Below are 545,222 nucleotides of genomic sequence, written 5' to 3'. Positions count from 1 at the left end.
AAGAATTCAAGTCATGAAATAGCAATTGTAAGATAGGTGCTAATACAAAGACACTAGTTTCAACAAAAGCTAGACCACTATCTCTTGAGAGAAGAGAGTGGGTTAGTTTACAAATTTCTTTTTCATTTGTCTGTCAAGTATTCACGAAGAGATGGGTTTTAAGCATTATGCCTTAAGCATACGGCTAGTGGCTAATAATATAATTATTTATATTTGATGTAATTTATATTAATAATACTATTTCATTTTACAATCATTGTTTAAATTCAACTATTTGTTGTTGTAATTTTATTAAAAAATAGTACTTGCTAGACATACTTTTAGCTTGCTACCTAATGTCATTTTTACTTTCTTTTGCTTGTTTTCAGAAATAGTCTACAAGTCTACAAAAGAGTGCATGGGCAGTAATGTTTGTTTATGTTGTTGCTTTGAACCCGTCTATACAGACTGACTCTTCACTGTGAGCTATAAAATAAAACAAAAACGAAATACAAATGAATGAAATAAAATTTCTGTGACACAAATCTTCAATGTTTAATTTACACTGCAGGTAACTGCCACATGGAAAGTTCACCCTAAAATTAGTCAAATTTGGAAGAAAGTCCATGCTGTGTGAGGAAATTGATCAGATACAGCATTGTTTTCTTCTTGTTAGCCATAACAATTGAATTATACAGTTAATACAAATGTTTCAACATTCCTTTGTCTCCCAGCATATACCTGGCATGAGAGCAGAAAATAATTCAGCTTTCACTGGGAGTTCTGACCTTGAAATAAACCAGCCATGCTTGTGATAGGAAATATGTCTGTGGATGTTGTCTCAGCCAAAAAGTAAACAGCCACAAGCTGTCTGTATTAATTTCAGAGACTGTTCATGGTGTGATATCTCATATCCAAGCTAGACCATAGTTCTGGAGATAACCATCAACCCCTGCATGCAGATGCTGAAACAAAAGGACCCCTGCTGAGATGTATTTAGTATATGGGACTACCGTCACATACAGGATTTACACAACTGAAACTCATTTACCAGCTGATTTTTTTTTAAACATTCATCTTTTTCAGATGTGAGATTTGCAAGTAGTACGCGCATTGTTATGTACATTTTGATGGTCAGTGCTGATGAAGATAATACAATGCATCAGATGAAGAGAGAATTTATATTGCAAGCAAATGACCCAGAGGTAATGAGGCAATGAGAGCATATGCACACTAGCAGACACCAGGGCAGACAATGGACACAACACATTTTGCTTCTATAAAAAAATCAAATATGTAAAATTATCTTGTCTTTTCTTGTAATCATTTTTTTTACCGTATTTTCAAAAGACAAACTGTTTAAAACTTAAATATTCCGGCAGCTGGGGTGCCAGAATTAAATTGCAAAATAACAGTTTCCTTGTAAAATTATAGGTTTTTAACATGTTTCCTGTTTTTCTTGTAGATTTGTTAGATTTTTTCTGTAGTTTTGCGCTTTTGACATTTTGAAAAATCTGTAAACAGCTCAATTCCGTAAAATTACAGTAATTTTACAACATAAACAAATGTTACTGCACGTATTTGTAACCCTAATTTAACTTCCAATACTCATCTGAAAGAACCTGTAGATTATTTCTTATAACTGGCAAAATAAATAACAAGTAAATGACATAAGATAGCAAGTTAAAAGTATGTCTGGTGAGTATTATTTTGGGTTACCAGTAGAAAGACCATTACAATTGCTTTATGTATGTTAGAACATAGTCATATGATTATGTTACCCAAAAACAATATTATAAATGTATGGCCATGGAGAGAGGTAACTATCCACATACGATGGTCTGACTGAATCATGTCTAATATGGATTCCAGTAACTCTGAGAAATCCCAAAGAGTTCAAGGTCAAGAGGAAACTAGGTAGACATAACCGCCTTACTATATATGTGTCATCTATTGAGTGCTGCTTTAGTAAATCTTCTGTGGTAGTGATTCCACATGGAATGCATGAGGTCACGCAGAAAAAAATAAATGTCCTTGTCTGGGTAATAAAAATATGGGCGTATAGCCCCAGGTTTTAGATATTTGTTTTGGCTGTCCACAGGGTCAGTTTGCATAAGCAGTGTGGGACGCTGGGCGAATTTCACATGACAGGAAATAAAGCGTGATATAGTCTCTGCAGCTTACTCATTCGTCCCGAGAGATATCTCCAAAAATCTTTTACTCCTCAGGAGAGTCACACAAAGAATATGAATCGTCGATGCAAAGTGTTTTTGTATGCTGTCTACTGATAACAGCTATTTAATCCCACGACGATGTCAAAAGCATTATTGTGTCCGATACAGTTCTTCTTGGAGTGGAGTGCTTTAAAGAGATGTTATCTTGGAGATGTTCAGAGGTCTTATTTGAAAACATATTTGTTATGCTGTGGGCGCCTGCACATAAAAACGTGACTGAAAATGTACTTTAAAAAATTTGGTTCTGCCAAAGCCAGGTTACATTAAGACCTTCAACGGTGAAGATTTATAAGATGTACCTTCAGAATATTCTTATGACCTTGGTGGTCAAATAACAAATTGAACTCATACAGATCGGGTTTAGTATTCTTAATACCATTCCATTCAGCAATATGTGTGGGGAAAGAGGCTTCGCATAAAACTACCCATTTCCACAATCCATTAAAACCATCGTCTGAACATTTCAGGAACAAAAACTCAAACTGCACTCCATCTGTCATTTATAGAAATTGCATAAAATGTGGCCGCTCTAAAAAAAAACCTGAATGACGTCAGACAAACAAAGAGCCAGTATCAGGTCCTCTCCACGGGTTCCATTATTAACGTCTCCCAATGCCATCAAAGCAAAACCTATTTGACACTTACGCTACAAACTATAATAGGAATGGTTGTGATCACCTCCTCTGTCTTTTATTTGCTGACAAGTGACTCACAGCGTTTGGTCTGGTGAATGTATTTCATCCACGTTGAAGGCCTCATTTGCTGTCTTCCCGCCCAGAAAAGACGGTCAAATGAATCCCTCTCCTCACATTCAGACCTATTCAATTTTTCCTTGAGGAAGCAACCAATCAGCACATCTCATGAGATCCTTTCTGACGAGACCATCAATACTCTTGATCCATCGAGATTTGCGATGCTCTTCATATCACCTCGGAACGCATTGGCAAGGCTTGAAACGCAGAAGCAATCACTTGTTATAGTCACAAACAATTTGTGGTGGCAAAGTACCTGGTTGAAGACTGACTGTGTCGGTCTTCTTACCAATTGCGCTGCTGTGTCTCTTCTATAAAGGTTGATGGCAAGCCTGCTTAAAATCTTTACTCATGACCACTCAAAGGGGAATCTGACTCAACACCGGCTCTATCTCATTCTCAGTGGGTACAATAAAGACGTCATCAGGCACCAGGCTGTCTGTTTGTGATAGTGGCTTTATTGAAAGACTGTTGTGTGGGCAGAAGCTCCTTCCATCTGTGAAAATCGCCTTTTGTTCATATAAATTTTTTTTCGTCAAACTTCACAAGACTGGCGTGTGCCGGTGACAAACATTATTTGGGGTTATTTTTTGGAGAGAAAATGAATAGATGAGGAATGACTGGTATAGTTGCGCTCTTTATACATGGCACACACAACCAGGAATTCATAAATTGATTTTAAAAATGTATAAGATGAATGACCTTCACTGAGTCCATTCCAAAAGTCGTTTACAAATGCACTGGGAATGAAATGAATAAATAGTAAAGGAGTATGATCATGAAAAGAATGAGGTAAAGTTTCTCCATCATATAAAATAAATTTAAATCCTAACGCACAGCTGCCTTAACAAATTGCAATATCGCTCTTACCCATTACTAATTCTATGCTCTTAAAAGTCCCCATTAAATCAAGCTGAGGTTGTATGGCTTTAATATGAGTATAGTGGGCATTAAACAATGACACAATTTACATTTAGAAGATAGTGAGCATTCAAAACTTACAGTGTTCCTTTGGTGACATCATTCACAATTTTCATCAAACCTGTTCAATGAAATGCTATCTAGAATCTAAAGTGTCCCCTACATAATAACAGATGCTAAAGTTGCATCTTTTTCATAAATATACTACTTCCGATATGAAGAAGGAATCAAATATGAATTTAAATATGCTTTCCATTAGCTTAAATTAAGTCTGGACTGCACACAGGGTACTGCGGACCAAAGTGATGCACCAAATGAATTTAATGCACAAATCAGTGTAAAAAACAAGATGTATCCAACCCACTTAGAGTAATGTCCACACAGAATGTTGACTTTTTAAGCGCTACAGAGGAGACCAAACATTGCAAATGGTTAAGACACCCTCGACATTATAAACATCACTAACAGGTAGAAGAGGAGACAAACACTGTGTCATGCATTAGTCATCAGTCACGCATAAATTACATTATTCTTCTTGAGAGAATAATGCAGGCTGAGTTATAATACCACGTATCCTTTTATATCCAAGCGGTAGAATGGGACTTTATTTTCGAAGCTCCAAAAAGTGCATCCATCGATCAAAGAATGGCTCGACACGGCTACGTTGTCTTAAGAAAGGTCTTCTTCAAAGGAGCTTTAAAAGATTGCCCCTCATTCGCTCCCGTTCTACCGCTTGGAAGTCAAAGGATATGTGGTAACTCTGTCTGGATTTTGTCTTCAAGAAGAAAGACATATTCAGTTAGGATGGCTTGAAGGTGAGTAAAACATGGGGAAATGTTCTAATTTGGCTGAAATACCCCTTTAAGTTTGTACTTCACATAAAATAAATAAGTATAGCTGTCTGTACGATTTTGCAGATTCTAGTCTGTTTAAACTTTAATGTCATTTGACTTTAAGCCACGTAACACAACCAACAAAAATATGTAAAGTAACCTGCTTTTTTACGTTTCAGACTGGGATGGTGATATATAAACGTTTAGGCTACGAGCATGTATGCATTGAAGCTTTAAAGGTGTCCTGAACTGGCAATTTTTATTATTGTATACTGTTGTCTGAGGTCTACTTATGACGTTCGCGTGGTTTTTACATTCGAAAACATCAAAATCTGTCTTATGGGCGTGCCGCATTGAAGACTTGGAAATAAACGCCCACTGCTATGATTGAATAGCAGTTTGCATATAGTCAACTTAGTTGGAGCCTCTGTGAATTTGGTTAAACACCTAACGTTAGGTCACACAATATCAGGACATTTCCAGCGAACTCTAACCAAGCAATTGTGACGCGTAGTCTTCCAACAGTCCAAAAGGGCTCAGGGGACACCCCTTTTCATTTTGTTGAAACTAGTTGTATTAGCACCTATCGTACTATTGCTCTTTTATGATATATCGCTTATTACTCCCTGAACTCTTTGTAAGTCGCTTTGGATAAAAGCGTCTGCTAAACGACTAAATGTAAATGTAAATGTCATCGCCCCTTTAACATTAAATGCATTAAACCTTGATTTAAAAACGGCTGCATTCCCTCGAGTAAACATGTTCTGTTTCCTCTCACTTTTAAAAAACGTGGCAAACCTGTTTGTAAAAAGTGTCAGACTGTGACTCGTTGGTTGATGGTGCGCGCGCCCGTCGCCTCCTCTTACCTTGACTCCCGGTGCGCGCAGCGCCCGATTGGTGAACTTGTAGCGTCGGACGCGGCTTCATTAACACACGCCGTTCGTGTGGATCACTTCTTTCGAGGTGTGCGATGCGTTATGGCGCCGTTCAAAAGTTAAAGCGAACGTAAACGCTCCATGCACGTATCGACAGACGTTTTCATTGACTTCGTTTCTATTCATTCGGACGCGTATTGATAACCACTCGCGAACAGGTGTTGAGTCACGCGCATACGGCTTCTGACAAACTGACAGCATCGATGTGTGGAGGGTCCGTACTCACGCCGGTTTCCGTGGACCACTAGACACGCGGACCTCACGATGCTGATGATGGTCGTCGATGATGCTTTTCGGACAGGACGCGTGCATTCTCCCAACTTATGTTTACGTCCTGCTTAATGCAACTTTGCCACAGACATGTAAGGACCAGTTTGGGACGGACACGTCGTCTTTTGAAGGATCAAACAAGAGTCTTCTCGTTTAAGAAACCCGGAGAATATTTGATCCGGCAGACGCATAGTAACCCGCGCAAGGATGCCCGATGTACTGTCTCTGTACATTGGGATGGAGGCGCTCATTGCCCTTTCATCTGTCACTGGGAATGTGATGGTGGTCTGGGCTGTGAGGATTAACCGATCACTGCGGGACACGACCATCTATTTCATCGTCAGCCTGGCTCTGGCGGACATCGCGGTCGGGGCTCTTGTCATTCCTCTGGCTATAACCATAAGCATCGGACTGAAGACTCATTTCTACAGCTGTCTGCTCGTGGCGTGTACGGTGCTGGTACTCACGCAAAGTTCAATTCTCGCACTCCTGGCTATTGCTATTGACCGCTATCTGAGGGTCAAGATACCGATGAGGTAAAGTCAATATGTTGGGTCTTTCTTCGGCTTGGTCTTTTATTTTGAATGGATGACCCCCGTATTTTCCTGTCTTCACTGTGGATGCGTTTTTAAAGTTGAAACGCCTAAAGGATAGTTTACACAAAATAAAATTCTCTCAACATTTCCTCGCCTTCATGTCATTCCAAAACACACAAAACCTAAACTACATTGCCCCTTTGACTTCCATTGTCAACGAGCGTTTCTCGAATATAAAGGTTGTGAACATGACATGAGGGTGAATCAATGATGATGGAATTTGTAGGTATTTATTTATGTTTTATGACTCAGAAACCCTTTAAGAAAAACCTACTGAATATAGCATGATGGTTCTGTTGTCACTGGCTTTTTAGATTGATAACACAAAAAATATGTCCCGCTACAAATTTCCCCACCCCATAGTGATAACATGTTTAATGAGTTCGTGAGAAATGATGTGCAAGTCTGTGCTTGTGTTAATCCGTTTGTCTTATTGTATTGTCTGTTTTATGGAAGCACTTTCATAGTCACCTTCAAACAATGAAACTCTGTCCCTTACTCTTGTCCTGCCTATGGCTTCCTTTATCTCATTTGAATAGATCTACCATGACAGTTTCAAAACATTTAAACAATAAACATGTTTTTACTTATATGAACGTTATCCTTACAAGCAGATATTTTATAGACGCCCCCTTATAGTCAATGCATCATTAAGCCCAGCACAACATTTTCAATACATTCCGCTTCTGTCATGTTAATGATTCCTAAAGAACCGAATCAAAACATTCCGTGCTTAGTCTGTGTTTGTGTGAGGTGATTACATCGAACAAATATGTAGTTAGTTACTTGTTTGACTAGTGCCAATTTACCAGCTGACTGGATGGCATGCTTCACTAGCCTCATTTGTGTTGTCTGAAAAAACCTGCTGCTCTCTACAGAGAAGGGATTGTGACTGAATCTCAACGTCATTCTTCCCAGCAGAGTTTGTGGACCACTGCCCTTTCATTTTGATGTCCATACTATTCTCCACAGGCACTCCTTTATTTGAGATTAGCGGAGGTCAAACATGCATGTGAAGTTATGAAACAGATTCTCGAGTTAAGACAGGCTTACAAAAGAAGATGTTTTGAAGAATGTGACCAAACAACATTGACCCCCAATGACTTCCATTGTATGGACACAAAACCATCGAGACATTTCTCAAAATATCATTCCCATTCATGCATTTGGCAGATGCTTTTATCCAAAGCGACTTACATTGCATGATACTATACAGTTGAATTTGATTATGTGCAGTGCCTGGGATATACCCCATGTTGGCATTGCTAGCGCCATGCTCTAACCACCGAAGCTACAGGAAAGCTAGTATCTTCTTTTGTGGTCCACTGAAGCAAGAGTCATATACAGTCTTTAAATGACGCGAGGGTGTATAAATAATGACAAAAGTTATATTTTGGGGTGAACTATTCCTATAAATATACTTTACTTTAGTCGTGCGTCAAGATTTTCCAGTTGTTTCCTTTTTCACCATTTATTAATTGTCGGTTGTGAAACTGCATTTCTTTCCAACAGCTATAAAAGAGTGGTGACCCCGAGGCGTGCCGGCACGGCGGTGGTGTTGTGCTGGTTGGTAGCCATCATAGTCGGCCTCACGCCCATGCTGGGTTGGAACAACCTCGAGAAGCTACGGCAAGCTACGGCAAACCAGACCCTGGGCACCGACCCTCTCATAACCTGCAAGTTTGAGAACGTCATCAGTATGGAGTACATGGTCTATTTCAACTTCTTCGGCTGGGTGCTGCCACCCCTGGTCTTAATTTTGCTCATCTACGCCGAGATCTTCTACATGATTCACAGGCAGCTCAATAAGAAGGTCACAGCCAACCAGAGCGACCCCACGAGATATTACGGAAAGGAACTGAAGCTGGCCAAATCTCTGGCGCTGGTGCTTTTCTTGTTCGCCGTTAGCTGGCTGCCGCTACATGTGCTGAACTGCATCACTCTCTTCTGCCCGACCTGCAAAAATTCAATATATTTGCTCTATATTGCTATCTTGCTCAGTCATGGCAACTCCGCCGTCAATCCCATCGTTTACGCGTTCCGAATTACGAAATTCAGGAATGCTTTCGTTAAGATCTGGAAACAGTACGTGTGCTGTGCCAAAAGGCCGCATCTGAGGGATCGGCCAAGCCTTCGTAGAGACAGCAAAGAGAAAAGACTGAGGCACAATGACATCTGACGTTGCTTTGTAAGAACTCGTTTTCAAAAATATCTTAGACAAACTTTTAAAGGAAAGCAGTTGATCGTCTGTTAGGCATCAAAAGATGTATGCCACAGAAATGGATTAGATCGGAGCTAACGTGGAAGTGTTTCTGTGAACTTGATCAATGGTGCATCGGATGAATAAATGAAAAGAGTTTCTCTTGTAGAGGAATAGCCACACAGTTCATCTGGCATTAACATCTGTGGGAATATTTGTATCAGTATTATCTATTGTGCCATGGTTCACACATTTTAAAGTGGTCACCACGAAAGTGCAGACAAAGTGTTAAATAAGGCTTTCAGATAAACTAACAAACTTAACCACACTTGCTGCTTACAGACTTTGAATTTTAAGAAGGCAGTAAGATTCTTGATAAATTCCTCTTTTAAGAAGGATGAGATATGGCAGTTTTGTTTGTCCTTCGCATGCCATTTGTTTATACTCACAACAAGCGCCATGTCAAATGTTCAGAAAGGCAGCTAGGCCCACTTTGTTAGCACGAGAAACGCTTGATTTCTTTCGTTTTGCTATAAATAGTTGCCGTGATATATACTACACATCTCCTCAATGTTTTTTTGTAGTTGTAACACAGTGACAGCTGGAAGTCAACTTTGCGAAAACATGTTTTTGTTTGTTTTGAACAGAATGCATGTAGCCGTGCATCCACATACTGTAGCTGCAGACATATGCATGTAAAGTCAAACATCAGCCCGAAAAGCTGTGAAACGATCAGCAGGAAGGAACCGTGAATAAATCTAGATTGAATTATACTGCCGGAGGCCTCCTTAATATTGAAGTCCATCGTGACAAATGATGCATAACCAGTTGAATAGCTCAAATGTTCAGGGCTCTTTCAATTTTAATATGGAAAATAACATTGTGAGATTTTTCTGAAACCGTCACACAAGCGGCGCTGATTGTGAATCAGTCCAGATTGTCATTTTGACCCAATGTCCTTGAAATAAGGTGACTGTACACTTAACGTGCATACTGAAAAGGTTGTTTTAATCTATTAAAGGTTTGAGAAGCAAAGACAGAGAAGCAAGGACTAGTCGATCTTTCAGGGTACACAAGACCAAATCAATTCACAATTCTTCTTGCAATGAAAGGAGATGTCTTGTGTGGCACTTCCTGGTAAATGACCATTCACAAACTTCCTGGATAGGTCTTGAGGTAGCCATCAAAGAGTACAAGAACTCTGTTTCCGCACTTTGAATAGTATTCAAACCTGACAGCTGACCCCTGTTTCCCCTTTACTTGTGCCAACCTGTCTGGAGCATTTCACTTCGTAACAAAACTCATCAGAACATCAGCGTAAGGGCATTAAAACGTTAGAGAAACCTTTCACCCCAAAGTGAAAATTACTGATTAAGTTCTTAAGGGGAGGTGGTTTGGTTTCATGAGGCCAGAAATTAGTGACCTCATAACAGTATTGATGTGGGAATTTACAGAGGGTAAAGACAAAATATCTTTCTTCTTCCTCTTTCTAATGCAAATTAATTTCACATTTTAATGAACCACAATCTGGTGTATCACAGGGTGTGCACATTTTTATCTTTCTGATATGTATAGTATTTAAAAGAACTCCAAGTAACTGTTTACTATCACACATAATGTAAAGTTGTTTAAAAATGCTTAATTTAAAGGGTTTGACATACTGTAGCAGTCTAGCATATGGTTATTTAATATAGGCCATCGAGCATTCTTTTCCGTGTTCACAGCGCTGAGCATCACAACCAATCATAGACAGCTCATTAACGTAATGACCATTCAGAAGTTTAGATGAGTCACCAGCGTTTAAGAGTTTTGTTGGGGCAGCAAATACGATCAGTCCGACAAAAGAGTATAGATATCAAGAGGCGAAACTCAATAGAACGTTCCATTGCAACACCAGCGCTAGATGCATTTCTGCCATTTTTGGTAGTTTCAACATCCACTGCTTTGTCAAAAAATAAAAAACATTTAAAATATGGTATCATGTTGATCATACATTCTGACTTCTCTACACTGTTAAACGTGCTGGCTTCACCTGCTTAACTTGGCCAACTTGTTAAAAAATGAGTAAGACGTATGCCATAGTATTTCTGTACTCTTATTCCTTTTATTGGTCATTCTCCCGGAAATGCACAACACGGAAAGAGCCCACCCAAGAGCGAGACCCGCTTACCATCAAGATTATCTGCGCTGTGCCAAGATGGGCTGCGCTGCAGCTCATAACTCTTGCGATAGCGAAGTTAAGGTGTGTTTGTTTGTTCAAGGCATTTCAGTGAGGGATGTTATATAAACAGTGGACATAACGCTGGATTGGGAGATCCTTTTAAACTGATAGATGGTGCAGTCCCAGTGCTAAAAGATGCCGGACATGAATCCCACGCTGTAAGTCAAAGTCTGTGTTTTGTTAGCAATCGGCGTGTATGTGAATAATGTACAAAACACAAAGGGATTAATGTGATGATGTGTTGCTTGCTCGTGCTGTAGTTCAATCCTTCTAGTCCCACCTCTAGCAACTCGCGTTTTTCCGGAAACAATCCTACAGCTGTACCTCTCTTTTATATATTTGATCAAACTAAATTCTCTTCACAGATATGACGTATGCAATACTGCTGTACAGGTACTCAAGATTAATAAGTGATTGGCAGAAACTGCCTGTGATATGCGATCTTTCACGTTGAAATTCAACCTGAATGATGACGATACATGATGACAAAATTTTATCAAGCATTTTCACCCCAAAATGGTGGCCGCGCTGTTTTCCCAAAAAAGACCAAAGTTTCGTCTCTTGGTACTTATATACTCTTTGGTCCGACCCATCTGTATTATAACGGGAGCTTCATGCTGTCTTTTTCATCCTTCATTATGCAAGATTATAACTTAAAGCGGCCATAACTCACACAGTTTCTGTATATCTCATGTTAATCTTGAGTTCTTACAGAATAGTATCGCACCCTTCAAATATCTGCAGAGTCTAAGGTTTAATCATTTATAAAAGACAGATACAGCAGTACGATTATTTCCAAAAACATGCGAGGCGTGTGGGGGGAGGGCGGAACTAAAGCATGAGCGCCATGAAAACACAGACATCAGTTTTACTTACCGTGTGCAGTTCATAAAACGAAAAAAAATTCTGAAACCTGTACGGACACTTGGGGAGTGCATTGAGCACAGAAATACTACGTCTAAGTCCAACTCGTTTTTTGACAAGTTTACCGTGTTAAGCATGAGAATACAGCACGTTTAACACTGTAAAGAAGTCAGAATGCATGACACACCACCCCTTTAAAAGTCCAGTGTGTAATTTTTGGGATGATCTATTGATAGAAATGCAATATAACATACATAACTATATCTTCAGAGGTGTAGAAGACCTTACATAATGAAATGTCCTGTTTTTATTATCCTTAGAATATGCTATTTCTATCTACATACACCGCAGGGCCCCTTTGCTCGTTATTGGCCATGTTCGCAACCTTGTGGCTAGATATTACTGACTGGACCTTTAAGATAATGCCTGTCGCTCGCTCTCTGTTTAATCCCAGATTAAATAAACGTTTCTTTTTCATGCTGCTCATATACAGGTTTTAAATGATGTGAGGGTGTATAAATTGCAATGTAATCACTCATAAAGAGTTTGTCTGCCTATAAGAATAAGACCTATAAGAATATGACATGCAATACTATTTTAATGTATAATTACAATACCAAAATGTACTGCCATAGTAGGGGAAATAAATATGGGAATCAATAGGAAGGAGATTTTGTTTTTGTCTTTTTTATCATTTATGTTTAATGTATAACTTACACTTTAAATTACAATTAAATGAATCTTACATTATGTAACATTGGTGTTAATATGGCACATTTGAGTAGCATTATGAAAGGGATAATGTACAGGCAGCCGGTTGTTATCACAGAAATGACCACTGACAGTGTGATCAGGAACCGACGTGAAGCAGAGGGTCTTGTATCACACTGAAGGGGCTTATTTCGCAATAACAGCCGGCTGCTTGTACATTATCCCACTTATTACACGGCTACTTGCTACGTGAAGAAAAAAACTGGACAGGAAATGTGAATTTAAAATATTTTATTAGCTAATTTTCACAGAATCTAGACCTTCCGCAAGGGAAAGCCATTTACTTCCGGTTTTAAGGTAAGAAACAATTTTTCAGATGTCAAAAGCAGGCATTTTGGTTTAATCATTTGAAAATATAATGTCATATATGTTATTAAGACATGTTTAATTTGTCAAAAAAAAACATGTCAAAATGATTTGAGCGGTTGTTATCTGGGAATAATGAACCTGCAAATGTTGTGACTGGCCAATCAGAATCAAGCATTCCAACGAGCCGCGTAATAAAAGCAATAAACCATGCATGCTTCTGCAATTTAAAGATGGCTTTTGTTGATCACATTTCCTGTCTACACTTGGTTGAAATAACTTATTAAATGTATTTGAAGACAATGGATATAAAAGACAATGCTTTTGTCTTGCATAACCTTATATGTTTCGCTTATAGTCAATATGCTTTCGTGTACAGCTGCTGTGTAACAATGGAAATTGTAAAAAGCGCTATATAAATAAAGTTGACTTGACAATGCACATTTAATGCTTTACCTTAGCTTTGGCTACCTAAAACTAAGAAATGTAGGCCTAGACATGTATTTTATAAATGTAAATGAACCTGTTTTAATGTTCTTAGATTATATCTCTCAAAGCAGAGCACTCTTGTTAACATTTCAGTAAAGCCTTCAAAACACAGCTTGTCATAAATGCTCAGGACAACTGCTACATTCCTGCAGCTGTGTGACACAGCTTGACACAGTACTTTGATCTTTGGGGCCAAATTCCTTTTTATTTTTTAAACATAATAAAAAAATATAGAAAACAATTTATTTTATTTAGATTCATTTGTTTATCTTTTATCAAATTTACCAATTTGTAAAATTTGTATTTGCGTTGGTCAATTATAACAATAGAATCTTTGAATGGCTCCTAACAGATTTGATCTCAATCCGAACATTTGATACATTTTAAGAGCCCTAGTTTATGTGAGTTTACTCTCTAGACGTGAAAAGTACCAATCACAAACAGTCACCAGACAGTGGTAACCCCTTGTGATAATAGAAGAAACAGAAGTGTATTCGACATATATTGACCCTTAGGGTTACAATAATACATTTTAATTTACATTTACTAAAATAACTTTTTAAAGTTTTTAAGGGGACGTGGTTTGAATTCATTAAAACAATACATATTTCTTCTTCCTCTTTTTAATGCAAATGAATTTCACATTTTAATGAACCAAAATCTGGTGTATCACAGGGTGTGCACATTTTTATCTTTCTGATATGTATAGTATTTAAAAGAACTCCAAGTAACTGTTCACTATCATAATGTAAAGTTGTTCAAAAAGGCTTAATTTAAAGTTGACACAGCATTTCATCTTATGGTTATACCATATATACCATAATTCAGAATTACACAATTACAAAAATGACTTACTAGACCAAATAAGAAGAAAAAGAAATCATTCTATTGTTAAGACTTTTAAAATGTTCAACTGGCTGTGAATCCCTGAAACAATTGAATATTCTAATACTAAATATCTAAATAACAGTTATAGAGTAAACGTGTCAGCTGATAAAAGGCTGAACAAATGGGTCCTCAGTTTGCTGGTCATGTGATTGTCTGTAAAAAAGCATCTTGGCACCTTAGAAGTTCATCCTGCATTTTAAATCAAAAGTCCAGAGAAATAGTGTCACGTAATGATCTCCAGTCATTTTAAAATGTGCTGCTTTTAGAAACAGACACCTGGAAAAGAACAAAAAATATTGATTAGTTAATACTCACAGTCATGTTGCTTTTATACAACAAACACAATATCAACATTGCATACTATAAATCTCTCATAATGGATACTCTGATGGAAAGATATGAAACAGTTACAGTTTATAATAACCTTTGATCAGGAGTGAAGGTCGGAGTTAAATGCGTCACAATGAGAAGACATTTTGTGCAACGTACTTGAGATTTAAATAAGATGGTGACTTTTACACATGTTTAAATTCAACAAGACACATTCATTCTTTTCACTATTTCTTTAAGTTCCCAAGCCCACATGGTTAACTTTACACCCCAGTTTACATTTAAGACCATTACCATACAACCAGGTGGCACAACTCATTAAACAACATTTGTCCAAGTAGAGGCAAAACTTTTATATAATTCGCTCCTGTCCTTCTAAAACCTTGTATCTCCATATTTTGTGATTTTTGTTTTCGACCATAAATCATTATTCTAGTCACCTTTTATGTTTGTCACTCGGTTTTTCAAATATCTAACAAACAAAGTATTAAAAAGTGCTTGCTTGCTTTGACAACACAGTATGCAATATTTTTAAAAGTACAGTGTTTTTTCCACTTCCTGAACAATTTGGACATACAATGTTACAGAGGGTCAGCGACGTTATCAAATATTACGAGAAATCTTCCATTTAAAGATGCATTTTTACAACTTTCAATACATAGAAATATAAAACTGTAGTTATAATCTTTAAGGAAATAAGTGAATGTCACTATGATTCTACTCCGGGGTGCAAATACCTCACTACTTTTACTAGGTGTAAAAAGAATTTCTTGAATGCAGTAGGTATGTATTGTACCTAACAACATCACATGCCTCCTTCATTCATGAATTTCCTTGTACACATTATGTTGATGTGGTAAAAGAACAGAATGAAAAAAATCAAGTTCATTTGATCGAAGTAAACTTAATCACTCAATAACATTTTGCTGTACTGTCCTTACCCAACCACCCTGCTGAGAAATCCAGCTGGTAAGACGGTTGTTGACAAATCCCGCCATGGCTGACTCAATGACGCCGTTCATATCAGGGCATTTCTTCTTCAAAACAAGTCCCACTGTGACAGCAGCCTTGAGGAGCTGCTTCTCTGAAGCCACTTCTGCTCGCTCAACAACCCACATCTTACACAGACTGTCCACGCTATCAGAGAACGCGCTCACCACCTAGAGGATACACAGTGGTTGCGTTTTCAGTAGTTTGCACTCCAACTTCGACTTGGAAATATTCCACGTTGGCTAAGTCTAGTCATGCCTTTATTGAAAGAGCCGTCTATTTCCTAACAGGACATTCTGCACGCATGTGCATGTTTCACTTTTTGCTAGGAAATGATGCGAATAACAACAGCAACACTGACACGAGTCGCAGTTCTTCGTCATTATGATTCATTCGGGAACAAGATAACATAGATATTGTATGAGTCACAGATCAGTTGACTTGTAACGTTTAGGACATATTTCATTTTATAGGAGCCATACCTGATCAGCTGCGGCGTTCTGCACATTCTTGATCAGGGGCTGAATGATTTTCTCATCATAATCGTCACCCAGCTCCCTCAGTTTAGAGGCAATCTTCACTGCGTCAAAGGCATTGTCTGGAGCGCAAGTGTTTGTGAGTTTGAGCAACAATAACAGAAAGTATGAGTCATGATACGAGAGGGCAGAATGTAAGGGAAATATACAAGTTTCGTTTTCATTTCTTCTAGGAAACGTTTTGTGAGATTTTATATACGCAAAGGCACAATACGTAATGTCCAAAAGTGAGAATTTAGAACAGGAAACAACAACAATAAGTAAAAATGTTGATATAGAAAATTGACCTTTACGAAAATTAACCCTGTTGTTTTCATATTTTAAGGAAAACCCAACAACCACAAATTTAACATGGTTTTATTTGAATAACCGTAATTTAACCATGATACGCATAGAAAAACTATCCAACAAATACAAATTTATTTATAATTGTATGTAATAAACCCTGGTTGATTTTTCTTTAGGGTAGAAAACAGCTTTATTGCAACAGTGAGCTCACAGAGGGCAGGCACTTACCATCTCCAATACCATCTGTCTCGATGTGGTCTTCACAGTGATCGGCTTGTAGGAGGTAGTGGATAATAGTGTACGTTTGAGACTGGATGTCGGCGGGCGCCATCGCATTCACCGGCTCGAACTCACGGTAAACAGGAAACACTCGCGCTGCCGTGATACAATGACGCGTCTCAGACCGACGGTAACCGAGTAGATATAATCGTTAAATGTCTTGTGTCTAGCTTCCTGAATGTATAGAATGATGCTTCTTTGCGCTTTCTCTTCCTTCAGTCTGTGATAACAGCTACACCTACTCTTCTTTCGGTTTCATAAATGACGTCTATCCGCCCATAGTCAGCGTTAATATATAACTGTACCGACGTCACGAGATGCAAATTAGATCAAAGTCCCGCGAGAGCAATTTGAACGCTGTGGTTTGGGGTCGTTCTCGCGGTGGTCTGACATCATGTTCCAATCGCCGGTCTGCGCAGCGCTGCAGGAAATCGAACGAGCCTATTTTTAAGACGGTTTGTCACACTTCCAGCAGAGGACGCTGTTGTATTAAACTGGACATACGTCTGTAGGCCTACATGTCGTGCGTTATCAGGGCTACCACGCCCATCTGAAATAAAGAAAATAACGTAGTTAAACAGTAAAAGAAAATTATAATATTAAAAACAACAAGATGTGCATTTCTCTTCGTAAGAAAATGCACAAAGAACGAGGACACAAATAGTTAAAGGAGTAGTATAAAAATATTTCCCCTTTTTAAACTTTCTTTAAGGAAGTCATTAAAGTAGGAAGCCGTATTTGCAACAGCATTTTATAAAGTACGGCAAGGGATGACGTATTTTTGTATCCAAAACCCGGAAGCGAGTTGGTATTTTATTTATTTTTTATTTATTTGTCTTAAATTTTACCAGGATAAGAAACTCATTGAGTCTCTTTTACAGGAGTGTCCTGGCCAAGATCATTAGCTGAGTACAACATAACACAAAACACACAACAGAACACAACAGAACACAACACAACTAAACACAACTAAACACAACACAACACAACACAACTAAACACAACTGAACACAACTAAACACAACACAACACAACTGAACACAACTAAACACAACACAACACAACACAACACAACACAACTAAACACAACACAACACAACTAAACACAACACAACACAACACAACACAACACAACACAACTAAACACAACACAACACAACACAAAACATTCTTCCAAATATCTTCCTTTGTGTTTAGCAGAATTTATACAGGTTTGGAACAACTTAAGCTTGAGTGAATGTGATTTTTAAGCTTGAGTGAATGTGATTTTTAAGCGTGAGTGAATGTCGAATGTAAACAATGACAGAATGTTAATTTTTGGGTGAACTAACACTTTGAGGTAAACAAGAGTCAGTTACATCAGACGACAAACTAATAGTGGTATTTTTTACATTGTACTTACAACAAAAAACACAGAATAAGAAGGTTTCTATAAAACTTGATTGATTACAGTTTTTCTCAATTGTTTACACACATTTTCTGAAAGAATGCCTCATACTCTCAGAACTCTACACACAAATAAAAAAACACACACACAATGGGAAAAACCCCTCAATTCTCCTGCAAAATGAAACTTTACATTCAAAACAATGTTCTTTCTTCTCAAAATGGTATTTTGTTTTCAAATGACACACACAAACCATCATATGAATAGACATTTATAAGAACCAGTTGAACACTGATGTGCTGTGAAAAACTGTAACTTGATTATTATATTCCTACTCAAACTGACATGTTCACAATGATCCGAACGATAATTCAATTCACATTCAGGACAAAACATAACAGCTACACATATTACAATAACATTCGCAAACATTTTTATTGTAGATTTTAAATGTGTGATATTTACAAGTCCATTATGTATGTCAAATTACAGCTAGTAACATACGCTATCACAAGAGATTTTGCGCCTTCACTGTCTTTGTTTTACCCTATCATTCCTTTTACTGTGTTAAAATCTGTGAATTTTCTAGAAATGTTTTTTCTAAAAATATATTTTCTATATGTGATTTGTAGGAAGTCAAATGGACTGAGTGTATCTGCTTTCAAATCTGTATTATATTTTTGACTCATGCAAAGAAAAAAGACAATACAGACACACATCCTGATTCAAGCTGATTTGCAATATTTGTAGTCGATTAAAACTTCTTGATAACTGCGCAGATGTTGGAAATGGGAATTTAATTGTTTTAACCATTTCCTAAAGCTCATTGTGTAGCTCAACAATATTTTGCTGCACATCAGAACTATATTCTTTTGTTTTACCCATTGTGATGTATAAAGGGATTTGGGTTTTTTGTGACTTAATATTTATTCTCTTGTGCCACAAGAAGTCATGACAGGACAACATTATGGTTCTAGTCACCTTGGTGTCATAAAAGCAAGCCTGACGTAATATTCACAGAAAACACGAGTTATAAACTTTCTAATATGTATAATAATATTGACAAACATTATTCTAGTAGTGTATATATCAGATATTTAGTTAAAAACATTTAAAAATGAAATTCCAAGATGTTTCGCACATTCCAATGAACGTTTGTTCAAGACTGAATTAATCTGCACTTACTATTGTGAGTCTGTAGTGACGTAACATCGTCTGGATGACTATAATCACACGTGCTGTCATGGCCTTGACCAGCTGATATGAGCCTATAGTGTTGTTCTACAGAGACAGAGTAGTAAACACAACAAACCCTCAGAAACTAGAAGTCAGCAGGAGGATTTTGGAGGATCTGAGACTCTAAGGAGAAAATATATCCATCATGTTTGTCATGAAAAGAGACGCTCGGTCGCTCGCTCGCTCCGCAGTGGTGACACGCAACGTCACATCACTTCTCCTGCTCGCCATTTGCTGGAAGAAAAAAGCATGTCAGGTGCCCGAATTGAACTTTTATTCATGACTGGAGAAATTTACAAGAACTGAAAGAACAAAGTACGAGTTTATTTGCAAAAAAATTACTTTTCCAATACAGAACAACACATTTAATAAGAAAACAGCAGGAAGGTTTATATAAACTAAAAGTAATTATAGACATGAAAACATGCAGTTTATAAAAACCTATAATGCTCTGTAAACTTGCAGGGTATTGCATATATAGGTATTGCTTTTATGTATAGAAAGAGAGATAAATGAATAATGTACTGAGTCTGAGAGCTTTTTATTTTAATTATTTATTGAAAACCGGACAACCACGAATACGAGCGTGATAATATTTGGTCACATTGTAAACCCTCTGCAACACATCAGACCCATGTTACATTAGCTAATAACTTATTTCATCTCCACTAAATGATGCTGTAAACGACGTGACGTCAACATAACATTTGTGAATCGATTTATCATATAAACACATTAAATAGTCAATCTCAAGCTATTTCTGCTCACTGCACGTCTTCAATGTATTTTAACAATCTGTGAATGATGAACAAACCGAGAAAATCTGTTATTTTATTAACCCTAAAGAGATTGTGGTCACTTACATACAAACGACATTATAGGCTGAATTTACACATTTAGCAGAGAAAATCTCCAGCATTTCTTCTTCATTCAAGACTTCCAGTGGATTTCATAGGTCTTTAAAAACCTCTTTTATTGTCCATTTATATCAAATAATAAGTCAAAGCTCTTTTTGAATCTAGCAGTGACAATTTACTGGTTTCCATGACAACAAAGATCGTAACGAAAAGTTAGCCAGAGGTCCGAGTCTCAAGGATTTTGTCTGAAATTAAACGGACGCAGAATTCGACGTTAGACACTGTAGAGGGTAATAGACGCGTTTTTAAATAGTAAGATCATTTAACATGTTCCTATCAAACAACATCAATGTTATTCTCATCCGAGAGATTCACGCGCACAGAATGCCAAGACGCGCTCTCATTGGCTGTTTATCGACAAGACTCTAAAACACCATTATGACATCACAGTGGATCACTTACTGAAAGACATGCAGAAGGTTGTGAGAGGAGCTACGAGATGGCGGCGTTTTGCTTTTCTCTGGTTCTTTGCACTTTGTTTTTCTTGCTCAAACTGAAAATGGGTTTGAGGAAGAGAGCGAACAGCGCGTCTTTGTGCCGCTCAAAGCTTCACGATGAGCCTGAGACCGAAAAGATGCGCTCGGAGGCGAAGGACAAGCGACAGCAGACGTGCGGGAAGTCATCGTTTCCAGCTCCTGTGCCCAACCTCGTCTGTGATGTTGAAGTGCCCATGGATTGGACAGACAGCAGTGGAGCAACACGGATGAGCACCTTGACGTCCACCACCAGGAACTCAAATGCTAGATCATCCAGAGCGATTTTGAGACCCCGTACCTATGCATACAGGAGCACCGGGATGTCCACCAAGATCAGGTCAACCGGTTCAACGTCCAGAGGGGTTTTAACCTGTACATTAGTTTGCAAGAGCCCGAGAACATGGCTCTTGGATTGAACAGACAGCAGTGGAGGAACACAGCTGAGTGCCTGATGTCCACCATCCAGTCAAATGCCTCATAGATCAGAGCGACATTGAGACCACGTGACTTAATTTTCAAGAGCACCTTGATGTTCACTTAGATCAGCTCAAACGTTTTATCGTCCTCAGGAATTTTTCCCAAAAGGTAAAACCTTGCCCATGGATTGGACAAACAGCAGTGGAGGAACATGACCAAACACGGCTCCACCGACATCAAGTCAGATGTTTCATCGTCCAGAGCGATTTTAGGACAATCTTCATTGAGCTCAAGCCGCTATGTGCAAGTTCCGAATGTGTGGTGCAAATAAGGTGCCTCAGATCCCTTACTGAGAAACTCAAGCTACGTCCTGACCTGAAGAAACCAGACCTATGGAAAACAGCCTCCGCCTCTGAACTGGATATTGTGAAGCAGCATGTGAAAAGTTCCATAAAAAGATTCACCAAATTGGCATCCTCCAATAAAAAACGTATAATGTGCATAAAGCATGTCAGAGTTTCCTATCTACTACTTTCCTTATCAAGATGTGAAAACATAAGTGAAAAAAGCACAAACATCAGTTACTGTATATTGTCAAAAGTAAAGGCCTGGCATAAATCAGTTGCAGTAATACTCATAGTACTAATAGTGTTACTTTATATTCTACATATATTATATACCCATATATCAAATGTCAGTTTAAGTATGTGCATTTTATATACAATTATTTCCATTCAACTTCTGACCCAGATTTGAGTCCCTTGAATTGTTCTATATCACGATAACAAGCAGGGCCACCAATCTATTATATGAAAGAGTATCTTACTTTATATTCAGAAAAACACAACTTGTCTTTAAAACCCGACTTACAGAAACAGATCTAAAAGTCCAAGGTAACACTGAACACCCCTGACATCCAATTGGCCACCCCCAAATGTTATCCGCTACATACGGTGTTGAAATCTGATTTCACCTCTCATTGAAGAACGTTTTTTTTTTACATTCGTTGGCAGTTCACGTGACGTCACCGCAGACGAAAGTCAAAAGAGAGTCACTGTAACAGCATTGTTTACCGCTTCTTTACCATACCATTATAGTGTTATACCTACTAACATCTAACATTACACCCTTATGTTGCGTACATGTAAAGTTTCCCAGCATTTTCTAACCATAGATAGTATCGGTTCCAAAACATTGATCACATTAGGGTCAGAAATGAACAGAGGCCGAGGTGAACCAGACTGCCCTCCAAATTCAAGAGAAAGGGGGACAAACGGTCCTTGCATAATAAAAAACTAACTACGACAGGATTCGCAATCTAAATACGATTAGGTGAAAATGAATGAATGTCGATGACAGCGTTTTTGCTCTGCTTCAGCTTGAGCATTACAGCCAAATCAAATTCATCATATGAATATGGCGTTTAATGATTCACCGGTGAAGAAGAGCCGTGCTGAAGTGCGCCGCGCTCAAGTTGATCATCAACAACCGCGTAGTGATACGATGTAAGAAAGAGATTCATTAGACTCTTTACTGTATAACCTGAAGCCACTGAGTGTTTAGTGATTGAATGTTGAATGTGTTTGTTTTCTGTATAGTTCCCGCTTGAATAACTGATTTTGTGTTCCTTTGAGAATTAAAACAGCAACAAAACATTAATAAAATAATTCATAAACGCTTCTCTGCTTGTTTTGTAGCGTGTAAAACCTTTCATGTATTCTATCTGAAAGTGGTCATCAAGATGACAACATCAAGGGCAATAATCAGCATCAAGGGTTTTGTTTAAATCTTGCGGTCCTATGGAATGAGTATATGTTTTATATTTATAACATCTGATATGCTTCTCTATCCACATCAGTTTAAAGACACCTCTGGTGCTGCTTTGTTAATGTGTAAATTAAACAAGTTATCTGGGTTAAACTGTTTCAGCATTATCATCATTTATATTTTATAGTTTATTTCATCTACATACATTTAGACATACATTAATCTCATTACTTTGTGCAATTGTTTTGTATACATTTGTCACATTTGTGACAAACTCTGGGAAGTAAATTATCACTCGCTGGAACCGATTATTTATCTATTAAAATTCAAAACCAGGTCAGGGTACACAGATTTTCTTTCATGGTCTGCGGACCCCCTGAAGCAGCATTGGCCACCCCATACTGTAAATAAAACTGGTACGGAACCTGTTTGAAGTCCCAGAAGTCACTGCGGTGCGTCCATCCAAGTTCGTTCTTCCGAGGCTGCCTCGCAAGACCGGTGTCCACAAGTTTCATTGGCAGAGACAATAAATGTGCTCACATGTGAAAATCTCACAAATAATGCAACAGGAAATAAGTCTCTAATGACATGAAGTTGTTTGCAACGGCAGATGGTTTTGAGCAAACTGTTTCTTTTATGACACGATCGGGGGGCTGATCATTTTTCGTCTTATTTTTAATTGTCTGTTTTATTTCTGTTTCACAGCATAAGATGCTTTTTAAGGAAACGAGACGCTGCCAGGTTTTCACAACCTGTGCTTTCAGGTTCAATGGCCTTGCTTTGATGTACTGCATATAAGGCAAAGATCAAAATAACAGCAAATGAGGTAAACTCTTCAAAAGCGATGTCTAGACACATTTGGTTTGGCTTCTTTAGAAACTTCGAAAGTAGTCGCACACAGACAAACCTCTTTCAACTGACTGTGGTGCTATGATGTCTTCACAGCTATCATCATTTACCACGCACCATCATATACCAGAGAGAGAAATTTCTCAGCTTTAATTTAGCCTACCCTTCATTTTCATCACAGGATGAGTCCCAGGGGTCCCCATGCAACTCTGCAAGAAAGAGAACTCTATGTAAAATCATAACCTGGATTAATTAGAGGATGACAAAAATAGATCAACTACACTAGAGTATATCTGCAGTGAGGTAAGAGAAATACACTCATACAGGCCCCATAAGGAAACATGCGCTTATTGCAGCGGTGGTCTGGATACACGTGTCAGCTCTGACACAACCCCATGCCACCAAACTCACGTTCAGTGTGATGTCTTATACGAATGTGTTTCTAATTGTGTGGGTGCAGAGGACCCAGGTGCCTGGTCTCAGATCAGATTTGAGGCTCTGTCAGCTGCTCGACTCCCCCAGATGGCACGAAGGCAAAGCCTCTCATTATGGACAGTATACGTGCGTGCGCACGAGACCGAGAAAAGATATGACAATACGTTCATTGAGAGGCCGCGGCCTCATTGATTCAGACGTCAATTAGAAATGAGCTGGGTATTCACGTTGTGATGCTGACCTTTAACTTGAATCCTTGGCAATAACGTTGAAGTCTATGATCCTTACACGGCCTTGAATCTAATAGCTGACAGTTACATTTTAAATTGAAATATTGGGAAGTAATGAAAGGCTAAGACTGGTGTTAGGACAATGCATTTCAAATTTCCGACCGACTGAATACAAACTCATCTTGGGCCTTATTTATAAAGCGTGAGTACACACGGATTTGATCGTAGAGTGTGCGTACACCAAAATCCACTGCAACGTTCATATTTATAAAAAGGATCTTTCACGTGGAAAAGTGCTTAGCGCCACATCAGGGTCCGAGCAGACGTACACACTTTTTGATTGTCCGAGTGGTGCAGGCTTTTTAAAAATATAAGCCATTTCTGTCGCTTGTATAGGATTTGGACATTGACTGGCGCTCTTTCACACGTCATTTACATTCATTAGACAGATATATGAAACTGTGCAGCTGCGCGTAATTTCACGATCATTTGCGATTTAAAGACTTCACATCTGATAGAGAGGCGTACACACGTTTTCTGTGTTTATGTTCGGTCTATGAATCGCATGTGACGTATGAACTTTGAGGAATGATGTTAAAATCAAATTTAGGACGGTTTGGACCCTTTATTTCATGGGGCCAATTCATTTATAATGTAACTTTTCAGATTTGTAGATCAAAGACATTATATGAAGAGTTAAAATCTCATGTAAATCTCAGTTATTATGGCTTGAATCAAAACGAATTGGAATGCACATTAAAAGTAATTTCATTTTGGAACCAAACTCTTCACACGTTCTTCAACCGGTAACACACGGTCGCAGGAAACACATGGTTTGATGAAACATGTGTAGGCTATAGCTTGGCTGTAGCTTGAATGGACTTTGCTTTATAAAACAACCTACTTGTATTGTTTAATTGAATAATTATGAGTTTCGTGAGCCTTGTTGTGTTATATACGTTTTGTATAAAATTCTGTCTATATTTATATTCTTGGTACGAATGCGAGAAACATTTTCCCTATTTCTGAATTTAGAATGAACTGCATTTCTCGATTCAAAACAACACATTTTGTTGATGCCTAATTATTCAATTATTTTTTGTTTCTTCACATTTTCGCCGCAGCCTCAATATCTCTTTTGAATTAAAGTCATTCATCAAAATGAAAAGAAACATGGAAATGTTATTCACTCATTATATTCTCAAAACAGATCTGATGGTTATCAGGTGGTGAATATGTCACAGGTTTCCGATACGAGTCAAAGGCGGTGCAGTGCAGCGGGTCTTCACATTTCAGTCGTTTGGGACCGTAGTCTTCCAGAGAGCATATGATAATGGTGTGAGTCTGTTGTTGACCTATTCAATACACAATACAAGCCATATCAGTGCTATATATACACTCTCCAGAGAAAACAAGAGGTTGTAAAAGACTTGAGTTTATTAATATTTAGTTAAGGCAGTTCAATACAAAGCATTTCACAACCCACTGTGTGACAAAGGTCATGTACAATAGAATTTGTTGGGAGGAAACATGCAAAATAAATAATAATAACAACCATAAAAGTAAAACAATAAATGATAAGAAATAAAACATAATTCTAAGAAATCATTCGTAATTTCTATTTTATAATTGTGTTTATTTTAAAATAATAATTGTATAATAACAATAATTATTATTCATAGTATCAATATAACTGACAATTATAGCAAGAGAAAAACAAACTCGATCAATCCACTAAACCTCAGGCCATACATGCACAAGTATTCCAATGAAATCATTCTGCACAGTATATGTTACATGTGGACAGCGCTCATTATATGCAGTACAGAGCATGTGTCATACACTTCATTCTCATGAAGGGATTCAGTCCTCCTGGATGCTGGTCGTCGTGTTTTCAATGCCGAGGACTGTAATAATGGCTTATCGTACATTCCAGACAGAAATAAAAATAAATACATATTCTCCTTACATCATCTCAAGGAAGGAATACACAGATGTATATCATTTAAAGTAGGCTATGACTTCCTTCGTAAAGTGCTCCCTTAAAACGTCTCGCAGGAACGGTAATTGCTCATAGAATTAGACTGTAAACTCTTGCAGGACGCTATATGGATCAAAGAGGAAAGACATCATATTGTATAGTTTCCAGAAGTCCTTTTATACTCTGAGTAAACACTTTTTCAATTCACCCTTTTATATTTAGCACTACAGCGATCAGTATCTAAAGGTAAATGGTGAAACGTTTGTTGTGGTTGTTATTGTTTATGGTCCCTTACACAAACACAGTGATGATGCTCATATGCTTGTTTCTCCCTAATGTGCTTTGTTGGATAAACACAGAGAGCAAATCTCCTCTGTGCTAATACAGAAAGCTTTTATCAGATATAACACACAATGGCTTCCCTGCTAGTTAAAACCATCGATGTCTGTGACTTTGCAAATAACAAAGAGCCGATGAACAGCGTTTGAATAGCGTGGGGTTGTTACCGAATCAAGGTCATTCATTTGAAGGTATTGAAATGGACAAACACAATAACTGTCTGAACTGGTGACTGGATCGGAGGAACATTCCATTCAGCACATACCAAGACCCTCCTCATCTGTGTAAACATTGAAGCTTTTGTTGGTGGTCAACAGGCAGTTAGACACTCTGTATTACATTTGTTTAACAGTTTTGTTATTACGAAGTTTGTGTTTGCTTGAAAATATTCTAAAAGAATAGATAGAAAATGTTCAGCACACATTGGATCGATCTCACCTGCTTGGTTTCTGTGTTATGAAAGCTTATCAAGCTTTTGTGTATTTCAATTATTAGATGATATGCATAGTTAAGTAGGTTTTAATTATCTCACTGGCATTTACATTGAATAATTTGGGATTAAGGTTTTGCAGCTGGTTTTTGTATTTCATTAAAAGTTTAAATTCCATGATTATCGTAACGGCAGGATACACTCATAAAAGTGGCAGTTAATGATTTTGTGTTTGCTATAAAGAAATAAAAAACAACAAGTAAACTGTGCCCCACATGAACGTCGTGTGTATGTATAAAGAAACATTTTTGATTAACTTGTAACCTCTCTGCATTAAAATTCTTATAAATTCAATGAAAAAACGAATATTAACATGACGAGTTTGCATTAAATTCATCAGTAAACTCATATTTTTTAAGTTGAATGAACTCAACATTTTAAGGCATCCAGGTTACTTATTTTTAAAAGTGAACCCCCAAAATATTTTTTTACAAACTTGCCAAACGTGTCAAATTCTATAATATGCAATCGGAAGAAATAATCAGGAGATAAAGAGGATATTGAAAAACATTGGACTTAAATGATCCGAAGAAACAACAAAACTACACAAACATCAATTAATAAAATTCAAATAAAAAAACAGATAACTCGAATCAAAAATCATATTTTTTAATGTGCATTCCAATCGATCAAACTGCAGTTGAATTGTTTTGATGAAGGTATAATAGCAAGAAAATACAGCTAACTAACACAATAAACCACAATAAAACTTGATGATGAATTTTGGATTTTTGAAAAGAAATTAAACCGAGTTATCTTTTTCTGCAAATAAACTCTTCAAGAACAGAAACAGTAGAATTTAAAACATTGTGTGTAAAAAACACCTTTTTATAAAATATGCAATCTGAAGAAACAATCAGAAGAAAAAGAGGAAATCTAAAAACAAAATAACATTTGGATTTTGTTTGATAAACGCAACAATTTCAATACAATTTTATGTTAAGAGCTAAAGGACCATAATGCTTTTTCATTCTTCGTGTGAGCGAACGCTTTATATAACACAAAGCCTCATGGGTTGGCAGCAGCACATCTCACCTTTTAGCGGCCTGGGTAGGTAATTAATGCCCCATAAACAATCACAGGGATAAATGCTGATGATTATTATACTCGGACAGGACAGTAATGTGCTCCATTACAAGAGCTCCTCCATTCAGCCCTGTACTGGCAGTGTGCAGATACATCAGACACTCTAATTTGATTAAAAGCTTCTTGACAAAATTGAAAGGGTGAATGAAGCACACTCCATTCCTGCCCCCGGAGAGAGAGAGAGAGAGAGACATATTTAGGTTTGACAGATGCAGAAGGACCTTTCTGCATTTCCACAGATATAAAGGCATGTGAAGATCATGAGTAATGAAATCAGAAATCAGGCAGGCAGGTTGGTTTGGCGATTTTCGGCATGCTGATTTTTGATGTATTGAAGACCAAATATTGAATTTTTCACAAGCAACGCTTCACATAATTAAAGCAATTCACACTTAATAAAAGTGTTACAGATCTGAAAACATCACTGTAACTCTCTCTCTCACACACACACACACACACACACACTTGTATACTGATGTAAAATAAGGTCAAATGTCAGAATAGGGCACATGTGTCCGGTACACTGAGACAGACAGGCACAAGTTGAAACCACAAACATCTCCTCTTTACTATCACCTCCAGGCTCTTGTCCCCTGTCAATCCATCCACGAAATAAGAAACAGTCACAGGCCAAGATATTTATATTTTAGATTTTCTGAACAAAACAAAACAGAAAGCCGCCCTTGGGTCACATTCTTGGATCACACTGTCCTACCCAAGGAAAACGGGCAGAAATATAAAAAAACACAAAAAGAAATGCCACTGTACCTCAGAGTGTCTTGGAGAGTTCAAACACACGGTAACATCAGGAGCTAAAGCTCCAAAGCTCCTGTATAGCTAGCCCATAATTCCAGGGAGAAGAGGGCTGCTGTCTCAGACTAGCTTTCAAAGCCCAGGGTGTGCTCAGATCTGTGTGTGGTGCGTGTGTCCTGGGGGTGTGTAAGGGGGCGGTGCTGGATTGGGTTTGATTCCCCGGCTCTTCATGTAGGAAATGAACTGGTCAGGAATCTCAGCCAAAACGTCTTTGGCCAGACGGGCCATACTCAACACGTGGTTACCCGTCCGGTCCATGTAATCCCGAAACGGCACAAACTGTGAGGAGGGGAAAACATTGGTTCAGCTACTGATATCTGGAATCCATCCATCTAATATCCACATTCATTTTTATATTTCAATTCTCTTTTTACAAACATATCATCACATTTATCGATCTAGACACGTCTACTTATTCACTCTTCCATTTTCACATCATTTGTTCATTCATTTAGTCAGTCCATTCTCACCACATTTATCCACCTTGTCATATTGTTTCATTCTTCCACTTTTACATATACATTTACATTTATGCATTTGGCAGACGCTTTTATCCAAAGCGACTTACACTATCCTATACATTTGCAATCCCCTGGGATCGAACCCATGACCTTGGCGTTGTTAGTGCCATGTCTTACCATTGAGCTACAGGAATGCTTTTAAGCTTTTACATCATTGATTAATTCGTTCATTCTTTTATTAATCCTTCTAGTCGCTCATATCGATTCTTTCTATCATTTTACATCATTGATTCATTCACTCCGTTCTCACATTTATCCTTCCAGTCACTGATTAATTTTGATGATTTGAAATCATTGATTAATTGACTCCTTCATTCCCTCCTTCCTTCCGTCATTATCCTTCCTTCTTTCCTTCCTTCATTATCCTTCCTTCCTTCATTATCCTTCCTTCTTTCCCTCCTTCCTTCCTTCCTTCCTTCCTTCCTTCCTTCCTTCCTTCCTTCCTTCCTTCCTTCCTTCCTTCCTTCCTTCCTTCCTTCCTTCCTTCCTTCCTTCCTTCCTTCCTTCCTTCCTTCCTTCCTTCCTTCCTTCCTTCCTTCCTTCCTTCCTTCCTTCCTTCCTTCCTTCATTATCCTTCCAGTCTCTTCCATTTTGACATAATTAATTCCTTCATAAATGCATCCATTATTTATTCATTCATTTCTCCCTTGTTTGTTCATTCTTTCATTCCATCCTTACCCCATTTATCCATCTAGTCCTTTATATATTAATTGATTCATTCGTCCATTTTACATCATTCCCTCATTCATTCATAAACGCATCAATTATTTGTTCATTCATTTTTCCATCGTTCATTCACTCATCCATCCATAAAATGCATCCATTATTTATTCATTAATTTCTCCCTTCTCCTTTGCAAACATCGTTCTCACAATCTAGGAACCCCTACCCTCAATTCTGACTCACTGATTCATTCTTCCAGTTTTTACATCATCTGTTTTTACGTTCCTTCATTCATTCCATTCTCACCACATTTATCCACCCAGTCGCCAATATCTATTACTTCATCCAAACTAAATCGATTCTTTCATTCATTCTTCACACATCATTCATTCATTAATTTCTACCACAACCATGATTTATTCATATAATAATTCATATCCATCCCCCCTCAGCAGTTAATGACGAAATAAGGGTGACAAACACACTATTCTTTTCCAGCAGAAAAAGAGAATTACCTTTACTCACAGGTTTACTCAAGGCTGTGTCTCAGTAGCCTGAGAAATTCTTATTATTACTAATGACAGGTTGCAGTCACAGGGGACCTGCATAATGAATTGCTTAAAATAATGTGGATTACGGCGTGAAGCTGCTACATGAGAGCTCAGCTCAGTGACTGTATTAGTAATTAAAATGTTCATGCTTTATGGATTTGATTGCTAAAGAAGGAGACGCGGGGCTACAAGTCACAGCTGCTTAAAACCAAAAGGTTAACATAACATGCATGCAGTTCATGCAAGATGGGTAGTGTTTAAAAATAGGAGAAGACTCCTGGTGTCACCTGGACAATGTCTCGCTCTGCAAGTTTCCCTCGGGAAGAGATTCTTATGTCATCACCATCCAACTCAACCATAGCTGTGAGAAAAGACAGGGAGGTAAATAGAGGAACATTTAACTGCTTCTATTGTTGCTAAAAATTGTCCAATGATACGTAACATCATGTTTTTGCATGTTTTCTGTTAGGGCTCATATGTGATTTCTCTTTCCTGTGGGAACTGACCTGTGACCTTACACATTTCAACATGACAGTACATCCAAAAATGAAAATGCTGTCATAATTTTCTCACGCTCGTGTAATTTCATACCTGTATAAATTACTTTGTTCCGTTGAACACAAAGAAATATATTTGGAAGAGTGTTAGCCATTTTCACCTTTGACTACCATAGAATAAATAATCAAATGGTGGTAACCGAAAACGTTCACTTTGTTTTCCTGAATTCTTCAAAATATCTCATTACGTGTTCAACAGAACAAAACATGCAATATTTATTTCCTACTATGCATAGTAGTATGCCATGGCAGTGGACGATGTCCAAGAGCTGAAAATTGCTAACATTCTTCCAAATATCTTTCTCTGTGTTCATTGGAACAAAGAAATGTATACAGGTTTGGAACAACCTTAGGGTGAGTAAATGATGGCAGATTTGTCATTTTCGGATGAACTATCCCTTTAAATACCCTCGCACACTTCTTTAATTGTATTCCTAGTGATGAAGTCATTTACAAAAGTCTACCCAAGGCCGTCATTTCCCTAATCATCTCTCCCAGCTTTGGCACCAGTTATAAGTAACCTGTAATTGGTGTCTGGATCAGGAGTGCTCACAGTAAATTCCATTACAGAGTCTTCAAACAACAGGCCCTCTCCACATGACCTGCTAACCTCATCCAATAGGAGCTCATCATCCACCTCCATGTGTGGAGGATGTGTTGTTATTCTTGGACTCTTTATTTCAATATTGATTTGAAGTCTCTCTCGACCTGAATCGACCTCCCGGTTGGACCTACTGCTTACAACGTTGCACGCCGTGACATGGCGGTATGTACATGTTACTCAACACAGTATGGTTGATAATTACATCTCGCTCTGTGATTAGCCCAGACCAAGCCTTTTCAAATGATCCATGGAACTGTAACCATGAAAAACAACCATTTTTATTTCTATGGAAGTCTGTTTGACTAACTGTTATAAATAGCTTAATTAAAAATGATGCATGGTTTACAGTGTCAGATCTTTTACTGCTCAGTACTGAGATGTGCCGGGTTGGGAGTTATTACTAACAAAACACTAGAATGTGTTACATGTCAGCTTTTTGAATTTAGATTGCGGTTATTGATAAGGGTTGAAACACTTACCATCAAATTCAGCCTGGCCGACTCCGACAATAATGATGGACATGGGCAGCTTGGCAGCCTGATGGCAAAGCAAGAGCATTTATATGATCAATTTAAAACCATCGACAAGGTAAAAAATGAATCTTAAGGTTCTGATGAACAACAACTCAAGGAGTGTTTCAGCAATAAAAAAAGTCTCATATCAGCTGGTAGGTTGTCATACTGAACATATTTCAAGTGGTTGAGAATATAAATCTTTAAGGGAACTCCTACACGATGTTGAGGAGCGAATGTGCATGTGAATGATCCAATCTTTTCAGACAAGTATTGACGACTTATGAATGATTGCCTTAGTGAAAAGATATGAGTCATGCGCGAGATAAGACCATATTCACCTCAACATACTTTTACAGAGATCTGTTCATCACTTATTCACTCTCATGTAATGCTAACCCTGTATGACTCTTTTCTGCAGAACACCAAAGAAGATGTTTTGAAGAATATTGGCAACAAAACAACATTGATTCCCTTTGACTTCCATTGTACGGACTTAACATCTTCTTATGGTTCCAGAAGAAAGAGTCATATGCATGTTTTGAATGACGTGAGGACAGTGATATTTGTTGTTTTTTCCTAAAGTTTAAGGTCTTGATCAAATAATGGATTGGCATAGGGTTTGCCAATGTGGTTATTTGATTGAAACCAAATGTTCTTCTGTAAAGGCATCCGCTCTTGTAAGTTCCTCTTCTGGTTGTATTACACAAAATGCTATTAACAATGAAAACTACCAAACTACAATCTAATTAGCAATGTCATTGAATGCTCATCCACAGACAAGTGTGTGAACACATATTACATGTCTAGAAAAGAGGTGTTTAACATTTTTACAATGGCATAACGGCTTGATTTTGAAAGGTCTAGAGGGTGTGTAGGGGGAGAGAGAGACAGGATCAGTATAATCATCCCCCAAGCAACCCAGGTAACAAACAGACGTTGGGCCAACGTCAATATTGGTTGGTTACGTTGGCCCAACCTATCTGACAGAAATACAACGTTGGGCCAACGTTTGTTTGCTACCTGGGAACTCACCCTCCAGACACTTAACCCCAGATCGGCCAATTTAAGAAAATTAAAACAACTCGACATTCCTCACAAAGCACTCACATTCTCACTCATTTACCACAAATGGGTATTTTGCATCATTTAGGGTATCCATTCAACTATGGTTAATAGGCCTACCCTTGTGCTGTATAAATAGCACTGGCCACAAAGCCCACCTATTTGCATTAGTTGGCCGTAATATCTTGGCACAAACACAAACAACATTTTAATGCAGTTAAGTATAGCGTAGTATAGCAGCCAATTTTTCAAGGCACTTATTGTGGTGACATTATGACTAATGAGTAGTTAAGCATGCGTTAGATAACATTAGCAAGCACAGATATTAGCTAGGTAATATGCACTGAATGGGGAACTCTAATGTGCAGTAAAGCTAGCGTGCTAATCCTGATGTGGTTTGGGTGCAAACTGGTATTAATGCTTACACCAGTGTGAATACATTTCTTTTTACTACAACCTTACATAATTATGTTTATGTTTTTATTATTATTGTAACAGATTTTATTTGAGTGTTCTTATTTTGGAATACTGAGTCCAATCGCATTGTAGTAAGTGTGTGTGTGCAATACTGTTTTCCCCTCTGGGGGTCGCCGTAGTTGGGGAGTGGGCATGCGCACTTGGAACTAAAGTGCGGTGTTATTACATGTGCGATCTCTTAATAAAGGCGAAGAGTTATGTACCAGAAGAAAGCATCCGTTTTTTATTTTATGCACCACAAGTTTCAGGCAAACCTACATAAACGCTCGGTTACATTATCTTAGAATGACCTATTTCTATCTGCATACACCGCAGGTCCCCTTGCATGGAATTCACCATGTTGTTTCTACAGTAGACCTAAACTGACAAACAGCATTATCTCCTTCGGTAAAGATGTGAAAACCTGACGACGTCTTAGTCTTCTTTCAGCTACCGTAGTGCTTCGAAAGGTGGGGGTGGAATGAGCTGGTTGCAGTTTGCTGCGCTAGATGTTGCAAAATTTCATACACTGGACCTTTAAAGTCGACAAACAACATGTGATCATTGGAAGCAATTGTTTTAGTGTTAGTACAAATAAATGAAGCACACACAAACTCATGTTCAACACCACACTTTCTCTAGCTTTTCACAAGCATTGGTCTTCCTGTGACGGGTAGCCCACAATATTACCACCACCTCCCACTTTTGTGATCTCCTACAATAAAAGCAACATTCCTATATGACCCTCCTGTCAGTTTAAGAAAGCAAAGCATTTTTCGGATCAAAGAATATAACAGCACATAGATTTCTACAGATGGGGAATGTAAGTCATCGCCACCTTCCTCAATCCTAAACTATCAGTACACAGCCGCATTCATGACAGTCCTGTCATGGCTGCCTGTCACAAGAGAGAAGCAGGGCCCCATGAATAATTGATATCGGTTGCCCTATTTGCGCCTCCATAACCTGTCATGATTGACATCAGATATTTTAAGCAACGAGGAAACAAAAGTCAAATAGTTCACCGTTGTTTCCTTGGCAACAATTGAAAAACAGCTCTTTAACCATTATACGCATATGAACGCAGAGGCATTCACGCAAATGACAATTGAAAATTAAACCACCTCAATTCTGGGAACCCAAAGTACCCAAAGTAAAGTATCACAAAACCCACAGGCTCACATGCTGGCTGCACATTAAAAGAGTAGTTCACTTCAAAATGGGTCCCTATTGACTTTCCATAGTAATTTTTATTCCTACTATAAAAAGTCAACAGGGACCCATTTCGAAGTGAGCTACTCCTTTAATCCAATGTCTTCCGTGCCCAGCTGCCGATTCCGAAGAATGAAATTGGCTTTTGAACAACAAGCAGAGCTTTTGAGTTTTATGTATGAACCTACAAGCACAAGTGAAGAAAACGCACAGCACACTGCAAGTTTTAATACGGTTTGAAGGCTATTCTTTAAATGAGGGTAAAAAAAGCATGATGGAGGCAAAAACAACAAGCAACGCTGTCAGGGTGTGACTGAGGACAGGAATTTCTATTAAAGCTATCATCAGTCACGCAGCGAGCGGTTGCAGCGAGACAAGTTTAGATGACAAAGAGCTGTCTTATTGATTACGCCTGTCACATGTCATCTCTGATTGGCTGATGACGGACCTCGGCAAGCATTCCAGCACCCTGACTGGTTTATCTTTTGAGGTCAGCCCACGTCCAACATGACAAATGAATGCGCTCCCAATGTTGTTGTTTCTCATTATCATTCTCAGATTAGCCCTTACCCGTGACTATTGTTATTCGCAATTACCATGTCAAATAAAAAGGCTGTGTGTCTTTTTCTGACGGATGGGAGGATTCTAGCCTTCACTGCTATTTATCGAAGACAGAAAATGAATATGCATTCTTCATTGCAGTCTGTCAGACACCAACAACTGCATTTTATTAGATTTAAAGCAATAGTTCACCCAAAAATTTGCATTCTGTCATAGTTTCACTCGTTCTCATGTCCTTCCAAACCCACATGCTGTTATTTGGAACAACGTGAAAGGATGTTCGGGTTGGACTGTTCCTTTGTGAACACTGTGTAGTTCCACACAGCCAATACATATACAATTTGACATATAACTGACAAATAACCTCACCAACTACTTCATAAATATATTTCTATATACACATATGCCACGCCACATGTCTACATTCAAATATCTGTTGAAATGTAATGAGACAGGTAAGCGGGAGGATGTTGTCAGCGGTTGTGGGAAGCGAAGGGATGTTGTTGAAACACCCTCAGATCGTGATGGCCCACTGTGGGCGAATGTCCGGTCCTCTATGACCTGTTTTTAAATGACAGCATCAAGAGTGAGGATGAGATGCAAACAGCTGTTTGGTGGAACAGCTTTTCTCGTGAATGATACATGCTTCTGTACCACTGAATCAGAGGAGAGAAGTAGGTCAGTATTCCTCTACGGTTTTCTGTGAACGGTCCATGCTGTTGTGAAACAGTATTTGAACATAATGCATGTGGCTCCCTCAGGACTTTCCAACATGGAGGAGATTTGGTTAGAAAAACCACTTAGCTAGTGGTCCATCTGAATGTGCTCATGGACTTTCTACACTTAATGTCTGAATTATAGAAAAAGTTGATCTGCATTTGTTATTTTTACATCAGCAGATGTTTTCATTCTATACGAACGAATCGGTTGTTTGTCAGTTCTCTCAAATGCAACCCACAGGAGGGTTGAATAAATCAGTGTCACTACCGGCAGCGGTTTTGTGGGGTTTAATCGAAAATTCCCACAGCTTAGTTGGTAAAGCCTCATGTTAGCAGCACAAGAAGTTTCAGGGAGCACACATAATAATAAAATCTCTGTCTTGAATGCATAATAGGTCACTCATCCCAAATGACTGCCAAATGTGAACGCAAACTTTGGGAATTTATTATTGTAAAAACGGTAAGGGACCGTGTAAAAAGTTAACATATTTGCCCGGTTTCACAGACAAGACTTAAGGCTAGTCCCAGACTAAAATGAAAGTTTGAGCTGTAGTAACTGTAAATAACATGCCTTGAAATATCTTAAAATATGCCATTACAATTGTTTTGTCTCAAGATGCACACCAGTAATGTTTTTTACAGTAAAACATAAATAGCTACTTAAATGTCATAATTTAACTAACCTGTCTGTAAAACCGGGCCATTAAGTATAAAATAACCCGCATTTGACTGCGATTTTGTTAATGCACTGTTAATACATGAGCACAGTGTTAGCTTTCGCTGTAGATTTAGCATCAAAGTACTGTAAAAATCACATTTCAGCTTTACAGTAAAATATCTTAGTTTGTGTTGCACTCTGGGTCATTTTGATTGAGCCTGAGTAAACACATATCAACAAAATATTTAATAGAAATTCATTGATGGACCTATTCCTGTATGCCCTTAACAATTTTTTGTGACCAGTGACCTGTCCACACAAACACAGGTATTTTCAAAAACTGCGGTTTGGCCTTTCTTCCACACGCAAACGCAGTACTCGGTCACTGATACCGCACTTTTTTGAAAACTTTTTTAGGAACTATTAGAAAAAAGATTTGGTGTATGACGTTGGAATGCTATCTTTGTTTGACATCAGGTTCCAGGCTTCTGATTGGCAAACACGGCTTTAGGGTTATATCGCCACCTTTTGGTTTGGTATACATTTGACAGCGCTTTATAGCGTGTGTTTTATTCGTTTGGACGTGTTTTTTTTAAACAAAGAGGGAAAAATTCTGTTTGTAAAAATACCCGTGTATGTGTGGACTATAGTTGGAAATCACATAACAGCTTTGAGTGAAGAATAGATGTTTATGGTTTCTATAAAAATAATTTGGACACATCTTATTGGAATGTTACAGATCACATGGGTAATCACATACCAAGATCAAGATATGACCTTTTCACTCGATTCAGAGATGCACAACCCTTCTAGATAACAGTGATCTTTCCTGTTTCAGATTCAACACCCTCGGAAATTATTAATCAGATCGTGCAATGCTCTACGTGTAACATAGCGGTATAACATTCATCATCTTCAATTTTTCAATCACATTTTGATGTTTCAAATTCAAACATGTATTTGTAATCATTTAGATAAGATAGTATGTGCAGACACCTATAAAAAGACAAACACAAATATTGTGCAGCATGGCTCTGTTTTTACCTTCTGTTCAATGTCATACTGTGGAAATGTGGCAGAAATGTGGATCTTCTTGGCAGGTGCAGGCCATGGGGAAAGAGCAGCAGGCAAGATCTTAAAAGGAAGGTGTGGCTGTTCTACATATCAGTCGCAAACAGTCGCAAATTCCCTTTAAATCCAGTCTGCTGGGATATCAGGCCTGTTCGTTGGCTAGGTGAAAGACATGCTCCACTGGAGATTGAGTTTTTGAGCCGAAATAGTAACCTCAATACAATGCGAGTTACCCATGTTACATATTTCAATAATGTAGAAAGATCATTAAACTCAGATCAACAAAGTCGAGTTGATGAACAGCTAATTCTGGAATTGACGTTTATAAGAAGAGAGTAGTCAGTATTTTAAGGCATCGTGGGCGGACGTCTAACACAAAGGCTAATTATAACTATGCAACCTCTTAAGAAACCTCATTTTGGATGGATTCTTAGGCAACATTACATGTATCCTTTTTAATGAAAGCTATTCCAGAATGCAATGCAACCAGCTCTATCTTTTATATACTGTTGATGACTTTCCTGTCCAGATTTGTATGCCTGACTCACACACATTTAATTCATGCATATGAAACATATAGTTGCCACTGTTGTAGGGCACTCCAAATCAGTCCCTTATGAGGTTCTATTTGAGATAGTATGCTTCCTTAGTATGCATTTGACAATGCATTAGAAAAGAGCAGCAGGCTGCATCCTCTTCATCTTGCCTTAATGAGACACATGTCCTTTTATAGTGGTCCCTTCTGCTCACTCAACAATCTGGTTGTTTTTACCCTTAAATCAGTCATTCACAATAGCAAAGCGAGCTGGTGAACTTGAAAGAACCGGCTTTAAATATGAAGATGCCCATTGTGTGCATTTGTTTCTGTGAAATTAACTCGTACTCACATTCACAATGGCCTCTTTGGTCTGTGACATGTCTGATATGACACCATCTGTGATGATGAGGAGGATGAAGTACTGGGAGCCATCCTGGACGGCAGCCGCGTACCTTCAGAGAGAAGACAAACATAACACAACAGTTAAATATGTCGTTTTGTTGTAGTTTTAAACTTTTATATTTTTAGTTAAAAGATAAACTCTTAGTTAAATTTTTAGCAATTCTGTTATGAACTTTTGTCATTTTAGTATTTATTTTTATAATTATTTCTTATTTCTGTTAATAATTTTAGTGTCTCAATTTATTTTAATTTGTCGCTGAGGCAACATTTTCTGATTTAATTTATTTTAAGTTTTAAAAACAATATTTAGGTATTTTATTTGAAATGTTCAATAGTTCGGGTTTTACTATAATAATCCTTTGGAAAGAAGGAATTTACTGGATTCAAATCACACAATTTAAAAAATGTATTTATATGTAAATAAATAACTTTCTCATGTAATCCAGATTAAAGGAATAGTACATCTTTAAAATGAAAATTGTATTATTATATACAACCTCTTGCCCTCTTGTCATTTCAGGCCTGTATGACTTTCTTTCTTCTTCAGAACACAAATGAAAGTAGATAGAAGTCAATGGGGAACAGCGTTTTTGCTTACCAATATATTTTCTTGTGTTTTACAGAAATCACACAGGCTTAAAATGACAACAGGGTGAGTAAATGATGACAGAATTTTCTTTTTGAAGGTGAACTATTCCTTTAAATGTAGTCAGTTACTACACAATACCGTGTATTTACTCTTTCTATTTTCCTGTATTATCAAATGTCTCAAATCTATTCTACCCACGTTCTTTCGTGCATGTTTAATATTTCTTTGTCCGCGTCCACTGTGAGCCCGGGGAGGTGTATTGTGCTTTCATTTAGAAAGTCTAATTCAGATCTGTGGAGATGACATTTTTAATCACAACAGTAGATGCTGTGTAATCAGATGGAAAATGACTTGGTTTTGTGATGCTGATATATGAGGAAGGGGGTGGAGATCTCTTCACACGTCTTCTTTGTCTTTTTCCTTTTCTGGAAAAACACCCACTATCCTTGATCAAATGACAATTAAAACTAGCTGCAGTCAGTACTGTGTCAGTCTGGCATGACACCTACTGTACTGTATGTTGTGAGCTTTATAAGGATAACAAGCTTGCTCTGTGTAGGCAGCGCACGTCAGATGCTTGTGTTCCAAACTTTGCGTTCAAACTTGAAATTTTCACTTTCATGGACAGATAAAGATAGGACATCAGAGAGTCAGAGCAATCTGAAGCCAAGGCAATTATTTCAAGTGTCTTAAGGCACTGTTTTGAGTACATGGGAGGCAAAAACCTAGAACTCAGCCAGTTATTAAGAATCCGACCTAATTCTGATTCATAAAGTGTTGCAAGTATATGCTATGCACAAATACTCCGAAAAATCGGCGCTATTCATGCAGAAAATGGCATTTATGTTGCACTCCGTGACAAATCTCGGCAATCTATCATTTGTATGCAAAGTTCAAATCTGCTGACATTTTACACGACAACAAAAACAAGTGAAGTCTCTTTAAATGGCAAATTAAATGGAGTCAATTTGTAAGTGATGTGCAAATGGTCAAAATCAAGGTTAGCTACAGAAACAGCTTCAAATTTAAATTTGAACATTTACAGAAAATGTCCAATTGGTGACATCAAATAAATCTAATAATATTTTATTATTGGCCAATATTTCAACAAACAATAACTTCAGGCTAATTTGAAAGCATGAAAAATATTTATAAGAATGTCATTAAAATCTTCCAAAAATTCCAAATGTTTTTTCCCAAGACCGACCTGGCCACATGATTTACAACAGGGGCAAAGTTGGTGGGTCCATACAGCTGGACGGTCTTTAAACTCTTATGGTATGCCTCCACTATCCCCTCGATACCGTTACAGTAAGGATTTTCAATATTGCCGTTCTGAAAGACAGAAATCGAAGGTTACATATGCGTCATCATTTAAGCCAACAGCAGTCGAGTGTAAAGACAATGCCGAAGCATGAACATGGATTATGTGAATCAATACAACAGCGGGCATCGCCTCTCACATGGAGTCTCTACTCAGCAGCACTGAACTGCTTTCACAGCACCAATAAAACAAAAGCAAAGCAATCTAGCCAGGTTTTGGAAACTGTTGTATTTCTCCCAGATCTATCAAGGCATGTGGAGGCCATAATGTTGTCCCAAACTATCATACAGAGAGCAAAAACACATTTCCTCTGTTTAGAGAGAGAATAACAGAAGGATAGAGGCTCATGCATCAACAAACATTCCCCCTCACTCACTAGAGGAAATTCATGAGACACCCGTCCATCAGGGGGCAGTTTGGCTCCGAAGCCCAGTGCTGGAAACATCTTGTCACTGTCATAGTCCTGGATGATTTCGCCCACAGCCTTCAGCGCCAGAGCGTAGGCGTTCATCTGGTAGGGGTTCATGTAATGGAGAGATGTGGACTGGGATGGGTTACCTGGAAAAGAAACAGCAAACCTGGATAATTCAGTTATATAGTTCAACTCTTCATTTAGGCAAACTTGAAAAATATTTTTTATAGATTGTCAGCACTCTTAAGTTCACCAAAGAGAGAAATTCTGTCATCATTTACTCTTGAGTAAACAAATTGATGAAAAACAATGCTTGTAACCAAACAGTTCTTGGCCACCATTGACTCCCATGGAAGGAAAAATGACAATAATGGTCAAAAGTGCCCCAGAACTGTTTGCTTTCCTACATTCTTCAAAACATCTTCTTTTGTGTTCAACAGAACAGAGATATTTATAAAGCAATCTTTCTTACTTCCATTCCAATGCCATGAGAGTGGAGTGTAAAACTAAGTTTTAGAGATATATATAAAGAGAGAGAAAATAAAGGGATGGTTTGCCAAAACAGAAATCTCTCATCATTTATTCAGCCGGATGTTGTTCCAAAACTGTTTCTTTCTTCCATAGAAAGCATTCTGTTAGGCAGAATGACTGACAGCCTCAGTTCACATTTACTTTTATACAGAAAAAAGAGCATTAAACATCGCTTATAATGTCTCTTCTTTTGTTCCAGTGGACTGATCAAAATAGTCTAACAACATAGCTTTAGATAAAAGCTTTAAATGACAAGCTTATTGGTGAACTGTCCCTTTAACTCGAGGCTAACATCAGATGCTGCAATGGATCCAAATGAAATTTTGGTCGTCATTTACTCACCCCCAGGTTGTTCCAAACCTGTATACATGTCTTGTTCTGATGAACACAAAGGAAGATATTTTGAAGAATGTTTGTAACCGAACAGTTCGCATCCCCATTTACTGCCATAGTAGGGATTGGATAGTAGAGTGTATGGGGGATGAGATCAGTTTGGTTACTGACATTCTTCCAAATATCTTCTTTTGTGTTCACCGTAACAAAGAAATGTATACAATCTTTAAAAACGAGGGCGAGTTAATGATAAAATAATTTTCATCTTTGGGTGAACTGTCCCTTTAATGCAAAAAGCTTGTTTTATATGTGTGCTAAAGTCTTTTTCTGGAACTCATTTGTCCGCAATGCATGCCAGGAAGTATATCTAAGAAACACAATCCAGAGCGCTGTTGTCAAGCTATTGATGTTTTTGGGGGGTTTGGAGCATTCGGGATCTAAACAGTCTGTGCTGAATTTTTACAGTTAACGCTGCAATTCAGTTATTTTCCTCCAAAGATAGCCACAATAAATCTATCAGAATCCAGACACATGTAGCCTTTTCTAACCTCTCGCTACACTGTTCTGAACAAATCTTAGTAATGTACTGAATGATTCAAAGATGTTTGCAAGCATTTATTCGTAAAAGAACAGTAATTATTTGAACTATGGCAGCAAGTGTTGAAAACAACGGGGCGTCCTATTCAAGTGGTTGAAGTGGCCAGGCCATTTTAGACCATTATATGCGACCAGCTCACCTCTCAGCATGGACTGAACCCCTATGTAGTTCTCCAGTCAGCCTCGAAGCACAGGGGGCCGACCATTGGCCGCTAATAGAGATGTATCGAGCGACAAAGCCATTGGCCCTAAACATTCAAGCTTCACTCTCAGAGAAAGATGGATGATTTTTTAGAGGTCACACCGCGTTTTCTCTACTTAATTACTTACCATTAGAAGCGGTGAAATCAATGGCCACAGTGAAATTTATCTGCGTCCTGGGAAAAGAAGCAGACATGAGAACACAAAGAGTAAGCAAAAAGGATCTCTGAGGCGGTTTCAAAGCAATCAAGTAGACAGGTAGATACAGTAAACTTAGGTGTTAAAACATCTGCAAGTACACACAGGTACAGTAAATGATGACGGCTGTGTGTAATACACCCCAGACGCACAGTTTAATTGGCAAAATCAATTTGTGACATATCTCTGCATTGCCATTATCAGTTTCACAGCGCCGAAACAGCAGGCCAACGTGGTGGTCTGATCTCTGGCCTCCACAGGTCTGATCTCTCCAAGTCTCTAACATCAGAAAATCATTTTAAACAGCCACTGAAACAATGTAGCTCTCCTGCTAAACAAGTCCCACGCGGCCCATAAAAGACCGGACATTTTACATAGATTTGTAAATCTTAAAAGGGTTTCATGAACACAGTTTTCTCTCTGTGTCGACAAGTTAGCAATGACAGCAGTATGTTTATATGAAGCCAATATAATTTATTTACGCCACAGTCATGAACTATAGACTACTAAGGAAAATGTAAGCAATGCTGGATTTAGTTTTTGAAATATTACAAGTTTGTACGTAACTAAATACACCCAACAGAACATTTATAATCAATTCACAAAATGTAACAAATATCTTTAAGATTAATTATGTATGTAAGATTTAAAAAGAAAATGTAACCAGAATTGCTTCTGGATCAGTGTCTAATTTTTTGGCTTCAATCTGCTATTTGGTTGAATGTGTGCAGTGCAATAGGAGTCATTCATATTTTTTATATTCCACAAAAGAGACTGTAAATTTGAAATGTGTTTACCTGCTAAAATTTTCAGAATTTAGAAGTACAAAATATAAACTCTCATTAGGATTTAATGGCGTCATGTAGCTAATGAACAAATATTAGGACCATATAAAGCCAATTGACCTGACATAAGCTTTTATTGTCAGATTTGTCTCCAGATTTAATGCTTAATGACATTAGCATAAAAACTCAAACTCAGACATGCACAGAAGCCCAATAATTATTCTAATGGAGCACTTCAAAATGACATAATTAATTAATTTTCTTCAATTACATGAAAACGTGTGCAACAGTCAACAGTATCAGACCGCATCCAGCCTCTGAGAAAAAAAGAGTGCCACTGAGGATTTAGTTTAGAAAGAGGGGAAATGATAAAACTATAATGAAAAAGAGAGAAAATCACATTAACCTATAGAGTCCCAGGCTAATATGTCACGCCTCTGTGTAGCCCAGAGAGCAATTATACTCTTTATTAATTCATTAACAGCCATTTAATTTCGGTTCCCATTATGCAACATTTTTAGTAATCCAGGTGACTGTTTGACTATAGGTCACATGACCAGAATGAACCTTCTGTAAGGCTGCAAGATGTAACCTGAATTAAATAGTATTTCCCATGAACACGCTATCACATTTTTATTAAATTGTCACGGTTTAATTTTAAATTCATGAGGAGCTAAATGATACCTAAGAATTATCATTTTGATTTTTTTATGAGCATGCAACTGTGTCGAATCATAAGCTACTCACAGCAGTGCATTTGTGCCAAATCAGCCTGTGGCACTACTGGGCATTTCCACATCCCAGAAACTTAATGGGCTGTAGAAAGGATCCCCTACATTAGGGGTTAGTGCAGAGCGCTACACCAGAGGTCTCTTGGGAGGAGGTGAACACGGGGACAAAAATCGATCTTGGGCGATGTCCGTGTCACTTTGTGTCACCCTTTCATTTGTCAGGTGTAGTGCTGACAGCTTTGTAGCCCTAGGCGAGGCAGGAAAACCCTGCATAGTGACAGAAAAAGCTTAGGCAGTGCTGGAGAAGCTAATAGATCCCTCTATTTTATGCAAAAATGAATGCCCCAGGATGGATCCAGGGGGGGAACAGATTTTGTTGCAGTATATGAAATTTACCATACATTTTATGCAATCGAACATTCGAAAAATAAGACATGGAATCGCCAGGCTCTCACCTCACTCCATCATTCTTCTCACAGTCACCAGAGTAATAATCACACACACCTGCATAGAGCATGTGAACGAAGCAGAGCGAGAGTGTAGAGGAGAGCAGAATGCGCCTTTGGGAAAATTCCGCTCCACTCGCTCAACCCTCTTGGTGATTAACTTTTTTGCTGCTGGATTATTGTCCCATGTACACCGAATGAGCCTGAATAATAGCACAGCGGCAACAACATGCGCGTCAACTACAAAGCCCTCATCCATTTGCAGAGGTGCTTGGGCGACAAGAGGTTTGATACACCCTCCTTCTACTCCCATAAGCTCACCCCGGCAGAAAATAACTATGACGTCGGAGATCGGGAGTTATTGGCTGTAAAACTGGCATTGGAAGAGTGGAGGCATTGGCTAGAGTGGTGCAGACAAACGTTTCTGATTCTTACAGATCACAAGAACCTCCAGTACCTCGCTGAGTCATTGTTCGTTGGTCCGATGCTGTGGTCTCACAAGGACGCCATTACCTCAGCCAATACTCCTCACACTCGTTCGCCGGGGTGTCCATCAACTCACCTGTATGTCCCATTGCCTCAACGCAACCAAATCATGCTCACCGTCCACCGTCCACTGTTTTCACCGTCCACCGTCCACATCAACAAAACACTCTCGCTCATCAGACAACGCTACTGGTGGTCAAGAATGGCAGAGGATGCGAGACGGTTCGTCCAGAGCTGCAAAGAGTGCGCCATTTCTGCCCATCATCTGACCGAAGGAAAGTTGCTGCCTCTTCCAATACCCAATCGACCCTGGTCACACTTTGGAGTGGATTTTGCCACGGATTTGCCTCAGTCCTCTGGTAATACTTGGATTCTGGTCATTGATAGATTCTCAAAGTCTTGTCGTCTCATTTCCCTCAAGGGATTACCCATAGCCATTGAAAAGCATAGCTCCTTTTCCAGCACGTCTTCAGATACTTCGGCATACCAGATGTCTTATCGGGCCGAATCCCCCAGTTCATTTCAAGGATATGGCGAGCCTTCTTCCAACTCCTTGTTGTGACCATCAGCCTTTCCTCGGGCTATCATCCACAGTCAAACGGGCAAATGGAATGGAAGATTCACAAGCATCCTGCCAGTTACCGTATTCATCCTACATTTCACGTGTTATTACTCAAGCCTTATCATTCACCCAAGTCGGATTTCTCCACAGAGCCTGGCCCGTCAGAAGAGTTCCCTGTTCCATCCCTAGAGATTGATCTACTCAGTCCATATGATCCTCGACTCCCGGCGCCGTAGAAGATTGTGAGGGGTATGGCCCAGAGATATGGCCCCTGATGACATATTGGACCCCAAGCTCCTCACCAGATTTCACCAGGAGCATCCCAGTCAGCAGGCTCTGTTAGGCAGAGGCAGACCACAATGGCGACAAAGTTTTCAGTCCCCGGGAGCGGACTGTGGAGGGGGGTACTGTCATGGAATCGCTAGACTCTCACCTCCCTCATTTTACTCACCTGTGTGTCAATAAACACGTTGTTCATTTATATGCCATCCGCGAGTGGTTCTGTGACTAAGACCAACAACCAAAGATATTGATGTTCCAGCATTGAATAACAGAATTTGAAGAGTTTGGTTTCAAAATTAGATAACTCTGTTCCTAAAGTTGATAAAAAATTATGTTTATATTATGTTATATATACATTTTTATTGTGTTAGTTAGCTGTATTTTTTTTTGTTATTATGGCTTAAATAAAAAACAACCAACTGCAGTTTGATTTATATTAATTGGAATTCACGATAAAAAAAATATTCTACAAAAAGGGGTCCTTACAACGAAAAAAGTTTGAAAACCACTGCTTTAAATAACTTGAATCTCACTGGTCAATCCCAGAATCCATAAATCATTGAGCTCAAACATATACAGTATTCACCACTGTAATCTCCTACACTAGGCTGGTTGTAGCACTGGGTGGTCTTTTTCACATAATAACTCAATTCAATATTTCACAGGCATTTATTTATTTATTTTGAAGCCATGTTATAAGCAGAATGTACAGCCATCTAGCCATTACTGTAAAATATAACCCTTCAGGATTCAGAATCACTTCAGGGGTTCATTTAGTTATAATCACTGCTGACTGTACATGATTATTTTCTGATGATCTACTATAATCTGGAAAAATGCTTCTGAATGCGACTGCATACACATTGCTCCACTTTACTGACACTGTGTTCCTTGCACAAACCTGATGTATTCCCTTTTAACTGTTCCATCACCGTAATTACTTGGACTTGTCAGAGGCTATGTTCATCGCACATTGTGGTTTATGCTAATGTTGCGGTACATTCATTCAGGGCACTTTCCCATAATAGATTTGACAACAATGTGATGCCTGGTCAGTTGTATATACTGTATGTGCTCTGCTATGATCTATTTCTTAGTTGATAAACCTTTAAGACCTGATGAAAGCTTGCCATAATTACAAGCATAATGGGCTTCACAACTGAACAGCAATGATGCTATAGGGACCATGTCTTATGTTGTATAACCCACTTTGATCCATTATATATTTAAACTTTTAACCATTTATTGTTTGCGGTTTAATGGTTCGCCAACGAACCATTGCAATCTCGTGTGAAACAAAATTTCATTCAAAAATGTTTTCATTTTGTGACAGAGATGAACTCATATCATGTAATGAGAAATCAAGGTGTGACCATTGGAGAAAACACTGATAATAACAGTTTTGCATTTTGTTTCGTATAATACAGCTTTAAAATAACAAAAACAACAATCAGAATCAATAATGTGTGGAAAAAAAACCCTCAACGCATTACAATGTGAAATGTAGAAATGTTCCATTCCGAAAAGTATTTTATCATTATTTGATAAAGTACAGCAAGATAATTTAACTTGCTAAAATTAAAACTTTGAAAATGTTTCTGTTCATTGAAATCAAATAAAGTACTTACCTAAAAATTATTGAGAAAAACTGTTAAAAATTTATAATAAGAAATATTTTCGAAAATAAAGCGAAAATAAAAATTAATTTGTCTTATACTGCAAGATGACCAAATAAACAAATAAGTTCCAAAATACGTGACTAAAATATCACAAAGCATGTACAAAAATTGCGAGAACTAAAATTAACATAAAAATAAAAGTTATTTAAATAAAGATAAAATTATATAAAAGTAATATTAAACTATAATACCTCTGCAATACAGTCATAACAATGTAAAATATAAAAAAGTGCTATTGATTTTCTGTAAAACAAAATTACAAAAAGAAAAACATTTATTTGGGGAAAACATGTTTAACTCAAATAACAATAAAAGTGCAAGGATGAAAAACAAATAATCAATATTTTTCATAAACAGGTCCCACAGACCCAAACACCACACAAAGGTTTAAAATGCTCCTGACTCTATACTGCATACATATTGCCCCAAAATAGCATTTTGTGAAAACATCAAAATTCAGCTTTCTCACACATATACAATAGTCTCTCACCCTGGTCGAGCGCAATCTCATCTGCTTTAATAGAACTATCAAAATGTGCTCTGCGTGGGATGCACAGGCGGACCGGAGACTCGAAGCACATTATAACAGGTTATCTGCCACTCAGCCATGAGAGCGTCCACACATGTAAAGGTCAGCGCTTAATAAGTATGCACACTCACTGCGATGAAGACCAAGCGAATACACCCTTCATCGAATGGGGCCAAAGAGGTATGCCCAACGCTCTTATTATTAATAGGCTTCCATTTTCTGATCTTTCATCCTTTTCTGCTTGACTTCTGCATGGGCTTTGATGGAATGCTATCATTGGTCAGTTTAAGAAGCTTGGCCAGGGCCTGTAATTTAATTGGTTCTCTTCACAGCAGCCCTGGGCTGCTTGGTTGGGTTTGATGTTCTACACATCACTTCATCATCTACACTTAATTTCTATTGCAGCTTCATACTAGCTCACTTAGGCAGTAATATTTGTCAATAATGCGGTGGGCTGCTTCTTCTAAGTGGCAATTTCCTGTTTTAATGAAAGTGAGGGCTTAATCAATTTATATTCTGCCAGACCACCGAAGAATCCAACATGCTGCGTGCCATGTGCGCTCTGAAACGTTGCAGTTCTCTGAATATGCATGCGCACACAAATATGCCTGCACACATGCCTGTTTATTTCATATTTCAATGTGTTATCTTTGCTGAGCCTGCGGGAGGTCTGAAGATGTTAACGCAACACAACGGCTCTAAACCCCATCAGGTTTGAGCTTGTTTGGGCACTCCGTTGAACATGAGAGGGATTCACCTGAATGTCACTTTGAGTAAGGCTCTAAACAATCTAAAGGCCCTGTTTCACAGACACGGTTTAGCTTAAGCCAGGACTGTGTTGAATTAAGATATTTATGTCGCTTTTATAAAAATGCCTTAGAAGAAAACATTACTGGTGTGCATCTCGAGACGAAACAATGGCACTGATATATTTTAAGATATTTCTGTTATATTCAGTTAAGACAGGTCACACATTCATTTTATTCTGGGACAAGCCTTGAGCCTTGTCTGTGAAACCGGGCCATAATGTTTTACTTAATCACTACTGTCCTTATGAAACCTCACATATTTCATGAGTTTTGAAATCTTTGCTGTTTTCTGAGGTGAATAAAATAAATCATTGCCTAGACCATCTGCGGAAATCGAATGATTTAAAGAACAGCACGCTGTCACTCAAACTAATTGAATGGCAAAATCCCAAGAAAAAATACGTCTCTGTTCATAGGAACATACTATTAAAGGAACAGTTGTGGCAAAAATGAACTTTCTGCCATCATTTACCCACCCTTAAGTTGTTCCAAATTAGCTGAACACTAAGATTGATATATGGAAGAATGATTGTTAACAGTTGTTGGCCACCATTGACTACCATAGTAGGAACAATTGTTTTCCTACTTCTGTCGAACAAAAAAGACGACATTTTAAAGAATGTAGGAAAGCAAACAGATCTGGGGCACTTTTGACTACTATTGTCATTTTTCCTACTATGGACCAATGGTGGCCAAGCGCTGTTTGGTTATAAGCATTCTTCCAAATATATTTCACTGTGTTCATCAGAACAAAGACATTTCTACAGATTTGGATGACTGAATTTTTCATTTTGAGCGAACTATCCTTTTAAGGCCAAGTAACAACAAAGTTCCCATCCATTTAAAATAGCTGTACATGATTCAAACGTATAAACTCCAATAATACAGTAGCAAGCATATTGTTATTTAAGTATTAGAATTATGAGTACCATTCCTTTTTAACCATTTGTCATAAAATCAATGTCATAGCTTTCCTGTAGAGCATGGCGTTAACAATGCCAAGGTCATGGGTTCAATCCCAGGGGATGGCACATACTTAGAAACAAATGTATAAGATAATGCAATGTAAGTCGCTTTGGGTAAAAGCGTCTGGCAAATGCATAAATGTAAAATCCCTGATAAACGTAACAAAGGTCATGGTTGCTGAAAAATGACTGACTCACAACATTTCCACTCCAACATGAAAGGTATTTTATTCTTTGTAATGTGCATTATTAAGCAGTGCTGCCTCCTTTGGCGCCTCTTTATGAAAAGCTGTTTGTTACACCTTTACATGTACAGTAGTAAATTACAGTATTACTCATATGACACAAAGTTTATTACAGTGTGTGTACAGAAGTAAAGCAACAAATCCATTTACCGTTACGCGTCTACAAAGGAAAACATTAATAATGCCTAATGGCCTGCATTATGTACTGCTTTAAATATATATTTATATAGTGAAACTGAAAAATGCTCCCATTAGTTTAGACCGATATTACAGAAAAAAATTTCCAAGGGCAAAAGTCGAGCATGAGCGAAAATTCTCGCTGTGGTGACTGACAGCATATCTACAGTAGAACTACACGGTAAAACCCACCACAATTTCAAGCATACAACCACCAAGGTCGAAAGGGTTTTTCACATATACAAGTATAGATCTGATTTTGATTGGAAGTGTGACATTCAGTCATACTACTTTGGAGAGCTTCAAGCAAATTGATGCAAAGAGATGACCCCGTTCTTTTAGTGAAATGTCAGATAGTTTAACCGAACAGCCAATCCCTGCACACCGTCGTGTGATTAGAGCAATGCTCTGATTGTCATATATCCGAGCAATAATGAGAAAGTATATGCACATTGTAATACGGCTAAAATAAATGTGGAAATTCCAGCGTTATGCAAAGGACATTTTCAGTCAAAACCAGAAACATTTATTCTCATAGAATGTATTTATGACTATTCTCTTGTTTATTATATCTTTTTTATTTTACTAAACTTTTGATGATAGACTCCACTGATGAGGAATATGGACCGTTGTGGATCTGACAATTCCGTTGTGGATGTGAAAAAACTATGGGTATGAGTATTTAAACCATTGAAAAAATCGCCATCTGACCTATCCGTATTTAAAAAAATGTCAGTCAAAACTTTTTTCATCTTAAGGTTGACATTTGCACGAAGTCCATTCCCATTCAATTTCCACACTCCCGCAAACATCAGTCTACGGTCCACCATTCAGACCTTCATTCGGATCATATTAAATTACTCGGATAAAAGAGATGCACGGTTCCTGCCACATGCACGTCAACTGTGAGAGGGCTTTTCTCTCTACTCACCCTCCTTTGATGAAATCGAGGAACGTCGACTCAGATTCCACCGAAAACGAGAGCAGTGTCACCTGCGTGAAAAACAGATCAAAAGAGACAACTGATTTACCACAACAAAAGTATGAGCACATTCTTTATTGCATGTGTCACATGATGCTGGCAGTCGACAATTCTGTAATGTCAGAAATTGTCTTAATATACGTTTTCGTTGCTGGTGGCACTGATGAGGCAGTGAATGATGTGGGCGCTGGGCCCTCGGGAGGCGATGTTTTCAGCCTGATCTCGTAATACAGTGCAATAAAGCAAGGTTTGGCACAGCCATCAATCAAAGCGGGATGCTGATATCACATTAACGCTGTTGCACTACAAATTCCTACTTTCATATTCTCTTCCCACCCACTTACACGTGCCTACAGTATACAAACCCAGAGGACATTTTTATTGCTCAGATGTTACTCTTTCATTGCTTAGGAGAATTAATGGAGTTTATGGTTGTGTTCAATTTTAAATCAACAACGTTGTCTCACGCGCTTCTTATAAAATAGGCTGATTGTTCACGCGCTGCAGGATTAGAAAAATACTTTTGATAGCAGACATCGGTACAGATAGCAAATCTGACTAAATAGTTGGGTCAAGAATTCGTACTTTCTAGAAAGTACAGTATTAATGTAGAAGTATGTTTGGTAGTGTACTACCTCAATACTACATCAGACTTAATTGGCCCCTATTTCATAAGTTTACTGCTAGTGAACTTATAGATAAACTCATAGTCTAATAGCATATCTTTTAGTTTATGAAAGTACACTTTGAAGTATACTCTCAGTATACTACTAGTTCTACTAGAACTACTAATTTATTGAATATGTCACCCAAAAAACGATCCCTGTTGACTTTCCATAGAAGAGATTAAACTTGTATGATGAATAAGGTATTTGAAGTAAAAGATCGGCTTTAGGTTACGTCAAGAATACTGTAAAAGTACATAAAACATTGACTCAAAGCGTACTTTCTTATTTTTAGTTTAAAGGTGTGTTCACATATGGCACCTTTGGTAAGATTGAAACGAACTCACTCTGATGCGATTGCTCTATTCATGTGCTTTATTTGAGGAAATGTGAGGGCTGCCATCCCTGGTGCGCACCAAACGAGCGGATAGAGACCTCTAAAAATATGTTCTCGGTCCACCTCCAAAAGAACTTTGCTACAGTATGGTTCGATTGAATTGTGAATACAACACGGACCAAAGGCATCTAAAGGAACGAAAAACAGGAAGCAGTAACAAGATGTGACCCTTAAAATCAAGTGATTTAGTCATGTAGAAAAGAGTGTTTAGTAGATCTGCGCATTTGTGTGTAACAAGGAATTCCTGTCGCTGTTTTGACTGCTTTAACAAGGTCTTTGTGAGTTATCGGATTGGAAAACCTACCTATAATGCACACGCATACAATGAGGATGTATAACCCAGCACACAGCATTCTTTCGGATGTCCAATAAGTCCAGTAACAAAATAGACAACACAAAAGCTGTCCGGTCACGTTGGGACATTAAACTCATGTCTCGGGTTCGGTATCTTTAGGTTCGCTGTTAAATTGCCAGTGTAAACGCTAAGCAAACCAGGACTACATTTATTTTTTCCTTCTTTTGTCTGAACCCAAATCACAAAGAGAATCAAACTACAAATTTGGACACTAATAGCACTTTATTTGATAGGGATTGTTGAGATCTCCTCCTGAAACGGTACAGCAGACAAACATTATCCAGTCAAGTTTCCCTGTAGGAATATCTGTGATGCAAAAGACTATTGGAATGTTCACAGCTGCGTTACTTCTGGTTAATGTTTGCGCCTTGGGTGGGTTATTTTCCCAATTTAGACGTCAAGCTCTGCTATTTCTTGATTACAGTGAGCCACACGCACGAGGGCTTAAACACAAGGTTTATAAGAACCTGCCAAAGGAAACCAGTGTGTCCGAGCAGCTACAAAGAATAGCTCTCTCTTGTTTTAATTAGAAAGCGTATAAGAGGAGATACTCATCACTGTAGGAAGACAGCTGAAAGCCACTGTGCATGTCTTCCCTTTTCCCATCACACAATTAAACACAGGAAACAAGTGTAATTAAAGCTTCAGCATGCATGCGAGCGCATTCTCAGACGTACGCATGCTTGCATGCACGCTCACATCTGTAAAGCATGTTTAATAAGCTTATCTTCCACTCACCGTGCCTGAATTTACATATTTCTTCTTCTTCATCTTCTTTTTCGAATTCACCACCTATAAACAGGAGAGGGAAGCCCCAGAAAAATGTATCACAATGTAAAAATGAACATGATTGTTATATTTCAGTCGCTTGCCCATGCTTTTATCTGCCCCGACACATGTCGGGTGATGCATTCCTTTAAGTCTTTATGACATTTTTCACACTGCACATGAATTTGATTTTTATTTATTCATATAATGACATGAGCATCTTCACAGTGCTAAAAGCCTACTCATATAGCGGCTGTCAGAGTGAAATGGGCGGACAGGAAACTGGGAATTTTGCCTCCGCTCACGTCTATCATGACATCTCGCCGGGTTGCTGAACTCGATGGATGAGAGAAGACAAGCTACGGAGACATGTCATGCATTCATGCATATTGCGTCCAAAACCACTGACTCTCATTCACTACTCACTATAAAGTGAATATATCACACAGTTCACTATGAGGCATTCTGACGGGCTACATTCCGACAGTTAAGATTGAATCAGATTTTAATCCACTATATCAGATTTTAATACTGTATGGATGTGGTTTGGTTTGGTTTGGGTTGTTTGGTGTTTTGGCATGCTTTTGAAATGGACATGCCAAAGAAAGTCATTTTTGCTCATAGTCTATTAGATCCTAATAAATATAGCTTGGGTCCCTCCTTGAATCCATTTCATCATCTGCCAGGCAAATAATACACTTATGCATATGGAAGATGCTTTTATCCAAAGCGCCTAACATTGCATTATACCATAGATTTTTTGTTTCTAATCTTGTAAGAGAACATCTGTCTTAAACGATTGAAAGTATGACTATATCGTACCAGATATGCATTGAATATTCAGGATCAGAGGCTACTGTTTAAATGTATAACCCAGTGTACGAGCAAGTAAAATTGATGCTTGCCTTAGCAAACACCACCAATCATTTTCCTCCCTGACCAATGTGAAGTACAATGATACCATAGTAATGAAGCTTGGCAAGAACTGTTGGATAAACCATTCGTATTGTTGTCTGAAAGGAGCTGGGTAGAGAGATGCGGTCAAGATCATTGTCTCTACGATACAGAATGACAGTGGGAAAGTATCCGCACGAGGAAGACAGATAATGATGCTTAAATCAACACAAATGAAAGTGGAGCCCTTCAGATGACCCCTTAGTTCTAAAGGGTGAAGTACAGAAGAAAGAGCCAGCAGACCCCCGGTCGCCCCATTCATCTCAAAACACAAAGCAATCAAGGACTCAAATAGACTCTTGGTGCTGAGAAGGATGTAGGGATCTGGAGATGAAAGAGTTTGAGAAAACGTTCAGTGTGGTCTCATGACCTACCACCCCAGGTTGTAAAAGAGTAGGAATGTATAAGATGTAAATGTCAAAGCTGTTTAAAGTATAAAAAGGTCATGTACTGTAATAAAACGCTTATTACACTGTAATTACACTAAGCACCTAACAGCCTGTTTTCTCCGGAAGCATCGTCAAACCAAATCTCATCCGAGGTCACTTAACAGGCTTGGTGTTTTTGAAGCATATGTGTACACAACTACTGTGTATTTACTTCAAACGAGATCAAATTAATGTATCATCTGCCCAGAACGCACAGCTCCCAACAAACATCATTTTGCTACGCTACTGCGTCTTTTTCCACAAAAGGTTTTTAATAATGTGTTGGTGAACATCAACACATTCATAATAGGAGCTGAGGGAAAATCAGTGTAAATATTCACATTTCTACAAATGTTCTTAAAGTAATCCCTATTTGCATGCGTCCAACTGTACTGTCAAGACATTTTATGTTTGAGAAAACAAAGAGATGTTTGTATACCCAGAACACTGCATGGGGATGGGGATTGGAGGGAATGTTGGCAGCAAGATTACAGACTTAAGCAATAAAAATAACCAAAATTAAGAGTTAGAAACATAAAATGGAATGCATTTAACTTTAATGCATAGAATATTTTTAAGGCATCTGAATGATCAATAACTTTCATATTGAATTAAAACACTGAAGGTTGAAAAGATTGTTGATCATGATTTATGATTTGGCTGAAAAAGATTACGGCACCTGTCACAAGGTTTTGTTCAATTTGAACCTTGACATTTTTTGCTCTTCTTTACTTTCCTTATATTTAAAAGCAGCCAGGATATTCTGTAAAATAACTTTAATAACTTTTCTTAGAAAGAAAACGTTTACCGCAGTGAGCGTAGAGGGTAGAGGAAACCATGTAGCATTATCTCACCTCGTATACATTGAACTGGCTCTGACCTCGGGCTAGTTCTCTGTAGCTGGTGGTGAATTCACCGATGAAATCGTGGCTAAAAGGTGAGAAGATTCACAGGTGAGACAACACCTTTTTCATTTTTTGTTATAATAAAGGGATAGTTCATCCAAAAATGAAAATTCTGTCATCATTTACTCACCCTCAAGTTGTTCCAAAAGGAGAAATGTCTTTGTTGTGATGAACACAGAGAAAGATATTTGGAAGAATGCATGTAACCAAACAGGTGTTGGACACCATTGACTACTAATTGTACAGATTTGGAACAACTTGAGGTTGAGTAAATGATGACAGAATTTTGTATTTTGGTTGAACTGTCTCTTCCACATTTAGACAAACCATACAAAGAACCGGTTGTCTTACCTGCCATCACGGTCCCAATCGTACACTTCCACTTTGATTGTTCTACAAGACAACAACAAAAAAATGGGGTGTGTTTGACAAATCATTTTATTATTTAGCACTTTGAAACAGCAAAGTTGACTAAATAAATCAAATGGGTTAAATTTGTTGATTCAGAGGAATTTCTTCAGCTATTTGTTTAAAACATTGAAGCTTGTTCGACTCGCGTTGATTGGTCTCTTGCTGCTAGCGGCTAAATTGAGTCATCAGTCACAATTAAAACAGAAACAGTGCCGGTCGGTGAGCGCGTCCTGTAGCAGGTGTTTACTCAACGGCTTAAAACAACAAAATTGACTGAAAAATGCTAGCTACTGCCCATATTAATGAGGATGAAGCATACGCTCCTGAAGCTAGCTCATTAGCACGATTTGTGTTTGTGCACTGAGACGCATTTCAGAAAGCATTGCAGCTCTGCTAGCACAAATGCGTTCCTGTTTACATCCATCCAGAACTCCCACACAAATCATTACAACCATTTATGAGAAAAAGTCAAAATTTTTATGACAACTAGAGTGTTTGCAGAATAAAAGTACAAATTTATGTTCTTGAGTGCCCGCATTGGTTTTGCTGTCTTCATGTTGACTTACAAAGAAGCTAAACACTGAGCTTTAATCACTGAAATGATCCAATGATACCATTAATTTGTGCAGCGAGAAGTTGAGGTGGTAACCGCTTCACTGAATCAGCAAAACAAAGCCTGTTATAAAATGTTTGAGAGGTGAACAATAAATTCTGATAAAAATGTCACAGTTTCGCATTGTTGCAAAGCAGCTTTAAATGTATTTTAGTAGAGAAAGCAATGACAGACAGTTATGTGTCATGATTCTCTTGGTCTAGAGGCAGGATCATGACAGAGCCTCATGTTTTGTGTGGAGAGATATTTTTTGGCCCTTATGGCTTGCCATGTACTCTCACCGGTCTCTTCTCTGTTCCTGTCCTCTCGTTCCCTCGTTATTGCTGTTAATTATTTCATGCCCCACACCTGTTCCCCTGTTGATTTGTTCCCTAATTTATTGCCCCTTTGTCTTCTGTCCTGTGCTTGTTCATTGTGTCTTTCTAGTCTAGTCTAGTCCATGTTAAAAGTTAATTTCCGTCTTGTTAAAGTGTAGTTTGTATTAGTCCATTCCAGTCTTGCCTTTTTATCATATTCCCCTGTTTTGTTATCTTACCCCCTTGTGGGTTTTGTTTTATTATTAATGTCTTGTGTTAACCCCTTACCCGCTGTCTGCGCCTGGGTCCTCTGTCCTTGTCTCACCACCCCGATCATGACAGTTATGTATAATACACAACAAAGAAGTGCAATTTCTTTCAATAAGATCTACATTGTTTTACAACACTATGTTTTTATTATATTATATTAGATTTTTTTATTCAACCACCTAGTTTATTTAAAATATATATATATATAGAATGACTCGTGTAAGGAAATGATTTATGGTACATTATGATTTGCATTTTCAACACAAAAGTTAACCTCTGGTCCAAATCACCTTTACTGCACGAAAAAGCATCTCCTTTTGTGTTTAGAAGTAAGAACTTTAATTTCCCACAAAATCGCACCCCACAGATTAATTTACAAATCATTTTCCTAAGCGTACATTTGTGAATTGGGGTATGGTAGGAAAACCCCTTTGGTGAACTTTCTGAATAACCTTTTTTAGTCTGTTTATTTGGGCCTTTTTTTAAATGTGGCCTTGTAAATAAATGCTTTGAAAATATCATCACTATGTGAGTGCCCGGACGTTGAATCTTTTTTCGTTTACTAGCAAGAATCCACTATTCCTAGATTCTTACTCCTTCTGGGGAACACACAGTTATTCAAAAAAGAAATGCGAGTACCCAACATGCTCTCTAATTGGTCTCCTTTCTCAATAATACTAAAGAATACAGTACAATGAGCATAAGCGATACATTGTTAAAGCAAAACCTGACCCATTTGTAAAGGTTTTGAGGCCAACACAAAAAGTGCTGGTTGTTTCTACAACTTTCTTTCACCAACACGCACTCGTAGGCAAAAAGTTTAGCCAACCTCACCAGTTAAAATGCACACCCCTCTGAAGCGAATGCAAAAACACAATCTCCTGTAGTCGAGGAAGTAAGGCATCAAAAACGCGCTCCCTTCGCGGGATTGTGGGCGGCTGCATCTTTTGACGTTCGTTATCTTCAAAGTATTGAGTCAGCACCTCTCTGTGCGTCTATCACCTGTGTGTCATGTTCTTTGACAGTAGGAGAGTGCAGCTGCCGCAACGGATCCCTAGGCATCTGTCTATCAAACCTCACAACAGAAGAGAAGAAAATAGATTGCGCTCTGAGCCCCAACTGCGACGAGATGCAGGCTGGAGGTACAATCCATGGCTGTTTTTTTATTCCCATGCACTGACCTCAAACCTGACTGTTGATTTAGAGTTTCTGCTTGCTGCGGGCGCGAACATTTGAGGGCGTGAAAACCCATTGTGTGGGATTGAAAATCCACGGCAGATGTAAACAACGCAAAACTGTTGCAGTGTCTTGGTGAAATATTTATATATTTATATTTATATATTTATAAAGTCTGTATGACAGCCATTGTATGCCGGAGAAAGATTTAAAGCGAAAATCTAAATCCTCTGACAATTTCTAAACTTTTGTAGTATGTTTTACTAAGATAAAACGAAGCATGTTGCTTCCCTGCAGTTTATTCTTAGTCTAAAAGAAGAACATCTGTGATTCGTTTCCTTAGTCACACTTATTAATAGAGATGAAAATAAAACAGCAGCAATGCTTGGAGGAGTGTTCCTCTTTAGTCTTGGAATGGATGCACGCTGACATCTATTTTAATGGCCTCGGTAGCTGTAATTTGTCACCCTCTTAATAAATGACACAGGCGATGAATTGAGGGTGTTCTCTTTGGAAACTTTAACATGAGGGACTGCCCTGATCTCTGTGTATAAAGTCAATAACCACCTGCAGTGCTATCACAGCTTGTAACATTCAGTCAGAATATGTTTTGTGTATACCCAAACTATCCTGCTTTTTATTCCCTGCTGATCCCTCATGATCCATTTGGTCTGTCAAAAATATTGCAGAGTTGGAGTAGGATGAGCCAGAAAAGAGAATAAGAGGAGCTTAAAGCTCTCGAATGTTTATAAGCACAATGGCCAGTCAAAAGATTTGGAGTTTCAGAATGCTCTTCTAGTTTAAAAGTAAAATGTGAGTTGCTTAAACAAACAGAGTGATGTTTGACTGAGCTACAGTATGTACAGAGCCGTATGCATACCGTATTCATATCTATACATTAAACAGCACACACCGCCTCTTTAAGAAACCGCCCCAGAAAAAAAGCATAAATTGTAGATGTAGTCCACGTCTCTTGAATGCAGGCACCATGAAATGTTGTCAAAGGCTTCATGCTTCTTGATTTTGCATGGCATGCACCGCATTTCTGTAGCGTATTGCAGCGTGGTGCCTGTCATGAAAGATTAACCCTGGAGAGCAGCCGGAGCGCACAAAGGTAGGAGCCTCCCAAGAACTAAATTAATTTGACACACGGTTCTGGTTCCCCGAGCTGACTGGTAACAACAGGGAGGCGAATTATGCTCTATCAGATGTGTGAGGGGATGAGCAGATCAAACATATGCAGTAAGTGCCTGTACCAAGTATATGCATGTGCACAATTGACTACATTTACATGCACCTTCATAATGCGGTTAGAATGAGAAATTGGCAATATTGCCATTAAACATGATTTAAACCTGACCCATATTTTGGTCTAAATAATGTCATTAACCTCATTATCATAGTAAGAAAAATCGTAGTACCATATGTTACGCATGCCGATTTTAATCGCAATAAGATGGCATGTAAACATGTTAATCGCATCTCTTTCATTCTGATCAAAGTTCGCATGTGTTTGTATCCGCACCTTGATCGCAAATTCATAGTGAACACGACATGAAGCTTTACTACATTATTTCATACACTTGCATTAATTTGTAGAAAATGAAAACTGGAGAAACAGGTGAAAATAATAGAAGGTCTTTTATCAGAGTTTGCATGTGTCTTGTCAGGCTGTTGGATGGCTTTGTCACACCTGAGGTTTGATTTTGTTGAAATTCAACAGACACTTGAATACTGAGTAAATCATTTTTGGAACGATCTTCCAAGGGTCTATACATAGAAGACATTCGAGTATCTAAATGAACAGAGGAAGGGATGAAAAACAGTTTTAATAAAAAAACTAAGTTTTTTGGATAACATCCCTGATACATACAGTAGAAGTGCCTATGTACAGACACACCCATATAGAAATGATGTCTTTAGAGCCCTACAGCCGTTTAATTTCAGAATGACAGGTGTTGCAGTATGTGCGTGTTATGTGTTACCTGTCATAGTCGCCGTTGCAGAGAGCTCTGACTGGGATGGTAAATGGCTGCCAAACAGGGTTTAATGTGTTCTTCACCACTTCTGTCTTATGGCAGATTGTAAACCTTCACGTTGAGAGAAGGAAGACACACAGGGAAGACGTGAAGATGAGACACAACTCTGATCAGACGCAACTGACATCAGCCACCTGCTCTGCTCATCTCATGACTGTCAAACTGACTGACAACCCATATGGACAGTACATTCACAACGCTGCTTTATTATCTGCCTGGTTAGTGAAGTATAAGATTAGTTTATCACTAAACTGTCTGTGATTTTTGAACATCACCTTGGCTTTCTATTCATATGCCTCACGCTGTAAAGGACAGATCTCTCTCTCTCTATATATTATATATAAATATTTATAGTGAGCATTTCGCCCAAGGAGGACCAAAAGTCTACACATCTTTCAAAGTTTAAAATTGCATTTAAGATTAATTATCTCACTACAAACAGTAACATCCTTCCCTTTTACAAACACAAATTATTTAACGTTTGCTAATGAGCGCCTTCATCGGAGCCTGAGAGCATCATTAAAGCACTCCAAACCTGTTTTTAAGCAACATCTGACTCATCCAAAGCCTCTGCAGAGACTTTTCAGCCGCTGAGCATTTTTACTCTCGAAAACAAAATGGAAAAGTACATCACAGCACTTGAAAGCATGAATCCATGGTCACTTAAGTAAAGAAGCTTTCATGGGGCAATCTGGGTAATACCAGTATAGAAGGTCTTTTCCTGTTCCTCTGCACACAGACAGAGAGCCATTTTCGGCCCATATGTGTCTCTGGAGAGATGTTTTGTCAGACTCACAGTATGAGGGTAGGTGCTTTGAAACATAGGAAATATAATTTTACAGATCATAAGATGGCTGCACGAAGCCGTAGTATTGTTTAGATTTATTCTGTAATCCAAAATCTGCATTCTCTAATCACTTGTGAACATATTGTGAAGAAATTTGACCTCCCCTCGACAAAATTCAGACCATGTTGAAATTTTGGGTCGCAGTGTCTGCCCTTATTATGGCCTTCTCATGAAGAACCAATAGGAGCACAGCAATTGATAACGTTTACGGATAACAGATTATGAGTTAAAGAAAAACATTTATTTAAAGTCAAATGTAGTGAGTTTACTCTTAAAACAAACTAAAAAGACTTAAATAAATTAGAATCAAGTAGTTACGTTTTCTTACCCTATCATAATATATTTTTACTTGTTTTAAGCATCCACTTAAGCATCCACTGCTTTTAGAAATATATTTTGCTTTCCGAGTAAATATATCTTAATTTAAAATGTTTTGATATTTGTACTGGAAACAAAGACAAAAATAGAAAAATGTTTTGGAGTCTACTTAATGCAATACTATAGTTCACATTATTTACATAAGACATGAGACACTTACGTGCCGTCTTCGTTACTCCTGTAGAAGACCATGAATGGATCGGATTTCCCGAAAAAGTCCTTTTTATCCAGTTTGTTGGCACAAAGCTGCATTGTAGCGCTGTCCTACAAAGAAACAACAAAAAGTCCTCAATTTTATTTTCTTGTGTTGTCAGAAAAAACAAAAACCGCAATGCATGAAGCATTTTAATAACAATGCAGAGAGAATACTTTTCTCCACACTTTCATCTAACTCCTCGGGGAGAACAGGAGGCTCATTAAAACTACATCTTGTAGATACAAACCCGCAAAAAATGAAAGAAAACAAGTAATGAAGTCTGAACAAAGACTCAAAGATTTGAGTTCTGTTCAGTGCCGCAGCTGAACGATGTAGGAAAATGTCAAGAATCCGTCTGAAAAGCAAAGGTTATATCTCTCAGCGTTCCGGTCTGAGGTCAGCTTCTGCAAAACTGTCATGATGATCGTTTTGAAAATATCTATATAAAGCAGTGGTAGATTAGACATTTCATGCAACGGGTTGATCATTATGGACATGAATCAGATTGCACATTCAGTGTGGAAAATATGCTAAATTCAAGCATGTAGGATTTGAGGATTTTTCTTTTTTTAGATTTGAAATCTATATAAGTTATACAGTGCATTGCAGAGATATTTATAATGGTGAGTAATGTAGACGCTGGCTGGAAATCTAAGGGCTTTTATTTGGACTCAGCAGTACAAGCCGCTGGTGAAACAGTTCAGTATCTAAATGCTCCTGTGAGTACAACACGATCCTGTTATAAATTGCGGCCTGTTCTCCTCACCGCAGTGCTGTTGCCACTTGTGCCCCAGAGGTGTGGCAATGCAGTTAGATGTGTTGCTCACTGACAGTCACGTGACTGCACGTTTTAAACGCTCATTCCTTTCTAGAAGAGACTACTGAGAGTCATTGCAACCATGAAATGCAGCTGAAAGGTTAACAAACAGCCTATAATGTGAAACATTCTTCTAAATACCGTATAGGTAAATCATGGCTGATCTACACTCTTTAAAATAAAGGCGCAAAACAGGCTTTGTCGGACTGTGTTTTTTGTATATGACAACACATATGTTACCTCAAGACAGCTTCTCTTCTCTTTCATGACAACAATTGCCGCACCATTATCCTAAGCAACCAATGGCCCCTTTAATTGATTCTGTCTGTATTTCAGCCAATCACATGCAGTTAAAGAAACAGTTTACCCAAAATTGAAAATTCAGTCACCATTTACTCACCCTCTTGTCATTTCAAACATGCAGAACACAAAAGAAGATATTGAGAAGAATGTTGGTAACCAAACAACGGCGGTCTCTTGCATTGGTTTTGTGTCCATTCAAAATAATTTTAGTTTTTGGGTGAACTATCCCTTTAAGTTTCCCTTCCATTTAAATAACACACTAAAGCCTCTTGGTTTGACAGCATCTGTGAGATTCTCTGTTCTACCTGTGATGATTGACACTGCCAAAATGAAAGCGTTCCAGTTCTCTTATACTCTCAGGCTCTCTGTTCGAAGTGCTCCCTGGAAATCACATTTTCCTTCCCATGCTAAAGATATTCCCTGTACTCTTGCTCTGCCAAAATATTAATATTTTTTCCTTGTCTTCTTAGTTGTCATTGTTTCTTACATATGCCGCCTTTATGACACATTGTGACTAGAGGGCGGATTAGCATCAAATGTTTGCAAAGCCGAAGAAGAGACCTACACCACATTATGTGAGCTTCGTGCACACTCACAAATGAGACAAACAACTCCTGGACGCCCACAGCGAGTGGACTCAAGAGAGACAGCGGTCAATAAGGTAATGCAGAGAAGATCAAGCATGCGCAACAAACAAACATGTTTTATACTGCTTTCAACCAGTTCGAAAGGTTAAAACAAGGTTTATGATGTTTTAACTACAGTGAAATACAAGTGTAACTATATAATCAGTGGGAATACGTGTGAGGTTTTTATACCCAGATTTGATTGGATGTATGAAATAATAACATGGGTTAATATAATTGTTCTTGTTCTGTGGTTTTATCTATTGGAAAGTAATTTCAGAGGAGGAGGAAGTTATTACATTGTGATTAAGGATTAAAAACAAACATCCTTTATTCTTCAGGAAAATGTGTGCTGATAAATAACCTGCAATAAGACTATAAAATGCAGGGCCGTGTAAACAATTTTTCAGGGGCATGTGCTGAAATTGAAAAAGGGCACCCCCCCTTTATTGGTCAGATCTTAATGACAAATTAAATCAAACAAAATAATAGTCTCAAACGCTTAAGATTTATTCACTATTAATAATCATTTTCCCTTTCCTTCTTAAAAAGGATAAATAAATACTTACCTCACTATTCTTCGCTTTGTATACTGTGCTAGGGTTTAATGGACTCGTTTTGATGCACTTGTGTATTTTGTTGCCTATGTTGTTATAATTGCTTCCAATGTTTCCTCATCTGTAAGTCGCTTTGGATAAAAGCGTCTGCCAAATGACTAAATGTAAATAACAGGTTGGAAATATACAGGAATTGAATGAAGCTCTCAAACACCCCAAACAGTCTTTATGGCTAAATTCTAAATTAAATACAGAAGAAAACTCATTAAAGCTACAAAAAACAATCATTCTTTTCTTTTGTTCTTAGATTAACATTAGTGACAGCAGCAAGTTTAAGAATGCGGCCTCTTTAAGAGCTGACAGTCTGCGCAGATCTGACACGTTCCCCATTTTGCTTTGTGCTTAAGAAAAACAAAGCAAAATGTGCTTTAAGGTGTAATCTTGTGTGTTTTTGTTCATTCAAGCACGAAAGAGAATGTAGTACTGGTGCGCTGCCTGACACATTCTGAGATAGATTGACGCAGCCCTTTAGCCGCGCACCAGATGGGACCGCTGTAGCGTTGCGCTGTGTCGCGTCACGCAGCTAGAAGCTATTGACGCGTTGTACTGGACACGTCAAAGAAACTGTTTGCGCATAAATGGTTCAAAGTGCGTTATTGAATCAATTAAATCTGGATATATGAAAAAACACCCTCACAAAAGGGCACTTCAGAGTGAAAGGGCAAAATGGGCATGTGCTCTGCACATTAATAATCAATTCAATTCAGGAATTGAATAATCAAATTTGGAGATTTATATAGAAAAAAGATAAAGGTAAATCTTTACCTTTACTGATAAAGCATATAACGGGATATAACTCAGACAAAATAACCATTCAATGTGTTGTTATGTCTGTCTGTCTGTCTATCATGAGCTCAGTTTTCCAGTTAAAACCATTTATGCACTTCCAACACAGTTCAATCATGTGTACTAGGCCCCACAATGCATGAATTAATAAATAAGAGCCCCAAATACTGCATGCAAAAAATGCAAAACATTTGTAACCTGATGACTGAAATACACCATAAGACTTATAAACTTATAAACGATGGTCTCGTCTTTGGCCCCGCCCCTCTCGTTTGACTTCCCTGGAAAGTGTTATTTTCACTGTTTGGTCATTTAGTCCTGTCCTTGTTCCCCCATCGTGGATTTAGTTTTGTCCCTATTAAAGTCTTGTTTCCGTACCACCGCTGCCTGAATCTGGGTTCTCTTTCCGGTTCACCCCACTTAACGAACAAGCCATAACTGATCCCAGCAGGCAGCCATGGACGGTGAGCAGTGCCCATTGAGATCTCAGCACAGTGTCATAAAGTGTAAACTCTGTATAGCATGGCATGGGAGACCAGGGTTCTGGAACTGCACTGTGATAGAAAACACTTTTATACCTTTTTCTATCACAGTGCATATCATAAAGGCATTTGTTTTCAGTAAAATTGATTTTAAGGCTTAAAATTCATTTTAATTCATAACGTTTAGGGTAAGGTTAGGGCTTTATTATATCTCAATAAGTTGCCATCATTTATATAAATAAAACAATTTGCACTCTGCTATTATTGCACAATGTTATCTAACACTATTTATAAGTAGCCTACCAATAGCATCTAATTACTATTTCTACTTAATACACTAACAATACAGCAATTTTCAGTTAGTGTAAATAGCATATCGCTATATTCATGTTAAAAGATAAGAGATGACAAGTTAAAATCAAACACACTGCAAACTCCATTTAGTTGCTGTGCAATAACATTTAGGCAACAACATTTCCCTCTGCTTCTGTTGACAGTCCACATACTTTACAAAGTGTTAGACAAAAATCCAAATCAAGTTCTTAAAAGTGCAGTGTGTTGTAGATTACATCCTCTTAAATGGGGGATAGCGTGGCCGGACTCACGCAACTCTAATCTAACCCCACATGTTCAGCAGTCCTGTTATCTGCAGAGCGCTGGTGTCTCTCTCTTAGTAATCACACTTTGCTGTTGAAGTCCTGCGGCCCTCTGAATTCTGATGACATGCAAATACACCTCAACTGCTGATGAATGCGCTTTTACATTTAAAAGTGCTATGCACTGCTGTTAAAGCTCATTTTTCGTCATATCAACAAATTCCGAGCTTTGGAATACTGACATTTCTTTGTGTGCTTTTAACTATCCTCTAAAGTCAACCATTTTGGTTACAGTTCCCTCTCCCCATCCATCCAGAGGTTAAGATGTGGTGTGGCATGGCAGATGAGAGCTATCTAGTCCTCTTTTACACCCTCCTGGTGGCGAATGATGCCCCGGTGACTTCACGTGACAGCTTTGCTGCGGCAGGGTTCTCTGCCATGCAGCTTTCTAGAAATCATCCCTGACACCAGTTGAAATGAGGTGGTTGAATCTCCGCCGGAGGTGCGCATTCCCTAAATAGGACACCCTTTAGGAAAACTGCATATGAGTGGAACATTGAAGATGTGCAAGGATGCAATCTTTACCCACACGCAACCCAAGGCTGCAAAATAATGCAGCTCAATCTCTGGAGTTCCTTAAAGCCTCATAAACACACATGTCCCTAGCTGTAAAGGAAACAGGAGCTTTACATTTTCTCTCTGCCTCACACATAGAATGTGGGCAAATACAAACAGTATGTCAGTACAGTCTCCTCTTTCACTATGGGTTCTTTTGGGGTGAAAATCAGCAGGGACCTGATGCAAGATTATGGAAGTTTATTAAAACTTTTAAACATTTCTGTTCGTTCGCTTTTTTATTGGAAAACGTATACGCGAATGAGAAAGGTTTCCTTAGCATCTCAGATCATTTTTATTTGAGGCACTAAAATTATGATGATATGATAAAAGGAAGTACATTAATAAAACAACTGCAACCAAAACTTATTCTGGAAATAAAGAATTATAAAGGTATTTCTATGTTCTATGCATTATTTGTTTACACTGCAATAAAGTAATAATAAATGGGATGGACAAAAATGATAAACAACAAATATAACAATAAAAATAAAATAAAAAATAACATGTTGGCACAAATGAGTTATATCATAACCCAACAGTTGGGTTAAACTTGTAATCCAATATATTGGGTTAAAGTAACCCACACAATAGGTCGGAGCTATAGTCCAGCATTGGGTTATTTATTGACTATATTCTAACCCAACTGTTTTTAGTGAGTAAACTGAGTGAAAATTATTGATACAAATGTACTTAGTTGAAACCCAAACCACAGCTGAGGGAAGATGTCCTACAGTGAGGACAAAAAGATCATGTGAGGCACTGCGGCATCTGTAGAGCATCAGCTTTCATGTAAAACACCCTGTGGTTTCAGTGTCCAAAATTCAATGGACCAGCATTGGGAAGTAATATCTCCAAAGCAGATATTATATTGGCTAAAACCAAAAAGGATATAATCAGCACTAAAACACATTTACTACTAAAAGTAGAATCATTCATAAGCCAATGACATGATTTAAGTCAGCTATCATTTGATAGCTTTGAAGGGTCAGTCAGATAATAAGGTTATCTATTAATATTGTCAAACTATCTATTTGCATTTTTTCAATAGAGACAATCACTTTATGCTTACGCTTGAAAGACGAAGATCAATAATATCAGTGTCAAATCAATTTCTCTATTTAACACATAATTTAACATAGCATAATAATCTGTGATACATATTGATAAATATTGACAGATAAATGCCAAATGTGCCGTTTAATTTTCCATCTCCTGCTCTTTGGCAACTCACATTAACAGATGGTACAGATGTGTAGGGGGGCGGATGCTAGCCTGTTATTCTGTTGGCACAGCCTCAACGTTGCAGTGGAACACATCTCATTTAGCTTGCTTCAATTCAGCTTTTTTAAACGTATTTGTTCTTGATAACAATTCTACAAAGCCTATAGGGGAATAAGCAAGAGTCGTTAGCAGGCTACAGAATTTAAGATCGATTTTCCCAAGCTTACTCATACTATGCTGATGAATCATTACAAGAACCTTTTCTCACTGTTGCTACGGTGCATTACGCAAGACACAATGCTGAGTGTGTCCTTGCTTCTCAAGAGAAGAGTCTCTACATGCATAATAAAAAAATGTCAGATAGTGTTGGGGTGACATGAGTAGTGCAGACTTATGATAGTTGTCATTTTATCAGAATTAAAATCTTATTTATGTTTTAAATTAGCTTTCATTTTTAGATAAGAGTTTTATTTACATTTTTGTGAAATATTTAGTTGATAAAATAATAGATTTTATTGTTTATTTGTTTATGTTGCTATATAAGATTAATCAATTTTAGTTTTAGTTTAGTTTATAATTATTATTATAATTTAAGTGCTTTAAACTTATTTCAGTTTATTTCTGAGGCTACATTTCTTTACATTTTTGTTCAATCATTTTAGGCCAATATTTCATTTGATTTCAATAAACAAAAAAGCCTTCAAGGTTTTAATTTGAGTACACTAAACGAACCTTGAAGATCATTCAATATTTCTGTGATTGATTTTAATATTGTATTAGTAAATGCTGAAATTAACATGAATTCATATTAATAAATGCTGTAGAAGTATTGTTGATTGTTTGTTCATGTTAGCTAAAGCAAAATAATTGTTTACAAATAGCACCTTATTTTAAAGTGTTACTGAACATCCGTAAATAAGATCAACTTAAAATGAGATTTATTTTATTTCTTTGAGTAGCAAAATGAAACAAAATGATTTTTTCTTGGTTTTAAAGAATTCTAAAAAAATTGTGATGTGTTTACTCAAGACATGTTTGCTTAATGCAGTTTGCCAATGGGGTAAGAAAAGTAATCCAATTCAAAAGGGAAAACAAGATTATTTTTCTTACCCCAATGGCAAACAGCTTTTTCTTGTTTTACGCGAAAACATCACAAAATGTTGTTAGAAGATGAAGGTCTAAATGCTTGTGCCATTTTGTTTCTCAAGTGAATATATCTTGTTTTCCAACACAATTATCTAAACCTCATCAAACCAAGACCAAAAACGTAAAACTTAAAATACCTTCTGTACATAGTTCATTACGACAGGAGCAGAAAAACAATTCTGACATTGAAAAAATAAGACACCTCCACGTAACCATTGCACTTTGAGGTCTAAACCCAGGGGGCAAAGATGGGTTTTAGTTACAAGACCTTGCTGAAATTTTGCCCTCTAATCAATTGTATGTTCTCAGAGGGCTTGTAAACATTAAAAGCTTCATTTAAATACCGCTTCACACTTTTTCTTTAATGAGGAAGGAAGGACCTGAACTGCATTAGGTTTTGAAAGGCTCTTGACTTGTGAGCCCACAGGAGAGATCTAGGCTGGAAGCATGACAACAAGAGTCCACCATGTCGTGATCATGCAACCTTGTGCGCAAATGAAAGCTTTGGTGTGTAAAATACGGGCAGCGGTGCAAGAAGAACTACAAATGAACCCTTCCATTGATCCAGAGAGGTACAGCGGTTGAAAATCCTTTTGAAATTGTAATGAAGGTGTTTCACAGAACACAGTCAGGTCACAGTCCTAGCAAGAGAGCAGTGTGCATGATGCAGAACGCACTGAAACGCTTCACAAAGAAGTCTCATATTGCTCATATCACAAGACACTTACTCCTCCAGTGGTTCTTTGTACTGAAGGTGAAATGTGCTCTTTCTTATCGACAATATGCCATGCTCTGTAAAATCACACTGTGATTGATCTCTGTAACAGAAGACCTTCCCCGCTGGCCTATGTAGGATAATGATTTGGTTGTTTGGTTTAAAGGTTAAAGGTTAATTTCTAACGCTAAAAGAAATCTGACCAGTAATGCACAGGACAGTGAGATATGCATCGTCAATATATGGAAGAATGTAATAAATCAAGGGTGTCGATTTAGTTAGGGATGTGTCCCTATATTCAGGGAACACCAAATAGTCCCTACCTATAATTTCGACCAAATGAATCACTGATGTCTGTCTGTGTCTTGCATTTTGTACTTATTACTTATTTTATTCAACATTTATTTATCCAGTAATCATGTAATTGAAAAATGTTACAAACGCGTTCTGGAAAATTAGCGCTGTTTTGTTTTCTGCAACGAGTCCCGCCTCCGTAGCTCATGTTGCTAATAGGATTTGCTCTCCCTTTCTTGAGTCCCGCCTCTCTAACACATGTCGCTTTATGCTTGGTTTTGCCTTCACTCGCTAACGTCTGACGTAGGCTTCAGCTGATTCGGTTCGGTTGTACACAACCAAAGCTCTGTCAACACGTCACGAGGACCCTGATTATACAGGTTACCTTAGAAAACATTCTCACCAAGAGTTTATTGACAAAAATAGGAAAAAGTTAGGAACTCATATTGATTCAGGAACAGTGTGTTTCCCATTGCATGACAATTATATGTCTGTCTAACTGTTAGTGATTTGTTTTGCCATGCGAGGGTTATGTCTTAGGCAATATAAAATGCATATCATGCATTTAAATATATAACAAACCAAAGTAAGCCACTTGTACTTTTTCTCAATTGCTTTTGTCTATGGCATTTGTAATGATTATAGTAAGCATTAGATATCTAAGGCATAAATGTGTCAATGTGGAATGCATTAATACATTATTTTGTCTGGCCAGGTGACAGAAGCAGTCCTGTCATGTTGTGGAGAGGCAGGGTCACAGGTGAGGTCAAACAATGACATGGTAGTAAGTTAGTTGTGAAATTCAGTACTGTGACACATGTTAGGTTGACAATTAATCTACAGTATAGTTTTTGTTTTGTGTTTAAAATGAGAGCTTTGAATTGTTTAGATGCCACGCACCAATTGTGTCATTTAATTTAAATTAATTAGTGTCTATTGAACAGTCAGTCTACAGTAGTTTTAACAGTGTGAATGTATATAAAAAGTAGCTAGTTGTATATTCTGATGTATTTCTAATTAAACTGATCATGCCGTAGCCAGAAATAGACAGTGTAAAAATGAGGGTGCCAACAATAAAAAACAATTTTAAGTTTTGTTAAATGATTATATTGTTTAAAATCAAGTAAACGGCGACTTAACTTTTGTGGCAATGCGGCTCTTCAGACCAATTTTATGTCCCCAACAATGTCAAAATAAATCTATGCCTTTGGTAATAATAAATAAATAAATATAATAAGGAACCAATTTGTCAATTAAAACTGTCAATAAAAACAAAACTGCAAGAACACATTTTCATCAGTGACTATTTAAATAAGTCAGCGCTTATTTTAATGACCTTCACAGGAAGACAAGAGACAAGCGCTTTAATGAGACAAATTTGGTCAGAGAAAAAATGCAGGCCTCTGCTTTAAACACGTTTTGCCTTTTTTAACCTTTTCAGAATGAGATAAAACACAATAGAAGTATGTCTCAAGACAAACTTACCCTGCAGTTCCCAAGTTCCTCAGCAGTTAAGATGATAGTACCGCAGGTCTTCCCTGTTATCCCCCTAAAAACAGAGATGAGATAATATCACACAATTGTCCCTTATGTTTAAAGTATATTAATTCATTCGGCAGATCCAATCAGTTTCCATTAGTTTTATTTTGGTCTTCCTAAAAAAACATAAAACACACCAAAACCAAAATATGTGTAGGCTGAAGCCTTGCCATAAAGGTCTAGGATGGGATTGATAGCGGCCACTAATGGTGACTCTGACAATTGCAACCAATCTCTCAGTTCTCCGCTAACCCCTAACTTTCGAAACACCACCACAGTACAAAAAAGACGTCATCGGCAGAGTATTCTCATGTTGAAGTAGGGAAGAGGTCATGCAGGCATTAAAAAGACTGCAGAAAGAGCGATGATTCATTTATTACACAATTTTAAGGATAAAAAGATGGATAAAAGTCAGGCCTTACGTTAATATTATAAGACTTTCCAGCAGAGAAGCTTTAGGATCCGCGGTAATAAGGCTTCTAGTGGAGATACTCATAGAGATCTATGGAGATAACGTTACTTTCCAGCAGAGAGAGCCGTTAGAGAGAAAGATCGTCTAAAATCACCCCAGATGAGGTTGCTTTGATTCGGATCATAATGTGAGCAACATTGGTTTGTCAGTTTGTTAGAAACAAGATAAGTTGTTGTTGTAATATAGCTGTTTAACGGAACAGTTTTGAGCGTCATCGTTTATCTGGAGGCAGTGTGCTGCTTGTATATACCCTTGTCGTCTTAGCTTATTTTATTCATTTGCATTATTATTTGCGTGTTTTAAGCTATGATAAAGCTAAGCATTTCATACTTGCGTTGCACAGCACGTTTGAGGGCGGAGCTAGCTAACGGTAATTAGCAACGCGGTTAAAGGCATTTAATCTTATAGCAAGTTAGCAGTTAGGAGTAAATTAGTGGACATTTTGTAAAGTCCCGCTTTGTAAAGTCAGGGACAACTGGACTACGTACCGCAGGGCAGAGGGAGAGGAAGAGGCAACTTGTTTTGTGGAGCTGTTCGTCCGTTTAGGGCTACTGTACAAAACATGGCAGCGAATTCAATGTTTGTAGCCCTACTCTGTATGTAGATATAAATAGCTTATTATATGGAAATACAAACATAACTGTTCATTACGTAAGGTATTTATATTATAAAAATATTTGTGTACATTATGTTGCCATTCTGTCAATAGATCCTCCTAAAAATCCCACATTGCTCCATTAAAATAATTTTCAATTCTTTTGCAAGCCCATGTAAAGGGATGAAGATAAATCATGTTTTTCAAGACATGACTTTCTTATTTTTGTGTAACACAAACTATATTTTGAGAAAAGTGCCAGTGGTTTTGTGTCCATTGATTGGAACTCAAGTGTTCCAATGTGGTTTGGTTATCAACATTCTTTAAAATATCTTCTTTTGTATTCTGCAGATGAAAGAAAGTCAAACATGTTTGAAATGACATGAGGGTGAGGAAATGATGCAAGAATTTTCCTTGTAGATTGATCCTTTTTGCTTACACAGTACTTCTGGTGTACGTGTATGTACAGGCAGACATAATATTTATAGCATAAGAATCAACCGTGAAAAAGAAGGTTGTTTAATCGAATCGATGAAGATCTTTCACACAATATACACAACCACTTGAGGCCACTTTAAACAAGAAATCAGAAACACTTCCTGAAGGGCCTAAACTGATTCTCATTAGCATTGCTGTTGTCCACATGGTTAAGTTCTCCTGTAGGATTCTTCATTTGCAATAGAGACAGATGTCGGCAGTGTGTGTTCGCTCATTGGACATGTGTTCACAACTGAAAAGCACTTTGTTGACATGTTTTTCTCGCTGAAAACCATGATGGCTCCACATGACTACTGTCGACAAACATCCCTCACACTGGGACGGGATTATTGTACAACAAAGTTCTGTTCTCACCAGATGGACAGTCTGCTTTTGTCTTGAGGGCTTGGGTTTAGGCCATGAGAGGAAGACAAAACAATTCACCACAACATCCGTCTCTACTCATATTGGACATTATCACAGTGCTGTAGGCGAGCACGTATTTTACAACTTTTTGTTTCAACTGAAATTAGCACTTCTTATTGGCACAATGTCTTCAATTTTTCATATTATTCTTGATGAATCTATGATATATTTATTATTCATTAATATTGTTTAATGCATTTTAAAACAATCGAAAAGCGCTGAAAATCTAAAAAAGTGTAGAAAATCTACCCTCTAGTACTGCAATGTGCATTTCTGAGAACAGTGTCCTGACTGTACAAACTGAATTTCATTTTATTATCCTTTTAAACTCCAGGCTGCATGAGGTGAGAAAATGCCATTCCATCTCTTCTGTTTGGACAGGGGTCCCACAGGTGCTTGCTCACACTCAAATGTTTGTTAATTGGTTTATAAGTCAGTCTTCATCGTCCCGCTGGAACAGTCTCAGTTTATACTGTTGTACGATTACAAAAGGACCTTGTACTAACCAGCCACAAAGGCTGAAGAAACAAACAGGAAAATGTCTTGTTGACAACATCCAGTAAAGTAACCTTAAGAAAGTTATTATTGTATCTTTCTCATATTGTAGTGTTTAAGAGACAAAGAAGTCAACTGATAAAATCAGGGGCGCAGATAGGGGTAATGGTAAGGACACACTTCTGGAGGCCCCTGCGGCAGTCATACCCCGAGACATGATTGTACTTTTCACGACACTGGAACCAGATTGTGGACAGACCCAGGGGGAACACCCCCAGAACGCGATTTTATTAAATTTTAATAAAAATTTAATTAAATGTGTGGAACAGTAAAATGAATGTAGAGTTGTATAGGTAAATTGTTCACAAATCTTCATTTATATAGACTTGTAGACTTGGCACATTCCAGATTAGCTTCTGACATTGTAGAGATCCTTTTACCAGGAGACGCTTGAGACTTAAGCAAAAGTTTCCATTTGTTCTCTCACTTCTTGTTAAACTCACTAATGTCGAGGAGAATGAATTGAGAATAAAAAGTACACGTATTTTGTGTAAAAAGGAAAAGCTGTTTAATAAAAAAAAGTCAGATAAAGTCAGGAAACCCTATTATACATGGCAAGCAGGAAGCCATTTAGCAGATGTTTTTATCCAAAAACATCTGACTTAGTCTGATCATTAACTCGTGTTGCATCAAAAATGTCACATTTAAAAAGCATTTTAAAAGGCATTTAAAAGGTTTTCCACAGGAAAAACAACAGCATACAACTTTGACATGACATGAGGGTGATTAAATAATGACTTTTAGTTGCAACGTTCCATTGATCCCGCACATAAATTCCCCGGCTCCCAGAGGATAAGAGGTGCTCTGTGTACACCATCCATTTTCAAACTTGACTTCTATATTTGTGAAGCTGTGCTCTGAGACTGGAAGCGGGTTCTAATCAAATACAGTAAATGTGGACTTCTGTTCTCGCCCGAAAACCCCAAAGCATTCACTCGCCGACTGGATCATGACTCCCTGCTTTACTGCCTTTGTTCTCTGCGGCAACCAGAGTAATTACAAACCCAACAGAGAGAAAACTAACAAAAGGAGAAATGTAATAATGGAGGCGGCACTTTACATATTCATCTCATATTTGCCTTGGGAACCGCAGAGATTTGTGTGGGGGTGAAAGCGCTGAAACTTTCTCCAGGCAGTGCGAGAGAGAGGTAATTTGAATTTCCTGTAGTTATCCGAGCATTTCATCAGATTTTTTCCGGGACGTGCATATGGTGCAATGAAGAAGATGGCAGTTGATGATGTAGTGGAGACTGTTAGCTGTGTCACAATCCAGGTTTCATAGATAGAAATGAACAGCAGGTAAAACCAGGGAGGGGGTTCCTAGAGCTGCTTCATGAAAATACTGAAAAGCTTGCATTTCCTTTGGTGATAAAAGTAGTTTTAAAGGGATACTTTGGCAAAAAATTTTTGATATTTTTTCACTCTCATGTCATTCAAAACAGTATACGACTTTTAAGATATTTTGAGAAATGTCTCTGTGTTTTTGTGTCCATACATGGAAGTCAATGGGGTTCAGTGTTATTTGGTTACCAACATTCTTCAAAACAACTTCCTTCGTGTTCTGCTATACAGTTATACATGTTTGGAAGGACATGAGGGTGAATAAAAGATGACAGAATTGCAACATATTCAAGCCTAGCTAAGCTGAAACTCACCAGGTTTAGCTTGTTCCAATCTGAAGCTAGTTTAAGTTTACAAAAGGACAGCTATTGCATCTTCATTTCCTAACCCGTTAGGTATATCAAGCTCAATCGTACAAACAGCTGACTTCTGTTTATCAGTTCGCACTTCTCAGCAGTGGCTTCAGCCTCTAAAGGCATCCAAATGAACAATAAGTCACAGTAATGGGTTTCTAATGTTGTGCTGTGCCCGCTCTGTCGGCTAGCTCGCTACGAATGAAGCGAATAATGCCAAAGGCTACTTCTGTTGGCAGTAATACGACAGAGTTAACAGCTGTAATCTGGGTTTTATGGAAAACTTCTGCGGTCCTTTGTCTGAGAAATAAGGTCCCGGCATCTCACGGCACCCCAGCGGTCGTACATCTACACAGCCGGCCCGTGTCCAACCCGAAAGGCTCGTAAAAAACGGCAATGACTTTTATAAACTCACAGGAGTAGATCATGTATCATTCCACACAACGGCAAAAAGAAACAGCGGTTTGGAGGTCTGGAAGCGGCTGTTATAAATTTACGGATGTAGAGGATGGATGATGCTCGAAACAGCAGGTGCTGTAGCCCTCAAATCGGACACTAATGTCTATGAAAAACGATGAGGGATAGCTGTAACATACTCACGGCGGTATCGGATCGGGATGCTGTGATTCATTTTTGGACCTCGCTCTCGGCGAGCGCACCTGTGCAAAACAAGCATATGCGTGTGGGTTCTAACAGCTGAGGGGAAGAAACACAAAAGACGGGAAAACAGTACTTCCCACACAAATAGATTATCAACCGGTGATTTTGGCGATAAATGCGGCCTGGCGCAATGAAGTCGGCACGATGGAGATGTCCTCTTATTTGTTCAAAGTACTACATGAAGGTGCGAGGAAGGTACTGAGATCCATCCACTGAGGAAGGCGATGGGAGAGAGTGATTAACATCCCTGTGTTCCCGACAGCCAAGCGGAAACCTGCTTGTGAGTGTAATTTCACGGGTGTTTGCGGATTAATTCACACAGATGCACACTCGCGCTGACATGATTCGATTAGCCAGTACATATAACATATAATGAGATGTCTTGGCAGTGGTCGTTGAGTCACCAGTCATTTCTATCTACACCAGTCATTGAAAAAAATATCTTTCTTTATCATATCGAATTAAAGGGATAGTTGACCCAAAAATTGTATCATTTACTCAGCCTCTTGTCATTTTAAACCTTTATGACATTTACATTTATGCATTTGGAAGACACTTTTAACTAAAGCAACTTACATTGCATTATTCAATACTTTGTATTTGAGTACGTGCTATCCCTGGGATCGAGCCCATGATATTGGCGAAGCTAGCGCCATGCTCAAACCACTGAGCCACAGGAAAGCTCTGTGTTTCTTCTCCAGAACAAAAAAGAAGATATTTTGAAGAATGTTGGTAATCGAACAGCACTGGACCCCATTCACTTCTACTTGTATGGACATGAAACCAAGGCAAGTGAATGGGGGCCAGTGAACAACCTTCAAAATATCTTCTTTTGTGTTTACATACAGGTTTGAAAGGACAAGAGCGTGAGTCAATGATGACAGAAATGTCACTTTTTGGTGAACTATCCCTTTAATTTAGATATACACACACTCACACAAATATTGTGGCATTATCTATTGCGTAAGTGCTGATGTTTCAACGCTTGCGTGACAAATCGCCTAATGGTGCTATGAAGAAAAAGTTTACTTTTCCAATTAGCAGGGTGTAGAGAGTGAGTTTCTGTGCAGTCATCTATAATGAAGACAGGAGGTCTCAGAACCACCGTGCCATCATTCAAACGGCAGGATTAATGAGTTGCTGCTGATTTAGGCTGCCGAGAGAATCTGCCTAAAACCTGCGCTCATAAGTGCCAGTTTCCAAGAGAAACACCTTCACATCTGACCAGGAAGTCCAACCTTCTGTTTACACTCACTCAAGTGCTTTTTATGGCACACAATAGACAAAGTCAGAACTCCATAACAGAATGTTATATATTCTCCTGGGTGTGTGTACCAGTTATCATGTTTATCTTAATGTACCAACCCACCGTTGAGTGCTGGGTTGGTACAAAAAAATGTGCTGCAGTGAGTAGTGGGGAAAAACCATTATGCATGAATAATTAACGGCAATATTCAAATGTATTCAATTTATTACGTTTTTTATTCTGATTAATCAAATTGTAAAAAATAGCCTCTTAAAAAAAGCAACCGTGGTGAGTAGCACTGTCAAATCACAAGCCGATTTGGCAAGTTACTTGTTTAAAAAATGATGTTCGTTCACCCCCAATTTAACTCAAATACTCAACTCAGTACTCAAAACTCATCGTGATGTATTACATACAGTCTAATTACGCAGCATCTTCACATATCTGACTACACAACAAATAACTGCAAAAACATTGTGTGCGTGAGGTGAGCTCCAGTTTATTTGACGATGGTTTCTCTCTTTAGACCAACACTTTTCTGGGTTGCTTAGGAAGAATATCTATAATTTGTTTATTAAATTAAAAACATACCAGAAAAGTATTATTAGTGTAAATCAGGCTTGGAGCATGATTTTCAGTGGAAAAAAGTGAACTATGGTAACTTTGTTTTATGCAGTCGAAGCAGTTGTCCACTTTTTTCCTTTCCAGCCTGGCAAGTAATTCAAATTTTTCTGGCCCTGCCAAGATTTTCACTGGCCCCCCACAATAAAGTATTAAATAATATCTAGGTATTTGTTTGTGGGTTTTTTACCCATGTAATCTTCTTAAAATAAGGCATGATACCGTAATAACTAGCCTATAATTAAAATTTTGTTGAAGAAAACTAATCAGTAACTAATAACATAAGATCAAGCAATTAAAGTATGTGCAATAGCTCATATAAATGTAATAAAGCAAACATTTGTTTTTCAGTCTTAGGGAAATTAATATTAATATTTAGATACTGTATTGGCCAATATATCGGTTATCGGCTTGCAATGTTAAAGAATTATCGGTTATCGATATAGGCCAAAATTGACATATCGGTCCCTAAGTCTTAGAATGACCAAAAAGAACTTCAACTTTTATTGGTTTGTTTGTTTATTTATTTGCCAAAGTTAATTTCAAACCGTTGTTGATGTCCAATGTAAAATCTGGGTCATCAACTCAAACCTTTTCAAACTGCTCCACTGTACATGCATAAGGCTAGAAGGATAAGTTGGCTCACCCTATATTGTCTAAGCTTCCAATTCTATGTGTATTTTGAAATCACACATCAGCTTCATTTCAGTCAACGGTGAAAGAAACAGATAAGGTGCCTTTCATGCGCAAAACAAACGTTTTGATGAAACTATTCTTGCTGCGACACTCCCATGGCAAGCTGACTCATTGGCACAGCTGTGGGAAAAACTCTTTCATCTTCCACGTTTCATCTTCCTTGATTATCAATTTTTTCCCCCAAAAGTCTTACGAAATCTCACAGCTGAAAGTTTCACATTTTCCTGTCCACAGAATTTACGACAACGTAGAGACTGTATTAATAGAATCAGAGTTTCATTCTGACAAGTGATTCTTCAACTAACTTTGTGTTCATTCATGTCACACACCTAACACTGACGCAATACTACACTATAACTTATTAGCTACTTATGGGAACATATAAATCACAGACACCACTCTTCTTTATTGTGTTCATTGCAACGTGACAGTGTGTTGTTTTTACAATGTTAAATTGATGCTTGCACCCTATAGTGCTCTCACAACATCGTATATATTATTTATACTATATACATTTGTTTATAACATATTCTACTGTCTAGTGTAAGTGCTCAGTTTTCAACTACCTCCATTAATGTATACTTTAATCAAATTAAAGTGTTATGGAATTCAAACTATGTTTGTATGTGCATCTCTACAGTTCTGGCAAACTGATCTTGGAGGAACTCTTAACTATTGTGGCTAATTTGTATGATTTTGTGTGAAATGTACAAAAAATGTACAACTACTAGAAGAAATGCAAAACTGAAGCTCCATGCACCCCGCCCCTAAATCTAACGTCACTGGCGCGAAAGCAAATCATCCTAAACTTTACGAATCAGATCGTACGAATTGGCCAACTTGTAAAATAGTTACAATTTTGACGATTTGGTTCTGGACATGTACTTCAAATGTGACTTGTCTCTAAATTGCTGTTTCTCAACAGTTTTTCCAAACACTGCAATGTATTTGAAGAGATGTTTGCGTCAATCAACCCTCAGAAACACCAAAAACATTAGCAGTGTCTCGCAGAAAAAAATTAAGCAAATAAAGCGTGAACGTTTACCGTTTCAACACACAAGATCTGTTATACATTACCAACCAACCCACTGGCCCATGTGTGACCATTTATCACACAGCTTCTTAGTTGTCTTAGTGTAGCAAGAGAGAGAGAAAATAAAGATGTGTGTGCTAAAGAAATATAGGCGCCCTAAAAAACGAATTACTGCATATGTGTGGTCATTATTCTTCAGAGGCACTGCAGAGCGACAGAACAACCATTCCACTTGGCCTTTATGTCCCTGGATCTTTCTTCCTTACATGTGGAGTCTGTCATCAGAACCTTTACAGCAGAACAATCAAAGAGCCACAGGTGATAAGAATCATATTTTTCATCAGACGACTGAGAATAGCTCGCCCCCTTGCTCCCAGGGGGCCGATGGATAAATGGGAACTGAAGTTAACTCGACTCTAACAGTGTGGATTTCTAGAAGAGTCTGGAAAACGAAGATAGAAAGTGCAGGGGAATGTGCAATGTCTTAATCAAGACACCGTTAAAGCAGGTCACATGACCAGTGTCTCAGCTGTTAACAGCCAAAGACCAGCAGGTGGGATGACTGTTATCTATGGGGGACATCGTCGATTCTGCAGGTGTGCGGGACACCTGTCACTTTTGCTGTTGCTTCTGTCTATCCTCTTAAGCTTTGTAGCTTATTTTGTATATGGGAAAATAACAGCATAGGGAGGAAAAGTAAAGGCCCAAATGATGTCATATTTATCTAGCCGTTTTTCCAGATGCTTGTTAAATCGCCAGACTCCCAGAAATAGAATGTACAAAAGCTGTCACTGGTGCGGTACACCTTCCAAAAATACATCTTTGTATCTAAAGAGTGCATAGTAGTGCCTCAAATATATTGGTACACTGTAAACAATTATTGTACAAAATGTAACTTAAAATTTAAATAAAAATGTGCGTATTTTTTAAACACAAACTACAAGCTGGGTGTAAAATAACATGGAAAATATGCAAATACAAACATTTATATTAAGTTCAGCTGCCGGAATATTAGTATATTAGTATAATATAGCATATTTATAGTTAAATTATACATATTGGGACTTTTAAAAACTTTGTCCCATTGTCAGTTTTTGGACACAATTTTCAACATGCAGCAGTATCAAGCAATAAAATGATGGGATTGGTCTTGAAAAATTGATGAGAGAGTTAGATCTCTTCTAAAATGGTGTAATTAAAATTTTAAGCATGTGTCTCCATTTGTTCTCACTGCTGTCTAGAAGAAACAACTAAGATATTGAGAATTTTTCACATGAGCAAAACACTGTTAGTTGACAGGCTACCAAATCATGTTTGGTATCTGTAACAAGTTCAATAAAAGGAAGGAGGCAGGAATTGGCGAACATAAAACAACTTTTAATAAATAAATTAAACCGTAAATAGACAACCAAACTCCAGGCCTGGTCCTCTCTCACTGGTGGTATGGTCGCTCGTCAATCTCCCAATCTCCTCCGTGATTCGAGACCTCGAATCCAGGCTTTCGTCCCACCTACCTCACTAAAGTCTCTTTAAATACATCTCTGTGCATTTCATTTCATGTTCAAACTGTCAGATTCAGAATCAGATTCGTATTTGTACATAGATACAGCAAAACACATCATGGGCCCTATCGTACACCTGGCGCAAGGCGCAGTGCAAGTGTTTTAGCTGGTTTCAGCCAACGCAGATAACATTTTCCAGTCCTGTGCCGCTTTGTTTAAAAAGAAAATGCATTTGCGCTCATTTGTGCGCCCATGGGCGTGTTGGTCTAAAAAAAGAGGTGTGCTAAGGAGCATTGTTGGCGCGTTGCTATTTTGAGGAACTGAAAAAAAACCTCAAACCTTGTCTAAAGTCAATATTTTTTTAGTTATTTAAAGAGTGTGTTAGGAATATGCTCCTATAGACGGGTGCAAAGCGCTCGTACATTCTGCTTATTACACACCAAGGGACGCGCATAAGCACACAATAATACCAAATATTTATAAAAATGAATTAGAATGTAAAAGATTATTATTGTGGACATAAAGACTAAAATCCAGTTTGTCCTGTAGATGGTCTGCTTGACTGCTTTATCTCTCATACGAGCAGACGCGTTTCCTTTCTGCAGAAGTGTCTGCTCTTCCAAATTTCGCGGTGTAAGTTGCAAATGGCGCGAGCGCAACTGGCTCTTAAAGGGAATGGATTCCTGAAAAACACTCATTACTCATTAAGAGAATCGGGATAACCCGTGTAGACCATGCGCCCAAGTGCGCCGACTGTTTTCCCAACGTTTAACTGCAAGGCACCTCACCCCTGATGCAAGGCACCTCACCCCTGATTGCTCTGCAGTAATGTGCCACTGTAAAAAAAAAAAAAACTACTTGTAAGTTGCTTTGGATAAAAGCGTCTGCCAAATGAATAAATGTAAATGTAACTAGCAAAAGTGGATTAGGACACGCCCCGAGTGCACCTGCGCCGTGCGCTGTAAACCATGTGCTTATATCGTAAAAAATAGGGCCCCATATATTTTCCACAGCAGAACTAAAAAAACATGCTACAAACAAAATGCCATATCTAAAAATATTCTGCTTATCAAACACAAACGGCAGACTGGTAACCTAACACGCATTTGCCTTTGAGCACATCTGCATTTTTCAGATTCACAGTTACAAACTCAAACGGCTCAGGGTGTAGGTGGGCTTCTAAAATAGGTGGTCACCATACCAACAACCGTAACATGTAGTCTGGTGGATGTGAAGTGTGCATTGCACATTTTGTTGGTCTCCCTTATGTGACACACCCAGTTCAGTTTTGCTAACAAGCTGATGGTTTGAATCAGATGTAATAAATAAGAGAGACACTCACAATGTGCAATGCTGTGGGTCTGCAAGACCTGTGAATCACTGTTGTAAATGCCTGAAAGAACTGCTTCATCCAGCGAAAGAGGCAAAGCTGCAAATGGCATACCTATTAGCACTTGACAAAAGATCATTACAAATCTTCTGTTTTTATGCTTTCATTCAAACATCTGAAAATGCAAAGCAAAAATGAAAAAGGCGTCTACCGATATTACCTTGCACTGGCGAAACCCATGTCAGACGGCTAATTTCAGATAAAGGTCTTTCTTTATTTCCGTTTCGCTGAATTCTCTCATAGCATGCATGGACTATTTGCTCAGCGTATTATGTAAGGGATAATGTACAGGCAGAATTTGAAATATATTTCTATCGAATGTACCTTCCACGAGGAAAAGCTGTTTACTTTCGGTTTTAAGGTAAGTAAGGTATTCGAACGTCACGAACAGGCAATTTGGTTCAATCATTTGTAGATATAATGTCATTTTATGTTATTAAATGACATTATATATAAAAATAGTCCGAAAACTGTAAATATCACAACTGGCCAATCAGAATCAAGCATTCCAAGGAGCCGGTAATAATAACCAAAATATATGAAAAAAATGCCTGCCAATGCAGTTTCATAACATTCATGAGACATTCATGTCTGATATCATTAGAAAACATAAACTGTTTTTCAATGGCAGAGTAAACATGATTTCAGCAAATATCTAAACACAAAGCTGAATAGAGAGAGATATTATAGCAGAAAACTTGCAGTTACATATCAAAAATGGCCTCCAGCCATAGCGAAGAGCACAAGTGTAAAGGGATGTGATTGTAAAGCCAACCAATAGCACTTGAAGCCTCATATTCAACTCGAAAGAAGAACATTCACACCCACAATCGCTGCAGTGATATTCCCAAAAGAATATCAGGCCTAAACCTATCAAATGAACAAAGTTCAAATGAGCTCACCGCAGTAGAGCCAGAAGTGTTCACAGCTCTTAACATTATTAGCTCTTAGTTTCTTTTTGGAATATCAAATTAGTATTCAATGTGTTGAATACTTGAGCCATTGGATGCAATTCATAACCTCACTTTTCGAAAATCTCCAAATTAACATTTACATTGCTCTTTTAAGACTGCCGAACCATCTACTTATAGCCCCCATTTAAAGAATAAAAGAAATAAGACACACATCTAGGGTCCGACTCTCAAATAAGAACCTTGGTAATAATAACATTTAAATATGTGAGTTCTCGATGGATCTTAATCTAACTGTCTACACATGTCAATTTCTCTTTATCTAAAGAGACCTTGATCTTTCTTATATAGTGCAGATAAAAGTGCATCTACACACTTTGGCTAATCTATAGTGATTTAAAGATATTTCGAAGAATGTTGACAACATTGACTTCCATTGTACATACAGTAACTGTATATAAAAACTGACTGAGACATTTCACCAAATATCTTCGAATGTGTTCCACAGGTTTTGAACATGAGCGTGAATAAATAATGACAGATTTTTACATCCCTAATGTTAAAAGAGATCTATTTACATAGTTTCATATGTACAAGAAAGACGCGTTCAGCAGGCTGTAATGCAGATATTATAGCAAAGAAAAGCTCACGTTGTTGTCTGTTCATCTAATATTTAATCGATAGCTGACAAAACAGATGAAATTCTGTAAACAATCAAACAAATCCAATGACTTGAGGGGCTTACAGCTATGCAAGCCCGGAATTGGCACCTTCTTATTGCGCGTTACTTCTACACTAGCTCATTATTCATCTTCCAGTCAAGCGCTCAACCACGCACATACATACACTTGATCCGTTGTGCTTTTTCCTTTAAATATGCTCAGTGTTTTCCTCGCCTTTCCTCTCACAGATGCCTCTTTCATCATCAAAACCAGACCTGTTCCTCATAATTTATGTGAGGTCCAATTTCCTGAAGATTAAAGGCAAAACAATTAAACGCAGAAGACACAGGGGGTGGAAATGAAGGACAAAACGCAGATAGATGCTTTTGTTTGCCTGTTTGGAGAAGTGCATTGAGGACATGTCCTCAAAAACAAGAGAGATTGGAAGAGAGGAAGTGCAAATGAAGTGGTTTATTTTTTGGAAGGATATGTGACAGGTGCTCATCCGTGCTGGTTCCAAAATTCTAAAGGGTGGTTGCAAAGGTGTTTGAAATGATAGTTCGCCCAAAAATAATATAGAAAAACATCTGTTATCATTTACTCGTCCTCAAGTTGTTCCAATCCTGTATTCATTTCTTTGTTCGGTCAAACACAGAATAAGATATTTGTAAGAATGTTTGTAACCAAATAGTTCTGGGGCACTATTGGCTTTCATAGGAAAAGAAAACTACAATGGTGCCCAAGAGCTTTTTGTGTACCCACATTCATCCAAATATTTTGGAGTCATTGGTGAGTGAATTCATTTTCATTTTTGGGTGAACTGCGCCTTTAGAAGCCTTCTTTCCAAAGAGTCTCTATAGGCGTTTTAATATGGTTTGGCTCCCGTCTCATGTCCAAAAGCCTAAATCAGATCATCTATCACAAAAATAAGTTAAAAACTGAATTGAATACTTTAAAAGCTACAGTATATATAAGCATCGTGGCTATGGTTAGAGTCTTGTGGAGACTGTCTTTAAGACTCTTATTTTGGCTCTTCCTAAACTCACTGCAGAAACGTGCTTAAGGAGAGCTTATTAAACCATTGAAAACAGATTGTCGGCTGGGCTTGAGCTCTCACCCCCTGAGACTTGGCATATGTGCGACGAGATCGCCGGGAATGGCAGAGTTCGAGAAGGTGGGAAACGTCTCGTTCCACTCTAGCTTCTTCTCTATTTATTTTACACTGACATTTACATCTGATGCCACACGTCATAGACCTCAACATGAGAAAGGGGTTTAAACTTTAGCTTCTTGCCATTTGGGAAAAGTGCTCATTCAAAAAGAGTTAAATTACGCTAATTGCAATAGTTGCGGGATACACAAAAGCCTGCTGTTGGACAGACCATATGTAGAAATTTGGGCAAGGTTACAAGGAAATATGTTAGGTTAAAAAATTATCAAATATTGATGAAAAAGCTGAAATCAGTTTCCATGAAAATGTTCAGTCTTCGCCAATTTTAGACAGTTTCAGTGGCAACAATATAAACAAATGTTATGTGGCCCAAACTTAACTTCCTGTAGACATCGGCAAAGAATCAATGTTGAGTAGTTTTCATTTAATTTAATACAATTAATATATAATAAAATATTCAGATAAATTAATAATAATTAGGGATGTAACAATATCTAAATTTCACTGTATGATAATACCTCGGTATAAAGTCCACTATATGGCATTTACTGTGATATTTAAAATGACAAAGGAAGACTTAGAAACGTGCCCATAGGCATCCTCTTTTCTTTATCCTCTAATCATAACTGTTGGAGATACGAGTTATAGTATGAGATGGGTCAAATTACCTTAAAATCCCTTTTATAAAATAAAATTATTGCACCAGATAGACATTGACAAAGGAAACATATATTTTTTTAACATTCTCTATGTTATGCCCGGAAGACCTATCGTTTCATACTGTCAGGGGCGTATCTACCACTGGGGACATGGGAAACATGTCCCCTCCACTTTTCAAAATACTGTTCATGTCCCCCCACTCTCAAATTTGTTTGTTATGATTTTTAACCGCAGGCCGTCATCGCCACAGAGAAGTCAATGCGGGCGTCCCGTGCACTTTAAAAATAGCTCACTGAAAGGTTGTTTTCAATCACGTGGGCGGCAGCAAGTGACTTTCTCCATAGGAATTCACTATGACAAACTCAAAGTAATTATGTTTAACGACCTGAACATCGACCAGATAAGCCCCATTTTCTGTCAAACCTTACTTGTAATAAAAACATGCTTATTTTAAAAGAACGAGCCCTCATTAACCAGATTAAGTAAAAAATATCGCGTTGAGCCTTTTTAAGAATCCATTCTTAATCCATTACAAGGAAACAGTTTATTGTACCAAAACAACAACCAAGGAAAACCAAATTGAATACATTTTGATTATCACTGATATCAAACATAAGCATGATAACAGAAAAGTTTTATGTTCTCAGTTTGTGGTTGCCTTGAGCCATGTTATGTGGTTTCTTTAGTAGACTTTGTAGTTTACGTGATACACAGGTATACGCCGTATACCCAATTGAACAGATCAAGGATTTCCGTATACCCACTTAAAAAAGCATCCCAGGGTCGCAATCGCATTTCTCTGTTCACTCGTGTATTAAACTTTGTCGTCTTCTGCTGATCACTCACTCCCACTTTTAAAACCACTACGTATTATATAATAAAATAAGCATAATAAGGTTAGTTTGTGTGGTGAATCAATAAAAGAGGGAGAAATGTATGTAATTGTTTTAGATGATAAGCAATGAGAACTCCTGGCAAGCCTTGTGAAAGTCAGACTAGAGACACTGACAGCAATTTTTAAGTACAACGGGTGCTTGATAAAACTGCACAAATTTTCATTGTTAATTATTATAGTTAACTAACAATGTCAATAATATATGCAACTTACACTCAAAAGTGTGACCCAGTGTGTAAAAACTAGGCAAAAAATCTATTTATTAGTGACGAGCTTTAGAGTTTATTTCAGAGAACCATTTATTTCAATATGATTTCTTTGACATGGCCTTAGTCAGTCAAAATTAAACTAAAGGACCCAAGCCTTAAAGGTCGGGACACCCAGACTATAGAATCTGGTAAATGTGGAAGGTGAAGCCCAGCAGGTTGCCTCACAAATTTCCGCCTTGGTTTCACAACTACCCTAGAGTCAGCAGGCCCGAATTCAAGACAGGAGGGCCTTACCGAGAGCGCCTGTAGATCGGCCATACGTTTTACTGATGCAAGAGCTAGAAGCTAGAAGTAGAGTGTTTTTTAGCGTTAAGGGATGGAGATCCACAGACTGCAGAGGCTCAAAGGGAGAGCTCTTCAGAGCTCTCAATAGTGTGGACAGATCCCATGTGGGAACAGTGAAGGGCGAGGAGGGCAGAGAAGCCTGGATCCCTTCAGAAAACTAACAACCAAGTTGTTCTTACTCACCGTTTGGCCTGCTATGGGGTAGTGGGAAGCGGAAATGGCTGCTACATAGACCTTGAGAGTGGAAGGGGAAAGACCCTTATCCAACAGCTTTTGGTGATGATATGCCACAGGATGCTGTGTCTGTGCCGCGGGTTGCACACCAGGCGGAGAAGACAAACCACTTGAAGGAATAGAGCTGTCTTGTATAGAGCCACCTTTATTCTGCATATCGTGCACAGGGGCACACCCCACTCCAGCCAAAGAGAATCCTTCCAGGGAGTCAGGCTAGTAAAGCAGATTCGATCCACCCATACACGTAGGTGTGATGTCCCCAATTTGAAAGAGGCCTCAAGCTGCCGAACAGCCAGTTCACGTTCTGTTTGCAATTCTGACCGTCATTTGGATCGAATCGAAAACCGCTCCCAGGAACAAAACTTGTTGGCTGGGAGACATGAGCCCTAGGCATTCTAAATGGCTGAGGAGAAGGGACCTGTGGGACCGTAGCTGGTCCTCTGACTGTGCCAGAACGAGCCAGTTGTCTGTGATGGGGGATCTCCAGGGAGAACCAGTCCCCTTCAGGGTAATCATTCTGAAATGCCGTTTCATAAGGGCGAGGTTCCGCTTCAATGGTTTCTTTTTACAGTACATTTACATTTATTCATTTGGCAGACGCTTTTATCCAAAGCGACTTGCAAGTAGTTTTTACAGTGACACATTACTGCAGAGCAACCAGGGGTAAGGTGCCTTGCTCAAGGGCTGATCACAAGCCCAACGCTCTAACCTCCAGGCCACAACTGACCCCACAGTAAATGTCTCACCTCGTTGTGCAGAACGTGCGCATCTAAGCTCTGTGCCCGTGTGGGGATCACCCCCGAAACCACGGGGGCCTGCCAGCGAACTGAAGTGTATAACCTTGTGATATTATCCCCAGAACCCAACCTGATACCTCGGGGTTTGTCCAGGCCTTTGCCCATGTGGCAAGGGGTTGAATACATTGGGGAGGTACACCGCCTAGTGGGTGCTTGACTACCGTTGTAAGTGGAAGAGAAAGTCTGCTCTTTGTGTTTGTGTTTTAAGTGTTCCGCTATAACAGCAGTTTGTTGCATGGCAGCTAGTAGAACGGACTCAACATTCACAACAGGGTAGAAACACACATTTTCCCCAGCGAGACCTGGTCCCTTCCTCTTCCTCCCCTGAGTCTCAGGAAGGCTCCTGAGGTGCCGGGTCCAGTGTTATCTTAGGCCCTTCATAAACATCCACTTTTGCCACACAATAAAAACAGAGTGGTTTCATGGTTTAGTCAATTTAAACAAACAAAAACTATGTAAAACACAGGTATTTTGAGTTTGTGATACAGAATTCACTACGGAGAAAATAACTTGCTGCCCTCCATCCGCACTCCGCTCACTTCATGCAGAAAATCCATTATTTCTTGGATTTTGTATCACCATAGTGCCTTAACGTATGTAAATGCAGGAAATTATATTTAAATAAATAAAAATGTCCCCATTTTGCGCCCACCCCCCCACTTCTCAAACCAAAGTTACACCCTTGCCTACAGTTATGTGACTACGATAATATTGATGAAATTCGGCTTGTGGATAACATTGTTAGGTCTATAATATTGTTGCATCCCTACTAATAATTGAATTACATATAAAAGGAATTGTTATATTATAGTCGCATCTATACATTTTCTATTGACGTATTGAATAATGTACAAATAAGACTTAAAACTGATTTTTTATATTAATCATAAACAGAGATATTTGTATAATAAGAACTGTGTCATTTTCTGTTCATGGGGTTTAGTGTTTTTGGCTTTTGCTCTATTTGTGGGAAGTTCAGATTTGTGCATCTCTTGTGGCTGTAAACTGGGTCCTGCAGGGCAACTACATTAAACTTTAAGCTTCACTTTTCTCTGATCTTTCTCCTCAATGTCATAACAGCTTCCCTCAGTCAGCATGTCATCAGATGCCTACAGGAGAAATGTATGCTCAATGCACATTACACTAGAGGGCAAACTGAATTTTTCATAAAAACATACATGTCACAGATGCTCTCTTCGTCTGTATAGCACGCTGCGCTATCCCATTCAATTTCTTATATGGTCTACAAGCCTGGAGGAAGCAATTCAGCCTTTGCTTCATGGGCTTTATAAGCTTTTCCCTAAAGAAACTTGCAACTTTGTGTGGTAAGAGCATTGTGTTAACAATGCAAGGTTGTGGGTTCGATCCAGGGGATTGCACATACCTATGTATAGGATGATGCAATGTAAGTCCCTTTGGCGTCTGCCAAATGTTAAATGTAAATGTAAAACCAGGGGAAAACATCCAGCATACGTAAGGGCTCTGAATCAAGACAAGGCCTTTTTTCCGATTAGATTCCGATACTAAACACGTGGAAGTTACAGCTTTTACGGTAATTTGACACCCCTAATTTAAAGTTCTACCTCCCTCGGGACTTCCTTGAATATCTGATATTGCTAATATAAGACGTACCGCCGAACAAGCGATTACAAAAACTAAGCATTTAAAAATGCATGTGTCAACATTTCTACATCAAGGAACATGACTTCTCAAACAGGTTTACCCACAATGCACTTCTGTAGCTAATGAGGAAGAGCAGCTAAGCCCTGAAATCTGTTGATGTCACACATGACGGTGGTGCTCTAATTAAAGAGGTTCTCGGCCAGAAATATTATGCTCCACAATCAGACTCCATCTGGAAGGACCTAAAACACCGGGGCCAATGACGGGGAACCGAAAAGACTAACAATGCTTTCGAAAAAATGGGCCACAAATAACTGCCAGCGTGTCTTCTGCCAACAATGAAACAGCCAAGAGAAACAAGCAGATTCCAAGTAGCGCGTTCGCCAAGCAGCAAATGCAAGAAAAATAGATGAAACCCAATTAACTACTTGCCAGTAACTTTATTAAGGACAAAAACATAATACATGTCGTTGAACGAATGGTGGGAATGATCATCTGACCCTCGCTGATGTGAAGCACCTACGCAGTTTGTCAAGTGTGCAAGTTTTGCCCAGTTTCTGAGTTTTCTCAGAGACTTGCGAATGAAATAAACCAATGAAAATACAGTTTTATGTCACTATTTTGGCAGGTGTGAGACAAAGTTAATTTTGGACTTTATTAACAAACCGGCAGATAAACAACCATCTATAATTTCCTACAGTCATTTTTACTCACCCAAGAGGTTTCTCTAGTCGACTGGCTGGTGAGCCCACAATCTCGCCCAGTGTGCAGAACATCTGACCGAGAAAGTCCTACAGTAGATGGGGAGGGTCAAGTACAAGATGCTGTAAGAGCTTGTAATGTTCTCCAAAATCCACTCTTTTTATAGTAATGAATTGGAAGGCAAAGACGTACGTTTAGTTCAAAGGACTTCTGGGTAGGAGGACGACCATATTTACAACAGAGCACAGCGTGTAACAGAAAGCACAAGACAAAAATACAATACCAGCCCCACACGGATGACGTCACACACACCAAGAGGGGTTGAATAGTGATGTCTACAGCAGTGGTTCCCAAACTTTTCAACCCGCAACCCCAGAAATAACAGTGCCAGTGACTCGAGACCCCCACTATCCTCGGAGGTGGTTAAAGTGCGCATATGCACCAATTCTACCCAAACATGGGCATAATGATGACGCAAAAGAGCACAGTCTATCATAACATTATTTTATAGTTATTTACTTATAACTTGTTATTAAACATAAACTATAAACTATTAAAGTTGGTCGAATTTCATCAAACTGATTTGAGAGCTGATGGATGTGCCTCTTTTCGGACCCGAGTATGATGGCCCCTCTGACTGCAGCACTTCTACACCCTCCTCTGCTGGCCTCCCTGCGTTGTCTTAGGTCGATATTAATCAATGTTTAAATAAAAATATCCTAAACTTGAAGCCTGAAAAAGAATCTGCGTGCACATGGGAACGTGGTGCTGTAAATTAACTTAAAGCGGTTGCTAATGTCGTTTATGTGATGTAATCACCTTAGGGGTCGTGATGGAAGAAGGGGAAATTCCTATGAATGATGGCTTTTTATTTGCATTGTTTAATTTTGAACTTAACTAATATTTTTTATATGTTGTTACACTTATTGATTACATATGCTAATAAAAAGAAAACAATTTCTGGAAATCATCTTGCAGGCCTTACTTTGGGAACCCCTGGTCTACAATATCCGAGTGCTTTGCATGCACTGAGGTGTGATGAAAGTCATGGGAACGTGAATAACATGACAATAAAAAATATCCAAATATATTGTATAATCACATGATCGTATTGGTTTTCTTCTATGGATGGTTTCACTTTTTGCGTCCACATGTCAAAAAGGCTGCAAAGACATTGCGTGAAGTGTGAATTTAATGGTAAACTTATTAGCAAAACATTTGCTGTATTGAGCAAAAACTTTGTTTTAGCTATTATTAAATGTGGATTCAAAAAGCTTTATGACAATAAAAAATATCCAAATATATTGTATAATCACATGATCATATTGGTTTTCTTCTATGGATGGTTTCACTTTTTGCATCCACATGAGAAAATGCGGCAAAGACATCGTGTAAAGTGTGATTTTAATGATAAAGTTTTTTGCTAAAAATTTGCTATATTGAGTAAAAGCTTTGTTGTAGATATTATGAAATGTGGATTCAAAAAGCTGTAACAAAAATAGGTATAAAAAACATTTTACATGAGATCCGTTTCATGACTAATGCATCTACCTCAAAAGCGGCTCCAACTGTAAGAAGGCAATTTAACATTTGTCAATGCAACATACTGAAATGTTGGTTGAATAGTGTCACATGACTTTCAAAGTCTTTATCTGTAAAGAGGTAAGCACATTCTAAAATATATTTGGATACTTTTAAAAAAAACTGACTTGCATACAAATGTTTTCTTACAGGTTACATCAGTAGCGAACCCTCAGGGCCCTCTTGGCCCTCTGGGATGACACAAACTATCGTAAAAAATACAACCGAACTAAATGTGAAACCGACTTTGTGTAGTCATCGATTTTCTTTGCTGAAAGCGCTCTCACGAGGTGTCAATTTTTAAACTGGTATTGTGTACGTTAGTCTGTGTTGGTTTTATGACCAGACTGGGGGCAGTCAAATACCTTACTGTACTGTGGTAAATTGTTGGGGGGAGGGGGGTATTGCGCGTGCACAGAGGGCCAAGGCTTAAACGTCACGGTTCGCTACTGGGTTACATAAAGTTCATACTACTTACATGTTTGGAAAGGTCAGGACTTTTAGAATCAACATCATACCTGAAAAAAGTTGAAAATAAAACAAATTACACATTCAACAAAAATGACAGAATGTCTGCATGCACATTGAGCAACTTATTAAGTTACTGTCTTCATTAACCTCACCCTTGAGGTGTTCCAAATCTATATAAAGGTATTTGTTCTGTTGAACACAAAAGAAGATATTTTAAAGAATGTAGGAAAGCAAACCGTTCTGGGGAACTTTGGACCACCATTGTAATTTTTCCTACTATGGAAGTCAATGGATGCCTGAACTGTTTGGGTACAATCATTCTTCTAAATATCTCTAGTTTGTTGATCAAAACAAGTAAATGTATACAGATTTGGAACAACTGGAAGGTGAGTAACTGAGGAAACAATAGGTGCAATTAATGGTCACCACTCAAAAATATAGCTTCTCATTAAATTTAACTAATCACAAAAATCCAATTCAGTAGAATTCTTAAACATTTTGTCACATCATTCAATCGTGTGAAATTCATGAAACAATATTTTTGAAATGGGACTACATGAGTCATGTCCATTTTCAATAACCGAATGTAGACACGCAAACACGTAAAAAAAGGATTTGAGCATTAATTGGGTTTTCAAATGAACAGGAATATAAATATCACGCGTTACGTGAGTCTGAAGAAACAACTCACAAATCAAAACGCAGGTTCTGCTTTTCCTCAAAGAAGTAGTCCAAGATGTACTTCCTGACAAAGTCTGGATTTAGCGTGTTGTCAATCACCTCCGTTCTCCCGAACTAGAAAGTGCATTAGGGAGTGGGAGTAAAGGGTCAGGAAGAAGGAAAATGAGGTAAGATACAAGGAACATCATGACTTCAAGAGTTACAGAAGACAAAATATGGGAAATAGAAAAGTTATTTCAGAAAAAGTATAATTCCCCTCAGATTTTATCTTTGATGCTGTATTTTGCCTCTACTATCAGAACTATTTTACAGAGACTCATCTGAAGTTGGGGGAAATTTGGCATTCTGAGGTGCGAGCTCTTGCGGAGATAGAATTGATTAGGATGAACTGCGAGTCATTCCTACAGCACTAATTACAGCAGTGTGGCCACACATCAAGCTGGAGAGCTCTGAAGACCGGTGACAATTACGTCGCCTTAATTAGGGGGGGATTGAGCCAAACGCTGCACTAGATCCCTCCAGAACCCAGCTAACAGCGCACTACTCCATCATTAACCCCCTTACCCCTGTTATAACAGGACAAAATAATTGGAGAGGTCCCCTCCTCTCCATCTTCAGCTAAACATGTTATAAATGAACTGAAGCCACCTTTAACACTAACGAACAACACAACATTTACATAAATTAATACATAAGTTGAAAACAAAGTCTGTTTTTTATGAAGTAGAATTAACTTTACGTTTTCAATGATGATTTAGGAAAGAAAAGAAAAGTTGGTTTCTTGCTTGGTCGCTTGCTTGAAGGATGTGGTACGTGTCTGTGTGATTTAAAATAAATGATGGCTCACTCCGCAATTGCACTTTGGTGCAGGGTGTTCTTTATTTACAGTGCCAAAGTGACAGTTTACAGGTGAAGTATTTACAGATGCATCAGAAAGAAAATATCAAATAAACCAATGAAACGACAAAGAGGGAAAATAAAAAGGCAAAATCCAACCATACAAATATATTAAGGTATCCACAGTATACACGCTTAGAGGTTTGAGATGGCACCACAACTGCACTCTCATGACTTTGTTAATTCTTGCATTAGACTTTGACAGGGTTTTGCAATATGAAGTCTTGAATTTGTGAATTAAAAGAAAAAGCATGTTTGTTTTATCACATTTGAGAAATATGAGTGTATAAACTACATGCAACTATGTGCAAACCACTCTGCCAAATATCTACTCTAAACAATAACTACAACTCGGGCTGACGTTAATCAGGTCAGCCGGCCCCAGTTCCTGATCCTGGAAGGCCGACAAACAACACAAAGTAAAAAGTGTGCATGTATGAAATGTCCAGGGTTATGGATACCTGAGGAAAATGGAAAATGACTGACACGTCCATGTGCCATCGGACAACATGTGCATACGATGGCAGGAATAGCGGCTGAATGATGAAAGAGTAACGTTTGTGAAAATGTGTGTTTGCAAGTGTGCTTGCCAAGCGAGGATGTTTAGGCCAGCTTTGTCATAACGTACACACGACACTGTGGTCAAGATGATCTGCATTACATGGATCTGTAAAAATAAGTAAAATGCTTTAATATGCATGCCAGGCCAGTAGGTAATGTCACAAAAATCCACTCGAGTGGCAAAAAACAATTTAAAGTGGTTTAAGTAATCAATATGAATATGCACGAAAAAAAATCTTAGCCGTTTGACATGTCCAAATGATGTTATTAATCGAGTGATGTGAAAACAAATAATCCCATGAGAAATATAAAGCTAGAAACACCAATACACTTAGCGATTGAGATGTAAGAGGTGTGTTTGGGTTCAATTTAAAGCATTTCAGAATGTAAATGTTTAACAATGTGTAAATAGAATGTAAAGTGCTTTAAGAATGATATTTCTCAAAATATTTCATCTCACTTTTGAAATGCTGTTTTTTTATACTGATAATTTGGCTAAATACACTCCAAACTAATTTAAATCCTCCAAAGCTTATCAGCAGGTTTGTACTCTGGTTAGGTTGCATGTAGTGAATACACTCATATTTCTAAACTGTAATAAAACAAACCTGCTTTTTCTTTTAATTCACAAATGCAAGACTTCATATTGCAATACCCTGTCAAGGTCTTATGCAAGAATTAGGTAACAACCTTAATTGCAGTATCCACAAAAAGCTTTCAATTATCTAATGAATAAAAGCTCATTAGAATCAAGCTGTGTGCTGGTGAGCTGGTAAAAATGAACCCTTCAAACAGCTATAAAAATTTCAAATCAACAAGCTAAAAGCTTTATAAAAAGAGCCTAAATTATTACCAATTATTAGTAAATGTGTCCGACTGCTATAATCAATCCTGGTCTACAATAGATTGCTGGCACGACTCACTTTAGGCTGGATATTAATATATATGTTTTATTTTACTTTTCTTTGGTGCAGGAAGAGCAAAAAAGTCTATTCAGACTATAAACTAGATGATACATTATTTTGCCAGGATTGACAGCAGTGTAAAACAATGATTAAAACGCTTTGACATGACCATCTGTTATTAGTTTGCTGGGCCCTTAAGACTTTACAGGTTTAAATGACAAATGGTTAAATAAAAAAAGGTTGCAATCAAATTTAGTTTAGAAACAATGCACTGTGGTAATTATTAGTATTGTACAGTAGATAGTAGCTATTTGAGTTGTACTGACATATCGCCCAATAATCGGCATCGGCCGATAGTTTCAAAACAGCCAATGATCAGGGCTGATAAATCTTGTCAATCAACAGAGAACAAGAAATCGATGGTTACTTAACGTAAACCTGAATTCTTTGATAACAGGGTGAGGTGTTTCACTATGGGAATCGCTTTGGGAGTGACCAACTGTGAAAGCTCCTATGACACCATGTCTGTCTCTAACAGACAGGTCGACCTTCACCTGTGTCATTGTAGAGAGATTTCTTCCCGTCCCCGTGCAAGGAGGGAAGTGCTGGTGAAATACCTCACTCTGTTATCAAAGAACTCGGGTTTACTTTAAGTAACCCATCGTTCTTTTTCTAACTTCGCTCGGAGTTTCACTATGTGAGATATAGCCCACTCCCGGAATGCACCCATATGCCTACAAATGGTTACAAACCCACCGGCTCCGAGCACTGCGTGTGCCAAGGACGGCCTGGACACATCCAGTCTATAGAACCGCATTCAGCCGGTTACCAGACCTGAAACCCGCTGTCCTCTTTACATAATTATTAAGTGCTTGAGCCGGACACAATAAGTTCAGCTTCTGCTCCTCCGGGGAAGAGAACGGAGGAGGGTGAAAAGCTGGCATTTCAGTGGATGGGCAGCTATAAGCCGAGTCCACCACCTTAGGCACGAAAGCAGGTTTAGGACAGAACGTGACCTTAGTAAGTCCTGGAGCACATTCTGAATGAATACTTTCTCAGGTGCTTGTTTAACACACAAAGGTCCAGAATAGGATGGAGGGCTGTGCCCCCTTTCTTTGGGATGGCAAAATAGCAGCAGTAAAAACCCTAACGGCTCTCCTCCTCGGACACTACTCCAATCGCTCGTTGTTTAACAGAGTTTCGATTTCGGCCATCAGAACATCAGAACATCAGCGAAGCCCTGCCGCAGGGGCTGAGAGGCTGGTCCCGGCACTTGCTTTCTTGGCAAACTGAGGTTAAGCGACTCATCCTCCTGTTTCCTGAGGGTGCTGGTTACCCTCATTTTCTCAAGGGATGGACCAAACAACCCCTTCAAACAGCGGCAGCATGTCGCAGATTGCGTGGCAGTTCCTTCGACTCTTTCCCTTTGGCAGGGGTAACAGCCCTCAAATGATGCATTTACAGACTCGTCACAAAACGGTAGCCTGCTGAACGATAAAAGGTAATTAAACCCTTAGAAGGTTCGCCTTGACGCGTGAACCTAATTAGACTTGATGTCTCCTACCGCTGTAAATTAATACGCAATATGCTCATCGGAATAGCTCGCCTCGACGCGGACGCTATTCCCACAAGAATGTCAGCTCAATACAATCCCGTTCACTAACCTCGCGTTCGGTGGTGGGTTCCTATGACGGTCCACCTGTTGAACAGTTTAGTGAAAATCAGCCAGTACATGCATGCTGAGAGAGCTTGTGCAGTCTTCCATGGGAGTCGACCTGACTGATTCTGGTGTCATAGGAGCTTCTGCAGTTGGTCACGCCCAAAGGGATTCCCATAGTAAAACACAGAGCGAAGTTAGAGAAAGAACTAATGAATTTGTGGTCTGTATATAGTAAATGTTTAATAGTCATGATATAAATTGATAACATTCTATCTATCCTCACCTAAAGGATTATTAAGAACATCATACTAATACTGTGTTTGACCCCATTTCGCCTTCAGAACTGCCTTAATTCTACATGCCATTGATTCAACAAGGTGCTGAAAGCATTCTTTAGAAATGTTGGCCCATATTGATAGGATAGCATCTTGCAGTTGATGGAGATTTGTGGGATGCACATCCAGGGCTTTGTGACATTATCCTGCTGGAAGTAGCCATCAGAGGATGGGTACATGGTGGTCATAAAGGGATGGACATGGTCAGAAACAATGCTCAGGTAGGCCGTGGCATTTAAACGATGCCCAATTGGCACTAAGGGGCCTAAAGTGTGCCAAGACAACATCCCCCACACCATTACACCACCACCAGCCTGCACAGTGGTAACAAGGCATGATGGATCCATGTTCTCATTCTGTTTACGCCAAATTCTGACTCTACCATCTGAATGTCTCAACAGAAATCGAGACTCATCAGACTAGGCAACATTTTTCCAGTCTTCAACTGTCCAATTTTGGTGAGCTTGTGCAAATTGTAGCCTGTTTTTCCTATTTGTAGTGGAGATGAGTGGTACCCGGTGGGGTCTTCTGCCATTGTAGCCCATCCGCCTCAAGGTTGTGCGTGTTTTGTAGCTTCACAAATGCTTTGCTGCATTGCTCAGTTGTAACGAGTGGATATTTCAGTCAAAGTTGCTCTTCTATCAGCTTGAATCAGTCGGCCCATTGTCCTCTGACCTCTAGCATAAACAATGCATTTTTGCCCACAGGACTGCCGCTTACTGGATGTTTTTCCCTTTTTTTGTAAACCCTAGAAATGGTTGTGCGTGAAAATCCCAGTAACTGAGCAGATTGTGAAATACTCAGACCGTGCCACCAACAACCATGCCACGCTCAAAATTGCTTAAATCACCTTTCTTTCCCATTCTGACATTCAGTTTGGAGTTCAGGAGATTGTCTTGACCAGGACCACACCCCTAAATGCATTGAAGCAACTGCCATGTGATTGGTTGATTAGATAATTGCATTAATGAGAAATTGAACAGGTGTTCCTAATAATCCTTTAGGTGAGTGTATGTATATATATATATATATATATATATATATATATATATATATATAGTTATTCAACAGTCTTTAAGTTCTTCCTATCTAAACATTTTAGTATTCATAAATTGGTTATACGCTTCTTTGTGAATTACATGTCACATAGGCCCTTCAGGCCATGACACTAGGTTCTTTGTTGGTGGCTTTCTTGAAATCTATTAAAACACTTTTTTTAAACCCCAACGTAAAAAAAAATATATAACAGGTTCAACTCGAAAAAATGAAACCTCTGGCCCACAATCTGGGAAATAACACAACGATTATTAAATTGACCTGCCCATGACAGCACAAGCATACACATCTGCGAATGAAAGTCAGTGACCCATATTGATCAGCGCTGTCAAATCTTCAGACTGCACGTGGCCAATGTAAACTCAACCCTGCGTTTCACAACTGGTTCCTAGACTAAGATTTTGTTGTTTAAGGGTTCTTAAGCATTGAAGGGGTTGTGGGGATCCCCAAACAAAAAACTATAGAGCATGTGTCAATAAGACACCCCATATATTTGTCATTATTTTTAAAATATCTTATTAGATATAATTTGTTGTTCTTGTTACTTCAGTACAAAATACTTGTAGTGGCAAACATAGCTGTTAAAGCTGTGAAACATCACACTACTGTTGGGCAATCCAAACATATCATGCAATTTGCTTCAAGGATTTGACATCCTGAGGTGAGGGTTCTGTCAGAGAGCTGCATAGAAAATGGAGGACAATCCGAGCACAACAGCACATCTGTGTACTTCTAAACAAAACAATAATTCACAAACAATAACTGTTCATTCAGAGCTTGACTTTAATAGCATGTGTCTTCTGTTCACATTAAATCAGAGCAGACTGCACACAAAAATAGACAGCTGTGAAGTGAAGCATGCCAGAATTTATTGCGGTGGCGAGCTGTCATCGCCTACACACAGATCTACAAACATTGTGCAGGTGTATGAATCTGCCTCCAGCTTTAGGTCTCATACTATATGTAACAGCAAGATAAGACTGCTTTAGTTCACCCAGATATAATAGATTCTGTCAATCGCTCACCATGTCAATGTAAATTATTTTTATGTTCACATTCACACGTGCAGCCTTTTTGAAGAACGTCCATGCTTTGGTTTGCTACCTGTACATATTGAAAGCATTAAACATCCATAAGCATGCTCAAAAATGTATAAAATGACAATGAAAGAAGTCTGTACAACGTAATGCATTATATTTATTCTATATTTTTATAGATATTTTAAACCTGTATGATTACTTTTGTGTAGCTATATGTAAACTTGTGCAGATGCTCCTTTGGTTTCCGGTGCGAATTGGCATTGCCAAGTAAGAGATGCTCTTGGGGCAACATACTTTGTTGGACATTTTTCTGGAAAAAGCCTAAATCCAAACCCTGTCCATAATTTATCCCTAACATCATAGGGAAAATATAGATTAATAGTGCAGAAGAACCTATCTCTCTGGTATGCTAAAACCTCACATGAACCGTAAAAACCATCTCTCAGATTTGATTGGTTGAATTAATGTTGCCCAAGGGTCAACAAAGATGTCGACCCAAGAGCATCACTCACTTTCAAAATTAGAAAAGCCTGGTTTCATGTGTGTTTTTAACAATTGTATCTTAAAAAACTAATGAGATTTGAGAGGTTACATTTTTGCATAATTTTGTGCAAAATTGTAGTAATGTAAATTGGGTATGGAACAACAAGAAATGAGTAAAGAGTCGCAGAATTTTAACCTCTGGATGTAGTATTCATTCATTTTATTGTTTAGGTTGTGACTCCTTGGTTGGATGCTAATTATAAAATAGTTATACAAAAATTTCATTTAAAGGTCCTCCATATATATCCGGCCTTTTATTAGTTTTACTTCCAAACATTTAAAAGGTAAATAAAAATGAAACCCAAAGCTTACAGTATTGTTAAGAAAAATGCTTATATAGTAAAAGAATGTGTTAGCAATGACACCCAACAGAAGAATTCTCTGCTGATTTATTTGCTTAAATGGGAAAGTCCCAGAAACTGACTTTATAGAGTTGGAGAAATAACACTGGCTCAGTACGATGGCTTGAGTCAGAACACAGAGCTGCTGCACAGATGCTGAGTTTGGTGTTGCTTGTCAGTGATAAGACAGTGGAAGTGTTTTAATGGTGTACAACAAACAGCGGTTTGACCGCATGTGGCTACAGGGACGGTTGACACGCATGATTGGACAATAGCATAGTGTGTGCGTGCGTACGTAAGCTCACCTCTCTCCACTGCTTGGTCTCCACTCCTTGAGTGTACATGACACACACTGTGAAACGGGGAGAGAAATAAAAATAGGGCTTTATGGTTTGAAAAAAAGAAAAATCATGAGCTACTTGCTTACTATTTTTATCCACTCATCATTCATTTTATGCAATAAATTGTGCACATATGATGGCCCATTATGTCTTAATATACTGTATTGGACCAAATCTTCCTTTTCATTTATTACAATAGCATAATCAAGGAACGTGGGGTGAATTTTTTCATCATCATTACAGATAAGCTGTAAAAGCGAGAATATTTCTTCATATCCATATGGCTGTTCTCAATTCTTCTCGTTTTCAGCTCAATCTGTCTCAGAACCTTTGAAACCTGCGTCTCTCCGAATCTTGCAGGTATTGCATATTTGAGTTCAGGCTTTCTGACAACAGCCATCGAGCCACATATAAGAAGAACTCATCAGATTCATGCTGCTTTTTGATGAGAGATTACAGAAAGAAAGAGTGGGGGGGCCTCATTAATGCAGAGAGACTGTAAAATAAAGGGATGAAAGCTCAGTTTCATCCTCCGTTGCCTATACTCACTTGGATCAGATTTGGAAAACGTGTCTCTGTCTAACAGACTCCTGGGGAGGAAGAAAAAAGATTAGATCAGTATAATTTTGACATCATGATTAAAGCTATCAGTGACACGTTGACGTTTGAAGCTTTATGGAGAAATCCTTCTGGCAAATGCATTCAAGTGTCTCATTAGAATTCCACAAAAGAATCAGAATATCAGGATTAACATCTATTAGTGTTTAGCGTAGATTTCTTCAAAAACATTACACAATGTTTGATCTAAGTTTATTGTCTTTTTAATGATTTAAAGGGATATTTCTCAAAAAAAATGCACATTCCTAAAATAATTTCCTCACCCTTGTGTCATTCTAAACTTGTATGAGTTTCATTCTTTTGCAGAACAACAAATACGATATTTTGAAGAATGCTGGTAAACGAACAACATTGAACGCCATTGACTTCCATTGTATTGGCACAGAACCACTAACACATTTCTCTAAATATCTTCGTTTTTGTTCCACATAAAAACTTTTCATTTACGGGTTTGAAACAAATTACAGAATTATTATCTGTGCTTGAAATTTCCCTTTAAGGACACTTTTACTTTAAGTCAAATAAACATGTGAAACATAGAAAAGTCCATACAAAATTAAGATTGACAGTATACGAGATTACATTACATTAAAATCATGATTTTCTATAAGTACCATGTAAATGACAACTTACATAAATATTATCATTATTCAGTACCATTCCTTGAAGATACCATCATGGTATGTTTAGCACCACGGTGTGTTTAAATCCAATGGACAATGGACAGCCTCAAGCGTTCTCTTTTACATGTGTTAATACACTTGACATAGTGACTGATGTATGTCATTATAAAATCAAGCACCCTCTGCTGTAATCCAAACACAAGCTATCACAAGAGACGCACTTTACTGTCAGGTCTAAACTATGTGTCTCACCTGACCACTTGTGAGCGAATCACCTCAACTGCATCTCAACACCACATGTAAACAGGGCTATCATGTATAATGTTACAGCATTGTCATATCACAAATATTCTGTGTCTCTGAAATGACAACCCAAAAAGCCAAGTATTCTGTTAAACTGAGCTTCAGTTTTACAGCTCTCTCCGCATATGAGGGCACTCGATCTGCCAAAGTAAACTCGGATATTGATTCCACAGCCGGAGTTTCACTTCTGTTTATATGAGCCTGATGGCTCTTCCTCCCCTCCAACGGCTGTCATCACACCACTACGTCTAAATCAGAGATGGCATTTCTATTATGAGGGTTTGCACGCACACACACCATCTGAAGGACGGATGCAGAATAGCTGATCAGAGTGAAATGAGTGGGTTGTGGTATCATCGACAGAGCAGATGTGATTGCAGGTTTACAGCAGCGTGATTTTGTTTCACCTCGTCCTTTGGGTCTTGAGGAGCCTGTGTGCTCCTGATTCTGACACGAGCCTTCATCATCCATGATTATATCCACTGCACATGATAATTACAGGCTTGGACGTGGATATAACGCTTGTGACAAGAAGTTACGTGGTCTTGCGCTCGTTTCTTAGTTTCGTCTTTATACAAGAAACTAGTTTTCCTTTGTAGTTGTTGCAATATTTTTTAATAAATGTTTTTTATTCCCGTCTCAAGCTGTGTTGCATCCATAAAAATGATGCAAACTACGCTTTGGAGTAAAAATGTTTTGAAAGAAAAAAGTATTATCATAGCTAACATTTTGTGTATCATTATTACACACAATAAATAAAAAAATTCATACACTTTAAAAACAAAACACAGTTTTAAATACATCTCTGTGTCTACCCTGCTAAAAAAATTAGGAACTCAGCCAAAAACAACAGAAATGTATGGATTTTATGGTTATAATGGGAATTGTAGTGGTTTTAATAGAAACTATAATGGTGTCTACTGGTACATATATGTGATATATTGTTAATTTTTTCAACTATTTAAGCATTTCTGTCTACATGCTAGATCCGCACTAATACGAAATTTCCACAGATACCGATTGACGATTATTCAGAAATCTGCAGATGCTTATACCGATATATCATATGTAACCGCCCCGATCATCAGCGGTTTCAAAAGTATCGGACGATATATCGGTGCATCTCTATGATAAACTGATCAGTACGCATTTAAGAAACATTACCATTCCTGACATCCGTCATTCATGTGAAGTGAATCTCGGTGGGGTGCATACTGATCCATGCATATTTGTACATAATAATTTGACAAACTGCTTCTGGCATACTATAAAAGTAAACACATTTGGTCATACTGAAGGGTAAGAGCTGATTCCCATGTGCACCTGAGAGAAAAAGCAGAACCCGGAAACATTGCGCCTCATCACGATTTTATCACCGCCTTGCAAACACCTATATTTCCTTCAGGAAATGCAAATCAACTTTCATTTTCTTCTTTTATCAGTCCCTCTGTATTCTATATTTAAAAAATGGAAATGAATCTTTGAGCTTCTCATAAATGTTTGCTCAGAGGCCAAATGGCACTGAGGTTATTACTTTCCTTGCATGCTGAATAAATGCAGATAGCAGATAAGGTTTAGGGAAACATCTAGAAATATGTGTGATGAACTGTATTCTTTAATCACAACAATCCGTTACGCTCATTCCTGTTGATGTTGAATATTTAACAGGTTTTAACATCAGAGTAAGAAATGCTTATGGTGTTTACAACGGTTTGCATAATCAATGCAACCAAAAGTTATTTCAATTCGATACGTTTGTGATTTGAGATGACATTAGCAACAAAGTTTAAAAAAAATACTTTTTAATACAATGCAAAGCAAGATGATGTGGATGGTAAAGTAACGCCATGCAAGTGATATATTGAAATGACGGTAACACTTTAGTGTTCAGACCAATACTCAAGATTAACAATTTGCTTATTAGCATGCATTTGATTACAATATTTGGGGTTTATTAGCACTTATAAAGCACATATTCTGCATGACAATAATCTGTATCCCTAATCGTACTCAATACCTAAACCTAACAACTATCATACTAACTATTAACATGCACCTAAATAGGAGTTTATTGAGTAAATGATTTGTTAATAGCGATAATTGGATCTTAAAATGAAGTGTGACCGAAATCACTCTATTTTATTGATCAATTTGAGTCGTTTATTAAACTAAATGCACAACATTTCAATTTGAAAAACTTGCAACGCCTCTCCCAACACCTGACTGCAGCGGCTTGCCGCTAAAACCGCTTTCAGTGTTTCATAAACTTTGATTGTTTACACAAAAAATACTTCAAAAATGAATCGAAGTATTAACATGAGCATTCACAAAGCCTGAGGATCGCCTCCATGGCAGCGTGATTTAAATGAATTTGGATGCTAATGTGTGAAATGTTGTGCCGGGGTCCAGAGAGCCTTTCAAAAGCAGCGGGAAGCAGGTGTGGATGTTTTCGTTCATAAATTACACCCTTTGCTTGGCAAGTTTAATTTAGGTTACTCACCCACTTTCAACGACCCGAAATTTAATTAACTTTACACACTGTCCTCTGCATATCAAAGAGCAAATAATCAGCCAGATCTTCTATGTCACGCTTGTTGAAAAACGAGTAACAAGAAGTAACAAAACCAACCGCTGCGATTTCACTGCCGAAGCAAAAAATCTAATTTTAATATCTGGTATAGAAATCACAACTATAGCACAGAAAAGCACTCAAGATACACTTTTGACCAGTGCCCTACCCATGACAATCAGCAATACCGTTTCATTGTGATGGCTTGACCGGGGGAACCTGTTGTTCTGAATTAATTCTTGACACTATGACAGCAAGTGGCCTCATTAAATTCTTTTCATGTCCTTATCATCACACCTTTTGAAAATCAGAATATCTTGTCCAAAGCCGAGCTCCCGTGTTCCCCTCTCTCTCCCGGCTCTGAGGAATCCTACAGGGGGTTTAATTATAGCCCTCAAGAGCTATGAGCTGAAGCTGAAACCCATCTGACTGTAACTGTGAGCCCCTGTGTCTCCAAAGCAAGAAACAAGTCCGTCCTCTACCCTTTTACCTCAACGTATCTTTGTCTGTTGCTTGTTCCTCATGAAATTTATATATCCCTCACAAGGGCCAGTTCAATACTCCGTGACACTGAGAAATTTGCCATTGAGGTCAACAGAGAATTCATTAAAGATTAATCAAAAATGTTGTTTCTTTTCTGAAAGGTTATCTGAGAGATGTGTGGGTGGTCGTGTGCGACTTGGCCACTGTTGGGGTGCGAGTAATATGAGTTCTTGAGGCAAAGGGAAGAATTTTATTTTTGGTGAGTGCGACACAGACTGATCATGTCACAACTCGATAAAGGTTAAGCAGCTTTGGGTTATTGTGACTTGAAAGATCAATGAACGGTTTCATTTCTGCAGTCTAGGGCTGAAGAAATATTTCCAAGGTCTATTTGTGGTTGCATCTTGTCGATTAATATGGACTGCAATTTGGCATATTTAAAAAAATAAGAACACTATCAGGATTACAACTTTTTCACTCAAATAAAATAATTAATCTATTGACATTGATGCTCAACATTAACTAAATGTAATGGTCAACTTGGATCACCTGAGTTACTTCAGCTAATTATGGTGAAATCTAAAGGCAAGAAAACATCAATATAAAAAAAATTCTTTAGACAGTATATAGAATATCACGCAGTATTACAGTGTATTACACAGTATCAACCAGAGCCGATCCTTCCTATACACCGACTACCAAGGTTGGGTAGGGCCCCTGCACCACCAGGGGGGCCCTTTGAGTACCGAATGAAAAAAACACTATTGTAAACAAGACACTATTTTTATAACTTGATGATTTAACAAAAGGAATCATTTGAAATTTCCTTTTTAATAATTAGTTTATTTAATTACTGTAACATACACGGATATCATGCAGTGGGCGGCAGTCTTTACAAATGGCCATGGCTTCGTCCACATAATTTAATTTGCCCATGATAGGCTAATAAAATGTATTTTGTGACATCACATTTAGAGAAGTATTGATGTGTTTTCGTATGCTTAAACTGTATTCATCATGCTTTACTTTGCTATTAAAACGCTCATTTGACAGTAAAAACACAGCGTTTGAGTGTTATAGTTTTTTAAGCAGCTAGAGGGTTCCAGAGCCATGCGTTAGGTCAATACAATTTTAATTCAATTTTAAACTTAATTGTTTAAGTTTAAAATTAACCCCTAATTGTTTGTACAAGGGCCCCCAGACATTTAGGATCGGCACTGGTTCCAAACTAGGGTACGGTTTTCAGTTTAAACAGACAGGATAATTGTATTTGCAGTAGCCTACAGTGTTCAGTCATTTTATTTGTTCATTATATAATATAAAATACAGGATACAAAACAGTCACTTTTTTCAAAAGCTACAAATATTTCACACGTACTGATGTCAAAGATCCATTTTAACAGACGCAAAAGCGGTCACAAGCAAGAAAGACTACGTCAGCTAGCATTGCATTGGCTCCCATGACCGCTTTGAATGTGAAGTGTCATTGGAAATGACACATTGAAAAGTCTCATTTTTAAATAAAAAGTATTTTAAAAAACATTTGTATCTATACAAATGCAAAGCAATAAATGCGCCTGAACTTGAACTTTAGGCCTTGGCCAAACCACCTAAAAGCAATGTCGAAAACTAACTGAATGCAAAAACTGACACTTAAGGAACGCTGACCAAGCCTAAAATTTGACAAGTTGGGAGTGAGAATGGGTTGTATATTTTGATGGTCCACTCTAGACATTTTACTAACTATAAGTAACTATGCAGCAACATGTCTGATTGGTTATGTCTAGGGCATTGGGTTAGGAAAATAAGTTGACGTGAAGGATACTTGCAAATATACTTATAGTGAGTATGTTTATGGGGAAGCATACAGTCTACTACTGTTTACTTGAAGTTGACAAGATGTTGAAATGAGGCCTCGCCTCTTCCAGGTCCAAATTATTCAATAAATGTGACAGCAGCTAAAAATGTTAATATAAACTCATGACATGCTGTAAAACTACTGAAAACTCCCAATCCTATTTTTAATCTCCATAACGAAATCCCAGATTGCTATTCACGGATTAATTTTCGTCTGAATCATGTGATGTTTGATATGAATAAACAGTGCTCATAAATGTCATAGTCGCCTCACTTGAAAGGAATGAAGGACCCGGAATCCGCATTCTGTAAATCACGATTTGACAAATGGATTATGTTACCACTTACATTTTTCATGGAGTAATTTGTAACGGTTGCAGTACACACTTAAAATGTAACCCAACCCTGTTTATAATGTTGTTTACATCTCTGCTGTAAGGTTGATAAAAATGTCATTCCAGATGTTTCCCGCTATGGAAAACTTTGAAGTAAGAAAAGAACATATAATGGACACCTACAGTAGCAGGAGAGAGTGCTTGATGGTTTCATCTGAGGACTTATATTTCATAGGAAGCTGAGCTTCTGGATGTGTGTTACCGACCTAGTTCCTGTGAGCACACTTTTCAGAACATCAACAAAAGTGGGCGGTCACTCGTACGTGGTTATAAATAACCCAGAATGCTTCTTTTCAACACATACTCATAGTTTTATCATCGCTCCAAGACATTTCTGTCTCCGGGGATCATTTAAAGATTCCTGGGTTCAGCACAAGAACGTCAAAGTGGCAACGTTATGCAGCATGCCACAAACCTGCGACGGGCAGCAGATGTGCGCTAATCCCGAGAGAAACTGCTACGCCAGAACAGCGGACGAGCAGCTGAACCGTCAACCACGGCAGAAAGAAAATAAAAGAGATGTTCTACAAGCATCTCCTCACAAGAGAAGATACTGACTGCTTCATGGAAGATGCCAGTTCTATTTTCTTCAACCTTCTGCTTAATTTCACTTATCTGTTCTCCCCTTCAATTTCTCTCTCTCCCTTGCTCGCTCTGTCTCCCTCGCTCTCTCTCTCTGGCATCAAACTCATGTCACTACAAGCGCCAAGGCTTTCATCTTTATAAGACAGCGCTCGCCCCTCAGTAAATCAATGCCCTGGAGGCACAGTCCTCTCTGTGTGTGTGTGTGTGTGTGTATATAAGCGGGCATTGACACTTGCATGAGAAGTAGACAGGGGCTCAAGCCACGTTTTTTCGAAAGCCCCGAATATATCTCCAATTTCTAAAATGAATTCATTTAGTACCCAAGAAGACGTTCAGATTAAAATAAAGGTAAATTACATGTGTGCAAAATAAAATGCTGAATCTTTTGACATTTAACACGCTTTTCAAATGGGTCATTATTACAGTGGCATCATTATTACTGTGAAAGTGTATATTTATATTTATGGGATGTAAAAAACGTTATCTGATGCAGAGATTCCCGTTTACTGGCAAATGTTAACACTAGGCGAATAGTCTGTGTTGCTCAATGTGTGCAGCCCACTGTTGGCATATAAAGGGAAATAATATAAGTAATCATTTTTACCGCCTTGTTACTAGCTTTTCTTGTGATATCTGTGCCGATAGTAACTTGGTGCAGCTGCTGCAGCGGTACCAGCGGTTAGCGCTCGTCAATGTCAAAAAGTTGACCAATCAAATGAGAAAAACTCTGGCCAATCAAATTACAGGGCCCAAGCAGACTGTCTGAAGAATACCGAACTTCAGCCAATCGGCACGCGGGCGTGTAACAGAAACCATGCGTGAATTCCAGCGCAGAGATGAGTGTAGTGAGACGTGAGAAGGCAGACACAACAAAGCCAACTGTTTACAATTAATTGTTAAATGGTAAGATTCAGAAATGAAAACTACTTAACAGGCTTCAAGATTTATATTAGTGATGCTGTTTATTCCAAATTCCTAATCAATCTTTCTTATGTAACTTCATAGTTACTGGCTTACAGCAGACATATTTAGCCTGTTAAGAGAAGAGAAAATGTCATTGTGAACATTTGTTTCGCAATGGTTTCAAAATGATAATACAATTACATCAAAAAAATTTATATAGCTGCCATAAATGGGGAAAAACATTCTCCTTGGGGGACCACGCCCATTCATTTGGGCTATGCCCCCTATGTCTACAACGTCTGGCTCCGCCCCTTGAAGTAGACCTCAACTGTCGCTTCCGAAAGAAAAATCGTATTCATTTTCTCTTTGGGGGAATTGATTTTTACGCAAACTTTAAGACCTTTAAAGCCAGCTCCGAGGTTGTTAATCGATGATATGCCATCAGTCAATCTTATATCCAATTAGGTTTAGGTATGAACCGTCTGATGTTACAGTTTACGTACCTTCCAAATGCCACGTTGAGGAAGTTATGTTCACAAAAGAAAGTTACGTTGACAAAGGAAACTATGGAGCGTAATGAGGCATCCTTACCTCAGACCTGATCAAAGATCTGTATCACAAACCTTTACAAAAAAAACGTAGTGTGGCCGTCCCAAATCTTTTCTAATCTCCTATCAGCAAAGCTTTGATGTTGTGTAGAATTAGCTGCAGGCAAGCCCATTCCCAGAAGCGCAGAGGCGGTGATGTAATACGCTTCAGAATATCATGAATGATGTATCAGTTTGACAACAGGATCTCCATATAGAGAAAGCCTTCAGGGGAAGCTCGCACATGATGTGTTACCATCCAGGGACCAGCCAACACACAAAAAAGGCATCTGGTATCACCGGACAACAGTTTTAAGGTGGTGCTGTTCATTTGGCTTTGAATCAAATTAAGGTGACAAATCATTTACGCTACCAAGTATAAATAGTACAAAAATTAAGAAATGTGCGGTCTTATTGCTTAAGCAACATCTGCAGTATGCATGTGTTACAATAACGCTACAATTATTATTTACCATTGATGAGGATTGTGCTAACCAAGAAGAATATACTGATATCACCATCCTGATATCAATGTCAATATTTGGTGTTTTTAATACCAATGTCAGGTATCTCCTAAAGTTTTAAAGCATGGTTTTCAATATTCACGTAAGTGAATTGTCATATCCATAAGAAAATTGTCACATCAATAACTGTCCATATTCCTCATAAATGGCACATTGAAAATCGAAGTAAAACAACAATTTTGGTCATCCCTTCTCTTTTTGTTAACATTGGTTTTGTACATTATAATTCACAGAAATCCTACAAACCGACAATGTTTTTTGTCACATCCATAACCCATGTGTATTTCCCTAATTTTAAATGGACTGATATTTTTCTGATGTCTGGACTCTAAGCTCCTAAGGGATTTAGTAAAATATACATAGGTTATTCAATATATTGGTAATAAACACATTCTCTGAGCGTTTCAAGTTTTGACTGAAAATGGAACATCCATAACTGCCCTCACTTAGATTCCAAAACAAGTACAAGGCTGATACAGCTATTTTACTGCTGCAATGTATTATTTTTCTTTTCCCTGTAAGCCAAAGATCTAAACACAAACAGGGTTTCACAGAATCTGCCAAAAGAAGATCCAAGGATAAGTAAGGCTCTAGAAAATCCTCAGAAACAGGTTTAAAGCGTTCCCAGGATCTTTTGGTGCTGGACAGATAAACGCATGTAAAATCTCAAGTTTCCCTCAGAGTCTTTCGCGAGAGCTCACAAAACAATGTCACTTTCGCGTACAGATATTGTTGAAGGAAATGTGTTATGAAAATCCAAGAGTAATGTTTCTCCATGTTGACCTCATTGTAAATGTTATAAATTACTGAGTTTCTGAGATTTCAGCTTTAAACCCACAACAAACTCTGAACATAACGACTTTCTGTTTTTGTGTAGAAACCCAGTGTAAGTGTGAATGTGGAGGGGTGGGTGTGATCGTTTTTATGTACACCGTTGAAATGAACTGTGGGAGGCCACAGTTGTTTTGTTCCCTCTGTTATCTTCCTGTTTAAATTGTATTTTATGCCTCTTTTTCTCTGTAATGTTCCCTTTAGGGAGTGAAGCATGTAATTAGCAATGATTAACTAGATGTCTAATGTGCATGTAATGACTTAAAGTTACCCAAAAATGACACTGAAATATTACATGCTTAATGGATTCCTGAAGACGGTTCAGAACCATGAGGAATGTGGGCTCGTAATGTTATTTCGCAAGCTCTTTGGATTTGCTAATCAAGTTTTGCACTTCAGGATTCCTCCATTATAAACTGACTCAATTGAAAAAATAATCACACATGACAATATTTTTACCTTAAAGTCATCTTTTTTCAGCTCTTTTAGAAGTCCAGTTATACTCTAGGGCTACTGAGTCTGTGATGTGATGTCACTTTACATTTGCTGAAAGGTCAGTGGTTTTGAGGTACAGCATCACCGGTTAATTCACAATTTTATCAATCCCTGAAACACCAGAAAGATCTCAATTTCTTTAAGAAGTGTTAGACCGGGTCATAAAATAGGCTGCAATGTTCAGCGCAAAGAACTTGCCTGCACCAAAGTCCATTTGGGAAAGACTTGGGGGCTATATTAGCAATGCTTTCAGGCAGCTATTTTGATCATACGAGACCAAGACCTATCCATCTTCTCTTTTTTTGCCAATGAACCACAAAAAATACAATTGTAGAGAGGCAGAAAAAATTTGTTAATCATTGTGGCTGTTAAAGGTACTGTGGAAATTTTTGTAGCATCTATCAGTAAGGTGGCAAATTGCAAACAACGGCTCACTCCACCCCTTCTTTTCATAGCACTACGGTGGCTGACACAGGACAAAGACATTTTTGCTTCTTTGCTGAAGGAGATAACGTATTTACAAAATGCGCTCTGTAGAGCAGTTTGTCCGTTTAGGGCTACTGTAGAAACAACATGGTGAATTCCAAGTAAGGGAATCCAAGGCGTATGAAGATAGCAAATTCTAAGGTAATAAAAACGTTTCATTAGGTGAGGGTTTTATATACCTTTGAAGACATGGTTATGTATATTATATTGCAATTCTGATCGTCCTAAATATTACACATTGCAAGTTTAAGGCAAAATAGTGACTCATGTGTCAACCAGATACGATCACAGAACTGTATGATCTCATTCAAGTGCTTTTTCTTTGGAAATCATAATATGAAATTTCAAAAACATCAGTCTCTGATGTGTTATTTCCATAGGCCTTTCCTGGCACAGTAAGAGTCCCTGTCTGCTCCCTTTGAGTTGAACACCCCCCACAGAGAACACACTGGTGACACATCACCTACTCCGATTGTGTCACTGGTACAAGGAAGAGTCCTGGCCCTAAAGTGTCTTGGATCAGCTCTGTCACTCCTCTTTCAATGGCACCTGTACTGCGAAGTTAGCAAGTACTCAGAAAGAGAGGACTGAGCTCCATTTACTCCATTAGCAGGCTATTTTAGTCCCAGGGCTGGAGATAATGCCCACGGTTCAGGCTGTTGAGGGGAAAGACTGGTGATATCTCTATGATAAAGGGACGGATGTTTGAGATTTGACCCCCAAGTATTGTACTATAAGGCTGATTATAAAGCTCTCTGAATAACAATCACATTCGGTCACATGGTTGTTGACTCACTGGCCCCAATTCAGCCTGTTCCCTTGTCTCCTCCTGTATCTATCCACCATCTCTCCTAGAACCACATGTCATTTCCTTTCATGCAAGTGCTTTCTTTTTCACGCACCGGTAGATCACATACACCTTCACATGCACCACGCAGTTTGTGCTCCACTCCGGTGTGTTGAAGAAGATTACCAGCACAGCACGATTTCTTCAACTTGTAGCCCCATTGTCAGCCATTGCACAAGGTCATTGTAAAAACGTCAGACAGATGAAGCGCTCCAAAATGTGTTCAGTGTTTGTTATTAGCTTGCTACAGGAACATGTTGAACTAGGGCTCGGCAGAGAAATGAGGGATAATTTGACCCAGGTCTTGTCACATATTATAAAAGAGTTCTGAAAAAGCTAGAGAATCAGTTGAGGGAACATACAGAATTGTTTAAAAGCATGAAATGGGAAGAAAAAGTGTGATCTCAAATTATGTGAACAAAACCGAGAGCAATAAACGTGAAGCAACAACAGTCAGAACCTAACACGGTGTACTAAGCAGTCGCAACAATTCAGCGGCAAGTTATTTTCCTGTCCACACTGAAGTGATGCACAGCACGATGCAATGAAATGAATCAGAATATGTCTAATGTTTAAAGTCAACATGAAATGGCATGGACAACCAACACAATCTTATAGAAAACACTTTTTTATGGTTACAAATAGCAGCCGGCAATGTTCAAAGATAGCATTGGTGCACAAAGGAGAGACAGGCTTCATAGGCAGCGTAACAAAATTCTATTTGAATTATAAATAGAGAACGTATTTGCAATAACCAATCCCATATTTTAAAACTACAATACGAATTTCGTGCTAGAAATGCAATCAAGAGTTGTTGAAAGTGAAAATGAAACTAACATTTATACAGAACTATGCTCCAACAGGTGTTTCGGCCACCATTTAATTTTTTCGAGCTTGCGTCTTCTTGACCCATCACGTTCCTCGCATGTTGTTATGGAAACGACAGGTCTTTGTCATTGGTTAGCTGTGAAAATGGTACTTGATGTAGTGTAGGGGTCGGCAAGTCAGTTTGGTATCGGGCCAAAAAAACTAATTCGCCACTAGATGTTGGGCCACAACATAGTAAAAGGATAATCTAAGAAATTAATTGATACAAAAAAATGCAACTAGAATAGCCTACTTAAAAATATATAGTTATTATATATAATTCCATTATAGTTATGTCATTATTTAACGTAGCCTAATTTTTACACTCACATACTAAACTTTGTAGTTTAACATTTTGGTTTTGCCTGCTGGGGGCACGCTATTACGTCGTGTGCAGTGTGATTAACACTTAACATTTAAGATAGCTAGATGGTGAGAGAAGATGGCACTGTCAAAGAGTCTAAGGAGGAAAGTTGACAGCGAAAATAGGGCATACAAAGAGGAATGGAAAGACTATGCATTCATCCAACCTAGTTTTGTGAATGCAAAGTGTCTTATCTGCAATGAAGTTGTCGCTGTTTGCAAAGAATATAATATTTGAAAGGCACCACGAGACGAAGCATGACACCTTCAAAAAGCTGAATTGGCTTTGTTATTATTATCGTGTTGGTGCTGAGAACCCACGTTATAAGCAAACGGTTACATTTTCATACCCCATATTTCATGACGGCTATTTTAGAAATGCGTCTAGCGTTCGACAGACTCCTTTGAATATATTTCAGAACTTTTCAAATTAAAAGCTCTCAATTCATTTCAAAATAATTATATATTATATTTGCCAATTCCCAGAGATCAGGTTGTCACAAGATATTTCGCAACTTCCATAATGTGATGTATTTCTGAAATTAATTATCTAAATTAACTGCCATCAACTGTTCAATTACTACATTACCAGATGGCAAGTGTTTATAAAGGCATTACCCTCAACAACAGCCCAAAACAGTGACTAAACAACCATATCTGATGGCACCACACAACCTCACTCAGATCAACTGAAGAGAAAAGTAATTTTAGAGCCATTTTACCATTTGGATAAAGACTTTTTCACATAATGCTTCACAATAAACCAGGAATCTGTTTTCGAGAAAGTAAATATGTTCCATTGTGTGGGCGAAAGAGATATAACTGTTGTCCAGGTAAGCAGAAAATAACCATTATGCCTTACTGCTTGTCTGCAAAACTGATTTAGTGTTCAGTCTAGAAGCTCTCACGGGAAACACTTCATGATGCTTCTTATTCTGGGTGTTTCTGTCTCCATGAATGTCAATAAAAGTATTCTTTCGCGTGTAAACTGTACTGATAAATTTTCCTTGCACTGACAAGAACTGCGAAACATATCCAGCAGAAGCGCCGACTTCCTCACATCAAACGACACACAAAGTGTGCGGCAACGGGTTGCCATGACAACCTCAAAACTGATGTTATTACCGGACTGTTGGACCTGTCGGAACCACGTCAGATATAAAATTGAGAGGCAAAGTATAATGGATGAAAATGCAGACTATGCGAATTGCTTGCTTTACAAACAGATGGATTGATCGAGTCTCGTACTCATAAGACAAATAAAACACAAAAGAGCGGAGAACAATAAAAGTCAACATCACAACAAACCGGCTGTAGGAAGAGATGCCATCAGCACGGTTAGTGACACCAACACCCTGTTTGATGGGAACATAAATAACGCCTGAACAACTTTCATCGCAACTCATTTGGATGAGCTTGTTCACCCACACACCTCAATGTAGTTCTTGAGTTTCAGCCTCAGATCTGACCCATCTAAGTTGGTCCCCTGATATCAGCCTTTGCGTTTTCAATGCTAATGATATGCAAATACAGAGGCGTGTTATATCCTGACAAGCGGCATATGGCGCTGTTAGTTTATGGCTTTCGCTCAAAATGATCTCTTTATTAGCATTGAGAATTAGAATGAATATCCGAGGCCATAGTGCATGACTGATTATGTGTCTCAAGAACAGGTTTACAAGAACAGCCTTTTATAATAGATATTGCGTGGTTACAATTTGCTCCACCGACAACAAAACCCCTTCAATCCCTGAAGCAATTATGCCACTGGTCTCAGGAGAGACCGGTGCTGTTATATCATGTAGTTCAGAACATTTCAGTTCGAATGATTTTGCAAGAATCGAGCTACTTCAAGTCAGGCAATCTTCTCCTCAAGTTCAGTCATGTCTCCTCTGTTTTGGAAATCCTCTGGAGTCTGAAAGCTTTCGGTTGCTCTATGCTTGGGAATTCTCGCTCTCTGTCGTTCCGCATGCTAATGCAGAGTTTTCCCCCACTGCACAACCCAGATCAGAACGATCAATCCCATGGTGCGATCTGTTGTGGCCGGGTTGCCCTATGGCCTAATTGGCTTTCATCCTTTTGATAAAAAACTTGATGTGCAATGCAAACCAACCCGGGATCGATCTGGATGCCCACACAGTATGCTGTTCCCACCGTCTATTTAATTATTCACACCGGCCAGCTGCCCCTGCAGGGCTTTTCCATGCGGTTTGTGAAATGGTAGAGATTGGGATGTAGAGGAATGCTTGGTTATTGCGGGCTGTATAACTCGAAACTGTGACAGTATCTCTATCCAGGGGTAGAAAGTGACACTGCAGTGCAAATACGGGACTCTAACAGAAAGCAACATCAAATCTGTGTCAATTTGATGTTGAAATACTTTCTCTTACTTTTATATGCAGAGGCAATACTTATTTGTATATTTGTCAAAGCAACGTTAATAAAACGTTTATATAACGTTTATTCAACGTTAATTTACATTTGTATCGATCTTGAAGGGATGATTCCTCCAACAATAAAAATTCTGTATCATTTATTCGCCCTCATTTCATTCAAAACATGTTTATGACTCTTCTGTGGAACACAAAAGATGATATTTTGAGAAAAGGCTTTTTTTGCTTTCGTGTCATCCCTTATGGTTTTGTTCAGGTAACTGAACCTTGCAGTTCTGTGTGTCTAAAAAGTGATGTACGAATCCCAGAACAACAAAAGTGCCCGATGCGTGTGGAGGACGTGCCTCTAAAACACCTGCCAAATGCTCCCCGTTCCTGTATGGTCTCTTCAAATAAGCCCTCACTCAACGTTCAGGTTCAGCTCTCTGTAGAATGGTTGTATTGTCTTCCAAGGTTTTCCTTTCGATGAATCTGCTTTGATGATATTGCTATCCTTCTCCGTATATAACCCCTGCCCCTGGCTACTGTCACAACTCTTATCTTGTCTCTACAACCCATTTCTTTTGCCTCTATTTCTCTCTACCCCCAGTATCTCACTTTTGCACACACAACTCCATGTCACATATCTCTGGTCTACAAGATTAATTGATAAAACATTCCTGGAAATGTTCTACTTAATTAAAATGTTTTAAACTTTGCTTTGGAGAATGGTATTGGTATTGGCTTTTCCTTGTGACCATGACAGTTCTGACACCTTCAGAACTAATTGGCAGTGTAATTCTCCACAAAGAGATCAGATCTATCAACGTATTTAAAGCCAAGACATGCACCAAACCCACTCACTTGCTATCTTAAGAAAAACCGAAGATGGTGTTTTGATGATCATTTTGTTCCCATAAGAAATAATCTAAAAGGTGCAATCTGTAACTTTTGCCTCTGTATCGCCATCTCCGTTAGAAACATAAAATTGGCTCATTTAATTTACTTATCTTTAAAGGCAGAGTAGGCAATCCTGTCAAATCCTCTGGCTTTGGATGGTGATTCGAGAGAGGAAGGGATCGTATGATTGCACTGATAGCAGGCAAACGTTAGCATTTTCCAAATGATCTACTCTTCCTTTAAGTGGGTTGAAGTCAAATGACATCAAATTTATTTTAAACTTAAAAATCATATTATAAGCTTACTGTTGCAAATCGGGCTAAGGAGAAGAAACAGTTTTCAACTTTTTCATCACCCGATTTGTAAATTTTAGCACTTATGGTTTCATCTCCCCAAAGTCAATGTTTTTGTTAAATGTCTAAATTAAGATTGTCGTTAACAAAACCTTTTATTACGTTTTATTCTATGACATACAGCACACCTGTTATAACGGCTCATGATTGTTTAAATCTTTAATGTGTCTTGAAACAAGCGGATGCTAACAAGTTGCTAAAAGCGAGTACATCCTTAAAATTTGCAATTTTCCAGAAGTCTATGGGACAAATCCATAGTCATCTTTGCGAGTATCATTATTTGAATAGCATAGAAACAGTCATTTACTGCTTACATGTACAAGATTATAGCTTCTAATGGAAGGGTGGTGTGTAATGATTATCCTATATATACTTTATTTTTTTATTTATGTTAACGATTATAAAAGCACTAAGGTACTTAAGAACACGCTATATTGTGAGAAACCATGGCTGAATGGCCCGAGTCATGAGGACAAACAATGCCTTCCAAGTGTGAATTTATTCACAATATCTTTTCTTCTTGCAATACAGCTTAAATAACCTAAGTGGACCCTAAGTTCATCAAGCTCCTTCCAAGCACACCATTCACTGGTGTAAGTTGAGACTGGAATTGGACCTTTGATATAGAGAGGGATTGGATTTACTCCTACTCGCTCTGCACGCTATTTCTCTAGTTTGGGTAAGAAGGTGGCGCATGAAGAAATGAAACACTCCGAATGAATCACTTGAAGAGCTGATCTTGAAGCTTCAGGGGGACAGAATATCAGCTCAAGCCTTTAATAAACAGCTCGTTTATGATCTTTCACCCCACACACCAGTGTTGCTGAAACAAACCTGTGGCCTCAGGCAAACAGCGACAGCTGAATCCTCACCGCAGAATTTCATATACGTTATCTGTCCTGACTCCTACTCTCAAGCTTAGACAAAAGATATCTCTGAAAACCCTCTTTAAACATCTCAGCATCCTAAAGAAGGTGACCACACGATGGTCCACAAAAAGAAGATTAAACCGACCACAGTTGAAGCAAATTGTGGTTTATAAAATCCAAGCAACTCGATCAAAGGAACAACATGTGCCAAACCTTGCTGGTGTTCAACAGCTGTACCCAGCATGCTCTGTCTTGGCAAGTGAATTCTCTCTAATAAAAAAAACTCTAATGTTACTTATTCATCATCAAGCTGTGGGAAACAATGCAGCGTTTCATGCGATGAGCCCTGTCAGAGAACATATGTTGGCAAAATATGCACCACCACCGGTGATCATCATTAAGCCAGCCAAACTGACACATCTCTATAAGCGGACGAATAATCATTCTCAACCTCAAAAAAATATCAATCAATCATATGAAAACAAAGCTAATGAACCATGCCACATTAATAAATTGTGGGGTTCATTGACAACTCAGTCCCAGATTCAATTAGTATATAACATCTGGATTATTATCAGCGTTACTGTGATATGTGCCATATATTAATCCTATACGCAATACAGAGGAACAGTTGGGTTATAGACTGCTTTTGAAGATGTAACCAACGGTGGTTCAGAAGAACTTCCTGTTCCAGTTTTTAACCTTAAACATTTGAACAGAATAAAACCCTTACCATTTATAACCAAATTACTCATATATCATAAACTAACACAAAAACTTTCATAACTTTATTTAATTATACAAGTTTAATCACATCGCTGCTTCATGGTATCAAAGTTCTTTCATCCACTAGTAACTTAATAATAGCATCTCATTACCGGACTCTCTCTCTTGTATTAAAAACTGGACCGGTCTCTCTGATGGTCTTGACAGCAAGCATATATAACCGGGGTCTCTCTCAGTCCTCCCGTGCCTTTTAACCAGGTCTGTGCGTGCAGGCGTGATAAGACTGACCGAGTGCACTGGGGCGTCCTGCTGCCCCGCACACATCAATTCTGCCACCATAATCGGCATTCTTTGGAGTTTCATGCTCCTCTCTCTAAGCTAAGGGTGATTATCTGCTCAAGAAAGGATCCTGTCGCTTCTGGTCAATGTAGTCATGGAGAACAGGAGGCAGCTCCTTTCTCTGATAGAGGAAGGAAGAGATTTTGCACATGGGGCAATGCCAGATGGAAAGGAGGCAATTGGATATTGGATAGTGACAGACTTTGGGCAGTTAGCATATATGCTAGTTCACTTTAAAGTTTTTATTGGCACAGAACTGATAACTCAGACAGGAAGCGTTGTTAGATCCACAAATAGATACTCACAGTTCTTTTTAGATGAACACAAGACCTCATATAAACACACACAGGAGAGCACCGATGGATACCATAAGTTGGCTTTATGTAAAATCTTACATGTTAAAGGTCCAGTGTGTCATTTTTTTGGAGGATCTATTGACAGAAATGCAATATAATACACATAACTATGTGTTCAAATGTGTATAAAGACCTTACATGATGAAGCTTTATGTTTTTCATTACCTTAGAATGGTTTCTATGTACATACATGCGGGTCCCCTTACATGGAATTCACCATGTAGCCCTGAACGGAAAACTGCTCTACAGAGCGTGTTTCATATATACGTTATGTCGTTCAGCAAAGAAGCGAAAATGTGACGACGTCTTACAGGTAGTTTTGTGTCAGCCGCCGAAAGCGTTTTGAAAAGGAGGGGTGGAGTGAGCCATTGGTTGCAATTCACAATCTCACCGCTAGATGACGGTACATTTCATACACTGGACCATTTCGGACGCTTTTTTGCCAAAATGAAAGCACTTGGAAAACCATCAGCTAAATTTACTTCATCAAGTGGCTAATGAGCGAATTTACAAAATTGTTTTACTCAAATTATATAGACATCCGGATATATCTTCTGCTGAAAATAATTGAAAGTTGGTTTCCCTACCCCCATGTTGACCATTACAGAGAAGATGAAAAATATAGTGAAGTTATTTGCAGCATCTCAGCCGCGTCCGTCAGAAAAACTAATAAAAAGCTCCGGTCAGCCATACCGAAGAGCTATTTGTGAGAGGTTGAGTCCAGATTGACAATTGGCATGTGTCTGCACTAGAATACTGGGCACAAGGGTCAAACCTCAGCGGATTAGAAAAATCAATGTTCGTGGTGATCAAAACAGCACAGGTTCTTCTAGTTGTCCATTGGGGATTTCAGGGCTGTCGCCATGTCTGTCTTAAACAGCAATCTCTACGTGATCCTTATATAAGAGGTCAAAACACTGGCAACTGACCGAAATTCCTGTTGGTTTAAATCATCTCAGGTAATTGGACTTTTGTTTATCTAAATTGATATAAATGTTTAATCATGATTTATCTACAACCTTCTTTACAAAATGCTTTAAGGTAATTTTGAAGGACAGAAAAATAAATAACAGACAAGGTTATGGGTTAATATTATAGGTTTGGTGATTTGGACTCATTTTCATGTATATTATGCATTGGTGCTACACAGGATTTAATTGCAAAACTACAAAGATTCAATATAAGAAATACATTTTACACTTATAATAATGGACTTTTGGCTCTCCTGGGATGCAAATTGGTTAAAACTTTTTATTACGATTAATCTGCATTTTTTTCTAGTTGACATGTAAATGTTTTATGCTTATTTTGAAGTACTGAAAAATAAATAACAGACAAGGATTTGAGTAATTACTTTTGGATGAGACTCATTCATCTTAAAAATATTATGCATTGCTGCTATTTATCAAAAGAAAATCACTAATTGTAATTGTAAATCTGCACAGATTTAACAATATAAAAAAATGTGCCACACTTTAGCCTGCCGTGGTCTTGTATGTGTAGTGATGCTTGCCGCTGGTCTGCTCATTAATAGCACACTGGAGTTATCATTTATACATAAGGCGACATTTTGTGTTAAGCTTAGATGATGACAACATTTAACCACACAAAAAAAAGCTAATTACTTTTTTGTTAAATGCCCAATCTCTATTTTATTCACACATTATCCATTTACGGATAAATGGCTGCTTCTGTGGGGACATTAATTTGTGTGTGTGTGTGTGTGACGTTTCAATTAACTGTTGCTGCAAATAATGAAATTGCACAAACCGGTTCTAACGTCAAAGTGAATAAATGAATTAACAGCTTTTGAAAATCTTAATCTCCAAATAAGACATAATGAATTAATTGCATGCATTAACTTCCAGACCTACGGTATGTGTCGAAATGTGTTTTCGTTTAAATCAACATCGCTTCAGCGGACTGATGGCGTATTGCCTCCTGAATGTGTTGTTTTTCATTACAGCGACTGCTCAATGTGGGCAGGGGTCGACACTGCTCACCTCCAAGACGCAATCTTTGTATTATTGCTTCAAATTCAATCCCTACATATCAGACAAACCGCATAAAGACTTGAAAGCCGCCCACTCTGCGAAGTATTTAGCAGAGAGCCGTACAAATCGAAGACGATTTTAAGGGTTACAAATGGGAGAAGTGGAGCACAAGCGATGCCACCTGCCCCACAGAGCGGCATTGTCCAGCTTTCAGCAGCCTGCAGAGAGAGCGTTTAATGTAGCAGAAAATAAAGCCACAGTTCATGAAGCTCTCGGGGGACCGTGAAGTGCAGCAGCTTTCAAGGATAACTTCATAATAGGAAATCCTGGGAGATGCAAGAATATAGTGTCAGAATTTGATCACTTGCAGTTCTGCTGAACGGCAGCGGGGGATAGACAGTGAGTTAGTGGAGCTCTGGAATGAAACCAGAAGCTTGAAGAAAATCAAACAAATGGGAGCAATGGGACATCCTATGGTTTACTGTAAGGAAAGTCTATGAGAGAAGTGTGGTCGACTGTGGTTTCTCGCACCGCCTGGGGCAGATCTTCTTGATCTGACAGCAACGTGCCCGATTAAGGAAAAAGATCTTCGACATCGCCATTGTCAACAGCTCTTGAGAACTCTCGATCTGCGTGTGGTGTAATGCGTCTTCCTTTTTTTTATCCAGCTACAGTAATCCCATTTTTATCTCACACGCCCTGAACAGCAGAAAATGCGTCACGAGGGCTTTTCTTTGACAGATTTTTGACGGCTTATCATTTTGACAGCGATTTTAATGAGAGAACAAGTAATTGCTCTAAAATCACAGTAATTACATATTAATAGACCATAAATTACATATAAGGGGCAGACATTTTTATTTTCCCTTGAAGCCAGCGAAGAACAGTGAATCACCATATCGGATAGTTTGAGAAGACAGGAGGGGGATTGGGGTCTGTGAGATCTGTCCCCAGGTACACGCTGACATTTGACAGTAAGGATTCTCTATATTAGGATTGGCTGTTTGAAGCGATCAATCATCTTTTCAGCCCGTCCCACACAACACACACAGAATAATAAAACGGGGAGGAATCTGTGCATATTGAACCGTACCCAGGCCTACTTTGTGTTTGCGTTAATCTTCAAATAAGGGCAAAATAATAAACCTCATTGTAAAAACACAGTATTTTACAGAATGATTGTGTTATTTTTTACAGATTTTCCGCGTGTAATGTAAAATAAAACGTTCATTGTCTGGAGTTTTTTTAAAGAATATTAATGTATTTTAAAATACGGTCAAAAAATGTTACTGAAAGATTACAAATTTGGACGAAAGACAGGGGAAAGGTATACATTTACAGGGGAAAAACTGTAATTTTTATAGATTTCTTTACAGTGCTGCTTTAGGGTCTCTGATGATGACTCGTGACAGTCTTTCTCATAAGAGCAATATTAAAGGTCAAATCAGTATACAGATAAAGTACAAAATCCAGTATACTCTTAAAAATAAAGGTGCATGAAAGGGTCTTCAAAGCAATGCCATAGCAGAACCATTTTTGGTTTCACAAAGAACCATTAAGTAAAACATCTCTTTCTTTCCTTTTTATAACCTGAATAACCTTTTTCGCCAAACAGAATGTTTTTTCAGATGTTAAAGGTTCTTTATGGGACCATATCGACAAAAATGTTCTTCTATGGCATTGTGAAGCTGAGTGTAAGAACAGAGAAGGCACACCTGAAAACATCAAAAGCACAATTCTATTAATACAAACCACCTCAAGTTTAATTGATCTTCGCCAACATCCCTTTCAAGTTTATCGCTTAGCTGTTGAATAATTGAATCTCTGCAATTAGATTAAAACCAGGACAATTGTAGTTACAGTAGAAAATAAAATGAGGCAATGCAAACCTTCCTGGTGTGACGTTAAAGTTGCTTACGGTGATAAAAACACCTTAATTAAAGATTCGGTAATATTGTCTAAACAATGATGGGGTGGGTTGAGTGGTTTACATTATGATGAACATTAATATTTACAGTTATAGAAGTGACTATGAATTCTTTATGCGTTATAAATATTGCATGAACAGATTGGAACACGATCCTGTTTGCATAGAAATAGGTTTATGGCAGAAGTACACATTGGAAAAAGTTGGGACCCCCGTGTGATCCAAAACCACATAACCGTTAGAAGACGACTTTAAGTCAGATGTAACAAAGTCTATTGGCTGGACGGCTGAATACAAACTTGGTGAAATCCATTAAAGATTTAATCAGCCGATCTCTCTGTTTGTCACTCTGACAACCCTTCTCAGTCAAGCCCTGTGTGACAAGAATGTCAATTCAAGTCGCCAGGGTAAATGAATGTCCTGCCAATTGAATCACATGTGTGTATCTCACCTCTTCTGCTGATCTTTGGCCTGAGGTCACATCCAAACACACAGCTGCAGTCGACAATCAATAATCACAAAGGAAGATATTTGGAAGAATGTCAGTAACCAAACGGATCTCATCCCCAATTCACTACCATAGTATTATTTTCCCTATTGGAGTCATTGGTGGATGATAACTGTTTGGTTACAGACATTGTTCCAAATAATATATGTTTGGAACCCGAGGGTGAGTAAATGACGACAGGATGTTCATTTTGGGGCGAACTGTCCCTTTAATTCAGTGGGAATTATTTTCATGTGAACTGAACAAAACTAATAATGCTGCTCCTGTTGATGTGTATGAGGACTTTCAAAATAAGCGCACTCGAGTTTCGTCAATGGATTTCACACTTATTATTCATTGGTGTTTTGACTCGCGGTGTATCCTCAAAGGGAGCTACAAAAATCAATACTGTCCACTATGTATCAATGATGTGTTAGCAATAAATGCAAGGGCAGAGAGAAAAGGAACAAACGGTCCACAGGTGCAGACTCCCATAAATCACCATGTACAAACGTGTTCTTTCTCTTCCTTTAGTTGAAAGTAACTTCAAATCAGGACAAATCACTGCAGCATGAAATAACTGCACTTATCCACAGAGATTCTTTTGCATTTAGATGCAATTAATCACCTCTCCGGAAACTAACTCAAATGCATCTTCTGTACCGTAGACGTGAATTCATTTTTAAATGAACGTCTTCCCAGAAGCATTTAACCAAGGACTACCAATTCCATCATGCCACTTTATTTCATGAATATGCATATCAATCAATACTGGGAAATTCCTGAATTGAGACAAATTTATAGGCTGATGGGCTCTGTGTTTCAAAGTGTCTCTTATAAAGAGGCTGCGGTTTTAGGTTGGGAGGAAATTTTACAGCTCTTTTAATGATGGCCAAAAATGTCAAATCGTAAAGGTAGAGTTAAATGGAAAACCCATTTTGCACAGCAAAGATATAAACATCCTATAGCGCATCTACTTACTAAGTTAGGATGCAGTGTGTTTATATAGACAAAATAACCCAATTGAGACAATATAGATGCTTCCAGCTTCTCTTAAATACATAGTAGCCTGGAGTGTCTTTCTGCTCGTATAAATAATGAATGCACGAGCAACGCAAACAACAGCTTAACGCATGCTCCACATATGTTAGTGACACAAAAGCACACTCGCACATTCTATTTAATTCAATGAATCTTTTCACTTTTACATAAATAAATCCATAATATAGGATTAAATAAATCTTACCCACGCGTAAGGAGTGCGAGAGCTCCACTGGGAAAATCAACGCGAGTGGGTCGAAACACTAGTTTATGTATATAATCTCCATACTTGTACATCAGTCTTATATTAGGCTGAATAACAATGAGAAACTATTTAATAGTTGTAATACTTTGAACAAGAAGCATCATCTATTATTCATGCATATCTTTGTTGCGTCGCCACTGTCCCCACCCATAACCAAAACTTGCAGCTCTCGATAGAAAATGTACGTAAATAATCATTTTCATCACAAAACAAAAGTAAGCAAATACATAGACGCGGTTGCCTCTATAACGTTATATTTCAGTGTTACACTATACCTCTTTAATGATAGATTGTTACATGCAACGTTAAATGTGATATTTTATTACAGACATTCTCACAAAAATATAAACAAGCTAAAGTTGTGTGAGAACTTTCGTGCGTAAATCATCAGAGATTAGACTGCACCTCAGAAAATGCGCGTATTGTGATGTGCGCGCTGTCAGATAAGACGTGAATCGTCTTACCTGCACGAAACTGTGATCTCCACTTTGGTGGCGGGGATGTTTCCCGTTAACGGGTCGAACTCGTAGACCGAAGCCATGTCGTCCAGTTTGTCCATGATGTCTCCCTCCATGAGCGCGCGGGGCTCGGGGCTGTTCCACGGCTCGCGCAGCCTGGCCCCGCGGACGCTTTCACGGTCCCTCTCGGACCAACCCGGAGTTAACAAGGCCAGGGTATTAATGAAGAGTCCACACTACAACTCAAGAAACTTGACCGGGGTGCAAAGTCGGGGGAAAGTCGCTTGCAACTGCGGTAGGAAATCACGCTGGTTATTTGGGTTGTCAGGTGCCGTTCATCACGAGAGAGAACGAGAGGAATCTAGTGGGCACATCAAGTGCTCTAAGTGTGCGCACGGTAAAGAGCATCATGCGCTCTCCAGCCCTACCCTATCTATAACACGCCCATGCGTACTACAGCTCTCTCCAGTTGCGCTAAATATAGGCGAGTTGATAACACTGTGTTGAACAACAAATAAGAGGTGAATCGAAATTGTGTCACAAAACGGCATTTTAATGGGATATATAAAAATCATAAGCCTAAAATACAGCGAGTGACATGATATATGGGATGGGAAGATATGCAAAGTGACATCAGCATCGATGGACAAAATAATTTAAATAATAGACGGGTTGGTAAAATAGCTTAAACTGAAAAACAGTCATTCTGAATAAATAAAAACATAAGTATTATATCATCATTATAAGTCCAGTCAAGTCATATAAATCATTAGCCATATTATTGACTTTTAACGTACCAAACAACAAACCTTAAATGCCATAGGTAACGGTAAGTTCCATTAAGACAGAAAACAGTTTTCTGTCTGTTATCTCTTTCTCTTGCGATAATTCATATTTTGCCTTTACGCGTCATTACCAATGCCGATGTAATAAGTATAGCTCTACATTACCTCGATAAAATACCATGGCGTCCTTGATAAAAACAATTTACAACATGACTGATTTTCATTGTTTCAAAATACACGTTTTTAGGGACCGAACTTGAATTGTAGTAACTTGTGTACGCATTTCAGCACCACGTCGCGTGGACAGCTCCACAGAGCCAAGCGTCAATAAGTTCAGTGTGAATCACGCACTTGTTGAATGTTTCTGTTCCTTAACAAGCCTACATCTTTCCACACCAATGTCCTCAGTAAACAATCTTGTAAAAATACCTGTGCCAGTATTAATGATGATTTCTGCATGGTTAACTTTGTATGGTGACGCAACTCGTTTTCTGAATTTGTTTATTGAACTTAAAATGAGCCCACTTATATGACGAATTCAGTGAACTTTAAAAGCTATATAGAGACAACAAAACTGTGAAATATTTCTTTACATTTTAGTATCCCTTTTCTATCGGGAAAACATCATGTCTTTTTTTATTAAAAAAGGCTGTGGACAGTATTTTCTACTGCACTGCTTTTCAAAGCCAAATAACCATTTCCAAGACACCATCACTACTGCACACAAAACTGAATGCATGGCCAATGCGATGCATTCACACAAAGTTGTGTTATTCTACATTTGTCTCCACGGGTAGTTCCTGGTCCTCCGTTTCTTGCAGCCACATTTAATTCTCCCTCAGGATGTGAGTCTATTAAAAGCGAAGCGATTTTTTTCATCCCTTTTCCTTGGATGACTTAAGTAGAATGGTCTCAGCTCCTGGGGGAAAGGCAGGCGCCACTTTGGAGATCAATGGGAAAGGAAGCATTGGCACGAAGACATTTTCCAACACCCCGATCCCCCTCCATAGTGAGTCATTATTTTAAAGGCCATGGAGAGCATGTGGGCATCTGGATGGGCATGTGGGTGGATACAAGGGCGTGCAGATGTGTTCCTGATGAGGGGTTGGTTCACCGAATGAGAAAACAAGGGTCAATGGGGGGCTGGTTTTCGGGTTTAATTGAACCTCATGCGGCGCCTTCGACACTAAAGCAATGGAGGATCAGAGCCTATACTCTACTTTGACCCCTGACAATGAATAATTACTGCCCACTGCTGATGAAAGAGCATCCGATTGTATCGGGCACCGATGGTAGGTGATCTGACGGAGATAGAAATGCTGGATCTCTGGCCCGATAACCAAGAGCAGTAAATGCACCAGATGGGAAGACCAAGCTGCCACAAAGAACAAAGAGAAGGGAAAAAAGAATGTTTTCCATAATGTCAGCCAAACAGCACCATTCACCATGATTTCGGGCTTTAATTACTGTGTTTCTCCCGCATTGCGTCAAAGGGGCCAGAAATAGGACTGCTTCGAGTGCAATTAAACGCAGTGAATGGAAGGGGGTTAGGTCCAAATGAGGACCCTCACGTGTCTTGATAGGATGATTATTACGGGTGTGAAAAGGTCTAGGGGTCAAACACAGACAGGCACGTACATCCCCATCCTGCGGGGCGCATCATATCTATTGTATCACCATCTTTTAAATAGAGCCCGAGACAACAATCTAACAGTGATAACAGCTTACAGGTGTTCCAAAGCCTGTCAGCTGCTGTCAAAGTCTGCCAAACGCTCATGAATAAATTACATATCTACAACAATGCAATTTTTGCATCCCACTCGTTTCCAAAAAAATGGAGGTAGTAGTAGTGGACTTTTTCAAAGTCTGTGAATGTCTGTTCCTAGGCCCTAATCTCTGGCAAGCACAGCGCACCAGACTAATCCAAGCGTGTGTTGGAAGGCTCGGGTCTCCAGGCTGTGTCCTTTCATGTTTTAGATGATAATACTAGCAGCCCCGCAGGCGGCAGTTCGCTCACTCTTAAACTCCATTAGGGAGTAAAGGTCACTCTTTGGAAGCCTCTCGACGCTGACCGAGGAACTCGTAGTTCACTCTTTGACACGCCCGTGCACGCTATCTCAACAAGAAGGTAATGTTTTACCAGACAGCAGATGAAAGGTCATGGGAAGTGGGATCAACATTGCATTCTCCAGCTCTTGACACGTTTATCCGTGAGACTTGGTGGTGATCATGGTGGAGCTAGCATTTTACCCTGCCGTGGCGCTCATTTATTTTTTCGGCGTGTTTCAGGCCAGCAAGGAGGCCCGCGTGGAGCTTCCCGACAGCGCTTCGGTCAATGTGTTCTGCTTGTTTGTACTGATCCAGCCGCTGTGTTTGATTATAGGAGGATACACCGGGATGGCCACGTATTTGATGTCTGCGCTGGTTTCCTACAACTTCCTGCCTTGGAAAGAGTCGTCAGATGCACAGCAACAGGATAAAGATAAAAAGAAGAAGAGGAAGACTAATTAAGACACTGTTAATTAAGAATGGAAAAACACTTCAAACAACAGCTTTGCGTGGGAGGGAACAAAGTGCAAATGTGAGTCTTTTATGAGAACACTGTACGTCTTTGTAGAGAGGAAGGATAGTTAATTTTCTCCAAAGAAAAGGCGTTTCATTCTTCACAGTGATGTGTGTCCGAAATTCCTGTTCAGTAGGATGTTCCAGGTTCTTGTCAGGTCAACCTTTACAACCTCTACAAATCTCATCATAAGGACATACAGAAAGAAGATATTCGTGTGTACGGCCTTGTTGATCGACACCAATGGATCTTTAGACATTGCAATTTTTCCACCCCTATTCTGAGCAAAATAAATGTATCACACTATATACTATATCACTTTTGTACATATATGAAAGTGACAGATTGTTGGAGCATAAATACGATATATGTGCTTTGAGGATCTGTATAAAATCTGTTTGTTTTCTGTTTTTATTGTCTATGAATCTTGGAATGTGCCTGAAATAACAAGTTTAGCCGGATCTGTTTGGGATTGTAAACTGAATTAAAAGGATGAATTGGATTATCTATATATTGCTGTTGGAATTATTCCCTCAAAGGGGTCCGTCCATATGGAAAGTGAGTGTTGGTTTGGATGGGAGTTTAGAAATCCGCCCATCCCTCATGCTGCGGCATCCTGGCACAATAAACTTCAATTTCGGTTTCATGGGAAGGGAAGATTTTATTCTCTAGCCATCGCACATAATTTATCCTTTACTTTCTCAAAGCGATTCTGCAAAAGCTGAGACAAAGCTGCAAATGTATTAACATGGCATAGCAGGAACGAGACCATTTAGAATTTTGGCAACACATTAATAAGAGCAGATGTTAATTTATTACACAAAACAGATTTGGTCAGCCTAAGCATTTAAATTACTACAAAGTAATTTGTTTAATAGTCTTTTTTAGGGCGGCACAACGATTATGGTTTACATAATATATTTGTGTGTACCGTACGGTGTATAATAATTATGTTTATATAAATACACACATAATAATTTTATTTTAACAGTTTCATCAGACACGAGTGCGCCTGATCCCTGTTAACTTCCGGTTTGTGTTTGGCTAGTATGTAATAAAATAACGTTTTATATTTTATTTAATTTACGTTAATATTTATTACAATTATTTTATTGTATAATAATTGTTTAATTGTTTAATAATTTTCATTTTATTATTTCATAACTATTTGAAGAATGGATCCTGTAGTTTGGACGCATTTAAACAAACTGTATGGTATGTTGACATCTAGCGGTTGAGCTTGGTATTGCAATCTAATTCCAAATATTGGAGAGATAAATTTAGCCAAACAATTTTTCTTCTCGGTTTCATTTGATTGTTATCAAAAATAATCTACAAGCACTCTATTGTTTGTGAATGTGTACCAGAAGTTAAAAGGGTGCATGCTTAGTAATGTTTATTTATGCTGTTAAGATGAAACCGTCTATATAATATACATTATAAATTATATATAAAAATATATATCAATATTTCTTAAATATATGCATGCCTGTGTGTGTATTTATATATATATATATATATATATATATATATATATATATATATATATATATATATATATATATATATATTATTCAAACATATATTGTGTAAACAAAACTTTTATTCTGCATACTATTAGTAACAGCCAGAAGGTGCGTTTAAATAAGGTTAAATAAAATAAGAAGTTCTGAGAAACAGAGCACATACAAAATATACTAAATTAAGAGCAAAACAAACAAAAGTAAAGAGCGAAATACATGGAGAAAACAAATAAAACAAACAAAGATTAGAAAACAATAATTGAATATTAAACATCAGGGTCTTCTAATAGCTCACATTATTCAACCAATCTAAATAATTTTCTTCAAATTTTTGATTGAATTTTTCGCGAAGATTTACAGTAAATCCAAAATTATTAAAAAAAAATCCCAAACAATGGTTTTGTTTTAAAGTCAAGTCAAGTCACTTTATATGATTTCAAAATCATATTTTTTCACAAAATATCAGAAAGTGACCATTTTCATCTAGAATATAAACAACAGACCAGATACCTCTTTCCCACCAGCCATTTATGAAGATCGACTTCTTTCTGAATAGAATATAGCGATTATTCCAATTTGGCGAATTATGAAGGGTAAAATTGTGTTTATAAATCAGTTTCCAATATCAAAGAACTTGTCTATGAAATCTGATAATTTAAGGTGGAGATTTTGTATTGAGAAAGTAAATGAAACACCAAAAACTGGCGAAGACGAACTGTTTGTTGATACATTAAATAATCGAGGGAACGTAGAACGGCGTCACTCGCTTAGGGACAAAATGACGTATGCCATTAATCGAACTATGTAGTGTAACATGTAAAACGGGAACATGAAAGGTGTATTCTTAAAGCAACTCATGTAAACACCTTAATCATAATATTAGCTTACTCAGAATAAGGCAAATCATTTGATTACTGATGTCCATATTTGCTGAGATAATCCATTCACCTCACAGGTGTGGCATATCAAGAGGCTGATAAGACATCATGATTATTTCACAGGTGTGCCTTAGGCGGGCCACAATAAAAGGCCACTCTAAAAAGTGCAGTTTTATCACACAGCACAATGCCAGTCGCAAGTTTTGAGGGAGCATGCAATTGGCATGCTGACTACAGGAATGTCCACCAGAGCTGTTGCCGTGAATAGAATGTTCATTTCTCTTCCATAAACCGTCTCCAAAGGCGTTTCAGTGAATTTGGCAGTACATCAAACCGGCCTCCCTACAGCAGACCATGTGTAACCACACCAGCCCAGGACCTCCACATCCAGCATCTTCACCTCAAAGATCGTCTGAGACCAGCCACACACAAAGCTGATGCAACAATCGTTTTTTATAACCAAAGAATTTCTGCACAAATTGTCAGAGACCGTCTCAGGAAAGCTCTTAAGCATGCTCGTCATCCTCATAGGAGTCTCGACCCGACAGCATTTTGTCGTCATAACATGTTTGGGACATTGAGCATGTTTGGGATGCTCTGGATTGGTGTATACGAGCGTGTTCCAGTTCCTGCCAATATCCAGCAACTTGAAAAGGAGTGGACCAACATTTCACAGGCCACGATCAACAACCTGATCAACTCTATGCAAAGGAAATGTGTTGCACTACGTGAGGAAATGGTGGTCACACTAGATACTGACTGGTTTTTGGAGCCCCGGACCCCCTAATACAGTAAAACTGCACATTTTAAAGTGGCCTTTTATTAGTGCCAGCCAAAGGCACACCTGTGCAATAATCATACAGTCTAATCAGCATCTTGATATGCCACACCTGTGAGGTTGATGGATTATTTCTGCAAATTATGTTTTATTAACAAAGTTCGGGAGGAGCACGTGCAGATAATTAACCCGGCTGGCTTTCAATCACACAACCGGCTGGCTTCAATCACAGTAATCACCTCTCCAGCACTATACATACCAAAGCAGTCTTACCTTCAGTCTCTCTATTATCTTTCGGCATCCCTCCTTCAACCCGACTCCTTTTCACCTCAGCACTGGCGATAATCCCCGGGTTCGGCCCTAGTCAAGGGGAGTGATACCGAGATCGGTGCTCCCTACCCGGGACAGCACGCCGAACATTGTGTACATAGAAAACGTCTTTGATCTTTGAGTTCAGCTCATGAAAATTGGGGGCAAAAACAAGTGTTGTGTTTATAATTCTGTTCAGTGTAGTTCAAATTCAACTGACTCGTGCTCACTACTGAGCAGTGTTCTTGTGGAGACCTGTCTTGCAAGGCAGCCTCGGAAGAACGAACTTGGATGGTCACGCCGCAGTGACTTCTGGGACTTCAAGCGGATTCCTAGGCGCGCAAGGCTGCACACAATGCATTCTTGATATCGAGAACACATCCGGGTACTTTCATGCGTTCTTGAGTATTGGAACTGGACTTTGAGGGTTATTGATGGCGTAGAGCGTGAACATGAGGACACAAGACCGCTGAAGAATGCATATTGAGGGTGCGTCCAATAACCCCATGTGCAGTCTTGGCCACTTGAGAGTGCGTGCACGCAACAGGAAGTAAGAGCGCAAGTCTGTCCATTGTCTTAAAAATGCCAAAGTGCAGTTTTGCATTTTGTTAAACTGCTTTTCTTTTTATCATATAATTAGAAACACCACATTAATTCACATTACATGTTTGCACTTGCCAAGTGTGTCCCAACGGGCTAGCAATACTAGGCCTACATGCCCACTTGGGATCGTCACGCCCACTATGCCAAAAACAGGACATACAGAACGTCATGAAAGTAGTCAGGTGGTCAAGTGCAAAGAACGCAATTCATTACAATGGAAGGAAGCGGCATGACGCTGTCCATCTTTTATACAGTCTATGTTCTCTATATAAACAAAATGCTGCTAACCCTTTTAACGGTCTCAAGCCGCTGCTCTTTGGTAAAGATAATCATATACGGATCCCAACCTCTTATAATATCTCCCTCTCTGATTCGTTCACTTGTTGAACCAAAATTGGTCTCTAAGCCTCCAGCTTGTTTTCGGTAGCGAAGTCTCTTGCAAACGGAGTAAAAGCAGGTCATCAGCGTGCACACAGCCGAGTGGAGACAACGGACCCCCACGGTGCGCTCAATGAGCCTCTCCACACCCACTGATCACAGAGCAGCCACGGCTCTGTCCTCCATCTCCCACACACAATCTCTCACTTATCACCCCTCAGCAGACTCCTCAGTAAGCAGCAGTGGCCCCCGAGAGCACGAGGAGCGAAGACAGCCGTGGCACCTCGGCTCGAGGGGTTCAGAAGCGTGGCCAAAGGGACAACGCCACCGCCAAAAAGCAGCAGATGTGCCCCGGCAAGATACACGAAGATGAATGAGAGGTTAGTGCTAATGCTTGTGTAACGTGTCCTTCGAAGCATATGAAGCATTCCCTGCGAAGTCTTACACTATGCAGTTTAAGACAGCAATGTCCATTAGAAGAACTCCCCAAACTTAACTTCCGGTAGACCGCCACAAATAACCAATAACTGAGTTTTAATGGATATTAAAGTAACATTATACCAAGTAAAATATCAATATTTTAATATAAAATGAATTGTTATATTATTACCAAACACAGAGTGGAAGTTAACTTCGAGCTCAGCATGTCCGTCCAGTAAAACAATCTAACAAAATGATCAAGAATGTACTTACCCATATAAAAAGTAAGGCACTTGGGTTGTCAAGCTCCTGAATGACAAAAAAGTTGTTTGTATCAGTCGGTGGAGTCCATATTTGTTTAATAAACAAATGCTCAGAATATTGAAAGTGTTTTAGACTTCTATTATGATGCTTTAACTAGCCTATATGGAATAGAGCGACCATACACTTTTTAACACCTTATAAAGACAGTCATAAGGGTTTGGACTGACATGAGGGTGAACTATTCCTTTAAATTGAAGATTAAATCATATGAGAGGGAGAGAGGATCAGACAGAGGATAGCAAACAGTCTAGAAGAGCGTGTGCTGTATTGTCACAATCACATGTTGATGCCAGCGTCCATCATCTCCCCACAGTCCTCCCGAATAACAGATGACAAGCACACCCACGCTAGTTAATGACGACGATTTACACACGGAAGGAAGATGTGTGACTGCCGTTTAAATCGCACTGGTCTTTCCGGAACGCTCCATCTCCCTCTGTAAAAACATCACAGGCTGTAGTCTGTTCTCACAGTCAATAACAGCTTTTTGTTGGGGTTGCTTGTTACGAATAGTTTCTGCATTTTCAGAGTCAAACGACAGGAAAAGAACGCGTGATCAATACCAGCTAGAAATGTCACATTCAAGATCTTTTGTCACCATTAGTCAGGAAAATGGCAATTTGCTGTAAGGAATAACGCCTCAAGGGTTTTCCATGTTGCATCATTTGTATTATCTGTGAAACACATCTAAGTCATATTTCACCCCAAAAACATACGAAATGGGATTTATTTTCTATTTCCTATATTAGGACCACTGATATTTTTTACATTGTGACATTTTTATGGCAAATCCACTGTACCATTTTCTAGAAGGGTGAAAATATATTTCATTAAAGCATTTCAATTCATTCATGCAATTGAATATTGTATTAATGGTTCCAACCACACTGTTTTAATACACCCCTGCAGGAAAAAAACAATAGAAACCCACTAGAACAGAAATTCTAACGGTCATGTGAAACATAATTTTGTAACGGTTTGAATGGAAAAAGATACATTTGTTGTAGTGTGTTTTGAGCATTGTTCCAATGGGGCCCAATAACACCCCACCAAAAGAGTTCATCACATACCAGTAAACACCATTATACTTTCAATTATGAACACTAAATCCATTACATTTTCTGTTGTTTTGGATGGGGTTCTATTGGACCTTCACACCTAAAAATAAACGTCTTTGATTTTGAATTGCTTTTGAGGATAAAAGTGACATGAACATGTTTTCATGAGATTACTTGTAATAGAGCAAAGCGTGTGTGGTCCTGGTAAATTCCATGCGGTGCGCCAAACATGTCCCAACAAAGATACCAGCCGTAGATCAAACCAAATGACGTCAAAATGCAGAACGTGTTTTGTCTAGAATATACAGTCTGTAAACTACAAAAACCATTATGGATAGAGTTGGAGTCCTCGTAAAACATGAAAACCCACAGTGTGTGTGTGTTTATGTGATGCCTCACAGTTGCTCATGAATTGTTGATGGCAGCGAGTCTGATTCTGTGTGGACAGATCATATCTAGAGGATCATCACAGATGGGAAATAGGAGGAGATTAACTGTTATTCTGCAATAGGAAGAAAACGGGAACAATATATAGAATTAACTCCTGATATAGATACAAACAATGACACATACCGAGTACAAGAAAATACACTTTCTTTTTGAAGTGCGTTTATTTCTCTGGAGGAATGCTTGAACATTATTAAATAAAACCTGTACAATATTTACAGTCAGATATTTTACATCCGGTTTGGTCACATGCAGAAGTAAATCTGTACAAACATTTACAACGCTTGGGAGGAGCCTACGCAATAAAAGGCATCTGAAACCAGTTTGTACTCCCACTGCGTTTTACAACCTCTCTGCACCTGCCTTCACCTCCTCCAGGAGATCGATAAAACATCTGTTAAGCTCAAGTCAGCAGTTTTACATTGACTCGAGCACCCGAACGGCTCCGGAGCGCTGCTGACCCAGTTGACAGGTTGTTTTGTCAAAGCCTTTAACTTCAGCCTTTTTTCTCCATTACTTAAATGTCTTTTCTAATCTGTGCATTAATTGCATACCTGGGTTGCCAGGTAACTAGGCAGCACCTCTTTAAAATAGATTTTATGCATTAGGCATTTGAAAAGCAGCATTTTTCAGTGGCATGATGTTGTGCACGCACTGAATGGAGTACATCTCTATGAGAGGTAAGGCTTAAAGCGTATTGCTGTGTGGCTCTGTGGTTCGGGCTGTGAGAGAGGGCATAAGGCAGCCGGGAAACATAAATTGGCAATGAAAACCTGCTAGGGCTCAATCATCCAGGTAAGCGCTACACTTACAAAAAAACTATATTTTTGTAAGTACCGTGTTCGTGGTATAATTATTTCTGAACCATGCTATATTACACAGTACCACAGGGGTCTGGGAATCAGTGTTCACATGTGTCAACTATCGGCCCTTTACAGAAAACCTTCTATTGTGACTATATACAGACGAAAAGCTTAGACAGCATGTAAATAGCATGCAGCACTGACCAAGAATATGAAATATAAATGATACCCAAAGCCACAACAAATGTAAGCTCCGTCTAATCGTACCAGTAAACTACAGCGATAAAGCTGAACGGCATCAGGAAGATAAACCCCAAAAGCTTTTGATACATTTAAAGTTAAGACCGACGAGCACCAGGAACTGCAGGCCATTGACTGGCATGGCTTTAAAAGCGTTAAGTGTTTAAGGTTGTACCTGTCAATCTCAGAAGCCGCTCTGGGAACCAATGAGCTTTCAGATACGAGAGAGCGAGAGAGAGAGAGAGCGAGAGAGAGAGAGAGCGAGAGAGCGAGAGAGAGAGAGAGAGAGCGAGAGAGAGAGCAAGAGAGAGAGAGAGCGAGAGAGAGAGAGCTGAAAGGCTGAAATTATCAGTGCGGATGACGTTGTCAAACTGCATTTGTAAGAACATTTCACAGCGTTCAACTACACAGAGCAAGCTCGTTCCCAACAACACTATAAATAAACCAAAAAAGCATTATTATTATTTCTATTTTCATTTCTAAAATGAAATGAGTTAAAGACAAACAGTCTTGTAATCTCTCTTATGAGGGGCACTTATTGAAGGGTAATAGAACATATGCAAAATTTTCAATGATTGCATGATTATTAAAGGGCTCATTCACCCCAAAATGAATATTCTGTCATCATTTCCTCATCTTCGAGTTGTTCTAAACATGTATACGTTTCTTTGTTCTGATGATATATTTGTAAGATATTTGTAAGAATACTTGGAACCAAACAGTTCTTGTCCACAATTGACTACCATAGTAGAAAAAGTGAAGTGCCCCAGAAATGTTTGATTTCCTACATTCTTCAAGATACGTCATGTTGTGTTCAACAGAACAAAGACGTTAATAAAGAAAATTTCCTACTGTGACAGTCAACGGTGCCCCAGAAATCTCAGTTGCTAATATTTTTTCAACTACTGTGTTCAACCGAACAAAGATATTTATAGAGGTTTGGAACAACTGGAACAACTTTCATGACAGAATTTTCATTTTGGGTGAACTGTCCCTTTACTCCAGTGAGAATGTTGTATGTATAGAAATGTGCAAGTGATTCTTTAAACCAAACTTTGGCAACGTATATTTCGTCTGATCTCTTTTGAAAGCCCAAAACACTGGAGCGTTACTAAGCGATGCACAAAAAGTTCACAAAAACAAAGGTTCTTTGAAGTAGAAAGCTCTGATTATTATTTAATAAATTTGGCCTTTAAAGCCTGGAACTTTGTAGAAAGCGTCCAAATTGCATTTGTTTTTATGAGTGCATTATTCATACGTACTTGACAGACCCAACAAAATTGGGTCATATAGTCGTAAAGGGCCTATACTGCAATGCTAACTCCTGTAAACCCACATACAGCGTAATGAGGATAAAATACAGTTTTAATAAGAGTGCAGGACATACTGCCAAATTAAAATAAGAGACAAATGCATATGCTGCAATCCACTAGAATCTATTAACCTTAAGTATTAACCTAAACCCCCTTACAGCATTCTTTCTCATAAATATGTATGTATGTATATGAGCTTTACAGTATGCAAATGGCTCCAGCAATTGGGTATCAAAATGGTTACTACTGCTCCTGGAGAACCCCAAAACAGTCTATCGAAATGTTCAAGATCACTAAAATATGACAAAGTTCTGCTGTGCGCCTCCAGGATTGGGATACCGACAGATCCCGACCAAACCAAATTACATTTTCGCGCACAAAGCTGTTGTAGCTTTAAATAACAAAGCAACTTTGTGACATCTCAATGCATTTGACAAAAAAGAAAAAGAAATATGAAAGTCCTCGCTGAACATGAAAAAAGGGTATTTTGCACATTTTGATGAAATAACTTTGGCTTCGTCATATTGGACAAAGGGAAAGCTCTGCGCTCTGGAATCCCTGTATGCTTCTAACTTAATGTGTAGATATGTACCGTGGGTCGTTCATCAGATAAACCGCATCGCTGTCAGTGGGAGACAAGCGCTTCTCTTTTACAGCTGCTCGTGCGCAAAGCTTCAGCGTTAGGAATGGGATTGCCAGGGGCCACCAGAAAAGGATGTCAGATAAGAGTGATAAATACGCTTCATTACAACAGACTGTAAATCTCGGGAAAGGAGCGACACTCGGCGCGAGAAGATCGATGCCTTAAAAATAAACAAAGTGGCGTGTGTTCTACCAAGACAAGCTTGCCAACGCCCACGTTCCCCCATCAGGCATGCGCTATTCTTCAACACAGAGGCGGCTTCCCGTTTCATTTAGGAGTCTCGAAGGAAAACGGTCCCTAATTTGACCTACTTTAACACCGCTGCCGTGGTTATCAGCAGATGTTTTTAGTGAAGTGAAAGCTTCTGGTTATTCTATATGAAGGGATTTAAAGAGACGCTTCACTCAAAGATGACAATTCTGGCATCGTTTATTCACCCTCAAGTTGTTCCGAACCTGTATACATTTTGTCTTTAGGCTGAACGCGAAAGATTCTTGATTTAATGTTTGTTTTCCAGGTTCTTCAAAATATCTTCTTTTGTGTTCACCGGAACAAGGAAATGTATACAGGTTCGGAACAACTTAAGGGAGAGTAAACGATGGTAGAATTGTAATTTTTGGGGGGAAAACCATCCCTTTAAATAAATGGTTAACCAAAAAAAAGTATCCTTTTTATCCATTATTTCATTCAAAATGTTCTAATAATACACAAAAGTAAAAATACTTTTTTCTTATACATATTTAACTTGCTCCTCTTTTCTATACAAAGACCCTCTTCTGTATGGCAGACCCCATTAACCTTAAGTGTATAGGAAAAGCAAGTGGGAAATTCTGTTTTAATAATGTTGTTTTCAACCGGGTTTGGCAACAAGGGAAAGTAAATGACATATATTCAAGAAAAAACATGTGCCAGACATAAGCACCATAAAAAAAATCAAAACTGCTCCTGAATCAAAAGCGTTTGTGCAAATTCTTCATACCTTACCTTATATTCAAAAGACTGGATCGTTGCTATAAAACTAGATTCCCATCTAGCAATCCAGTGTTAGATTCTTAACAAAGCATACTAAGAATCGCCTTAAGTTATACGCAACAAAGACATCTTGGGCATTGCTGCCTTAAGATCAGCCGCTTAAACCTGAGGCGGCATCTCATTCTGCAGGCTTCAGTAGAACATCTGGCCAGTGTCACAAAATTCAACAGTCGCCAGATGAGATGGGCTTATTACACACGCCCTCGAAATGCCCGCTCAGCAGATTCGCAATACTGCTTACACTTCTGAGAGCTCGATTCACACATCTGAAAGATAATAAAGCTGGGGATCCTGGAATCAGTGAAAGTTTTACACCCTTAATTTAAACCTGAGCTAAAGAACTAAATATTCACAGCAACGGGAAACAGAAGAGGACGAGCTTAGAAGCAAACGAAGCCTGTCGGAGGAGGGCTGCACAAGGTTGTTTGTCGCTGTGGAAAGTTTAAGGAAACTTGAAATGAAACCTCGTATGGGCGCTGAAATGAGTGGAAGTTATTGCACAACATGTTTCAGAAATAGGATCGGGAATGCACAAGACACAAAGTGTCAACCTTCAAGAGTCTTTATGGAATGTTCTGGATACAGAAAAGATCTGGAGATCATCTGACTCTGTATAACAACAAAAAAGTTTTTGTGCCACTTGGTTTTAAAGTGGTCATCCTTCATCTTGGATTCTTCAGTGTCACAATAAATATATAGATAAAGTCGTCACAAGGACAATTTTCATTAGACAAGAAAGTGTATGTCCACACTTTCCTCTACAGACACTACAGTGCTCAAATGTGTTGTGACCGGAGTAGCACCTTAAAAAAAGGAGCTCCTCAAACCGGTTATTATTCCTCATACGCCAGGTTTCCTTTACAGGTGCGTCTCGTCTTCATAACACAGGCCTACATAAACCGTAAACCTCTTCCTTCATGGACGAGACCACGGACCGCCGGAGGTCAGACTCGGATCTGATGAGCTCATGGACGTCCAGTTAGCAACAGGCACTAATAACAATCTCTTCACACACAGGATCGTCACCTTCTCTTTCCCATCTTCGGATGCCAGATCTTCACCGTCATGTCACTGTGGGAGAGACAAAAAGAGCAAAACATGAGAGGTGGAGGAGAAGCACAAGGCCGATAATCAGTAAGACAGAGACGCTTCGTTGCGTGAGTCTTCAGATGGCGTCCGTGTATCATCTCACGGCGAAGAAATGGCACAGACATCAAAACCGAGAGTTCACAAAGAGAAGCTCACGCACGAGCCCCTGCTTCTCTCACCAATTACGCTCGTGCACCTTTTATCCCAAATAAAAATCAAAACCCCGCTGTGTGAAGAAGCTTTGAGACCCTCGTGCTTGCATCTCACTGTATCTCTGATGAAAAAGATGAGATTTATATCGCTCTACAACGCCAATGAATGAGTCATTAACAGGACCGGATGAAACGAGGAGGCATTTTTGCCATTTTCAGGACCAATTATGAGAGGGAAACTGTATTTTTGAAGAAAGACGGTTTAATTTAGTTGGAAGTTCTACATTCGTTTTGATAACACAAAATAACCAAAAAAGCAAAAATATTCAAAGTGAGATTTGAAGGAAATTCGTATTTTATGGCTTTAACAGTAAAATGTCATAACATCCTTACACAATATATTTATGTCATGTGCCACTCGTCCGCCATGTTTGCAATGCCACAGACAGCTTTTTACTTCATAGCAAGACAACAGGCAGATATTTCTAACATCGCTGGCAAAAATCGGAACTGAATAGAATATTTCCGATAGATAAATAAACCTGACATGAACTGTACCAGGCTTCAGGCTAGTCCCAGACTAAAAAAAAGGAATGTGTGACCTGTCTTAACTGAATATAACTTGCCCAGAAGTATCTTAAAATATATCAGTGCCGTTGTTTTGTCTAAAGATGCACACCAGTAATGTTTTCTTCTGAGGCATTTTTATAAAAGCGACATAAATATCTTAATTCAACAGTCCTGGTTTAAAGTTCCCGAGTAAAGTGACCTTAAAATATGTGTTCTGTCACACAACAGAAAAGTGTGTTATTAACCACCCAGCCAAATCTGAATGGAGCAAAAGCATCAAAATATTGGAAAAATAGGCAGGAGTCTTCTCTGAAACGCTGGGGGCGTGTCGGCTGTCGCCCCTGAAACCACACCCACTCGCAGGAAAGCGGCCGTTGTCATGACACCGTTTTTAAACTGTCAAATACCGCTAGGGGCGGGGCCATGAATGCACGGACGCCCATTTCGTCATCGAGTAACCGTTTTAGGCCCGCCCAGAAAATCTTGAACACAGAATTGGTGAAATTCTGAGCCTTCTGAGCCTTTGTAACGTGTTTCAGCAGAAAATCTTGCTCTCAATATTTTTCTAACATTTATGGTGTTTAGAAGAAATTATTTGATTATATTATATGAAATAATAAAATGTCAATTTGTATTCATGTTGACTTTAAAGCAGCAATCTATAACTTTCCCTATACGCCATATAGCCATCAAACATACAATTTCAGTTTACTTTACATATTCATCTTCAGACAAGTTAACATTAGATGGATTCAAACAGACTTTTTTATGAAAAATATCGTTTTTTTAATAAGCTGACTTTTGTAAATAATGTATTTGTGCAATAATAGACAAATAATAAGGCTAATGTTAAGAGTTATGGGAGACTTTGTCTTGCATGTGGTTTATTTCTAACAGCACTAGCACAATGAGGTTTTCAAATTCAGCCAAAAAACACTATGCAGCAATGAGGTAAGAATAATGTTTCACTGCACTGTGGAGAAGTGGTCTTTATAAAACTTGCAAGGTTGTGCTAAAATGCACTTGGCGGAATAGTGCTTAATGGTTATATATGACCAGTTAAAACAACATTATTGAGGTAGATATGGGGAAAGGCACTGGGTCTCAAAGGCTAGTGGTGCAGAATGTATCTTGTGGTACCTGGACCTTAACTACAACCAATTAAAAGGATTTATGTCACCCGCCTTAGAACACATTTAAAGCTGAAATAGGGTTTTCTTGGTCTCTTTAAGATGCTTCCGCTCGGGTGGGAAAAAATAAAGTTCAGGGTTTAGTGTCTAATTAGCACCATTTCTCTTTTTGGCCCGAAGAAAGTTCTGTGAGCTCAAGTGAAAAATCAAACAAGAGAGAAAGAAACTGGTGCCAAGTAAAAGACAGCGAGATGTAATAAACAGAGCATGAAACGGCAAGAAAGACGGACAATAGCAACAACAACAGAATGACACAGTTGAGCGGTGTAGTTTGTTCTGAGGCGTTCTGTGGCTCACGTCCCATTGAGTGCTTTTGAAATGATGCCACTCGACTTGTCTTTAACCGTGAGAATCGGTCACGCCTTTACTCAAGTTTCTACACTCAATCAATCTAATTCAGTTTCTGACCAGTAATGCCATAAAGGGCCTGGCCATTAACAGTGCTCAATCCAACAGCAAAGCACAGTGTGACATTTGTGCACAAATTTCCTTTTTGAATAAAGTTGAATAAAAAAAAAATCTTATAGGGCAAAACCTATAGGATAGTGGCAACTTGAAATAAACATGTAACTTTACAACTAATAAGCATTTGGGGTGAAAGTAGTTAGTCCTTTAATGTCATAAATGGATTTTTGTTGTAAATATGCCTGACAAGATTGTTACACCGAATGACATTTTAGTGGGCGTGTTCTGTAAATCAGGGGGAAATGTATGATATGCATTTTTTGTTTAGAAAAACTAAAACGCAATAAGATTAAACAGAAAACGGTTTCATTTTTTTGGGCACAACAACAATTTAAAGCGGTATTACACTTATTGCTTTTATGTTTAAACCCTTTTTCGTCTTTGACCCAAATAACATTCACAGTGTCATAAATTCTTGTATATTTTGTGTTTTATATGATTTAAAACAATGGTTTGATTACAATCCTATAGACCTTATTGACCTGCTGTATAAATACTTATTGAATATTTCATTATATTGACATTTAATATGAATGTACATTATGGTTTGATAGAAAATGTATAGCATTTTTATTTATCATTTTACGGTTTCTATTTTGTTATATTTCTAGTAGGGCTGCACAATTAATCGAATTTTAATCACGATCACGATTTTGGCTTCCCACGATCAAATTCGCGTGATCGAGCGATATTTAAAATGCGTCATTCATTTACGCTTTGTATTAAAGTTTTTTTTTTTTTTTAAAGCCAGTCTAGCGCGCTGTAAAGCCGCTGTCTGATCACGTGCGTCCATGCACCAATAAGAGTTGTTCCCTGCAGCGCGCAGCAGCTCAGTCAGTTTCCAGATGTAGACAGTCACAGACAGAAGACAGAGTAGCGTGAGGAAAATACCACAACAGATAGCAGGCTATAATCTATTTTAACAAAGAAAAAATGTCTAACGTAGCAGAGGGAGCGGCCGAGGGGCTTGTCCCGAGAATCGGATCGTCATCCATTGTGTGGAAACATTTTGGGTTTAAGGCAAGTGACACAAAACAAGAACAGGTCATATGCAAAGAGTGCCATAAAGTTGTTTTGGCACCACAAAGCAACACAACGAACCTCTTTAACCACTTAAAAAAACACCATAAAGTTCAATACGATGAATGTATGAGGGCGAAGAAATGCGTTGCAAAGACTAATCATCCCACAACATCAACTCAGACATCCATCGAAGCGAGCCTCTTTAGCGCATCACCATACCCATCCACCTCCCAAAGACACAGTGAAATAACGAATGCAGTCGCATTTCATTTGGCTAAAGACATGTGCTCAATAAACACGGTGACAAACGAAGGCTTCAAATTCTTGGTCAACACTCTGGATAAACGATACTTGTAAGTAAGAAATACTTGTGCATCCCGGCTACAAGTTCTCCCTCTGAGAGGGTGTTCAGCACAGGGGGGAATGTGGTGACCTGCCTTCGCTCATCCCTCAAGCCAGAAAATGTTGACAGGCTAGTGTTTCTTTCCAAAAACCTGTAAACTACAGTCTTTTCGGCATTGTTCTTCTGCCTTGAAATGTTCTTATTTGGTTACATTCTGTTATGGAATATTTGTTTCTTATTGATTGTATATTTTATTTTTAGTTTTATTCACATCCATTATGCAGGTACAACTTAAGTTTATATTTTGCTTCCTAAAATATATTTACACATTGTAAAATGTAAAATAGTGCCCTGTTAAAGTTTTGCTACATTTTCTTTATTGTTTTAATTTATTTTAATTTATTCTTTAAGGAGATTCACTGAATTTTGGTGAATAAGAGGACCTATTTTATTTTGATGCACATATCTGTACATTAGCAGGAATGTTGCACAATATGGATGTGAAGGCAGTAAATGTAATTAGCTTGTGTGACAATAAAAAATTGTTTTGGTTAAAATCAACAAATAATCGTGCTAATTAATCGTGATCTCAATATTGATCAAAATAATCGTGATTGTCATTTTGGCCCTTATCGTGCAGCCCTAATTTCTAGACTCCTTTCCTACTGCATTTGTGGTCAAATGTGTGTTTTTTGTAAAGCTTTTTAACCCTTGTATGCCGTTGCAGGTCAATATGACCCGTTTAGATTTATTAATTGTCACAAATATCAGTTGAACTTGTTTTTTTGTCTTGACATTTTTCTTATTTGAGTCATAAACATGTGCTTTGACTTATACGAACCAAAATGTGTTACGTTGTCAAATTGAGCCGCATAGGCAGCCATACAGAAGTACAAATGTTTGTCAGTACTCTTCAACTTCAGTAAAAAAACTGAAACGTGGCAAAAACAAATAAATAACTTAAGGCGGTGACTATTTGCACTAGCTCCGCCCACCAATAAGTGATTGGAATAGAGAAAGTGTAAGAACGACGCCATTTTAAACCGGGACTCCGGTGGTGTAAGGTGTAAAGTCTGAATAGCTTGGCATGGTAGACAAGAGTCATAAAATAATCCAGATAAGAAGACCGTTAAACAAGTTCAACATTGAAATAAACTGATTTATTCATACTATATTCGCCTGGTAGTTGTTGCATTCATTTAAAATTATTATTTAAACTTATGTGTGTGTTATTTCTGTGACAAAACATATATATTCTACATGTGGGCACCGGACAAATTAGTGTTTATGTAGGTACATTGGCTCGTGTCAAAATGCCGCCAGGGTGCAGCTCTGTGCCCTCCTACTTCTGCTGATAGCGTATCAATATTGAGTTTGACCTCATGTGATTGGACAAATCTCAACCGTTTCACAGAGAATCCTATAATCACCCAGAACCCCGGTACAGAACATTATGAGGTTTCAGTTATCATTGTTTCTGTTTACTCTCACTTTGGTTTTTTCACTAGTAACATGTTCTGTAGTACTAACAGTAGTTGTTTTACTAGTTTACTATAATAAATAATAAAGTATACTGCAATATTTTCTTATTTGGACTGGCACCTACTGTTAATAAACACCATGACATACTTTGATAGCTAAACCTTTTTTAGCATCAGCCGCCACGGCGATATACACTGCAAAGCATTTAACATATTGTATGTGTTATTTTTTATGCTGTATCCTATAATCACACTTTCACACTGGCACTGGAAGTCATAACTTCTGCCCGGGCAGAATTTTAGATGTTTTTTAGATGTTTCTCAATTCAATTCAAAACTGTAAGCGGAAATATTCTGTAAAACTACCAGAAATGTGTATGTGGCAGATAAGGATGTGTACATATTTGTTTTCTTCACTGAATGATAAAAACCTGTGCTTGCACATCAGCAGCCAATCAGACCAGGCGAGCTGTCATTTTTGTCTTCGACGTGCGTCAGATAATCTTTGATCAAGTTGTGCGTGAACACAAAAAACACGTTGTCTCCGATTCAGATGCATTCATTGTGGTATAAAAAGTGTTTGGTTTGGAAAAAAGGGAATGGTCAAAACTCACTGGAACACATTAAAAGATAACACAGACACAGAGAGAGGGCGGGAGAGAGAAAGGACAGTACCAGAGGGAACCAGAGGCAGGAGGTATTAGAGCAGGCTCAGGGGAGGCTGGTGGCACGGCCCTTGATGGCCAAGACCCGCCGGGGCAGACAGGGCGTGAGCCCGGGGACATAACTCCACAACTTCACCCGACAGTCGCTGTAGTTATAAAGACCCAGAGCAGAAAGGAGTAAGAGGAAGAGAAACGGAGAGAGTTGAGGGAACAGGAGAGCTTTGTTAGCGGCACATTAATGAAGCACAGTCAAACAATCCCAGAATCCCCTTCCCACGCCATCTGCTCTACAAAAAAAGCGGCTCAGAATGACACAAAACTAGGTCTTAAAAACATTTTAGTCCGATTGAACTGAACATTTTCAAGTAGTCTGCTGTCTGGAAAAAGGCATCACAGGAGAACAGAGACTGAAGATGGGAGGCAGAAATAGATATGCGAGTCATAACAGAGCTGATGACCTACTTCAGACCTTTCTCTGTGTCGTAAATAACCGCTATCATTTTCCATTTCGAAAATGACCATATTTAAAATCCCTGCATCTTGTTTACCCAAAGCACCTACGTGTCTGTTATTTGTCCTGATGCACGCACCTGGAGGCAGTGAAGATCTGTTTGGAGTTGGTGCAGATTGCATTAATGGGACTGTCGTGGCCTTTGATCTCTCCGATGGGGGTGAAGTTATCCACGTTCCACACCTTGAGCATGCCTGCCCTGCAGGCGCTGAGGAGCATGGGTCGCCCGGGAACGAACGCCAGAGCGCACACCCAATCCTTGTGAGCGTTGGGGATTTGCTGTGGGGATGGACAGATTTAGCATGAGTAACAGAATGATTATAAAATCCTGCTGGAAGATGCAAGTGCGGTTTGGCCATGAAAGCCGTTGCCGAAACATTGCTACGGTGTTTTGCAGGGCTTTTATTGGTTTAGCTCATAGAAGTCCATCGATAACTCGCTGAATATTCTGCTTTGCAATGCAACTGCGCGCATCTGCTTATCCAGCCTTGGGATTTGAAGTCTCGTAACAGTGCAAGACATTGATGCATTTAAACAAACCTTGCGTATAAGTAAATACAATAGCAACCACCGCTTATATTACAAATGTCTTTGATAAACACATCTTCAAATTAAAATACAACTCACCCAAACAAGTAATACAAATCTGAAACACAGATGTTATAATAAAAAGAATTGAAGGGAATTATGAGGCTCTGCATGTCACTGCGCTCGATGCATTTCTCGGCTCTAACCACCAGATTCCCGACCCGTGGGGAATCCGGGGAAATTCTCATAAAGGACAGCAACCAGAGCACTTTATCTTGGCAAATTTACACAGTCGTGCAATCTGAGAGCGAGGCCGGGTTATTGGAGGGTGTGGTTAGATAAACACACTGCTTAAACAATTTTTTCTACTTTGGGATACCAATGCTACTGCATTAAAAATATATATGAATGTGTTATTACAGCTGTGCATTGATTTAACACGCGCTTAATAGCAGGAAGCAAACAAATGCTGAATAATTGTGTGTAATGGAACCATATCTCATTAATGTGACGGTATCTTTTTTTATGTCTATTTTGATGTTATGTTGACAGTAGGTCTATGAAAGTTGTACAAGCGCCTTGGCAGATGCAAGTTGTGCTTCATAAATCAATTGAAATGAAATATCTCTAAACACATGTCCCATTTTACTGCAAACTGTCAGGAACCAGGAAAATTAAAGACTCTTAAAGTGATTCACCCAAAAATGAAACTTCTGTCATCATTTACTCGCCCTCTTGTCATTTCAAACCTGTATGACTTTCTTCCGCAGAACAAAACCGAACCGAACGGTAACCGAACAGCGCCGCCAGATTTTTCTTTTTGGTCGAACTATCACTTTAAGGACACTTGGAAACTATATCGGGAATTTCCTGTATGTGATTGTTTTGATCGCTTCTACATAAAATGCTAAATGGTTTTGTACAAATCTCTTGACCGGTGGAAGTCTCGTTTTTGTAAAACCCATTTTCATGTCGGCTTAATATAATCTTCTATTATGTCTGACCTTTTCGCACCGGTTAACCGGAACTTTGGTGCGTGTTCTTATCTAATATAATCAATGGATGAAGGGCTTGGAACTGCACAAACCTTGGAAATCGCACTTATAACTAATAGCTTTTTCAGCTGTCAGACGGCAATGATGTCAGCAGACGCTGACAAATGAAGCCAACCTACATTTATAGACACAGCAGCAATAAATGCTGGATTATTGTATCTTAATAAATACGTGTATATTTTCTCTTGGATAATGGATTTTATTTTGTCAGTCATGTAAGCTGTTTTAATCTTTAATACACTTTACACATCTTATGCACGTACAGTACAAGTTTACAGCTTTTTTCTCAATATGAGAATTTTTTATTTGAAAAATTAAGCACTTAAATAATTTTTTGAGAAAAAATTTAAATGGAGGATGGTGTAATGGAGGTGTTTGAGTCTATAGGTAAATGCTTTGAAATTGTAAAAATACAGTGGAATTTGCTTTGCTCTTTGCACAGGCAAACTAAACAGATGATTGACACTTTTTGACATTCATCTCAACGTCAAAACGTGTCCCAATTAACCTGAAATGCCCCCATTAAGTCAAAACAAAAAATGTTCTTTGGAAATGACTAAATCGTTTGGAGGTGTCAAAATTTTTTTTCCTTTAAACTGTTTCAAGAACCACCGTTAAAGGTGATCAGTGCCCATTTTCCAATAAACAAAAGTTGTGTTTAATAGAGATGATAGAAACATCCGCAACAAAACTCAAGCAGTATTGTATTGTATGGTAATGTTACTGTACTACTTGCAGATTTACATTTCAGAAATGTGTATTTGAAATGCATTATATGTTGTATACGCATAAATATTTCTACCTGAATCAGTTCCTGCTGACCCAGATCCCATTTCTTAATGCCGTTGTCACGGGAACCGCTGAACAAGATGTCGCCGTGTACGGCAAGGCACTCAATCCCATCATAATGAGGGGGCTCAAAGTTATGAGCCGGTCCAACGTTACCCTGGGCGCCCTCCGCCACGTCAAATATCTGCCATGAATCAAAAACAACACTTTTCTCTTTCACATCATGAATCTTTCTGTGTAAAACATACAGACCTGCCAAAATTCGGACAATCTTACAGATTTCGATTTTCAATTAATGGTATGAGAAATCTATGGTGGATTTAAATCGCACCTTCACATAATGGTCTTTCGATCCGGTGATCACTTGGTCCTTGCCCCCACCAGAATAACCAACCGTAAGACACATGACTGAGCCGATATGTCCCGTCAGCTTCCCTGTGGCCTGCATTCTGCGCACAAAGGCCACAAAACATTTGATTTCATGGGGTCTTTAGTATTTCATGCTGTAGTATTTTCAGAGGAGAAATGTGTAAACAGTGACATGGTAACAGAAGAAAACAAGCCTTTGCATGCAATCCACCTGCCTTAAAGGTTTTTCAATTCATCAATAAATGTAAATACATGTAATGCTTCTGTTCTGAGGGCAGTGAACTTGAGTTAAGAAATGAACTTTGCACCTGTTGAGGTCCCAAGTACGGACAGTGTTGCCGGCAGCAGCGTACAGCACGGATCCGGAGGGGTTGAGGGTGATCTGGTTGATCTGGTACTCGCCCTGGGCTGTAGTAATGGTGCGGGTTGTTGTACCAGCACAGGCATCCCCTGAGACCACCTGACCCGATGACCTGAACACAGATCAGCAAATATTACACTTCTGCTCAATTTGCACACACATTTTTCATTGCTTTAACTGAAGCTAACTGTAAATTTCAGATACTGAAAAAGACCCACGTGAATGTCCGGACACATTTAGCGGAGTCCCGAATGTCCCACACTTTGATATACGAGGTGGAAACAGTGAAGACCAGGCAGGAGTTGCGACAGTATTTGACAGACACTACATTGTTTGGGTGTCCCTTCAGAGTCACGATTTCCTGCCCCGTCACAAGGTTCCACATCTTACAGGTACGATCTGAAATCCACATCAATTGAATTCATACGATTTGTAGAACAATCACAATATATACGAGCTAAGCCATCATGTCAACTGATTTTGCTTCAGGACCTAGATCTGTCAAGTGATCAAATGACACCACAACACAACACTTTAAAAGTATTTAAAAAAAACGCTACCCCACCACTGATGGAAATTTCTGAGAATCTATGATTTCAGTGTTATACAATAGGGGGCGATGTTTTACATCTTATAAAAGACTACAGCATCTATGGATCTAAATGCAACGACCATTGTTCTAAATCAAATCTGGAGAAGTCACAAAAACCCTTTTATAAAAAAATTACTTTTGAAGAAACCTACCAACATCCGAGAGGTGATAAAAGAGCACATGAACACATTGAACAACATGAACAAGGTTTCATCAGACATGCCTGACTCCCAGGCTAGTCTCTAATGATATAACTATTTATATTTTATTTAAATTATGGTACTAATAATTTGGATTATTTTACTGTATAATCACTTTATTAAATAAACGTTGAATGTGTTCTGTAGTTCAGTCGCATTTAAAAAAACTGTATGGTACATTGACATGTAGCGGTCGAGCTTGATATCGCAGTCTAAATAAAAAAATATTTGAGAGACAAGTTTAGCAAAGTAACAGTTCTTCTCGGTTTCTTTTGATTGTTATCAGTAATAATCTACAGGCACTCTCGTGTTTGTGAATGTGTACTGGAAGTTAAGTTAGTGTGCATGCTCAGTAACGTTTATTTATGTTGTTAGGATGAATCCGTCCATACAAAAAGGCTACTTTATTGCGTTTTACGATGGTATTTCCCTTACATAAAACAGCAGCAGATTACAAATTAAACATTGCAGTTTAGCGAGTAATGACTAAAGAAGTTCATTTCTTAGTCGAGTCTGCCCACCCTGCCCTTGTTGACATCAGTAGGCGGCTGTGCAGCTCAATAAAACACTCAACCCGTGACCTCGGCAACAAGAGAAACATATTCGACCCGACTTGTGTGCTAACAGTTGTGTGAGTGTTAACAGGTTTCAGACACACAGCAAGCTGGTGAACAGGGTGTAATGATGCGTGGTGTACCTTTGGAGCCAGTGAAAAGCAGTTCATCTGTGGCATCCAGACACAGCACGGGTTTGGTGTGACCCTCAGCCATCGCCACGCACTGCAGAGGGGCCGTCCTGCCCCCCTTCAGCCCCCCTGTGGGATTTATCACACCCCTGCACAACAACAAGCTGCATTTTAAAACACGATCGTGAATGGAGGAAATTTGTGAGGTGCTAGGTTTAAGAAAAGTAGGTGGAAAGGATGTCGCAACAGTACGTGTTTGTTCTTATGAGTCTAAATAGGACAAGGCCATCTGTTGAAAAACGAACACACAAAAGAACATGTTGTGATATCATCATCTGATGTGATAAAGAATAATATAATTAGCAAGAAAAGAGAGAAAAGTCTTCATCAGCCCATTTGTGAGGTTTGGAAGTCACTATAACGGCCCGTCTCTGAGATTCCTGCTGTCAAACTCTGCACACATCAGACCCCCAACCTCCCCCCACTCCCTCTCACGTTCATTATCAACGTGCTGATACTTAATTAGCTTTATCAGACTCCGGCTGTGATTTACATCACCCGCGAGCAGGCTGCAGTGTCGTCTCCCAAGCGTCTTCCTCTCGGAGCTTTGCGGGTCGTCCGGGACATGACAGACAGCAGCGCGGATAAAAGTCAGTGAAACAATTGAACAGTCTTCATATATGGAGCAAGTGCTAATTATGTCCTGTCACAGCATCCAGCAGGAGGGAAAGAAAACGTGATTTTCACGTAAAGCTAACTGTAAAGGGGTGGTCACACCAGACTCTGCGTTTCATTCGCATCCATTCATAGACATGGAAGTTTACATTTCCTGTTTTGCGGGACATCAAGTGTAAAGACTAATGGGGGACATAAACATCTTGACGAGATCTGGTCCATATAGCTAAATTATCGTCGCTGTGCTTCCAAAACCTTGTAGGTCCAATTTTTTGGGAGTTTTTTTCAGGAAATGGAATAAAAACTGTAAAGGTTGACAAGCATTGTAATAATAATAATAATAATGATGATTGTAATTAAAAAAATGTATCACAAAATATGTAGATTCAAGGTTTCAAAAGGACAGCAGCGATATGATATGATCCAAATAACTAAATGTTGATTTCCAGATCTTGCTTTAGCACTAGAGTGAAGGGCTGATTTTTCCTTTGCTCCAATTTGAGAAATAAATTTGGATAATTTGGAGAAAATATCAATAAAGCGTTTCACCACTTGCAAATACGTTATTTTGTTTAGTATCTTTAAAAATGAAACCATCCCTATATTACAGATTTATATTACAACTTATTCACAATCCATGTATCTTGGTGCTTACTGTCGCCATTTTTGTCTACTGGAGACTGTCCATTGGTGCTGTTTTTGGCCAAAAAATCATACATTTTATAGTCAATATTCATGATAGTATTGGTATCGGCAAGTACCAGAAAAAATATCTGTATTTGTACTTGGTCTTTAACTATCTTTCCTGTAACTCCATGATAAGAGCATTGTGTTAACAACGCAAGGTTGTGGGTTTGATCCCAGGGGATTGCAGATACCTATGTAAAATGTATAGGATAATGCTATGTAAGTCGCTTTGGATAAAAGCGTCTGCCAAATGCCTAAATGTAATGTAAATGTCTTTGAAAATGTTACCATTACAGGGATGCTCCGAAACAATTTTTCAATGTAATATTGATTTATTAGTATTTATTTAAAAAAAGTATCATTAGCCATCATTACTATTTGGTTTGGACTAATCTCACATGCATAAAGAGATCTAGTGTGCCTGTCGCCTTAACCTAAATACCTAAATGGGAAACCATCTGATGTGAACTGAAGCCAAGCTCTATGCGAGGTGTGTCTCGGAAGCTTAAATTGGCATTTCAAAGACGTTTGCTTGGTCTTTGCTGGCAGTGTACCACACGAAGAGGGTCGCTTTTTTCCTCTTCAATGTCCATATGCCCCTCTCTTAGAAAAGTGATCAGCATTTTTGGCTGTCCAGTAAAGATAAAGTATTTATCTCTAAAATCCCCAAAGACTGCGACTGATGGATATGTTAGAACTCTAGACAGGGTTATCCATTCTCCTTGCCATAATGTTGGAAAGAGTTGTGGATGTCGTATACTCACATACATAAAAATCCATGTGCACATATCTGTGTTCGTATGATGCATAAGAACAGGTAGTTGCGTATGTGTGTAATGAAGGAGGAACTCTGAACGTCTGAGAACGCAGAGCGGCATGAGCCCTTTCAACTTATTTATAACCACATTACAGTTGAAAAGACCCTCGCTGGAGACAAGCGGCTCTTTCCAGTCTTTGACAGCTTGTGTGCGAGTTAGATGCTCCCAATTAGGAAGCACAGACTTTCCCAGCAGCTCCTTTAGGACACTTCAAACCTCAACTGGTAAAACACAGTCAAACTGTGAGTCAGGTCATCCAACCCATCAGTCATTGAGACCGCGGCCTGACAAAAGCGAGCATGGAACGGTTACTCTCAACACTTTTGGGTCTCTCGTGTTATGAGGTTAGCATTTCATAGTTGTGTTTAAAGGACGAGAGACTTGCTATAACCATCACACGACACCTGTCACAATCATTCACATCGCAATTCAGTGGTGAGCAACACCCAGTCTTGGACGCCATCCATAAGCCTCTTCTAAATCCCACAACAATAGCACAGGCAAGGCGGCATACGATTGAAAAACGAAATCTCCACATCCGTCGTGAAAAGCACCAAGGAGCCAAGTGAAGGTAACGTGCACTGACAGCTGGCAAGCCGAATTTCTGCTTAGATTTATGATGGACCACCACCACGGGCTAAACGCAAGTTTCTATTGCAGGAGAGACTTTGAACACACATGTTGTTTTGATGGAGAAGAGAATTCTTCAATACGCCGCTCCTGAACTTCTGCAACTGCGAAATAAAACTTCTCTCAAGGATTCACACACTTAAGGGACTGTGACAAGTGAAGAGTCTGCCGGGATGCTATCTCATTTCTTGACTCATTTTGGCTCTTTTTTTTCCATGTTTCCCCGTCGCGCGGATGCCAAATCGCAGGGGGGTTCAGCTCAGTAGTGACCCCTCCTGGAAGTAGAAAAAGTCCTTTCTTTGAGTAAACAATCCGACAAGCAAACAAAGGCGGCGTCACTTTCCGAAAACCACCTTCCGTTTGGTGTCAATTTCATCCGTCCGAAAGCTTCGCGACTACGGTTGGGCCTGCCAATTAGCCCACATACATTGGCAACCTGGCAGGGCTAAACAAGCCTTCCCCTCCCCTAAAAAAATAATGAGGCTCTTCCTCTCTCAGGCTGACAGCGTTCTCGACCGGCCCAGTCTCGGAACGCTCTTTGCTGCCGGCCGAGCGAGACGGAAATGAAGCTGGAGTTTGGGATGAAGGGAAATTGGTCTCTCGTGGGCCGAGAGCTGCCGCTGTCCGGTTTGGCATCTGTGAAGTTCTAATGATGGTGGAGCCGTCAAAGCCTCTGTGCGGGCAGTCTCGCTGAGGTGACAAGAGGATGGCTGATTAAAGAGGAAACTGGGACATCTCGGCTCTCTGAGGACAGATGTAACACGAGAGGCAGCTGTTGGCACATTTGTGCTCCCTAAAGGGGGGGACTCCAGGGGGGCCCAGTGAACCGATGGAGAACGGGCTCAGGACTAACACAGTGTGAAGAGTTTAAATGTTAGCATTTGTAAAAGAGCTTATGTCTGCGTGATCTGAGGAAGGAATATTGACTTACAAGCTACATAGAAAAAGGATTTGACGAAAGCTGAATTCAAATAGCATTTTACTTTTGATGTTGTGCTCTCCAATGCAAAACATATCACTATGATGTAATCGTATTCTGGGTGGCTTCCAGGATGTATTTTTATATAGTTGGTAAGCCATGCAGGGTGGCTTGTTAACTGGCATTATCTGATAAATCTGGTCCCTGAATAGAGCTCAGGGTTCCCCTTCCCACAAAACAAAAATATATTCTGTCATTATTTATTCACCTTGTGTCATTCAAAACCTGTATATATATGACTCTTTCTTCTGTGAAACACAAAAGAAGATATTTTGAGAAATGACACCGTGGTTTTGTGTCCATATAATAGAAATCAATGGGGGCTAATGTTTTATGGTTACAAACATTGTTCAAAATATCTTCTTTTTTGTTCTGCAGAAGATAGAAAGTCAAACAGGTTTCGAATGACATGAGGATAAGTATATAATGTTTTATTTTCACCTGCTTAACTTATCAAACCCCTGAATATGAACAACAGTGATGCTTCGGCAGGCATCTTTAATAAACACCACATCATTTATCCACAGCAGAATATTTCGCTCATTCGAGCAGTGAAGTGAAGTATTACAATAGAACACGGAGGAAATAAATGAAAAACGCTTGCAGTGTTATTTCTTGTTGTGAATGTCAATCAAAGAAACACAGGGTGCTGTGCAATGCGGCATGTGAAGATTACCGTGACACACCAAAAACAACACTCTATACAATCACAGTCAGAAACACAACATGCAAGCCCAGAAACATCAACGAAAATCTTGAAAACACATTAATTTTCACAAGTGTGTAAACCATACACATTACAACAAACGGCAACAGCAAGTTTAAAAAACATCTACAAACCAAACCGTCATGCAGCACATAAGCAAATGAGGAGTGAGCTCAAAGTTCTGCACCGTTCAAATGGGCTGAAAGCAAAGACAACAGATGCACAAGACAAATATAAAACATGTGAAGGGAGAGGTGGGGGGTATATACTGCTTTCAGGATATGGAGCCTTCTGTGTTTTTCATGGATAAACCAAGAGGGGTGTTGTAATGAATGAACCTTATCGGATCGCGTTCCCATAGGGGGATTTAGAGCGGACCACTGTGCTTCAAAGCATAAAAGCCTTCCCTGTTGACTCATTCAGCCTTATGGAGATCAAAGAGTGTTAATCTGAGAAAAAAAACTGTGTATTCTTAAACCGCTACATAGATACAGAACTAAAACATCATACCATGAAGTCTATGATCATGCTGTTTTGTTGCATTTGGGAAATAGTCGATTATCTTCTGACAAGTTAAGCCAGCTGTCTGCGATTTCTGCCCTTAAACAGATTAGAATCTCGCTGGAAATTTGGGGCCGAGTTGTTCAGAGCACTCCATGTTCCATCACAGAGCCATTAGTTTCTAATGGGATCAGGCCCGTCGCGACAAGGCAAGCAAACCAAGCAATTGCTTGGGGCCCCGAGCTGGCCGGGGGCCCCGAGCTGGCCTGGGGCCCAAAGACAACAACTGGTTAAGAATAAAATGCAACGACAAACTGAGCGCCCCTTTGACAGTCAATGCAGTAAAGTGCAATGACACTTTTATTGGGATCCCCCTCAAGGGGCCCCTTTCGTGATCTCTGCTGCCGGCAAAAACAAAACCTCCGTCGGCAGTCATGAAGCGGAATTATGCTTCAGGATCCCAAAAAAGAAAGAAGAGAAAGGAAGAGGAGGATAAGAATAAACAAGATAGTGGTAAGTGATAAATTACACTGGATAAAATAGCTCTTCTTGTCTTGGTGTCATTTTGCAGCAGATAGGCTTGCAAAAATATGTTAGCTAACGTTACCTGTAACCTGCCTGACGGCAAATGCTGCTTGTAACGAACAGTTAGTGCAACTTCGGACGGAATATGGTTACATACTACTGTAATATGTTTTTTAACGGGATAAGGAAGATGCAGATCTGTTCCAGAATCACTGTTTATCGTATTTAATGACATGACATTGCTATAGCTTTGTAATAGGTTTTGATGAAAGTGGCATAACGTTAGCATGCTATACTAACTATTCCACCGTGATGATCTATTTACCAAATGGGGGGGTTAGGAAAACCACACAATAAATTCCGTGAATCAAACATTAGCTTGGGATGTTTTTAAGCATTAGTAACCCTTAACAAAGTGTTATAAATATCTGGTCGTCTATCTATGTAATGTTTATTGATATTTTAAAATGGTTTCTTAAAGGTTTTCAAATAATGTTTAATCATTACCCGATACCTAATATATTATATGATAGATATAATGTGTGTTACAATAAACTGTTAATTTACAGCACTACTAATAATTAGTAAACATATAATTATAATTTCATTGTTTGTTAACAGTAAAAAGACTGTTTGCTAACAGTTAAATGACAGTAAACTAAAGATTAATTAACTATCAATTTACCATCTATTAATGATTGTTATTATTAAGTGTTACCATCTTTTCTTTCTCCCTCAAGGTGCTTTGCTTAAATTTCTCAGCCCTCAGGCTCTTCCTAAGGAGACCTCCACTGATGATGGTAGAGTGAATTTCTCTCACTGAGCTGAGCTGTTAATAGTGACCTCTTTCAATATGCTAACAGTGAAATGGTAAAACGTACTTCACAGGTAATTTCAGATTTTTTTTTCAATTATTTTCCCAGCTACACCATCAACTTCATCCTCAACATCAGATGCATCACTTCTCAGTGCTGATGTTTCCTCCATAGCACAAGGTACCACCACAAGCTCTAGAATTACAGCTGATATCCTGCACAGCCCAGAGTTTAAACTGATAAGTGTGTGCTGTCATATTGTTAGAAAAACAACAGTGCAAATCACTATTGAATTCCCACCAAACTGTGTAAATACCAGTCACTTTAGCCCATGGATATTTCAGAATGTTTAATATACAGTAGTGCCTGTCAAATTTCTAGGTGTCAGACACTCAGTGATGAATTCTGTACCTCGACAGATGGATTATATTGATAAAAACATATTTTTTCCCCAGCTACACCATCAATAGCATCTCTCACAGTGGAAGACACTGCATCCAGAACAGAAATTGAGTCTGCACCACTTCCCAACACTGAGGTTAGCTCTACAGCTCAAGCTACCTCAAGCACTGTAATAATAGCTGATGACCATGAAAATGTTAAAATGTTCACATTATATGCAACAGCAGTATTTGCACTGTAATTTTATTTTATTTATGCACAGTATATGCAACATGAGTATTTGAACTTTAAACATGTTTTGTTTATGCACTGTTTATGCAACAGCAGTTTATGCACTGTAAACCTTTTTTATTTATATAAAGTGTGGTTGAACTTAAACTTTATGGCTATGCTGTGGTTCCTGTAGGCTTTGCGTGTGTGCGGGCGGGTGGGGCGGGGATTTGGGGGGGCCTCCATGTCCATTTTGCTTGGGGCCCCCAAATTCCTTCAAACGGCCCTGAATGGGATAACAAGAACATTCGAAAGAAACGAGAAAAATGTAATCATGCTGTCAGGATAATAGGACAAGCAGAGGTGGAGAGAAATCGCAGTGTCGCTGTATTGGATAAGAAAATGATATTGAGTAACACAGAAAATTGAAACTGTGGAGTTTGTCAGTATATTTTTGGCTCCTTTTTAACGAAAACCAGGAGAAATCGTGAGTCAAAATGATTGAGATCACCGATTAAAAACGTATTAAGCATGTTAACAAGTTAGGCTGGCATATCACTAGTCGATTTTCTAGTCGTAAGCTTGGATTTACAGAGTACTTCATCTTTAAATCAATCTGCTACTATCTGACAAATTAGAAAATAGCTATGATCCCAAAAAATGACATACACTTTTAGTAGGCGAGTTCACTTTGATATCAGGGACAAAATCTTGGGGCTGTAAAACGATTAATCGCATCCAGAATAAAAGTTTGTGTTGTTTGTGTTTTACATTTTATAGGTCTGCGTACTGTGCATTTACATTTTGGAAATATTTACATGTATATCTTTATATTTAGCAATCATTTAAATTATACATAAATAAATGTATACGTATAAATATAATATACATAAATTATACATATAAATACAAGCAACACGCACGCACGCATTTTAATATACATAAAATGAATATGCACATTACACAGAATTATATCATATGAACACAAACTTTTATTCTGGTAGCGATTAATCACGACTAATCGTTTGACAGCCCTACAAAATATCGGAGGTAGTTTTTTGGTTTAAAAAATGAGTCCAAGATTTCTGCAAAAACAGCTGGTAGAAGTGAAAACAACCAAAAACGTGTTGTTTGGAGTCGACGAGTGGGCTGCCACCTTTAGACGAGTTTTTAATAGGGCTTGCCAACAGCTCCACAGGAACCAAATCAATCCAATGATTTTGTGTCATGAGCTGACATTTAAAAGTACATTCAGATCAAAAGTTCAATTTCCAAGACTGCCTTCCTTCCTCTGATTCTCAAAATCCTTCAAGCTATTAAGTCCGTCCATAAGTCGGTCCGTAAGGTTCATTCAGTTCTCACAGTTCACAGCACGGCACGCAAATGGAAAGGGGACATGCACGCTCCCGCCGTAACCGCACCCCGTGGGGCGTGGCCGGGCGGGACGACAGGAAACAGAATGACAGACAGAGATCTCTACCTGAGCACCTCCGAGAGAGAGGAGTCGCTGTCATCCGACCTAAAGGGCAGAACGGCAGTTGGGTTAGGGGAGGGTGGGAAGAGTGAGTAGAACACAGAGAGGAAGAGGAGCCCTCCAGGAAGCAGGCATCAGAGAGGGGGGGTCAGGAGCAAAAGGGGAGGAGTTAGCAGGAGGGGTTATGCAAAGTTCATTGGATGGGGGTTACTGGTAAAAGACTCTGGAAGAGCCCACTCAAAACTTACAAACGTCCAACATTGATGTATTTCCACATCTCTGTTGTGGTTGTCTCAATTGACTCGATGTTTTTATTGAGAAAGAAAACATGACTCATAAAACAGGCTGGTGTTTTAGTGAGACACATTATCAATACACATTTCATCCAGGCAGCATCTCCTATTGAAATGATGACAACACTATAACACTCTAGGCTAAATGGCTCTGACTATTTACAGCGGCAATATACAAACTAGTGGAGTATTCAAAGCCTTTAGTGGACACAGCAGACATAAAGCACACATTATACGAAGTGCTACAGTATTATATTAAATTGGATGATTTCCACGAAACGTGCAAGATGCGATGGGAACAAAAAGCAAACAAATAACGTATGCAAAATAACAACATACTGTATTACAATGATGTGCATGAAAAAACATACATACATGTTTCAAAAACGCATTGAAATTGTGGTTTAAGGGAAAGCAGTTTAGGTGCTTAAAAATGAAGTTTCCGACATCTAGTGGTGAGGTTGTGAATTGCAACCAACGGCTCACTATACCCTCCTTTTCGAAGCACTACGGTGGCTGACACAGAACTAAGATGTCGTCACGTTTTCGCTTCTTCGCCAAAGGAAATATATTTTTACGAAACGCACTCTGTAGAGCAGTTTGTCCGTTTGGGGCTACTTTAGGGAAACAACGTGGTGTATTCCCAGTAAGGGGACCCGTGGTGTATGGAAATAGAAATAGCTCATTCCAAGATAATAAAAACATGTAAGGGGTTTAAATACGGCTGAAGATACAGTATATATGACAAAAATGTCTAGTGTTGAGCTCTATCGACAGCGTCTGTGATGACAGGAGGTCATTTAGACTTGTGTTTACAGTAGTGTAGTTGCAATTGAGGTCTATGGGGCACGGCATTGCATCAGGATGAATATTGGCATTCAATCATTTAACTATGTCAGTAACATGTAAGGGTGGTAAACCCTGTCACTTTTACACAATAAATGCAGAAAATACATAACTATTTACAAAGATATTCTGCATGCAGCAAACTCCACAGGAGTCATGTTGGTAAAGCAAAACAAGAAGATAATCTGCTTTAACAGTTCTTGCACTACTAAAAATGCTGATTTGGACAACTTCATAGCTCAAAAAACACTGTTTTGTACAGAGGAAAATAAACAATAATATAGCATTATGAAATTAGTTTGAATCTCTTTGTAATGTCTTTCCTCATAGACGTCCTGAGGGATGGGTTAAAGCCAGGGATTTTCCATAAAGTGCTATTTTCACGCCACTGATACTGTCGATGGAGCTTAACATATACAATCCGATAAAATGAAAACTTAAGGAATTTCAAATCACATGAGCCAATATTTTAATCACAATAGAACATAAATAACATAGCAAATGTTTAAACCGAGAAATTTTACTTATCTAAATTAGCTCATGCCTGCTACAGGTCTCAAAAAAGTTGGGACGGGTGCATGTTTGCCATGGTGTAGTATCTCCTTTTCTTTTCAACAATTAGCTCAATTCAGGTTATACTTAACCCTAAACATTTCCTTTAATTTCATATCAGTCTTTCGATTACCAAATGTAACCAGGCATTCTCCCGTAAAATCCATTTGGCTTTATCAGACCAAGATCAGGTACAACTGCAGAAAAGGATTATGGGTCGCATGGGCTTCTTTCTCATTCCGAACAGGAACCGATTCGCATAGGCGAATAAGGGTCAGGCCCACCGATCTTCTTCAGTATGAATTATCTACATGCTGTGGCGTTTAATGAAGGCAGGGCAACGTTTTAAGAGTCAAAAGAGAAACAATATGAACTGCTGGCAGTCCCTCTGAAATGTTAATGAATTGTCAAACGTCATTACTTCTTTATAATACAGATTCTGAAGGTTTCAAGAGACACAGATGGTTGTTTGAGAAAAGGTTTCATTGCCGAGTGACCAAATGACAGGACAGTTTGGTTGGGTGTCACGGAGACATTAACACCAATTTAACCGTTGATGAAGGTCTATTAATACTGGCGTGTGTGAATATCTCGGGTCTGCTGTCCGGTTGTGTTATTTTGTGCTAACTCAAGAGAAGACTGAAAGGTTGTCAAGATTCTAACCTCATCAAATCTGCCCAATAGTCATGTGAACGAATGCAATTCATATTTTAAAGTCTCTGTGTACTGGAGGTTTTGATAAGTTTTACTCATATTCTTTCAAAGTGAAACAGAATATCGAATGAGAAAAATAGAGGGAGTGGCTTGTGTTTTCTATTGGGATTTGATTGGATATATAAAAAAGCCCTTGCATTTTAAAATGGAACTGGCAGCAATTGGGGACGAATTAACAGGTGCTCGACCCAAGCTGTCTAAGATGGCGTTTATACTAGCGCTTTTTCTTTTAAAAATGCATAACTCAGTTACGCCTGACGTTTACACTACTCCGGAGTTTTTAACCCTTAGAAAGAGAGACTTTTGGAAACGCTGCAGACCCCGTTTTAAAAGATCTCCAAATCCAGCATTATATGCACCGTTTCTATAACATCCATTACTTAAAAATGTAGTGAAAAAACTAACTACTGACTTCTCTCACTATAGTAAGAGTAACGAGCTGCAGGCCCACAGCGCAGCCAATCTTTACGCAGCGCAGCCAATCTTGATAAGCGGGTTTTACCGTTATTGCTCGTCGACTGGCATGTGGGCGGGTTGTGCTTTTCTGGGAGCGTTGCCCAATAAAAAGAATAGACTTATAAAAAGCTTTCCGAAACAAGTAGAAGTGCTGGGGAGTGTATCGAGCACAGAAACACTACGTCATACGTCCAACTCGTTTTTCGACAAGTTGACTATGGTAAGCATGAGAAGCCAGCACGTTTAACAGTCTAAAGAAGTCAGAATGCATGAAATAGCATGTTACCCCATCTTTAATTGAAGATTTTGAGGGCACACGAATTATAAAAACAGAATAACACGCACTGATTATAAACATTGCAAGAAAATAAGAAAACAAATTTTTCCTTTCACAGGGACTTTAACAAAGAAATAATGTTGAGAGGGGACAATAATGGACCCTACTTAAAATAAAGTTAATTCCTCAAATTTAATATTGAAAATGTTCCACGAACACACTTAACAGAAACAAAAATACACAGGCAAAAGCCACTGTAATAATAATGTCAGTAATCGGAATGACATTTTGATGCAGTTTCTAAGGTGTTCCAGGCTTTTTTGACCAATTAATCGTTTCTGCACATGGTAGTTTATTGCGACAAAAAATCTTTAAAACAAATGTGCAAAACATGTTCGATAGACAGAACACAAATACACACAGAACTGAAGAATGGGATGGCTTGGCTGAAATTACGTTAAGAAAACTGTACAGTGCGCTACGCTACTGTATGTGCTCGAGCCCACACTCAACACACAAACACGATCTCTCCAAGTGCAATATTCAAGGAGCTGGAGAAATAATGAGATAAATCCCTGACAGGCGCATCAAATGACCAATTTAGATCTCTATGGCAATATCAGAGACTGCTGATTCAATTATGAAAAGAAAGTGCAAACAAAACCCATCTTCAGAGGGTGGAATAATTGGTTATCCTACCCTAATGTGCCCACTTGTGGTGTTATAATGAGAATTCACAGGAGCTGAACAACTGGCCGTAGCTTCTGCTGTCTGCTTTGAGTTATACTAACCATTCCACTGCAATTAGAGATCAATAATGCCGGCGGCACGCGCAGGGTTAACGCGCCGCGCTACTGACTTGCTGGGTTAATAATGCTTACAATAATCAAAGCCACCTGATAGAAAGCAAAGGAGTTTTTAAATAGCCAAAGGAGGAAGAAAACGATTTGGGTGGAAGTGGGGAAACAGCTAAATAAAACTCAGCAAGATGTGGGAGAATGCAAACTAGCATACGGTCAGTATGGTGACATCAAATATTGGCCATTCAGGAGCAGGATTGGTAAATCTTTCTCGGATTAAGTTTTTCTATCACAAGACAGATGTGCATGTGTGATCAACTTACTTGTCGAGCGCCGAGCCCTGACTCTGGTTGCTGGTCAGGCGGGAAAACACGTTGCGGTCGTTCCGTATTCGGAGAGGAGGTGATGACGGCGGGGTGTATCCTACATCAGGGCTTCTGAGATTACAAAAGACGCAACGGCTCTTTAGATGCGGCCAAAGAGTGCACTCCATCGTGAACGTGGCAGATTCTAGATGACACAGTTACCTGTATGGCTGTCCTCGGTCATATGACTGCCTCCTTGTTAATGGAGATGTGTCTGACCCTCTGGACTGCCTTGGGCTGAATCAAACACACAAAACATTACGTTTCAAACAACAGATTATTTATAAAAATCCAGATTCCTATACAAAGACTAAACATCAGTCCTTTTAAACGGAGCACTGTTGGCACTCACAAGGTGTGTCCTCTAACTGGGAGGCAGATAGTCCGTGACACCAGCTCCCTAGAATAAAACTCTTTAAGGTGCAGGCCGTTCTCGTGGATCTCTGACAGGGAGGCCAATGACTTGGTGATGTTCTTGGTGGTGGGGTCCAGAATGGGTCCGAGGTACTCCGCAGATACCGCCTTCATTTGTGCAGAGAGTCGAGGCTCAACCTGTGGGCATGTGATAAATATATAAACACAGTGCAACACCGCCACCTGGTGGTTATTCACACAGACGTGAGGAAGGGTTCCTTCCAAAACCAAAGTCAAGAGAATGAGCTTTACCTTTATTTTGAAGTCATCTTGACTGGCAGACAACTTCATTTGGGGGAAACTATGGAAGAACAAATGTAATGTTTATGTTGATACTGATAGATTTGCTCAGGTTATGAAACTGTGTGTGCGTGTGTGGATTCAATTATACCATCTCTCTGATGCCTGACTTAACTCAGACGCCTCTTCGTCTGTGCTTGCATAGCCGTTCTCTGCACACACAAAAAAGGAAAATTACAGAAATGACTTTTAAACACCAAGATAAAAGTTACAGTATAACATGTATTGCCAAAACAAACAGACTGTCTGAATGAATGTAACGACAGTATGTACAGTAATACGGATGACAAATATACATCATATGGATCAGGGGTCAGCAAACAGTGGCTCACCGTCCGCATGTGGCTTTTCTGCCCCTCTGCTGCCTTTATAAGGCCCTGTTTATGCCTGTTATAAGATGCATTTTGTTCGATCGGCACATACCCGTTTACACCTGCTGCTGTAATCCGTCTATTTTGTCAACTTCTGTCCTGATTTCTTCAAGAAATATCTGAAAAAGCATACACCTTTACTCCGTACAGCCGTACACCCTGGCTAGGTAAATGTATTTGCTTTTTCAGATATTTCATTCGAATAGACGAAATGCAATATACATGCAATGTACATTTGAGCGCGACTGGAGATGACAAAAAAACCACACAAAGAGCAGCCGTTTTATTTCTGCTTTGACCGATGTGAGACGGCACCGAACACTGTATGCGTGTGTTAGAAATGGAAAGCGGAGTAAACATTCAGCTTGGTACGTTTTCCGTCTTTAAACCAAACTTTTAGGTCCTTAGTGGCCTAAAGCAACGCGTGCAACAACCCAACGCTACTCTCCTATTGCAACATTCCCACTTCTTGCCAAGGCCAAACTTTATAAATTGCTTATCTAAATACAATAAAAAAGAATAAAAATCGCACTATATATATATATAGACAACTGGGTAACTTCTACCTTAAATGCATAGCAACCTGTGTTATAGTAAGTTTAAGGTTAGATATATTCTGCAGCTCCAAAAATCTTTTTGTGAATAAATAATTACCCTGTTGGACATTGTGAATGAGGGCCTGTAATTCAGGGATACATTCTGCCTTTTCTCTCAGAGCATCCAGGATCATGTGATTTTGGGAGGAGCCAATCACATCCGTCTGCCGTAACTGTCCCTCCAAGAGTCGAATCTGAGTCTCTTTCTGTGCAACCTGCAAGCCCTGGACACACATAAATTACATGTGTTCTTTAAGTACATCCTTTTTCTTATTTATAGAAAGACAAAGACTTTGGTCTGGACTCACCTTGTCAATGGAGGCTTTGAGGAAGTAATCCAGTAGAGATCGAGCTTCAGCCAGTGAGCACGAGCTGATGACCACTGATGTGTCCACAGAATCCAGCTCATCCTACAGGAAACATGCATGCGATCCCATCAAAATTAAAACGTTTAGCTAAGAGCCTCTCCCTTAAAAACAACCAATTAGACTAAAGCTTTTGTGAGAAAGAGATTTCCAGTTTTATGAGCAATGTTGATCTCAGATTGAAGATGAATATTAAACTGTGAACAGGTTGTTAGAAGGCCATTTAAATCCGAGACTACTTATGTGCAAATTGAGCCGTTTCCATTTCTCTCACACATGACACAAGTCAACTTTTCCTATAATAAATATTGTAAAATAGACACACTGCATGCGGGGTGGTCTTTACCTTGGTCTCCTCGATCTGTACGATGGTGGCCTGGCAGTCTGACAGACTGTCACTGATGTAGTCAATGTTGGCATTGAGAACCTCAATCTCCTCATTCATCTCCTGAAGGAGTCTGTCCTCCTCTTCCTCTCTGAAGCTCTCGTTCAGCAACTTCTCTCTCTTACGCAACAGCGCCTCCTGCTGCACAGACAGCTCCTCGCGTTTCTGAAGGACACACATACTGTTACTCAAGTCAAGAACAACGCCAGTTCAAAGATCTGTTGAGTATCTAGGAATTATTGACAAAATATACACACACAATGAAAAACCAAGCTTCCAGAAAATAAAACCGGTAATATGAAAACAAAAATTACTCGATAAAACAAATATTTTTCCATTAAATTTACTTTAATTTTGTATATTCTTTGTATTTTATCTATGCATTTATATATAATTTTATATATTTATTTAGTTTATTAGTTTGGTCCCCACAACAAAAACATCTGTAATCTTATGAAGAAAAAACCTTTATCAATCGATCCATATCAGATTCCACATTTGTGATGGTCATACGTTGCATCACAATGTCCATGATTCTTCTCTCCAGAGCTTGCCACTTCTGTCGGGCTGATTTTGAGAAACCAGGGCTTGTACCTTTCCTCTGGAATTTCTTCCTGCTGCTAAAAAATGTAAAAGTAGAAAGTACAATCTACACTGTAAACAGAACCCGATAGACCAAGACTAAGAAAAATACTAAAGGATGTTTGTTTTAGCCTGTAAATGAGAATATTCATTGAGAAATAATATGCAGTGGGACCGGATTTATTTGGAATAGACAGCAGTAAATTGGTCAGTAATATTCTCTATGGCCTTGGTTATATCAATTTTAAAAAACAAAGTAATTTTGTTTTTAACAAACAACCATAAAACATTCTGTGAAAATATCATCTTGATATGTTTAATATCAACGGAGTAAAGCCATCAGAAATGTAAATGATAGTAAAATGAATAGCTGAAATCCAACTAATCTCAAAATGATGGTAACTTGCTGACCTGGCCATTTTTGCGACACTCCCATGGTTGTCAATCTCTCCCATGTAACCATTGAGTTTGGTGTTCCACTGTCGTATGATGCTGGACACGGAGCGTGTAGATTCGGGTTCAGACGAAGTCACGGTCGTACTTGGAGAAAGCTCTACCCCAGAGTCCACGCTGGTGAGTCTGCGAGTCACCCGTCCCGCCACACGCTCTGACATGGGCTTGGCCAGCCGCCTTAGCGCCGTCACTTCCTGCGTTTTTCTTTTCAACACGATCTCCTGTTGACGCTTCTGAGACTCCAAAGTACGAATCTGATACTGATAGAGAAACAACAGAGTTTAGCATTCTGTCAAAACTAATGAGGATGCAACTAGTAGCCTTGACTGTCAATTCAAGTCAAACCTCTTGTCGTCGCTGTTCTTTCTTTAGCTGTGCGATTTCTCGGTTCCTCTTAGCCTCGATCATCCTCCTCCTCTGCTGTTCTTCTTTCATCTGCTTCATCAGTGTCACCTACAGATGAAATGACCGACACAGTGAGTTAAACGTGCTGCTATTCCACCATGCTGCCTCTAGGGGGCGACATGACTCCAAACATACAACTCTCCTGTCCCTCACCTTGGCTTTTTTCATCTCCGCCACTTCAGACTGCAGTTTCTTCAGCTCTCTCTCATAGCGTCCCTGGTTCTTCAGCAGACGAGCGTGTTCTTTATGAGCGGCCTGCAGCTTCATCAGGTCTCTGTTCATCTCCTTCAGACGCTTCTCATAGTCATATTTGATCTTACTGGCCTTCTCTTCAGTGTAGTTCTCCATGGACACTGTTTTCACACCCAAGACCACGGGTTAACATTCTGCATGCCAAACAAAGAGCCCTCACGACAAACAGATATAAAACTCACTGAGGTTCTGCAGCACACGGTCTCTCTCCACCTGCGTGTCTCTGATCTTGTTTTGAAGCAGAATGAGTTTTTCCTCGTACTGGTTCTTCAGCGTGAGCAGCCGTCGCTGGCTGTTCTCCAGCTCGTCGATGAGTTTCTGCTTGATCTCGATCTCGCACGTCAGATCTGCCAGATCTGCCTGGAGGTTCACTGGGGGGTCAAAAGGTCACGGGTTAAAGGTCGGGTGATACAAAAGGCTCATTGGACATTTGTATCAAATGCATCCCAGAATGCACCTTTCTCATCTGAATCGGAGTCCGAGTCCACCAGGCTCTCGTCGCTGTCGAACTCTTCTTCCTCACGATTCTCCTCTTCCTCCTCTTCGTCTTCGTCACAGGCGCTCTCCACCTGATCGTCCTCCTGAATGGGATACATCCCATCCTGGACAAGTGAAAGAGACGAGGATTAGATCTGCTAAACCATGCGTAGGACAGATAAAGCTCATAAAGAGTATTTAACAGATTTAAACGGCAATGTTGTGTTGTGTTAGAACTGTAATGACATAACGCAACAACGCATGAAATTGAGTTTGTCGTCCAAGCTCCGTTATACCCACCAGACTAGCCCGAACACTATAAACCCATTGAAAGAAACGTTATTTCTCACCTCCTCAGGTTCATTATCAGAATCCCCGTCTCCATTTTCTCGTCTCTCCACAGTTTCTCTGCTCAACTCGTTCTCGCTCTTTTCACCATTTTCCTGAGGAAGAAGTTTGGCTCTCTTCTTTAAACCTTTTTCTTTATCAGGACTTCAAAGACAAAAAACAAAGGTGCAATATTATTCATTCGAAAGGCACGGAAACGGTTCGATCACATTGCAAAAGCCGATTTTTATTTAGTATTTTTGTCTTGTTTTTCAGTACAAATGTCTAAATGCACAAAATGACCTCAGATATTGTCTTGTTTCAACAAAATTTAAATAAAAGAAATAGTCAAATATAATTGTAAAGCAAAGGAAAAATTATCTGCCAATGGGGTAAAAAATGTACTTGAACTAAAAACTAAATGCATGTTTATTTTTCTTCACCCATTGGCAGATGATTTGGGGGGTTTGTTTTTATAATTTTACATTTCAAATAAATGTATCTTCATTTTAGAAGTTTGAGACATTTGTTGTATCAAAAAATACAAAGAAATTCATTTTTTGCAGCGTGTATCCGAAATCATTAAACGCAAGATTTAAATGCATTTTAAGTCACTTTGAATAACAGCATTTGCCAAATGTACAACCATAATAACATCCCTCTAATGTTATCAATACAGCATTCATCATAAAATTCTGACATTTCTGCCAATGGCACAAGCAATCTTCATTTAATCATCACATAATCGTACCGCAGGTACACGTGCAGCCCAGAGATTTATCTTAAGCCTTCCGCTTTTTGACCTCTACTGGCCAGTCAAGTCCTCCAACAGTAATAACTTTTGATGTTTAGAAATTACCCATGCCCTCTAACCCATTACGAGCACATTAAGAGGCATTCAGATGAGCAGCATGTTACATCAGTCTCAAGCATTATACAGAGAGGAGCTTGTATCTGTGCCAGCACAATGTCCTCATATTGATGAGCACACACACACAAACATATAAATCTAACTGTGGCACATTTTACAACCTTTTATTAGCTCAGTAACAAAAAAAAGCACAGAGGACAAAGCTATTATAGTGATACAGATAGATAATGAACAATACATCACAAGAGCTGAGAGAGAGAGAGAGAGATCAGTCATTACTTTTAGAAAACCAATGAGAAATGTGTTTCATGTGTCGATGATATTTATTAATTCTTAATTTCCTGAAGATCTGTCGCACTGACATTTTTCTATTATAAAATCTAAGTATTATTCTTAGGAATTTGTATATATTTGATATAAGAAACAAGACTAAGTCAAGATACATTTACTTGAGAAACAAATGGACTTAAGGTATTAAGAGGAAGTTAAACTATCTGTCGCTGGGGAGAAAAATAAACATATTAAATTAATGATTTAATAAATAAGTAAATGCTAATTCAAGTTTATTTTTCTTATGTATATTCGTAATGTTATATCATTTAATTATTGTGCTTAAAATGATATTTTCTGACTGATGAAAAAACATCTTTTATTAAGTTGTGACAAGTATTTGCATGGAGATCTTCATGGACCACCCTCAGACTGACCTCTTCCTCCTCTGGTTTCTCTCCTTCTTCTTCAGCCTCTCCACGTCTAATTTGGCTTGACGAATGACATCTGTCATCTCCGCATCCATGGAAACGGAGGGGGAGGAGCAAAGAGAGAGTCCTTGAGCAGCGGGGTGAGAAGGGGTGTATGGAGAACGGGAAGAGAGACGAGACAAACTCCGCCTCAGAGACTCGTTCATGGACTCACTCTCCAACAGTTTAGACCTGAGAGAGAGAGAGACAGAGAGAGAGAGAGAGAGAGAGAGAGAGAGAGACAGAGAGAGAGAGAGAGAGAGAGAGACAGAGAGAGAGAGAGAGAGACAGAGACAGAGACAGAGACAGAGAGAGCGAGAGAGAGAGAGAGAGAGCGAGAGCGAGAGAGAGCGAGAGAGAGCGAGAGAGAGAGAGAGAGAGAGAGAGAGAGCGAGAGAGAGCGAGAGAGAGCGAGCGACAGAGAGAGACAGAGAGAGACAGAGAGAGACAGAGAGAGCGAGAGCGAGAGAGAGCGAGAGAGAGCGAGAGAGAGCGAGAGAGAGCGAGAGCGAGAGAGAGCGAGAGAGAGAGAGAGAGAGCGAGAGAGAGCGAGAGAGAGCGAGAGAGAGCGAGAGAGAGCGAGAGAGAGCGAGAGAGAGCGACAGAGAGAGACAGAGAGAGACAGAGAGAGACAGAGAGAGACAGAGAGAGACAGAGAGAGACAGAGAGAGACAGAGCGAGAGAGAGAGAGAGAGAGCGAGAGCGAGAGAGAGCGAGAGAGAGCGAGAGAGAGAGAGAGAGAGAGAGCGAGAGAGAGCGAGAGAGAGCGAGAGAGAGCGAGAGAGAGCGAGAGAGAGCGAGAGAGAGCGACAGAGAGAGACAGAGAGAGACAGAGAGAGACAGAGAGAGACAGAGAGAGACAGAGAGAGACAGAGAGAGACAGAGAGAGACAGAGAGAGACAGAGAGAGAGAGAGAGAGAGAGAGAGAGAGAGAGAGAGAGATGAGTCTTCTATTGCTAACATACAAAAACAAGATGTGAGAGTGTACTAGGTAAAGTCAAGTGTTACCTCAGTTCTTCAATCTCTCGAATGTAGTTCTGGATTAGATTGCCAATCTCCTCATTTGTTTCACCTGAGTAAAATGAAAAAGAAATGTCCATAAAGAAATTAAAAGTCAGAAAATTGCTGACGCAACCAGTGACATGGATGGTAATACCTCCAGTAACCACCAGGAGTCTCTCACCTGTCTTTGTCAGCAGCAGGTTAACTCCGTTTGTAAGGAGCTGAGTGACCCGTGTGTTGAGGTGGTCGATCGTCTCTTGCATGGCTTTGACTCTCATGCGCATCGTATCGTTCTCCTTCTGAAGCATCGAGTTCTCCAGAAACAAATCGTTGAATCCCTCGGATCCATCTTCACAGGCCACTCGCTTTCCCTGAGAAACACAAAGCGTGTAAGAAGCATTGACCTCACCCGACCCGTCCCCCCATCCAACTTCTCTGATCCGTCAGGACGGTTCATCTCAGTCAACACCATCACGGCTAATTGTGACCATTATCGACAAGTGTTTATCTTCGAGGGCCGAGGCCCTGAGCTCACGAATCGCTCCATTAACTTCATCTTGGTGCGAGATGAGCCGAGCCTGTTCCAAGCGTGTCATCATGCCCCACATATTCAGTGTACATCAAAGCCTGTTATACAAACAGCTATTGCTCGTACTGGGTGGCATTGGAGGAAAACCGACATGTGAGGAGATGAAACAAGGTCACCAGACTGTCCGTTGTAAATCTGTTAAGTTCTGCGTTTGATCATGTAGAAGAGGAAGTGATTGTTTAGCTCCTCCATGTTGCTTTAACATCGGCTGAAAATGTGTCCTCTCGTACAGTAAACATGCAAGAAGATCCCACGCAGTTTTTAGTTAATTCTTCCCCTATGAAACTGCTTCCTACAGTGTTTAACATATTGTCTTGGTTTTTGTCTCATCTATTCAGCTCACTAGAGGTCTTCACGGAGGACCCGAGGCCCGACCCGGGATTATTTAATATTTCTTATAATACTGGAGTCAATAACAATTCAGCACTGTTTGTGTTCTGTATCTTAGTTTCAACTGGTAAAATTGGGTGAAAAACAAAACTACGAGAGAGCTCAGTCAGGACTCCGAAACCATCACAGCTATGGCAACCGGAGCTTAAGCAGTGACATGTGACTTTAACAATTGACTCTTTAATTTAGAAGCCGGGACTTATACCACCATTGCCCGCATTGCAATTTATACAATTCCATGTTTATATTGATATAAATTAAGCATCTTGTTATATCTTAAATTGTTGTTCAGACTCTGCTCAGAGCACATGGATAGAAGCAAAGTAATGCTGCTCGTTCAATCGGCAAGAAAGGAATAACATGGATAGCACATTAGCAATTCATTGCCGTGAAGACTTCTACAGCTCACATGGAAAAATACTCGGGCTGTCACAATTAAATAATTAGGCTGACTTTCAGTTGTCTATTATAATAATAGAATTATAGAGAATTAAACAATTTTGTGTGAACTACTCTTGTGTGAAACACAAAATCTGAATGACGTGAATTTTCATTTTGGGTCATTTTCAACCATGACATTCCTCCTCATTCTCACCGCTTTATACTCCATGAGCTCCATCTGCAGACGTGCGATCTCGGCTCGCAAGGCGCTGATCTGCTGGCTGGTTTTGTCCTGATTCACGATCACTTTGTTCTTGATGTTGCGAGCGCGGTTAGCGTACTTCAGAGTGTTGAGGGTCTCCATGAAGTCTCGGTCAGAGGGGCTCACGCAGGCGATCATCACAGTCTGACTGGAAAAGTGTAGAGAAATCAAATTATGAAATACAAGAATGTGAATGCATGAGGGTCTTTGTCAAAACAACCTTCATAAACAACATCTAGCAGAACCCAGAAACACACACACACACACACACACTAGGGAAGATAATCACAAACAGATGACAGATAAACACAAACATGCTCCGGCGGTCCACACTCGCCCGCATGTTTTTATGGACGCCGCTGGTACTGAATGTCTTTAAGGAGCTCCTCTGTCTGCAGTGTCTCATGTTTAATTCAATCACCTCCCCCTCCGAACCCACATCATGTATGACCAAACGCTGCTGTCTGCTGCGGGCTGAGAGACCCAACACCACGCATCCACACATGCGCTCTGTAAGCATGCATTAACCTTCAACACACAATGACTGCACTGTGCACAGCCGCAATTGTGTCTTGCGTGGATTGTCCGAGACTCGTAAACAAACACAAATCCGAATGTGTAAGCGAGACAAAACATCTCCACAATGACACAAAGAAATACAGCGGCATTATAATTTTTAGTCACGTGTTAAATATAAAGGCCAAAGTTTGTCTGTTAGGGATAGAAGTTATTGGGAGGTTCTCACGGTGATAAACCTGACATGTTTGTGAATGTTAGGTGTGTGTGATGCTCTTTGCTTGATGTTTGTTGTTAACAAAAGCTTTATAAACAAAAAACTTATCCTTTTGCATTCAAAATCTATGAAAGGCTTTGCAAAGGGTGTGGTATTATATATGATATTAGCATGTTAAACAGAGCTCAATGGGAGGATTATATTATAGTAAAACATGACTTGGTTTTGGAAAACCTGTAAAACCTGCATTGTGGGAACCTGCCACACAGAAAACAGCTCACACAGAATCATTAAAAAATGTCAGGAATTATAGGTATGGTTAGGGTTAAACTATAATAATTAAAGTAATAATGAAAGTTAATGGGATGTCCACACCTTGACAGAAAAACATCAATGTTTATGTTTACACACATGTCTGTGTATAGACCCAACAGCCACTAACAGCAGTAATAGAATCAAATGTCTGATGTGGACATTCCGCACATGCAGTGACTCAACACGCAACACAAACAGCGCTTCTCAAATATATCGCGTAAGTCTGTAAAAGCAAGAAGTTAAGGTTCAACAGTTTATTATTAGCATGTTGCTACGCTAAGAGCACAATGCAAGAATACATTTTGATACGATTTCCCACAAAGTCCGTTTACAGAAGTCGTGCCACTCGGCGGCCATGTTTGTAATGCTTCTGGGCAGTTATTTACGTCATTGCAAGTCCACAGTCCTATCTCCTTAAATGGTGAAAGGCAGATATTTAGCATATCGGTGTCAAAAATCACAATTAAATAGTGAATTTTCGATCAATGATATCATACCGGGGTTGTTCCGATTGACTATACTATCGTTTATCACCAATATTGACTTATCGGTGATAGCTGTTTCCTTAAACGATAGTTGGCCGTTTACCAATATATGTTGCATTTGACAATGCATTGTGCATTTCTTCATGCACGAGAGCTTGGAATGCAGGCAGCTCAGGCTTTTCCTTGCGCCAGAGATAGTTCGTAATGTGCAGGCTTTGAGTTTTCAGCATACGAGAGAGCTTGGGATGTGCGCTGTCCGGGCTTTGATCTACTTTTATTTAAAGGTGCGATGTGGAGATTTTGGTGGCATCTAGTTGCGAATTGCAACCAACAACTCACTCCACCCTCCCTTTCAAAGCACGGTGATATAGAAGGTGGATGATACAGAACTAAGATGTTTTTACGTTTTCGCATCTTTGCTGAAGGAGATAACGTATTTTACGAAACGCGCTCTGTAGAGCAGTTTGTCAGTTTAGGGCTACTGTAGAAACAACATGGTGAATTCCATGTAAAGGGACCCCTGGGTGTATGTAGATAGAAATAGCTCATTATAAGATAATAAAAACATAACGCTTCATTATATAAGGTCTTTATACACCTCTGAACACATAGCTATGTATATTATATTGATATAGATCCTCCTTTATCTCACAAATTTAACTTTTAATATTTGTTTAGAATTTATAGCATCAATTAGTATTTTTGCTAACTGTTTGTCAGTCGTCTTTGAAGTATACTATATATTTATTGGTATTTGTATGTTGTGACTCTGTTTGATGCATGTTGGGACCCTCTCAAAACTGAGACAGTTCATCTCAAGGGGTTAATCCGAATAAATAAAGTATAAAAGTCATTTTGCTGCCTGTTGTTTGAAACAGCTTTGTTGTCTTGAAATGCTGTCTACAACTTGTATTTTTGCACAAGAGTTCATAAGCATGCTTTGCCTATTAACAGAGAGGTCACAGAGTGAGACAGAGAAGAACAATGTGCAATGAGCATGTATATGGTACATAGATGTTAGAAGTTACCTGTTTCCTCCCAGTGAGTCTTGAAGCAGGCGTGTGAGTTTGGAGTCCCTGTAGGGCACATGGCCGGCCTTCTTGCTCTGATCTCCCAATGCACTGATCACATTACCCAGGGCCAGCTGCCAAACACACACATACACACAGTCACACATCATCTCAGGCTGACATCTAAGATTAAATGCTTTTGAATGGGCCCTCTTACAACAAAATAACCTAGGCTCAAAAACAAAAGAGCTCTATTTGGATCTTGGTGCTCAAAACAATAGGCACTCTTGGCTCGGTTTCCAACTCCAGCTCTTCTTCAGTCCTATAATTACTCGGACAACTTAACACAGCGCCGAGACCGCAGTAATGAACCAACAAGATACCAAGTAACACTACATCACGGCTGCATTTAAAAAACATGAATCAGCGAAAAGGACATTCACGATATTGCAGTCCACGGCAAGTTCAGCACAGAAACATGATGACAAAGCATGTTTGGTGGCGTTGAACTGAGGTTTATTTGTGAACTTCTTTGTAATTATTTTGTTGTGGTAGTTAATAGGAATGATCTATAAAAAAAACGAATTAATTTAGTAGTAGTGGTAGTAGTAGCATGGTAATTTTTCATGAGGCTATTTATACAGTACGAAGTGGATGGAGACTGCCAAACCCCAAAAATAAAAATGTAATCCAATCCCCCCAAAACCAGAAAACTTGTTTAAACAAGACTGTTTTCAACTAAAAACGTTTTATGCGTTTTGGCTGTTCGTTTAGTACAAGAAAACTGCATTCTGGGGGACTGAAAATGGATCTCAAAGTGCAAGTTTTTGAAAACGACGGCATTATCGTTTCCGTGTAAACTGAAGGCGGCGTTTTCCAAAATATGTAAATGCAGATCGTTTTGATAGAGCTGTTGTGTGTACGTGAAACTTTTCAATAACGCAAAGGAAAAACGTTTCCATTTTTTATCGTGTAAATGTACTCTTAAAGTCAACCTGATCGTACAATGGCTTTGTGTCAGAAACCAATTGACATTGTTATTGACAGAAAATCTAGCTTTAGTCAAAGTCACCATCCACTTTCATTGTTTGCAAACGAGCAGCCTAAACATACTGCTATCAGAACCTCTATTTATATTCCATAAAAAACAACATCCTCTGTGTTTCAAGCAACATGAAAGTTTGGGCATGATGTATATAATCTCTTCAAAGCTAAATTTTGAAAAGCGGATCGTATCTGAATGAAATGTACCAGGCCGCAGTTGATGGAGATGCCTTCTCTCGCTCTGTCTCCAGTGGCTCCTGTGCGTTTGAGGCGCTCTGAACCCGCCAGGTCCACGAAGTGAAACTTAGCAGTGAGCGTCTCATACTCGGGCTGAGAGATGGAACCGTCGGATTCGCCGTTCATCTCGCCGTTCTCCTGCAGCGAGAAACAACAACAGCTTTAAACTACAAGAAAACATTTCCATTACAAATGTGCGATTATGACTACAAACTCTAAAATGACTTAAAGCAGTGTGGGCGCTTTGATTTTTAATACTCCGGAATGTAACTTACTAACTGTCAGAACTCATGGTTTTGTAACTCAGCAACAAAGATTAACACTGCAACTTTTAATATCATGTAAGCAGGTTTATATGATAGTCAGATCTGGTGTCAGATCTTTTTGGCAAGGGTTTGTGCTGATGTGTCTGGAGGGCTGTACCAGGTGCGGTTGTGAGCACACTCTCATCTGGCAGAGGTAGATGGTGAAGATGGCATGAGAGCGAGAGCTCTGGGCGTTCATCTGTGTGCTGGCTGTGGTACGGGACAGAGCGCCCAACTTCAGACACTGCAGAAGCTGAGAGAGAGAGAGAATACAGACAGTCTTTGTAATCCAGATTAAAAGTTTGTGTTTAGAATAATATATGTCTGTCTACTGTGCTTATTAATTTTGGAAGTGCATGTATATATTTAAGAAAAATATAAAAGATATATTTTTTTAAACATGCACGTGCACTTGCATTTGCAAAAAATACAAAAAGACCCCCAAAATGTACAAAAGTGATTGTATGTCCATTGAAAGCACATTGAATGTAGTAAAATGTCTACTGTATGGTCTCAACTAGGTTTTTGGAGAACAAAATGTCAAAATGTGGTTGAAATAACGTTACATTGTCATTCAGTGTAACACAATATGTATGTACAAACATGCTTATTCTGACTTGTATCAAAATATATAAAATAATAAGGGCGCCAATTACATCTTATTGTGTTTTAAACACTTTATATAAATACACACATGAATTTTTGTGTTCATAAATACAACATAAATATGCACAGTACACAGACATATATTATGTAAACACAAGCTTTTATTCTGTATTCGAATTATCACTAATAATCGCAATTAATCGTTGAACAGGCCTATTTTCGAAGTTGTTTTTAGATGAAATAACAGTGTTTTCTAGTTTGTCTGCAGCTTGAATGTATTAAGCAGCTTGTACTTTAAAGTCCCCGTGAACCGGGAGTTGCAATTGTTGTTACTTCTGCATTTTGACGCATTTCCGACTGAAATGGAATTTTGAATTAGAAAAATAGTGGGCATGGCTTAGTCTTTCTCCGCGATTTGATTAGATGTTTAAAACAGCCGTAGCATTTTAATATGTAACTGGCAGCAGACTGACAGTTGAAGGGGAGGGGTTAACGGATGCTCCACCCAAGCCGTCGAACATACGTTAAGATGGATAGTCATTACAGGACAGAAGTGCATTTTCAGATTTAAATCAAAGATTATGAGGGTACACAAATAAAAAAAAGAATGACCCACATTGATGAACTATTTACAATTAATGCTACAATATTGCATGAACAAAATAGGCAGTGTCATTTTTTATTTCACTGTAACTTTAACTAAATTTTATTCAATTTTTATTTTTTCAAGAGTAGCTTGACTATAGTTGAACTGTTAAATTTTGGGGACAGGTACAGACCATTTTGAAGATGTAAACAACACTGGTCCAAAAGCACTTCCTGTTTCAGGTGTTTTTCTTTTAAGTATTAAAGGTGTTTGTTTATCATTTTGATCCAGTTCTAAAAAGTTTTGTCGGTTGTACTTTGTTCAAACGTTTGTGTAGTGTTAAGAAACTAAAACAGGAAGTGCTTCAGCATTGTTTGCATCATGCAAAATGGTCTATACGTCAAGTAAATATCATCAGCTATGATTTCATGTTGCGTTTAAATGATTCCAACCACAGGCTGGATAACACTCATGTATAACTGCTAGTTAACTGACCTCATCCTCAGAGTTGACCAGCTGCGAGGTCACACCTGAAGTGTAGATGCCTCCGCTGCCATCCTCGTGGATCTTAATGTTGGACTTCCTGCCTCGAGTCTCTGGGTCGCGTGTGCCATCAAACAGGTCCAAGATCTCCTCATTATAGAGCTGCAAGACAAATATACAAGATCCGTGACCTACTGAAGGCCAAAGGTCAAGAGGTCCAACGACCATAAAAAGGCCTTGCGCATTTGACCTCAAGGATGCCAGGGACCACACAAGCTGACGGATGGTCACGGCGAAGAGATAAATAGTCATAACCTCACAACATTAAACAGAACCGGTCTTTATGAGACATTCAACAGAAATGGCGCTGATCCAGTATATTTTTCAGTATATTCCCATATCATTTTGTTTTGTAAAGGTCGAGAAAGAGCAAAAAAAATTAGATTCTCAGATTGGGAAATGAGCAGCACAGAGGGACGCGATAAATTCAATTTGGGGTTCAAAACAATACATCTAACTGCTGATGTATGAAAAAATGTACAAAGGAGAGAAACGACAAGACTAATGAAACAAATGCCCTATTAAAGTCGTCCCCAGGGAAGGGCTTCCACTCACAGCCGTGGAGCTCAAGACAAATCTATCCGGTTATTCCCAACGGCGAGGCGAGATTCTGCTGAACCAACAGCAGCGCGTGCCAGACAGCGAGGGAGGATCTTTAAAACAGACTGTTACGAGTTTAAACTCATTACTTACGATGGGGCAGTTTACGGTTACACTACTGTCCGCACGGCTGGGCGGGTAAACGCCATCTCCTCATCTAATGTCAGCTGTAATGACTTCTATCACAGAAATATGGGCTTCCGAGGGGGTTTCCTCCATGTCATTACATACATCTGATCTCTCTCTCTCTCTCTCTCTCTCTCTCTCTCTCTCTCTCTCTCTCTCTCTCGCTTGCTTGATCACCTTCTCTCTCTTCATTCAACACTTGATGTGATTTGAGTCGAGTCTGTCTAACAGCACCATTACGAGGACGAGTGATCTAGATAAATGAAGTCAGGGACTCCGGCCATCTGCCCGGGTCGCTCTCTGCACCCGTTTCTACTTCATTATATTCACAACTTAATATAATTACATCATAATCATAATGAAGACCAGATAGACACCAAAATCAATTAAATACAAAACAAAGCTTTGCTTAAAAAACGTAAGATGATGTTTCAAAAAATGTATCCGTGACTTTTTTGTGTTCATATAATGGAAGATAATGGGGGTCAGTGTTGTTCGGTTATCAACAATTTTCTAAATATCTTCTTTTGTGTTCTGCTGAATAAAGAAAGTCTAGTTTTAAATGAAATGAGAATGAGTAAATAATGAAACCATTGCATTATTGGGTGAACTATCCCTTAAAAGAAACCTGTTTTATTATGAAGGTAATTTTTGTGTACTAACATCTTTAAAAAAATCGTAAGCATACATGCATTCATGTAGAAATACTTTTGAAGACAAGTTTCAATTGAATCTAATAGTCTCACCTCCAGGAACTGGGCGCTGACTTTGAATTCTGGTTCGGGATTGTCAGCTCTCTGTGCCTCTAGTCTGCGTTTGTGAATGCCCTGAAAGAGGTGTCGCACTGCCCGAGGAACGATGCCCAGCTCCTCCTCTGACATACTCAGATCAAAGCCGGTGCCCATGGTGTACGTCTTTCCTGAACCCGTCTGCACAGAGACAGCAAGACTTTGAACAACAGCACATGCACAATGAAACAAAATAAAGTGTAAACATCCCAAAATCAGCTTTTGCAAAGCACAAACCTAAAAGTAGTAACAGATCAAAACAACAACGGCGGTACCCATTAACTTCTGATTGTTTTGTGTCTTTACAATAGGAGTGAATGGGTAGTGCCGTCATTCGGTTACCAACCAATTTCTATCTTCTTTTGTGTTCCTTGGAAGAAAGTCATACAGGTTTGAAATGACATGAAAGTGATTCAATGATGACAGCATTTTCTTTTTGGGTGAACTGTGCTTTTAACTGTTCTTGACACTATTTGGTACTTTTGACAAAGATCTGCCCAACGCATAACTGTAAATGTGTCCACTATAAATCTTCTGTGCTTGTCTCCAATTGTTCAATCTGTTTCGTATCCACTTCTGTACACGCTGACAGAAATGAAGTTCAGGTGTTTAACCTTGATCTCTGTACAATTGCCACTTAGGGCGTGAAGAGGGCGTGTGATAAGTGGATTTGAGAGGCTTGAACTTTGCACATAGACACCCAACACAGCTGTCACATCACTTAAAGCACAGAGGGAAAGGTAATAGGGTCACTTTGGTCTAGAAAATTTACATTCAGAGAAACTAGAAAGCTGAGGATATGGGCGTATCAGTCTGTTTTATGGGTAGATTTAGGAAGAAAATGTTGTTAATTGTTTAATAGAAGTTCTCATTATCAGTCCGTCTGTCTATCTGTGGAAAACTTTACCTGTCCGTAAGCAAAAACAGTTGCATTGTATCCTTCAAAGCAACCATCGATGAGCTTCTGAACACAGGCGCTGTAGATCTGGGGTTGGTGGGCATCTATGTCAAACACAAAGTCATACGTGAAGGCCTTGTCTTTTCCCAGGAGCACCTGGGGCTCTCCGGGAGTCACGGAGGTGCAGATGTGACATCCCTCGATCTTTTCCTTGGCCATCTGTGGCCTGATCCTGACAAAACAAACAAAAACACAACTTCAATTAAAACTAGTTACAAAGTATAAATGACATATGATACTGTATATACTATCAAAATATGGGGTAACATGCCATATCATGTAACATGCTATCTGACTTGCATGAAATAGCAACATGCTGGCTTCTCATTAACATGGTCAACTTGCAACTTTAAAAACGAGTTGGACGTATGACGTATTATTTCTGTGCTCGATACACTCCCACAGCACTCCGATTTTTTTCGGAAAGCTTTTTTATAAGTCTGGATCCCTGTTTTCGTAACAGGGATCCTAATCATTTTATTATCCACTCTCCCGGATAAGCACGCCCACGTCATCCTGCGTCATCCATCCAGTGAAAGACAGAAAAGCACGCTCTCCTATCTCCCAAGCACATCAACGCCGCTTCACTCGGCTGACGGAAGTTAGCTGTGCCTGTTTGCCCATTGCATTTCACATATGGATGTTATATAAACGGTGGCTATAATGCTGGATTTGGAGAACGTTTGAAACTGATAGAGCGGTCCAAGTGCTAAAAGAGGACGGACATGAAACGCACGTGCAAAATGTAAAAAAATGAAGGGATAATGCGATGATGTGTTGTGTGCTGTAGTTCCATCCCACTGCCAGCCTCCAGCCGCTTGTGTTCTTCCGGAAATAATCGTACATCTGTATCTATCTTTTATAAAGGTGATCAAACTAAACACACAGATACGATGTTTGCAAAACAACTGTATAGGTATTCAAGATTAATATGAGATTTGCAGAAACTGCGTGAGTTACTCCAAAAGACGCTAAATATGAATCACCCCTTAAGTGCGTAAATGTGGACGATTTTGAATAGATGTGAACGTGTGTGACTGCAGTATGGAGGATATATTAACAATGACAGAGTACCAAGGACATTTTCATTTCAAGGTTACGACTCCAGGCTACAAATCTTTTTATTCATTAACCAATTAACAGACTCAAGTCATTTAGCTCTTGCTCAGGGCTGATATGCATTCATCCCTGCTACATACAGTGCTTTCTAATGCATTAGCCAATATTGACTCATAGTGAATTGTTCAAATGATGAACTCTTCAACAACACAATTAAAGAGAGTAACCTCAAAGAGGTTCAATGTGAGCTTCATTATATTATTTATACTTTTGCCTCTCTTTCTATACCTCATCTATAGCATCTGCCATATGCATGAATGATAATGTATTTGTCTGCTGTGGGACCAGGAAATCTTTCTGACACACATCTGTTCTTACAAAGACAAGCAGCTCTCATTTTGGCTAGAGAAAATGTACAAATTGAGTATTCAGCATATATTGCGACGACCACCAAAGCTGAATAAGAGCTCATGAGTGTTTACGGACTCCCGGCTCAAATACAGAGAACAGCACTTGTTTTGTCCTCTCTCTGATACACACTGACTCTTAACACAGTACACACATGTCTGTTTACCACAACACAGTTATATAAAAGAGGCTCAGACAAGCAAATGAACAACACATTATATGTGCTCTCTCCACCATACAAAAATAATAACCAAACCAAAATGAATTGAAAAACATTTTTGTGATACATTTTCCATTTTTAATGTCCCTAAAAGGGTCATGTTTAGTCAACGTCTGCGGCCAATGAAAGTTATATTACCCCACAGACACATATACGCACACACAAACTTCATCTCCATAAAAATCTGCTCATCTGCAAACCAAAAGTCCACCACAAACACATTATCAGTAGCACTCAACACATACTTCCCTGCACGTGTTGGTTACTTCTTTAGTCTGAACTTTCATGGATCATTACCATCAACAGCTGTGAGGGACGCTCAGACCGATCCTCTGTGGCAGGAAGTGAGACCGGACCATGAATAATCAATTAACACCCGCACACATGCACATTCACACACAACACAGACCGTATCCTATCTGCTTCACACACATCCATCTACATCCACCAATCCTCTCCTTTATCTCATCCCGTTCCGTGGATGTGGGGAGGGTCGTAATCTATAGTGCATTGACCGGGAGGACAAACGCAACACATGAGGCGCTCCCCCAAGAGGATGACTGGCTAAAAATAACCCCCACACCATTACACATCCTTTCTGCCTGATGCATACTAACCTGCCATTAAACACTGACACCAGATCAGCTTACTGCGCTTAAGTCCTGTAACAGAGTGCTCTAGACTGTCTTCACTGGATCGTTTGTTTATCTTAAAGAGAGATGCGGTTTGCAAGCCGTGCGTCTCGGGAAGGTTATTAATGCTTTGCTAAATAACTTTTTTAATCTGCATTATAATGAGAGCGAATTCCCACAGGAAGTGGGATTTTATTGGGGTTGGTTGGTTGGTTTAGAAGCAGACTTCTGGAGACATCGATTATGATTATGAACCCTAATGCACAGCTCTCTCTGCACGTCTGTCTTTCACACACAATGTCTGGGTCCCTAATTTAGATCCGCAAACAAGAAATCGCATGTCGTGCCTCCCACTGAGGCCGTTTTAATATCTGCAGTGATCCATCATTCACATCCAACAGTTATGACACCCACACGACCAAACAATCCTCACACATGACAACGGAAGGCCTCTGTCCGCCTGCTGTGTGCCTCTATGTGTTTGTTTGTGTGTACGTATTTGTGCGAGAAACAAAAGGAAGCGTGTCATCGGTCTGCACCGACAGCACTTCCTGTCGTAAAGAAGGAAGTTCAGTTTGCCACGTCTTTCAGTTAGTTACAGACAATTGTGAGGTCACCTTAACAGCAAGGCTTTGTGTTTCCACGTCAAATAATGACTTGTGCAAAAAGGACTAATGCTGTAAGTTGAATTCAATGACAATGTCAAATATTCATCTTGTCTGCATGTTAAAGGGGTGATTCGCCGGAAATACGTGTTTTTCTTTGTCTTTGCCGTGTTATAAGTTGCCCATGCATGTATTATGCACGTAAAATTGCAAAAATATAAGTGTCGGAGACAAAATATGTATTTTATCTTGAAGCGAATTCTCACCCAGACCTGCCTGAAACGACACCCCGGCAAATCTACGTCAGTTAGTAACATTATTTGACCAAGAACTCCTAAATCTAAACGCAAGTAAGGTGGCCGTTCTTGTAAATCTCATTGTACCGTCGCCGGCGCAGTCGGAGAGGCAACAAGTATCGTGTTTATAATGCGGTTTATTGTCTTTGTTGAGTCGCGATGAGACATGGCGTAACACTGGTTGATCAAGAAGGGCCGAAGCACTCGTGGTATTTATTATGTTACCATTCCCTGCTGTAATGCGAGCTTGTTTCTATCTCACACAAACTCTGTATGATGTATATGGTTGTTTGTTTATGGTCAATTACTCTTAACCAATCCTTTACATCCTGCTCGAGTCCCGCTGGCAAAGTTATATCGGCTTGATCTTCATTTTCCCGATCAGATTTGGGCTTAAAATGGCATCGATGCTTCCTTATCAATTCATCACCTGTCAGTAGTTTCAAACCTGATATTCCGGATAGGGTAAGAGGCGTTACATTTCCGTGCAGTATTCGACCAATCACTACACACTAGTGAACTGGCCAATCATAGCACACCTCGCTTTCCAGAACATTGTAAAATATCAGCGCGTTTCAGAGAGGCGGAGCAAAGAGGAGATACAAACATACACGTTATGTAGAAAATACAGAGTGTTAACATCTAAAGCAAACAATAATATTTGTTTTAGGCGTGTCAAATGACACCTTTAAATTGATTTACACTCCCTCTTGTCATTTCAAACCTTTAAGACTTTCTTTTCTGCAGAACACAAAATATACTTTAAAGAAAGTTGGTAACCAAACAGCGCCGGTACACATTTACTTCTGTAAGTGAATGGAGGCCAGTTACCAAACATTCTTCAAAATATTGTCTTTGTTCTGTCGGATAAATAAAGTCATACCAGTTGGAAATGACAAGAGGGTGAGTAAATCATGACAATGTTTCTTTTTGGGTGAACGATCACAACAACGGGACTTATTTTTAAGCCTTCTCTGTGAAATCGGGTGTAAAAGTGATATTATCATAGTGTGGTACTGACCATTTTCTGTGCAAAGTTAAATCGTTTTCATTTAAAGTGCAGTCTTAACTTCCGGCATGTCACAAATCCAGTCAATAGAGCTTAACTTTAACATTCTTTTCAATAATAATTGAAGAAACAAGAATATTAATCAGTTTTAGATTTTAGCATCGCTGAATAGTAGATATAATCCAACCATCATGCCAACAAAAACACATTTGTATGCATTGCGTGCATTTCCTATTCCCATTTCACATCCCTGAGCTTGTTTTCAGGAAATCGAAGAGAGCAATGGTCCATCGAACAGCGGCCTGCAAAAACATGATCTGAAAACCAGTCAAACACAGCGATGGGCATACATTCATATGACAATTCACAGGGTCACATGAGAAGCCCGTTACTCTTCTTCCGTCGCAGCCCCGTCCCAGTCAAAGATCAACCAAGCGAGGTCTCCAATGACACAAACCATCATATAAACATGCATGACCTGTACTTTAACTCCTGCTAAGTTTACAGAAATATTGCCTTTGATTTAATCTAGTCAACTCTTTTACACAAGGGCAGCCGAGTGTCACTGTTAAAGCCGGCAGATTCTCATCTGGGCCCTTATCCAAAAGTCCCCACGCTATTCCAAGCCAAGACCCATTCCACAGGCAATAAACTCTTTGTTACAACAAAGTCTTTCAAGTTTACGTGCTAATAAAACGTTTCACATTCATAAGAGTTATTAAGCAAGTAAAACAAAAGTATAAGCACACTGGAAAACACGAGGAGCTCTGTTTATTTTGACATCATCACCTCCCCCAAATCTTATGTAAACTCCCTCGTTCGCATCTTTCCCTTTCTGTGACCTGCGCCTGGAAAAACAGATCAGTGGGTCATAAGGGAGGGGCGGCGGTACAGGAAACGGACCTTAATTTCCTTTCATGAAAGACCCTTTAAGAACCACATCACATACATGATTGCCTGCACCTGTTTACATGAACACAACTCGCGGTCAGTTTTACGGTTTACATTAAAATTCATCCCCACACTTATGTGCTTAAATAAAATTCATGCAAATTCATGAAATTGTGAATTGATTTGTAAATTGAACTGTAGCTTTTTGGTTCCTCTCCGGTCTCTCTCCCAAAGATATTTTGTATTCCTCTCACTCTCTGGTTGGACAAACACAGCAGTACTTCTTTAAAAGCAGTCTCTCAAGAAGCCATGAACGTGTGTCTGTGTGTGCCAGGACAAAAGCTTCATCTTGGGTATTAGGAGAGCATCTTGTAACAATGCCCAAAACTCAGCATTTATTTTAATGCAAACATCCGTTAGGGCTTGACAGTGAAAGTGTAGACAGAAGCGTTGCTTGAACGAATTTTAAATGGATACAAAAAAAAGCAAACAGCTTTGGTCCACAGTAGCAGCAATGCTTCCAATTGACAGTTCACCACAGAGGAAAACAGTCATTTTTACTGACCCTCATGTTGTTCCTTCTGTGAAAATGTATGGAACAAAGAGGCAATGACAACCAATGGCAGTCTGTCCTCACATCCTCATTTCCGTTTCACAGAAGAGAGCAAGTGATACAGGATGAGTGAATGATGTTTCTTGTGTTCACGTGACGGACCACAACGGAATAAAAAAGAATAACAAAAAGAGTAAAAAAGACTCAGTCTCAAAATAATATATAGATTCATAATATATTTAATTTAAATAAGAATATAATCAAATAAGAATTACTTGTAGTTTATTTTATAGAAGGCTTTCAAGGCTATCATCATTAAATGTGTTGTTATTATTTTATTAGATTTTATTTAGGTTGTACTGTAAAACATATATAAAATGCATGTACTATGGAGGTTATGTAATTCATAAAACGTATTAACTGATCCTCAGAAAGGACCAGAAATTAAACATATATTCTAATATGTACCAATACTGTGACAGTGTACCACGTATAGACTGTATTGTATGGTGTAAGTCACTTCGGATAAAAGCATCTGCTAAATTATGTAAATGTAAATAGTATTCTGGCAATACCACCCACCCAATACACCAATTGCACATGTGCATCTCTTGTGCACACAGTGAAGTCACAGTAGCCGAAGCATGGCACAATAAGTGATGACATCAGCACAAACCCTGTAGTGTGCACAACTTTTACTCATCATTCAGCACTTCCACTTCTGCTGTAAACAAACGCTCAAGTCTTTTGACTTTGTGTTGTTGACCATCTACATTCACTCCACTGAGGCATCTGTTGAAAAACATTTGATTGATCTCGCAAGAACACAATATCCTCACGCAATTGGCATGATGAAGTGCTGGGCTCGAAATTGCCACCATTTTGGTCGCATATGCTCCATATATTTAATATGTGCGACCTCAAAATGTATGTGGGAACATTTGTGGAAGTGCACATTTTGTTGTTGCGCGGCCCAGACAATATGATTTTCCATCCCGCGGTGTTACTTTCCCACCATTTCTCTAATGTGTAAACACAACCTAGAAGGAAGGTTTCAACATGCGGGTGCATCATTCGCGTCTGAAGCTCCTTCATAAAGCAATTGCAAGTTCACAATATGTTATTTTAAATACATTCAAAGGCAAACCTCTTCAAAAACGGATCATCTGTCTCTTACATACGTGCAATGTAAACATTAAACATGATGTGTTTATGTAGTTTTTACAGTTTCTTTGAAGGCTATGAGGGTTCAGTCAGTGGAGGAAGGAGGATTGACAGTGTGAAATGATCGCCACCTCTGCTAACACGAGCACTATGCAAAAGCATATAGAGAAAACAACCCCAGCTCTTTACTAAAAGCGGTAGCGTTACATTATTTTTGAGCAATTACAGTCGAGTTTGTGAGAAAACATTTTGCAGTGTTTGGGTCCAATATACTTTTCACAACATGTAGGTGTAGAAAGGATATGATTTCCCTTGACTTCTGACAGGACAATCTGATTCCCGGCTAAACATTTCTGAATAAACACAGTTTCCATGGTCAAAACAACAGCTTGGATCAAGGTCATATTCATGCATGCCGCATGCGGTCTTGTTTCCCACATGTGCATGTTATGATTACAGCAAGAACAGGAAAAGATCTACTCAGGAAGGGCTTTCTAGAGTTGCGATGAACTCCCATCCGGGACAGAACTATCTATATATACTATCAGTCCATTTGCTTGAGGTCGGGGGTGATTAGCATTCAACCATCCAAAGCTTTTGCTGTCAGCGGCAGGCGGTCCATGAGACACAAAGAGCTCATTTCCTATTCTGATCTCTTTCAACGTAACTTATTCAAATATGCTTAAGATATTGTCTTTATTCAAATGTTATACATCACTCAAGACATTTCAACAACTATAATCATCAATAGTTTTCATTCCACATTTTTAGTTTAGGTTTTAATGTTCGTCTCTGAGGTGCACTCCATTTTTTAATGAAACATAATCAGTCATAGTTTATTTTGTAATGATCGTTTTCCGTCCTGTCTCTGAACCCTTGAAAATAAACATTAAAGGGATGGTTTACCCAGATATTTGGAAGAATGCTGCGTTGACTCCCACAGTAGGGAAAAATAATGGTAGTCAAAAGTGCCCCAAAACTGTTGCTTTCCTACATTCTTCAAAATATCTTCTTTTGTGTTCATTTTTCCTACTATGGAAGTCAATGGGGGGCGAGATCTGTCTGGCTATTAGCATTCTTCCAAATGTATTTCTCTGTGTTCATCATAAGACATTTATACAGCTTTGGAACAACATGAATGATGAGAGAATTTTCATTTCTGGGTCAAGTATTTCTTTAAAGAGATGGTTCAGCCAAAAATGAAAATTCTGTCATTACTCGACCTCTCAATCTCGTGTCATTTCAAACCTGTATGGCTTTCTTTCTTCAGCATATGACGAAATAAGATATTTTGAAGAATGTTGGTACTCCATTGACTTAAGAAATAAAGGGGTACCTCAGTTGTTCAGCTACCAACATTCTTCAAAATATCTCCTTATGTGTTAAGCTGAGGAAAGTAAGTCATACAGCTTTAAAATGACAAGAGGGCGACAAAAGCCTTGTATGACACAATGTTAATTATTGGCAAACTTTCTCATTAAACAGTATGTTTTTGTTGCTGTACCTTTAAGACTTCCATGCAAATGCCCTCTTTGTTCTCAACGTTAACATCCTCAACACGTGAAATGGGTTCAGTGATTATTCATAAGCTGTTGTTGGGTTTAATATAGTTTAAAACGCTAAGTCGGCATTACACCGTGACAGGTTCATAAAACAGTCCCTGATGAAATGTGCCGCTTAGACTATGAAGGTCAGACTAAAATGATCTTGTTAAAAATAAACTTGAATTTACTTGGATGATGGAAAAAAAAACTCCAGTCGAAAGGTACTGCACACTGACAGGCAGTCTACATTACAGAAAGTGCAAGAATAATCTAGGTGTGTCTATTTTAATTTATCTAATCTTAAAAATTGCACTTGCTTGTTAACACAGGCTTCATTGAGACCTCAATACACACACAACACTGCTGTGTCAGGAATAACGCAACGACCCACAATGTAAAAGGCTCACAAACTTGTCCAGCAAGCTGCTTACAATGTGTGAAGTGTGTAAATGAGTGTGTCTGCCATCTAACTTAACCTCTCTACCCACAGACACAGACAACTCGTGAGACATCTGAAACATGTCAGCACAATTCAGGAGCGGATCAATCCCGGCAGACTATTTGGGCTCGATGCCCGAACGCAACAGTAAAAGGACATTAATTCCTGGCTCTGTCACTGAAATGAGAACGCGGACTGAGATCAGAGCAGTATTTCAGTCTGAAGGCATTATCACCGCTCAAATAGGGCCATGAATTCTCCATATAGGTAAACAAAACAACATCTGCAGGGGAGAATAAACATGAAGCATTGACTACAATTACTCAATTCTGTCAACTTTCAACAGAAAAAGAGATTATAAATACAATTATTTTACATTTAGTAGTATTACTAACATACATCCTATGAATAGAATAGTGAGATTACAAACTTTCAACCAAAAAACGTTTTAAGAAAAACTGCATTTAGAGGGAACTCCACCAAAAAAGGAGAATTGTGTCATGAATTACTCGCCCTTGAGTCGTTTCGTCAACCCTATAACCTTATATACTCCAAACCTATTTAACTATATTCCTGACGTCCACGTTAGTTTCCTACGCATGTTCACATTGCATCAGTGCATTGACGTTTGGTTACGTTGCAGTCTATGGAGGAGTCAGAAAGCTGGGTTGACAAACGACTTCAGGGTAAGAAATTCATGACAGAATTGGCCTTTAAAAGCTTGAGTGCTTTGCAACAATTCAAAACTGTAGAAAGCACTATAGAAATATATTTGAATTGAACCGAAACTTCCCTATCGACTATATTTGGACCTACTGTTGCTTGGTATCCTTGATATGACATCTGACTTCTGTTGATGGTTAAATATCCCGAGAACATTAGTATGAGTATGACCCCTGTCAACTCCCAGGACCTGAAAGAGGCAGGTTTCATGTGCCGTGGACCCTCATCATTAGTAAGGGAACAGGCATGCGTGTTACCGGTGTGGGTGTTTGTGTAGGTGTGCGTGACCTCCCATTGGACCTGTGGGCCTCTTTTTGAAGGTTCAGACCTCCAGATGTCACATTTCCTTCATGCAGCCCAGCCAACTCAAAATCTCATCATGCACAAATCTGCTTCCACCAAACACCTCCTCACAATCTGAACAACAAACTTTAACTCCTCAATCTATAATCCAACCAATGACCTTTACATCCTCTGCTACGTTACTCCATCACATTCAAGCACAGTATTCCCCCCTCAGAGTTGTAAAGTTATCCTGGAGATGCAGAAAGATGAAGCAAATGTGTTTCAGCGATTAGGATTAGCTCAAAAGAATGACTAAGATATGTCTGGATGTTCACCTTTAAAAAAACACCAGCGCTTTCATGGCCTAAGGTTATCACACTTCTGAATTTAACCAAACTGAATTTCACACTGCTCCCACTCGCTACTAAAGACGCTTCCCAGGTAGCAAACAGACGTTGGGCCAACGTCAATATTGGTTGGTTACGTTGGCCCAACCTATCTGACAGAAATACAACGTTGGGCCAACGTTGGTATGGTCAGCTGCAATTGCCCACCACTTCCCTCAAATTATATATATACCCAGGTAGCAAACAGACGTTGGCCCAACGTTGGCCCAACGTTTGTTGTTGTGTTGGGCCAACGTTGGGTGCTGACGTTGGCCCAACGTAATTTTGTCCGTTGGGCCAACCATGTTATAGGCCAACCTAAAAAATACCTTGCCAACCTTCTGCCAACTTAAAAACCACTAAAACAACATTGGGCCAACGTTGGGCCAACGTCAGCACCCAACGTTGGCCCAACACACCATTTTAAGATTGTGATATGGCCTATTCATTGTTGAATTGCATTAAAACAGAACAACAGACAAACTGAATTGGTTATAAAAATGAAATTTATTGGTAACAAAAAAACAGCAGAAAAAATGCAAAGCAAAGTAAAACAAAGTCAAATAAATCAACAAGGAACCAAATATATATATATATATATATATATATAATTATTAAAATAAGTATAATTATTAAATTATTAAAATAACCATTGGTTGTTATTATCTTAGCAGATAATTTTCTTTTGATGTTTATTGTTGTTGTTAAATAAAAAAACATATTAACTACACTTTTACTATAATAAAACCATTTTTATAATTTTATAAAGGTCTGTCCATTTAGAACAAAATGTGCATTTATGTAGAAATAATTGAACACACCCCCGGATGAAGATCTAAAAAGCTATGCTTTAAAAGCACAATATTTCTGTTTATTTTAATACAATTTAATGTTAAACAAGTTCTACCATCTTTATTGTTTTTAACATGTTGTCTTTTGTTATGTGTTATTAGTCATGTTCGACTTCATGATGACGTCAACGTATCGCGAGAGCGAGTCGAGAACTGACACGTAGAGATCTAATTTCGAATCGCTCTCGCGATACATTGACGACATCATCCTGTCAGCGCCGCATGAAGCCACACACACGTATTTGTGGGCGCGTGCGCGCCTCCGTCCTCGTGAGTTCAGAGTCAGATGTTTACCTCAGACGAGTTTCCGTTTCTGTTGTAAATTCTGAGGTAAGTTTTCATTAATTCCTGGTTACCTCATTAAAATAAGTTCACAGTCATGTTCATTTTGTTGTTAGTAATTCGATATGACTAAAATATTATAAACTTTAATGTTGACCGTTAGTGTAATCTGGTGGTTTGACTGAGTTTGTGACGCAACTGAGCTAATGTAGAGCATATCTTTTATTTGTCTTTATTTTCTTGACAGATGTTGACATTAGGCATTCTTGACAGATGTAATGTACATTTTGTTGTTAGTAATTCGATATGACTAAAATATTATAAACAGAGGTGCACTTCATCTTTACACTGCATTAAGATGTATAAAACATTTGCTACCCCAATATGGTGAATTTCTTGCAAAAACCTTTGGGTTGTGTAATTAAAATAGATCGAAACATCTTAAATGTTTTAAAAAGTTGTTTGTATGTTTGTTGTTTTTTACAGGAGTATATGCTGCTGCTTCTCCTCCTCCGCTCCGTCTTCATCATCAAATAGCTTCAAATCTGCAAAGTTTTTTTGGCCTTCTTCCGCATTTTCTTTGCCGCCTTTTTTGTCACTTTGGTTCCTTGTTGATTTCTCTGACTTTGTTTTACTTTGCTTTGCATTTTTTCTGCTGTTTTTTTGTTACCAAAAAATTTCATTTTTATAACCAATTCAGTTTGTCTGTTGTTCTTTTTTAATGCAATTCAACAATGAATAGGCCATATCACAATCTTAAAATGGTGTGTTGGGCCAACGTTGGGTGCTGATTTTGTTTTAGTGGTTTTTAAGTTGGCAGAAGGTTGGCAAGGTATTTTTTAGGTTGGCAGAAGGTCTGCTGGCCGTCCAATAACATGGTTGGCCCAACGGACAAAATTACGTTGGGCCAACGTCAGCACCCAACGTTGGCCCAACACAACAACAAACGTTGGGCCAACGTTTGTTTGCTACCTGGGTTTGGTGTCTGTATGTGTCGTCTTATGTAGCGGTACAACAGAGACATACAATTTAACTGCAGGAAACGTTCCAAGTGCTTAAGGGTCAAATCAGGATATTACAATGTTTTTTGAGGGCACGTTAATGTGTCAAACAAACCAAAATGTCAAATCTGTAGTCATGCTATCCTTTTACACAATTTAAAGGGCAGATTCAACTAAAAAAATAAATTGTTTTCATTATTGACTCGCTGACCAACAGAACGAGACGAAGCTGCCGATGTAAGAAATATTTATCAACCGTACGAATTGACGTTAATGTACAGTGTATATAGGAGGATAACGTTAGCATATGATAGCGAAGGGAGCTAGGTCAGTCACGGGCTAAATAGAACATTCAAAGCCAGTGTTAAACTTACTATATATTTATGTGTTATTTGGTAAAATGACAACTTGCTTCCAAGTCCAGGTAATTTCCTTGAGACTTTCCAGGTGCACAATCCGTGGATTTCCGGTTCCCTTTACACGTAGTAAACACGGCACGCACAACGTGACAGATTTCTTTTTCTCAGGACAAATGATTTGAGACGTTTAAAACTAAACTAACTGTGGAGAAGTTCAGGAAATATAATTTAGCGAAGCAATTTCCATGGCAGTACTACACCTGTGTTTACCCGCCTGACGGAAGGGGGTGTGCAGTAACTCATTATCATTTTAAGGGACATACACCAAAACGAGTTGTTGTAAACATAGCTGTTTTTGACAAAGCAAAAAGGGTTTAGTTTACACAGCCATTGAACGCTTCTCTGATGTGTGGTTAAATGATGACAGAATTACTGACTAACTGAGAAATGTCTCTGTAAAGTCTTAGTGAAGTCAATTCTGAGAAATAAAAAGTTACAAGCTATTCACATCAAAGGGCATCAGATAAAGTTTTGTTTCACAGCCGTATCGCTGAGCTACTGCTTGTAAACGCTGTTGTAATCTTTTCCAAGTGGGCCAGAAAAAGACCCCAGACAGGTAAAAAAAAGAATACAGAGGGCTGGTCCGTCACCACACATCCTGTCTTCTGTGTTTTGACTGCCACTTGGGCGCCTGTCCAAAAAACAATGACAACATGCGATTGTAAAACGTGGCTCCAGGAAGCCAAAGGTCATGTGCAAACCTGCTACACCAGAATTGACACCACATTGATAATGGTTTCTGAAGTGACAGAATGACAGAACACTTGTTGACTTCATTAAGGCAAGTTTCATGGGACAGTAAACACGATACTGTCCTGATGGAAAACGGGTCTATTCATCGCCACGGTAACCGGATACTTGGAGCTTTAAATGCTGGGAAAATGTACCACAAGAGAGTGACAATGACTCGAAAAGGTTTCGGCTTGAGACTTTGGTCCACGATCACCATGAGTTTCCACAATAATGATGTCCCAATAAGAGAGGTTTTTAATGTTCGGCTGAAAGAACCATAGCTTTCTATTCAGATTGTATTTATGTAGATGATGCTGTTGAGCACCCAAAACACTGAGATTTATGACATTAACTTTTCGTTATGTTTTAAGGGCTGATCAGGATTTTATTTAGTGGCTAATCGAAATGTTCAATTACAGTAAAAGCAGTAAGATTATTGGCCATCAGAGTCTTAAGAACAGTACAATACTTAAAAAATGATTCTCTAAGTGGTCATTGAGCCCATTGAGCGTTAATGTTTCCCTCTGCATGCAGACCATTTCCCAATGTGTGTAACCCTTTATTGATCTCTTTGACTTCTACAGAATAATCCATTACTCTTAATACTGTCATCATGAACAAAGAGAGACAGAGACACACTAAAAGAAAGCAAAATAGAGAGACAAGGCTGGTTTTCATTCAAATTCTACAGCGGTGGAATTGACCCGGTAACACACTTTTGACATTTTGCACAATCTGTCTGAATCTACATTGTGTCCACCTTTGTATGAAGAAACCAGGCGAACAGTGTTCATAGCCAAGCGTGCTAGCATCTGCCATCACAGACGCCATATGAACCTCCTGTAGGAGCAGAGGAGCGGACGTCAACAGACCATCATATGGTGAGATGGGGAGCTTCTGGCTGGCTTGGCAGAATGTTAAGGGAGAGGCCACAGCAGGTATATTGGCCCACTTTATTCATTAAATGGCATGCTGTGAAACACAGGTGTGAAAATGAACAAGCCTGGCTCTTTTCATCTGTCCCACGAATAGGCTTGCCAGGCCTATAGTTGCCAGAATACTCTTGCCGAGTACCAAGACTCAAGGGTAATCATATCTATAGAAGCTTTATGGTGATGCAATGCAGTTTAGCTTCGAGCACACATCACGTCTCAGAATAACAGCGGTCAGCCCGCAGACCAGTTTGAGATTGTAATTGAAAAGCTTGGGGTATGGGCTGCTACCTGAAATCGCTCTCCCTCGCTCTCTCAAGTCACTTTGTTAGATTGCAATGATCTCCATAACTCAACATCTGACCAGCCCCTGTGGACTGCAGTCACTCCCTTTTGCTGAAGCAAATGCACACGTATGCAAATCTGACAAGTTTGAAAATACATCCATGCAAACAAAGAACATGTCTCCAAAAACAGTCCATGTTAACTCTTATATAACGCTGAAGAGAGAGCGAGGTAGATCCGCGGTACAAAGGGCGGGGTTTATTACTTATACACGGTTTCATTTTGCACGTGCCGGACCCCATGTTAACTTCCGGTCCGTGATAGGTTAGAACTTATTTTATGAATTTAATTTATATACATTTTTTATTGTATATTATTTCATTAAATTAAATCAACAGTTATTGATTCTTTAGAAAGGTCTCCCGGAAGTTAAGTTTGGCCCACATAACATTTATGAAACCGTCTACACATGTGACTAGGAAAAATGACATGGCATGTGCAAATGTTATATAGTAAATCTGCCCAAAACAATGTTGCTACTGACCATTCCTAGTCTACGATACTTTATTATACCGTTGATTCAGGCGTCTTACTAAATTTTAAAACCAAGCAACTGGAATTGACCAGCACTATGCAAAGTAAACATCTGATAAACCCTCTCTAAACCCTCTACAACTTGCCCAATTAACGCTTAACTGAGGATAAGAGTTCTCATCTGGCCTACACCTCCCAGAGGGCCATTCAGTGATCTGCGAGACCTCCAGGACGGGATAATCCCCATTACAGAGATCTGAGGAGAACTTTGTAGCTCAGCCTTGACAGCCTGTTTTTTTGCACAGAGGCGAAGATAAGTTAAAAACGCTGAATTAAGGCCTACTAAATGCCTCGCCATAGTCTAATTTGTCCCATCATAGGATCACAACGAACCGAAAATATTATACACTTCTTATCCATCTTGTGTTTAGGAAGTCAGTCAGACCCTCTCTTACTCTCACGTAACACACAATGGGGCGCGCACAAATCCAATTTAGCAACTTTGTAGACTAGATTAAGTGTCTTTAATGACCCTGAGTCCCAGCTGTGAGGACCAGCCAGAGTCAGACCAGTCTTGAGCTGTCCTATGAGATGATCCAGATTTAAACTCTTCAATCAACCATGGACGTAACTTTATGCAAATGAGGAATTACTTTTGGGAGCGACAGCCAATAGGAGTTAAGATAGGAGCTAACGTGTTTCTTCTCATCTCAGCTCTTGCAGTGAGTGTCACCAGTAGTGGGAACGTCCATTAGAGAAATAACCGCCAACCCCAGGCGACTTGCAGTGACAAAGTCGCTTGTAATGTGAACGAGACAAATTTGACAATCGTTTAAACAAAGGTTTTGTAACCATGTAGTCGACTAGCCTAAAGCTAAGAATGGCCCAAAGGCGGACCTTTGTGTAGGGCATATTAATCTAACTGCCAAATCCAATATTTACATGGCTAAAACAGGCATGTTCTACTTTCCTTACATTATGATCAATAATATTTCTGCATTCGCTGATGCGTAACCCTGACTGGATCATTTTAGCGGCTACAAGAAGAGACGCGATGAACATTTGTTTGCTTTGGCTGATCTGTGCCTGGGCTTATAATATATAGCCTATACGACCTTGTGAAATCCTTTTTATTTTCTCCTAAACTCTTACTTTTTCTTTAATTCAGTTTTTTCAGACTCTAAAAGTTCATTAAGATTTTTGTAATCAAATTTAAATGACATTTTAGTAAAAGTGTGTTAATTACACTGAAATCATGAAACAAAATGTTTAACAACAAAGCCTAAAAACAAATGTTTCGTTATTTGTTTATTTATATTGTGATGAATGAAAAAATAATTGCGTTTATTAATTATGTCGCAATATAAGAACAAGTTACAATTAGGGCAGGCCTATAACCTATCAACAAACAATATAAGTATATCTGCTCAAGTTGCATTCACAGCTCATTCTGCCATCAAATAACGTCAATCCGTATTTGTTCATGTACTGAATTTTAAATAATCATAAAACATAAATAGTTTACTAAGTAATTGTAGTATCTTTATTGTAGCTTTAGATCATATCTACTTTTGCGTTTTATGCCTGCATTCCACGCTTCCCACATCGCATGAGAACATTTCGTTACTCATACACTTAAAAAACGTAAGAATTATATTTATGTTATTTAAAATGTTTTTAAACAAATGACTTTCATTTTTATGTTTCATTTTGTGTAATCAACTGTTGTTTTCAGTGTCAACTATACGGTTTAAAGGACTAGACGACTAGCCATGCACATTCCTAACAAGCACAACTCTTAAACAGCAAGGCAGATTTTCTACTTTTGCCAAGACCCCAGACCCCCTTTAATCTTCTTACAGCCTAAAGCACCTAAACGCCAGCTGGTACCTAAAATCTCTTGAAACAACTTATTAATAAACAACTTAATTGTTACACACATGCCTCACAAAGCATACCAGAACCTGGACTGACTGGGTCTGTTTGATTCTCCTGAACCTGGTTCTGTGAAAAACATCAAATGAGGGATTATAGTAGGACCAGCATACAGGGTCCAAAACTGGAGATCTATTCACTTCTTTGTTCTGCAATCCCCCCTTCTTAATTCACAGGAGAACACGGGGACTGTGGAGGGGGCTGGTGGCGGGAGAGGGCAGCAGGGGGTCAGTTTGATTTCAAAGGACCTGGTACAAGCCTGCCCTTAAGGAGGTCCAGTATCTGGCCTGTCCGGCGGGGAGCCAAAAGAGTCAGACGGAGCGTGAAGGAGGAAAAAATAGCACATGTATGCGTATTTAACTTCCAAAAGGGAAGCTCTATTGAACCTGAATCTTTGCTTGAATGTAAATGCTAAGAGTAGAAAGGGCTCATGATAGTTAAAGGTTCAACACTACAATATTCTAAAGTTAATTATTCTGCAATTGTGAAGAGATTAAACACACCAAGATAAGATGTGCTGGGAATTGCTTGTGCTGTGCTCCCCTGATCCCGATTAAATATTTAAAGTTAAATTGCTTAAAGCACTAAAACTACTCGCAGACAAGACTTTTTCGGGTCCAAGCATCTACTCATTTCAAGCTGGACTAAAGCTTAAACTGGTGTTAAGCATGGTTACATATAGCATATTGAGAAAGACAACATGGCTCAGAATGATAAAATAGATCTATTTTATCTAAAATAGATCAAATGTTCTCCAAACACACAGAGAAGCAGAAAAAAAGAAGAAAAAATGGAATTTACTTTAATAAAACAAAAACTTTTATTAAATTATATCGCCACTTATTTCTTTCATATCCAGAGACAACATCTACCGCCAATAGAATAGCCTTTGTGCCATTAACCAGGGTCGTCATCTTATTGAAGCCTTAAAAAAGGTTCAGGATAAGGGATGCAAATCCCTTAAAATAATCAATCAATCTATATTAACAGAAAAATGTGTATGTGCAACATTAACATGCATAATATTACTGTGACAATAAGGGCTGTTTCTATTTAAATAGCTGTTTGCCCATTTAGTATAGTATGCATCTCTCATCTAAGGGGTTGTGGCGAGAAGGGCGGGACGAGAGCCGTGAGGGATAGGTGCGAGGCCGGTCACGTGAGTGATAACGAGTGTCAGCTGTGCGTGCACTGGTCTCGCATCTCTCACGAAGTTTTGTTGAATGTTCGCCGGTTCCCGCCTCCTTCCTTCCCTACATCTACGAACTGTGTTACAGGGGTCCTTGCCCCGAAAAACGTTGAAGACCCCTGACTCAAATAATGCGTTTTTATTGGCTTAGAATGAGCTATTTCTATTCCCTAATATGGAATTCACCATGTTGTTTCTACAGTTGCCCTAAACGGACAAACTTCTCCACAAAACACATTTCCTCAATACGTTCTCTCCTCCAAAAGTCCAAAGTCACACTTCAGTGCTCTATATAATAGCTTTCATCTTCACTTAAACCAAATGGCATTGACTTGTGTGCAAAACTGTGACATATAGCTCTATCCGTGCCCTCGAATCTCACACACACACACACACAAAGAAACCTATCAAGCACTAATAATAATAAGAAGAAGAAATTTCTCTCTTTGTACACTTTCAATGGGAGCTAATGTTGATTTTCCAACTCAACCCTTTGACACTGAACTACACTTCCTGCTTTTACTCTTGTCCTCCCTGTTGCTCTTTCTCGCGCTCTCTTCAAGTCTCTTCCTCTTTTCATCAGAAACACAACTGACCTTTTCATCTAGCCAGAGGACGATGTTTAAAGAAAAAGCAACCAATTCATTCACACAGAAAGACATTATCAATTGACTCTCTCTGTACTCTATCTCATTGCACTGAATAAGGATTGGTAGCTCTGCCAATGGAGTTAAAGGGAAGGCCTGAGGCAAACATAAAAGCCAGTTTCACTAGTCACTGTTGTGTGTTGAACTGGTTAGTGTTACATTCAATCACATGTCTTCCTGCCTGCAAGCAACTGAACCTAATGTCACAACTAGGTCAGTGGAACACACGTCTGACTCCAACGGTTAACACTTCCTGTGAAGAGCGTTCAACATGGTGCATTGAAGTATGCAAAATCTAATGCATTTGATAACTACAAACTTTAAATGAATCATTTCTAGTAGAAATAAGAAAGTAATACTGAAATTGCAACTATTCTCTGACTATACATATTACAAAACTGAATTATGTGTAATAAATGTGGTAGATCTTTTGAAATTCAGTAAGAATCATGTGACAAGGTAAGACAAGTAAGCGACAACTAACCACATAGCGGTTTTGAGCAAACTGTGAGTTTTATTCTCACTGGACCCCACCCACTCTTTGTGCCCCCCAGGGTGGGGAATACAAGTCTAAATATTTCACTAACAGGAAGTATATATATATATATATATATATATATATATATATATATAGACAGACAGACAGAAAAATCTTGAAAGATGAGCGCCCCAATCCTAGAGCAAATTGGTTTAGCCCGTCGTAAACTTCAGCGTGCACTGAATTAATCTGAAGCTTATTGACTTAACCGTCTGATCTGCAAAAGCTATTAATTGAAGTGCTGCTCAACTAAATAAGCATTATCCTAAAATAAAAACAAACACAGGCCACACGTTATATCGCTACGACCTCGTGAATCGCACTTGAGCAGGTTCTTTAGCAGCGTTTAATGGATAGGTTATCTGAACCTGATCAATCGAATAAGAATAACACTATTCCATCAGACCACCAGATCAACCCGAGGATCTTAAAAGATGCAAAATATGTCACCCTGCTGTTTTAAAAGGGTGGAAGCTATTCTCATAAACCAAGGCTCCAGACTTACTTTTTTTATTAGAAGCACTGTAGCCCCTGACTGAAATATTTAGGAGCGCAAGCAAAAAGTTTAGTGGCACACCTGCAATGCAATTACTCAATCATTTCCCCAAAAGAACTGTATTACTGACACTGACAAGGTACTTGATGACCGCAGATTTGGTTCTGCTTATTTAAAGAGACCAATAAAACTTAACAAGAGCATTCGCCTGTTGTTCGTTCTTGCTGTGAACGGATTTGAAATGATCCGGCGCTGTCTCGAGTAATCCACAGATAAATCATGTTTCCTGCACTCCGCCGCGGTTAGTTTTGTTTTTAACATCTCCTATATCAAATCCTTCGTCCTGTGCTCGAGAAATCTGTCACAACAAACAGCGACTCGTGGTAATGCGCTCACGTTTTGTGTGTGTAAAGTTGTCAATGACGACCTGGATTGTGCGCATCCACAGCAGCGGGAAACATAAGTGGAGCCTTGTAAATGAGGCAATTATCAGTCTGTTTCCCAGAAACCTCATCAGTTCACATTAGTCCCCAACAAACCCCCGCATTCTTAGCCAGACCCATGAGGAAAGATAAAGTTGTGTCAATAGGAAGCAGACTAGACACATAAACATGTCATTCTCAAACTGACAGCAAACATGGATAAATATACATATCTGGCATGCATTATTCTCAAGCTTTCTTCATACCAAAAGGAAAATATACCTAAAAGACAGAGACCGTATTAAATTATGGATAACAGTCTTGTATAAGTCAAGAAAATCATCAGAAAAACTATTTTGGGTCTATTTCAACACTTCTGGAGAACATCTCGCATCTCTACAACATCAGGGTGTAGTGGAGAAAAGCTGTCCGGCAGATGACACACACATATACAAGCAAACTCCCCCCATAGAGAGATAAACACTCAATCTCTCAACCACAGACATTAAAGGTGGTTAAGAGCAAATGAAGTAGAAGGGTCAACTCATGAAGTTAAGCTGAGCTACTTCATACTTCCTACTTGACCTGAGACCAAATGTTCTCTCAAACATGTTTCATTGCACGGCAATGACGGCACAAATGCTTTGTCTTTCAATAATGAGGAAGTAGTCATTTCAAAAAGGAAATGAACGTGTGAGATACTGTAGCAACAGCACAACACAAAGTTGCAAAATTGTAAACTTCAAACTCCTGATTTCCTGAAGTAAAAAACACAAATGTTTAGAGGCAAGATTGAGTTTTGGATCTAGAAAGAAATTTCCTGCCTTGTTTCATTAAAGTAGACATCAATGATGTGACTCGGTGGGTATTATGAAAAATATGATTTCCTTTATTTCTCGAAAGGATGGATGTCATTTTGTGAGGATGACCCTGCTTCCTAATTTTGATTTTATGTCACAAACAATCTGTTCACCGCATGAGGTCTGCATATGTTTCATATGTCAAAAGCCTGTTGCATCTTCTTAATGATCTGACTAGAACTGCCATACAACAGACGCAACTAGATTTGCATTTCATGGAGGAAATGAGTGCTGGCAAGGTAGAAAGAAGAGTGTTTTAGTGTGTTGTACGTGTATTTTTCAGGTTTTCATCCAAAGTCAAAAGAACTGTTAAATCGAATTTCATCATCTAAAATGTTCACTGTTTGCCGACATGGAATGACACCACTACTAGCAAAATCATAACTAGAAACACATACCAGCGACCATCCGTACACTGTAAACCCAGATTTTGATTCAACTCAAACAGCTTGAGTTCATATTACTTAAATGTGTCTAATTTGTTGACATTACTAGTTAATTCTGATTAAGCTTAACTTTTTCATGTCCTTTCTTATTGTAAGTGTGTTTTTAAGTTAAGTTAAGTTAAGTTTTTGAGTTTGTACTACTGTTTCTTTACATTAATTAAGAATTCTGAGTAAACTGTACTTTTTAATGGCCTATCTTATTGTAATTATGTGTTTGAGCTCAAACAACTCAATATCATCAAGTTTTGCCTTTTACAAATAGCAACGCATTGACGTCACAACCGCCAAAATTTGAGACGGAATACACCTGTATCTAAATTGCCGTTACAGCAAGCACGTTGTTCATTCACCGAAGCTAGAAGCCTTCGGTGAATAAACCGAGTTCAGCCACAAAACGGTAAGTGGGAACCTGGCACTGGCATGCCGTTGCAGTCCCGACTGCTTGCTGATGTAACTTAGCTAGCAGTATATCACGAAAGTGAGTTCACCCCTCACATTTGTACAAATATTTTATTATATATTTTCATGGGGACAACACTATAGAAATTATACTTTGATATAACTCAAAGTATCTATCAGATATATATATATGTATATCAAAGTTTCATTTCAATAGTACTGTAGTTATTTAAAAAAAACTGAAAAATGAACTTCGCTAGTTATTAGCAGGGTAGCTATCCAGCTAACTCTGCCCCACACTCTCCTAGCTAACGAATATCTTCACTGGTAACGTTAGCTAGCGCCCGTAACGGAAATTGTATTTCGCTTCCAGACAGCTAGTGCAAGTTGAGCTGAGCCAGACACCTGAAGCAGCGATCGTTAGCTCCGCACGGAACATCTAACGTCCCGGTAAGTTGGCGCTAATACCCGCTGCCTTGTTAGCGGATTCTATTGTGTGACTACGACTGACTGAAATAAATTTAGCTTTGCTCCGACGTGTCCGGCGACCGTCTTATTTGGGTACACTTCGAGTCCGCCCGGTGTCCGGGTAACGTACTCGTTCACACAATAGACTGCTGGCCAGGCAATCTCTACATGCTTTTAAATTGATACCGAGCTAATATGTCCGCTCTGAACCATTTTACTCTGTTGCTTCCAGACAGCTAAAGTTGAGACGGTGCAGCAGCTAGCCAGAGAACTGCAAACATCCTTGTAAGTTGTTGCACACTAGCTAACATAGTTAGCTTTAATTTCTTGATTTTTTTATTTATTTATTCGTTGTTAGTTAACTACTGTCATGCCTCTTTAAGTTTTTGTTATTTAGCTAATGTTAGCTTATTTAGTTAATGTTATTCTCACACACTTTTTTGTTTTTCCATGTACAGATTTGTTATTTGTATATGTTAAATGTAAGATGCCAGTGTTCAGCAGGGCTGAGTTTTTTCTTGCTGTCTGTCAACCAAATTTGAAGAGTAAATGTTGAGTTTTGAAGTATAACTTTTAAGATGCCAGTCTTCAGCAGGGCTGAGTTTTATCCTGCCAGTTTGTCAACCTAATTTAGAGAGGTGTAATTCAATATGATTGGAGGTAAAGAGGAAGATATTTTTTTCTTTTCATGCCATCAGTGAGGAAATAGAATTAGGTCATGGCTTTGTTTCTTTTGTTGCTAATAAAAAAGACATGTTCAATAAAAAAATTGGATCAGTTTAATGTGTCAGTTGTATCTATGTATTTTACATGGTTTTATTGATTGAAAGACATATTTTGAGTTAGAAATAAGTTGGGGCAGTTAGAATATACAATTTAGTTGAATTGGTAATGGAGTAATGCTTACTTAACAAGCCGAGTTAAATAAATGGGTGGGGAATGATTGTTTAAACTAAGTATCTTCAGTCACTGTAACTCGGTTATTAGTACATTCAACTTAAATATTCTATTCCATTCCATTATGGGCTCAAGTACATTGAACGTAGTCCAGTTCACTTATTCAACTAATGCTTCATTACTTAAAAATTTTAAGGCAACGAGTTACCTGGATTTTTTTAAGTAAATTCTACTTATCCGGGTTTACAGTGTACTTGTCAACCTATGCAAGTCGCTGACAGGGTAAATAAGATCAAAAAAAAATTTGCTTAACCGAGGGTCTCTAAACAAAGATAGTTTAAGTCACCCGAGTACAAGCGCTTCATTGCAAACACTGTAACAAGTTCTAAAAAACTCTGCTGCAGGTGATGTATGGCTTGAAATAACAGCCCACCTTTGTGATGCTTAGCCGAACTCGTCGGTCCACCTCATTCATCAATGTAATGGCCCCCCTCCCATCTGCAGGTGTGACCCAGAGTCAGCAGACGCCATAGTAAAAGCACACTCACTATACAATCTGTGCATTAAAAACCATCAGCGCACACCTGGGCAATATTTCAGAAATCCCAAGAGAGGCATTTTGGAAACGGACCCTTAAAGGGTTCAAAACTATTTTGCATGATCCTATATTGGTGAAATCATACACCAAAACACTTCATTTCTTTCGCCAAAGTGCTGTAGTTTCCCCAGCAGCTGAACGTAACGAGGACGCCAGACAAAGCTGAGACCACCGCCTTGAGTCTGATGCACACTGCCCCCGACTGCTGACGCGCTCTTCATTTCCACGAGCTCAAGGCAAGATGATGCCATTAACGTGATTGGCAATCCTAACCGTTATTTGCGGTTGATCTGCGTTATTCCGCCTGCACCAAATATCGATCCATACCGATATGAATCCCCGATCAACGAGGCATTAACAAAGCACATTAAAGGGAGAGCGGGTGCGCGCGTCTTTGTCATCGACATTCCCGCGTGTCCTTCAGCAGTTATGCAAAACTCCTAATGCAAATAAATGCACTCCGATGATCGCGAGACACCCTAAAACGCACGTGCATCGGACCTGATGCGCACTTGCGCGTTTTAAATCATGCATTAGACGCACGCGCCGGATGTATAGTTTTTGAACACTTGACCAGGATGCGAGCACGCTCTGGGTTGCAACGATATTTACGCGTCTACCTTGCGCAGCACACACCCATCGCAAAGGCACCGTGTGTCCCGCAAACTCTCTGTCGTGCGATTACCAAAGAAATGCGTGACATTTACGCAAACCGCTTTGCACGTATACCTCACATTACACGAAGTGTGTGGCACACAATAGGAAACGACGGCTGCGTGTCGGCAGATCATATTGGATGCTGTCAGTCAGGCTTACCTTACGGAGACCTTGACGGAGCAGTCGTTTTGCGTCGCCATTCTGTTTCACCTCGCTCGTCTGGAAGAAAAGCTTAGGCTGCGAAGTTCTCGCAAAGTTCACGCACGAGCTGAACAGATCGTTGCGCGTTAAAACAAGCACAGGCGCTCCGGTCCGTCAATCCGCGCTGCGCAGCCGGACATCCCCGCTCACCTCCGTAATACTACTGGAAGCATGACAACGAAACGCTAACGGCATTAAACACGACAAACATTGACATATTGTCTTCTTGCGCCTCGCTCGTGTCATATGTGTGCGTCGCGTACGAGCGTACATCCGAAACAACGCACGCCGAATGTGCTGCGCTTACACAGAGGGGAGTGGGCGTGGCTTTACGTGGATGATTGACGCGCGTTCTGACCACACGTACCTGCCGTTCCCGCCCATAGATGGGATTAATTGACCAATTAGAATCGAGCGACGGCTAAACCTTTAAAACCACAGTGAACGGTCATAGATTAAATGCGATTCCAGTCGAAGACTTTGGGAGTCGGTTTGAATGAATCAGATTCGTTTCGCTGAAAAACGAGTTATTCAGGTGTTGCGAGCGGAGTTTTGTTTGATGGATATTGTTTGCACTATTTTAATTTAGGTGTAACGTAGACGTGACAGGTTACACGACACATTATTAAAGGATACAATAATATAAGGATGAAAACAACACATTTTGTGTTCAGTTCACCTCGACGTGTTGAACGCATCTCTGTGTTATTTCTTCGGACAACACGTTTTTTACTTTCAACACAACTGAAAGTTGAAAGTAACACACACGGTGTTAAATAAATAACACAAAACAATGTGTTAAAACTCTTTTTTAAGAGTGTAGATTTCATTCAAATGCGTGTCATTTTTAGTTTGATAATGAAAATGTTACATTAAAGAGCTAGAAAGAATGATAAAGACATCTATTTGACGATGCGTGTTGTGTTTTGTGAGTCGTCACGGGGAATCGGTTCGAATGAATCATTTCAAAGAGCCGACTCGCAACTCGATCGGTCTTCACATCTGAAACGCATTTACGGCTGCTACCAGAGAATGTCTTTCTGTTGGAAAAAGGTTCAAAGGGCAGGATTTACAACACGGCTTTAGTCAAGGGGCATGCAAGAGCAAAAACAAACCCGAATGCAGTAGCCTACTATATTCCTTACATATTCCTGTAACGACACGAGAAAATGTTCACAGCTTTATTTTGCTGTTCTAAAAGTGGAGACACGATCACAAAACATAGATGACTGTATAAAGCAAAAGCGTGAATTTTATAGACTAGCGATATGAACACATTGTGTGCCTTCTTTCCCAGAGAGAAACCAAATGAAAGTAGGCTACCTTTGAACTAAAAGGAGTTCAGCGAAGGTGCCGTCATGGGAGTACATTGAGCGGTCTGATGGGGGGAACTGCACTTTGTTCAAAACGCCACTAAATCATTTCACATGAACCCCAGATTCCCATGAGGATCGGCTCGCCTTAAGGATCGGTTACAGTACAGACAACACTCGGAATATGAAGAAGCTGTGTCATTTAAATAAAAGCATATTGCATAATGCAAGGCAAGCACTCACAATACAACATACTTAAGAAATATCACTAGAAACATTATTGTAGCATTATTTTCACAAATAAACGTTGGATCAGGTCATTCACGACAAGCACGAATGCTTCAGGGATTATTTTATTATGTAAGCATCAATAGGCCGTGCACATGAACCTACCGTGCTTTGAGGTTGAAAACATTTCATGCTTTTAAGGGACACAGGATTGTTTTTGTGCAAATCTTGATCTCATAAGATGATATGTTTGAAAACACTCTCCTGTAACCCACAGTTCAGTCTCTTAGGGATTGCAAACCTTTAATTGTGACATAATGAATCAGTTTGTGACTGCATTTATATTCAAACTAAAAATGTGCACGAAATGATTACCATTACGTAACAGATCGGAAGTTAAATTTAAAGCATTTGAATGGAGTTGAACCGAGCCAACGGACCTCCAGCGATGTGACGCAGAACGTCATTTTTCTTATTTCTTTGATGTTTCCATAATCCCCTTTGCACAGTTTTCTATATTTAGCTTTGAGGTCGTAAACTGATTCAATTTCTCACCATCTGAAATTGAACCACGCAGGCTGTTTTAGCCAAGTCACATTTCACATATATCACTAACTCATTTTCATGTTTTAATAGATGTTTTAGCCATGTCTTGCTGGTTTGTTGTTGCTTGTAATGATGATGTTCCTCGTGTGATGTGTTTACATTAAAGCCCGGCACACTTCACTGTAATGGTCGACTCACACCACAGTCTGAATCACCAGACAAAAGCTTCCATACAAAAGCCGAAACGGTAGACTATGTGTGGGGGGGGGCAGATTAGCCACAGTTCATGTCTGTTTCTATTCTGTGAATACAGCAACCACACATTTGGATAGGGAGAGAGGGAACGGCCAGGCACTCATCCGACAGATCTGACTTCATCTAGGTCAGTCTACTGTGTGTGTGCCAGCCCTTGGGCAACACGCATATCCACATGCACGCTGACATACAGCCTCATCCGTCCCCAAATTACATTCACACCCCCAGCAACATCACCATCTGTGTGGAAAAGGGTGTGCCAACGCACCCAGGTTAGGACTAAAGGCTGCTTTGCTTGCTTGATGGGGTGTAGCGTGAAAATGTCATAACCCGCTGACTGTGTAGATTTCTGGAGTAATTGGAGCGTAAATTGTTTGTGTTTAATAAAGTCAAACAATCTGTCAATCTGAAATGGTTTCATGTGCCAAAGGTCATGGCAACGTGTGCGTTTTATATTTGGCGAATATTTCTAATTAGCTCTGTTTTTATAAGCTCGCTCTCCTAATCCGTTGCTTGTTTTGTGAAACAAATGGCGTCTGGTTTTCATAAAGGAGGTAAATAATTAGCCCACCCGGTCCGATGTTGACAAAGGCAAAGATGGTGCAATTTGATGGAGGAAGTCAATGGCCTGGGCGGTCTGGTGGTCAAAAGAGTGGCCTCGTCGGGGGGGCATTCTGTGTCTCGTGCTGCGACACCCCACCTCCATCCGGCCAAGGCTCGCAAATTTCACGCTGGGCCGGGGCGGCGGTAGCCTCTGGGACTGACACAGTTATTGATAATGTAGTGCCAAATGACAGACAGAAAGACCTGATGTGTAGAAGTTGACATTGAGGTCACGCTGGAGCAGAAGAGGAGGGATTTCTTTGTCCCGAATGGTGAAAAGAGCAGACGAGTCTAAATGGAAGCACTTGGACACATGGGTGCACAACAAAATAGACCTGCTATATGAGCAATAGAAATAAATGGAAAATTGTGTAAGTTGTATAATTGTGTATAGGATTATATAGTAGGCTATATATAAATCATCTGAAAATAATTGAGCACATGATATACCATATACATATTTAAAATATATAAGTGTGTATTTAGTATATAGTAAACAAATAAGTGTGTTATACAGTATATCTTTTTTTTGATAAATGTGTATTTGATACACTGTAAGAACTGTAATTTTCCAGCAGCTGAAGTGCCAGTATAATACCATAAAATGAACATTATGATATTTCACATTAATCTTGTAAATTTAAATTTTTAATCATATTCAAAAATAATAAAACAGTAACATTTTGTAAAATTATAGTTTTTTACGGTATAAATCATTTTAAATAACTGTGTAGCCTATTTGATATATAGGAAATAAATATTTGATATATTTATATTTTTATATATTTATAAATAATTGTTTATACAACATACAGTATATAACAGTATGTACATACAGTATATATATATATATATATATATATATATATATATATATATATATATATATATATATGAGAGAGAGAAAGAGAATTGTGTAAATGACAGCTTACACAATATTAAATTGTATACAGCATATGAATGTTAAAAAATTAATTTGTATATGATATATCGTTCATAAATGCTTTTTAAGTATAAAGTTTTTACAGTATAAACATCATTTTAAATAATTGTGTATATGGTATACAGTGTATCAATATTTAAAAAAATAATCAGGTATATTACATAAATAAAAAAACAATGATGTATATGATATACAGTATATAAATAATTTTCAATATTTGTGAATATGGTATACAGTATTTATGCATAGGAATTGGAATTACCCGCATGTTTTGTATATGGATGTGCTATTTTTTCTCGGATCATTCGGCTATCTTTCCACCCAACATAAAGATTCTATTAAAAAAAATATATTCAGAAGTGAATAAGTTGAAACATGAATGTGAAACCTTGTCTGGGTTTGTTATTTCATTGACTGTCTGACTACACTGTGTGTAATGACTATACATTATTTCTCACCTATTATAATACCCGTGCTTGATCAACACTAAATTCCATGCACCTAATACACCATTTACGTCCTAAAAGTGTCGTAAATGATATAGAGTTGTGCATCCTAGAATACATTATCAAGGAAAGGCCTATTGATCAACCAGCGTGTGCATCAGATACACAGCAGTTTATTTTTAAGCTTATCTTGTGTCTTGTTTCCATGGATACACTATAATAAAGGATTGAGAGAAGAGCCTGTGTCCTAACAACAAAAAGAGCTTTTCTTGTGCCTGACTTTCACCTGAGGCCCAAGACATCATGGGACAAGCATCATCTGCCTCTAGCCACATGTGAGACTGTTTCAATGACTGCCTATTATGTCTGCTCATACACACCTGACTCTAACAAATACGGATTTTAAAACAGACATCAGGAGCCTTGGATCTCCATTAAGGACACATTGAAAAGGTTTTAAGGACCCTAAAGCAAGCAGGGTCTAATCATTACAGAAAAGTCATTGTTTTAAGTGCATCGCTCATGGACACCAGCTGTTGGGTCACACTGTGAATAGACAGCATTTTAGAATAAGGCTTACTACCTTCAGATTAATCGTTTTCCATTAGACATTACATTTTTTGTTTTGTTGTCTAATTTAAAAAAGAATACATCATTGAACAGTCATCTTAAGGACTAAAATAAAGACTGAAATATTTAATAGGAGGTGACTGGCCGGACATTTAAAGCTGTCTGCTGTGTTACTAGATAGATGTACGGCAAAAGAGGTCAAAAAGACAATAAGCTATGTGACTTATACATTACCACATTCATATATCATTTGGTTTAGCATCGTGAAGAGTAGATATAATGTGCTTCCAAATGTCCCAAAGGAAACTCGCATTACCATGCAGAAAAATCTATAATAAAGCCGTCACTTCTCATTACTGAGATGAAAAAGGTAATGATGTTGTGTTTTCAGTGTGATTCATCACTGCCTTCACTACTCGGACACTCAACACAACATCAAATAAAAGAAGTGATGTGTCTGTGTGCTATCGGAAGCGGCAGATGGCGCCTTGTGTCCATCACTTGATGCGCGTCTGGCTGCTATTCATGACAAATCCAGAGGGATGAGTGAATCGGGCCACATTGATTTCCTCTGACCCCAGGGGCACTGTATTGTGCTTTTGTCCCAGCACCTTTGATTTATATATTTTAATCATGAATTATTGCGCAATTATGCAGCAGAGGGACATGTGATTGTCAGGATGACATTTGTACCTCCTAAACGTCAACGTTATTTGTTCTTGTTTTATAAATGCTTTGCCAAGAATTGTTCACGGTGACAGGGGGGATTATTTAATACCTTGCACTGACAGCAGGTCTAATTTGATTTTGTCACACAAAAGCATTGTGTTTTAAACGGGACGTTAATAAATATCTGTCTGAATTATTAACAGATGAGTTGGATGTCATATAATACGAAAACCAGCATTTCTGAAATGTTTTAATAAAGCTGAAAGCACGATTGCGAGATATTTGTATAATGTAACAGCGGACCCTACTGGTTAATACTTGCAATCGTAACGTATTTTATGGACAGTGCATTATTTGTATTTCACAGGACAAACCAATGAACTGATATTTTGTATTTGAGACCATTTTTGTTAATACATTTTTAATTTTATTTACCGTTTAAAATTAGCAAAAAAGCCATTAAACAGCCTATAACTATTTTATTAAAAAGCATCCTTGAATTGTGTCTTATTACAACAGATCATTTAACCTATGAAATCTAAAAAAGCGATGAAATGCTTTTAGTCACTCAAACTTAATGTTAGTACAGTTTGCAAAAAAATTTAACATATTTAATAAAACAAAATTGGTAACATTGTTTTGACGTCAGTTAGACATAGCACTTTATTTTTCATTGTTTACCGTCTATGTTTATAAATAGAAAATCAATACAAACACAACCTATTTTCCTATTGAAACTAAATAATTGTCCTAGTTTTCTATTTAAAGAACTTTGATTATATAGTGTGACAACATATCTTAGAGGTCTATGTAAACCAACTATTAACCAGCAGTATTTGTTTATTTGTGCAATAACAGAAGAAACATTCAAGAATAATTTCTTTTCAATATATTAACGTTTTAATATATTCAAAATATATTTGTATCTTAGTCACCTGAAAATCTGTATCTGAAAAGTGTTTCTGAAGTCACAAGCCACTTTGTCCTTTCCCTATTTTGCAGGAGGAAACAAAAACTTTCTTTTTTTCTTGAGATCCAGTCTAAAAGTAACTAAACCCCTTCATTAATGAATAATCCCATGATCTCACAGCGCCACGGTGCGTTTCAGCAGATTCCAAACCTTCTCATGGCTGTGATCTAATGGATACATTCAGAGGATACATCTGACTACCGTTGGCTTAATCTGAGAAGTGAAGGTGTACTCAGGTTACTGTTGGGTTAGGTTATCTCACACACCTCTCAGGACACAGAGCTCTCCACAGCACTTTCGTAAAGAGTAACTTTCATCGCTTGTTTAGCACGCACCCTCGGGTGGACCATCTTCTCCGGCAAACATGAGTAAAATGTTATCTGCCCAAGAGGCTGCCAAGATCTATCACACCAACTACGTGAGGAACGCAAGGGCAGTCGGCGTGCTCTGGACGGTCTTCACCCTCTGCTTTTCCATCATCGGTATGGTGGTGTTTATACAGCCTTATTGGATTGGAGACAGCGTAGATACGCCCCAGTCGGGTTACTTCGGGCTTTTTCACTACTGCATCGGGAACCCCATCACAGGAGAACTGGTGTGTAAAGGCAGTGCTTTGGACTTTGGATCCATCCCTTCTGGTGCTTTTAAAACCGCCATGTTCTTCGTAGGCATTTCTTTACTGCTGATTGTGGGAACTATCGTTTGTTTCAGTTTGTTCTTCTTCTGCAACTCAGGCAGTGTGTATAAGATATGTGCATGGATGCAGCTCGCAGCTGGTGAGTAACATCACATCAATACCTTTGAATCATAACTTTACTTGAGTCATTTGAGTGGAAGCAGGACGTGGAATTATGTTTATCAGAATTTCTCAAATATATGAACGCACAGGATTTTTTGTTTCATGATTTAAACCTAACAATTCTATTTTTGTAAAATATATTATGCAGTCCTCTGTAAAAACAAATGCCATTTGGTCCATATAGTCCACTCATATTCCTCTGTACATTACCTGATCTGTTAAGCATTAAACAATGTGTCGTTGGCTTCTGAAAGTTATTATAAAGTGCAAACCAATGCACTATAAAATGCTGAATGAACACAGATGTTCTTTATTTACACTTTGCCAAAAGAAAATGCCAAATGAGATGATAAAGTCAACTGCAAAAGAGAAATTCTGTCATCCTTTACTCACGCTGTTGTTATTTTAACAATGTGTGACTCTCTTTCTTCTGCAAAACACAAAAGAAGATATTTTGAAAAATGTCGATAACCAAAAACCGTGGGTCACCATTGACTTCTATTGTATGGACACAAAACCAATGCCAGTCATTGGGGACCAACGCTTTTTTGTGTTCTGGAGAAGAATGAAAGTCATACATGTTTGAAATACTAAGAGGGTGTGTAAATAAAGACAGAAGTTTCATTTTAAAGGTGAACTATCCCTTTATCGCTGACATGGAGTATGTCTGGACTTCAGCGCCCTGGATAGATCCAGCAGTTTTATTGAATACACGCTGCTTTGCAATATACAAGATGACAATATTGGGGAGAAAAGCCTGGTTTAGAAAATAATCTTTAATATTTGAACTAAAATAAGGAAGCAATGTTTTTAGTTTCGATATCCAATGACTTAAGTCTTGTAAGTAATGCAGTCAGCGGGACACAGATAACCCTCAGAGAACATCGTCTTACATAACAATGCACTTAAATAATTACACATGGTCATTAAAAGAAAGTGAGGGTGAGAGTGAGAGAGAGTGTGTGTAAAGCTATACCATGCCAGTACCAGCTGCCCTGCAGAGTACCCTATTGACATATGAATAATAAATGAAGGGATAAGTGCCTGGAGTTGCCAGGCAACAGTCATTGCAAAGTATATCTCTGAGTTTTTCTGACAATGATATATGGAAAACAGTGTCTAGTTCTCACACTGTTTACTCAAGTGGACGTCTCGGTGTATATTTAGTGTTGTAAGTCAAAATGGAAACTACCAGATTCAGCCTTCTTATACAATGTGGGTGTTTACACTGTAAAAACCTTATGCATCAAAAGGAAAAACAAATGTAGAAACATTTTTTTTCTGTCTTCAGCCACTTGTATGGTCATAGGTTGCATGATCTACCCAGACGGCTGGGACTCCGAGGAGGTGAAGCGCATGTGCGGTCAACGGACTGATAAATACACGCTGGGTAACTGCACAGTGCGCTGGGCGTACATCTTGGCAATCATCAGCATCATGGACTCCCTCACATTATCTTTTCTGGCGTTTGTGCTGGGCAACCGCCAAGACAAACTCCTGCCGGAGGACTATGTCGAGGAGAAGAAAGGTGAGAGGATGTGAAGCAGCGAGACTGCAACGTAGACTCAAAAAGAAATGGTTCCTTTTGTGTCTACTTTTGTACAGCTCGACTGTAAGGATCAAGAGTCAAGGAAAAGTATCACTTTTGTGAAAGATGTTTTCAAGGATTTAAAGGGAAACGTATGACTGGGAGTGCGCAGATGAACTACAAAAACGCAAAACTCAAACTAGAAAGTCATCGTTTATTCACCCTCATATCGGTGGTTAAAAACCTGTGTATTACACTTTCATCTGTGGAACTCAAAAGATATTTGGAGACATGTTTCAGTGGTTTTGTGTCCATACAATGGAAGGGGGTCAGTGTTGTTCGGTTACCAACATTCTTCAAAATATCTTCTTTTGTGTTCTGCAATAGAAAGGAAGTCATACATGTTTGGAATGACATAAGGGTGAATAGATTATGCTTTTTTTGTTTACTATACCTTTCAGGTTTCAGACTATTGTCAGCCCCAAAGAAATTTGAGAAAATAAGGCTAGCAATACAGCGATGTGTTCTCACCTCGCGTTCTAACTAATAATTATTATAAAGCACTTAAGCAGGTAACTGGGATTTCCTTATTTTTTTGTCTTTTAAAAAAACTCTCTCCGATAGCAATGTGCAGAGAGACCAGCAATGGATTAAACGCTCTCTATAACTGTGCTCTGTAATGACTCTATTAACCGTGACAAATTTGTTTGTGTTTTTTGCACCATTTCATTAGCGAGCTTATTCTCTCACATCATCACATTACTGCTCTCAAAATGTTGAAAATAATTAAAAACTAACAAGTGCCTTTTCTTGTCTTAAGAGGAAGCATGAAGGCCCCTGCACAAGTAAAATGGACATCACATCACTGCTGACGCGTCACGAGAAAACTGCACAGTAATTGCCACCTTTGAGATTACTTCACCAAAACATTCTTTCTGATATAAACCATGTGGCTCTGTTGTTTCTTTATTTTATACTTGTAAGACTGAGGCCAAAATGAGATCATTTGCTAACGTAAATAATCACTTTTGTATGTGCATTATTGTAAACTGAATTCAGTAAAGGTGAAAGCTTGCAAATTTCTTACCCTGCTCGATTCTGATTGGTCAATATGCAGCTGCCTGATATGAACAGTGCATAGCAATGGTACAGATTTTTCACAGCAGTGTTTGAGGTTAAGAGATGATGTATTTTTCTAGGCTAATGCTGGATTCACACGGTGCGAGGTGGAATTGCCGCGCGGCCGCCATTAACACTGGGTTCACACCAAGCGTGAATTAATCCTTTTGCGAGAGAAAATTACATGTCAATGCAGAGACGCGTATAAACGATTGTTCGCGTTTGGTGTGAACCCAGCATTAGTCGATGAGGCTCCCGCTGCCGTTCAAGAAAAAAATGACATATTTGTATCTTCAGCTGTGCAGGCATTTTGGATGCCCGAGCACCCGTTGCGCACCGCCTCCACTCCGCCATGAAGCGGCCCGTGCTTTGCTGCTTACCACATGTTGTTTCTCTTTGAAAATGAACTGGACAGACGCGACTGCCGCATACTGTGTGGATCCACCATGGAAGCAAGCGCTGCGCTGGTTCCCTCGACTATTAGCCTGTGCATTTTCCCATAGACTTTCAGAAGATCGCATAAATCAAGCTCCCTGCGAGGTTTATGATGTTTACACGTTTTGTCTATCAGATAATCTTTATATCTAGTGGACTACTTAGGATTCGCTTTAAAGGGAATAGTGCACGAGTGAACAAGTGAGCGAATTCAGACCCAGCTAATGGCTCTGCACCAGTGGATATCACTCATTGTTAACGTATAGTTCCGGTAACGATGGTCAATAGTTGCAGTTGATTCACGATAAATCACAATTCCACCTCTTGTGTAACCCAACCATCATCATCATGTCATTGCATACAGTTACCATGTCAGGCATGTTATCTTCCAATGGAAGGGACTTAATGATTTTGATTAAGTGACCCGTTCTTAATGCTATAAATTGACTGATATGGATGTTGTAGTTTGCCATTTAACTTTCAATACAGGCACTTGCCTATATTACCATCTGCAGTTAAACCCAACAGCCATGTGTGCCATTTCAAAATCTTTATTTGAAGTTACTACAGAAACCATTTGAGTTCAGATCTGAACAATCAAAAGCGAAGAGAGATTCTTGGAAAAAGAGCGGAGAAAGTGAATGTGTGATACTAAAACTGTCCCCAACTAGACTGCCTTATCACAAAAGAGCAGAGGTCCTTCAAAGCTATACATCCGTTTTCATTAGACACGCTCTGAAATAATAAAACAAGTGAAAAGAGCCGAAAAAGAAGCACAGGGCATCTCAGATTCATTCAAGGCATATTTTGAACCAGGGATTCTCAAACCTTCCTCGTAAGCCATTCTGAAGCCTTAGCAAAACTGTACACAGTTAATGGGACTGTACAATACTGATATACTGTGAAGAACCAAGTCTTTGGTATGAGTATGTACAACATCTGAAACACTAACTGATTTGAGATCTTGTTAAGCAAAAACAAACTGGATACCAAAACTCCCTGGCATTCCTGGTTTTTATTAACAGTTTATGTTATAAAACTAGTGATACGGCCATGATAGTCATTTATAGATCTGGAGCTGGAATAAGCATTTTAGTGCTTTTGATTTTCTTTGTCTTTTCTGATAAAAGCACATGTGTGTTTCTCTTACACTGTACAGTAGCGCACATTCAAATAAGCAGAGTTTAAAAATATGTAGGAATTCCTCACGGTTCCCTCTTCGTTCTTATGGCGATATGACAAATCATAATATCTTCTGGCTTCTGAATACACAGAGAAAACACTACAATCAACAAATGAGTGCTTACAACTCAACACCCTTGCGTTTCATCTGCAGAGTAAAATAAACTTTAACCTCTAGCAAATCCCAGACTTTTCAAACTATATCGTGATATGATGGAAACTGTTAGAAAAGTGATGCGTTTGCAAGAGAAATAATCACTGAGACAACAGTACGCTTAAATTATACCCAGTACGTAAAAAAGAACAACAATACAAGATTAGATCTGCTTGACCGGATCTCCTCGCGTTTGCAGCTGACGTCTGCTGTGACACAGCTCGAGCCTCTCCAGACAACGCCTGTGACCGGTGATCATTCGTGAGTTCGGAAGATCGGCGTGTGTGTGTGACTGCGTGTTTTGGGAGCGTCCGGCCACTAGGAGTTGATCCACGGATGTCGGAGGCACTCTGCAGCCGTGGCTCTTTTCTCCGAGATGAGGTCCAACATGGGCAGGAGGAAGTCGGCGAAGGTCTGGGCCTCCTCTCGGGACCATTCGTATTTTTCCACCAGCACGTCCATCAAACCCCACGGTTTTAGCTTAGTGATGTGCCTCAGGTCACCTAACACAGACGTGAAAGACAAAGTCACTAAATTGTGCGTATCACTCCAGAATAAAATCTCTAGTCGCCAAGCAACACCGAGGAACTTGTTGAACACATAATTGAACTAAACACAGGTGTTTTTGAAAAAGGCTTTAAACATGATTCAACTAATCTGACTTTAGGCAAGACTATTTTAAAACAGAGAGGCTATATAGGCTACTGACACACAGGCAGGAAAATGTATGGCCATACCAACACTGGGAGCGGCCAACACACCTCATTCATCAAAGTGTAATGTTCACGCGAGGCTATTAAACACTACGACCACGTTTCTCAAGTAAGTGAAACGAACATTAGCAGAGCGTTAAATCATGTAGCAAGTGTACCTTTCTTGGTGAAAAACTCCTTGGCGTATTTGCCGTTCATGATGAGTTTCCGTGGAATCTTTCCCAGAAGTTCGATGATCAAAGCAATGTGATCTGTGCACAAAATAAAGTGAATTATAAATGACATGTCGTCAACCTTGCATCTCCAAAACAGCCACTTAACAGGAAAAGAACAAAACACTGGAATTTCTTCTAATCATTGAATACAGTGTTGTCAAAGTTGACAAGCTGAATTTTTTTATACTTTTGATAGGTTATATATTTGCAGACAAACATGAAGGGTGACCAATAGCGATAATTTCTGAAATTCGTCATTAAAACGGGAGATATGTCTCTTCCTTACAGCAATGAGATTAATGTACAACCTTCTCCAAATTATTTCCAGTTTTTCTGAATTTACTATTTATAGTTATTTGTTTAGGTAAAATGATCATTTTTTTTCATTCTGTGAACTACTAACAATATTTCTTCCAAATTTCGAATAAAATATTGTTTTATTTGCAACCAGAGAAACAGGTCAAATAACAGAAAAGTTCAGATTCACTTTTAATCAATACATAGTAATATTTGTAGTGTATTTAGGAAAAGTTCAAGACATTTTTTTGATGTGATGTGTCACAGTTGTCACGTGTGTTCTTGTGCTGTTAGTCTTTATTTCACTCCTGAGCTTTGCTTTGGTTGAAATTCGACAGAAACTCCCCTGAAATGGCCACAATACATCTAGAAATGATGATTTAATAAGGATGATGGAATACTCTCTTCATTTTTTCCCACATCTGTATATTAATATAAACAGTCAGCTAAAGTAGTCAGGATAGTCATCTAGACTGTGGCTTTCACTCCCCAGTGTCATCTCTGACTTCGCAAATATCTCCCTGTGGGTGTGAAGTAGACGCCCTGACATCATTAATAAACTTGGATGGCTCTCGTTCGTGTGATAAATAACACCCAGAATGTGGCTTGTGTTTGCGTTTTGAATTTCTGCTGCTCTATGGAATGTGTGGGTTGAATCACGAGATGTGAAAGAATAATTACCTTCATCTCTGGAATAATCCTCGCCTGAGTGAGGCTCGAACAGGTAATCCCCTGTCGCCAGCTCAAACGCCTGTGGAGAAACACACAGAGTAAGCAAGCGTTTGTGTGTGGACACATCAAACCTCATCATCAAATTCACTAAGTGGCAGGCAGCTGTCTGAAAGGCCAAACCAAACTCCTCACACCTGACTAAACTCGAGCCTTCTAGATGTGACAGAGAGTGACTTGCCGGTCTCTTTTGTCCACGCTGACACCGAGTTTCACCTCTCTCTGTGGATCTGCTCTTACGGTTTACAAAAGTACAAAGTTTGTGCACTGCAGAGAGATCAGTGTCAGCAGAGCTCAAATTTAACACTTTAAAAGCCAATAGAGTCGTAAGAACCTCTGTAAAAATCTATGACCTGTCATAAGTGAAACGCCGATCTACAGTAGACAGAATCTAAAGTATTTATCTGAAGGCATCGTAGCCCGGACCAGAAAACTGTTTCAAAAAGATAAGTAGACAAATGCTAAAGCATCACTGGATGCACAGTATTCTTCAATCCCAGAATGCACTGCACTGAGACAAGAGAAAAAATTGAAAAAAAAAATCGATGGAATGGCAGATGGGTAAACCGTTACATAAATGTCTTATAGTATCAAAAACGAAGCAAAACTTACCACTTGCCTCGATATTCATTTGTGTATCATTGTGGTTCTTACAGAAACATTATCATCAAACTACGGGAATCAGTTGACTCTCCCTTTGCATTTTGTGCCATTATTTAAAACAAAAATCGAAAAAACTCAACGCACCATGCATGCTGTGCTCCAGATGTCTGCTGGGGTGCCATATCCCGCTCCGATCAACACCTCCAGCGAGCGATACTGCCGCGTCTGAATATCATCCGTGAAGTGTTTGTGCTGAACAACACAAACAAATGTTAGGTAAAGCAGAGCCGAAAGCTGATGCAGAGGTGAGACATGCTAAAAATATCCTCGTAGGCTCCATTAACCAATCAAACATCCTTGCACGTCACTCAGAATATAGACATGATGTGATGCATTGATTTTCTAATAACAAGAGCATATCTGAAGTTATATATAGTATAGACTGAATGCAATGCAATATACTGTATACAACAAACGTGTTCTTCTACTGCAGTGAATGGTTCAAGCGCCAGCAAAATGTCAGACTTACCACCCAGCATGCATTGCCCAGGTCAGCAATCTTCACCTGGATCTTATCGGCGTTTAGAGGCTCCAGGGGGTTAACCAGCAGGTTCCCCGCCGCAATCTTAGCTGCAGTGCAATGTTGGGAAAGAGAGAAATTGCTTTAGAATCAATAACACAAACACGTTAGATTGACTCCTGTGAGGTTCAGCTAGTAGGCTGTTGTGGAGTTTTCAGATTTGAGGACAGTAGGACAGTGTGTACTACAACAGCTCTCTGGAAATCTATATCAGCCGAGACCATCATAACACCTGTGATTAAGTGCTTGAAATAAAAGCCTCATCGATCTAACGGATGGAAATGTTAAATAGGCATTACTAATACAATTTTACCTCTCCAGCAACTAAAATCTCACAGAAATATCATTTAATCAACTAAAGAAAATACACATCAGGACAGAGACAGCGAGAGAGCAGAAGAGATGGGTGGAGGTTAGTAGGGAGCACACAAAGCATCAGAGAGAGGGGCTTTTCTCCAGAAAGGACTCCACACTGACCATCCTTCAGGCTCTCCTCCTCTGGGTTCACCTGCGCGCTGGCGTCCACCTCCATGCTGAGGCCCATCTCCGCTCTGGGCCCCTTGACAGAGCCGGGGCCCTCCGGATCCTGCACTGTAGGGCACTGTGACTCAACCATGCCACAAATCAAAGGTCCATTACCATCTGTGGCGGCAGAGCATGGAGGTCTGGGCTCTTTCTCCTCTGTGCTGTTGCATGCTGGGTAAGGGTTAGTGGGCTCGGGCCCCTCTGTGCCGCTGTCGTACGGATTCACGGGGGTGTCGTCTTTAATCTGCTCCTGGGCGTCTAGGGTTTGCTCTTCCTCTGGGCCTTTGCTGTGACCGTTGATGGCTCCTCGGAGCTGAGTCCAACCGTCTGAGACGCCATCTGGGGTGGAAACAGGGTCAGCAGAAAAGTTATCGTCCTCCGAGTTTAAACAATCACAAGCGCTTACACAAACTCTGCTTATAATTGATGAGGACAGTAGCTTAAAGCATGTTTTTTTAAACCACAGATATGTCGGTAAAGGCATGCTTAAACAAGAGCAGTGAGGATTCTGAAATACGCCAGAGATAACAGAGTCACCGAAAGTAGACAGATAAGTATTTAAATTAAGAGCTCAATAAGTAAAATATACATGGTGTTGCTAAGGTGTTCCGAGTGGCTTTTATGTCAAAATCGCTCATCATCTCACCCAGTGTGTCCTCAGCTGTGATGTCATTAAGAGTCTGACTGCTAGGTACAGATGGAGTGCTGTCGGGTGTCTCCGTCTCATCCTCATCCTCATCCTCAGCTCCATCAGGTCCTTTCTCCAATCCTTCGATCTCCAGAATCCTCTTTTCCAGGAGTTCGGCTTGGCGTTTCTGTTTTTTCTTCATCTTTTTCTTCTTGTTCTTCGACATCTTTGCCATCTGATAGAGAGAAGAGCATCAAAGAGCTGCTTTTTCAGATTCATTAGAGACACACAGTATAACTACATTTTAGCAAAAAGTGGCACTCTCCAAAAAGTGGCCCTTTTCAAACGGAGATCTTGGAAAATACACGGAAAATGTGTCCAGGAATTCCTACACGGCTTTTACGGCATTATTTCTGCCTTTTGTTCACACAGGGCGCTTTCCGGGACTGATCCTGTTAATGTTACTAGGTCCCCTTTCCGGATCAATCTGGGATGTGTTTGCGTTCACACAGAAGGCACTCTGGAATTTTATGGGATCAGCGGTCTGTGTGAATGGGGTTTATGATATTTAGGGGTTCTAGTCCCACGATGCAAGTCCTTGCGATTTTTACATTTTATAAAATGTAATAAAAATAAAACTGTACACTTACTTGTTTCTGGGCTGGTGCTGTACTCACTACGTTGAAAACAGACAAAGAAAACAAGAGAATTAGCTATCCAAAGTCAGCATCCTATTGTCAATAAAGCTGGAAACTGCCTTTCGGTGCCCAGAGGGAGTTCAAAGGCAGTGCACATGAGATTCTCTAGACACATAAATGAGAATTTGTCATCCTTCACTTGTTTGGAAGAGCGCATGCGTCACTAGTCTACATTTAGATCCATCCAGCAGACTTCACGTCACCCTTCATAATGTATCAATGGAAATGTTCTGTGCTGAGCTGTCGGTGGATGTGAATGGCTCTACCCACAATGCACCATTGGATAAAAGCGTTTGCTGAATGTAAATAACATCAGTATGAGATTATCGACTCATATTGATGTTATAAACTAAGCACAAGGTGTACATTCATTAGAGATTTATTAATATGTTGTATCTGTTAGGCTTTGTAAATATTGTTGTATATATAAAAGTAGAGCTTCCGCCTGCTATGCGTCACCTGCGGAGCCTGAAGGGGGCGGAGCTCCAGACTTCTGCCATTCAGTGGCCTCTGCAGCCAGTCTCCTGACATACGCCTCATTCACGTCCATCAGGATGTTCTCTGGCTTTATATCAGTGTGAATGATCTTACACTTGGTGTGGAGATAATCCAGGCCTTGCAAAACCTACAAAGACGTTTGAATGCTTTCAAACCTAGTGTGAAGCAGAATGTATCCAAATATACATCGTATGAAATGTCACAAACAAAGTAGCTATATGTGCTGGAGATTATGTACGATTTTAATCCAGCCTATTTCCCAGGTTACAAAGGATTTAACGGATACTTTTAGTTACTAACATTTGTATCATCAAACTGAACAAAACACAGTTCTGAACACAAAGGAACACACCTGTCGGATGATGCTCTTGACACAGGGCAGCGGCAGGCCTTGATAGTTGGATTTAATAATCCACTTCAGCAGATGGTGGCCGAGAACTTCAAACACCATACACACATCTGACAGCACACGGTAAAGGGAAACAGTGCTAAATGAGCCCCTTGACAACAAAGGCCAAGTGCTCTGGCTCACGATCTGTTCTCCTCAAATAAACAAGTGAGTTTGGCTGAATCTCGGCAAAGCGCCTGCTCTCACAGCTGTGAATCCACAGATTGAGAGTACAGAAGCAGAGTTCTCTAGCACCTGTGGATGTTTAGATAAATAATCTATATGGACACGTACAGATGTACTGTGTTTGTGGAGAGAACGTGTATTGAAAGGATACGGGTTCCATTCACGCCTGATATCTTGAAGTCGTCCAATAACTGCACCACTTTCTCCCTGCTGGGATCGTTCTGGTCCGTGTTTCTGACCTGAATTGACCAGATGTGGATGGTAAAAAAGTATTTGTAAGCGTGACGTTTAACATTTCAAATCCATTTACTGCGAACTAAAGCCTGACAGGGTGCACAGGCCATGCAGATAAACCTGACTTTCATTACGTTCAGCACCACGGTACGCCACATTCTCAAATTCGTCTGACACTAAATGGTTGTGCAAATAATTCATCATAATGGTTTCTATGGCAGCGCTGGTGTCAGTGGAAGCTCACCGCTCTCAGCAGCTTTATCTCATCGAGTGCTGTTTCCGTGTAGTGTTCTGCGCTTTTAACCACCTTCATGGCCACAAAACGCTTCCCTCTGCAAAAATAACCATATATTAGCATTAACTTAAAACTCCACAGCCGAAATGCGGGGAGATACCTGCAGCACAAAAGCCAACTGTTTGAGAGTGAACTTACTGAATGTCCCAAGCAAGCCAAACGGTGGAAAAATGACCCCATCCCAGCTTGCGGATGACATGGTATCGTCCATTAAACAGGTCACCTATCTTGACATGATGATAACCACCTACCAAACATTAGAAAATGAAGTTGGCGACAAAACTTCACTTTATACAGAATATATACAGAAAGACTGGGCAAAATATTAAATATGATCGATTATATATTAGATAGTAGAGATAAACATGTAAACAGAGTGGACTTATACCCTTGCAGTAATCATTAGGGTCCTCTTGCTCCTCATCATCAGAACCCAAGATCTCCTCATCTTGCTCCTGCAGAGAGGAGTCGGGCTGATGTGCGGCTCCCCTCGGGTGGGGCTCAGGCCTGGAGAAAGAAAGAAAGGTTATCATTAAAAAACAGATGTAACAACAGCAGAACAACAACCATCACCACCCCAACGAAAGTCTTATTCTAGACAAATGAGCCGAACATTACTGTTATTGGTCATAATAACTGAAAATACCTTTACTACATTTCAATTCAACATCATTGAAATTGTTATATTTATTACGGAATACAATCTATAACTATCCACTGGATGTGTGTCGGACATTTATGAAAGCCATAAACCAGAGAAGATACAATAGTGAACCATAAAAGACTGCAGAGATATTGCAGTGTTACAGGTCTTCTGCGGTTTACTATAGCTCCAGACACAAGCTCAGCGTGAGACGCGGCAGAATCTTAAGAGACGTCAAGCTTAGCGAGATCTTACAGTCTTCGGAGTTGACTGTGAAAACAGCTGCACCAAAGCTGAGCGTATAAAATATGAGTATTCTCTATAACACAAACCCAATGGCATTACAGATACTGTCCTATTAGTTATTTTGACTATTACTTTGTAAATATGAGTATGCAAGAGGTAAGCAAGCAGTTTGTAGTTTCCGCAGCATCATGATCCATCAGCTAACAACTCAGAGGTCATATCTCGTAATATAAACTAAACATTACCCTTAAAGGGATACTTGCCCCAAAAATGAAAATTCTGTCATCATTTACTCACCTTTGAGTTCTCACAAATCTGTATCAATTTCTTTGTTCTGATGAACACAGAGAAAGATATTTGGAAGAATGCTTATTAACAGACAGATTTTGCCCCCCCTTGACTCCCATCGTAGGAGTAACAGTTCTGGGGCACTTTTGACAACCATTACATGTTTGAGAGATTTATACAGATTTGGAACAACTCGGAGGTTGGTAAATGATAACAGAAGTATCCCTTTGAAGATAATTTTTTTACCACAAAATAAAAACTGTCATTATTTGTTTAACCTCATGTTGTTCAAAACTTGTTTATGACCTTCTTCTATTAAAAACTAAAAAAGATATTTTGAGAAATGTCTCTGTGGTTTTGCGTCCATACAATGGAGGTCAAAGTTGTTTTTTTCCAACATTCTTCAAAATATCTTCTTTTGTCTTCTGCGGAAGAAAAGTCATAAAGGTTTGGAATGACACGAGGGTGAGTAACTGGTAAAATAATTGTTATTTTTGGGTGCAATATCCCGTTTAATGGACTATTTATATCTATTCATATATCTAAACATAGATTCCCTGCCAAGATTTCATGTTATGTGGGTCAATACAGGATTTCAGTCGTAATTGGGGCAAAATTTCAATACCATTTTGCTACAATCCAATTGTTTTAGTCATAAATTCACGATCCACACCAGCACTGTACCTAAATATATAACGGACCTTTTCCACATCATATTTCTCGCTGTGTTTCCGTCGGCAGACTACATCAGCAGAATGCATTACTAACATTAGATATGCAGCTTTACGCAGTTTGCGATGATGTGTTGGCCTCCTTCTAAAGCATAATCTCTCCGAAGAAATTGCTAATTTTCCCCAATTTAAACCAGGCTCTGAACTACGATTTGGAAGCTTGAGTCGGCAACAACCTAAGCCTCTACGAGGACACTCAAAAACATGTTTGAAGCAATAACAGATACAGTGAGCTATTAAACACGTATGTTTAACTCCAGGCAGATTCAGCTTCATCTCTGTATGTCTGACCCAATTTACCATTCAATAAAGATACACAACACATCTGGCCAAACTAAACAGGATGAGGGGGAAATAAAATCGTGCATATGCAAAAATGTATAAATAATAAATGTATTTAAACAGAACAGCTTGAGTAACCCAACACTTGATCAGAAAATACAGAACATACTAAGATCTCCAACTATACAGCAGCATAATCGCACAGATTGTTCTCATTAACGTGAAATCATTTAATTGAGCAACGCTGATCTCTGTCTGTTTCTCAAGCAGACTCAATTTTGTGCTTCATGCATCTCTGAGTATTTCAATAACGCAGGCACCGTTGGTGGCAAATATAGCCACATGGCAAACATTACTTCAAATGTCAGGGATTTACAAAATCTGCTCTCATGAGTCGATTAGTTTATCAAGCAAACCAATGTTGCCACTTAAAAAACAGGATATGTACTATAACAGACCATCCAGTTGTGTTGTGTTGGTTAATGTTGGTGGTTGTGTTGCAGCAGAAATTCATTTCATTTCGCCTCATCCCAGATTTACACCAGCTGTGCAACTGGGACTTCATTAGTTGAGGTATTTCTCAATGCTACACTGGGTTGGAGGGTATCTGGGGGGAAAGATAAATATATATATAAAAGAAAAAATACACAAACACAAGCATTCAGATGTTAAAACAACAGTAGCCCAGCCAAGCCCACTGTACCTTTCTATACAGAGCTCTCCTGCAGAGATTAAAGACAGTATCAAAAAGAAACCGCTCATATCTCCAAATACTCAAACTGGATGTCAATGGCATTTGTGAGACAAGAGAGAAACAATGACGTTGACCTTGTAACATATTTTATTTAAAGGTCGGAGGATCTATTGACATAAATGCAATATTAGTGCGGCTCGATGATGACACAAATCTTAACCGACATTATTTTGGCCAATATTTGAGATCAAGATTATTTAACACGATTACTCATTAACCTTCAAAACCACATAGAAAATTTTAAAACTTGGCTTTTAAACTCTGAAATTAACTGGGAAATAAATGTAAAGAAATAGCAGTGCTGAACCACTGTAAAGCAAAGGGTGCGCTGTGGATTTATACAACAAGAAAAGAGAGGATCCTTGCAAAATGGAATGCGGCACAAGAATCGTTTACATCGATTGTTTTGTTTTTGTAATTGATGAAGCCAAAATTGAGGATTACGATTAACTGCACAGCCCTACACAATATAATGCACACAACTGTGTTCAGAGGTGTATAAAAACCTTATATAATGAACCGTTATGTTATTGGAACCTCAGAATGAGCATTTTCTATCTACATACAACACGGGTCCCTTAGACTGGAATTCGCCATGTTGTTTCTACAGTAGCCCTAAATGGACAAACTTCTCTACAGAGTGCGATTCGTAAAAATATGTTTTTTTACGTAGAAGCAAAAATGTGACGTCATCTTAGTCCTCGGTCAGCCACCGTAGTGCTTTGAAAAGGAGATGTGGATTGAGCTGTTGGTTGCAATTCATTTTTCGTGTATTGACCTTGACAGCTGTAGTCGAGTAAAATCAATTTTCCTCAAAAGTATGAAACGACACCATGGAACAAAACTATTCTCAAAATTTCACTTGACATCTTATATAATTATTTATTATCATTCAATGAATTAAGGTACATTTGAAGCACAGCTGCTCCATGTATAGACCATAATGAGAAATGCAGTCCAAAGCATTGAGTCATTAATGTTCAGCGATTTCAACAAACACATCATCTCACCACACAACAATTCACAAGATGAGCATATGAATTAGCAAAAATGAAAAATCGTTTCAAATGTACAATGGCAACACTGAAGCCACACCCCTATAAAAGATAACCATTAGGGTTTGGTGTATGTTGACAGAATGAAGATTTAGCTAACATCTCTAGACATATTTGCGTGCCAATTACAGGGCAGGACCGCTTTAGGAACTTTACACGGGACGTGCACGGAACGCGTCCTCTACAAGTCAAGGCGAAATCATCAAAACCTGGCCATCAATGTTGAATTCAGCTGAATTACTCACATCCTCCCAAAGTATGACTTTGCTCTCGCCCCAAAGCAACAACTTTGGGCAAATGGGCCTTGCGGTATAGAAGACGACTACAGTTCTTCCTTCAGATTACAGCTGTTTTGCTGTGGGAAGTTTGGAGGTGTCTAATAAATTGTGAAACCCAAATGTCTGGAGAGATTGTGGGCGGTCGGATTTTTTTCTGTTGTCGGCTCAGACAGCACAATCTAGACGACATACCAGGATGCCTTGCATTTCTGTTGTTTCAGTTACTTGGCCTTTACATTGTGTTTGAATAGGATGATGATTATTTCAATGACTTATGCAAAAACAAACATCTGTCACAAACAAAACCTTGGACATTTTTACAGAGAACACAAAAAGTGTTGCACTTTTAAAGAGTACATTCATATTTTTAAATAGCTTTCATATATCTTATGGAACTTAAAGGTCCAGTGTGCACTTTTTTGGAGGACCTTTTGACAGAAATGCAAAATAAACACATAACTATGTCTTCAGAGGTGTATAAAGACCTACCATAATGAAGCGTTATGTTTTTATTACCTTAAAATGAGCTATTTCTATATATATACACACACCAAAGGTCCCCTTACATGGAATTTACCATGTTGTAGCCCTAAACGGAGCCTGGGTTAGACTGCTTCGCTCAAGGTCACGGCAGCGATACAAGAACTCTTCAACACTTCAGTACATACACTGACCCCATTGAGACTGGAGCAACCGCCAACCCGCATGATGAATCCAAGCAGTCCGGACATGATCTCTAATGCACCAAGAACAAACACCCTTGTGATGGTAAATCAATCCAGTCCAAAGATTCAATAGAAAAGTGCAAATCATTAGGACCTGGCAGTGTTTCCTGGGGAGCTTTGCAACCAAACCTAGTCACGCTTTGTGGTTCGTAGTAGTGTTATTAAAACATTAGACTACACGTTCTAATGAACTCAATACATTTCTCACAGAAGAACTAAATAATAATCGAGAAATAATTTATCTGGATGTTTACACGAGCTGCTAGAAGACAATCGAGGTTCTGTAAGAGGGGGTGTAATCTACTTAAGGCCTAAACATGCCACTAATATCTCATGTGTACAGTTTATTGTTTTTAGCCTCAGACAGCAGACACCCACGAACCATCTGATGCATTTTTTACAAAAAAGATTTTAAAATGATATATCACTATCCAGGCAGTCGGGATGAATTTCATTATTGCATTACAGTTTTTGCATGACATTATTATGCATAGTAATGAAAAACAGGCTTTGTATTCTTTTTGCAAAATACAATTCTACATTTTTCTCAATGGTAAAGTCGTTCCGGCTATCCAAATTAGAAACCAATTTGTTGGCTTATTGCAATTTCGGGCAGTCCGGGTGCACATGTATCAGCGACCGCATGTTTACAACTTGCCATTTGTTTACATTGAGAACTTCCCCGAAGCAACAACCTGCTCGATTTTACTCTGAAATCTAATATAAATGGATTCTTTATATCGAACAAATTCACACGTGACGGCTATGAATCAATTCTAAATAATTCCCTCTATTACTCCCAACTTGTTTATCAGCTAGAAGGAGGATTCTATTAAAAGCGTCAATCCTTAGCAACCAGCCTGGACTGTTCAACTTCACCTCCCCGTCCTCTTGACGCAAAGCATCGTCTCTAACACATTCAGCGAGAGAAAAACAAGAGAACTGTGTCCGTGTGTGCGTCTGTGTACGTTCCTGAGTGGGAGGGAAAAAGGTCTGAAGCACAGAGGGTTAAATTCAATCTTAATACAGCGCTCAGCCTTCAGAATCTTAATACAGCGCTCAGCCTTCAGAACTTCTGCAACCCACACACGGCAACCACAACACGTCTGACATTCTGTTGTCTTCTGTCATGCATGCATCAAAACAATCTCCTCTTCCAGGAACGCCAAACAACGTCCAGCTGCAAAATCATCTCAGTGCAACTATTGTTTTCATTGACGTGCGAACTGCATTGCAGTATTGCAGCCCGTAGACAAAAAACATGATTTTTACAATACATGAACTGCTCTAAAGGACCCTTCTCCCACCTGTGGTGTGGCACAGATGATCTGATAGCATGGATGTTTTCACAGTAAAAGAACTTGGCAACTTCAAACACCACATCATCTGAATCTGTTCTTTCATGTACGGTGGAACTACGCACAAAACATTCGTGCAACGATTAAAAGGCGCATGACGGTCTGGCTTGACCACTTGCAAATTCAGATGAAGGGGAGGATGCACAAACGTCAAGTGGGCTTGCTTATGCTTGCAGCGCGGCACGCACTCAACACGTCTCCTTGCATCTCCCCTTGCCAAAATTTAAGTCAGACCACCCTGCATGTTCTACCGGTATTTTCAAGGATGTGCTTGAAAGTCAAAGATGAACAACTCGCATGCATAGCTACACCACCATAAAACTAAGACTGCGAGCTAACGTTTACGGGGCGAATTTGGAAAATACTACTTGTTACTTTGCAATACAAACACAGTTTGTAGTTCTATTCAACACTAATCTCTCACCTGCCCCCAACTGTTTTCCAATCTTTTCCCCTTAAAGCTTCAGCACATGCAGCAACATCCAAACCAAAGCTTGTGCACACATGGCACGGCACATGCAAAGACACAGAAGACGCACACAAGTTTGCTTCTTACCTACAGGATGCGCGGATGCCCATGAGAGAGAGTGCCAATGAAGGTGACCGAGGTTGGCAGGCCAGAGACAGAGCCATGTACCAGAGGCACCGGAGGGCCACCTCAGTGTACACAGATGCACACTGAGGCTGAATGCTTAAGAGCTGGAGCCATCCACACGCTCTCTCTCTCTCTCTCACCGCTACCGTCAGCACAGAGAGCCCGCCCCTCACACGCATCCACACTCTCTAAATGGCTGAGGGAAGCCAGCACTGCATTGCAGGTAAAAACATAGGCGCCGCCTCCTCATTTCTTGGGTACATTCTGCTTTCACGTGGTATCTTAACCCAACCGTTTTCGCTCACTCTCTCTAATTACAGAATGAAACGGCACCCGGTTCACAGGAAGGCGAGTCCAGACTCTCTTGTTTATCAGATCTGTATCTCAGTGGGCAGAAGCTCCCTGACATCTAAACAAGCCTCATTTCAACCTTATTAGTAATAGCAGATAAGTAGGACTGAGTCACCGTTCAGCAAAAGCATGAACGGGAGAAAGAGAGACCGTGTAAGAGCACTCGACACAATCCATTACTCTTATGTATTAGCGTCCCTCTGAGACATACACCACCACATGAGAGATACTTGACTGAGCCACATCTATAATAATAGTCAAACCATGATTAAATGGGTTTACGCACGCTACTAAGACAAAGCAAAACAACAACAACAACAACAAAACTCATGGCTACACACAACTTTGCTATCATCAGATGAGATGCTAAAACTCAATGAGTGTTTACATGTCTTGCATATATCAGCTTATTAAGCATAATCTGCGTAAAGTCATGTTAACGCATAAAAGGCTTTTTTTATCGGGGAAAGGGCTTAAGCAAATGCGCTGCATGTAACTGCCTTCACCTGTTTTTTCTCAGTTTTGTTTATGTGCGCATGTCAGAAAGCGCAGTAGTAAAAGATCCAAACGGAAGTAATAGTAGATTATGTATAAATGTCTGCTCTCGAATCATGCAGTTGATGTAGAAACGTCAAAATGAAGAACTATTGCTGCATATGCAGTTACTGCGGACATAAGAGATATAAAAATACGGCTTCTGACCGTTTTTCCTGCTGCATTTCAAATTGCATTTAACTAAACAGACTATCGACAATGACGTCACTGCACACGACAAACCCGGTAAGTCTCGAATGTTCGCGTAAACGCGGTTTTCTGCGTGGCCGGTTTATCACTATGCATGTAAACACGAAAAAACAGGTTTCTGTCTATGCTTATTCTTCATAGATATCCGTTGATTTTGAGCATTTAAACCATGTCAAGATTACGGTTTACAATTTGTCTTTCACCTTAAAAAGTTCACAGATTATTTTTTATGAACATAGTTGGAAACAGAGATGGCTGGATGAAGATATATTAGAAGAGTTTTGTTCCAAAATTAGATTTTAACTTTAAACTTTAAAGCTTCATAATTTGTTTTTCCAAAATCATGTTTTTTTTATTGTGCATTCCATTTAATATCAATCAAACTGCAGTTGGTTTGTTTGGATTTGAGCCATAATAACAACAAATACAGCTAACTAACACAATTTAAATCTTTTTTTAAACCCGAGTTCTCATTTTGGAACCAAACTCTTCATTTGATAAACATCGTAACCTCATTCGGCACTGAAGAAAAGCAGGTTCTTAGCCTGAAATGCTGGCTCAGCACCAGCTCTTTAAACTACATCAAGTCATTCAAAAATCAATAACTCAAATCTGCTTCGATTGAAGAAAACTAAACCAATTTTCTGCTAATTTATTATTATTACTTCTTGATCCATCTTCGGGACACACTGTTCCTGTTCTGGTCAAATCTACTACATTTCATTTGACCCGTCCAAATGGAAATAAAACATGATTATGATAAAAATATAATGTATGCATTGATTTTGTAAGTGTTATATATATATTAAGCCAGCTCATGACGGCACGTTAAGATGCTATACTGAATTATATTGAATGTTTAAATGTGTTCTTAAAGTGATAGTTCACCCAAAATGAAAATCATTTACTCACCCTCTTGTAATTTCAACGTGTATGACTTTCGTTCTTCACAAAACGACACAAAAGGAGATGTTTTGAAAAATATAGTTAAACGGAACCCATTGACTTGCATTGGTCTTGTGTACATAAAAAATAGGTGAATGGGTGCCGCCAATGTTTGGTTACAATCATTCGTCAGGAACAAAGAAAGTCATAGAGGTTTGAAATGACAAGAGGGTGAGTAAATGAAAGAATTGTCTATTTTGGGTGAACTATCCCTTTAAAAAGCATAAATTAAAACTACTTCATGTTTGTGGGCAGGTCAAGTCACATATTCAAAACTGTCATTCCAGACAAGAAAAACCATCAAAGCAGGGGTAAAATGTGAAAAGATGTCAAAATAGCTAACAAGAGCATGATGCACACCCTCTCTTCATTCCATCATTAGAAGCCTTAAGTCATCCAACACATGAAGAAATGTAGGTGGAAAATAACTGATATGAACTATTATAAAATAAATGAAAGAAGGATACACACTAGGCTCTCGATGAGTTTGAAACCACTGAGGACGACCACAGACTGATCTGACGCTGTTAGTTAAAACACCAGATGAAAGTCTCATGCAATTACGCAAACAAAAACAGCAGAACATTTATGGCATGCATAACTCTTTAAAAGACACGTGCTGCTGCTCCCGCATCACATATCATTCACTTAATGGTCTGCTTGTTACCAAGCTACTACAAAACCTTTGGCAACAGAAGAAAGTTATGGTTTCTATGATTGACAGGCCTTAAAACACTTTGCCGTGTGTATTGCATAATTTATCATTATGAAATTAACAAGTCCTTCATAGTGATGATATACGTTTTTATGAACTTATGTAAGCATTGACTACACTCCATCCCTGATGAATCCTAAGAATAAATTACATAATATATTGATCTTTCGGTTGATTTTACCTATGTTATTACATTTTAATGATCCATACTTTCATAAATTCACAAACATTATTTTAATACTATCATTATGAATTAATATCAAGTATTGGCACGGTGGAGCTGGGGTCTAGCTAGTCTCGCATAGCCAGAGTTTCCAAAAGCGTGACACTGTTACTGGACGTTTGATATATAAATATGACAACAGACAATCCCTGTGTCTGGATCAGCTCCCTTGCTCCCGAGATCGTTTCATTTTAATACAACTGAATGCCCAATAAAGCCGTTGTTGTTTTTATTCATATGTTTATTCGATGTTTCTGTTGTCAGACATAAAATAATAATTACAGACGAATGTTTATGTTCATACCAATTACATATGTTACATATCAAGTAAACCAAATAATGGGAAACAGACGTCCCTTCGCGATCGTCTTCAGGACAGGGGTAGTAGTCTACGATCACACTCTATAACGAAGGGAAATGACAAAACGTGGAGTTACAAATTGCCCTTATATCGTAATTCATCAAAACTCAGATTTTTTTTACCAGTGATGGAAAAATCTATGACGAAAAATTTTCGGTTAAAGGGGTCATATGGCGCGAATACGTGTTTTTCTGCCTCTTTGGTGTGTTATTAGTTGCCCATGCATGTATTAGACTAAAAATTTAAGTGTCAGGGAAAAAAGATGCATTCCATCTAAAAGCGAATGCTCACCCAGACCTGTCCGAAATGCCTCGTGTTACCACACCCCCTCAAACCTACATCAGTTCGTGGTTAGATTTGACTAAGAAAGATTTTGACAAAAAAATCTGTGCATATAAGAGAGGCAGGGGAAAGAGGAGATACAAACATGCAAGCTTTAACACGACCTCTGCACGGGTCCGGGCTCTAAGGACCTTGGCTCACTTCCCATTGGGACTTTAACGTGACTGCTTAAGCGCATTGTGATACTTCACAGCTGGTATTGATCAACAACCAGCAAAACCGACATCTCTCTGAATTTATTTTTTAAATACTGGCTTTCCCCTGTAAAGCTGCTTTGGAACAATGCAAATTGTGAAAAGCGCTATATAAATAAAGTTGAATTGAATTGGTTGAAGTACATATGAGAAACACTTTCATGATTCTGTTACATATCGGAGCACAAATTTGTTGTGTTGCCTGCCTGTCTAGCAACGTTTGTTTGTACATGACATAAAATAAGCGTTAAAAGTTATATCGTGTTTCATGAAGTTCATTGAGTTTGCTCAATTGAGTCGGGTCTGAAGTTGCAACACATAAAACTACGGGATAACGTCATGATTATGTCAACTAGCCTATGACGTCATTTAGCCCCACAGTTCCATAAAATGTAGTTTATTGTTATAAATATCTCAGTTGATATTCAAGTTTCTGTTGCTTCTGTGAGTTATTTCAAATGTAACTGCTTGTATAAACCTGGGAAGTTGTATAAAAAACGAAGCGAAAACGTTTCAGAGGTATCGGCAAACAACACATCGTTGCTGGAGAAAATCGATATTGGATTGTATCGTGATGAACTGTCAGAATTATACCCCTATTAAGCATAGTGTTTATATACAAATCTGAACAAATTAAAAGGGAAAACTATTTGTTGTTACCATTCTTGACAACTGTATTTGTTTGTGTTATACATATAATTTAGCTCTCAGTACAAAGAGCTGAAATGTGTTCTAGTATACCTGTGTAAGACCCAATAAAAAAGATATACCTAATAATATTAAGGAACTAGATTGTATACAAGTAACTGTATCAGAACAAACATTTATTTCTAAAAGATTGGCGGTTATGGCACATGCTGACAAATACAAGTGCAACTGACAGCGATTAAATGGCTGAAGGTCATCCCATCCAGCTGCTTCACTGCAAGGAGCATCTGACTGCATGATGATGAACTCAACTTTGCTGCACCGCTGTCTCATGTCAACACTCATTGAAAATTAATTTCTTCTTGTCGCCTGTAAAACCCCTATCTATGAACCGACTCCTAGTCATTCTCCTGAAGGGTCCACATCAGTGAGCTGTTGAAGAGATTTGTGAGGACTGTATAGTTTCTCTATTTGCAGGCACAGAGCGCTCTGGCAGAGTTGTAGCCGGCTTCTGCTTCTGACAAATCTGTCTTGTCAGCTTGCTCACTTTGACACTACTAAGATCAGCTCATTCTACCAGAGTTGTAGACCATTTGTTTTTTATTCAATAAATGACATTCCTAGAAGGCAAAACATCCAGTACAGTTTAAAGTGCCAGTGTTTTGTGATACCTTTCAAGACACCCGCATTTTCTTTCTTTCATTAACCAATTGTTCTTTTTTTGACACATTATCTGAGCTTTGGTTGGTAGCAAGCATGTTTTGTTCGATTTAATACAATTTGAATAACTTTAACTACAAATAACATGTTTAAACTGTTGTTACTGTAATGTAAAACTACTTTATATTTGTGGTTACTGTGCTTTACAATAAGAAGTCAGTTCTTGTCAACACAGTATTTAAAGGGTCAAAAATTCTGTCATTTACTTCCCTTTGAGTTGTTTCAAATCTGTATAAATGTCTTTGCTCTGATGAACACAGAAAGATATAATTGGAAGAATGCTTATTACCAGACAGATATTGGACCCCATTGACCACCTTTTTTTTGTTCTGAACACAAAAGAAAATATTTTTAACAATGAAAGACAGCAAACAGTTCTGGGGCACTTTTAACTACCGTTGTCATTTTTCCTTCTATGGTAGTTAAGACCTGTTTGGTTACAAGCATTCGTACAAAAATCTTTCTCTGTGTTCAACCAAACAATGTAAACAGGTTTGGAACAGGTGAACAAAATTGAACAAATTCAATCAAAGCTGAAAATGTTATCTCCAAATCTCAATCAAAATAAAAGCTGGGTTGTGTAAGGTGGATGAGAAACAAATATAGTGTTGCAGGTAAAAATAATATTACGCCTGGATTCATGTATATTTCCATTTACATGTGTGAACTGTGAAATACGCCTTTTCATGTTTTCAATTATGTTTTAATGCTAAACTCACACGCTGCAAACTAAACGCAACGTATACCTAAATGATCATTTAGTTTCACCCAATTTCTGTATGAATCTGCTTGTACATTTTTGTCATCAAGCTTTCCTATGGTTCAGTGGTAAGAGCATGGCGCTAACAACGCCAAGGTCATGGCTTCGATCCTAGGGGAATGAACGTAGTCAGAAACAAATGTATAGTAGAATGATGCACTGCAAGTCGCTTTGGATAAAAGCATCTGCCATATGCATAAATGTAAAGGTTTTAACCTTATTTCCTCATTTTGCGCCCTGTTAAACACAAGATCCACAATCACAACTAATTACCCAACTAACATAGATCTGCCACTGGCCGCATAGTTAAATCCTGAACTGTGTGTGTTCCCTTGACACTTTTAACATCATCACGGGTACATAATGAGATGAGAGTTAGCTATTATGATACAGCATAACTTCATACCGCAATGCAAATCCAGAGACAGTAGAGTGTACTATCTGCGCCTTTCCGCAGTGCACTGAACAACTGAAGCTTCTGTGTGAGAATGTGAAGGCGTCACATTAGGACTGAAGCTTTGGAATTAACTCAAATACAGTGAGCTGCAGTTTTCTCTTCACATCAAGAGACCAGCTAGATTTAACCTGCTCAGTTATGCAATATGTACCAACAAGAAATCTAGAGAGCGAGCGAGCGATTATAACAGGTCATGATGACAGGACATCAGTCGCTGCTAATGTTGTGAATGTGGGTTTGATAGGAACAAAATGCATTTTACAACCAAGGGGTGTCTTATAAGACAGCATACATGTACAGTATTCTGTGGACTTTCTTCTGCAAAACAGAAAATATGAAATTTTGCTAAACGTCTCAGTGGTTTTGTGTTCATACAATGGAAGTCAATGGGGGCCAATGTCGTTCTTCAAAATGTTGTGTTCTGCAGAAGAAAGAAAGTCATACAGGTTTGGAATGACATGACGGTGACTAAACGATAACAAAAAATCTTTTTTGGATGAACTGTCCCATTTAAAACCGGAACTGCCCTGCTGCTGCTTACAGACCAGCAGTGCATCCGTATGCTGCTCAGCTCCCCAAAACTCTGTGACCTGATTTGTTTTCACACAGCCGGTGCAGAGAACCGCTCACTCTGCAATCCGCAGTCCCCCGGACCCCCATGCTGCAGTTGTGGAGGATACAGCTTACATAATGCACAACCTCACAAAAACTCCACTGCAGCTAAAATTGTGACGGTAGCCTCTTCATTTTCCAGCACTGCACATACTGTAGTGATAGACAGAGTGAATACACCTGGGGCTCTAACTTCACAACTCAGCAGACACATTCAGGGAACCTTTGCATGACAAAGAGGCGGTCAACAAAGTTGCATGCGCCAACGTACATGAAAGTCAAATGCATCTGCAGCCTCAACTCGCACGTCTCACATACCTTACAACTCCAAAATGCATTCAAAATGCATTACTGCGAGCGATAGGCTCACCTGCCTGATTAAAAATGAATCAGACATCAATAAGTCAGCGACGCCACCTCATTTTCCACTCCACACACACACAGTGAGACTCACTTGCACCTCAGACCGCTGGCCAGTTTCACCACGGCTGTGTTGAGCGAAACGATCCAGTCAAAAAGCCACATGGCAGAGGAAGACAGTGAGAAGCAGAATGCTGCAGTGCCAGCCAGTGTTGAACCGCAGATGAGACTTTGCCTTCTTTCTTCTCTCCCATAGAAAGCGTCCCCCTGCTCTGAGCTCAGCGGCCGCCTCAGCTCTACTGTTCCAGCACTAGCGAGCCAGAAAACTAGGCAGCACGGGAGGGAGGGGAAGGGCATCGGAAAAGGAGGGGTTGATAAGTGAGTACAAATTCGCTCCTGCCAAGTGTGGTGTGGCATAAAGGCAGATAGCGGGAGGACGGGACACTTTATGGCGGGACGCCGTAAAGCTCACAGAGAACGTGTGATGATCATGAAACCCTCAAAATGGTGCTGGCCATCTATCGTGTTGTGTTTCAAGGACAAAGGCAGACCCTAGAGGGCATGTTGCTTTCTGCCTTCACCTGAGCAGTCTCCATATAAAAGTGTGAGTAAGAGACAGGGTGATGCACATTGGGCTTGATGGCTGTCACAAAGCGCTCTTACGTAACAGATCTCTTCGGGGCAGATGTGCGGTCGTGCAGCATTTAAAAGAGAACTTGTGAAACGCCCTGTTTTTTAACAAGCGCCATTGATCAGCATGCATCCAGCATTTTAGGCTGAATATTTGACACAGACTCTTATGACTTTCTTTTTTACTGATCTAATAAATGAAAAATGATGATGTGATATGATATACCGAACAGAGATGAGGGAATGTGATTGAGATATGTGGCAGGTTGTTGGATGTGTTTGGAGCATATGAAGGCCGCAGCTCTTAAACAACAACAGATATAAAAACACACACATTTGTTTAAAAGGAAGTTCTGAGTGTCAGTAGACCTCTTTGGATGACGTTGGTCGAGAAGAACTTCCCATTTCACTCAAACATTTGAATAAAATACAACCAACAGAACCAAAACGAATACATTTAATATTTATACATAAAAAATAAACCAAAAGTGCCTCTGGACCAGTCTTTAGATCTTGCGAAGTGGTCTATAATGAATCACATGATTGACAAGCCGAACCATTATGCATGAGTCTTGAAATGGACAAAATTATTTTCCATGTTTTACGCACAAAATTGTTTTGCCAACATGTACGAATACTGCAGAGTGAAAACAAACAGAAAGATACAATTACAATTAAAGGCGGGGTGTGAGATATAACTTGTAGCCAATCAACAGTGAGGTGTACAGTGCCCAGGATGAAAGCGAAAGATGGGGCAGGAGTGTCCTCGGCTAAGATAAAACAACGGCTAAGAAAAATCAGACACCCCGCCTTTAGCTTTAGTTTACAGTGTTAAATTGATGCTCGGCATCAAGACACAATTTGCAAATGTGTTGGCCACTCTAAACTCTCCAATGCTCCAATGCTCACCAATGATCACAGCCACTTACGGTGCAAAAAACGTATGTCCTTTGGTGGGCCCTAGAGCTACAACTGGTGGACCATATAGGCAGTGGCAGACTACCGCCAAATACATTTTTACAAATACATTGTAAGGGTTAACACCCCATTGACTGAAGTTGTCACTGCAACAACTTTTTAATTTAAAATTTAACTTTAAATAAACATCAGTAAATAATGAAAACTTAAACGATTAAAGTTTTATATTCTGTAGTGTGCCATTTCATTGATGGATTTAATGAATTTGCATTATATGGACGGATGTTTCATCCTCATCATATTTCAATTTCAAGTGTTTAACCATTTCAAATATTTAAATAGGGTCCATATTTCTCTCCCACTCGTCCTGTGGTTGCTTCAAGCAAATATAATAATCGAAATATTATTTATATAAATAATATATATTTCCCAAACCACCGCACCACCGCTGTTGATTTGTCCATTAACGCCGCGGTACATTAAATTAGGTTTCATAAGGGCAGGTACTGAGACTAAGGGGAAGGCACAGTGTGTTATAAGTGGAGACATTTTGTCGAACGATGCGCTAAAACCATTAAAGCTACAGAGACATTCGAACACAAAACACCCGGTCTGACCTGCCCTGTTATTGTTACAGGAATAAATGGTTACGGAGTAGACCTGTCAAGTCTTTTCTATGATTATACAACAGTTTGCTGCTGTGGTATAAAAGATTAACAGCAGAGAATATGTACTATTTGAATATTGTGTGTTCAATCTTTCATATTTGGTTAGATTGACTAGATGCTTCACAAGAATAAATTTGATGTTTATATAATTTGCATTAGTGAATTAGTAGGAAATATCCAAAAAGATTTCCCACATTGTTTGTAATTTCATGTAATCAAGTAAATATTTGTTGATATGCACTATGGGCAATCTAAAGCAAGAAAACTAAAATAGCTAAATATCTAACTCAATCAAAAAAAACTCCCGTAACGCAATCGCAAACCGGACAGACGAAGATCCCTGAACGCAGGTCTCAAATGCTGACAGGTACGGTCATATATCATTATATACCATACAACGATATATTAGGGGTGTAACGGTTCAAGTCACGGTTTTAGGGCCACAGTTTCGGTTCGGTTTGTGCTATGTTCAGAGAAAAGAGACTACTGACAAGATCAAATAATCAAGCTACAAGTAACAGCACCAATAAAACAACAGAGCCAAGCAGAAAATAAAATAAGATACTTTATACATACCTTAAAAGGTATAGAAACGGATTAATATAATCAAATAAAACATAACATTGCATGCGCAAATTAAATAAAGATGAATCATAATTGAAGACACAGAAGCTATTGAATCACAAGCAGTGAGTGACCTTCTTGACATTTAACACACAGCAGGAATATGCTGCCGTCACTTTATGAGGAATGCAACGTTTCAAGTACACAGATACTGCACACATGCATTGTTTTTAGTCCGTTTCAACAGTTTACTTAAGACATAACCTTCCATGTTTTTTAAGATACTCGACAATAGGGGCATGTTGACCTACTTCGTGTGTGAATTTGTCAGTTAAGCGCAAGATTTCAAAGACAACTGCGCCATTGCGCCTTGTGTATAATCTTGCACTTAAATGTTTAAATTATCAAGACTTGAATGAGTTTAGTTTAAACAGCAAAATGTGCTGTTGAGGTCTCGCCTGCACTCGCGCGCTCACAACACCCGGGTAGTGAAAGCATAAATGACTGGTCATATTACAGCACACGTCAATCGTATTGAAATTTGTCTACGTTATTTGATTTGTTGTAGGTATTAAATGTGTATCCATCGACAAACATACATTAGCTGAACTTTTAGGGAACAATATTATAAATGCGTCGTCAGATTTAAGATGAACCGCGGTCCAAGCGTGTGCCGAACCGTTGGTGAAGAACCGTTCGGTTCAATTTTTTTCAGAGATCCGTTACACCCCTACTATATATATATATATATATAACCATTTTGACTTGGTGCAAATAAAAGTGACAACAGGTACACTGGAGAGGCAACAGCAAGGATGGTCTGTGGAGGACCATCCTCAGAGGGTCCTTACAGACCTCCATGTGCTATGAAGTATTGGGATGAAATCCTCAGATGTACTGTCAGATCTTATGCTGGTGCAGTGCAGAGCCCTCCTGGTGCATGAAAATGCCAGACCTCATGTAGCCAGAGTATGTCGGCTGTTTCTGGATGATGAAGGCATTGATGCCATTGACTGGCCCTCACGTTCCCCAGACCTCAATTCAGTTGAGAACCTCTGGGATCTCATGTATCCTAAGCCATCAAGTAGCACCATAGACTCTCCAGGAGCTCACTTATGCTCTGACCCAAGTCTGGGAGGAGATCCCCCAGGACACCATGTGACATCTCGTCAGGAATATGCACAGACATTGCTCATCGTTTCATACGGGCACGTAGGGCCATGCACATTACTGACTAACATTATGAGTTACTGTGAAGAAATTCAAACAAGTTGAATCAGCCAGAATTCTCTTTTTTTACAGTGATTTTACTGTAGTTCCTACCCTGAATGAGATTATGATTTGGCTTTCGTTGACCACATCATCACATTGTTTTGTTCTCACAACATTATGCAAAGTATATAAGTGAAGAGTTTTAACCTGGGTACACCGTTCATTGAGATCTAACACAGTGATTTAAGTGTTCCCTTCATTATTTTGAGCAGTGTATATACAAACTCAAAGCCTTGCCATCATATCCAGGAAAGAAGTCTGCAAATTTGAGTAAAATCACAGGCTTCACTTATCCCGTGCAAATGTGCCACATGAAATACAGATGTGGGGAGGTCATTTCTAAATCACTCCAGGTTCCCAGATAATACCAATCCTGTGCAAATAGGGCTTTAGTCAATGTAGAAAAGGATGTGTACATTTTCAAATACTGTGCAAGGACCTATGTTCAGAAAGACACAAGGATACAGCAACGGTACATTTTCCCATCTACATTTAGAATTCCTAACACAGGAAAGAAGGGGTTGCCCTTTTGCAACCCTACAGCACTGCTAAGGAACCATCCATCAGTAAGACACTGTGCCTTCAACCCAAATGTCCAATTACACATATCTTTACTCTTCGGAAAAATATGAAAGATTTCCAAATGACAATTTAAAGTAATCGTTCACCCAAAAAGGACAATTCTGTCGCCGTTTTCTCTCCCTCTTATCATTTATGACTTTCCTCTACTGAACACAAAAGAAGATATTTTGAAGAAAGTTGGTAATGGAACAGCACCGGCCCCACACACTACTATTGTAAGGACACAGAACCAATGTAAGTGAATTGGGGCCAGTTACCAACGTTATTCAAAATGTCTTCTTTTGGGTTCTTTTTAAGTCTTTGAGTGAACTGACAAAAAGAAATGAATGACAAAAACTGTCCAAATCGACTTACACATTCGGCCATAAAATACATGGGGGGAAAAAACTTACTTTTTGCCAGGTTTCTTGGGCCTGGTCCTTTTCTTCCTCGCCTGAAGTGCAAGTACTGTCAGACAACAGATATAAGCGTGTTAAATTGTGCACCTTTGACAAGAGAAAGCATTTTTGTTATCCTTTATGTCCTCAACTATATCAGACTCGACATTAGTTTGTGGTGAAAAAAAGGACTGGCGTTTTTATTTTAGCTGTAAAGTCCTTACCATGGTGACTATACAATGATCGCTTCTACAAAACTCCTTAAAAATGTAAACGTGATTTTAAGCACAAACTGACCCGTATTATGTCATTATTTACAGTAAAAACAGTCACTGGACCGATGAGGAAATTATGGCGGAAACTGGTTAACGTTACCATAGCAATTTCCAGCACTTCTTTGAAAGCTTAACGTGTTTGTGCTGCTGTCACCCGTTAACGTTACAGCAATACGAACAGGTTTACAACTACAAAACAATTCAAGTCTTTCCTGTATTTGTTTATTCGCAGCTGAACCTAAACAAGTGAAAGTTCAGCTAGCAGAAGCCCACGCGAGACCGCAGGAAATGACGACTTAAAACTACAACACGAAATGCGATAAAACGGCACAATTGTTCGATGTAGACGGCGAATGCCTCGTGTTTGTTAAATGATGCTAAATAAACAGGTGTACGAGTAAAGCTACCGTTACCTCACCACCGTTACATTAGCACGAGCTAAACACACATGGGCTTTTGTCTTCATTTTCACACACCAGCAGATCTCGTATCGCGTATATCAGGTTAAGTATATGATTTACGAGTCCGTGTGATGCTTATCCGTGTTGATGTGTGCGATGTTTGTACAAATGTGTGGCGGAGGACAGTAGTTAATGTAGTTTTGTTGCTCACCTTTCCTTTCCATGCTGCACCGGCTGCTAAGCGCTCAAATTCACGCACAGCACGCAACGCGCATGCGCACAAAACTTCCCCAAACGACACGACAGTACTGCATCACACCCACATACAGTGCTCGAGGCTGGGAGGATCCGGGACCCCAATTAGGGTTAATAAGGCATTGGGGACCCCCATAAGACGTAAAAAATAGACTTAGGGGAGGCCATCAGATATTTTAATTTGAGTAAAAATGATAATGGCAATTCAGTTCATGCAACGGATATTGTAAATTTCCTGAATTAATTCATTACAATAATTTATATTAAGTTTGTTTATGGGCTAGTTGTCGTGTAAATTGACATTTTAAACGCCCCGCCCCAGGGCTTTTGTATTCCTTGTGTAAATTATTATCAGGCCTGGTTCTGGGGTGCTAGAGATCTCAATGAATATGAGTGACAGCTCTTGAGTAATCATGAAGGGAGTGCTGGTTGTGCGGTTTCTGTGCTATAAATAATCCATTCAGAATTGGATAAAACTTGTTTTTCATGCTGCTAAGACCAACGGACACATACAGGCTGCAAAGATTTGGGAATTATTATAAATGCGGGATTCACTCTTGATTGACATATTGATAGCCAAAGTTAGATCCTGAGTAAAGCAGACCTTTGGACTGAAATGGTTGAATAGTCTGCTGACTGACACACTCTATAACAGTCCCTCGCCGTCACCTACAGGACGCAACCATGTAAACTGCACTGAAATCATGGAAAAATCCCCACAACACTAACACACAGACTGACAGCCGGTCTTGTCACAATTTATATTTGTAATATCTAATAAACTAGTTTCTTGCAAGTCTTTTGGAACAAACATTATAATCACAAGGAGTCAATCTTCAAGTTGTTTTGGGGGAAATTGTAAATACCACATTGATAAATAATACCAGAATGATTCTGTTGGAACTGTTCAAAAGTCATTTCTGTTCACCAAGCCTGCATTGATTTGATCCCAAATACAGTAAAAGAAGCCTGTTTATGTTATTCATGTTATGATTAAATGTATTGTGTATTTTGTATAAATTGTATATTGCGGGATTAACCCCCGCCCCCCCCAAAAAATGTCTGACTTGATTCAATTCAAGCACTGGTTCAGATGTTATAATCTGCATTAAAGCGTTTTGATATTCAGGTGTTTACTCTTGTCTTTGTCTTGAAAGGTTACCCCAGAAGTTCCCTGAGGAACCCATGTGTCTGCAATCCTTTAGACAGGAAGCAGAACAACTCGCTGCATGACCACACCCGTACCAAAGGCAATCTGAGCGTGGTGAGTGTTATATGTATAACAGTAGTCAAGTTATAGTCTTCATGCAAGAAATACAATTTCCCCATGTTTACCCTCAAGGCATCCTAGGTGAATATGACTTTCTTCTTGAAGAATAATGCAGTTGGAGTGATAGCAACACGTATCCTTTTACTTCCAAGAGGTAGAATGGGAGTGAATGGGTAACAACTCTATTAACGATAATGTCCATTATCCCTCAGCTCCAGGGCGAACGAGAGGCTTGTTTTTCCTGCAAATGACGCAGGCGTGTCGCAACTTTCTGTGATGAACACATACATTTTTAGTTTCCAGTCAAAAGGACACCGCCTCCTCTGGGCAGGAGCTTTCGTCACCATCATTTGCAGTAAAACAAGCCTCTAGTTGGCGTGCAGCAGAGGGATTTCCGATGTAAGACATAATTGTTAAAAGCGTTGTCAATATGGATATTTCTCTTAAACAAATGCATTGATTTGCTTCAGAAGACCTTTGATAAGACCATAGAACCGTTTCGAGCCGTTCTTTGATCGATAGATGCACTTTTTGGAACAAAAAATTGCCCCCACATTCACTCCCCTTCTACCTCTTGGAAGGAAAAGGATACATGATATTATAACTCAGACTTTTTTTTCTTCAAGAAGAAAGTCATATTCACTTAGGATGCCTTAAGGGTGAGTAAAACACGGGGACATTTTTATTCATGGCTGATGTATTTGTTTAAGGCTTATGATTTTTGATATCCAGTTCTGGCCTTAACTCTTGACAATATACAGTAACTGATGTTTGTGCTTTTTTAACGTATGTTTTCACATCTTGATAAGGAAAGCAGTAGATAGGAAACTCTGACATGCTTTATGCACATTATACGTTTTTTAATTGAATGACTGAATGCAGTTTGAGGGTGGAGGATGCAAATTTGGTGAATCTTTTCATGGAACTTTTCACATGCTGCTTCACAATATCCAGTTCAGAGGCGGAGGCTGTTTTCCATAGGTCTGGTATCTTCAGGTCAGGACGTAGCTTGAGTTTCTCAGTAAGGGATCTGAGGCACCTTATTTGCACCACACATTCGGAACTTGCACATAGCGGCTTGAGCTCAATGAAGATTGTCCTAAAATCGCTCTGGACGATGAAACATCTGACTTGATGTTGGTGGAGCCGTGTTCGGTCATGTTCCTCCACTGCTGTTTGTCCAATCCATGGGCAAGGTTTTACCTTTTGCGAAAAATTCCTGAGGACGATAAAACGTTTGAGCTGATCTAAGTGAACATCAAGGTGCTCTTGAAAATTAAGTCACGGGGTCTCAAAGTCGCTCTGATCTATGAGGCATTTGACTGGATGGTGGACATCAGGCACTCAGCTGTGTTCCTCCACTGCTGTCTGTTCAATCCAAGAGCCATGTTCTCGGGCTCTTGCAAACTAATGTACAGGTTAAAACCCCTCTGGAGGTTGAACCGGTTGACCTGATCTTGGTGGACATCCCGGTGCTCCTGTATGTATAGGTACAGGGTCTCAAAATCGCTCTGGATGATCTAGCATTTGAGTTCCTGGTGGTTGACGTCAAGGTGCTCATCCGTGTTGCTCCACTGCTGTCTGTCCAATCCATGGGCACTTCAACATCACAGCCGAGGTTGGGCACAGGAGCTGGAAACGATGACTTCCCGCACGTCTGCTGTCGCTTGTCCTTCGCCTCCGAGCGCATCTTTTCGGTCTCAGGCTCATCGTGAAGCTTTGAGCGGCACAAAGACGCGCTGTTCGCTCTTTTCCTCAAACCCATTTTCAGTTTGAGCAAGAAAAACAAAGTGCAAAGAACCAGAGAAAAGGAAAACGCCGCCATCTCGTAGCTCCTCTCACAACCTTCTGCGTGTCTTTCAGTAAGTGATCCACTGTGATGTCATAATGGTGTTTTAGAGTCTTATCGATAAACAGCCAATGAGAGCGCGTCTTGGCATTCTGTGCGCGTGAATCTCTCGGATGAGAATAACATTGATGTTGTTTGATAGGAACATGTTAAATGATCTTACTATTTAAAAACGCGTCTTTTACCCTCTACAGTGTCTAACGTCGAATTCTGCGTCCGGTTGCAGAAATCTGTTTTCAGTCAGTTTGCTCAAATCTCAGATCGGTTTAATTTCAGACAAAATCCTTGAGACTCGGACCTCTGGCTAACTTTTCGCTACGATCTTTGTTGTCATGGAAACCAGTAAATTGTCACTGCTAGATTCAAAAAGAGCTTTGACTTATTATTTGATATAAATGGACAATAAAAGAGGTTTTTAAAGACCTATGAAATCCACTGGAAGTCTTGAATGAAGAAGAAATGCTGGAGATTTTCTCTGCTAAATGTGTCAATTCAGCCTATAATGTCGTTTGTATGTAAGTGACCACAATCTCTTTAGGGTTAATAAAATAACAGGTTTTCTCGTTTTGTTCATCATTCACAGTTGTTAAAATACATTGAAGACGTGCAGTGTGCAGAAATAGCTTGAGATTGACTATTTAATGTGTTTATATGATAAATCTATTCACAAATGTTATGTTGACGTCACGTCGTTTACAGCATCATTTAGTGGAGATGAAATAAGTTATTAGCTAATGTAACATGGGTCTGATGTGTTGCAGAGGGTTTACAATGTAATATCACGCTCGTATTGTCCGATTATTTATGAATAATTAAAATAAAAAGCTCTCAGATTCCGTACATTATTCATTTAGCTTTACAGAGCATTATCAGTATTTATAAAACGCATGTTTTCATTTCAATAATTACATTAAGTTTTATAAACCTTCCTGCTTTTTTCTTATTTAAGGTGTTGTTCTATGAAAAGTTCATTATCAAAAACAATCATATGTATTTCCAAATGGACATCTAGTTATTTAAAGAATATTGTGAGCAAATTATTACAAATAATTAGTTTTAGTTAAGTTGTCATTTTCTCAGTCAGAATTAAGAACGCTGGATTGCTTTGTTCAATTTAATTAGTTTGAATCATTTACATGAATATATATGAGTCAAGGCAGAATCTGTATTTTAATATGATTTGTATTTTGAGCTTATTGTCTGTGCAGAAATCAGACCTGCTTGAGTCCGATGGTCCGGGACACTGACTGGCAGCCCGCAGAAAGAGTTCACACAAAAAACTTGTATCCTTACCAAGAACTATATAATACACAAATAAAAGAAATTGTCAAACTTTTGAATGCAACAGAAATATACCCAAAGCACAGAACCAACAGAATGGGTGGAACCTACCAAAACGGGTCACATTTACTGATTCAAAACCATTATTTACAGTAATTAAAATCTAGTGGAAATCTGTGTTATTGTAATATATTAACATCAAAGTGCTAAAGATGCTTCATTTCCAATATGCAAAATATACTTTCTTGTTTATTTCTAATTGAATTTTAAGGTGTAATAATGAGGTATTGCAGCTATAAATCCATCCATCCAATATTTGTTATATAATTGAATAATAAGGGTCATTTTGTGGCCCCAGACACTAGACACCTGGATCACTGCTGAGTTCAGACCGTGCTCGAATTGAGGCATTAGGGACTTGCACTGCCCGCATAAACACACAAGTCATGCATGTCGTTGTTTCTCTGTGGCTATAAAATACAGAAATAACATACTTATACACTGTAATACAGGATTAAAAAAATGCTTTTCAACGAGATTTTTCTGAAGGGACGATAACATTCTCCTTCGTGTGAATTTCTCCGTTCTCCTTACGACATCATGTATTTCCTTATGATCAGAAATAGTGAAAAAAACTACTTCTAGAAATCATCATCTGGTAATAAACAAATAAAAAGTGAAACTATATCAGAATACATTTAGAGAACAGTAGGGCTATTTTTCATATATGTCAGACTGTCATATGAGTTTTATATGTTATAAATTTAGCCAGTGTTTTTTTATATAATTTTAGTTGTTTTTAGTTTAATTTAAATGATGTAAATACCAGTCTTCGTAAAGATCGTTTATTTATATATATTTAAAGGCATAGTTCACCCAAAAATAAACAATCTGTCATAAATGACTCAACCTCAAGTTGTTCCAAAACTTGTATATATTTTGTAGGTTAATTCATAACAGAATTTTCATTTTTGTGTGAACTTTCCCTTTAAGTAACATAGACATTGTGAATTAACAGTACATGCAGTCGTAATATTTTAGGATCATTGTGTTTTCTAGGCACAATACAGACAGTCCAATGTTGCTTTGCCTTTTTGATAGAGATCCGTCCACGACATTTTAAGTGTGCATTAGGCTTAAATGAGACAAATGACCACTTGGGGGCAGTATAATGTTAACGTTAGCTCGAATTGAAACACCCTTTATAATAATCTCTCTTTAAAGTACTATTCATAAATGGACCAGTTAAAAACAGTGATTCACTTTATACACACCACACGAGTAAAATCAAAGAGTGAATGTTGTGAAAAATAATTGCCTTTATTTCTGTATAGCAGTGGTTGACCGCATACCACATAATTTATAAGTGAAGGATGAAAAACCGGTTATTTCTCCTCTTCAATGAAAAAACTCATGCAACAAGACACAATATAAACCACACCGAATGGTTTTCGCTTTTGATGATTGACACGTTTGGTGTACTGAAACTGTAAATGTGTATACAAACAGAAACACACCCCTCACATATAATACATGCTTAACACAAAAAACATAGCTGAATAAAATTTAGTGATAATATACAGTGTAAAAGAAGACACTTTAAAATAATCTTAAACAATCAAACTGATACAATAAGTTAGATGCCGGCTCTGATTGACAAACACATTTCCTAGTGTGGGATGTTAACATAAGATCATCATACTCGTATAACAGAAGTATTGGCTCAGGTTCTGTCACTGTTTACAAACATGTTTTAAACCTTAAAAAGCAGGGGAGCTGTTGTGCTGTGAACCATAATGCAACTGTTCAGATAATATAGACTTCCTGTTAAAACCATTACCTCTTTTTTACGTAATTTCCATAAATAATAAATTAATGAAAAAGAATGAAGAGAGAGAAGCGAAACTCTAGTCTTGCTAGAGGATCAGCTGCTATAGAACAGCGTGCATTTCGATAAAACATCAGGCAGATATGGAGTGAATCTCAAAAACGCGTGAAGAACAGGTCACATTTCAAACAAAAAGGAAAGAAACCAATCTCATTTTGCATTGAGAAGACAAAGTCTATTTACATTTGCTTTTATCAAAATGTGTGACATACATGCTCCGGGCACATTTTGTGAGATTCAACCCAAAGAAACAAATATTGTGAGGAATTGCAAATACATCCCAACACAATCATATTAAGCCTGTCTGACCTCCATTTAAGTGATTTTCTCTTAATATGCGATATTTATCACCATTCCTGCCATGTATTAATGTCGATGACAGAGAACACCGCATGTGTTTACATTCTACAAAGAGCTAAATAGTAATAACAATTTCTGGATCTAATTGGATTTAGTTCATTTCCAATGAAGGTCACGTTCTATGTGGCTGTGCTTCTCTGCAAAACTGTTGCACGTCATTTTTTATTTACACCTGTGCCCTTTATTTACATACTTAGTATTGTGAGAGTACTCAAGTTTATCTGGCCTTTACTATTAGACTACAAGCAAAGATTAAGGGAACGTGTTTAGCTTTACTAGAGATAGAATGCTAAACCAAAGCATAATAATCTGGTCGGATCATTTTAATTGAATTCGGGCCACGGAAACCAATTTTGTGTTCATTTTTAGGGCAAAAGAAAAGCTGAGCATGGAAACGTAGCACAAAGCATTACGTTCTGTGTCCTTTTTTGCAATTCAAGCGCAGAGAATTTGGCGTGTGTTTTTTCCTTTCCCTCATTTGATAGTGTGTTTACAAAGGCATGGATAAGTAGCCTCAGAGAACGCAGGAAGCCAGCAGTTGATGATGGCAGGCACTTAAAAGTAATTTCCCGTACGGATGAACGTCTAGAGAGCCCACCAGCTGCTCACGACTCCATCTCGTCCCCGTCGAACACAGGAGCCTCGAAACTGACCACCTCCTCATACGTCAGACCTGCGGATCGAGACGGTCACAGTTAAAATCACTATGCAACACTACTCAAGAAACAAAATTTCAATCCACAAGCTTACGTTTCCACTCATCGATCTCCAGCTCGCGACTCTCGAAGCTCTGGTCGTAGGGTTCTGCCTCCGGCTCGTCGTCTGGGTCGTGGTACTGGGCGAAGTAGGAGTGGGCCAGAGCTTCTGATGCAGTGATCCGTTTATCTGTATCCAGAACCAGCATCTTCTCCAGCAGGTCGACAGCTGAAACAAAGCAAAAACAGCAAGCTTTTAATAAAACATTTGTTAAATAAAACAAAAACTTTTTAATTTATAAAACAAAAGATGACTTGATAATGCTTTCAATAACAACTCTCTAGATGAGCGATTTCCCAAAAGGGGGGCCCACAAGGGGGTCCCAGCTGACTTCCAAGGAGGCCTTAAAATGACTAATTGTAAAATTAGACAAAATAAGCTTTGAAATACATTTAAATATATATATTTATTATTTGGCCGTTTCTATAATAAACAAACCGTTTTGCAGTTAATGTCAAGCTGTAAAATATTTTATCTGTTAGAAATTTAGAGTTTTGTCAATGCAATGCTTGATCAATTGCTTAAGATCAAGCAAAACCATATATAATAGAGATGCACCGATATATCGGCCAGTATTAAGTATCGGTTGATAAAAGTAATTTTTCAAACAGCCGATGATCAGGGCCGTTATATCATAGATAGATACAGTATATCATACATAGTAAATGTTAAGAAACATCACCAGTTTGTTCAATATTAAGTCATTAGATGAATTCATGCTTTACGATCTGTATTGGCAGATATCCCTCTGAATAATCGGTATCGGAGGAGATGCATCTCTACCATATATAGCTCCTTTAATTAATAAGCAATAGTGTCTGACATCATTTTTATTTTATTTGAACCAAAACCCATAGACACCCTTTTAAAGCCACACAGGCCTTGAGGATGATTTAATCTTTTTTTTGTGTATTAACTTGATGACCATTATGGACATTTATAATATGCACACATTTATTCTTAACCTTATCCCAAAATAAAACGCTGAACTGACAGATAATTGTAAATGACACGAATCGCATAAATGTCATATTTTTATCTAAATCAGCATTTTGTCGTTTGTATCAGTGAATACTGTCGGATGTTCAACAATACAATCTTTAAACAGTTTTGACAGTTGTCAAATATTGAATGTTTTAAGTCACAGTATGTGGTGTGTTGCACAGCACTCTTTCAACTTTTAAACTGAAGCGTTTTGCTGAACAGCTAAAGACGTGACAGTAGATTCGTCTTCTTTGATTTGATTGGTCAATGCTCGGCTCTGTAACCAGTAACTCCCGCCTCCTTTCTTTTGATTGGCCACCTCACTTATTTTGATATTGTAATGTTGCTTTTAGTCAGTAATACATTTTGACACACACAACATAAAAAATAGTGGGTACGGCCCCATGTGAGTAAATGGATGTGTGTCCTGAATATATCACAAAAAAGCTGCAATTGAATGTGCTCTTGGGGGCCCCCTAGTGGTGGTGAGGCCCTAAGCAGCCGCTAAGTTGTCACGTGAATTTTATTTGTTTTTATGTTAATATAATTCTGGTCAATCTATAAAACCAATTGTTTTTCAGCATCCTCATACCAAGTTTTTTTTAGAGTTCAAATATGTTCTCTGGAAGTAAGTTGTCATGTTTGTTTGTGGGTTGATTATGTCATCATTGGCTTCAAAGTGGAAATGTTGTCCAGATCTAAGTGCAGTTCATAGACAACAGCACCACCGCAGGTGAAAAGTGGTATCAGTACACAGAGGTGGTGCAGGAAAGATTTGTTACCTAATGGATTTGCACCAATAAACACATCTGCGAAGTTCCGCTTGGGCATGTGTGGTAAGGAGTTGATGTAGTTTCTTGCCTGTTGATCAAAAAAGGATTTGATGTAGAATCATGTATTAACAAACACACAAATGAGATGAATAGTTTAGAATATATTACAGTTTAGAATCAAGATTTGTGCCAGATAATATCCTGATATACATTGTCCCTCAAAGATTATTTGGGCATTTAAAAGGCACTTAAATGGACAATTCACCCAAAAATAATAATGATCCGGCCATTTACTCACTGTCATGACATTCTTACCCTGTATGACTTACTCTTCTGCAGAACACGAAAGAAGACATTTTGAAGAACGTTGGTAACCAAACAACATTGGCCTCCCAATGACTACCATTGTATGGACACAAAACCACCGGGACATTTCTCAAAATATCTTTGCTTGTGTTCCCCAGAAGAAAGACTCGCATACAGGTTTGAACTACATGAGGGTGAATAAATCACAGCAATTTTTTGGGGGGGTGAAATTTCAACAATGAAACTTTTTGGATGTCATTAAATCGCTTATTTGCTTTTTTAGTTTTATGTTAGAGCTTAAGCAGTCCACACTGTTTCCATGCCCTTGTTTAAGATAAGTGCTGGCATTCATCTCAAAGCTCAGCTTTGCAGTGTACTGTGGCACTGTGGTGAAATTAGGTCAGAGATGTGTAGCACACAAGCGGACAGAGGTTTAGAAAGAGCTGGAGGAACAGCGGGTTGGGAGTGACCGAAAACATTTTGCTAAAAAACCCCAGATGAATAGAAGAGATCCGACAGTTCTGGGTCAGTGGTCTCAGAGCATCCAGACGTGGCTCCTCTCTCACCTCATGACTGGGCATCCTGCTTATTAGAGAGGCCGGTGGGGTTCCTGTCAGACGCATTATCTGCTGCAGCTGGTTTATATCTTGAGGAACCCAGGTCAAGGGCCTTACCAGTAAAACAATGCGCTCACTCAGAGCGTTTCAACAATCAGTAAAGCTGCCACGGCATCTTTAGAAATCTTTTGGTTTAATGTTGTGGCAGGGAAGTGATGTTAGAGAAGGAAAAACAGAGAACGACGGGGGACAAGACAGTAAGAAGAAACGGTATCGCAGGATATAAGGTTTGGGCTTATTTATTGTGAACGTGCACAATTTTGCAAAACGCTGAACAAGTTGCACAATAGGTACAAATCACTGCGGATTGTAAGCAAAATGCTCACTGTTGCTAAAGGTTTCGTTTTAGCAATAAAGATTTTAATATTAATGGAAAATACGATTTGAATTTAAAATGAATCCATAAAATAATGTCAAGATGGGAAACATTTTTACGGATCTACAATATAGTTATTATAGTTTTGTTTCCGTTTAATAGACATTGTTATTTACATAAACAATGCACACAATTGTCATTATTTTTAATGTCGCTATATAATTTAATTACATTTGTTTTATTTAAATATAAAGCTATATTTATTCAAATGTATCTGATTTCTTATATATACGGTATATATCTTTTTTAAATAAACTATACATTTATTTTAAAAATGTTAATTTTAGTTGATGTTTTAGCCATTTTTGTCATTTTTAATGTTGCTATATAATTTCATTTAATTTCAATATTTATTCAAATGTTTTTGATTACATTTACATATTTTGTATAGTTTTTATAAACCATACAAGAGAGTTATTATAGTTTTTTGTATAAATGGAGTTAATAAGGAAAAATATTTTAATTATAATAATGTTTATTTTATATTCATTTAAGTTTATTGTTTAGCAATTTTTCGTCATTATTTTAATGTTGTTATATAATTGTAATATTATTTAAATTGATTTGATTTAAATTTACACACTTTTGTAAATAACTTTTCTAAACTATAATAACCAAAATAGTACAATACTTCATGCGGCACTTTGTACCTGTGGCAACGTATTCCACATTTTACAAAACACAAGTTACATTATCCCCATGAGATCAGAACGGTTATAGATTAGACAGAAACCCATGCATTCCATTCCATTAATCCAGGGTTAAGAACAAAATAAGCAAACAGGAAGTGTAACGGGAAGTGCGTGACCCAGGAGACCCGCACACAGAAACAGGATCGCACGGAGGATTCGTACACGCTGGTATGAGTGGGGAGATCTCTTGCAAATTCATCTGCCAGCTATCTGACTAATTCTGACTATTTTAAGGTGCTCATTGCATAACAAGCATACACGAGCAAGTCCATGCCAGCCAAAAAGGAAGGAAACAAGCTGTGAAATTAAAACTACGTGGAGTGACTGAGGCAAGCGGAACCGATGGCCATTGCAAAACTCAGGCAGAACAGAAAACTCACAGACTCGGAAGAGATTTTCATCAAGAGCTCTGTCTCTGGAGTCCCGACGAGCATCATGATCAGCTTCAACTGATCAATATCTTTCAGAGCAAAATAAAGGAAAACGCAGGGAATGGGGTGACTATGAAAGCAGGTACTGGAGGGAGGGGAAAAACAGAAACAATAATAAAACCAAGGATAACAGAATGGCAAAATGTAACAAAAGACGACATGATGGTCCAAAGCTAGCATTTTATTTCTATCCTGTCTATATGTAAACGGTTTAAGGTGCTGCGCTGTTATCCATCAATCCTGTTTCCATCCAACATTCACGCTCAGCAGATAAAACTACAGGTTAGAACTGCACAACAAACACACTTACCTGACAGAAAAATTGATCAGATAGAAAAACTAACAAACAATATATACAGCAAGTTAATGCAAGAGCATGATATGGTTTGGGACACAGTCACCCGAAACACAAGCGTGACATTATTAGGTGAAGAGCGCCATCCAAAAGCATTATGGATTATGTCACACCCTTAGGAGTGATACTAGTCAAATTTGACCCCATTCATTTTTAATACACTGTACTGGTTAATCTGGAAATGATTCATTCTGTACATGATTCATCTGAGCACGATATTCAAACAATAGTAAGTATTAAATTGCTCTGCCTCTGCAGAACTTATCGTGACCTGACAAAAGCTGCTCCGCTACTGGGTAATGTTAACCCATTAACATCAGAAAACTCTTCTTGGTTTTGCACTTTTAATAAAGAAATGGGTTTAAAATGGATTGAAATGAACAAGAGTATGATTCACGTGTAATCCATAATAAAGCCATAGTAGATAGTAGTTTAAAGGCAAGTGCCTAGTGGCTTGTTTTTAAATCTGGCCGCTGTGAGTGTTTTTAGAAAGCAGAAACAATCGTGAAGGTTAGTGACGGGTAAAGGAGACAGAGATTAGTTCATGCAAATCTGTTAGAAACATTCAAAGCATTGGCAACCCGACGCAGACCATACACATGCAAACTTCAATAGAACAAAGCACACAATGACATGCACATAGCGATCAAAAATATTTTGAATAAACATCTTGGAACATCACCAACTTCTGCATTTTAAACTAATGTTGTTGTTTTTTTTGTCCAAAACTAATTTTTCCGTGTAACCTGACGATGCTTTGCACAAAGGCTAAGCTTTTTTGCCCATGCTGAGACTGTCAATCATTAACGGACTAAAAAAGAGCCATAAAAAAGTACATGAGAATTATGACGTAAGACTGCATGTTGTAGTTATGCCGACCGAATAGTGGCACATAACACACACACACACAAACAGGGAAGGTTTTTAAAACTCTGACTCATGTTCTTTTAAAGTTCTTGCAGTAACACCAAAAAGTGCTTTTAAAACATTGTCATTACTAAACATTGTAAAAATTTTATAAATACGCTATTCTAACATGATTAGTACAACGTTTAAAACATTCAGAATCTATGTTTTCCTAACTGAATGGGAATGTTAGTAAAACGTTCTTCGCACATTGTTAGATGGAAAAACCCAGAATTAAATAAGAGAAGATGTCATACAACATGCAGAAACTTCCAATAAAAGGCAATTGCGCTCAGAAACACAATAATCTGCACGTTTTAGAAGCAGAATAAGCGAATCTATTCAACCACAGATCAAATTTACTCTCTCAAAATCCCAAGACTCTACTGGATGTGTCCTGCATGCTGTATTTTTCAATAGACCTTTATTCAAGAACTCCCTGCAACACAACAGAAGCGAGAATGTGTTCATATTCTCCGAGCGGTTTGCGACAAGGCCAGAGTCTTTGTGCTTTAGACAGAGTAAAGATCATGTTTTTGTCAACGGGACCATCAGGCAGCGTGACTCATGAGGAGGCATTGGACCTGACACTGGCTGACTCATTTCCCTCGGGATCCCTGTCAATTGGATCTGGCTGACACGCGTGGGTGTCTTCATTCACACTTGGAGATTCAGGGGGGGCTGGTTGCTGTGGGGGCTGCTCGGGCAGCATATGCCAAAAAAACACCAAACAGCAGAGGGTCTTTCCAGAAAGAGACAGATTGTGGGCACCGTTTGAATTGAGGGGTAAAGGATACGGTCAGTGCCAGGAAACAGGGTCCGTCCTGTAAGGAGCTCGGCCATTATGCAGCCCACCGACCAGATGTCCACTGCAACATAAAAAAAAAACATGTTTAATATACTATCTGGTCTTGTTGCAGGCTATTTCTTCTTTTCATTATCAAATGTCAAAAATTGTGTCAAATGATATTTGCAGTTATAGCTTTTGTTAAACCAGCATGGGCGGTAAAAATCTAAACCTCCCTAAACATTCTGTTTCAATCCCAACCTGTCATGTTGTAGTGCATCCAGTTGAGCATGATTTCAGGGGCGCGGTACCACCGGGTGGCCACGTATCCAGTCATCTCGTCGTCGGTAAGCCGGGCAAGCCCAAAGTCCAAAATCTGAGCGCAGATATCAAATCAAGCATTAGCCATAAACTAGATGAAACTTATCAGTGCACATATTACCTGTTTGTTTGCATGACTATAAAGCAAGTGTTGGTCAACAGAGGATAATAATAACAGATGTGACGGTGGAAAAAGCATCAGATGATGGCAGTTATCAGAGCAAACGGAGCGGTCTCAGATAAACATGTACTCACTTTAAGCTCACAGTCTTCATTGACAGCCAAGTTACTGGGTTTAAGATCCTGGACATTAAGAAAACATGGACAAATCAGGGGATGGCGGCTTATTTTAACACCGATTGTAAAATATAGACGTGACAAGAATTTAGTCATATTAAACTTAAATCTAAATTGTTTTGTTGAAACATGAAAAATGCACATTACATCAAAATGCATGCCACTATAATAGATCAACCTTATTTAAATACAAATTGATCATTTTTAATACGATTGTACATACACAGGCGGTAATAAAAGACATTCTGGAAGTCAAATTCAGAGGGCTGCCAAGTAACCTTTATTAGAAAGGCCGTAAAGGTTTGTTTACACAAGCAGTGATGCAGACGAAACCCAAATCCGTTTACTTGTGCAAAGCCAACAATAAAGCTCACATTCCACACTAATGAGAAAAACGCATTTCCGCATAGACAGATAGCGCTGTAAGCCTCAAACAAGCTTTCCTTCATCATTTCTACAATCGTTGTTGCATCCCCACGATGACTGTTTGCATGCAAATTAACCTTTCGTTTTATAATGTTGCATTTTTTAAACCCCAGACACACCAATTATCCAGAAGCAATAATTGATGCGTAAACAACGTGTCATATTGCACATTTAAAATATTGAAAAACACATTTCTTTGCTCTGTAATTGCACAAGAGACTATTTATAATGAATAACCTCACATGACTAATAACCACACAAAGCAAACTAATGGAAAGAATGGTTTACTTACTCTGTGGATGATGTCTGCTGAGTGAATGTACTGTAGAGAGACATACAGCCTGATCAATTCACTTCCATCAAATAATACAATCAATAAGAGCAATTACCTATTATACATGCAAAGCGTCCGAAGGAAAGAACCACGCTTATGATATTCTTTAGATCCATCAAGAACATTAGACATTTATCTTATCAAACAAAACAAAGAACAACTTTGATGCGTCTGTATTTACATAGTAAAATAATGAATATTCTGGGTTATTTACAACTTTGTTCCCGGTTTATTAGAAACGAATCTCTGGGATTTGGTATGATGTTGCGCAAAGAAAAATATTTTTCAAGATAGAAAACAAACAGTTGCATGTGTACAATATGGCCTCAATGAATGCAAAGTTCTGTATCTGGTGATTTCAAAATTCTCCCAAAAGCATATTTTGCAACAATCAGTACAAATAATTGTAACTTTTGTATAAAGAGTTGATATATTTGCAGTCAAAACTTTCTTCAACTACATCCTTTGCAAGTGTGTTTTTGTGTTAACAAGGTTCGGTTAAAAAAAGAACCCAATGTATTCCCAAAGCAACGGTTAAAAATCTGACCTTTAATCCTCGTAGGATCTGGTAAATAAGGAACTGCACATGGTCGTCCGTCAACTTCTGACACTTGACGATATTGTTGAGGTCTGCGCCCATCAGGTGAGTCACCAGATACCTGTTAATAAAAACAATTCAATCTGACACATCAACTCCGCTGAAAACCTTCGTGGCAAGTGAATTTCAAATGAACATTTTGGGTTTTCATTTAAAAGCATTTGGTGTAACCAGAGCATTAGAAAATGTATAGAGTCACGGTCAGCACAAAACAACAAATAATCTTCTAAAAGAAAAGGCGCAGAGATTAGTCCTGTTTGCAGGGCTCCAGACTGCGACTAAATGGCCGCATTTTGTGTTGCGACCTGTTTTTCTTTACAAGTACTTGCACGCGTGTGCGACTTGAAAGTGTGGTATTTCTTCTAGTTGTCATTTCATGTGGAAAGACGACCAGTGCAGGCTGTGTGAGATAGTCTGCGCGGATCACTCCCGTCCCAGATGTTTACACGCACACAGAATGTGAACACATTACTACGAGTCGCTGTGATGGATTGCTTTAGCCCGAGGGCGAAGGATTTGATATACGAGACGTGAAACATGATTTATCTGTGGATTACTCGAGACAGCGCCGGATAATTTCAAATCCGTTCACAGCAAGAACGAACAACAGGCGAATGCACTTGTTAAGTTTTATTTGAAGTTATATACAGTGTACCCGTTTTGTGTGAACATGAGGAAAAGTCTCCCTAATACACAATAAAGTCATCGTAAGAACGTAACAACACAAGACCTTTCATTCTGCTTTAATGGGTTACCCGGTTAACAAATAAATATATACTTTTTGACAAACAGAATGTCTGTTGGTTCAAATGAATTCAGATTACAGTCTCTCTATTTAGCACCAATATATAACAAAGCTTCTCTGTATATTCGGCTTCTTTAAATAAGCAGAACCAAATCTGCGGTCATCAAGTACCTTGTCAGTGTCAGTAATACAGTTCTTTTGGGGAAATGATTGAATAATTGCTTGCGCTCCTAAATATTTCAGTCAGGGGCTACAGTGCTTCTAGTAAAAAAAGTAAGTCTGGAGTCTTGGATTGGTACCACGCACAGCCAATCAGAGTAAATGTATGTGGTGCCGAGCCAGCTGGGTGCAAGGTTACCTACTGGAAACTCTGCTGAACTCTGAAAAGAATCCAAGAGGCTTTTGCTTGACCCGGTCATGAGCTCGATCATTAACCTTAACAACCATGAATGCATTGCTCCTCTGTGCTCTCATAACACTTGAGGCAAACAACGGGTGAAACAACTTAACCGTCATCCAAATACCTTCCATTAGACTAAAGCACTAATGCAGAATGCAGAATGACGCTGCATCTGGGCAGGATAAGCATACACACACAGAAATATCCATTGCCAAATGCACCCCTCATTCTTTTTGGGGTGCATTTTGGGGGCAGGGGTACTTATAAGAGTATTCTTAGCTCCAGTTTCCATGCATCTTATAAGTGCTTGTGCAAGAAGCTGAGGCTGTATGCAAAACCACTGCCATTCCTTGTGTGTGTCTGTGTGTGTGTGTTCAGCTCCTGTTTCCACTTTCCACACAGTCAAGCTCTTGTTCCAGGGAAACTCACTCATTCTGTCTTTCTCTGCAGTTGTGACCTCAGATGGCTCTTATACCCCACTGAACGAGTGGAAGACTGGCTAAACACGAAGATGGCCTCAACATAGATAGTTTAGGCCATTAAGACAGTATAATACTAGAACATTCCTCAAAGGAACAAGGAAAATTAAAAAGCGGTCATCCTCTACTCACCCTTGAGTTTCTCCAAACCTGTATAGATTTTTTTTCCTCATAGCAGGAAAAATCTGAAGAACTGTTTGCTCTCCTACATTCTTCACAATATCTTCTTTTGTGTTCAACAGAACAAATACATTTATATAGATTTGAAACAACTCTAGGTGACTAAATAATGACAGAATTTTCATTTTTGGGTGAACTTTTCCTTTAAATGTAAGTTTGCATGTCTGCCATTGTTTGGGCATTAAATCCCATTTTAAAAACATGCATGCAGAACAGAATGCATAGACCACAAGACAACGGTTTACTGATTTTAACCCGAAAAAATTAACGTGAGTAAACATTGACAAATTTAAAGTATGTTCACACACAGAGTTTGATTTAGAGAAATTACAGAAACCATCTTTTATATTTAACGTTTAGCTATTTGAGCATGTTTTTTATTTATATGCAGAGATTTATATTTGATGGTTTTAATAGTTTTAGTAAACTCTAATAGCCTTGTTCATACAGGGAACGACAACTTTGATATGGAGTTAGGGTTACAAATTTTTAAACGTACAAAGATTAGAAACAGAAGCATTCTATCACAGATTGTGAATACTTTCCCACCAGACAAACAACCAAAAGTTAATTTACAATACATTTAAAATGTGCAACTACATCACATATCCTTAAAATAATCAAGACGTCATTGACCATCGGTGTGGAGGTTAATAGATTTATTAATAGTCATCAGTCTTTGTGTAAACAGACCTCTAGTCTGTCAGATCTACTTCATTGTAAGCGAATTCCCTCAAAACTGCAGAAATCTCCAGGGACATTTATTCAAATCGCATGTTCTAGGCTTACAGGCTCGCCTAAAACATACAAAACTACACTTACAGTACGAGTCTTATTCAGAATTGCATAAACGTGTTGTCAATTGCCGCTCTCGTGTGGGCCGTTGAGCAGGCGGTTAAATGAGGCAATAAGAGCAGATTATTGCCTATGTATTTCAAGCAATTTATGCCCAATGGCTACAGGACTGTTGCCATGGTAACCAGGGATATTCCCAACACGTGCCGGGCCGCGATGCTTTTCACCCTTCCCGGACCAGAGCAGGAAATAACCATGCAGTGCTGCTTTTTTATTATTCCTATAACTTGACACAATGTACTTGTTAGTAGATGGGTTGTGCAATGGAGACACGTACACCTCAAATAATTACAAGAGAACACGCGAAGGAGTGGCAGCTTCGCCCGAGTCATTACTATGGTGTGCAAAAAAGCTTTCTGTTGGGCTGTGAAGCTGTATCCTTGTCAATTTATCGGGAATATTTGGAGATCACATTCATTTGTCACCTGCAAGCATCTATCAAACAACACAAAACATTGCTGGTTTACCAATATGTACCTTTAACATTTCCTGGAAAGATTTCATCCTGACTTCTCTGGAGCCCGTGGCTATGATTTGCATGCTGCCGGAAAGCCGCATCTCCGACAACGCGCAAAATAGGCTACTGAATTGAGTTCTCGTTCACATCTTCTTGAACAACATTATGCCATGATGCCCATTTTAGCAAGTATATTAGAAAAGATCCTAAGCATTGAGCCCTGCAATACTTGAGTGGCGGTTTGTTTTATTATGTTGCAGAAGTGGCACAGTGGTGGATACTCACACGTCATCGAATTCTTCTAGGCTGGTGGAGGGTGTGAAAACATCCAGAAGGCCGATTACCTAAAACAAAGACAAGAGTCAAGGACAATTAGTCTGAATTACAGCAAGATTATAACATCAAGGTCAAATGATTTCGAAACTGACTGTGAGCCCGTGCAGACATGTTGGACTCTAGTGTAATGACTTCTTGGTTTAAGTCCAACAATGTATTCGACTGATCTAATCAGTAAAACAGATGTTATCGGCACACAGACAAATGCAGCATAACTAAAAAACGAAGTACGTTCATAGCGCCAGCAACTGCAGTAACTTCATTGCTTTACTCCAATTGGAAGTCGCTCCCAAATTTAGCTCATCGTTTGCATATAGTTGAGCAAATCTCAACCTTGTCACGTCGCTACACACCCCAACTTCCTTTTGCCAACGGTGACTGTCGCTTGTGTCGCCAGCTCTCCATTGAAATGAATGACATCGCCTCGCTTTGTCGCTGGCGGGCTTCACTTTTTATTTTACACGTTTCCAAACTCTAGGACATTAATACTTATGTTACAGTTCTGAGAAACCAGTAAAAGGCGGCAAGATACATAGAAATGTATCAAAATATTGTAAATGTTTGCAATACGCACAGTTGCACATTTGCAATATTTTGATACATTTCTATGTATCTTGTGATGAATGAATACATCAAAAACTAATGTCTTGTTAAACGTTGTTTGGATCCAATAGCCAAGATAGAGATGTGTTCTATTGCCAGAAAGAATATATATATATATGAAGAACTCAGAAATGAGAAACATTTTTATAAATCATGTTTTTATTATGTTTTATTGTGTTTGTTAGCTGTAGTTTGTTAGTTATTATGGTGTAAATCAAAACAAACCAACTACAGTTTGATTGATATTAATTGGAAAGCACATCAAATAACTTTTTTTTCTAAAGTTCTCGTTTTGGAAATAAACTCTTTTGTTATATAACAACAATAACTGTTGTTCATGTAAGCTGTGGCAGACTGTGGTTCCCGTCTGAGGAAATGGAAAATGTAGTGCATGTTGTCGTGGTTCAGTTTGTAAACATCCTCTGTGAACTTCTTTATTAATGTGTGTGGGTACCACCATTATCTCTCGTTCTGCAAGAACAGCTTCTGCATGTCATACCAACTACACCGTCAATGCACTTGTACCCACAATAACATCAAAGTGACTTGGTCAGCACTGGTGCTCGCGAAATGACATGCAATACACAACGTTCAGATACACAAACTACAGTTGATAGTCGAGGGTGGGAACATCCAACCTTCTTCAAGGGACAGTTCTCCCAAAAATGAAAACTATTCCGTTTTCCTTCATCTGCAGAACACAAAGGAAGATATTTTGAAGAATGTTGGTAACCGAAAACTGGCCCCCACGGACTTCCATTGTACGGACACAAAAAAACTGAGACATTTCTCAAAATATACCCTGTGGTTCAAAGCAGAAAGAAAGAAAGAAAATGAGGGTGAATAATTGACAGATTTGTCATTTTTGAGTGAACTCTCTTTTTAACTGGCCACATTTGGTTGTATGGCTTGTAATACCACTGTTGCCACAAATTGTAAAATAAAAAGGGACAAGATGTTTGAAAAGCCAATAAATTAACTCTTTTACTCTTTATTGACTGTTAACATCTGTAAGAAAGGCGAACAGTGCCAGCAATTGTAAAAGTGCAAGCAAGCAAGAAAAATTTGAGTGAGAGAGAGAGTGAGAGAGAGAGTGAGAGAGAGAGTGAGAGAGAGAGTGAGAGAGAGAGTGAGAGAGTGAGTGAGTGAGAGTGTGAGAGAGAGAGATAGAGAGAGAGAGAGAGAGGGTGGCTCATATCCAGCATAGAGTTTCACCCACGCCTGGCGGAGGCTGCACATATTTCTGAGGGTTCTGTCCAAAATATTCTCCTATGCAAAAACACTACACAACTGACAACAGCAGGCAAATAAGATCATCTGCACTGCAGAGACACTCTGCATCTGTGTGCCAGCCTCAAAAACAACAACCAGGCCTTTAACTCTAACCTGACATCGCACAAAAGGTCATGTCGACTCTTGCAATATACTTCAGACAAAAGCATAGATAATTATCTTCAGTCATTCGCCATAAAGCCGCTAAAAAGAGAAATGCATAAAACGAAATGAGGAAGGCAGAGTATGATAATGTGTGCATCATGCGTTTACGATTTCCTAAGAGGGCACATGGCATGTTATGCATTAACAGCAGACAATCTTTCCACACTCAGCAATCGATTGAGTTTCATAATGCACATGAATCTCCCACCGGGATGTGTGCTTTCTTTAATAGTAAGGAAAGAGGAAACAGAGGAAGTATCATAGAACAGCTAAAAGAGTAACATGCCAGTTCTGGATACTGTTTTTGCATTATTATACTTGTAGAAAAACAAGAAAATATTAATAAGTCAAAAAGGGTGATCTTCTCATATGTTGCAGGCTGGAATCGAACCGGCACCACCAACATAAGCACCATTGTCGCCAGCCGAAGCAACGTTTAATGCATTTTAAAGTGGTTATTACGCAGATTATCCTAAATGAAAATAGAAAGGCAGGAAAGAAAAGCTAAGATGCATTCACATTAGGAAAGACAGAGGAAGTGGCAGACATGCAGGTAGAAATATCCTTCTTACATTCTCGTGTTTCATGTGCTTCAGCAGCCGCAGTTCTCTGTACGTGCGCTTGGCGTGGATGATAGACTGGAACGGCCGGGACAGCTTCTTGACCGCGATCTTATGGTCCGTTTTTTTGTCATATGCCGAGCTGTGGATAAAGAACACGCTATTAACAACGGACCACAAGATAAAAACAGACATTTTTGGTCACGTCCAGGCTTAAATTAAAAAAGACCACCCCAGAGTTTCAATGAAATTCTGTTGCTAAAATAAATCTTGAGGTTCTCCTTAAATAGTAAGCCTACAGGATTTATGTCGGTTTTATCATCGCCTGGTATAACACTCCCATAATGCAAATCTTCTCCATTTAACAAATATAGGGGGGAAAATAAACCTCATTCCAAAATCTCTCTAAGCTATTGTTAAGTTTTCCAAATGATCTTTGGAACAATGTGGTTTCAATGCGAGTCTGGTCTGATCAAAAGAGTGAATAGGATTTCCAGGAAATCTAAGTAGGCCAGTCTCGTCAATATAAGGATACAGAGTTTGGTGCACTAATAGTGTTCTCTCACCACAGCGTCTGCCGACCCAGACAAATAATAATCCCTGACACCAGAATAAGTGATGTCCTATGACTAATTTTAATGTTATTTTTTTTTAAAGCAGTTCATCCGAAAATAAAAATGTATACACACATGCAACATACACCTATATATACACACAACACTAAATGCATTAGACATGCACAATCTTCTCAAACTATGTCACAGGCCATTTCCAGCACTATTGTACCATCACACCCTTGAAAGAAATGTGTGGCCACACAAGAGCTCATTCAAACTTGAGTACAGATAAGACTTGCCAAGACAAATCACATGAAATATACACAACAGAAGGGTCAACACTTGTGCTGTTTACTCAAAGTCTTTATTGTCGAGTCTTGTAGAAATGCTGTTCTTGTACTTGCATAACAAGCCGTGCGTGACTCGAACCAGCTCGACAGCGAAATGCATAGTTGAACCCTCTCCACTTCAGTCACTCATGGGTGTGGTGTTTATGGGACATATCTACTTACAAGAATAGTTAGCAGATGGCAAAAGCAAGCTTTACGTGCAGGTAGTAGAGTGATATATGATGGCCGTGCAGCTCTGTTTGAATAAAAGTAGACAGAGCATGTTTTCTACATGCACGCTGGGTTTGATCCAACAGAAAAAAGTTTGGTACGCAGAGTGGAGCGAGTGACTCAGTGAAGATTGTGAAAGATGGGAAAACACCACAGCAGCGTGTAAGAAAACTCCCATTTCTCTATATAACCATGAAACCCTGATGCGTCTAGACCTGGACTCACTCCTTCAGCTCAGAAGTGAATATATTCTCAACCAATTCGCTAAAATATATCAGAGAATTACAGGGAGAAAAATGATAGAACTTGAATATTAGAAATCAATCTCATTTAAAATGTTGCCAAAAACATAAATGTATACTATTTGTTAGTCTTAGTGAAATAAAAAATTACAATGCCCATTTGCTTTTTAAAAATCGTGTGGCTTCAGAATCTAGTTAAAATCTGTAAATGCACTTCCTGCCTGTAATGACTATCCATCTTAGATGACATATGTTAGACGGCTCGGGCGGAGCATCCGTTAACTCCTCCCCTTCAACTGTCAGTCTACTGCCAGTTCCATTATAAAATGCAACAGCTGGTGTTATACATCCAATCAAATCGCAGAGAAAGACTAAAGCCACGCCCACTATTATCCCCATTCAAAATTCCATTTCACTCGGAAATACACGTGTAAAAAGGATGGTAATTTATTTTTTAGGAGCACTTGTTTTAAAAATGTAGTTGCAAAGTAAAAAATTTAGGAGCACAGACAATTAAGTTAAAAAAAGAAACATTAATTTAGCATTATATAGCATTCACAATGGGAAAGCATGATAAACTAAGCTTATTGGTTATTATTGATTGTACCAAGAGGGCTGTTGAAGGCTTCGTTTTGATTGTTACTGAAATGGTCACAGTTTAGAGCCCTGTGTGTCTTGAGGTTATCAATCTTTTTTGACTCTAAGGCACCCCATTGTATTCAACAATATTCAAAGCCCCACACACCCATCACAAGAACTCAAAACGTTCTACCCAATACAATATTTTAAAACATATTTTATAATGTTTTGAAACATTATAAAAATAAGAAAAATATTTTATTTGTTTTTTATATTGCATTTGAATGCTCATTTTCTTTCATTTTGAAATAGAAGTAATCTTGAGAGGCCACCCTGAAGTAAGCCGAGACCCCCTTGTGAAATATAATGGACATTCATATTAGGCCTACGCGTTTCTTTACAAAGTGATGTCGCCAACCAACTTGCATGCATAATGCATAATGCCTGGCATAATCCAGCATTTTGTGCCGGTTTTGCTGCAATTTTAGTCATTTAGCATGTGTGCATTTTTACACAAAAAAATGGGGTGCATATTTAAATCCTACATATACTGCAGTTATGAATATGATCTTGGGAATATGTTGGCGTTTGCACTATCCTGCACAGTTCACACAGAGAAAATGCATTCTCAGAAACTAAATAAATCACAAAACCAAAAGTTTATCCGCAAAGAAAAGCAGCCTTACAGCAAAATATTTGGACAGGATAATTTTTTAAACTGAAATAACACAGTTTTCCAAGGAAACAATAACATAAGCGCTTTCATAAAATGATTTCTGCTTCTAAACCCTATACAAGTATTTGCACCATAGACTTCCGTTGTACATCACATAATGTGTATGTTTTTACAAACAAAATGGGTTGCTTACTAAAAGTATTTAAATAACTATTTAAAAGTGCAAATTATTTCCGTCCTACGGTACTCAGCAGATCTTCCAAGACATAGTCATTAGTGAATAATAACCCAGCAGAACATTCCTTTAACTTTAGACAATGGGCGGAGAGTTATGGTAGTTATGGTTTCAATTCAACCTTGGCTAGATCATGAAGAACCTGTACCGAATGAAGAGAAACAAACTCCAGCAAAACAGGACCAAAGTAGGCCAAAGGCGTTTTCAGTTTGAGCGTAGCATTAGTCAAAGGCTGCACTCAATGTGCCCAAAGCACCTCGGATTAAACCAGGTAAATGTGCTTTTGCTGTTTTGACTGTACATTATGTTCTTGACAGATGTGAAGGATGTTCAGCATGCTTTAGTCAAATAAACAAAACCAGACTAGTTTCTTTCTGCGCGGTCTAGTTTTGTGTTCCGCAGATGTCCCAGTCAAAGCCAATTGAACCCCTGACCCGTGCGAATCTCTGCATCTCTGACAGGTGAAACATGTCAACCAGCAGCGTTACAGTGCAACATATGGCTAGTTTACAAAACAAACTACAATCCAATCAGATCGTAAAGCACCGCAATAATAAAAATGGCTTTCTGGAAGACCATAGCTTCGTTTTATATTAAACATGACTGGGGACTTCTTGAATGCCAGGCAACACACACTGTAAAACTTTGCTGTAATTTCGCAGGAGGTTGGCCAGTAACTTACTGTAGATTTAAGGTACAATTTAGTTTTAAGCATAAACTTACCAAGTTCATATATTGTTCTTTCGTAAAACAGGACCAAATATTTGCGGTCATTTTTACTGTCATGTAAATGTATCACAACGCAAGAAGTTTTCAATGTTTCTACAGAAAACAAGGGACAAATGTTTCAGAAGAATGTCATTTTTTTGCAGTGTTGCTACACTAATGCCAGTCTCTTCTGGCACCTTTTGAATCTCAATAGTCAGTGTTTTCATTTTGATTCAAGTAATTGAAAAAGTATATTAAGTAGCGAATAAATCTACAGTAAATGACTGGCAAACCTGCTGCAAAAACTACAGGAAAGTTTTACAGGGGACTCTGAATGAGAGTGGGAATGATTGTGTATGGCATGCATGCACTTCTTGACTTTCCAGGCTGAGACGTCCTGGGAACAAACGTGAAAACATTTACATTCAGGCATTTGCTCCAAAGCGACTTACATAGCATTATCCAATACATCTTGCATAGGTGTGTGCAATCCCCTGTGATGGCGTTGTTGACGAAATGCTCTTACCACTGAGCTACAGGAAAGCTTCAAGAAAAGGCACTATTTATATCTCACCGACAGAGGACACGGCTAGAACAGGACGCATTCACGTTATCAGTGACCGTCCAGGAATATAAAACAGAATGGCTTGACCCTGATGTCAGCTGTAGGGAGCAACACGTGCTTTCCCCTTCCTGAAAACCCCCAAGTTTCAGTTCTGTGCAATATGATCACAACATCTTAAACGACTCTTACAGCAGTTTTGAATCCTTGTAAGAGTGGTGTTGAGGAGACCACCTAATCCTGGAATTATGAGTCAGAGCAAAGAATGACATCATCTCGTCCTCGCGGCCAGACTCGTGCAGCGTGCACAACGTGAACGGCCTTCAGTTTGACGTTAACGTGCCACTTCCACGTCCAAGAGTCTAATGAACTTGCATTAACCATTAAACGCAATCATTTTGCTATTTTTACCCCCGATTAAATGTCTTATAATCGTTTCCACCCCAAGTGTGTTTTCTTTCTACGCTAAAGCGAGTTTGCGTTAATCCTTCAGGTTTGCATGCGCGTTTACGTGGAACATTTACGTTATACGTAATACATTCCACAAAAGCAACTGTAAATATCACGTTCACGTTTTTTCTTTTTGTTTTATAAGGAAGCAAATAGCTGGCTGTCACTGACGTGGACTGAACGCGTCCTTTTGGGGGAAATCTACTTGACTTCCATCGTTAAACGCCCTCCAGCTGTACTCGTGAACGTGCAGCCACAACACTCGCGCACTTTTAGCGCTCTTAATCTACACTTTCTGACAGACTCTGCAACACCAAAACATGCCATCGAGCGTTCACGCGGGTGCAAAATCAATAACGTTCTTTCTACCTCAACTTCAGCTCACATTTTATTGCAAGCGCGGCTGCAACACGAGTCTCCAAAAACAGCCGCTGAAAAAAACAAATGCAAGAGGCCCGAATACTCGAGCAGACAGATCGTGTTATGCACAAGCGCGGATATTTACCATACGGATCCATAAGCTCCGGAACCCACGGGTGACAAACTCTTGTACCTCTCCGGTACCTCCCATATGGTCTTGTTGAGCTCCTGCCGGTAGAAAACGGGTCTCTCCTTCTGGGACATTCCTGAAGTGGAGCGGAAACTTCTGTGCTGCTCTCGGTCGGTCGGTCGCGGTGCTTTAATACGAACGAAACAAAAGCGCAACCTCCGGGTTCACAATCCTGTCCTCGCGCATCGAAAAACTCGAGTTAGACGCATATGCGCAGTGGCTGGAGATCGTGCACGCGCGTAAAGTCTGTTGCTTCAGGAGTCCCCGAGCAAAGCGCGAGACCTTCTTTCTCCTGTTACAGGTTCTCCTCTGACGAAGAAGAGGCTACTCGCTGCACAGCTTTCTTGTAGCTCCTCCTCTCTAGACGTCCAGCGAGGAGGAGCTTCAGCCTCGAACTACACCGCTGTGCAGCACGTGATGCGCCCCACATGGGAAGATGGCGGAGAGTCAGAGACAGTTGGAGGTAGTCGGAGTATGCAAAAAATGATCTTTAAAGAAAATAAATACTTTTAGTTGTGTGCAAATGTTTTCTTAGCTATTTTTGAGTGCCTGAATATGCAATCGTGCATAGTTTAACGTTAGCGTCAAAAACCCAAGAACCTAACTAACGTTACATGTCACGTTAATCTGTGGGGAATTATTTAAATGCATGACGTGGAGATGAAAAAGCACCCGAAATGAAGCACACATATGTGAAAACAGGCATGGATTATCATGGTCATGCCACCATTAATAGAGAAAACTGTCATTGATTTTGGAAATGTTATGTGTCTATGCCAACTAGACTGGAATTACTTGTGCAGTAAACTGTTTAAATGCACAACACCTTCCAGCTAATAAGAATCCAGTGTTGAGACTGACCATGGTATAATATAGCATGTTAAACTTGTCTTCTTACATGTGACTGCTCCAGATTTATTGTTGTAATAATTGCGTGTATTGATTTGTTTTAGAAATTTAGCAAATCATATTTCACCTTGCATTTGGACTATGTCCTTCCTGAGTGACTTTGAGCTACAGCTTTTAACTTGGCATCTAAACCATTATCATTAGCAGTGAAATGTCATCCTATAATATATTCAGAATGCACTATATAGCCCACTGTACGTCCACTCTTAATTAACAGGGTGCACCACTTCAGCTTCGAGGGACTGACTGTGGAATATTTATCCATTTCTAGTTATTTGATCACCAAAATGAACTACAAAAGTGATTCCAAATTTAATGACTAAGATTTTCACTTGGCATCTATTAGTCTGATATGCCTCCAATCGTGAGGTGGTGGTGCCATCAGTTATTACAAGCTGTTCCTCTGGCAAGGTAAGATATTGATAACTATACTTTGAATGAAGATATGCATTATGAGCATTCCTCTGTATGCAGGTAATTTGTCATAAATAATACACATTGGAAAAAAGTGTATTGTTTTTGCACTCTTTCTATAAAGTCACGTTTCTGTCAACAAACAAGTGATCCAACCGGATCACTCCAATTCATGGAGGTCATCCCAACTATGCCAGATGTCATGGAGGTCACCCCAACAACGAGAATCCATGTATGTACATAGATATGTTTATCTATTGTTTGACTTATTTATGCAATTACCTTCCTGTTTCATAAAAGTGTTTGAGCAGCAATTGAATATTGACATTATTATTGAAATGTCTTATCTTTTTGCACAAAGGACTCTGCTGTGATGAAACGGATTGAGCTTGCCAGTGACCGAGTGGAGGAGAACCGAACACAATTTACTGGGAAAGTTCACCTACCACAGATCACAAGCATGAGTGAGGATGATGCCTTGTTGGCCATAACAAGGATCTGTTTTTTGACACCATTTTTTATAATGGTGAAATGGATGAAGACATGATCCGGGCTCCCTTCCTTTTCACATTTGTAAGAATGGAGGACATGATGTTTTTCATGAAGGAAATGTATGATAGAAGAAATCTGCGTGTGTCTTGCCTGCATAACCCTGACCTTTGAAACAAAAAGGCTAGCTGATAGATCTGTGTAAATATTATTTTATAAATGTTTTTCAACAATTAAAGTTATGTAGGGAAAGAATTCTGGCATCTTTGTTTACTAATATTCAGTTTTGTTTTTTACAATTTGTTGCTAGTGATAGATCCAACTGCGGAATATGGCTTGCCGATCTTATAAATTTGAGCACAGTTTCACTAGATCTCTCTCCTTCAGGAATTTATTAAATCCAGGAATATCAACTCCGTTGTGAGTCGATACCTAAACATAGCTACCAGGGAGATAAAGAGCTGAAGGGAAGAACAGCAGGCAGGAGACGAAGTGATGTTAAATAAACTGAAAAATGATTAATTGAATCATCTCAGTTGTGCTGTAATGTTCAGTCTAGGATTGTCAAACTTAGTCTGACTAGAAACAGATTCAATAGGTGTTGTTAACCATGCCAGATAACAGTATCAAAATATTGTCTCCTGATGTTATTATGAACCTTGAGATGGAGACTATTGGAGACTCATATCAAGACAATACAACTCCCAACGAGGTCAAACAATATTGAAAATAAGGATGAAATGTAACAAATAATATGAATCAAAGTGTATGATAAAAGAAATGAATGAATACATATGATTAATGAATAATGTAATGAATGAGATAAATTAAATAGAATAATTCTATGAAAGTTTCTATCCAGATCTATCACTCGACTGAAGTTTGCTATTAACGATAATAAATACAGTAACATATAAGGGCAGTGATGTATGTGACTAATACATTTTAAATGAAGTAACAATCCCTGTCTACTAATAAATATTCCTGCAATGGTAGTCTTAGAGCACACTTCTTGTTTTTATTGTTATTTAGTGTGATGTGGCTGGTTTCAGACTACTGGACTTGATCCATGTCTTCTTAATCAATTAGTTATGAATCCATCCAAAATGATATTCCTTATACATTAGATTCCCATCTATCCTGTGTACATTTAAAAGGATGAAACGGGAAGAGAAGCTAATAGGTTCATTTTGTTTATTTACTTATCACACACGCAAGGACAACGCAGTTTCCACGTTTAAACGATTGAGATAAATTCACAGGTCAGGCAATCTAATGTGCATCAAGGATTGCTTAAGTACGATCTGACGTAGAGCTTTCACGAACGAAAACGTGCGGCGCTTCGATATCCACAGAGGTGAAGCTTTCATCTAGCTCCTCCTCTCTGGATGTGAACTGTAGCTCCTCCTCTCTGGATGTGAACTGTAGCTCCTCCTCGCTGGACGTCTAACGTCCGCCCATATGCTCTGCAGCGAGCACCACTTGCTGACGAACGCCCCGACGTCCCCGCACTCGTGGGACTTTCATCAAATCTCGCGAGAACGAGTTATATCGGGAACGATTGCTTAACAACGAATTTTGTTTTACAAAATATAAAAGGAAAGCAGTGTACGTTTAAGTTATGCTAGTTTATTTGCGTACGTTTTAAATGAATATAACTACGCTTTTTAGTTTTTTCAAAAATGACGTTTTTAATATGTTTTCATAACATATCACAATAACGTGCTATTTTTTAGTTAATCAAAACAACCCAACTGCAGTTTGTTTGATATTAAATGGAACGCACAATAAAACATGATATGCTTTTGCAACTCTTCAAATATAAACTTCATTCGTAAGGCATAAAACATATAGGCCTAGCTTTTAAAAGTGATCGTTAACCAGAGAACAGAAATTATGTCATCGTTTACTCGCCCTCAAGTTGTTTACCTTAGTTGGTTGTGTGTGTGTGTGTGTGTGTGTGTGCGTGTGCGTGTGCGTGTGCGTGTGCGTGTGCGTGTGCGTGTGCGTGTGCGTGTGCGTGTGCGTGTGTAATTGCTCCTCTGAACACAAAATACGATTTTATTAATATTGTAGAAAACCAAAGACTTCTGGGGCACCATAGACTACCATAGTAGTTTTGTTTCTTGCTATGGAAGTCTATGAGGCTCCAGAACTGTTTGCAATGATATTTCCAAATATCTTATTTTGTATTCAGGTGTGTACAGTTTTGAAAGAACTGAGGCTGAGTAAACGATGACAACATTTACATTTTTGGGTGAACTATCCCAATACCGTAGACATCTTAATATTTATTTACAAATCAAGGTCACGTGATATGTTGCGCACAAGAATGTCTTTCTCAATACAAAGGACTTACGAAACCTTCCGCCCTTTCTAGAAACACTTGTCACTGTATTCGTATCTGTTTCTACGCTACACAAAAGTGATAGTTGAACTCGATTTCTTAAGACAACATACATTCACCAAACACATTTACCGTGTTGCATCGCTGAATGAGAGGGCCAGAATACCTCTCGCATGCCATCTTGTGGCTAAAGTTCTCACAGTGTCTGAAAACGCAAACTGTCGCAGTGTAAAATAGAAGTCAGAGAGAATGTATTTCATTATCATTCATTAAACCTTTCATCACCCATCAAACCCTATTGTAGAGATTTGCGCATCATTTTACTTTTCATGTTGCAAAGTAAACGTGGAAACAAAAGTTAAATTGTAATAAGGGATATTTTAATTAAAACAACTATATATGAGTAACAGTTCTGTTTTAAGTAAGAACAAGTGCATGTGATTGTGATATCTAAAAGGAAGCCATGCAGCTTTAGACATGTTATAAATAAATAAAAACTATAATTCAAATTCACAAAGAAAATATTTTGATTTGGGATGAAAAGGAATTAATGGAAAACTGTCCCAAAGAGTAGAATTGAGTTGCATAGGGTTTACTATAAAATATTTACTGTTTACATATGACAAATCTAAACATTCAACATATATCACCATATATATATATACAGACAAATTAGGTTTAGGGCAGAGGTGGAACAGAAACGTTTTAGTGAAAAAAAAGAGTTAAAAACTGTTTTACTTGATACAGGCATGAGGGATTTCAGACAAAGTGTTTTTTTTACAGTTTTTATATTACATAAAAGACATCCAGATATAAGAAAATTGAAGCTGATACCTTTAGATAATGAATGATAATTTAATGTGTAGTGTTTACATTCTCATCTTTAACACAACGTATTCCATAAACAATATATATGCATCTGCATTAATGAGAATATCTGAGAGATGAGATGTATGTCTATTGTTATGTTTTTTAAAGCCCAGTCAATATTCGGTATTCTCAATATTCTTTTTCAATTTCATTTTGTCCCTTTAAAATGTTTACATTTTCCATAAAACTCCAAGAACTGTTCTCCTGTGTTGCAAACAGCAGCAATTCCACATCATGTGCATCTTTGGAGTCACTTGGAAAATGGCATAAGCTGTGCGTGACATTATACCAAACCGTAAAAGGACATCTATATTTTTGATAAAAGAAAGTCATGAACATTTTTCCTGACGTTTTTAAGCTTTTTCAAAATCACCCCATGAGCCCAAATGAAACTTTCATTTTTGAGAAAACATAACAGACAATACTTTGTACACAAGTGAAGTCTGATTCCCTAAGCAGAAGCTTCTTAACCTTGAAAAGGTGCTTTTCACATCATGTCCAAAAACATTTATATTGATCTAAGACCAAATTCCCAAGACGCTAATCTTAATTTAAACATTTACAAAATGCAAAGTTCTTAAATCAAGCTTCTACCATCATTGTGGGGCAGGCGGAGTACATCTTCACCAGTAGCCGGCAAAATCTGCCACCACTACATCTCTTTTGGCATTCAACAGTCCAGTGTCAATAAGACTGATCCATCCACGTCATTTCAGGAAAATCAGGTAAAATGCCATACACAAACACAACGCTGCCACAGCAATATGGAGCCGTGTTCCTATCACTGCAGCTGTGGAGAAAAAAGTAAACAAGTCACAACAGAACATTAAAACAAATCTATCCAAATAACTAGTATTGACTAGAATAACACATTACAGTTTCAGAACTATCATATGGGAAGTGCACATGCAAATATGTCATCATTAATGTTCTCTAGAATCTGCATGACTTACTTTTTCCCATGAAACACAAAATAAAATGTTAGACATCATCAGTCCCTACTGTATAAATATAACAACCACCAGATTTACTAATTTAAGTTATGTCAAATTCATAATTGAAATATGAAAGTTGCAGGTTCCAAACGACATGGATTAAATGGCATTTTTTGGGTAAACATACTCTTCTGATGCAGAAAAGACGAATGACTTATATACTTACATTTATAAAACACACCCCAGACTCCTTTCTTCTCCGACAAGAGCCAACTGTTCAGACGAGGGACTTTCTTCAGGTACGCACATGTGCAAATGAACAGAAGTCCAAATACAAGAATTCCGTCGAAAGAGTACACTGTGAACAAGCAGAACATAAAGCTCACACTTTTTATATCTGACGCACATCTTTGTACGAGCAAATATTTCAAACGGATCTATTTTGTTGACAGATGAGTTCATGTTATGATTAGACTTCACTCAGTTAAGCTGTTAGACACCATCTTTTACCATGACACTGTTTCCTTGGATAGTTAAACGATGACTTTTACGAACACAACATGAAAGACATATTAAAGCATCCTAACATAGTAAAGAAAAGCATCGGCCCATGAGCCACGTCCACACACAGTCAAAGCAGCCCAAGCTTACTGTCGATAGGTCTTATTTCACGACAAACACGTCATGCTTTACAGTTTCCAACAGTTCGTCTTTTTACATTCTCGTTTGAACTCACCGTTTGTCATTGTCGCAGCTTATATATAAATGCAGATGAAGCGCAGTCTGACAGTTATTTTTTATTTACTCTCTTCATCAGTTCCGCATCGACAGCACTGACTTCCGGAATGTGTTGCGTGGAATCATGGGTAATCCCCCCGCAAATTAAAAGTCTCACAGGACCATAGGAGTTACGTTTGTTTTTACCGTACGGTCTATCCGCAGTCTTCATCAATTGGCGGGCCGGAACCGGAACCGGACTTTCGTTTCGTTTCATCCGCGCCGTGAGACACAGCCTAAAAAAACATTTTAAACTCACTTAAAATGCACATTATTGACTATCTTGGGTGTTTAAATCGAGCCACGCCTCTACACAACGGAGAATCACATCACACGCGCTCCCGTGAACATTTATGTTTTGCTAATATGTTTATTAAACGCCAAACGCTTTAACCCTTTAAGCGCTGCTCTCTCCCGCCACCATGCGGTGCGCATGAAGAACAGCAGACACGTGCTTATTTGAGCGCAAACACGCAGAGCAGTTCATGGACACACAACAGTAAAGAAAATGCAGAAATATTAAAGCATTTGTATCCGTCAGTCTGTTTACCGTTTAATATATGTCTCCAACCTTTCAGTAAAATTTGTGATATTTCATGAACCATTACGTTTTTATCTACATTTAGCATTATGGATCAGCATGTAAACAGTTGTTACCCTGTGAAAACCCAGGCTAAAAATTATCATAATATAAAATAATAACTGTATAATCAAAGATTAATTACAAGCATTCATTTCACAGATTTCAATTTTTAAAATGGCATTATTCAGTCAACATTGAATATATTGTTATACACAGAAAATTCTGTAGGATGATTTTATGAGGGACTTTTGCTGGGTTTTCACAAGCAGGTTCACATTTTGTAATGAACAACGTTCTTATTGGGAAATGATTTAAAGATAGACGTAGTTCTGGTGTGAATGGCAAAGAAAGGCTAATTTAGTAAGTAACTTTGTTTTCTATTTTTGACGAGATCATTTTAATTGTTACATTACATTTGCTGTTTGCATGTTGTCAGTAGTTTTTCTAAAAGACAAATATTAAGTATCAGACTTCTATTAAGAGGCCACAGCTCTTCCTAGAGCAAACTGAGCGATCAGGGGAGAAGGGCCTTAGTTAGGGAGGTGACCAAGAACACGATGGTCACTCTGACAGAGCTCCAGCATGTCTCTGTGGAGAGAGGAGAGCCTTCCAGAAGAACAACCATCACTGCAGCGCTCCACCAATCAGGCCTGTATGGCAGAATGGCCAGACGGAAGCCACTCCAAAAGGCACCCGAAGGACTCTCAGACCATGCGAAACAAAATTCTCTGGTCTGATGAAACAAAGATTGAACTCTTTGGCCTAAAAGGCAAGTGTCATGTCTGGAGGAAAACAGGCACCACTCATCGCCTGGCCAATACCATCCCTACAGTGAAACATGGTGGTGGCAGCATCATGCTGTGGGGATGTTTTTCAGCGGCAGGAACTGGGAGACTTCAAGTCAGGATCGAGGGAAACATGAATGCAGCAATGTACAGAGAGATCCTCGATGAAAACCTGCTCCAGAGCGCTCTGGACCTGAGCGAAGGTTCATCTTCCAAGAGGACAATGACCCTAAGCACACAGCCAAGATAACAAAGGAGTGGCGACAGGAGAACTCAGTGAATGTCCTTGAGTGGTGCAGCTATAGCCCAGACTCTGGAGAGATCTGAAAATGGCTGTGCACCAACGCTCCCCATCCAACCTGATGGAGCTGGAGAGATCTTGGAAAGACGAATGGGAGAAACTGCCCAAAAATAGGTGTGACAAGCTTGTAGCATCATACTCAAAAGGACTTGAGACCATAATTGATGTCAAAGGTGCTTCAACAAATATTGACTGAAGGCTGTGAATACTTATGTACATGTGCTTTTTTCGTTTTTTATTTTTAATAAATTAGCAAAGATTTCAAACAAACTTCTTTCACCTTGTCATTATGGGCTATTGTTTGTAGAATTTTGAGGAAAATAATGAATCGAATCTATTTGGGAATAAGGCTGTAACATGAAAAATTTGTAAAAAGTGAAGCACTTTCCGGATGCAGTGTATGTCAGGCTAATTAATAAAACATAATTAAATGTTGACGTCTTTCATTGACTAGTTTTTTTATCACTTAAAAAATTCTAAATGATTTTAACAGACTTCATTTTGATAATTTAAGAAATTAACCATGATTTGCAGCATATTGTCGTATTTAATTCCTTCACCAACGTCGTTGACTTGATTTGCAGCTTGGTGTTTCCTCTGTAATATATCCATGAAATAAATCAAATAATACTACAAAGTTCTTCACTTAAAAACTTACGTAAAAATGTGAAGATTTTGTGACCCCCTGCCAAAAAATATTACGTGCATCAGTTGTGGATTCATTATTTTGATCCAGCACAGATTTAGTGTTATATACGTCTGATGTATTTATTTAATTCACAGCTGAATGATGTCCACAACGTGACATGCATAAGTGTTTTGCCCACCCATCTCTAATAGCATTCGGGGAGATCTTGGCAGAGTCGTGTAATTGATAATGTGCTTGGTGAGAGACAGCTGTCGTCTCAATTCTTGGTAGCCATTGTGCTGGCATGTTTTTATGTGTGTGTGTCTTATCACATGTTTTCGGGACGTTTAAGAAGGCAAATATAAATAATTATTTGTAACATAACACAATTTTATTTTGAAATAAATAAGTGTTCTTTTACGAAAGTATTCTAGACATTAAACAAATTTGATCCATTAGTGTAAAAAACAAGCAGCATCGTGTTTATAAGGAACAAAGCAGGCTGCCTAATCTAAGTGGGATTGGACATGGTGACAATCCACAATCTGCTCTGTGTTGAATACGTTCAGTGCTATTCCTCCTATCTGAGGTGTGATTTGAAGGCAATCTAATGTCAATAGTTGCATCTGCACAGAGCATCAACCAGCTTTACCTTCGACACTTCTGCTGTCTGTATTTAAGAGAAGCACAGCCTGTGGTCTACTGAACCTCCTGCTGTTGAAATACCATTATGCTGTTATACTACAGAACACATGTAAGATAAAACATGCTACAGTCTTCTTTACGATCTCCTCTATATATGGAAATGAAGGTTAAATCAGTCACATTTGTAAATTATAAGAGAAATATCTGTAAATTATGTCAACCTTGAAACGGACATATCCATGTTTCATGTATTCAATTTCTTAGTTTAAAGCAATAATAATCGAAAGAACTGTAAATAAAATGTACAAGTAAATACGTAAAAACGTTTTGAGAGTAGAGTAAAACAATCCCACAAAAAAAACTGAAATTTCCTTGCAGCTGGGGCACAAGATATAACCGTAAAATAACTGTAATTTTATGTTTTACGACCGTATTTGAAAAAAGACATGAAAATCTTTAAAAAAATTGATCAATTTTGTAAAATATATTTTTTACAGTGTATGTGCAATGTAGGGCCAAGTCATACAATGCCAAGAAATTATTTCGAGAATTTATTAACACCTCTATGGTTTTGTTCCAAAGGTAATTTCAAACTGAATGTTACACAAGGACCAAAAAACAGGTAGATTCAGTTTATTTCTGAAAACATTATGGCCTGCCACACAAACTTTATAAAAAACCCTTACCGTTATATATTACATTATACATTACAAACGACTTTCTGTCCATCAGACAGTTCCAGCTGTGCGGCTGATACATGTCAACCAACTGAAGACCAGAATTAATGGTCACAATCCCTACAGATCAACGAGTTGAACTACAGTAAAACAAAAAGCGGGTTAAACTGCAGTTCAGTTAACAAGTGTACTACAACAAAACTACAGTTAACTGGATTTTGGCAGCACAGTGCTATAGGAGGCTTAACTGTTTATAATGTATGGACTGGAGCACAGAAGACTAGATCAACAGAGAGAAGAGTCCGCCATCTGACCTGGAGCAGGAGCTGCGCAAGAGACGCCACAAACTCATGCAGGTACATGTCTGCAGCTGCATTCCACAGCACCAAACCGCATCCATGCAGTTAAAAACAAGCATTTCACTCTATCTGTGCAGATCTTTTAGGTGTGTTGAAATAAACCCAAAAACTCAAATTATTTTCATGATTTCCAACGTTTTTCATGGAAAACCAAAGAAGAAATTGAAAGAGCTGTTTGTAATTCATTGAGACTACCACTACTGCTAGGATCACTGGCACTGGCTGGATGTGGTGTATGAACTCAACAATTAACAAAGCATTGAAATATCACACAAATGTGTCTGTTCCTCACAACTATCCTCTATAAATATTATTGCATATATTAAATATTAAAGAACAATCAGAAGAGATTTATACGTCATCCTCGGCTCACAGTACCTTTATTTTGAAATCTACTTATTTCACTTCTTTTGCAATACCAGCCATGAAAAAAATAGTGAAGCTGTGCAAATTATTATTTGACCGCATCATTTTGTATCATATTCTAAAACCATGTAATATTAGGCATACATTTTTTGTATTCAGCCACAACCAAACCCAGAATTAATACACAATTGCACATGAGAAACTTTGGAAAATTCTGTCATCATTTGCTCACTCTTGAGTTGTTCCAAATCTGTATAAATGTATTTGTTCTGATGAACACAGAGAAAGATATTTGGAAGAATGATTGTAACCAAAATGACAATGGTAGTCACAAGTGCCCCAGAACAGTTTGCTTTTCAACATTCTTCAAAATATCATCTTTTGTTTTAAAACAGAACAAAGAAATTTTTCCTACACTGGTAGTCAATGGTATCCGTATGTTGTATGTTATGGTGTGTTATCTACAGTATTTTGACCATGATGTCGTTTCAAATTAAGCAACAAATCTTATCTCAGAGGTCTAAACATTTTTCGTCAATAAAGAGTCACATGGATGGACATAGCGTAGAAACAACATAAAAGGAACATTTAATAACACCTTGAGGTACATCATTTCAATTCAGTCACAAAGCTGAACATGTACAATACATGAAACACTGCAATAAGACTCTTCAGAGTTTACCATCTCAGGTTTGTAAACATAAAAGTACAATGAAATAGATGATTGACACAAAAAATAAAACAAGAAGAAGTCGAGAACACAGCAAAAAACGTGATCACAAAGACCACTTTACCCAGAATCATACTTTCTATACAACAAGTAAACTGACTCTTTAGGCAACCATAAAAAGCAGCTTTTCTGTATCATTCTGCAACATTGTCTTGAAGTTAAAAACCTTTTTAAAAGGTTCAAAATATTGCAGGTCAACAAACACAACATTAATAATAAATAAATAAATAGCGACTGAAAATACACACGATGGAGGGGGTCATGGGATGCCATCTTTGCGCTGGCAACACTGAGAAGGTGGGACGCTCCAGTCGTAAATATAAGAGAGCCTCAGTTTGACTTCCTCCTTGCACAGACGCCCGTCCCTCTGTAGCGTCTGATGCTTCTCCAACATGTCCTCTAAACTCTGCTTGTGAGTGACCAGATACTTATTGCTGCATCCGCGCGACTTGTACTCCGTGTCGAAGCGCGGATCGTGAAGCCGTTTCACGTCCACGGGGGCAAGCCACGCCCCCAATGAGACGTCCTCGCTCTGCCACGTCTTCAGAAACCCCACGTTTAGTCGTATGTAGTGCACAAGATCAGAAGAAAGCACGTAACCCCCACCCAAAGCGTAGGGTAAGTAGTAATCGCACAGTTCCCAAGCGCTTTCCTTCCACTTCCCGACCGCTTTCACTCTCCCACGTCCAGAAAAGAAACCCCAGTAAAGACGGGTGGGCTCTTTAGTCTTCAACTCCTCTTTGAGAAGATCCAAGCGTGCAAAAGTGTCATCGTCGGCCTTCAGGAGAAATTGAAAGTCCACGTTTCGGTCCAACCACGAGTACATGTGAAGCAGCTTCTGCGTGAGGTTCTCGTACGAGTCCCGGAGGTCAGGGAGCAGGAGGAGGTCATGGTGACGGACCTGTTCGGTTCCGAGGTTCTGTAGGTCCTCAGCCGGTAGACCCTCGGTGCCGATGACAAACCAGTAGCGAACATCAGGATCCTGTTTAGTCAGCCAGGTGCTCCGGATAATACTGCGACGCTCCGTGTACTTCGGGCCCGTGGTGATGAGAACAACTAGAAAAGCGGATAGCTCTTTGGCACGAGGTGAAACTTCTGTGTGCTTCTGTCGTGACTCAGCCCTTGGTGCCATCCCGGGGGATTCGGCCGGCTTGAGTGTCTCAGATGTACATTTGGCGAGGAAAAGAAGGACGACGGCAAACAGGAAGAGGACAGTGAGTGCCAGGGCTGTCTTGTGACGACACACAAGACGGACCAAATTCATGATGGCACTAAAGACATGAGAAGGAAAACAATTATGCCATAAAAATGCAATACTTTGTTTACTTTTAAAGGATGATATTGAGGCATCAGTCTTGCTATTCTGCGTGTATGATAATAATTTCAATGATTACCAATTTTTTCAAACTCAAGCAGTTATCAAATTTGTCTGACGATTAACTGCCTTATAATTTATTGTGAGTCATTTTCTGTTTCAGGCATATGACAATTTGTCGCCTTAAAATTATACAATTCTATCTGCATTTCAGGCAGTTTTGAGATATTGAGCAACACGGTTTTTGCATTCCGTATGACTTTGTAGATAAAATCTTATCGATTTCTAATAAGTCCCAAAATGTAGCCTACACCACGTAAAGAAAAAACATCAGGTAATGTCAATAAGTTATAGTCACAGAATAATACTATGCGAATAACTCAACGTTGACAAAAATGTCAGATAGAACCTTATAATAACAAGGTTACGAACTACTACAATGAACTGTAATACAAATCGTATATTGTTTTTGTGTGCTTCGTTCATTTAATACTTGTCCGATATTGTGATTATTTAGATATTACGTTGTAATCTGTCATTACATTAATACACTTAACTCTTTGTAAATGTCTTTAAATAGAAACAAATGAAGTAAAAGAATCAGAAAACAACAGAAACAATTTAAAGTCTAAACCTAAAGCCTAACTATAAAGTGATGATCGGCCCTGAACCCAAAACGAAAGCTGAGATACGAGGATGGTATCTGCCTCCTGATACCAACTACAACAAAGCCCCGGTTGTCCTGTATATAACTGCAAAGATTCTTTGCAACAATACGCTATTGTGAGTCTTAAAAGGTGGGAAACCATAACATTTAATCCATTATCAGAATCCACCATCACGTTTTATTAGAATAAGTGTGTCCTTGGAAATGAACCCATGATCATGTGCTGCTATATACTGAGATACAGGAGCATCCTCACATAACACAAGTCATCATATTATAACACGTAACAGTTATTGCACTTACAATACATTAAAAGAGTATATTCTGCATTCTTATAATGATCATTTTAATCACATTTTGCTCGTTTCAAACGTAACTGCCATGTGACGAGTATGTGAGACCTAAAATCCTACACAACACGCAGCATGCATGATGCACATTACCTGGTCGATTCCCGTCACACTGTTTATTTACTGTGCTTGTGGCTCATCTTTATTTCAGTCTGTGATGTTGTGCAGTAACAGCTGATCTTCTTCTTCTTCTTCTGCTGCTGAGGATGATGATGATGATGATAATGTGTGAACGCTCCGCCTCTCTTAACAAACACACACAACACGCGCGCGCGAGCCTCAAGCGTGTATAAAAGCAGAAAGGTCTGATATAAAGACACAGAGCTCTAAACGCGTCATTACTCCTTCCACACACACACACACACACACACACTTCCGGTACTATTCACAACCACAGACTGAGCCAGCGTGCCATGTGGAAGAAGTGATCCCTGTGCCCTACTCCCTTCGAGGAGAAAAGCTCTTGATGTATATACTCTAAAGGGATCTGTCCGTTTTATATTTACTTGGCAGACGGAGCAATAAATACGACGTAATCTTCTCTTTATTTGGAGTGACGTTTTAATATATGGACCCTTTCCCGTAGGGCCCTTCTTAGGGCAGTATATACCGTTTGGCACGCACCATCATGCGGCATTGACGGCAACACTCTCCAACTGCGCCATCTACAGGACGGGATGAAAACGTCGCTTTGCTCGTTTTCCTGACTGACGAGAAGTAACAAACACTAATACATTCGGTTTAGATTGATGCCATAAACGTGTTATTTTTTATCTTATCACACATTTATTGCCGCAGTTTCGAGGTGCAAGCTATACATTTGTAGTCATTTGAAGGCTAAAATACAATACATTTGCTCAGATTTGTAGTCTGGACTGGTTTGATCAGTATGTCTGCAAGTGCATGATGGGTCTAGTTTAAAACAAATCTGTTCAGATTTTAAAAGTGTATTCCGGTCATAAGACATTTTATATATAGCTAGAGTTCACACACACTTTATACAATGTATACTTGTTAAAAAATGATTAAAATGAGGTAAAAGAAAACCAAGGCGACACAACATGAAATTGCTGTTTGTTTATTGGGTGATATTACAACAGAGGTGTTTTAATCTATTGTTGACATTACAAAATGTATGCAGTACTTAGTTGATGCCAAACGTCCGAACTCAAAAACACTGCCAAACACGTTTAGAAGAATGTCAAGGCACGTCATGTTATCGGGACAAGAACAAGGAGGACCGTGCAGGTCAGTCACAGTGTCATTTTGAGCATTAAGATCTATTCAGATATCACAATGTTAACTGTCACCTAACAGCACAACAAATATCAAACGTCACCATATTACAGACTGTTTATTTTTGGTGTACTCTAGTGTGAAAAGCAGACAACTGGTAAATGTTGCAAACAAACCACACAACGTCAGCAAACTGAATGTTTCATGATGGTTATATAGGTGACGTATTAACTAGAACTCTAAACGCCACATTTTCATGAGCCTTGACATCCATCTCTTCAGCCGAGTATCTGACGCCTCCGTTTCCAGAAGTAACGGATGATTTCAGACATAATTCATTCTAGCACAAAATAAAACCAGGAAGAATTGATGTACTTACACGTCTCTGAACATACACTCTACGATACTACCAGCCTTTTCTTTAACTAACATATACTGCTAACTTAAATAACAATACGACGAGGGTACAGAACACGCATTTTTTTTCCTTTTCACATCTTTCGTGACTTGACCTTCCAGTGGTCGAAAAACCAGTCAGCTTCATACACATAATTTAAGAAAACATAACAGTGACTCTAAAACCAAGGTGTAGAGAAGTTACAGGATTAGTGTAAGGACTTTAGTTGAGCGATAAACTATCACAATACCTGCTTCTCATGTCAGCATCATTATTTTGCTCCTGCTTAGGAATTAAAAACATGTCAGAAATCCTGCGATTATGCAACGGACCTTTAGTGAACAGATGTTTGAAATAAAAACAAAACGTTGAAATATTAAAATCAGTTCTAAAACAGTCGACATAAATAGAATGAAGTTAAAAGCAACTGCAGTGACTTTGATGGCAGGTCTGTCTGTTGTCAAATTGAAAGACGTGGTCCTACACGACATCCGTGTGCATTTCATATGTAGGGATACTGAGAGACTCTTCTGGGGCTTAGCTGATAGCCGCTGTACGTCCCGCTTCCTCTAGTGGTGCTCGTGGTGACGTAAGGATGGGCGGGGTAATGTTGCTGGTAGTGGGCGGAGAGTCCGTGGACCACACCCCCTAAAGAGTCCTTTGGGATAAGACTGGCTGCATAGTGACTAGAGGGTGGGATGTGTATGGAGGGGGGTGAACCCTGGATGAGCAGATGCTCCATGTGGGAGGTGGAGCCGAGTGCTCCAGGGGCGGGGTAAGTGTACAAGCTGGGGTTGCTGGTGAATGAGGGCGCCTCCTGGAGACAATAATGAGAGGAGGCTGGTGGGTACGTTTGCTGTCGACGCAAGGAAGACGAGCCGCTGGCTGGTTCTTGGGACGAGGAGACAGTGGTCTGAAAAATAAAGGAAAGTCGTAAACATGCTCTTTGTGAAACAACTCTGGGTATTGAGGATAGGTGCCCACCTGACTGAGGTTAAGTGGTTGAGATCTGCTAAGGTCCTGTTGGTGGTCAGTAACTTTCTCCCCTGAGCTGCAGGGCTGCCTTGTGGCGGCTCTCTTAGGTTTCATGTAGTAATTCTGAGGAAGGCCTAAAACAGAAGAACCAATCAAACAAATGTTCAGCCTTTAACCTAGGACAGATGAGGTAGAGAGAAGAAAAGCCATGACCCAAACCAGATTTGAACCCAGGTTCTTGTTGGCCAACAAAAAGTAGACACTCACCTAGAGCTGATGGGACTTTGGCTGATATAGAGATTTCACCAGGCTGTGTTTTCACAGATGGTGCTACCACAGCCAGGGACTTGGACAGGCGGGAGGATTGGACCCCTATGTGACCGTTCTGGGGTTTTGGAGTTAAAGGACTGGCAGTGGAAGAATCCGAGTCATGGACCGTCACACAGCTGATCACATTCGCTCTCTGGCTGGGCCCACAGCTGAAATAAAGTCATGTTAGCAGTGATGGGCAAGTTACCTCCAAAATGTAATCAAATATACATAACTAGTTACTGTCATTTAAAAGTAATTAGTTATATGATAATATTACTTTCTTTCAGTTGTAATGCGTTACACTACTTTTGAGTTACTAAACAAAACAACCACAAAAGTATGACTACCCTGCTGAAAAAAAATACCACAGAAATTCTAATGGTTTCCATTTAAACTGCACTTAAAACTTTTAGGTTTTGTTAAATAGCTTTTTTGTAGTGTGTTTTGGGCATTATTTGAGGATGATTTAATGGTCTCATCAATAGACATACCAGTAGAGACTTATACAATTTAAAGACTAACATAATTCCCATCATAACCATTAAATCGATGTGATGGTTTCTACAGCTTTTTCTAAAATATAGCTCAAATATAGCTTATTGCGGCTCATTACGCATCCATCGGGCGGGCCATGTGTACTCGGCCGTCCAATCACAGCGCAGCAGTGGCGGAATAAATACCGCATCAAACAATTGGCACATATCCGTAAGCTACAACGCAGGTCTGTCTACAATGCAGGAATTCATATTTTAGGATTCGAGTGTCAATGTCTGTATCAGATCTTATCCCTGGACTATCACAATCTGTTGTTATAATTGCTTCCAATGTTTCCTCAACTGTAAGTCGCTTTGGATAAAAGCGTCTGCCAAATGACTAAATGTAATATATATATTTTTTTAATCAAACAAACTAATACTAATTTGACAATATTTAGGCAGACATTCTGTATCAAAGAAAACAAAGCACCTCATTGCGTTGTCGAGTTCCCACAATCGCGTTTTCAGATGCATTTACTCGAGTAAACAAAATAGAGGCACAGAGAAGGCCCATACTTCGCAATATAAGTAACAATCGCTGTCGGAATTCACCATGATCGTTTGTTTGCTCGTCTACTTTTGTGATTATGGTAGAGCTCACTATAATGTCACTATAATGTATAATGTATAGCCTAAAACACCTCTTTAAAGCTTGCAGTTACACGGAGACTGTAACGGGTATAATATCATCCACATTTTATCAGTAATGCGTTATATTACTGTGTTAGAGCAAAAACTAATATATTACTGTAATATAGTTACTTTTGTAATGCGTTACACCCTACACTGCCTGTTAGTGACCCTTTGGAATGAGTTTTACGCTGAGAAAATTCACACAGAGAAAATATAAACTGTAATATTGGCAGGCAGATACCTAGCAGGGTGGAACTTCCTTTCGTCCTCTTCCTCAGAATCGCTGTGTATGGTGATAACACTGACTGCAGGACTGGGGGTGTCAGAGATAATGATGGGCTGTGTGAGGGTGGCGTTGTACGACTGGGAGCCCACATGAGAACTGCATAAATAAAGAGTTTGGATTAATGAAGACCGGGGTATTAAAGCATTACACTTTTTAAATAATTCAAATATGATGATCAAAAATATAATTCTTTTGACCCTTTTACTGCTTTAAGGTCTCTATATTAAGGCTTTGTTTAATTTCTTCACTTTTGTGTTGAAATTCTGTTGTAACAGGTCTATTTAATTTGTATTAGTTGAAGAAAACTTAACTGTAATTTGTAAAAATTCTTATTGAAAATCCTTGACTAACTTTCCATTTCCATAACGTTATGGTCAAATATTGTGATATCATATATTAAATCAACAACTTTGTTACACCCCTAGTGTACAGTCCCTTTGACATGAGGCACTTTAAAATCCAAGTAAACAGTAAGTACCTGCTACCACTGTCACAGCACACCCTGCTCCTCTTATTCTGTGACCGTGTGACCGCAGATGTTCCTCGACCGAGGGTCTGGGCTTGATTGATACCGCCCAGCATGTGCGGGTTTTGTTGGAGAACGCTGCTGTGCTGACCGCTCTGAGACGCCCTGTGGGAGAAAAACAACCAGCATCAGCATTAAAGACTTGAAACATCTTAAGCGATAGCACGCTGTGAAAGATGATTGGCTAAAAACTGTTTACCTCCAGCTTGATGTTTGTTGGGTAGAGCTCTGAGACAGAAGTGCCTCCAGAGGAGATTCGGTCACTACGGACTGGTGGTTGGGGTTATGGATGGTCATGCCCGGCACCTGCTGCCATGCTGATGGAATGAGGATCTGCTGGGTGCCCGTTGGCCAGGCCTGCTGGAGAATCATAGAATATCTGCTTTACTGGCACTTAAAGAACAAAAATCGCACTGCGTGCCACTGTGGCTGTCAATATAAAGCTGAATGAGATTTACTGCTAAATGAATTGTGGGTAAAACAGCTATGACCAAACCTGCACCACACCACGAGTGATGTAAATGCATAGATGGCCATTAAAATCTGAATTTAAACATCTATAACATGCCAGGATAATCACATAACTCGACTGACATGCTGATAAAACACAAACAGTGTGACGGAACACAAATTTACTGAACAAATGATGAAAAAAACAGCAAATCTCTTCCAAGGCGGCGTAAGGCAGTGTCTAGCTTCAGATGTAGCACAGCCATCTCAAATGATCTTAAAAGCCAAGACAAGCACAGCATGCAAAACAATTTCATGAGCATGAAAAAAAACATGAATTAAAAATAAAGGGGAGGGAGGAAAAAGAAGTCTGGCAACCTGTTGGAAAGAATCATTGCTGTTAAATTGTCTTTTCACAAAAAAAAACTGCCCGAAAGATCTGCCACGCCGGTAGCACTAGCGTCCCTGCAGACAGACACGGCTATGAGAGAGAGAGGAACGTGATCGTGAGTGATTTTGAGCTGCGGACAAGGTCAGTCTTCTCCCCTGAGAGGAGGAGGAGGGCCAAACAGAAGGCGAGGCTGGGAGGAGGAGGGGTCAGGGAATATAAAAAACACACAACAACAAGAAGCTGCAAGCAAAAGCACAGAAGAGTCAGCACATGCCTCCCATGCCTGTAGCAGACCTGCACTGAGAGAGAATGATGGGGTGGGGATGGAAAGAAGGAGAACGAGGAAAGGAACAGAGAACAATGATGAGAAAGCGCAAGGAGCAGAGATCAGACAACAAGATCAAATAATTAGGAAAAGACTAGCGAAAGAATGAACACAACCAACAAAAAAAGAGCTATTCAGAAGGATAAAACTAGAACTAAGAAAACAAATAGAGAATTTGGAAAATAATTTGATCAAGAGAAATGACAAAATTTTAAACAGATTTTTTTTTAAAAGGAGAATCGGACAGAAAGATAAAAATAGTGAAAGAAAATGTAAAAAATCTGATCAAAACTATAGAGAGATTAAACAGAACATGAAAATGATGTTAAAAGGGAGATCTGACAAAAAGACATCCTTTTCAACATCATTTTTATTCATTTTTTTTTTTTATCTCAGTAGTTGATCTCCTTTTTTATTTTCTTTCATTATTTTAAGATGGAAAATACATAGAGATAAAAATGTATAAAATAAATTATATTACTACAAAAAAATCAGAAAAGATGAATCTGACAAAGATCCAAATAAACAGAAAAATCACAAAAACAAAGGAATTAAAAAAAAATTTGATCAAAATTTTAATGTAATAAATACAAATTATTTTTGTTTATTTCATTAAAGTCAGAAAGGGTAATTTACCAAAATCTATAAATAAGAGAAATCGGCACAAAAATAATTAAAGCAATTAAGAACAGATCAAAACAAACATCGGACAGAAAGAACAACGTCAATATATAAAAGGAATTAGAAGAAATAAAAACAAAACAGAAAAAAAAACACAGCACAGAAATGAAAAGGAATGAGAAAAGAGAGAGTAAAGAGACAAAAGAAGGAAATGTGAGCAGGATTTGGGAAAGAGGAAGAAGGCCAATGAGAGCTGATGATGTTAGTGGTAAAACACTGGGTAGGTCTCTCTTTACCAGCACTGTGGCTGTCTGATCCAGCAGGGCAGACCTTCCTGCCCCACAGCCCAGTGCCAGGGGCAGCGGGTACTGGGATGCCACTCCCGCAGTGTGGGGCTGCAGCGTGGCCACCATCAGAGGCGTACAGGAGCCCTACGGAGGAGGGGCACCGTGGAGGGAAAGGAGCAAAAATCATGGAAAGATTAGACAAAAAGTCAGAATCAGGCATAAGGCTGTGATCTCACGTGCCGGTTAAAGGCACTCGCAGGTGCGCCGTCTCCGCTCTCTCAAACTCATTATCAAGTGATCTGATTGCAGCAGTGAAACGTCAAGAGTTAGATATTACCACACAGAGATCTGCAAGTCTTACCTGTGCAAGCAGGCTCGGCTGAATCTGAAGAGACTGTGCGGACTGATTCTGCTGGACAACCGGAACACCGTTTTCCATTCTGACTGGATAGCTGGAGGTTTTACTAGAAGACGGAAGCCCTTGGATAGTGGTTGGTGGGCAGACGATGAGGGTCTGTTGGAAAGGCTCAGTCTGAGCGCACAGTTGAGAGGGCCGGGTCTGCAGGGGGATGCTGGGTTGGGCCAGGCCCGGGATGTTTATGGTGGCCTGTTGGTAAAGCGCCGGTTGGTAGTTGAGGAGAGGTACAGCGCCACCAGCAGACGGAACCTGAAAGCATTTCACAACGATTAAAGGAAAAGTTCTACAATGTGTGAAACTCTGTGCGTGTATGTTTTCAGATGATTCACCTGGCTGTGTTGGTTGAGCTGGCTGCTGAAGGTCACAGTCAGGTTTCCTGCTGTTCCAGGAACAGCGTTAGCAGCAAACAGGGTTTTCCCATTCTCATAGCTACCGTTTCGTCTCTTACAGATGTCCATGTTCTGGAAGCACGACTTCATGCTGCAAGATTAAGATGGGAATCAACAAGTGCTCGAAATATCCTTTGTCGTCTTTTGAAAGGAAGTGGAGTGAAAACCTACTGTGAGCTTTGTGGGAAGTTGACCAGGTGGGTCATGGTGACAAACGGCTGCCCCAGGGTCTTTGTTGGCGTTATTCTCTTATCAGCATCCAATCTCAGCATCCGCTTCAACAGATCAATCAACTCCCGTCGGTCCGCCTTCTCCGCCAACATGTCCGTCCCTTCTAAGTGACTGGGCAGATTGACCTAGTAAAACAATTTACAGGATGAGATGATGGATGTTTATCCAAAATGATGCTTATCCAATCATTAAACATTGTGTTTCTATATACCTGCATCATGTCATCTAAACAATTAAAGATGTATTTTCTTGCTTCTTTGGACTTGACGCCCATTTCGCTCTCATGCTCAGATGGGGTCTGTTGAAACAGAAAGATCAGTTCATTAGCAGTGAATATTAAGCAACATTTTTCTAATACGAACTATTCTAGTCATACGCTGACCTTCAACCTCCACAGTGGGTAGCTAGAATCTGGTCCTCTGTTGAAGAAACGGCTGGTCTTTGTGCCGGCGCTCAACAGATACTCTGGAGGCAAACCCTGTGTTTGAGAAATGTACCGAATCTAGAAAAAAAAAAACAAGGTTAGAAACTGCAGGGTCCTTTTTCAGGAGTGTACATCTATCGAGTCTGTTGTTTATTTGCATGCAAGGCTTTGTTACCGAAGCAATTATGCAAATAAAGTGAAACCGCAAAAACGACCACAAAGTTGTTTGCACGTTTGCGCAGAAAATTCTGCAGACTGCCGATATCAACAGTGGATATTAACGCAAGTTTTACTTAAAAATGAAAATTCTGTCATCATTTATTCATCCTCATGTTGTTCATAACCGGTATGTGGCTTTGTTCAGAGGGACACAAAAGATATTTTGAGAAATGCTGTTATGTGTCCATACAGTGAAAGTCAATGGGGTCAATATTCTTTAAAACAATAATAATAATAATATGTGACCTGGTCATATTCTGAAGCTCCTGGATATAAAGGCCAGCCCAGAAAGAGCTCTGCAATGACGCAGCCCAGCGACCACATGTCAATGGCTTCACAGAAAGGCAGACCCAGAATAATCTCAGGTGCTCTGTTGATACAAAGAAAAACATTTCAATATTATAAACTGCATTTCTCTGGTACAAAAAAGATTATGCCATAAAATAAGTAAAATGTTTCTAAAAACAAATCTGTGAGATTTAATATTAATGCATCTCTTGTATATTAACAGATTATAGATAATCGCATCCACCTGTAGTAGCGAGACTGCAGGTAAGTTGAGCAAACGGCTTTGGAGACGTGACTGGCCGATCCAAAATCGATGACCTTCACCCTGTAGGGCTGTCTGATGGGGTCCACCAGCATGATGTTTTCCGGCTTAAGGTCAGCGTGAATGAGTCCCAGACTCTTGAGCTTCATCAGAGCCGTGGCCACCTGCTGCAGGATGGGTCGGATGTGCCTCAGGGGCAGCGGGCTGAATTTACTGTGCTTCAGGAAGTCATAGAGGTTTTGCTCCAGCATCTCAAACACAAGACATGTGTGGCCCTTGTGCTGGAAACACTCGTAGGAGCGAACGAAGTTGAACTCGTCTGCGTTTTCTGCACTGAGCCGGTTTAATATGCTCACCTGGAAGAGATTTACAGTGTGTTAATGCGCATGGTTTACATCCGATTTAGGAGTTTGAATTTCCAACTTCCTCGATGTGTAATTTCTTTGGAGGAACTACTGACAAATGCAATATAATACACATAACTATGTCTTCAGAGGTGTATAAAGACCTTATATAATGAAGCGTTATGTTTTTATTATATTATAATGAGCTATTTCTATCTACATACACCGCAGGTGCCCTTACATGGAATTCACCATGTTGTTTCTACAGTAGCCCTAAACGGACAAACTGCTCTACAGAGGGCGCTTCCTAAATGTTATCTCCTTCGGCAAAGAAGCGAAATTGTGACGACATCTTAGTTCTGTGTCAGCCACCGTAGTGCTTTGAAAGGGAGGAGTGGAGTGAACCATTGGTTGCAATTCGCAACCTCACCACTAGATGCCGCTAAATTGTACACACGAGTAGTTCACCTAAATATTAAAATTCAGCTTCATGTTGTTCAAAGCCTGTATTACCTTTTATTCTGTGGAAGACAAAATATTATATTTTGAGAAATGCCTCAGTGGTTTTGTGTTCATCCAATGGAAGCCAATGTTGTTTGGTGGCCAACATTCTTCAAAATATCTTCTTTTGTGTTCAGAAAAAGACAGAAAGTCGCACACTTGCACACTATATTTAGGTGAACGATCCTCTTAAGAAGCAACAAAATTCTGCATGAAATCAGATTTCCACCTGAAATCACGCATGGAAATCCACATTGGTGGTTGTGTTCTCTCAAGCAAATCAGTGTTACAGGAAGAAAAACTGTTTGCAGACACAAGTATGCAAAACACGCTATATGCCCTTTTGTTGATAAATGCACACCTGCAAGACCTGAACAGCATAGTATTATCTTTCACAGTCCGGTTGTTAGGCAACGTCTCTGTTGACAAATGAAACACCTGCATAGCATTGCAGTTTGTTTGTTTATACGTTATCACCAGAATGCCTTTATGGGTAAAACTAGAGCCTTTGAAAAACAGCGTTATGACACTAGCACAGACATTCTTTGGAAGAATGGAATAAGGAAGTAATTTGTGTCATGGAGTGACCAATCGTTCTAAACACTAAACTGAAACTCATTCTATCAATTTCTCCCAAACGGATTTGCTGCACAGTTGGTGAAATATGGCATTTTGATACATTTGATAAGTTGACAGACATTTCTTATATTCATATTCCTCTCCAGACAAAATGCTGCTATAAAAGTAGGCAATGTAGTATTCAGTGTACACAATGTGGTAATAGCAATTTATGCAAATATAGTTGCTGTTGTCCGTCCCGCTAAAATCCATTCAAATAGGTTGGCAGTACGGATTTGTTTGGAGCTATTGAGCACTCCATGAAACACAAAGTGTGTCTCAACCCCAGTTTTCAACAGCTCTGGGTAAAACTACAGGGCATGAAGGCTTTAAATCAGGGGTGTCAAACATACGGCCCGCGTGCCGTATCCGGCCCGATAAGGCGTCCAATACGGCCCGAGGGAAGATTTGAAAAATAATACAAATATGAAATAAAAGTTTATTATTATTTTAATTAATTTAAAGTTTATTAATACAATCAGGTTTTCGCTGCCATATTATGTTTTGTTTTATTAAATTTTTTATTTTATCATTGATCATTTAATTGGGCTTCTGCCGGAACCCCTAACAAGCATGCGCATTCTGAAGCGCCGCCTACATTTCGAAAACAAAGTCGGCTAAGTTGTGCGGCAAGGACCAGTGATTTTAAAATGTCCAAATAAAGAAAACTGACGGAAGAAGACGTATTTCTTCTGTGAGTTCAACGGTAGGCCGGTATGTTTAATCTGCTCACAAGCCGTGGCTGTGCAAAACGAGTACAATATTAAACGGCACTATGATATATACGCAGAGAAATATGATAAATACACTGGACAACTTCGAAAAGCCAATAATTTAACTTTAGCCTCGGAAAAAAGCAGTCAATGTTCACAAAAAGAACAGAGACTGATGAAGCTGTAACGCTATTTGATTGCCAACGAAATCGCAGCGGGATCAAAGCCGTTTTCAGAGGGAGAATTCATCAAGAATCGGTAATGAACATTAACAAGTCCAACCTGCGCTCTCGACTCACAAACAGACAGCTAAATGACATCATGAGATTGATGTGGTTGAAGAAAAGAGATGTCAGGAATTAAAATCATAATGCAGATGCGATCTAGATCTTTTGTTGTTAAAGGAAATTTCTAGTATATATTTAATGTTCATATCCAAAGTGAAGTTGTACTGCTGTACTAATTGTTAAATATGTTAAGGCAGTTTTTCCTATTAGTGAATTATATTGTATAGCTTGTATGGTTCATATTTAATGTGACCGTCTGTACACAAATAGAGTCTGTTGCATTTTTGTCATTACTAGTTTAAAAAGTATCTGACAAAAAATATTTTTATTCAAAGGAAAGGGTTTTGATTGCCTTTACCTAAACAAAATAGTTTTTTCAAAGAGGAATAAGAGTGTTATTGAACCGTTCTGAGGATTTATTAAATGCACCTTTTACAGAACAGTATGTCTTTCTAGTTTTTTTGCTAATTCATTTGTAATTTGGTGCAATTTGGTTTAAAAAAGGTGATTCGGCCCGCACATTGTCACTTTTCTCTCCATCCGGCCCTTACCCTAAAATGAGTTTGACACCCCTGCTTTAAATGGAAGATACATCGTGGAATAAGAAGAAAAGAGAAGACTGCAACCATGAATACATTGCAAAATGCATCTTTCATACAAGTAAAGGCATTCATAACATACCTCTATCTGCCCCTGACGCGCATAAGATGGATGATTCTTCAAGATCTTGATAGCCACGATCTCATTAGTTCCTCTTTTCCAGCACTTGGCCACCTGCCCGAACGTGCCCCGACCGAGAAACTCAAGAACTTCATAGCTGTTGGAGACAGAGCACAGGATCTCGTGTTGGACCAGCTGGTAGTCCCCCTCCCCGTTGGAGCTGCTGCTCTTGGTGGTATTGGCCGAGTGGGGGATGGACTGGGCGGTGGTCCCGGTTCCTCCCGTGCGGGCGGAGAAAGCGGGCGCCGAAAGCTCCTCCAGGATCTGAACGCTTCCGCTCCCGCTGCCCCCGCCTCCCGAAGCCTCCGCTTCTTCGATCTTCCGTTTCACGCCGTACCTCTGTCCACGGGAGGAGTGCGATTCTGTGTGATGGGTGGTTCTGCGACTGGATCCGCGCTGGTGGCTCCCGGTGCTGTCAGCGGCACGGACCACCACCTGCCCCCGAGACGCCGGGGGGAATACCAGGCCGGACGCCCCGAAGGAGAGGCCCGCTGCAGGGTTGAAGCTGTACACTTGGCCCACAGAACTGTACGCTTCATTAGAAGCGTCCCAAGCACAGCTCTCCACTTTCATTTTTTTCACCCTGCAGAAGGCACTGGAGGACACAGACGGAGGAGAGAACACCTGCAGCTGCGAAGCCATGCCTGCGAATGTCGAATAAACAAGATTTGGTCGATTTGGATGTGGAATGTGAACAGAAAACACAACGCTGGTAAAGAAACACAGTGAGAAGACTTAAAGGGACAGGACAGTTCACCCAAAAATACAAATTCTGTCATTTACTCTCGAGTTGTTCCAAATGTGAATAAATGTCTTGGTTCTGATCAGCACAGAGAAAGATATTTGGAAGAATGCTTATAACCAAACAGTTCTTGGACGTCATCGATACCATAGTACGATACGTGACAATGGTAGTCAAAGTGCCCCAGAACTGTTTGCTTTCACCCATTCTTCAAAATATCTTTTATGTCAAAACACAAAATAAATATATAAAGCCACTTGCTAAGGTAGTATTTTCATTTCTGGTGTTAACTGTTCCTTTAAGATCTCATGCATCTCCATCCACTATTAGAGGCAAAACCTTTGCGATTATATAAAATGAAAACCCCTATATATAAACAGATAAATACAAAATTAAAAATGCAATCACGATTGTTTGTCATTTTTGTATTTGTTTGACCATTAAAGAAATGTGCATGCACAGAGACCCCTGCAGGGCAAATTGATATGACATTTAAATAAATAAATAAATAAAAAGAGCAAAACAAATACAGTGAAGATTCATGTGGGGAAAATATCGACACGTTATATAATTCCTACTCATAAAATGTGGTATAACAGACTTTTATTACGATAATACATTATGTTTACAGCAAGCAAATGACTCCACCCTTTTCCAAAACTGCGCTAATGTTGTCAACAAAATAAAAAAGACAAAATAAACATAAGCATTTCCATAGTTTTATATATATATATATATATGCATTTATGTTTGTGTTACATTGTTGACGACATGTTACAAACTACAGACGTCATTTTGTTACTTTGTATAATCCGTCGACCGCAGCTGCTTAGCAACCAATCGCTGTTACAATCTAACATATAAAACATTCTGAAATGTCAACTCATCATGAAAACAGTAGTGCGAAATGAAACTAGACCCCAACCCCCCACTCCATCACGACCTGCGAAAAACACATTTATTCACATTACATCCTGCGCACTGCTCATAAAACACGCAGCGCGAATACACACACAATGGATGTATATGTCGTTAATGTATTTTAGCGTGATATCGATACCTGCGTGTGTTGTTGATCCTGGAGTCCGGGAGCACTGGAGAGCTTTAAACCCCTCAGATCTGGACTCTAGGCCTTCATTGTTACGCCGGCCCTACAGTTCGCTCGAAAATAAACGACGATTGGTACAAAAATACAGCTCCATCAGTCACCGAGAACCGCGACTGGGCACGCTGCTTGTATAATCGTCGATTTTTCAGCTCGTAATAAAACGTCCGGATTAAAATCCCAGCAGAGGAAGGCTGGAGTGCTCCCGGAACATCCAAAGCCTGCTTATCAGCGGCGTTCAGTCGCGCTTCCTGTCCATGGCCTCGACGCTGCGCATGCGCACTGAGCACACGTTCTGTAACGCGCACTGAGATCAGCAATTGTGCAACTGTAGAATGGAAAATACCGCACCGCTTTACGAGAACACGCTTTCCCGTTTCTATTGGAAACGCGTCATTGACGTAAGCTTTCATTCCGTGTCAGCTGTAATGGAGAACAACGTCATCTCTTTATATAACTGACATAGAATAATATAACACGTGCTGAACTATTTATTAACATTATGCAGCATACACATGGCATAAGACGTGTGTTCATTAATGTATCCATACTGTTCTTTTTTCTTTTACGCACTAAAATGATATATGCCTGAACTTTAATAATAATAATTAATAACAAGAATAAACGTAATATAAAATATAATAGGCTAATGAAATAGTATTATAAAATATTAATAACAATAATTAAGATTGAATAATAATAAAGAAGAAGTTGTATATCTTTTATATATTTTCATATTCTTTTCAAAAACAATTTTCAAATTGTAAAAAAACAACAACTAACTACTTTGTTCGAAGTGATTTCCTATCTTTCTTGTAGATGGATGTATTACTGATAAACAATATTTAAAATACACGTTTTATTGCAGAGTTAAAAACTTATGAGACAATTCTGAATCCTGGAAAAAATACCGAAAACATTCATGAATATTACTATTAATATTTGAAGAAAATCATGTTAAAAATACCATAAAACTATTAAACACAGAAATACACCCAGAGTCGGACTAAATACGATACAAAACAACTTATTGCACTAAAATAGATCTCTATTCCACACATATTATTCTTTATTTATCTGAAGACGTTCTTCAGCACCGCTCTTCATGTCCTGTTAAGGCAGCAGTCAGTCTCATGCATGTGTGGTTCATGAGGGGCCAAACACTTATTGTTTTGGAGGTGTGTGAAGCCATGTGCGAAAACTCCCAAAAGAGGCCAGTGCACGTGGTGACGTCTAAAAAAGGAAACAAGTTTATTCAAAATTCAAGACTCCCCAAAAATGATTATCCAGTTACTGGAGGACATCCTCAGCCTCTGCCATGAATTCATGTCCTTGCTGCTGGCTGTTTTTGCACACATTTTAGGAATAAAGTAAAATTAATATTCTACGTGCCAGTGGACAGCAGCAAGGAAAAAAATAGGTGTCAAAAATCGCTTCCACTAAAATGACAAAACATTTATAAATTTGCAAGACAAACAGTATTTGGACACTTTCTGTTTTTGTTTTGTTTCATTTTGTGGGTTACATTCCCAGGAAACAAATGTCTTGAATACATTGTAAGTGACTTTGGATAAAGTCTTTACTAAATGCATTAATCTAAAATAAAGTGTCAAAACACTTTTTGGGGTCACAAATGTTTGTGCTATAATAAATGTTTCTCTTTTAAAGGCAAAACCTGAGAAAGAAGTTGCTGTTCAAAGACCAACAATTGAAGATAACCCACCTTCTCAAGACACTATATCAGTCCACGAATCCCTGATTTATTATAAGCACAACACCCTTAAAAATGAGGTAAGAGACCCATAAAATACCACCAAGTGACGGAACCACAGCCCACAAATAAACAGTGTTCATATAACTCACACGTAAATTCTTGTGCTTTACCCTCGATGGAGATGCAGCTATACTGGATTCTAAAAGATGAATGATACCAAGTTAGATAATAATAATCATCACGATGGAAATCATGATAATGACAGCACTGAAACCATATCCTCCCTAGAGACGTGAATTTAAACAGGGATATTTTTTAAAGGAAAATTGCATTATGGGTGTCTCTCAAAAGACAAATCAAAGATCAACCCCCGTAGCTCTCTGTCTGCAAAAGCCTTCATCATTTCTTAACCTAACACAGCTGTTCAGATGAATTTACGGACTGATGCAGAAAGAGAGAGAGAGATGTGAGATAGAAAAGCAGAAGTAAGAGCTCAAGACTTTGCTTGTTTTATTGTTTGCCAGTGTTTCAAAAGACAAGTTTCTTTATATAGATTTCTGCCCTACAAACAGTAACAAACAAATGTACAAACAATACAGGAATGTCTCTGAACACAGAACATCATGTGCCAGTGCGAAAACAGATTGTATACCGAATGACGCAAGAGAAGGCGTTGAACAAGTAAAAAGTTCAAATGAATAAACACCGGCTGAACAAAAGAGAAAGAGAGAGAGAGAGAAGCAGTTCAAAGCATATTCACAGCTCAGCGGTTAAAGGTGAAGTGTTTCATTTATTTTCAAGGCTAATATTTCATCTACATGTAAAGTATTAGTACGTACTGATTCCTCTGAAGTGTAAACACTGTTGAGTAAGACTCTGTTGAGTCGACCAATGTCCTAAAAAGCGAATATTTTCATAATCAATCAATACTTTTTTTTTGTTTTGGTTGCCACATGATGCAAAGAAACGATACACTTCAACTTTAGTTTATAACACAAAGCACAATGACTGAACTGGTGCCTCAAGAGTATTTCATAATATTGTCAACACCCATGTTAGCATGATCAATCGTCTATACCTTTCTATTTTCAATAATAAAAACTAAATCTCACTGAATTAAATGTGTATTTAAAAGTTGCAATCTGTAAGTTTTTCCTCTCTATCGCCATCTTAGTTTGAAACATAAAATTACAGCTTACTTTATAAACTTATCGTTATGTATGATGTCAAACTGGCATTTTCTGATAAATCATACCTGCCAGCTTAACCAATGAACCATTATTATTATTAATAAAAAAATTACAGATTGCAGCTATAAAACAAACTTGAACGATTCAGTACAATTTTCAGACTCCAGCTTTTTTCCTTTAAGGTTATTTTTACTTGCACGATTTCTATCTTTAAATGCCTGTAAGATGACTTTTGTAACTGTATCAACACATACATTTGTTTTTATGTTGACACCGTGCTGACCATCAAGCATCAGTCATATGAAACCCACTTCTGACCCAAGAATGTCTTCATTTAAAACTGGCATTTAAAATAGATGTGGGCAAAAAATACAAAGCAGATGCCATCTGCTGTCATGCATTTTCACATAATGAATGACTAAAGTAAGTAACCATGCTTGCTAATGCAGACAGGCACTTAGCCCTGATATGCGAGCTAGTAAACGCATGCACGTACCGACGGACATTAGAGACCCATCTAGACAAGCAGTTTTCAATAGAAATCACATTACAGTCATTGGGGAGCTTTGCAATACGAGTCCAAATATATAAAACAGACAATTGCTATAGTTTCTATAAATACTTAGAATAGATGACATCTCTCTTAAACTTTAAAGGGGCAGCACAAACACCAGTTTCATGAGCGCATGAGGGCTCTGATGAGTGGAGCTAGTCGAGGTCAGTGGTTTTTAAATGTGAAATATAAGCAAAGGTTTAGTTAACTCAAATGCCTTCTGTACGTTAGAAAAAGAGCATAATGGAGCTGAATACAGATCAGCCGCATTCCAGTTTTCATTGCACTTCTCCGCAGGACGGAACATAAATAAAAAGTACAACAACAATAACAATACGCCGAGTAACAAACAAAACGAAAAACTCAAAAAAACAAATACTGTCGGTAGGAAAAGTGCACAGTCATATTTTGCGCATGTTGACTCAATAACACTAGGAAATCTTATTCTGAATTATTCAAAATTCATAAACGAACTTTAACTCAGTCCTATGAGATGAGGCCGTTTCGTTAAACGCATTTTTACATTGCAATTAATGTCACGGTTGCACATACATTAAAAACGTCTCTTTTCACTGTCGCATACCGTAAATATGCGTTATTTTGTTATCCACGTACATATACGAACACAACGTGTAAACTAACTGCTCATGAAGGGGGGACGGTGAAGATATCAGTTCCTTGCTAAAGCTATTTTTGTTAATCAGTTTCCCACAGTCTGTGACCGCTCGAGAGCGCCCCCTAACATTCCTCAATGGTGAGGCAGATAAACTCCTGAATACACTTTTTGTACTGCTGCTCTGTCGGACTGCTGATGGGGTATTGACCTGGCTGTCCGAAGGGTCCGTCTGATTCCCTCATCTCCTCGTTCATCCTCGCTAATCGTAATCTGAACGAGACGGAGAGAGAGAGAGTGAGTTCCATGTGCATTTACAGCTGAAGGAACCTTGAGGCAAATGAAGTACAGTATTTAACATACAATGTGACTATATCTGCGTTGGCTGCCTGCACGGCGATACTGAGAGGGTCCTGCCCGTCTTCATCCACCTCCATCTGAGAGGCTCCTCGCTTCAGGAACAAACAAACCTGTCTGTGGACGGGTACAAGGTTTAACTGTGGACATTTTATTTGTCATTCAACTCGATTTGAGTTTGCCTGCATTATAAAATGTCATATAACAATAGTGTGTATACGGTGTGCCACACCATTTAATCAATTCTTACCCTGTGTGACCCAGGCATGTGGCGTGGTGCAGAGGTCCACGTCCTCGTATGTCCCTTTGATTAACATCCGCTCCGTTCTGCAACAGGAACTCGCAGGCTATTAAAGAACCCTATGAAAGACAGAGAAAGAATTAAAGAGACAGCACCCGATAATTTTAGGCATACTGAGAATCATTTTTTCCATACAGGTGAATGGGGATTAAGGCTGTCGGTAACAATATGTCTAATATCTCTTTTTGTGATCCATAGAGTAGAGAAAGTCATTCAGGTTTTAGCGCAAACTATCCCTTTAAAGTTACACACTGCATTTAACACAAATCTCACCCCTGTGACCGCCTGTATTAATGCGCTCTTGCTTTCTTCCTCTTCATTGACGGAGTTAACGTCTGCGCTGTGTGCGAGCGCCTCAGCCATGACCGGCAGATTTCTGGCCCGTGAGGCCTTATGCAGCAACGTGTTGGGCTCGAGCTCCCGCCCGTTCTCTGTATCAGACGCTTCCTGCTCGATGTCCACCTCCCCGCTGGACTCATCAGAGTCCTCACATTCTACACAAACACAATATATAAATGCAAATGCAAAGGAGGCTGATGTGCGACCGGACACTAAGCGGGTCACTAGGTTGACTCACCCTCCTCCGTGACGCTGTCCACCACTGAGCCGAACACCAGGATGTCTGTGCTACCGTCGGTACTGCCGCCCAACCCGCTGTCACTGCTGAGACCTGCGGGGCCAATGCGTGCCAAGCAGGGACACGTTACTCACACCACGGCAATCAATCAAACGCTCTGCCAATGCTTTTAAGTTTGCAAATGCTGTTAACACCTGTCGGCACTAAATACAGATGCATACAGAGTCTTGAGAATTTTGCGATCCGATCACTTAAAACCCATTTGGTTTCGTTTAAAGATATGGGCAACCGAATAGCATTTGATGTGTTCAAGATCAGATCGCCTGACAGGTGTTAACATCAGGGCAAGGGTATGCCTGTACAATCCAATATAACATTGAGATAGGAAGACTTACTGCGAGGTCCAGAGCCTGTGTCAAAATAAGAAAAGAGTGAATCCAGCTCATCAGGACAAAACAACGATTCCCTCCGAAACTTTGCAGCTGCGGCAGCTGAGGACAACAAAAGGAAAGAGATTGTGTTCAATACATGTAGTGTCCAGCAGTGAGGAGTGAATCTGTCAGAGATCAAACATGTTCGGAAATGATCAGTCATGTACCAGCAGAGAGATTTCCGGGAGACAGAACGGTGGCATCGTGTCGGTATTTCCGGCGGGTTTTAGGGGCTCTGATGGAGCTGTTGTGTCTCCTGCACTTTTTCACGTTCCAGTGATGTGATTTTCGGCTTCCCCCCACCAGTGCCTCTGAGCCAGACATCTTCTTCAGATACTTCCTCTCTACGTACTTTGCTTTGATCCACGTTTCTTTCTCTTGCCTTCATGCAACAGAAGCAGAAAAGGGAGCGTCTTATTAATGCAATATTCACCTTTATGAAAACATAATGTCGATGTAATGCATGTGAAAGTTGACCTTGCGCTGTTTGGACTGGGTTTCTTTAGTCCTTGTTCTTCGCATGATCCTTCATAAATCTGGTTGATAACAGCGTTGCCAAGTTCACACATAAGCTAAAGGAAACAATCATAAAGCATTTTCTATCAGTGACAATAAAAACATGACGGTCATAACCATAATGAAAATAGTCACTGAAATTACAATGGGCTCTCATGTCCAGATCACATTTCTAAAAACAATTTAAATATATATATATATATATACTTTATTTTATATACACACTGCTCGACAATTTAAGGGAATACCTAAATCACACTGTTTTAGATCTAAATGGACAAAATATCCAGGTTAAAACTCTTCACTTATATACTGTGAAGAGTTGCTAAAACTTGAACTAAAATAAACATCAAACAAATGCTAAATACAAATATTAATAAAAATAAATAAAATAATATAATGTAACAATTAAGGTAATTTAAAACATTAATGTAAATTCTCTACAACAAATATCCCTGCAATTACACAATTGTTTTTAATCACCTTCATTTTTACATTATGTTATGTTATTTTAGTGTTGTTTTTATTTATTGTTATTCATATTTTTATTTAGCTTTCATTTTTAGATATGTTTTTTTATGTTTATTTTCGTTCAAGTTTTAGCAATTTTGGTATATTATTTTGTTACTTTGTCATTTTTTGTTTCGTTTTTTTGTTGCTATACAAGATTGATATAGTTTTTGTGTTTTACTGTCATTTTAGTGTTGTACGCAACATTTCAATTTTTCATTTAGTTTAGGTTTTCCAATAATCTTTAGATTAGTATTTGATTTCATTTCAATGAACAGAAACATTTTCACATTTTTAATGAATAATGCTCTTGAATATTTAAGGACATCATGTGTTTCACTGTCAGAAAAAAATGGCACAATGTGCACCACTTTATGTACATCTTTCTATTGCTTTGGGAGTGAGAATGACCAGGCCATATTCATGGTTTAGTGTGATGAACCCACATGGAAAGTCTCACCTTCATAATCTCTGGCTCCCAGGTGTCGAGTGTTAAAGATCGAACTTTAGAACAGTGCACTCCTAAACTCCTGCAGACATACAATACACATCATAACATTAACACAGGACTTCATTGACTCTGCTCTCTTGAAGAAACCGGTTACAGTGACATCTGCACGTCCATCTGCAGATTGTTGTGTCTGAGCGAATCAAATCTAATGCGTCTCTCCGTCTCCAGTAACGGTGTACGTTTATGTGAAGGTGGGAGAGGTTTAATCTGATTAAGAGGCCGGCGCCTGTAATCTAGATGTGCTTCATCATGATGAGGGATTGACACAGTATCTGTTTAAATGAAGCATCATATGTTGAAGGATGAGGGCTTTCTGGCCTGTAAATGTAAATCCGTTCTGCTGTTTGGGCTCAATCTGTCATCGCTAATGCATTCAGGATAAACATCTTGACGCAGGTGGCTTTACGGCTTGTCTATCTATAGTCAAATCCATATGGAAGCAGATGGTTCCCGCTATATTTGAAGGGTCTTTAAGACTACTGTATGATGCTTGAAGTGTGAACATGGGAAATAATTGAATAGCATGCTTTGTAAAGATGGCTTGGACTAGACTTTAGACTTATGAAATACACACTACCGTCAAACGTTCTGAAGGTGCATGCTTAAATGTCTTTTTGACCTAATTGTAGCTGTGCAAACTTATTCATTTATTTTATAACAAAACTAAAACTGTTAAGTTTTAAATGACTTTAAATGAATAATGAAATAGAAAATTAAAGTCCGGAATAGATGGAATTTCCTTTGTCTTCAGGCAAGATCAAGATCAAGAAACTCTAAAATGGCAAGAGAACATTACTGCTAAACACATAAAACAGTGTTGATGTATTTGAACTTATATTATTGAGCTGTATTTGAACATAAATGGCACAGTTCCATTGTTATTCTATGGTTATGATGAGAATAATATTTTAAAATGTGGAAAATAGCCGATGCATTTTGAAATGGAACTGGCGGCAGACTGACGGTTGAAGGGGAGGAGTTAACGGATGCTCCGCCCAAGCCGTCAAATTTACGTCATCATATATTATGAGGGCACACAAATTTTAAAAACTATTTACAATAAACGCTGCAATATTTCATGAAAAAATAGGCATTGTCAATTTTTATTTCACTAGGACTCTAAGGACAGTTATAAGTAAAGTGAATAGGGTAACCAGGTATTTCATGTTTTAGAATGAATATAAAGCCAACAAAAAAAACAACATCTCACCTGTGAATGCCAGAGCACTCAATACAGAGCAGAATGCCCAGGTTGATGCTGGCCCAGCGTGGGTCGGCCTGGCCGCAGTCACAACAGACTTCATTTCCAGGCAAAGACTGTACCCGCTGTAGAATATTGTCTCCTCTGACAACACGCTCCCGCGGCTCGCTGGCAGAGTCTATACTGCTCGTGGAGGGAGACGCTGTCCTGTCCAAACGCTGTATGAATGATTACATAATGTTATATTGTATCATTTTAAAAGATGTTACATAACACATTACATTATATGTAGTTCCTAGGAGTAGTTGGCTGGACTAACCTCTATGTAATAATTTTCAGAAATCTCTCTGTAGGCAGAAGCGATGCTGGCCTGAACCGCCTGGATCCACACTTGCCGGAGTTTCTCCGATTCGGCCTGCAGCATACAACTCCTGATGGGGTGTACATAGATACAGCTGTAAGACACTATATGTATACACATGCTGTGCATATGACACAATACTCACTTTGTAGGAGACACGACTTCGAAACAGAACCTTCTCTCAATGTCCTCGCATGGTTTGACAGAGCAAAGCCTGAGGTCTTCTACAACAACAGTCAAGGCATCCTACGATACATAACGGCGGATTGTCAGGTCACAAAAAGAACAATGAATGTCGTCATTAAAAGATGATTTGTGCTTCCAGGGTGGTTTTGCTTTAAATGGTATAAAATGTAAGGTTTACTCAAAGTGTAAACATTGCTTTCATAACTCGACCGATAGGATTTGCCTATGATTTATTAGACATTCAGAGATAATCGAGATATAAATGACACATGAAAAAGATAAAGCAATGTTTAAAACAAGTTGGATGTAAAGCACCTACTTTTAGTCTCTTCTGGTAGACAAGTTGACTGTTCTGTATTGAAAACCATCGCCTGGAAGACGAGAATCATACTCGATATCAGATCAACATACATGAACACTATCTAACACCATTACATATTTAAATCTCACCTGTTCCATGTTTTGAAAGCATTGCTCGCCCTCTTAAACAGGTATCCCTCCATCACCACACCGTTAGGAGCATCCACATTGAATTCCACTTTTGAGTCATCGTAAGCAAAATCCTGTAAAACAAAGCATCAATGAGTGACTTTCTGTCGATTCTGTAACAGACATACTCTTCTTAACTTTTACAGACACAACTACGGAACCCCATTGTTCAGTTAAGTCTTTACAGAGACAGACAAAAGACTAAACGTAATCCTGATCGGTCAAAACATAATCCCCACATCCACAGCAGCCATATCTAATCCCTGCCATGTCCATCAATACTGACCCGCAGGCCGCAGCCTCAGAAAGTTTCAGCAAAACTGAGTGCTGATCCCTGACATGCACGGATCGATCACTGATCTATTCCTACACACGTCTAACAGCTGACAAACACACAGGCTCGCACAAAACGATTCATATATCACAAGATGAAAAACCACAAACCATTACTCTCAAGGGTTGTGTACCAATGAGAATTCAATTCAGAATTCGATGAGAAATTGTACAGTTCTCTGGCATCCGTGTGCTTCAAGGTTTTGATATGATGCATTTGAAATACTTATGAACCATACACATTAAATCATGCGTCGCATGTACTGCATTTTCATACATATTAAAGTTATACACATAAGTATGACAATAACTAAATGTGTTGCTCTGTCTATTTGCATGTGGAGAATTGCAGTTTAGTTCACTTAAAAACAAGGGTTTAAAGTTCTCCAAGTAAACAAAACATAAAAATAAAATAAACATCATACCCGCATAAGCCTACAAAACAATCAAGCAAACAAACAACAAAAGTAAACAAATGCACGTGACAAATGATAACATATCTTATAATTGAAGACTTTAATTCATCTAACTCACCAGAGCATACTTCAACCTCCCGAATATCTTCATCTTCACAAAGTGCTTATCCACGCGCATTAATAAAAACTTTAAACACTCTTCCTCAACACCGTAAAGTCATCTCACATCAAAGTCCCGAGCTTCATTGATCTCGAGCTCGGTCCTCGAATGACAACATACACTCGCTCACCACACTTCTAAGGTTCAGTATTCCCATCATTAGCATACAGCTGTCGATGTATGTGGGCAGCTCTTCGCTTTAACCCCTGACCTCCGCCAGGGACACGACCGCAAACATTATTTCACTTCCACGTTCAAAAAGGCACCACGTCATCCGCGGATTTACGAGCGCGCTCCCGTCCATCTGTCCACAGTGCGCGAGAGCATCGCTGTCTAATCAGGCGCGTGTTATTGCCCCTCTCAAACAAACATCCCTTTCTTCTCAGGTACTCTTACAAGAGCATCTCAAGCCACATCAAAGCAGAGCAGATATAACAGAAAATCTTTAATCATAGATATAACGTCACATTGCCTGAGAGAATGAAAGATGAGAAAGAGAAACAAATACACAAAAAGAAAAATGTCACTAAATAAAGTTAAACTATTACCTTTTTTTCATCCCACAAAATACACAGATATATGAAATGTCAAGTTTAAGCCGTTTTAGTTTATTGGTCAATTGAATTGGACGCTTTCATCTGACGCACGCGTCTGGCCCGATGTGAACTTCCAGTCTGTGTTCAGTTCTCTGCCTGGCTAGTATAACAAGTTATTTTATATTTAATTTAAATTACATTTGGGCCACATACGTTAAAACACAATGACCCTCTTCACCTTCTTCAAAATAGGTTATATACCATATTATAATATTGGTTATGTATATTAACTGTTGATAGAAACCCCTCTTGCATTTATAAACTATCATCTCACACACGCAGCGCAAGATTTCTCACGTTAACACACATCTTATAAAATCAATACAATCCGTTACACAGTCTTTTATTCAATCCCCGTTTTCGGCACAGCGCACGTTCACACATCTACTGCAGCTGAACTCACAACATGCCATAACTCTGTTCTACACTGAGAAAAGAGAAATCCCCAGGGTGCCACAACGGAGTTAGAAATGCATAAAGGACCTGTGTGAGAGCAGTGAGTTAGCATGTGTTAGAGGAGTGACAGATGCAACATGAGGTAGTAAAACAGCGAGGTGGTGGGACGGCCGGAGAGATCGTAACTCTGTCACTGAAGCTATGGAAAGCTGAGGAGGCGAGAGGGCAAGACACTGTTCAGAAATCTGCAAATCATTTGAATAAATCAACAGGATGCTTCCTCCCACTGCAGGACTGCAGCTGGCTGCATGAATACATGCGCTAACTGCATACAAAACACAAGGTTTGCCATAGTGTCACGGTCATAGATAAAAAGTATGTATATATATACATTGATGCCTCACTGGCAGCTGTTTCGAAGTCATTCTGAACCGAAATGTCGATTGGTCCAAGATGGTTAAACTGATACATGAACCTTATCCAAAGTATAGAAACATTGATGGACACTTGTTCTTGATATGGTTCAGTCAGCCAATCAAAAAGAGTCAACAACCTCAGCCCAATGAACACGAGGCACACATACACACAGAGGAGAGACTGGACCAGACTGCGAGGTCATAGAGTCATGTCCACTCCACACTTTCATGTTGGGAGGGGTTTCAGACTTTGGAGACCCTCTGTGGTGAACTGTGCTCCTCTCAGATGATGTGTTTGGACATGGTAAAGGTGTTGAACCCCATTCAGGGTAGAAAGTCACTGGGACAACCTGCTGCCTTGTGGAAGCATGCTGGACGTAACATATCATTCGCTTGACTTTTTCTGTTGAGTTCGCAGTCCAATGACGGCCCAGTCATTTGTATCAACAATTCTAAAAGTCAGTCAGCATCCACAAACCATAAGGGTCAATCCAGTTGTAAGTCATGATATAAATAACAGTGTTATCTGTGCACACATGCGTAAACGTGTGTGTGATGCATTTGAGCCTTGGGCCACTCTTGAATCGAGCTATGTCTGCCAGGGACAGTTGGTGGCACTAATTTGTCAATGTTTTTTGGCGCGCCACCTCTTGCCCTCCCCTAACATCGGGTTCTTGCCATCTGCTATGTTTAGAGGTGTCGGCCAAGGAAGAGGTGGGCAAAATGCCCACACAGAGACTTCCAGACCCAGAGACTTCCAGCTACATCTTCAACATCGTGTGCATCTGACAGTCTGTACTGTCTCCTATTTCGCAGTCTGACAACTCTGGAAATGATTGTGTTTGTCAGAAGAAATGTCCTTGAGATGAGATGTTTCCCTTTTATTATTGCACAAAGTCAATGCGGATTTAGAAACTGTAACAACAGACAGATTAAAACTGGACCTGGATAAACACGATTAAAGTCCTGTGAAATTTCAAAGCTCAAACACAACTGTGCACGTGATGTTGTGATGCGCCTCTACACACACGCAAACACTGACTAAACGTGTACGGCAATGTGACAGTCATTGAGCAATTCTTTATAGATCACAAATCAATCCATACCTAAGGCTACATGAACCTCAGAACACACGAGTGATTGACATCCGAACCGTACAGAGAAAAACACAACCTGCATATATGAGTTCACAACAGTTCATAACACCAAACTAACAGTAAAATAACCACTGGTAACTCATTTCACAATCATTGACAAACCCGGAGGAAATGTGACATAGAAGAGACCGTAAACTCACCTGCATCAAAGTCTGGACGTGATCGGCAAACATGGAGAGAAAAAGAGAAAATGAAAAAGAAAATGAGAAAAGAGAAAAGCAGACTCTGGCTGCTTGTACAGGTATTGTTATGTTGTTAGTTTTTACATCAAGCATTTCAATTCATGACTAGATTCAAAAATATATAAATGCATTGGAATACACAACTATACAACAAACCAGCAGGCAATTATTTTGAAGAAATCTTTAAATAATATATATATATAAAACAATCGCAATATCTGATGCCCGTTTCTTTAGACTAAGTGGATCGTGTCTATTATTGTGTTTAATGTGATAAACTATACTGTGTTCATTCTGATGTGTACCTTTCGGGCATAAATCTTTATACAGTCAATAAAAATAAAAACATTGGTGTTGAGAACAGGTCCAGCCTTATCTGTATACAGCCTTAATACAATACAATTTTTAAAGGGGGCTTAAAGGGACAGTTCACCCAAAAATGAAAACTCATCAGTAATGGCTTTCTTTATCATTTTCTCATATTCGAGTTTTTCCAAATCTGTATACATTTCTTTGTTCTGATTTGTTCACATATTTGGAAGAATGCTAATAACAGACAGATTTTGCCCCCCATTGACTCCCATAGTAGGAAAAAATACCATCTTTGTGTTCTTTAGAAGAAAGTGATACAGGTTTGAAATGATATGAGGGTGAGTAAATAATGACGAGTTTTTCACTTATCCGTATATATTCATAAATGCCTGGACTTCTGAAATAAACATTTATTACATAATGATGCGCATTAGTTATGATCATTAGCTGTATGACAGCACAGATGAGAACTTGGCCCTGTCATGACAAGTAAAGTTACGATCGATGATCTCTTCATCTCTGTGTAGATCTAGTCCAGTGATGATGGCAGTTTTCAAACAAGGTCGTTTTTTTTGTCCAGAAATGTGTTGACCTCCTCTTATCAGCACCTCTGGAATGTCTGAACAAAGGCAAACTGAAACAATGATTCAGGGTCATATGGCAAAGTCAGAGTGTTTCTGGCTCTGATCTATTGGCAACAATGCCCCGCTGGCTAGCAATGTGCTAGCAGATGGATGTCAGTGTGTGTGTTGAGGGCCAAGATCCCGAGAGATGTGTGCTTAGGCAGAACACCATCATTTATTGATATGGCCATGAAGCACTTTGCACAAAGCCACTACAAACAAACAACATTAACTGTAGCAACCATATGTAGCACAAACACACATGCATATTTTTTTCGTTCTACATTCGGTTGTGGTAAGCGGGCATGTGACGTTTATGTGAATTGTCAGATAAAAGTTCAGCTAGCTGAATAAAAGGACAATGTTATGCATCTACTTCAGTGGATAAAACTTTACCAGCGAGTCGCTTTATTACCCAACATAATTTTTCAATTTAAATTCACCTAGATTGGATCTGTCTTACTATTAAATTGATAATCTAAGGTGGGCAGATTGTATAATATGTGGGTTTCATATATCATAAATGTGTCATGGCTGGATATAAATTTAACATGACCCTTAAAGGGATATTTCACTACCAAATAAAAATTTCCCCATGTTTGACTCACCCTCAAAGCATCTTAACTGAATGTGGTTTTCTTCTTGAAGAATCATGCGGTCGCTGTTATAATACCACGTATTATTTTGCTTTCAGGCAGCAGTGGAGAATGGTTGTTGATTTTTTGAAGCTCCAAAAAGTGTATCCATCGATCAAAGAACTGCTCGACATGGCTCCGTGGTCTTAACAAAGGTCTTCTGAAGCGAATCGATGCATTTGTTTAAGAGAAATATCCATATTGACAGCGCTATTAACGTTGATGTCTAGCTTCCGTCATCTCTCGAATGTGCGTGAGGCTTGTTTTTCCGGCAGATGACGCAGTAAGTTCCGGTGACGAACGCTGCATTTTTCATTTTCAGCCAATAGGATAGCGTCTACTCTGACGGGAGCTTTTGTCTCCGTTATTTGCCGGAAAAACAAGCCTCTGCTTCACGGCCATTCGAGAGATTACGGAAGATAGACATCAACGTGATAGCGCTGTCAATATGGATATTTATCTTAAACAAATGCATCAATTCACTTCAGAGGAACTTGGATGCACTTTCTGGAGCTTCAAAAAATCAACACCCATTCACTCCCATTTTACACCTGAAAGCAAAATGATACCTGGTATTATAACTGTGATTAGATTATTCTTCCAGAAGAAAAACATATTCAGTTAATATGCCTTGAAGGTGAATGTATACATATTTGGAACAGCTCAAATCTGAGTAAATGATGACAGACTATTCATTTTTGGGTGTAGTATCCCTTTAAGATGAAGATATCCTGTAGGCAAAAATGGAAAGTCACTAATCAAAAACGAGAAGAGAGGAAGGACTTTGTTAGAACAGAAGAAAAGGAAGCGATGAGGAGATGATGAGATAAAGATGGATCTGCTCACCCTCTGTTGAATAGTGGCATGTTTGTGCTCCATCTCTCTCTTCTCCATGGCCGAGTCTATGACCAGCTGATCCAACTGTATTATAAAAACATCAACACACAACTTCTGTTGTTTACATGTTCACAGACCTTGCTGTTCTGGTTTTAAGTTTATTATTGGATTAATCCAGCCAGACCGTTACTGCTATTTATATATAGATTTATGACATTTATATTTAACATGCATACATGAGACTTCTCATTACACATAGAAATTAGAAAACTATTAAATTTAAACTAAAACTGAAATGCTGTGCCATCCAAACATGTAAAATACAGTTTTCCCATGATGAATCATTTCATTTAGCATGAATTTCATAGGAATCAATAAAACATTGTGGTGTTTATATCATCGTCTGACTCAGAAAGACACAATATGCCTGTCACCCTCGAGAAGAGACATTATCCCTCATTTTTCCTCATTAGGTCTGTGTTCATTTGGACGCCATGTGTCAGGGGAGAGCAGGTGAGCACTTGGCTCTGATGACACGATGGTGATGCTGCAGGAACAGATGTATCTCACCTCAGCTGCCAGCTTCTTCATGTACGGATCAATCTCCTCCAGGAGGTTAAATCCCTGCTGAAACAAATTGTACTGGGCCTGCATGAAGGATAACATCTGTGGAGAACAAAATATACATGGAAATACAAACTACAGTGAAGGACGATGCTGTGTAATATCAAATACATGTAGTTTAAAGGGATACTTCACCCAAAAATGAAAATAAAATTATAAAGTAATTTTTCCTACTATGGGAGTCAATGGGGGATTTTTGGGTCAATTATCCCTTTAAGGCTGTTACTTACTGAATCGAGGATTTCAAATTTCTTTTTGGCTTGAAGAACGTTGATCTGAGGAAGATATCAAAGCAGAGTCATTCAGTAGCTACTTTCATCCGAAGTCTGTACATTTATTAATGTGATGTGAATTCAATTTTTTTGTCACATTACACCTATGTTGAATATATTTGCACAGTGCAACAGACTACAGTGTTCATATTTGACCTAACTTTCATGAAAACATATGTATTTGCTCATGTTTTTAGTGTTTAAAGGGATACTTCACCCAAAAAATTTAAATTCTGTCCTCATTTACTCACCCTCAGAATTTTCCTAATCTGCACAAATGTCTTTGTTCTGCTTAACACAAATTAAGATATTTGTAAGAATATCAGAAAACAAACAGATCTCGTCCCTCATTCACTGCCATAGTAGGAAATATAAATACTATGGGAGTCAATGGGGGATGAAAGCGTTTTGGTTACCGACATTCTTATAAATATCTTCATTTGTGTTTAGCAGAACAAAGACATTTATGCAGATTATGACAATTCTGAGGGTAAGTAAATAATGACAGAATTTTCATTTTTGGGCAAATTGTCGTTTTAATGATTACAAATATGCTTGCGCCACACAATGGCCATAAGAGAAATTACAGCTTTTTTTGCTTCTTACATTTGAATAGAAAACAATTATGTGTAATGCAGTTCATAAAGCAGTCATTCACTCTTTCAGAACAGAACAAAACTAATAGCTAATTTTACAAAAACAGAGCCGCGTCATTAAACTAAAATGATCACTGGCATTGCCAGAATTTGTCAAACTACAGAATTCCACAAACACAACACATGAACCGAAAAAAAAGCAAGGTCATTTAAGCATGCAAGGACGATAAAATTACATTACAGCTCGTATTTGGCCACATGGCCAGGAGAGAGGCAGAGTTTAGTACAAAAGAGGTCATGCTATGAAATGACAGCTGATGATGGGCAAAAAAAGAAGAGAAGGAACAGTCAGATCTGATCCATCAGACCATTGCTGCAAGGTCTGGATGCACAACGGGCATTTTAGATCCAAAACGGCATCAGGGACCGACAAGATACAGCCACTGATATTTACTATGTTATTGACTTATAAAAATTAAATGTTATTGGCTTACTTTCATAATATGGTGTGGTTACTGTTATGTGATCTGTTCATATACCTGTAAAACATAATCGAGGGCAAGGTGTCTGAAGCACTTCCGGGTCATGATGAGGGTGCTTGTGGCCTCCTCCACCTCATGCGGTTTGTTTCGAGGCGCCTGCGCGTTCTTCACCTGGGCGATCTCCATATCCTCACGCACCTTATCAAACTGCTTCTTGGTGTCCTTGAACCTCCGAACATCCCTTCGCAGAGAGAGGTTTCAGGGTAAGATGAGTAAATTATAAAGGAGAGGGGAGAGAAGGAAATGGAAATTAACTTACTCCTTCACAAAATTGTGCAGCTGTTGCTTTACGGACCTCTGGGTCTGGTCAAACAGGATCTGTAAGACACAAAAACAGGAAAAATGCATTGGTAGGGAACAAAAACAAAAGGGGCAGGGTTCTGGGATCTGAGAAGCAGTTTCTAATTGGTCAGGAAGGATAGGTTTACAAAGGAGAAGTTGTGATGCAAAGGGTTGTAACGTAACATAATTTAAAAAATATTTTATATTTAAATATAATACAAAATACTTTTTGATAATAGTTTTTTTTTATTTACAGCAAATTAAAAAAAGCCAAATTTCATAATAATTGGTAGAAAGAAAATTACTTTTGATTTGATTGCACTTAAAATTTAAGCCAGCAGAATTTATTTAATTTAATTTATTAATATTTTAAATTGGGATATTTATAAATATTTATTTATATTTTATTTTATTTTATTTTAAGTGTTAATTATTATTATTATTATTTTGAAATAAAACCTAAATGTTTTCTGAGCATCAACAAAAATCGCACAATACTGAAATATAGATTATGCACATCTCTCATATAACCAGGAGATGGCAGGACCGCCGCAGGTCTGCGCAAACCCCAAAAACATCAGAACCCCACACTGATGCCACACTGAAGGGATGCTCACAGATGCTTGCAGTTGGTCAAAGGTTAAATAGGTCACCGGTGCTTCGGACAGCAAGGTGCTGGGAGACAAACCGCAAGCGTCATATTCAGTGCCACACGTGGATTACAATCTGCACATGCTCAGTGAATCCGCCCTGGGGGGTTTACAAGGAAACCTCATGGAAGGTTATAAATATAAGACATATCAGGGTCATCCACAGCGGATCATAAGGGATGTCACCAGAAGGTCTGTAGGAGGAGCTTAATGTCATAGTTTTGATTCAAGTGCAGCGGCTTTACGCGGCAGAGAGCTGCAATGAGGGAACATGTGACAGTGTATGTCACATGGAACAGCACAGCAATATGACTTCAGGGTAAAGCTGGCATGTGAGAGAGAAAAAGAGGGCGAAAGGGGAAAAGAGAGAGAACATGAAGGGAGGAAGCAGACAAACGTAGACATCAGCATTAAGTCTCAGACTTTACATGTCACATCCATTAGTCTAGACAAAAATCAGCATTTTCTGTCCATCCACCCGAGATATGCCAATCCTTCAAGTATTATTATTACTTATACTTACGGTCAGGGATTTGATAACTTGTTCCACGTACTGGAGAAATATCTAGAGACTGCAATATAAAAAGCTCTTTTTGGTTTAGGCCGGTAATACTGCTTTTCCACCAAATAAGAAGAAATATCTTGGTTTTAATTCATTTCAATGTTCATTTTGTCTAAGGGGCCGTTTACATGAGACCATTTTCAACTAAAAACGGAAATTGTATTCATTCAAATAAATAATAAATAACTACATAAATTACTCTTATTAACTAAGTATACAAATGTTAGAAGGATACATTAAATCATCCATTTTAAAGTTAGACATATAATTCTTATGTCATTTCCACTATTGAATATATTACACAGTATTTAGTTCAATTACATCAGAAGTAACTGTATTTAAATGACAGAAAAATAAGAGTAATCCCTTACGTTACCGTTTCAAGGGAAAAGTAATTCAATTACAGTAACTAATAATAACTTGGTACCTAAATACACCCAACACTCGTGCTGGCAAACCTTGACAACACAGCTTCGGATTTACGTTCCTCAGCGGTTAAAATCCTTCACATTTCTTATGAAAATGTGTAGTTAAAAGATGTAATGTTGCATTCGATGCACTGAGAGATCAGTGTTTAACACTGTTCAGGGAAATAATTACCCAGCATGCTTCGCTCACAGCAGGTAATGACTCAACACTGCGGTCACATCTTCACACACTTGCAAATGACACTGGGCCAACTCGTGCCTCTGAGACTCATTACCGGCGGTCCTTTCACACCTTCACTAACGCACTTCCTCAACACCGACATTTATTTTTAACCGCTTTCTGCTTGCTTCTTTATCCTTAGTTTCCCTCAGATCATCTCTGCCAGTCAGAGGAATGCGGAGGAATGAGGAACCGCACTGATTGTGTCACCACGGGTGAATTTAGAAGAAAGACATAAAGAGAACGTCAAGCTCCAGTAAGAGAAGTCAGAACATGAGGAAGAGAGTAACAATAAACTTGTTGCGTGCGTGCTAGCTCCCTTCGGAAAGCACTGGGCTTTCATGTAGCGCCAGACACTACAAACAGCTCATGAGCCAGCGCAACAAACCTTCAGTCGTGGGACAAAGGGTGACTAGTTGGTCAACAAATGTAGTTTTGCACATCTCTCACACTGAGGAACTTGATAAGGTCTCAGACCTGCAGACAGGCGACATATGCAAGCTTCATTGGGCCTTGCCTGGAAAAGCCTCAACTTCCTGAATTAAAAGGACGACATACGAGACCACTTTACAGAAGGTGGCTGCCAAACGGCTGGGCCGTTCCTGGATTGTATACTCAAATTAGTTTAATTCGAAAAACGTGTTGCAGAAAGCATGCGAGGATAACGCTTTCAAATAAAGTCACTTGCATGTCGGAGGCGAACCTTGTTGTGCCGAAGCAAAAATTTAAACCTTGAAGCGATAAAGAATATTAAAGATTTGTAATGCAGTTCATAAAGATAGGTCAAGGATAAATCTTTAAAGCATCTTTTCAGATCACTAGCGACACCTGTGAAACCATGGCTTCTTAAGGGTTACCCTTCTTGCATATTACTAAGATAATACTATATAGGCAACTAGCCTGCGCTGTAATGTAAAAGCCCAGGTAAGTCCCAATGAACAAATAACAATTGGGATTTCTTACGATCTCGACACAGTCTTTTTGAAATTCCTGCAGTACAACCAAGCCACACTCCACAGGTTTGACAACAAACCATAGCTCTTCTATCACCTCTAAAATCTCCCAATGAGAACTGAATGGCCTTTGCCTTCCTCTATTCATTGCCTATGTGCCAAACAGATAATTGCACTCAGAATGGAGTTGGATTGGTGTCACTTTAGGTGGTTTGTTCAATTTACGACTCCTGGAGCCCAACAACTCAATAAGCTGTAAAAGAGCAATTTTGGTTTAATTAGTGTAATTACTATAGATTTACATTTTCCCCGTACATCCGTATTTTGACGCATTTCAGAGTGAAATGAAATTTGAAATGAGAAAAATAGTGGCCGTGGCGTTCGCCTTTCTCTGCGGCTAGAGATTGATAGTCATTACAGGACAGAAGTGCATCTTCAGATTTTAAATAAAGATTATGAGGGCCCACGATGTAAAAAAATTATTGTCCCACATTGATAAACTATTTAAAATAAAGCTGCAATATTTCATGAAAAAATAGGCTTTGTCATTTTTAATCTCACTGGGACTTTAACAATGTTGGGTACATTACAATCAAGTTCACTAACACATCTTCACTCTATAGGGATCTACACTGTTTACACTAAAGTAAAAATTAGTAGTTAATATTACTGTTGAATGTGCCAATATTGAATCTTTTTATTTTCCGTTTAGCAAGTACATTCATCAAATAAAAATCTAGTTCACCAATCACGTTGACAACTCTCAATAAATTAGAATCCCATCAAGTCTAACACCTGGCCTACACGACACTATTTCTCCATGGCATACAGACAGTGTGATTCACAGCAGGAAGAGACTTGGCAGCGATCGGGCTCCTGGATTTATGAGGCAGAGGGATTACATTCACCGTAAAACGCCAAGGCCTTAGATTTATAGAATGGCAGGTTAATTGGTTTGACCCAGAAAAAATCAGGGGAGAGCAGTGAATTCAAGTAATGTTCTTTCAGCACAGAGGTATTATCTGTCCATCCTACAACAGACACCTGTTCCTACTCAGAAATAAAATGCTGTATTAACCTTAATATGCAGAGACCGCCAAAAGCCCACAAGAGTCTGAGAATGAGTTTCTTTTACAGAATATTCTATTTACAGGTATGTGTTAAGGTAAAATTATCATTTTTGTTTTATTCTGTGAACTACAGACAATATTTCTCCCCCGAATTATAAAAATATTGTTTCTATTTGCATTTATTTGCAGAAAAAGGAAAACTGGAGAAACAGGTCAGATAACAGAGAAGATGCTCAGTATTTTTTCAGACCTCAAACATTATAAAGAAAACAGTTCAGATTCACTTCTAAGCAATACAACAGTTGTATTTCTACATGAATTTAGGAAAAGATTTTTTATTTTAGTTTTCATGTGTCTTGTCGTGCTGTCAGTCTTTCACATTGCTATTAGATGACCTTTGTCACCCCTGAGGTTTGATGTTGAAATTCAAAAGACACAATACATCTAGAAATTCTGATATCTTTGTCTGTATATCTTGCGTTAATGTGAAACCACAAGCCAGGAAAGGAGTCATAACAGTACCAACCTGTCATAAGTATGTTGTGACTCACTACAATTTTCTTTTGCCAATGTTTTCTTTCTTAATTTTTCCCCTAATAACAGAAATATATTCTGTTGTGACAACTCTGAACAACTCACAATGTTTTGGTTACAAGGTCTCTTGAGGGTTTGACCTACATAAGTTCCAATCCAGGAATGCAGTGGTTCCTCGCAAAAATGGTTTATCACAAGTGTAAATGTTCTCTAATTTACCATAAAAACAGAGAAGCATCGCACTGGTTCTGTTAAACGTCTGCTGACTCTACAAACAGGAAGTGATCAGTCGTTCATGAGCAGACAATTAAAAAGCCGCAGGTCCTTTATACCGCAGCGCTGGTATTTCCTCTTTCTTTAAAAATGAAGGTGGCTCTGAAAACAACACACATATCGAGTTTTACTTTGTTTTGCCTCTCTCATTCTCACTCTCCCTGTTTTGAATTACACATGTCCTCTACAAAGAGTCCATATGCGTTCAGAAGGTGACTATTATCCAGCGTTATGACGTACTCTGTTGCAGATGAAAAAAAATGGGTGTTTCTTTTACAACGGGCGTTTTTGTAAATCCCAGGCCTTGATTTGCAATAAAGCAAACAGATTTAGTTTTTCCAACAAATAGAACAGTATAGAATAGGCTTGGGGCGATTCACATTTTGCATCTAAAACCGCACGGAAAACGCTAGTGCGTGCGCGGCACTCTGAAATTTACGGCGCGTCTAGAAAACTGTGTGTGCCTGCTTCCCTATTTGCGCGCACCTGCCACGAGTCTACATTAAAAAAGACGAACTCGCGCGCCCAAAACACGCACGTGATTCCCCCTTAGTGCTCAAGTGAGAAATGCAACATGTGTGACAGATGACCTCGGCCTGGATCTTTCCATCAACCCGCTTATTTTTCTTGTTGATATTCTTTCAGAAACTATGCTGAATGTATAACTAATGCTAACATGTGCAGCAGGACCTGATGGAGACCAGGCCTTTTATGACTCTGTAGAATGGCTTTTGGATGGCATGTGGAAAAAATCAGGCACATGTGTAAAGACATTCACGCTCTCAGGGTGGAGTTGCGCCCTAGAGCACACGTAATACGCATTCATAATAAAAACACAAGCCACGCCAGGTTACAGCAACATATGATGAATTACTATGAGCTTTGACCGGAAAACGTGTATGTGTGCGTGTTTTATTATCGCACATATGTGAGCATGCAGGGACATCGCTCTTACCATGTGATAGTTGACGATTTCCTGAAGGCTCTCGCCACACTTCTCAAGACATTCCTGGAGTGAAAGCAAACAACCAGACAAATAAAGACGAATAAAGAAGTAAATTGACGGGAAAACAAACTTTTCGGGCATATCAGCATAGCTTTGTAGGCCGGCATTGTGTTAACCCGACAAAAATTATTTGAGAACAGCTAAACTGTTTAAAAAGCCAAACTTATTTATGTGCGAACTGAAATCAGATAATTGTTTTTTAGAAATTTTGCAGTTGAAATTGTATTTTTGATAGTATGGACACAACGTGACCAGAGTAAGAGTTAAATAATATTTAAAGCAACACAATGTGAGATGCAGGTCAAAAGAGATTAACTGTGTTGAAAATATTTCCAGGATTTAAGGGTCTGGGAAACTTACAGAGATCATCTCCTCTTTCTTGCAGTGGTGAGACAGGTCTCGTATGCCGTTGACGAAGAGCTTGTTGGCGCTGACGTAAGCGCGACCCGCTTCGATCATACCGCTGCATAGCTTCACCAACTAACAAAAGAAAAGGACATGTTCATGATCGGAGGTTTTTATACACGTAACACAAATGGTGTGGGACAAATAGTTAAAAAATATATATATTTATACATTTACTCATTTAAAGGACCAGTGTATTAAATTTAGCGGCATCTAGAGGTGAGGTTGCGAACTGCAACCAACGGCTCACTCCACCATCCCTGTCAAAGCACTATGGTAACTGAAAGAACACTAAGCTGTTGTCACGTTTAAACTTCTTTGCCGAAGGAGATACAATTTTTGCGAAACGTGCTCCGTAGAGAAGTTTGTCCATTTAGGGCTACTGTAGAAACAACATGGTGAATGTAGATAGAAATGGCTCATTCTAAGATAATAAAAACATAGGAATTCATTATTTAAGGTCTTTATACACCCCTGAAGACAAAGTTATGTATATTATCTTGCATTTCTGTCAAAAGATCCTTCAAAAAATGACACACCGGACCTTTAAGGTTTGGGTATAGCAAGCACTGTTTTTTTTTCTTCTTCGCTGTTTTTAATTCACTTACAGTGTGACATGCTGTTACACATTTAATCAATGTATGTCCTTTGCATTCAGGATTCAGTATAGAGCACAGAAAATTATGTACGACAATGCTTAATAACATTTTGAGTCACTTTCAGGAAAGACAATTATGTCAATTAGCCATCATCATCATCACCATCATCATCTGCATCATTAAAATGTCACTGTGCTGTTGGTTAATCCTATATTGAGATGACGATGTTGAATACAAGCGATTAAATAAATGAACAGTGGATCACATGGGAGGAAATTATGCTTGTCGCGATGAATTCTGGGTCCCTGACTTTATATTGCTCTGAGCCCTATACATCAATACTATTTAAACCGCTTTGGTGCCCTGAGGGCCTAATAATAATTTCTGCCTTTCACCCTTCCAGTGAACCAGGCATGATTATTTAATGTCGCTTCTGTGTTTTTCGTCTATGGTCATTAAATACGATCTATGCTGAGGAACGCCAGGCTGATTTCTTCCTCTTTGTCATTAAATTAGTGGAAAATTAAGAATGCAAAGCTGCTAGCATGTAGCACGTGTATTGGTGCACACATGCGTGAAGCATGTATGAGACTAATACTGAGAGAAAGAGAGACTCCTGCCGCTTCTGCTCTGTGATGCAAATGTTCTCCACATCCTTCCGCAAAATGGGTTCTCCTAGCTCACTTTAATCCTGTACGGCGTACAAGCTGGGATTTAGCACATTTTCCGTGCCGTTTCATCCACTAATGCACTAGACCTTAGTTAGCTCAGTGTTTCTAAGCCTTCCAACCTACGACTCTATTAAACAAGGTAGAGAAGACACACACAGAACGTACCTTATCAAGCTTGGCTTCTATTTCCACAACATCGGTCTCAACTTCATCAATGTTTGCCCTGCAAAGTAAAAAGCAATATTTTTAAGATAAATATATACAGTATTTCACAGCCAGATCTGACTGATGATGTATTTTTGTGACGGACAAAATCATTTACATTCTAGTACATTTATTATCAGTAAACAGTGTAACCCAGTAGTACGAAATAAGAAAAAGCAACACCATCTTTGAAGTGTGAAAATGTTCTATAAATAAGTTCGAATTTCAATAACTATGTACACCAATACTGCATCCATCCTCATAAATGCATGACGACGTAGCCTATATCTAATCTTACACCATCTAAAAGCCTTCCTAATCAAGTTTACATTCCAGCTAAAAGCTACTGCAATTGTCGGCTCGCCCCAGTTGTTACGAGACGTCTGAGGTTTTCATGCGAGTCCCTCGCTAGCCCTCCATACTTGATGTGCTTTATGCTCTGTTAGATTTATCACATTAGCTTACTCTTACTCAGGCAAGGCTCAGAGGAGACCAAGAAAAAAAGCATACGACTAGCCCTGCATGCGAGCTTGCACGTTTATCTGCTATGTCACATATATATTGCTTGCTTTTTATTTGTGATAAAGCAATAATCAGCACGCATCCTTGTTGGCGAGCCAACTGACACGTGTGGTGCCAATATGCATTTAATGTAACACAACCGGGGTGTATGATCGCATAATGATGTCTTCATTAACTCACCTTCGATACATACATTTATTTGTTCTGTTCAACACGGAGAAATTTATTTGGACGAATGCCTGTAGCCAAACAGTTTGCGGCCACCATTGACTACCGTTGTAGGAAAGATGACAATGGTAGTCAAACGTGCCCCAGAACTGTTTGCTTTCCTTAAAATATTCAAAATATCTTCTTTTGTGTTCAACAGAACAAAGAAATGTATAAAGCATTTTTTCCTACTATAGTAGTCAATGGGGTCCACGGGCTGTTTGGTTACAAGCATTTTTACAAATCTTTATCGGTGTTCGTCAAAACAAATGAATTCATACAAATTTGGACCAACTTGGGGAATTACAAAAGATTACGACACAAATACACTTTGTATCTGAAATGACGTGCTTCCAATAATCACACACAATAAAACCATGCATGTATAAGTGCTCTCTTATTCAAAACCTGCTTATTTGTTTTTCTGTACATAAGATAAGCTGATTAAAAACCTTTTGCTTTGGGATATATTGTCACAAGACTTGAATTAAAAGGTCAGTAGGCCTTTAATCCTTTATGCTATCTTTTGCCACACAGTTTCTCTCCTTAATGCACCCCTGCCCTCCTGAGGCCACTCAACCATTAGCCCAAAACGCACACAACACACTTTAAATAAATGAAAGAACACACACACAAAGGTCAGTTGTCATAGCAACTACTATGTGGGTCACACAGGTCGCAGTTGGGGGTCTTCCACTCTGCCTACCAACGAGACATATTTTTATGAAGTAGTGAGAGATCAATACTCAACAGATCAACACACACACATTTACTGACACCTGTCATCGTTGGTTCAACAAGATGGAGACAGTGTTGAATACAAATCCTCACTGCAGTTTTGATGCAAAGGTCAACTGTGACTGTCTGAGACAACTGTGACATTAGATATATGAATGTTGTGTTTCTTTTCTGGGAAGAAAAAACATCAGAGATTAGGCTGAACACTGGCCTGCGTCTCACAGCTGACGGGTTCTCTCAAGAGAGAGGGAAGGTTTGGGGCTACAAGTCTTGTTGTCCAAAACAGCACTTACAGAAGGTGTGGATCATCACTGAGAACATTTCTTGGGCTGATCTTGGAGACAGGGCACAGGGTTGAGCAATAAACTGAAAAACAATCACATTGTGCAATGCGAGAACATCTCTTTTGTTTTCATTTTTAGGCTAAAGGATGTCTTCATAATCCACTCAACCTTTGAACTCCATGTCATTTGTGATGAGCAGGAGGGATGTCACATTCCCAAATGAGCTATTGTTAGTAGGGAACCAAGCATGTAGAAAACAGCTGAGGATGAACACTCCATGTGAAGACAGAAAAGGTTCAGCTGGGTTCACTGACAAGCTGGTGGTCCTTTAAGTTGCCCAGTAGGTGGGCTTATTAAGTGAGCTCAGGTAATGGATCCTAAAACACTGTTGACAGCTGAGGCAATAGGCTTCTTTGTCCATTCTGATAAACAACTACAGTATAGAGAGTAGACAATCATTACATTCTTTAAGGCAAGAATAGCCTGTTTACTTGGAATTCGGTCCCCCTGTAGATGATCATTTATCTGTTATGATCATCAAAACAAGATACGGCCCCTTTATCTATTCTACACACTTCTAGAAAATCATAAAAGCTGACATGTATCACTAAAATAGAGATTTAGAAAAACCACACCAGACTCAGTGAGACTTCTACATTAGCTGGGTTTTACATCCAAATGTGAAGCGAATCTTTTAGAAGGTGGAAAAAAAGGAAAATAAACAATTGACAAAAAGATGCGTTTCCATCCAGTTGTTGAAGTGGATGAAGGTGCTATTGCTAACCTAGTAACCAGCGGTAAACAAAACAAGACCCATAAACCGGAAAGAAATTATTCGCGGAAACAGCCAATTAGTCACATGGTTTTAACCTTTACTACGTCACACTTTATTCAGCGAATGCGGTTCCATTCCCCATAATTGGCATTAACTCTTATTCACACAAGTCAAAACCAGTTGAGCGTAGAAACTTTTTTGTGAATTAAATTCAGTTTCCATTACTTTTCACTTTTGACGCTTTTTGCCTCTATTTCGATGGTTCAGTGGGAGAAGAACCAAAGTAGGGCGGAATTGGAAAAGGACTACGAGTCGGGATTCAAACTTGGTTTGCACAAAGCACAACCGCCCCACATGTTGGAGCACTTGCCCAAGAGGGCTTAGGCAAGGACTTCATCACTTGTTTCTGAAGAGATATTTCAAAATGTGCATGAAAGCATGGTGATCTACACAGCTACTGTAAACTGCATAAAACTCTCCTGGGAGTCTGCGACCGGCTTCCATGAAACCATAGACTCAATGACATGTGATAACATCACAGCTTATGAGACAATGCTTCTCATGAACAGGAACAGCACACATTCAGACCATCTGTTCGACTGGTCCAGTACATCACCAATCTGATATATTCTTGTGTTGATTTAAATGGCATCAACATAATCCTTGCCCATTTCTAACACGTGCTTTCAGAGCGGCTTTAAATGAGAAAAGACAATGTTAAATTAATTGTGTCATGTGCGTGCTTAAAATGCTTGCTAGCGAAGAACAAATGTCGCTCCGATCTACAAATGTTTTGCATTTCTAAGCTGCCAGAACATCAAGGCACTAAACAACAGCACAAAACACATACTGAAATTAAGACTCTTTCACAATTTCATCCGTTTCATGTTGTTCCAAACCCAAATGAATTTCATTCAGGTTGGTATTATGAACAAAATCAAACAATTTATGACTTCATCACAAACATTCCTCACTTAGATAAGTGTCTAATGTAAAAAATCCAACTGAAGGGATTCTCAATGGACATCTAGACCACAACCAGCTGAGTGTCTTTGTATACGAGTGCATTCATTCAGACAAGGCCAATCGTTTAACCCCTGGGTTGGGAATAGCGTTTGGTATGATACATGTAGTAATGTCCACATGAGCGAGCGGATGGACAATGTGGAGATGGCTCACGTGTGTCTTTCATCTTTGGCTCCAGCGTGCTGCCTCCCAGCCATCCATAAGCTATTCTTGGCTCCATTCAAGTGCATATATGTATACGCATGTGTGCCCGTGAATCATGAATCTATCCTCATAACTCATTTACTGACATTTTAGATGTGGAATAATACAGAGGCCTGGAGTATAACGCATAAGGGATGTACAGCGATGTGCAACTAGAAAGAGTCACATTGCTTTAGTTGAGTTGCTGTCCTGTAGTTTTGTTGATGGAATTTCCTTGCTTGGCTGTAGACATCCTCTATTTCACAGTCTGTTAAAATGGTGTGATGTTACTCTTGGGCTTTAAAAATTTCTTAGAGAGAAGCTGTAAAGTTGCTGCCCTGTGTGAAGGACGGGCACGGATAGTCTATGATGAAAGGATTTTTACATTTGTTTTAAAAAAAATGTGAGTTCCACATGTCTAACCCTTACTTCAGTGCTTGTGTGTTATTGTATGTTGAATATTGCTTGTATGTTGTAAGTTTTCTGGAATATATTAATGCAAATAATATGTTTATGCAAAAATAAGATTATTGCAATAAATACAAATCAGAAAACTTAAATTAGCTACTTTATAATATAAATTTAATTCCTGGCCTGGCTTGTTGACATAAATGTGACCCTGTAAGTGAAATGCAGGCTAAAGTCCCCAAATCGAATTATAAAACATATTTATAAATAATAGACTATAAATATGACTATATGATACATTTCAAAATTTAATGGAAATAAAAATGTCATTACATTTGATTCAAAAGGAATAAATAAATGTTTTTAAATACTGAAATTATTGCTTTTATCTACATTGTTTTATTGTTTTGCACAAAAATGGTTTCCAAAATATCTTTATCGTGGCCTTACACAGTTTTTGAGTAAACTTTGATAAAGATATCAAAGTTGTTTTTATGGCTGCATTATGGAGGAATTTGTTTTGAAGAAAAAAGAAAAAGAACCTATTGGGTTTTGATAGACAAAGTCACAATTTGGGGAAAAATGTGACTCAATAAGTAATCCAGTTACTGTATTTCTTGTTTGTCTCAGTTATTTCTTCAACTGAGCAACCATCATTTATAAAATATGTACACTTCTCTCGTCTAATCTGGTGAAATGATAGACTTCAACCCGAACACAAGCCCACTGTGAGCTCACACAGCTGCAGTACAGCTATACATCTTCCATATGTAGGATGAACTCAGATGTGGGGAATTATAAAGACACCTGCGAGTCCACTAAAATGCTATGTTGTGTCCAGGCTCCAGCACAGCTAAGCACATTCCCTGAGCTGTGTCCGCTAACAAAGCCCGGACTGTTAGCAAACAAACTCAATAGGCCAACACAGGGGCCGTTTTCATCCGCTGAATGAGAGGAGCCTTCAGGGCCCGTAGCAAACGGATCACTGAATATCAATCTGTGTCCACAACACGCGTCCACTATTTACAGTCTTTACTTTATAAGCAACCAAAAGAACAAATGTGAGATGCCTTATTTATTTTGCAATTTATGCACGCACAAGACACAATTCATTTAATACTGTCTTTACCCGTTTAAAACAGCTCTGAAAGCACATGTGCACGTGTTAGAGATGGGCTAGGATTATGTTGATGCCATTTAAATCAACACAAGTATATGACAGATTGGTGATGTACTGGACCGGTCGAACAGATGGTCTGAATGTGTGCTGTTCCTGTTCATGAGAAGCATTGTCTCAGACAGAACAGAGAATAATGTTTTGAGCTGGAGAAAAGCAAGACAATTTGGTTCGGTTTTACAGCTGAGGAAAACTGGTTCAACTACTCTGCCTACGGCAACATGAAGAATTTTGTGTCCATTCACAAACTTGATGATTTATATGCTCTAAAATGTGACTAAATAATTCTGCCACAATGTTGGTGGAAGCGAATGTATCAACGTATAATCATAAATTCGCATATTTACTAGTCTTACTCAATTTGCTGCAAAAATACAAAAACTTCCTCAAATCAATGTTTTTTTTCCTCCAAGAAAATTGCCAAATACAAGCAAAAATATCTGCCAATGGGACAAGGAGACTTGACTAAAGTGGTCGATTTAATTCAAGTTTATCTTTTAAGAGTTCAACACAATCTTAAAAGCAAATCGAAGCGTTTGTTTAAAAGAAATATCCATGTTGAAAACTTTATAAAGGATAATCTTAATCTTAAATCTAATTTCTGTTGTCCATCAGCAGCGCATGCTTAAGAGGATTTGTATAGCGCATGTCATACCTTCCAGTGATTACGACGTTATGATCGAAAAACCTTACGACATGTCCGCGTCATGAATGCTATCCTCTCATATACAACAAATGTATCACATGCGGCTGACGCACAATGGAAGTTAGACATTATCGTGAATAAAGTTGTCAATATGGATATTTCTCTTACACAAAGGCATCTATTCGATTCAGAAGGCCTTTATTAACCCCACGGAGCCGTGTTGAGCAGTTGTTTGATCAATGGATGCACTTTTTGAAAATCTCCCATTCTAACGCTTGGAAGGGCCAGCATAGGTGAAATTACAATCCAGACTGCCTTGTTCTAAAAGAAGAAAGTTATACACAAATAGGATACCTTTAGGGTGAGTAAAACATGGGGAAATATAAAGTGTTGGGTAAAATATCCCTTTAACTTCCTGTTTAGCACAGGAATCTGTCATGTGATCCAATTAGGTTCAAATAGCAATCCACACAGCCTTATTGACTGAAAGCTTGTTATTTGAGATAAAACCTATATTTAAATTATATCAATCATGTAATATGTCCTCCGTCATAAAGAGCATGTGTTTCTTGTTTTAAGCATTACAACACCAGTCTCTGTTGTCTAAAACACATAACATGCCAAGTATAACAGGTTTTGAAATGTTTTTTCAGCTTGGCTTAATGTTAAATGCCAGAAAATTCATAATGTTTAAACCCATCAAATCCCTTACCATGTAGTTGCCAACTTGTAAATATTTAAGAATGTATCAAAACAAAGACAAACATGAGGAACATTGCTCCAGAAAATATTTATATGAACATTTGGTTGTGTTATAAAGAAAGCTAAAAGATAATCGTCTTCCTCACCTTTCCTCATAAACACTTATCTCTACACTGCCATGTCATGGGTTACGCCTATATATTGATATAAAGAAATTTAACTTATGTGTTAGAATGATATGCAATGACAAATTTGATGGATCTCTTGCGAAATACACAGTCAACTATGATCATGCTTAAAGTACAGTATTTACTGACTCATGCCACCATGTCACACAAAATCAATTTGTCTGAGGGCGGTTGGCGGTTGTGTAGACCAACGAGCAACATCTCAACACGTCACTGCAGTTCTTTTGATCACCCTGAAATTACACCGCCTTCCAAATCATAGAGTGGTGCTGGGAGATAATGACAAGGATCTCACCCTCCAAACCCACCGACATCGTGAAAGCCTCCCAGATCACTGTGAAGTACGTCAACCGTGCTAGCTGTAACATTGAGGTATAATCCAGTTTCTCTTCCCTTTCACTGTGCCACACTTGGAGAAGCATGAAAACGGTGTTATAATGACTTGCAGATGGTGTGGAGGAAGACTTTTCAGCTGCAGCGGATGACAGGCTCAGATGCTGCCCATCAGCTGCACAGCATCTGTTTGTGAGGGCGTGTATTCTTAATGTCTAATGGAGTGAGTCGTCCCCAGTCATAAAAAGTGGGGATATGGGACATCCATTTCCAGAGATTCAACACCCTCTTTTAAACCGCCTTTAAACTTTTTACGAACCGGCACCATGAACCGCCGTTGCTGAGCAAAAACCTGTTCATGGAAGTGAACTGAGTTGATGCAACTTTCTCTTACCGGCACTGGGGTGGTCAACCAGCTAAACCAACTGAATACAACCAGCTTAACCAATTGACAAGCTGAAGACCAACTTGGCCAGGCTGGTAGAGCCTGGTTGACCCCTTCCAAAGGCCCTCCACCTTTTGGTATGTCCGAAAATATGATTGTGACCATAAAGATAGAATTTTACCTCCGATAATAAAATTCTGGCTGTGTTTATGTAGCGGATTACAACGCAGATCATTTGACAGTCTATTAGGGAAAACTCTGGAGAAGTCTTGTTCTAGGAGTCTGTTTAAGGTAGTTTTTATTGTTGTACATTATGACAACTAAGATTCCACAGTGACATGACTTTTAGATGGTATCGTGTTCGTACATTGTGATGGCCTGAAACAATGGCGAAGGACCTAAACCCACATAATAAGCTGCCCAGCCGGTTAAACTCTATAGTTTGATTGTCGGACAAAATGGCGAATAGAACCAGGGGGCACATAATATCAGCATTATGATTGGTATGGTCGCCTGTCAATCAAACTCCAAGAGAAGGGTCAATTGACCATCAAATTGAAATGCTAGAAGTGTTCCTTGTGTGTAAGAAGCAACTAAGAATAGGAATCCTTAAAGGGGTCATATGGCACAGACATGTGTTTTTATGTGTTATAAGTTGCCCATGCATGCATTAGACACGTAAAATTGCACAAATTAAAGTGTGGGAACAAAAGAGGCATTCTTAAAGCAAATGCTCACCCAACCTGCCTGCTACTCCTTGTGTAACCAATCCCCCGCAAATCTACGTCAGTTCGTGGTATGATTCGACTAAGACCGCCCAAATGTAAGTAAGGTGGGCGTACTTGTTAGTACCATTGCTTTGGAACCTGATGTTCCAAATATGAGGCGTTACATTTCCATCACACGCTTGCAGTATGCAACCAATCACTACACACTGGTTAACTGGCCAATCATAGCACATCTCGCTTTTCAGAGCGTAAATCTGCACGTTTCAGAGAGGCAGGGCAAAGATGAGATACAAGATTTAAGGTTAAAAACGCTATATTTTCCACATACCCTGCATATTTGTATACACATTGCATTAAATCTAAAACAAACGATAATTATCATTTTAGCCGTGTCATATGACCTCTTTAACACCTTGTGCAATAAGAGTGAAAGATGTGAAAATGACAGGACTGTGAAGTGATCAATCAGTTCCCCAGAGAAGCAGAGTGTTTGCTTGAGGGACAGTTCAGAAAAAACCCAACCCAAGAGCTCAGACATCATTTGTGGTGAGGGGAAAAGCAAGTCCTAAAAGTGTGGGCCAGTCTGGGTTTACTTTGGCTTCAAACGTTCCTCTGCAAACTGCAGGCGCGCAAATGGCACCTCTTCCCTAAGTGAGCTAAAGGACTACGCCAAGTATTAGGCAACACTGAGGCAAAAACATCTGCACTAAGTACATCATCCGTTCTTCAGCAAGCACTGCTACATTTACCGCTTTGTGGGCATCCATCCTGTTCCCTTTTCCTTAATGCTCAGATATTACATCAGCATTTAACCGCCTACTCTGGCCATCCAACCAAGCTTTGTGGAGAAGAGTTGGAGGTTCAACCCATCTGCTAATGGAGTCTGGCGGGGTATCTCCCACGCTTTACATGGCAATTGCTTTTGACAATGTTGGGGGATTGTGTTTATGCTGGCTTGTTTTGTAAACCGTTGTCTGGGACTGTGTGAGATCAGGCCTGTTTTAGCCACTGAAAACATAAATGTGTCATATCATATCTGATGGAGCCCTTAAGTTTTCAAGGCACTTGAAACCCAACGTGCAATCTTGTTTTCAATCGCTTGCTTTGGTTCTGCTGATGTGGAGCACCACAAACCAATAATTACACCTGATCGTAAGTAATGGAAGTAAATTCAATGCAATTTATGATACTTAACAAGACGCACGACAGACCAACATGACGTCACAATGTGGCGTTCTTAAGGCCACCCATGCAGCACGCTCCCCAGCCAGATGATTCCAACCGTGCCAAAATGACTGTGGTTTGACTTCTTTCCACAAACCTCAAATATCTCAGGGAGAGAGATGAAAAAAATACACCCACCCTCTGCTCAAAGCAATCCACTAGCGTATGGTCATTCACCACAGTGGTTGCATTACCAGAAGACATGTCGCAAAAAAAGAGCTTTGAGTATGTCCTTGCCATCTGGATGGAAAACTCATCCACATTACCACCTACAGATGATAAATTCTTCAACAATCCTATCTTGTCTTTTACTGTCCAAAACCTCCTGGAAGCACTCTCTCATTCTTTTACATTGCTGTTGGGTGGCTTTAAGTCATTCCTAAGGTTTGTTTCTGTTTGAATTCAACAGACACTTGATTGGAATGACCACAAAACATCTAGAAATGATGTATTAGGGTGATCTCTTTAATTGTACATCTATAGATTAGATCCAAATGATTTCCTCATTGACCGCCATTGTGCAAGACTCAAAACAGGATTATGGGACACATCAGACATGCTTCATACAAGCGAGGTGAGCCACACGTCACATTCCAGCACTGCAGCCAAGTATGAAGGTAAATCAGTAGCAAAACTTGAGAGCATGTAGATTTTAATTTGTGAACATGTTAAGTAAGTATTTGTACCTGTACCTGAACCTGTAGATTCAGATTTGAATTGCAACCACAAATAGACAGCTACAACCTCTCAAATCTGTCACGGATTACAAAAATTAAAATCTACATGTTCTCAAGTTTTGCTACCGATTTACCTTCATACCAAGCAGCAGAAAGCTGGGGCATGTACACCAATCCCTGCATTACCCAGCCACTAAAATATGTCTGAAAGATTTCAAGAACTGAGCCCTGAGAAACAACAACTCATCTGAGCTTGGTCAGACATTTCCCTGTGTAAAAAGTCAGAAAAGATCCTATCTTCTATCCACAAGAATAATTCTCCAAATAGCAAACGTTTGTTTCAGACTGGCAGTAGATGCGGCGTTGGATGGCTCTCCGGGGACAGACAGAATATACACAGCAGGGCTGTAGTGTCTACATATATGTCGCACATGCAACGGAAAAATCTGTCTGTGCTACGAATACATTTAATAGTGTAGCATGCATGCTATACAGTTTGGCAGGTGCACCTGACAAAGCTGCGTGTTTGTGTGAAGTGCATTTGTCGTTGTGCTTCTTCGTATATGATTACTAAACCCGGGCGAACCACGCTTTATTTTCATTTTGAGATTAAAACTAGCTTTCCAGCCAGTTCGAGTCCATTGATTTAGAGCCCTAATTTGCGCGATGTGGGAAAACATGGAAGGAATCATGAAAGCAGAAATATTCTATTTAAATATGTCCTCTTGTCCTGTGTGTCTATGAGTGAATGAGTTGCACACTTTTGCATGATACAAGCGTGACACACCTTACTATACGAGGACATGAACACATGAACTTCATCCACAGAGTTGTTTAAAGTTTATTTCACGAGCATTTCACTGTTTGTGTGAAGCCACTTTCAAACAAGCTGAAGCTCAAGCGTCTTCGCGACTACCCGCCAAAATGAAAGTCAGCTTAATTTGAACCAGATGATAAACTAATGTACTTTTAGTACATTTATAAAATGTGGTAAACACTAACGTGTACTTTAATATGGTCAAATATTAAGCGTTAAAAACTCTGTAGCACCGGTGCTATGTGCAAAAAAAGTGAACGTACAAGTACAAGTGAGCAGGAACTCATAGAGAAGCACCAGCCAGCGTGTAACTTTTTTAACCGATCAGTGCCAGGATTCTGGAGCGAGAGGCTAATTCTCTTAGCGGGGTGTTGTTTTTGGCACGAGGACACTGGAGCAGAGGGATAAGCCTCGACACGTTGGTCAAGCAATCGCGGGAGAGCTGAGGAAGCTGTCAGAGAGAACTAGAGAGAGAAAGGCTCTTAACTGAACCAATAATAGTATCTTAAAGGGATAGACGATATATGGACAGAAACTGTGAAAATTAAGGCAAATGTGTGTAACATGTCATCACTTCACACATTTTTTAGGTATGGCATGTTTCTATGGAAAAGCATCAAGGCTGCTAGATAGAATGATCTGAAGTTGATTCTCATGAATCATGAGAGCTCGTCTTTCCCTGAATGTTTATATGAACTCTGAAGGTGGTCTGTCGTTTCTGAAGAAGACACTAAACTGATGTGACAGCATATATGTGGCCCGACTGTAATGTTCATGTATGTGTCTTCTTCACTATATTCTGTGTAGGGGGGTGGATCACTTTGTCACTGTCATTTGGACCTACAGGGCACGGTCACGTGTTTGATCTCATGAGCACTAAAGCTTTAGCACACTTGGCTGTGTTTCATTTGTAAGATTGTGAGATGTTTTCAGATGAAGGTCAGAGCATGTTCACTATCTAAATAGGAAGCGACAGAAAGCTTTTGCGAATCAATATAAATGATATAAATGATTATATTTAAACCACATACAGCTGCGAAGAAAATTAAGAGACCATTCCAAATTTTAATTGAATCCTCATTTCTAGATGTATTGTGGTCATTCCAGTCCGGTGTCTTTTGAATTAACAAACATCAAGAGTTACAAAGTCATCCAACAGCAAAGGGCAATATACCCATTAAAACTATGATAAAATCCAGGTTTATCACTTGAAAAATAATTCTTAAACACATATACATATGTTACTGTTGGATTGCTTAAAATTGAATATGAACCGTTATCTATCAAAGCTAAAGGCGGTCCAACGAAATATTCAAGTTACCCCGGCAGTGTATAAGACTAAGCAGTACACCATATATATTAAACCTGCTTAAAGTCACCATGAAACAGAAGTAGAGATTGTCTTTTTCGTATCGTGAGATACTTCCAAGTGAAACGGCCTCTGAAATAGGAAAAATGTAGGGCAGGGCTTGATTTCACCCATTGAGAACTGATTGGATCATTGGAAGTTTGGCGTTGCTAACAAAATGGAGGCAGAATTGAATGCCAATTGCGGTCAGAGCATCATTGAAGCCCCGCCCTCACACAATAACTCATGACAGGAAGTGAAGAGAGGTCGTTTTGGGGTTGGGGCGCAGTGCAAAGTTAAGTCATTTATAAAAAACACCACAGTATTCCATATTTCATAAAGAGTCAATGGTTTAAAAACTAATATTCAACTCTCTATGGTACGATAAACTTTTATTAAGCTTATAAGTGGACCTTATAACGCTACTAAAATGCTACAAAATGTTTTATGCTTCAAATTCATGCACACTTTGGCATGGACATCTCATTCCTGCCTTTATAAGACACATATACACTTTCTGTGTTTCTTTTCGCAGTCAGAACATAACCAAGCTGTGCTGCATCCAGATGAATCTCTCTAAGAACACATGTGCTGGTTGGGTAACTGGGGCTTCTGAGCACACAAAGCATGCATTACACAGAGCATGTGCTTTCCTCCTGCCAGCAGCCATACATTAGACAAAACGACAATGTTTCAGCCGTCCTGATTTTTCCAGTCTTGGGTCCGCCAGGGTCAGCTCTTTAACAGCTATGAAAAATGTGCAGCTATTGCGCAGTTTTACGTCTTTTTGGTCTTGTGAAATTCCCACAGTGGGGATTCATACTTTGTTTAAAATTGCAAGTTCTGGGCAAGTCATCAGTGGCGTATGCGGCATGTTAACAGTATTTGACCACGGAAATCAGTTTAATGACATTATAACATTGGAAGTGCACCGTTAGCACTTTCACAGCACGTTTACTGATACAAGACTATCTGACTTCTTTATGACTGACGCTGTAGTAACTAGAAAGTCTTTTTCTAAAACACAGAAACACCTGTTTAGGGTCAAACAGAGAACAGGAAAGATACAGGACAAAACCTCTCATGAGGACAAAACTATTACCAACATACACCAAAAAGCCTGTTTTCCTTCCACATCATGTATTTTTTAACAGAACGGCCAATGTTCAATGCGAAAAGAAAAGAATTATGACTGAAATATATCTGCATTTAAATCACAGCCATACAATATTTATAAGGGTGGACATTGGAGACTTTTAGTACAGCATGTTTGGTCAGACAACTGTCTAGGGAACTATCATTAGTGTTGTTAATAATGGCAGCTTGACGTGTTTCCTGATAAGTCCATCTGTTGGCCATGAGTTTAAGCTTTGGAGGAGACAAGAGCACAGCGGAAGGTGGAGAGGCAAGAGTCCAAACCACACAGAGCCTGAATAGGAGAGAGAGAGAGAGCTGAGCAAGCAACAGAAAGAATGAGTCAAATGCATGACGGATAACATGCGGTACACACATTGACGTTTCTATGTAAACCAGATGAATCCAGAGACAGCAAGAGAGTTCCACTCTACATTCATATAGAATTTTACATGGACCTGGTAAACATCATTTTTTGGTTAGGTGTGAGAGGATGACCTCAACATACAACACAAAAGTATGTCTGACTGGCTGCGTTTGTCAACAGAGGCTGTTTGTAAACTTATGTTGTATAAATATTTATGAATAAATTCAAAGGAGGTCAAAAGACTAAATAAAGGAGAGAAAGAAAGCTGTGTAGCTGTGTAAAAAGAAGCTGTAGACCACAAAACACCAGCGTTAGCAGAAGGGTTGGGCAGTATGACTGAATATGCCGTTTCTATGGAATGAAATGAAATGTCAACCGTAAGAGATTTCTATATTCCGTGGAATGCCCGGACGATGATGCTCGCCGAGTGAGTGCTTTGACATGGCGCGCCGCTAACCCCCGTTTTAGGAGACATTTAGGAGACTTGCAGTCAAGACAAGCTCAAGAGTAAACAAACCTATAGAGACAAGAGGGTCGCAAGACACTTAAAGTGCGCATCTACTAGAGAGTGAAGACCGATGAAGACCTGCAGCAAAGAGCCCTTGAACACCAGTTTATAACACCAGTCATATACTGTACTCACATTGTTTGTTCATACATTCATACTTTAATTTTATACATGTTGTCTATCTTGCTACTGTATACATATGGTATAGCCAGAAGATAAACATAAATAAATAATAAATCTGCTATTGCTATAATAAACTGCATTTGATATCTTTAGTGCATTTTCATAACTCGCCTAAATTATGGCGAGCATTCACATGAACTGTAATTAACAAATTAAATAAATCTAAGAAAAACAAAGTATAAGATATTATAATTATAATGGGAGATTGTTGCCGTGAAATAGATCATTAACGTGAAATAAATGACTCATTCCGCGAAACAGATTTTTGGACATTCCGCCCACCCCTAGTTAACAGTTAGCAGCATCCACTAGCTTACAGAAATGTTTGGATCAATAATGTACACAAATCACTAGTAGAGTCTCTGAGAAACACGTAATCCACAATCAATATTGATATCATTAAATCTAAAGGCACTGCTTTTTGCAGATGGATGTGTAGATTACCGTGAAACAACGTTATGGATCACACTTTTTGTCATAAACTTCCTGCTACAGTGTTACACTTTTCTCATAACATCTAAAAGCAAACACCGCAGTTTCACAAACGACAACACTGTTCTCACAATTCCTCAATTCTTAGTTCTTCTGCCTAAGCAAACACAAAATGTGGCGATATGTAGGAAGTACCGAACCACTGCACTGAGATGTCTGACTGACTGTGATACTGACCTGCCCATAAACCCCTGACCCCAACACGTCAAATTCACAGATCTTTGTAAGTAATGAAGGAGGTTACTGAAATTGAATACAGCACTATTCCACTCAAAATATTAACATTTCCCCCAAAAAATACATTTCTACTCATTGTGAAAGCTTTAAACTTCACTTTAATAAAACATAATTGTGCATTTAAAACAGCTGAAGACAGTGTTTGGATCAGAACGTGATGTCACAATACCATGACAAGCAAAACATGTTGTTTGGGTTTGAAGCTATGCAAGTGACTATAAGGTTGTTTTAATATGACAACATTCTTGCAACAGCAAAGTTTCATGTCTAGGTCGAAGGCTTGCTAAACGCCGTAACCCAAACGCCCAAGCTTGCATTTTGTACTTAAACCAAATTAAGTGATTAAGCAGTATAATTCACATGCAATCTGTGAGTAGTTTGGACTTGGAGACAACCACATTTACATTTAGTCATTTAGCAGATGCTTTATCCAAAGCACACTAAGCAACCACACTAGTGCGACAACCACACTAAGCAAGTATGAAACAGAGGGCCCGATCTGTACAGAGAGTCAAAGATGTAATACACAAATATGTTTTACCATAGTGCTCAAGAGGGACATATCAAATTGACAAGAAACAGAAGTGATGATCAGCTGCGAAGGATGAGAAAACCCGAGACAAAACATGTCCTCTCATTATCACTGGAATCATCTTACAGGCGACCAAATACCTCCTCAAATAAACTGGTCAGTGTCGACATACTCCATAATTCTTTCAGACAGATAACACATCAGAACTTTGGTCAACAATTCCTAAAAAAGCAGGTTTGGTGACCTGTGCATCTACATCATGATATGACTCTTTCATCTGTGAAACACAAAAAAGGACATTTTTAGAAATGTCTCGGTGGTTTTGTGTCCACACAATGAAAGTCAATGTGTTCTTCAAAATATCTTATTTTGTGTTGTGCATATGAAAGATTGCAAAATCTTAAAATGCATATTTTCCCTTCTACATTCAAATTCACCGAAAGGTTCAAACCTGCTAGCATCACATGCTCACGAATGTTCCAGGAATATTACAATTCTTATAAATCTTTAAAAATAGTCAAGGTATTAAAAAACCTGTGCCAAAAGCATTTTATAGATAGATATTTAGTTAAAACCTCAGAGAAATGTAGTCATTTTCCAGAATGAATAGAAGAACCGGTGACCCATTCACAAACGCATCATCAATTTGAGACCTTTGCACTTAGTTATGACCTCGTTCAAGTACACAATATCCCCCAAGATCGCATAATGAATTGGATTTCACCGCTATAATAAAATCCTTTGCCAGTCAGCGTGGACCACACTGTAAAATCTTGTATATAATTTTATTAAGTGCTTCTAAAGTAAAATCCCAGGCATAGGACATCCCAGTCAATGGCATTACCATCGAATTCAATAAGTTAACCCAAGTTGTTCATATTATTAATCATGCTAAACAGCCATCTAAACAGTTTGTTGCCCAAAATTGACCTGGGTTCTTTCAGAAAAATATGCGTCACTATTCATAAAGGATTTGTACTTTTCCTGCCTTTAGTGTCGCACAGGATAAGGAGTCTCCCTAGGTAGGCTTCAACAATGTGTACCTTCATTGTGTCTTTCTACAGATACAAAAGATATAAAGGATTACTTCACACGGGTAGAGCTCATCTTGATAAAAGACCACATAATCGTGTTCTTCATGACCTTACCATTCTGGTTTCTGTTATTTCTTGAAAACACAGCACAACGGTTGTTCTTTCGCCCTGATCTTTGTGTGACACAGGAAGCAACAGTACATCCATACAATTGCTCTGTTTCCAAACCCGGACAGGCGCCAATAGAGTCAGCATAGAAAATCACCATACAGTACAGTACAGTAGGATGCAAATGCTGGGCAAATCCAACCGAGTAGACAAATTAACAAAGGCAATCCCATTGGTCACAATCTCCACTATGAATATAAGGCCCATTGACCAATTCTCAAATGCATCATCAATTTAAGAAGTTTGCACTTAGTTATGACCTTATGACACAACCTTCATACTTCCTCCCTAAAGATGGGACATTGTTTAACAGTATTAACTGACTCACTGTGCAAACTCCAACTTAACAACATCAACAGAGACTAACAGACAGAGATACTCTTGTCTAGAGAGATAACCCAATCCAATATTTGATGCAATAGGCAGACAAAAGAATTCACACTTATCTGTGTAATCTTTTAAATGTGTTCTGCCAGACACAGTACATCTGAAGCCATGAGTAATGCAATGGAATGACATATTGCCCAACATGTATTTACTCTCAATCATGTTGGTATTGACTATACCAATGGCCACTGGCTCATGTGAAGATATTCCTACTAACTGTATGGAAAATAATTACTAGGGGGATCAAATGATGGAGCATGAAGTGACAGTGAACATTCTCAGTCTCCCATCGCCCTCAACTCAGACCATGTGCTTAAACGTTGAGCTCCGATTTATATTCTGAGTATTATTTATTTCCTGATTTTTGTGTCCACATTTATATGTTAGACAAAACAGTATAAAGTGAGCACTACATGCCTAACTGCTTCCAGTCTCCGTAACTGTTCTGAGAAGTGAACGGAGCATTTACCGAACAAATATTAACCCTACTTACGGTTTGTACACATCGCACTTAGAAATAGGTCTATACACAGAATATACTTTGACAATTTGAACTGTGGAACTGTGCACGCGACCACTGTATGATGTCACAGGATGACGCGAGCGACGGGGCTACTGTCAGACCGCCCGGTCCAGTCTGAAGTACACAAATGTACTTGAATTTTAGCAATTCCGATTCTGCTAAACAATTCCAATTCCTATTGATTCCCAGTTTCGATTCCACTGTTGAAGTAAAACATTTAGATATCAATCTCTATGATCATATAGTCTGCTTATTGACTGGTTTGCAAAAAATAGATATATTTATTTGTGATTCCTTTGCTTTATTACAAGTTAACACAAGCACATTTCTGAAAATATGCACACAGGAATTGATACGAGGAATTGAAATAAATTCCTATTCCTTTCGATTCTGATTCCCAACCTTACTGCCCGATAAAGACACTTTCATTCAGAATTCTACTCCGGCGGGGCAAGTTCTGTGCTGTTTCTTTCTCTTGACACTTTAAAATGCTATACTTGCTGCATTAATAAAGCGCACGTGTCTCTCTCTCGCTGCACTGGTTGTTGCTTGATCATATCACACGTCCTTTTTTGCCGAATATTTTCACATTTACAGTTGCCAAACATTTTATGTATCCCTTATTACAATATTGATAGTTGCCATAGCAACACCAAACATATAAGCTTTGGGCTAATGCCATGGTCCATTGACATCCAGAAGAGTAGAAACGCAAGATTCCAAAGGTCAAGTTTAGTATTATTCAGATAAATAATGCAAGATTATGGACACTTATTAACTGTTATTTCTTAAAAAAAGACAGAAAAACTTATATAAACACTGCCAGCCTTGACTGCATGATGAAAATAAATATTTATTTTGCTAACTCCCGCAAAATATTTCACCCAACAGAGTAACATCTCAAATTCTTCTGCTCCTTTGAAGTTCTTGAATGGCGGTGGCACGGTCTTTACATGAAAGTAGACATCCTGGTTTTCCCAGCATGCTCCTGAAGCCTGGTGGAACTATCTCTTTTAAGGAAAACAGCAGTAATTCCTTATTATGGGCTTTTCTTCCCTTTAGATTTGATTTATGATGAACGCTTGGGTCCTAACAGACTGTTAAAACCTCCATTTTGTCCTGTCAAATAAATCTAAGTGAAATCACTTTGTGAAAGCAAAGAAATTTGTGGCAATTTCGAAATGATGGCATTTCAATCTTTACACAAATTAAGTGCGTATATATAAAGTACACGTAAGTATAAATAAATCCGGATCCATCTAACATTATCCCCCGCAGTGTTTATTTGTTTTCTGTTACAATCAATTCTACATCACTTATTTCCATCTAATGCTCTGTAAAGCTCTTTTTGTATGCAGACAGTGATGAGATTCAGGCTTTAATCCAGGTCTAACAATTGACTTAATGCGAACGTACCTGCTCTGAAAACCTGTTTCATGACATAAACCCTTCAGGATTACTGGGCATTTCCATTTGAAGCTAACAATTAAATATCAGAAGCCAGAATAGAATCATCATTCAATTCTCGTAGTACTTTATTTCAACGCAGAATCAGATTTATGTATCAGGTTAATATCGACCTATTCTGTCTTGACCTAATGATTTAATACATCAAATCAGCATTAGCAAATCACAGGAAATCAATAAAAATTCATTTATGGTTATTACTAAATAGACGGTAAAAGTCACTCATGTGAAACACACAGGGAGAGGTAGCAATCCACCTCCGTTCCAAAAAGCCTGTTGCCATGGCGTCCAGTCCTGATGAATCCAGTGCAAATGATAGCAGCTCTCCTTGCTTTATGCGTATTAGGAAGATATTCATTATTCACAAGAGAAGGGATTACATGCTGTTGACATTTAGGACTGAATGAGGTTGTGTCTTTACTAAAGCAGGAATTGATTTAAGGTTTTGAATGAATTAAAAGGTTAGCCTGCTGAAATAGAACAGATTTGGAGAGAGGATGAGGCGTTTTAAAGTAACCGCAAGGCTTTGATTATTAATTAAAAAATACCATTTATTTACTGTACATTAATAATGCTGCCCTAAAATCAATGTACTTCATGACCTTTCACAGGTTACTGATTTGTTAATTGAATTTACACTAAACTACAAAAGTGTAGCCACAATGGTTTAAATACATACGTTTTTCCATTTCAACCCCTTATAAAGCAAATGTATTTCAATTAAAGCTAGGCCAGTGTATTAGAGTATGGTTTAAGAATTATAGCCATGCTCGTATCATGTTCTCAGGTTCATTTGGCTGTCATCTTAAACCATACATTCTTCATGCATTCCAGACAGCCGATTAAGGAAGCCCATCCATTAGAAACACATGCTGTGATCCAGGGTCATAACCTCTATATCTGTCAGTTTCCTTCACCGTGGGAAGCCTGGAGAAAAGTGGTAGTTTCCTGTAACTATGAGGACCAAACATAATGTATAATAAAAGCATATTAAGATAATAAGCAGCATCTTTATAAAAGGGCCATCAACTGCTTGGCATTCTTGGAAATTGTTCTGCAAGGCAGTGAGCTCATTGCCGTTGGGTGTGACGGTGCAGTAAATCAGGTTTTTTATGAATGAAACTGTAAGAAGATTTACCTCCTTCAGACAAACTTGATTTTGTTGTTTGACTATTTGTTTTTTTTGTTGTGTGATGTGATGGTTTAATAAATGTCAACCACAGATAACACATTGTAACGTTGAACCTCTGTGTGTATAAACATGCATGTTTCTGTGAAAGGAAGGTGTGAGGGGAGTTCACAGTTTTGTACACAAAGCATCATGCCAGTTCTACTGCATTGTCAATTAATAGGCTGCCGGCGGTCACGGGTGAAGACTGAATGAAGAGTATTGTGACAGGTGTGTTATTGTGCCTTTGACTTTGTAAAAAAGGCTGTGGTGCAAATCTCATGCTGTTTTGCATAGATTCACTAACAATGCTTTTATAAAACACACAAAAGCAAATAATGGAAGGCCAACAATGAAATCTGTAATGTTTTCTGTTACTGGCCAAGCACGAAATATACAAAACTGTGACGACAGCAGTAAACCTCAGGATTCAACGAGTTTCCCTCAATTGCCTTTGCCTATAAACCAGATGTATTATTATTTAGCTATTTATAAACATTTTAAAACTCTCTTTAAAAGACTATTGTAATGAGCAAGGCAGGACGAAAGCAGTGAGGGAACGGCCGATGAGCATTAAAGCTCGGGAGCATAAAAGGACGAGCGACAGGAGTGTACGACGAGAGAGGACCAGGCCTGGAATTTATGTTGTGTTTTGGTGTGGCTGGCAGTCGACCGTGAGGGAGCAATATACTTTCGGTTTGTTTGTTGTGCCCAATTGTGACTAAAGTTGACCTAAAGGAAAAAACGGACTGTTTGTGTTTGTATTAATGCTCTCTATGACGTCCCTTGAGAAACACTAAAATATGTTCTTTCAACACATTTAAAAGGACATTGTCCCAAAATGACAATTCTTTCATCCTTAATTCACCCTCCTGTCTTTCACTTCTTTGGAACACAAAAGAAGATTTTTGGAGAAATGTGATTTTGTATCCATACAATGTAAGTCATTGGCGGCAAATGCTGTTTGTTTATGAACATTCTTCAAATTATCTTTTTTTGTGTTCTGTAGAAGAAAGACAGTCATACAGGTTTGAAATAACAATTGGATGAGTAAATAATGACAGACTTTTCAATTTTTGAGTGAACTCTCTCTTTAAACCCAAGGGTGAGTAAATGACATCAGCTTTAAAAAATTTCAGTGAACTAAGGCAAGACACTTGGGTACTTTAGGTAGGTTTACGTTCAATATCACAGCCACACCCTGATTTCCTCCCAATCCTTCATTCTTATGTTCTAATTTTGGTGTGCGTCTTGCAAGTCGAAGCATGAGGAAGCCTAATACACCTCCACCTTTCCTGAAGATGACAGTCTGTTTAAATGAGATTTTTTTCCTTCCTCCTACTCTCCACGTCCCAGTTTCATGTGTTACGCAACAGCAGCCAACCATCCATCAACATATCCACACAAGCACTGCCACTGCGTACCCGCCAGTTTTGTTGTTCATTCTCTGGCTAAAGTGACTCAGTAGAGGTTTATGTTTTTAGTGAAACTGAATATTACTCAAGGAACCCCAACTGTTTCTGTACATGCTACGGTTACTTGGGCTCTGGAAATGTTGCGATTCCAAAAGAGAAAAGAAATGAAATTCTTTGCAGTTTAGTTGGGTAAATAGGAAGTATTTTATACTTAATCTAAACAAGAGACTAAAACGTGCACAAAGGAATTGGATGAGCTTTGTACTACCTCATTGCTTGCTGCAGACAAAGCAAAGCAGTATACAATTTGGTACGCTACACTGTTTTACACATCAAACATGGTTGATTCGTTTGACTTGAACTGGAAGTCCATTTTCCCCTACTTTTTAAGTCGCTTTGGATAAAAGCGTCTGTTAAAAGACTAAATGTAAATGTAAGTCAAGCACATTGTTGTGGGATACAGTGTTCTAGTCATTTCATGCATACGGAAAACTGCATTACATCTAGTAAGGTAGTATTAAAGTGTATGCATCAGCATAATGTCAAAAGGTGACAGAATGTACAAGACACTTCTAATCTGTACAACATTGAACCATCATTTCCTCTAAATATTTCCATTGGCTTGGTCTCTGAATTAAGTTAGCCGTTAAGCCCCACTAAAACTAGTTATACAGATGTTCTGCCCTTCCGGAGACCCCACATCTTCAAGTCCTTTCCACCTCAAATGAGCAAACATGCAAAGAACCACCAGTCCTCTACAGTACGAGTCTGTATCAATAGATAAATGTCCCTGTGTCGGATGTTTATGTAGACATTCATGTGTCAATTTCTGAGACATACAGATAGACAGATAAAAGCCAAATACTGTAACCATTCCACTCATCCAGTGTCTTTCAGAATGATCATGTTTGAGGAAATATGTGAAAACAGGTGACTCATCTCATATACCCGTAAGTGTATTTAAAGCAGTGCTGATTGAACTTCTGACATTCGCACATTAACTCTATGCCGTAATTTCAAATGTAAGAATCTATAACATTGAATGCTGTCCTCAGCCATTACATGCAAAATGTATGTAAATTAATGTTAAAAAACGACTTACAAGGGTGTCAAACCCACAACCTTTGCGTTGCTCAAAAACCCAATGTTTAACAAACTCGGCACACATAAACACTGTAAAAAAATATCATTTATATAACAGTGTTCTTGTAAAACGAGCCTTAATATGAGCTCGTTCATTTAAACGGCCAGCGGTTGTGCGTTTGTGGCATGTATAGCGCAGCAACGCCCCCTCCATGAATTCATCCCATCATCATCATCACTGCATAGGCGTTCATGCGAACTATATGCGTTTCTGCGAATATAACATCCACTAACGTTATATAAATCATTGCACAACAAATCAACGAAACTGTGCAGCAAACGGATCTCATTCATTCAACTGGTCCCTTAAGAAAACACTGGATGTGGCTAAAACGATCCAAAAGAAATGATCCATTTAGAGATCTCACTAGCACTGATACTGACTAGAACACCAATGATGACCAAATATGCTGCCTAGTTAGGCATCTCACTAGGTTCCGACGTATCGATTTTTAGGGGGTGTACTGATCCATAGTTAAAACGGAAGTCGGGCTGTTTTTAACCATCGTAGGGCAACAAACATCTAAAATCTCGTTGGGTCAAATTTTTCCAACGAACCCAGAACTGACCACGAAACGACTGTGACAAATGTGAAAACAGCAGGGGAGAATCACCAACCGCGTTCTGACCCAATGTTAGGCTACTATATCAAATCAACGGTGCTGTTTAATTTAAAGAGATAACATTACACTCAAACAGGCGTCCGCTGTAAAACATGCGCTGGTGTTCTTACCTGAATCGGGGTGAATCTTTAACACACTCCTCAAAATCCACCGTCATTGTCGCAGATATTCCGTGTTTCAGTAAGAGATGTAGAATATCATCGCCGGTGGGTGTAGAGGGGCTAAACTAAACGTGAGCGTCTCTCTCGTTCCCCTGTAATACAGTGACACTGTGACACACTGCTACACATCAATGTGGATCAGTTTCAGCGCCGCGCGAGCTAAGGGAGCGTCGTCAAGTAAGTTACGAGACTAAGGGAGCGTCTGTCTAAACGCAACACGCATTCGTCCGCCAGATGTGTGTGTATTACGATGGTGTTTTTTAATGACACGCTTGTAACAGTACTGGTCGATGCTTTTCGTTTACCGACGCAAAATGTCTTCAATTTAAAGTAATAAATGCGATTTAAATGCAGAGCTGACAAGACAGACGACCCCTCACAAACGAAATTATTTTTGACCTCGTGAAAGAAAGGAAAGCGATTTTATCTCGTGTGGGTCAATGGTTAAATGTATGTATGTTACACAGACAATAACCTCTCTTTAAAATATTCTTATTATAACAGTAACGATTCATAAAGTCACATTTAAGCTATACAGTTTTGTCATAAGACATTCCTATGATTTTCAGCAGCCATGCTCCTCCCATCTGTCACTCTGTCACACGTCATCCATTCTCCCGCGGTTGTTGCGGCGGATTGTTTTAAACATTATTGGTCGTCCCCTCAAACTGCCTTTCCGCTCTCCCACATGTGTCTATTAAATGCTGCCAATTCGAGCCATTTTTTTTGTTAGTATAAATTCTTTTGATCGAGTAAATTCCATCCAAAACTGGGATGTTTTGTGCTGTTTCTGTAACTTGACAGTTCAACCGTCTTTTTTCATCAGGCATCGCTCGGGCTTCTAAACTGCAGTCGCACAGCGCCTGTGTTTTCCTTTGAGGCACCTCGCATGTGTGTAGTGTAGTATTTCGAGGGGTTTATGTTAGACGTGACAGATATTGCAGTGTTATTTATGGAGTTATGCGGGATACAATAACCGAACCTGCTGGGAAACATGCAGCAATCTGTTGCCCGATATTTAATATTTTTTCAATACGCAGGGACCAAATACAGGTCGGTGTCCATGACAACCACTTCATTCATACTTCATTTGCTACAAGCGTGAACGCATCAGATGTTACACATCAGCAACATGTATGTCGTTTTCTTTACAGTGGTGTAATGAAAGCGCCATCCCATCAAGCAGTAGAGGGCGTTCAGAATCACTTAGATGTCAGTCTGTCTACTATCCAAAACATGTGTTGCGTGTGTTCACGTTAACTTTACGTGGTTTCGATTTTGTAGACAGTTCTTTTCCCTGTGACTCAGCTGAAGTTAATATTTGATGTGTATATTACTTGAATAAGGTTTTTCTTTGCAGAAAATGTGTTTGAAATGCCCATTGGGAGTCTGTTTTGGCAGAGTGGTTGGCACAATATATCTGTCATTAGACAAACTAAAATCAAAACTTGACTTGTGGCTATTTCTCCAGTTTTCAGTTCCAGCAGCCTGAATTTAAATCCTCTGACTCTGGATCTTGTCTGAAAACATCTGTCATCATCCACTTAACAATATGTTTTCTGATCCATACTTATTTCTTTTTTGGAATGGCAGTATAAATATTCGGCGGTTAAATCTCTGTATTTTAAGCTTTTCTGTTGGCAAGACAGATACCTGCTTTTATGTGGCATTGGTCAAATACTTCAGTCAAGGAATGATTCTTTAAAGTAACACTGTGGTCTGCGCACATGCTCCAGACATTCGTGCTGTTGGGACCTGGGTTCGAGTCCGATCTGAGTCATGTCCTGATCCCACAACCCCTTTTAATTGTCTGGTTTACTTTCAGCACTGCACTATCCCATAAATAATAAAGAAGCCCTGCAAAATGCTATGTGATAGACTCTGCAAACAGACTTTATATTTGTAAGCGTTAATGCATGTGTTTGCATTTACATTTATGCATTTGGCAGACGTGTTTATCCAAACCAGCTTACTTTCATACCAATAGCATTTATTTTGCAAAACTGAAAAATTACACAGACCCAAACCGCTTGTCTATAAGCATGTACACAAGGTGCTACACCACAATTCTGACACCCTGCCGAACCTGTTTGCAAACCCCTTTTAACATTTTCTAATGTTTATTCTTTTTTTATGCAGAATGCAGTGCGAAAAATAAAGCCGGTTAATGAAGTGTCAGTGGTCATCTCCAGTAGAACAGACTCTGGTGTGCACGCCCTTTGCAACTCTGCACATGTAGATATCCTACGGAGAGGAGACAAACCACCTCTCTTGGAGCAAAACTTGATCGAGGCCCTAAATTTTCACTTAAAACCAGAACCTATAAGGTAAGAGTCATTTACATAATCGCACATAATGTTGGTCACAGATCATAGCTACAGACAGAAGCAGGAAATGCCACTAGTGCACCAAACAGAACATCAAACACTCTCCCATCTACCATTGGTGGATACAAAGCAAACATCAAACAGAGACAAACATCATGCCCCAAAAATCCCAACAGTGGTCGAGTAATTGTCGCCGTGTTTTGATGCCAAACGCTTTTTAGGTGAATCAATTTATGAATGACTTAATACTTGATCTCCGCAGATTAGTCTGTTAAAAGAATAATAATGTTACAATATCTTATTTAAATCAGAAGTGTAGTCTTACAATTCAGTTAAAACTTGAAAATTGACGGCTTGCAGCTGCAACTTGTACTGTATGACCTTGAATAGTTGGCCGGTGGGATTTCCTCAGTTTAAGAAGTATTTTAGTGGTTGTGCTCATGAGAGAGAGGGATTATGGGGGAACCCAAGGTGTCAGATCTAATTGTGGTCACATAGACAAACCCTGCGTCTGCAGCGCGTCACAAAAATGTTCATCATTCTCAAAAGCTTTGTGAAGACTAAAACACTCTCATTTTATTCGTTTTATCGAGGGCTGTTCTTGTTTTACAATCGACTTGATTTAAAATATTAGAGAAATAAGAGAAACACTGTCTTGTAGCGGTCTGGATAAGAAAATAGTCTATGTTTCAGAGTGTTGCAGTATTTTACCATGATAATTATCCATTTTCTTGTGCCAAAGATTTATAATTTTACCACCTTTCAGAACATGTTTATGTAAAGGTAAATATACTTCAGCGTTGGACTTTTTTCTAATGGATAAGAAACAAGAAAAATATTGCATTGTGTTCCAGGTATTGACATATAACCAGGTTGCTACTGATTTACAGTTACAGTCATTTGTGAAACAAAAAATAACATTCAAACCCCCTGGTTTGCTGAGATCGATACTAAAGGTTCACAGTGCTCTTGTCAGGTCTGTTTGTGTTGTATTCCGTTTTCTCGTTAGCAGCGATTACGAGCCGCTGGTAAATCATTAATTTAATACCCACTGAGGGACTCCTCCAGAAGCCCAAGCACTTTATCATCTTTATTTGGTACTGGGAATGTTGACTACAGCAGCATTTTATCCACCAAATGCCCTTAAAGTCCCAGTGAAATACAAAATGACAATGCATATTGTTTTCATGAAATATTGCAGCGTTTATTGTAACTAGTTCATCAATGTGGGTCATTCTCTTAATATTCGTGTTCCCCTTATAATCTTTAGTTAAAATCTGAAAATGCACTTCCTTCCTGGTAATGACTATCCATCTTTAAGGACAGATGTTAGACAGCTTGGGCGGAGCATCCATTAACCCCTCCCCTTAAACTGTCAGTCCAGTTTTTATACATACAGTCAAATTGCAAATACAGAGGCCACGACCGCTTTTAGGATTTTCTTTTTACTTGGAAATGCGTCAAAACACGGAAGTAAAAACGATCGCAACTTCCGGTTCACGGGGACTTTAATGTGACCCTGTAGCCACGAATAGATTCTGATAGAGCGTATTGGTGTTTTTTAGCTTTCTGTTTGGTTTAATGGGGCAGGTCACCCAAAAATTAAAATTCTGTCTTCATTTACAAACCCTCCAGTTGTTCCAAATCTGAATAAATGTCTTTGTTCAGATAAACACAGATAAAGATATTTGGAAAAATGCTAATAATCAAATACTTCATGGCTACCATTGACTACCATAGTAGGAAAAAATACAATGGTAGTCAAAAGAACTGTTTGCTTCCCTATGTTCTTCAAAATATCTTCTTTTGTGTTCAATAGAACAAAGAAATGTATAAAGTGATTTTTCTTACTATGGTGTTGGAGATACAGTGGAATATATTTCCAAGTCACCAAGTGTGCAGTCCGCGACCACCCTAGAGCAAAACAGTTTGTTATGAGACAAGACTGACTGTGTTTAAGCTCTGAGTGACTTATGTTTATCTTACATGAAAACCAGCGCTATGATATTTCCTCAGTTACTCTGAAATGAACTGAAAGTTTTGTTTTCAGAAAATAAGCAAATTTTCAAGACAAACATTGTTGACCCTTTCCATAACCACATTCTAATCCAATTCTTTTTTTCTGTTTTTACAGAATCACCAGGGCTTATCGCGTAGAGAGCAACTTCCATGCACGCTACCGCGCCGTAGCAAGGACATACGTGTACCGATTCGCTTTCGGTCTCAGACACTACACGGAAATGCCCGTAACGGAGAGTGATCTATGCTGGGCACTACATGACATGTGAGTCATTTTCCCTTGTGCACGTGCTTGACCCGGCTTCTTACTAAACCGCATCACGGCTGGCTTATGACAGAAGCTAAATCCTTTCTGAGAGAAACAGAAACAAACACGCTATGGAAAAAGCAGCACATGAATTATAAATGCTCACTAAGCAAATTATTTCGGGTTATATAGGGCAACAGAATGAGGAAAGGATGGCTGTGCATGCCTCTTTTCAAAGCTTTCGTTGTAGTTCCGCTGCAGTTTGAGGCTTTTCTCCAAGGGTGATGCATGAACAGTAGCGCTATATTTCATTTTTAGGTTTTAAGTAGGCCAAGATGAGCTGCAGGCTTATAGTGTCACGAACAACATCCACACTCATCTTAGTTTTGTCAACACACACTCCAGATGGTTTTCCAGCTCATTCACAAGAACTCCTATTCCATCGACATAAATTGGATTAATTCCTTTAAAATTCCTTAAAAGAATTGTTGATGATTTTGATGTTCAGCTGTATGCATTTCAGTATCTGTCTTTTAAGTGAGACATATTGAAAATGATAAGTGAATCTTTCGTCATTAGAGAAAAAAAACCCACATAGCAGTCACATATATATTTAGATATTTTCAGAGCTATTATTTGCATTGCTATATATTATAAAACACCCGTAATAAAATATATGGGATTGTCTAAATGTGGCCTTTTCTGTCTTTCACAAGGAAAGCACTTGATTGCATTTTGCACCCTTTCTGGAGCACCCATAGTGTTTTATTGAGTACCAGACATTTTTTATCATCATAAATATTATTGCTGGAAAGTTAATCAACATTGTGAATAACCAGACGCATGAAGTAAAAATATGAGTGTTCCATCATGTATAAATTTTTTGTTTTCAACTGATTTAAAAACTTGTAAAACATTATTAATTTGTGATTTAAACCTGAATATGAACTTGTTTTCTTTGCTGCATTTGAGAGCATTTGTTTTAATTTTGACCAGTCCATCCTTTTTCCGTTTTCTGCAAATAAATGCGAAGAATTGAACTATATTTTCATTTTGAAATTTGGTAGAAATGTTGTTCACCACAAAATGAAACAAAGATGCTCATTTTACTTAAACACTTACCTAATAGTATATTCTGTAGCTACAAGGCTGTTACAATAGGTAGGTTTAATTGATGTCCTTAAATCAGTTCAAACTATCCCTCTCATTTGTGTAATTTTTAACTATTTCTGATAATGAACCGTTACTTGGTTTAACTTATCTCTCCAATATTTTGAATTAAGACTGTGATACCACCGCTAGATGTCAATGTACCATACGGTTTGTTTAAGTGCCACAGAACTGCAGGACCCATTCAACAAATTGTTTATTTACCAAAAATTACAACAAAATTCAACATTGATTATTCAATACAACAATTATACAAATTGAATTGTTATATTATTAGACACTACCCAGACCGATAAACAAACTTCATTCAGGGCAGTCCATGAACGCATGTCTGATGAAACTGTATATAGTAATAATATACAGATGTTAAATTAATTGCAGTCACCCCACCATCGTCACTACTCACTCATGTGCTTTATAACCTGCAGGGACCTGAATATCAGGGCAATACAAGAAGCTGCAGGACTGCTTTTAGGAACCCATAACTTCAGCACCTTCCGTGCCCTGAACTCAGAGACCCCCTTTAAGTGTCCAGTGAAAACCCTAGAGTTGGCCCAGCTGGAACCTGGATGCTCTTTCAGTCAAAGACACTTTCACAGGTACGATTCTGTCAGTAAATAAAGGTGAATTCTCATTCATCCTTTACATATTTAAACTTGGAGTGATGCAGTCTGTTACTATGTGACAACCATTGGAGTTGACTTCATTGCCTGCCACGACACATCTTTACTCACTAAATTTATTCCACTGAGTTGATACAGTATGAAATATATATCTAGCATTTTTTAATCTTTCATTAGTTTTCATTAAAAGAAATTTAAAACAAAAACCATTGTTTTGACGCAACAAACTGACACAAAAGGGAACTCAACAAAGGGCATTTTTTGGCCAGTTCCCTTAGTCTCAAAGCTTGACATTTTATTCAAATTCAAGAGCGTGTGCAGAGGGATTATTCGTGCAAATGCTGTGTTCATATGGCATCGAAACATAAATATATAAGCCTCTGATTTCCTAGAAAGATACATCGAGGCTAGAGGTCAACAGTTACACAACACTGCTGTGCTGTAAATACTTTATGACTTTTTGACCGAATATAGTGAGCTTCATGTTCATCCACCACTAGTCATCATCAACTACAAGCTAAAAGAAAATGTTTACATTGTATATCTACACAACAGTAAAGGAACAAACTGCCAAGAAAAAACAGATATTCTAATCCAAAGAAGATGGCTAGGTTTTGAGATTTGTATTTTGTCAGACGGGATCTAGGGTTTTAAAGGCAATTGTGTGTGATGAGACTGTTGCTAGGCAACAGATATTGTACTGAAACACGATGCTGACAAAAGCTGGCTGGCTCCTCAATCTTGCTGTATTTGGCTGAAGGACACTGTGTATGGTATCACATGTAGTGAAGAATGGCTGTTTTTATTTGAAGAAAGATTTGGGTTTGGGTCACTTTGGGTTCCAAAGTGAGATGGCTCCGTTTTTCACTTTTCTGTTTTTTTATTGTGCATTCCAATGAATATCAATCAAACTGTAGTTGTTTTGTTTTGATTTACAACTCAAAAATACAGCTAACACACACAATAAAAAACGTATCTCATCTTGGAACCAAACTCTTCATTTGTTTGTCAGTTCAGATCGATGCTATTAAAGTCAGGGATCTTACTTAAGACTGATCCAAAAAGGATTCAGTTTCAGATTGGAGAATATTTAATAAAAGCATTTAATGTGGTATTGTGAAATATTTATACCGTATGTAAATGAAAATAGATAGATTCAAAATAACACGAAACATCGCATGAACCACAACATGTTTGAACCAACCTCGTTTTTTCTCTGTGGTTATGCACATTGGATACACATGTTTAAAATGAACTCACACTGGGATGTGCTTGGCAGGTCATTATAGGTTTCTCACGTGCATTTCTTAGCTAGCGAGGACACAGACCATCTGCTCTCTTTCACACTCATGTCAAGAGCTGCAGGCCATCATCAGCTTTTATCATCTCCACACGCACACACACACTCAATCATTACATTTAGTCAAATTCAGATCAAATAGCTGTGCACATTAAATGTTTAAAAAGTTAAAGTGTATCTGCTTTTAAAGGAATCCAGAAACAATGATGCACCATTTACTTTCCCTCATGATGTTCCAAACTTCCTTTCTTTTGTAAAACACATAATGATATTGTAGTGAGGTAGGCAGGACGAGAGCCAGGAGTCGATATCACGGAGGAGATTGGGTCGAACGCCCAGGGCCACCGCAATGCACCGCGAAGGAGAATACCCCGGCTGGTTGAGGACCGAGCGACAGCATGTCGGGAACCGGACTAGATTTTTTTTTCTTTTTTCCTCTCTCCCCTCTCACATTCCGGTCGCTCGGACCTTGCTGGTCTTCCTGCAAAGGCTATCAAACCACTTCAGCTGGTTCAAAACGCAGCAGCACGCCTCACCTTCCAACAGCCCAAAAGGTCTCATGTGGCACCCCTTTCATCTCTCTCCACTGGCTACCGGTTGAAGCCTGTATCAGATTCAAGTCACTGATGTTTGCATACAGGACTATCACTGGATCTGCGCCGGCATACTTTCACACCCTACTACACTCCTACACCCCATCAAGAACCCTGCGTTCAGCAAATGAGCGGACCCTTGTAAGGCCTTCTCATAAGGGCACTAAATCCCTTTCCTGATCATTCTCCTTCGCAACTCCTTCCTGGTGGAACATTCTTCCCCATGCAGTCCGGTCAACCACATCTCTCACAACCTTCAAAAAACTACTTAAAACATACCTCTTCGGCGAATACTTGACAGTCAAATGAAAAAAAATATAAAACGTACACTAACCCTCTTCTCTCAACAGGTAGTGGTCTAGCTTTTGTAGAAACTAGTAACTTTGTATTAGCACCTATTGTACTATTGCTCTTTGTATGAGATATCCCTTATTGCTTCCTGAACTCTTTGTAAGTTGCTTTGGATCAAAGCGTCACCTAAATGTAAATGTATAAGTCTGTACACCACCTGGAGGAGTACACTATCAGTTGTTTAAAATATAATTGACTGTGGTATTGAGTTTTTGTTACTGAGTTCGTAATGATGGTGATAAAACATTATAAAATAAATTTGGTTTTTTTTGTAGTTGTGTATTTCCTACCGAGCAGGGGAAGGGAAGGGAAGAGGTAAATAAAATGAAAACTAAAGTTTCTAAGCAGATAAACACATCATGCTTTTTGGCATTCAGAATAGGCCCAGATAGATTTCACCTTAATAGGGGTACCTGCACTGAATCGCCAATTTCACATGTATTTTGTGTATTTTCAAAATACTGTATTTGTATTTAAATAAATTTTTCCACACAGTATTTTGTATTTGTATTTTAGATACATTTCCATGTATTTATGCCTATCCCTGACTGTTCCTTGAAAGTCCCTGTGAACCTGAAGTTGTGATCGTTTTTACTTCCGTATTTTGACGGATTTCCAAGTGAAATGCCTGGCTTTGTCTTTCTCTGCGATTTGATTGATCACTCCGCCCAAGCCGTCTAACATATGTCTAAGATGGTTAGTCATTACAGGAAGGAAGTGCATCTTCAGATTTTATCTAAAGATTATGAGGGCACACACATTTTTTAAAGGAGAATGACCGACATTGACAAACTGTTTATAATAAATGCTGCAATATATCATGAAGAAATAGTCATTTTATTTTTTTATTTCACTGGGACTTTAAACATTTATTCATAGCTGTGTATTTTTGTAGGATCACGGCTATAAGTAAAATTACCTTCTCTGGACACCCAGACCTTTGTGTTGCTTTACTAAACATTTCTAAAATAAAACACACTTCCTTTTGTAATTCAAGACCCAGAAATCGTATTAGTGATGGTACCACTTGCAGTTAAGCAACAACACATGTGCTATTGACACGCATCCAAACTGAAAGAGGAAAATATGTTAATACAAAAACAGAGCTTTAATACAACCGGAGGTAGATGAATAAGACACATCATGAATATGAATGTGTAATGAATATGCCTACATGTGGTCGTCCGATACATCTGTTCTTCCGTGACATCCATGATTGTCATATGGAGATGAGGAATTAATTACTGAATGGAAAACAAGCAATGATGACAAAGCTTTGATCCAGGTGCACCTTTTTAGAACAAAGTCAATGAATTGGGTGTGAAATGTTTGCTCAGTAAAGTAAATGAGATCAGAGATTATTTTCCACAAAAGAACCGCCAGAGTTAATAAAATGGCATAGAAAACATAGCCACTGCTAATACATTACTACATGCATATCTAATTCCTATTGCATGATGTGCACTGATAATTCATTCACAATAAAATAATTTGCAACAAAATTACGATTATTAATAATGGAAACAGACCTTTTCAGTTGACTAGTATTTAATTAAGCTATTGTCTGAAATGCACGTTTATACATTGGATTTCTAACATACAACATTTATCTCTTAATGCAACACACTGCTCAATTCAACCCGCGATAAAGCTTGAGCCACACCATGTCAATCCGCTTCCTCTGTGAAGTAAATCCAAACATATCTCATCATAAATTCAGTGCCACGTTTTTTCTTTATAAAAGAAGGGTCGTCTTCACGAGGCTTTATGAAACATTTAACCTCTCCGACAGTAAATATTGTCAGCGCTGCTTGAGATTTTATCAAGCTTGACTGCTCCAGGGCTTGTGCTCCAATGTCATTTCCAGCTGTTTGCTGTGTATAGACAGTTTGGAAAATAGCTGTTACATTTAGTGTTAATGGCAGAAATATAGGGTCAACTAAGCAGAAGTAATACGTTGAGAGAAGGAGGTCAGGCCTTCAGTTTGGCCGTAGAGACGTGTGTGGTTCAGTCAGAATGTTTACTGTCGAGCTAGTCTGTCAAATTCTGCATGACACAATGAAATTGAAACTGATATAAATGTTTTGTGTTGTGTCTGTTTCTTGTGTTTCATTTCAGAGATATTCAGTTTTGGGAGCTCACTTTTAAAAGTAGGTCTTTTTTATACAAACAAGTGAGTACAAGCTTTTCACCTCTTTGAACATGCTGGTAATGTTGTATTATGGCATGTGTGCCTCCTAGTGTTACATATGTGACTCTGCAATGTTACTTTTCAAATTCACTGCACAAACTATAAAATGAATACATATATATGTAATAAATAAAGATAATATAAAGAGACATTTCTCCTCACAGGTGCGGAGGATGACCGGGGCGCTGGTTGCCGTCGGTCAGGGTAGATTGTTAGTAAGGCAGATTCAGGAACTACTAGACGCACAAGATTCTCTAGCCTTCCCAAATAATCTGACCGCTCCGGCCCATGGTCTGTTTCTGACCAACATAGAGTACAGAGATGAAGGTAAGAACAGATGTGTTTGTAACTGTACAGACAGCGGCGGGAAAAATTAAGAGACCATTTCTAAATTATTTTCAGTTATTTGTGTTTAGGTAAAATGATCATTTTTGTTTCATTCTGTGAACTACTAACAATATCTCTGCCAAATTTTTTATAAAAATGTTTTGTTTGAAAACTGAAAATGAAAACAGGTGAAAAAAACACAAAAGATGATTCTTCATGAATTTAGGAAAAGTTAACAAATGATTTTAATGTGATATCCTTGTTTATTTTTATGAGATGTCATGTGTCTTGTCGTGCTGTCAGACTTTCAAATTGCTGTTGGATGACTTTGTCACTCCTGAGGTTTGATTTGGTTGAAATTAAACTAGGCACTGGACTGGAATGACCACAACATCTAGAAATGTGGATTAAATGAAAATTTACAATGGTCTCTTCATTTTTCCGTAGCTGTATACATGCATTTTTGTGTGCATTTAATACTTGGATAAAATATGCAGTTTACAATTTAACACATTTCACTGTGCTCTGTATCCCACAATTCAATGAACAACAATTTTAAATGCATCATTAAAATGCGGTTTTCCTTTTCTCACAGATCTTGTGCCTTACACTGAACATTTATGAAGCTTGGCATACTGTAATATTATCCATACATGTATATGATGTAAATGTGTTTTAGAAAATGTTATTAAAGTGCCATTTGTAATAACAATTGAATAAGATTGTCGTTGTAAACAAAAAAACATTGTCAATCGGTGAATATTGCATTTCTTGTTATAAGCCGTGTAAAATACAAACATTTTTTAATCTAAGCATGGAAGCAGTATTATTAGGCATGACACAGTGTAATATTACTGCTTAAAAAAAATGTATTCACTGTGACAACGTTTTTAAAATTTAATTTTATTCTACCACACAATATCATTCAGACATGAACATCACCAGATGTACGGCAAACCTGGGAGGCATCTCTCTTCCTGTACCAATCCAAACACGCACTCAAAGCTATTTAAAAGAGATACAAACTTTTTTTGTCATCAACATTCAATTGAGGTTAATATGGGAAATATGTTCATAACTCGAAAGGCTGATTCATATTTCAGCTGTAAGTGCATTTTTACCTAATAAAATAAATGAGGCTAAATGAATATAGTAACAAAACATCTCCATCAAAGTGAACCACCTCATAATGTCTAGTCTCACGATTATATGATGTCAGTAAGCATTATGGGTGTTTCAATAATACAGATAAAGCATTCGGGCAGAACTAACTGCAGGAATGTATTTAATATCCAAAATAAAAAGTCCTTTTCTATGTGCAACACCAGATTAAATGTTTGTGTTAACCACTGATTTCACAAAAAAGAAAAACCTCTATTTAATATCATTTAACAGGTCAAGTATGACTCACAGCTTGAACCAAACTAAGAAAAATGAACAAGGCATCAGGATATAATATCTTTAGTCAACACAGTATTTGTCCAAAACAAATAAAGACAAGACCAATACGCTTTACCCCAACCTGGCCAATATTTTTATGTCATGCATATATGATCCAGCAGAGTTCAAAGTGATTAAATTAAAAAGTTCCAGAATAAAAAATAATTTGCTGCGACTACCCTGAAATGAGACTAGAGGATGCATTCGCAGGTTTTACATCTTTAAGATGGCTGCGAATAGAAATGGCACAGCCCATCACAATTAAAAATCCAGCAGAGTTATGCATTTTAACCCTGGTAACATATGATCCCGATACAGTCCGTTACCAAGAATACAAATATTTCCACTACAGAGCACTCTTACAATGAATGCTATAACATATCTGCTTCATTAAACTGCATCTATTGAATATAGTCATTTCACTCTTTGTACTTTTTAACATACAACACCTTTGTGTTATTTCAATCAAATTGAACACTAGTGAAAGCCAATGGAGGCATTCATCTTTGGCTTTATTCGATTCTTTTTGTTCTAGTTATGTCTTTGGCAACTATTTTAATGATTCAAAGCCAATAACTTCAGAACTGATTCTTGTGTGTGAGCATATTATGAGGTTCTGAGTACTGACCTTACAACAGATTCGTGAAATAAAATTGTCCTTTTATTATTAAATAAACCCCTGCAATTCCTTTCTTGGAGTGTTACACAAACTCTGACGTAGCCGATTTCATATAACTTACACACTTTACACAAACACGCAGAACTACTGATAAGTGTGAAGTATTGAGTAGTTAAATACCCGACACTCTAGAAGCAATAAAAGTGTCGCAACATCCACATGTTCTTAGTTTGGAGCCCGATTTTAGAAATCAATAAGTCAAAACATATTTTTCCCACACTTGGTGTGAAGGCAGACTGACTTCTGTTGTCAATTTAAAAGATGCATGAATTTGGTAATATTGAAAGGCATCCTTCTCATGCTTAAAACACGCTTTGACCGCTGCGACAATTTTAAGACGACACATTCTGATTTTATTAAGTACAAAGAGTGAAATGATAAAACCTATAAAAACACCATCTGAGATAAAACGGCTCATGTAAACATCCTTTCTGGCATAGATCTCATCCCAGCTTCTTAAATAAAACTGTGCGTGCGCAGTCCGGTCACAACACAGATGCTCCTCAGTTGGCGATTTTCTCGATTTCGTCCAAATCGTCCGTGTCCAGCTTTTCAATTTTCTTATCTGCAATAAAAGACAGATCAGTCAGTGCATTTTTTCACCAACAAACATAACTGATGATTACAGGGCAGTTTTTGTAATAAATGATGTCTTATGTCAACGCTTGCGATTCACACCGGATACAAAAATAAGACAATCATTTATCCGCTACAGACACGTGTCCTTTTATATAGTTGATAACAAGTGTTGAACGTACTGAAGTGTTCTTGGATACGGTTGAGGACGTTCATGCTGAACTTGCTGTCCACCATGTTGATGGCCAATCCCCGCTTGCCAAATCGCCCAGTACGCCCGATTCTGTGAAGGTAGGTCTCGTTGTCAGGGTTGCCATCCTTATCCACTGGCAAATCGAAGTTGATAACCACAGACACCTGCTCAACGTCAATACCTGTCAACCAACACATTAGCCATTAAGAAAAAGTCGTGGGTGGGTAGTCAGGGTGGTTTAGAATACATACAGGCAACAAATGAAATCACCTCTAGCACAAACGTTAGTGGTGACAAGAACTTTCTCCTTGCCGACACGGAAACGATCGATGACCGCTGCCCTCTGTTCCACCTGCATCTCTCCACTGAGCAGCGCCACCTGGTGGCCCTCTCTTGAAAGCTCTCCCGCCAACCAACCGGCAGTTTTCCTGGTCTGGGATGACAAGACATAGTTCACACTCTGAAGGTCTGCTTTAAAACATTTTGTTGAAACTACCCATCGATATTCAGCAGAATGACTGAACTTACATGGCAGAAGATCATGGCCTGTGCGATCGTGATGGCTCCGTAGATGTTGCACAAAGCCTGGAACTTCTCCTCCTTGCAGTTGCAGATTACGTAGTACTGCTTGATGGTGTCCAGAGTCTCCTCCTCACGTTTCAGTTTAATGATGTTGGGGTCGGGAACGATTCTCTTGGCAAAGTTCCACACAGTGTCTTCAAACGTGGCGGAGAAAAGCAGCATCTGGCAAGTTTTAGGAAGCATCCTGTAAAATAAAAAATGAAATCAACGTGATAACACTTTACAACAAGGTTCCATTTCATCAAGCACCAGCACAAACAGTTTGATGGGGTATATGCACACAGGACGATGACGTACTTGCCAAAATCTCAGCCAGTTAGGTCACTTACGATCTCATAGTACTAAGGGGATTTTTCACCAAGTGATAACGATGCGTTTAGCAAGAAAACTTTCAAATTCGGCGAACCAAAAGCACTACGGGTGAGCATTGTTAAGTGCCTCTGTGATCCGCCTCTAGTAAGTCCAAAAGTTCACTTAGCTTTTTTTAATATTTGTTGATGTACATTGAAATGGATGGCCTGAAATGCTTCTTTTTGGTTGTCGATGTATGGCGAAGTGTTTGAATAATTAGACTCACGTCGGTGAACGTAATCCTATGTGCATCCTAAAACGAAACACCATCGCTCCCTATGGCGCCAGATGTAAAAGCCTGGCTGAGATTTTAACGGAAGTATGTCATTGAGCCGTATGAATGTGCCCCATTCCATCGGTTAAACGGTATCATACAGGTGTTGAAAGAGACTAATTTGGGTCGCTCTCACGAAACATTATGCCAGGAATGGTTTCAATTAAAAATAGTTAACACAAGAAAAAAATATAGTTCTCTACCTTGCACTAAGCATAATTTGAACTGCAGAAATTCTCATTACCACAACACATCCTGAGTGCTAATCTAAGCACATATCTAAATTGCAATTTAAACACAGTGAAGTTAAAACATTCTGAAAAAAATTGTTGGATGATGTTCTCATATGACAGAAAATAGAGAGAACATTAATTTATAATAAAGAAAGAGGAAAAAAGATCCCATCATCCGAAATTTGTTAAGTAAGTGTTAATGTACAGGCAGCTGGTTATTGCAGAAATTAGCCTCGACAGCATGATCAGCACCCGACCTGAAGCAGAGGGTCTTGTATTACACTGAAGTGGCTTATTCCGCGATAACAGCCAATCAGAATCAAGTATTCCAGGGCGCCGTGTAATATGGACTGTTTACACATGCACAAAGATTGACATTAAGGTATTTGTGGAAGTGTTTCTATAAACAAACTTCAAGGGGTCATATGGCCAAATATATTTGTGTGTTATTAGTTGCCCATGCATGTATTGGACACATAAAATTGCAAAAATGTAAGTGTCGGAAACAAAAGATGCATTCTATCTGTGCGTGTTTTTGAACCTTAAATAATGTATACACATTGTATTACATCTAAAACAAACTTTAATATTTGTTTAAGCTGTGTCATATGACCCCTTTAACAGAAGTTAACAGAATGCTTTCGTTTTAGTTAAAGGCTTAATATTCTCCTCACACTGTGTATTCATTTTTTCCAGTCTCATTACAGATACAGGTAATCTTTCACATTTAAAGAAAATACATGTAACATTTTTATTAAAATTAACTTCATTAATGTCTAATGATGTTATGCTTAACTTGGCTGGGCATCATGGCTTCTCTTTTCTTTTTTAAAACATACTTCATAAATATTGTTACACTATAAGCATTAATTGCAAAACATTTACTGACAAACACGTCACTCCTTGTTTTTAATGAACAAAAATAAATGAGTTGATGCGAGTGTTTACGAGAATCATGTTTGAAATCTTGAAGCAAAGATTTTGTGAACAAACTTGAATACCTCTGGATACGTATGCTCTGGTCTTGATGGCCCTGAGTGGCAATCATCACATCAGCCTCATCCAGAACAAACACCTTGATCTTCCTGGGGTCAATGAACTTGAGCTTTTGGCACCAGTCCAGAACAGTACCAGGAGTACCAATCACAATCTGTTCCTTCAGCTTTGTTCCTCGCTCCACTAGACCACACAAAACATACACAACCCAATAACATGAATGTACTGTCATGTGTGCAGCTCAAACTGACAATTTCCAAAGTATTGAGTGCGGCTCAATGTGATTAACCTTCAGCGAATGGAGAACATAAGACATCTTGCGTGGAAAGTGTGAGTTTTAACTTTTGTGTGACAAGCCATTAAACCCTAAAATAGAGAGCTTACGTTTGTTTCCGCGGATAGCATACACTAGCTGGACTTCAGGGTAATACTGCCCCATCTGCTCGATCACCTTGCCTGTCTGCAGGGCCAGCTCGTACGTGGGCGAGACGCAGAGAGACTGGCAAAAACAAGTCACAAGAGTTATATCACCATCAAAACAGCTGAACTAGCGGTATGAATGCAACACAACTGCAGATCCTGATGATGCAGGTCCATACCTGCGGCCATTTGTTTTCAGGGTCCACATGACTTAGCATGGCCAGCACAAAAGCAGCAGTTTTACCCGTGCCGGACTGAGACTGAGCGATGAGATTCTGTGGACTGAAAAGGGTGCGTTCTGTTAACATCTCTGCTCTCATTACAATGGATGTAAATTAAGAAAAGGTTCACGTGAACTTACGGTTCGGCTAACATCATGGGCAATGCCGTTTCTTGGATTTTGGAGGGCCTGTTGAAACCCATGGCATACACTCCCTGTAGAAGCTGAGGTTTCCTGTGTAACAAGAACAGACATAAGTTGATATTGACCTCATTTATACATAATGCATGTTGGTCTTCGTTGATACCCGTCAAACTTACAATCTGAGCTCTTCAAAGGACTTGACAGAATATAGTGGAGAGCTGGGATCCCTTTGCAGAACTTCCACTTGATTGGTTGTGTTCACTAGATTGCTACGTATAAGTTTATTTAGCAGTGACTGTGCCGCCTTGTCCTCTATAACATAGATCAGTTATGAACTTTCAGGTGGAGGAACACAATCACAGTCCAAATATTAGTGCTTTTAATGTTATAAAACTCACCTTTATCCTCCTCCTCAGTCTTCTCTCCTTGTCCTGCCGTCTTTGCCCCTTATTATTAAGCAAATTGAAAAACATTCCCTATAAATTCTCCAACAACAATGCATGGCACAAAATAAGTTTTACTTGGAACATTAAACAAACATTTTATTCTCACCATTTGCATCTGCTTTCGGTGTGTCGACTTTCTCATTTATTTGAAGACTGCTTATCTGTAAAGTCTAAATTTAATTTAGGGTTATAATAACACAACTCTAAATTGTTTTTCTTTCATTTAGGTTTTACACACATACATATACATATATATGTATACTTATATAAATCATATGTTAACATTACACATGTATTTCATTTTCATCTTTAAATACAAGTACTTTACGAACCTACATCCTGAACAATAATCCAAAAAGTTATGGAGATGTTGTGTTCAAACACAACGCAGACTATAAACTTTTAAAATACTCTAAAGCATATTTTATTTTTCTAAGTTTGATTTAAGATTGTTAAATAGCTTTTGTGAAACCCTTTTTCTAAATAGTTAGAACCAATGAAGCAGAATTACAATTGGAAACAACGCATTTAAGTTATTCAATTAAACGCTTAGCTAATTTCGGTTCTGCCAAATGTCGATATACAAAAACATATTAAATGTGTTTTCTCATCTTATAATCATATACATATAAACATACCGACTCCGCTGCGGCTTCTTGTTCATCGACAGCCTGGGCCCACGAATCTGTTGCCATATTCTCACTCTCGAATAAAAACTTTTTTTTTAAAACAAGACTCAACGATTTAACAGCGGACTGTTAAACTGAACCGCATATAAATCTTTGCTAAAACAAAAGTTAAAACACTTGAATACAACAAATTCATACAATGGCGTGCGGCAGTCCTCGCTTCTTGTGGGGGAGATACTCACACCTCCGGCCGGAAACACTGTTACGCGCGTTTGGTTCCTATTAAACGTTCCGCAGCGGAATTGTGTTTACACGGCTTGTTGGAATGCTTGATTCTGATTGGTCCGTCGCGACATTTGCAGGTTCATTATTCCCAGATAACAACCTCTCAAAACTAATAACACACGGTAACCCGGATGCAGCAAATCATTTTTACAGTTTTTTTAAACAAATTAAATATAAATATGTCTTTTAATAACATACATGACATTATATTTACAGATGACTAAATCAAATTGCCTGTTCGTGATATTTGAACGTCGTTTCTTACCTTAAAACCAAAAGTAAGCGGCTTTTCCTCACGAAAAGTCTGCATTCGATAAAAATGAGCGAATAAAATATTTCACATTCACATTTCATGTAAAATATTTTCTCATGTGGCACGCAGCCGTGTAAATAGCAGGATAATGTACAAGCAGCCGGCTGAACTTTGCTAAACTTGTCTCTTAAATATTTGGAATTTAGACTGCGATGTTTGTTTAAATGCGACCAAACTACAGGACTATTTATTTAATAAAATAAACAACAAAATTCAACAAATCATTTATTTAATACAACTATTATACAATAACATAATATTATAAATGATTTTTGTAAAATAGTTATGTTATTGGACACTAACCAAACACAAACCGGAGGTCAACTGGGAGCAGGCGCGCACGTGTCCAATGAAACAAAAAATGGACAACACCCCAAATTTTGCATTTGTGAACAAAACATTTACCAAGTAATAAAGAGATTAACAATATATTAAATACTGCAGGGGTTGTAATGGTTGTTACTGCAACATCATTCATCATAAATGAATCTAAAACATTAAATGACAAGAATAAGATACAGTATAGTATGGAGATGTATTATATTTTATTTCATGAAAGTATCAACTTTAACATATGGTCTTCTGAGTCAAATGCCAAGAGTCTTCCTTAGATAGTGTTGTCTCTAGATATCAGTTCTATCAGTAGGCCTATGCTTCAATAAAAAGACGAAGAGCAGGTGGGGATATCAGTAATTCTCAGCCTTGCCTGTAGATGCTGCCCCACACCTCTTTAACTTCTCACACTCACAGAACGACACAGAATCTTCAATGCCAGAAGATGAGAAGTTGCTAGACTGAATCATTTAAAAACTACAAGAAACACATATACTCTCTTCCATTGCACATTAAGAGTATACATTTCTGATCTAACTATCTGATTGTGAACCTACCCTCTTATAGTGGGTCAGTCACTCTCTTTATTTGTATATTGATCATTCTCTGGACCCATCATGTGTGTGATTGATTCATGTCCCTTCTCTTGTTGAACAGAATGAATGAGGCATGCTTTTTTGCTTGTGTTTAAAGATGACATCCTTTCGTGTTGGGAGAAATCCTTTTTTCCTCCAGAGTTTTCTTAACTGGAGAAATCTTGTCATTTCTGCTTTGCTTATCCATTATGATAACTCGGCAAGTTGCCATGGCAACCAAAGATAGAAAGATTATGAAACTCTCCTTCATCACAGACAAAGTTTTCACAGTACCAAAAATAATTCTGTTCCTCAGATACTGCAGATGACGTGTGTTTGATACACAATACACTAATCCAAGCCCGGAGATTCAATATTTTCACCTTATAATTTCAGATAAAGTAGACAGATGAAGTGCAACTCAACCATGTAGTCACACATTAATGAAATATCTTACAGATATGCTGCAATGTTTTTAAATTTGAACATACTGTAAATACCACACCATAAACTTAGAATGCATGCTGCCATTGTACAAATGCTAATAAAAGTAGACTACATAATGTACATAAATGCAAGAAATAATTCAGAAAACAACAACAAAACAGTATGATTCACTCCACACTATAACATATAACAAAGTATTAAACATTTGGATTTTGAAAATGTATGTCTTTTATTATTATTGCATTTTTCTATGCTTGCATGAATACTATGTGCATAAAAATGTGTATGCATAAGTGCATACATGTATGTATTTTTTACATGTTTGTCTTTATCTATAATCAATGTTAGTGGTTGCCTGAAGATTTGCAGAAAGAAATTATTGAATTCTGCATTGTAACTATTATTCTTGTCAAAGGGTGGAATCTTTGAATATGCTAAAATAGACTATTTATTTTCAATGCATTCATTTTCAACATAATTCCCAATTTTTGCTAGACTTGGATGAGTTACTAATATTAAAAAGGTTGAAAAAATGCCAAGATTCCAAACCGAAATGTATATAGACTCTTTCTGCGGCAACAACATAACAAACGTTATGTGGCCCAAACTTAACTTCCGGTAGACCTCTGCAAAGAATCAATAACTAATTTAATTTAATACAACAATATACAATAGAATATTTGTATCAAATAATATAATATAAATCTAAAATAAATTGTTAACTTCGGGCCAGTACGTCTGTCTGGTGAAACAGACAAAAACATAACAAAAACTCTTGAATCACTGAAATAAATTACTTGTAGAATTTACTTAAAATCCTCTTAAAAATTGGCATGAAAATGTTGTAGGTAAAATTTGCTGCTATCATTCAAGTACAACTTACTCACCAGAATACTTATTAAACACATTTAGTCTTTGTTAAAATATCAAGTAAATGTTACTTAAAGTAAGCAAAATAAATGAAGCTGAACAAAATCACGTGTCAAACTCAAACTTCACGGATCACTTACTTTCATATTGAAATATTTTTTTTAAGTAAGAAGAGACTGGTGGTCTGTACTGGCATTAGCACAGTTACCACTCAATAAGTGAAATATCACACTTCATGATTAATATTGTGTCTCCCTCAGCCTAGGCACAAGCACCGTGGACCTAATCCTGTGGACATCATTTTCCCAGTAAAAGGGCCCAGATCCTGCCTGTGAGCGCTTTATTGTGTTTGCAGACAGGCAATCATTCTCCAATAACATGAACCCAGTACTGCCTTGTTATGTTCTCTCAATAATACATTAGTTTCTTTCTAAAGCTGATATTCAATGACTAATTGGTACCACTTAATCTAGAAAGTCATCAAATAAAAATAATTGAATTCTTGAACAGAGATGCACTTGCAAGTCTCATATTATTTAGCAAGTCTTGTTTTTGGATGGAAGTGCGACGGGAGGTGATTTAATTCCCCCTCAGATGTTGGTTTAATCTCTCATGTGCTTAATCCCTGAATCTGGCATCTGTACCTGAGTCAACGTCCTAACAGTTTGTCTGGGTGAGGGACAAAGTCTTTTAGGCGTGTGGATCTAATCCAGTGACCAATGGTGGAACATCCACCTGGGCCGACATATTTTATTCAAGAGCTTGATTTACACAGTTACCAGCCACGTTGCCCGGGGCTTAACACAGCATTCTGTGGCACCCAGGGACAAAGAACCCACTCTGTACCTTTCTGAAAACGATCGGCATGCAATAGATTGTGAAGTGACCTCTGATACGGCGAGGCTTCGCATCTGCAGTGGAACATTGGTTAGGGGTGTGCGTTTAGCTCTAGACGGCTGATGCATTTTAAATGGCTTCCTTCAGAAGCGTGGAACTGCACAATAGCGTTACATCACCCGCAGCGGAAAGCCAAACCGTGCTACGCAATGTGATTTTCAGTATTTTAATTAGTGGCTCTGTTACATCATATCTGCAATCCCATTTTCAGTCAGTCTTCATGACTGCAGGATTTCCACTGAGGATCTTTGATTTTGGACGTTGTTTCGATGCGGTTGTTACGGAGCCGTCCGGCTGCTTTCTTTTGAAGCCTCTGCACCAAAAATCACTCTCTGAAACATTCTCGTACACTTCCCACTGACGACTTTGCAGCAGCGAAGAGAGCAAAAACCTGTAATGGTAACCATGGAAACAGTCCAGTCAGCCAACAGTGTATGTCGCCTTCTGGTGTACATTGTGTACATACTGAGTGAGCTTCTCTGACTCAGACTCCCAACAAAATAACATCCAGCCCTCCAAGCAAACTCACAGTATCATCGATGAAGTCTGATATCAATCACTTAGTGTTTCAAAAAATCTTGTTTTTGGTTGCCAGCCGCTGATTTGGATACGCTGAGGTCAGCACCATTCAGGTGGCTATCAAATGTGGATATATGAGGTACTAAGCATAAACACAAATAACAAAGTTCAGCTTAGGGGGCTGAAGAGTCCGTCAGATCACGTCCCGGTCACATTGCCGGTGGAAGGGGCACTCCCGTGAAACCCGGAGCCCCCATTGAACAAAACCAAAACATAGCAGCAAAATGCAAATCGCAGGAGCAGCCGCCGTATTTGCATGGCTGTACCAAACGCAGCGCCAGTCTGTGCCACCATGTACGGCTGACTTCTGAGTGCATTACATAATGCGTTTCGACAGCCTCGACGTCCGATCCTCATCCTATGGCATTCCCTACGATTTGTGACATTTTGGAAACGTGTGATGTAATGATGCGAATGCAAGGTTTTGTGGCGCAACCTCTGCCTTTTTAGGACGGTTTATAAATTGGGCATAGTAGCAGAGATGACTTGTTGTCTGGTCTGGTATATAAACTATATTTATATTGTATTTCCAAACAGATGTAATGTTCCTCAGTCACAGTCAGATCTACTGTTGTGGTTTCCCTAGTGGACTGGTACTGCATGGAAGGTGAATCTGTTGCCATGGCAGCCCATCCAGCCTGTGTTCCAATAACCGTTACCTCCAGACTGGCAGAAGGAGCCCTGGGAAACTCATGTACAGTTTTGCATATAATATTGGCCCTGACACGGCGCGTGATTTCCACCATCTTTCCAGACTTGATTTAAATTGGTGTGTTTGACAATGCTCATCCCAAACCATGAATCATTTAAAGCTCGTGGCGGGGGGGGGAAATGTCACGTCCCCTGGATTTGTGAACACACACAGATTCAGCCAGGACAAAAAATGGCGCCTCCTTTAATGTTTCTCAAAATCTTTATTATAACAGATATTCTGTAGAAATGTTCTGCCAGATAAATACGGTAATCAAGAAGACGTTCTCGAGGTCTTGAGGTTCGCCATGCATGACTAAAATACATCACAAGTATGAAAGAGCCCTGTAAACATGACCACCAAATATTCATAAAACTGTGCACGTGAAGAAAGCGCAGAAACGTCCATTTCTGTCAGGTTAATTTGGCACATCTACAGTAAATATGTTTTACAATAATAATGCAATTGTAAGGGTACTGTCTTTAAAACTGACATTCCGGATTCGACCCGATAGCAAACGAACATCGAAACGAATGATTTGAAATTACCATAAAGCAGATCACGAGAGTCACAGTTAAGCTACATACAAAACATTAAAACCGAAAGCACTTCTCGTCATCGTTCTATATAAAACGTTTGCTCAACCTTCAACACTGCAAAATATGTATCCAAAGATTAATAAATAGCTTTTTTTACATACATAGTGAAACCCCTTTGAAGGTCCACTCTGGAAGAAAGGTCGACATCGCTTGTATACCATTAACACCACCAGTAGGCTACTCGGTTAACCGTGCACCGGGGGAAGATACTGGTCGAATGTTAATGGTATCTTCCGCTGAGTCTTTCTAATTGCTTCATTATAGCCAAAAAAAAGAGAGAGCGGCCTCTTTAATGAGACCGAACTCTGTCATTGCACATATCTCGGAATAGTTTGGAAAACACAGTATTCCTTCGACCCCCTGGGCCACTCTTCCGGACCGCTGCTTCAGTCCACTGTACTGTCAGTCTGTAAACCCTGGACAATGGAGTTAAGGAAATCGAGAAGAGAATGTGTGAAGTGCTTGTTGTCAGATGGGAGAGAGTGCCTCTTCAAAACGTCTTTGGATATACACATGAGAGGATAAGTGTCTTTGGGCCGATTCACGCAGTCGAGGACGATTTCTCTGTACTCTTGTCCGACGCTTGGCCATCGTTGTCTTCGTCAACTGTTCATGGACAGAGAGAAAAAAGGATGAGCACTGTGTAATATAGATCATGTTTTGTCTGTCGCTCTCCCTCGTTCGCGCACGCACAGGCACACGGGGCTCCAAGATGGAGATTCCATGCTGCCATGAATTTTAATACAACACCAGACATGGCGCATCAATTCATTGTCTAGAAAAAAGCTGTCTGTTTGAGAAATGAGCAGAAAAAGACCGCGCTGAAGCATTGTGACTGAGCATTATTATACAATCGGAATGCATGCGACATCACTTGATAAAATTGTGCGTATAAAGAATTTGCGCAACATTTCCATGCACCGTGCGTAAAATGGTAATGGGCAAGCATAAGTGAAGCGCAACATGGAATTCGCATCAACAAAAGCGACTTCTTTTGTCCGTGCAACAAACAAAGGCATTCTCCGTTACCTCTTTTGCTTCTCCCGATTTGCCCGAGCTTTGGTGGTCGTTTATTCTGGTTGCCACCGAAAAAGTTGTTGGTATCTTGGAGGCGGCAGGTGAAGGAAAGGTGTTCCTCGTCCCCGTCGTTTCCATAATGAGTCATTTTTTCCTCGTTATACGGCAATACATCAGACATGCTGTATGAACTAACCCGAGGCGCAAACAGCAGCTACTGTATCTCCTCTGAAATCGATGCGAAATTGCGCGACCGTCGAGCGAATCCTTCACGACGCGGGCGGCTGTTTACCTCTATCGCACGTGTCTCCGCGAGTGCGTGTGTGAAACGCGGGGCGAATGCGTGTAATTTTCCTCGTTCAGCGCGTGCCCGCTCGAATTATTCCGGGGTTTTTGGAATTCTGTAAGGCAACGCGCACTCGCGGAGATAGTGCGCCTTTGCGCGGTGCTTTTCGGGCGTCGTATGGAAAACCTGAGAAACGAATGCAAATTGGGAAGCGATGCAAAACAAAGATCCCTGCGAGACCTGATGGAGAATGAACGTCACGGAGGCGCGGGCTTCCTGGTAGACAGACGCGCGGGGCTGCGTGCGTTTTGGGCTCTCCGGTTCTGTCAATGCAGCTATCGCCAATGTTAATCTTGGGAATTTTCCAAGCTGTTTATCTAAGGATCAAAGTGATGCTATTCAGATGCCCGCGTCAAGAAATGACTCATTATCACCCAAGTTTCAGATGAAGAGTCTGATTTCCCAATGAACCCTGATGTAACCATTTCAATGTCAATTATTATTCGACGAAAGAATAAAACCTTTATGTATGCAGGCTATTCAGAGTCCCCTCTCACTCTTTGACTTTCAACTAGCATATTGTTATGAAAATAAATAGCCAATGGGATTGAATAAGAACTGACAGAGTCTACTGACATTTAGATGTCCTCCTATAACTTGGATGCACTCTATTCAGATCCTTTCTTTACAGGTAAACCCTGATCAAACAGAAGATATTAAAAACGCCTGCGAATCACAGGAGAAAGAATTATGGGATGCTTTCTTCCCTCTGTGCATAGGTTTTTCACTTCACAATATCAAAAGCCCGAGTGATGCTGGCACGATCTGGATATGAGCTGCGGGGGCTTGCTTCTCTTTCCAAGATTTCGAGAGCATAATCTTCAGGCACACTCATAACCTTTCCGGGATCACACAACAGTCGCCATCACTCCACTGCAGAAATATCCAGTGAGCAGGAAGACGCACAGCTTCCGTCTCTGATTGAGCCATGACGGAGGCCATTTTGTTCCATAATGAAACTGCTAGAAGTGCAAGCACAAAGTTGGTACACCGTTTCGGTCCACTACAAATGAGCATAGTGATATCATTTCGAAATGTAGACAATTTCCATACTTTATCTACGTAATGACCTTAAAATTTGATAATATATTTCAGCAACTCAGTCTCCCCAGTGAATCGCTGCCATGTCCTGCACTGGACGTTCGGTGACTGTTTATTTGATGTAATCTGTCTTTGAATTTCAATGAGCCAATAACTTGTTATCATCAGATCAACTTGTGATCCGTCAAACCATGTTTGTCCCATGCAACAAGTGATGCTGGAAATAATGTCGCCTGTGTAGACTATTATATATTATATTTATTTATTGGCCACGTTTTTTACACATAATAGCAGACTTCTGCTTAGTATGACCGGTGTGGGTCTTTCCCTGCTGTCCATGGCTTTATTAGAATACTTCTGTGAGGCTGTGACCCACATGTAGGTCGTGACCCTACTGGATTAAACAAATTTGTCCTCTCTTATTGCATTGAAGATATTGAAGAATTTAAGTTGCACATTTTCATCTCATGGTCATATACATACAGTATATTCCCATTATCAGCGATGTTGACTTACTTGGCAGAAAAGAAAGCAAATTATAGTTTATTTCATGTTTCATGTTGTGGTTCAACATCACATTATTATCACAAATATTCAGCATGTTGATCTGAGGCTCTGTGTCGTCAAGTGGAAAGTTGCACAAGCATTGTTCTTCAGTGTTTACTCATTTTTGTGTGGCACATTCATTCACAATGCTTACCCCCTGGCAACAGGTTGTTATGCTTTACTTCCCAGAAATACTATTCAAAGTATAAAAAAATTTTAATGGCCAAACATGCAACCTCCAGACATCATTACCCCAATGACCTGTTTGCTGTAACCTATACACTTAATCTATTGTTTTTAATAAACGAGTAATGAATAACGGCTCATAAAGTTGATATTGTTGTTCAAAATTGTGTTTTTGAACACATCCATTATATGATCTTCACATAAACCGCTGCACATCATTGTGTGTGGACACACAGGGTCTGTCATGCAGTGATCATTTTACATGCGGTGTCATGTGCAGGCAGTGAAACCAAAGGCTCGGGGAACTGATGCCACCTTCAGAGAAGATGAACTGCGGACGGACACACCCAGTCCTAGTAGATTTGCAAACACCCATTGTTGCATGTGAGCAGTAACCTCAAATCTTGATTTTAGTCATATTGAATAGAGTTCTCTTTTACATTTAATATATTTGGGGATAATAACTCGGCGGAGAATGTTTACTTATACAAACTAGGCTATGCAAAACACCTGCAGCTAAGCGAACCCAAGAAACGTTAAAACCGTTTGTTTGCATGTCCAACATGAGTTTCCTCTTTGTTTGTTTGAAAAGCAGAGAAATCAGTCTTCAAAACAAAACTCTTATCATATATAAAGTTTCATCTTTGTGCGCATGCTAAAGTGTTTGACAATTTACCAATAGATAATCTAAACATCACAGATTGACAATAAATACCGCAAATGATTCTGTGGTCTATAAAGTTAACAAAAATACAAATGTATTGTAGTAGGCATTTTGAACATATTGACATTTATTATATTTAAAATAAAACTCTACACTACATTTACATGTGTCTGAACACATTTGTTGAGTGGTTTCAAATAAAGCGATTGTTTTACCGTATAGACGGTAAATAAACATCCTCATAACAACATAAACAAACATTACTGCGCATGCGCATTTTTGTGACCTCACCTTAATGTCCGGTACACATTCACAAACAATAGAGTGCCTGTAGATTATTTCAGATAACAGTCAAAAGAAACCGACCGTTTGGCTAAACTTGCTAAACAAAGCTGCTCTCAAAATCATAGAGCATCATGGGAAAAATTGTGAATAGATGCAGGGAATCAATTTGTTCCTTCAGGATTCTGACACCACTACAAAATGAGTACAAGGGTGGTATATATAAACTAGGAGTTAGGGAGCGGTTTTAGTGTGACCTGTCCTCTAGATAGGTACAGTGATCTTTGACCTCATGACCCAATGCATCGTGACAACGGGCTGTATATGGTCTGATCAATCCATCTGCGGAACCTGGACACAGCCGTATACACTCCAGGAAATCTGGGATCTCCACAGCCATTCCCCCAGGAGACCAATCCATAGACCCGTCCATCACACACCAAAGGGCCACCAGAGTCCCCCTGAAACATCACATTGACCTTCATTATGATTTTCTCAAGAGGCTTCTACAATTCATAAAGCCTTCGTGTTACAAGCAGCTCTTAGGCCACATTTTTATCTTTTAGAAAATATTTGAAATCTACCGCAATATGCACAAACAGGGAGTACCTTGCACGCATCTTTTCCTCCTGCGCTCGTCCCTGCACAGATCATATTGACTGTGATGTTTCCATTGAAAGACTTACTGCTGTTACACTTTGCAGTGGAGACGATGGGGAGTCTGACGGTGCGGAGGGTGAGGGGGATCTGACCTCCGCTGTGACTGGTGGAGCCCCACCCAGACACCCGGCACATCCTGCCCGCCAGCAGGCCTGTGTTCTGTTTGGGGAGCGGGGCGAGGGACACGCACCTGTTCAGCACTATGGGTGAACTAAGCTGAAAGAAACCATACATCTGAGTGTCAGAAAAACACTTTTCACTGTTATACTTGAAAGTGTGAAAAATTCTGTCCTCATTTTATTTCACCCTCATGTCATTACATACCTGTGACATCTGCAAAAGAAGATATCCTTAAGAATGTTGGTAGCCAAACAACATTGACTTCATTAACTTCCGTTGTGCGGACACAAAACTACTCAGACATTTCTCAAAACATCTTTTTTTTGTGTTCCACAGAAGAAATGAAGTCATACGGACTGACATGAAGGTGGATAAATGGTGATTGACTTTTTATTTTTAAGTGAACTATGCACAAGAAGTGATCATGACTTTAAAAGAAAGACATCAATACAAAGGAAAGTAACCGAAACAGTGCTGTACCTTTATGAGCATGATATCTGCATTGTTAGAGCTCTTGTTGTACATCGGGTGTGGGATCAGGGACTGAGGTTTGGAAAACTGCTCCGTTCCCTCGTAACCACGCAGAGTAAAGTCTCCAGCCACCACCATCATCTCATCCATCCTTAAAGACAAGAAACAAGACCATTCGTACACCACATAAGCCTTGAAACCACAAAACAAAAATCCTATCATTATTTATTCACCCTCGTGTCATTTAAAACCTGTATCTGACTCTTTCTTCTTTAGAACACAAACAAGATATTTTGAGAAATGTCTCAGTGGTTTTGTGTCCATACAATGGAAGTCAATGCGGGTCTATGTTGTTTGGTTACCAACGTTCTTCAAAAAATCTTCTTTTGTGTTCTGCAGGGGAAAGAAACTCATACAGGTGTGACATAAGGGTGAATAAATTATGACAGAATTTTCATTTTAAAGCAAGGGTGCTGGACACCAGCTCAAAATTCCAGCGATGACTTCAAAATAAAGTCAACTCATAAGGTCGAAGAACTATTTTGTATACATTGTGAAGGCTTCTGGTAGGTGTATGTTTGAGATCTGAATTTCATCACTTGTTCTCCTCAGAGAGGTTCTTTGTGAAGGACATGAGATGAGTGACAGAACTTCTCGCTGTTAGCAGCCTCAGCTGTGCCAAGCAGCAGATAAGCCAACATCCATTAAGTACCACACAGTGATGATGGGTCAAGGTTACCGTGCGTCCTGTGTGACTGTCTGCCATGCTCTGGCTTTCATCTCACCCACAGACTTGGCCATCAGACAGAAGCTCAGTTACCGTACAGCCTGTTTTTCCTCATAAAAAGCCAGTTATGCAGTGATTTCTTTAAAGAAAAGGGAAAAAACCACAAACCCAATATTGCAATGAGCAGCGGTCAGCACCCAGTATTTATGGACCAGAGATCCACCGCAGAAGTGTTGGCCTTTTGAGCTTTGTAAAGATACGATGTATTTGATTGAATTCGGCGATGGGGTGTATCCTCCAACAATGCGACCCTGAATGAAGTCCAGACCTGCAGAGAAAATTTATTTGTATAGACCAATATAAAGGAGCCTGATTTAGAATTTCATTCTAGGCAAGCAAATATCAAATATGATTATTTGAAGTATGTATATATGTACACTGAAATACAGTTTAATAACAAGATCTATGGACCTCTTTGGAATATTTAGAAATGGCGTATACGACAACGCACATATGATTACAATGAATGTAATTACTGTTAGTTTACTTACCATTCGCTGCGAAGAGTTTCAGCAGCACTAAGAAGAGCAGCATCGCCATGGCTCAAAAGTTTGATGCAGGACTGAATTGGCTGGGCTATATGAAGCAAAGTCCCTCACATCCTGCACATCAACACGGTTCCTCAGGTTTCCAAAGTTTTGATTTCAGTTTCATAACTAACAATGTTTGATTCATGGATGATACGAGAGGGGTTCTTTCAGCATGATTCTTCTTTATGACCCACCAAACATAAACTCACTAAATAATCGAGAGTTTAAAGACGTCTGTCTTCCCGACTTTAGATGTGCGATGTTAGAAATCCTCAAGGAATGCTAATGGTTCACTAATGGCGTTTATTCTCATATTATTGTGTTTAAAAACACTACATTTCTTGAAACCCAACCCAATAAGATTCGATATTTGAAGATTTTGACGTTCATGCTAGTTTTGGAAGTTAGTATGAAGTAACATATAATGGATTTTTTATTGGATCCAATAAGGATTTGTTTCGAATATTTATGACGGATTCTGTTAGTCATGAATTGTTTAAATGTAAGTAAATTATGATACTGTATTAAAACATTATAGTGTAGGGTATACTATAAACCCACAAATTAAATCTTTGCTAAAATGTGCACATATAGGATTGATTCAGTGAATAGTGACTGACACAACATTTAGCCTAAAGTCAGTTCTATGTGTCGTATGGGTTGATAGCTATTTTGATCTTTGGGTGTAAGCTATTTTGATCTTATGCGACACAGAGTTTTCACATGGTTTTCATCATGGTAATGTATTTTCGAATGAGGCGTAACTGCTTGTTTGGTTTAAGAACAACATGTCTGGCCTAAAGGTTCACGTGAGTTCAAGTTCAGATGGGTTTTACTGTCATACCGCTGTATGTAAAGACAAACAAAATAACAAAATGTTGTGTACCTTGTATCTACATATTTTGCAATAATTTATTTTTGTCATAAATCATTATTATTAGTCAACCTTTATGTTTGTCACTGGGTTTTGCAAATATCTAACCAATAAATTTGAATAAAAAGTGCTTGTCAACTTTGACAACACAGTGTGCATTCATTGAAAGAGTTCAGTGTTTTATCCATTTCCTGAAAACAGTGAATTTGGACAGTGACATATAAAATAACATACAGTATATCTAACCTACTAAAATAAGTCATCCAACTACACACAGCCCTTACAAAAATAGTTTACATATCATCTTTGTCCTACTGAAACATTGTATGTCCTAATTCACTGTTATTCAGGAAATGAAAAAAACACTGAACTTTTTAAATGATTAAATACTGTGGTGTTTTTCACCCTTTAATGGTTCAATTTCTGCAAAACCCAGACAAACATGAATAATAATTTACGGCATCAAATAAAAGTGAAAAATATGGAGATACGAGGTTTGGAAAGACAGCAACAATATGCATTTTCACTGCAAACTGAGATACAAGCATTAACAGTAAGATTTAGGCTACATGATTTCATATTCAGTGAAACTGTCAATTAAAAAATATACAAAAATATCTTGTAGATTCATAACATCGGAGAGGGAACATCATGATTTTGGCCTGAGATAAATGGCAAGCACGTCGCTCAAGGTGGAGCTCTCCCCCGAGGATACTGACATGCATTAATAAACGCCAAGGGATATCGAAAAGACCTTGTTCACAGCTGCTTTGGTTACCATCATTCCAGTGCCCTTTCCACCCAATTTTACAGTCACCAGATACCCTATTCACCGCAGTTTTGTCAAACGAAACAAGCAATAGATATTTGATTCCCCCTCAGAGAGCAGCAAACTCTCTATGAATCAAAGGATCATTGGTAGACAGAGATTCAAATTAAAGTGCTTTTGAGCGCTTTTGGGTCATCCAAGTTCTGTCGTGTTATTGTTGTTTGTTCTCTAGTATAGGTGGTGTACAAACAGCACCACTAAACCCTATGGAAGGATGCGGTTACACTATAAAAGCAAATACAATATCGCCAGCTTCTTGTATAGTGCTGTTGGGAAGTTATTGGAATTATTACTGCCCAGGATTAAGCTTTCCATGCTTTGGGTGAGTTTAACAAATGTAATGCTCATTTCTGTTTAGGGCTGGAAAAGTCATATATATATGAAGAGTTTGGTTCCAAAATGAGATAACTCTCTTTTGAAACATTTTTAAAAAATCTTGTTTTTTATTATGTTTTATTGTGTTAGTTATCTGTGTTTTTTTAGTATAGCTTAAACAAAACAAACCAACTGCAGTTTGATTGATATTCATTAGAATGCACAATGAAAAAAACATGATTTTTCAGAATATCATCTCATTTTGGAAACTTTGCATATGTTTATATTATACAAATACAACAATATGAAAAGTTCTTTGCTGCCTTCAATTTATAAGTGTAGGCGTCTTGCCGTTTCATGTCTTTTACATTTGTTGAAAATAATTTCAACTTGTTTTTTAAGTTATAACAACTCACCACTGGCCAAGTTTAAATAGTTAGTTGAATTAACTTGTAAAATCAAAATTTAAGTTTGTACTAAAAACTAAAAAAATAAGATTTTCTACAGTGCTAAACAATGATTTACTAATGGTTACTGCAGTTAAGCTGTGGCTAGTTTTCACACATTTTATTTGATCTAATCTTTGAATTAAATAAAAAGAGTTTGATGTACTAATGTCATTGAGGTTGAATTAGCGTAGTTTTGACCTCTAAATGTCCTTTGTGTTTCAGACACCTCAAACATGAAGAAATGTCTTGAATTCATCTTGCTGCTCATCATCTCGGCCCTTCAAGGTAAAGCCCTTCATTTCCCGAATAACTGAGTATAGAAGTCTCATCTAAATATAATGCATATTCAATGGCATAAGATGTTGCAGTAACTGCATACATTACACAAAGATGGTGATGCGTTTTTGTTAAGAATATGAGCTTCTCATTATTCCTGTCATTCACAGGCTCACTGCAGCAGAGAATCATTGGAGGACAGGAGGTTAAGCCATATTCTATCCCATACCAGGCCTCTGTTCAGTACAACAACTATCATTACTGCGGCGGTACCCTCATACACCCACAGTGGGTGGTTACCGCTGCCCACTGCTGGAGGCCGTGAGTATTACATAACTGTTCGTGTATAAAACTTATGGGAATGTATATAACCTGTGCTCTCTACACACTGCAAATGCATACGTTAAGAATGAAATCTAAATGTGTGGTGAATTCTTACGTACACACATTTTACTACCTAAAGTCACTTTGAATAAAAGTATAGTCATATAAATGTAAAATGGATGCATGTTTATTCAATTCAAACTGTTTATTTGTCACAAAACAAAGGTAATAAAAACTAAATAAATAATGAAATATGTCAAATTAGGGCTGTCAAACGAATAATGGCAATTAATGGCATTTAGACTAAAAGTTCATGTTTAGTATATATGTTTGTCAAATGAGAATATTCATTTTGCATTTATAAACACATACACATATTTAGGAAATATGTATTTATATTTACAGTAACTATAATTTAAAAAAGATATAAATGTTTATACATGTTTATATTTTTCAAAAAGCCACTGCGTGAGAGTTTTTTGCGGCCACTAGCGTTGGGTCTGAGAATCGCAACCGATCTCTCAGTCCTCCACTCACTCCCCCTTTCGATGCACGACGGCGGTGGCCGCCACAGTACATCAAGGAAAAAAACTTTACTTCTCTCTGAGGTTATGCCTATATGGAGCTAAAGCTATCAGACAAGAGTTTTCACTTACATTTATAAAGTTGGATTAGTTTTCCGGTCTAGAAGAAAACAGGCAACTTCGGCGTCACTTTGAAAACATTTGTCCTTCATCAGCACCTCCCATCTGGGAATAGCTCCACCGGTGTTTATCCTGGATTTTTGCCGTTGTCTGTCCCTATACTTCATCTGGCAGCATCACTTTTGTGCTTCTTTGCCGATGGAGATTCATGCTCTGTCGGCTCTTCTGCACAATATGCATGGTCCTACATTTGAGAAACAAAACTTACAAAGAACGATATAAGTTTTGAATAAGGCAGACAACAACTACAACTAGGACTCCTCCGATAGAGCAGTTTGTCCATTTTAGGGTTGCAGTAGAAACAACATAGGCCATGATGAGCTTAGATGATCATTTTTTCTGTGTTTTGTTAAGAAGGCTCAAAACACAACACAATATACAGTATAACCCAAAATATACACAATACACATACAGTATGGTGTACTGTATGAAGGTGTAGATGAAGAATATACAGTGTGTAGAGGCGAAGGATATTCAATAAAGTAGATTTGCAGCAAATGAAAACTGAAATAATGCACTAAATGAAGCATGGGTTGTTTGTTGACTGATGTAACATTGTGGTGTGTCTGCAGGAGTTATTTAATCCGAGTGGTTCTGAGCGAGCATGACTTCTCTAAAAAAGAGGGCTATGAGCAGGTGTTCAACGTGTCGAAGGTGCTGGTCAATTACATGTACAATTACAGGACATTTGACAATGACATCATGCTCTTGAAAGTAAGTATCCATTACCCTTAGACATTTCTTTGCTTAGTTATATACATATATATCTATATATATATATATATATAGAGAGAGAGATATATATAAGAAAAAATTCACCGCGTCATTTACACATCATGTCAGGATGTCCAAAGAAACCAATATGAATTTCTTTCTTCAAAGCAACAAAAAGTCAAACAGAATGTATTGGATTTGGCACAACATGAAGATGAATAAATGATGACAGTTTTGAGTAACTGTTCTTTTAAACACATTTTAAATACATTGATTTGCGTATCAGTTGGAGCGTCCAGCGGAGCTCAATGCCAACGTTCAGCCAGCCACATTGCCAGTCTCAGGTAGCCCTCCATTACTACCGGCCACAACGTGCACGGTGAGCGGCTGGGGCGTCACTCAGGTGTACAGTTATTACCTGTCTCCTGTCCTCCGCGCTGTGGACGTCCAAATCATCCCTCAGTGTCAAGACTACTACTACTACAGAATCACAGACAACATGGTGTGCGCTGGATCTCCGGTGGGCGGCAAAGACTCCTGCCAGGTGAGTGATTTGGTTTGCTGTAATACATTTTGGAAGATGAAAATTGAAAAAAGATAGATTGTATCCACACACATGCTTTGTTTGGCTACAGGGTGACTCTGGTGGACCTCTCATCTGTAATGGTTTGTTTGAGGGTATCGTGTCCTGGGGCATCAGTTGTGCCAACCGGTACTTCCCCGGAGTCTACACTAAAGTCCGCAACAATGTTTCCTGGATCAACTGGATAATTGAAAACGACAACTCCTAAAATGCTCTTTTTTAAAGGATGTCGAACTGCACCCATAAAAATAACACCTGATGGTAAAAGAAATATGTGACATGAATAATTGAAACATTAAAAGTGGCTTTCATCTTTTATGTTCTCAAACAAAGATTGTTTTATAAAGCATGTATTTTATACTTTACGGAAGAAAATGACAAAACAAGAATTAAAGGGATATTTCACTCAAAATTAAAAAGCCTGTCATCATTTACTCACCCTCGAGTTGTTACAAATCTGTATCAATTTCTTTGTTCTGATGAACACAGAGAAATATATTTGGAAGAATGCTTATAACCAGACAGATCTTGCCCCCCATAGTTGGAAAAATTACTTGGTTGAACACAAAAGAAGATATTTTGAAGAATGTAGGACAGCAAACAGTTCTGGGGCACTTTTGACTACCATTGTCATTTTATCTATGGTAGTCAATGAGGGCCAGATCTGTTTGGTTAAAACCATTCTTCCAAAGATCTTTTTCTGTGTTCATCAGAACAAATATATTTATACAGATTTGAAACAACTCGAAGGTGAGTCTTTTCATTTTTAGAGTAAAGTGTCCCTTTAAACATGATGAAATTGAACATTTTGAACTGACATGGGGCAAATTCTTGTTTGTATTGGCATTACATCAAATGTACAGTGTTTACTGGTGCCTGTTGGATCAATTTAAAGGCACACGGCACCAATTAAAAACATATTTGTTCTTACAAACATGCGGTAAAACCAAAAACCCATAATGCCCCGATCATTCTTTATTGTTTTACGAATATTTTGTTTTGTTCTACCTTATTATTTCAAGGCAGGGGCCCATGAAACGATAAACTGAATATTTTCCAACGCAGCTTTTCGTTCCTGTGGTGCCAGCTTATTTATCTTCAGCCATCCGTATGGAAAGGCAAATGATTTTCATTGTTATTCCACGAGGAATGTCAGCATTATTGTGCAGTGACCTTTACTCCCATCCTCACCGTCTCCCAGCCTGTCCGAGGGAAAGGTTGCCGTCTAACTCTAACTAGAAATTACATAACCTTCCCGTTTGACAGCACCACACATCAAATCCGGACAGTCAGGGAGGCGGGCGATCTGGGAAACAGGGATTGGTCACCGGTCAGATCTGGCAAGTTCCTAAACAAACAAAGTTACGAGCAGCTTCACTGAGCCTCTAAACAAGACACACACACTGCACGAGACAACATGGGAGACGTACAGATCGTAAATGAGGTTAGACATGACGCGGCTAACAGGCTGAATGGGCATTTGGCGGAGGTGAAAGAGTTGATTGGCCGATCTCTAGAAGCCAAAAAGTTTGCATACTGTCCCTACAGCAAGTTCAGAGTTGGGGCGGCACTTCTGACACAGGACGGAACGGTTTTTACAGGTGAGCATGAATCTGCTGTGTTTCACACAGAAACCATTCAGTTGTACCGATAACGGCCGGTTTTAACAATCAGTGCACAGCGCCGGTTGCGTAAGAAACATCAACAGGAATATGTTAAGTTCCTGTAAAGTTGTTTGTGCACTCAGAACTGATGAATAATATATGAAGGCTGTAAGTGTTCTGAAATTGCTGTCACTCTTGAGAGCAAACTGCAGGCGAATGCAAATACAACTTAATGCCAAAAAGGAAAACATCATATAATAATTTAACACTTATGGCAAATAACTAGAATATTAAATACAAATATATATATATATATATATATATATAACATCACACAGATTAGATATGAGCAAAATGTTTCATGATGTCATGATTTTTCATTGCTCATGATGTGTAACTAATAGGCACATATTTGTATACAGTCTAATATGAGTATTGATTTATAGTGAAAGAATGTATTGAAAATTCAAAACATTCAAAAGATTTATATTACAAAAATGACAAAAGATTGTATTGTCCCGCACGTAGCATAACTGTCAAAATGCTCTATTCATATTCGTACAGATATAATTTAGCATATCATGATCCGATATCATACTCTTGAAGTGCTGCTAAATTGTGTTTTGTGAAATCGTGTGAGAACATATGTCGTCCCACAATGTAAACAACCCTTGAAACGGCAAGCCCCTCCAGACCACCCCATGATCAAACAAACTAAACAAGAGGATAAAAAAAGTTCAAAGTGTAAAACTTAAATTGTGTTTTGCTGTACCATAAAAACATAAAGGATAGTCCTGACCACATGACGAGTCCTGGCTTATGATGACACGTGATTATCTTACGTGTCCGTCAGCACACCGAGTGAAATAAATATATTACCGATTGTGAAAAACAGGGACGATGAGCTTGGTAATATGGTGAATATCCATGTCTGTATTAAAAGCAATGCTCTTATCTACCATATAGGATGTAATGTGGAGAACGCATGCTTCTGTTTGGGAATCTGTGCAGAGAGAACCGCCATCTCAAAAGCCGTCTCTGAGGGATACAGAGATTTCAAAGCCATCGCTATCTCAAGGTGTATAAATTGAACTTGTCTTGTTTGTTTGTTAAATTGAAGAACATACACATACAGTAAGTAGAGAACACATTCATGTATAAAATGAAAAACAAAGTAACGCCAAGAAAAGTACAGTAGGCCCATAGATGAGTACGCGTGCCGTATTGTTCTGGATTACATCACAAGGCGACTCTGATAATAGGCTGCTGCCTTCACCTGCTCTCGGAATTATGGGAAATATACGTTTCCGAAGTAAAAATCGCACATGAATGCATCTGATGTCGTGTTTCTCACTGGGAAGTAGGGAAATAATTTTGATACCCGAGTTCCCGAGACGGGTGGGCCTTACACAATCAACATGGCGGATGGGAACCTTTTCTGCTGTGACTGATATGATTTATCACTTTTTCCGCAACAGCTTTGTCTTGTCGTTAAATTAGTACATATTTACATAAATGAATAACAATTTGAAGCATAGTCTACTGCATGTTTTATACATAGCTAAAAATAGCATGTATTTCATGTTATTTCTAGCATGCAATGGAATTCACACAGTTTGTTGTATGATTATGATTGTATTATAACATTATTAAACTGTCTATTAGTACAACTAAGCTGACTAGTAAAACTATCCTGTAGTATGTACAGTTGAAAACTATTACCATACCAAGAAACACGCAACCATATAATCTGTCGTCCTCCATTCTTTCCGACCTGAACACAACCAACTCGGAATCATGACATCAGAAGCGGGAATTCTCACATGCCCGAGCACGTTGCGTCGTTCAAAACACCACATATTTCTCACCAAAAACGCGGAAGTAACGTCTGAATTTACGTACAAGTATTTAGTAACATTAAAACATTGATGTTACTAATGATTCAGTATCATTTAAACATTAAAGGTATCTGTTAACATTAAAAGAGCACCGTTCCATCAATGATAATCATAAATTGAAGTTGGATTTATCGAATTTCCGAGAGCACGTGAAGACACACATTTTCAAGATGTAGCGAAGACAAAATTTTGTCCAGCAAAAACAAATCTGAACCTGAACCTTAACTGAAAATAATAAAAAAAGCATATTTTTTAATAAAGTATAAGCTTTCGGAAAATCCGGATAAAATGGACCATCGTAAATAAACGTTACCATAGACCGTACCATTTAATATTATTAGTGCTGTGAATCTAAAAGTGAAAACCACGTACCCTGTAAAAATATTATAGAAGTCAGAGACCGAACAGACTAAGCTTTTCTGAAGAAAACTAGTTTCACGCGTATTTGGCGCCACCTACTGTTACGGCTCACATATGAGACCCCATTTTTACTTATATGCGGAACAAACTCGTTTTCAACTTAACCCAGATCTTCAGAAACCCTTTATAACAAAGACACTTCAAAATAAAAGAAGCAAATAAATGAAGCAATAAAAGCCGCTTTATTGTTTTTATTCTTGTGAGAGAAATAACCGGGGGTTTCTTTAAAGGCCTCATTGTGAGAACCAAGAAGTGGTTCTCTACAAATAAACAAACTCAGCAAATGTCTGTGAAGGATGGTTTAACATGGAACATCTTTGTAAACGTCTAATGTTTTTTTACAGTGATATGTGTGAGCAGTACATTTCTCCATGTGGCGGCTGCAGACAGTTTATGAGAGAGGTGTAGCACTTACACCTTTACATTTAAAAGCATGTTAAAAGTGACATGTTTAGATTTACATGCGTTGTTTAAATGTTTAATCTGCAGTTTGGTGCTAACTGGGACGTGTATTTGTCCAAACCTGATGGCTCGCATGTGGAGATGAGAGTCGAGGACCTGCTGCCTGCATCTTTTGGCCCAGAGGACTTAAAAGGGAAGAAAAGTAATATTATGAATGAGTTTTGAGGACTTGGGTTCTAGAGCAGTGGTCCTTTTTGATGTAAGGTCCCCTTTGTGTAGGGTCCATCATTTTGTGGCCCCTCAAATAAAGACTTAAAATATGAATTTAATAAAATGCCACTAAACTTTGACCCCTTGGATCCATCCCATTTTGAGAACCACTGTTTTAGAGGACTCTAGTCAAGTATGTGATTTACCCGAAGACGTGTATAGGTGTTATGAATGCTGTGTAAAGCTGTACTAAAAGACATGTATGTACTGTACATTAGGCTATATTAATAAATATAAATATTGTTTTTCCTTGAGATAAACATAAGATCGATCTTATTCACAGGATGGAGATGTTGGTACAAATTTTATTATTCTTTTTAAACAATGAACATTTAATATAAATCAACCACAAACAGTGCAACATAAATAAATAGACATTTTCTTAAAAGAAAATTACAACTAAACAGCATTTTAACCTGACTCATGTGGTAGTGATATTTCAGATACAGTCATAATCTCAACCATCCTTAAATGTTACCATTGGGTACAGTTTCATTTGTGGAAAAAACACTAAATGGAAAAAGCAGCAGTCAAAAGTGCAAAAACATGAAACAAGACGTTAGAAAATAACAGGTTAAAAGGAAAGGCAGCACATGCTCATATGGCATTAAGATCTATTCAGAAATATCAAATCTTTATAATGTTAGAAGTACCTGCTCATGCAAGGTTTAGTTTAGTTCTTAGTTTGAGATTTTGCATATAAAGAAGGGAAAAACAGAGCTGACTGACTAATAATGACTCTCATACAATTTCTAAGTTCTATAAACCAAATTGCGACCAGAAAAAAAACTAAACTGAGTGTGAGCTGTTCCTAAAGCTACACAGAGTGGCTTTATCTGGGTTTCAGAAAAGCATCCTACAGTGAAGAAACAGCCAAGTCAGAGATACAGAGAGGAGTTTCCGCTTCTAAAGCAGCCGAAGAGCATGCGGTGCTCCAAATAAAGCAAAACTCTACTCATAACCAGTGTTTTTAACAGAAAACTGAAGTGATTCTCAAAAGCCTCTATTTCTGTGGTGTTATGTTGTCCAGACAGGGCCAGGCCGGAACGTAATGCCTGGGTAGAGTTCCCTCCATAAGCCTCTCCATCCAAAGACCCAGCCGATCCAGTTTGTGATGGATCTCCAGAGTGGTGGCCTTCTGCCTAGAACTTCCCCGCGAGCGTGAGCCTCTGCTCGTCCCGGCTGCCGCCCCATCCTCGTCAGACGACCTGCCACCTTCGGCCTCCTCTCCCGTAAACACGGGTCTGAATATGCAGAAGTATTTTTTGTGGCCGTTGAGGGCCAGGACATGACCCGTGTAGTCGGGTTTGTAAGAGGCGGCGTCCTCCTCTTCGTCCGAGCAGTCTGATGGCCAGGCGTCGGGGGCCGACTCTATGAGCGAATCCATCCACAGGGTGTGTTTGTCCAGGTTCAAGAAGGAGTAGTGGAGCGTTTGAGACCTATGAGAAGTTAGGGGTTAGTTTAGAGCAGACGTGCAGACTAAAAGTTACACCGAATGCATGCGACACTCACCCTGAGAAGGAATAAACCTCTTTGGCAAACTTCCTGAGCAGCACTTGTTTAGAAGCATCAGTCAGTATCAACACCACGTTGATGTGGCCCGGCTTTAATCTGACCAGGTTGCTCATGTAGGTCACATCTGTCAACTCGGTCACTTCCACAAAGTTCTTCTTGGGTGGACGACTGCAAGATGAAAACAAATTCTTAGAGACTGGACTATATGCTATACGACTATGCTTTATATTTTGGGTCGCAGTTTTAAACGATAAACAACCAGCTTGTTACCTGGAAGTGCTCTCTGTTCCCGGAGAGCCGTCGGCTGTCTTTGGTGATTCAGTTGTCTTTTGTTTGGCTGGTTTGTCTTCACCAGAATCACTGTCCGCCATAAAAAACATACAAATATATACATACAAACTCCACTTGAAAAATAGGACTCATCTAGTCTAATCTCTTGACAGAACGTACTGTACACGTGGACAGCCTTACCTGAAGGCCTGAATGATAACAGTCCCAAACAGGATGAAAAGAGCGGAGAAGATCAGTGATAACACAGGCATCATCTCACGCCTACAGAAAGCACAGCAAGGTGTTACTAACATATTCTTCTTGTTCTTATATCACCAAAAACACTGGGTTCTCTTCATTATACAGCAATGACATCCCTATTCCAGTATAATAATATTAAAAGTACCACTCATATATAAATAATTATTTGATAAAGCAATAACTGCTTACCAGTTTGAGTAGAGAAGATCAAAATAAAACTGGGCGAGGTAATCGTATGCTGTGTTCATCCACCGAATTAGAAACATCTGAAACAGTGTAAGACAAATATTTTTGTATTTGAATGATCTTTTTTGATAGAAAAACTACGCAATTATTAAAGCATATAATTGAATGTATAATCATGACACAAATCTGTATTAAAATACAACTTCAGTACACACATGCATGCTTTATTGCACCCATTTCTATAGACTTCCATTGTAAGCTAATTGCTTTTTTGTTTGTTTTTACGAACGAATGGGTCTTCACGATACTGCATAAAAACGTGATATGCAACAACTTGTTTGTTTGCTAAAAATACATTTGTCAAAAACATATTTAAAAACAACAAAATACAAATGCTTTACATTCTTTTTGATAGTTCATTTTGCACCAACCCAAAACTTTAAAAAATACATAACTTTTTGGAGTTTTAAAATGATACGGTTATTGCATACCATTGCAATATGCATATGCAAAACGCAAAGATCAATTTGATATTTTGTGCCTTACAAACGAAAATCACATTTAACTGTCTATGATAATTCATAGCATATTCGTTCAAACTTAAAGGTCCAGTGTAGACATTTAGCGGCATCCAGTGGTGAGGTTGTGAACTGCAACCAACGGGTCACTCCACCTTTCTCCTCTCCATTTCAAAGCACTACGATGACTGACACATAACTAAGATGTCGTAATGTATTCGCTACTTTTGGCGAAGGAGATAATGTATTTAAGAAACGCACTCTGTAAAGCAATTTGTCCGTCTAGGGCTACTGTATTAACAACATGGTGATTACATCCAAAGGGACCCGAGGTGTATGTAGATAGAAATAGATAATTCTAAGGTAATAAAAACATAACGCTTCATTACGTAAGGTCTTTATACACCCCTGAACACATAGTAATGTGTATTATATTGCATTTCTGTCAACAGATCCTCCACAAAATGACACACTGTGCCTTTAAGGATCTTTTTGTGTTTTGCTGAGGGACTTACAGAAGCAAACTCATTATTCAGTTCGGGCAGCATTGCATCGTGGGTGAGGTAGGAGGGGTCTCTCTGCAGAATATCAAGCTGCTCGTGGAGGCGGAGCTTATCGTCATCACTCCCATTCCAGCCGCCAGTCACTGACCGATAGAAGACCCTTCCTGTAGAGCTCCGCCTCTCCAAGATAATAACCTGAAGATATTGATTAACCGAGTCAATGATTTCAACACACAGAGACAGATGCGCAAAGATACACATTAAACAGACTCATTATTGTCTCTGACCTGTGGAGGGGGCGTGTCGTCCTGTTTGAGCAGGGCGTCACACAGAGGCTGCTGCTGTTTCTGATAAACGTAAGCAAATCTCAAAACTTCTTTAGTGTTGGCAGAAGCAAAGTTGAAGAAAGCCTCGTTCACCGATACAAACTGCTCTCCTTCCCCAGTGATGAGAAGGACACAGTATCTGTCAATCAGAGAGTACAATGAGAGCAAGATACAGCGGGCACACTATAATAACTTCACTTTATTAATCCCTAAAAGGAGGATCAGATCTCTCCCCTTTGAATGCTTTCAAGGCTAGCTTGCTATTGCTAGCCTGTATAAAACTGCTCGTAAGTTTCAGAAAAGACTGGTTCTTACTTTCTTCGTCGGTGGAACTGTTTAACCGGACATAGCTCATCAAAGAGTTTCTGATTAACCAGCCGTGGCACAAGCAGGAACCGATTGATGGACACAAACTCATCGATGATCTGTTTCTTCATTCCTCTTGCCTATGGACGAAGACAAAGTAGAAGAAAGACACCTCTAGCTAGAATAAAGCCAACAGAAGAACTGGGCTTCACCTGTATGACGTCTGCAGGTTTATCCGAGTTCTCCTTGAACAGAAGCATGGTGGGAGCATACGTGTTGATGTTGAACCTCTGTACCACTTGAGAGGTCTCCGTCAAACCCATATCTACATAACCAAAGCTCACGTAGTCTTTGTAGGCAAACGCGGTGAGCTGAGATTAAGAGCAAATGAGGGATATATCAAATATGTCAGTGTAAAAGAAGTCTATGATTATATTAACAAATTCTCACCTTGTATAAGAGAGGTACAGAAGATGCTACATCAAACATCATTACCCTTGGCTTATTTTCTTCATGCCAACTGTTTAAAAACTCAACGTAGTTGTTATCAGTCAACTGATAAGGGAAGAGAGATGAGAAACAGAACAATGAAGAAAACAACGAAATGATCAAAGATAACCTCATTTATCGGTTACAGTCTTACCTTCTCCACCAGTTTTGTGGGAAGAAGACTTTCCACAAACTGTTTCAAGTATTCTCTGGCCACAGCATACTGGAAGAAAGAGACTTTGCCATTAATAACACCCAGAATGGATGGTGTGCGGTGGGCTCCAAGATGATTGGCCAGCTGTCTCTCATATCCAATGTCCACCACACCTATACCAACACCTACACCAAACAAGAGCAACAGCTCATAAGTTCCAAAAATCCATAGCTTAACAGACAAAATGGGTGCCTACAGATACAGTATAGTTGATCACCCACCTAAAGGCTCTAAGTCTTGCACGGCATCCTTCCAAATGGGCTCGATATGAATGCAGGTGAAGCACCACTCTGAGGTGATCTTGATCAGGTAAGGCCTCTTGAAACTATCCGGCACGACTTCATTCATGTATTGCTTGAAATGAAGGAGGTGCTTGCTCTCGGTGAAATCTCGACTCGTCCGAGGAAAGTGAAAGAAAGATTCGTCGAAGTAGAAACTGTCTTGAAAGTGCCTGAAGCCCTGTGGAGCTCGGGCGAAGTTTTGATTCTCATCCATTTGACCGAATCGGTCGTAGTTCGCTCTTCTTTCCTCATTGGACAGGATCTGTGCGAGGTAGCACAAATGACTATTCTTAACGCAGACGAGCATGCTTCTTAAACCATAATAAGGGCCATTATGTTCAATTAATCCATTTAAAAAAGAATCATTTTAAACACTCACATGCTTTATATTTCAGATGGTATTGGTTAAACTCTTACTTCATAAGATTTTGTGATCTTGATAAACATATCCTCAGCTCCTGGACTTTTGTTCTTGTCTGGATGCCTACGGATAAAGTATACAACATTTATACAATCCTGACCGCTGTCCGTAAGGAAGTATTTCTTTCTTTCTAAAAACATCACTCACCATTCCCTTGCGAGCCTCTTGTACACTTTTTTGATCTCTGCCTGACTGGCATGTCTGGACACTCCAAGAACTTTGTACGGATCAAACTCGGGCGCAGATGCCAGCGAATCTCCGAGCAGAGCCAGCAGAAGAATCATCCACACAAACACACTCCGGCCTCCCATCTTTTGATATCTGACAGGCAGGCTGGAAAAATGAAAACAAAGTGTAATTTCAATAAATTATATTTTTAGTATAAGCTCACGAACAGCTTTAAAAAATGTGTCATGATATTATATTTGATAAAAACACACTGGTGTCATTAGTGCATTGGTATCTCTGATCGTATCTATTTATTAATGTTACTCAATACATCCGATTCTTACGCGATCCGATGCGTTGCTATGGAAATGCCTACCGGCAGACATGCAGTTCGAATGCAAGATAAATCCACACTACCGGTGACAGCCCATCATAGTGTCGACACAAAGATACCGTGAAACCGGTCTTGATCACCAGATGAGTTTAGTTCAGCATCAGCTGACTGTTATTCATTGAGCTGCAGGTCCGCAACACAAAACGCACACCCAACATGCGCACACTGCACGCATTCGATAAACACATAAAACACAATAAAGATCATACCAACACCACGCCCTTTTTATTGTATATGCATATAAATCAGCAGCGTGCCATGATCTCCCGACATAAATGGGTGGATCTTTTCCCCATCGAAATCAGCTGGCGAATACTTCCGGTAGTGAGGGATTGTGGGTAAGCGCATGCTAGAATAAAAGTCCGACTGTCACAGTTCTTTGTTCATAGAACGTTACTCATATTTTTTTTTTTGAGAGAAAAGAATTGTGTGCGAATGTTACTGTGTTATAAACTAACAAGAGAGTTGTTACAGAGTAACAGAAAAAAAGAATTGAAAATAATAAATTATTATATTATCAATATTATTATTTTTATATGGCATTTGTATGCGTGTGAAGCACGTTGAGTTACATTTCTTGCAAAGTGCTATATAAATAAATGTTTATTATTCATCATTTGAACCGGATAGGAAATGTCTCTACAAAGCTGTATCTGATGGGCTTGACTTGTTACAGTCACTAGCTGGAAAATACTTACTGATAAGGTTGATTTTTATTTACCCAACACTTTAACACTAATGAATATGTGGAGACATAAAGACGCACCTCACCAAGAAAAGGTAAGCAAGATAGGGTAGCAAGGTAAGCTGCAAACTGTAACCTGTTTTTGAAATGCTTGTTGTCTAAATGTCTTATTGTCTAATTTACTATGTATACAAACATATGGTTATGGGTTTTTTTTCCGTAGAAAAGAAAGCGTATTAAACAATGCATTGTTTTCATCAGTTATCATGTTATTATATAAATATATATAATATTGTTATATGTATATATTAAGTAGGCTACTTGACAATAATATTTTAGTGCCAAGTACTAATGTTAGCATCATTATTTTAAATAAAAGTTATGTTTTGAACATTTGTTTACAATGTTAATGTGTTGACATTATTACATGAAGTCTCTCCAAACTCATAAACTGTAGTTCTGATTCGAATCTGCTATAAAAGTGATTTTATATGCTTGTAAACTAACCCAGCAACATAGACTACATAGTTTTTCACATTGAATACTGTGCAGAAAATTCCACACACTGTTGCACTTCAGATTCCTTTAATAACAGAAATATCTCTATTACATTTGTATGGTGTTTAGAGACATTATATGTCTTATATGTTGTAATTTTTTGTTAATATTAATTCTTGTTGGATTTTAAAGAGACCAGACACTATGTAGTCTGTGTGAACTCCCTCGAGCAGTCCAGTGCCGTTATTATGAATGAACCAACAAGGCACTTTTTCTCCTTTCTTCACATCCTCTCTGAAATCTCTCTGCCAACCCCTGTTGATAGAAAATGATACAGCGTCACCACGACCTTTCACAGGCATGATGCAATTTTCTCAATTCGTGGACAACTGTACACTGCATAGTGGCTAAAATTCACCTTGTAACAACAAGCTTGTGTCCTTTCAGGAACATGACAGCATCCTGTTTGCCTTGATCTTTTCCTGGAAACGGGTCACTCATCTCAAACTCCAGCCCGTGATAGAACTGTCCTGAATCAGTTCAAAAATAAGACAAAACAGTTCAGAATTTAGCACAAAATGTAGTGCTGTGAGGTTTTTAGATGTTTTACCAAGCAGTCCATGAACACTGGTTGATAGCAGGTGGCTGTCCAGGGTGTAGAATCCAAGATAGTCTTGGTGATAGGGATGGCCCTTCCACACTTTGTGAAGGATAATCTGAAACTTGACCGAGTTCCTCAAAGTCAGCGTTAAACTGCGATCTTTCACTACCTGCAGATCCATGCTGCAGGAAGAAAAGCAAAGTGTTTGGTTTACTTTGTTATCTCACAATGACATCAAATAAACGAAGAGATGAATCTCACTTCAGCCCTTTAATGGTGCCAGTATCAGACCAGAACAGCTTTGCATGTTTTCCCTCCTCGGACACTGAGATCTCCTTTGTGCTCACCATTAATCTGATACCAAACCTCTCATGGATGATTCCAAACCGCCCAAAATACGTTTTCACCTTCTTTCCCGGGACCACCTTCTTATCTCCAATGGTTTGACCATTGACCACAATACCTGTTTACATACATCACAAGCAACATCAACATTCTTTTGCACCTATTTTTTTTAAATGACAAAGGATTTGTCTATTACAGTTGCGCGTACCTGTCAGTGGGTCTCTAACCAGGTTAAATATGGTACCAGGTTTGTCATCAATGTTAAAGCACAGCGCATCATTGCGACGGGGTAGTTCAATGACGAAGTGTGGATCTCCATCAACTGTTTAATAGCAAACAAAAAACGCTGTCTCTGATAACAACACTGTCACTCTTTACCTCACATTTCACTTAGCATTTCATTTTATATGTAATAAAACATTTACCATAATTTGTGGGTGCTCTGTAGCTGTAGGTTGATGGTACAGCGATGCGCGGAGTTTGCGGGGCGGCAGGGGGAGCATTGCCCCCCCTGGCGGCTGAAACGGGTAATTGCATTGTTTCAACAAAAAAAAATGCATTCTTTAAAAAAATTATATATTATAAATATCTTAAATAAAACAAAACAACTAAATGGTGGTAGGTAATACATCTGATTTCATATACTCCGTTAGTAAAAAAAAATTCAGGGCTCTGGGTCATGTGACAAGTAACGTAAGTCCAGCGATTCTCAGCTAGATGGACAAAAATATGGACATAAGGAGATTTTTAAAACGTCGAGCTCCAAATGACACAGATATTCAGTCTTCTGGATCTAACAAAGATACAACACAAACAACAGTAACCGATGATGACGACAGGCAAACAGACACCGCTGTGAACTTGGAGGATACACCGAGCAGCTCTGGATCAGCAGCAGTCCGCTAGCAGTTGAAGATAATATTTTAACAAAAGTGGTCCGCATTTTATTGCGTTGATCCTAATTGTGTCCGAAGATGCGATGCAAAGTCAAGTGGCTTACCTGTTTACTAATAGAATGATTGTATTGTTGTACTGTTTTTTCTTCTTCTTTGGGTTAAAAATAAATATATGTGTTTATTTAGCATGTTTGTTGTGTCCATATGTGTTAGTGCTGTGTTCCCCAATTGATAGCCCAGGTCCCAGCTGCTACAATGATTTTTTTTTGGCCCCCCTGGCTCGAATGTCAAACTCCGCCTATGGGTACAGCCCTGTAAACTGAAAAGGAATAACGTTTTTTTTAATACATCAGCTAACCCTTTAAATGTGAATGTAAAAAGATCTTTTAGAATTTGCAGTAAATGAACCGCTAACGGGGGTTCATGTGTTGCATTTCGTTTGATATTACGTCTGACATGAAAGAAAGATGAATTGAACATCATGTGGCAGTGTAGACGTACGGTTACTTTGACCTGTTTCACGTTGCTCTGTGAATCAGTGGAAAGAAATGATCGAGTGTGAAATATGAATTATGCATCACATGTTGGGCAGTTTGTTTTCCATGTTCAGTCGTACCTTCAGTCAACTTATCGGCAATGAACAAGTCGTCATTTTCAGGTTTAGTGACCACCATTGATGTCAGTGATGTGACAAAGTTGTACTTCAATGAGAGTTCCAAAGCCTCAGCGGTGGCATTTCCTTTCTCCTCAGGTGAACCCTTGTCTCTGTGAGAAAATATGACTCATTCGTTGGGCCTTCATATTCATATTCATTTTACGCATTAACATTAGTCATTTTTTTTAATTGAGGACAGTATTTCCTTTTTAAGTGTGTAAAAGAATGCATTTACAAACTGACTTCTTATTCAAGAGCTCCTGGATGTTCAGATACGCCCAGAGACGCTCGGTGAAATCTCCAAAGATATACTCTTCTTCAGGATATATGGTTTTCCACTCCTCAGCGTATGCCTGACCTTTCACCTCAAAATTATTCTCCAGCTGTTGCAATACAAGCAAACCTGGATCAGTTATGTCCCTCAAATAACCATTAAGTAGGATTGAATACAAACACTATATAGTATAAATAATAATAACAATACAAATTATTGTAACTGCCATGTCATTTTTAATTGGATCAAACAATAAAATAATGAAAATACATAAAAGAACCGAGTGAAAATACTGCCTAAAATCGTATATCGGAAACAAAATATAGATACTTCACAAAATTATTGCTTTTGAATCTTTGGTTTATTTACTTACCCCTTGTGCAGTCACTTCAACTAGAAAGTTGTTTAGTTCCAAGTCATTAAGTTGACCAGCGACCATGATCTCCGAGCCGTTGAAGAGCTGTTTAAAGTGGCTTTTTGTCAGTGAGTTGACATTGTTGTCCGGATAGTGAAAATTCACATCTGAAAGGAGAGGACTCGCCACTTCTTGATAAAATCCCTGGAAAACAAGTCATTGGCAAACCATCCGGCAGTCTCATGACAACATAACTTCAAGACTTCATCAAAACTGAAGGGATCTACAGGGATGTCTACCTTTAGCTGAAGTGGGGCATCTGAATCCTCATATATTCTGCGTGCGATTCCATTGTTTTGCTTGCTCAGAACATCCAAAAATCCGTAATCTGCATCTCTGCCAAAGGCCAAAGAGAACACACTGATGTTTCCACCGATGGCATTGCGAATGCTTTCCTGGATCTCAGGCGGAGTTCTTGGATCTATGAATGAGTGTGCAACATTATTCACACACTTTGCATAAATAAACAAGCAAGGAAAAAAACATTAAGAATGAAAATGTTCCACGTCGTGCCGAATTCAAAGATGTATAACGACACTTTGCAATGCTGGCATCTCCTACGGAATATTGCATCCTACCAGGCTCTGTGTCAACCTTCAAGGTCAGCGTCATATACTGTACTCCAGACCCCCCAGCAGCGATGGATTTAGCAGATTCTGTCTTCAAGAGCAAGTTTTGATGGTAAACTTTGCAGATTTTACTTTTGGTTGTCTCAGAGTTTGTTATTCAGACCAGTAATAGCCCACATATAATTCTGACCTCCTCGGAAGTTGAAGTCATATTTGGAGGTAAAGGGCCCCGGGGCCTTTCGAAGTCACTGGTTGGCACACGCCACTGAAACTGACGTGTCATTAAAGATAGTGGTCCTGCCAGTGGACAAAAACGCGATTCGTTCACAAAAATACTTTTTAATCGTTTTGATTTTATCGTATATTTATTTTAATCATTTAAATAAATAATGCGGAAAACAGACCAAAAATATGTCAATTAATCAATTAATATACAACAAAACCAAAACCTCTAGTATGTTTCTTAACATAGCGCATTTTATTCCACCGGAAGTTCAGCTGCACTGCAGGCTCTGGCGATGAGTGGTGGTAGCACAAGACCACTCTCTTTAACTATACATATTTTTTTCAGTGGTGTGTGCCACTTAATCCCTAAACAACCATACAGACACAAAGGTAGACTGTGCAATGTAGAAGTATACAGTTAATGAAATAAAGAATGCACATATTTACGAGCATGCATCAGTGCTCGTGGCAGCGATCTATCTGGCCATGTTTTTACAGATGAGGAATGGTCAAAGACCCTTTGCCGTGTACATACTTCCTGAAATTTGTGCTCGTCATTCATTAAAACAATTTAAGTTGCTTCACAGAATTTACTGGACAAAGCTAAATTGTCCAAAATATATTGATCCTTCGCGTGACAGATGTCAGCAAGCTTCGGCTATACACTTTATCATACGTTTTGGCTTTGCCCAGCATTGACTTTCTTATGGACGTCAATATTCCAGTCAATTCCCACCTTTTAAGTTCAGATGTCGAACCATGCCTTTAGTGACGCTATTTGGTCTTTAACCCTCAAAATTGGCCTTGTCATCTTTACAGTCGAATGCTCTTGTCTTTCCTTTTGCTTAATAATTGCTAAAATAGTGATTCTTATGAATTGGAAAAACCCTCACCCACCTAGTTATTATCATTGGATGCATGACCATTGCAATAGAAAATCTCATTTGTTTCTGATTAAAACAGAATGCACAAAAAAGGGGAACGAAATGATGATAATATATATTTTTTCAAGTGAAAGTGAGTGTGTGGCGAGCAGGGCCGGACTGGGAAGACATATCATCCCTGTATTCTTTGGCCCACATCGCTCCCCCAATAAATGAAAACATTATGTTATTCTTTCATGACAATGATAGAAAAAGTCAAATATTGGTGATGCATGTATCTACATACATTGGTTTGGTTGCCCATCAGTCAGCAGAATGATCATTGGAATGGCATTCGGTGTTGTACCATTGTGTGGTTCTTCATACAACATCTTCACAGCATGTATCATAGGATCATGCATTTCTGTACCTGAAACACAAACATAAAAATACTGGTTATACTGCTAAAGTGACCCTTAACATTTGAAAAGTTAATGCATATTGTTCACCCAATGATAATTTCTTGGATCTTGTTATTACTCACCCCCCTCAACTCTTATAGTTTGGACAAATGTCTTGGCATCTTGCACATTTTCCTGTGTTGCTTTGCTCATATGTGGCCTCCACAAAATAAAGTTTGTTGAAAACACAATGATTGCAAAGTAGTCATCTTCTGGAAGTTCACTCAGAATGGCCAACATTGCCTCCCTAGTCTTTCGTCCAAAAATAAAATGTTCAGCATGACAAGTACTTTGTTTTCATACGACGTTTAGAAAAACACCAACTCACCTGAGCAAGTTTAGTTCCTACCATGGAATAGCTATTGTCTATAACAAAAACCACCGTCTTCGGAACTCGCTGAAGATGGTTTGGTGCAAAATAATGCACAAAGTACCCATTCACAATCTGTATATGATAAAAGTATTTCTTGTTACAAAAATTAAGAGAGCATTCCAAAAGTTCATTTAATCAGCATTTCTTGATGTATTGTGAAATCCAGGTTTTCGCATAATTCAAATACATGTAGAAATATTACTGTTGTATTGCTTAAAAGTAAATGTGAACTTGTTTTCTTTGCATTCTTTTATATCTGAAAAAGAGAATCTTTTATGTTATTTTCACATGTTTCTCCAGTTTACATTTTTTGCAAATACATGCCAACCGAAACGATTTCTTTCTCAGACATTTGGGGGAAATATTGTTCGTAGATGACAGAATGAAACACGAATGATGATTTTTTTTGCGTGTGTGTGTGTGTGTGTGTGTATTATTAATTTATACATTTATTTATTTTTATATTCCAGGACCCCTTTAATTAAAAACATTTTTGTATACAAAGATATCTGACCTGAACATTTCCGATGTCAAGAGCACGTTTCACATCATATTTGATTAAGAAATCTCCATCGATAAGTGTGCCTTCACAGTCAGGGCAAGACCTCTGTTGGTCCAGTGTTGGAGAAAATGACACATGGGCCTAAACAGACAAGCACAAGACGTTAAAATAATCACTGGTCAATAGATTAATGCCATCTAGTGAATCCAACTTGTCTCACATCACCTTTTTCTCAGTGACAGTTTTCTCCACTAGAGAGAGCAGCTCATTCGTGATGAATGTGCCATGGGCATCTACAAACGCAATGCCCTGTGGTTCATAGATATCTGCCACAATCTGTAGATGAAAGACACTTATTCGATTTCGGTCTGTTTTATGATCTGAATTTGGATGCTTAATGCAAAATAAAGAACCTCAAAGTGCTGGACCAACTGTTTGGGTTTGACTCTGATCATGAGCTCATATTTGCCAAACACACGCTGAAGAAGCTCCTCGTGGGTGAGAGTAAATATAACGCTGCTGTTTGCTGCCACATTCACATTAACTGAGAACATCTCCATCTTTCTACCCGAAGCCCTGAAAAAAAGCATCATCAAGTAAAATTGAAGATGTTAGCAAAGAACATCAAGTCCATTTACTGTAGACTCCTTGAGATCTTCTCACTTGACCAGTCCAGCAGTCTGTCCAGATGATACAGCCTTCTCATACTGCTGCTTGGCCTTCTCTTTCTCTTTCACCTCACCAGTATATGTTTTCCCATCAATCTCCCTGTAAAACAAACATTCAGGGTCTTACAACGTGCACCACTGTGATGCGTGTTGAATTGATGTGTTACAATATGGAAAAGGACCGACATGCTGAAGTTGGTAATGAAGGACGTCTTGGGAAGCTCCACCTCAAAAAACACTTCCTGCGAGACGTTGGCTTTATTGAGAACTTTAGTGGTCATGACGGTGTGAGCAAAACGTGACGTCACCTTGCAGTCCACCTTCACGCTCTGCACCTCTATCTAAATCCCAAGAGAAGACTTTGTGTCATGATTCAGATAACCTTGGAGGTAAATAAATGGGGACAGAACATTGTTTGAATATGTTGCGAGCATGACTACTTTTGTTGACTCAGACATGCTTACCATTCAACTTGAAACAATTTATTAAAAAAAGGTCAAATGTATGTTTGTGTATTGCAAATGTTTGTTGTGTGAAGCAGACATCCCACCTGACTGCTGTGCACACTTCGCTTCTGTGAGAGAAATGAGAAAATAAGGTAATTGTAAACATAAAAGTGTGTAAAGCGTAAACACTTTTCAGTACTCTTCGAGATTTAATAATTTTGTTAATTTTGTGAATTTTTAACACAATTGAATCAAAATGTCACTTTGCAATACTAATTTTCAACACTAATTTGTATAATTTCATGCAATCTAATTTGAATGTATTAGTAGGGTTTCGTCCCAATGGGGTGTGGTTAGGGGAGGGGCTTCGGTATTGCATTTATCTACACTGTTAAAAACCCAGTAATTAGACAATTTTACTGTTATTTTTAATAGATTTTTCAAGTATTATGTAAAAATTGTAATTTTACAGAATAAAAAATCACAAAATTTTACATTTACATGTAAAAGACTATTTTTCTTGACAAAGCTGTTATTTAATGGTATTTTACAGCTGAAAGAAAATCATACAGATCAAAAAATGTTTTGTGTAAAAGTCTTTGAATGGTCAATACCTTTAACAGTCGATTCACATTGTCAAGACTGCCCTACAGGGAGAGTTCAAACATTATTGAAACGTTGCAGATTTCAATTTGTGCAATTTTATTTCTATTCTTTATTCATATCGTACAACTCAATTTACTTTTTATTTCATCAAAATTATAATGTTGAATGCTTCCTCGAAATCTTGTTTCAGTGCACAATGCAAAATATTAACAAGGTAAAGGAATTATTTAAGGACACTTCACAAATTAGAAAGTCTTACCAATTGCTCATTGGCCTCGGAGATGACCAGTGTCTCAAAAGAGCCGGATTGTACATATAAACATACAAACAGACCGAATAACAGCACAGTCCAGCCTGCAGACATGATGAATCTGAATCTAACGCATTCAGTATGACTCCAGCAGCTTTATGCATGTGCATGTCCCTGAGCAAATATCAACAGAGTCAGCTTGTGTGGGTGTGTATTTGTGTATTGGGTTCACTTTTGTAAAAAATGTTCATTTAAATGATAAATATATTGATTATATATATGAGATTTATAACAGGAGAAGTCCAGTTTTCTTGAAACGTCGTGAGTCATTCATAATTAATTTGCATCTTTATTATTTTCTTTGTTTAGATGTTTCACTTAAGCTAATGATTTACTAATAGTTAACTATTGACTGACAGTAAACATGAAAACCTTGTAAGCAGCCGTTTCTGTAAATCCTTGTATTGGACCTAAAATGTAAAACTTAGAACTGATAATTGTTTCTTGATTGTTAAAAAAAAAGCATTTTAATTTTTGCTTTACAAATATGACGGTGGAAATATGTGATCCTGTATTATTATTAAAATGTAGCATGTCTGTTACCCATCAACCATACAAAAAAGTAAAAAAAAAGTGTGCATTTAATTTGGTTTTGAAAACTACAGTCTCATCAAAAGTTCTCTTTGAACAACATACACAACAGCAGTAGTATTTTATACATGACAAGTATGGATTTTCTCCTCCAGCATTGTGCACCAATGCATTTTTGGATATGTTGCTGTCCCAAGTCCACACAAATGATCTGCCAATGAATCATGCATAACAAACACGAAGCAAGAACACATCAGACAATTTACACAAGAACACAAGTACACAAGTACACATCGGATCAAAATATTATTAAAGTATTAATTTGACCAAAACGCACACACTTCAGCTTACATTTGCATTATATTATAGCTCAATATGCTACACTGTGTCTTAACAAAAACTCTGGTCCAGTTTTTTCAGGGCTCCAGTGCAGGCCGGTGGCTTGATTCCCTGGTGGAGAAGTAAACAGATGAAATTAAAACTCTTTAAAAATAGACCAGCTTGAGAATACATCACAAACTCTACCAAAAATGGTCGGGTAAAAAAACACCTAAAACAGATGAACATACTTTATACAAATCACACACAAAGCTGAAGAGTGTAGACATTGCTTTATCTTCCCATTCACTTGTGTATTCCTATAAAGAGAAGGGGTTTTATGAAATCTATAGTCCTCATACAGATAATATATTGTCACACACTGTAATTGACTCTGCTAATGCCTCACCCCATTGAAGGTGATCCATGGCACATGAGTGTGTTCCGGTTTAAGCACTTGTGTCTTCATTGCATTCTCATGCATCAATCTATGGCCAAGATCTCCCGCGGCACACGACTCTATTGTCGCCCATTTCACAGAAGGCGCACATAGTTGCAAACACTGTTAAAAATACAAAATGTCAAAACGGTTCATAAAGCACCTGAAACACACTTATGTGACGACTCCTGACCCTTTTGGGTTTTGGAACTCACTTACAGACTTTGCAGACTTCAGCACATCTGCAGACGCCTCCATGCAGTAAATTATGTTGAATGCCGATTGACCAGCTGCATGTAAAATGCATGCCTGCGAAAAGACGAACGACTTTTAGGATTTTTATTTCAAACCCGTTTGACTTTCTTCTGCAAGCATATTTGGAAGAAAGTGAGTAACCGAACCAAACCGAACAGCGCCGGCACCCATTCACTAACTTCTATTGCACGGACACAAAGCTAAGTTAGTGCCAGTTAACAAAATTCGTGTTCATCTGCCATCTCTTCCTGGGATGGGAGAGGTTTCTTAAAAACTTCTGAAAATGTCCACCTTTGGGAGAGTGAATAAGATGCTTTAAATTGTCACTCAGGTCGGCACTTGTTAACTTTAATAGCGGAGCAGTTGTGTTGGATCACAAACTCACCTCCATCATGTTAGCAGAACACTCTGGCTCTCCATTTTGGCAGATGAATGAGTTCTCTTCAAGAATCTCCTAAACTTACAAGTTAACATATCATCAATGTTCACAGAACAAGATACAGCAAAAACACCAAGAGTTGTGAACCAATCACTAGATATTAAGAAAGAAAATGTCACCAGAGCATTGCCGAAGGGCACCAGATTGACTTCCATGATGTCTTTCAGTAAAGTCCATGTTGGGAAGAGTTGTTCTGTCAGGAAAGCTTTGCTCCCTGGACACAGACTCTCATAGTAGACCGTGACAGCCACGAGAGGAAACACCGGGTCCGATCTAGTGGCGTTTAGTTCCATACATTGTTTCTGTACCTGCCGAAAGCATTAAGTGCACATCAGAACCACGTAGCGTTGCACAATTTTAACCATGCTGACATTTTTTTTGTAGGGTTTCAAAATAGTTTAAAGCAGATTTAGTATGGAGGTCATAAATTGTAGTTACTTAACTGTATAACCAGACACTACTAACCCATCCTCCCTCACAATCTTCTATTTAAAATTGATGTTTAGTTCCTAAAGGGACGGTTCATCTAAAAATGAACATTATGTCATGCTTTGCTTACCCTCAGGTTGTTCCAAATCTGTACACATTCATTTTTTCTGCTGAACAGGAAGAACGAAACGTGCTTTTACATTTTCTTTTGTGTTGAACAGAACCAACAAATGGCTTAAAACAACTTGAGGATGAATTAAGGTCAAATGTTTATTTTTAGGTGAACTGTCCCTTTAGTTAAGTCTTAAACAGTTATGTTTTACACTGATAATGAGTTAAATGTGTTTTTCATCGGGACGATGACATTGATAAAGATTTTTTTATTAAACTCCCAATAGTAGTTCTGATATATAATCATACATCTTGGACACAATATTCACTTTTTTTAGTGGAATCAAACTTCAAAAAACATTTTACTACAGCCTATCAAACAATACATTTTGCACCTAAAATAAAATAGTTATTATATAGATAGTAAATATTGTTAAATGCACACATGGAAATCGGCCATTTTGGTTTGTGGTGCATGTATCTGATGATGCTAGAAGTGCTGAACCTCTGACCCCGATAACTTGTATCTTGTCTAATTGGAAACTGCTTGTGGTTACTTCCAAAAGCATTAAGGTCACAAGGAATCCTTTGAAAATGGCACTTAAACACACACTCATACCATGCTCAGTGTATGTTTTAGTCCAAATGTAGCCCATAACGGCGTAATAAACCACCAGATATTATAGTGCCATTTATAAGCAAAACAAGACGAATACGTTTGCACTGAAGGATTCTCCGAGGTGTTTTTATAACATTTTCATTCGATTGTTTTCACAGCACACTGCACACTCTGGGTATTATCTTCTTACATTTTTTAAATGCCAAGAAATGCCCATCCAAATGTTGCTTTTCATATACAATGTTTCACTTAATCCATTAAAACGCTGTAAACTGTTCACTATGATGATTAATTCATGCATTAGCAAACAAAAGTTTACAGAGCTAACTTTTATGCTTTCACTTTTGAGATCCAAAGCCGAGAAAACTACAGATTTAGAACAAGGTTAAGCAATAACCTGTCTCCGGACTTACCCCACACTCTATGGCAATCTCAAGAGAGCTGCACCAGTGGGATGGAGGGTATCCACATGAAGGCGTTGGGTGAAATAAACACTTGATTTCACAGACGCTGATGAATATGACTATAAACACATTAAGCAAAATAATGTTCATGCTGCTGGTTTTCGCAGAATGTGAACTGTGGGAAGTTGGAACTACAATCTTGTGTGAGCTCTCCTCCCTTCTGAACAACATCAAAGATCCAATTAAACATGAGCAGCTACAGCTGAACAGACACAAGACACTGACCTCAGATCAGCAATTCATGAAATCAATTGTGTGATGCAACAATCTGCTGTTGATGTTTATAGACCACGTGTGTCAAAATACTATTTATAACAATCATGTTTTTAGTGAAAATAATGTTTACCGTATGTTTTTGGTGCGTGTCAACAACCTCATGATTAGATGAGATGAAATGTTTAATCGAGATTTAGGGTCTCTATTCTTCACACCATGTTAAGGATTAAGAAAAGACAGAACTGTTGATGAAACGCAGGTGTGCAGAGGCCTGAAGTCAGGATTCAGGCGAAGATGCCCTCGTGTGGTCAGAGGGGATATGACAGACGCGGATTGTGCACATTAAGTTCTTTGTAAATATAGCTCACTGTGTCTTCTTTCATTTTTTCTCGCAGCTCATTGGGTTTTAATAGACTATTATAGCAATATTTACTCATGGTTGTATGTGTAAAGGCAATACTATTATTTAAATAATAATTATCTTTATATATCTTATTCAATAAAAGTTCATTTATGGCTCACAAAAAATACTATACATTTTTTGAGTAGTAAAGATGGCGTGGTTGTATCATCATTCGATCATATTCAGAATTACAGCAATAAAATGCAATGGTTTCAAATTCATTTCACTGATCATCTTTTTAAAATGTGCCATTTAAATCATAAATGTATCATGTCCCTAGTTTCTTATTATTTTTGAAAGAAATGAATTATATATTTTTAATATTCTAGATATTTTCAAAAATCTGTCATTTAAAACCATATCCATCCTCAAACGTCTTCACCTTGTATTCTCCATAACAAAAAAGCCAAGTCTGCTCTCTCTGTGAAACATAATTTAAAACACTTTAACATTAACCAACTCATTAAGTGACATGACCAGTACATATAATTGAACAATGACAGATCGCATACGATTCACTCTTTCAAATGTATATATCGCCATCATCACTGAGGACATAAACATGTGACTTGGTTTATAACAGATACAAACAATCCGAAACAACCACTCATATGCTTTTGGCTGAAAAATGTGTTTATTTATTTTTGAAAATATATTAGTTTTTTCCATTCCATTGGATGTAAAAAGCATTCATGGACGCAAATTATTTTGTTTCTTAAGTTGTTTGGATAAACCTTTTAATGGAGTCTGAAATCAAAGTCAGATTTATTTCTCATGACCTTTCATTCATTCATTATCCATCTGTTAATTTCATACTGTACATTTGGCAGAGTGGCAAATTGGGCTTCAATGATATAAAACATTATGACAAATAAACAAAGACACACATTTTGGGAAGCTACAGTATATATACAGAGTCCCTATGTATGTGGCATATCTGTTCTCAAAAGCACCATTCAAAAACATACTTGCATTGGTTTAACATCAATTGCCCTCTTTTCTCAGGCGGAGCTGAGCCCCTGTGTCATATCACAGATAAGGATCATGACTTCTGTCATTGCTGATGCTCTACTCGGCTTTCTTTGACTTTCTCTTGCGGGTTCCTTCGCTCAGGTCCTCCTTGGTTTTGGCAGGAGAGAGGGATGCGGACCCAGCGGCGGGCGCGGAGTGGTGGTGATCGTGGGACTCTTCACCGCCGAGGGGAGATCCGAACAGCAGGTGGCACACCCAGGACTCGATGAGGGCGAAGGGCGATCCGTGAGAGTGGCGGGCCGTCATAACCACCTGCGGAAAGATTAAAAGCGAGGTTTCGGCGCATGTTTTTTTAATGTGTTGCTATGGAGTTTTTAAGCTTTTTATTTTCTCCAAATCTCTTACCTGAGAATAAACAGCAATGGCAGTTATGGCTAAATAAACATCACTAACTAGATTTGCATGTCTTTGCTTGCAGTGCCTGCAAGGATGTCCAATTACAATTCAGTATGCAAACAGATAAAAAACAAAGTGTGAACTAAACGGTCCGACTGGATTTACTGATTTCTTTATAAATTTCTTATTAGGCAGCGGCTAGGTGTAGATGCTATTTACACTACGATTAAAATAGCAGTAGGTTGTGTTTACACTAGGGATGCAACGATTATAGATTTGTTGGTACGATTATAGTCAGAGGAATAATCATGGTTACACGATTATGAATATTATTAGCATTCATTCATTTCTACATTTTTATAGGCCCTTCCAAAATTTTAAAAAGTAATACTTAATAATACTGTCTAAGTATTAGTTTGTTTTCTACCCATGTAACCTCAATAAATAAGGGTATAATACCATAAAACTATTAGCCTAACTCACAAATATTTCATACTGTATAGTCAAATAAAGTCAATCCTTAAGTAATACAATTTAAACAATTGATCTAATGCTGACCAATAGCACAAAGAAATGTAATAAAGCAAACACACGAATAAAATTAATAGTGTTTTTCATGTGTTTCAGGTGTAAGTGTGGTTATCAGGTACAGAAACTGAATAAAGGAGTCAAATGTAAAATAACACTTCATAGTCTTCACAGTATAAATGAAATATAGATCAAACCATAGTAAAGTTATTAAAGGTAATCGGTCAGGAGCATTGTGTTTGTTTTGGCTTTGTTTTTGGTTGAGCATTAAAACCGCGATGTTTATTATGCTGCTGTCCGCACGGGCCACATGTTTTTTCTTTCCCTACCGTTTTCGTCACAGTGAAATATATTGGATTTATTATCCTTATATAGAGCCTACTCGCTAAATAACGTTCAAAGCTCAGTAATTGTTTGATAAAACACCATCAGGAGTAGACTTTCAATTTGAGCTTGCGCATACAGAATGTACACATCTTATGAGCTTTAAGTTTGTCTACGTTGCACTGAAAGCCCAACCGTCCCCGCTCCAGCCTTGATTGTGAATGTACATGTAAGATTGGCTTTTTTATCTCGCTGCCATAGTTAATCTAGTGTGTGTCGTGGGCTCCGTGTCTCTGATAAGCACAGCTCTTTAAGATGGTGCACTGCTGGTGTAACTTTCCTTTTGTTCACATTGCAAGAGTTCTGTGCAACATCGACACGCGGTGTAACGGAGCCTTCACGGTATATTATCCGTGGCGGTTTTTAGCACATTCAAAAGTATAATTCGGTAATCGCTGCATCCCTAGTTTACACTGAGTGAAAATAGCTGTATTTTCTTTGGATGAAGTAGATGCTATTGGTACTTATAAATAGAAAACGTTACTATTTGCACCTCGGTATTGTTGTGCATTAAACATTATGCAATAATAACAGAGTGTAAATCATTATATTTATAAAAATTATTAAAATGATACCAACTTATTGATATATTAAAGCTCTACACCCCTAACCATACCCTAAACCTAAACTATATGCATAAAAACAAATGTCACGACTGACCGATCAGAATCAAGCAGTCCAGCGGGCCATGTAATACAGACTTTCCACCTTACGCCACTGTTTGAAATGCGTCATTCTTACACTTTCTCTATTCCAATCACATATTGGTGGGCGGTGCTAGTACAAATAATATCTGCCAACATGGCAGGCTATTTGTACTCAGTGTAAATAGACACTCTGTTTTTATTATCAGACAGAATTGATGTACCTTGGATGTGGCCATGAAGAGAGTGAAGAGACAGATGAGTGTGCTCTTTGATGCAGGGAGCACATGGGCCTCCTGTAGTGTGAACAGAATGGCTCCATACAGACTGGCTTTAGTAGGGCTGAAAAACACAACAATCAATTCAGCAATACAACAAGTACACGAGAAAAACGAGTACAGACAAAAATCTACACTCCTGAACAAAAATGTACTGTGGTTTTACCATGAAACTATATTCATATAGTATTTACAGTGGCTCCATGGAACTTCATTAAATACCGTTTTATATGGAAGATCTCCAAAATGTCACACACCACTACCATGTCTTGCACAACATTATAACACCAAGTAAAAATAATAAAACCAAGTAAGAATCAGTGCAATGATCAATATAAAATAAATTCCAAAAGTGAACAAAGTTTTAAGTATTATATGCATATGAGTATATGGTTTCATAAATGATACAAACCACAAGCTCAGACATTCTGCTTCACATTTTGTTTAAAATAACACACATCACGGTGAGCAAATGACAGATTGCCATTTTGGAGTGAACAGTTCCTTTAAGCCTAAAATAATAGTAAAAACCTGCAGTGCATCAACGAACATGAATACTTACAATGACATGTTGAGGATTTCATTGGTCTCTGGCTTCCACACTCCACGCAACAGCTGCTCGAAATTGGCCATGAGAGCGACCCCTGACCCTATGAGTATTAATAGAACAAGATCACCAGAGCGTCACATATACCCACAGCAACTTTTCTTATGTTATAAACTGTATAGATCGTGAGAAGTGATCTATAACCCAAAGGAGACATCCCTCTGGAGATATAAGATATACTTGCCCTTGACATAACCAGTGATAACCATGATCAGCCACCCGTGATGATATGCATGGTGAGCATGATGGACTCCAGCTGCAATTTTACGGGATCGGACGACTTCCTTCAAAGCCACCAGCACAAGTTTCACAGGCAGAAAGGCGACACATTTGTAAAACAGGTTTAGAGGGCAGAAGAAGACCAGGTACCTGCAAAGTAATGAGAAAAACCCAATCACATTTCCACTGCACAGAGGCACAATATTTCTGAATCACCAAAATGATGCCTAAATTCGGTGCTTATTCCAAATGGACAAAAACACAAACAAATTTGTACATTTTAATTTAAAAGAATTTGTTCAAAATGTACGTAATTAAACACAAACAAATGAAATACAAACCAGTTATTTTGTCAGTGAACTTCAATTATTTAAAACAAGAACAAACAAACATGAAAACAAGTTTTAAAAAATGTCTTTATAGATTTTATACGCCAAGCTTTAGAATATTTTATTGGATATCAATTGGCCTTAAAGTTTAAAATGGCGTGAGATACACTGGTGTGTGTAGAAGACTTGCGTAACATACTCCACATAATACCATAAACCATATAATTTACAGGATGTACATTGAGCAGAATGTCTCAAACAAGTTACATGGAAGACACTGTAATGCAAATAACTATTCAGTGTTATATTTAGCTTTCCCTATTCTAAATAAACCTTTCTTAAGGTTTTCCATTTAAAAAATAAACAGTAGTTTCAATGAAGATTTTTTTATATAATATATAAATAAAGCAAAACTTTATTTTGTATTTATAAACAGATGTATTGAAATGACCCAAGATAACATTTGTGTCACATGCAAAGTATTCTGTACAAACACTGAGCCATTGAAAATGTCCTCACCAGACAGCTGAGGCCATGAGGATGTGACTGTTGTTATGGAAATAGTCGATTGGAGACACACCTAGCATGATGTCTGCTAGAATGTAACTTCCAAAACAGTAGAGCATAGCGCAGAGCCAGGAGGCCACAGGGCTTCTACGGGACACCTCAACAGCACCTGGTGAACAGAGACAGAGAAACGAAATGACAGGCTTTGCAAACACTACCAGAAAAAATAAACAGAAAGTACAATGGAAGTCATTGTTTAGGTCACGTAAACACCAGTTTTGCCTGCTCCCACAGTACACATGACGCCCTTTACAACAGTCTCATACTATAGCCAGACTAACACGGACCACCGCTTTTGTGGTTCAGCCGCCCAAACATAAAACAACAAGCAACGTTAGATTTGCAACATGATGATTTTGGACACCGCTAAGAAAGCATTAAGTCCAACTGGAGGGGTCCACGTCACCCCTTCCGAATCTCCAGCGATGAAGCGATGTTACAGAACAGGTGTGGCCAAGGGCGGTTACACACTCAACAGGCATTTTGACTGAAAACTGATCCTCTTAAATGTGCACTAAAAATAAACAGAACCCCAAAGCTTATCGTCCCTCGCGACTGTAGGCCCTGTTTCACACCATGACCTCCAACATTTGACAGGACAAATCAAGCGCAGGACAATGTTAAGACAAAATACTGGATTTTCATATCTCCTTAACATATACCGTATGGATGTATCATTATGAAGAACAAATGATCAGATTTATAATAACTGTGCCTTTGTAAATAAATCTGCAAATTGTCGCAAAATTGATGCTATTGATAGTTGCAGCAGCTTTTCACTTCAATACAGACACTTTAGATCTAGCTTAATATAGCTAACTCCAGCAAATCCAGCACGGTGACACATGTTCTGAAGCATGTCACACTAATACGTAACATCATGAAAAGTAAAATCGTAATTATTATTTTTAAAAGAGTTTTATTTTATTGTAATGAAAATGATGTCAGTATTTGTAGTACTGAATATACTTTACCCCGATTGCAGTTCTTCTCAGTAGGAAAAGGTTTTACTATAGTAAAAGTGTAGTAAACATTTTTCTTACAAATTGCACCACCATAGTTTTACTACAAACACAACTGTTAAACTATGGTTAGACCGTAGTCGATTTGTGGCTGATTTGACTTCAAGTTAATTATAAATAACGACTCAAAATAGTAGATACTTTTGAAATGTGAAATGTGAAACGGACGTATATGTAAACTGAATGGTTCAATGAAAGTGAAGAGTTATAAGGCGTGGGTTAAATGAACCTGACTAGTGGCTGGACAAGACACTAGACATCATGCACTTGCAGACGTTTTAAAAGTTTCAGATAGAAACTGATCAAATCTGCAGACTGGCACAGACTTTCAGCAAGAAATCCAAAGTCTTGCAGTGTATTTTAGCTTTAACAAATGTCCCGATATCTCTCTCTCTCTCTCTCTCTCTCTCTCTCTCTCTCGCTCAGCTGCGCGTCTATTTAAGGCGCTTCTATTTATTGCAGCGAGACGCGCAGCGGAATGCAGAAGCGCTCTATCGTGTTTCCAAGAGGACTGAAAACTCTTTACAAAGATATAGAGAAGATAATGATTTACACTCGTAAAATACACAATTAATAAGACTTCTACGAAAACAACATCAATGGCAGTGACAGCCGACACTGAAGCAGTCAAAATGACATAACACTTGTTGATAATAGGCTGCATTGAGAATGTATTGTTTAGAATCTCTTTCTTTTTCGATCTTTCTAATATCTGAGAAATAACAGGTCTATGTGACGTGACGAATATAAATAATCACAACAGATGCATGTCATTTCTCGACCTAATTTTCATTTGACCCAATTTGTGTATAATCGTGTAAACAATTGGTAACAAAAATGCACATCACCACACGTCATCGCGATGCAAATGAAGGTTTAGTGTATTACAATTGTGTCATATGGATGATCCAATCAACAATGCCTTACCTGGTTCATATTTGAGGTAGAGTATCGACACGATATAATAAGCGAGATCAAAGACTGGAAACATCGCCATCTTCGAGAAATACTGGGCGATATCGCCCAGGTTTAGGACATCCAGTACCTCCATGATGTTCTTCGGACCCTACCACATGAAGAGACCCTTCTTCTGCACGAGTGAAGGGCTCTGCACATACACAGCTGCCTATTAATACAGGGCAGAGCACAGGCTGAGACGCGCTGTTGAGGTTAAATGAAGACTCACTGACGCTTCAAAGCCTGGACCGCTACCGCCGCTCAGTGGATGAGAACAAAAACATGAGCCTATAGATTTTCAATCTAATCAAACCATTAAGAACTAAGAAGAGTGGATCTAAAAATGTAAAAGCAGTGATTTTGTTTGTTGCTTTCAACAGCTATCTCTAAAATATGTACGCACGTAAATGATAAATGTTACAATATAACAAAATATGATATGATTGTTGTTATTATTATGATAGGTTGGTTGTTTTTGGGGCTTACAACTATTTTAATATTAACGTATTTTGTTTAAGCTGCACGACATTTAAAAAATATTGAGAAAACATACCGCATGCAAGTCTACTTTAATGCTTCATATAAATTGGGACAAAATAAAAATGCAAATATTGGCGAAATAAGGTTTTAAACTGTAAAACAGTGGGATGCACTTAGAGTTTACCATGGTGGGGAAACAGACGAATCGCCTACAATGACACACAGAAACATACATAGAAGTATGAGAAGGATTTTTATACTTGACAGAGGAAGCGGTCACATGATTTTAAAAACTGTTTGATATTTTTATGTTACCATTTAAAGTTTTGCTGCTTTTTTATTGTTTTGTGCCTCAAAGTTGCTTTTTTATTAAGATTCTCGTGAAAAGCGTACAATAACCAATCTCTAATAGTTTGAAGAAAACTAAAGACTGCTAAAATAATACACTTTTACAATAAGTGCTATCAGATTGACATCTTATAACATGGCAGGCTACCGCAACGCAACTCTCTTTATAATATAATTAACCATGTTTTACGCCCTCGTAAAACAATGGTTACTATTTAAATCAAGGTTGATTTTCGTAAGAATTTCTTACTGCATCCTTCATACTGTAGCTTGTGTTTGTCTGGGAAACAAAACGCTCATGCTCTATTCCAGCCGCCAGGTGGCGCGGATCAACTAAACGTACTTACTGCGATTAAACGCAATACATAAGAAGAAGACGAACCAGTGCGGAAACATTTGTCAAAATGATTGGAGATTTTTTACTTTTCGGGTAAGTTGTGCTGGTTTCGATCAGAATAAGTGACGCTTGCCCTTATTTGTGTAAAGATATTTGATTCTAATGTTCAGGAGTATAAAATAGGACCGTCGCGGTGTATTAACAGTGTGTTTTTCTATCCACGTCACTCATCTTCTGGACATGTATGTGTGTTCAGAACTCTTCTGATGAACGCTGGAGCTGTGCTCAACTTTAAACTGTGAGTATATACAAACACATCTGACTGATGTAGTTTAATGGATTGTTCGTATGTTGCTAATCTTTGTTGTGTGCGCGCAGGAAGAAGAGAGAGACGCCGTCTCAGGGATTTGGAGATGAATCTCGGACATCCAGTACAGGTGATATTAACAGCTGAGAAATATATAGCTTTCTGACTCTCTCAAATGTAAAATTCATTGTGTAGTGGTATAAGCCAACATTACAAACATGTTAGACTAGTGCTACTGTATTAAAGTATACAATTAGATGTAACTTGAGTCTTATTTTTGCATCCATTGTGTTTAGGTGACAACATCAGAGAGTTTCTACTGAGTCTACGGTATTTTCGCATATTCATCGCCCTCTGGAACATTTTCATGATGATTTGCATGATCTTGTGAGTATTCACTATATAAACATTCTGTTGTTGTCTAAAGAAAGTATTTACACTAAAAGATGCAATGTTTCCTCAGGTTATTTGGGTCATAAGGATCACAACAAATACCAAAGGAATTCACAAAATCGTGTCAGGCTTGTTTCTTGTAAAGATGTTTATTTAACTTGATGTTTTAAAGTCTTAAGTTGCGTTGAGGGGTGCACATTGTAATTTCTGTAAATGGGATTTTTTAGAATGGTTGTTCACTACGAGTTGTTTAAATGGCCAAATATGGTTATTTCACTAAACGAGTCGTTTTCAAAGCCAATTTTGTACAGAAATGTGAGGTTTGTTTTATACACTAAAACACTACCTGTTTGTGCAATAAAATGCTGTCATTAAAAACATTCTGCAAATTAAGCAATGCTATTTATAACTTGTTTCAATTATGTACATTTAGCTCGTAATGGAAAGCTAGGAGTTTGGTATGTAATCAAGTGTGCATTGAAAGCTCTAAATGTTGCATTTTAGACCAACTTTTACAGGGTTCCTACTCCAGGTTAAAGTTGATTTTACATAACCTGTAATGAATTTAACCTAGTTTTCGAAGTGGTCTTTTAGCCAAAGCTCTTGAAATGTACATTATCCTGAGATTTGTGTCTTAAATGACTGCATTTGATAGGAGACGCATGAAACATACATTCAAAATTAAAGTGTAGAAATGTTTTTATTTTAAGTTAAACATTCGTGCTGTTCCATGACTTCGAAAAATATACATTTCCATTACTTTTAATGCCTGGAATAGAACAAGTCGATATTACATAAATTCTATGACCCGTGGAAACCCTGTTACATAAAGATGTTCCAGTACAAACAGATTCTCTGGTTATATTATATATTGATTGTTAGTTTAAGTTCATCAGTAAGTCAAAGGTTTGAATTGTTGCAAAGTTTATTTCCAAAATTTCTGTTTTTCACAGTACTCGCTGGCACAAGATACTAGGAATTCACTTCTCCACAGTGTTTCAGCAGCAGCACAAGCCCTCTAACACCTAGAATAGGAAAAGAGACCATAAATGTTATGAATGGCAGTTTAAAAATGCAGGTAAAAAGCTGATAGGCTTAAGTTAAAATACCTTCATATGTTGTCATCATAGGGCATCCTGAATCAATGCATGTCCTACAGAGAATCAGAAAACTTGCTTAACAAAAATCATAACGCTTTCTCCTGTCAAGAAATCTATGTTGTGCTTCAGAAACTTTGGCTTAAATAGAAAAATCAAGTCAACAGAGTCGATCTGATGGGGAAAAAAGTCAGTCATCATGTGCATTTGATGATCAAAAACAGTCAAATAAAAAACTCTTACCTGTATTTGATTTATGAAGTCAGATTCACTTGTAGGGAGCCATTTGTTAATAGCAGAATCTAGGCACAAAGTAAAAAGGAACAAGGTCAGTTAGCAAGAAATTTGAACCAAAACGTTGTATGTGGCATCATCTGGTAGCTCAGAATATTTGGCTTATTTTTTCTAAAAGTCAACAGAGTCGATCTGCAGGGGAAAAAAGTTCAGTCATCATGTGCACCACAAGCTGGAAAGTGATTGAAAGAAAATTCTAACTTACCGGTGTCTGACTGTTAATGACTTCAGTTGGATGCACTTCTGGTTACCCATTTGGTAACTGCACAATCTAGTGAAAAGGTAAGAGAGAAGGTCAATCAAAATGAACATTCAAGAAAAATAGTTTGGTTTTGCCAAGTGGTTGCTCAGAGCAATTGGCTTATTTTTTCTAAGAGTCAACAGAGTCGATCTGATGGGGAAAAAAGTTCAGTCATCATGTGCACCACATGCTGGAAAGTAATTGGGAGGGGAAAAACGTACCTGTGACAACCGAAGTTGCATTCATTTATGGTCACCCATTTGGTAACCGCATGATCTAGTGAAAAGTAAAAGAGAAGGTCAATCCCAATGGACATTAATACGAAAAGTTAGTATTTTAGCCAAGTGGTGGCTCAGAGCATTTGGCTTTTGAATTTTTCTAAAAGTCAACAGAGTCGATCTGCAGGGGAAAAAAGTTCAGTCATCATTGCTACCAAATACTAGTTCTCATAAGGAACCTGTGAACCATCGTCACAGTTAAACTGTGTATTGTGATTTCTGTACTCACTGTTGTTCGGACATAAAACGAGGCCAAACTCGTGGTCATGGTCCAAGCACCCAACGTTCTGTAAAAAATGAGAAGTGAAAAATGATTAGAACTAGCAACAAATCAAATGTAATATATTAACGAACTGTTATAAGCATCAACTACGTTAGAATCGTGTCTTTGGACAAGAATCTCACATCCGCACACGTGCCGAACACAGCAACGTGTTGAAAATAAATAAGTCACCGTTAAAGCAAATTTTAACGGTTAGGGAAGATAGCATTTGTATGTTTTTCGTACAATCTGCTGTTAGGTGCCTTTAAAAAGCGCAACATTAGAACGCGTGTATATATAATAAACCTCACCTTCACGTCCGGAGCATAAGAAGAAAGAAGGAAGAAAGCGAGCACGCGCTTTATATAGGTTGTGGCCAGACCAAAGCGCATGCGCACTTGCACAGTGGGTTGTGTTCGAGAAAAACGGCTCAAATAAAAAACTAGATCTTTATTTGAGCCAACGAAGAGCTCAATAAATGAGAAAATAGTCGATGTGTTATGTTTGGCCTTTATGTCAGCAGATCTCTCATTTTTTTTAATATGTGCTCTGCATATACATAAATCATGATTGGAGAATCTTTGAAAAATAATTATAAACATAATAATAGTGTGATTTTACGTCTATTACATAGACATATTTATATAATTATTGTACAAATATATGAGCATATCAAATGATATTTGTATGTCACTGAATGACGACGAAACTCTTATCAAATCAAGCTGTATTACTTATTTTCTCCCCATGGTGGCAGTATAGGTTCGTACAAAATGATGGCGTGAATATTCGACCAACTGTGTGTTTAAAGGCTTTAAATTACTACACTCTGATATTTTATTATTTCTACCTTCTTATTTTTTAAATCAATGTTACTTTTAAATGATGAAAATGGAAACTCTCATGAAATCATCCAAAATAATATTCCAAGGGCGTCTATAATTTCACGGTCCGAATTTTTTCATTGAGCATTTTGGCCACATTTTTTTTACAATTATTAATTTCATTTCATCATTTCATTTAATTTCATTCACTGGTTGGCCACGTGATCGTGATCATCATCATACTTTAAGACGCACGAGCTGTGACGCTCACTGTAGGGCGATTCGCACCTATTCGTGTGATTACATTAGCACATGTCTTGTGTTTTGTTACTCTGGTTTATAAGATTGCCGAGTGTTGTCAGCACATAAGGGCGGCTCCCTACTCTTTGTTTTAGTACAAAGACACTTTAAACTGTGAATTACCAGTCCTGGGATTATCTCCCATCAACAGCTGATATTAAAAGCATCCCATCCCCCAAGTGTTTCTAGTTCAAAACATTCCTCAAACTGTGTTAAGTGCCCCGGTTACAGTGGCCTCATTTCAGATGTGTAAACTGATTAATTTATAAGAGAATGATGGACAACACATGTATTTTATAATAATGTATTATCATTTCATTTTCTTGGATCTCTAATATGATATCAGTGAGTATTGTGACAAGCTTTTTTGCAGCATGACGTTTTTCCAGTTGTCTTTTGCTGAAACTTTGATCCAAAGACCAAGGTTAAATGTTAAATAGTATCCATTCTTTCCTAATGGGTTTTAAAAGCTGGTTAGAGTAGCGGCTGATTCCTCAGGGCATGCTTTGCTTTGGTGTAAGATCTTGTATGGGAGATCCCACCTGAAAATTGGTTTGTTTAAGTGGTTTCTTCATGCGGGTCTGAAAGATTAGTTTAATGTTGCTTGTTGTCAGCCTTGTTTGAGCGAGCACTTGAACATCCTGGGGCTAAATCGCTTTAAAGCATTAAAATTGAAGAGAAATCTGTTAAATGCGACCATTTTATGTCAAACAGTCTATAACTTATTTTAAAAATTGAGGTCGTGAAAGTTGCAAAATGATGTCCCGTTATTCATCAAGAAACCAAGAAGCGTAATGATTTGCTGTCAACTTACATTAAACAAACATATAGCAGATCCTTCTAGTTTAAGTACACATATGACCTCAAAAAGGAGAGATGGTTTTTGTAAAGATACAGTCTTTACTAACAGACAATCACAGACGTCTGCAGAGGAAGAAAGTCTGGGAAAGACCAGCCGAGAGTTCCTGGTGAGATCATTGGTGCCTTTCAGCATGGGCAGGAGTAGATGTCTACATGTAAGTATGAGCTAACCAGGGTGTGGGACTTTTTTTTGACCTTTGGGTCCTGCCGAATGCTGCATACAGGCTGGAAGCACAGCAGGAGGGCGATTCGGGCCAGACCGGAGTCACGCTGCTGTCCATCCGCGTGGTAAGGGGAACAGGGGCTATAACCACAGCGTGTGGTCATCAGCATGGCAGATCAGCACACTTGGGCCTGTCATCTTGTCTTTCAGAATCTCCATTGCTACATAACAAGCAGCAGGGTTTTGTCAAGACTCGTCTAATGTTTGTTCTCTAATCAGTCAGAGATTAGGCCAGGCGAGCTGTGCAACATGCTAATCCAAGGAGGCAAAACTAGGCTGAGGTCAAGGAAGTGCTTGGGGTTTTATTGATCATGGTGACATGGAAATTGTGTGCTCAGATGGATAAAACTGTCTTGGGTTGCAATTATTAACCATGTGAAGTGCAATTCTGGTGTGACTGAAACAGGACTGTCAAGGCAATATTGGAGATGCTATAGGGTCGTAATAAAAATGAACACACAGTTTTGACAAAATAATATAGTGGGCATAATCCTATATATCGTTTGTATTTTATTTAATGTTTCAAGAAAAAGACATAGGCCTAGTTAATAAGTACCAAGACTCTGTAGTTAACTAAAGTTTGGCTTTCGACACCATGTTACATTTCTGTAAGGACCTCATTTAAAATGAAAAGAAATTATTAGGATTAACCCGTCACACTTCAACAACAAATAGTTGACAACTATATGCAAAGTAACTAGCATGTGTGATGGTACCATATAATTATCAAAGGATTTAATGAATTATTATTAGGACTGATTCAAACAAATAAATCTCATTGGGCAAGTTAACATTATAGTTGTGGGAAAACCCAAAGCCACGCTTAATTTACTTCAGAAAGTTTCATATTTAACATTTTATTATTTAATTTATTGAAATATTTATTCAATTGAAATTATTGAATTTATTGAACTTATTTATTGTATTTAACTTATTTAATTTATTTAATTTATTGTATTAAATTATTTTATTTAATGAAACAAAATAACAGCAATGAGATGTTTTCAACTTACTGTATGAGGCTAGTATAGTATATTCTATATACCATGCAAATCAGTTTATACTTTTATTTTATAATTTTACATGCAACAATAATTATGATTATTCACAGATTTCTATGTTAGCATTTTTGTTATGAGTAAAAACGTTGAGACCTGAATACTCCAAAAACACTTTCCATTTCAGTTTTATGAAATCAGTGTTACATTGTGAATACCACTTATTCTATATATTTCATACTTTCTTGTTTGTCTTTGTCTCCATTTTAAAATGCATTTATTGTAAAGCTGCAACAATGCAAAACTGTGAAACACGTTCACAGAATTGAATTATGGGCTAGTATCTTTGTAAGTACTCTTAATTTTCTTGCTGATAAAAAATACCTATTATTAAACAACTGCGCATATTTTGACTCCCACAGGTTAAACTTTTGTCCAGGAATAGAGCACTAAAAAGAATAAAAGAGGAGGAAAGGTACGACAAATATTCGACAAAACAAACTTATCCCTATAGCATCTAGCCTATGTGTTCTCTAAAGTGCTGTTTTTACCAGCCCAATGTATGCGCGCGCCCCACCCACTCGCTTCAGCGCGTTATTTAAAGCGTGTAGACAGAGCAGCTCGAGACCATCCTCCCAATATCATGAACGATGCTGGACTAGATCTTTCTCCGGACTGGACTACGGAGCAACATCATTATCTTTATTACAAAATCAACACATTGATATGATCAAATCAATAAGCAACGCTGGGAATTCGAATCAACTTTAGATTTAGTTTGTCTTTACAACAAATGATCAAAAATGACACAGCAGCTGTTTAGTGCTTTTATGTTGACGTGTCTATGGAGTATCGTCGCAGATGCAATGAGCCCAAACTTCACTCTGGATAATGACATTCAGTCCAGTTTCATCCAGCGGCGACTCAAGAGTCAGGAGCGCAGAGAGATGCAGCGCGAGATCCTCTCCATCCTCGGGCTGCCTCATCGACCCCGACCGCTCCTTCACGAGAGACACACCGCAGCTCCCATGTACATGCTGGATCTGTACAACGCCATCCTGGAGGACAGAGATCTGCGCAGCGGCTATGTGGACTCTTATGAACCGGTTTACACGACCCCGGGACCACCGATGGTGAGCCAGCAGGACAGCCGCTTTCTGAATGACGCGGACATGGTGATGAGTTTTGTCAATATGGGTGAGCATCGTTTTATTCACAAATAATTTAAGAAGTAATGCTGATGGATTAGGCTACTATAGGCTGAATGCTAGCATCATTTGATAATATACTACATAATATTCGGCTGCATACAAATATGTGGATATAGTGACATGTTTGGTTTCTAAGTAGATTTAACTATGATTTTATCTTGAATTATTTTTGTGTTTATTGATTTTTTTAAAGTTTCATTTCATTTATTCGTGTGGCATCAGAAGCAATTGGTGATGCAAATATTTTTTTCTACAAATGTATTTAAAAATTATTATTTCATTTTTTGGACACTTATTGATTTTAAAGTTGCTAAAATCATTTAAATTATCAATCTGTATCTTTTTGAACGAAACAACTAAAAAGATCCGTATATCTCTATTCTCTTGAATGGAAATGAAACATATTTAACAAAACACCATTTTAAGAAAAATCTGTAATTTTACTGAAAATATGTTTGGCTTAACATTCATAAAATAAAAAAATGAAGGGTATTTTAATATTTAGCATTAACAAAACTTTAAGATTTTATAAATCAGTGTATTTAAGTTATTGAGTAAAGCGCCCCTCACAGATTGTGAGACTTTTTTCCCATCTTCTCTTAATTGAATTGTTAAGCAGTGTGAAATGTAAAGACAGCAACCACGTATGCGATTTCCACAGAAACCCTCCAAAGCTCTGAGACAGGCTTTAATGGGGCTTTGTTTCGCATGACTTGGATTTAAGGAGGCATTTCTGAACCGTGCTAAGGGCAAGAGATGGGGAGGGTCACATACATCATCCAAACACTCTTGCTTTCACCCGACCTTAGTGTGCTCGAAAGTGTAAGGTTGTGGCTCGGTGTGTGTTCAGTCACTCTTTGAAAGATAAAGCTTTATGCAGTTAATGCAAATGGGTTCGTGAGTTATTTTTGAAAGCCCAGAAGGCAGCCGGGATCTTTTTGAATGATATTGTATTTATGAAACCCCGTCTTTGTTTTCTTTGGATTATGAACTACAGACTACACTTACACTTTTCTGGATTAGCAGCAACTCAGGGAGTTCCCATTCAGCATCAAAACCCTTTAGTGCTAATGACAGCTGTTGTTGAAGCAATGTTGCATTTATTAATGGAAGATAATTGATGTGCTGGCTGACCTTTTGGGTGTTTTACCACATTTTATGAGAGAGTAGACTTATGTGTTTGGAATCTGTGTGTGTGATGGAGGGGGCGATGGGGTTGGTGTAGCACATGACAGACAGGGTCATTTCCTCCCTGTTGAGTTGTGTGTCTTGGGTGACGTGCCCGTAGTGGATGTTGGAGACCACACTGAACAACCGATTCACCATGACTTCAGAGTTAAAGTTAGGCGGTCTCATATTGTGTCACATTTTATGTCACTTGGATGAATTTACAGTTCAAAGCAAGAAGTTATAGAGGAAGTGGCAGACTCCTGTGGTCTGACATTCCCTGCTGGGAGTGTAAAGCATTGCTTCACCGCTGTGATCTAGCCACCTGAAATGAGTCTATTTAAGACATTTTATTTAAGAAAATATTTTCAGCTTTCTTTCATTTTCAGGTTTAATACAATTTTAATTAAAAGTCATTTCAAATCGCAGCTGTCCTTCTGAAACCTTGTATCTCCATATTTCATGATTTTCTGTCATAAATCATAATTATTAGTCACCCTTTATGTTTGTCACTGGGTTTTGGAAATATCTAACCAAGAAAAAGTATTAAAAAGTGCTTGTCAACTTTGACAACGTAGTACTTGATCATTTAAAAAGTACAGTGTTTTTTCCATTTTCTGAAAAACAGCGAATTTGGACATCCGAGGTTTATGAAGGACAGCGACGGAATAAAATGTGGCTTTGAAGTAATGTGATATGTGGATACGACTTATTGATCACATCATTTTTTACAGTGTTTGCTGTAAAACCGTTTCCTCCCAAAAGCTGTTATTTCGGATTTTGATCATTTGCTTTTGATCGTCTATTTATTTGCCGCTCTGTCTGTTTTTAAGCCCTATATGACCTTTAAAATCTGACTTTAATATGAAACAGCTTTCAAGTTTTGGTTTTGTCAAGCCAACAACAAAGGTTGTCCTGATTAAAATGTGCTTGTTTTCATTTGCAAAGAGTTTGTCTTATGCAACAAACCATGCTGTAACATATATTTTGCTGAGAAAATATACAAGACAAACACATTTTCCAGAAGTCTGGCTGTGACCTCATAGAGCAGCTCATGGTAGAAATGACCTGACTCCCATTTTCCATGTTTGCATGTTTCACAAAGATACTGATGCTCGAATGTTCTCTCAAGAACCAGACGTTCTCTAAAAAAGTTGATAAAGATATAAAATGCATTAATTTGGATGGATTTGGTCTTATAAGCATCTCGTCTCCAATAATGTTTATTCCTGTAGTTATTTTTACTTTAAGTTAGAAAGTTTCCGTTTAACATAAACAGTGATCGCTTGTGTTAATTGTTAATCCGAATTCCCCTTCAACTCTCAATATAAAAGCACACTGAACAAACCCACCTGTTTATGTCGATAAGCTGATTTTGAGGAACGTAAGCAGCTCCTCTGCATTTTTGCTTCCAAAATCCGATTAGTCCTCAATGAGTTTGTCGTCCCTCTCAGAAAACAACTTGTTCATGTCTGATGTTTAGCATTCATACTAGAATAGAGGCATTATGGGGAGGATTGTCGTTTGCCGTGGATGTAAAGGGCACGAACCCTAAGACAGAATTGTCTTTGATTGTTTGACTTGCTTGAAATGTTGGTTTTGCAAAGTGTTTTGGGAAGCATACTTGTTCTCAAATCAAGTGGAACAACATACATGTGCTTTTTGCATCACATAAACACATCAAATCCTCACAAGCAATTATTGCCATTATAAAATCCTGCTGTTTTTCTTTCCACTGTTTAATTGCGACCAAGCAAACAACTGCACACAGTTAAAAGGATTCCTGCAATAACCACGAACTTGAAAGATGCTGGAAAAGATTCAAACACGTAGCCGTTCTCTCGAACATGATGTCATGAACTCAGACAGGATGTGCATGAAAAAAAAAAACTTTGACCGATACCTGCGGGAGGTCATACACAGCACTAAAACCTTACAACTGGGGGAGGGGTGGTACTCAAATGTGATCGGATTGGTTTGCGTTGTAAAAACAGCATGTTGGAAACCTTCAGGAAATGGTCGGCCAATGCCACCATCAGACTGGAAACTCTGAGGACGGACTCAGCTGGGTAAGGGCTGGGTGGAAACAATATGGGGGTTAAATTAGCATCAGCCAAGACTTCATTATGAAATCCTTATGACTGTTTTTAAGCCTTCTTTGCTGTTTATGGGTGTGGATTCACACAGATACAAATGCTAAACTTACAAGAGGATAAAAAGCATTTCATTGCTCATGAGGACTCGCATCCCAGTTTTTTCGAGGCAAAAATATGTAGTTAAAATTCTATATTTAACTTGACCAGGTTTTAAAAGCAGACATGTCTGGGAATAAAAGTGGACTGAAACTCTATTACAATGGAGGTGAACTGAATTCAGTTTTAATACAGTGACAGTGTGAATGCACAAGACCTAGTTTTTCTTTTTCCCTCACTTAACCTGGGTTCAACAAATACGATGTAAGTTTTGCGTACAAACATAAGTAGTTATTATGAGATGCTAAATATGAATCTTATTACATCATAAATAGCACCTACAGGATTTGTAAAAAATGTACTGCTTTGTCATTTTCTTATAAAAATTCTGGACCCCTCATGGACCTCTTGCAAAATATTTATCCTTCCTTCCATATCCAAAATTAGATGAAATTACAGCAGTTAACATGTCACTCACTTTAGCGTTGCGAGGTTAGCGTCTCAATATGAGTCCCCATCTGAACGTGCTTATGTATCCATCGAGTATATTCAGTGTGTACGTGGGGCACCGCTGGTTTCCGGGCCGGTCCTTTACCAGATCTTTTCTTGTGGTTGGCACATGTGTGTGATTGAAGTCTATGGTGGGAGGGTGCAGGGCCTGTGGTTTTTCCCCAGCTCGAGTCCTTGGGGTCCCCAGGGCTCAGATCAATCACTGGCTTATGGAAGCAAACATTTCTTTTTTGGACACAGTGATGTGGGTGAGGCAATCATGCGTTAGCGCTCTGTGTGACCTCAGAGTGTTTCTAACAGAATGATGTTGGGCTAAGTTGACTTATGTTGTGGTCAGATCGTGTCCGCTCATTGGTTGGAAGCCTCGCTACTAAGTCAAATGAGACAAACGCCTGTAGTTCACATTTAGACCAAGCCGACTGTTTATTTAAATTCCTTAAACGTGCACAGACAGGAAGTGTACGGACAGGTAGTTTGCATTTCAAATTGACAAGGCTACGGATGGACACATAACCATTTCTTCTGGCTCTTGTTTGCAGTGGAAGCAGATGATGACCTCCGCCTGTATCATCAGCATCGCAGAGAGTTTCGCTTCGACCTCTCTCGCATCCCGCCCGGAGAAACCGTGACTGCCGCAGAATTTCGTATCTACAAGGAGTTTATACACGAGCGGTATGAAAACGAGACATTTAGAGTCAGTGTGTTCCAGGTGCTCCAACAGAAGCCCAAAAGGTATGTCACATACTAACCGTATGATAATACTTTTCTGGTTGTTTGTCCTATGTTTAAGTATGTTGTGTTTGAGGTCAACATTGCTGTTTTTGGTCTTTTTGTGCACACCAGTATACATTATTCTTTATAAACCGTTTTTGGATTCATCTTTATGCCAAATCTTGTGACTTGCTTTGCCCCTTAAATTACATCTTTAAGTCTTTCTTATATTTGACATTTTACACTACTAACGGTATCTCTATTTAGGCGTGCAACAACCATTTTCACAATTTAAAAAAAAAATTCGGACAAATAAAATGAAGCCCTGTCCTACATTTCTTTTTTATTTGGAAATACCTGAGATTACGCCAGTTATACTTACATTATGTTTTCAAATTCATTATCCAGCAGACGCTTCATCCGAAGCGACTGACAAATGAGAGAGCATTTAACACCAATTTGACTTGTGTGTAATTTCCAGGCATCTACCAACGTAAATCAAAAATCACACACCTCACATATTAATCCGTCTTATATTTGCATGTGCATCTTTTGCATCCGTCCCTTGATTTGATTCTTCAAGTATATCATTTTTGGGAATATGTATTTTCACATCCCTGGGTTTTCGTTGTATGCAAGGGCCTCTAGGCATCATAAAATACAGCCAAACATCTGAGATGAAACATATGCCACCACCCACACTTTTTTAAGTCTAAATGTGGGAGGGATGAACACACATACTGATTGGCCTGCCCAGCGGTACGTGTCAAGTGCCAGGGCTCCCACTGAATTCCTCAAGGTGATTTACGTCGTGGCCGCTAACAGGCAAAGAGAGCGGCAGCAATTACAAAGCCATTACTGTCAATTATTGAGATACAGAGTCTTTGGCAAGGGGAGGAACTGCCGTCCTGGACATCTGGAGTAACGGCCCTCCATCCGACTCGTTTTTTTGCTCATTCTCTCTCATAAGAGCCTTTACGTAACACGATGGTTCTCAATTTGCACAAGGCAGCAAATTTTCATCTATAGAGTACGTGATGTAGTTTTCATCTAAGGGTTTGATTTGGGTGCTCAGTTTCAGATACTTCGCTTATGCATTTATCTGCATTTAGCATTACTTGTCACCGCTGTCAGAAGCCATTGACAAGTCTTGACCCACCGGTTGAGAACCACCGCTGTATCACGCCTCTCTTTGGAATGTTTCTGCTCCTGTCCATTACATGTCTCCCACCCAAAGAAGTCCTCCAGGTGATACATGCTTAGACAGACCGTCTCTCGTGTTCTCCCTTGTCACAAGCATCATCCACCCCCGGTTCTCACATTCCCTGTGAAGACCACCCGTTGTGAATCATCCTTCCTGCACCTTCTCCATTGTCATGCAGAGACGCTTTGCCCCCTGGATGCTCACAGACAGCACAGCGGCCAGACAGGAGGAAAATAAAGAGCCAGTCTCTCGTTGCCCCGAGGTTTGAAATTCTACCTGTAAGCCAAGTCATTGTTCAATAGATCCATCCAGAAGCCCCCCGATTTCATCACCGGAGGTCTTTTATCAGATCTCTTTTATGACACATCGCGTTTAATAAAAGAGAACTTTGATGGGGTCTTGAGAACGTGTTGACGCTTGTGGAACTCGAGCAGATGTTTGTGACTTGAAACTTCTATCTCATGGAATAAAGCCCATTTCTTGAGGAGAACATGTTCTGGCGTATTTATCTACAAAGAAAGACCTCACGGAGAGATCACGATGCTAATAAATTATACGGCTTGTATGCGGATGGTGTATTACATTTCTATCCACACTGGAGTGTAGGTGGCATTGTGGTTTAACTTCTTGACATTTCATGTCATTAATACACTTACGTAAAGGTGCTTCACAATGTCATAGAAGAACAATTTTTTGGCTGAATGGTTCCAAAAAGAACCAAGAGGTTTCTTTTAAGAACCCTTTGAGTAAATGTTTTTCATTTGGGCCAGTAAGCAACCGTTGTGTACAATTATGAAACAGTGTGGCAATACCCTCAATTTTTAAATACTTTAGTTTTTTTAACAGTAAATATTGCTCATTGATTGTCATCATCCTTTATCAGCTAAAAAAGTTTAACAGAGTTTTCAACTTCTGTTGACCCATGTGTGTCTTTTCTGACCCTGTGAAGGGAGCTGTACCTGTTGGACTCTAGGGTGGTATGGGCAGCAGAAGAGGGGTGGCTGGTATTTGACCTCACAGTCACCAGTAACCACTGGCTTATAAACCCGGGTCAGAATCTAGGCCTGCAGATCTCTCTGGAGACCGCACACGGTGAGTGTCTTTAAACCTCGTATGTAAAATATAATATGAAATATTAAACATTACAGTTAAAAAATACCGTCACATACATAACGGTCTGTGAAAATTGAAATATAACTACAATTATTTCATGTTTTATAAAAGCTTTAGTCATGTGAAGATGAAAATATGTATTTTAAAATCACCATTTTACTCATTACTGTCCCTATAGGTGAAAGTGTGAACCCTAGAAGAGTCGGCCTGGTGGGCAAGAGCGGACCTCAGAACAAACAGCCGTTCATGGTGGCGTTCTTAAGAGCGTCAGGAGTTCACTTTCGTGGTGTACGCTCGGCGTCAGGAAGCAAACAGAGGGGTCACAACCGCTCCAAAAACCACAAAGCCGGTTCTGCACCCAGCCAGGTGGCTCTTAAGACAGCTGAAGCCATGGGTATGAGTTCATCTTATTATATTACATCTCTATAAACACGGCCAGAATGTTTTTTATTAACATATATAAACACACTGTTTATTGACATACTATCATTTCCTCTCATCTCCTGCAGAGGGTGCCAGCGTGGACCCCAAACAGGGCTGCAAGAAGCATGAACTCTATGTCAGTTTCAGAGACTTGGGATGGCAGGTACGGTGATGAACTGTCTGTTTTGAACTTTCTGTTTTCCTTTTTTATTGGATCTCCTCTATAAGTCTTTCCGATCCCTCTCGCTCGTGTTTACAGGACTGGATCATCGCACCAGAGGGTTACGCCGCATACTATTGTGAAGGAGAATGTGTTTTCCCCCTCAACTCGTATATGAACGCCACAAATCACGCTATCGTACAGACACTGGTGAGTCATCAGTAGGATGCAGACGGTTTGGGCTAACTGTTTGTTTTGGGGGAAATTCTGTGTGATATTCATACACAACAAAGTTGTTAGTATAAACCCATATGCTGTTATTTTACGTGCAGAACACAAAAGTAAAACGTTTTATTTGTGATATAGTTTGACATTTTGTAGTGAGCTGTCCACCTCAAAAAAGGAACATTGAAAATAAACAAAACCTTTCACATTTTGTTCACGTAGCAGATGGTTTTAAATCAAATTACTGTACATACAAATGCAGAAGACACTTTGTCTTAAAGGGAAAGTTCACCCCTAAATAAAAAAAATCTCATGATTTTTTCACCCTCATGTTGTTTCAAATCTGTAAATGACACATAAGAGGATATTTCTTCAGAGGAAAGAAAGTCATACAGGTATACAAGGATGAATAAATATTGACAGAATTTTAAAAATTTGGTTACATTTTAACCTTTGTGATGTCATAAGTGATGTGTGATGATATATTTTTTTGTGAATGATTTTCACAGCAGACTTACTCATCAAATGTTCTGTTATTTATTTACTCACTGACTGTTATTTAATATTCATTTTTAAAATATTTTAGTTTAGATTTTAGTTAAAAAGGATTATTCATGTTTATGTCTCTCTTTGTTCCTTCTAGGTCCATTTCATAAACCCAGAAACAGTCCCGAAGCCCTGCTGCGCTCCAACTCAGCTGCACGGAATCTCCGTCTTATACTTTGATGACAGCTCCAACGTTATATTGAAAAAGTATCGCAACATGGTCGTCCGTGCCTGTGGATGCCACTAATTCACTCCTGCTCTTTCCGGGAAAACGATGATAGACTGACTTTCTTGGTCTTCAAGAGCCCAAAGACTCTAAATGGAGCAAAAACATGACCTCTTTGTCAGCATTCAACGTTAAAACGCCCTGAATTGTGGGAAGCTGACCACGGCCGAGTCAACTGTGCGCCGTTCGGGTTTCAGTCTGTGTCCAGACAGCCAAGTTTGGATATCAAAGAGGACATGAGAAGATTGAGAGTGAAATAAACAGGCCTCAGAGACATGAAAGCAGACTGCTCAGGGAGCACGCACAGCATTTACACACGGCCCTAAAAAGGGTTTGTTTAGTAACGCCACTTGTACACGTTATAAAACATGTTTTATAGTTCAGAGTTCATTAAAGTGATTATACGAAATGACTGTCTTTGTTCAAGTATATTTTAGTAAAAGGTGTGATGTGGAAATTATTTAAATGAGTCCAAGACTTTTGCAGATGCTCTACACTCTGTTAAACAAGACTCAATCCACTTTGAGTCACTTTGGTTCCATCCCATACATGAATGAACACGTGTTTTCTTTTTATAGTTATCACCCATACAGCCAATAAAAAAGAAACAACCCTTATGTGCTTGGATTTGGCCTTCGAGTGGGTTCAGAAGAGTTAAGCTCTTTGTTCTGTTTTTGTACAGCCACAATGCGTCATGGGAAATTGTTTTGGTTCGACTCTGTTAATCACTTTTTAAAGCGAGTGTGAACGTTATATGTTTGTGTGCGCTTACATTTGGCCTTCATACAGTGTGAACATCCCCATCTCTAGGGTCAGTGTTTTTGTCCACCTGCGATCAGAGTCATCACTCACCATGTTCAAGTCTGTGAAGACTGGCCAAACCGGCAGGTGGGCGGTATCAGGAGGCTGTTCGGTTAAGATCTGAACATTCGGAAAAAATGGAATGATAAAATGAAATGATTGAAACTATCTAAGGAGAAGCAGGTGCGATAAATTTTGGCAGATGAAAATGTGAACCTTGCAGCTGTTCTTAATAACACGGATACAATACGACATTGTAGCTGTGCATTAAAGAGGCTCCAATGATGGAATAGATGAACTTTAAAACCAGATGTGTGGAGAACTGGAATTCATTTTATATGTCATACAATGTTTTAGATGTTTTACACAAGGATTTTTTCTTTTGAATCAGGAAGTTGGGGTAAGACATGTCGAGGTAGTCTTTTTTTCATAATAGTTTGTCTAAATTATAGTCATTCATAATAAAACTGAGAAAAGCTGTTTACTCAATAATGGTAAATTCCCTGCAGAATACAGTACTGTGAAAAAACTGTCTTTTTCTGGGATTATTGTAGGACCAAGGAGTCCTATAATTCAGTCTGGGATTGCATGATAAGACTAAATCCACAAGATCGGTGGCCACATTTCCGCTTAAAACAACTGTTTTGCTATTTCAAATGAGAGATACATTATGTTTATAATGTAAGAGGAAGGGATTTTCTCATTTTAACCAGTTAAATTAGTAATTACATTAGTAAACACTTCTATTGCACCACCATAATATTTATGACACAGGAAAAGAAAATATTGTCAAGCAAATGCCAACTTAATGATGAAAAATCAAAGATTTTCCCCATACTGTTAGGTCAGATGTGAAGGTTTGGGGATTTAAATTCCTATGTGAGGTCCCCCCTAAAGTTATAAAAGCATAGTTTTTATAGTCAGGTAAGTGAATTGACACAAAACCTTAATGGTCAATATTCCTGATAAATGTGAAGATGAAAATGAAAATAACAACAGTTTTGTAGTCATCCCTTCTCCAATTGTTTTGGCTGTTGTCTCTGGTTCGTAGATTTAAATTCACAGAAGTATATTGTCCTTTTCGTCACATCCATAATTTATTAATATTTCCTTCTTTCAAAATAGAAAAATAATAAATTACAGTGTGTTACAATGTCACGAACAACCTGACCAATTTTATTGAGTCTCACATATTTTTTACACAGAAAGTTACGGCGAAAACATGATGCTTTTTAAGAGCCCGTTTTGTTGTCATTGTACTTTGGTTGTTGCATATTGTGTGAACAGATATGTCATTTGTATTCTCTTACATAACAATTTGGCGACGTTGCAGCTACAACATAAAGCATATGTAATGTATGATAACAACAGCAATTGCAATACATAAAAATAAAACAATGGTGAGTAATTTAAACAAACAATAGAATTGATTTGACTGTGCTGAATCTCCAATATCTTAATCTGTGTCTTGGTGTGCCTTGTAAATTTCCCTGAGCTCTGGAGCTGAGAAGTGTCTCTTCCGTGATTTATCTTTTTGTGGTAGTGTGCTCTTCTCTTCTGTGGGATCTGTGCTCACCCCAGCTGGGCTCTGATTGGCAGACTGCATCACAGGGGCGGGGTCACGCGTCAGCGCCAAGCAGACGTCTCCCACCTTCAGTTGGTGGCACTGCAGTCTGCATGTTTCTCTTGTGTGGCGAGGGTTGCAGGACGACCAGCCCTGCCCACAAACAAAAAACGGCAACCCCACATTCGCCTCCAGAGTCAACTGCTGAAAGAAAACGTGACAGGTTACCCAAAAATGAAACATAAATGCAAAGAATATCCAGAATTTTAAGAATGTCCACGTGTTAACCTGTGAATGGTCACGTTCAATCTCCACGTGTAATAAAACTGCAGGTGTGTGTGATGGCGTGATTTTCAACACTGTGAAACGTTCCAGTTTCAGCTCTGGATGTTGCTCGGCAGACTGCTCCAAATCTTCCATCCGTAAATCCTCCACACGTTTCAGTCGACCGCCCTCAAGTTCCACCAATGAACCCTCAACAAAACGATGGAGCACGCACAGGACAGGAGAAGAGGATTCAGAATGAGTACTAGTGTTCCTTTGGTGTTTTACTGCAACTTCTCTCCCATCCAGGAGGGGGAGCTCTTCTCTTGTTTGATTTTCACCATCCTTTGATTGTTCAGACATGTAGGGGTTCAAAGTGGGCTGGTGATGGTTATTTTTATTCGATTCTGCATATAGTAGAGAACCTGAACGTTGGTTGTTTTTGACATCGTGCGTCTTTTTAGAGCCTTGCAGAATTCTCTTCTTTTCTGGACCAGGGTACCAGTACGTCTCTTCTCTGGGTCTCTTTTTTTGCGTGGCCGTTTTGATTTCCTCACTCGGAACCTCTCTTCGTAACACATCCTGAACAGCCCCTCTATAGTAATATGAAGCCAAAAAGGGGTCAGTTTGTGGATGGTGTGGATTTCTGAGCCCATCTTCCACTTCTGAAGTTAAGTAACCACAATTATAAGTCCCCCTTCCAATATTTGGGTCATTCACAAGGAATTTTGATGTTAGATATCTATTGCTAGCATTCATTGAGTTCACATTCGGTGATGAGTAGATATGATTTAGTCCTGTAGCACAAGAGAGCTCTGGATATCTGTAAGGATAGAGGGTCAGTGGATCAGGGGTGGGTTCCCGCACATGTCTAGGTCTCCTGAACACAGTATCCTGATTCCAAAAAGGAGAAGGGGTTTTGAAAATGTGTGCAGGTGGCTGTTCGTTGCAAATTGGCATTGAATCCAGTTTCTCCAAAACGGAAAAGGAACTCATATTTGCTATGGCGAGAAGAAGCGTTTCATCTATACACGTTTTTCAATGTGTAGAAATCACATCAGGAAATCAGTGAAGTGAGGGATTGCTTATAGTGACCTAAGAGATTAATTGAGAGATTGTCAGAAAACATGTTTTTTATTTCATTGAGTTCACTTCGTGGAGTTGTTGAGATGGTTTAGGATTCAAATGTGATTTGCATCAAGCTGTCTGGGAGATGACTGGGAGGTTTTCAGCATTTTTATTTAAAAAAATCCACAAAAAAATCTGAAAAAACAAATAAGTAAATGTCAGACATGAATCAGATGTGAAACCCACCTTTGGGCAACAGCCCCATCTTTATTAAAATAGGGAACCATAAAAAAATCTTGAAAGCTTTTAACATTTTTGTTAAAAATAAAAAGCTAGCACAGAAAATCAGTGACCATTAAAAATCTCTTTACCTCACCACAATTCATAACAGTAAGCTTATAATAATGATTTATAAAATGTTGACTATATTTCACATCAGTTTGATGTCATTTGACTTTAACCTACACTTCTAAAAATGACATTCTAAGCATTTTTGTAGGGGTTTTATAGTACAAATGTCTCAACATTCTTAAATCGAGATACATTTTCTTGACCTCTTCTTAAAAGGATTCTTCACAGCGATGCCATAGAAGAACCATTTTTGATTCCACAAAGAACCATTTAGTCAAAGGTTCTTTAAAGTTCTTTCCTCGTTTCAGATGTTAAAGGTTCTTTAATCTTCTGTCTTCTGTGGCATCGAAGAACCTTATTAAGCATCCTTTTTAAAGAGTGTAAGATATTTAGTCTTGTTTTATGAAATAAAATGTAAGAATTAAGAAATATGTATGTTGAAAACTAGCAAATAAATCTGCCAAAGGGGTGAAAAAAAGAAATTCTAGTTTATTTGTCTCACCTCATTGGCAGATTTTTTGCTTGTTTTAAACACAAATTTCCCTTATTCCCATATTTTATTGTATACAACAAGACTAAATATTGTATATATGTATCTTGATTTAAGAAGTTTTAGATAATTTTCCTAGAAAATAAGACGAAAGACAAAAATGCTTAGTAATATTATTTATTTGCTGTGTTCTTAAAGATAAAGTAACCTCATGTTAAGGCACAGATAAGGTTTTTTTCTTTAAAACTGTTAAAAATTCTTTATCTACTTTCTCTATATGCTTGCTTAAATCATCTTAACGTTATACCCCGAAACTGTGTGGCACTTCTTGCCTTGTGTAGACAGGCTTGTTGTTTTCCTCAAATGTAAGTTGCTTTGGATAAACGCGTCATCCAAATGAATGAATGTAAATGTAAAAATAATGTTTCTTTGGAACTTTCTATTCTACATTGGTTTCACTCCACAAGATGGCTGCCAAAAACAGATCTGCCAATCACTTCATCTATATCAAATGCATTAGACTACCGGAAAATACATTTACTCATATAGTGATAGGGAATTTCTACATCAGCATTAATACCTAATAAAACTTTTTTTGCATGTGATAATGCATTCAGGGGTCAAGGTTTGGATGGTTAGTCCAACAAATCATACAAAACAGCAATTTAAAGGCACACTAATGTAAATTAGTTATCAATGGTCACAGAAGATCAATGGTGAAATTTCTATAGTAAGAAAACTTACAAAGACACCTCACCTCATTCAGTTTATAAAACCTGTCAAATCCCAAACTATCATTTAGTCATACGAATGTTTCTCTTTATGACCACTAAAGCAAGTTTACATCCCTGCATGTGGTATAAAATGAGGTAAGTATTTACCTATTCAAATGCCCTGGCTATTCAGTCAAATGAATCTAATAATACTCACAGCATTTATAGCTGTCAATGTACGCACGCATTCTTCATGACAGTTTTACTTCTTAATAAACATTATACAGAACTTCAGTGATGATAAAGGCTTTAAAATTTGAATTAGATAGCTGTGGAATATAACAGCTTATTTGAATGAAAGTCAGGCAAACAGGCATCTGAGGATGGCTTGTCAAATACATGCAACTTGTATTATACAGCAGATATCAACACCGGAGAACCTTTCACTGCATGACCGGGGATGACTTTCATTTTGTATGGAACCAATATTGAAAATGATACACATTTGCACGAAGCTGAATTCTCTACAATTCAACTGATTTCTAATAGATGAATTCTATAGTTTCCTTCTAATGTAATTCAATGCATTCTACAGTTTGCATTAAACAGTGTGAACCAAAAATTAAAATGATCAAACTTCCAAAAAGCTTTTGGTTTTGGTTAAACTGCTTTCTTTACACTAATGCTATATATAACTAATGCAGATATAATACAGAAATACTTAAACTGAGAGTGTTTTAAAATAAAATTCAAGTCATTGAAGTAAAAGACTACACTGCCTATGGTAAAATTCACATTACTGTATAAATTTGCAACTTATTGCAAAAGAATGCAAAAGTATTTGAGATTACGACAAAATATACGGATGTGAAAAATAAATGTAACAGTTATTTGTTGTGCAATTTTTTTACTTTAATGATACAAGTAGCAAACTTTCAGTGTAGTGAAGGAAATTAAAGAATGATCTTACCTTTAGACACTTGAAGCATTTGATGTAATGCGAAGTTGTGATGCTGACAGGCAGACAAATTCTTATCTGTTATTCTTCCTACTCACTCTCAGTCTCTCCCACTCACCTCTCAACACTGTCTGACAGCTTGGTCTTTCTCTCTCTCTCTCTCTCTCTCTCTCTCTCTCTCTCTCTCTCTCTCTCTCTCTCTCTCTCTCTCTCTCTCTCTCTCTCTCTCTCTCTCTCTCTATCTCTCTCGCTCACTGCAATATCGTTTATAGTGCATACACGGTCATATATTTGTTCACAATTAAAGTGATGTGTGTAATCACACCGATTCGATTTTTAATAGGTGCCTGACTCACAGTCATGGTTGCCAGGGTGTTGTTATGTGGTTTCTAGGGTGCTCTGGGTCTGCGTGGTAGCTTGGGAATTAACTACACACTTTAGGTATTCCCTTTAGTTGTTAACATGTTGCTGGGTTATTTTGAGTGGTTGCTAGATGGTTTCAAACTGACCCAGGTCGAAAGAGCCCCTAAATCTCTGTGGTATTCTTGTCTCTGCATATGACTCGGGTTCCACTTTCAAGTCACTCTGGGGAATACCGTTTTCTTGGCTGGCCAGTGAAATTTGCGAAAATCTAATTTTACACCCCTTTCAAAAACACCAAATCCTTTAAGATATTTCAGTCAAACATTGCGGGACTTTACGTCAGCATCTATGATTCAAAATTGAATGTGATTGCAATGTATACATGGTAGGCCTATAACTAACAAGGTTTTGATTCAATGTTGTGTTCTTCCTAGTTTGCATACCAACTCTATTCTCTCACCAACGTTGGCCCAAAACAAGAGCCAGGCGTGTCAGTATGGCTGAGTTAACCCTTCTGCACATCTGCTCTTTATTTTGTTTGCACTTAAAGCGTTAGTGAAACACTGCGGCCACAAGCCCACACACACAGTCGCAAAGATTCTCTGTTTGAGTCATATAAGAACTCTATAACAACACATGCACACACTGCACGCATATAGATCTGGGATATAAAGAGCGGCATCTGTGTGTGTGACATTTAGAGTGAGCTAATGCTGATACAATCATGTTTTCCACGCATCCTACACACTTGTTCAGACCAAAGGCTCATCTGCACGGTTGAGTATCTCCAGAGGACATTTGAAGCTTACTTTCAGTACTAAACCAAAGAGCAACATTAACCTCATTCTGATTTTTACAACTTCATGTATAATATTGTCACCAGTGTTCAGTGAACGCACAGGAGAAACAACCATTGTTCAATGCTGTACTTTTATTTGATCATTACATTTGGATATTGTATTTTGATGTTTACTTTTTATGTATGTGTATGTGTGTGTGTGTGTCTATTAACAGGTTAAAGTGGTTACATGGATGCCTCTGTATGTGTTAGACATACTTTTGACACAGAGTTTTATGTGGGTGTTTCTGTGTCAAATGCTTAGACAAGTGACAGTTTCTAAAAGCAAATGTACAACTCATGAGAAGCGTCACATTATTATAAGTGTTGCATTGTACAAACTTGTGAATATATGAAAATATTTGAGTCAGCATTAATAAAAGCAAGATTATCAAAAACGTATTCCGACTTCTACCACTAGATGACGCGTTGACCATTCTTTACCATTTGATTAATAAAACATATGTAAGGTGTTTTTTTCTAACAGAAATTAATTGTATTTATATATTATACATTATACATATATTATACAATTGAGAAGTGTATTTGCTCCGAGTTTTTTCTTTGATAGAAAGTTTTGCTGGTCAAAAGTATAATTAAAACGAATTCACATGAAAATATCCAATAGCAAATCCTACAATAAGATTATCATGTAAATTAAAGTAACTGGGATGAGGTCTTTTTGTAAGCATTTATAGCTGTCAATGTACACATGCATTCTTCATGACAGTTTTGCGTCTTAATAAACACTATACAGAACTTCATTGATGATAATGGCTTTAAAATGTGAATTAGATGTCATGATTCTGCTGCATCATGTCATGTTTCTCTTAGTATAGTGGCAGGATCATGACAGAACCTCATGTTTAATGTGGAGAGGGGCAATTATTGTCATGGCCTTCCAAACACTCTCTCTGGTCTCGTCTCGGTTCCCATCCTCTCGTTACCTCATTATTGATTAATACCCTACACCTGTCCCTATCTTGATTATTCCCTTATTCAATGCCCTTGTGTCTTCTGTCTTGTGCTGGTTCATTGTGGTTGTGTGGTGAGTCCAGTCCAGTCCAGTCCAGTCCATTCCATTCCATTCCATTCCATTCCATTCCATTCCATTCCATTCCATTCCATTTGTAGTTCTTGTTTTGAGTTTATTTTAAGTCTTTGTGTAGTTAGTCCTAGTCATGTTATTGTATCCATGTTTTGTTCTGTTACCCCCTCGTGGGTCTTTGTTTTGTTTTATTATTTATTAAATATATGTTCACCCCTTACCCGCTGTCTGCACCTGGGTCCTCTGTACGTGTCTCACCACTCGAGAACCATGACATTAGATAGCTGTGGAATATAACAGCTTATTTGAATGAAAGTCAGGCAAACAGGCATCTGAGGATGGCTTGTCAAATACATGCAACATATATTATACAGCAGATATCAACACCGGAGAACCTTTCACTGCATGATTAGGAAAGATTTAATGGCGGAGCTGAACATGCGGCGAACGACCATGTCAGGGATTGTTTTGTTGAACGGTAAGAAATTCAATCATTCTTTGAAGGACTTTCAGAATGACTGGAGCTGATATGGTAATTCCGCATTCACGTCAATAGGTGTCAGTAGAGAGTCAAACATTTAAACACTTAGCCCAAAAATGAAAATTCTGTCATCAGTTACTGAGTTGTTCAAAATCTGAATACATTTATTTGTTCTGATGATCACAGAGAAATATATTTGGAAAAATGCTTGTAACCAAACAGATCTAAGCTACCTTAACTAACAAAGTAGGAACAATTGCTTTATACATTTGTGTTCTGTTCATCAGAAGGTATTTTGAATAATGTAAAGCATATTTTTCCTACTATGGTAGTTAATGGGGTCCCAGAACTGCTTATATACAAGCACTCATCCAAATTCTCTCCCTTTTTCTGTGTTTATCAGAACAAATATATTAGATGGAACGACTCAAGGGTGCGTAAAGGACGTCAGAATTTACATTTTTGGGTGAACTATCTCTTTAATACGATCAGAATACAAATAAGAGTGATGCTCATGGTGCTTAAAACACATTGAAATGAATTTGCAATGAAGAATCGAATAGGAAGGAAGGAAGGAAGGAAGGAAGGAAGAAAAAAATAAATAAAAGAAAGAAAACCACATTATATGATCAGCTGCAGGAGAACATGGATCAGGTAATAAGGGTAGGCCAACATACACAACACACTTTCCAAACATTTCACAAAAATACATTTACATTTAGTAGACGCTTTTATCCAAAGCGAATTACAAAGAGTTCAGGGAGCATAAGCGATACACAGGAGCAATAAAGGTGCTAATTTAAAGTCACTAGTTTCAACAAAAGCCAGACCACTACCTGTTGAGAGAAGAGAGAGGCTAGTGTACATTTTTTGTCAAGTATTGACAGAAGAGATGGGTTTTGAAATACATCTGTAATTGAAAGTATTTGGTCACTTCTTGGTTGTCAAATGATGGTGGGATATGAATGGTCTGTGGTTATGAGGACACCTGTGTGTAAACCTGAACCTGCTTAAAACTTCGATTAAATTCAACTTAATTCATTAGGTTATTTCAATTGATTTATGACACCTACCGTGTGTTTTAGCACCTCCTCTCTTGTTACATAACACCTCCTTTTTTTAGCTTCACTCTCTCCCCCCCCGAAGGATGATTTGGTACAGTCCACTTGCCCTGTCCTGAGGTCTGAGTGCGGGCAGCTCAGAGACACTCAGAGGAAGTGCATGAGCACATGTGCATCAGTCACAGAGAGAGAGAGAGAGAGAGAGAGAGAGAGAGAGAGAGAGAGAGAGAGAGAGAGAGAGAGAGAGAGAGAGAGAGAGAGAGAGAGAGAGAGAGAGAGAGAGAGAGAGAGAGAGATGAGCTGAATGTATAAAGTCCAGTCTGAGTTCTGACTGCTTCAAATCAGGCCACGGGTCTCCATTCATCTTGAGTCATGAGCTCGAAGGGAACGAACATCCCCAACAGACGCCTTTCATGTGAGTATTTCTCCCTTTTTCGTCACACAGGCAAATGATTTAGGGTATATAGAGCTGATTCTTCTGGGCACCATTAAACAGATTTATAATTTTATCAACACAGAATATGGGACTGGTTTTCACTCCAGTTATTTCTTAAGGGTTTCTTTTATTTCAGGGTTTAAGACACCTTGAGTGTAACAAATTTGTTAAATATTTTCACATGAAATTTTTGTGACAACGTGTCCAATTTAGGTTTTATGACACGTTCGATCTTAAATATAAGTACACTTTAAGTGAGTGTATTTGAGAGCATAATATATTTAAAGTTCGCTTAAAATGTTGAAGTTTATTGTGAAAATGTTAGCCTTAAGAATAACTGCAGTGTGCTCCATAACTGACAAAATTTGCATTTAGAAGATATAAGCATTCAAAACGCAGAGTCTCTCCTTTCTGCCAATACGGATCAATGATTTTCATGACATCCTTCTGCACTTCATCTTTTCATCAATGCAGTCTGTGAGGTCAATTAAAGCGCTATTGGCTAATTTAAAAGTGGGCGGGGCCACGCTTTATGTCACATCCTAAATTCCTGTTTCACTGGAAATTACATCAATGCATAAAACAAATATAGCCTCTGATTTTAAGACAGTGGGTTTTTTCCATATAGTTTAGACTTCCCCATCAGGCCTTTAAATCCCTCTCTTATTTGGACACATCACATCTCTGACTGAATAAGGAAAGATGTTCTCAAACTCTCAGTATGGATATAATCCAAGTTCACGCATGCAAGCACGCTCACACACGCACACACACACACACACACACACACACACACACACACACACACACACACGCGCGCGCACGTACGCACACACACACACACAGGCAAATACTGCATTCTTGAAGACTGAGACTGGAAATTAGATAGGCCACAAGAGAATTTGTCACACTATTATGAGTATCATATCTGTTTCTGGGAAATTTGTGCTCCAGATGTTTAGGCTGGTGTCATTTAGGTGGAATGTATGGAAAGTGTTGCTAATTGTCTTTGCTTTCTTAACTGACGGTTATTACATACGGAACTGATGTGGTCAGGAGGTCACATAATAAGAGGAAGGAATAACACGAGTTAATAGACAATTGTGTTTTTATTCAATATTAATGAATCAATATTGTTGAATATAACAAAGTGGTGCTGACAATAACATTGAACAGAATCATGCGTTATGCAGTGGAAATTGTATTCAGCCTAATTTATTTACCTGGAAATAACACAAAGATTACAGATTCTTTGAAACACATATCAGGCTTAACATCTAGAGTTAAAATCATGAAATCTCAAAGCCATTAAACCCAAACAGGCAGAAATGGGTTTTTGGGGGATTCTTTAACTACTGAGTTTAGGGGCTGGCCACCGATGTAGCAGGAGTAATGGATGACAAAGAAAACACATTCCAGACAGGATCTCTTCCTTCGATACATAGCTCAGACTCCCTGTCCCATTTTTTCATGATGACTGAATATTATTACATTCATTTTGTGGAATGTACTAGGCCCCTGATTTACACTCTCAAAGCTCTTTGTGGCACATGTCCTCATCTCAGCGTCTCTAGAAATAGAAGAGCTAAATTGGGGGTCGCCTAGTTAAAGATGCTGAACTAAATGTCTCTAGGAGGGGGTTTGCTAACAATGACTGAATTGTTAGAATGGAATGCTGGGGAGATATGAGCTGTTGATGGATTTTGTTGTATCTGGTTTCTACAAATCACACAACACACATATTGGGTTTTCAAGTTTTATGGGGATTTTCCAGACATAATGACCTAGATTCTAACCGTAAGAGGCAGCTCACACGGGACTGTTTTCAACTTAAAACGGAAAAGTTTTAAGCGTTTGGCTGTTCATTGACACGTCAAATGCATTTTTGAGGACTGTAAAAGCTAACTTTTGAATACGGGTCTCAAAGATCAAGTTTTTGGAAACGGTGGCATTATTGTTGCTGTGTAAACTCTGAAGGCGCCGTTTTGCGTATGACGCGTTCAGTCTGTAGCCCTGCGGCCTCCATGCTGAATGTTTGTGCCGAGCGACATACTTGATAATATGACCAGCGGAGACATTATTTACTTTAGTTCCTATATGCACGTACACTACTATAAACACACATACTAGCCAACAAAGTGTATTAAGTTTATTTACCGTAAAACAGGGTATGTGTGCAGGCGCGTACTGAGTTTCTTTATAGTGCCATCCACTAGCCTGCATTTAAAGCGTTTTTATCCGTTTTCCCAGATCCGTGTAAATGCGTTCTTTCTCGTTTCTCGTACACATGACAGCCTTATGAAACGTTTCCAGTTTTTCATCGTGTACACGTACTCTAAATCTACCCCTAACACGCACAGAAAATGTTGTGCGTTTCCCTTTTTCAAAAAACGTACCTTAAACATAGTTGAGTGCATTCAAGATCCAAATGTAACTATTGCAGAATTAACTGACGAACAGTCACCAGCCATGATTTTTTCTCTACATGGCAGCGGAGCTGTATTTTAATCAGTTTGTGCCGTTACCAACATTCTTCAAAGCATCTTTTGTGGTGAACTGTAGGTTTAAATAAATCTCAAGTATATCGTGAACATACAGCATTCTTGTGTTGATGAAGGGCATAAAAGCACAGCAGGGTCAGCTCAGAAGAGATATGCTGATGAACAGCGGCAGTTGACCTGACAAACTGTGACATCGCCATGACATCACGTCTTTTATAACAGAGCTGTGAAATCATCACATTGTGCTTGAGACGGACTGTTACATAACCCTGATGACCCAAGAGCTGACAGATATGATAACACACTGATGCCATGCCTTAGTTCAGCTGTCTTTCTTGTATGATACATTATAAATGCTGTGCTATTGACTTCAGTATCAGTTATACAGTCTGATTACTTTGTTTGTTTGTTGTATACATGTTAAAGGGACAGTTCATCCATACCTCGAATTGCACCAAATGTCTATACATTTCTTTCTTGTGATGAACACAGAGAAAGATATTTTGAAGAATGCTTGTAACCAAACAGTGCTTGGCCACCATTGCCTACCATAGTAGGAAAGATTACAATGGTACTCAATTGTGCCCCAGAACAGTTTGCTTTCCTACATTCTTCAAAACATCTTCGTTTGTGTTTAACAGAACATAGAAATGTATAAAGCTATTTTTCCTTCTGTGGTTTGGATACAAGCTTTCTTTAAAATATTTTCTCTGTGTTTTTCAGAACAAAGAAATGTATAAAGATATAGAAAAACTTGAGGGTGTCTGTTCATTCAATCAATTGTTTTAATCCAGACTGTATCCAAGCATCTGTAAAGTGTCTACATAGCTTGTGATTATAGAACACCACACACCTCATCCAACGCCTTCATTAGCTTTGGTTAATGGGTTTGAGCTTCCACATTCCCTTCAGAAAGGTTGTTTCTGCTGTGGGTTACCATACGTTTTGTTAAAAGTGGGTAAAATCAGTTCCTGCCAAACATTCCTTCAATGAGAGAACCAGCGTGTGCTTTTTAAGTCATTATTTTATAGTGTATGGTTTCTTAGTTAGTAAATCTGGACCTTTGCTCCGCAGTCCCTGTGGTTTACAAATTACCTTTTAACTCATTCATCTGGAAAGTTCATTTCCTGTGCACTGTTTTTAAATCGTCGTTGGATGTGGAGGACCGTTTTTTGTCTGCCCTTTACGCTGTAATGCTTCCGAATTCTCTCTTCCGAGTGTCCCTTTGTGGGTTTCAGGAAAATGTCAGCGTTGGGAAGATTCGGGGTGAGATGACCAGAAGAGGTTGATGTGTGGTTAAGATTCCTGCAGGGATGCAGTTGTGAGCATTTGTTTAAAGTTAAACCGAGCCTGTAACAATTTAAAGAATCTTCAGAAGTAAATTTCTGCCCTGAAGTATTCCTTTAAAATCACAATGTGAACTGAAGTGTTTTTGAGTGCCTGAATGGGTTGTTTTTGGCACTGTGGTGTGGGAGGGGGCTGTACGGATGCTGTGTCCGGTGCCCCGCTAAAAAAGAATCCCCACAATGCCTCAGTGCCAGATCCAGTGTGAGAGACAAAGAAAACGCAGATCCAACTGTGAGTCGTGGAAACAGAGCTTAGCCTTGTATGGAGCGAATGACAAATCAGTCCTTCCAGACAATCCGCCTTTCTTTTGCTTTGATCTGACGTGCCTCACGCACCCCTCCCTGCTCCTCTACTGCCTGAATAGACAACTCAAAGTGACAAACATGGGATGGAGAGAAGGATGAGACTGAGAGGACACCAGAAAAATAATGATCTCATTCTCATGTGGCTGTTTATTCTTTCTATGAATGATTTTATTGAATGGTTTGGTGAAGGGCGGTGCCACTTAGACTCATGGTTAGGTCATTTACTTGAAACCAATCATAAAACAGATGGATTGGGACAGATTTCTGACTCTTATTGTCCTACGCTGTCTCAAGGCTTTCCTATAGCTCAGTGGTTAGAGCATGGCGCTAACAACTCCAAGGTCATGGATTGCGATCCAAATGTATAGTAGTTGCAAGTTGCATACGTCACCTAGGTTTTCTATTTTTCATTTTCAAAAATGCAATCATTACATTACACCTCAGGAGGAGTATATGTTCATTTTATAATGGTTGCTTTTCGTAAGTTCATTACTGGTTGCTAGGGTGTTTTGATTGGTTGTTGATGAGTGCTTCTGGGCCAAATTTAAAAGAACCCCCCCACAGAGTAAAAAACATTCTGGAGAACAGAAAGATAACAATATATTTTTCTCCCTGTAAAAGTATAGGATGTAAGATTACTTTAAATAATTTCTCCCATTTGTCTTGTAAATGTGTAGTTTTTGACCTTATTTAAAAAATAAACTGTAAAAACAAGAAATCTTGTTAAAAAACTGACATTTTCTAGCAGCTGTAAAATTAGTTTTTTAAAGTGCAGGTATTGATGTTCATATTTTGGATGTCATATAGCTCAAGTCATATAGCTTCAGTGTCAGTTGGAATTTGTAGCTATATTATTGCTTGCAATGTGAAAACGTATAACTATTTCTTCAATATATGTTGATAAGTCCCTGTGACCTTGTGAATACTTTTCATGAGCTGACATGCAAAAACACTGATTCCATTGCATTTCAGCTACAGGAAAGCTTTCCACACTTGCATCTTTCTCAACCATGTACCAAATGCTCCCCTGAGCAAAATGCTTAAACACGCGTTATTTCTGAAACACAAAGTCATCTATTTAGATGCACGCAGTCAAATACATGACATTTCAAACACCAGCCCAGTTATGCGACCCTTCATACGTTCATGGCATGTCTGTCGAGTTTGCTAAAGTGCCTCTTGCCTTTCTCTCAGTCTCCTCTATTAACATCAACATACAGCGAGCTGTCGCCTTTCGAATATATTAGGCTTGGATGAGGTCATGGAAAAAGAGGAGGAGATATGGCACTAAAACTGTGTTTAAGAATGTTCAATGGGTTGATATTTGGAAACTTGCGAGATGAAGTCTTGTTTTTCAAGTCAAGTGTAAGATAGTGAAAGCAGGAGTAAAGCAATGTTCAATATTAGTGAGGCACTATTGCCGTAAAGTAAAGGTGTTTATTTTTTACCCTGTAAATGAACCCAAGAGCTTTGGACTGTTAAAGGAAATATTTATCATGCAGTACTCACATTTTATACGAATAATAACTGGTGTTTTCAGCTTGTCTGACCTCTATGGCTGTGATGGTCTGATTAGTTATTCAGTGACACAGCTCTAATGCCTCTAGATGTCTTCTGTCATCTTGACTGCCAGCAGCGGGGCAGAGGGAATGTCCCCGTCTAAGTCTTACACAACCTCATACAGCGGAGGTTTGCCTGTCAATGAATAAATGATGTAAAAATGTACTCTTTAGACTGGTTTTGTTTTTCAGGGTCACAAATAAAGAGCCTGTTTAAAGTTGTGCCCTGCTCACACATGGCTGGCAAGCAAGAGCTGTCTGTACAGTTTATTCTTTGAGGGTCAGATATAAACACATCGTGTTGGCACTTCGTTCAAGAATGTTATTGGGGGAAAACCCTGCGCTGCACTGTAAAAATAAACAATAAAATAAAAGTCACTACTGCTTCTGTTGGTATTCTTCTTCTTCCACAGTAGGAGTCTATGGCAGCCCTATGAACTGTACTAAGGAAAATTATGACATTTGGCAAACTTGTAGTGGTGGTCCTCAAAAGTCATGTGACCAATTATGGTGGCCCTAGCACTCACTCTATAGCGCCACGAGCAGTTGGAATATTATTTAAAATGGCTGTAACCTTTGAACCCCTCAGTCTACAGTAACTCTACTCGGCACATCTACGTCATTCACTCCTCACGCTCTTCGCATTCCATTTGTCACTTTAGACTCCGCCCATTACAGCAGTTGCAGCCATCTCGAAAAGTCCAGTATGCGCGGTACAAGTCCTAGAAATTCTGTTAAATTGGCTCATACGATCTTTGTACTAAGCCGCAAAGAGGTGACCTGTTTGAATTGCGGTTTTCGCTGTTGTTCTAAAGTTATGACGTCGCAAACTTTTCAAAGTTGACCCAAAAATTTATCTTTTTGCTTGTAACTATGGATATGTTTGTCAGAATATATGTATCTACGGGTTTCTCGGGTCATGAACTATCGTCTGATTATTCTGAGATAATTTGAGAATCTGTCATGATTGAATGAACGGCCTGTCCACCATTTTGAATTTAGTCATAAATCGTAATATCTTTTGAATTGTATGATATATATATATATATATATATATATATATATATGCACCAAATTTGGTACGAGTCATCGAATTACTGTCATGGACGTGAAGTTTCAAAACGGCGATATTCATGAAAACTCTTGTGCTGCAACTGAAATGTTTATACTGTATATGAATTATACAGTTTGTAGTTTGTCATTCTCCCCTGCACTTATCAACATGTAGGGTTTCACATATGTGCCATTTCTGGGGTTGTTGCTCTGCACCCCTGGGGCTCTGTGCTGCTGTAGCTCCAGACAGCACCCGAGTGTGCGGCTCAGCGATGCAACTTGTTGAACCGCATGCTTTGATATTCTGAGGTTGTGGGTTTGAATTCAGAGTGGTGTGATTGTAACATTTTAAATTATTGTAACAGTTCTACAGTTTGATTTTATTCTCACCATTGCTTATCAACCTGACTGTTTTCACGTAAGTTCTGTTTCTGTGGTTTTTGCTCTTGTTGCTCTGTGCTGCTGTAGCTCCAGATAACACTTGTGCATCCGACACTGTGGTGCAGCTTGTTAAACCTCATGCCTTGCGATTGTTGAGGTGAGAGCCGTGTGATATGTTTATATGTAAAGTCTTTATTTCGTTTACACCTATTCTTCTCAACCTGTCCTTTTTTCACATAAGCTTGTTTCTGTCTTTTTTTCGTTCTCATTGCTCTGTTCTGCCTTGAGGGGCTTGGTCCCGTACAGCTGCTTGCAGCTATATTTAATTGCTTACAACGGTTCTTATCCTAATTATTTTCGTTATCACCAGATTGTAGGATATCATAGACACTGAAGAATGCATGCATAAGACATTTTATCAGTTACAAGTAAGATTATGCCTTCATGCCTCAGTGTGCAGCCTGAGGAAGCTTTTGTCAGGTTTCCGTTTGTTTCAATGCCAAGTCTGTTGACAGCAGCTGAGCATGTTTAACTCTTTTAGTACATACCAGATAATCTTGAAATGTCCTATTTTAAAGGCCGATTTGAATTTTCTAGGCTCAGTCATGTCTTCTTTTTATGGTGCAGTCACAGGAGACGAGGCTGGATGTGTTTCAATGGCAAGGAAAAGAATACACTGCAGTGAGCCTATAGGGCTGTTATTTCAGTTGAGGTGGTGGGTGCTCTTGTGTCACTTTTCAAGGACAGGAAAACACAAATGCTCGCCTGAATTAATGTGTCTTACTTGTAGTCATGCTTAACTGGTTTCTAGTGTCCCCAACAGAATCTTCACCATGAAGTCAACTTGTACTTCCATAGATGTCCAAAGTTTTCCTATTATCCACATGCCAGTGCTAATCCACTGGTGAGACAGGCGTTAAACAGTTTTGACAGGTCTGGACCAGCATAGTAGTTAATGCCGGTCTAAGCCGGTCTTTTCCACAGGGGGCTCATCATTTGTTTTGTTTGTTATCTTATTTCAAGTCATTTAATGTAAACAATGCCGTCTAATGATATATTTCCTCTATTAAGAGTTTCTGGTACTGCATCTGATGAAATGATGATCTAACGTCAAAACAGGCTGTTTATGTTTTATAACAGGGATGATCGTGGGGTCACAGTGACTGATGATGATTTTTCTGTTTTGAGACCGGGCAATTGAACCCAAGACCTTTGTGTTGCTGACAACTTGTTAAATTACATGAACAAGATTGTTGTGTTTGGGTCTCCATATATAGATCAGTGACTAACCTCTCTACAGCTTACAGGGCAAAGGTCATGTCCTCTGGCCAATGAAAAGCACATTGATAAAAGAGATTACCTTTCACGTCAATAAGACTACTCTCGTAAAATTGCTGTCGAACCCTCAAGAGCATACAAACATGTTTGTGTGGCTTACACTAATACATAGTAATACAAGTTACACCATTTTAAATAAGGTAATCCTTTTAATGCCATATTAATATGGTACTTCAAAGAATGCCATGGGACACATATTTTTGGCAGTCAATTCTGTCTTCTAAACAGTCACTAGTTCTGAAACGTTAAAACATGTTCAAGTGCAATAGCTGCTATATTTAACTGTCTGCCTAAGCTTTAATACACACACCGCCTAGTTCATTGAAGCCTTTGAGCTTAAGTAGAGAAGGTTTATCAGCCCAATGACTCAACAAACATACTTGGACATCACACATAATATTTTCGCTGTATCGTTTACATGGAGCACAGTCTCCTGTACAGCATGTTCCCTTTCTATGTCCATTCACTTTTCAGTCCATCTTGTTCATGACAGTATCGGTTAGTAAAGTAAAATGGGCTGCTTGAACCAGTAATGTTTAATTCACTGACATGTCAAGAACCGTTAGCTTAATTTGATTTGCAAAATATAGGATTAGTGGATGTTATTCTTCGTATCACATTGCATTTTAATATTCACTGTTTGATAGTGATGTGCTCTGAACCAACCATCAAACAAACAAACAATAAGATGCAGTTGAGATTAATGAAAAAAAAATGCTTTTTAAGGAGCCATAACACTTATAGTTTCTGCCGATCTCATATTAATCTTGAGTACCCATAGAGCACATAATGCATCATCGCAAGACATTATCCCTGCATAACTATTGATTCACCATAAGTTTGTGTTGTTTACATTATGCACGTACGTGCCGATTGCCAACAAAACACAGCCATGTGACTTGATTTGACGCATGGGCTGGCTATTTCTTTGGGTTTGCCTTGGGCGTGCTTTTCCAGGAGAATTGCCCAATAAGGGACTAAGAAAAGTTGTTATGAAACGGATTTTCATGTTGGAAACCTATACGAACTCTGGGGGAGTGTATTGAGCTCAGATATAATACATAATATGTCCAACACGTTTGTCAAGCATGAGAAGACAGCACATTTAACATTGTAAATAAGTCCGAATTTATGAAACACCGTTGCATGGCCCCTTTAATGAAATGACACTCCTGGTGCAGATAGCCCATTTACTGTGGGAAGATCAAGTGTAAACTTCTGCCCCCTGCTGGTGAAATAGTGTCACAGATCAGCACTGCACGTGTCACTTCGATTGTGACATTATTATCATAAAGCCCAACAGTTATTACTGACCAGAGATGTATTAATACTAGCGGTGAAAAATCTAACCATTAAAAAGTATTTAAAACATAATGATGATTTTCTGTTGAATACATGTTATTGTGTCTTGGTGTATTGTGTTAATATAAAGTTTATTGTGATTGGCAGCAGACACAGATCATGGACAGAGAGTCCCTGACACAGATCAAAGCCAGCAGATGAGGCTGAGAGACAGACAGCGCTTTTTTGAAGAGGTCTTTCAACACGACGTGGATGTCTACCTCTCATCTGCACACCTGCAGATAGACTATAAGAGACGTGAGTGATGACATACAGGGTTTTTTTTACCATGGCCATATTTGGCTCTGTGGACTTTGGTTATTAAAAAAAATTCACACCCTTAATTGTTTATTTCCTTTTTTCTTTTCACATTTTCCAGCTGTTGATATACCCGCATCACAGGAAAAGTATTATATGTAACAGTTTTTCTTACACATCGCTTCTGTCCTTCTGAAACCTTTTAACTCCATATTTTAATTTATTCAACTTTATTATTAATCACCTTTTTATGTTTTTCACTGGGTTTTGCATATATCTATTTTGACTAAATACTGTGTATTTTCCATTTCCTGAAAAACAGTGAATTTGGACATACAAGGTTTCAGTAGGACAGTATCGATATGTATATTATAAGCAAAAAGTTTGCAGTTTTAATTATTTCTCATTAGAAAAATGGAAAATTAATAAAACTTTGCAATTAAAGCAGTACACCACAGCATCAACATTTTGTTTTTCTTTTGTTTTCATCCCAGCACCATTAGGAAGCATCTCATCAATGGAGGTGAATGTAGACATGCTAGAACAGATGGAGTTATTGGACATCTCTGATCAGGAGGTTTTGGATGTCTTTTTCAGCGCCAGCGGGGAGGAAGCAGCGCTCACAACTCCGCTTCCAGGTACATACTGAACTCCTGCAGTCATTCACATTGACAGCTGTTAATTCACTCCAGATCGTGAAGTCTCTGTACTGCTGGCAGTCAGTTGTTAACCGTACATGTACTGTATAATGCAAATTTCTATTACTGTATTTTGGGATATCTTGAAGAATAACTTTAATGCTGCATCATACATTGTAAATCACACATGAACATAAATTATAGTGAGTTCAAGTGTAAATTCCTGTGTAAAACCATCAGCGACAACTGGTATTTACAGTTCAGTTAAGCAGATGTTTTACTATTTACAACTTTTTAAACAAGCCCGCTCTCCAAAATCCCAGCCTCCAAAATCATGTCAGCCAACCTGATGCTTAAACAAACCTGAATGCTTTTCAGGGACATTTGAATGTGTGTCATTCCATAACTTACCGCTTTAACAAGTCATTTCCTTTCCAGCTTTCAACCACACGGATGCTGAAGGTGACTATCGCAAAAACCTCACGTCCTCAGGAATCCCTGACTCCTGTGAGTTCAAAGCACGCACGTTGTCCACTTCCTCCAACTCAACCTGTGACAGCCAGGTGTCCAATGAGGATGGATCAAACACTCCCGTCATCCAATCAGATGACGAAGATGTGCACGAAGACCGCTTTCTGCAAACGGGAACACCAACGGGCAAGGATGCCACAATAGATCATCCCGGTCTCTCTTTATAAACGGCCTGGTCAATTATTGCTGATTGTTAGAGTTTTAAGGGTGGGTTGACAGGTTTGGCCGTATATCAATCTACCACGAACCTTTTGAACTTTCCTCATTCAGTGTGCCCTGCCACCCGGGGAGTGTCCTTCATTATTTGACCTATCATTCATCTTGTCAGGTCATTCCTGTAATTCAGTACATTTTGAGATGTGTAAATTTAAATAAAGAATATTTATGACCAAATGCCTAAAGGGAATGTTCAGTAAGGAATTGACAATAACATCAGTTTTGACTTGAATCCAAGAAAGTTTTTGAATGAGACTAAAACCACAAAACATGATTACACTTGCTGTTGTTTTCCCACCGAAAGAATTTCAGACCTTTCCTGTCTGAGCATGCTACGCAAGTTCTTGTCCAGGCTCTTGTCCTGTCCAGACTGGACTACTGCAATGCTCTACTGGCTGGTCTTCCAGCTTATACAACCAGACCTCTTCAGATGATCCAGAATGCAGCGGCAAGGGTGGTCTTCAACAAGCCGAAGAGAGCACGCGTCACTCCTCTCTTCTTTAGTTTGCACTGGCTCCCTATAGTCGCTCGCATTCAATTCAAAACTCTGCTCTTGGCCTATAAAACCACTGCTGGTTCAGTAACCCCATATCTTCACTTGCTAATTCAGACTTATGTACCCGCCATATCCCTGCGCTCAGCTATTGAACAACGTCTTGTGTAGCTCGTGCCACAAGATCAGCAATTCTGTAGTTGTCTTTAAGAATCAGTTAAAAACACATCTCTTCCGTCAACATCTAACCCATTAGTTCAGGCTTCTTCTTCTCTCCTACCCCCCCCAAAAAAATTGTATATTCTTAGATTCATATAATGTGGTAGGCTCCCTGAAACCAGTTTTACTGCACCTTAATTGTTGGTATTTTGTTGCACAAATTGCTTTTTTTGTTTTGCCCTACTTTGGATAAAAATTACTAAATGTAAATATCAGTCCATAAGATTATGAAACTGGCTTTTCACTTTAATTTTTCAAAGTTCACAGTTGTGTAAGTGTAATGAACAAATTAATAAAAATTAACCCCTATGAGAATGTTCTGAATAACAGGAATGACACAACAATGTTTGCACCTTTTGGTGTTTCTGGAAACATTTTAGATACAGTATCTTAACAACTACACATTATACAAATATTGTGCAATACTCTTTCACGTCATTTCTGCTCTTTAAAGAGACTTAACGTGTCGAGCTTTGAGTTGAAACTGCTGTCACTTTTAAGGCGTGTATTTTACGAATGTTTATATTGCAGTATGGGTATTTTGGGTCAGGAATTGAGAATGTGTCTTTCATCTGATGTCCACAACACTTTGTGCTTTGCTATTGAAATAAAGCCAAACTTTAGAATGTTGATGATGGATTATTTTCCCAAACTGTGAATTTCCCCAAAGCCGCAACTTTTGTCAACTAAACCTCTGAAATGTTTGAGTGGCACAAAAATCTATTTGCTTTCTGGTTTGAAGCTCATTTTACTGTAATCTCTATGATCTTTCACAGGCAGTTAGGGACATAAATCTCGCAGGGGATCTTTGATATTCCTGTGGCTCGGTGGTTAGAGAATCATAGCAACGCCAAGGTCATTGGTTGGATCCCAGGGCAATACACATAGTCAGAAACAAATGTATAATAAAATGCAATGTAATTCGCTTTGGATAAAAGCATCTACCAAATGTTTAAATGTAAAATTATATAGGGAAGATAAAGGGGATATGAAGTCAAAGTGTGTCAATATTGTTGATATAAGGATTGTTAACAGACCAATATGCAAATCTGTTCCAGTGTGATGGGAAAAATGTAGATTAAAAACTAGCAATGAAGATAAATCTCTCTTATGCTATTTTTAACATAAATATAAAAAATATAAAACAATGTAATAATAACAGTTTGTTCTTTAAATTTAGGTGTGACACCACAGGACAATTATTACAGAATTTTCTGTTATTTTTAAAGATTTTTCCATATAAAGGAAAACATTTTTTTTTACAGATTTTTCATGTATTTTTGAAAATACAATAAAAGAACTTAAAATTACAGAAAAATGGGATCATTAAAATAAAAATGCTCATTTACACAAAATATATTATTTTGTGTTCCACACATAAAAACCATGCTTGTACATGTACAAGAAAACAGTATTCAGCTTACAAACAGAAACGTGTCTGTGTCGGGTTTGACTAGCCGGATGACTGAGTCCAGTAAGCATGTAAGGTTGACAGGTGATCTTGACTCTTCCATTGGAATGCAGTGGTGCATCATTCAGACACGCACATGTATGTTCAATATGTTTAGACCGGACAAATACACTGTAGATATTCTTGAATTTGTTATTGTAATTTGTTTAGAGGTTTAAGCAGATGGTCACTGTTGGCACTTTTTAAATGATTGGTCTAATGTACACAGATTTATCTTGTTTGAGGATGGTGTCGCAACTTCAAAGATTATTCTCTATAGAACATGCCTACTGGAGAACAGTCAGGTTTCCCACTAAATATAAAACCCACTTCAATTAATATGTTGATAACAACTGTCTACAGACTCTACAAAAGCATTTTCAATATTTTAGTTTTGGTAACTTGATTCCAATAAATAAATATGTGGATGTCTTTAAAGGGTGGGGTTAGAAGCATATGACTCATAAAAAGAGGCCCCATGAGAAAGTATTCATGAACCACTGATACTTGATGTTGGGCAACACCTCCTGGGTGATATTGCACAAGATTATCACTTTGTTGGATCAATGAAACTTCCATTATACTTTTGAAGTTTTGTTTAGTGTTGATAATGTCGCAAACACAAGACATTTCATCTCTAAAGTAACATTAAAATCGTAACCATACAAATAAATACCATTGCAAATAAAAGTATTTTTTTATATGTTCAACATAATTCACATATTTTGTACAAGTTTTGTGGAGTGTACAGTATATTCCTTACTTACTGTTAAAGTTGTAGAAAAAAGAAAAAGAAAGAATGTAAGAGTGACAAAAAACTTTTAACTGTAGTGTACGGTAAAAACAGAGTTGGGTAGAAACGGATTACTTGTAATCTAGATGATGTAATCGGATTACAAAAATCAAGTCAGTACAGTTACTATTTTACCGTTACAGATTACATTACATAGATTACTTTACATTTGACCTTTTTAGGTAATTCTAGCACTTTAACTGTTAAGCCAATGAACCCATGATAGAAAGTCTAACACGTTTTTGTTTACAAGCATCAATGTTCGCCGTGTACTAATCTTCACAATCTAGCAACAATAATCCTGATTTGCTTGATGAGAACATTTACATTTGCTATTCGCCAAACATTACTGATGTGGATTTAATAGATTATATTTATTAATTTTAAATTATATAGACGAAAGCTTATTGTTTGGAGTAAAAGCGTATTGTCGAACACATGTCTTAATTATTTTGTCTTTGTCCATCACAACATGAATATTACACCCATTTACACTGATTTGATATCACGCTTGATAATGTAAGGACTATTCTATTTTTCTATTCTTTAACCAGTTTTTTTTGTTTACCTCGTCCTTCTTACATTTAATATAATTACATTAAATTTGAATATTTTAAGATTAAACAAGAAAAGTGTTTTGCACACATAAATACACCATGTAAAGATAAACCAGACACACATAAATAAATGTCATCTAAATGTCATCAAAAAGTAGTCCTATCACATTACAAGAAATGTGTAATCTAAGAGACAACAACGTTTCTGACTACAAATTTTGCCGTGTAGTTCTCAAGTAATCTATACCAGCTCTGCTTATACATAAAAACAAGATTTGTACATTCTTAACTCAATCTATCTTCTCTATCAATATTTCCATATTTGTTTTGGGAAGTTGCAAGGAAACAATGTGTATTGTAAAAAGCCCTTATGAATAAAATTGTCTTCACTATTGAATAGAGCAGGGGTGGTAAGCTCAAGGTCGGGCACTGGATGTTATTTAGATGTTGAGTGATTTATGAACAATTGTGAGCATCTGACACTTGGCTACACCAGATTGATTGATTCGGCAGTACATGCACTGTTTATGTGGACAACCAACATGACGTGAATAAATCAAGCGGTGAAACTCATGCTCGCTTCTCACTACCCTATAGAAATGTATAGCCTATATGGCCTCTCTGTAATGTCTGTGTACATACTAGGGCTTTATAACGTGCATTGCCCCAGGTTATAGTTACCTGTACTTCTGTTCACAGGTGTGACTATACTGTCAGTGTTGAAGCAGAGCTTAGTGTGAGAGCTTGTGAGAAGCCACTCTTAAATCCATTTACCGCTTAATATGAACTGATGCTGTCAGAACCACAATGATCAACTATTTTGTGCTTTTGGTAAGTTGCTTTTTGGTTCAGTATTTGACTATTATCTAAGGTTTAATCATCTCTTTAGTATATATATATATATATATTTACACAGTATTTTGTGTGTTCTCTACTTTTTTACTGTTTTAGAAAGGCAAATAGCTTTTCAAATTGTAAAAGTGAAACGGTGTAGTTGTTTTTAAGCAGCTGTTGCCTGATCAATCTATTTGTTTTACACAACTTAATAAAGTACATAATAATAGTACTGATACATTTTATTCTTGACTTTAATAAAGACAGTTCATGACAAACTCTCTTAGGTGAAATGACAAAATATTTGTACAGTGTTTACCATTGCACTTTTGAATCAGGACAAATTTTAGAATCCAAACTTTTTTCAGGTGATTCAGCCAATTTGTTTCTAAATCATCATTGTATTGATCTATGGTTTTAAAACCCGCACTAGCTTATCTTTATAACGGACAGTAATGTGTAAAAAATGTTACAGGCTGGATGTACTTCTTTCACTAGTGTGCTTGTAAAGTATGGTCTGTTACAGTCTTTCTGTAACATGCGATCCAGTGCATATCTCTCTCGATGGGTCAGTTCAAAAATATCTACAAAAGAGTGTCATATACTACCTTTCCCAAACCAGTTTCACAACTTGGAATTTTCTCAGCCGAATGTATAGTGTAGACGTTAATTACATGATTACATGTTTAAGCTGTCACAAAAGAGTGCTGACATATCTACTCTTTCATCCAGAGACGTATGGCTAGAATGTCAAATGATATTTTGAATGGAAGGCTGTAGTCATGCTGTGAATCACAGTATAACAAAGGTCAGGTTTTCAATGTTGGACGAATTTTTACATTTAGCAGATTTTTCTCATATTGATTGCAGTTTTAACAATGGCATATTGTGTTTCAGACATATTTCTATCATATTTCTCTCAGTAAATAACAGACAAAAGGGAGTCTGTGATTTATATTGCGTCAGGGACGCACCTTTAATGAGGGGGCAGTGGTGTTACTGGCAAGAAATAACAGATTTTAAAACAACTTCATTTTTTGGAAAGTGGCATTTAATAATAATCATAGTAAATAACATACATTTATTTTCTTAGGGAATGCTCTGCTTGTGCAACACACACCTTCTTGGACGCCATAAAAGATCCTGGATTATAGACTCGTTTGACCTTGTAGAAGAACACCCGGGACCTTTTCCGTATGAACTGGGCCAGGTCAGTACTATATACTGCAGATAGTTGGATTTTTTGGGATAAAAAGCATCAGTTAATTCACAAATGAGTAATCATTTTAAACACAAAATGCACCACCATGTTACAAACTGTTGTGTTCTTGAGCTATTGTCTTTATTTTAACTCCAGATTACACTGGATCGAAGTTATTTGGTGGAGTTCATGCTAAAAGGCAGAGGGGTGGATGTAGACCCAAAGGGCGTCCTTTCTATAAATCCCACCACTGGAGTCATTATAGTTCATCGTAAAGTCGACTTTGAGGAGTACAAAGTTCTCAAGGTAATAGATATTTTTACTGTGAGGACATTATTATTATGAGGGGTTTAAAACCAAATTCATCATCTCTTAAAGCTAACCTTTCAAGCAAGAAACAAGTCCAACTTGGCTATAGACACACAGCTAGGCATGGAGGTCAACATACTGGACATAAACGACAACCCGCCCGTCTTTCGAAGGAAAGTTTATGATGTCAGTATAACAGAATCTACCAAACAAGGTCAGTATCCAAACTGAAAAGTGTATAATTTACTTAATAAAATACAATTTGCACAAACTTTTAAAAAGGAAAAGTTGATGTTATAATTCAAGTACAATTTACTAACCAGAATAAAGTCAATTCTACTTAATAAACACATTTAGTTTTGTTAAAATATCAAGTAAAAGTAAACAAAACATCTGCACTGAACAAAAACATTTCTAACTGGCATTAACACAGACAATGCTCAATATCCTCAGACTAGGCACAAGCACAACTCTTATGAACAATGGGAGCAAACCAAAATAAAACCTTAAAAACAGATCCAAACTCTCCTAAATCTCAAAGATAAATCAACTAAAAACACAAACAAGTCTTTCTTTTTACTGAAAACACTCAAAATGACAGTTAATCTGGAAAATGTATCTCCTAATGAAGACAGATAGAACGCATGCTGGGAAATGCCAAGGTAGTTATATCTACTAAAATGATTTATGTAGTCTGAACACAAAATAAAAAAGTAAACTCAATTTGACCAAATTAAAAGGGTTTTTAAAAAAAATTGTTGGATTTTCTTAATAATTTGTTCAATTAAAATTACTCGAGCAAAATAATTAAAATCTTAACAACAAAAATGTTAAGATTTTATTTCCAAGTTTTTATGTTATTTTAACTCAATATACTTTTGTTAAAAACTGGAACATAATTACATTAAGTATATTTAAAAGGTTTTTTTTCATAAAATCTACTAAGGCAAATAATCTTTTTTTTTCTACTAACTGTGATCACTACAGTCATCAGCGTACTTGAAATAAAGCAGTGTTTCTTCATCTATGAAGCAAGCATATATTTCAAGGTGGTGTTAAAGGACAATCCAACCAGTTTGGAATAAAATTAAATAAATACCAATCATATTTTACAATGCATCAAATCTTACATGCAGATTATATTTGTCAAATACAAATAATTGTGATTATTTACCTCAATGATCTACATCAACAGACACAGAAATGAACTCATTTTTTCCCATATCTATTTGCAGGATCTTTTGTTGTTGGTGTTTTAGCTATAGACAATGATGCAGCAGGAACTCTTAATTCAACCATAGATTACAAAATCATTTCTGTGACTCCAACAACTAAAAATGCAGAATTCTACCTCCAAAACAGTGGTACAATATCTTTTAAAGGATGTTTGGATTATGAGGTAAGACCCATTGATGACATTATTATATATAATAACATGTGAAATGATGTATAATGCTCTGTAAAGTATGTTGTTAAGAAGTTCAAAGTTACATGCAAACTCTTTCTGTAGATACAGTTTTTAGTATCCAACTTATTTTGGGCATAAATTTGGGTGCCGCCATCTTTAAACTGTTTGTGTTTAGACTTCCGGTAGTATTGCGAGTGAGACAAGTGTGCTGTTCTGACTGGCTAGTAATAATATTTATTATAGAACCCAAAGATACAAGCTTAATGTGTGCAGTTAGAGGTAGGCATAATAGCCGTACAAACGCAAAACAATTACATAAAACATTTGTTTTTACCTTAATCCTGAGATGAAACTGTATGTTGCACACCCTATGATCTTCATCCATTATTCATTATTGTAGTCTACTGAGTGTCCTTAAGTGCATGTAAGTAACTGGTAACTTAATGTTACGTGTCTGTGCTTTTGCGCATTGAAGACCTGTCAACTCTGAGAGAAAATATGTAATAATTAAATATATCTTCATATGATATATCATCCCCCTTCACCCTCCCAGGCCCGGATTAAGAATTCAGAGGTCCCTGGGCACAAGTGCCTTGTAGACCCCCACATACACACACACACACACACACACGTGTGCACAATAAAGTTTTTAATTAGCCTAAAGGGTACTACATGTAGGAAACACCTCCATCTTACACCGTATTACATTGACAATTTACAGATCACAACCTGAAGTACAATATTAACACTTGTACACATCTTCCATTATACAGGATTTACACCACAGGATTGCAACCATGCTTTCCTGGAACAGCAGCAACAATATCAAGACATTTCCATTCATACTGTACCTCACTTGAAACTTCAAGAAGCACATACCACACCTCTAGCAATTCAGATCTATGTACTTAGAAGCAAATGTATAGTGTAATGCAATGTAAGTCGTTCGGATAAAACCGCCTGCCAAATGCATAAAATGTAAATGTAGATTTGACGGTATGCGCTTCTTCTGAGCCAAAGGCGCATGAAGGCTCGTAAAAGTTACAGACAGAGACAGACTTCCGAAGTTAGAAACAATGTTTTTGTGTGCGGGCCAGAGAAGCACATAGCAGAATGCATATAGCGTTGGGCCCCAAGCGCGAGTGGGCCCCTGTGCCCACAATGTCCATTGGATAATCCGGTCCCGCATCCTCCCGCTGTGTAGATCATGCCCAAAAAAGTTAAAACCGGCAGATTAATTTAAAAAAATTTAATGGTTACATTTAAATGTTATTGATTTTGATAGAAACTGTAATGATCCCTGGAAACCATTCAGTCTTACGGGAATAAGACTCAAAACAAACTACTTTTTTATTGTAGGAGGTTTCACAGTATGTTATATGACAATTTGACATTATAAGTTTCTAATAAGTGTACGGTATGTAAACCCACTCGTCTTTTCCTTTCAGGTGGCTAATAAGTACACCATAACTGTTGAAGCAAAGGACCGTGGGGAGGTTGTAAAGTTATCAAGCACAACCACTGTCATTGTAGACATTAAAGATGGCAATAATAATCGACCAGTTATAACAGGACAAACGGTGAGTGATAACATGAAGATATTAAAAAGCAATCATCTCTGCTGCAGTGTTTTTTTGTGAGCCTTAAAAAAAGTTAAACTGGTCAAAAATCTGGAGTGTTTTTATCAAATTGGCTTTAGACTTGGACTATAGAGTGGGTTGCATGGCTTTTGTGGTTCTGACTAGGGCTGTCAAATGATTATACGCGATAATACAACTTTTTAAATTTGATAAAAAAAGTAATTTCATCAATATTTACATGTGTATATAAATTTTTTATCTATAATTTATATTATATATATATATAGGTAACACTTCAGTATAGGGGGCAATTCTCATATTACAAAGTTGTTATTAGCATGCCTATTATTGGCATATTGGCTGTTTATTAGTACTTATAAAGCATTTATTCTGCATAACCATACGCTACATCCCTTCTTCTACCCAATACCTTAACCTAACAACTACTTTAATAACTAATAATAAGTTACAAATGAAGTTAATTCATAAAAATATGATAACGAAATTCCTTAACTTGAAGAAACATAGGTCTATCTACGTTTAGAATAAACCAATAGGAATTGAAGACATTTTTGCATATCTAGATTTTTTGAAATACCTGATGATGAGAATGTATCGACCAAATTTAATGTATGGATCAATCTTTCTCTAAATTAAGGGTTCTGGTAAAGTGTTGGAGGAGACGACGGGTATCTCCCCTCTCGTCATACACACAAGTGATGTTGACACTCGTAACACTTCTGCGTGGAGGGCTCTGTACTCCATACAGGGAGATAAAGGTGGACACTTCTCCATCCACACTGATCCGGAAACGAATGATGGCATCCTCACAGTTGTTAAGGTACAGGCTATTCTGCACTATTCAGTGTGGTCCTTAATGTTCTGTCATATCACGGCAAATTTGGCTTAAAAAATGCTTATTTATGAAAATAACATTGTGTTTTATTTTTCTGCAGCCGTTAGACTTTGAAAAACAAGCACAACAAAGCATCACCGTTTCTGTTGACAATGAAGAGCCCTATTACTCGTGTGAAGTGAAAGAAAGGCCTACAAAGGGATTATGGACAATCATCAATCATTCGGCAAAACAATCTACTCGAGGCATTAACATAACAGTTGAAGACGTCAGCGAGCCTCCGTATTTCCCTGAGCCCTTGAGGAAAATAGTGATAGAGGAGAATGGTCCCGTTGGAGCGTTTTTGGACAAAGTGACAGCGCTCGATCCTGACACTCACCGTCTAGGCAAACTAGAGTATGTTCTTCACTTCTTCACATGCTCATTGTTCAGTTGTACATTTATGATAGGGCATAAATAAACAATTAACAATAAAATTAACTCAGAAGCAAATTACCCTCCTCCATCCCCAACTCCATCTCACCTTCACAATCAGGATTCAACTTCTGTTATTCCTTTTCATAAGTCTCAACTACATTTTAATTCTATTACACTTAAATGTCATTAAGAACCAATGAAATGCTTATTCTGTTCTGTTTACCCTATGGGGGATTATCGCTGCACTCCCTGCTCTAATTCATGCTGGCTGCATGGATGGGCAGGGAATTTTGCCCAGAGCAGAACCATTCCTCATATCTAGGCTGCACGCTAGTTGTCATTCATTTTTGACGGTTGTGAACCTTACAAAAATATTATTTTGACAAGACATCATCAACTCAAATTAGCTTTGCTAGCCTAGACACCCCCTATTGTTCTTCTATCCTTTCAGGTATGCTATTAAACAAGACCCTGCGGGCTGGGTGACTGTAAATCCAACAACAGGGGAGGTTTTTGTAAAAGAGTCTTTTGACAGAGAGTCCAGTCATGTGACAAACGGCAGTTATACAGTCACTGTGATTGTAACTGAGAAAGGTAATTCACAATGAGGTCTGTTTACAACCCTCTACAGAGTATGTTAGAAGTCATTTCCCCTTTAAATGAATGTAATTTATGTATGTTTGCCTTTTCATATCAGACAATCCTAAAATGACAAGCACTGCTACGCTTCAAATATACGTCAAAGACAGGAATGATAATGTCCCTTTGTTAAAGGAGAGTGAGGTGTCTGTCTGCCAATCTGAGGAGATCTCAAGCACAGAGATCACAGCGTATGACCTTGATGGAGAGCCATACAGTGGCCCATTTAGCTTTGAACTAATAGGAGACGTTAAGGAAATATGGAACTTCGACCCGAGCAACGGTAAAGAAAAACCTTGATATTTATGTTATATATTTACACTTTATTTATTTATATATAAAATACCTACATATACAAATAGTGTCAGATTAATGCAGTTATGCCAGAGGAATCAAAGTGTTTTATCTTTGTTGTTTTGTACTTTAGGAAACACGGTGCATTTGGTGAAACACAAAAGCGTCCATCCTGGTCTGTACACACTGATGGTGAAAATCTCGGATAAGCAGGGCCTCTTTGTTCTTCAGAATCTCTCTGTGGCTGCGTGCGATTGTTCAGTATCACCGAGCTGTCTGGTGCAACGCAACGTGCAGAAAAAAGCGGGAAGTGGTGTTTATGGAACAGTCATCTTTGCCTCGCTGCTGGTTTTAGGTAGGCATTACATTCTGGGAATTTTAAAACATCAGGAATTGGTATCACGAAATAGAAATGGAAAAAGAAATTGGAGCAGCACATAGTGACGAATCTATTGCTCAATTTCGTTTACTTGAGGAATCTGGTTTAACCCATTTCCCTTCAATGTCTGTAATAAATGAAAAGTTGACTTGACTTAAAATTTCAAGGCAACTTGTAGTGGAACCAACTTAAAAAAATGGACTTACTTAAAATAATACATTCTTATTCTTCTACTAAAAAACATTGTTCAATTACTTTATTACTTGAAGTCGTATTTTGTAATACTTCTTTATTAAAGCAACTTGTAAAGCCAATTTGATTAAACTTCCAAATTTAAAGAATAAAAAAATGTCTTTGTCGTGATGAACTCAGAGAAAGATATTTGGAAGAATGCTTGGAACCAACCTTACCTAAACCAAGTAAATGAAGTCAGAATTTTCTTTTATAGGTGAACTATTTCTTCAAGGAAGCTTTTTGAAATATAAGATTTAGATAATAATGTGAACACTGAACAATGTAGATTTATTTTGTCTCTTCTTAGCGCTTCTGCTACTCACCCTCACTTGTTCTTGTGGGGCTGTGAAGTCTTTAGCGCAGGTGGAATATGTCTTAGAAGATGCCCTACTGTCCTACAACATTGAGAAACCTGGCACAGATTGTATGGTAATAACTGCGTTCAATTTAAGGTGTCTGAGTAAATAATATTTTATAGGCATTTGATTTACTTTTTATTACTTGTAAGTAAAACCGAAATACTGTCTGTGGTAATAGTAATCCTGTATTACTTAATTCATTAAAACGATATTATACACATTTCATATTTTTCATTTTATATACAAATAATTACATTTTATCTGAAAGGTCCCGACGGCTCTGCTAAAGACAATCTATGACACTCAGTCAAAGGAAGCTTTTCTTGCCAATAATGGTGTTCAGAACAAAGGTGACGTTCATCAGGTATGATAAACAATTATGTTTGTTATAAGTTTCATGCAAACATTCTCTCAGGAAATTCTTTCAACAACCAGTTTTTTTTATTTAGGTGTCAGCCCAGATGATAAACTCTCACAGTCCACTGGTTCAATCGAATGGATTCTGGTCCATGGAAAGATCACAGTACAATTTTGATGAGGTAAAACAGCTGAGATGTTTAACAACTATTTAGTTTAACAACAAATTTAATTCAACCACTATTTTCCTATTTTCCAGCAGACGAGCAGATGGAAACAGTCGCTGTATAGGAGTGACAGTCAGAATCTGGTAAATCTTTTGAATCTCACTGCAGGGCTGAATCTTTGCTGTTAAGTGAAAATGTACTCTTGTGAAGAGTTTGTCATGTATTGGTTATTTTGACATGTCCTTAGGGTACAGCGCTTAGCAGAAAAACTTCACAAAGGAATCACAACATGTATTCCATCAGCCGATCTGCTTTACAGAACCTACTCTTACTGGTGAGTAATTTACAAGCAGACATCTATCCATAATTCAGTTGTAGACATAAAGGTAGAGTTTTCAGACAAATAAAAGGTCTGAATTCTCAAATACTAAATGAACAAAAGTTTTTAAATATTAAAATACAGAATTTTTATTTTTGGTGAACTATTTCTTCTAACCTTTCATTGTTGTACATTTTAATTAGAGACTACGCTCACTACAGTCACGAGAAAATGAGTTACTTGATTATGAGCCTCATATTTACACCCTTGAAGACATCTCTGTGAACTTTGAAGACCTGGACCCCATAGAATTGCCTAGTGATGAGTTTAATCCTGAGCTGCTCTCTGACCTGGGACCAGCATTTAGAAATCTGGCTTCAATCTGTAACCCGGAGAAAGGCCCAACAACAGAAGTGATGAAGAATGGCACCATGAAAGGTTTTAACCACAAGCAGTAACATTGTGTATTTAGGTAAGGATTAAGGGCTAGTTCACACTAAGAATGCTAACTCTTATAATGACAAATATTAGTCTCCATACTAATGGACAGTAATGTTTTGTTTATTCTAAGGGTTTATTTAATTTGGACTGAGACTATCTTTAGTTTAATGTTTTTTTGTCTTAACTATGAGATGGCTTTAGTTCAAAGCTGGAAAATGATTGACATGTTAAACTGACATATCTGCCTGTGGTTAACTTGGATCACTATCAAGGTCATGGAAGGATGTCATGTATAGTTCATTCTTTACAACCTGAGGGTTCAACACTAAGCGTTTTGTTTCTGCTAGTATTGTCAGGCCGGAATGTTGTTACGTATTCTGCCAATATTTTTTTTAGATTCAACTTTATTGTCATTCCACATATACAAGTACAGTGTAACGAAATGTAGTTTAGGTCTAACCAGAATTGCAAGTAGCAAGTGCAGGATATACAGTTAGAATAAATACAAATACAATATGTTTCACTCAGTATTGTCATTTTCGATCAAAATCAAAGTTTTTCTTAAATGTTGTTTCTATGTAAACAAAACAATGTTGAACAAATATTTAATCATGTGTTCATGTAGATCATTTCTATATTTATCTTAGTGAGTTAATAGAAAAAACATTCTCATGCAAGTATCTTATCCAGGAGTTTGAAGACAAAATGTGTCTTTGAATGCAAGTAACTTAAAAAAACTGCTGCAAATATTTTAAGTGCAGGTATAGTGTAACCTGCATCACTACCTCAACAGGAGAAACTGAATTGTTATATTTCATTTTTAGAAGAACGGTTTACGTGGAGTACAATCTTTGATGTTAGCAAAAATTATACTCAGGTTTACATTTGACCATTTGCGTATTACTCTAATTGCTTATTACTTTTAGTTGTTGTGGTGTGCAATATGAGATAATTCAGGGACTTTGGTTTTTCTTACAAAATAAATAAATAAAAAATTATAAATAAAACTTGACTCTTTGTTAAACGATGCAGAATGTATGAGAAAGAATATATTGATGACGTTGATCTATATAATGTAAAACAAAATTAATTGTGTGAAGTGTACTGTAGGACTGCTGGAACCTGAAGCCCATCAAGGCTAAATGTCACAGTCAGATACCGTTCCTTCCCACCGTGTTCCATGTCATGGAAAGGTCATACTTGTTTCACATTTACACTGCTGACTTTCAAAACCAAAAGAAGTAGGTTCTCAAAGTTTCAGCCTTTTATACAGTGCTCGAAGTGAAGGGGTATCCGGGACCCCCCATAAGCTATCCCTCAATTATATTTTTATTTGAATAAAAATTATAATGACAAATGTGATTTAATTAATGCAATGGATAGGGAAAATATGTGAATTGATTATTTATAATAATTTATATTAAGTTAGTTTATGGGCTAGTTGTCATGTTTCTTTAAATTTAAACTCTGGTTCTGGGGTGCCAGAGATCTCAATGACGATAAGTGACAACTGTTTAGTAACTACAGTATAAAGGGAGTACTCGTTGTGTTTCCGTGCTATAAATAATACATTCAGAATTGTTTTTCATGTGGCTTAGACCAACGGCCACATACACGATGCCAATGAGATGTTGACACTAGCCAATTAATACTTTCCCTTCTTTAGTCTTTTTGTCTTCACCCACTGGTTCCTGATATTGCCTTGATAAATGAGTTGACATTTGAGAATCTCCTGGACATGCCTATGTTAAACTTATGAAGTATTATAAAGACTGTATCCTGTTTGCCCAGTTATCTTCAATCTTTGATTAATACCTAAACTCATCTCTATAGTATCATTCCAGCCTGATTCACATCCTTTTGCTACTTTCTAAGTAATATAAAGGTCCTTAAACAGGTCCGTTTAAAATTACTGACTGCTCTTTAATCTCTGCTTTCTGAGATATTATGAAATAATTATTACTGTGCCACTGCTGAATCTGAAAACCATTCAGTGAGTCTGAAAGCCATCTGAATATTTTGCTGCTTTGTCACCCCTTGATTGGAAAAAGCCATTTTAAAGAAGAAAAGTAACTTATCTCTCTTTGTTATGCAACATTGGAGAGATTATTCTTATCAACACAAAAGCCTGACCTTTTATGTAAGCCTGTTTTTAATAAATAGTATATAGTTATGCATATTATGATCAAATATTTTGTGTATTTTGTATAAATTGTATATTGCGAGACTAACCCCCACCAAAATAAAAGTCTTATGGTTGGGACCCCCCATTAAACATGATTCAATTCGAGCACTGCTTTTGTATGAAAAATAAGAATGTTGCTGTCATATATGGTTCTCCTATGTTCAATGTGAAAAAAGTGAACTAAGGCCTCAAACCAACGTTGTTTATCATCACAAACCCAAAAGAACACACCACTACACCATTTGGCATATTGGATAGGCCTACTGGAACCTAAAGAACATCAAGGCTAGATTGTAGCCACGTTATAGCAGGGGTTGCGTTATCCGAGAGCTGATAATGTAGCTATCAGATACAATTCCCCCTGTTTTCCATGTGATGGAAAGCTGATACTTGTCTCACATTTACACTGCCGACTCTCAAATCCAAAAGAAGTAGGTTCCCAGAGTTGTATGCTTATATATGACAACTAAGAATGATGCTGTCACATAAGTTTCCCCTGTGTTCGATGAGAACAAAAGTTATCTCAGGCCACAAACCAATTTTCCATTTTCAACAATTTGCATATGAAAATTAAAATATAATCCCTTTATTTATTATGGTCTATTGCAAGCCATACATTTTGTGGGTATTATGCTGCTGATTTATGTATTTGTACTCACAGAAATCCAACAATGGTGTCTCTCAAAAACTGCCCTTTTTAGTCACATTCATAACACTTTGAATTCCCTCATCTTAAAGAGAAAACGTGCATAGTGATATAATGCTATTTTTGACTATTTTTTCATCTGGGGTTTAGGAAAGTAGTATAGATGATTCGACATAATGGTAATAAATACATTCTCTGAAAGTTTATTTTTTGACTGCTCGACTTCTGGTGTGACGTTTGTTTCAGCCTAAAGGGGGCGCTGTGATCCGAACCATGTATTCGCATTGCTGACGTTGTTCAGAAAGTACACGAAGAAGACAGAGTTGGCGAAAACATCAACATGGTTGAGCTAGTGTCTATCCACTCATTTTTAATAAAGCGTATGATGGCAGTTGCCGAAGAAATATTCGACACTGTTAAAGAAAATATTATTGTATATCAGACGGAAATAGAGCGTTTGAAGGAGGAAAACCGCTCTCTGAAGAGCACACTGTACTACACGAGGAACTGGAACCGAGTAAAAACAAGCAATGGTCAGTAACACATTAAATAATAATAAACAGCAACAATATATTTTAAAATTATGTTAGTGATTGTTCTTCTCACAAAGTAATATACACGTTGGCTAATATAAGCCATCGTCGTTTTAACACCAATACTGTACTTGACAACAAATACTGTGTTGTATAGTTACCGCACTTCTCTCTCACTTAAAGGGTCTTGCTAAATGTAGAAATCTAGAGTAGTGTATGTAAGTGATGAAATATATATATTTTGTTTTGGAGTGAACTCTTGTGAGGTGGATGTTGTGTTCAGTTAAACAGCGTATGGAATATATGCGGTTTCTGCAGCAACAACATCAACGTTAGTTTTACTTCCGGTAGACATCCTCACATAACGTCTCCGGTTACTTTCGTAACCTCGGTTCCCTGAGAAGCGGGAACGAGACATTGCGGAGACCGCATATGAAACTCCTCCTCTTTTTCACTTTTCCTGAAGTCCTATAGGATAACGCCAGTAAAAACTGGCCAATTGTCGCAAGACATGCACAGTATGCAAATACTGACGAGTCTAGACAGTATAATTACAGTGCATGTGACGACAATCCTCAGAATCTACGATAGAACGCCCGACCGGTGATAAGCGGCGAACACGACGATCTACGCAATGTCTCGTTCCCGCTTCTCAGGGAACCGGGGTTACGAAAGTAACCGGAGACGTTCCCTTTCGAGAGCGGTCACTTCGACATTGCGGAGACCGCATATGGAACGGTAGTACAATCCCGCCGTGAGAGCTAGCAAAAACAGCCCGATAACTGGGATAACAAGCACACAGTATGCAGAGCAGACAAATCAACCATACGCGAGGTCGCCCCAAGCGTTAACCGCTGATTGGCTGAAACCGGCCTATGAACTGCTAGATCACTGAGCACGCCAATGAACTGCTAGATTGGTCTTTTGTCACATTTGCATATCCAAACCCAACGAATGCAGCGGGCTGCGCTGAACAGGGCAGACACCACAGCAGTAGAACTAGCACGGAATCCCGGGCGATATAATAGCGAACATAAGTACACCAAGCACAGTGTAAACAGCAATGCGGCAACAACTGTGTAGCACAATACATTACAAGGTAGAAGATAAAGCTTAATCAGCACTCACCGAGAGGACTTGAGAAGCCAACGAGGACACATCCAATCTGTAGAACCTGACGAAAGTATTCTGAGAAGACCAGCCAGCTGCACAGCATAATGTCCTGAATAGATGTGCCCTTAGACCAGGCCCACGAAGAGGCGATAGCCCTAGTCGAATGAGCTCTGATACCGAAGGGGCAGTTCTGACCCTGGCTTTCGTACGCCAAGGTAATAGCGTCCACTACCCAGTGAGAGAGCCTCTGTTTTGAGACAGCCCGGCCTTTAGTACCCCCACCAAAACAAATAAAGAGCTGCTCCGACTGCCGAAACCCGGCCGTGCGATCTATGTAAGCCCGCAAGCCTTACCGGGCAGACCGCTCTCTGAGCGTTAGCATCCTGCGAGTCTGACGACTCGGAAGACAAGGCGGGCAAAGAAAAGACCTGAGCTCTAAAAGGGGTAGACATGGACTTTGGCACATAACCTGATTTTGGCCGGAGAGAGTGACGCTGCAGTCGCCGGGTCCAAAATGAATGAAATCAGCGCCGACTGAGAGCGCTTGTAAATCCCTTATGCGCTTAGCCGAAGCAAGGGCGAGAAGGAGAACGGTTTTTAGAGTGAGCTCTCTTAAAGAAGCCGCGTCCAAGGCTCGAAAGGGGGAGAAGAGAGAGCCTTCAACACCAGCGCTAAGTCCCAAGGCGGTACCGAAGGGGTTCGCGGGGGGAAAAGTCTCCTCGCTCCTCTGAGGAATCTGACCACCAGCATGTGCCTACCAATCGATTGCCCATCAACCGGGGAACGAAACGAGGCGATAGCCGCTACGTAAATCTTCAGCGTTGACGGGAGGCCGCCGTTGTCCAGCCGGTGCTGCAGGAAAGATAAAATATCAGACACGGGGCAAGACGCCGGGTCGATATTGTTACTGCTGCACCATTTAGCAAACACCCCCCATTTTAGGGCGTATAAACGTCTGGTAGACGGCGCACGAGACCCCGAAATAGTATCCAGCACACGCTGAGGGAGTGCAGTTAGAATCCCCGAAGCGGCCAGGCATGGAGGTTCCACAACTCTGGGCTGGGGTGCCATATCGTGCCGTTCACTTGGGACAACAGGTCTCTCCTGAGGGGAATCCGCCACGGTGGTGCCGTCAACAACTCCCTCAGGTCCGGAAACCATGGTTGATTCGGCCAAAACGGAGCGACAAGAATCACCGACGCCGACTCCTCTCTGATTTTGCACAGCACTAGTGGTAAAATCTTCACCGGAGGAAACGCGTAAAGCCGAACGACCGGCCAACGCACCGTCAGCGCGTCGCTCCCCATGGGGGAGTGGATCAGCGAGAAATACAACGGGCAGTGTGCGTTCTCACTTGTCGCGAATAGATCCACTTCCGCCTTCCCGAAGCGTTCCCAAATTAACAGGACTATGTCGGGATGAAGCCTCCATTCCCCGTGCGGAAGACCCTCCCTCGAAAGCATGTCCGCTCCACGGTTCAGATGACCGGGGATATGCGCTGCTCTGATAGAGAGTATATGCCGATCTGCCCACAGTAGGAGACCCGCCGCCTGTTTGAAAAGAGCTCCGGAACGGAGCCCTCCCTGGCGATTTATGTACGAAACCACAGACATGTTGTCGGTGCGAATCAGAACATGTTTCTGCTCCAGCCTCGACTGGAAAGTATGAAGAGCTAGACACACCGCCTTTAGCTCCAAGCGATTTATGTGCCATTTCCTCAGAGACTGTGACCAAAGGCCGGATGCCGGCATGCCCTCGCACACCGCGCCCCATCCCGAGGACGACGCATCTGTCGTTACGACTGTGCGTCTCGTCACCAGCCCCAGGGGAACTCCCCGACAGAACATGCTCGGGTCGCGCCACGGACTCAGGGCGCCGAGGCAGCTGAGTGTAACCGGGACTCGCGCCCGACCCGAGGACCATGCTCTCCATGGAACCCGAGCCTTCAGCCAGAACTGTAGTGGTCGCATGTGCAGAAGACCTAGGTGGCAGACCGCCGACGCTGACGCCATGAGACCCAAAAGCCTCTGGAACTCCCTCAGGGGAACAGACCGGCCCGGCCTGAGTAAATGTAGAGCTGAAGAGATGGACTCCGTCCGCTCTGGGGAGAGGCGAGCGCGCATCTCCGCTGAGTCGAAACACACCCCCAGATACGTTATAGACTGACTCGGCGTGAGTTTGCTCTTCTGCATGTTCACGCGCAGCCCCAGGGATGTCAAGTGACAAAGCAGCATCTGCGTGTGACCGACTAGCGCCTTCTGAGAGTGGGCTAAAATCAGCCAATCGTCCAGATAATTGAGAATGCGCATTCCGCTCGCTCTGAGAGGGGAAAGCGCCGCGTCCACGCACTTCGAGAATGTGCGCGGAGCTAATGCCAGCCCGAATGGGAGGACAGCAAATTGGTACGCTGAATCCTCGAATGCGAATCGCAGGAACCTTCGGTGGCGCTTGGCTATCTGAACATGAAAGTACGCATCCTTCAGATCTACGGATACAAACCAGTCCCCGGGGCGCACTTGTGCCATGATCTGTTTTAGAGTTGTCATTCTGAACGCTCGCTTGTGAAGCGCTCGGTTGACGGGTCTCAAGTCCAGAATCGGACGCAGACCACCATCTCTCTTGGGCACTACAAAATACCGGCTGTAAAACCCGCTTTCCCGCTCGTACGGAGGGACACGCTCGATCGCTCCTTTCGCGAGCAGGCTGCAGATTTCCTGCCTCAACACAGGCGCGTTTTGCGCTGACGTAAGCGACGGGACCACACCGCTGAAGCGGGGAGGTCTGCGCCTGTACTGCAGGGCGTACCCGTGTTCTATCACGTTTAGTAGCCAAAGAGAGATGCCTGGAATGGCTTTCCACGCGTCCAGAAACAGACATAATGGCCGTATCTGATCGGGGGTTACCGTCAGCGGACCGTTTAGGGGAGCACGCTGGCCCAGCGAGGCTAAATGCACTGGCGGGAAAATAGCTCGCGCGTGAGAATCCACAGTCTCTCGCCTACGGGAGCGTCCGTGGACGAGGGAAGGCTGGTTATAGTTGTGACTAACTGCGGCTTCGCGATGCACCGTGGCAGGGCAAGGGACGCAGTATTGTGTGGGTGAGGGGGAAAGAGGTCCTCTTGAGAACAGGTATGTGTTTTTATTGCATTCACACAAACAACATTGCAATAATCGCCCGCAATCGCGGGGGAAAACTGTTGCAAACAGCGGCGTTTGGGGGCCGCCGGCACGCTCACGGATTCTCTCCTACTCTTCCCAGGTCCGTCAGGACGGCGGCTTGGCAGCCGAAATCGCTCCGCCGTTGTAGCGCGGACCTCTCGAGGCAGCACGTGACTCATGGCCTTGGCGCACTTTTGCGCCTCATCAAAACGCTCTATTACCGACTCCACGACGTCACCAAAGAGGCCGGAGGGAGTGATCGGTGCGTTCAGAAGGGAATTACGATCAGCGTCCTGTAGATCCACCAACGTAAGCCACAGATGACGGTTGAGGACGACCATGAACCCCATAGACCTGCCGATAGCTTGTGCGGTGCGCTTTGTAGCCATCAGAGCGAAGTCGGTCGCCGCCCTCAGATCCTTCGTGGCGTCCGCCTCCAGGCTGCTGCTATCCAACGACGGAAGGATCTTAGCCTGGAACACCTGCAGCACCGCCATAGAGTGCAAAGCGCAGGCGGCCTCGCCTGCGGCCGCGTAGGCTTTACCGGCAAGATGGGCGGTAAACCTGCACGGTTTTGAGGGCAGGCCTGGGTCCGAGCCCAACGAGGTGGTGGAAGGGCACAGATGAGCAGCGAGGGTCTCCTCGACGGGTGGCATGCGCACGTAACCGTGGGCTTCAGCCCCGACCACGTGGGCGAACATGGCCGGCGTAGCATCGTGAACGCGCGCCGACCGAGGCGCAGACCAGGATTTCACCACATGCTCGTGAACGTCTGGGAAAAACGGCGCTCTCCTCTTTGGCGTGGTCCGGCGGCGGCTCGCCTTAAAGTACCAGGAGTCGAGCTTACTTTTTGCCGGCTCTTCAGGTGGATCCCAGGCAATGTCGAGCTCGCTTACGGCCTTCTCGAGAACCCTTACGAACTCCTCGTGGAGGTCCGGGGGGCTCTCTGGATCGGAACGATCCCGCTCCGATCCTGCCCAGTCCTCGTTCGAGACGGACATGGAGTCATCATCCTCCTCGCCGCCGAAAGAAACGGCGTCCGCGATGGAAGGTTGGGGACGAAGGCTCTCGTCCACATAGAGGACTGGGGAAAGAGGTGACGGCAGAGGACGGGGGCCCGGAGCCGGGTCGTCGCCGCCACCTCGCGGGGTGGGTGGACTCACCAGCGGTGAGCCTCGACCCTATGAGTCCACGAGCGATGTTCCTACGAGTCCTCAAGACACGCGCCGGCAGGTCCGCACAGTGCGCGCAATCAGACTCGCAGAATGCATCCTCCGCGTGAGCGAGGCCCAGGCAGGCAATGCAGTGCTCGTGAGTATCCTGCGGGCGGTGCCGATGGTGCCCGCGCAAAGACGACAGAATGAAGCCATCGGAAGCGGTGAAAGAAGTCCTAGTTGCGTCTTCAACGATGGCAGCGTGAAAAAGAAGATTCTGAGGATTGTCGTCACATGCACTGTAATTATACTGTCTAGACTCGTCAGTATTTGCATACTGTGCATGTCTTGCGACAATTGGCCAGTTTTTACTGGCGTTATCCTATAGGACTTCAGGAAAAGTGAAAAAGAGGAGGAGTTTCATATGCGGTCTCCGCAATGTCGAAGTGACCGCTCTCGAAAGGGAACCAATAACTGTTGAGTAGTTTAACTTAATTGAATACAGTTAATATACATTTAAATATGAATGTAAAATATTTTTATATAAATTATAGATAAAGTGCTATAATATAACCAAACACAGGCTGGGAGTAGTTAACTTCATGCCGGACATTTGTGTTTATATAAAACTGTATACAAAACAAGAAACACAAGAAGTCTTTAGATTTTTTCCAATGTTTAGTTAATTTATTTACCAACTGGTAAATACCAACTTTGCAACACTGGCCTCCAACAATCTCATGATTTTACACTAACAAGGTCAATATTGCCCAGTCCATATTGTTTCCTGCTGTAAACAGAACCTAATCTTATGCCACACGTCACACAGATAATCAAAGCATCGCTGCCGATGGACCCCTGCAACGTACACTGGGCTCAGAAATCTCAGATATCAATGTGCAGACGGAGCTGACCACTGGGTTCTCCCATGAGCCTGCGAGTCAAGCTTCTGAGGATTGGAACAAAGAACTTGAACCCATTGAGTGCTTCACACAGCAGCCAGAGATTGTGGTGGAAAATGAAGACATTGGTGATTTCAATACGCAAAGATCTGTCCCAATTAAACAAGAGTTCAGTATTGATCAGGTCAGTCAATTAAACTTGCCTGAAGTGGAAAATGGCAATATGAGTGATGGTGACATCACCAAAAACGGAAAAGCACGGCAGACAGGTACGATGGCATGCAACATTTGTGGCAAGTCATTTCGCAGCAAGAAATGCTTGCGGATACACCAGGTAGTCCACCAGAACGAGAGACCTTTCAGCTGCGATTCCTGTAGGTGGCGCTTTAAATTGAAAAGCCACTTGAATGAACACAAGAGACTTCATACGGGTGATTATCGCTATACATGCCCAAAGTGTGGAAAAGGTTTCTCTCGGTCAAATCTTGTCAAATTGCACCTTAAAAGCTATCATTCATCATGATTGGTGATTACACTTTGCCCCAACCAAACATGATAGAAGGACAATCAATAATATGAATCTTTTCTGCTCTTTAATTTATGAGTTTCTGTCACAAACTTGTGACAACCATATGTTGCTGTGTTAGTTTCTAAAGTTTTATCCATTCCTCTCAAAAGACCTTTTAGTAGGCATTGTGTTATGCCTCATTTTTGTGTTCAGACTTGAATTTTGGATCAAACCATATTAAAGACAGAATTTTGTCATGAAACATCTGGTTAGGACACTGTGTTAATCATATTTTTTATGAATGATGTATTTTATTTTACTTGTCTATTATAAGATGTCCTTGAATATTTTGCATTTTTACATGCATTTTTATTGTCGCTCTTAATCATACTCCTTATTACTGCTTTTATTATAACTCTTAATCCTTCAGAAGTTCAAGAATTCAACATTTCTGTGAAAATATTTGATACTTTAACATGCAGCTGTTTTTATGTTTGTAAATAAAACATTATAACGTAAGTGAGATTTACTCGTTGTTTAATAACATTATATTTAAACATTCAAATACTTTGTTGACAAAAGTTTTAGGGATTTAAATATTGGGTGAATATGTATTTTTTAATCATAGTTTATTCTTTTTAATGAACTTTTCTCAAGTTGCAACAGCTGCCAGATTTTAAGGAGTAGCTCCAAATGTGGAAACATGCCCAGGATGGCAGCTGGTTTGCAAAGGACAGTTTAGAAATTAGGGATGCATCGATTACCGAATTCCACTATTAACCACGTTTAAAAACGTCACAGCAAATTTATCGGAAAAAGTAGTCTCAACTCAATTATGTTCCTTCCTCCAAAGGAATGACGTCAATTAAAATTTCCAGTCTAGATGCAGAGCACATCACAGTAAAGAGACTGCTTTGATCACAGTTACAAATTATCTGCTTTTGGCGTCTGGCCGACGTTGTATCTCCTTAATGGTGTTGCTAGACATTGGTGCTGTATTCCACACCATTGACCGCAGCACACTAGATTTAAAAATTACATCGGCATTAAGGGAATATCTTTGAAATGGTTTAAATCTTATTTATCCGACTGTTGTCAATATGTAGCAATAAACACTGAGGTGTCATGCAAATCGCAAGTCCAGTACGGTGTACCACAGGGCTCAGTCTTAAGGCCTATCATTTTCGCATCAGACATGCTACCTCTAGGTTATATAATAAAGCGGCACAGAGTAATGCTGATGATGATGTTACGTAACTTTATATTTCCTAGAATCCTAATGAAACACAGCAATTCCATCAAATAATGGAATGCATTGTCGATATAAAAGCCAGAGGACTAAAAATATTAACTATTAAAGGACGTTCCATAAAACCCTATAGGGGTAGACTATAGTCGTCAGCAAAGAATCTCTGCGTTTTATACGATAGTACATTTGAGAACCATGTCGTCGACACCTGTAAAATAAAATAAAAATCTAAACAACGTCATATGCTGTAACTTTCAGATGCAGAGAAGTTCATACATTAATGACATCAATACTTACTATAATGCACTATTAGGTGGTTGCCCTGCATGCTTATTACAAAAACTCCAACTGGTCCATCACGCGGCAGCTCGAGTGGATAATGAAGGAAGCTGTGATTTGACACGTCTTCACTACAAACTTTCGGCTGCTATAAGATTATTATTGATTATCTTAAATCAAAAATATTGTTTGCCTTGTTGTGCAAGCACTGTCAAGCTTGTGCTGAGGCTGCAGCTTTTGTGCCAGAGGGGAACTCGGAGTGCTTTGTGTGTGGATGTGTCTGAATCTGTGTGTCAGTCTGGCGTTTTCACCTTTTTTTGTTATTACTTGTATAATCTTATGTTTTGCCTATAGTCAATATTCCTTGTAGCCTACAGCTGCTTTTAATGAAAAATGTAAAAAGCGTTATATAAATAAAGTTGACTTGACTTAATCGTAAAGGCTCCGTTACACCTCGTGTTTATGTTGCACAGATCAGAACTGTTCCAACATGCATAGTAGTGTATTTTTAGCCTTAAGTTAACGGAGTTGCACATCAGATGAGAAACGTTACGTCGAGCACGGCTGACAAGATGCGTACATTCTATGCGCAAGCTCAAATTCAAAGTCTACTCCTGATGCAAGTTGAAGCAATTTAACTTTTTTTTATGTTATTATTTCACGAATATTCTGTATTTCAGGTTGATTAATCCAATATTGTTTGCTTTGAACTAAATCAGCGGTGAAACAAAATGCAAGTTATTCGTACACACTAGCTCTTAAAGGGACAGCAGCATAAAAATGCTCATCAAAAAACCATGAAAAAACACCCTGTGCTCCTGACTCCTGACAAAAACCTTATGTTTTTGATCTATATGTTATTTATACTGTGAAGACTATGAAGTATTATTATACATTAGACTCATTTATTCAGTTTCTTGACCTGATAACAAGACCTGAAAATCACGGTTCATTTCATTTGAGTGTTTATTACATATATTTTAGCTATTGCTCATAATTTGATCATTTGTTAAAATTTCATTACTAACTGCACTGTATTTCCGAACAGTATAATCTACTCATTAAAAAAGCAAATGGTACTCAAAACTGTGAAAAAGGTCATTCATCTTTTTGTTAAGTGTTTTTAGATTAGAGTTCCAGGGACACAAAAATAAGAAGTCACTTAACTCAAAAAAATTTCAGTGATTGATCGGAAGGCATCACATTGGTAATGCTACAGCTGTAGTTGGCCGGTGTTTCTTCATGACAATATCGATAAAGTGAAACTCAAATGTAAATTTATCAAATGAAACGTTAAATATTTTGACTTTAGTATACTTATGTGTTTAGTATCCTTTACTCAAAAGCATTGAGTTATCACCTTAAATGTTTTGTGATAATAATTTTCTACAAATGTTTTGAGTTTTCTTAACTTATTGGGGTTTACAGTCTGGTTGACTATTATTATTAGAGTTAGGCTAATAGTTTTATGGTATTATGACTTGGGTAAAAAAACTAAACATTTATTATTCCTTTCTGTGGTGGGCAAGAAAACATTTTGCCAGGGCCAGAAAAATGTAGACATGAATCAATGCGTAAATTCAAGTGAAGTTCAAGTTTATTTTTAAAGCACATTTAAGCATGGACCAGGCCAACCAAAGTTCTGTAAAATTGGCAATAAAATATAAAAAATATATAAAAGTTTAAACAATAATAAAGACTATGATGATAAGAGGATATAAGCAACGCATCCATGCATAATAATGACGCAACCGTGATTAATCCTCATACTGTAATCGTTGCATCCCTAGAAATGTATAAATCAGTATATAGACAGCAGATTATATTAAAAACAGGCCAAAATGCAAGACAACTTTCCCACTGCTAAAATTGTCATACAGCTGAGTTTTCAATTCAATGTATAATATTTTCCCGACAACACCAACTATATTACATATTTATTTTATTGTTTTATTGCCTCGTGTTTTGTGAATAAGAAAATATGACCAAGCACATAAAATATGTGTAACAACTGTAAACAAAACACAAAATTACAATGCACTACACCACCATAAATAAAAAACGAACTACAGAAAGATTATTTTATGAAAGAGCAGAAGCACGCAGCCAATCACAATCGCCCCTCGTGGTCACGTGACGGGACCAGGAAGCCTGTAGCGGCTGTGAGCTTTTTTTGACGCGCTTCTGAGACACGTTGTGTTTGTGCTGACTGAACTAATGGCGCCTACAGGTAAGATACACATCATATCATGCTTAATATCGCCATACAATAATATAGCAGCCACAGATGTTTGGTTATGAAGTAAGGGGTACAGAATGCAGGTATTGTGTCTTGTAGCTCGTTAGCGCCGTGCGCTAATATTCAGTGAGTCATCTGGGTTGTTTTGGGTCAGCTGGTACCGCTCTCGTCTTCACTTCCGCCCTGCGGTACCGAGAAACTCAACCCGCGGCACTGATACTAACACAAACTCATTCATTACATTTGGGCCCAGGTTTCATAATGCGTGACGTGAATGTATCAACAACTGTTACATTTCATCTTAACCGTGTCGGGATTCGCTTTACATGCAGTTACAATGTGTCATCATGTTCAAGTACAGCAGGGTTTACTGGTTAGCCCCCTGAGATCCGGGGTCAGTTGCATAAACTTACTGAAAGTCTCACTGACTAGCAATTAGTTATGTGTAATATTAAGTCTTATTTGTCAGGTTTAAATTAGACCGTTCTATCTTTTTATGTAACTTATGACTTTAAGAAAAAAGATATGACTTAACTTGAAAGACTAGTCTAAGCCTTTTATGCAAATAGCCTGCAAACATATATCCGCTAAAGGGACAGTTCTCCCAAACATGAAAATTCTCTCATCAGCTTCTCACCCTCATGTTATCTCAAACGTGTATGACTTTCTTCTGCCGAACACAAAAGAAGATATTTTGATAACCAAACCATATCGGCCCCTGTTGCATGGACACAAAACCACTTTTCCAGACTTAAAATCACGAGCGTAGTTTTATGCCTATAATTGGGCAGTAATCGGTTAATGGGAATCATGTATTAAGCGTATAATAGGTGTGATGAATGCTGTCGCTTAACAAAGGTTGCATTTTCAGGTGAAGTTGTGTTTGGCTCCGGGGATCAGGTCTGTGCTGACAACAACTTGCGATGGGATTTAACTCCTGACCAGATCCACCAGCTTACCGATGAGCTTATTGCTAAAACCAAAAAGGTGTACGACACTGTGGGCGCCTTGGAATTGGCCAGCGTCAGCTATGAGAACACACTGAAAGCCCTCGCTGATGTAGAAGTGGACTACACAGGTACAAATACTTACTTTTGAAAAGATAGTATTTTTAACCTACACGAAAGGTTGATGGTATGTTGGTTTTAGGGTAAAGGCGAAAATGTGTCCGTCTCATTTCAGCTCAGAAACAAATTATTTTGAATGATACAAAAGAAGCACATCTTAAAAATGTCTTTCCATTCTATGACATTTACACCTTAACAGTTTGGTCCAGGATGACGATATAACTGTTGTAACTTTCCTCGCTTTCCTTCACCTTTTGTAAGCACTGCGGTACAAAATAGTCAGACTATGCAGGAAAGTTGTTCACAACATTCAGCACTTTTCACATAATGGCATGCTGACCAGACTGTGGACTGCGCTGTGCTTGACTATTGTTCAGCTGTTAGTCTCACTAAAATAATTCTACAATCATTCCAGTAAAACCGAAAAATGAAAATATGACGCAGCCACTTCTACGTTTCATTTCTTCATGCAATAGTTTATATCCTTATTGCTAAAGAAGCACAACACAATTTCAGCTGGTTTACAGTTTCATATCTGTTAGAGTGGCCAAAATGACCGAATTGAAATTCACTGCGCCTTTTTTTTGCAGTCCAGCGGAACATGTTGGACTTCCCTCAGCACGTGTCCTCTTGCAAAGATGTCCGCACGGCCAGCACTGAAGCTGATAAGAAGCTGTCAGAGTTTGATGTGGAGATGAGCATGCGGGAGGATGTTTATCGGAGAATTGTGGCTCTGGAGGTGAGCCGAGAGCAAACGTTAGATTTTCACTAACAGTTTTTCTGAACTGAGCTCTGACACCTGTTCACAAAATAAAGGGCCCAGCATAGTCCGAGCAAGTTGTGTTTTCGTTCTGCGTTTGGGGGTAAAACGAAGCTTGAAAATGCTGAGAGACGGTATACTGTTTTAAAACATTTCAATGTCCCTTTGTTTAGGTGGGGTATGGGCTGAGTAAGAAAATTAGCCGTCGTGCATGTAATCTCAAATAACAAACATGACAGCTGTTATACAAGAACAACAAATTTGTGTTTTATATGTATTTTGCCTTACATTGCTTGAATGTTTTTTTTACTCGAAACTATAACAGATACAAGAGGGCATTTTAAATGGATTTTTTACAACATCATCTTAATCCGCAGGTTTTTTTTTCCGGATTTTGGCTCGATTCAGCTTTGTAGTTTCCTAACTAATACATCACTTTCCATAAATTAATAATCATAAAAAACAGTCGAGGAATATGTGTGGAGTAATTATTTTGCATTTACGTAACGTTCTTTTTTTTTTTTTTTTTTAAATGTACTTTGCACATAAAATTAAACAATCCCGGAAAATATTTTCTCAGGATGATCCTAACTCTTTCCCCGCCAGCCTTTTAAAAAAAGAAATGTTGTCAGCCAACATTTTAACTAAATTTTGATGGCTCGCAGTACATTTTCTAACATTAATTTATGGACAAGCAATATATCAAACTAAATAAAATGTATTCTTCGATCTTCCTTTGTTCTTTTTTTATCACCCCTTAGTTGGGGGTAGGTTTCTTAAAAAATGCATCGCTTTGATTAATATGCTGAGATAATAAAAATGTTTTGGTCAAATACTCCACACAGATTAGACTCCGAACAATCATTAAAAACCGCTTCAGAGATTCTGTACTTTTCCCAAAGGTATGTAACAGCGCCACCTGCTGTACAACAGTGCAAAAACACAGAGTGTCGTAATACCGTTTGTCGTAATAACTCGTCTTTGGCAGGGAAACGGTTGATTTTTAAAGGACCATGAGATAATTTGTCAATGGCAGGGAAAGCATTAATAAGAACACGTGATGCTCAATACTTGAAACTCAAAATTAAACATCTGGCTTACAGCCGTTTGTGAAGATGTTTTTTTCGAAATCATGTCGCATGCGGTCGTTTTTCTATTTCGAATGTAATGTGCCGGGCCCTTAAAGGAATCGTTCTCCCACAAAATCTTCCTCATTGACTTTCCATAGTTTTGACAGATCAGTGTTTAATCATTTGAATCAGATGTAGAAGATAAATATTAAATAAAAGATATTAAATTCCTGCTGATCTGTGTTTCATGTCGGTAGAAGACAACATTATATCACATCGCAAAAATGTACATTTAAAGAAATTGCACCACATTAAGTTTTTTGTTAATTGCACAATCCTGGTTTAAATGATATAGTAAATGTGACTTTTTGGACACTATTCTATCCCTGATTATTCTATCCCTGATTTTTGGTTCCACGTTTACAGGAGAAGCTGTCAGATGATAGTTTGTCACCCGAAGCCAAGCGTTACATGGAGAGACTCATCAAGCTGGGCAAAAGAAACGGCCTCCATCTTCTAAAAGAGAAACAGGAGGTCAGCTGTCCGGATGTTTCGCTTGCTTGTGTAATAGTAGTGCATCTTTTGCCCAGAATTGTGTTTCATCTTCCCTGTAACAGGAGATCAAAAAGATCAAGAAGAAGCTGAGCAATCTGTGTATCGATTTCAACAAGCACCTGAACGAAGATACAACCAGCTTGAGTTTTTCTCGGGAGGAGCTCGGTGGGTAGTGTGGAGGATCGTTTGTCATCTTATTATAGTAAAGTGTAATTGTTTGCTTAAATGTTGTGTTTTGCAGAACACTACTTTTATTTTGTAGGAAGATTGTTTTTTTCTTTGGTTTTGATGAATGAGACGTGACGGTTGTTAATTGCTTTGCTATAGGGGGGCTCCCTGAGGATTTCCTCAACTCTCTGGAGAAGGATGAGTCTGGAAAGCTAAAGCTCACACTGAAGTACCCTCATTATTTCCCCACCATGAAGAAATGCTTCGTCCCAGAAACACGGAAGAAATTAGAAGAGGCCTTTAACTCGCGCTGCAAAGAGGTCAGAGATCTCAGAAATGCTTTCTGTCTGTCACACTGTCTGTTTTACTCAATGTTTAAAATATGAATCCAGTTGTCTTGACCTCTCGGTTGTAATGGTTCGTGCAATAGGAGAATTCTGCTATCCTGAAGGAGCTGGTGGAGTTGCGCTCTCAGAAAAGCAGCCTGCTGAGCTTCAACACGCACGCCGACTTTGTTCTTGAGATGAACATGGCCAAATCCTCCAAGAAGGTCGCTGCCTTCCTTGGTAATGACTAACAACGTTACTTCTAGATGAACATAATTTATCGTTCTCAGCTGTGTCATATTATTTAACCTTTATCTCAATATCTCCTATGTCCGCTGTAGAGGATCTGGCCCGTAAGCTGAAGCCCCTGGGTGAGGAGGAGAGGGCCGTCATGCTGAAGCTTAAGGAACAGGAGTATCAGAAGAGAAGCCTACCGTTCACCGGAGAGCTTCACGCATGGGACACACGCTACTACATGACCCAGGTGGAGGAGACCCAGTATGCTGTCGATCAGAACCAGCTGAAGGAGTATTTCCCCATGGAGGTGGTGACTCAGGGTCTACTGGGCATTTATCAGGAGCTGCTCAATCTAAACTTTCAGCAGGTGGAAGGTGCCCCCGTCTGGCATGATGATGTCACACTGTACTGCGTTAAGGATCGCACCTCTGGACAGGTCGTGGGGCAGTTTTATCTGGATCTGTTCCCCAGGTGAGAGCTTTGTAACTTTGACGTGTCTGTAATACAGTTACGTTAATCTAGAAATGGGACCGTTAAAAACTTCAACCCTAGTGTCGCTAAACGGACTCCTGGTTTCTTAATTTCTACAGAGAGGGCAAGTACGGCCATGCAGCATGTTTTGGCCTGCAGCCTGGCTGTTTGCTGTCGGATGGGACCAGACAGATGTCTGTGGCTGCCATGGTGGCTAATTTCAGCAAACCCACCGCAGACGCCCCGTCCCTGCTGCAGCATGACGAGGTGGAAACATACTTCCACGAGTTCGGTCATGTGATGCACCAGCTCTGTGCTCAGGTCTGCATTAAGTCCAGTGCTACTACAGTTTGCATTTTACTGCAGGGCTCGACATTAACGCTTGTCCGGGACAAGTGAATATTTTGTATGGTCAAGTGAGTTTTGTACCCGACTGGACAAGTAACTTAAAAAATATCAACAATGCGAAATATGTAGAATAATAAGAATATATGCATTAGACAGAGCTGCATGTTTGTGTGAAGTGCGTTTGTCGTGGTTGTGCTTGTTTGTGTGGGAAAATAATCAATGGCGCAGCGCATTGAGTCCATGTTATGTGAACTAGATGCGGAATCCTGTTATTTAAATGTCCTCTTGCTGTTCTGCGTGTCTGAGGGAATTATGTGCACAGTTTACAAATTTAGGTAGTCTAAAAATTATATGGCCCTAATTTACCCATCTGTATGTAACATTACTGTCTTTTGTCAGTTACCTGCCTATTCACGATGAACTGCACTTGCAGATTGTTTTTTAATGATGACAACAGATGATTTATACTTGTGCTACTACTGTTGGTCCTGTGCTACCAAACTTTAAATCTATCTAACACCAGTGCTATGTGCATAAAAAGTTAAATTACAGCCTTAACACTAATAATAATTACTGCTTGCTTTGTTTTATAGCAGTAACCGAGAGGAGGCCTAAAACCAAATTAAGGCGGCCAAAGTGGACACTAATTTAAATGCGTTGAAGAAATAGATTATTCAAATGAAATATATACTTTTTATCTTTGGACAAGTAATTTTTGTACTCGGACAAGTGAATGACAATGCTTAATGTCAAGCCCTGTATTGTTTTGGCCGTTTCACATAGCGTTGTGGTTTTTTTTAGGCTGACTTTGCCATGTTCAGCGGGACCCATGTGGAGCGAGATTTTGTGGAGGCACCATCTCAAATGTTGGAGAACTGGGTTTGGGAGAAGGAGCCACTGCAGCGCATGTCCAAACATTACAAAACAGGAAAGCCCATCCCAGAGGAGCTTCTGGACAAACTCATCAAGTCCAGACTTGCTAATACAGGTAAACGTAAAGATGGAAGATACAGTGGACTTTCTCACAAACAGAAGTGTACCTTAAATCACAATTGCTTCAACTCTAGTCCCTCATGTAAATATGGCTTAGTAAACTGGACATGTTATTGGTTCATTGAGAAAAAGTTAATGCTCTCATTTGGATAAAGCCACTACATAAGTAAATGCATATGTTTATTTTTTGATTATTATGAAACGAATTGGTTTGTTATTTCAAAGAAAAAATACCACAAATATAGTTATGTAATTGTTTGCTTCACGTATAAAATAACCCTTTCCTTACTGTTTATCAGGGCTGTTTAATTTGAGGCAGATTGTTCTGGCCAAGGTGGACCAGGCTTTGCACACTAAGACCGGGCTTGACCCCGCTATGGAATATGCCAAGCTCTGCCTGGACATCCTGGGAATTCCTGCCTCACCGGGTAAAATAAGAAATTGATTGACAATGTTTAAAGAGTAATGGGAATGTTTAATTTGAGACGGACCAAGTTGTTGTGCTAAAAAAAGAAATGAAATCAACCACACTTTCAATCAAACAGCGATTGGTGCCAAGTAGATTCAACATGTTTAACGTAAGCATTAAAACACCTAGCTTGCAAAAATGTATGCAACATATTTATTTAGTATACCAAATTGGCGATGTCAACCAAATTGGCATTGGACGGATACAGTAAAACATTGTGATGAACGATCACATCAGGGGGCGGGGCTTGGGTCCGCAGTTATATAGTCAGGTCAGTCTGTACAGCTCCAGCTTAAATGCCCCTTGGCCTTGTTCATATTTCTTCACAAACTGATTTGCAGCACAGAGCAGCGAGAGTCACGTGACGAAAGTGAAACCTTTGTTCTCTGTCAGCCATCGGCGTTGGACGATCTATTGTTTGATCTATCGGCCCAACTTAAAATAAGTCAACAACCTATCACAAGCACGTTTTTGAGTTAACTGTCTTAAGTCCACCCAACTTAAAAAATGATAAAAAGTCATTAGTTGTCACAACATAGTCAAGTTTACTTAATGAACAACAGAACAAATAATTTATAATATAATAAATTATAATAAATAATAAAACAAAACCAATTTTTGGTTGTTTTAACATAGAGTATATAAATTGATTCATTAAAAATAAACACATTTATTTGTCTTTTACTACAATTGTACATGTTTTCTGCCTCAAAGCAAAACTTTGATCAAATAACTCTTTAAACTGTTTGTGTTAAGTGCATTTATACCGATTGTGCCACTGTGTCATGCACTTACAACATTGAACACGCAAACCTCAACCATGGGAACAATCAAAAACCATCATTCATAAAAACCTCTGAACACAACAAATAACTAAGAGCAACAACAATATTTAAGCATAAATTTAGCCAGCAAAACTAAAAAAAACTTGACAGAATTGAACATCCTGCAATGCATTTTGGGAACTTTCAAACTCTTGTAATATTGTTTGTTCAGACTATATTGTTTTGCAAGTTGGGCAAACTTTGTGACGCATTTTGACCAAAAAACCTGAGAATCTAAGTCCAGTCAACAAAATAATCTTGATCAAGATGGGTAGGCTAATTTTATTTAATATATGCAAAACCATAATTTGCGTTTTAAGTTACTTTACTATCTTTGTAAAAAATCTAACTTGCAAAATGTTCTCCCTACAGTGTTGCTTTTATTAATGGAGTATGAACTGATTCATGCAAATGAGTCAGATATACCAAATTTTACTTCACTTAAATAAATCACAAACATAGTCTGACAAACGATTGATCGTCAAATTGAAAAGTAAAAATCTATTTGATCTTCACAATATTGCTGCAAATCATTCCCAGTACTATCCAGTACTAGCTTGATAAGGTTAAAGAGAGGATCTCGCACCGCATAATGTTCTTAAACCTTTGATTTCTGGTTTCTACAGGGACAAACATGCCTGCCACTTTTGGTCACCTGGCAGGAGGTTATGATGCTCAGTATTACGGTTACCTGTGGAGTGAAGTGTTTTCGATGGACATGTTCTACGCCCGTTTCAAACAGGAAGGCATCATGAACCCCAAGGTCAGTTAAACCTACAGTGATTGGCTCATATGGTAAATTTAGTGGTGATACTTTAAAATATGATAAAATATGTTTATTTATGTCAGTTTTTTTATTGTGCTCCAGTTTATACTTCTGTGTGATTTAAAACAAAAAAATGTATGTGATTTGTTGGTAAAAAAAAATTCTACTCTTCTCCCTGTATTTGTAAACAGGTGGGTCTGGACTACAGGAAGTGCATCCTGAAGCCCGGAGGCTCAGAGGATGCCGCCGACATGCTGAAGAAGTTCCTAGGAAGAGAACCTAAGGAGAATGCGTTCCTCTTGAGCAAAGGACTCACGGTGGAGGTGGAGCCTGGCACACCCTGTGCATGCTGACCGCTTAATAGCTAGAATGAGCCGTCGAAAACCTCAAGGACTGATAATTAACCTCATCATTCACTTATCAAAGCCTCTCCCATCCCTGCACTTCTCTAAACAGTTTTGACGAAATAAAAAAATTGTATCAAAAACTGTCTAAAAACATGGAACAAAAACTAAATGATGTCTTGACTCTTGTTGTGGAATTTTCTTATTCCTTAATCAAGGTGAGTTTGATATACTTTAGACAAATGCAACACACAGCGAGCATGAGTTACCTTGCAAGGTATTTTATATTTTATTGACATTCAGTCTGCATCACAAGCATGGATACAAAAAATATGTCGCCATCTCTTATCTTCAACAGAACCTCTTGGTCTTTGCTCAAGGGCAAAGGAGCTGACTGGTCTGCCACGTAGCAAAACATTTCTAAGGAATTTAACAACAACAGGATAGTCGTGAATCAATTTTTACAGCGAATAGAGTGAAGAAACCCACTTCATGAAAATTTCCACCACACTCTTTATTTTTTTTTGGAAATGTTGCCAGTGTAATGAAATCTCTAGAGGGATTTTGGAGGTGTTGCCCTTATGCGGTGATGACATAATATGGAGAGTCACATACATGGTACCATCTGTGTGATACTCAACATGTAACCAGGAACATTTATTGAGTGATTCTTACAAAATAAAATGGATCCAGGTCACATCTCATCCTAAACTCAAATGAATGCAGAGTACAATTAATGTTAAATCATTGTTGGTAATTACTTTTGTAACATTGCTTCAAGATTAAGTCAGTTTTATTTGCTTTCTGCGTTAATTGTTTTTTTTGTGGAAAAAACATTTAGATCTTTTTTGTGCAATCGGGATTTTTTTGTCAATATTCATCTATATTATTACAATTCCGTAGCAATACTCAAAGTCATTTTGACAATGTGGTAATATAGGTATGATGAGAAATTTAAATGTAAGAAATATAAATATGACTTTGGCATGTGCTTGACAGGTTGCGCGATATATGCACCCTATTAAAAATAGAGGTTTTAGTTATTCGTCTCAATAGCTTGTTGCATATTTATTGCACAATCTTGCCTTGGACAAATTCAGTTTTGATACCGACTGAAAGCATAAACCTGTCAGCCGATTCCTCAGTGACTAGGCTGAAGTTATTCTCTCTCAGGACTGAGCACATTAGAGACGCACGAAACAAACAACACTGTGTAACAATTATCACATTCACAAGCAAAATCACCTGCACCTCTGGGGCTGAGTTAAGCAGCAATGCTCTTTCACACAAATGCATTTGAATTAGGCTTATATTTTGGTTAGAGTAAACATTTAGTGATTTGACTGATATAATGTGTAATGAAAAGCAACAGTTTGTGCACGTCTACACTTTAGGTTAATTAAACATGGAGCAGCTGCTGGTGGATCTCTGGGGTCTGATCTCTGCCTCAGGCAGGGGCTCGTAAACACCAGTTCTCTCTCGACGTTACTGATCTCAGTGGATAAAATGACGGTTACAGAAGAGAAAAAAACAAATGAGGTTGGGTGCACAACAAGAGAGACACTTTACAGTACGTACAGTGGGATCCTGTGGAAAAACTTAATTTTTTCATCATAAATATTTAGATTTCCAAAATGTTTTAGGTGTGGATTTTTAAGTAGAAAGTAATGCTCAGTGGTTCAGTGCATTAGAGGTTATGTGGACAGAAGCACAGAGGATCAGGAATAGTTGAAGTGTGTTGGTCAGGATGGCTATGGAGGAGATGACTGAAGCTCTTGGACTGGAAGCTTTACGGGGACAGAGCGCTGATGCTCTGCAGCCTGTTTCAAGAACGGTGCGGGTGTTCATCAGCTACACACACTCAGGTAGGACTTTCTCTGTTTGTCTTTAAGTTTTTTGAAATGTTTAATTCCTTAAACGGGGTTCAAACAACAATGGAAACTCTTACATGCCTTTTACATGACTACAATAAACATTTTTGTAGATGTTGTTTTCTTCGTGATCAAATATTTCATCTGCTATTGAAATTACTCTGAGATCGTAAACTTTAAAAAACACAATAATCCTTTTTAGATTTATTGTGATTGGTCAGTCACTGTGGTCATTGCACTTAAAGGGATACTTCACTCAAAAATGAATATTCTCTCATCATTTACTCACCGTCGAGTTGTTCCAAATCTGTTCAATTTCTTTGTTCTGATGAATTTAAGAGAAATATATTTGGAAGAATGCTGATAACCAAACAGATCTTTCCCCCCATTGACTCCTATAGAAAAGAATACTTTTTTTTAATGGTGGTCAATGGGGTCGAGATCTGGTTACACGCATTCTTCTAAATATCCTTCTCTGTGTTCATCAGAGCAAAGAAATGTATACAGGTCCCGAAGGTGAGTAAATTATGACAGAATTTTCATTTTGGGGTTTCCTTGCTGTGCTGTTCTCATATCTTTTATTCTTATATCAGATGTTTCAACTCAATATTGAATGTCTTGTAGTTGCTGTTTAATGTGTGGAATATACACGCTGTAAGAAATGTTAGACAGACCCCAATTTAACAGATGAAATTGACTGATGTACAAAAAACTAAGAAACATTGCTCGAGAATATAAATGTTTTTAACTTTTAGGTGTTAACTTTTAGTATGTTAGGAACGAAACTATTAGTTTATGAGTCACATTTAAAAGTTCTCAAACATTTTCAGCTGAGACGCTTGTATATCTTTATAGTGTATAATCATTATTCCAAAATAAACACTCTAAAAGTGATACAAGTCCTAAAAAGTCACCCTGCTTTTATTGAGCAATATTGAGTGTTTAATTTGATTCAGTTCAGTTTTGCTCTGAGGCGTTTTAAACCTACTATGATGAACTTTCATGACAGATATGAGAAATGAGAGAAATGCATTCTGGGAGAAGGCATATTCTGAGTTGCAGGCTCACTGTCAAAGTCTGGATCTTGTCTTTGAGGTTTGTGTTGAAAATTTCTAGTATTATTCAATGGTGAAAGGAAACCATTTAGCCATTTTCTTTAATATTGTCTGCTCAAAATGTTTTATTTTGGGTTTTTTTATTGTAAGAAGAAAATGTCTAATTTAGTTTGATTTTCACAGTTCGTGGATTTCAGATGGGGAGTGCGTGACATCATCACCTCTGATCACATGACAGCTGAGCTCTGCGTCAGAGAAATTGAGTCCTGTCAGAAGATATCAAATGGGCCGACATTTATTGTATGTGATTTAATACATACATATCATTTAATTAAAGTATTTTACACTTTTTGGCTTCACACAGCATGCTTGTGTTTATTCTTTGCGTTCCTGTATTAATGTATCTCGGTTTCTCCTATCAAGGCTCTTCTTGGCAATCAATACGGCCATCGTCACGTCCCTCGCCAGATATCAGAGACCGAGTTTGAGGTGCTGGTTGCGAAACTTTCCAAAGATCCCGATAGTTTAAAACTCCTTAACCAGTGGTTTTCCAAAGACAGCAACTCAATCCCACCCGTATATTTTCTGCAGCCAATCACAAGTCATTATCCTCATTACGATGATAAGGGGTCTGACAACGCAAAGCTGCGAGATAATGATGTCATATCTTGGAATGTGACAGAGTCACGGCTGTTGCAGGCTCTCCGCACCGCTGCTCTACAAGCTGAGAAAGATGGATACATCAGTGTAGAATGCAAGCAGAAGTTTCTCAAGTCTGGTGAGATATGATGACACGTTCTTTGCAACAAAGATTAAAAACAATGTACATTCTTTTTTTAAATAACGGTTGAGGTTAAATAAATATGATACCAGAAAAGTGTACGATCACTTGAATAAAATAATAATAATAATAATAATAATGTTTTAAATAAAAATATAAAGTATAATTTTTATAATTTCTGAATTTCAAATAAATATGTAATATAAATTATTATTATTGTTATTATTATTATTATTACTACCATTATCATCATTATTATTATTATTAGTAGTAGTAGTAGCCTATTATAATAAGCCGATTATTATTGTTTTTAATAATAATACTAAAATATAAATTATGGTTACTATTACTATTAATACTAGTATTATTATAAACCAAGTATTATTGATATTAATAAGAATATTAAAACGATAAATGATGGTTACTATTATTATTGTTATTATTATTGATTTGAAATTGTGACGTGAATTTTATTTTGTAATATGTGCCTTCACTTATGTAGTGTTCTTATTACATGTATTTGATAGTCCTGGAGTATGAGATGGATCATGGTTTCCTCAAGGCACAACAGGATGCTTCAGCAGTGCTCTTTATCCGTGAACTTCCTCGACTCAGTAAAAGAGAATGCAAGAGAAACTTTGCAAAGTTCCTGTTGGACGTAACAGCAGACGGCCTGCTGGACACAGAAGCCCGGGAGCTCCTTGCCGACCTGAAGCAACGCGTTTCCAACACGGGTCGCCTTCAACCTCTCTGCATGGAGCTCAGCAAAGCAGCCATGGATCCGAGCCGTAAGGAACACAAGGAATACCTGAGAAACCTGTGTGAGCAGGTAATATCTCAAATGAAGGAACTGATCGACAGACGCGCTCCTCAAAATGCGGGAGATCAGAGATGGAGCGGGCTGAAACAGGAGATCTTTCATCACTCTGTGCTGAGGATGGAGATGTGCTCCAAGTTTAGAGGCAGAGACGGTGTCATGGGAAAGATCTGCATCACCATGTGGGAGTCCAGTGATGGAAGTCATGAACCGCTGCTGATTCGTGGTCCTTCAGGAGTGGGTAAAACTGCTCTGGTTTGTAAACTGGCGCAGGATATGCGGGGTGTCTTGGACCAGCGGGCAGTGGTGGTGCTGAGGTTGCTGGGCACGTCTCCGCTCAGCTCGGATGTTGATTCTGTTCTCAGAGGTGTTTGCCTTCAGGTGTGTGGAGCTTTGGGGTTGCAACTCCCATACCCGCATGTTGCCAACACACATGAGGAGCTTGTCAAGTTCTTCCGTTCCCTGTTGGACCACGTGTCCAAACAAGGCGACACACTCCTGATTATTCTAGACTCGGTGGAGACGCTGTTCAAGACGAGCAAGGACCATAACCTAGATTGGATACCCAAAGATATCCCACCCAACGTGCAAATAGTTCTCTCTGTTTCAGACGACTGTGTCGAGAAATGCAACACTTTGGTTTCAGAAGAGAAAAACATCTTCAGAGTTGAACCTCTCACGACCGATGAGGGAAAAGATATGATTGATGCTTATATGAAAGCGGCAGGACGCCAGCTGACCCCAGAACAGTTAGATAACATCCTGCACAGCTTCCAGCAGAGCGGAAGTCCATTGCATCTGAAACTCATGCTGGACGCTGCCAAACACTGGCACTCCTACACCGCCATGTCTTGTGTTAACCTGGGCATCACTGCAAAGGAAGTGATGACGCGGTTTGTGCAGTCGCTTGAGGAGAATCACGGGAGGAAGCTTGTCAGTCATGCGCTGAGTTTTATCTTGTTATCAAGGTTAGTCATATTTTGCTATGTTGAGAAAGAAAAATCTAACCTTTGGATAATAGATATTATGAGAGTGCGTTGTCATCTTGAGGAACGGCTAAATTTGTAACCATTGTGGCTCTTAAGATTTTTTTAATTAATTTTTTTTAAATAATTTCCCTAATGTCATTCCAAACCTTTATAACTTTCTTTCTAATGCAGAACACAAAAGATATTTTGCAGAATGTTGCTTACCGAACAATGGCAGTCCCTATTGGTAGAATAAATTGCTCGGTTACCAACATTCTTCAAAATAGCCAAACAGGTTTGAAATAATATGAGGGTGAGTAAATGATGACATTTTTGGATGAATTATACATTTAAAGTATAATATGACCTGCTACAGTTGAAGTTTTAACCAGATACTGGTGCTGAATAATTTACGATATTCTAATACAGTATGTGTAGTGTTAACACAAGATCAATAATCACAGTTGTTAATATCACAGCTATTGTGAATACCAGTGTTACGTATAAGCTTTGTCAACTCTTCCCTCTTACTAAAAATTGCTATATTCCATTTTTTGTATGCTTTGCATATCAACAGACATGGACTATCAGAAGCAGAGCTGCAAGATATTCTGTCTTTAGATAATGATGTTCTGGCTGAGATATATAAATACTGGCTTCCTCCCAGCCACACGCTCCTGCGCTTCCCGCACCTTTATTGGTCACGTCTCTTGCACGACCTGAGAGATCACCTGATGGAGAGATGGGAAGGTAGAGCTATTCTCCTCAGTTTTCGCCACAGGTACAGGATTGCCCAGTTTTCTACAACCAGACGTAGTTACATCAATTTTCTTGTATGGAACAAACGTTTTGATAACAGTCTCGATCTGAACCTCTATCCTTTTCAGGCAGTTCTCAGAGCTGGTAAGAGACAGATACCTGACTCGTGAAATGAAAACTGATTTACACGGCATCCTCGCCGATTATTTCTCTGGGCAGTGGAGTGCGATGCTCAGACCCATCCTTTTGCCCTCACTGGGCACACTGCTCAATGCTGACAGAAAGGTATTTATTAAACCTATGAAATCTGAAATAAATGTGCTGTATAGGGACATTTCACACAAAAAGCTATTTTTTTACTACATTAAATAGAAAAAATATAACAGACTACTAAGACTTTTCTCAAAATATCTTCTTTTGCTTTTCACAGTCATATACATATTTTGAACGACACGAGGGTTATTTTTAGGTGAACTATCCCTTTAGTGCATCTGTAACCTGCATGTTGCTGATTTATTCTAATTCAAATCAACAGTTTTAATTTAAATCAATTTTGTCGTGAAAGGTACACAAGGTTTAAAAATATTTTTTGAAGGTACCACCTCAGCCCCTGTGGTTCAACAGAGAAGCCGCAAATATGCGGAAGCTCTATGAGCTGCCCTATCACCTCGCTCTTGCAGGGAAATGGGAGGAGCTACGCCTTTCAGTGCTAGGTGAGTTTTTGACACCAAAATTCAGTGTTGCGACTAAATATATGCAAAACAAACACATGAACGTGCATTTATTCTTACAGGGAGTCTGGATTGGTTGTGCTGTAAGACTCTGATGTGTGGTGTGGACGGTGTTATTCAGGATCTCTCTCTCTGCACCCGGCTCACAGACTGTCACGAGATACAGATGCTGAAAGAGACTTTTGTGCTGCTAAAGCCCATTTTTGATTTTAGTGATGGTCTTGTGGGTAGGTATAGGGTTATTTTTATAGTTAATAATAACAAATGGGTAGTATTGAATTTTAAGTAAAATAATAAATGAACAAATTTATTTCAAAAATCATAGTTTTTGTTGTGCATTCCAATTTATATCAATCAAACTGCATTTTAGTTTCGTATTGATTTAAGCCATAATAACTGAAACAATTCAGCTTACACAATCAAAACATTATAACACAATGAAAAACATGATTTATCCCATTTTGGAAAAAAAAAATTCAAATGTACACACAAGGATATACAGATATAAAACAAATACAATACAAGTACAGTCTTCTGTATCCATGTTAGTTTATGTTTACCTGATTGTGGATTTTGTGAAGCTGGAAAGTTCAATGGTTGCTTCTGCCTCATAGTGACATTCCCTTTGGGGCAAGTAAACTATATATATATGTTCACTTTCAAATGTGTTTTAAATGTAAAAGATATTGCTAATCAACTAAAAATTGACAAAATAAATAATGTATGACATTAATGTCGTTTTATTTATTATTAATTTGTAATTATTAATATAATGTTAATTAATGTATTTTTAATACTGGTTTTATTAAGTAACACTCTTAAGTCTTTTCTAAGAAGTGGGGATATTGTTAATTTACACATCACATTCATAATGTTTTCTGGTTTCATTACTCATACTTCTTTTTTTTGCTCGTGTTTAGAAAACATGACTTGATTGATCGAATTAAAATCTTTATTTAACTTTTTCTCTCATCGTTGTTTTTGAGATCCCTCACTGTTGGTCACAGAGATCTACACTAGACTGCAGGCCCTCGTTGATCTCTACCCGTCTATGATTGGTCAGCTGTGTTCTCAGTGCATGGACTGGTTTGGTTCTTGTACCGACCCAGTGCTCGTGCCCAAATCCAGCTTCTTTCAGGCTCCGGGGGGCCCGCTGAAGACCACCCTCACTGGGTTTACAAAAGGTGTGTAAAGATCTCTATCTTGCTTTTTATGCTGTTTAAAACACCTCAAGCTTGTGGCTTCACGTCTGAAATATTTTTCTTGATTTATGAAGGGGTGAGGACTGTTGTTGTGTGCTCAAAGAGGGAACTGCTGATAGCAGGTTCAGAAGATGGATGGATCATCGTCTGGAGCCTGAGAGATCTACATATTCTTCACACTCTTTCTGGCCACACGGGTTTGTTCTTGGCAGTATTTTCATACAGTTATTCAATTTATTTTGATTGCAGCACATCATTGCAAAGACACTTCAAAACATGTTTAAACACAATATACAGTGGTGTGAAAAGATTTTGCCCCTAATGGATTTTTTGGTTTTTGCATATTTGTCATGCTTAAATGTTTCGGATCATCAAACACATTTGTATATTACTCAAAGATTAAATACAAAATGCAGTATTTAAATTATGGTTTTATTTATTAAGGGAAAAAACAATCCAAACATTTCTGACCCAATGTGAAAAAGTAATTGCCCCCTAAACCCAATAACTAGTTGTCCCACCCTTGGTGGCAGCAACTGCAATCAAGCATCACATCGCTGTGGAGGAAGTTTGGCCCACTTTTCTTTGCAGAATTGTTTTTTAACTCAGTTATTCAATTCATCACAGTTAATTCATGATTTACCAAGGGGGTAATTACTTTTTCACATAGGGTTAGAAATGTTTGGATTGTTTTTATAAATAAATATAAATAAAACCATAATTTAAAAACTGCATTTTGTATTTACTCTGGTTTTCTTCGAGTAATATTAAAATTAGTTTGATGATCTGAATAATTTAATCATGACAAATATGTAAAAAACACAAAATCCGGAAGGGGGCAAAAACTTTTTCACACCACCGTAAAATATTTTGGTATAAAAACACAAGACACACAAAAACTATGATAAAAATATTTAAAAAAAAAAATTCTAAATACAAAATGGAAATTTGAACTTGTTTTCTTCACAGTATTGGAAGTCTGAAAATATACAGAGCATATTTTTTTGACCTTTCGTTTTATGCCAAAAAATGTTAAATATATATTTTTATATTATTAGTAGTTCACAAAATATATTTTTTAAACTTTACCTAAATACATATTTATAAATATAATAAATAGTCTCTTAATTTTTTCCACAGCTATATATGGTAACATATTAAGTCTAAAATTACAGTTACAGTTATATAATAAAACACAATGGGTCTCATCATTTGGGCAATTCTGTAGTTTCTTGGCAAAATAATTGCAATGTCTCTTTTTAAATAAATGTAGGGTCTAATATACTAATAGAAATGATTAAATAACTATTAAACACGGATCACAATTATTAAATTATTTATAACTTTCAATTTATTTTCAAAAATTTAATTTTTTCCTTCCTCTTTGCTAAAATGATGTGTGGTCAAGATTATAGCGATGAACATATTTTTGGTTTTGGCATGGTGATGAATATCTTTCTCTCTCTTTAGCAGGGGTGCTGTCCCTGAAGCTGACAGATAATACCAATAACTGTCTGTCTACTAGTCTCGATGGCACACTAAGGAAATGGTGCTTGACAAGTGGACAACAGCTTTTCTGCATCCCCGATGCAGTTTCTGTCCAAACACACACCCCTACACACATCCTCATGATTGAAGAAAAGAAGATTATCTTAACCAACCCAAGTGGTCAAGTATGACATAATTTTTGTTATGATTAAAGAAAACATTTACCCTGAAATAAGTAGTATACTTTTAATAATTTATGCATTAGATGTTGTTAGTCGATGTTAGATAATACCTCTCATCCATCCTCTCACAGGTCAAAGCTTGGCATTTGGACACTGCAGAGCTTCTGTATGAGGTCCCGGCGGAGGTGTGTTCTGTTCTTGGTCTTGTGGGTGATTCAGTGGCGTGCATGTGCAACGAGGGGGTGCTCTGCTTTTACGACATATCCACCGGCATTCAAAATTCCCAGGCCACTCTACCCTGCCCAGAACACAGCGTCATCTGTTCCCTGACCCTCACCAAACACTCCAAAATCCTCATTGCTTTCGGGGAGGGCCACCTGCATTTGGTATGTAGCTTGTTCTAGTAAAATCCAAGCGAAATTTGTCAATTCTGCTTTTTTGAAGGTGTTTGTTTGTGTGTGTGCAGGTGAGCAGTCAGACTGTCCAGTCTACATTTGATCTTCCCTCTCCGGCTTTGTTCCTCAGTACATCTGAAAATGAGAATCTGCTGTTCGCAGGTGTTTTTTCTTAATGCTGTTTTCCTACAAAAACATTGATAACATGGTTGAATCAAAAGCTCCACAAATGAATTGAACACAATAAAATTGGGGAAAAATATTGATAACACCATGAAGTAAGACGGGATACCTCATCACCACTGGTTTGACTGCTTGGCAAATTGAGCTACAAAAAAACAATCACCATAATTGTCATAACTGTCTCGGAATTCCCTTCACTGATGTGTTTGTGTACTTCTCTCGTCGTAGGATGTGACAGAACATTGTGCGTGTTCCTCGTGACACTGACCTCCAAACAAAAGGTTCTGGACCTTCAGCACGATGCGCCTGTCCTTTGTGCCGTCTCAACAAGTGACAGTAGTGAAATTATCACGAGCGCTCAGGATCGGATCATACGGGTATTTGAATTGTTTAATCTCAAAATTCGCAAGCAGGCACCTTTTCTCACTTGAATCTTTTTTGGGGAGTTAATCTTGTTGTACTCTTCAAGGTTTGGAGTGTGACGACAGGAGCCCTGCTGGACTGGATTAGTGGAATGGATTCTGTTGTGTCCTCATTGGTTGTACATCAGCGCACAGTTATCTCCACCTCTGTTCTCAACAGCTCGCTCAAAATATGGCACCTGGACTACAACACCAAGTACAGGAACAAGAGCTGCATCCCGGCGTACTGCCCACTAGTGGTCTTGTCTAAAGACGGCGATACTGTTTACTACATCAAAGAGGGCAATAAATCGGAGGTGTACTCATGGAACTGTTCGGAAGGTGAAACATAATTATAAGATATTTTATTTTTGCATTTATGATTATAATGAACATATTTTAATAATCTATCTACAGTATGTATTTTAAGGGAAGTATTATTTTTCATAAACCTTTTAAACATAAAATCCACAAGTTAAAGGTTCAAAGCTTTTGATATGTATAACAGGTCTTCAGTCAGGTAGTATCGACATCTCCTCAGAAGTGTGCTGTATGGAATTAGCCCAGGAAAAACGTCTACTCTTCTGCGGCTTGCGGACCGGCACCATCTTCATTTACCCCCTGGACATTATCCCAGAAACTCTGTGCCTGCCCCCTCCAGAAAGCCTACCCACAGTACGCAGCATGGCCATCAGCCGGCAAGAGGACAGAATCGCGGTGGCATATGAGGACGCCGTCTGCCTGTTTGAGATCACGTCGAGGGATAATTTCCCATGTGTGGATGGCCCGTTTGAAAGATATTCCTTGTGTCTGCTGCACTCCACCATTTCCGCCATGGCTCTGCTGTCCGACTGTAGGCTGCTCTATGGGACCTTTGGCGGTGAAGTGGTCATCTATGATTTCAAGACCGCCAGAGCAGCCGAGCTGGATCATCATAGTTCTGCCATCACCTGCATCACTATGAGCAACTGGGACTCGCATGCTCTGATCGGTTCTCAAGACTGTGTGCAGAAATTATGGAATTTGAGTCCCGTTTTGCTGGATCACACCATGGAGTATAAGGTGAGGATTGAGACAGGTTGCTGTAGTTATGGTGCTTAAAAGAATTGTTCATCCAAACATGAAAATTGCTGCCTTGTCCCATTTCATATCAAACCTGTATGACCTTCAGTGGAACACAAAAGAAGATATTTTGGGAAATGCCTCCGTGGTTTTGTGGCCATACAAAGTCAATGGGGGTCAGTGTTGTTTGGTTACAAAAATTCTTAAAAATATCTTATTTTTGGCTGTGCATTAATGACATGGGGGTGAATAAATGATGACAACATTTTCATTTTTGTGTGAACTATCTCTTCAATATTTGCTTTGTTTGAGTAAAAGTAAATTGGAAGCTCATAAGTGACTTATTTGAAATGCTATACAGTACATAAGCAACATTTTCGTCTTTTTATCCCAAAGGGTTTTTATTTTGAAGGGGTTCTGTGTGCTGTCTTCTCAACAAATGACAAATACATCTTCACTGGATCTATGGACAAAACCATCAAAGTTTGGGATGTTGGTACAGGTGGGCATGACCTCCTCCAGAACAAGATTATTATGGTTTACTAAAATTATTAAACATTTCTGTTAAATCACCTAAATATTATTAACCTAAACACATTTACATATAAAACAATAACATTTGTAACATAATTTATTTATTTGTATTAAAAAATCTAATTAAGATAGAACTTAGAAGTGTTGTTTTACAGCATTAAACCGATATAAGCTTAAAGAAAAATTATTAACTGAAAATAAAATGTATAAATCAACAATAATAATGTAATAATAAAAAAAATATATATATAATAAAACAAGACAATAATTAAATGTTATGATAAAACCAAATTAAATTAAAAACTAATAATTAAACTAAAATTGACATGAAAACCAAAAATAATTTTAAAATCATTCTAAATATTAATAAAACTAAAACTGAAACTGAAAAGAATAGTTGTTTCAAGATCGCCATATTTGTATTGGTTTATTTTTGTCTTCTTGGAAATAAATGATAAATTAAGTTATATATATATAAAATTGTCTATTTGATCAAATTGTATAATAAAACGTATATATTTATTTCTTAGTCCGTATAAATGAATATCCATAGCTACAATATATTTATAGATGACTAGATAGTCAGTTTGTGAATCTTCTGTAATAAATATTATAACTATAATTTTATTTGAATATGTTGAAATTTGGATTAAGCCGAGGCCATATTTCTATTCATAATAAGCATGTCAAGTCATGTGCTTTCGGAAAATCAAAATTTTTGGACTAATTTTCAGACCTTTTATTTCAGGGTGTTTGCTGTACATTCAGCTTGTATACTCCCCAGTTATAAAGATGATGGCACACAAGGATGGATTTGTAGCTATGTCCCAGCATGGCTCCTTCATTAAGGAAGGCTTCCGCTGTCCAGACAACCTCAAACCGGAATACAATCCCCTCCGAAACTTTAGAGCGCATTATCGCGTCACCTCTCGCGAGAAAAGCCAGAGCGTTCCACATACCGTGATCAATGATCTCCAAGACTACAACCCTGCTCAGTTTAACTTCATAGGCATGATGAAGTCCAAACCATCTAACACGTGTGTTGTCCTGTAAGGAACAGATTTTGTACATGTTGTCTATAGTGTTGGGATTAGATGTAATTTATTATTATACACTTGTACACCTGACAGCTGAATGAATTGTAGTTGTATTAAATGCATTGATATGGCAACATTCTGTAGATACTTTGTTGATTCATTTTTAAAGTACCATGCATGTAGCTGAACTACTTTCAAATATTAAGAGCAGTTTGTTCAATTAGATGCTATTGTTTTGAAAAGTCTGATGTTATTTAAGTAACAAAGACAACATGTTGTAATACAGATTTTATTAACATAATAGACAAAAACAATGGTAGTTTTTTAAAATTTGTATATTTTCTGTAATAACAGTTTTAGTTTGGTAACTCGCAGTATAATTAAAGAGTATATTCACATCTAATGGGAAATGTGTTATAAATTGTTATTTCAAATATGGCACAATCATTCAATCTTAGTGCAAGCGCAAAGGGGCAGCTGGGTTCATAAAAGTATAAAACACAGTCAAGACCTGCTATTGCAGCAAAGGTTTTGGCTTCTTTTAACCCCCTTTTTCTGTTGACCACTTTTGATTTGACAGAGCTGTACCGCAGCCAGTGACATCATACATATCTGAAAGAAAGGAAATTAAATGTCAAACCTCAAAGCAGTTGAAAGTATGCATATTTCGTCTGGGCCGGCGGTTTAGTTACCGCAGTTTAGATTTGAACCAAAAAAAATAAATATATATATATATATACACAGTATACATGTGGTAATGATTATATGGCTATAACATTTTTGTATATTAGGTTGCTGTCAAATATAATTAAATAAAATGGAAGATGGGTGAATAATCTTTTCTTTTAGGTAACACCTAGTGGGATCCAAAGGTCTGACACCACTTGCAATATTGTTAAAACACAGAACTTTCAGGAAGAAAAACTGAAGTGAAGTGGCCTGACCTCGAGGAAGAGAAGGACGAGGGTCATCCCTCCCACCAGCAAAAGGTTCTGTTTTCCCCACCATATGATCTTATCTAGACAGCCGATGGTATAGATGATTCGAACAGCTGCATTTAGCTTCATCTTCTGAGTCCCATAGCCACACATGGAGTTAAACACAGTCTACATAAATAACAGCAATGGTCACATTTGAGGTATAGAGCCCACACTGAATTTTCTGCATTTCGTGTAACACAGAAAAGCTCTTAAGTAATATTTGACAAAATCTCACCTCATTCTTCAGCCATTTACAGCAGGAGAAGGGCACGCCGCCGGCCTCCAGACTGGGGTTATGGTCAGAGAGGTTGAAATATATATTTTTAGACCAGTCAGAATATGAATTCACCCCACAGCATTGGAACTGCAGAAGAAAGATCCGTTGTGTGTTTTTTCTAGCAAAAGTAAGCACCAGCTTGATATAACAAAAAATACGTTTATTTTACCTTTTTCTGTACAAAATCAATAACATTTTCTAAGTCCTGATCGTCTCGATAGCGCACTATCGCTTTCATCATCAGCTGCTCTGTTCTTTCTTGAACCTACGAAACAAGTATTAGAATTCATCCGTCCAAACATATGGCATATGTCACCTCGGCATTAATCCAAAGATTATTTGTGTGTCTGTATGAAGTCTTCACACTACCTTGTCAGTGAACATAAGGCACAGCATAGCAACAGTTATTTGTAGCAGAAGAATGACCAACACAATTCCTACAAACTGGACAGATGCATTTTTGTAAATATGTGAAATTTACAATAAACATATATAGTTGATTTGTAAAGTTTGATATATTGTTTTATAGTATCTGATTATTAAGTGTTTTTATTGTGTTCACTTTAAAAGATAGTGCAAATATATAATATAACTGTAATAATAATATTGTATTAATATGTAATCATTATATTATAATGTATAATATTATAATCATAAAAGTAGAATATTTCCTAGTTGCTAAAACCAACTTGAAGATCTGCTGGAGGAACCATCAACTATTTGTGCAATTTGACTGAAATCGTCAACTGCCATAAAGCACCTTTTACAATTTCTTACTGTGTTCAGCAGCACTGAGATGTTACGCAGGGCTCCAAAACACCCGAAGAACGCGATTGTAAACATAAGAGAGCCCACAATGATCAACAACAGCGCTGGATCCGCGATCAGTGTGTCCACCACATCTGCAAAACATCATCAAAATAAATATGACACAAGAATGACAGCATTACACATTCAATATGAATTCAATAACAGTGCTCAACAAATCTGAAGCTCATGCGCATTAAAACATGAATATTATTAAGTTGTTAAATCACTTTAGTAGAATAACATATAATGTATAAATTCAATCAAAGGTCATTATAAACCAAAATGATGCGTAATAATAATTAATACCTGTTTCTTTGGCGAGTTTTGCGTAGATTCCAACAGCGATTAAAACAGCACTGAATACCTGACAAACACCACATGTGTTACAAATATCTGCATCATAAATACTTAAATGGAAAAAGTCCTAAATCCGAAAATCAGATTTTTGGAGGGGAGAAAGGCACATCATCAAAATGTAGCTACTATAACCTGAAGTAAGCTCCATACTGTAAATCCACATACATGCAGCAGAATTCATGCTCTTACCCAGAAGATGTAGCAACACACAAATAACGTGTACTTTATGGCTCTGTATGCTTTCTCTCTTCTGGTTTTCATTTTATCTCTGTGCCATGAAAAGATGAATGCATACTTTCTTCCTGTAGTCTTGCAATCCAACTTGCTTTCATCACAGACGTGTAACTGCTTGCCTGCTGCATTTGTGCAAATACCTGTGTGACTGACGGAGCAAAGTGAGCATTCCTACCTCAATGCTGTTTCAGGACCGGAGAAACTATAGAAAGTGGCATTTTGGTAACAACGCACGAGGAGCAGCGAACTCTAGTGGTTCATACTGTTCATTACAATACTCCGTTTATTTCATTGTGAAAACTGCTGCGTGTTCTTTATACATGACATCGTTTTTGGCTGCTTAAGTTTATAATATCATGCGGGCGTAAAGTTACAAGCATTCACAAATTGTGGTCAAAAGTTCAATAACACTTTTAATTGGATGTAGACTTATACATGTACAATCTAGTGCAGTAATGTCGAATTGGTTAGGTGGTTTTCTAATGACCCCTCCCACGAGACAGGTTGACAGTAAGCGGATTGTGTTTATCTGGTCAGACACGTGAACGAGGGCACATTTGACCACAAATGTGTCGTATACAGTTATACAGTTTCGTTTAGCCACGATGTTTGCTTTTTTCAATAAGATAAAGGAGCGGGTAGAGGCTTTTTTAAACGAGAAAAATTTCGTCACCGACTGTCTCAATAAGATCGAAGAAAAAACCGGGATCAAGAAACGATACCTGGCGATCGGTAATTTCAAATCGCTGTCTTTTCATCCAATGCTGCTTTTCTTCTTATTTACTCTGTCGCTTTCATTTTTAATGAACTGTTTTGTGTAAATCAGATGTATGACAGAGTTACCAGTAAACTCTAATTCTGGAGGCAGGCTACAGTAACAGATGGACACGAACCGCCTATAGCCTACTGTAGATGCTATAATGAACGTTTTTATTCCAGTTGTTGCCATTTAACACGTTTTTTACAGTTCACTTTAAAATTTCTGTGGCGTGACGCGCGAAATTCCACATATTTCAAGTAACATGTTGTCATGTCAATTTAGTTTAAGGTTTAGATGAAATTAGCTAGCATGTCTCAGTCAGCTGCTGTCATGTCAACACATAAACAGTTTTGGTTTATATTGTAAATGTATCATTGTATAGTTATATTTGTCTAATATATCATTAGGTGAACATTTAATATATTAAAATATATATAATAGCCATAGTAAAGTTTTCAAATTTCGAAAAAGTAGGCTGTATAACAACTGACGTCGACAGGCACGCTCTGAATATGCTTTTGCTTCAAGACACCTCGGAAGTGGGATGTTTCCCACCACAGACGCGGATGTAACGTCTGGATTTAATAACATTAAAAGGATTTGGTAACTTTAAAACATTTATATTACTAATGATTAAGAAGCATTAAAACATTACAAGTACTGTATGTTAACATTAAAAGAGCACCGTTCCATAAATTATTTGAAGGTAGCATTAGCCTACATCTCTAATCATCAATTATTTTATTTCTACTGTAAACTAATTTAACCTTGTTACTTATGATGGGTAATGAAGGTATGGAAATACATATTTTTGAGCCACCTATACAATTAACCTCATTCATTAATTAGATATTTTGTCTCCACAGGTGCTGTAGGCCTTACTGGGGCATATTTATTATTTGGATATGGCGCCTCTCTGCTCTGTAATTTAATTGGGTTTTTTTATCCAGCATACTATTCGTGAGTCATATATGTTCTTAATTTTGTAAAACCAATTTTAATGTCTTCATGTCTTTGAAAGGGGTAGTTGTAAAATTTACTTTGTGTAATTTAAATACTTTAGAATCAAAGCCATAGAAAGTTCAGATAAAGAGGATGACACAAAATGGCTGACATATTGGGTCGTGTATGGCTTCTTCAGTGTCGGTGAATTCTTCTCGGACATCTTTCTATACTGGTTTCCTTTCTACTACATCTGTAAAGTAAGTAGAACAATGAGAGATATGTCAATAGTGATGGTTACCCCAGATTATACCCATTTTCCTCTGGTTTGACCCATTCTCTTTTAACTGGACTTCAGTGCCTGTTCTTACTGTGGTGCATGGCTCCGGTATCTTGGAATGGCTCTCAAATTCTGTATGGGCATATGGTACGTCCGTTATTTCTTAAGCATGAAGCCGCAGTGGACGGGATGGTCAACAATCTGGGTGGAAAAGCCATGACAGTTGCTGAGAATGCCACCAGAGAGGGTATGCAGCACAAGAACAACAAACATTATTTATTGATATTTGCACTATTGTTTCATGAATGTCTGCATTGCAGTTCTTCATACTCTTGTGAGAAACAGAACTATTGGTCCAGCCCAGTCTGAACCCAAAGGACTGCCCAGTGTACCTCCTGTAGGTCTTTACATTGCCAAAACACACAGATTTACACATACATACACAAAATGTATTTCTAATAATGCATTTGTTTCATATCTAAAACCTAATCCATTTTCCAATTCATTTATTTGCTCCACATTAATCAAATTATTTCGTTCTTATACCCATAGTCTGAACCGAGTGTTGACTGAAAGGTAAGTTCTTCAACTGGTTTGGGTGGACGGTGCTGGTTGGGGTTAACTTAATATTTAATAGGCATTTTTAGTTTAATAAATATACTGTATATTTGTTATCATCTTATTAACATTTATTTGACAGATTCAGGGAGAAACAAAAACGGCTTCATTTAAAAAGTGCAAGCAGCATTCTCAGGCAGGACAAATAAGACATGATACCAACATCAGACCCAGAACTGTATTACCAATTCTCTATTACTATTTCAACTCATGTAACATTTAGTTAGACATTAATATGCTTTATTTACCAACTGTGTATCTTTTTTTAGAATAATTATAAATGTCATTGCCATTTGAAGATCGCTATATAGTATTGTTTTTCTTTTAAATCACATTTCAGCATGAAAACATGTTTTATTTACTGCATTTGATATATGAATAGTAATGTTGTATTTGTGGCATATTGTAGAGCTATTGATTTTAAATTAAAATGATTCCAACAAATAAACTTTGTTTTGTTATCTTATCCGCTCATTTACTCATTTAGCAAAGTTAAAAGACATTAGGTGACGCCAAACATAATTGAGATACGTATATAGATATCTTAAATAATCAAGTTACATGAATATAATCTGCCAAATGATTAAATGTAAATATAATCGAATACACATTGTTTCAGTACTATGCATTATAAGCCTTTAAAAACGCAGTGTTACTCCATGCCAGGAGGTGGCGACTGTCATCACACACATGGTCGTATAACGTCACCCTCTGACGTGTCGGTTCACAAGTGAGTTTCACAGTAAACACAACATGCTGAGAGTTTACCTGTAAAACACGTTAAAGCATTCACCAATAGAGGTGTGCCTTATAAAGAGCATCCGTGAAACTTTAAAACTGGAGCTTCAAAACTTGACTCAACATGAATTTCGGTTCTAAAAGCAAGAAGCGGTTGGTCCTGCCGAGCCGACCCGATCCCCCGACAGTGGAGCAGCTCATCGAGGACGTGAACCGAGCTTATCCCAACGATCCAGTGTTTACTATTTTACACGACTCTGCAGAAGGTAAGTTACCAGAAACATTAAGACAAGAACACAAATAACAAAACCTAATATAATACATAACAGCTTAAATGAATGTGCGCAACTTGACAGTAGGGTCATGGTTAAGATAACACGTATCATTTGATCAACGTGTTTTACAGTATTGTTTGTCCTACGTGAGCGCGTTTTTCTATATTGAATTTTACAATGTGACTCAAACGATGTCTGCAGTGACACAGATGTCATCTTTCAGATTTAAAGGGCACCCCCAGCAGTAATGAAGTGGAGGAGAAATACCTGCAAAGTAGACGCTACATAGAACTGCACGAAAAACTGCAAGAAGCGCGCAGTGATCTCACGAGGCGCAGGGAGGAGCTGCGCGCCACCGGAGAGGCTTTGGAACACAGCGTGGCCGAGGTGAAAGGGAGCGCGCTTTGACATCGTTCCTTGCACCATCCGCTCACGTCTGTGATATGTGGAACACAGAAGGATGTGTTTCTACAGTGGTTGGAGAATAGACATGCAACAACAAATTGGAGATTTATGTCAATAGAACAGTGCATGGCCTTTTCTTTGCGCTGGAAGCTTGGTGCATGCATAGACGGTTTATTCTTTGCAGTGATGGACACATTTATTGACCCATGACTTCTTGCTTAAGACTAATTTGCATTAATTGTAATTAAGGTTTCAGTGCCGTATTTTTTCCCATATTTTTGTGGGATGAGTTGTCATTTTCCAAAGCTGAGGTACATCCATGATTTGTAATATGTGGAACCGATTGTTATGCTACTCAGTCACTACTAAGGACCAAGTTTGTTGTTTTTCATTCACAGGGTGTGTTTACTCAATGTAGCTACATGTTTCGTGCAGGTGTTGCAAACTTGCCAAACAACCCATTTGGTGTTTCCAAAATAGCAATTCCAGATATAGACGTGGAGTTATTATCTTTACACATCACACAATTTGTGCACAAGCCCAAACTACGAGGACCTTTCTCTTGGTATAAGGACCCTTAGTGTGTCGTTTGGTACAATTTAACAAATTATTGACCTTGGGCACCATCATGTCTGTCACATTTGATGTAGATAAAAACAAGGCTGTGAGGCATGGACTGTCCCAGTTTGTGGAGTCTTCTTAATTTATTTGTACCTTGAACAACATTTCTGCAGAGTTTAATGCTTTTTTTCATTAAACCTATTTTATGGACTGTACTTTTATCTTTAACAGCCTCTATTTCATCTGCATCCGGGGTAAGACCAGTACATTGTCATAATGTCACATGAGCTCAATATTTTACATCCTTTAAACCATTTCACTCAGTAAATTGAAATTCAGTCACAAAGTTTATGAGAATGTTTATTCAAATACCCCTCTATCCCCTTGGCCACTGTTTAATTGTTAGTTTACACCATATTCTTTATAAGAACACTTTGAACCCAAATCAGGCTTTGAAAAGTAAAGAAACAGTTCATCCAAAAATTTTAATTCTTAATTTACTTCAGAATGCAAGAACCAATGAGAGTTGAAATTACCATATTTGAAAGCTTGAATTTAGCTTGTTTGTTCGTTCTCTGACAAACATTTTTGTTAATTTCAATGTACATTTACTAACATTGGAGCATTTTGTAGTACTTTTATTATGGATGTGTGTGCTTTTTGGAGCTTTACTATTTGATATAATAACATTTTAATATAACGTTTTCAAATGAAGATAGGAACTCATGGGATGGAATGAGGGCTAGTAAATTATAAGAATTGAAATTTTTGGGTGAACTGTACCATTTATTTCTTAAAGGTAACATTGGGGTTATCAATTACATCAATATTTATGCTCCAGATACAGAACTGTAATTGTTTGATTTAAGGACAAATTGTCAATGTGTCATATTGCTTTACCCCACCAACACTTTAAAATAACAGCATTACATGAACTTTTTTATTTGGCCAAACCCAGTTTCTAAATTGTGTTACTAGATGTCTTTAATCAGTGAACTACAGTTGGTATTGTGAAGCACATCACATCTGAAATGTTGCTCTGTTTATCACAATCAGAATTTCCAAAGATAGATGCTAGACCAGTGACGTTACTTTAAGACAGAATGCATCTAAAAGAGACTTCAGATTAAGATGCTATATTACAGATTAAAGGAAATCAATGTAAATACTGCACCTCCCCAAATAAACTGGTGGGTTTGGCAATGGGCTTTGGTTTAATGGAAGCCATTTTGAACATTCTACAGCAATAATTCAGTCTATCTTAAATCCCAAATCTTTTTCTCAATCCATGAAGCTACTACTCACTTTGAAATACTTAAATCATAAAATGAGTTTATACAGTCATTATATTATGAAAGCATTCAATAAGCAAAAAATAGGTACAACCACTTAATTGTTTGCATACATTTGCTGATCACTCAACAATTGCAATGATTTTATATTGAAAATTGTGAATGTGTGGGAAAAGGATGCATGGTTGTCTTCATACTGCCATTTTCAACAAAAGCGGTCAAGTTCACATCACACGTGTACAGTGGGTGAATGTTTAGCATGCTATTTTCAGCAATGACAGGATTATATTTTGCCTTCTGGGAAGCATTAGCCTACAGTTTTAGATTGGTAAATATTTACAACAGTTTTACTAATTAACCAGAACGATTACATAGACATTTTGTGCAGATTTGACCTACTGTAACTATATTGACCTGCATTAACAATAAGTGAAGGCAATAGGCTATTATATCCTGTCAGTGTGGCAAAAAGGCATGTGCATACATGGTTCTCTTGTGAGAGTACAACCGTCTTTTCCGGTTTGAAGGTGGCACATGGTCATCTGTCGTAACTGTTTTTCAGAGAATGTCTTGCATATTGTCTTAAGTGTGGGGTGCAAACAGAAATCTTCATGGCAGTCTGTGTGATAAATCATCCAAATGGCATATGCAATGGTTAATACAACTGTACAAAAAATATCAAAAATTGTACATCGCTTGTGGTGTGGTAAGGTCCATGTTCCAGTGACTTTCAATAGTTCATGGGTAACTGTGAGTGTTTTCTCAAATAGGTAAAACTCCAAATACATTGGCACGCACAGAACTGAGGTAAAGAGAATAACGTCCACTACCACCATTGTCTTTACCCAGCAGTGGCCTTAAATACAAGCCCGCAAATGTGGACATGTCAGGTTTTACGCTTCATGCTTCTCACTTGACTTTACAGGCATTGGTGGTGCTTGACCTTGTGTTTGTGGAGAGCAGGAGACCATGGGACTCGGGATGTAGTTGAAGGGAGTAACCCTGACAGCTTTACTAGGAGAGCTCTGACGGAAATGGCCAACCCCACCACTATGGGTACTTTCCACTGACTGAAAGGTAGATGTTGATGCTGTGCTGTAGTTCTTGAGGGATCCATTCAAATCCACATCTTGTAGGTTATTCCCACAGGCCGTGCTTATTTTTGTGGGGATGGCAATTTTTGTGACCTCTGTAATGCCAAGGCTATTTTCAATTGTGGGGGAGGTACTTGAGTTTGTTTTGTTGGCTGAGAAGTCCTCTGTTTGAACAGTTGCGTCGCTTGTTTTCCGTGATGCCAGAGTAATAGTTGGAAGTTTTCCTGGTAGGGGTGGTGGCATCTGTTTGGTACACTCAGGTGAAGGCAACAGAGGCAACGCAGTGGACGGTAGAGTGCTTTTTAATATCTGGGGAACATCCTCATCCCGAATCCTTCTCCAGGTCACTTTGTCAGTGCTTCGTGATGCAGCTCTATCTGTGTTTCGCAGTCCAACTCTTTGCTGCTTCTGACTTATGTTCCTTTCACTCTTAGCTCGTCCACTTGAGTCAGAAGATGAGGAACGTAGAGAAGAGCGACTGGTGACTCGACTTAAGATATTTATACTGGGTGAAGAAGAGTATCTCTTGAAGGTTTCATCCTTCTCTCTTTGCTTTGTCCTAGGCGTATTCCTTTGCTGTGCTCTGCAAGGACTTTCTGAGCTTGTTCGTCTAGCTGGACGTTTCACAGTGACATTTCTGTCAATGGATGTGGCTCTTGACAGAGCTGTGCCTTGTCTTAAAACCCCTTGTTCCTGTATTGGTCTTTGTCCTTGAGTCACAAGAATTCTTCTTGGGCCCTGAACTTCTTCCTTCAGCTCTTGACAACGAGAGGAGCATAGGAAGACAGCTGGAGTCCCTGGACCTGCTCTTCGAGGTGAGACATGCTGCGATGTAGGAACAGAGCGTGAACAAGAGGAATTGTGTCTTGATACTTTTGACGATTCCTTGATGAATGTCAGCTGTCTGAGATAGCAATTCCGGTCTGATTCTCCACTGCTTGAATGAGTAGATGCCATGCGAACCAAATCCGTCCTGTGTGCTGGTCGGATTCTTTTCCCTAACATCTGGGTGTTTTGTCTGCTAATGCCAGAGGGCTGGTTGGTTACTAAAGGTGAAATGCTTCTGGTTTGCTTTGCTGGATTCTGCATGAATGGTATTCTGACAGGGGATTTCTGCGTTTTTTTGTGTACGGGAGATCTGGCTTGATTATTGCTTGGAATGCTTTCCCTTTTCTCCGGTGGACTGCATGGCGCAGATGCCGCTTTCTCCTGATGTTGTTTAATTAGTTGTGTTGGAGAAGTTCCTTTTTTCTGAGTACGCCTGGAAGGAGTTGAACTCTGAGATGATCCAGATGATGAACTCTTTGGTATCCTGGCAGGTGGTGTTGAGCTTCTCTTGGGCAATGACAACTGTGTTGAGTCAAGTGGATTGCCCAGTCTGTGAAGGCTTCTTGATCTGTGTTGAGCTAGATTTGGATTTTTTGGGGCGTCTGATTTCGGTGTCACTTGTTTGGGTGTTGGTGCTGGTCTTTGAGAGAGGTGCATCTCCTTCTTAGGTGTGTATATCACTGTTCTACCCCTAAAGACCATGGGTAAGTTTGGAACTGGTTTGCGAGGGGCAAAATCAAGTGGCTTGTTAGCCTTTTTATCATCTTTAAAAACCTTCTTCTCTTTAGGAGTAAAGCTCGAAGCGGAGATAAAAGACATTACTGATTCAGACTCTGATGATGGTTCCTGGGACTTCGAAGCTTGCAACTTTGTAATGATTGTATTTGCTCCTTCTTGTATTGCTCTCCATTCAATACTGTTAAGGTCAGAGTCTTTGTCTGATACAATATCATCACTGTCAAATTCATCTTCTGGGCATCCTTGCTCTGTGGCCTTCTGGGGAGCAGTTTTATGTTTGTGCTTTTTCTCAGCCTTCTTTTTCCTGGCAGTTTGTCTTCTCTTATGCTGAGGCATAGCAGATGTTATGCATTTGAGCAAAAGATCATCCTCTGAGTCCATGCTGACTGAACTTGGTGAACTGTTCTCTTCAAACTTGTTTTGCTGACATTTCAAAGGGTAGTGACCAGGTTTGCCTGTTGTATTATTTCTATTCCTCACCCATGTATGCTGCACATTTTCATGATGTTCTTCAAAGTCTGCATCACTCAAAGAGCTTAGAGAGGAACTTAAAGAGTAACATGGGGGTGCATCTTCTAATATCAGATTTTGCTTAATCCTCTGAAAGCCTTTTTGGCGGGACTGGTAACTGTCGGCTTGATCTTGTATATTAGCATTGTGTATCATGTTAGTCCGGCCTGATTCACGCTGTAGTTTCCGTCCAGTTCTATTCATCAGTCCGTTCTGTCTATCCATTTTACTGTTGTAAATGGTCATTTCTGAAGATGCCGTGTGATGCCTAGACTGAAAGGCTAAAGTGTTGTCCTGGGCATGACTCAGAGAGCAGGATTTCTGATTTTGGTACACATCAGTGCCTTGTTTCCTTAAGGGAATATCTAACTGTGGCATGCTTTGTGACAGATTTTGCCCTTGCCTTTGAATTTGCCGAACTGGAGATTGACTTTGAATTCTTTGTTCGGTCAGTTTTGCTGCCATCTCTTTACTGTGTGCAAGTAATCTTTGAGTGGGAACCATATGTCTGATGGTTTTGTTTAGTTGGTTTGGCACTATTTGAGACTGACATGCTAATTTAGTTGGTTTATGAAAGCGAGAGAACATACGAAGCTCTTCAATTCTTTTGGTTTCTATATCAACAAGCTCCTGTGTCTCTTTGCTTCTTGACCTCCAGTCCTTTATTCCTTTAGTTCTGACTGGATACTGTAGGGTTTCATCACTTAATGAAGTGGTGCTTGAGAAATTGATTTGGGTTCCTTCAGCAGAATCAGTGTAGGAGGAATCATCATGATAGATTTCGTTTGCATACATTCCAAATTTTGGTCCAGGACACATTTGGCCGTTTCTATTTTGCAGCACCATATACACCGGTAGTGGCACAGATTTTCGACCCTGCATGTTGAGAACTTGGTTTGACAAGGTAGGCACCATAGCAGGTCTTACCTTCTTAAACTTGGAGGGCATGGCAGAATTGATGCACTCTTTGAGGATTTCAATGTCATCATCTGAGTTGCCTTCACTGTATTGGTCATCCATATCCTCCTCCTTCCCAGAATCCTCTGGATCATTGTCTTGTTGATTTAGCAAAGGAGTAAGCTTGAGCTCCACATCTTTCTGGACGTAGTGCTCATGCAGAGGCAGAGCACTTAGACTTGAGGCACATGAGAAATTCTCAATTGGTTTTTCCACAGTGAAATAAATCATTGTGTCCAAATCTGGTGGTAGGTTAAACCTTTCCTTAAAGTCAGCGATTTCCATAAACTTGCGCAAGCTGTTTTCCCATTGGCTTCCTACACCTAGAGTCTGTGTCTCTGGCCCACCTGATTCTGCGCAACATGGAGTTTTACTGCGACTTGGTGGCATTGTTTGACCAGGGCTATCTGGTAGGTCACTGGGGCTAATAGTACCACTTATCATTTCACTGCATGGATCACTCTGAATAGAACTGGCTATTGAGGGGGATTCAAAGCTGCCAAGTGAGCTCACAGAACTACATCGGCTCATTACAAGTGGCGTATCATGAATGTAGTTTTCTGAAGAGCTGGATGGTGTCCTGTCCTCAAGAATTATTGGCGATACACCACTAAAGAACTTATTTTCATTTTTTGTTGTACAAGTGATCTCAACTGGATCAGAGCTGCTATTATTGGTTGGAAATGTTTTCTGATCAGTAACTAACAACTGGCTGTCACTCAAGTCATCAAGTGTCTCATCCTCTTCGTCGTTTCTTTCATCATTCACATCTTCCACCTCTATGATTTCTAGAGAGGAGTCACTCTCTAGCTCGTTGTCAGTATGACTCTGCCCATCAAGGGCTCCATCCCCAGAAGACAAAGATGACAGAGAGCTACAGCGTGAGAAGCAAATTGGAGTGTTCTCTACAGAATACTTCTGAGGTGTCTCCAGCTGTCCTATTGTGGGGCTTCTTGCAGAACATATTGGGGACAATTTGCTAATACTTCCACCAGTCATCACTGTTGGAACCCAAGCTTGGCTGCGCATTGCTTGTGCTGCCTGTACGTTAATTGAAGTCTTTGCAACACCAAACTTAGCAACACTCTGGATCAGTGGAACATGTTGGTAAGAGGGAGAGAGCTTGACAGTTGGTATACTGGTATCAGAGGACAGCTTGGTTGATACAGTTGCTGGTGTTGCTATAGGTTCTTGGCTCTTTTCCGTATCTGTGGAACCTAATTCAGGCAAAGCGGCATCTTTGTTAGTCTCAAAATCTCTCTCAGGAATCTCATTTTGATAAATGATTCTTGACAAATGATTCATGCCACTGTTCATTGGCTCCCCGTGAGCCACCTTCAGGTCAAGTTTATTTGGACGGCGTTGTTCGGTCGCCCTCGCAGGTGTATGAGTCTGGTCCTGACTGCCACAATAGCCATCACTGATGCTACCACTGTTAAGACTGTCATTGGATAAACTTGAGTTGGCCGTTTTGAGACGCAAGAAGGCCTGTGCTCTGCTGAGACGCTCCTTTGGTGAAAAAGGAGTGGTATCGGAGAAATGGCAAGGGGAGCACGAAATGGCTCTTGCCTCATGTAGTTCATCTGGCCCATAATTCCAATCCAGAAAATGATCTTCTGAACTAAGACTGAAACTGTCTTCTGAAGATGTATGCATGGTAATATCTTCTACCAGTTTGTCAATTTTTGCCACCGTGTTGGTGATCTTCTTGGCTAATTTCTCAGCTGCAACCGTCACTTCATCATCAGGCGATTGTGACCTTTTATTGTCAGTTTGAAAGGGCTCAATGTCTTGTTCGGGCTCCCCCTCTCGCTTTTGAGGCTGGGCCTGAAGGAAGTTAGAATTGTTCAAGAACATTGAAAGCATGGAGAAGGTCCCTGTGTCCAGGCTACTGGACACATTAGGTGCCTCATCGTCATCAAAACAACCGGAATCTGATGCATAATCCTTTGCTAGGCTCTCAATGTGCCGCAGTGGTTTATTTATACTCTGATGTTTGAAATTTTGCTTCTCTATTGAATCGAATGTCTCTGCCAGGTGCTTGGCATCTAACTCTGCCTCCAATGCTTTCTGCTTTCTCATGTAGAGAGATGGCATACAGGATCCTGGGGATATAACAGCAGTATCCTTATATTTGAGGGGACGATTTGTGAGGAGGTTCCGCAGAGCTGCAGCACTTCCCATGGCTATCATTTTGTGCTTTGAATGGATGAGATTGCGCAGCATGCTCACAGCTCCAAGGTCCCACAGTAATTCCTGGTCTTTTGGATTTCGTGCTGATAGGTTCCAGAGGGTTCCACATGCATTGCTTACAATGGTCAGGCTGTGGGATCGCAAGTGCTGAAGCAGAGTCTGAAGACAGTTATGATCCCTGAGGATTTGCCTGAGGATGAAATGGTGTGATGTGATTAGTACTATGAAGGATATCTTTTGATGTTAATGCAAATGTAAATACGAGTGATACCTGTAATCATCTCGGGTCGCAATAAGGCTGGACACGTTACGCAGGATGCCTCCACCGCTCTCAATAATGGCCAGTGAGTTGGTTTGACATCGATAAGTCAACGTGCTAACCAAAAAGCCAAGAGCACCATCAACGGAACAGATTGCCACCTTATTCTCTGTGCTGTGTGCGGACAGATTCCACAATGCACTCAGGGCACTCTTTAAGGTGGATTCCTGTAGCGAAGATGATGCAGACTTACTTGTTAAATGTAATGAAAGGTAATTGTCACAATGTTACTCATTAAATAGCTACTGAATAAAAAGAAATCGTAATATTCCTGGTACCTTTGTAGCCTGCAGTGCACAGGTCATAAGACCTGAAACACTGCCAACGTCCCGTAGAGCTCTCTTGCTGTTGATATCAGCACGCCAAGACAAGTTTCTCAAGATACTTGATACCACCTAAAATCAAATCACAGAGATGTTCGTGGGGCAAAGCAATAAATACTTGCTGAAACTTATTTTAAGATGATAAAGAAACGATTTAATGCCTCACTGTTCTAAAAAGTAATCTATATACCTGCTGCAACTCCTCATTGTCAGATGCAAGTTGCGCAACAATGGCTTGAAGGCAGGTTTTCTTTGAGCAAAGTGTAGCCTGAAAAGAAAAAGACAATGTTATAAATATCACAACAACACAAATAAAAAATCCTCCATGTCTTGATTATACATTTGCCTGTTATTAAATAGCCTATTATATTGCAATATAATCAAAACTACTACAAAACTATAAAACAAACTAATATAAATAAAACTAAAAATATAAAATAATTTCTTGACTGGTGTAACTATTTCTGTCTAGTTAACACAGTAGCTATTGGCATGTGTGGTAATATTAAGAGACTGAAGTCTGAACGTTTATGTTTGTTTAAAAAGAAGTCAAGTCATGTTGTGTTTAGAAATGTACCTTATTTACAACGTCACCATACGTAAGGTTAGTAAGTGCCATTCCAGCGTACCGCCGCAGTGCCATTTTGATCGGTTCATTCTGCATACCATATAATTCCTGGTCCAGCTGCATTAGTTCTGCAATGGCTTGCAGGCCCCCTGAAGGATGCAGAAACAAGCCTTTTCAATGCAACCAGTTGAGGTTTACTTCATTGTAAAAATGCAGCACACATCAATGCTCTCTAGTGTAATTACAGAAACTATACTTCATTCCCGTATATACCTAGTTCATTCATTGCCCTGCGGTATTCCTCCTCAAAAGATAACTTCATTATCGCACACAAGGCCTGGCAAATCTGAGGATCCACTGGCTCAGGGATTTCTGTGAAGTGTAGATCACATACTGTACATTATGTTTATGTGTAGAATACAATTTTAATTCAGTACATTTATTTAAACCCCCTGGATTTTATTGACTTAGCCAGGACTCACCTGTTGTCTTGGTACCACCAGGGGAGGGGGTTCCCAAATTATTCTCAATCCAGTCCCATCCATTCTCGCAGTGCGATCGGATCTGCTCCAGCACGTGCAGGACCCTCATCTCACGGCGAGCCTGACCTTCATCTGGCTGTGAGTACACAATGTTGTGCAGGGCAGCACTGGCTCTAGAACGGGCTTCACGACTGTATCCCCCGGTTCCAGCCACCTCGCCGGTGCCTCCCTCGTGTAGAATTTGCACAAGCAGTGGGACGCAGCCAGACTTGCGCATGGCGATGCAGCTCTCCTGTGAGCTTGACATCGCCAGCAGTGTGCGAGACATCTCCTCTCGATCTCTGGAGGCCAGCATAGACAACAGCCAAAACACCATCTCTACCTACAGAACAAACAAAATATTACTATTGGATATTATCTGTATACTTTACAAACAACATGCAGGGGTATTTTAAGTTAATATTGTGTTTACAATTAAATATTTGAATACTGGATAGAGTGGTCAGAAACAAACCAGAGTTAAGGGCAATATTATATAGATTAAACAGAAACGGTGTTTAAAATGAAGGGTAATGTCCCCGTAGGCTTAGTTCACCCAAAAATTTGAATTTTGTCATCTGTATAAATTTCTTTTTTAGTTAAATTTCATTTAGTTTGCATATATTTTAAATAATGTACCACTACTTTAGTAGTTTTCTTTCCTCAGTAGTGCCCCAGAACTGTTCGTCTACAAACATTTCTCCAAACATCTTCTCTTGTGTTCAAAGCAGCATGAGGGTGAGTAAATGAATACATAGGTTTCATTTTTGGGTGAACTATCCCATTAATTTTCCATAAACAAATTAAACCATTTCAAAGATGTATATCTTATGCATTATTTACAGCACAGATTGTATTTACAGCCTGTTGCCATGTTTGAAACTGATTGCATCTCAATGAAATTTGGATAATGGTCTTACTTTGTTCCCTGCTTCTCCAGGGGCCTCCAAAGTACCAGCATTTCCAGTATCCATGTCAGGAACAGAAGCTTTTGAGAGGCACTCTGTGCTCTGTAGAGAGAGAAAACATGATTTGTTCATTCGGGCTTCTAATACAATTTGGTTTGTGTGTCAGTTCTGATCTCTTATTATTGCTAGATATATCTAAATACATTGCAAGAGGGCATAGATCATTTGTCGTATTTTTATGATGGAAATTTGGGTAGTGCATATATGCACCATCTGCATGTGGGGAGTGAATCAGCACCATTGCCAAAGCACTTGATTCATTCTTTCTTGCTCAAGCCCGTCACTATGGTAACTCCTGGCACCAGCTATCCACATGCTGCTGATCTATAGAGCAGTGATCCAATAGAGTGCTGGGAAAGATGTACTCTTCCTTTGTTAAAACTATCAAACAGAAATCATGACTTACAAAATCAATAGAATAAAGTGAAGAATCTGAAATAGTTGATAATTTACATTTCAATAAGGTTGCCCCAAAAACTGTGACCTGCAAATGACGTTCAAGTATCTCACAGTATTAAAAGGAGAGAAAAGCTACTTGGTAAGTCTGTTGTTCGTAATTCATAGTAATTCATTTTAATAACGAATGGACAATAAAAATAATACATGTTATGCAGTATAATATGAAAAACACACTTAAAAGCATTTGTTGTTGATAAATAGATACTTGCGCTGTGGGCAAGTATAAATGCAAAGAAGCAGACTATAAAATCACAAATATTTTAGAGCCTAATATACACTAAATAGTATGAATGGCGTCCCATCATTTTCTTAAAACGCATACAAATAAAATCTTTCATCTTGTCTTGTTTTTTTGTTTTGTCTTGGGAGTTTACTGTCAGTCTGGTGATGTGTCTGAGCAGACAGATGTACTGAACTGCACTGGGAATACCTTTAGTCCCACCGAGCTTTACTTTAAAATGACATCCCCACATTTGCCAAGCGTCACACATACTGAGCACCCAATAGTAGACGGTGAGCAGTGGGCATTTCTCCTGTTTTCTGCATAGCAACATTCAGTGCCAGTCTGTGCTTTAAGACAGTGCCATGTGAGACGGAGAGGTACAGCTGGGCAAAGAAAAGCCTAAAGACTGTAACACCTTCTACACGGGTCAGTCAACAATGTTCTCTGTGTTTTGGTGCTGCTCCTGGCAACTGCAAACCTTTTGTAAGAGTTTGCAGCATGTATACATTACTCTCTTTATCATTTCACCATATTGAGGAAATAGGATATCTTAAAAAAATCTTGTCTGTAGCATATTGATACAGTATAACCAATTAACTGAGAAAAAAAGTATATAATAAACCAAAGGGGCATTTCTTCTCTCATAATATGTGGGATTTAAATTATAATAACCATTATTTTGTTGCATTTATTATTTTATTATTTACATTACTTGAGGCTTATTTAATGTTATTATTGACTACTTACTATTAAATATTGAGATATATTAATGCATCGACAGATAACAATAAACAAACTGTTAACTATCAAGTGGATTCATAAACGTTTATTTAAGGGAAACTTTATTTACTGTATGTTCAATATTAATGACAAAAACACTACTTTACAAGTTATTTATTTGAATAATAAATTGAAAATAAATAAATAATGAAATGTAAATGATAATATGTTTATATGTATATATAATGAAATACGATAAAAATAAAATATATATCAATAATAATATATACTTTTTTTATTATTGAGCACAACTAATTCACTAGTTATTTATTTAAAAAATAACAAATGTAATTATAAAATGACAAGGAGTTGACTCACCTGAGTCTCTGTTATAGCGCTCTTCTCCTGTAGACCTCGTGAGCTTTGGACCTCCTGCAACTCTTTCTCCAGCTGCTCCAACCGAGCAACACGGATCTAAATGCAGATGCACATGTAGTGATTATTGATCGACTATTGAGACACAATAGGCCCTGCTAAAGACACCTGAAGGTTGGTTTCCATGTGATGTGCTGATGACAAACACGTGAAGCTTAAACTGGATTTATAGCTACTGTAGTTTTTTGTTGATGAAAATGTAATGCTAAATCTGTAATCTGCTCTTACTTGTGTTCTCTGAACCATCTCATCGCTGGTGCCGAAACGTTCCTCCATAACAGAGCGCAGTTGCTGGGCTTCAAACTCCAGCTGCTGACGAATAAAATCCACCTGCATGGAAAACTGTGAAAAACAGAAATATTTAAAAACATTTTAAGCAAATCTAAACCTCTCGAGATGTAATAAGTCACACAGGCCCAACATATGGTGGTGGTAAAGTTGCAGTATAATAATTGCATAATAGTTGCAGGAATAATTCATGTCGTTTTAAACCCTCATACAGATCTAGATCATCAGGAAGTTGCAAATGTGATGACAATTTCTTTTTGACAGCTTATCAGCTCAGTCCCTTCAGTTGAACTGAATTACAGTGAACAATGCTTTACCGTATCAAGCCGTGGCAGTTCAGCCAGTTTCTGAGACAAACTCTGGAGCTGTGAGTAATACCACCGCCTTTCTTTCTCTTCTTTTTCTGTTTCACTCAGCAACATGGACCTACAACACAAATAGACAGACTCCTTAAACCCAAAATTTTTAATGCTCACAACAATTTTTATTTCCTCAACACTGAGTTTTAAGATTCCATCCAAATATCTTTTTACACAATCTATTTTAGAAATAAATGTATACATGTTTGAAACAACCTTAGTGTGAGTAAATGATGCAGATTTTCCATTTTTGGATGACCTTAAATTTAGGAAATACGGAAGATAAAACTGCTCATCAAGCCAAGTCATATATTTTTTAAGGACACAATAAACGTAACTAAACAAACAGTGTTTATCTCACCTCTCTTTACACAGTTCCTCCAAATGCTGGGCAGTGACACGGCCGTCTCCGGGGCCCTGATGATGGTTCGTGGGGTGTATGGCCGTACCCTCTCCAGATGCGGACTGGCGGGACGATGGACAGATGGGGCTCCGGGATCTGCCGATGCTGAGTCTCTCCTCCCCATCCCCTACCGCCATCATCTCTGGAAACGCACGCAGGTTGTGAGGCTGGTACTTGAGCTCATAGTAGTTGGTCAGGTCCATATGCAGCTCTAAAGGAACAAACCAATCCACATCAAAGATTTGATTAATAAATAGCAAAATTTATATTTATACGGACACTTTTGATATGGGTGTGCCATTTTTGTAAATAAATCAAGGACATTACTTCATTAATTTAACAAATGCATCAGTAAATAACATAAAAAGGAGTAGGATTTTTGATATTCATAAATGCAGAATAAATATTTATGACTGTGTAAAGAACTGGGTACCTTTGAGCTGGTCCAACACATCACTTCTGCCCGACGAGGCGAGAGTTCCTGCCTCCTGCTCCAGCTTACTCTGCAGCTGCCTCAGAACCCCCTTCAACAAACAAAAACACAGAGAGGCGGCCTTCAGCGCTTGCCAATGGAGTCCATTTTAGCAAAAAATAACCAAGCGAAGAGGAGAACATCTCTCTCATATGGAGGCACACTTAAAGATGATTTACAATAATGCTTTATGGTGCTTTCATCTGCTCTGATGCAATCAGTGATTTTCAGGCTTTAGTGAGGATTACACACAGCATCTGGATATGTGGACCACAGTGAAATCATTTTGCATTTTACTTCATTACATTCCAAAGCATAATATTGTGTACTTTTTACTCCCCTAAATTTCATATACATACATTTTTAACCTTTAGTTTTTAAGTGCATTGTAAATCTATTACTTCCTGTTTTTTGTAAAACACTTAGAAAAGGACTAAAAGTAATTTTAATGTACTTAAGTATTCAGACTTTTATGAAAAGTAGTGAAGTGAAAATACAAACACTTGACAAACGATGATACAAATTTACGGTGAAAAAAAAGATAAAATATTTAACGACTTTTCACTTTCTTTATGGCGATTGATTAAATTAAATTACATAACCCTTGGAAAACGTCATTGCAATACCCCCTTACTGTACATTCTGTTACATTGTGTATTTTCTATATATATTACAATGATGTTGCATGTCATGTTTTTTATGTAATTTGTCATTTCCTAATACTTAATCAATAAAGTAATGTGGTATATTATAATGGCCTATTATAATGCAGAATATGATAGGAATTGGACACACACACTTTACTGGAACTCGAAAACTGATGCAATATCAAGCTCAAATGACATCAAACATCTGCAACTTAAGACACAGGGTCAATAATGATAAAATAACCTCCATTAACCTCCTGTTCAACTGCAAGCAATAACAAGAACTGGAATGAGCAACAGTGAATTTAAAATGCACTCAGGCATCGTGCAGCTCAGGGATGCTGGACATTTACCATTAGAGTCTCGTCTCCAGACATTTTGTAGAAAGTGGGTCATGACTAAGGCAAGATGACACAGCACACTGGTCAACACGCCTTGCAGTATTAACAGCATATGCATCATATATGTGAGCAAAACTGACTAAAACATTAACATTCACTAAACAGATTCTCAGGGAATTAAATTAAATTAAGTATGTACAGTGCAACTAAAAGAAAACTGACAGTAAAATCAAAACTCTTATTTTCAGTTTGATAATCACAGTCATCTAAGCGTCACTCACCTTCATGTCTGAGGTTTCATTCTCTAGCTTGAACAGGTGATGTGAGTTGTCCTGAAGCTCACGTCGCAGGTGAGAGTTCTCCTGACGGAGATCCTCCACCTGACGCACCAGCTGGTCATAGGAGGCCGTCGGATACGACATCATCACACGATGGGATCCCTGGGAAGGTCAGAGAGCAGGGGTCAGAGTTCAGTTTAATGTCTGCAGGAATGATTTTTATCTGCAGGAACCCATTTATTAGTGTTTATTGAAAAGGATCTGTTTTTTTCAACCACAGAAATTAAATATATTAAAAATCTCATAGTTTTTTTTGTACATTTTATAGTCATTTTTACATAATTTTTATGACTGTATTGATTAAGAAATTGAATAACGCTGTGAATCTTTATTTATTAATCGATAACCATCTTAGTACATCGTCCAACAAACATATTGAAGCTGCCCTTCTGAAACCTTCTATCTCCATATTTTGTGATTTTTTTGCCATGAATCATTATTATCAACCACCCTTCATGTTTGTCACTGTATTTAAATAATACAAAGTATTAAAAAGTGCTTCCCAACTTTGACAACACAGTATTTAATCATATAAAAAGTACAGTTCTTTCCTTTTCCTGAAAAACAGCACATTCGGACATCCAAGGTTTTGGAATTAATCTAGTGGATTATGTAAAACCCTTTAAGAGTGTTGAAGTTGGATCTTCTAAAAAAATTCAAAAAAGAGAAAAAAAAAATTCAGCTCTTGCAGCACTACAGTAGGAAGGTTTATTTCATCACACCCAAACACTGGAGGTCTACTGTATAAATACAGCACATACATAGGCGTAATAGGACAGGTGGGACATGCCCCCACCACTTTTTGGAAGAAATTAAGAAATGCTTGCGTGAGGTGATATTATTTAGGCGCCATTAGCTCTAAAACTTGTGGAAAACGCAAGATGCGGGGCTTTCTCACCATCTCCCATTGCTCACATTCGTATGTTATATTTGCAGAGAGCCCGCGACTCCAGAAATGCGGCCAGTATAAAATGCGTGCATCATCTGCGCTCACGGCGCTTGCTTTTGCATCCAGTGTCCAAGCACAAATCACGTAACATGAACCAGTGACATTTTTAGTTATAGGAATCAACTGTTCTCGTTCGTCATCTTGTAGCTGGATCTCTCCACCGAACAGCCAAGTGACCATTTGGGAAGCACATACTAATAAAGCTAATAAAGCCAAGAAGCCAATGGGTGGACCAGCCACTATATATGATAAATATTCACGACTAGTTATTACAGAAACAATTTATTAAAGTATTGTTTTTGTGGTTTTCGTCCCTACAGCTTTTCTAAACAAAGTTACGCCACTGAGTACATATTTGCACCAATGTGTCATCAATTACATTTGGCTAAACCTGAATGCACTTCTTGAATAGCTATTCAGATTAGTTACTCAACAAGAGAAAGCTCAGCCGATCCCTAAAAGGCAAGTGAGCAACGGATCCAATTATACTTTCCTAAATCAAGTCCTGGTGAAAGTATAAAACATTACTCATATACCATCTATGATGTATACAGCATTTAAAGGAACTATTTGACCTGATAATAGCAAAGCTATATCTGGTAAGTAGACACAAATCAAATCTTTAAGCTTGTGAATGACCAGGTCCCAAAAACCAGGATCAAGCCATCTGTCTGTATGAGCTGAGCCTCCGTGTGTGTGATATGCCAGGTTTGCATTATTCACGGCTGTTAATTCTCTGTGACTGGTGCCAGCAGCTCCTCTATAGACCATCCCCCACATTACAGTCCAAACCAGAAACACATCAATCCTTTATATCCCCCCATTCTCTCTGTCTAGGTCTCCGTCATAACTCGTTTCCATCCTCCTTTACTGTCTCCCTGCTTTTCCTTCTCTCTCCAAAGATACAAATGCACATATCCCTCAAGCTAGCAGCCAATATCGATCTAAAACATGGAGCAAGATGCATGTCTACATTGGTTTCTGTGAACTGTTCTCTTTCAACAAAGCTGGGGATTTAAGGCTAAAGCCTGTACCTTGACACCTGTACCATGATATAAACCTCAGTCTGCCGCTTATAATACCACATGAGGTAAATGATGCAAAGACACAGCCCAACACATCTTAAAGGGATAGTTCACCCAAAAACTTCTGTCATCATTTACTCGTCCCCCTTCAAATTCCAAACCTGTATGACTTTCTTATATCTGCAAACAAAAAAGAAGATATTTTGAAGAATGTCAGTAAACAAATAACAACAGGCCTCCATTGACTTCCATTGTATCGACACAAAACCACTGAGACATTTCTCAAAATATATGCTTTGGTGTTCCACAGAAAAAAAGAGTAAAGTGCATGGTTTGAACGACATGGGGATGTATGAATGCTGCATGACATTTACATTGTCATTTAGCAGACGCTTTTATCCAAAGTGACTTAAAAAGAGTTCAGGGGCGAGAATTTTATTTTTGGGTGAATAACCTAAAATAGTCTTGAACATGTTAATGTACTAAAAAAAAACAGCATAGCTCTTTACAGAAACTAAAACACTCAAATCCATTTCAACACACCCTAACGCAGGCCAACACAACCCACAAGGCTCGGTACACGATAACAACCACACCCAAACAAAATATAACTCAATGTGACCGTTTGTAATAGATTAAATCTATTAAAATAAATACATTTCTGTTGTATCATTGTCTCAATGGAGATACCAGCACAGATAAGGAAATCCCAAGGCATTCACAACAATCACGACAATCCTCTAATTTTCTAAATTAAGTCTCTGTAATTCTCTTCTAACAGCCCTCTATTAGTCAAATAAAGATTTACTCACAAACAGGCCGTTGTGTTCTCCAGACTGAACAGATCCCAGTCTCTGCCGGTGTTCAACTGCATTAACACATCTAACAAAACCAGACCTCTCCGGAGAACCACACGCCTTTATGCTCCATTGAAGTCCATCTGAGGACAGGCTGGATTATGCAAAGATCCCGCACGACCCCAGAATCGATCCATTAAAATTCAGACATACAGATCAATGCAGAAAACCAATTTTCCGGGAAAACAGAGGCCAGAGCGATGGCCTGTGGAGGTGCATATATACTTTGTTGTGCACTGATCAAATTTCGACTACTGTAGTTTATGAGGACACGTCAGTTCACACAGTAGAATAACATACTGTGAATTATACTGCATAGTATCTACCAGAGCCATTGAAAAACAGAGTTGTGACACACTTTGACGTCGCTGCCCTGCTGTCAACCTATTTGAATGGGGGACAGACAACAGCAACTATATTTGCATACATTTTGCTAAATATATAAGTACATTTTGTACTCTGAATACGACATTAACTACATTTACAGCAGAATTTTGTCTGGATAAGTTATATGAACATAAGATCTATAAATATAAGATTATGAATATAAGATATGTCCACCAACTTGTTAAAATGTATAAACATGCCGTTATTTCGCCAACTGTACAGAAAATGCGTTTGGGAGACATTAAAATGAATGGGCTTCAGTGTAGTGTTTGGAACGATTGGTCACTCCATGAGACAAGTTACTTACACAGTGTCGTTACTCTGTTTTTCAACGGCTCACGTTTCTACCAATTAACTGTACCCCATGAAGAAAATAGATGAAAACATACTGAATAAAATCTAAAATGCAAAATGGTTTATGTGAGGCTTAAAGAGCAGGAAGAGGTGGAAAAGTTAGAAAATATAATTATCAAAATTATTTAAAAATCATAAGTCAAGGGTAGGTCACCATGACAAAAAAAATTGATAAAATGGGGGGGGGGTGAAATCTTTAGGATAGAGAGACGTTTGATGATGAAGCAAGCGTGCCCATCCACAGGGATTCAAGCGCAGCTGGTTTATTTTTTTCCTCTGGCTAGTTTTGTTGCACATCTAAAAGGCCTAATACATGACCAGTTGGGCACCATGAGGAGACATTAGATGATTCAGAATTTTAATTGGCTCCTGAAGGTGTTTCAATAACCATTACATTAATGGTGCCAGGAAGGAAACTGCAATCCTCCTTTTTCATGTTTTGATACTGCGTTTTCTGTGCTGCGGTGAATGCTGGGTAATCTGTTCAAAGATCTGTCCCTCGAGGACAATAACTGAGAGAGCGTTAGTGAGCTGCCAATGCACTGCAGCGGTTCTGGACGGTTACCATGGTAACACCCTATCCCTGTTCTGCTTTGGGAGGAAAAGCGCTAAAAATCACAGCATCTGAATTTAGGCTGTGTCTGGAAATGAAGTGATACCCAATATACAGTATGTGTCACCGTTTGATCTAACGCTGGGGTTACAGCGGTACAGCACACCTCCCCTGGGTCACATAGCAAACTGAGCCCTTCCGATGTGTCGTTTATTATCAGATAGAGGACAGATACACGCAGAGGGCAGATGTCTCAGAATTAGCATTCACGGATTCAGTTTATTTATATATATATATGTATATATATTGTCTGCTTTGTTTTAATGCCTGATTCACTAAAAAGAAAAAGATTTGTGGCTGAACACAATTTAGTGCAACTACTTTATTTTTGAAAATCACCCCGCAGTCAGTGTTAGATACAGACTCTAGTGACTCATGCAGCAACAAAATCTACTGAGCACAGCAAGACACGTTCAATAAATGATTCATAGTAAGCAAACATGCACAACAATTGGACAATCTTTGACCCCTGATGCATGCTCTCCAAATACAGTAAAGATGGACAACTGGAACAAACTGGTGGGCATTAGTCATGAAGAAGAGCTCTGACACTGTCTAAAACAGCACATCTTTAAGGGACAGTTCACCCAAAAATAAAAAATCTTCTTTTGTGCTTTGTATAAGAAATTCATAATAGTTTGAAATGACATAAATAATAAATAATTTTTATTTGGGGTCAACTCTCCCTAGCAGCACCTGTCATGATCCTGCCTCTCATGATCATGTCAGACCTATGTGTTTTATGTGGCGAAAGGGCATTGTTTTGGTTTTTGTCACGCCATGCTCTCTCTCTGGTGTCGCGTCCTTTAACCCCGCCACCTGCCCGTCACCATCCCTGGTCTATCTTCCCCTTAGTGTATCATTCCACTCACCTGCTCTGTGCAATCCTCCTGTTAGCTTTCCCCTATTGTTATATCCCAGTCACCTGCCGCCACTCTCCCGGTGTAATCAATCCTTGTGTGTGTGTCCCTTTATCTGGCCCCAGTTTCTCTCTGTCCCTTGTTGGTTCATTATTCGTTCCAACTGTAGTCTGCCCTGCATACCCTTCCTCGCATTGGAGTACCCTTGATCCTGGTTTCAAGTTTGTGGACTTATTATTCAAAGAACTTTGTTTTGTCCCCCTTGTGGGAGGTTTTGTGTTGTTCATGTTTTCCCCATTGTGGTTTTTTTTATTCAATAAGTTTTACATTTAACCCTTCATCTGCCTGCACTTGGGTTCTGTCCTAATTCATGACAGCACCCAATACACTGTAGCTCACACAGCTAAGCCCACGCCAGACTTGACCAACACAATACAGATACACAGCCTTACAACAGTAACAAATAAATGGTTTGGTCAATATCAGTCATTGATTTGTGAAAAATAATTAAAAATGCATTCGGACAGAATAATTGGTGTTATGGATTATGCAGATTGTTTTCACTGGATGTGCTGCAGTAGATGCTGAACATTTTGTTTGAGATGCCTGTGACTCTGCTGTGCCCTAATGTCCTCCCTATTTGTGATATACTGTAACTAAAGCCTGAGGCTCTTCCGCCATGCACACAAAACTGCCGATACAACCCCAACATACTATAAAACAATATAATCCATAATTCTAATATAAAGTGCATAATCCCTACCCAAGTAAAAAATATTAAAAAATAAATATTACAATATACTTAAAGAGATGGTTCACCCAAAAATGGAAAATCTGTCATTTACTAACCTTCAAGTTGTTCACTTGAACTCAAAAGAAAATATTTTGAGGAATGTGGGAAACTAAACAGTTCTGGGGAACTATTGACTACCGTATAATTTTTTTGTTGTGTATATGGAACTTAATAGTTCCCCAGAATTGTTTGGTAACACGCATTCTTCCTAATATCTGTCCTGATGTTTAGCAGAACAACACTGGTGGGTAAGTAAATGGAATTGCATTTTTTGGGTGAATTATCGCTTTAAGTATATTTGCTTCTTCAGATCATAAAAAGTAAGAAAGAGATGGTTCTTTAAAGAACCTTTGACTAAATGGTTCTTTGTGGAACAAAAAATGGTTCTTCTATGGCATCACTGTGAAGAACCTTTTAAGTAACATTATTTTTAATATAGTCAATATGTCGGTAAATGTGTTAATACATTTAAACTATACTGTACAATTTTTTAAGGTGTGTTAAAATTAAATTCATTAAGCATTAGTGATGAATAAAAAATCACAGTTTTAATAAATGCATTAATGTCCAATCAGCTCAAGTACAAATGCACCCCAGAATCCAAATGCGAAGGGTCACACTACCTAGGACACATTTATCAATACAAATAATATATTATTTACTGAACCCCAACATGAGCTAGAGGCTTGAATTGATTTCTTTCGATAAATCAAGAAATATTTCCAGAAGGCTTGTCTGAAGGAAGCTCTTTCGATACGCTGTATTAAAGTAGGCCACAGGCAGCATGATTGAGAACAAAGAAGATGGAGGATGCCTACCCTCCTCCCCCCTCCACATCTATCTCCCAACAACCGTTCATAACTAGAACGTCTGGTTACCTAGGAAACAGCACCTGCAAAGGAAAGCAGGTCTGAGAATTCAAGATCTGAGCCAGCAGGTCATGTGTTTGGTTAAGAGACGGCATCAACAGCTTTACAGTAGTACTGTACTGTGAATCGTTTGTATAAAATGGTTGCCAGAGAATTCAACCTTTGCCAAGCGGGCAATAGCGGATGAGTGACTTTTTCAAAGCATGCAATTAAATTATGTGATTTGATTCAGATCATTTTATGAACCTACCGGTGAGCTGTTTTTTTAAAGCAAAGAAAAACTGAATAAAAAGGAATAAAAAAAGTCAAAGTTATTTGGAAATCTTAGCCACACACCACAGTAACTGAATGCCATTGTACTAAAAATAAACAACATTTTTGTTTGTTTATTAATATATATGTTGTTTAAAAGTTATTAAGCCAAAATGTACAAGGTGTACGTTTGTTCATAGTAATTACACTTGCGATTACTGTTTTTTATTCATGTTGCACATGCACAAAAAAATTACATATTTTTGTTGGGCAGATATTTATATTATTTAAGTATATTGCATGCATCATTTTATTACGTTTTACAGTGATTAAATGTACAGATCATTGTGCAATAGATACTATGTAGTTAGTATTTAAGAATAAGTATTTAATTTTTAATTATTTTAATTGGCAGTTGGATATTTTTGAAGGGATAAAATCTGGGGGGGATGCCCCTCCTAGCCAACCCAGCCTGAAAAATGAAATGAATTTGCAAATTTGTAATGTTAAAACAATGTCAATACAAATGTATTAAACCGACCACTACATCGTGGACATTCTAAACATTAAGTTTTTCTTCTGAAGTTAGATTACTAGATTATTTTTTTAGGTATTTATCAACAAAACCTTTATTATAATCTTTCAACACACCCCTGAGCAAGACTTATTAGAGAGAGAGAGAGAGAGAGAGAGAGAGAGAGAGAGAGAGAGAGAGAGAGAGAGAGAGGACCACCATCTTGTGTCTGAGTATTCTTGAGATTTCACTATCCACTAACAGCACAAACATAACAACTGCCACAATCTATAACACTATATACAAAACATTACAGAAGCAGTTTGTGCTTTCAGTCTTTTGGGGGGGAAACGTAACATGTGTGTTCACGGGACGGTGCTGGTTATGGTAGAAACCTGAGTAACTTATAAGGATATTTTGTGTAAAGATCCAAAGTTAGTGAACTTAAAGCGTTGGGCTATATGGCTGGCTATATGGCTCTTTTTGTCATTACTTGTGTAGTGTAGTGAATCCATTTCTGTCTGAACCAAAGATTATCAATGACATGCAATATCACCTGCAACTGTAAGCATCATCACATTTTCTTTGTGCTCATGCAAAACACAGAGGCCGAAACGCATTCGCAAAAGACCCCTTGCCTGCCTGTCTGTCCACGAAAGGCATTGAATTCCTTTAATCTTCTTCTTTCAAATAGTATGAACCTTATATCATAAACTAAAAAACGAAATGGCTTTCAGATTTCTTAACACCAAATCGGATTACGCTCAGAATCCTCCCATATTAAAGTTGCCTTTGATGTTTTATTGTTGACCTTGGCACAAGTATTTTGAATACCCACACGGAACAGAAGGAAAAAAATAACCTTTAAACATTCATGCATTTGTCGCAGTCACAAGAGGTTTATCTTATTCGGCATCGTTAAAGGATAACATTGGTGGGAATGCGCGAGCGCGAGCAGCCATCTCTCCCTCATAAATATTCTCATCAGGACCATCTGACTCACGGTACCAGTGTATGTTGTCCGTTACATTTCAACGCATAATACATCAGCAGCACGCACGCATGTTAGGTGATAATATATTTCTTAAAAAGGCTGATAGATTAAAGATGATCGGATCTTACCTCATTTTCGTGCAGCGTTGGTGGTATTTACTGGGCGTGGAGTCGCTGCTGTCTTTCTCTACGAGGACGATGCCCTGCGTTCAGTGATGCTGCGCGCGCTCTGATGTCACGCAACGCGATGCTTTCTCTCTCCCTCTCCCACACGCAGGCAGACATAGTGTTTCATTTTCTCTCTGCCTTTGTCTGACACGTAGTTTTATAGGACACATGTCTATCCGTTGAGATTGTCAATGTATAGAAGCTATGTTGGTCAATGCTGCAAAGGAATGTATATACTGTAGCATTAACATTTAAAATACGACGGAGCTGACGTGGCTATACAAAAAACACCCTGGTCCTGATAACACATCATATCTACCTTATTTTAGTTTGGGTGGGATATCTGCTCAAATAAATGTCATTTGTATTATTGTTATATAATATATATATATATATATATATACTGTAAATCTTATACATTTCTAAAAAATAAAGGTTCAAAAAAAGTGTTCTTTGCCAGACTGTAAGGTCCCATGAAAACATCCACTGAACTCTTTCTGTAGGCTTAGTCTACATATATTTAAAGAAATGCTTATATTTTGATCATTTAACTGACAGGTTGTTTAGGGAACCAAAGACTATGGCATCAATGCGTGTTTAGTGTATTTATTTAACAAACAAAACCACAATATTTGTGAGTTGGGATTCCCACTGCCTGTCTGTGTCAGATAGCTTTACTTGACGTGAACTGAGTATTATGTCGATTCGCGTGAAAGCCGCTGGAGGGAGACAGAGACTATCGTTCAGCAAAGAACTAACGTGGCTGTGCTGACGCAAACATGTACACACCTTCATTTAAGGTGCGTCAGTAGATTTATGTTGTTGCAAGATTTAACAGAATATGACAACAAATAAGATACGTATTACATTGATTGATGTGTAGCCTTTATGTTGTTGTTATTATTAGAGGGCACAGATGCCATGTGATTTTCAGTTGTCCTCTCAGCTCTCTCTATAATAACTGAAATCTGTCCATTTATCATATTTTATATGTAGAGGTGCAAAAACATCGCTTATTTATACTACTATTGTCTTATATCACCCTTTGAAAATATTATTCGATTCGATTGACATTTTCCTCCCGTAATTGCCTGTAGAATATTGCGCAAAAAGTGATGTTTTGTTAACAGAGCATGCCCTCCTTCCGCAACGGAACAATGCTGTATGATTAACATGGCGTTGATGGAAAGTGGTTTAACGGTATTGAGCAGGTGGGGTTTTTGTTCTCATCGCTGCCAATGTCGTGTAACGGGACACAGGACGCGGGGGTGAGCAGCATCTATTGCGCTTGTGTGCGTCACAGAAGACGCGCGCGCCCGCCCGCCCGAAGAGCAATAACAGCATTTTCAACTACATCGCTCGATAAACGCCATGCAGATAACACGAGAAAATGAAACGGGACTGGCACGCTATAGAATGTAAGACATTTCTCGTGTATCTGATCTCCTAATGCTTCCTGCAATTTATAATTAACAAGATTCGGGACGTTTCGACACAAGTCTCCAGGTAAGAATAAATGGTTTAGTTTCTTATGAGCTATTTATGTTTTCACATCACAGCCGTTTAGACAAACGCGTATTTCGAGAATGTCTTTGACGCGCGTCCTTGCAATTTCTTGTGACGGAGCCCAATAGCATCCTTTCCGCGCACAGCGAATGGAGGAAAGGCAGTGGCATGCCGAGCAACGTAATGACTTTGAGAAGCCTTTGCATTTTATTATTCGTCGCCTGTGTGTGGGAACGACGCTCTTTTGACGCCAAACCAACGCCAAACCTTTCACAGAAGTACCGTTCCGTCCATGGGGTCATGTGAAGGGAATTAACCCGGGATGATGCATTTACATGTCACATGATTGCGACATACGTGACATAAAAATGAATTCTTATCATTTGAAATTTCATTTCGTCCATAGCTTCGAAGCGCGAGTACATTCGTGTTGCATGGCCCGTGCTTTATTGCCCAACAGGCTCAGAGGAAATAACAGAATGTCTGTTTTGAATGTTGTCTATAATTACAGCTCTACGCGCGATATTAAGCACAAGCCATTGATTAAAAGACGCATCTTAAGGGTCCATATCTAAATTCCATCAGAGCTGGAAAGGATCCAGAATCCTGTAGAGTAAGAATGGAGCTGCTCGGTTGTGGTATTTTTAGACGCATTAAATGGACGTGTTGCAAGTCTCACTACCTCTAAGACATATTTCTATTTAGTGAATTCAAATCAAAATGTACAAAAGTGTAGCCTATAAGATCCCTTAAGGAATCTCCAGTTTTTTCTAACCTGTTAAGATTTCATTTGACTTTATCACTATAAATAGTTTTCAAATCAGTGTATGAATAGGCTGCAGTGACGTAGATGGAAGCCACAGTTTGTCGTTTGGTTACTACAGTAACTGAACTGACAGAAAATTGACATGTCTATCCCCCATCCGACATTAGAGGTCTGTTTTTGAGCTCAGTCTACCTCCCCTTCATCAGCACCTCTGTCTCCATCGCCATATACATGCCCCCGAGGTCTGTTTCCACAGTAACCGGAGAACTCCCAGGGTTTCCAAAAAAGATGCACAACAGAGATCCCCACGTACCACAGGGAGACACACTGAGAGTCTTTGATACACACTTGGGTGTTCAAAGACCTGACATCATGCAAGCTGTTACAAACCAGCACAGATAACTTTGATGCCATGTTAAAATGACTGCCATAGCCTGAATGTTATGTAGTTAACTAAGGTACATTTCATGGTATTAGTACAATTTGATATTGCACTCCTATTCTTGTATATAACATTCTCTTCTGTTTATGGGTAACTTCCATGTAGGCTGAAAATGCATGTCTGTTTTAATATATTTTCATGGCTAATTGTCTTCTATGACTAAACGTCACAGAAGTATAGCCTACAGTATATTCTTTTTTAGATTAGTATTTAGCATATTAGTATTTTTAGAGTACAATAGAAATTGCAATGAAACCATTTATTGTATTCATTTTCGTATATATTATACAGTAAATACATTTATATTTAATACATAAATAGATTACCTGTACGTATTATATGTGTGTTCTATATATTCAATAAATACATTTTAATTGAATTATGTTTAAAATAATAAGAAGAACACAAGCTTTTTAAACACCTTTTTAATAAGAATATATTTTGCATTGGATAAAATGCATATAACTCTAAAAATGCTGGGTTATGTTTAACCCATTTTTGGATCAAAAAGGCATGAACCCATTAAGATTATAAATTAAGTCCAAAATGAGTCATATATGAACATTTTAGGGTTAACCCAACAGTTGGGTTTGTCCCTTTTTGACCCGACAATGGGTTTGAAACAACCCATCTTTTTTACAGTGTATGAAGAGAACCAACTGGAACAATCACTGTAATGCATGGCCATAAGGACTCTTAGTGTCTTGAGGCAACAGAGACACCAAAACGGTGGCGACACCCATGTTAAAAACCTAAATTAATGAATATTAACAATGGAAATAATAAATTTGCCAAAGAATACACTTCACAAACAGCGTTTGGGGTTGCCAGAGTAATGTTAAAATTAAGCAAAATGGCTAATCTACAGGTACAGTCCATGCCATAAAAAGTTACCTTTGGAACGTTGAACTTTACATGTAATTCCTGCATCTACTAGCTCTTTATATTGGTAATCAAAATATTGGTGTGAAATACGACTGATGCTTACAATGTTGTACTGTTTCTGCGAAGGGGACATCACGTACAAACATAAGCAGCACCTTGTGTAATTATTTATCATGATCTGGCATTTATCATTCATAACCCCGTCCCAATGCTGTCAGACACATCCCCTGACGCTCCTATTCATTAACTCCAGAGGACAGGATTTGCAAAGCATAAAATGTCTGGTGTTCGCATCTGACCATATAAGTAAAATGGTGGAATATGAGATGCATGAGTTTCATGAACGCTTGACTCATGAATACAATCCGCTGAACTGAAATCTCTATAAACTTGCTTTAAGCTCGGGCTGTATTTCTCACTGCTGTCAAACCAAAGGAAAAGTCTGTAGGAAGTCTGATCATTACTGGTAGGCTAAGTACGGCTGATATTTCCTCCGGGGCTGCAGGAGATGTGCGACCCACGGAGCATTTTCAAGCTCTTAAACACAGACAGGTTCTCTGTTAATCACATTAATCACCATCCATCATCTGAAAACGAGTCATAAATCTCTTTTGAGGGAGTCAGGAAGTGGCCTCCGTGTCCGAATGCTGCGAGAATTCTGTGAGGTGCCAGAAATATCCGGTGTGATCTTGCTTTCCACAGGAGACTAAGACCAACGGCTGCTTCACAGCAAGATAAATGAGTCATTAATAGATGACCTTGATGCTGAAAGGCAGAATAGACCGTCCTACTCAATACACAAAGGCATACAGGCGTATGCACAAAGTCACGTGTACACTCCCATATACATATATGTTGGAGATCAATCATGTGTGTGCAAAGAATAATACAACACAACCCTGTTGTCAGTGGTGTACTATCGTGTATTCTGTGTATTTCATTTATGGGTCTTATTTCACCCCACAATCAGGATGAAGAAATAAGAATTTAAAAAAAAAATGAAAATTCTGTCATCATTTACAAACGCTTGAGTTGTTCCAAATCGGTATACATTTATTTGCTCTGGTGAACACAGGGAAAGATATTTGGAAGAATGCTTGTAACCACAGAGGTCTTGGACCCCATTGACTACCATAGTAGGAAAAATTACTTTATAAATGTCTAGAAAAGAAGATATTTTGAAGAACGTAGGAAAGCAATCTATTCTAAGGGACTTTGACTACCATTGCCATTTTCCTACTATGGTAATCAATAAATAAAATAAAAAACAAACATTTTTGGCAGGTTTAAATAAAATAGTACTACATCATTGTATTATTCTTTGGGATCTTTTTCAGAACAATTTTTTCCAGCTGATAAATGATAAAATTTCAAAATCCATCAAAATTTGAAGTGTGAAACTTTAGCATGTAAGCTCAAAATAAACAACTTTATAATTGTAGTTATCTTCATCGCTGTTGTTCCTGACGTGGATATGCCTTAAAGTGATAGTTCACCCAAAAAACGAAAATTGAATCAATAACAATGCACACACATGTAATAATGAGATAAGGTGACGGTTACTTTGAAAAGCACCAGTGCTGGTTTTCTTTTCTTTGCAGACCGTTTGATAAATTCTGAGAAACTGTGAATGTGAGGGATTATTTTGTCAATTTGGTGTGAAGTATCATGATGTGCACGTTTATCAAATGCATCTTGTCCTTTTCTATTTTTCAGATCTCAGGGAATCATCGTGTGTTAATCGTCAGATACCCCGATACACCCGAGCAGCATGCCAGAGCAGAGCAACGATTACCGGGTGGTGGTGTTCGGAGCCGGGGGCGTGGGCAAAAGCTCCCTGGTCCTGCGCTTCGTAAAGGGCACTTTCAGGGACACCTACATCCCGACAGTGGAGGACACCTACCGGCAGGTGATCAGCTGTGACAAGAGCGTATGCACTCTTGAGATCACCGACACCACCGGCAGCCACCAGTTCCCTGCTATGCAGCGTCTGTCCATCTCCAAAGGCCACGCCTTCATCCTGGTCTACTCCATCACCAGCAGGCAGTCACTGGAGGAGCTCAAGCCCATCTACCAGCAGGTGCTGGCCATCAAAAGCAACGTGGAGAACATCCCCATCATGCTAGTGGGCAACAAGAGTGACGAGACCCAGCGAGAGGTGGAGACCAAGGAGGGCGAAGCTCAGGCCAACATCTGGAAATGCGCGTTCATGGAGACGTCGGCCAAGACCAACACCAACGTCAAGGAGCTTTTTCAGGAGCTGCTGAACCTGGACAAGAAGCGCGACATGAGCCTGAACATGCGCTCCAGCAAGCAGAGACGTGCGGATAAGCTGAAGGCCAAGTGCAGTGTGATGTAGGAGATGGCGGAATGCACCATGGCATCGCTCGACGCGTAACTGACTCCTCAAAAATGTACATAAGTCCCTCACCTCCTCTCTCAGTCTCAATCAGGTAACCTTTAGTGTGCATCCGAACCGTCAACCGTCTCCCCGTTATGTTTGGCTCCTGTAGTGACTCTGTTTACGAGACTTTAAGAGCTGACACGTCAAGCAGGAAGGACGTCCCATGACTATCACACGTGCAGACTTGAATTCAAGACAGACCAAAATCATCAATGTGGCCATTTTGACGCGAGGCTGTGTCTTTAACAGTACGGTGTTGAAATGCAGACATGAATGTCTTGAACTGGTTCTGCATTGGAAGAATTTCTCATCCAAAGAGGGAAAAGCACAGCTCGAGAGGGGACACTATCTGCTCTTCCAAATTGCATACTATAGCAGCACAAACACCTATTATGAATTAGAAAACAATTCGGGACGAAGGACGTTCTTAGCTTGCCAGCGATGTAACCTGGTAGAACAGAGTTAAGTGCGTAATGCATGCCTGACGATAGAAAACTACCTTCATATTAAATGTGTTTGAGATCTTTTCATCCAGAACAGAGCTATACCTTATTAAAGCACAGTGAATAAGTCCTAAATGTGATTATTTATAAAGGCTATTTTTTTGTGACGGGGTGGGGGGGGGGCTCAGGGAGGGGGCTGTCCGCCGGTGTTTGTGTTCCAGTGTTGATGGCACTGGAAAACCTTAATATATGCATTTCATCATCTAACATATATCCTGTATGTGAACTCTATATGTGTATTATCAGCACTAATGAAATCCCCTGTACAGACCATTTTCTCCTGTCGGTGTCTATATTTCCTTCCATAATTTAACGCCATTTGCTTTAGCAATACATGATATGAAAGCACTTTTAGAATCTCGAGCACATTCAAAACACAGAGCGTGAACCTTTACGAACATGTTCCCGTCAAATGCGTTTACAACTTTACTGCAGAAACAGTGTTTATTCAATAAATATTATGTGAGGGACCAGAAAAATAAAGAAGCACAAACGTAAGGTAAAACAACGACTGGCTTGTCTTCTTTTGTGGATTTATTTAAATACGTTCTCCTATCCCAGATTATTACATGTACAGTACGTGTGCCGATACATTCACCCAAAAGTGTTCACACTGTGGTGCTCTTTTTAAGGTTAGAGTTTCAGCAAATGTATTTCTTTGACTTTTCTATCCGATTAGCCTTTAATGTGTTTTGTGTTTCAGGATTTTTACTTGCACATTATTATTCCAATAAGCATTTTTAT

The 545,222-nt window shown here is 38.8% G+C and overlaps 34 protein-coding genes across 52 annotated transcripts; 15 read left to right on the top strand and 19 right to left on the bottom strand.

Moving 5' to 3' along the window:
* Positions 1-5,588: 5,588 nt before the first annotated feature.
* On the top strand, positions 5,589-12,469 carry LOC306909197 (adenosine receptor A1). The gene is made up of 2 exons (XM_079482676.1): positions 5,589-6,460; positions 8,033-12,469. Exons 1-2 carry the CDS (start codon positions 6,132-6,134, stop codon positions 8,697-8,699), a joined length of 996 nt encoding a protein of 331 aa, XP_079338802.1. The 5' UTR covers positions 5,589-6,131; the 3' UTR covers positions 8,700-12,469.
* A 27-nt stretch (positions 12,470-12,496) lies between these two features.
* LOC306909432 (bcl-2-like protein 15) lies at positions 12,497-17,102 on the bottom strand. Its single transcript, XM_079483124.1, has 4 exons — positions 16,632-17,102; positions 16,062-16,177; positions 15,531-15,749; positions 12,497-14,535 (listed from the first exon to the last, which is right to left on the bottom strand). Exons 1-4 carry the CDS (start codon positions 16,732-16,734, stop codon positions 14,506-14,508), a joined length of 468 nt encoding a protein of 155 aa, XP_079339250.1. The 5' UTR covers positions 16,735-17,102; the 3' UTR covers positions 12,497-14,505.
* Positions 17,103-27,800: 10,698 nt separating this feature from the next.
* On the bottom strand, positions 27,801-128,362 carry cpne5b (copine Vb). The gene is made up of 20 exons (XM_079482728.1): positions 127,934-128,362; positions 103,054-103,094; positions 102,469-102,515; positions 94,836-94,939; positions 94,152-94,191; positions 92,105-92,181; positions 72,463-72,526; positions 62,721-62,824; positions 61,282-61,386; positions 56,882-56,923; positions 56,480-56,555; positions 54,214-54,267; positions 52,008-52,069; positions 43,312-43,358; positions 41,485-41,666; positions 40,992-41,119; positions 39,143-39,245; positions 32,481-32,538; positions 31,128-31,201; positions 27,801-29,384 (listed from the first exon to the last, which is right to left on the bottom strand). The coding sequence occupies exons 1-20, from the start codon at positions 128,041-128,043 to the stop codon at positions 29,196-29,198; spliced, it is 1,707 nt and encodes a 568-aa protein (XP_079338854.1). The 5' UTR covers positions 128,044-128,362; the 3' UTR covers positions 27,801-29,195.
* Positions 128,363-138,130: 9,768 nt separating this feature from the next.
* Positions 138,131-209,627, bottom strand: kif21b (kinesin family member 21B). Of its 4 annotated transcripts, none has more exons than XM_079482470.1 (34): positions 209,277-209,627; positions 184,265-184,487; positions 183,316-183,498; positions 181,796-181,945; positions 180,227-180,361; positions 179,774-179,941; positions 178,541-178,656; positions 175,932-176,127; positions 174,539-174,728; positions 174,364-174,427; positions 173,323-173,547; positions 171,768-171,909; positions 171,398-171,542; positions 171,123-171,311; positions 170,842-171,041; positions 170,629-170,736; positions 170,242-170,543; positions 169,715-169,868; positions 169,210-169,413; positions 168,807-168,908; positions 168,557-168,722; positions 167,623-167,683; positions 167,484-167,532; positions 167,170-167,369; positions 166,980-167,054; positions 166,776-166,889; positions 162,521-162,559; positions 154,105-154,241; positions 152,834-153,014; positions 152,563-152,727; positions 152,217-152,334; positions 151,899-152,069; positions 149,593-149,792; positions 138,131-143,095 (listed from the first exon to the last, which is right to left on the bottom strand). In XM_079482470.1, the coding sequence occupies exons 1-34, from the start codon at positions 209,315-209,317 to the stop codon at positions 143,047-143,049; spliced, it is 4,962 nt and encodes a 1,653-aa protein (XP_079338596.1). In that variant the 5' UTR covers positions 209,318-209,627; the 3' UTR covers positions 138,131-143,046. The 4 variants fall into 4 exon arrangements, with proteins under 4 accessions (XP_079338596.1, XP_079338597.1, XP_079338598.1 ...); XM_079482471.1 differs by having other exon boundaries at positions 169,715-169,865; XM_079482472.1 differs by lacking the exon at positions 162,521-162,559.
* Positions 209,628-216,225: 6,598 nt separating this feature from the next.
* lhfpl5a (LHFPL tetraspan subfamily member 5a) lies at positions 216,226-218,202 on the top strand (the record flags this gene model as incomplete). The annotated part of the gene is made up of 2 exons (XM_079483785.1): positions 216,226-216,637; positions 217,952-218,202. 2 exons carry the CDS (start codon positions 216,226-216,228, stop codon positions 218,200-218,202), a joined length of 663 nt encoding a protein of 220 aa, XP_079339911.1.
* A 2,075-nt stretch (positions 218,203-220,277) lies between these two features.
* Positions 220,278-248,084, bottom strand: srpk1b (SRSF protein kinase 1b). Of its 5 annotated transcripts, none has more exons than XM_079483514.1 (17): positions 247,953-248,081; positions 247,081-247,135; positions 236,630-236,662; positions 228,056-228,174; positions 227,806-227,914; positions 227,617-227,704; positions 227,290-227,377; positions 226,917-227,023; positions 226,526-226,691; positions 226,019-226,044; positions 225,387-225,603; positions 224,693-225,079; positions 224,165-224,265; positions 223,780-223,887; positions 222,985-223,054; positions 221,950-222,042; positions 220,278-221,581 (listed from the first exon to the last, which is right to left on the bottom strand). In XM_079483514.1, exons 1-17 carry the CDS (start codon positions 247,963-247,965, stop codon positions 221,397-221,399), a joined length of 1,965 nt encoding a protein of 654 aa, XP_079339640.1. In that variant the 5' UTR covers positions 247,966-248,081; the 3' UTR covers positions 220,278-221,396. The 5 variants fall into 5 exon arrangements, with proteins under 5 accessions (XP_079339640.1, XP_079339643.1, XP_079339644.1 ...); XM_079483517.1 differs by lacking the exon at positions 236,630-236,662 and adding an exon at positions 230,316-230,464 and having other exon boundaries at positions 247,953-248,036; XM_079483518.1 differs by lacking the exon at positions 236,630-236,662 and having other exon boundaries at positions 247,953-248,084.
* A 5,141-nt stretch (positions 248,085-253,225) lies between these two features.
* Positions 253,226-275,166, bottom strand: mapk14b (mitogen-activated protein kinase 14b). 2 transcript variants are annotated; one of them, XM_079483887.1, is made up of 12 exons: positions 274,730-275,166; positions 269,668-269,797; positions 267,005-267,063; positions 263,553-263,664; positions 262,964-262,993; positions 262,204-262,251; positions 261,889-262,003; positions 261,638-261,709; positions 258,030-258,109; positions 257,167-257,245; positions 255,395-255,568; positions 253,226-255,317 (listed from the first exon to the last, which is right to left on the bottom strand). In XM_079483887.1, the coding sequence occupies exons 1-12, from the start codon at positions 274,846-274,848 to the stop codon at positions 255,250-255,252; spliced, it is 1,086 nt and encodes a 361-aa protein (XP_079340013.1). In that variant the 5' UTR covers positions 274,849-275,166; the 3' UTR covers positions 253,226-255,249. The 2 variants fall into 2 exon arrangements, with proteins under 2 accessions (XP_079340013.1, XP_079340014.1); XM_079483888.1 differs by lacking the exon at positions 258,030-258,109 and adding an exon at positions 259,529-259,608 and having other exon boundaries at positions 274,730-275,136.
* A 4,127-nt stretch (positions 275,167-279,293) lies between these two features.
* On the bottom strand, positions 279,294-281,590 carry tmem167b (transmembrane protein 167B). Its single transcript, XM_079483227.1, has 3 exons — positions 281,475-281,590; positions 280,965-281,096; positions 279,294-280,593 (listed from the first exon to the last, which is right to left on the bottom strand). The coding sequence occupies exons 1-3, from the start codon at positions 281,482-281,484 to the stop codon at positions 280,511-280,513; spliced, it is 225 nt and encodes a 74-aa protein (XP_079339353.1). The 5' UTR covers positions 281,485-281,590; the 3' UTR covers positions 279,294-280,510.
* A 3,411-nt stretch (positions 281,591-285,001) lies between these two features.
* b3galt6 (UDP-Gal:betaGal beta 1,3-galactosyltransferase polypeptide 6) lies at positions 285,002-289,500 on the bottom strand. Its single transcript, XM_079483226.1, has 2 exons — positions 289,015-289,500; positions 285,002-287,860 (listed from the first exon to the last, which is right to left on the bottom strand). The coding sequence occupies exon 2, from the start codon at positions 287,851-287,853 to the stop codon at positions 286,849-286,851; it is 1,005 nt and encodes a 334-aa protein (XP_079339352.1). The 5' UTR covers positions 287,854-287,860; positions 289,015-289,500; the 3' UTR covers positions 285,002-286,848.
* A 467-nt stretch (positions 289,501-289,967) lies between these two features.
* On the bottom strand, positions 289,968-303,509 carry hipk1b (homeodomain interacting protein kinase 1b). 4 transcript variants are annotated; one of them, XM_079483390.1, is made up of 16 exons: positions 303,113-303,441; positions 301,272-301,954; positions 298,110-298,483; positions 297,824-297,947; positions 297,317-297,436; positions 297,146-297,232; positions 296,875-297,059; positions 296,644-296,794; positions 296,258-296,563; positions 295,906-296,040; positions 294,022-294,182; positions 293,775-293,927; positions 293,252-293,392; positions 291,797-292,008; positions 291,539-291,663; positions 289,984-291,467 (listed from the first exon to the last, which is right to left on the bottom strand). In XM_079483390.1, exons 2-16 carry the CDS (start codon positions 301,950-301,952, stop codon positions 291,057-291,059), a joined length of 3,366 nt encoding a protein of 1,121 aa, XP_079339516.1. In that variant the 5' UTR covers positions 301,953-301,954; positions 303,113-303,441; the 3' UTR covers positions 289,984-291,056. The 4 variants fall into 4 exon arrangements, with proteins under 4 accessions (XP_079339519.1, XP_079339516.1, XP_079339518.1 ...); XM_079483391.1 differs by having other exon boundaries at positions 289,985-291,467; positions 294,022-294,179; XM_079483393.1 differs by lacking the exon at positions 295,906-296,040 and having other exon boundaries at positions 289,968-291,467; positions 294,022-294,179; positions 303,113-303,483.
* A 356-nt stretch (positions 303,510-303,865) lies between these two features.
* acap3b (ArfGAP with coiled-coil, ankyrin repeat and PH domains 3b) lies at positions 303,866-352,683 on the bottom strand. The gene is made up of 26 exons (XM_079483145.1): positions 352,481-352,683; positions 328,583-328,640; positions 327,103-327,222; positions 326,692-326,745; positions 321,024-321,082; positions 320,762-320,945; positions 319,585-319,629; positions 319,301-319,396; positions 318,740-318,814; positions 316,282-316,293; positions 312,629-312,741; positions 312,498-312,549; positions 312,138-312,238; positions 311,951-312,062; positions 311,641-311,849; positions 310,380-310,449; positions 309,371-309,465; positions 309,061-309,275; positions 308,858-308,953; positions 308,463-308,555; positions 308,159-308,379; positions 307,835-307,944; positions 307,591-307,701; positions 307,439-307,500; positions 305,021-305,070; positions 303,866-304,390 (listed from the first exon to the last, which is right to left on the bottom strand). The coding sequence occupies exons 1-26, from the start codon at positions 352,525-352,527 to the stop codon at positions 304,322-304,324; spliced, it is 2,529 nt and encodes an 842-aa protein (XP_079339271.1). The 5' UTR covers positions 352,528-352,683; the 3' UTR covers positions 303,866-304,321.
* Positions 352,684-353,366: 683 nt separating this feature from the next.
* Positions 353,367-364,489, top strand: pusl1 (pseudouridine synthase like 1). Of its 2 annotated transcripts, XM_079482918.1 has the most exons (8): positions 353,367-353,584; positions 353,686-353,743; positions 354,671-354,858; positions 356,993-357,142; positions 358,723-358,893; positions 363,280-363,334; positions 363,517-363,679; positions 364,275-364,489. In XM_079482918.1, exons 1-8 carry the CDS (start codon positions 353,526-353,528, stop codon positions 364,301-364,303), a joined length of 873 nt encoding a protein of 290 aa, XP_079339044.1. In that variant the 5' UTR covers positions 353,367-353,525; the 3' UTR covers positions 364,304-364,489. The 2 variants fall into 2 exon arrangements, with proteins under 2 accessions (XP_079339044.1, XP_079339045.1); XM_079482919.1 differs by lacking the exon at positions 353,686-353,743 and having other exon boundaries at positions 353,368-353,584.
* A 635-nt stretch (positions 364,490-365,124) lies between these two features.
* ddx19b (DEAD-box helicase 19b) lies at positions 365,125-371,143 on the bottom strand. 2 transcript variants are annotated; one of them, XM_079483889.1, is made up of 12 exons: positions 370,872-371,143; positions 370,340-370,403; positions 370,186-370,233; positions 369,964-370,099; positions 369,785-369,877; positions 369,603-369,705; positions 369,388-369,502; positions 369,009-369,186; positions 367,096-367,333; positions 366,838-367,000; positions 366,557-366,748; positions 365,125-366,363 (listed from the first exon to the last, which is right to left on the bottom strand). In XM_079483889.1, exons 1-12 carry the CDS (start codon positions 370,926-370,928, stop codon positions 366,302-366,304), a joined length of 1,449 nt encoding a protein of 482 aa, XP_079340015.1. In that variant the 5' UTR covers positions 370,929-371,143; the 3' UTR covers positions 365,125-366,301. The 2 variants fall into 2 exon arrangements, with proteins under 2 accessions (XP_079340015.1, XP_079340016.1); XM_079483890.1 differs by having other exon boundaries at positions 370,340-370,394; positions 370,872-371,141.
* A 4,921-nt stretch (positions 371,144-376,064) lies between these two features.
* On the bottom strand, positions 376,065-377,649 carry camk2n1a (calcium/calmodulin dependent protein kinase II inhibitor 1a; the record flags this gene model as incomplete). Its single annotated transcript, XM_079482975.1, has 2 exons — positions 376,065-377,057; positions 377,481-377,649. The coding sequence occupies 2 exons, from the start codon at positions 377,647-377,649 to the stop codon at positions 376,993-376,995; spliced, it is 234 nt and encodes a 77-aa protein (XP_079339101.1). The 3' UTR covers positions 376,065-376,992.
* Positions 377,650-380,364: 2,715 nt separating this feature from the next.
* Positions 380,365-387,502, bottom strand: LOC306909685 (trypsin). Its single transcript, XM_079483670.1, has 6 exons — positions 386,825-387,502; positions 383,063-383,173; positions 382,680-382,839; positions 381,794-381,935; positions 381,143-381,409; positions 380,365-380,994 (listed from the first exon to the last, which is right to left on the bottom strand). The coding sequence occupies exons 2-6, from the start codon at positions 383,109-383,111 to the stop codon at positions 380,824-380,826; spliced, it is 789 nt and encodes a 262-aa protein (XP_079339796.1). The 5' UTR covers positions 383,112-383,173; positions 386,825-387,502; the 3' UTR covers positions 380,365-380,823.
* On the top strand, positions 385,063-388,485 carry LOC306909686 (trypsin-3). The gene is made up of 6 exons (XM_079483671.1): positions 385,063-385,126; positions 385,791-385,853; positions 386,015-386,165; positions 387,445-387,586; positions 387,873-388,130; positions 388,222-388,485. The coding sequence occupies exons 2-6, from the start codon at positions 385,802-385,804 to the stop codon at positions 388,375-388,377; spliced, it is 759 nt and encodes a 252-aa protein (XP_079339797.1). The 5' UTR covers positions 385,063-385,126; positions 385,791-385,801; the 3' UTR covers positions 388,378-388,485.
* Positions 388,486-389,436: 951 nt separating this feature from the next.
* On the top strand, positions 389,437-393,542 carry cdab (cytidine deaminase b). Its single transcript, XM_079483669.1, has 4 exons — positions 389,437-389,770; positions 390,740-390,851; positions 392,436-392,493; positions 392,581-393,542. Exons 1-4 carry the CDS (start codon positions 389,587-389,589, stop codon positions 392,716-392,718), a joined length of 492 nt encoding a protein of 163 aa, XP_079339795.1. The 5' UTR covers positions 389,437-389,586; the 3' UTR covers positions 392,719-393,542.
* dnajc16l (DnaJ (Hsp40) homolog, subfamily C, member 16 like) lies at positions 393,050-398,945 on the bottom strand. Of its 3 annotated transcripts, none has more exons than XM_079483667.1 (15): positions 398,566-398,945; positions 398,201-398,386; positions 398,050-398,116; positions 397,573-397,894; positions 397,292-397,476; positions 397,099-397,203; positions 396,861-397,019; positions 396,658-396,788; positions 396,304-396,481; positions 396,029-396,211; positions 394,999-395,075; positions 394,750-394,830; positions 394,549-394,638; positions 394,276-394,446; positions 393,050-394,202 (listed from the first exon to the last, which is right to left on the bottom strand). In XM_079483667.1, exons 2-15 carry the CDS (start codon positions 398,362-398,364, stop codon positions 393,767-393,769), a joined length of 2,349 nt encoding a protein of 782 aa, XP_079339793.1. In that variant the 5' UTR covers positions 398,365-398,386; positions 398,566-398,945; the 3' UTR covers positions 393,050-393,766. The 3 variants fall into 3 exon arrangements, with proteins under 3 accessions (XP_079339793.1, XP_079339794.1, XP_079339792.1); XM_079483668.1 differs by having other exon boundaries at positions 398,825-398,944; XM_079483666.1 differs by having other exon boundaries at positions 398,598-398,925.
* Positions 398,946-399,765: 820 nt separating this feature from the next.
* itih3a.1 (inter-alpha-trypsin inhibitor heavy chain 3a, tandem duplicate 1) lies at positions 399,766-408,285 on the bottom strand. Its single transcript, XM_079482451.1, has 21 exons — positions 407,957-408,285; positions 407,706-407,738; positions 407,196-407,219; positions 406,832-406,986; positions 406,641-406,745; positions 406,391-406,553; positions 406,203-406,313; positions 405,990-406,118; positions 405,431-405,547; positions 405,186-405,354; positions 404,949-405,071; positions 403,224-403,405; positions 402,943-403,128; positions 402,539-402,678; positions 402,257-402,405; positions 401,170-401,262; positions 400,953-401,066; positions 400,661-400,862; positions 400,409-400,581; positions 400,217-400,328; positions 399,766-400,113 (listed from the first exon to the last, which is right to left on the bottom strand). The coding sequence occupies exons 1-21, from the start codon at positions 408,059-408,061 to the stop codon at positions 399,942-399,944; spliced, it is 2,757 nt and encodes a 918-aa protein (XP_079338577.1). The 5' UTR covers positions 408,062-408,285; the 3' UTR covers positions 399,766-399,941.
* A 211-nt stretch (positions 408,286-408,496) lies between these two features.
* ifi30b (IFI30 lysosomal thiol reductase b) lies at positions 408,497-411,869 on the bottom strand. Of its 2 annotated transcripts, none has more exons than XM_079482689.1 (8): positions 411,748-411,869; positions 411,562-411,671; positions 410,109-410,297; positions 409,936-410,004; positions 409,515-409,604; positions 409,266-409,418; positions 409,108-409,176; positions 408,497-408,988 (listed from the first exon to the last, which is right to left on the bottom strand). In XM_079482689.1, the coding sequence occupies exons 1-8, from the start codon at positions 411,800-411,802 to the stop codon at positions 408,929-408,931; spliced, it is 795 nt and encodes a 264-aa protein (XP_079338815.1). In that variant the 5' UTR covers positions 411,803-411,869; the 3' UTR covers positions 408,497-408,928. The 2 variants fall into 2 exon arrangements, with proteins under 2 accessions (XP_079338815.1, XP_079338816.1); XM_079482690.1 differs by having other exon boundaries at positions 408,572-408,749; positions 408,890-408,988; positions 411,562-411,765.
* Positions 411,870-412,550: 681 nt separating this feature from the next.
* On the bottom strand, positions 412,551-419,405 carry tmem38a (transmembrane protein 38A). The gene is made up of 6 exons (XM_079482578.1): positions 419,105-419,405; positions 417,108-417,264; positions 416,225-416,409; positions 415,996-416,083; positions 415,380-415,497; positions 412,551-413,515 (listed from the first exon to the last, which is right to left on the bottom strand). Exons 1-6 carry the CDS (start codon positions 419,226-419,228, stop codon positions 413,300-413,302), a joined length of 888 nt encoding a protein of 295 aa, XP_079338704.1. The 5' UTR covers positions 419,229-419,405; the 3' UTR covers positions 412,551-413,299.
* An 883-nt stretch (positions 419,406-420,288) lies between these two features.
* Positions 420,289-421,843, top strand: smim7 (small integral membrane protein 7). Its single transcript, XM_079483592.1, has 5 exons — positions 420,289-420,392; positions 420,556-420,597; positions 420,678-420,736; positions 420,903-420,993; positions 421,070-421,843. Exons 1-5 carry the CDS (start codon positions 420,367-420,369, stop codon positions 421,083-421,085), a joined length of 234 nt encoding a protein of 77 aa, XP_079339718.1. The 5' UTR covers positions 420,289-420,366; the 3' UTR covers positions 421,086-421,843.
* A 5,159-nt stretch (positions 421,844-427,002) lies between these two features.
* On the top strand, positions 427,003-436,691 carry bmp7a (bone morphogenetic protein 7a). The gene is made up of 7 exons (XM_079482552.1): positions 427,003-427,574; positions 431,997-432,189; positions 434,322-434,464; positions 434,664-434,879; positions 434,995-435,071; positions 435,168-435,278; positions 435,937-436,691. The coding sequence occupies exons 1-7, from the start codon at positions 427,181-427,183 to the stop codon at positions 436,084-436,086; spliced, it is 1,284 nt and encodes a 427-aa protein (XP_079338678.1). The 5' UTR covers positions 427,003-427,180; the 3' UTR covers positions 436,087-436,691.
* Positions 436,692-437,947: 1,256 nt separating this feature from the next.
* Positions 437,948-442,407, bottom strand: LOC306909595 (uncharacterized protein). The gene is made up of 3 exons (XM_079483468.1): positions 442,287-442,407; positions 438,719-439,957; positions 437,948-438,631 (listed from the first exon to the last, which is right to left on the bottom strand). Exons 2-3 carry the CDS (start codon positions 439,688-439,690, stop codon positions 438,323-438,325), a joined length of 1,281 nt encoding a protein of 426 aa, XP_079339594.1. The 5' UTR covers positions 439,691-439,957; positions 442,287-442,407; the 3' UTR covers positions 437,948-438,322.
* Positions 442,408-446,153: 3,746 nt separating this feature from the next.
* LOC306909547 (dysbindin) lies at positions 446,154-459,992 on the top strand. Of its 2 annotated transcripts, none has more exons than XM_079483371.1 (4): positions 446,154-446,480; positions 456,435-456,584; positions 457,079-457,222; positions 457,661-459,992. In XM_079483371.1, the coding sequence occupies exons 1-4, from the start codon at positions 446,438-446,440 to the stop codon at positions 457,918-457,920; spliced, it is 597 nt and encodes a 198-aa protein (XP_079339497.1). In that variant the 5' UTR covers positions 446,154-446,437; the 3' UTR covers positions 457,921-459,992. The 2 variants fall into 2 exon arrangements, with proteins under 2 accessions (XP_079339497.1, XP_079339498.1); XM_079483372.1 differs by having other exon boundaries at positions 446,205-446,480; positions 456,438-456,584; positions 457,661-459,312.
* A 3,419-nt stretch (positions 459,993-463,411) lies between these two features.
* On the top strand, positions 463,412-471,292 carry cdh27 (cadherin 27; the record flags this gene model as incomplete). Its single annotated transcript, XM_079483784.1, has 14 exons — positions 463,412-463,525; positions 463,673-463,822; positions 463,895-464,039; positions 465,061-465,224; positions 466,682-466,813; positions 467,472-467,654; positions 467,770-468,065; positions 468,538-468,680; positions 468,784-469,008; positions 469,153-469,374; positions 469,940-470,061; positions 470,260-470,355; positions 470,441-470,530; positions 471,038-471,292. The coding sequence occupies 14 exons, from the start codon at positions 463,412-463,414 to the stop codon at positions 471,290-471,292; spliced, it is 2,337 nt and encodes a 778-aa protein (XP_079339910.1).
* A 3,097-nt stretch (positions 471,293-474,389) lies between these two features.
* Positions 474,390-484,083, top strand: LOC306909369 (uncharacterized protein). Its single transcript, XM_079482980.1, has 2 exons — positions 474,390-474,639; positions 480,894-484,083. The coding sequence occupies exons 1-2, from the start codon at positions 474,447-474,449 to the stop codon at positions 481,487-481,489; spliced, it is 789 nt and encodes a 262-aa protein (XP_079339106.1). The 5' UTR covers positions 474,390-474,446; the 3' UTR covers positions 481,490-484,083.
* Positions 484,084-485,117: 1,034 nt separating this feature from the next.
* thop1 (thimet oligopeptidase 1) lies at positions 485,118-494,690 on the top strand. The gene is made up of 13 exons (XM_079482979.1): positions 485,118-485,232; positions 486,113-486,319; positions 486,899-487,047; positions 488,565-488,672; positions 488,756-488,858; positions 489,021-489,181; positions 489,292-489,427; positions 489,529-489,895; positions 490,015-490,216; positions 491,045-491,231; positions 491,536-491,664; positions 493,156-493,292; positions 493,487-494,690. The coding sequence occupies exons 1-13, from the start codon at positions 485,220-485,222 to the stop codon at positions 493,646-493,648; spliced, it is 2,061 nt and encodes a 686-aa protein (XP_079339105.1). The 5' UTR covers positions 485,118-485,219; the 3' UTR covers positions 493,649-494,690.
* A 696-nt stretch (positions 494,691-495,386) lies between these two features.
* Positions 495,387-507,121, top strand: nwd1 (NACHT and WD repeat domain containing 1; the record flags this gene model as incomplete). Its single annotated transcript, XM_079482996.1, has 19 exons — positions 495,387-495,504; positions 496,520-496,605; positions 496,749-496,865; positions 496,989-497,343; positions 497,874-499,131; positions 499,709-499,912; positions 500,019-500,175; positions 500,486-500,603; positions 500,684-500,848; positions 501,608-501,805; positions 501,898-502,020; positions 503,294-503,496; positions 503,625-503,879; positions 503,960-504,050; positions 504,300-504,448; positions 504,541-504,823; positions 504,981-505,534; positions 505,931-506,036; positions 506,817-507,121. The coding sequence occupies 19 exons, from the start codon at positions 495,387-495,389 to the stop codon at positions 507,119-507,121; spliced, it is 4,845 nt and encodes a 1,614-aa protein (XP_079339122.1).
* A 257-nt stretch (positions 507,122-507,378) lies between these two features.
* Positions 507,379-509,842, bottom strand: LOC306909737 (tetraspanin-33). The gene is made up of 8 exons (XM_079483747.1): positions 509,719-509,842; positions 509,479-509,536; positions 509,140-509,264; positions 508,732-508,806; positions 508,532-508,627; positions 508,321-508,449; positions 508,050-508,211; positions 507,379-507,717 (listed from the first exon to the last, which is right to left on the bottom strand). Exons 1-8 carry the CDS (start codon positions 509,788-509,790, stop codon positions 507,610-507,612), a joined length of 825 nt encoding a protein of 274 aa, XP_079339873.1. The 5' UTR covers positions 509,791-509,842; the 3' UTR covers positions 507,379-507,609.
* A 417-nt stretch (positions 509,843-510,259) lies between these two features.
* reep6 (receptor accessory protein 6) lies at positions 510,260-512,828 on the top strand. Of its 2 annotated transcripts, none has more exons than XM_079483177.1 (7): positions 510,260-510,495; positions 511,390-511,483; positions 511,587-511,725; positions 511,824-511,992; positions 512,066-512,142; positions 512,298-512,321; positions 512,446-512,828. In XM_079483177.1, exons 1-6 carry the CDS (start codon positions 510,369-510,371, stop codon positions 512,316-512,318), a joined length of 627 nt encoding a protein of 208 aa, XP_079339303.1. In that variant the 5' UTR covers positions 510,260-510,368; the 3' UTR covers positions 512,319-512,321; positions 512,446-512,828. The 2 variants fall into 2 exon arrangements, with proteins under 2 accessions (XP_079339303.1, XP_079339304.1); XM_079483178.1 differs by having other exon boundaries at positions 510,299-510,495; positions 511,665-511,725.
* Positions 512,829-513,031: 203 nt separating this feature from the next.
* On the top strand, positions 513,032-515,392 carry cUnh19orf25 (chromosome Un C19orf25 homolog). The gene is made up of 2 exons (XM_079483179.1): positions 513,032-513,367; positions 513,600-515,392. Exons 1-2 carry the CDS (start codon positions 513,226-513,228, stop codon positions 513,782-513,784), a joined length of 327 nt encoding a protein of 108 aa, XP_079339305.1. The 5' UTR covers positions 513,032-513,225; the 3' UTR covers positions 513,785-515,392.
* apc2 (APC regulator of WNT signaling pathway 2) lies at positions 514,693-538,018 on the bottom strand. The gene is made up of 15 exons (XM_079483176.1): positions 537,934-538,018; positions 529,282-529,440; positions 527,974-528,064; positions 527,499-527,751; positions 527,096-527,204; positions 526,719-526,832; positions 526,434-526,529; positions 524,606-524,695; positions 523,647-524,028; positions 523,438-523,536; positions 523,174-523,313; positions 522,787-522,864; positions 522,552-522,668; positions 522,226-522,440; positions 514,693-522,144 (listed from the first exon to the last, which is right to left on the bottom strand). The coding sequence occupies exons 2-15, from the start codon at positions 529,423-529,425 to the stop codon at positions 516,528-516,530; spliced, it is 7,545 nt and encodes a 2,514-aa protein (XP_079339302.1). The 5' UTR covers positions 529,426-529,440; positions 537,934-538,018; the 3' UTR covers positions 514,693-516,527.
* Positions 538,019-539,136: 1,118 nt separating this feature from the next.
* diras1a (DIRAS family, GTP-binding RAS-like 1a) lies at positions 539,137-544,979 on the top strand. Its single transcript, XM_079483600.1, has 2 exons — positions 539,137-539,478; positions 543,288-544,979. The coding sequence occupies exon 2, from the start codon at positions 543,343-543,345 to the stop codon at positions 543,928-543,930; it is 588 nt and encodes a 195-aa protein (XP_079339726.1). The 5' UTR covers positions 539,137-539,478; positions 543,288-543,342; the 3' UTR covers positions 543,931-544,979.
* Positions 544,980-545,222: the final 243 nt, after the last annotated feature.

This window comes from Barbatula barbatula (genome assembly GCF_947034865.1).
Source record: "Barbatula barbatula genome assembly, chromosome: 20".
Classification (NCBI taxonomy): domain Eukaryota; kingdom Metazoa; phylum Chordata; class Actinopteri; order Cypriniformes; family Nemacheilidae; genus Barbatula; species Barbatula barbatula.
The sequence above is the reverse complement of the archived record's forward strand: the minus strand, read 5'-3'. Positions and strand labels throughout refer to the sequence as shown.

Excerpts from the sequence above, each read along its gene's own strand:
- tmem38a (XM_079482578.1), bottom strand. The coding sequence starts at position 419,228 with ATGGAGGTACTGGATGTCCTAAACCTGGGCGATATCGCCCAGTATTTC. Across the intron at positions 417,265-419,104 it reads CTACCTCAAATATGAACCAG|GTGCTGTTGAGGTGTCCCGT; the intron begins GTAAGGCATTGT and ends TCTGTTCACCAG. Across the intron at positions 413,516-415,379 it reads TCTTCATGGCCACATCCAAG|GTGGTTATGACGGCCCGCCA; the intron begins GTACATCAATTC and ends ATCTTTCCGCAG.
- cdab (XM_079483669.1), top strand. The coding sequence starts at position 389,587 with ATGGGAGACGTACAGATCGTAAATGAGGTTAGACATGACGCGGCTAAC. Across the intron at positions 389,771-390,739 it reads GGACGGAACGGTTTTTACAG|GATGTAATGTGGAGAACGCA; the intron begins GTGAGCATGAAT and ends TCTACCATATAG. Across the intron at positions 392,494-392,580 it reads GCAGACAGTTTATGAGAGAG|TTTGGTGCTAACTGGGACGT; the intron begins GTGTAGCACTTA and ends TTTAATCTGCAG.
- LOC306909547 (XM_079483371.1), top strand. The coding sequence starts at position 446,438 with ATGAGCTCGAAGGGAACGAACATCCCCAACAGACGCCTTTCAT. Across the intron at positions 446,481-456,434 it reads CCCCAACAGACGCCTTTCAT|CAGACACAGATCATGGACAG; the intron begins GTGAGTATTTCT and ends TGTGATTGGCAG. Across the intron at positions 457,223-457,660 it reads GCTCACAACTCCGCTTCCAG|CTTTCAACCACACGGATGCT; the intron begins GTACATACTGAA and ends TTTCCTTTCCAG.
- smim7 (XM_079483592.1), top strand. The coding sequence starts at position 420,367 with ATGATTGGAGATTTTTTACTTTTCGG. Across the intron at positions 420,598-420,677 it reads GCTGTGCTCAACTTTAAACT|GAAGAAGAGAGAGACGCCGT; the intron begins GTGAGTATATAC and ends GTGTGCGCGCAG. Across the intron at positions 420,737-420,902 it reads ATCTCGGACATCCAGTACAG|GTGACAACATCAGAGAGTTT; the intron begins GTGATATTAACA and ends CATTGTGTTTAG.
- thop1 (XM_079482979.1), top strand. Across the intron at positions 489,428-489,528 it reads GAAGGTCGCTGCCTTCCTTG|AGGATCTGGCCCGTAAGCTG; the intron begins GTAATGACTAAC and ends TGTCCGCTGTAG. Across the intron at positions 491,232-491,535 it reads GTCCAGACTTGCTAATACAG|GGCTGTTTAATTTGAGGCAG; the intron begins GTAAACGTAAAG and ends ACTGTTTATCAG.
- LOC306909737 (XM_079483747.1), bottom strand. The coding sequence starts at position 509,790 with ATGAAAACCAGAAGAGAGAAAGCATACAGAGCCATAAAGTACACGTTA. Across the intron at positions 508,807-509,139 it reads TCTCAGTGCTGCTGAACACA|TTTGTAGGAATTGTGTTGGT; the intron begins GTAAGAAATTGT and ends GCATCTGTCCAG. Across the intron at positions 508,628-508,731 it reads GCCTTATGTTCACTGACAAG|GTTCAAGAAAGAACAGAGCA; the intron begins GTAGTGTGAAGA and ends CTTGTTTCGTAG.
- LOC306909685 (XM_079483670.1), bottom strand. The coding sequence starts at position 383,111 with ATGGCGATGCTGCTCTTCTTAGTGCTGCTGAAACTCTTCGCAGCGAAT. Across the intron at positions 382,840-383,062 it reads GAAACTCTTCGCAGCGAATG|GTCTGGACTTCATTCAGGGT; the intron begins GTAAGTAAACTA and ends TTTTCTCTGCAG. Across the intron at positions 381,936-382,679 it reads GCTGCTCATTGCAATATTGG|GATGGATGAGATGATGGTGG; the intron begins GTTTGTGGTTTT and ends CTTGTCTTTAAG.
- apc2 (XM_079483176.1), bottom strand. The coding sequence starts at position 529,425 with ATGATGTCGTATCCGACGGCCTCCTATGACCAGCTGGTGCGTCAGGTG. Across the intron at positions 527,752-527,973 it reads TGTGTTGGACCAGCTCAAAG|AGCTGCATATGGACCTGACC; the intron begins GTACCCAGTTCT and ends TTGTTCCTTTAG. Across the intron at positions 522,441-522,551 it reads GTGCACTGCAGGCTACAAAG|GAATCCACCTTAAAGAGTGC; the intron begins GTACCAGGAATA and ends TCTTCGCTACAG.
- b3galt6 (XM_079483226.1), bottom strand. The coding sequence starts at position 287,853 with ATGAATTTGGTCCGTCTTGTGTGTCGTCACAAGACAGCCCTGGCACTC.
- mapk14b (XM_079483887.1), bottom strand. The coding sequence starts at position 274,848 with ATGTCCCAGAAGGAGAGACCCGTTTTCTACCGGCAGGAGCTCAACAAG. Across the intron at positions 262,252-262,963 it reads CAGCAGACATCATCCACAGA|GATCTTAAACCCAGTAACTT; the intron begins GTAAGTAAACCA and ends CTTAATGTCCAG. Across the intron at positions 258,110-261,637 it reads CCTGTTTCCTGGCACTGACC|ATATAAACCAGCTGCAGCAG; the intron begins GTATCCTTTACC and ends GGGTTCCTCAAG.
- LOC306909432 (XM_079483124.1), bottom strand. The coding sequence starts at position 16,734 with ATGGCGCCCGCCGACATCCAGTCTCAAACGTACACTATTATCCACTAC. Across the intron at positions 16,178-16,631 it reads GACAGATGGTATTGGAGATG|ACAATGCCTTTGACGCAGTG; the intron begins GTAAGTGCCTGC and ends CTTGCGCTCCAG. Across the intron at positions 15,750-16,061 it reads AGAACGCCGCAGCTGATCAG|GTGGTGAGCGCGTTCTCTGA; the intron begins GTATGGCTCCTA and ends TGTATCCTCTAG.
- LOC306909197 (XM_079482676.1), top strand. The coding sequence starts at position 6,132 with ATGCCCGATGTACTGTCTCTGTACATTGGGATGGAGGCGCTCATTGCC. Across the intron at positions 6,461-8,032 it reads AGGGTCAAGATACCGATGAG|CTATAAAAGAGTGGTGACCC; the intron begins GTAAAGTCAATA and ends TCTTTCCAACAG.
- cUnh19orf25 (XM_079483179.1), top strand. The coding sequence starts at position 513,226 with ATGAATTTCGGTTCTAAAAGCAAGAAGCGGTTGGTCCTGCCGAGCCGA. Across the intron at positions 513,368-513,599 it reads TTTACACGACTCTGCAGAAG|ATTTAAAGGGCACCCCCAGC; the intron begins GTAAGTTACCAG and ends GTCATCTTTCAG.
- itih3a.1 (XM_079482451.1), bottom strand. The coding sequence starts at position 408,061 with ATGTCTGCAGGCTGGACTGTGCTGTTATTCGGTCTGTTTGTATGTTTA. Across the intron at positions 405,548-405,989 it reads TTGACATCGGAAATGTTCAG|ATTGTGAATGGGTACTTTGT; the intron begins GTCAGATATCTT and ends TATCATATACAG. Across the intron at positions 402,679-402,942 it reads TTGAAGTGACTGCACAAGGG|CTGGAGAATAATTTTGAGGT; the intron begins GTAAGTAAATAA and ends GTATTGCAACAG.
- ddx19b (XM_079483889.1), bottom strand. The coding sequence starts at position 370,928 with ATGGCAACAGATTCGTGGGCCCAGGCTGTCGATGAACAAGAAGCCGCA. Across the intron at positions 369,187-369,387 it reads TGCTATCCGCGGAAACAAAC|TGGAGCGAGGAACAAAGCTG; the intron begins GTAAGCTCTCTA and ends TGTGTGGTCTAG. Across the intron at positions 367,001-367,095 it reads AGGCCATGATCTTCTGCCAT|ACCAGGAAAACTGCCGGTTG; the intron begins GTAAGTTCAGTC and ends TTGTCATCCCAG.
- LOC306909595 (XM_079483468.1), bottom strand. The coding sequence starts at position 439,690 with ATGAGTTCCTTTTCCGTTTTGGAGAAACTGGATTCAATGCCAATTTGC. Across the intron at positions 438,632-438,718 it reads TTGAACGTGACCATTCACAG|TTGACTCTGGAGGCGAATGT; the intron begins GTTAACACGTGG and ends TTCTTTCAGCAG.
- diras1a (XM_079483600.1), top strand. The coding sequence starts at position 543,343 with ATGCCAGAGCAGAGCAACGATTACCGGGTGGTGGTGTTCGGAGCCGGG.
- tmem167b (XM_079483227.1), bottom strand. Across the intron at positions 280,594-280,964 it reads CTGGGGTGTGTTTTATAAAT|CTGCAGTGATAGGAACACGG; the intron begins GTAAGTATATAA and ends TTTTCTCCACAG.
- kif21b (XM_079482470.1), bottom strand. The coding sequence starts at position 209,317 with ATGGCGACGCAAAACGACTGCTCCGTCAAGGTCTCCGTAAG. Across the intron at positions 174,428-174,538 it reads CCTGCTGCTGACAAAGACAG|GTGAAACAAATGAGGAGATT; the intron begins GTGAGAGACTCC and ends CATTTTACTCAG. Across the intron at positions 149,793-151,898 it reads GTCAGCAGGAACTGATTCAG|CAAATCCCCAACGCTCACAA; the intron begins GTAGAAATATTT and ends CCATCCCCACAG.
- dnajc16l (XM_079483667.1), bottom strand. The coding sequence starts at position 398,364 with ATGGGAGGCCGGAGTGTGTTTGTGTGGATGATTCTTCTGCTGGCTCTG. Across the intron at positions 397,204-397,291 it reads CCACAAAACTGGTGGAGAAG|TTGACTGATAACAACTACGT; the intron begins GTAAGACTGTAA and ends TTCCCTTATCAG. Across the intron at positions 396,212-396,303 it reads ACGACACGCCCCCTCCACAG|GTTATTATCTTGGAGAGGCG; the intron begins GTCAGAGACAAT and ends CAATATCTTCAG.
- bmp7a (XM_079482552.1), top strand. The coding sequence starts at position 427,181 with ATGACACAGCAGCTGTTTAGTGCTTTTATGTTGACGTGTCTATGGAGT. Across the intron at positions 432,190-434,321 it reads CTCCAACAGAAGCCCAAAAG|GGAGCTGTACCTGTTGGACT; the intron begins GTATGTCACATA and ends GACCCTGTGAAG. Across the intron at positions 434,880-434,994 it reads TAAGACAGCTGAAGCCATGG|AGGGTGCCAGCGTGGACCCC; the intron begins GTATGAGTTCAT and ends CATCTCCTGCAG.
- hipk1b (XM_079483390.1), bottom strand. The coding sequence starts at position 301,952 with ATGGCTTCGCAGCTGCAGGTGTTCTCTCCTCCGTCTGTGTCCTCCAGT. Across the intron at positions 296,564-296,643 it reads AGCTCAACCAACACAGCCAG|GTTCCGTCTGCTGGTGGCGC; the intron begins GTGAATCATCTG and ends AAATGCTTTCAG. Across the intron at positions 296,041-296,257 it reads AGCCGAGCCTGCTTGCACAG|GGCTCCTGTACGCCTCTGAT; the intron begins GTAAGACTTGCA and ends CCTCCTCCGTAG.
- reep6 (XM_079483177.1), top strand. The coding sequence starts at position 510,369 with ATGTTTGCTTTTTTCAATAAGATAAAGGAGCGGGTAGAGGCTTTTTTA. Across the intron at positions 510,496-511,389 it reads GAAACGATACCTGGCGATCG|GTGCTGTAGGCCTTACTGGG; the intron begins GTAATTTCAAAT and ends TTGTCTCCACAG. Across the intron at positions 511,484-511,586 it reads TTTTATCCAGCATACTATTC|AATCAAAGCCATAGAAAGTT; the intron begins GTGAGTCATATA and ends TAAATACTTTAG.
- LOC306909686 (XM_079483671.1), top strand. The coding sequence starts at position 385,802 with ATGAAGAAATGTCTTGAATTCATCTTGCTGCTCATCATCTCGGCCCTT. Across the intron at positions 385,854-386,014 it reads CATCATCTCGGCCCTTCAAG|GCTCACTGCAGCAGAGAATC; the intron begins GTAAAGCCCTTC and ends TGTCATTCACAG. Across the intron at positions 388,131-388,221 it reads GCGGCAAAGACTCCTGCCAG|GGTGACTCTGGTGGACCTCT; the intron begins GTGAGTGATTTG and ends GTTTGGCTACAG.
- ifi30b (XM_079482689.1), bottom strand. The coding sequence starts at position 411,802 with ATGTTTAATTGGATCTTTGATGTTGTTCAGAAGGGAGGAGAGCTCACA. Across the intron at positions 409,419-409,514 it reads TGCTGAAGTCTGCAAAGTCT|TGTTTGCAACTATGTGCGCC; the intron begins GTAAGTGAGTTC and ends TATTTTTAACAG. Across the intron at positions 408,989-409,107 it reads TTGTGTGTGATTTGTATAAA|GGAATCAAGCCACCGGCCTG; the intron begins GTATGTTCATCT and ends CTTCTCCACCAG.
- cpne5b (XM_079482728.1), bottom strand. The coding sequence starts at position 128,043 with ATGGAGGGAGACATCATGGACAAACTGGACGACATGGCTTCGGTCTAC. Across the intron at positions 56,924-61,281 it reads TGCAACGGCGACTATGACAG|AACAATCAAAGTGGAAGTGT; the intron begins GTAACACATAAC and ends GTTGTCTTGTAG. Across the intron at positions 39,246-40,991 it reads GTTGTAAATCATGTGGCCAG|GTACGCGGCTGCCGTCCAGG; the intron begins GTCGGTCTTGGG and ends TTCTCTCTGAAG.
- pusl1 (XM_079482918.1), top strand. The coding sequence starts at position 353,526 with ATGCAGCAATCTGTTGCCCGATATTTAATATTTTTTCAATACGCAGGG. Across the intron at positions 353,744-354,670 it reads GCGTTCAGAATCACTTAGAT|AATGCAGTGCGAAAAATAAA; the intron begins GTCAGTCTGTCT and ends TTTTTTATGCAG. Across the intron at positions 357,143-358,722 it reads TGCTGGGCACTACATGACAT|GGACCTGAATATCAGGGCAA; the intron begins GTGAGTCATTTT and ends TATAACCTGCAG.
- srpk1b (XM_079483517.1), bottom strand. The coding sequence starts at position 230,422 with ATGAAGTCCCAGTTGCACAGCTGGTGTAAATCTGGGATGAGGCGAAAT. Across the intron at positions 226,045-226,525 it reads GCCCCCTTCAGGCTCCGCAG|TGAGTACAGCACCAGCCCAG; the intron begins GTGACGCATAGC and ends TTTTCAACGTAG. Across the intron at positions 221,582-221,949 it reads GGAGTTTTTCACCAAGAAAG|GTGACCTGAGGCACATCACT; the intron begins GTACACTTGCTA and ends CGTCTGTGTTAG.
- LOC306909369 (XM_079482980.1), top strand. The coding sequence starts at position 474,447 with ATGGTTGAGCTAGTGTCTATCCACTCATTTTTAATAAAGCGTATGATG. Across the intron at positions 474,640-480,893 it reads CCGAGTAAAAACAAGCAATG|ATAATCAAAGCATCGCTGCC; the intron begins GTCAGTAACACA and ends CACGTCACACAG.
- acap3b (XM_079483145.1), bottom strand. The coding sequence starts at position 352,527 with ATGACGGTGGATTTTGAGGAGTGTGTTAAAGATTCACCCCGATTCAG. Across the intron at positions 312,550-312,628 it reads GCTTTCAAAACATGGAACAG|GCGATGGTTTTCAATACAGA; the intron begins GTGAGATTTAAA and ends CTCGTCTTCCAG. Across the intron at positions 309,276-309,370 it reads CCCAGTCCAAACAGCGCAAG|GCAAGAGAAAGAAACGTGGA; the intron begins GTCAACTTTCAC and ends TGTTGCATGAAG.